The sequence below is a fragment of the Aptenodytes patagonicus genome, chromosome 10, assembly GCF_965638725.1.
Source record: "Aptenodytes patagonicus chromosome 10, bAptPat1.pri.cur, whole genome shotgun sequence".
Classification (NCBI taxonomy): domain Eukaryota; kingdom Metazoa; phylum Chordata; class Aves; order Sphenisciformes; family Spheniscidae; genus Aptenodytes; species Aptenodytes patagonicus.
The window spans coordinates 16,513,669-17,090,384 of record NC_134958.1 but is presented as its reverse complement, the minus strand read 5'-3'; the positions used below and the strand labels follow the sequence as shown (position 1 = coordinate 17,090,384).

The window sequence follows — 576,716 nt, the reverse complement described above, 5'->3', positions numbered from 1 at the left end:
CTGGAGTGAAGTTGAGCCTGGCAAAGGGGGAGGAAAAGTGTTTTCTGTAAGTGTTTATTTAACTGTTTGTCATCTTTGTTTCTGAATACCTGAATCAGTAATTAAAATGTTAACTGCCATTAAGTTAAATTCCCCAAGTTAAGTCTGTTTTGTTTGCAGCAGTAATTGGTGAGTGATTTTTCCTGTCACAGTTTTGACCCTTGAAGTCTCTCCCTTTTGTTCTTCCTATTTTCTCCCCTGTCCTGTTAGCGGAAGAGTGTGAGCGACTGGCTGTGTGGGTGCTTGGCTGCTAGCTGGGGCCAAGCCACCACATTTTTGTATGTTCTTTTTAAAATTCATTAATTAATTGTGTCTTTCTCTTTAAAAAAAAAAACTGCAGGATTATAATACATCAGACTGTGTTCCATTATTCGTATCTCCTCTTTTCTAATGACAGACTTACTCATTCATGCTAATAAGCATATTGCTTTAAAGTAGAAGTTCTAGTTAGCTTTCTTAGAGCTCTTAGTCACAAACAGCAGTATAGTGGTAATCCCAATGACAGACTTCTGCAATTCTTAAGCCTTGTTACCCTGCACTTCCTCAGGAATTTGGAACAGGTGACTGGTGACAGAAGATGCACTGAATAGCAGACTCCAATTGCAGCGGGCTAAACAGACTTGTAAAATAAATCTCTCCCTTTTGTTGGGGGTAGCTTTTAACTAGTCAGGATATTATGTATTTAAAATTATTACATTCCTTAAATCTGAGGTTATATCAATATGTAGTGAAATAATCTGTAATCAATTTGCTAAGCAGGTGCATGTGCCTGTTTTCTGAGAATAAAATACGAAGTGATCCCTACATAACAAAAAGACTTTAAAAACAAGAAGTCAGAATGCCCTTTTCAGAGGACTGGATGTGTGAGTGGATAATGGAAATTTCTTTCAAATGACTGTTCTAGAAATTAAAACTGGATGAAGAATGAAGTCATAGCAAAAGGCAGTTAATGCCGATGAACACTTGAGATGAAGATTGGCTCACATCTTTGCCTCTGGCAAATTTGCAAGGAGAAAAAGAATTTCATTATTTTAAGTGGCATGATAATGCCTATATAAGTAATTTATGAACCTGAGGTATGCTCCCCTGGAACTGGTTATCTGAACTGAAAGTACTGGGGTGTCTAGTCCCGAGCAGTGGAAGGCAGGTATTTTTAACAATGGACTAAGTTCTGATCTTCTGTTTACCTCTTGTACCAGTATAGCATCAGTTGATTTTGGCAGATATATAATTAGGTACTAGCTTGAGTGAAGACAATCCTTTGTTCCTTTTCTTTAACTGCCACGATCCAAGTCTGGACATGTGATGATAACATGTCTCAATGCTTTTTCAGCTTTATTCCTTCTATGTATTAGAACCTAAGTGTCCTCGGCTCTTGTAGGAAAACAAACCTACGTTTGGACATTAAGGGATTCTAAAAGTTTTAAAGACTAAAGTTTCCACTTTTATGAGTGTAAATGTATTCTGATTACTGTCAGTTTTATCAGTGTGATCACAGCGTTAACTGTCATTACTGAAGGAACAACATCATGTCTTAGCATCTGCCAAAGAGACCAGATTATAACTTTTTCTAGGGTAAAGAAAACCTTTTTCAGAAAGAATTCTCTTATCACGTGCATTACATTGTACCCTTTTTATTTTGTCAGCAGGGTGATTATGTTTTAACAGAACCCAGATGTTTTAAATACGACTTGTTTGCCCTTCTACACTTGGACAAGATTTAGGAGTCTGTTGTGACTTTCGGTTTAAAAGACTGGGTATTTGGCTATGGAGAAGCTCCAGCTTCAGTTCTGTTGGTGATGGAGCAATGCTGTGCAGCAGGTCTATTGCATGCTTTGAGGTCAGTGTTAGGAGAGCTATTAACTGACCTGTTTTTTCATTGAAAGTTTGTTTTCTTTCATTAGCTTAAAAAAAAAAAAGTATATCTTTTTGTAAAAATTGATCTATTTCTTTGGAAAATTCTTTTCTTTTTTCATAGGTTCCTGTATCTTTTATTCTTTTTTCAGATGAGTCATTTTTATTCTTTTTTAGATGACTCAGTGGCCTTGCCTAACAAGTAGCTCCCTGCTGAGAAGATACTTCTTTCCAAGTGCCATTCCTGGGTAGATAACAAACAAAAAAGTCTTAAATTTGAGACTTTTTTCAGTTTCTTCCCTTTTTTTTTTTTTAATGTGAACTTAATAGAAATTGTGTGCATTTTTTTGGATGAGATCAAGTTGTATGTAAGTTTCTGTCTAGAAATAATTGAAATTAATTTAATTTTTTTCACCTTTTTAGCAAAATTATAGTTCACTTCTGGGACCATTAAATATATCATTCACAGGAGTGTAGGTAAGAATGTGGCCTTTATTTTTTGATCCTTAATCTGAATGATAATAAAATAGGTCATCTGTCAAAGACAAATGCCAATATCTCTTCAACAGTTGGACTCTTAGTTTTGAGTGAGTCTAAATTTGATTAACACCACCATTGGTTCTACTGTTACACTCCTATTCACTGTTAACATGAAGCAAACAAACTTTTCTCAAAGAGGAAATAATTGTGATCCAAGTCCAGTTGTACTGAGGATTTGTATTGCGGGAGGGAGGGCAAAGACACAGTCCTTTGCAGAGAGAAGTGCTTAATTTTTAGCTCATGTATAGTGTTGCAGATTTCAAAGTAAATTTTGCACTGTTAACATATCAAAATACTACCACTGAGGTACCTAGAGAGGATAAGCTTTTACTCTTCATGGGATGATTATAAGTAATTGCAGTACATACCACTTTCTTGATAAAACTTTTTTTTCATATATTTACTAACTTTAGTTTTATCTTTTGATGTTTTATGGATCAGTAAATCAAGAAGAAGCACTGCTGGCAGCAGAAGGGCTTGCAAGCATGTTGAATACCTTGCTTAGGAAATAATGATTGGAAGACTGTACTTGTAATGCAGCGCCTGCCTAATATATATCAAGTTAAAGGTATCTGGTGATTCCTGTTAGTGCCTGAATCCTTTGTTGTGAACATTTCTGATCTTCCTTGCAACTGTGGTGACTTTTTACTGTTGAAACATCCTTAAACAAAGGAGGCCGAGAAGTCTTCTGAAAATACCATGACTACACTAGTTAATGTTAGTACCTCTTTCTTTGCTTACACAGGGGGAAGAAAGAGCAGAGCTATAAATTTTTTTTGCACACAGACACTTCATTTAAAAATAAATACTTAGACCTAGCCATTTACTTGCTGATTTTGCAAGGTGCAAAATCTTGGTGTCCTTGACTGCATATGAAAGACTGATTTCCTGTTGCTCTGTGCTCCCCTCTCCTCCCCCTGCATGCAATGCTAACTGCATCCCGAGAAACGTACGGGTGTCTTAAAACACCTTAAAGTTTTGTTCCCCTGCTCAGGTCCAATTATTGTGATAACGGAGGGCTTTTTTATGTTTGAATTATGATCTAATATGCAAGTAAGAAAGGCCCAGATGATCTTTTGATCTTTTGCCCCTGACACACGTGGGATGGGATATCTGCTGGATCATGTAAAAATATTCCTCAGATTATATTAGCAATATGTTTTGCTTTATCTCTACCTGAATGAGAAGAGCTTATGCAGCTGTCTTCAGACACAGACCACCATAAGACACCAATTTTTTTCTGTTATAGACAAGTTTTGAATAATAGAGGCATATTGTTAATTCTGCTATTGCTCAACAAGGCATGGTAAGGCTAGTGTTCATTGCTGAAGGTGTTTTAGTATGGGAGCCACTGCAAGAGGTCTTCAGAGATCATGGTGGTGGAAAGCTTTGGAAAGAGTCTGCAGAGCAGGCAATCTTTTTTTCAGATCTGGAGTTGCAATTAATAATGCGCTTTTGGGCCTTGTCTGTTACTTTTGACTGGTTTTAAATGTAGAAGTTAAAACACCCTGTTCAGAATGCATTGAGCAGAATCAGAAAAAAAAAAACCCAAACACTTTGAGGCTTCCTACTGATAGTAATTTGAGAGTTACTTACGTACGTAAACATAGGTTAGTTTTACTTTCTGTTGTAGTAGTATTGAAAGTGCTGAACAATTGGTAGATCCTCTAGCATAGAAGAATCCATCTCTCTCAACTGATTATTATGTTTTAGTGCAATTTAAATTGAATCTTATCCATCTTCAGGGACTTAGGAATTTAACTGTTTTCCTCTTACAGGATATTTCCCCTTACAGTAACCGTTCATGTTCCCATCTTTAATTGAAAGAACTCAGTTTTTAGAGGCAGTGGTGCTGAGTTGAATAGTTTGGTACAACTATTCTGGTTGATACAACTATTTGGTACAACTATCTGATAGTGTATCAGATATATATATATATAAAATAAAATTCTTGATATTTGCAGTCTTTGTGTGTGTCTCCTCTTAGTAACTTGAGGACTAAATTGTTACTGCAGTCTGGGGAAGTGATTTCCACTCTGTGTTAGTTCTGCTGATGCTAAGCCTAAGTATACATGGAAGCTGTGGGCTGTTTTGTGATTTACCTTCTTACTGCGCTTCTCCATGTCGCCTGGAATAATTAAACATGAAGGTGTGATTATACAAGATGCTTGCACTGTCCACAGCCTTTGCACAGCTGGCTGCACATACAGTAGAAAGATTTTTAAAGAGAGAAACATACTATTTCCTTCTGTGGCTGAAAAATACTCTGGTGTGAAAGATACTACTTTTACTTTGATTGGGTTAGAAGACAGCTACATTAGAAATATTAAAAGAAATTTAAGTTTGATACAGACTGCTTTGGCAGCAGATTCCAACAGTGCATACACACTCAACTCCAATTCAGAGGGTGTTGGAGGTGGGTCCATGTGAGACTGGTATGTCTGTCCACGGCTGTTTTTCTTCTGTGCACTGTCTGGCCCAACCCAAGGAATTTTACATTGGATTTGGAAATTGCGAACACTGCTAGGGAAATTTCACAATTTGAAAACATTTAGATATCTAAGGAAGCCATCAACAGTTGATGAAAGCTTCTGTACTCACATTCAGGCACATAAGAATGTAATCTGAGATGCAGAACACATTTCTGCGTTTAGATCTATTGAGCACAGGTAGTTTTTGAAACTGACTCATGGCTGTAAGCTATGTGTGGCAGGGGAAAGGAGAGGCAGGGATTTACAAAAGATGGTGTGCTAATGGTATTTTAAATCACTTTTTTAAGATGCAAAGACAGGTATAGTTTGCTAATGGTACCACATGCCGCCTAGTCCTACCATACATTTCAGTTGGGTTTCATTTCTCTGGAGGATGACGTGCATTCATACAATAATCTGAGCTTCCGTGAATAAAATAAAAGGTTAGGTGCCATATAGATCTTAGGGAAGGTGTTAGACCATATTTCCAGATTCTAAAGAAGCTGGGATTCTGTATGTTCCCATGGATAATTTTCCCTTTTTTCTGTTCAGTCAGGCTGTCTGCAATGTGCAAAGATTAAATATATTTTTCTTGGTATGTAGTTGTATTTTTAATGCATGATAGATGACAAGAATTGTGTTTGTACAGTTCTAACTTATTTGCTATACTTGATTTCCTCATATTTTGCTGTCAAATCCTGTTTGAAGAAAATCTGTTATGATTTAAGAAAATAAACAAAAGCTTGAAACTTTGAGAAATGCATTTATAGTGACAAACTCATTTATCTAGAAGTCCCTGTGACATGCAAAACAAATGGTATCAAAATAAATGTTGTTATAGTTTCTTCATCAGAAATTATGGGAAACCAGCAAATGTCCTATGTGAAAGTAAAATTTCCAAGAATGGCTATCCTGAAGGGGGGAAAAAAAAGTAATCTAATGGCTAAAAGCAGTATAAGCTTTTAATTGCTTATTTAATCTATATGCAATTAGTCATTTAAGTTTATATACTTCTATACTGCTTAAAATTCTCAATTTTGAAAAATCCTGGCCCAAACTTGCATAGTATTTGTAACGGAGCGTGAGTGGGTATTCTGTGCAGGCTTTAGTGATAAGGCAAGGCCATAATGAGTCTTGGGAGGATGACCCAGCAGACCAAGGTGGGTTGTTTTTTTAGTGTGGTTTACAAGGGTTCTTTACCTTATTCCAGACAACTGTTACAGCATGGCCTTTATGCTAGTATTAGTTACACATCTCTATCTGCAGTCTGCATAACAATAGTTTGGCTGAATCTGAGCATGTTGTTTCATGTCTTTTACAAATTAATCTTTTTTGGCAAATTTAGTGGCTTTTTTTCTTTCTTCTTATGGCCTAGAAGTCTGTTGCTGGAATCCTACCAATTCAGGCCTATTGACTCAGACGAATAAACAATGAAAACTGAGTCCTAAGCGTGAAGAGCTTGAGTGTGAAAGGATAACCTGTTTTTTTCATCTCATCAATATGAGTAAGTGTTCAAAGAACAATAATGTGTTAATCTACATACTACAGGGGCTTAACCTACCTGAAGGGAATCGATCCGAGAACCGCTTAGCATGACATGTTTTTCTTTTAAATAATAAAATATAAGCAGGGCTCAAAATTTGAAACGGCATCTCTGAAGGTATATATGGAGGCAGTGGTCAGCTTTGCAAGCAAACTGAAGCTGGAATAAACAGGATTTTATCTATGAAAGAAAATTTCTTGCTTTAGCAATTGCAGAAATGCACAGTTGAAAAAAACGTGGGTTTTTTTGTCTGATGTGTGTAAATAGGAAACATAATTAGCAATCTCATTTTTGTTAACTTGGATATTTTTGTCTCCTGACTCCTAAGATTTGCATACTGAAGTGAGTAACAGTCTTGCATTTGGGAAGTATAAGACTAGAATACTAAGCACTGAGTCTCCAGGGATGGAAGAGTAAATTAGGTGACTGCAGCATCTTCTGAAGTAGGTGGTGATTGGAAAACATTACACTGAATATTCTATCCTAAATTAAATTAACATTTACATAAATCTTAAATCACATGTTGCCTTTAAGCCATGTTTGTGCAGAAAGAGCACAAAGTTTCTCAAAGCTCCTGAGGAGAGCATTTCTGGAGGTGCTGTAGGTGATTTTCTTTGGCAGGAGTTTACCCCATTGGCTGAAAAATCCCATCCTTTCATTTGTAGAGATTAATGGTGCAAATTGAGGTAAGTCCTTTATATTAGTCCAAAAGAAAAATACGCTTGTTTTTTTAATTCTGTCCAGACTTTTGAGCAGGCCTAAACCGATAATTACCTTCAAAGCTTAACCCCTGAACAGAAAGTAACACCAGAATTTTGTCAACAAGAGCAGTAGCCCAGAGTTCTCAACTAGAATAAATCAACCCAGTTCTAATGAAATTAGCTGCTTTAAACTGATTTGTTCAATATAGGAATCATGCTATGTAGAGAGTCAAATGCACCTGTTTGGAGTAATGAGTTCTTAAAACAGAAGAACAAGCAAATGGCTGAACAGTCCTTTTTCTGGTCTAGCCTCCGGGCTTCCAGAAGGCAGTGGCTTAGGACCTGTGTGGGCCAGTATTTCTATGTGGACTAAAGATGGTGAAAGAACTCTTTCTGAATGAGGTACTACAGTGAAACTAGGGAGATTTCTGTTCACTCTTTCATTACTTAATTTCTTTGTACTATTTCTATTCTTGTTCTAGAAATTGCAGCCGTGGAGATGGTGGTGGGGGAAATACCACATCTTCCCTCTCCTTTTCCTAGTCTTTAACTGTCAGATGGCAGAGACTGACTTGCTACTTGTAGAGTGCCTTTTGTAAGCGTAGGTGGAGTCCCAAACAGTGATAGAAATATTTTGAGATAAAACAGGTTCTAGCAGGAAATGGCATAAGTCCTAAGCAGTGGGTAAGCCGTGATTCTGTTTTCAAAAATGGCATTCAAGATAGCTGAAGAAGATCAACCTTCTAGGCCTTCAATTAAAAGGATGCTTTCAGAATTGAAAATTAAGTAGTTTTAGTTACTCTTTAAAATGATGCAGTGTTAATTAAGAGCAAGATGGTATGGGAGAATGTAATAATGGGACACTGTTCTTTTATATCCACATTGTTCCTGACCTGCTACAGAGATTTTTACTAGCTGTAAGTTGATATTATAGCAAGCACTGAACCTACTCACCCATTGGGGGATTTTATTGAAAGGCGAGCATTAAAGAATTTAATTTCTTTTTAGGATTTTTAAAGTGAAGAAAGATGGATGTATAGGGGATAACAATGGGAGATTTTTATATTTTCTAAGGCAGAAAAGGTTGAATTCATGCTTAAAATAAGATTTATTTGGGAGTCTCATCTAAGACAGTGGAGCTCTGAAAATGATAAAAGGCAGTTTTGTGAAGATGCTTTGAAATCTGTGATTGTTTACAGTTGATGAAACAGTCATAAGTGAACCAACTGGAAAGTTGTCAGTGAACCAACTGGGATAGGGGAAAGATTTGAGTACAGGTGAATCTTCCAAAAGGAGAAGAAAAAAAACCCCATAAAAACCCAAAAGAAAACCCTGTCTAAATAGCTAATTAGATACGCTCACTGTAATGTGAATACTAGAGAGCTATATTTCACCCTTTCATAGAAATGAATCAAAAGCCTAACATTGCAACATTCTACTTTAAGTTCTTTTCAGGAGGAATATGTGGGTTAATCTTTGTGTTTGCAGCCTTCATTTGGAGTTCCAATTTGTTTGCAAACCATTTAAATTAAACTGATGATGTAGTGGTAAGTTTTAAAGCAGCCTGATATTCAATTAGATTTCTTGTGCCAAGATGCCTGCTTCTGAATTGTAGTAACATCCTCCTTATTAAATAAACCTTGATATCATTAACGGTTCTGCAGATGTTTTTGCTATTATATGATATACTTACACTATCTATTATGTGTCTGTTACCTTATATTCATGTTACTAGATTGTACTTTCAGAACTTGGGAACTGCCAAGAAAATTGGTTCTGTGCATGTGGAGTTCGTGAGCATTGGACAGGGACTTTCAGTTGTAGGGGCTTACCTTTTTTTTTTCCCCCCTGTTCTAGGCCTTTGTATACTAAATATTAATGTTGTCATTGGTTTCTTGAATTTTTTTAAACCCAATGTCTATGGAAGGAACTAATGACTACAGACCAACAGATTATTGGTTTCTGTACCACATAATTGTGCCAAAAGTGTTGCTTCATTTGGCGAGTTCAAACACCTTGATGGGGCATATAGTAAATGGAAAATACAGGGAGTAAATCTCATGCATCTCAAAAGCTGCAGTCTTGCTTTAGTTCATTTGAGTTGCTGTGTTCCATAAAAAATATTCCCTGGAACCTAAATTTTAGAAACTAAAGATGTTTTCTGGTAGTAGTTACAATACATGGTAGTTACAAATATACGGTATTACTTCCCAGTGTTGTGTAAAAATTTGATTAAAGCAACTGTATTTACACTGAGTGTATAAAACCATCCATTTGTTTTATTAATTAAGCCTTAGATTTCTTTGTTTGTTTGAATTCTGAGCTTACTGTCATCAACAGACATGTTGCTTTGCTTTGCGAAAACTTCTTTAGTGCAATGTCCTTGTTTTTTCTAGTTTGCCTTCAGTCTCATTTGCCACTTGTATTGCTTGTAGTTCATAGAATCAGTTGTACAGAGATGTTTTCTGCTCCGTGTTTTTTCTGATTCCTTGCACATCAGGATCCTGATTTATGGCTGAAATTCCTTGCAAGGCGCATGTTATGCTAATAGTAAATGCAAACCCAAATAATTTATAAAGTGCTAAAACATTTTAAAATAACTTCCCAAACTTCTGTATCTTCATATTGTCATCTTGATGATTATTCATAGATGTGTATTGACATGAAAACTGTGCGTAAGATTATGTACAGCACATGTTCGTGTCTCAGGACAAAAAAGTACTTGAATTTTGAAAAGCTCTTCCGTTCAGGTGAATGGTAATAGGTCAGCCCCAAAGATTTCTTTACTTTTAGTGAAAATTCCTAAGGCAAGTGACTGCTAATGTAACAGAAGTGATAAAAGTTCTTTTATAGTTACGACATGGTTTGGAATTGTGCAGTTTCTTCTCAAACAGCAAGATAAATGTTACATTTATGGTAAAAATGTGTGCAGAGGTTAAGAGGAGACTTTTCCCTTAACTTACTTCAGCTTTCCAGTGTGACTTAAAAATTGCTGTCTTGAAGCCAGTTATCTGAATCAATAATGTGCAAGATTGCTTTAGCCGGGATAGCTTCCTTTTTTTTGTTTTTACAGGCAGAAGGTCTATTGGAAGTTAAAAGACTCAAAAGCCATGAAGGGTCTTTCTAAGTTTGGTTTAAATCATTTTAAATGTTCCTCTCTCCTGTGTATAATGCCTCAGTGAGCAAGTAATGATGGATGCTACTTAATGGCTCTGCAGAATGTGACAAAAATGGAAAGAACTTTCACATTCAGAAAGTCAAAATTATACAAGATGGGTATTTCACGTGTTTCAGAAATAATGTGTGCCCTTCTTGCTAGCAAGTATAAATTGCAATGGAAAAATATGCATGTCTTGTTTTCAGGGTGAGCTTCCTTCAGTGAACATTATTTTTCTGTCTGTGATGCGTCTTTTCAAACTGGTTTGTACCTTATTCAGCACCTTCAGTGCCATGTAGGAAAGACGTCCTTTTTTATTCTGAAGGCAGATACTCAGTGTCAGAATGTATCGACTCAGCATCAGGGTGAATCATCAACTCTCCTTTGGCAGTCTGTTTTCTATTTGAGTATTTATCTAGATATATTGGAAACTAAAAAAATTAGCTTCAGCATAAAAATCTTTTGCCCATGTTGAATCAGCCATGAACATAAAAAGGAAAATATTTCATACTGGCTGTAATGTAGGATTATTTTCTCATTAAGAACCTGAGTAGCAGTGATATGGCTTGAAATTGAAATTAATTAGTTTCTGTTGAAGGCAATTATTAATTCTTACTATTATTATAAATACTTGGGGAACATGATCCAATGAAACAGAAAATCAGATGATCAATGAAATTATACAATAATGACTTCATGTTATTATTATGAAGTCAAGTCGTGCACTTCACTGTTCTTTAGAACAGTGATTAATTAGATGATTTTGACTTCCATCAAAGCATTTACAAATATTAGCAAGTATGGTTCTCATTTTTCATATCTAGACCTCAGAAGTATTTTATCTGTGGCTTTCCTAATTTTACACAGTGCTGTAGGGTTTTGGATTTATTTTTGATACTACCAAAGCCTGTGTCTTTGCTTAAGTTGCTTCTCGCACTCTGTTATGATAGCCCTGGGATTCAGGAGGAATGCAACACTGCAAGTCAGCTTCGGTGGTGGCAGACAATATACAGCCTTGGAGAAATATCTTAACCTGGCTCCATTTATTTCCTTTATAATGTAAAACAGAGATGAGGCCCTCTCACGAGGTTGTGAAAGACACTTCAGTAGCATTTGCAGTTGTCTTTAAAAAGGAAAAACTGTGAATGAATTGTGGAGTTGTCATTGTCAGGTTGCAGCAAGGGATTGTCAGGTTGCTCCTTAAGGGGTGGGAGGCATGGGGGCTTTGCCAGCCAAGGCAGGTGGGACAGGACTGGGGATAGCGGTCATGTTCAACCAAAAGTCCAGATCACCAGAGAGGTTTGTGGTGATGAGGCGGATCCAAGGTCAAGCTAGAAAGTTGATTGGCATGTCAGGATCAGGCCCGGTGATCGTAGGCAGAGTCAGACACAGCCCAGTGATTACTGGACAGTTCCATGGTGATGAGGCTGAGTCAAGGCCCAGCTAGGAAATCGGCCCACAGGTCTGGATCCAGATCAGTGGAGTTCATGGCCAGGCACAGGCATGGCAGTGGCAGAGCTGGAGACAGGCATAACTGTGAGAGCTCAGGCAGGGGCTCATGGCTTAAGCTGAAATGGAGCCCCTATGCCCATCTGCAAGGGGTGTGGAGGAAGGCCCCAGGTGAGGCTGGTCAGGGCTTTTAAGGCCTGTTAGTACACTCACTGCCTGATAACCATTCCTCATATCCATGCATAGTTTTGAAGATAAGATGCCTTTCCAAAAAGAAAATGGGAAAATAATACCCTGAGGAGCAGAGAACTATTGGCAACCTTATATGAGACCTTTATGTAACTGTAATATGTCAAAGGCAATAACTGAAAGTACTTAGTGGTCTAGGGAAAGAGTTCTGCAATACAAGCAGCAGCTGCCAGAGAGGGAATGCACTAGATGGCAGCAGTCAATTACTGTGGCAGTGGTGACCACAAGTTTCCCAAAACAAGACTGGAGAGCCTCAGTAGATAACAGACACTATTGGAGAAGATTTTTCTTGTCCCCTGACTGTTGGCCATAAATATGATCAGTGTAAAAATCTAAGTCTCTTTTTCATCATGACGTGGAAAAAGGATTCTAGCTGCAGGGCCTGCTTGCTTTTTCTAATGGATCTTTTGTTCCTGACAGTAAAGGAAAACTTTTACAAACATACCTGATAAGTGTGTTTGATGTTAATGTGAATAGGATTTCATGCAACAGATGACTACTGAGGCCTTGTGAGAGTTCATTCCTGAAATGGGAGAAGAGCACAATTACTACTGTGTGCTCTGGACAAAAGTTTGATATGATGGTGACTACAGTAAAAGCTGTTTTCACAGGTAATTGATAATTATAGATGCAGTGGAAGAGAACTGGGATGTTTGTGGTAGACCGCTGCTGAAGAAAAGGAGTTGCATACAAATCAGCCTTTGGTGTTCTGTTGTCAGTTGTCTTGGTCCTCATATTGAGGAAAGCCTCGTATAAAGTAGTGTAAAGGGGTGCTGCAGAACTGTGCCCTTGTGCCACGTTATGGCATTTTAAAGGATGTCAGAGAAAATGTCCTTCAAAGGAAGGGAATGCGTAATCAGCTCCCAAGCACCTGACTACTTAGGCACTACAGAATGTCAGAAAATTAGAAGTTACTCGTCGAACATTAACACAAGCAATCGCACAGCTACAGACTTTCCAGGACTGAGGAAACAGGCTGATAGCCAAGTTCCTGAAGTATCTGAGAACTATGAACAAGACCAGAGATTAAACCTTCAGGGGAAGATTGTTTAGCCCAGTCTCCTGTTCCCTCGCTGTGGTAATGATAATGCTGCAATGAACCATTTGTGCTCAATTAACTTCTACATTTTTATGATTTTGGCAGAAGAAAGGAAATGTAACTTTAAAAGAACTTGAATACTATGTTTGTCTCTTTTAGTGGTGGAATTTTTATTATTATTATGTTGTTGTTGTTTCCTCTTCTTACAATTGATGGTGTTTACACAAATCCCAGTCAAAACATGGGGGGTTTTTTTAGCATGGTTTAGAGGGCTATCTGAAGGTTTCAATGCTGAGATAACAGTATAGGGAAAAGGATACTACACATTCTATTTTTCTGATTGAAAGCTGCCCAGGCACAGCCTATGTCAGTATGAGGTCCAGACCATTTACAGAAACAAGATAGGCCCATTTTCTCATGAAACATTAGAATTGTTTCTATTTTAGCATGTTATTAATATTTTAGAGAATTATTCATTTTACTTCTTTTTCCAATGAAAAACAAGGTGATTAAAATACACAAAACAGCAGTGCATGCAAACAGTGCAAATTTCTGATGCAAACTGCGTGTTTTCCAATGGCAAATCCCTTTTCAGTGATGCTTGACTGGATCGCGTCTGTCAATACAGGCGAACTTAGCAGAATATGCTTTTCTTTCTCACTAAGAGTGATTATGACATTGGTTTGCATATGCTGTTTCCTTTCCCAGCTTAAGGTATTTTGTAATTAATTAGTTACACAGAGTAGTTTAATAAAGTAATATAAAAAGATGAGGGCATAATTTTACAGTTACTCAATAAATTCCACTGATATATATATTTAATAATGCACTTGGTTTTTAGAGGTTTATCTCTTTCATAGGGCATTTGTGGCAAGTCCAAAAGAGTTTTTTAGGGTGTTCTGGGTGACCTGAGGGTGAGGGAAAGGGCAGGAGTGATTTACAGTATTGTTATGCTTGAGAAGTGTTGATTAGGCAGTCTTTAAACACTTACAGCAAGAAGATGTAAGTTTGGATTGCAAATCTGAGTTACAATGAACTTGTCTGCTTGTATCTAGAAATGCTTCTAAGATTACTTTATTTATTGTTGTCAATATTTCTATGAGAGATTCATTGCAAGGGCTTGCATTGCTTTGACAGGTGGTCTGCGTGCTGGTACTTAGCAAGCTGCAGCCTAGGGAGTCATTGGGAGGGGCACTCATTCAGAAATTTCTTTACTTGGCAATATGTGACAGGCAAAAATGTAAGGAGTAAATAGTCAGGTACAGTCCAAGGAAATCTGTGATGTATTGGAGGTCAAAGCTGTTGTACTGGGCATAAATGGCAAGGGTTTGGTAGCAGGGGGTGCTGCAGGGGTAACCTCTGGGGGAGGAGCTCAACAGCTACCCTGTGCCAGTCACAGCTGCTTCAAATATTTGAATTTGTGTGTGTGTGTGTATATGTACACACACATATATTATTAAGATGCACTTGTCAAAAATACTGGGGGGGAAATAAAGAATCTCAGATGAGCACTGGTAGAAAAGTTTGGTCTGAGTAAGTAATTCTGGGTTGGGCCTCTGGTGATAACTTGCGAGTACTCTTTATTTTCAGAGAACTTCCTTCTTGCAGTCTTCCTGGTTTAAAACAATAATGAACCTGCATAGTTATCTTTTAGGCACTGATGAATCAAGGTTTATGCTACGTGATTTGGAATACTTACTGTTTAGTTACTGAGTTACTTAACTGAGCTTGTTACCCTGTAGGTTTTCCCATTACTTTTCCTGCATTAGCTCCTATTACAGTTAACTCTGATTACATCAGTTAACTCCTTTTTTTTTTTGTTTGTTTTTGTCAATAAAAGCATGTTGGTTTTTTCCTCTAGCAAAGTGAGATTAAGTTACATCAGAAGAGAATAGGGTATTATTATGTTTACCTACCCAATGTTGTGTTTGAATGTCTATTCCCTTCTGGGAGAAAAACAGCTTGCAGTCATATGATTCAATCAATAAGCTCCTGTTAATTTAATGAGCAACATGGTGTGTTAGCAATATTTATTGAGTTTATCAAAAGAGTTCAGCAATTCAGTAAATTCATGTACTAGAATTATAATGTTTTTACCATTTTGAGAAAGTATAATGATATGAGTGTGCTTGTATGTCTTCAATCCATCATTTGCTGGTTTTCATCTGTGTTAATAGTCACCAATAGGAGATTTTAATGTTTCAGGAAAAAAGCTGATTGGCATTTATTATACAGTAACACTAGAGAAGGAAGTTCCTTTCTCATGTAAGTATACACATTATTATATGGGGGTTGATTTCTTATCTACTCTTTAGAAGCAAAGCTCATTTTAGTGATTTTTCAAGTATTATAAAAGAGTATAAATGCTGTGTAAGTTTGTTATTACAGAGGTGCTTTCATTAGTACAGATAGAATTATTTTGCTACCATAAAAATGTTGTGGCACTTGCAAAATTATTTATTTCAATGACAGCAATAGTAAGAACTGATGCCTTTGAGGTCTGAACACCAACTTTGAAATAAAAAGTCTTTCTGTACAGTAAACTGAGAATTGAGGATTTAAATGTCCTCCATCCACTAAACCTCCATCCACTAATCCACTGGTTTTATGCATACTGATTAATGGTAGCAGCGCAGATTAATGGCTCATTTTCTTTGTAGTAGAGTTTACTACAGGTCTGTTATGAGTCCAAGGAAAGCTAAAATAGATGAAGACTGCAGGAGATGTTAAAAGCAAGAAAAATCCTTGGGAATAAAACAATTGTCTCACTTACTAAAAGTATAAATGAGCGGGGTTTTTTTTTTTATTTTATTTTTAAATTACAAATAGCTGTTAGTAATCTTCTAAAAAAATAGTACAGCTAAGACTAGTCACTGCAGTAATAATGGATTCCCTCCGTTAGTAAAAGGGAATGCTCCTAGGGAATTAAATAATTAAAAAATGCTTAACATATGTATAACTTGGAGCAATCTTATCTATCCATGTTTCCTGCTCATGCAGACTAAGTCTAACAGCCTGTTAGACTTATAGTCACAATTCATAGTATGGGGACTCTGACTTGTGATGGTAGCAAGTACACCAATAGTTTCTGGTTATTTCTGCACTTGTTGCTGGTACACTCTCTTTCCGGAGTTACACAGCTCTGATATGGTGTTTCAAAAGGTAACAGACTTATGTGTGTATTTGCAGAAGCTTTGGATTGCCAGTATTTTGGATTTCCGGTGCAAGTTCTACACCATTTAAGATGTTGCTCTCTTTCTGGAACAACAATTAAAAATTGTTGAATAGAATTAGAATAGAATAGAACTTAAAAAAGCAAGATGTTGCTTATAGATCAAAACACTGTCATTTAATGATACTTAACAACAGTTAAATGACAAAGTCTTTTTTTAATAGTCTTTCATTGTGTATTGCCCCTCTACTTCAAACATACCATTAGAAAAGGTCACATACCATCAGCCAGATAAGAAATCATTGTGCAAATGTGCCTGTAAATGTCAAAGACTATGTTAAAAAAACCTGCAAGGGACTTTACTTTAGTCTTATGTCCATACACTGAGTCCTGATGTGTCAGACTCGCTGCACACTGACAGCTGGCTGTAAAGGACCCTTCAAACCATGGCCTGAGGCTTCAGCTTTGTGGGCCCATGTTCAAAAATAACACTGGTTACTGTTTTTATCAAAATTGACTTTGGGTTTGTCTTCATTGGGGCCTTTAATCACGGATCGGCTAATTTGCTTTCAGGTGCGCAACTTCTTGCAGTTCAGAACAAGGGTGACTTGATGCTATGTATGAACATGGTGGACTGTATTATAAACTTACTGATCTTATTCCTGCAGAGCTGTAGAAAAAGGTATCAGTTGCACTTGGGGCAGAGGCAGAGTGGAACTCATTAAACACTGTGTGCAAGACACAGTAAATTGAGAATTGAGAATTTAAATGTCCTCCATCCACTAAACCTCCATCCACTAATCCACTGGTTTTATGCATACCGAGTAATGGTTGCAGGGCAGATTAATGGCTCATTTTCTTTGTAGTAGAGTTTACTACAGGTCTGTTACAAGTTTTGGCGTCATTGCTGCAGCTAGAACCTGCAATGTAAAAATAAATTGCTGAAGGCATACAATCATGGAGAGCTGTGGCTTTCCCATATTCAGAAAGATGATAATAATTAAGACAGATAAATATATGTTGCTACAGAAATTTGTAGCATAGTAAAATACGTTCTAGGCTGCTTCTTGAGGTTTGGAATATGAAAATGGAAGAATTTCTCAGTGGGGGCATTATTATGTATGAACTATATTTTATAATAAAAGAAATTAGCTGCTGCATTTTACATTAATACTACTGCATTTTTATAAAATGCAAACAGTAAATTCACTACTGCATTTTACATGAATACTACATCTTCACTGTATTTGAAAATGATGGTTATCATGTTCATGTGTGCAGAAAATGTGTTTGTTAGAAGAGCCTCCAAGAAAATTCCAGGAGAGCTTTGAATGTAAAAGCAATATATCAGACTTAGACTAGTATTACTTTTAGATAGATGGCAGCAGGTATTCTGTTCAGTTTTGTGATCTTAGGCAAAGTATGCTAGAGCATTCCCTTGTGTGTCTCAGCATTTACATTCCTAATGAGGTTTTCCAGTTGCTTGTAACTTTCCTAAACTTTCGGGGGTGGGGGGTGAGCCATGGAAAAGAGAAACAGGGCAGAATCTTCATGCATGAGCACGTAATTATGGTGAGAGCAGTGTATTATATAAATAGGTCTAGTTAGATTGTTGATATGATTTCTGCTGACACTAGAGAGAGATATAATACATATTTGTTGTGCATTATTACTGAACATTTATTTTGGTTGAGTACAGGTATTTGAGCTGATTTTCATAAATGATCCCAAGTTAAGGCTAATAAATCTATTTTGCTAGTGCTGATATGTGAGAATATAGTCACGTTATCAAATGTACTATTGAAAATGAAGGATTTGCATGCATGGATTCCCCTGTGCAAAGTAGTTCTACATACAGTTTATATATGGAAGTGTGTTTCTAATATAACACAGTCATGGTGGTCATCAGCAAATGTCTAGTAAATGTGACTTCTAGATAGAAAATTTATTTACAGTATCCATCTATTTAATTTTAGATTTCAGAATGAGTCTTGCAGTGCTGAAAAGTTGAGAGTAATTCTAAGGGCTGATGTGTCCCCCATATTGCTTGGCTCACTTACTGCTAAAATTTATGTAAAATAATATTCACAGTACAGAGAGACACAACACACTGCTAAAATTTATGTAAAGTAATATTCACAGTACAGAGAGAGACAACAACTGAATAGACTCCTCATGGCAGTCATTAAAGATATTGGAACCAAGCTTTAATGTCACAAGTGGTAAGCTTGACCTGTGGTCTGCCAAATCTGGGGTGAATCCACTAATTACAAGATTTCTGTCCCTAGTGGTAAGTTTCATAGGAGTGTAAGCCTGTGTGGTTTTTTTTTGTTTTGTTTTTTTTAATTATAAAGTTGCAGATTGAGAAAGCAAGTGCTGTTGTGTCCTTTTCTCCCCCTTTGCTTTTTGTTACTTATCATTTTCTATTTCACTGCAGTTCTACAAAGAACTTTAAAGCCTTGAGATGCACTGTGCCCTTTTTCCCAATCAACCTGAAACTGATAGAGGTTTTAAACTTGCAAGATAAGGGATAAACTAACCAAACTGCTGTCTTTCATGCTTCTTTTCTTATCACCATGCTGATTATCAGGCAGGTTTTGGAAACTTACAAAAATGTGTTAAGTACGGTTTGCTGGTTAGCCTGAGCTGTGTGTGGACTGTGGCCAAAAGGGGCTGTCAGCACTATCTGTTTGCAGATTCCTTCTCGAAGTCGGGAGGAGGGCTCATGTAGCTGCATGGTGAACAGGAGCTGATTAGCTGAAAATTAAACAGAATGACCTTTTTCAGTGACAACCCTCACTTGGATTTAGTGTACGTCAGTGCTCAAATTTTGAGAGACCTGTGGGGAAATGCACTACAGGTTGTGTGATAACTGCCAAGGATTTATTTCCCAAAGCAGTTTTTCTAAATGCATTGTCATTCCAGGTAAAGAGATGGAGTTTGATTGTCTTGCTCTGCACTCTCTTTTCATTTCTCTGTGCAAGTTGTCTGACTTGCTTCTTACTGCAGGTGTGTACTTTGCCTGGTATTTCTAAGCTTGAAAATGTTAAGAAGCAGACTAAGTTAGTTCTCTGCATTGAAACAGTGCCTTTGCTATGGAATATTACGTTGCCATAAGCGAAGGGAAGAGGTGCAATAATTTCACTAGAAACCCATCAAATGCATGGTCTAGTTCTCTTTATTGCACCATTTAAATTTTAGAAATAACTAACTTTAAAACTATTAGCATGATTATTTATGGGTGCAATAACAAGTGTCAAGTATAGTTATGATTGCTCAGTTGTCATTCTAAATTCCTTCTGTCACTTTGATTTGTTGATCGATTATCTTGTGGGGTTTATATTACCACAGAGAAATGAAAACTTAAACAAACAAACCCCCAACCCTTCAACACTCTGAACAGTATAGCAAGACAAGCTTTGAGAAGGAAATCAAAGTTCCTCAGACTGCTTCATGATAATGTAATGAAGATAAAGCTTTTAAAAATAGCTCTATACAAATGATTTATGGTCAAATGTCACTTCAGAAATGGATGCCCCTAGATGCTGTTACTACTCAGATCTTGGTTTGCTAGGAAGGCATTTTCCTGATCAATTTTTCTTTGCTCAGATGATGCATGAGGCATACAATGAAGTTAGTGTAAGCTGCATTGATTTAAATGAGAGCAGAATTAAGCATAGAAAATTTTATGTAACATCACTGATCGTGAGGTCCCTTTAACACTATGAAAGGAGTGAACTGTACATTTATGAGGGTTTTGGGTTTTTTGTAAATATGCAATTCGTGCCTTACCAGGGAAGAGGGCCATAACGATCTGTCAGTCACATCTGTATATACACAGCATGGTGACTTTGCACCTTTATTGTACCTTGGATTAATAACTAAGGATTGTTTGCATTTATTTAGTATACAGGTAAAGTTGATTTTTGATAAACAAACTGAATTTTGCAAAAAGAATGTGTAGTATTTTAACAATGCCATCATTTTAATTTTAGGAATGTGTGAACATTGCAACATCAGTTCTTCCCAAGGGAAGCAGTGAAACCAAGCCATAAGCCTTATAGTCTCATTGAAGTCTGAAATTTGATGAGATGTGGTCCTGTTACATTTCCTTCATGGTAATTGATATTTTACTAGTTAATACACTTTCTGCTTATTTTGCATCAATTATATAGGAATAATTATGATCAAATTCTTTTTCCCAAGTGTTGTGGTTTAACCTGGCAGGCAGCTAAACACCACACAGCCATTCGCTCACTCCCCACCCCGACCAGTGGGATGGGGGAGAGAATAATAAAAAAAAAAAAGTAAAATTCGTGGGCTGAGATAAAGGCAGTTTAATAGGACAGAAAAGGAAGGGAAAATAATAATAATGATGATGATAAAGGAATATACAAAGCAAGTGATACACAATGCAATTGCTCGCTACCCACTGACTGATGCCCAGCACGTCCCCGAGCAGCGGTCACTGCCCCCCCGCCAACTCCCCCCAGTTTATGTATTGGGCATGACGTCCCATGGCATGGAATATCCCTGTGGGCAGTTTGGGTCAGCTGTCCTGGCTGTACCCCCTCCCAGCTTCTCACTGGCAGAGCATGAGAAGCTGAAAAAGTCCTTGACTAGTGTAAGCACTGCTTAGCAACAACTAACACATCAGTGTGTTATCAACATTATTCTCATCCTAAATCCAAAACACAGCACTGTACCCGCTACTAGGAAGAAATTAACTGTACCCCAGCCGAAACCAGGACACCAGGCAGTGCTCGGAACACATTTTCTGTAATAATATATTTCTGATGCGAAAGATTTGCTTTTCATTTTTCATTGCTTGAACAAGCAAAAGCAAAATGTGATACCAAGAGAAGTGCAGTGACATAAGTAGAATCAGAGAGACATTCTGACTAGATATCACCAAAATAATCTCCCTCAGCTATTTTCAGCTATTTTTTAAATTGGAGTTTTTCTACAGGTAGAAACCCTTGATGTCTCTCTTGGGACCTTTGTAAATGATCTTTTCCACACAAGTCAATTGCTGCCATTTAACATTGCTAAGCAGTTGAAAAGATTGAATAGCATCTGTAAAGAAAACCCATTAAATACCTCTATATGTAATGCTGGGATCAATAAGTTGGCTTCAGCAGTTGCATCTTAATCAGTCCCAGTTCCTAACATCTATGGAATTTTTTATTATAAATAGAATTTAGTTTCTAAACATAGAAGCTGTGAGCTTAACTGTGTGTAAATAAAAGATAATTAAGAATAAATGAGCTAAACAGCCTTTAATTTAAGGTAACCATTCCAAGTGGTCCTCAAAAACTCCCAAATCAACTCTACCAATTTCCAAGTATAGTTAAGGTGGAATGTCATCAGCTTCGTAAAGTTTTTTTAGAATCATATTAAGATATGGTTCCTGGGGGGGAGGGGAGGGGAGAGGGGGGGATATTTGGAAATCTAAAGATAGACCTATCATATGCAAAGATGACTATTAATAGCTCCTCCTAATGCATCCAAAGGTGCGAGTGAACACCATGCAAGGAGTCGCCATAAAATCTGCATCCTAACTGAAGTTGCAGTGGCAGTTATGGCTGGAGGGAGGACTGGAGCAAGGGGGGGTGATACACCACCTCGCAGAAGTAACAACTGTCTCCTGTTGTGACTTTGCCCGTTTTCCTGTTCTGAGTCTTTGCTATGCTGCCCTTAGCCTGAACTGTCTCTCCACTGACTCCTTTGTATCTGGTTCTTACCTCTGTGGCCTGTTCTGTGTCATCCCTCCATGACCTTTTTGTCATGTTGAGAGTGCAAGGACTATCCCTTGGGCACTTAAAAGATTTATTTTTTTTTTTTTTTTTTTCCCCTAATATATCTTCATACTCTTTTTGATCAAACACTGGAGAACTGGTACAGCTGAGTGTGAGTGAAATGCAGGTGTTTTCCTGTGGCTTTATCAGTGAGATAGTTTTTATACTCCTGCTCTGTTACACTGGTGCAAGTTTGTTATCAACAATGGGCTGCTGAGATGTTAGATGAGGTCATAATTTGACCTGTAAATCTTTATTACTTTTGAGTGCATGAGAAGGGAGCAATGTGGCTTGGCTTTAGGAGTTTTTAGAACAGCTGAAAGAAAAAAAGTCTTACTGTAGACTGAACAAGTGGAACTACAAGTATTGAGAAGTGGTCATTATGGAACCTCACAATTGCATGTTCAGAGAAATTATCTGAGTGATAAACACAGCTCTTTAAACTATTCCCATATTTTAAAAGGATCATTAGTTCCTACCTCTCTGGAAATGAAGGCTAAAACGCAAAAAGGGGGAAAAGTAATTTAAAAATCAACCAGTCCAGAAGGGTCACTAAACCCATGATATGCATATTAATTATCTACTTGCACAAACTCATCTTCAGCAAAATGCTTGAGCCTTTTGGCTGCATGTCAAGTTATGTCAGAGGTTCTGATCAATAAAGAAGCTGTTAGCCTCAAAGCTGCTTCCAGCAGGATGCCTATCCAGGAATATCTATTAATTTTGTGTCAGTGGGGTTTTGTGTGTGTGTGTGTGTGTACATGCACATAAATTCTTTGTTAGACTTTTACTGATTCCTTAAATCTAGAGGCTTAGCAATTTAAAGCAATTAGCTGAAATATTCTTTCAGGGGTTTTTTTTGGTTTTTTTTGTTTTTTTTTTTTGCTTGAGCAGTTATAAAACTGGCACTTAATAGCCTGCCATTTTAAAGTACTGCTCCATAAGCTTTGCAAGCTGAGCATGCCAGGCACACTGCACTAAGCTGTAGGCAAGTTTATATAGCACAATGCTGTGCCCATAGAGAATACTTTCTGTGAACGTTGTCTTCCTTTAATAACAAAACCCTATGACTTTACTGCTGCTTAGTCCTGTCTGTCCAAGTATAGCTAATAGAACTGTTGCTGAGAAGTGATTTTTCTTTCTTTGTAAATTAAATTCTGAGGGCAATTATGTTTTAGTGTTTATTATGGTAGTGGGAATAGGGAGGCAAATAAGGACAAATATGTTTTACAGAGGAGGATGTTGATGATAATGATTTGCCATCATGAATGCCAGGTAGTTCTGTCTTCACCAAAATGTAATCAGTTTGACAAACTATAGAAAACCTGTAACAAGAGTGAGTTTAGAGCTACTGCTGCCATTAGTTTCAGTATAATAGAATTAAACTGAAAATAGAGTGTATTTGTGTGCCTGATTGCTTAAAACCAGTCACTATCATTTGGTATACTGATGCGAGTGGGCTGGGGTAAACTGGTATTAGTTGATGTAAATCCAAAGTAATGTAATAAACTTCCCATTCTGGATGAGTCAACAGAATTAACTAATGGTGTAACCTCATTTATTCCTCCATGGTTCATACAAATAGTTCATAAATAGCAAAAGCAAATGGTATGTCAGGACTGCCTCTGATACAAGAAGGAAGGCATATGCATGCTTTATTCTCGTCTACAAATCTTCCTGTTTCAAGTATGTCTTATAATTTGAGAAAAGACCTTACAGTCTTACAAGGCTATTTGAGACCCTGTTACGGATCACTTACCCTTTGAAGAGAATATTTAAGAGGGTGTTTAGCTTGCTTTAGCCCACAAATAGCAGAACAAATATAAGGGAGAGACTTTTGAAAGCCAAGGGGTCTCTTGGCTCTTAATTTCCATTAGGAGTAAGTGAGAAGCTGGAGCCTGCTCCCTGAAGAGACCTGTGTACACAGCTACTACTTAGCCACCTAACTCAATGATTTTGTGTCTGCTTTAAGATCTGGGCTTTATCAGAGTGAATTACATGTTGAGGTGACATTTCTGTCTTTTAAAATTTGCTTCCCAGAAGGTATTTGCAAGTATCGTCACAAGAAGCTAGTTGTTTCTTAATGTCTTTAGTAGGGAACCACGTCCTGGTTTTATTTTCTATGACTTGCATTCTTTGCTCAGGTTTCTGTGCTGTCTAGAAATTACATTCCAGAGTGTCTTGGTTCTGGGCCAAGGTAATATATGGGAGACATTTGTATTGAGATGGCCTATCTTTCTACCGCATTCCAGTGAGAAAGGATATCAACTGCTTTAAGCAGTGGTCCTGCTCAGCTATTTCAGAGAAATGCTGTAATCACAATGTGAAGGAGAAATATATTTTCCTGGCTGAAATTCTGGTGGAAACTAGATTGCACTGCAGAGCGTCTGAGCTGAGCTTCCTGGTGTGATGGAGAGCTTTGCTTCAGAAACAGCTGTTGAAGGTGGCAGTGTGATTCTTCACCTGACTTTCACCTGTTTAGAAGAAGGAGCACAAAAGAAGTTGCAGGTACCAGAGGTGTCCTTTTCTACAAATTACTCCATGAGTTGCCTCTGTCTACATTTTTGTTAAAAAGTAGCTGCTGAATTAAGTTAGCAAGTGTCAGGCAAGAATTATGAGTAACTAAGGGATGCAGCCAAAAATTCCATATTTTTTTCCTTCAGACTATTTCCAAGTTTATCTCCAATTTAAAAATAAGAATTTTTGTGTTTCAATTTTGCAGTTTAATTAGATGCAGCTTTCCTCTACAGATTATTCACAAGATGAAAGCTTCATTTTTTTTGTCCAACTCTTTCTGACCTTTTCTTTTTCCTCCTTTTTTTGTTCTTGTAGATATTGTGCAGATTTTAAACCTTTAGCTGGCATTGTAATGGAACAGTTCCCCTCATATCTGATATTTTTAAAACTCAGTTCACATGCTGATGAATATTTTTATCCAGAAAATAATTTTAACAGCACTGATTATGACGTAAAAATCAATAAACTTTGTTAAAACTCTCGGTAAAGTTGCTTATCTTTTAGATTATTCCCCCCCATTTGCCTGCCAACCATTACAGTTAGTAACAAGAAAGGGAAGATTTCTGTCTTCACCAGCAGAATTTGCAAGACGTGTCAAACTCAGACCTAATGGATGCATTTGGTAGCAATGGGTAGTTAGCTGTCTTTGAGATTGATATTACTGAACCCTCACTGAAAGGCAGGTTACGACAATGATACATTCTCATTGGGGAAGTGCAAAAGGCAAAGAGGGAATAATGGTAACTTTCCAATGCTTTGGAAATAAGCCCTTGGCTTTTAGAGTGCAGGAAGTTACAAGGCAGCCTGACTTATGCTCCCGTATGGAGCTGGACTTGTGGACAGTGGTGATGAGACATGAAGCAGACACTTCCTGCATACAGAACTGAATCTTCATTCTTCATTGCTTGTAATGCCTCTAATTACTGTTGGTACAGGTTCACTTCCTATCCATACATCTCTGCTTCCCTGGAACGATTAGTAACATCTCATCTGAAAGCTGTTGTTAAAGCTGTATGCTGTACAGTTCGTGCTATTATTTTAATTTTTATGGAAATGCATCTTGCATTTTATATATTCAAATCTCATGACTAAAACTGTAGATTAAAGGTTGTATACTTTATCTGCAACAAGAAAGGATGTAGGGGGCTTAAACAGTGAAAATTATGTAAGCTCGAAAGAATAGAAATAGCCAAATGATCAAATCCTTCTTACAGTGCTATAACAGGTCTACAGTTGGTAGACCTACATTACAACTGTCTTCTGCGTTCTGGAATTGCTACGAAGACCAGCTTAGTAAAGGAAAAACAACAGGAGCTTGAACTGTTTTGCTCCTCAACTCTAAGAGATTTGGAAAGTATGTTTAATTTTGGCCTTTTCATAGATGAGTTGCTGTAGTATATAGCTATAAATAAAGTAGCTGTAAATTAAATTCTTATACTATAGTCTTGTACAAACAGGAAAAAACTTTAAAGTCTCTTGAAAATACTGTGCTTATTCTAGAGAACAAGATAAGAGGGATGTCCAAAGTATGATCTTACAGAAAATGACAAAGATTTTTCCAAAGATGATTTTAATGCCTGAATATCAGCTGACTTCAAAGGTTGCAGTAGTGGTTTTAATATTGCTAAAGGAGGGAGAACTGGAAAGCAAACCAAGGGAGCTGTGAAGCATAAACCAACCCACATCAGACAAAGGATATCTGTGATGTAGAAGTAGCCTAAACAGGCTCTTGTGAAGCCGTTCGTATTGATTCCACTGTCTCTGGATAAAATCACTAGAAACACTGTAGAATAGGAAGGCTGGACAATTTAAATAGGTTTAAGGCTGATAGAGACAAAGAAGCTAGGGAAACTAAGGATGTATTACAGGAAGAACCTTTCTTTGGCCTAGTAGGTTTCTGATAGAGTAGTTTTCCTGTGACTACAAACATCTACAGAGTGGTGTTTTCATTGTCGAGTGAACATCTGGCATCTCACTGCTCTATGTCCTTGATGGAATTTTGTTGGAAGGTGCAGGTTATTGTTTTGGTTTATTTATCTGGGGGTACTGTTAGACTAAAGCAACCTACCTCTTTTCATTATTTACTTTTCTTTAACATCCCTTCTGGTGGTGAATTTCATTTTAGTTTACCCTTTTATCATTTTAGTTGCCTTCTGTAACTTGTTCTGTTCTTCAGTAATCAATTGAAGTTAATTATCTGAATTCAAGTCCTGGAACAAGTCAGAAGAGAATAATAATCTTATGGTCTTTACTGCAATTCTGTTTTCTTTCGATTTTTCATTCTGTCAGTGCAGTGTTACGGTTGGCTTCATGGCCACTGCTATCTGTTTTTAACAGAGCTTTTAAAAATGTATGAATTTGTTGTTTATAGTATAGTTGGCTTTATGCTAGGAAATTCATATCCATTATCAAGGAGGTGAAATATCAGCATCCTACCCTAAGCAATTACGTGAAAGGAAAAGGGAAAATAATTTGCTCAAAATGTCTCTTCACTTCTTTGAATTATTTGCCAGTTACACGCAATAGATTTTTTTTTTTGTTTTATTTCTTGAAAATAAGTCCTGAAGTAACAGAGAAAAAGCTTGTTATGCAGAGTAATAAATTGGAAGAAAAATAATCTTGATTAATGAAGAGTATGTATAACTTGCCCAAATGAGAGTTAAACTCTTCAGATTCTACTCTTCATTTATAGTAAGAATTGTTTTATTACTATTATTTTACTGAAACAGAAACTCACTTCTAGGAAATCAGAACTTCTTTTCTATTTTGACTGTCACATATTGTATTACATTTAAATTGGCTAGTGTCATAATGCTGTTGTCATCTCGTTTCTAACTCGTACACTTGTACTTGAACATGAAATGAGGAATTACTTTTCTTCTATCTGTTGTTTGGCTGTAATGGAAAAGCAACTTGGAGTTCTGCAAAGTGCAGCCAGATCATCAGGTATTGTGTCCCTTATGATATAGGATAACCTATGGAAATTTTGAGAAATTTTGAAAGGTAATATTTCTTTCTCTTCTTTCTGGAAAGAAAGAAAGAATTCTACAGAATTCTTAGTCCTGAATGTACTGTGTTAAATGCCATCGCATTATTGCTGAGTAACTCTGTTCTTCAAAGAGTCATACTAAAAGAAACCTAAAAGGTTAATTCCAGAAATGGACAGTGATCGCTCCTTACCTTCTTACAATTCCCCGTCTTCATGCAGAGACCTTTTTTTCTTGGCTGTGACTGGAAAAAATATTTGGAACTAAAAACAAGCATTGGAGGAATGCACGTGCCAATACCTAAATAGAGAGTTTTGTTCTGAGCTTAGATTCTGTGCTTGCATTCGACAGGAATTCCTTCTTCACTCTTCTGCACATCTTTTTAGACTAACGTCTGAGTTTTTCCCGGGTCTGGAAATTTCTTCTCTAGATTTGGCTGTTCTAGCCCAAAAATAGACTTATAGATAGACAGGAGTTATCTGGTAGCTGTATGACTATAGTCAGTGGCCTAAATGTTTTTTCAAGGAGGAAGACAGAGGCCAATGCTGTAGGTCCAAAACTTTTTTTTTTTTCATTTGACATCCCATCTGTATGTGCTTAATCTGTTACAGTGGTCAGATTTTTGTTTGCCAGACTATCACTAACCATGTCTTTTGACAGGCACTGAGCATAATTCAGAAAGGAAGTCTCATATTGAAAAATATTTATTTTGGAGAGACAGGTTGTATTGTTTTTAATTTTAAAATAAAAACCAGTTCCCAGTGAATGATGACTACCCTTTTCATCAGTGAGTCGTATCTGCTAGATTCACATGAATGCATTTTACTTCAAGGAACAGATGGTAGATGATTTGGCTATTGACTGTGAGCTGTACTGTACTTTTAGTTGCCACACAGTTTGTATAGCATTTCATAGAATCATAGAATAGTTTGGGTCGGAAAGGACGTCTAAAGGTCATCTAGTCCAACCCCCCTGCCGTGGGCAGGGACATCTTCAACTAGATCAGGTTGCTCAGAGCCCCGTCCAACCTGACCTGGAATGTTTCCAGGGATGGGGCATCCACCACCTCTCTGGGCAACCTGGGCCAGTGCTTCACAACCCTCAGCGTCAAAAATGTCTTCCTTATATCTAGTCTGAATCTACCCCCCTTCAGTTTAAAGCCATTCCCCCTTGTCCTGTCGCAACAGGCCCTGCTAAAAAGTTTGCCGCCATGTTTTTTATAAGCCCCCTTTAAGTACTGCTAGGCTCCAGTAAGGTCTCCCCAAAGCCTTCTCTTCTCTAGGCTGAACAACCCCAACTCTCTCAGCCTTTCTTCACAGGAGAGGTGTTCCATCCCCCTGATCATTTTCGTGGCCCTCCTCTGGACCCGCTCCAACAGGTCTGCGTCTTTCTTATGCTGAGGGCTCCAGAGCTGGATGCAGGACTCCAGGTGGGGTCTCACCAGGGCAGAGCAGAGGGGCAGAATCACCTCCCTCGACCTGCTGGCCACGCTGCTTTTGATGCAGCCCAGGATACGATTGGCCGCCTGGGCTGCGAGCGCACATTGCTGGCTCATGTCCAGCTTTTCCTCCACCAGTACCCCCAAGTCCTTCTGGGCAGGGCTGCTCTCCACCCCTTCATCCCCCAGCCTGTATTGATACTGGGGGTTGCCCTGACCCAGGTGCAGGACCTTGCACTTGGCCTTGTTAAACCTCATGAGGTTCACCTGGGCCCACTTCTCCAGCTTGTCCAGGTCCCTCTGGATGGCATCCTGTCCCTCTGGTGTGTTGACCACACCACTCAGCTTGGTGTCATCTGCCAACTTGCTGAGGGTGCACTCGATCCCACTGTTTATGTCACTGATGAAGATATTAAACAGTACCGGTCCCAATATGGACCCCTGCGGGACACCAGTCGTCACCAGTCTCCATCTGGACATTGAGCCGTTGACCACTACCCTCTGGATGCGACCATCCAACCAATTCCTCATTCACTGGACAGTCCACCTATCAAATCCATAGCTCTCCAGTTTAGAGAGAAGGATGTTGTGGGGGACCGTGTCAAAGGCCTTACAGAGGTCCAGATAGACGACATCTGTAGCCCTTCCTGTGTCCACTGATGTAGTCACTCCATCATAGAAGGCCACTAGGTTGGTCAGGCAGGACTTGCCCTTAGTGAAGCCATGCTGGCTGTCTCGAATCACCTCCCTGTCCTCCATTTAGTGTTGTTTGGTGCATTTTAAAAAAAACATGATAAATCTTAGGACAAAAGACAGGATTTTCTATTTTAAAAGTATACATGTATTCCATATGGCTGGCTGTACACAAAATGAGAGGGCTATCGCTACCGCTGTTTCTGTACAATCAAAGAGAATATAAAAATTGAAAGAAAACTTCATAAGTTACTGAAATGTTTTCATAGTTTTTTCATCAAAAAACAATTTTCTCTTAAGGAGACTATAATTTAATAGAAGAGTATTGACAAATAGTTTAAGAAAAATAATAATTTTGAGGCCATAGCTTCTGATTTAAACATTTTACACAATTTCTACAATAACTTGTCATAATGACATTGAAGCAAAGTACTGGGGGTGCCAATACTCGAATATAAACCTGAACAAAATACAGTTTATGTATAAAAACCATACGATATTGCTCAACAGCTGCTTTTAAAGCTCTAAATATGATATGAAACATTTTAATACAACTTCAGTAGCTCTTCAGACATGTTTATCGCTATTGTAGAACCCCTGCAAATTGTGTTGCTGTACTTCAGGTGTGTTCACGCACATGGCACAAAAGTTTTCTTTACTTAACCAAAAAAAAAAAAAAAGGGCTACTTACTTTTGCCAGATATTCTACTAGAAAAATAGATGAAAAGGTTAATTGCATATATTTTGCCAGTCTTTAGTTACTAAATAACAAAACAGAATGAAAGATGACCCCTTTTGTCTATGGTTTCTTGAACATGTAATCACCTTCTTGATATAAAGTATTGATAGGGAATATTGTTTATTTTAGAAAATAAATGACAGCATCTGGATTAAATCCAATTATAGATATAAAAGATAGCAATATTTGGATTCAGCATTGTAAATTTCCTAAGGCAGAACCCAAAAGATGTGAAATTAGATGATAGAATTCATCTATATGTGGAAAATGTTTATAATATTTCTGTGAGTTGATCTAGAAAGTCTGGATTTTGTTCAATATCTTTATCGATGATCTGGATGAGGGGATCGAGTGCACCCTCAGTCAGTTTGCAGACGACACCAAGTTGGGCGGGAGTGTTGATCTGCTCGAGGGTAGGAAGGCTCTGCAGAGGGACCTGGACAGGCTGGATGGATGGGCCCAGGCCAATTGTATGAGGTTCAACAAGGCCAAGTGCCGGGTCCTGCACTTCGGCCACAACAACCCCATGCAGCGCTACAGGCTTGGGGAGGAGTGGCTGGAAAGCTGCCTGTCGGAAAAGGACCTGGGGGTGTTGGTCGACAGCCGGCTGAACATGAGCCGGCAGTGTGCCCAGGCGGCCAAGAAGGCCAATGGCATCCTGGCCTGTATCAGAAATAGTGTGGCCAGCAGGAGGAGGGAAGTGATCGTGCCCCTGTACTCAGCCCTGGTGAGGCCGCACCTCGACTACTGTGTTCAGTTTTGGGCCCCCCACTACAAGAAGGACGTCGAGGTGCTGGAGCGTGTCCAGAGAAGGGCAACGAGGCTGGTGAGGGGTCTGGAGCACAAGTCTTATGAGGAGCGGCTGAGGGAACTGGGGTTGTTTAGCCTGGAGAAAAGGAGGCTCAGGGGAGACCTCATCGCTCTCTACAACTACAACTACCAGCCAGGTGGGTGTTGGTCTCTTCTCCCAAGTAACTAGCGATAGGACGAGAGGAAATGGCCTCAAGTTGTGCCAGGGGAGGTTTAGATTGGACGTGAGGAAAAATTTCTTCGCTGAAAGAGTGGTTAAACATTGGAACAGGCTGCCCAGGGAAGTGGTGGAGTCCCCATCCCTGGAGGTATTTAAAAGACGTGTAGATGAGGCGCTTAGGGACATGGTTTAGTGGGCATGGTGGTGTTGGGTTGACGGTTGGACTCGATGATCTTAGAGGTCTTTTCCAATCTTAATGATTCTATGATTCTATAATGATTCTATGGATGGAAACACTTGAGGGAATGGTTGCACTAGCATTTTAGTAAAAAAACTTCTTGTGCTGTCAGAATTTTTTTCATCTTTTCTACTGTAAGTGCAAGAAGGTTGTTTAACCCAAGAAGCTTGGTACTGGTCTAATATGTTAGTCTTGTATAGGTGTTGCAGAATATGATGCAGTCTAGGGAGCTACACGTTCTTCAGTTGAAATTGCAAATGTGAGCAGGGCAGTGGTGTGATAGTTAATGGTGTTTGCAGTGATTTGCAGTTGTTGTGTTTCCCCCCCATTTCCTAAAAGTGCATATTCTAAAGTACTCCTATCATTGCTGTTAGCTGGGAGAAATAGCAGGAGGAGTAGCAAAAACAGGACACTCAAATATATATATCTAGAGATGTCAGTAGCATGTATGGAAACACAAAAATACTTGGCTTTCACAAACCCATCTCTATGATGGCAAAGGCTGTCTGCATATCCTTTCCAAACCATTGCTCAGCAAATTCAATGTACGTTTGAAGTTTGCTAGCAAGTCTCTGGGAGGAGTGAACTTCTTCATCCTTGTGAAGTTCCTGACATAAAATGCAATTATCTTGGCTTCATGAGAGGTGGATGAATTTTACCATCATTTTGTGTCAGAAGTCTTCAGATGTCAAAAAGTAATTTTTGTGTGACTTTCAAAGTTTCCTTTACAGCTGCCACATTTTCAACCCATCACAAAGATTTACTGTCTCAACTCTCAAGGCTTCAGGTTTCAGCAAAAAACCTTCTTTCAATTGTTTCAGGACTATATGAATTTTTGCTGCAATTTACATGTCTCCTCAGTTTCAGGCCTTATATGGTACATTAGTATTTATTCACTGATTAAACCATTGATCTTTCCTTACATTGTATAAAAAGAGCTGTATTTAAAAAAAAAAATTAGCAGCTTCTTTCAAATGGACTTGAATTTGAAGTTTACACGTGAAACCACTCTAGAGTGCAACATACAGACGTGCCTGGTTTCAGGTTTTCTTTACTTAGCTACAGACAGCATTACAGGGAATCTGCCTTAATTTTTCTTTAAGAAATTGATGGATATACGTGAAGCATTTTTAACTGCTGCTTCTGCATTAAAATTGGACCATGCAAGCAGTCTTGCAAACCTTGTAATTACACTAGATTTGCCTGCCCTAGGATTGCTCCTCAGGGCTTGCTGCTATTGCTTGTGCTTGCTCTAGACTGTGAGGAATTAACAAAAAGATGTCAAACCCTGTTATATGCACTTTTTGATATCAACCAACACTGCAATCAAAAATTATTGTCAAATTTCTGTATACTGAGTTTCTCTGTTTCCTGAAGCCACTGATCAATGTATTGAATTATTTGGAACGAAACAAAGAGCTTCATGCATGCTGCTGGGTTCAAAGTATATATTGGGGCACATTTATAAATAGAGATACTTTTAGAAAGATGAAAGTAAGAAAATTTCTCTGTTTCAAATTAGATAATATTTTTTAAAAAGCAGTTTTGTTTTGCTTGACCTTTGGAAAGAATAGTCTAATCAGCAGTTCTTAGTATTGTAAAATTGCTAATTTGAAGGAGTTCCTTTTACTGCCTATGTGAGGAGGAGAGAGCAGACAGGTCCCACGCATGACCCAAAAAAAATCCTTTCTGGGACCGGAGGGGGTCGTACATAGATATACTCAGAAAGTCATTGAGCTGGTTGAAATCAAGTAAAGGACCAGCCTCCTGAAACACAGTGTGCAGGAGAAGAGTTGTTTAAACCCCTTTTTTTATTTCTCTTCTGCCTGTCTACTTGCTTTACATTTTTTTTTGCTTGTTGCTTCTGTTTTTATCTAGGAGGTTAAGTGTTTCAATCTGAAATAAAATCTGACTTTTGGTCTTGTTTGAGGATCCTGCTGCTTAGAGAAGGTCCAAGTAATTGTGTTGCTCTTGCTAACTTGAATCCTGTTAAGTTCGAATGAAACACATCAGCTGGGAGCAAGGTACCTTTCACAGGTTTCACATGTTTATTTTTTGACAACTGCAATTCCAGAGCTTGTTAGCAGCCAATGATGTTATTAATAGAAATTAACTAAATGATTTATAATAACGAATAGCCATCTAGCACATTTTAAACAACAGTTAGCTTTTAACAGTCTGATTGATGTCAAGAATGAGGAAGGATCACATATGGAGAATATGTACATGTCTGCTTCCCATGTCAGTAAATGAAATACATATAAATATGTGGCATCGGTGGCTATAGAATAGGTCAAAAGTTCTGTAGTTTTGTCCATGAAATAATTTGTTTTCTGTAAAAACCTTATGAATAAATGATACTCTGAAACAATTAGAAAAGGCAGTATCAAATTGATATACAGTCATTTTTAATGTTCTTACCTTATTTTCAGAAATAGTATCATCAGCCATCCAAATCCCATCTTATTAGCAGTGGATTTATGAGTAATTGTTGCAGTTTGCTCAGGATCCAAAGATTTAGAAGAATGTCCTCCAAATGCTAGCTCCTCAGAACACATTTCCTGCTTGTGAATTTGGGAGGGCAAGTGTGGTTAGTCTGCACTAGACTTCTCTTAACATCATGGGAGGATGTGATCAGCAGTTAGGTTTAGTAACTGATTTTTGCATTGATTTTACATAAAGTGGGAGTCCCAAGTTAGTACCTAGCTTCTCTTGTCAGCAGAGGCTTTAAAAAGTGTTGCTTTTTTCTTTTTAGAACTATGTAGCTAAAGGCAAAGGTCTGTAATTAATCTTAGCACCTGCTAAAATTTTTGGTGGAAGTAATTTAGTAAGGATTTTTTTTTTCCCCCCTGTCTTGATAGTAGTTGTTGATGGAAATGTCAATTAACAATTGGATGGTGATTATCAAACTGCATTTTGTCATTATGTCCTATGCATTGTCTGGAAAGGCCTAAAGCCAACATTTAGTAAATCAATGGATAAAACAATAAAAAGAAGTTAAATCTCTAGCTTTCTACTGAAATATTGCAAGTACAAGGGTGGGAGGGGGAATCCCATAAAAGAACCTTTCAGATGGCAAGTTTAAAGGGTAGAAACATGTCTTTAGTCAGTCAAAGAACTGATTTTTCCCAGAGTCCAGTCAAGGCTCAAAGAAGGACTGTTTCTTGTCTTTTGAAATACCGTATTTTGCTTTTGTTCTAAGGACACAAAACAGATCTGTTCATCAAAGACTTTGCTGATCATGTTTCTGTTACTGATGCTATGCTAAAATAAAAAAGAATCCAATTATCAAATAAAAAAAGCATTGTACAACAAATAATGATACTTGCACTATGCATTCATAGTTTTATTAACATTGTGGTCACAGTGATGTTCCCTTTTCCTGTTTCATACTTTCTATGGTTGCTGCTATTTTACAGATGAATTATGGAACGAAAAAAAAAATCTATTAGCTTGTCCTATCTGTCTTCCTGTCTTTTTTTTATCTGATAAAATAAAAAAGCTGCAGCTTGTGACTATTGCCTTTCAACCTTTCGTGGTGCACATCCAGAAATAATCTTTTCTGTAACCTGAAGACAGCAAGCAGGTTACGTGGCATTCCCTGCCACTGCAATCCAGCCCAGCATTCTTTTCTCAAGGTGAGGCATTGTCCTCCCCTTCCATGTCATGTATTCATTGTGGTAGAATGACTGAACCTGGGAGTAGAACCTCAAGAAACAAGGAGTTTGTCTGCAGATGCCTGTTGCTACTTCTTTTGATAAAGTATTATAAATCACATTGCTCGGGATTCTTCAAAAACATGCTTGTATTGAGAGAGAGTAGATGCTAAAAACTGATAGCTCAAAACACAGGTCATTTGAATGGAATCAGGTATATATATATTTTAGTACTGTGTTTATGACCAGATCCAATGTGTACATTTGGCATAGCTCCTAACTTCTCTTCACAGGCAAGCAGGGCTGTGCCTTAACTTAATAGGTAAAGCTGTGCCTTTGCCTTGATGGTTAAGGGCAGTTATTGCCAGTAATATCCCGCTTTGTACTAGAGCCCAGTTTCCTGCCAGGCATGCCTGTAGTGTCTTACATCTGTGTTTATCTTTGTCAGTCTGCTTAGAGGTAGCAGCTGTATCAAAACATTAAGCAATTCTCATTTTCTCTCTTGGCCAGTGTGAGAGCTTCAAGTGACGTGATGCTGCAACCACCATGTCTCGGGGTAATTGGGTTTTTCATCCAAACATCAGCATACGTTACGTGTTTTCTTGGTACCACTGTTCTTTGTAGCTTTGTTGGGCTGCACTAATGTTTCTGCTGTGGATGGGAAAATGCAGCAACCAAGAATCTTGTTAAATTACAATGAAATTGTTCTGTGTGAGGATGCCTGTCACATCCTTTGCTTAAGAGTATGGAAAGGCATTTACTGACATGGAAATTCTTAAACTGGCGTTCATTTATCCCATTGCACTTGAAAAATTTCTGAGAACATAGCCTGTGACCTTGTTGCTTGTATTTGTCACCATTTAATTGTTTTTGTCATGCTTTCAGTTTGCTATACTGACAGCAAATGAAGGCATATTAATAGCTTGATGTGAAGGAATTTTAGTCAAATACACATTTCTGTATAAAGTTTTTTTCAACATAAAGCTTGTCTCATCATCAAGAAAAGATGTCTTTGCTATCTTTTCTTTTTACTGAAGAACCCATGCTGTATTGTTTCTTACGTTACAAAGCATCTGTGCCTGATGGTTTAGAGCTTTGGCAGTAGGAGTCAATCTAATACCATCTCTCAAGGCCAATTTCCAGTTGCTCTCGATTTGTTTTTCAAAGATTTTATTTATTTATTTTTCCATACTCAACTGTTGATTTACAAAATCATTTTTTATCTTTCAGTTGACAGTTTTAGCCAGTAGATTTCTATGCAGTCTTACGATTGCCAAAGCCTGTCATCCTATTTCTCTGCATTTCTCCCAAATACAATCAGGTCACTGAAATAAGCTCTTGTAGCAATATAACATATGCTATAAGCTGTCATGTGAGAGGAAAGGTTGGCTCAATCTTCTTCCTACTTTCATGTCTTACGTGGTTGCAATCGGAAGGGTCATTTGTTCCCAAGCAAACAAACAGAAGATAACTCATGCAGGTGACAGTCAGGCAACCACAGCATGTCTATTTAAATGATAACACTGTACATTCTTACATTCCCGTTTTCTTCCCTGCTGGTGGTGTGATAAGCTCCGTAATTCACTAAGAATGTCACTGCTTTCACAGATTCTGGAAATGACTTTCTAGTTGTTCTAGACTACTTTATCAGTCATAATTCCTCAGTCTTGGCTCACAGTATGGTTAGAAGATTACTTTCCATGTTGATGGGGTTTTAAAGCTTTTGATTTCTTTTGTCTGTAATGCTCCACGTGATCTTGCAAGTGGAAGAGGGGGATATTGCCGAGTTCTTTGTCTCATTCCTGAAAGACTCAGGAGGGGAGGATCTAACACAGTCAACCCCTTGTGCTCTACTGTTATAGCAAGAGTCTGCAGACAACTGGTAATATATACAGTAAACAGAGGCTACAATGTTCCTTTTTTTTTTCCCCAATTTTATTGAAATTGTAAAGATCAATGGGATATCAAAAAGAATTGCCACAGAAAGGAACTATCTGAATTTTAATCAGGGTCAAATCATTGAACACAGCTGTGACAGATGAATGCAAAATTTAGTAAAGTATTGTGAGACTGTAAATTAGATGTCTCAAATAATTGACCATATTACTTGCCAATGTAATCAATCTGGGTTAAACAGTTGCACATAAATTATTTTTGCAAATGGTTCCCTGAGATACAGCTGATGAATTTAAATTATTGAAGAGATAAATGCTCTCTCCCTGCTCTTCATTGGTTTGGAAGAGGTTAAAAAGCACTTGTTTGTGGCACTAACTACTAAGAGTTTGGCTTGCCTTGAAGGAGTTATTACTAGATTAGAAGGTGCACAGTTATGTAGACTTTTGAGGCAACTCTCCTACTTTTGTTTCTGTAGAAATTCAGTGGTTCTTGGTAGCAATTTCAAAAGAAATTATAATCTGTGACCTGGGAGAACAGTTTAAAAAAGGAGGGAGAGAAGAAAAAGATTCAAAGATGTATTTTTTCAGAACTTTTTTTATTAGGGGTAGTATCTACTCAGACCTCACCATGCAGGCAGACATGCCAAACTTCTGTAACTTGGCACCTGTGTGCCAGTAGCAATTTCCTAGAATGTGTTTATAAATAAAAAATATATTGCTCAGAATATGCAACAAATAGCATGGTGCAGTGCTGGCCACAAGAGTCCATATTGGCAGGTCTCAAAAAAGAACTCAATGCTAGGGAACATCCAACATAGCATATGGAACAACTACAGAATACAGAAGCTATAGCTACAGCTATACAAGTTGCATGGAGTGTCATTGTATGGTTGTGGGCTGGTATGGTAAATGTGCTCTGTCCAACTCCCGGCACTAAGTGACTTGGCAGAGAGTGGGACTCACTGACAACATCTATAGTCAGCTACATGACTCACGGAAGCATTTACAATTAGATGAGAATATTTGATAAAAGCTGGGTATAAAACCTGCTACAGAAGCATCATAAAGATGCCAAGTTGAATATAAGTCATATGTTAAACACGAATGATAAGGAAGCATGAAATTATCCTCTATTTTATACTAGTGTTATGTGCAGAGAAAAACACGGGTAGCTGCTGCTGCTGTTTAACAGAAGCATGGCAGCAAATCTTGGAGAGTTTGGAACAAGAGAATTTGGGGGCCTCTGCAAATCAGCAGAGAACAGGGTATTGTGTGTGTTTCTAAATACAGTACGAGATTAGAATACTTCCGGAGAACAAAATTGTTAGACATAGGAGATGTTAGACTAGGATAGGCAATCAGTCCTAATACCGTAAATCTTAATATTTTGGGAAGTGTAGTATGTGCCTTCATTTCCAGCAAGAGAGGAAACTGATGGGCAGAATTTAAGTTATTGGCATTAAATGATAGATCATATGATGACTCATCTGGAAACAGACCTCAAAATGTCAGTCCTGTGTCCTGAACAATTTTACTTCCTAAGTATATCCAATAGCTACTAAATACAAAAAGGAGGCTTTTCCCTTACGAATAAGCACAGAAAAAAAACCAAAGTAGCGGTCAGAGAAAATTCTTGAAAACCAGTTTATCATGCTACTTTTCATGTAACATAGCAGAAGAATAAAACAGTACCAGATGCAGAGCTGGCTAGGCAGAAGAACAGTATTCCGACTGTTTTTACCTTTTCTTACTTCCTGCCCCCCCCCCTTCCTGAATAGTCATTTGGGTTTGTAAGTAAAGTAGTTTTGAAAACTTTTTTTTTTCCCCCCATCATTATACATAAGAGATTGTTTTCAGGTCATTTTTAGAGAGTAGTGATTTTAAAAAAAACCAAACCAAAACAACAAAAAAACAACCCCCCAAAAAAACAACCCAAACCAAAACTTTTTCCTCGTGGGAAAGTGGAAAAAAATATTGTTTGGAAATTGTTTCTCCTCTCATTTGGTGAAATTAAAATATTTGTACTGAATCAACATTTCATTAAATTTGTGGGGGGAAACTTACAGGGATGGGGGGTTCTCCTTGTTAAAGAAGGGCCTACCTAAAGGGATTATAGAAAAGTAAATCTAAACAAAACTTGTTGTTAATATCAACAGTAAGGGTTTTTTCCTCCCACTGTGAAGGCCAACTTTTGGTTATGAGAATTCATTACCAGATAATTCTCTAACTGTCTAATAGTTATGAGAAAAATTTATCAACTATCTGCCTTTACAGAAGTCCAGGAAAATCAAACCAAGAGGGAGGAAACAGTGTCTACAGGCACATACTTTGATACTAAATGTAGCACTAGCTGAACCACAGAATGTGTCATTCAGATTTCACCTTTGTGTCATTTAGCAGATGTTTTGCAATATATACGCTTAAAGCATTAGTGTACTTTCCACAAGGTAACTGAAACTAGTGACCTGGTTTAGGAAACATCTTGGGGATGCTTGGAGAGCAGCCTAATCATAATGCCTACATGCAGAACTAGCAGAGGGGGGGCAGGAGGTAACTGGGAGCAAATATGCTGAATCCCAGTTAAGTAGGGTCACTGCTGCATCTGATTTTGCTGACCAGGCAGAAGATTTGGAATTTCACAGTGGTAGAATAGGAGGCTTTCTGATGGCAGAGCTAGGAGGAGGTGTGGCAGTGATTAAGAAGTGCCTGGATAAAAAAAGAGGCATGTGGCTAGGCTCTTGCGGTGCTGCATTACCTCTTTGCAATTTGTGCTTCTGTGTGTGTATCCACATATGTGATAGTTTACAATTCAGATGGAAGGTAGGTCTCTAGGTACGTCTAGATGACCACAATAGGAGTAGTTCTAGTTTTGCTCATTGCTACTTAATCACCTAGTTAGTATTGTACACAGATGTAAACCATGATGCTCTTGCTTCAGCATTGCACCACACAATAAAAATATACCTGAGTGTTCTCCCCTTGCCTGTATCATTGCATCCATAGTCCTAATGTGCAGCGCTGCTCAACTCTTCTGCTGAACTTGCTGTAAACGAGACATCAGTGTCATTTATGTCTTCTGACATTAAGGCCTTCCATTCCTGTTGTGAGGAGATAAACTCTGGTGTTTGGTTTTGTGGAAGGCATTCCTCATAAAATTAAAATGCAAATGAGCAATAATAGCAGATGGGGTTCTACAATATCATGAAAGGAAGGCAATTTTCCCAGGAAATGAAAACTGCCAAAGGGCTGTTACAGTACAATTATCTTGAATTAGGTACTCTTCTTCTATAAGATAATGACTTTCTGTCTTTTGATGTGTTCTAGTAAGATCCCTCAGTCTTTTAAATTAACACTGAAATTGCAGGCAAACAAACAAAAATTTAATAATGTTAGTTATTAGTGGTATAACTTGCTATCTGTGTCCCAACCTGGACCTCTTGTCTGTTAGCTTCAATAAGAAGTAACCAGGTGTTTTCCAGTGTTAATCTAGCTGTTGGTGAGTCTTCCTTTTGTAATACGATTAGTTAAACTGTGGTTGTATTTTGGAAACCATCTGTCAGAAACACATAGTGGGACTTATAAAAAATTTCCAAACTTGCGTTGTTAGTCTTCAGTGTCCACAAAATCTTACAGATTATAAATAAGGTTGAATTGTCTTTATTTTTTGTATTCCTTCAGCCTTCTTGCTAATTTGGGGGGGAGTATGCTTAAACTGTTAGAAATAAAAGATTGAAATTCAGGAAATAATTTAAAAATGATTGTTACTGCTCACAGAATAAAGTTGATTTACAGGTCTCAAGGAAAATGTATATGGAAAGTTATTGATTAAATATTTTGATATCTCAGAGTAGATACACATTAGTAGCCTGATACCTCACTCCATCACATCTGTAATGTTTGTGTCATACTGTAGCTATTAATTTTACAGCCTTTCTGCTGATAGACGGGCTTGGGTCTCCCATGTAAGGGCATTGTCTTGTGGCAATGCACTGGGCAGAGGTTGTACCAGCCCTGGGTTCTTTCTGTAGCTCTGCAGGTGAGTTGCTGTGCGACACTGATGTCTTGATATTTATAAGAGATATTACACTGAAGCTGCTGAAAATGCGTGTCTGCAGAAACAAAACTGAGATTTTAATTTGCTTTCTTTGCCTTTATAACTGTTCTACCTCTGTGGTTTTTATTTAGCTTTAGGGAAATGGATGTCTGCCGTGGCTGTCTATGCAGAGGTTAGCACTATGAATCTTGATCTCCTTTACATAGATTTCCAGAAATGCAAATGGAAACAAATATTGCAGTGCAGTAAGGGCAGTAGTGACATGCCAGCTTAAACTTGGCAGAATTGATGGCATGTCTCTCTGGTAGCAGATCAAACTGGTAGTCCATTTGTAGCATCTGTAGTCAGCTTCACTTTTAACTTTAACATACAGAAACAGTTCTTTGATGTTTGGAAAGCTTCAACAAGATGTAAAGCTTAAAAGCTTTTCTGGTTTTAAACTTAATAAACCAAGAAGAGTTAAAATAATTTTTCCTGCAGTCATTTGGAAACTATCGTTCTTGTGCCATTGCACCAAACGTTTCCTTTATGTATTTCTTATGCTTGAATACTTTGCTTCATGCTGTTTCTGACCAAAACATTGCCTGTGATTATCTCCTAAGCTTTATCTCCTGCACAGTGCCCTGAGTATATCTGGTCTTCCTTCAGTATCAGTCCTTCTTCCCTAAACTCTGCCCTGCTCCTGGTCAACAAGTCTTCATTCCCGTCTAATAACGTATTTCTTGACCCAGGTGGTTTCCTCTCTTTGTCACTTATACTATTTTTTTTTTTCTTTCTCTTGCTCTCCCTCCTCCTTCCTGTGCAGATATTTGAGGGAGTAAAAGTTGCTGGAGACCTTACCTTCAATTTCAAGTGATGCTAATTTGCTTTGTGAAGGGGATTATGATCCTTCTGTTCAATATCTTGATAACCTTTTTGGAAGCTGAAGTGGAAGATTTCTTAAGTTGTACATCTGTCTCCCTTATCAACTGTCTTCTTGTTTTATTACATCTGCCCATTATTATGTTGTTTCACTCAGAGATTGTTTAAGTGCTACCCATATCAACTTGTCTTCTGTCATCCATCCTTGCTTAACATTCTTGTCTTAAGTCAAGTTAACCCTACAGCAAGACTCAGAATTCACATTTGATGTCTGCGTACGTTCAAGTTTGAGTATGCTGTTTGTGCATCTGACTCATCAGTTATGTCCTTCCATCATTTCTTTCTCAGTCTTCTAAATTATATCTTCTATTCTCAAACTGACAGTGTTGGGAAAATTGAAACATTTACATGCTATTATATGAGGATTTCCTCTATACCAGAAGAGTTGTCTGTATTGAGACCTGACATTTTTACTGCTGGTAATTTGCTAAAGCTCATAAGAATGGGAATTCTCTTTAAATTTTATGGACTGAAAGTTGGAAGATGAAAAAATTTGGAAGTTTTTTACATAGGCGGGTAAAATAAAAGGTACACCTTGAATCGTTTTCATAGTTATGGCTTAAAACTCTATCTGGAGCTTTAAGATGGGAAAACGTAATAAAACAGAAACATTGAAGTTCATCAGTTGGTTTCCAGTCAGATGATATTAAAGGCAAATGGTTTTTTGCTAGTTTTCTTTAATCCCTCATTTTAATTAATGAGTCAGATATAGCTGGAAATTTTAGGAATAAAAGAGGTCTCTGGAGAGTTATTGACAGATGGCATGTATGGAAGTTATGTAAAAAAAAATTCCTGGCAGTCTGTCTTCAGCAACGACAGGTTGCAGTGTTGCTGTGCCAAGAATATACAAGCAAACTTTTTTTTATTGTAGCTCGTTGCATTTCAGAGTAAGAGCTGTTACGAGAGATTTGTATAAATGCTTTCTATATAGTTCTGTAAAACATGCCTCACTAAGCAGAGTATAGTCTGACTAATCAGTCATTCCCAATTTAGCAGTGTAATTTTGCTAAGACAGTATGTTCTGGTGTTACTGATTTTGTTTGCCATTTTCACAGCTGAAGTACAGCTAGAGCAACTGATGACTTGTGTCCACATTACAAGCTCCTGCAGCAGCTAATGCCGAACGTCATTGGGGTAGCCTGGGGTAGACTTACATTTCTGCCCAACTCATAGTTGTGTAATCTTGTAGCACTGATGCACTCCAGAAAACTGCCCTTATTGAGGTGCCTCCTGCAGAAAGCCTAGCAAAGAGAAATTTAGATAGTTCTTCCATAGAGCTTAACTTACTTTATCAACCAAAATCTGGAATGTCTTTGACCTGATGCTCACTTGGGGCAAGGAGGTGAGAATTGACAGAAGGAGGGACAAAAACTTCATTGAACATTTATATGGCTACCTTAGCTACATTTTGAGGCTTTCCACTATTTGTGTAATCACATGTGCTTCTTTCAAGTGTATGTGTCTATGAAGATAAAGAAAGAGAAATAAATGAAACAATTTTAGATACAATTAAATAAAATCCTAGTGCAGTTAGAGCCTACTTTTGGATTCAGCGCTTCATCAGTGTTAAGTATATAATACTATAATACTCAAATGCAAAAAAAATGTGTCTGAATACATCTGATATTCAGACTTCAAAAAACTGGGTATTTTGGGTTGCCTGTGTTAAAATGGATTCAAGTTTTCTGCATATCCTAGATCTTTAAAGTACCTTAATAGAGAAAATGTATATTACATTAAACTTTTTAGACTGAGGACCAAATCTCCACTGCAGACTTCTTGTGTACCCCAGCTTTCCATTTGTAAAAGGGGAGGAATAGAATATAGCATGAGAGTAAGTATATTCCAGGTTATGCCATGTTCAGTGACTTTTTAATAGATGCATGAATTTTTAATCATCAGAATAGTAGAAGCTCCTTAGAATATTACATAATATCCTTGGCAAACCTTTAAAAGAATAGCCCAAATTCAGACCATGTGTCCTTATATGATCTGTACATGTGCATATGTCTACCAGGTTCTCATTGATTTCTCCCTTGTGTGAGGCAGAATTGTATGTCTTGTTCGTCAGAAATACAGGCACCCTGTGCACCTAATGAGCTTAATGTGCTCATTTGTGTGTTATTTTCTCTAAGAAGGCTAACTTGAAGAACATGGAATATTGCCTTTAGTGTCACAGTTTAAAACTGAGAACTCTACCGACCAAGACACATTTTGCTTACCTCTGACATGAAATTGCATATCCATGCTGTAAGGAACTGACAGAGAAAAAATCCCACAGTACTTCAGACAAGACATCTCAGTTCAGGGGCTGCTGAGCAGCATCAGCTCATCTGGTTGTTTGAGGTGATTTATTTCCATGTCCTTTTCATTATTCGATTCTGATGCTGCTTGATATGTTATCTATCAATAAAGTTGCATCTTCTGATTTTAATCTCAAGATGTCAACTCACCTTTGCAAATCTGTAGTAACAGCACTATATAGAATCATATTTGTCAGCTTGAGAAACCTCTAATGACAGCTGAAGAATGTAGAGTTAGTGATCTGGCTCTGTGTAGTTCACAAATAATCTGACTGGACAGAATTTCTGCTGGTTGGATTCATCTGTTTTGTAGCCTGAATAGTAAGTAGAATAAAATCGTAATAGTGATGCCTCTAAACAGACATTCTTGAGGATTTAAAACATACCAATTTTCATTATTTGGAAGAAATTCATGTCATGGAATATTGTGGCCTGATATGTTTGTTTTTCTGATGTGCAGTAGTCCTCTTATTCCTAAATTAATATAGACCTGGCTACATACAGGCAAATCATGAACCTTCAACTTACTCATCAGAGGCTGCTCCTTTTGATATGTTCTTTCCCAGTACACTTTCTTCCTGCTCTCATGGGAATCTTCACTTCATTGCTGAGTGAACAGAAGAAATACTCACAAGCCAGAAATGCATCAGTAGATTGATCTGTAGCACTCAGTACACTGTCCAAAGCAGATTATCACTCAGCAGGTGGGTTACAATAGTATTTACCACAGCTTCAAGTAAGCAAAGAAAAGAAGCTTCCCTTATTCAATGTTTTAGGTAAAAAATAATGCACCTTTCCATGGGAATTTAGTTTAGCTGTGTTCCCATCACTAGGTGAAAATTTCCTGCCTAAAGGATCATACTAAGGTAGGTAGAGGAAGGGGAAGAAATTTATGGACGGCAAGTCTGTTACATAGTGATACCTGTTATGTTGTTACCTTGTTTTTGTTGCAAAGTTGTTTTCAAACTAAATACTCTGCAGAAGAAACAGGCTGTTGTCCCTAAAGCAAGTGCACCACAATTCCATAACTGCCATTTCTAAAGCATTTGGGTACTAAATGATTTTGAATGCAAATGTGTAATTTCAGTATGTGTTGAAAACATTAACAAATTACTTCACAGGTTTCTAGCAAAATACACTTCTGTAGTCAAGCAGAGATTTCTGATAATATCCAGCTATAAATTGCTGTTTTACAGTCCTTACGTCCTACAAAATTGCAGTATCAAAATGTAATAGGATTCTTATGCTGTGAAAATACAGAAGCCTTCAGATTCAATCTAAGACATGACTCCTGTATATTAAAAGCTAATGGAAAGAAAAAAGTCTTTCCTTTTAGCTGGCTCTACATTCAGTGCTTTGAAATTTAAGTATGAAACAATCATCTGAAATGTTGTAAAACATCAGCAATTGCAGTAGCGTGTTACATTTATCAAGTCTTTTGTTGACATATTTAATCTCTTGTTATATAATATAATAATTGTCAGATAAAACAGAAGTAGAAAGACTTAGTGTATTCTGTGCTGATACACCCTGTTGTTTTCCAACTGCTATGTGCACTTCTTTGTGAGTAAATGAACTTTAACAGGGTGGTGTGCAGTGTTGCATGACACTGTACATCCACTGTGGTAAAAATGGCACAATTACTGCAGTGTTGAGACTTGTGTTCCATGGAAGGTCTCACGAGGGCTCCATCACGGTGTCTTCTACCAGTGATCAGTTTTATTTTTCACATGTATACAAACTCCATGCAATGTTGAACATTAGTAAGCTTTATATTGTTTAAGTTCATCATTCAAAGTGCGATTTTGCACTTTCACCCCTTAAATCAAAAATTTGGCTGAATGAATGGGAACATTTCTGGCTAATCAATGAATTTTCTGTGTCATCTCATTGAAGAAAGGATATAAAAAATGGATTACATGTTGCCTGTCTTCCTCCATCATTACCAGATGCATTTGTGCCAGTGTTTGTCAAGTTAGCACTCATGCGTAAGTGAGGAATGAATGGGATCCCCGCACTTCATCCTGATCTGCAGACTTGCCACTGGGAATAAAGAAATACGAGACTAGCAAAGTTTCTGCTGTACTGGGTTGTGGAGCTGTGCAAAGGAGCCAGTACCAGCCACTCAAAGATAGAGGTGGAGGTTTTCAAAAGACTAGAAATGCAGGCACAGAGTGTTTGCTAAAAACAGAAGATGATGCCTGCGTAGTCTGGAAGGCATGAACAGGCTTCAGGGTACTTCTGTGTAACAGAATGAGCAGTGACTCATTCAGGATAGTTTGAAGGATCTGGTGGGGTTCAGAATGAGGAAGAAATTCTCACAGAATTGGTGCATGCGTTTGGATTGAAGAGTGAGCAATTTTTTCATATGCCGAGTATTTTTTCTCAACTTTCCACAAGCAGAATTCAGATTGTTTAGGAATCATTAGGAATGATTCATTAGGACGAGTGCGTTGGAAGTATTGCATCCGTAACAAATGCAGGAGCCAACCTTAATAAATGGAAGTTGTTCTCTTAACAATGAGTAGAGTGACTTTGCCTTTTCCAGGGGCTTTCTTTTTTTACTTTTTGTTTGGTTTTGCTGCCTCTTGAGGCATGCATCAGCACTGAGTTGATACAACTGCCTATTCAGAGACATCTTTTTTAGTAACACACCTGGTTAACTATAATGCAAAAACCAGGATTTTATTTAAAAAAGAAGAACAAAATCTGTCACAGCTGTGAGTACCTATTGATTGAGGATAACAGTACCATATTACTATGGGTGAGTTACCACGGGAGATTTCCCTGATTTAGTCCACCAGTCTCTTCTGAAATGATCTCTCACAGTAGGGCATGTGTTCCCTGATGTGGAAGGAGTGGAAGTCTTGACCCCAAATGCATCTCTCTTCTGGATCCAAAACAGACAGTAGGGCATTTGTTCAGATAACTTGAGTCTTTACATGGGTGATTGGGTTTCTAACTGCACTTTCTCTTATTAAGTACTGAACTCTTCATGTCCAACGTTGACCCCCATCCCTTATCTCTGGAGCATAGGGCACTATGCATCAAGAACACACTCTTTTCTTAAGAGAATGAAGGTGAACACTGTGGCTGTGCTGAGTAGCTGTTCCGTGCTAGTGACTGAAACTGTCAGATGAAAAAAATGGGACAGAAGTTAGAGGTGTGACTAAGAATACCCGCTCATGTATCTTCATTTCCTTGCAAATATGAATCTGCAAATATTTAAATAGTCCGTGCAACAAGGAATGTAGGGACTACCTAGATGTTATAGTGTGAATGAAACACTACCAATGAGTAAGTGCAGTCATTATTTCTGCACTCTCTTATTGATCCAATAGTAATGATTTTCATGGCAGTGGCCATGTGGATTATTAAAAACAAAACAATTATCTGCAAATTTTAGCTAGGTATTTCTTATATAATCAACATTTCTGCAGTTAGCAATCCTATTTCCCTTGAGTTACAGAACCCTTGTGAATGAAATGTTCTCAATCATAACTATGTGATACAAATGTGGTATCAGATCTCTTCTTTATTAACTGTCCTTGTGCTGTAGACAAATCAGTTAAAAATATTATAATCTTTCCTTTTGATATGCAGGCAAATATATACACTTCCCTTGCACTAAATAAGCTGTTTTCCCCAGAGTATTCTGTTTCTGAATCCTTAGCCTACTCAACTTCTTTTACTGTTAAGGAGATAATAAATTAATATATTAATAAGTAAAATGTAGGTTATTATGTTATAATGTGGCAGCAGTGGAGGAAAGACCGTCATTTTTCTGAAAATCTCTGTTGACTAGCACTGATGAACGATAAGAGGAAGTATGTCAAATTAAGTGTTTTTGATGTATTATTTAATTTAAATCAGTTTATCCCAATGGGTAGGTAGTTGTCTTTTTCTGACAAGAACAGCTAGTCTGTACAGTCACTCTTTCATTGATTTTTACTTTGACACATCAATATGGCTTTGCTGAAACAAGCAAAACCTGCTCATTATTTTCTCTTGTTCTTTCCAGTTCATCACCCAGGGACAGCCTTGTCCTTTTATCATTTAATAAATCTTACCACACTATCTTTAAGGCTCTGAGCACTCTAGGATGCACTGTATCTACTAGCCTTGGATCTATTTATTGGCACAAGCATAAGCACACTGTACTCAAGGATTGCAAACTGTCTTTTAGACATAGCTCCTCATCTGTCTATAAAAATACAGAACTACTTCTCTAATTTTGAAAATCACTTTTTCCCTTGTATACCTTATTGGGGCTTTCAATTGTAATTTTCCAGTAATTTCTTGTACCTGATAATACAAAGACTTTAGCATGCAATGCAAGATTATTCTATCTGCTGTATTTTGAATTCAGAAAGCAAAAGGATGAATCTTGCTGCAACTGCACTCAATAGAAGTTGCTCTGTTAACTTCTGAACATAGACGGCTCTAAAGTTGCTATGTTCATTAATATGCTAATAGAAACTACTGGGAAGAAGATATATTTTCAGATATGCACAGTGGGTTTGGAACCCTGAAAAGCTCAGAGCTGTTCAAATTATGTTGGCTGAACTGCTTCATTAGTTTTGTGTACAAGTTTGTGTAGTCCTTTTACAGGGGTAGACCCTTAAAATTGAAGTGTTAAAAGTCAATTCAGCATGTACTGCAGTGGCATGGAAGTGTGCTTTCATTAGAATCATTGGGTATTTTATCAGGTTCTGGGTTCTCTTACCTTAGGCACCAAATGATTTATTTTTATCACAATATAGTGGTTGCTCAGAAGTATATTTCAAAATATTCACCACCTATCTTAGTATATTTTATTATTTTTCTATACATAAATATTTGAGCTATTGAATCTGAATTAAAAATATGCATAGTAGTCATAATTTAATGAGCCTGTGCTCATTCTTATTCTTTGATCTCCTTCCTCCTCAGAACCCTTCAGTACTTAACTGCCAAGTTTAGAGCTTAAAGCAGCAATGAGGTGTTGAGATTGCTTCATGGAGGTGACAGATGTGTTCTCCCTTTGTAATAGTAATTCACTGCTGAACTGCTGACATTACAGGTTCAATCTGTGATGCTCAAGATGAGAGTGGATGTTGAGTATTCTTGCCTCCTGGAGTCTTTGACTGAAAGTCGATTTGGTAGTAGGAAGGCATAGGGAAAAAAAGAAAAACAGAACAACCAAACAACCCTGTAAGCTAGATCAGAGGAAGAAACAGAATGAGTTAATAAAGTAAATGTAATGTATTTTAATAAATAATAAATATGTTGAAAAGAAGAAATAAATTATGACTGATGGAGATGAGGGACTAAATGTAATTTTAAAACTCTTTCCAAATATATCATAGAGAAAAATAATGTTTTCACTAAATGAAGACAATGAAATTATTATCTCAAAAGATCTTAAAAGATAGAGTCCCATCTCACAGGGGCATATAAATAGATGCTTGATATTAATGTTAAAATGCTGAAATGAACTTAACATCAAATTTGACATTTGTGTATTAACTAAGGACAATCACAAGAAGCATAGAACAATCTTTTGCATTGCAGAGCTGCAGTTTAGATTTTACATTATCTGGAATATATAGATTCCATATATATTCCAGATATATATTCCATATATATTCCATATATTCCAGATGTATATCCATAATAAACTTAAATATCTCAGCCTCATTTTAAAATTTGGGAAGTAAAGTACCACCAGTAGACTGGGAGGAACATAACTAAGGTCCCAATTCAATATCACAAACGAGCAATCACCTCCACATTTCTTTTAAACTACATGGATTTGCTGTTTTTCTTATGTCTAGCAAAATAATGAACTACATTAAAATGAGAAACACTAACATTTTAGATTGTAACGTTAAGAAAAGTGAGGCTTCATATGGATATATGTCCTGGTTTCTACAACAATGTAGAAAGAATTAGTTATTTTAATAAATGCAGTCATCCTTTCTTACTTTCAAATAAACCCCCTTAAGTGTAGATCACTGCTCCTTTTTAAATTTGTATATTTAAATTTCTGTAAGCACAAAGGAGCTTATATTCAGTTGTGATAAGGCATGGTACAATGTCTAGATTTGGCTTGAAGGTTTGGGCTAAAATTAGGGTGCTTATTAGACATCACGAGATGTTCCCTTCTGATGCTATGCAACGTGAAAGGAATCAGTTCTGTGCTGAACTGGATTTACAACGTTGTATCACTGTGTATACACAGTTCTTCATAATTTCTTTCCCTATGTCTTTGACTCAACTGGAATTTTAGTTGCAGTTGTTGTCCAAAAGCTTTTTATTGAACCAGACGAATTTTTTTCAACAGTTAATCAGGAAATTAATATAATGAAGCCAATATAATTAAGTATGGGGTAACATTATGATGAAAGAGAGATACTTTATATTAAGAAAATATCCTTTCAAAGGATCTATAGTGGTCTATAGCAAGCACATATGTTTTATCTATTGGTGAAATACAGTCTGGATTAAGGTAGAATGAATGCGAACTGTGAGATTGTCAACAGAATGTAGCAGTTATTGAAGTGGTACCATAAGACAGTCAGTAAAGCGTTTCTTGTGTACCAGTTCAGTATAAAGTATGGATGAGATGGATTCACTGAGGAAACAAAATGAGTCTGAGCAACAAGAAAAGCCATGAGAAGGTGAAGAAAGTATAAACTGCAAACTAATTCATGTACTCTTTGAAAACGCTCAGAACTCTCTTAATAAATCTCCACAAGCTCTGTACACATCGATCAGTATGCTATGTGCTTATACTAGGAGACCTAATAAATACGATAATTCATAATATACTTTCGTGGTTAGTGCGACAAATGAATTATATTTTCTATTAGCGTTTTACTCTTTTAAGTCTTGTAACCAGCTTACACTTCACATGCAATTTATGTTGCAATTCACAGATTGCTCTGGAAAGTGATACAAACTTATATCTGCACTGGAAAATGGCAGAATGTTTTGCATTTTTCGGAGAAATGTTTGAGATTACAAGATGTCTTTTCATCTCTGTGTCACATTAAGTCACTGTTTCACCATTATTATTTTATTACTGCACAAATTTATGTTGGCTTTGCTATTCAGATCCTTTCATGTTCTCTGCCTTCCCCTCTCTGTCAGCAAGCTGTTTGGGTAATGCATTCCTTTAAAGAATTTTTTAAAGTAAGTAATATTTATTAACACACTTGCCTATGGTATTTGACAAATAGCACATGGCCTTATAGGTCTTATTCTAGCAAAATTCCTATTGGATATTAGTTTCTGATACAATTTCTAAAATTGAAATCAGATTAATTTGACATAACAAGAGAACTTAAATTTCAGCTCCATGATTCATGATATAGTACTTACCAGTTGAAACTGAGCCTTTTCAATGTGGTAAGGTCTGTCATTTAAGTTATGTTGTCTTTGCAATAGAAAAATCTTTACTACAGTTCACAGAGTTCCTAATAGTAAGAGTAGCAGTACATGGACTGTGATGCTACTGAAAGAGGGTTGACATAACCTTCAAGTTACTCTTTGAAAAGGAAAAGACACCTCAATGGCAATTGACTGTATGTCTCAGCTTCAGAGTCAATTATAAGCTCCTACAGAAAAACGAACCTCAAGCTATTCCTGATTTCATAGGACCTTATTACTATATTGTTAAAGTTTCTAATATTTTTTTCACCTTCACTTCTTTCTCATATTTATTGAGTTGTATTCTGTGCAATCAATCTGTCTTTCAGTATGAATCATGTCAGTTATCTGTTCTTGTAGAATTATCATGGTATCATTTATCAGTCTTTCTGCAGGGCTTCCCAGGCGCTTGCTGCAGTGTTATGTAAGCTGTTTATATGATCAAAATCAGCTTCTGATAACAGATCACCTATCTCCCCTATATTCTTCCCACCACGCCCCCTGCCCCACTTAAGAACAGATGCAAATTACAACTACTACTTTGTAGGACGAACCAGCCGAGTAAAAGCATGAGTAAGCTACTTGTCTCTATGCAGCACATCTCTGCTAATGTGCAGAATGGTTTCACTGCAGAGGTAACCCAGAGTTTCAGCCCCCGGATTCCTTTCCTTCCATGCACATACAGTCTTTTATACCAATTTGTTTATACTTAGAATGTAGTTTTGCAGCAAGGGCTGGCTCAATGCTGTTCTGGTGAATGTTAATGTTCTTCAAGGTCACTCACACTGTTAAGCTTCCTCATGTACTAGCAATAGACTGTGCAGGTACAGTATTTAACAATGCAGTCTCCTTTGTAGTCTCATTAACATAGATATGGGGCTTTTAAAACTACCTAATGTTTGCACAAAGTCTAAGTGCCATTCACCTTGAAATATAGGTATAAACTTGAAGTTACTTTTTTCAATTCATGACATTGTTAATATTGCTGAGAGGGTGAAGTAAGGCATTAACATAATTGTTTTAAAAAATTTTGCAAAACAGATTTGGAATCTTGTCCATGCCTTTACTTTACATAGATTTCCTCTTGAAAGATGTGATCTATCTGTTGTTGAAATCACTTGATCTCACTTCAACAGGAATTATGTCAATTATGCTAATGCTTTCATTAATTTTTCAGTATAAAGCAGCTTCTTTGTGTCTCAGTTGTAGTGGAAAAAAATTAATTGGATTTCAACAACAGTGGCATTCTAGTTCATGCAAGTTGGACAGTCTTGCTAAGCTATGCTAAGAGCGTCTGCTTGTTTGTTTGCAGATTGTCTGGTTTGCTGTGAATGTTCAGTGGTTTGCACTACTCAGCCCATGGTTATGGCCTCAGCACTCTGTTACATTTATTTATTTTAAAAAGGAAATAGCATTCTGAGGACTTGGGATATCCTTTCTGTAATAAAATAAACTGAGCTGTGTTGCCTAGAATGTGATATTATAGGTTTCATTGGGTTGGGGGGAAGTTGAATCTGTTGCTTCTCATATATGTCAGCCCAATTAATTGTAATAGTTTTTGCATTTAAAAATTTGCTTCAACACTTAAAACAAAAAACAGAAAATGGAGAAGGAAAGTTTCTGAATTATTACTGGATGCAAAAAGGTAGAGTCAGTGATTAAGTATCTTTACAACTACACTCTGCACAGTGAATATTGTGTAACTTGTAGAGAAAACCCATTGTATTTCCACTGTCATAAATTTCATTGATGTAATAATGCTTACACATGAATGCCCCCTTTCTGATTTCAGTTGTGTGCTGTTGTCCAATTGAACACTGTAATGTGCTATAAAAGTCAGCATTTAAAAATAGTCATCAGCCTTGAGCATGTAAAGCAAATAAGCTTGAACCCCTGGTGTAAAGTAACATCAGTGTTGACAGGGATTATTTCATTAAGTCTAACTCACAGGAGAAACCTTGAAATGCCTTCCTTGATCATCTGTTGTCATTTTCTTGATTTAGAATGAGCTCTACAAACCCCGTGATCTTTGTACTATATTTATGTTCTCAATACTAAGGTCTTTCAGAGCATATATTTATTATACGTAGCATGATAATTTTAATAGTCTGTTATTACTAACTTGTTTTAAAGTTTGTAACATCAATGCTTAAATTATATTTCATAGCTGAGAGTGAAGGGTTTTTGAGATGTGGTACACTGGCTGCTGTTTCAATAAAACAAAAAATAAAAAATTAAGATGCAAATTCAAACGTCCATATTCCTCTTAGCTGTGACAGTGAGGAACCAGCTCATTCCATTGTGCCAAATATGTCTGTTTGAAATGCATTATTCATTCTTGTGGTGCTTAAGTGGATCCCCGGTCTTGAAATGTCTTTCCTGGGAACACATACTGTCTATAAATAACCAAAGTCACACTGAAAGTATAATATTTGTTAGCCTATAGCTGTGTAAATGATATACGAATATACTAGTCATTTCCATTCAAGTAGAGAATTGATTACTTTTAATACTGAAAAACATCCAGCCTGTACTATTAAGGTTTTCTTTGAAAATATTAGTGTAACTAGACTGCAGAAAAAGCTGTTTAAATACTCCAGAAGCCAACAGTTATTTCAGAAAAATACAGTTATTCTAATATTACGCAGATTTAAAAAACAGCAACAACAAACATTTTTAATGTAAGTTTTCTGTGGGATTATTGACAAAACCAGTTGGTTTTACTTTAAAAATACGTAAATTTAAAGAGCCTCTGATTGAAATACCTTTAACTCCAAAGCTGGATGCTACATACAGAGAATACTTCAGCAGTTTGAAATTTGGCACATATAAATCAAACCTTGAACTGTTTTATTAATGTTGTTCCAGGTCGCCTGAGCTCATGAGAACACGACCTCTTCTCAGGGTGTATCATTGCATAGTAACGTGGACCAATTCTTGGGGAACATAAGAATCTACGTCCCAGCAAAAATAGAGGTAGGTGTAAGGTTTTTCCTTTTTTTTTTTTTTTTTTTTTTTTTTTTTTTTAATAATTTTCCCCACCCTCCCCCAGTAATTTGGGAAGGTGTATTTAATATCCTGTAGCTGCAGGTATATGATTGTTCTTATGCATGTTCTCCTGGTGTCTAACTATTGCTGTTTTCATTTACTGTCACAACAGTCTTGTCAGTTCCACTTCCTAATTAAGTTGAAATGAGTATGACCAATTTATTCTGATTGATAGTCTGATACTTGATTATCAAGTTGTGAGCTGCGTATTGTATGGACTGGCTGCTAGTCAGTCTGATCAAGAGCATCGGTATTTACCCACTAGTGGTAATGGATTACCAATGAATATGAAAAAGTAATATTTACTTGCACTTTAATTTGTATGATTTTGATTTTCAAAACAAGGATCTGAACTTTCAGTAGAAGAACATAACACAGAACGTGTGTTATGAAGACTTAGAAATGTGAGTACGAGGGCAAGCATTGTTTTTGGATAAATCAATAAATGCCTGATTAATTTGAACAGTAGGAACATGACAGTATTGACTCTGCATAGAGTGTAAGAAAAAGTTTGGTCATTGCAGCTTTTCCATAGAATCATAGAATCATAGAATCATTGAGGTTGGAAAAGACCTCTAAGATCATCGAGTCCAACCGTCAACCCAACACCACCATGCCCACTAAACCATGTCCCTAAGCGCCTCATCTGCACGTCTTTTAAATACCTCCAGGGATGGGGACTCCACCACTTCCCTGGGCAGCCTGTTCCAATGTTTCACCACTCTTTCAGTAAAGAAATTTTTCCTTACATCCAATCTAAACCTCCCCTGGCGCAACTTGAGGCCATTTCCTCTCGTCCTATCACTTGTTACTTCAGAGAAAAGACCAACACCCACCTCGCTACAACCTCCTTTCAGGTGGTTGTAGAGAGCGATGAGGTCTCCCCTCAGCCTCCTTTTCTGCAGGCTAAACAACCCCAGTTCCCTCAGCCGCTCCTCATCAGACTTGTTCTCCAGACCCCTCACCAGCCTCGTTGCCCTTCTCTGGACACGCTCCAGCACCTCAATGTCCTTCTTGTAGTGGGGGGCCCAAAACTGAACACAGTAGTCGAGGTGCGGCCTCACCAGGGCCGAGTACAGGGGCACGATCACTTCCCTCCTCCTGCTGGCCACGCTATTTCTGATACAGGCCAGGATGCCATTGGCCTTCTTGGCCGCCTGGGCACGCTGCCGGCTCATGTTCAGCCGGCTGTCGACCAACACCCCCAGGTCCTTTTCCGACAGGCAGCTTTCCAGCCCCTCCTCCCCAAGCCTGTAGCGCTGCATGGGGTTGTTGTGGCCGAAGTGCAGGACCCGGCACTTGGCCTTGTTGAACCTCATACAATTGGTCTGGGCCCATCGATCCAGCCTGTCCAGGTCCCTCTGCAGAGCCTTCCTACCCTCGAGCAGATCAACACTCCCGCCCAGCTTGGTGTCGTCTGCAAACTGACTGAGGGTGCACTCGATCCCCTCATCCAGATCATTGATAAAGATATTAAACAAGACCGGCCCCAGTACTGAGCCCTGGGGAACACCACTCGTGACCGGCCGCCAACTGGACGTAACTCCATTCACCACAACTCTCTGGGCCCGGCTGTCCAGCCAGTTTTTGACCCAGCACAGAGTACACCTGTCTAAGCCGTGAGCCGCCAGCTTCTCTAGGAGAATGCTGTGGGAGATGGTGTCAAAGGCCTTGCTGAAGTCCAGGTAGACCACATCCACAGCCTTTCGCTCATCCACTAGGCGGGTCACCTGGTCATAGAAGGAGATCAGGTTGGTCAAGTAGGACCTGCCTTTCATGAATCCGTGCTGGCTAGGCCGGATAATAATGTTGTACTGTGTTGCTCACAATGCTGTGAGATGAGTAATATTTCAGAAACAGTTTTCTTTGGAATCCTAGATGGGCCAAGTACCCTGAGCATTATTTTGAGTTAGGGTGAGTACTGTATTTTAATATCCAACTTGCATCTTGATTACAGGTAGATTCCGTACATCTTCATGCTATTCATGTTTTAAATAACCAGCACAGACAAAACCTTTAACCACTTGCTCTCTCAAGTACAATTTAATTAAGACTAGGTGTTAGGATTTAACTTGCTAAAAATCTGTTAATCAAGCTTTGTTTTAAAGTAACCTTGACTTTGTATTTCTTTTTGATAACCTCAAATGCTTTACAACTTTAGTAAAAACAGTAGCAACAGGAACAAACAGCTTTGACTACAGACTCGCCAATGAGTTACACCCATAGAATTTGAGTTTCACTTTCCACCCTTTCATGTAGTAGTATCCAGAGAGCCTTTAAAGTTAATGATAGGTGGCAGCTATGGCCCTAGGGCAATTTTGGCCCTCACTGCAATTTTGCGTCCTAAAGCATGTAGAAAGTTTTAGGACTGTATGAGAATCTTAATTATTTCTGTTTCGCTCTTTAATGATGATTTGTTATAAATTGTAAAAGGAGCATAAATTACTTCTTTCCTTGACAAGACATCCTGTATGTGTACAATGGAGTATAATATTTGTTGCGTCATGCCTTTTCTCACACCATCAAGTTAATCCTTTCTCATTGGAATTTTCCATATATCCACAGTACATTACATTTCCCTGCTAAATAATTATACATTTCTTGTGTAAACTATGGCCATAATATTTAATGGATTATTAGCAAAGATGTGTTATATCTAAATACCAGCTTTCTCTGTGACTTATCTATTTAGCTGGGGATCATAGCTGGGGAAGGCTTGTCCAACTTTTAGGAGAGTATTTGAAAGATTGAGAAGAGGGCTAGGCATTGGTGCTCTTCCTGATATTGAATGCCATCTTGGGTTGAGAGAATCCATCCAGAGTTTGAGTGATATGTTACTTTTCTTCAGTAAAGTATATCAGTATATAGGTTCCCATTAATCTGTGGACAGGGCTTTTTGGAAATCAGCTATTTTTCCTCTGCAACTGAAGTGCAGACCACTTTTAAAATGGCCAAATATTAGTTTGTCTAATAATGAGATTAATGCTGCTTTTACTGGAACCAGTGGCAAAACTTCAGTGCGCAAGGCGGGAGCTACATCTTATTGGCTTCAGTGGACCCAAAGTTAACATGCTCTGCCTTAAATATACTGCTGCAAATCTTAAAAAATCCACCACTTTTGGTGATATGAAAGCATACGGATAATGTGGAAAGCGTGAACATAGTGCACATGCTCTGCATAAATCCCTGATTTCATTTTCTCATAGACTTAATATGCATAGAGAGACTTTGAAAATCTTCTGATTATTTCATCACCTGTCCATGCACCAGTACGTTCTAGTTGAATAGATGTTTTAGAGATATTGCAATCCTGAGGTGAAGGCCTCAAGTGACAGAAAAAAATACCATTTTTCTTGACGCATTTTCCCAATGGTTAGTTAAATATATTTAAATTACTCCATTCTAGCTTATTTTTCTTCTCATGCAGTCTTTTTAGTCTTCCCCAGATCAAGTAAGATCCAGCCACAGTCTGGCTTTAATTTTTTCAGTCAAAATACAATCTCTTAATTCTTAATTAAATCCAAAACACTTACAGATTTGCACCATTTGATCACAGGGGTGTTCTTTAATTTTTTTTTTTTCTAGTGGCTAACTGAAGAATATGACTTATTCAGGTGTACTTTCAGATTATAATCTATGTTAGATTCTGCTCTCTCCTGACACTTAATTCACAGAAAGTGCCAGAAGCATGGGATGTGGGTTTAAAACAAAAGAAGCCCATCAAACAAAAATATGTTGTCATGCTTGCTTGTGTGCCACTGTCTTAAAGTGATAGGTAATGAGAATGAGTGTTATATCGTATGATTCAAACTAGCACCATATGGTTAATGTAGCTCAGTGTCTCATGATGCAATGAAATCGTTGCAATTTGATGCAATTAAAAAGGACAAGTAGAAAATAAAGTCCTTTTTTTACGTTACAGTGCCCATTTCCAAAATAAAATGCTAATCTAATATTCTGCTCTGTGTAAGATGTTTTTATTTTACTTGTGTAGTCAGAAAGTTCTGCTTTCAGATGCATCTGGTTTTCAGCAAGGTCTTGCTTTTGGTTGTTTTCTGGATGACCTGATTAGAGTATAGCAAGACAGCTGATTTGCTCCAAAGTCAAAGTAGTGTAGTTAAAATACAGTTAACTATAAAATGTGCTGGAGTCCAGAAGTGACCCAAAGACTTCCTCCCAACATTTAATTTGGCAACAATATATCCATCCCCTACACGTCAGTAGAACTGTGTTCTCTTGCTGTGACTTTCAGGAGGTCAAGGCAACATAACACATACTATATGCCTTTCCAGTTTTGTCTTTTTTCTAAGTCTAGCAGTTCCTGTGTTGGGAACTGCCTAATGCAATTCTGATAGTTCTAATTATGTGTGTGCTGAGTAGTTATAGCTATGGAAGCCTACGCAACTGTATGGGCTGTGCAAAGCCTGTGTAAAAGCCTAAGCGAAATGGTAAGATCTTTTCTGTGCTAGTAAGTGTAGCAGAAAATCAGTTGAAAGGGGAAGATGGAGGATTATGTAAGGAGCTGGAGGACTAGAATATGCTGATTTGCAGTGTGATGATTAATCACGTTCCAAATATTAGTCTATTCCTTTTTTTCTTGTGATAAAATTCTTACTTATTAGGGATTATTGTCTGTGTAAGTACTGTGGCATACGCTTCTTAATATCCTGATTAATCTTCTATACAATTCACAAAAAGACTTATGTTCAGGTTATCCCTGAAATAGTGTTTTGAATATGAAATTAGAAAGTAATGTACTTATGAGTAACGTTTCAAAGAGTCAGCAGCTGACCTGTTGTCATTGGACGAGTTCTCTCTAGTTGATTCAATTGCCTGGCAGCATGCCATTAGACTTACTCACTTTTTCACTCAAGGTTTTCTGTGCCCTATACATTGGAAGACATCTATACATACTTTATTTCAAAAAGAATTTTGGGAAGTGGGTTTGATACAGAATGATCATTTTGATTATAAAAAGATTTCGTGCTCAATCAACTGTAGGCTTAGTAGACTGCTAATTCTTCAGCCATGAAGCCTCTTCTGTTTTAGATACATTATTTGTATCTAAAATAATGTTGAATACAGTGATCTATTCCTGGCAGATCATACTTAATGTCTCTACAGCTATGAATTAACTGAATTAGTGCCAACAAAAAAGCATTTGCAAGCGAAGGTTTGAATTTTGATTTTAGCATTAAAGCACTTTCTAGCCAGACCTGCCTTAGCAGAGGAAGCAGAATTTATGAGACACATGGAAGCAGGCAGAGGAGGAACAGGTTTTGTAATAGATGCCATTCTGACAGCATTTCAGATATTTTAATTCGTATTAAGACTAATGGTGAAGAATCAGGGAAATCATGCTATGTGGATCTGCCAGCCATTTTCTTCTACTTACAGAACTAAGTAGAAGAACTAACTAAGAACTACAGCAGAGAGCCCTTTCTTTGTGGCACCATGGTTGGGAAGGAAGACAGCTTTGGACAGTTCTGTGCTAAATCTGCTTGTCCAGGCTTTGTTTCAAAGTATGGGGTTTCTTGTTCCAGAAAAGTGTAGCCGTCAAACCAAAAGCCTTAGGAAAGGCATTTCAGCCTTTTTGTTTTCACAGTGGAAGAGAACCCTATTTATAGCAACAGTTCAAAACATTTAATACACTTGCCAATTAATAGAACTACTTAGTCATCTCTCAGTTATCCAAGGTAATAGGAGATAAGAATGGAAGAGAAATTCAATGTAGTATAAATTGTATGTAAATTAGGCTTATAAAAATGTATTCAGTAAGATCATTTTTGAAAAGCCTGTAAGCAGTTTTCCATAGAGAGTAGGTGTGGGCTGCTTTAAACAGCAGAAAGCAGAACAGAGCCTGATGCAAGTGGCTTCCCTAGTGTGACTGGGAGCAGGGAGAGAAGCAGTGCAAAGGAAGGACCAGCTTCATGCCCTTTACGAATACTGAACAGTGCCTTGCTGAGAATGGTCTGTAGATCCAACTACAGCATCAGACAGGCAAAGGTAGTGACACATTATAAGTATCACGCATATAAGTATCAAGCATAGAAGAGGATTAATGCAAATGAAAAAGTGAAGAGAGCTTCCTAATCATAAAGCTGTTGCTGTAACTACGACAACAGAATTAGAATCTGTGTCAGTCATGTGCCATTATGTCTGCTCCACTGCTGTTCTGACTGTAACATGCGCCAAAGGCATGCTTCTCTCCTTTAAGTGGATTATAGGAGAGGTTAGAAAGCTCAAAACTGCACACTGATTTTTCTCTCTCTCCGGCCCCTCCCCCCTTTCTGTCACTTAGGAACAAACGCTACACACTCCCCATGTGAGACTTTTATATGTAGGATCACATATTTTCTTCCTCAAGTATGCAAAAAATCCATTAAATGTTCACTAAAATATATTGAGACAGTCCAGAGGTGCAAGAGAGCGCCATCTATTTCATAATCAGGGGATTTAGTTGCTGTTAGGATGTGTGTTAAAGGCTACATTTTGTCTTCACACACAATGTCTCCTCACTGGAATCAAGGGACAATATAAATGAGATGAGGCAGTGGTTTCACTTAAAATGTCCAGTACTGAGCATACAATTAAAAAAGATTTGACTAAACAAGTGATTTAGCTGTGCTGGGAATCACTGACTTTGATAATTATCCCCTTCAGGTATATCCTTTGTAATAACTAGTCTTACATGTTTGTTGACAGATTACACGGTATCTTCCTATTTAACTTAGTGTGCTACGTTATCTTGAAAATACTCAAACATAAACATCATGTGCTTTCTCACTCAGAAAGGTATCTACAGAGTAATTTCAGGCTACACACTTGTTCCTTGCACTTACGAAGAGTCATTTTCTGTTTTCTTTTTTCCAAGAAATATCCCTTTCAATATATATCTGAGGTTAATTCCACTTTTTCATAGTGATTTAATCTTTTTGATTATGAGAGGGACTAAAGCATTATGTTTTGTCATGCCAGTTTCTTCTATTAAGCATCCTTCAAGCTGAAGCAGCATGTCACAATAGATCATGGTGTCACCACAAGCTGCTGCAAATTTTATAAGCAAAATACTTTGGGTGCCCCATAAGCATGCAACCTAATGCACAGGCATATACCATTTTCTGAATAACAAATAAGAAAGGGAAATAATTATACCCCAGTGTTCCAAATAAGTAAAAGTGTGTTTTTAATGTACTTACTTGCTCTAAGGATAATACTACTCACAGTTAGGTCTTATAACAGTGTATTTTGCGTCACTGTGTTGGTGAGTTACAGACCACAGCAGCAATCTCTCAGTATGTATCAGTACCATTTACAGATGAACCTGTATTAGATAGCTGTGTATCATTGTCTACTTACCAGAAGTTTTTCTAGTGGTAAAGGTCTAGTATTACAATTTTAGTGATGCATATCTGTCAGTGACTGGGAGAGTAACGTGCATGACCTTAGGCAACAAAACGGTTTTGACGTGCTCATATTTAAGCAGTTGAGTAGCCTGACTGGCCTAGGTCCCCAAACACAGAGCATAACTATGCTCTTAATGAGAACAAAGAGCAAGAAATAATAAGCTGAAAGGCTTACATTTTAGGTCACTGCAGTAACAATGAATGTCCACCATTCATGGTCACTGAGCGATGAGAAGTAAGTATTTAAAGTGAATTAAAACGGTACTTGTGTCATCATGTCATGTGACAATGTGTGTTTTGGAAAAGTTGTTTGATTTGCAACCGGCATTTAATTGGAGTTATAAGTTAATTAACAATTTTAGGATTTTTAGTAATTGTGTGACAGCTGAAAATGATAGTGCTCTTGGACAGGGCGGGGGGGGGGAGGAGCCAACAAACCACCACCACCACCAAAACCCCCCAACACCCCCCAGCGTAACTCTAGCACATTGGTGCCTCTGTTTATTGTCTCAAATTTAAAAACAACTGTGTTGTATAAACCTATAGCAACCAGTGAAGGTGATGTTGCATTGGTTTTTTCCACTTAGGTTTTTATGAAAATAAGAACACTTTAAAATTTAACCAGAAAGGTTTCTGGGTGTTTATGAATCATGTCGGACAATGTATAAGGGGGAAAAAACACTCTAAGTTTTCTTCCATTAATTGAAAGAATTCATACTTAGACCCATTTTCAGGTGATTGAAAGCTTTTCGTTTTAGAAATACTTGTTATTTTCAGAAGTGGAGAAAGCATTAAAATAAAGGAGATGATAAGAATTCTGGATATACTAATGTCATAGATTTAAAATATTTCTGACATCATGGAGTTTTGACTGACTTAATTGCCACTGATACAGATCTGAGTTAATTCAGTTTAAGTGTCTTTAAGTTTTCATTGGTGATTCCAGTCTGAATCTGCTCCATATTTAATCTCTCTACGGTAGCTTATGAAAGGGATTCCTTTGTCTTTAATTAAAATAAATATACAATTATTTACAGCTTAACAAAAAAAACCCCAATACTGATTTCAATATTTTTTCTGTCCCTCCCTTGTACAGGTTGTTTGGAGTTGGGGGGGGGGGGGGGGAAGAGTGGATCTTTTAGGGGAGAGAATAAGTAGTTGCTTGTTGCCACTTTGAAAGTCCCGTACAAGAAAAAGCTCTTTTATTGCTGAATGTCTACCTTGTTAGCGACATATAAGCTGCTCAGTAGTGCTTTGTCAAGGGTGTCCCAGGTGTCATTTATGTTAAAAGCTGCAGAGAACTGAACACATTAGAGTTTGGCTTGTGGCCCCTGCTCACTGACAACTATCGTCTGTTCATGATGCCATGGAAATATTTCCATGATGATCTTGCAGTCTGTGGAGATCCTTCATTTAAGATGAATGTGTTGCAAAGGAACTGGGGATCTGAATAATAAATTGGTAGTAAACCCTTTTAATTAGAAAAATACATTGTTTATTAAGCTATAAAAACAGTGTTTGAATTTCTTGGAGAGAGTTAAGGAATGAGAACTCTGAATTAGTTAAAAATGCGATTGTGGTACTTCTACCCTGCAAGGCTCCATAGCTTTTCATTTTTAATACTTCTCAGGTAACAAGTGAAATAGAATAGTAAATGTTCCTGATGATTAATAGTAATTATTCTATAATTATTCATTTCATTTATAATTTCATTTCAATTATAATTTTATTTATAATAAAGATATTTGTATATCTTTAATTAAAATGCAGTATACTGCAATTAGGCTATATTCAGCTGGTAATATCATCTAATACACACAAGGAAATGCAAATTTAAGGCTTAGTCTGTATCTAAATGTTATCAGGACTCCTTGAGGATAATGTCCTTTGCATCCAGCTACTCTGGATGTACTTTGCAGTCTGTAAGCTCAGGAACTTGTAGGGACCGGATTTTTTCTTCTATATATTAAAATAAATTATACTAATTCTGTTAGTGTCAAGGGATTTATAGTTCTGATAGGTAAAGGAGATCAATATCAGGCCCTTCATTTGCAGTCAGCAGTGTTTTGCCTTCTAACAATGCCTGAGAGCCTGAAGAAAGGGCAGTTTTATTTTCAGTGTTTTGAAGCAATATATTTGAGTATGGTTGCAAATATTTCTATTAAATGTCATGTGTGTTAGTCTGCAACCCTCCAGAAAAAGCAGGTGGGTAGGTAAACAGCTTAAGTTTTGCTGGTCAGGAATTGAAATATATCCAGACTATATGTCTGTTTTATTAGAGAGCAAAAAAAGCAGTTTTGTGACATGGTTTTATCATCAGTGGTCCATTGAGTTTGGGTGGCTTTTTGAAGAGCATAACTATGCCGTTAAACTCAAAGAAGAAACCATTTCTTTTATTTCTCCCAATCAAAAAAAAGTATTGGAAAGAACAAGATTGTGCTCTCTGGATATAACGTATGGACTCTTCATCTTCTCAGAACCTATAACTTTTTTTCTTGAGAGCATTGCTTTTCCTCTATTATTCTACTTGGGAGGGAGACTTTCTTTTGTGAAAGATCACCCACGTTCATCACCACTGAGGTTAACCTCTCTCTGTTAAGCTTTAGGATTAATATGCAGACTTGATCTGAGCACAAACAAAATAATCTCCTTTGCATTAGTCACTTGTATTTATTCTGTGGCTGATGGAACACTGATTATTTCTCTAAAACTGTTTATTTTGGTATCTAGTAAAGAATCAAGGTCATTCACAATATAGCACGCCTTAAAGGAAGCATATGCGTCTTACCATGTTATCATGTAGCTTAAAAGGTTGGTTACTTCTCACAGTAGTTGTTTTTTGAATGAGAGTGTACCGAATGATCTCTCTGTGAGGCTTTCAGACAATTAGAGATCACCAGAGCTCTGACTGAAATCAGTAGGAACTGGAGATAGTAAGTGTGGCAAGAGCTGTGGGATTTGAGTTGTAAGTAAGAAAATTAAGTTTGTTCTATAGTTATCAGAGTGTTGTAACTGGATATCAGGACTGTGCCTGTATGCATACTCAGTGCATGTAAGTCATTAATTGGCTATCCAGGGGATGCAGGAACTCCCTGGTTCATCGTCTGCATAGAGGAGATAATGGAGTAGTTTGCATCTGGGTGATTGACAGGACTGCCAGCCACCTTCACAGTGAGGTATTTGACTGATGGCTCTGGGATCTCTCCAGGTGGGAGTTTTGGTCGGTTCTCAAGATTTCCCCTGCCAGCTCCTGCTGTGTCTAGTCCAATATATATGCTTAATTATTGCCCTGGGTGGAGTGTCCCAGAGAGTTCCTGCTGCAAAAGAGGTCAAATTGAATATAGGTAAGACATTTGTATATAGTCTGTAGAAACTGTTCCTGTGGGCGTGAAAATGGTCATATATAGTTAAGATAAAAGCAATGGATTGTGCATGTGCTGGAGTGGTTATGTAGGACCATGGGCCAGCTGGATTGTGAGATTTGAGCAGAAGAAATTTGGGGTAGTCTCTCTCAATCCAGATAAAGATGACACTGCAAGGATCCTGGCAACAGAGACTCCCGTTGCCTTCCAGACAGAAACTGGCCATTCTGGTAGAGAGATTTGATTCCCCATATGAGTGCTACCTGATACCTAGATCCTAAAGAATTAAGTTTTTCTTCTTAACGAACACTCTGTCCATGGGTGTCAATGCAACAGTAAGCACCATTGAAAATCAGTGTCCTTTTTTGTCATGGCTAAATAAAATGGTAAGAATGCTCTATTTTCTCTGTTTCATTTCATTCGCAACTTGTTCATAAATTCGCTTCTGACTGCAGTGTTTGTCCACACTTCTCTCTCTCCCAGATACTTGCCACCCATCAGATCTGTCAGCTCAGCTGCTTAAATGAACCCTGTCTGACCTACTTCAGTTAAAACAGGTGACTGAAATAGAAGATCAGAGGGAGCTTTAGCAATACATCAGCTTTTTCATAGTAGTGATCAGTTAGTGTTTATTGGATTAATAATTAACATGACCATACTCTTGCAAATAGCATTTTTATTGCTAATTCCATTTTGGTAGTAATTGAAGGAGATGTATATTTCGTCCTGGTAAACAAACAAGACTCTTCATTTGCCAGTCTCACTTTGCCAATGTCTGCGATTTCCTTTGTTGACTATTCATTCCAAAAAAGAAATAGCTTGAAACAGTTACTAAAATAGCTTGAAAAATTTTTTGAAGTTTGCTTTAATTTATAGCTTCTGTCATTTTTATGATGTAATATCTCATTGCTCATTGCTTTCTTTGACTTACTTTGTTCCTAGCTCCCAATAAATGAGGCTTTGAGCAATGATGATGATGGAATCATCACCACTTTTGCAGTGAAAGACTTCTGCTAGCCTTTTTTTTTTTTTTTTTTTTTTTTTTTACCAGCTTGGGCATGGCAGCATTTTTAGATGCATCAGAATATGGCAATTACTTAAATGTTATTACCAGTGTAGTGTTTCCTTAAACTTTTTTTTTTGCACTACAAGACTTTGTACAAGACACGTGACCCTCTTTTGTTTGCCTAAAATGGTATTCTGTTTCCCACTGAGCTGTAACAGGAAACACCTGTTTCCAGCTTTCACTTAACAAGTTTTTCTTGTTATTCATGGCTTAAATGGTAGTAATTATTCAAGTGTAAAACAAGTATGCATCCCCTGTGATAATTTAATGTTTTTCCACTGTGCAGTACTGTCTGTTGATATATAATGGATAATTATAACCTATTTATAGAACCATATTTAACCGTATATAACCATGTTTATATAACCCTTATAACCATGTTCTGCAGAGGATGAAATGGAACATACACTGTATGTATGTGCTTTATGATTATGCATCCAGAGTAATAACAGAGAATAGGAATGAATCTGGGTGACTGGGAGTTTTTTGCAGCAAATATCTACAGAGTGTTTGGAAGCTTATTTTACTCAGTGAAACTCCCTAGAAAAAGTGAATGATACCGTAAGTGAAAGTGTTGCTAAATCATGTAGGGTGCTTATATCTTACAAGTGAAGGGAATTGTCTCCAGAGCTTTTCTTCCTGCTTTTGCACAGGCTGAGAAGGAAATAGACCAGTGACAGACCTCTATAAGGATCAAGATGGAGTAGGCACAGATGATATGAGTAGGGGGACCAGATATCCCAATTTAATGAGGGATAATTAAAGTCCTGGAGTGAGAGCCACTATTGTATGCCAAACTTTATTTGTGATGTAGCAATTTCATTTATTTTTCCCCTTTTCAAACCTTAGTGCCGCGTAGCCCCACCCACCAAAGGTCACTTCTGGGATCTGTTTGTGCTCTGTAATCCTGAGCCATCAGCACAGTTCCCAACATCTCACCAAGACAGATTAAGATCCTGTGGCATAGCTCATGTAGTCTGCTGATGGTGAGACTGTTGGTGCTAAAAATCCTTGTTTCCGTAAGTTCCACACTCAAAGACTGGATAATTTTAAACCACAGTGGAATTCCTGCGACTGAACTAGTGGAGTGGAACAAAGCTATACTACCTGCAGCATCATTTCTAGATAGTGGCTGTTGTGCCAACAAAAATATGTGGAGACGTGGATCTTGTCATATGCTTCAGCAGCAGCAGGCATTTTTTACAGCCACTAAATGCTGTGTCTGTTGTTGTTGTGAATCTTGTCTCTGTGGTAACCATCCAGAGCAAAACCCAGTAGATGCTTCTAGCTTGCATTGGTTTCCAAGCCAGGTAGGCTTGAGTTGAGTTTGTTTCCAAATCAAATATAAGAGATGCACAAAACAACACTGAACAGCTGTAACTCCAAAAGGGAAATCTGCCTCATTTTGTATGCAGATAGCATATGGCTATTAGGAAGAATAGGGCAAAAATATGTGAGTTTTTGCCTGTGTGTATATGAGGAGAGAATCAACTGTAGGGCCACTGTAACATTAACAAGAAAAATGCCGTTTTTCACCCAGGCACTTCATCTGGTCAGTTTTATGATATGCCTTACCTAGGCACAGAGTTTAGAAAGTGGTTGTCTTGTGTTCAAATGGAAAGATTTGAATATAAACAAAAAGATTGAATTAGAATAAATACATCATAATTATTTTTTCTCTAGACATGATTAATACTAATGCTGCTAGTAACGTCGCTGATGTGTTCAGAGTTGCAAATGATTAACTAGGGCGCATCCTGGTTTTAGTATAAACTTAGAGAGTATTGGGAGACACTGATAATTTGTGTAGTAGGAAAAGAAAATGCTGCTTTCCACTTTCCTTGTGTTCCCCTAATGCACATCTGTAGCATAATGATGAGATGTTCTGTGTGTGCCTGTTTGTGCTGGTTGCTTACAAAGGACAGCAGCTTGAGGGGCTTATCAATATGAATATATCTCTGCAAGTCTGTAGTTTCTTCAATGAAATCAATGCTTACAATAAGAGGCTTGGATACAAGCTTCAAAAGGAATGTATTTAAATGCAGACAAAAAAGGACAGTTAAAGGTAATGTCCAGTATATGTATGTGATTGTGTTATTTTATACGTGTGTATATATATAGAATATATATACATACATGCCTGCATAAATATATATACTCACATATACATGTGGACACACAAATTTGTTCTTTGCTGTCAAGTTTGCTGTGTAAAGTTTAAAGCTCCAGAGTATGTTTCTTAAACAACTAATGGAATTCTCCTAGGTTTTCAGGGGAAATTTATAAATAATGCTTATGTGTGCATCAATATCAGCCAAAGATTTAGCTCGTAGTCTTCGACAGGAATAATTGTAAAACACTTCAATGATATTGTAAAACTGCCATTCAGCAGTACTGACCATATCATGGGGTTTCTTGGTGCTTAATTTTGTTTTAATCTTCATCTCTGTCTTCACAGGTAGGTGCTCTCTGGAAAAAGTAGTGTGGGGTTTTCTGTTTGTTTGTTTTAACTCTGTTGCTTGCTGTACTTTGGGAAAAGACTTCATGAACTTTGTCTTGGGCTCTGAGATAGCCCATCGTAGCTGCTAAGTTTTTTGAAAGCATTAATCAAGAATTCTTTCCGCCACTTGCTTGGACATGGTGCAGAGGCAGGATAGCCACTTGTGGAACTAACTGTCTTTGTGTTATGTATACTTATTGCAGTCAAACAGTATAATTTAGTAACCAAGTGCGTTATTTTGACAGGTCTCTGTCAACTATTTGCAAGCAGTTTAACATAAAGAAGCTACAGAACTGTTCAAAGTTATAGCAATGATTGTTTTAACTTGACCAAGGGGAAAAAAAAATTTAACCTTTATTCCTTATTTGCCTTTTCAGATAGCTGTGAATGAAGCAGACTTTTTTCATGAAATGTCCCTGCAAAGATATCACTAGATCAATTGTTTGATTCAAAAAGTAGAGAGAATATTTATAAGCAGGAAGAAAAGAAGCAAAATCCTTTTTATTAAGTTTTACAGCAGTGGGGAGCAAAACCATTAATGTTTCAACTGTGAATTAAGGACCAATTAAGAGGTACTGCAGTTGTGTTAAAATGATGTGATGCTGCTCATGTTTCTGGCATATTGCTAGTTCATTGTTTTAATGCTTTCTTGTTCCCTAAAGAAAGGAGTTAATGTTATGGGATGAATTATGCTGCACTGTATGTGCCTTTGTCATTCTTCTCTAAAATTGTGGCCTGTTACTTTGGCTCTCAAAAAAGACGGGAAAAATTTGGTATAAATAGCTTAAAGACAATTGCTAGGAAAAGGACTGCATCCATGTCATCGGTGTCTATATGAATATTTGTATCCATTTCCGGTCAGATTTAATATCCTTACGGTCTAAATCCATAGCTATATTCACTTGATGGATAGTTCCATCAGTGCACAGAGTCCTTGTCCCCAGGTGTAGGCAGTCTACAGGTGATGGGGGAATGTGTAGAAGTGGTAATAGATTGAGGATATTTTACTGGTCTGTGTTGTGAAGCTGGTCTTCGCAGCATCCAATAGAAACAGGAGAGAGAGACTCCTCCAAGGGACGTTTCCAAGTAGCTTGATGAGTCAGTCCCCTGTATTGAGCTTTCCCTGGAGAAGCTCAGCCTTCCATTGCAGCTTCTGAGTAACTGCACTAGCTGGTGAACAATATGCATCTCCCTGAGTATGGGTCTATGGACTCATCCATTCCATACAAAACAAGATACCCTGGATAGATACTTCTGCAGAGAAGGATGTTAGAAAAATTTCCTCATTGAGAGGAGGTACAGACTTCATTTATAACGAAGTTAAATCCAGATGAGAGAGAGATTGTAATTGAAATTAAAAATAATAAAATATTTCAGTGTTGGGAGTGTGAGTTCACACAAATACGACCTTTATACCTGCTTTAAGTACAGCTTACAAGCAGAACACGTTTGAGAGGCTGCAAACAGTAGGAGTCAGCTGATTTGGTTTAAATGCGCATCCCTCCTGCTGTGGTAATTAGCAAAAAGATGACAGAGAATTAACCATGAAAGGTTTGTTTCTTAAACATTACCTTTTGGATGAAGCATAAATAATGAAGCAAAATATGTCCATAATTAATATTTTGTCATTCCTACAGTTCATTGAGGATTAGATCAAACTGCAGGAGCACCAGAATATTAAGTAGCTTGAAGGAGCTGGTATCGGATTTCTGATCACACTTCTTGTTTTTGAGGCTGTAATGAGACCTATTTAGAAACGCCTAAGTAGTGAAGAATTCAGCTTCATGTAGTGTTGGGAGTTAATTAAAAATTATCTGCTGTTCACAAACAGCCAACTTTAGAACTATCTGGCAGAAATTCAGATTAGATACTTGCTTTCCAGAGTAGTAGTGAGGAATATGTCTTCTCTGTTGGCATTTTGAAATACCATTGTGGGAGTCAAATTGTATATTAAATAGTAGATGGGTGGACTCATTCTGTAATGGTGAAAATAGATCTGAACTGTAATTTTTTCAGAAAAAAGAATCTGAACTAGCTTTATGAATTTGGAGAATGGTAAAGAAATGCTCTTTGAAGTACTATCACTCATTGCATGGGAATAATGTAGATACAGACTAAATATATATAACAAGTATATAAAGACCTAAAAGGCTCTTTATGTAGTAGTAATTGCTAAATTTTAACTCATTTAGGAGCAAATTTTGGAAAGTGCCAAGGGTTTGTGAACTTTCCAGTGTATAAAATTCTTAGTAAATAATTAAAAAAATGTGAACACACCCACATATTTTCATGGATAGATTTTCGATTTCTGAGTGGGTCCTTCTGCATGAATTCTATCACTGAACTCTAGAGGTTCGGGTGCTATCTGCAGCTTTGTTTGGTCACACGCATTACTTGGTGAAACCTGCATGTTGGCTCCTGGTTCATATTAGCATTGTCCTATTCTCCTTTGGATTCAAAGACCCATTGATTTGATTCTCCAAAGCCATACCTGTTCACCAAAAAACTGGGTAGAATATGGAAAAAAAATCTGTTCCAAATCAGTACAATTTGTAAACAAACTCAGCGGCAGCTTTTGAAAGAAGCATTTGTCAGGACTGTGCTTGAACTTTAGATAGGCCATGGTTTTGTCATTCTGCCTACTTATCATAATGGGACAGGGAATTTAAATAAAATGCGTGTTCATTTGTGAATGGCAGCCCTCAAAAAAGTGGTTGTGAGAGTTTTATGCCTGCCTTTAGAAGTCACGTGAAGGGAAGGATGTGGGGATACCTGATCTCCTGAAAGTAACAAGTTAGGAGGACAGCGTGCTGGAGGGCCGAGGGGATTGGTTAGTTGTTTTTTCTAATCTAAAAGTAGAATTCTTCCCTTAGTATTTAGTTTCTGAATCTGGAATCAAGCAAAGAGCCTTGCTAGAACAGGAAACCTGTATGTTCTTATACAAGGGCTTCTGCTGCCTCAGCAGCCTCTATAGTGTGCAACTGCCATTTGCAGGCAAGAATTAGCAAACATGGATTTCATAATACAGCATTAACACAAAAGTTTGAACTATTTTTCTGGATTTAGTAGTGCGCAAACTAGGCAAAATTCTGATTAGGACAAATGATAACCTTCCACTTCATTCAAGGCCACAAAATAATTTAACTGTAAGAGCATCGAGTTGATTCTTGCAAGCTCTGTTCCCAAACTCATCAACCAAAATCCAGTCTTACTAAACTTGTGTACTTAATTTCGAGGATTTTCACTTCCTAGTGACTTATTTTTGTTGATGATTAATCTGAGGCCATCAAGAGTGTTACTCCAAAATTGATGGTACATAGATACTCGTTACAGAGGAGGAACTTCAATTTACATGGCTTAAATCAAATCAGGATCAAAGTGGTTTATTGTCTTATTAATGACACATAGTTAGTCAACAATCAGGGAACTGTAAATTCAGAATCAAAATGGTTTCTATCAAATTCCTAAATACAAGTGTGCTTTGAAAAGTTGCTTATTAAAATGAGATATCCAAATTCCATTGCATCTCATTAAATGCCAGAACAAATTTCCAGTGTTTGAAGTAAAATTATTTTGAATAAGAGAAGCTGTTAGAGCTAAATACAAAGTCCTCTCTGCCTTCCACACCCTCACAGGCAGCGGTGACCCTGCAATCAGAAGTCAGCCAACACTGCTATTGCTAATATGTTCATTCTGTCCTTATGACCATGTGGTATTGCTAGTCAAGAAAGCATTGGTCCTTTCTGTAGCCTAGTTACCTAAGGGGAGAGGATCCTGTTTGATCTCCAGCACGGAGAAAAGATGATACAGAGACTTAAGAGGCTATGTAAGCAGCAGCTTTAATTATCCTTTCTAGCTTCAAAATACAGCATTTGGGAATTGATAAATTAATTCTGGGGAAAAAAAATGTGGCACTACAGTGTTTCAGGTACAACGTAGCTAAGAAGTTGTGTTTTATATTAAGGTAATCTGGTAAACAGGTTTAAGCTCCTTCATAATTATATGGGACCCCATGCTGATCGAAGTGGAATAGTCTGGTCATCAACACAGCAGTGGCCTGTGTTGCTTTGTATAATGTTTAATACTTGGTGAGTTCAGGTCATTAAAAGAACATGATGACCTTGGATCCATATCTCCAGATTAACTTGTAGTAAGCAGGATGCTGTCTTGGAGAGCTTAGCTGCTTGAAATCTGTTCTAAGTGAAGAACCTAAGTGAATTTCTCTTCATTTGCAGCTTTGTAGATTGTGGTTTGCAGTTCTGATACCAAATTGTATCTAACTGAATTGAATCCTTTCTAACGTGATGTCAAATACTGTTTCATTTGTATCTTGCGTAGGGTGAGGTAGTTGCTTTTTCAATAGCAGACCAAATGAAAGATCAGAGAGAGCTCTGTGACTCAAATGTTCCAAGTATTGATACTGTGCATTAACCCATCCATTTCTGGATACTTTGCCTAGGTAAATGCAAGAAGTGTGCGTTCTAGAGAAGAAGCGGAGATTTTTCATTTCCCAGTATTCCTTAAAATAATCTTTGCATCTGTTAGAGTTACTGAACCAGAGACAGAATGGATTAAATGTCAGCTCACTCTGCTGGCTTAATTGGCATATTAGAAAGAAACATGCCTTCCTAGCCCTGTTAAAGGCATGCAACTTCTGGTGTTGTATTCTTACTGATTTTAGTTACTTGCATGATGGTAGCACCTAGTGACGCTGGCTGTTTCCCATTAAACATGGTGTCTGGGTAAACTAATATTAGAACACAACACTTGCACTGCAGTATATATGGTATAATCAGGGAAGGCAGAGTCTGGAAACACCTAGAGTTGCAGTGATGCATCCAAAACCACTTAGCAAGCCACTGGCAGCACTGGAGAACAAGTTTAAGAGGTCTGTTTCCTGCTTGGGTGCCATAGGTTTTTTTTTTTATGATGGCTAGTGCGTATTTTGAGCTTCTTTTGTGGTGGGGAGGGGTGAGACTGTTTAAAAACTTGCTACAGTCTCTTATTGATAGAGGAAGGTGGAAAGTTTGCACTAGTTCGGCACTACTAACTGCCATATACCCCACAGCAAGTCTGTCGTACTCTTCAAGTAGTGTGGGCTGCACCTGCTGCATCTAAGCTAGTGCTACTAGGCTAACTGTCTAGGCAGCTGGTAGCCAGGACATCTTACAGGTGTAGGCTCAGACATCTGAAACCAGAGTTAACTCTCTTGGATATTATAATCCCTTTTTGTTTTATTAATTGTCAATGTTGTTACACTGACCACTGTCTCAGAACTATGTTTCTGATTAAGGGCAGAAATAGTAATTACAGGTTACATAATTGTCATTTCTACTTGACCTTCAGCTGCTTATTCTGGTGAAGCTGTATTATAAATGTAGGATTGCGTTAATTGTCATCCTGTTCTTTAGATAGTGCTAGATTAAAGGTAAGACAGGAAAATATGAAAATTATGGAGAGCTGAATCTTCAGCTGGATGTGAGGAGCAGGGATTTGGAGTGAAAGGACTGGTGTTACGGTTACATGATAGTTACAAGACTTCTAACGTAATTCAGAATGATTTGGAGGTCTCCATAATAACACTGACTTCTGGCATCCTCTAAAGACGGTAACGGCCACTTGGTATTTGAAAACAAAGGAACTCTCTTATATAAGTGCTCTCTCTTCTGTTACAGAATTCCACCCTAGGAGTAGTACTCTTCTCTTTGGATATACTGGTTTTATATTTTGTGAAATGTAGCCATACTGAGCAGATGACTGCGACAGCAGACATGAAGACTCTTAATGTGCTTGCAGCAGCTATGTCTAAAGTAGCAGTATGCTAATATTGCTACTAATGAAGCCAGCACTGATCTGGATTTGTTCACTATGCTGCATAATTTATGTTTGAAGTTTATACCCTCCACTGTCATTTAAAAATACAGCGTATATTTTCTGATGTTTTGTGTTATTTATTCTTTATCAGCTTTTTAAATTTAGTAGGGTAAGTAGGAGGCCACTCCACATACAGGAGGAATGCCAAAGAGTTGGAGTTTTTGGAGGAGACTGAAAATAGAACAAAGCTGGGTTGAAGTGCTGAGCAGCTTACTGCAACAAAGGTAATTTTTCTCCTCATGAGAACAATACCTTTTACTGTCCCTTTGGCCTTCTCGCTAGTTTTCTGTAAACCTGCTTCCAGCTGCAATGGAATTTTATTTTCTCTCTGAAGTTCTGTGATACACTATTTACAGTTGCCATCTGGCTTGTCAGTCCTGTTAGATTGGGATGAAGAGCTGCTGTCTGCGCCCTGCTGTTTCCTGCCTTCTTCACTGGATCCTGAATATCCTTAGGCTTTTCTTTCCTCCCTATATTCACTTACTGCAAAGCTGTTCCTTGGGTTCCTGTGTCCTAACCACATTCTTTCTAGCCAAAAAGACTGAAGAGAACCTCATGGAATGTTTGCTGCCTTTCCCACCATTTCAAAGAGAGTTGTTAATCATCTTGATTAAGGCCAGCTTCACCTTCATAAATGCTGGCAAAAAAGAGTGATCATCTACCTTGCTTCTGACCCCTTAGTGGCAATGACTGATGGCAGGTGTTTTGAGTAAGGAATAATTCACAGGATGGCTGCCTTTAATCATGTTTTGATGATATGGTGAAATTCCCAGAAGTGTAGTGATGAGATTATGAGGTATGAGAGCATTTTAGGGATGTTGCGAGTATGAATGCATTCATGTTTGTGAGGCATTACCATCCTGTGGTGCTGGAAACCATATTGAGTCAAATTAAACATTGGTATTTATAGTTTCATTATTTAGTCTTTTTATTCCGATGTGTTTACAGAGAACTGGGGATATGTTGGAATACCTGTGGTTATAAATCAGTCAAGGAAATATTAGGATTCTCTTGTGTTTAGCATGTGCTCAAGTTATTCTTGAACTTCTGCATTTGCTGAACCTCTTACATTTGCATTTTGTGTTTTTTAAAGGCAACAAATCAATTTGAAGTGGAAGTGTACTGTATTTTATTTTTCCTATTTCTTTCTATATTGTTTTTTAAAGGTCCTTTTCTTTCTTGCATTGATTAGTGTACCAAATGGCACATTTTGCAGTAGCCTGCAGTCAGATCAAGTTGTTTCACTCTGTAAACAGAAAAGTCCTTGTACTCACATTGTCTGTTTAGTCTCAGTGAGAATTATGTAAGATTTAAGTACCCTTGCAAGATGAAATGCCAGACCTTGCTCACAAATCAGGTCTTTAACATAATTAAAGGAAGAAACTGTATCATACTGTTTTATGAAAAGATTTGAATGCTAAGTGAAGAAAGCTTCAATCTTTTTGCTTTTTAATTGCATTGTAGCATGGAGGTTAAATTAGACAAATTTTTAAATTCCTATGCTTACGCTTAACATTTCAGTTACATATATTCCAGTTTATATGACTATTTAATGATGACAATTTTTTATATATTCATACATTCTTTTATATATATATACAAACATACACTTGCACAGATATATCAATAACGTAAGACAGTTAAAACATTCAGCTTTATGATTTGTGAGAAATCTGTTGCTTTGCTGCTGGCAGCTTTGTAATAAATGAGTAAATTGTTTATAGTTGATACTGCTGTGTGCTGTAAAGCATACAAAGATATGCATTATATTACAGCAACTGATTTAGCAATTTTTCTTTCTGAGCTTTAGTCTTAGAAGGAGTCTAGGATCTTAGGGATTGTATATGTGAATATACTCCTGCAACCTTTCACCAGGAAATGGGGAACACCTCACTTTTCTTTTCCATAGTTTCTTTTCAACTAGGGCAAAAAACTTGTTGAACATCTGTAGTACTAGTGAGTGAGAACACTCTACAGTCTCATTGTGTAACTTCTGCAAAGTAAACTGGTGCTTTGGCCACCTGTTTCAGATTGAGGGGAGTGAGAAGGGGAAGATATTTAGCTAATTTGAAGTAAGATTGTGTTATTGCTAGTTTTACCTAAATATAAGTATTTAGCAAGTCAAGTCGTACATTACTTACTAAGAATGAGATCGGTTAGGTTTTGTGTGCAATTTTTAACTTTAATACAATTAATCATCACACACAATATAGAGATCATTAAGAATAAAGTAAGTGTGAATTCTTCAGTATTAGTATGAGAGGCTAACAGTAGTTGCTTTAGCACTCAACAAGAGAAAGAGTAAGATTTTTGGAGATACTTGATGATTTATTTAGAAAATGGGGGAGAAATCTTAACTGGTTTCAGACATACCAAGAGAAGCATACTTTTTCCTGTTTTTCTTCACCAGAGGGGAGTCTAAAAGGTCCTTATAATGACCACTTAGAAAGTTTTCTGTCACTTTTACATTTGTAACAACTCTGTTCTATCCTTGCATCCCAAGTTGTCCTTTATGGTGACTATAAAAAGACATTTCATTCCAGTGCAGACACTTCTGTGGTGGAACCATAATGTAGGAGACAAAATGAAGAAAAACATCATTTTCAATTAAGGCTGCAGAGAGAATTTAGGTAGACAGAATGTAATTACACAGATTGGAATTTGTCCAGTGTTCCAGGTCTAACAGCTCTATAATGAAATAAAAATCTTTTGTTTACAGATATCTTACTCTGGTGAGCGCATGCTACACTCAGTTCCAATCAATTTCAGCATTACCCAGAAGAAACAAATGACAGCTTGATGCTGTGAGTAGGAGTTGCATTGTAGGGGCATTCTTTTATTGATTTGTTCTGGGATTTTTACCTCCTGAACCATGAGATCTAATTTGTCAAATTTCATTTTTCTGTTTTTTCATATTCATCCCTACAGTAGATGAAATCTTACTCTGCTGATCAAAAACAGTTGGTTCATTACAAGGCAGACAGGTCTGATTCCCACCCCCCCCACACCCCCTCCTTTCATAAGGGATATTAGGGAGGCAGAAATACCAACAGATTGGGCTTTGCCTTCTGTTGCAATAAACTAGTCTTGATTTAAATCCATTTCTCATTGCTTGCTGAGTTTCCCACAAACTAATCCTGAAGGTCGCTGTAACTGTTTTAGCTGTTGAAATATTCCTGATTAGTATATGGGGACCTTTATCTGGAAAAGTAACTGCAGTGTGGGGATTTGGGGCAGAAATAAGAAATTAATTAGAGTCATCATTATGTTTTAATGATCTCAATGTGTTCTTGAAGGAGATTCTTTCTTGTATATTCTTGGGCACACAGCAGTAGGGGGTGGAGGGAGGAGTGTTTACTATAGTGATAGGGTGGTAAGAGTTCTGTGACTGTTGATACCTGTTGAGTAAATAGCTTGATTATCCAGACAGCGTTTGTGATGGATGTGAACTCACTCTCAGTGCTTGAGATTAACCTAGTCTGAAGTGCTGTGTCCAGATAGACCTTACTTCAAGGAAACTTGCACTCAGACTTCAAGATGATTAGTGAAACCCACCCTTGAAATGATCCAAACAATAACACTGTGTCTTATTATTTTGCACTGTGAATAGTGTGTTTAGGCAGCATTTTTGAAAAAATGCTTAAGTAAGCCAGAAACCAAAAATTCAGTGACCTTCAGTAGCAGAGAAGCACCTAATTCTTTGAAGCAGGTATAAAAATTAGTTTACAACAGCTATTGCAGGAATGAAATGCATTTCTAACTTGAGCAGCTAAAACCAAAGCTTCAGCCTTGGAATATTAGTGAGGAAATTTTATTTGGGGCGGGGGGGGGGGAGAGGGGGGAAGCAAGCTGTGGATCTGATACTTACAACTCATGCCCTCCCGTATTTTCCTTCCTGCAGATAAGCTAAATGGCATCTTGTCCATAACCAAAGGCAAATATAATGATTTTTACAGTTGGTAAAAATTCACAACAACAGAAGTGTACAGAGTAATAAATTTTCTTTGCACTTCATTTACCCATGTGGGAAGCTCTCCATTTTCTAGGTAAATCTTACCCAAACAGAAGTTACTGTCTTCAATGCAAAGGTTCCTGGACAAAATATTAATAGACTGTGACATACAGAAGGTAAGGTGTCGTGGTTTAATTTCAGTCGGCAACTAAGCACCACGCAGCCACTCGCTCACTCCCCCCCACCCGGTGGGATGGGGGAGAGAATTGGAAGAGCACAAGTTAGAAAAACTCGTGGGTTGAGATAAAAACAGTTTAATAATTGAAATAAAATGATAATAATAATATGATAATAATAATAATACACAAAACAAGTGATGCACAGTACAATTGCTCACCACCCGCTGACCGATGCCCAGCCAGTCCCCGAGCAGCGGCCCCCCCCGGCCAGCTTTCCCCAGTTTATGTACTGAGCATGACGTCACATGGCATGGAATGTCCCTTTGGGCAGTTTGGCTGTGCCCCCTCCCCGCTTCTTGTGCACCTCCAGCCTTCTCAGTCGGTAGAGCATGGGAAGCTGAAAAGTCCTTGGCTAGTGTAAGCACTACCTAGCAACAACTAAAACATCGGTGCGTTATCAACTAGTTCTCATCCTAAATCCAAAACACTGTACCAGCTACTAGAAAGGAAATTAACTCTATCCCTGCCGAAACCAGGACAATATCCACCCCTTATTCTATACCATCCGCGTCATGCTCAAGTCTCATATTTTCCAGTACATTTTCATTAATCACCACCCCCTTTTATATATACACAGACACACACACACACACACACACACACACACACACACACACACACACACATCATTCCCTTCGTCTGTGGGCCATCCCTCTAAAATGTTCGGTGAGTTCATTTAGTCCATGACTTCGGGCTCCATCTGTCATAATAATCTTTCAGGGCAGGAAAAATGGAGATGGTATGTGGTGTTGGATTGTTTCATGTTGAAGTCAGTTCTGGTACCATCATCACTGTGCTTTGCTTGGTTTCACTGAAGTTATTCTTCATTAGTCTGGGTGATTCTTATTGTAATAACATTAGTATGGCATATAATATTAGTAGTATTATTAGTATATCTGTGTATTATTAGTATAACTATTATAACTATAATTAGTACTTAACATCACATAATTCAGATCATTGGCTATTCTCACCCAAAATCAAATCCCCTTGAGGCACACATCGGACTTCCCCATCCTTCCGCATTATCCACCAAGTGCACCCAGGTCCTTGAGCAAAAGCAATCCTGTGGATGGGTCTGCCTCTGCCTGAGGCAGGAATAACCCAGGCTGTCTTCCCCAGCATATTTTTTATGTGCACTACAGGAACTTTATTCCCATCTACAGTACGTAAAAGTTCTGACTGGGCAGGGCCTGCTCGATTGGCAGATCCCCGAGTGTTGACTAACCAGGTGGCCTTTGCTAAATGCGTATCCCAATGTTTGAACATCCCACCACCCATTGCTCTCAGTGTAGTCTTTAACAGTCCATTGTATCGTTCAATTTTCCCAGAGGCTGGTGCATGATAGGGGATGTGATACACCCACTCAATGCCGTGCTCTTTGGCCCAGGTGTCTATGAGGTTGTTTCGGAAATGAGTCCCATTGTCTGACTCAATTCTTTCTGGGGTGCCATGTCGCCATAGGACTTGCTTTTCAAGGCCCAGGATAGTGTTCCGGGCGGTGGCATGGAGCACGGGATATGTTTCCAGCCATCCGGTGGTTGCCTCCACCATTGTAAGCACGTGGCGCTTGCCTTGGCGGGTTTGTGGGAGTGTGATATAATCGATCTGCCAGGCCTCCCCATATTTATATTTCAACCATCGTCCTCCATACCAAAAAGGCTTTAACCGCTTGGCTTGTTTGATTGCAGCGCATGTTTCGCATTCATGGATAACCTGGGCTATAGTGTCCACGGTCAAGTCCACCCCTCGATCACGAGCCCATCTGTATGTTGCATCTCTTCCTTGGTGACCTGAGGTGTCATGGGCCCACTGAGCTAGAAATAATTCACCCTTATGTTGCCAGTCCAGATCCACCTGAGCCACTTCAATCTTAGCAGCCTGATCCACCTGCTGATTATTTTGATGTTCTTCAGTGGCCTGACTCTTGGGTACGTGAGCATCTACGTGACGGACTTTTACAACCAGGTTCTCCACCCGGGCAGCAATATCTTGCCACAGTGCAGCAGCCCAGATGGGTTTGCCTCTGCGCTGCCAGTTGCTCTGCTTCCATTGCTGCAACCACCCCCACAGGGCATTTGCCACCATCCATGAGTCAGTATAGAGATAGAGCACTGGCCACTTTCCTCGGTCAGCAATGTCTAAAGCCAGCTGGATGGCCGTTACTTCTGCAAATTGGCTCAATTCACCTTCTCCTTCAGCAGTTTCTACAACTTGTCACATAGGACTCCATACAGCAGCTTTCCACCTCTGATGCTTTCCCACAAGACGACAGGACCCATCAGTGAACAGGGCATATTGCTTCTCATTTTCTGGTAGTTCATTATACATTGGGGCCTCTTCAGCACGCGTTACCTCCTCCTCTGGCAATATTCCAAAATCTTTGCCCTCTGGCCAATCCATGATCACTTCCAGGATTCCTGGGCGACTGGGGTTTCCTATTCGAGCCCGTTGTGTGATCAGTGCAACCCACTTACTCCATGTAGCATCAGTTGCATGATGTGTACAGGGGACCCTCCCTCTGAACATCCAGCCTAGCACCGGCAGTCGGGGTGCCAGGAGGAGCTGTGCTTCAGTGCCGATCACTTCTGAAGCAGCTCGAACCCCTTCATATGCTGCCAATATCTCTTTTTCAGTTGGAGTATAGCGGGCCTCGGATCCTCGGTATCCCCGACTCCAAAACCCTAGGGGTCGACCTCGAGTCTCCCCTGGTGCTTTCTGCCAGAGGCTCCAGGTAGGGCCGTTCTCCCCGGCTGTGGTATAGAGCACATTTTTTACATCTTGCCCTGCCCGGACTGGCCCCAGGGCTACTGCATGAACTATCTCCCGTTTAATTTGTTCAAAAGCTTGTCGTTGCTCAGGGCCCCATTTGAAATCATTCTTCTTCCGGGTCACTTGATAGAGAGGGCTTACAATCAGACTGTAATTTGGAATGTGCATTCTTCAAAAACCCACGACGCCTAAGAAAGCTTGTGTTTCCTTTTTGCTAGTTGGTGGAGACATGGCTGTTATTTTGTTGATCACATCCATTGGGATCTGACGACGTCCATCTTGCCATTTTATTCCTAAAAATTGGATCTCCTGTGCAGGTCCCTTGACCTTACTTTGTTTTATGGCAAAACCGGCCTTCAGCAGGATTTGGACTATTTCCTTCCCTTTTTCAAAAACTTCTCCTGCTGTGTTGCCCCACACGATGATATCATCAATGTATTGCAGGTGTTCTGGAGCTCCACCCTGTTCTAGTGCAGTCTGGATCAGTCCATGGCAAATGGTGGGGCTGTGTTTCCACCCCTGGGGCAGTCAGTTCCAGGTGTACTGAACGCCCCTCCAAGTGAAAGCAAATTGTGGCCTGCACTCTGCTGCCAAAGGGATTGAGAAAAACGCATTAGCAATATCAACTGTGGCATACCACTTGGCTGCCTTTGATTCCAATTTGTATTGAAGTTCTAGCATGTCTGGCACAGCAGCACTCAGCGGTGGCGTGACTTCGTTTAGGCCACGATAGTCTACTGTTAGTCTCCACTCTCCATTAGACTTCTGCACTGGCCATATGGGACTGTTAAAGGGTGAGCGAGTCTTGCTGATCACTCCTTGGCTCTCCAGTCGACGAATCAGCTCATGAATGGGAATCAGGGAGTCTCGGTTGGTGCGATATTGCCGCCGGTGCACCGTGGTGGTAGCGATTGGCACTTGTTGGTCTTCGACCTTCAGCAACCCCACAACAGAGGCGTCCTCCGAGAGACCAGGCAAGGTGGACAGCTGTTTAATTTCCTCCGTCTCCAAGGCAGCTATACCAAAAGCCCACCGGTACCCTTTTGGGTCTTTGAAATACCCTCTCCTGAGGTAGTCTATGCCAAGGATGCACGGAGCCTCTGGGCCAGTCACAATGGGGTGCTTCTGCCACCCATTCCCAGTTAGACTCACTTCAGCTTCCAATACAGATAGCTGTTGGGATCCCCCCGTCACCCCAGAAATACAGATGGGTTCTGCCCCTATATATCTTGATGGCATTAGGGTACACTGTGCACTGGTGTCTACCAGAGCCTTATACTTCTGTGGGTCTGATGTGCCAGGCCACCGAATCCACACAGTCCAGTAAACCCGGTTGTCCCTTTCCTCCCCCTGGCTGGAGGCAGGGCCCCTCTAATCCTCATCACAGTACTCATTTCTCATTTCTTGTACGTACAAGTCAGAAGTTTCTTCATTAAGATCAAGAGTAAGATCAGCCCTTCTACTCTCTCTGGGGAACTGCCCGCTGGAAACTGGAGCAGCAATTTTCCTGGAAGAACCTCTTTCTATGATGTTTCCTCCTTCATTACAGTAACTTTTCAGTATTTGAACATCCTTGGGCAGTTAAGATACTTCTATTAATACTTCTTGGGAATATTGTTTCAGTTTTGTCTAAAGTTGGTAAGCAATTTAAGAATATCATCCAGAGATCTGCCCCAAGGCTGAATAATTATGAGTGGCAGGGTGTGTGGGACAAGATGGGCCATAAGGCTATGTGGTTGGGTGACCTTTATGGCCCTAAACACTGTGACTTGGAGCCTGTCACTCTGATACTGCCGTTATAATCCTGAGTTGTGTTTTTAGCACACTTGATATGAATCGTGTGTGTTTAAAAAAACCAAAACAAAACACAAACAAATCTTCCTAAATACAGTTCCCTTATCTATCTCTAAAAGGAAAATGCAAGCAAACTTGTTTGTAATGCTGAAAATTCATGAATTTCAGCCATACCTTTATCTTCCCAATTACAAGAAAATTGCAGCTTACTGAATAACTGCTGCAGAGAGGAATTAGTCTATTAAATATTTAAGTACCTGAAAAAAATCTTTTGCTGAAAAATATCCCATGGCTATAAAATGCATAATTTTTAATTTTCCATAGTAAGAAGTAGTCATGCAACAGATTCCTCTCATTTTTTACTGCAGACACTTGAGATTTTAAAAAAGGTAGCATAGTAGATTAAAACATATCAGTAACCCAGCTCTATAGCAATGGTCTATGGAAAAGAAAGTCCACACGTTGTGCCCCGAGCACAGAATGTGCTGTTTTGCTGAGGTGCTGAGATGCAGAGTTCAATACCCAGTTAACTCTTGAAACACTTCCAATGATTGGTTGCTTCTCTGATGCTGATACATCAGTCCTTTTAGGAAAGAAACACTTGCAGTGGAAAAAAGATTAAGAGAATGTGTGTGTAGTTTTTGTTTTCTTTTTTGAAAATAACTGCAGCATAACATATCTGCACTTAGGAGATTGCCGTATCAGTGGATCTACATTAATACAGCCTGCCTTCACCTTGCCCTCTGTGTCCTCAAAACAGACTTCATAGTAGGACTCCATCGTGCATGTACGAATAGGAACTTGAAAGCATTGACTCCTTTTGCTTCTGCCTAGGACAGATACAGACCAGCTGGATCTGGAACTTGGGACCTGTAAGATGTTTTCCATGGTTGACAGGCATACAAAGAGGGGAGCAGAGCCTGTTGCTGTGGTGTCTTTTTGGTTATCCCTGATTTTGCTTCGTTGATTAAGACAAAAGGATGTTGTGATTTAAAGCATATCATTATTCTTAGTATGTCTTTCTCAGTCTTTTGAATATATTTAATAAATGTACTTAATCATGAGTCTCCATAACGTACTCTTCTATGTTTAGTATCCAAAAAAGTAAGGTCTTTTCTTCATTTGTGTGGAGTCTGGGTCTTCACGAACTGTTCACATTGCTGGTATAAGAAGGAGAAAACAAATGTGACCCAATAGCATACACCATGATGCCAAGTCTCCAGTGGTAACTGTTGGCTGGTTTCCCATGCTCCATTTATGAATTTAGACTAGCAATCCGGGAAATACAGGAATAGTAAAGCAGCAGGCACCGATAGGCTTCTCATCCATTTCTGCCTGAGGAAATATCTTCATGTGAAGCCATCTGACACAAAAAAAAAAAAAAAAGGTAGTCCCATACATGGGTATACACCTTCATATAATTCTTCTGTAAATAATTAATCTCCCCAAGCTTCCAGGAGTCATGGAATAACTATAAAATGAAGGTGTTGTTACATCATCGTTAATTTATATTTCCCTAGTCACGAAAATCTGTATCTGCAGATGGTGACTTGGTTGAATATATCTGATAATTATTGTATGAGCTTTATATTAGTTGAGAATAGTGTAATAACCATGTAGACTAGTAGACTGATGGTCTTGTAATTTTTCTCACAATTAATTATAGCTGTGGTGGTCGTTTTGTCTTTTTTTAATATACTATTAAATGTCATCTTGAACATATATTCAAAGGTTATTTTCCTGAAGGCATGATAGGTGCAGATGTCTCAGTGAAGTTAATACATGGATTATTAACTTTTATTTCATTCAGTAGTATATATCCAGCCTGATTTAGATTTCTGTAGATCTGCAGAATTCAGATCCTGGGGTTTCAGTAGGATGTCATTCCCTTGCGTGTTCTTTCTTATTCTCTCTTTTGCTTGTGTTTCCTTCTTCCAGTCCCTCAGTGTAGAAATCAAGTCTAAATGCAGTACTCCTTGATAAGACCTCTTCTCAGGAATGTTATCAGGATCATCAACCCTGCCTGGAAGACTGACAGAAAGAGTAGTGAGGAAAGGGAAGACATCACCCAAGCTCTGACGCATGTGCATAATAGGAAGACGGAAACGGAAAGCATTAAGCCTATGTTTAGTCATTCGTAGGATCTCCACAGTAGATGTGCAATTGAATTAAATTTTTTTCTGCCTACCAAATATAAAAATCTGATCAAACCGCATACTTTCTTTTTCAAGTTCTCCACGGCAACTGCTGCATGACCAGACATTATGAGCCAACTTTTGCCTTCTTTCAAATGGCTCCAGTGGCTTGAACCATTGCATGTACTCAGAATGAAGTCGTTGTGTAAGAAGTTGCCTTTTCTTACAGAGAGGTGGATCCAAACTCCATTAGGCTTAGTGGAGTCTTCAGCATTAATGGCTTTAGCAAATCTAATCTCAAGCCCATAGTCAATTTTATAACCCTACTGCAGTTTAAGTTCTGTCTTGTGCCCTCTAATCCTTTTACCAGTCTTATTCCTCATCTTTGAACTAACTTCCTTCTTCAAAGTGGGTCTGTCAGCTGAGAGTCACTATACATTTTGTTTAAGCTGCTTGCAAAATTTTTAATTAGAATAGTGTAAGAACTGAATCCCTCCAAAGATTTTTACTTGGCTTGCTTTTTTCAACTGTTATTTAAGATTATGCAATTTTCCAGGGAAATACCCTTTTGGAAGACAGAATGAGGTTAGCAGTACAAGCTTCATAGTGGGTTTAGAGAATATTTGCTAAAAAATAAATTACCAAAAAAGTCTCAAGATAATACTACTTTTCTACTCTTTGCAGTACCCATCATGGGTTTGAAAGAATGTAATTATTTTGTCTAGAAAGTTCCTGTGGTGATACTGTGATACTGAAAATATGATAAAATGTTGCCTTTTTAATGGAAAAATGCACATTTATATAGCTATAGTCAGTCAATAATTAAGCTATAAAGTGAATTGAATGCATTTTTAGAACTGTGTTTACAAATTTACAGAGCAGTGTGTAATATTGGTTCTTCAAAGAAATGACCACATAAGTCTGTTTGTAATTTATTTCCTCATGCCCAAAATAATAATGGTTTTAAAGAAATTAACCTGAATCATTACCTTACTTCTTGCTGTTCTTAAGTGCAGACCACTTCCCGGCTTAAGACTTTTCCTGTCAAGGCAGTTTTAAACTAACATATTTGATATAACTATATATCCCTTTTTTTCCAATTGCCTGGAAAGCTTCAGAAGCAGAACTTTTCAGAAAACTTAAAGAAGTTAAAGTCCATAGACAAATAAGTGTTTTCACTGAGTTTTGGAATAAATTCTGAATTCTCTAATGAACCCTGAGGATGGGAATTTGTGATAAACTGCAAGCATTGGGTGCTTACAGGCTGATAAATTTGAACTTGAAAAGACACAAATTTTGGAAGGGGAAGAGTTTTACGTCCAAGGAACTTCACTAGTTATAAAATCCAGATATTACTGTGCAGTAAATACTACAGGCAAGGATGCAAAAGGAGTATGATAGAAGTTTGCAAAACATACAAAGCTTGTTCAGGATCGTGTGAGCAGCTTCCGTAAACTATAGAATTATGTGAATAGATTTGTACCTCAGAAATGTTCACTTTATTTTTCTTACATGAGGAAAATAATGACGATGGTAGGTTTTAAGTTGCCAGGTCACATAGGTACTATTTAACCAGCTGTTAAATTGCCAGAACAGAAAACTGTCATTAAGACAGCAATGAAACAAACAGGACTGTAGACAGAGAAATAGCAGCTTTTTTGAAGACCTGTCAACTTCACAAGCCAAATTATTTATCACTGTCTTGCTGATTTGAGATAATTATTGGAGTGGGAGGGAGGGTTGGTTGAGGGCAAGGGGTTTCATAGTAAGCTTGACAACCTACCCAAGAAGGTTGTCTCCCTTACCTGCTGGTATCTCTCAGTCTTAATGTTTGAGATCCTGTGGTTACGTTTTTATCAAAGATCTATGCTGACATCTTAATCCTGCTCCACAGTTGTTTTGTACAGTTGAAGTTTTGCCATTAATTTTAGTAAAGGACCCTGATGTTTTGTTGGAAGGCACAAGGCTAGGTATAATAATAGGACTCAGCTAAGTCATAAGAAAATTCCCGTAATGATAAAATAAGGAAAAGGAGAATTATGGGAGCAGATTGGGTCATACTGTAGTGTTTAGTCTGTCGTTTAATTTGAAATTCATGTACTTTCCCAGCCTTTCATTTAACTTCCTTCATAACTTCAGCACACTAGCTCCAGGCATGTCTTGTTATATGCTGCCTATTTGGTTGTGCAATTCTCTTCTTAGAGCTGAAAGCTGAATCTGCCATTTCAGTTGCTTCGGTACTAGGAGTGGTTCACAGATGTATTACTCCGACAAGGACTGCTGGCAGCTGTGAATAATAAAAATGGATAATCTAGCTGTAGGTGCAGGCAGAATTTTAAGCAGAGTAGGAAAGTAATAGTTAATGTCCAAATAAAATTCGTATGCGCATAATAACAACTTTTTCTATGCTATAAATAATTCATATGTTGACAAAAAGCTTATCTGTTTTAAGTATCTTCTTGATGCTAGTATTTCACATACATAGTTCACAGACATTTTCAGGTTAATAACACTGTACTTGTGCCATACTGTTCCACCGTCGTGATGTTTCTTTTGCGTGCAGCGTGCGGTATTCCACACGAAAATGGTACGATTGCATCCTTTTTTAATGCACAGTCTGTATTTTTACTCTGAGATATTTCAGAATACCCCCAACCTGCATCCTTTCTTGGTGACATCAGCTGGTTTCCCCAACATTTTTTTAACTGAGTAAATTTCTGTTCAGGCATGTGTCAATTCAGCTTACAGTACTAAATTACTATCATAAAGATAACTATTTGTAATGCAGTAGCACCTGGAAGCCAATCGGTAATCGGTCTCTGCTGAATGTATTATACTGTATCTCTTCTCTGGAAGCAGGACCACTCCTACTCACTCACTCTTCCTGTAAACAATGTGCTGAGAGTTACAAGACCCTTACATGAAGTCAAGCTCAATCCCTTTCTTCTGTATGATTGTGTAGACTCTCTGTTTTTATCAGTACACATAGTATATTTTATAAGGCTGTTCTCATCAGAGATTAAAAGTGTTTTCCCAGAGAGAAAGTAGGAGGTTTGATAGCCCAGCAGCTGCTGTTTTAAATATAGATGCCAGTAACTCGCACAAGAAATATGAGGAGCTAATAAAAACCACCAGGAACCATTTGTGGGTTTCTTACAAATCTGTGTGTAAGTACAAATTGTGTTAGGCCATGTAAGGCTATGAATTGCTGTGAAGCCACAGGAGGAGGCGGAGGTACACCAGGTTAGAGGATGAATCGCTATCACCTATGAAAAAGAGCTTGTCTGTGCTCACTGCAGGACTATAAGGAGGGACAGGATGTATTTCTAACCCAAAAACCCACCAACGCGAGCACTGACAATGATTCTTTACAAACTGATTGCAAGTTTTGCTCAGGCTTGTAGTGCTTTTGCTCCCTAAGCATATCCTCCAGGAGGACATCTTTCTTGATACTGATTTGTTGCCTCTGCAGAATCAGCGGTCTGTCAGTTTGCCTTGCAAGTTAGACAAGGTTTTCAGTAAAATAAGAAAGAATAACTCATTAAATGAGTTTTAGGCACAGTCATATGGGCAATAATTGAAACAAATGTTGTGAATAAAAACCAAAAAGACCTTCTGATAGTTTCAGGGATTTTTTCCCAAAAACATTGTGCTTGTTTTCATGGGGCAATCCTGTCATCCTATTCACAAGCTCAATTATAACTCTTTAGCAGGTTGTCATCATTGAGGTTCTTGGCTGAACATTTTTGCAGATACAGTTTTTCAGGAGGTTTCATATCTGTTTCTAAAACCCCTCATTTTCAGATCTTTACTATATTCTGTTATCTTTCTCCCCTTCTACTTCCTACTAAGGCGAACTCATGGAAACCTGTTGAGATCTAGAAATCCATCATGTGCTCTTGAAAGTTTGACCTGTAATTGGACATCCGTTTTGTAAAACTTGTGGTCTTCACAGTATTCTGAACTTTTGATAGAAACCGTGTATAACTTCCGTGGATATAGTACTTAAAAGATTCCAGACGTCATACAGGAACACTGGTCCTGCTGTCTCTCTAAGGGCAGGCTGTCCGCACTGTAGTCCGTTCTTCTCATAATTCCAATTTCTGAGGACTTCTAAGTCACTCTTCATGTTTCCTGTGAAGTCACTTGTCTTTCCCAATGAGCACCACCCCATTTCCCTCTTCCCCCATTCTACAGAGCAAAATACACCCATTCTCATCTTGATCAGCTAGTTTTTAGGCTTTCTTCATTTCAGAGCAGCTCACAAGAATAAGCAACCTCATGGTGAGAAACTTTTTAAAGCAAAGCTATTTTTTTTCATCTGCAGCAGTCTGGAGTCTTTTTAGGGTAATTTGAGCAACGTGTGTACATTGTGTAAATAGTAGCTAGTCTTCCTCTCTACTCTACTTCATATTCATTCTACTTCATATTTAAAGACAGTATCATGACCCTGGGGATTAATCTTTATTCAGTCCTGGGACATCATGTGACAAGATCAAGTGACAAGCAAGGCGGAAATGTAGCAGGACAAAGCTGAGGCAGAAAGTTCTGTATTTCAAATAGGTGCCAAACACCACAGGTTCTGCGTGTATTTTGAACGCAGGAAAGATGGCCCTCTCTTAGCATGCATGTCATCTTCTGGAACCGAAAAGGTACACATAGAAACATAGAGTCATTTAGGTTGGAAAAGACCCTTAAGATCATCAAGTCCAACCATAAACCTAACACTGCATGAATGACGATTATGTAACAGGGCTGTTGGGAGAGTTTGGCTTATTTACGTTTTTGTTGCTTGGTTTGGGTATTCTGGTGAAATTGGGATGAAATAGCTGCAGTCATTCTGCAAGTTTCAGTATTGGGCACATAATATTACTTGTCCTTCTTGGTGTTTGCAGATTTAGTATATGTTACCTCAAATAATAAGTAATGAGGCTTCCTTTCCATTTCAGTTCCCTGACCTTTTCAAATTAATTTCCTTATAATGGATAAAAAATACTAATAAAGAGAAAATAGTGAAACTCTTTATGTCTTGTGAACCTTACCTGCAATCATAATAAATGCAGTTTCTCTCTTCAGAGACATGGGTCATCCAAATTGAAGTTCTTGAGCTATCCTGAAACACGAGCTTCATTTACAGGGAAAATTGTTACCCATATGTCTGGTATAACTCCGCCAGCATTTGCAGTGGGGGAATTTATGTCAGAAGGTAAATGATCAGTGTATAATCAGTACCACCCTGCTACCCAGCTCTGTTCATCACGCAACACAGTTGTACATGTGCACTAATACCACCACCAGTGATTGTGTGAGCTTTGCTTCTTTCCACATAAGCTCTTCAGTATGCTTCATGGAGTGACATTCCTAGTGGAAATGAATGTTCATCAGACTTCTGTTTTCAAAAATGTTTTTGATCCAAATTCTTAAAAGCACTCAGCTGTCTCTGAGAATATGAGCCCTTTAGGTCTAAATGTGCAGATCTGTTTTGAAAATAGGGCTGAGGTTCTTCAGGCATTTAAACTGCTTTGAAAGTATTACCTAAAACTTAATTGTTTGAAAAGCTTAAAGCTTTTACAGTTTAGACAAAAAATTAACAAATAAAAAAAGGAGAAAGATTTTGTTCAATATTTAGGTAGTATATAGTAACAGACACTAAATGGTTAAATTTGCCTCAGCTCTGGTTCTTGCCCTAGACTCTACAGCCAGTCAGCCAGTGAATTACAGGTAAACAAAATTTGCTCACACCTTATCTAGAAAATATCCTTTTTCTGGCATGGTTGTATGTGTGTATTTCCCTTTATTAAAAAAAAAAAAAGATTTTGTACATAAAGCTTTCCAAATACATTATGATAGAGTATTCTTCATCTGTGTGGTCAGTCTTGCTAGCTGGATAGGCAAAGAGGAACAACTCTTGGAGAAAGGGTTGAACTTCTGCCCTGTAGAGTTTTCCCTTTGCTAAAGTTCTGCCTAGTCTTTTCCTCTTCCTTGCAGGTTATTGGCGTGTATCAAATGGCAATATGACTCAGTTTGCCTGCGTGCAGACCAATGTTTCCACACTCGCACATCTTCAGCAGCTTTCTGACTCAGCAAGAGCTCGTGCTCTGCTCTGTCACAGAATAGCAGACTGAGTCCTCTGCAGTGTGGGAACTGAAAATTTACTGCCTTACAGTTTCCTTTGAACTGCTCTTGTGATAAAAAATACATCTCGCTTCACCAGCTGCTTTAAGTGCATCTGTTTTTCTAGCTTTGGTCTGCTATCACATATGTTGGGTTCTAGCTACTCTGTGATTTCATCATTTAGGCTAGAGGAGAGTTTAAAAATAAAAAAAAAAACCTGTAATAATAGTTACACTTTGGGCTATAATCTGCTGCATTCACTCATGCTACCAAAGTTAAGCAAAGAAAATATGCTTGGGGCATAGGCGTGTGTGTCAGATAACATGAAAGAAGAGTTTCTTTCTTAGTGTGTTTTATTTTTTGTCAAGTGAATGGGAAAATCAATGCTGCTACTGCCTGGAGAAAAGTAGTACGGAGTACCTGTAACCTCATGATGCTCCCTAACACAGATCATTTTTCCAAATCAATTATAGAATCATAGACTAGTTTGGGTTGGAAGGGACCTCTAAAGGTCATCTAGTCCAACCCCCCTGCCGTGGGCAGGGACATCTTCAACTACATCAGGTTGCTCAGAGCCCCGTCCAACCTGACCTTGAACGTTTCCAGGAATGGGGCATCCACCACCTCTCTGGGCAACCTGGGCCAGTGCTTCACCACCCTCAGCGTCAAAAATGTCTTCCTTATATCTAGTCTGAATCTACCCCCCTTCAGTTTAAAGCCATTCCCCCTTGTCCTGTCGCAACAGGCCCCGCTAAAAAGTTTGCCGCCATCTTTTTTATAAGCCCCCTTTAAGTACTGCTAGGCTGCAATAAGGTCTCCCCGAAGCCTCCTCTTCTCCAGGCTGAACAACCCCAACTCTCTCAGCCTTTCTTCACAGGAGAGGTGTTCCATCCCCCTGATCATTTTCGTGGCCCTCTTCCGGACCCGCTCCAACAGGTCTGCGTCTTTCTTATGCTGAGGGCTCCAGAGCTGGACGCAGGACTCCAGGTGGGGTCTCACCAGGGCAGAGCAGAGGGGCAGAATCACCTCCCTCGACCTGCTGGCCACGCTGCTTTTGATGCAGCCCAGGATACGATTGGCCGCCTGGGCTGCGAGCGCACATTGCTGGCTCATGTCCAGCTTTTCCTCCACCAGTACCCCCAAGTCCTTCTGGGCAGGGCTGCTCTCCACCCCTTCATCCCCCAGCCTGTATTGATACTGGGGGTTGCCCCGACCCAGGTGCAGGACCTTGCACTTGGCCTTGTTAAACCTCATGAGGTTCACCTGGGCCCACTTCTCCAGCTTGTCCAGGTCCCTCTGGATGGCATCCTGTCCCTCTGGTGTGTTGACTGCCAGAATTATGCAGTTCATGGCATTATGAAAAGACTATTGAAGTTTCCATACTAACTCTGTTCAAGAGAAAACATTCACCACCCTCACCGGAGGTGAAGGCCCCTTACGAAAATTGTCAGTAATGAAAGCTCTTTGACCAAACACACTGCATACTAATGAGAAAATTGAGACATGAAAAATGCCATCTCTGATATCTCAGAGAACTGGAGAATAAATTAAGGTTTTTTTGAGCCCAAATGGTCTAAATTAGGTGTTTGTATCAAAGGTGACAAATACTGCAATTCAGAAAGTGCTCTGGTTTTATGCAAAAAGTTCTAACATTGTTTAACTCTGAGAAAATATCTTTCTGTTGCTGTTATTACTCTGCCTGCTGTGCAAAGACATGATACCAGTCTTCTTGGGGCCTTTGGAGCAAGGGGCAGAAGAATTTGAACTTGCAGAAGTTGCAAAATGAAGGTGTGTTTTGTTTATAATATTGGGTTACTGTTAAAATATGGTAAAGCCAATGTTTGGAGATGCAAATCTCAGAATTTGCACTGTGCAGGTTTTATATTGCTGCAAGTAGGTAGGACATTTTCCAGTGCACTAGGCAAAGTGCATGAGAAAATAAATGGGCTTTTATTACTGTATTTAGTGGGCATGAATCCAGTCTTTCAGAACTGAGGTTGGATGCTTTAGATCTTTGCAGTACCATTCATTACGGGTTGGCTTCCGTTGGGTGCACAGAACAATCCATTAAATGATTGCAGATGAACAGTGAGCTGTTTTAAAAGACAGGCTATAGCGCGCTAGGGCTAAAAGCTGTGCTGGCCGTAGGATTTTCACTTATACCCCATTCAACCCACACAGATTGCTTCAAAATTTCAGCAAGAAGGTTGTTACCCCTATCCCATTTATCCGCTGGCATACTAAAAGCGCTGGCGTATTACTGCAACTGAAAAACTACTGGAAAGCTGTGAATTCCAGTATATTTTTAGCAACAGAAACCATACTGGTTTTGAGCTAACATATACATTTTCTCTGCGTACATTTTTCAGAATATTTTGTAAGTGTTTACTTACATCTTTGAGTATGTTTTGTTTTAACTCTCTCTCCCTGAAGAAGCAGACTTTATATGTACATGTAGAAATAGGGGGAGGGCAGTGAGATGTTCTCTGAGTTAGGGGCAAGAAGGCTTCAAGCTATGACCAGCTCTAGACCTTTGCATATGTATGTCATTAAATGAAGGTTCAGATCAGATGTCACAAATGAGGCTCTGCACATGCATGTTAAGGACCCAAACTGAAGTGTGGCCATCTGTGACTGGTCTGTCCCCAGTCAGTGTGGACCTGCCCTCCCTCAGCCCCCATCTGGCACAAACAGCACAGGCTGTTGTTCAGCTGCTGGTGGTCAAAGAAACTCTCCTATGGCTGTCTGGGCTTTGGTGTACAGGTCTGGTACTGATGACATATGTCACAGCTCTCTGTTGATGATGATATCAAACGTACCTTCCCCCATTCTCTGCCAGTCCTTCATATGCCCTTTTTACCTTTTACAGCGTGTTTTAAAAGATACAATACTTTGGCAGCTTGTCCTTGTTTCTAGTCTCTTCACTGCAAGATACTTTCAATTATAAACAACATGGATGGTGTGTAAATTACCATTAAGCAATGTTACAACAGGTCTTTGCTAACTGCAGACAGGATAATGAATGAGTGTTAACCTCAACTGCAGAAAAAGATGCAGCAGTTTAACTTCAATAGGTTTTAAAACTGGTTTAGTGAAGAAAGAACTACAACCACTGTGCATATTGGTAACCTGGTTTCAGCTTAGTCCAGTTTAAGCCAGTTTCTGATAGACTTAAGAAAAGACCAACTGGGCTACGTATTGCAACCCATCACTTCCAAGTCTCTTACATTATTACCTCGTCAAAAGAAAGAAACATCTTATAAGCTGAGCTAAGCACTAACCGGTGAAGACAGCATATTCTCGTTGTACCCATGTATGTAGCATAGTTGGAAGAACCAGGAAAACTTACTCATTTTTCGTGCCGCACAGTGGAACTGGCGAGCCTGCTTTGCCCTGCAAGTACGCTGCTGCCATCTGTGAAGGCTTCTTCCACTGTGACAGGCATATGTGCACTGCAGTGTTGGCATGAATATTCGATTGGAGCGTATACCTTCTAGTGTGCAACTTGGCATGATAATGTCAAATTTTGTGACTACAGTCTCTCTTGAGTCAAGAGTTAAACTTACATACTCTTCCTGAATGTTGGTCCTGTAACATTTCTTCTGATTGTAATAGTCTGCTAATTAGGTTTCACTTGGCCAGAAATTGGAAGGACAGGGAGCAACAAATGTGCTGTGTCAGCAAAAGCAGTCTCAAACAGGAATTCTTGTATAGCAACAAAGTTATTATGGAAATGTTTCACAGCTGTATGTAATCCATGTGTACAGAGAGGTAAGATAATACTGTCTGAGGGATGTTGTGCATATATCTTGCGCTGGGATGCAGAATTTTGGTTTCCAAGCCTAAAGCCAATTTAATATAAATATTTAATACTTGGCTTATTCTTAATTCATTTGCATGCCTACCATGGACCAGAGAAATAAATAAATGATAACTGTGAGGTTTGTTGGACTGAATATGGTCCTTATCCCAGACTTCTGGACTCAGTAGAAAGATTTCTCTGCCTTTTACAGGCACTGAGGCACTGGATTATATCCTGAACTGTTTAGTTAAGAGGAAAACCTCTATGGATGTTATTCTCATGTATGCGTATTCCAAAGTAACATTATATCATGTCATGGCTGTTAAGTATTTGTTGGGTTTTGGTTTTGGGGGTTTTTTAAGGTAAAAATGTACAGATAGTTCAAATTATTTTGGAGTTTAAACTGCTATTCCTGTATAGCTTTATTACAGGGACAAGTCACTGCAGCTCTGAAAACCCAGTGATTACTAGTGATACCTTTATAGTGAGGTTATAGATAAGACACTGATGCTAAGTTTCGGACTTGAGTATTCTCATGTTCTGTTAATAAATTGCAGTTTTGAATGTGGTCACTGGAGCGTGATTGTTGTTTATTCTCTCTATATGCCATCATCTGCAAATTGCTTAATAGCACAAATAAATGTTACATAAACTTTTAAGGTTTTCTTTTAAGCAGCAGAAGCAATGTAAAAAAAAAAAAGATAATAGTGAAAGGCTTTCATTGGTGGTTGTAGTCCTGTTCAGATCCTGTTTGATTACCAGGTTAGATTTGCTGTAATGTGCAGATTCTGTTCACAGCCTTTTATGATTTACTGATATTTTAGTATCATGAGATTAGGCTAAGAAATCAGTTTTGTTGAAGAGAAAATATATTCTGATTGTTCTTACAGGATTAAAACTGGATGGCTGATACTGTTACTCTCTATAGCCACAAGACCCAGTGCTCTGATGGACATTGCCACCCACAGGGCAATGACATTGGATCTGCTTATGTATAAACTCCTAAATCATAGCAGCTTTCAGTCTGCATATTAACCAGCCAGGTGCCTGAGAGTGGTAGCAGACAGCAGTCCGATTTTTATCCCCATTCACAAATGCTTCAGAGATGGAGTACATGTGATGGTAGGTTTATACACAGTGCCAGGAACTGCCTGGTGTGTGTTGAGTTAACCTGTCTGACCATGTTGAAGCGTAACAGTAAGTTTGAGGTAATATGTCCCACTTCTCAGCACTCTAGAAGAGAGGGGTAGGCATGTTGGCTTGGAAGAATGAGCAGCCATCAGCATGAGCCTCACCTAAATATCTGACATTGTGACCTGTGGCAGCTGTTATCCAAAGACAGGTTGGATTCAGTAACAACTACATGCTTGTATGACACGGTGTGTTGACCTTGACCAAACTGGTCTTTATCAGCTGTTCCTTACAAGCTTGTGGAAGCAATAATAGAATAAAGTCTTGGGTTCAGCAACCCTTGATTTTTACTACCAGCACATGCTCAGCAGGATGTTATAAAGTTAGAAAGCTTTTCAGGAAGCTGTTTCAGCATGTGGGCAGTACAACTCATCTGGCTGCAAAAAACTACACTGACTTTTTCTTTCCGCCATCTGGGGGATATTCTGCTGATTAGATATTTTTTTCACCAGTAGCCAACAAACAAAATTTGCAGCTGGCAAAAACAACAGTTTATTCAGCTAGTATGAATTTGTTTTCTCTCTCTTGTTTCTCCCTTCTGTGTTAAACTTCATGAAGTAAATTAATACTGGCATTGAGGCCAGTCCAAAACTTTTATGGTATTTCAGTCCTACTTGATTTGATCACTTATGTAAGACTGAAGTAATATATGTTTGATGTGGGACTGGTTTGGTAGGAGGATATGAATGTGTTTTTATTTATCAAAGACCTTTGTCATCCCAGATTGATATATCCAAAGACATTTTTCTTTCTTTTATGGCTATTCATGTTTTCTACCGCTTGAGTTTATTTCCGTGTTAGCAAAATGAGAAACAATCGAAAGTCTCTTGATCTAAATCTTTTATTTGTACTGGACTGAAAAGGTATTGAATTGCTTATATGACAATCAGTACCTGACAGATGTAACATCTCTTTCTAATGCCCTTTATGCAATGTTTCTTAATGTAAAAAATAGTATAACAAAAGGAAAGAAAATCTGGGACTTTGGTTTACCTTCTTTTCTTGTTAAAGAAGGTGAAAAGTTGAATTGTCACAGGTGAACTGAGATTACATCCTGCAGCTAGAGAGAATGTAAAGAGAATTTAAACTTTTAAAAAAAGTGTTACATAGTATTATCAATTCCTATATAAAATAATTTAATATTTTAAATACTGTTTAAATAATTTATCTGTATTTAAAACTAACCTTTTAAAATTTTATGTTTGGAACTTTTTTGGCATTAACACTTAAATAAAATTTTTTAAATATTAAAAAGTCTTTTAAATATTCAATACAATTCAATATAAAAACAGAAAAAGTAATATACATTGTTCACACATAGTATTGTACATGACAGCTGAGCTCTAGAGTGAGCTTTTGAATTTGTCAGACAAGTCATAGCTTAGTTGTAGTGAACCACTTGTTTATCCTCTCTCTGGACTCTTAAGATTATAACAGATCCTTATCATCAATATATAGTCTTTAATATTATATACACATACTGTATACAGTATTTAATTTCTATCTCTATGCTCAGAATTGTAAATAAATATTTTTCCCAGCATTTAGATCAAAATATTGTTTAGCACATACACAAATATATTTAAGATGCACACAATTTGACAAGAAACATAACAATTTTGCTCAGGTCAGTTATAGGAAAATTTAACTCATAGATGCAAAATAACGTAACTGAGAAGTTGCCACTGTTGTATTTAAAATTTATCATAATCTTATTACCAAATGTTTACAGGTTATGTTAACAGTAGGAAAATTAGGATTCACTTGTCCCCTTGGTGCATTTTAATTAATCCTGCCAACGATAAAGGCAGTAGTGTAGGCATGATGTTGGTGTCTTACAGCTACTTTGTCCAACACCTGGTATTCGCTGATGGTATTACAAACTTTGACAGTATTACAAACTCAGTGTTAGAGACTTTGGCAGACTAAAGGCCAAATACCAGTCTCCAGTTTTTAAGCGTAGGCATGTCTGTCGTTGATAATGAAGTTTACTGTCAAATTCTAAATTGCTTTCTCCATCCTTCTGTAAAGAGCTTCTGTATTTAGCAAGATGATTTCTACAGATACTGTAAATGGATTCTACTGGAAAGAGGGGTACTCTCATGCTTCCTGTATTACATGCGTCATGTATTATGATTGCAATAGTTGTGTGCCATTGTACAAGGTAGTACCCAAAAGTCTTCATTTCCTTCTTGAAAAATTCTTACCAAGAGGAGCCCCAAACTTTACAAAGACTAAATGGAACATTCTATGTAGCTACTTAGGGATACTTGCGGAAGGAAAAAATACCAATGCAAATCAACATTTGCATCAGGAAGCCTAGTCTAGAAACATTACTCAGAAGAGCAGCACATGCCACATGATATGTGTAGTTATTCACAAATGAACAAAACTCACATTTCAGATTTTGGACTCATAGTTTCCTATTCATATGCAATCTACAAACTAGAAACTATTTGCAGGAATTATTTGCATGGCTAATTCTTAATAATTGTTCCTGAAAATAGAACTTCTTCATAGTTAACTCTGAGACATGGTTTCAAGATGAGCTTTCAAGAAGGATTTGAATGCTTTGCTCATGTCTTTGCAGTGTGAGATTCTGAATGAACCTTCAAGAAGACAGAATTCACAAACTGTGAGAAATATCCTGCCTTCCTTTCACTCCTCCTGCCCTTTTCTCTGGCATGAAGGTCCTTGAGCAGGGTGTTCACTCAGGTGATGGACTGTACCTGTGGTGACTCTGGGCTTGGTTTACATGAAATTTGATTCTGCTGCTTTCAGGGGAGCAGACTCTGAAAAAGGAAATTGTTACCTAGGGAGAATAAGCATTTCAGTTACTTTATTTTAATCCAGCTTAAGGGATAAACTGAGGCCCTGAGTTTATTTCACAGTAAAAACATGGTACAACAACAGGCCTCCATTTGTGTCTCTGAAGATCTCAGCCAAAAAGTCAGGATTCTGTAGGATAAAGCAAGCAGTCAGTGCTAAAGTAATCCTGCCCCACATCTTTTACCACTTAAATCGCTAGTCAGGAATACTGGTGTGCCAGCAAGAGACTAATTCTCAGCTGTTTTGTACACACGAAGTTTCAGGTCCTGATATTCTCAGCTCAGCCCTTTTCATTAAGACATCGAAGTCATGTGAAAACTAAGCATATTTTGACGGGAGAATTTCAGAATCAGGAATGACATGAAGTGATGAACTATTAGTTTTGCCTTTGCAAATGTCTCTCTAGACTTAAGAGAATTTGTATTTAAGTCTTAACCTTTCCTTGGATGTATATGCAGTGTGTATATATAAATATATATTTATACAGTTCATAGTTCATATCAGACCCAAGAAAGCTTTATTATTCATTAGTGCTCTTCAGATGATAAACTGAGCAGAAAAGGTGCGGTTTTCTTGTAAAGACATGTTATGGTGACTCAACAGAAGGAGGTCTATAAAAGGCTAAGCATAAAACAGATCAAACGTTTAATTTTTAAACTAAAACCTTCATCTCGGGATTTAATGGCTTCTTTTTGCTTTATATTCTTCATTTATGCTTAAGCCTGTACAAGGCACTGAGCACTTTCTCCACATTGGAATCCGGTTAACAGTAAAGGGACAAGTATGTGTATTTTTTTTTAAACGAGTGAGGATAAAGTCATCATAAATCCTTCATTTTCTTTTTTGGTAGTTAAAAAGGTCATCAGTTGAAAGAATGTCTTTCTGGGGAGAAGGAAGAAGTAGTAAACACTACAAAAATTACTGTGAAGCCTGTTTAAGAATTCAGGCCAAACTTCTAGGTCAAATCCAGAAAGATACAGAAGGACAAGTTATGTGGTGTATCATCTTGACTTTCGGGTTTCTGGTGTCTCAGACAAATTCAGAATTCTGTAAAGTCACATATGCTCTATGTAAAATGCATGGAGGGAGTTACGGGTCTGGTTATGAGTGAGCTGTAGAGCTACATACTACAACTGAGTAAGAAGCAGTAGCTGAAAAGCAATTTATTCCTCCCTTTTCTCTCTGTTGTTTGAGCTTCCGTCTATTTGGATTTAATCCTCTCCTAAATGTAAGCGTTTACGATCACTCGTTCAAATAGTTAAGGTGGACTACCTTCTATCTTTTATAACAAAGTCTGGAAGAAGTGACATTTCTGGCATTGCCTAACTGTTATTTTGTAATAGCCAGTTCAAAAACATGTAAGAGATGGTGGTGCAATATCCTGTCATTCTGAAGGGACTCGCAGCCACTTTGTATCTCCCACCGAAGAGTGCTCAGAGGAGCTGCGCACAGGCAGCCCACGGAGAAATCCTTGGCTTCCCTTCTGAATGGTGTCACTCTTCCAAAAGGAACTCGGGATCAGAGAGGGGGGCAAAATAAAGCGGACAATGAGAAGCACTATACTCATTAAAAACAAGCAATCAAACAAAAAACACACTCTTGTTTGCTACATCTCATACTTCAGAGAACCAGATTGTAGTTAGGAGTTAAGCAAAATCCTTAGAAACAGCCTCTACAAAGTTTGGTGCTGACATTAAAATACCAATTGTACAAATGATTGTGAAGACTGAAAAAGCCATCAAGCAGAGCCGATCCACTACAGAGGCTGCAAACTTCCATTCATTGCAAATGGCTGCTTCTTCATCCTGGTCTCTGAATCGGTTTGCAATGTACCTGACCTCTTCCAAGATCTTAGCCAAATCTGGGTCACCTTCAGAGGGGTGGCCGCTGTGCAGCAGGTTTTCTTCATCTGTTGGTGAGCAGGTCATCCTCCCACAGATCACCCCTGAATCAGTGGTAGGTGTGCAGTGAACCCCTTCCAGCCCCCTAAACCCAATGTATAGCATATTCCCATTACTGGATTGCTGTCCACTCACAGTGTTCATCTCCACACTTGATAGGCTACATCGACGCTGTTTATGTTGACAGGCAGGACGCACTTTATCTTCCCCTGGTCTTTTCATCCTCAGAAACCAAGCACACCAGTTGAGAAGGATGATTCTTGTCTGAAAGAAAATTTTTCAGAGTAAACATCTCTTCACACAGCCACTGTCTTTGGGCGCTATTGGTATTTTTGCAGCCTGGGTGACTGTCTGGTCCATGGTCTCTGCTTAGTCTGCACAGGAGTTCTAGAAAATGGTGCCAGAGTTTTCCAACTGGTTAATTTGCCAGTCACTGAGGCTGCTTTCTTATTCTAGCAGTGCTGTTGATTGCCTCAGGCTGACTATCACTATTGGGAGTCCCCCCTTGTCTGATGGGAGTCTCCATAGTGTCGATTTTTTGTTACACTTGAACAGCGATACGCAGCCTTTTCCACCTTTACTAGAAACCATGAATTAAAAAAAACCCCACTTACTGAAGAAGAGTTACTTTTTAATAGTCTTAACAGTGCTGCTTTAGATTGTAGTCAATAAATTACAATTCTTTCACTCGTATTTGTGCTCTAATATTAAATTCACATGACATTACTGTTTGGAGAGGGCTGCTAAAACAGATGCTATACTGGACTGGACCACCAAGCTTTATAATGTTTTGGCTCTATTCTCATGTTGCTTTCGTGATAGTTGATTGCAGATTTTAGAAAACAGATCTGGATATAGCATGGAAAAAAGATGGAAAAATTACTTTGATTTAAAAAAAAAACTTTGCAAATTTAATCAGTGTGTATCATTTTATTGTTTTCTGCATTGCCTTAATCCAGCCTTACAGAAAGCGCAGGCAAGCCAGAGATTGTTCCAGTTCAGATGCAAGCTTCTGTAATTTAATTCAATCAGATGTTAAGAGCTCATTCCAGTGTTTCTTTTCCAGAGCACTAATGAAATATTATTGTCTCATATAATATGCAAATCTTACACTGTAATTAATGTTAGATTTGGTCCATTTATTCTGACTGTGGATTGCCACTCAGAGTAGATATTATATCCAGGCAAACATCCCAACCAGAGATAGATCTCGTCCTATTTACACTATCAAGCTTCACCAAGAAGGATGATGTTCCATTAACTGAGGGCCTGATCCAAAATCCACCAATATCCAAACAATGTTTAATGGACTTCAGCTTCTCAACACTAAAGCTCACTCCTCAACCTCAAGTACTCTGTTTTCTGAGGATATTTGGCTCAGTACTGAACATTTGTCCCCTTCAGGTCATCAAACATACGTCTAAAGATATATACCTTTTATTCTCTTCATTGAAATTTATTTTAAAGTCACCACCCCAGAATAGGTCGGGGAATATCTCATTATCTCTTGTCCACAGGGCACTGCTGTATGCACATTCTTTTTGGCTAGTAAGGATAATAATAACTCATTGTTCTAGAGAGAAAAAAAGAAAAAGGTCTTTCCATCTTCAGTAATGCCTGATGCTGCCATGAGCTGGGTGAAGTCAGGAAGAGTGGACAGTTAGCTGATGATACTCATCAATACCTGGTAATCCAGTATCAGTGTAATGTTCCCTGTAAAAACAACCACTCATAGAAGTACGTTATAAAGAAAGTCTTACGTGCTTAGAAAAAGACTTTAATTTTCCTTTGCACTTTACAGGTGTTATTGACCAGAGATGTAAAGGTGAGGATTTTCAGAGCAAGTTTCACTTCCACTTTAACAGCCATCTTTAACAAGTGCTTTTTAGGCTATTGATGTTTTGTATGCAGAGCAGCTAAATATGTAGCAGCTGCACAGTTGCACCTTGAGGCTAGTGTATTTCATGCGTTTATAATCTCCATCAGCACCTCACTCTTTCCTTCTACCTGTTTCACTTCTGACATCTGCAGCTTATTTGAAAATCACCTTCATTTATATATTTAGGTTTTAGCAAAATCCTGAGGTCCTTCTAGCTGTTGTGAAGGAGATTCTGAATATAGAAGCTAGTTGAGGTATAGTCAGTCTGTCTCGCGCACACACACTCCCTAAGAAGCCAACCACACGAAAGGTATCTAGACATGTCATTTCTGGTGAAACTACTTTTCCAAACAAAATATTTAGGAAGGATTTATATGTTTTCAATAGTAAGAAGTAAACATGGGTCACTAGCTACTCTATCACATCTCTGATCTGGACATTTATACAATGGATAATGAATGAAAATCAAACCTTACCCATTTAGGCATTTTTCCCCCATCTGGATCATGATGATGGTATTGTAGAACAATAACAGTGACAACAACAGAAAGACCAACAATAATCATAGTGCTGGCAAAATACTGAGCTGCAAAATAAACAGATAATTACAGCAATATACTTTGGCTGATATTGCTTTGTAGCTATTATAAAGGGTGTTTATATACATGCATACATAGTGTTAAGTTCTTTTTCCAGTGTGGTGATACACGTGCTACTTTAGGTACTTGTGAAAGATTTCTCAAAAGCAGAAAGAGCAGCTGTTATTTTGAGAGCCAGCCTTTAATAATTGTCTTTGTGGAACTGAGCACCTGCCTTTTCTAAGCAACTGTGAAAAAGATTGTCCTCTAATTTTCTTTCACCAGTATTGTAGAGACTGACTGGTACTTCTTTTGTAAAGTTTCTCTTTCTGTTTGAGCAATTACAATGGGAAGATTTAATCATGTTTAGCTCTGTATTCCTAATGTCTGGCCAATTGTGTCAAAACTGCAACAACTTCTTCCATAGAAAACTGACTCCCTTACTCTTTCCCAAAATACACATAGGTTCTCTATTTTCTTCAGAGCAGAGAGCATGGAAGTTGTATAGGGGATCGCACCCATCAGAGCCTCTCATCAATTGGCAGCATTTTTCTAATTCAATTGCAGTAGGCCATTGTTCAGGTGGTAATTTGCCTCAGTGCTGGCCTTCATGCAAAGTCACTGCACCTCATTTGACAAAAAATAAAAGTGAATAAAAGCTGTAGTTAGCTTACCGATTAAGGGCACAGAATCAGATGTTGCTGGCATTATTTCAGCCACAAGTAACATGAAGACAGTGAGAGACAATAAAACTGTTATACCTGAAAGATAAACATGAAGTATGAAATTAGATCAGTAGCTTGTAATTACAAGGCAGCAAGCAGCAGAAAATGAATCTGAAGGAGTGCTCTTTGCAAGATGCGTTCCCACTGTTACCCTCGCACCAGCACATTAGTGGTACTCCTATTGTTTCTTGTACTACCTCAAGTTCAGGGTATTGGTGCTGCCAAACTAGTGCCAATGCTTGCACAGATGTATATATTTTTAGATCCTTGTAGCTGTTCAGTTTTTATCACCAGTTGCTAATTAGCGGAGGTAAATCAAAGTAATTCTTGCTGCTTGTTTGCTTTAGAAACATGGTGTGATTTTGAGTATTTGAGCATATGACACTTGATTAATTGGCATGGAAGCTACAGGTGGTGTAATGCATAATATTCCTGAAAAACAGATTTGCTGTCTTGGACAGACTTTGATACTGTTTGATATTAGCTGTTGGGTTCTGCACGTGGCTGTGCCCAAGCAGCCTTGACTGTTGATTTTTGGAGTTTGACTTCTGTTGCCCAGTGATGAATTCCCATCTTTCTGGAACAAGGCTTAGCTTTTCTCAGGGCTAGTTTTAAACAATAATGAGTCATTGTCAGGTGGAAAAGGATTTAGGAACAAAGAAGTCATCTTAAAATATGGGGAGGGACTTCTTGATTAGGAAGGCTACTACTCAATTAAACCATGTTTTGGAGAAATGTCAATTTTGTTGCTACCTTTTTCACAGCTATGTTCACTTAGTAGAAGCCAGTGCATTTGCAGTTTTGTATGGGGCAAAAAGTTTCATTATATATTTAACCTCCATCTTAAGGATCAAGTACTTAAAGTCATCAGATTTGTTTCACAAACCGATACTTTAGTTAAAATTCACTATAAAAATTAGAATAGTAGTAGCTAGAATCAGTCTTTCTGAGAAGGCACCTTAGGCTCATAATACAGCTCACTATTAAAAGGAAATATTAAGAAGAATTCCATGTTAAAATGTTCAAATGCATATTTGTAAACTTAAGCTTTACTCAGTGAATGTGGGATTTTTCTTCAGCAAATAAACATCAAAAAATGAAACCTTGCTTCTTAAGGAAGGTAGTCAGGAATTGTCATGCTTCTGCTTGGTTGGCTGGAATTTCTCCATGTCACAACTTCAGTGTACCCTAAGCTGAGAGCAAGGGTTAAACATCACACAGCTTCAGCATCAAACAGTAAAAATAGCTCATGAGCCAGAATAGGGCACACAAGCTATTCCTCCTTGCCTACTAAGATTGTTTAAAAAAACCTAAAAAAGGACAACTTCTTTTGGTTTGGTCATATTTACAATATGCTATTAAGGATTTACCTAGTGAGATCTTTTCTCCCGAGTCTGCTGGAAGCAGAAAAACTAACAAAGCAAGTGCCGATATCAGTACACAAGGAATAAGAAGATTGAGTCCATAATAGAGAGTCCGACGTCTCATAGTTACTGTGAATGTTACATCTGGGTAGGGTTCTTTACAACATTCATAAAAACTCTCAGTTCTCTTCCCAGGAACTCCTGTGTAGGAGGGAAAAGGAAGAAAACCAGAAATTAATGTGAATAAACTGTATATTATGTAGTGATTATTTTAAAAAAAGAATAAATGTAGCTTTCTAAGTTTTACTACAGGTAAAACTACTTCTTTAAGCTTAATTCCCAATTAAGTCATTTTTGTCAGATAATAAAGGAAAATCAGATAAAAGATACTCACTGAATTCAAGCAGCAATTTTGTCACTTACTTTTTTATGCTTATATTCATCTTACATCTGTTCTCAGAGTTTCAAATGCCACTAGCTAGGTCATTTATTAATTTAATTTCTGTCTTCATTTCCCAATCATTATTCCATCCATTTCAGCAGTGGAGACAAGGCTGCAAGTTCACAGTGTAAATAAGAAATCAAGGGCTTACCTACTAAATCCCACTCTCCATTTGAAATATAGCCAGATATATCTGCTTCTTGCATTTGTAAGTCCAAGGACCAGCCTCCGTAAGTCCAGGATCCAAACTTCAGGTTACACTTCTGAACGTCAAATGGAAACCAGCGCACATCTATGTAGCATGAGCTTTTAAATATGCCTAGATTGGATTTTAAACAAGAACACTTAATTTAAATGCTTGTTCCACATAATTTCATGTACATTTTGTAACCAGACCTTGTTCTACCTTGCGCCCTCTGTTTTTAACTTGTAAAGCATATTTAATCTCAGTTGTGTCTTGACATGTAAATAGCAAAAGTCAGTCATAGAAAAGGGAAAGAACTGCACCATTAATATATTGATGTTAGAAACTATTTTCTGAACTACATTTCCATTTTGGCACATAGTGGGAGAATGTTTAGAGAAGACCTCAGATTTCTAGATACTGTATTTCAGAAAGAAATGAAGCAGAGTATGCAATCAGTTTCTGCTATTTCTTTTACTGAATAAAATAAGAAAACCTGAAAGATTATTTGCTGTCTTATTAGATTTACATGATCGTGATTTATTCAGGAAAGCTAGCTTCTTATTTTTTACTTGTTGCGTCAGGCCCTGTCATTTAGCAGCTTTCACAATTGAATTTAAAAACCCCCACCAAATGGAACATCTTAAATCAAAAGAACAACAGGCAAACCCCTGAAATCCTCTGGGGTGGGTGGAAAAACTAATTTGTCTGGAGAGCACTTGGCTCTATTGCTGTAGTTTCTAAAATTCAGATTCTAGGAAGAGTTAATTCTAAGAATTATGCTAATTGAGTTTGTGAACAGAAACAGTACTCCACTGCTATACATCCAGAGAGTCAGTGATATATTTCTGATATCAAATAAATATCAAACATAGAACACTTTCCTTTCAGACTAAAAATTGTTTTGATGAAGCATCCAGTGAATCATTTCAAATAGAAGACACATCCAAGATGTTACTAAGCATCTTATTGTACAGTTAACGTATTAATAGAAGAAACAACTAAATCAATGAAATGAATTTTTATTAAAAGGCATTACCATGGCTTTAATAAACAATATCTTTTTATATTAAGGGCTTTTATTTTTTATCTTCTTTTATACTTCCACACTTCTGAAATAGTGCATTATGACAGAGGAATTTACATAATTGCAATAAAAAATGTATCTTGTATGGTGGTTTTCATACAAAAATGTTAACCATGTAAATCATGATGCATCTAGGCTTAAATCTATCAGATGATGCTAGCTAGATAAATAAAATATCAGAGAATTGATGTCAAATGTGAAACCCCACCATACATAAGTAGTGTGAGTTATCAAAATTTATGACATGAAAACAACCTACCTGGTGGCAGATATTGGCAATGTCCTGAAGAATTGACTAAAACATTAGTATGAAATGTAGCATCAAATCTCTCATCAGCACTAGAATAAGAAAGAAACAAAATGGTTTATATGCTTTTTGACTGGCTGAAGAATATCTGAGACGAATCCGTTCTTCATAAAAGGATTATTTCTCCCGAAAAACTTGACAGCTTTTTTCCTGTCACCAGTTTTCTGTGGCCTCAGAGTAACTGGCCTGATACTATTGGATTTGTTCCTGATTAACAACTGTAAGTGAAGGTGAGTCGCCTCATTCTCGCTGCTCACCTATCCCACTACATTCATTACAGTGCCTTGCCTCTATTGATTTCCATTTGGAAAGTAAGCACTTTCAAAAAACTTCTCAAGCAACTGTACAGGGAAATCTGTTCTCTTGCTGTCTACATTAACAGCAGCTAATGAATGCTGAGGAGATGGATACTCCAGTGTGTCGTCCTACCCCTTTGCATGGGTGAACGTTATTACTACATAAGACTGTTTCATGCAGCTCCAGCCTTCATTATCTACTTCAGAACCCACAAACCTGGTTTCAGGTTCTGATCCTTTAAAGTTTGGGACCTAGGTATTCAAGAAATTGTCATAGTTATTGAAATTGGTGCCTAGATTAAATTGCACGGAATGTACTGGGAAGGTACTAGCAGCGAATGATCTTTGCATCTCAAAATTATTTCAGGAGTTGCTGTGCTGAGTCCATGTCTGAATGGCTGTTGGCCCTGATTATAGACATAGGCTCCTTTCTCAGGCTTTCATCTGTGCGGGGGATAAGCAACATGAGACATAGGCTACTGTACTTTGTTGTATTGTTTGTAGTTTCCAAGCAGTCACCTTGTAGGGATGGGTTGGCGCACAAGGCAAATACAGTGCCAGCCACTCTGGGGCAGGGCTGAGGAGGTCGCACGAGCCTCAGGGTCTGGCTTCTTGCTGCAGTCTATGCTTTCGTTGATCTAAAAACCTGTGTTGTCTCTAGGATGATTTGAACATGACAAGTCTCTGATGTCTCTTTGCCTGTTAGTGGTTTAGTATCTCATCATTTTCTAATGACCTTCTAAAACATCATCAGAAAAATACAGTAAGAATCTGAGATGGGGAGAAAGTGAAATATTCATAATTCTAGCAGAAAATAAAGTATAATAAATGGTATATTTTCCAGCAGGAAAACCCGTATTGAAATATTCTTTTTAAAAAAGAGGACTTTAATATTTGATCTATTCTGATGCAAATTTTGTATCTCAGAAGCTAAAATAAAGCAATCATTATTTTAGTCATTGTCACTTTGCATTTTATTTTCCCCTTATGTATTTGAAGAAATTACATTTTAAAAATATCTGGACTGGTCTGTGAAATAAGCAGACAAGAAAAAACTAAACCCAAATAATTACTTGCCCATCTGGAGTTGCACTTTTTCCTGTGGTGAGCAGAAGGCTCACAGTGTTGAAAATCTTTGCAGCTATTTAATTTGAACTCTGAAGACAAGCAGAAAAGTCTAAATATTGTGTATGTAGCATGAATGGATTCTAGCACTTTGAGGGGAAAAGGCAATTCAATTCTAAGGCAGTCGAACTAATGTAGGCCGCTCTCCTTCAGCTTCATAGCTCATGGCTGGATTCTCTGAGTTCATGTTGCAGCTTCTCTTCCAGTTGGAGCACTAATTGTTCTCCCTCCTCATCTTGGCTGCCTGTTTTCATGACATTTGTAAGAAACTGGTACTGCTAAGATCTCTGCTGATTGCACTGCTAAATTTGGCAGAACTGGATTCAGAGGATATTGGGGAAAGGGGCAGCAAGAAAGATCATACACAAACACATATATTGACACAGGTGTGCACGCACACACATGCATAAGTCTCATTTCCTTAGAAAACCAGACTTCAAGTCCTGCAACAGGTTTCTGTATTAGACATAGACAAGTAATTGCTTTGACTTGAAATTAATAGGGGTTACATGATGAAACTCAAACAAGTAGTCAAATTTAGGATGTAAAAATATCCATGCCACACAAATTATTTGTAAAGTGGAAATTAATGACTAGAAATAAAATTCTTAGCCTCCTAGGCTAGATTCTGTTCTCTTCCCCTCGAGCAGAGGGCAGTTAAGCACCAGAGGGTTGCTTCTAAGACCTTGCTGCTGTTTCTGGTAATTGGCAAAAATAAAATTTTCAGAAGGACACAAGTGATCAAGGAACCTAGGTTTCATTGCCATGTGACTTTGCCTTTCATAAGACACATTCTGAAAAGAATATCAAGAGGTACTCACACTTAAATATGAAATTCTTTTTTCTGAAAAAGTAGCATGTGTGTTTTTCTGCACTGTGCTTCTGATTGTTTTTTGAAATGCAGTGCTTCAATTGTGAATGCACCAAGTAACTAAGCCTTTGCTTGATGAGACTTTGCTCTCAAATGTAGTGATAGAAAACCATTTCTGCTACATTTCTTCTTCAGGGTATAACCACTTAAAAGCAGATCTTGACCGCAGTACACTGAGATGACAAAGCTGTACCTAGCAGATATAATCCCACTGGGACCTATCTGGAGAATCTCAGGTTTATAAAAATGGAAAGCTGAAACTGTTAAAATGAGACATAACTACCAGAATTCTTGTTATTCCATGAAGTACTGAACACTATGTGGCCTTTGGAAAATAATACCACCAGAAATGAGCACTTTTAATAAGTCTAGTAAAACTAACAAAGTGGAAGAGAGCCATACATGACACTAACACAGTCAATCCTGGAATTTGTACATAGGCCCAGATTTTCTTCCCTCAGAAAAACTACAGATGAACTGGCCCTGCGTTCTTCACAACAGACTGGTTGTAAAATTTAATACAGCTGCCACAAGTTTCTCTGTACCAGGCTGCAGCAAGATGCGTAAGGACTCACGACATAGTGAAACATGCATTCATTAAAATGAAAAATGAATTTATTGTTCATGAATTTCTTTGTAACTGCAGATGCATGTCCCTAGTGAAGTGTATAGAAATTGAAAGCATCTAGCTCAAAATACCATGTCACCATAAGAGAACATCATAACATTCCCAAAGCAATTTCATACAGGAATAAGTATTTGTTTTAAATAGCTTTACTTTCTGACTAAACTCTGAATAAGATTTTGGATCAAATATGTGTTCGAAATAGAAACACTGTAGAATAATTACTTCATGACCATGCCATAGTTAATAATCCCAAGATTCAAAAATCTGTATTAAACAGAAAACTAGTGTTTTCAGTTTTTCAGGTTATTAAGTCACCCTTCTTATTCTATAATGTGCTTCAGCTACAGTTAGCATGTATGTGTTAATATTACTAATTTCTAAAAAAATTACCCTTTCATTTTGGATATACTTACTTAAATATTGAAGCATAAATCCTCAGACACACTGAAAGTCTCTCTCAGGTATGTGATATATGTGAGGAAGAATATTATCATAACTCATTGTTTTAGAAACCTCTAAACTGCTGTTGTAGAGTACCAATTTTATGGCATACACAGTGTGTTATTCCACAGAAGAACAGAAATGAATGCATGATTTGTTGGATTCTCCCAAGAATGCTGTCATTTACGGAATCAAGGTAGCTAGGAATAAATGCTGAAGAGAACAAATTTGCATTGAAAAATACATTTAGCAAGATTAATGTTGCAAAAATAGCTGTCCAGGTTGCATGCTGCTCCATTTTGTGCACAGAGCATTTGAAAGGTTTTTTAGGCTGGTGTATGGACAACTGAAGCGCTAATTGCCATGCTTAAACCAGAAACAAGAAGTAATCCTGACAGGCAGTTACCATAAGAATGGTGAACTCTAATGGAGATCACCTCAAATCATTTAGTATTAATTGTACCTTTGAGAGAAGCACTGCAGCATGCTGTAAGCAAAACAGTAATGTAGGCCTTAGAGAGAAGTACTAAGTGGCTGACAAATGCTGTCACTGTGTGCTGTTGTCACATTATTACAATTCAACAGCACCTGTGACAGTGACATTGATCATAAAGGTGATCATCAAATGGCAAAAGGGAGCATAACTGCAGCTGACATATTGGGTACAGCTATTCTCTAGGTCTTGTAACAAAAAGCAGCTCCTGAAGTGGGGAGGGGGAATCAGATTGATAAACACAGCAGGGTTGTCTTCTTAGTAGACACATGGCAGAGAAACAGAGGAAAAAAGCTATCAGGAAGACAAAAGGTTCATGTCATCTGCATGAGCAAAAAACCCACCAATATACCCTGGCTACCACAAAAGAGCCAGTGCAACATGTACAAAGCAGATGTAAGGTCTTTCCAGTACCTGGGGAACAGCACACAGGACCACAACAACTGCAGAAAAAGGCAAGTTGTTAAAGAGCAGACAGCTCTCAGTGCTTTATCTTTTTAAACTAAATAAATTCCACAATGGGAACTGCCATATAATGGTGCAGCCAAAGAACCTCTCAATGTCAGCCAAAGGTTCTGCAGTGGATTGATGGCAATCTGTCTGTCCCTGAAATAAGCCCAACTCACAACAGAGAGTTTGATGAGGAGAGCAGCAAATATTCTAGCTATTTTTGTAGCAGGAAGAAAGAGTGACACCAAAACTGGACATGAGAAAATGCAAACATACTTACTTACTGGCATTTACCTATCCTGCCTCTAGTGAAACCCAAACTAAAACTAGACAAGCAGTTAAAAGTCAGATTTGAACTTACCGGTAAACATTTAGACCAAACAAATAATGTAAGAGGAAATTATCACTACTTGTGCCATTAAACACATCCAGAAAAGTTTAGTTTTCTAATCATCTCACAAAATTTAACTAGAATTGGTGGTAGGGAGGATGTCGTTGTTTACAAAGTATTTGCAAATATGACCTTCTGTTGTGTAAACAGGAGACTGGTAATTTTCCAGTATTGCAAAAACCTAGAAAGTTTTGGAAAAGTATTTCAAAACATAGGCATTTTGATGAGATTATTATGTCATTTGCCTTGCCTTATCTTTGTGATTGGACAGGGTGCTAGATAATCTCATCTAGGTCCCCTTTCCCACAAAAGGTTGGACCAGTTGATCTTTCGAGGTCCCTTCCAACCTGGGCTATTCTGTGATTCTGTAATTCTATGATCTTCTCTCCCTCCCCACATGAAAAAAGTATGACTACCTGTTATAGAGAAGAATATCTGGCTTCCAAATCAGTCCATCAGGGAAACGGACATTCTTCACTCCCGGGTATTCAGACACGTTCCACTGTAGATAATGATCTGTCCAGTACTAAGACATACACGCAAAAAGTAAGTTAGGTTTACTGTAGTTCTCTAGGGACTGGATAGGGTCATCCACTGGTTTACTGTAGTTCTCTAGGGACCGGATAGACTGAAACAATAGGTGTTCTCTTATTAAAGAGATACGATTTAGCTTCAGGCAGTGAAATGTTTGGAAAGGGTGAGTTAGGCCACCTGGAGCTCAATGGAAAGCATAAAAATCTCATTTTCAATTCACACTGCAGTGCACATAACAGCCTATAAAAGAAGCTTTGGGGTGCATGTATTTTATTGTTCATGCTGTCTCAAGTGTCAATTTGGGACAGGACAGATTTTCTTTTACAATTCATATATTAACTTCAATTATGTTTATCTTCATAGAGAACTTTGTTTTCTGTCGTTGAAAATTCTCAGGTTGTAATAACTTGATTATAGACATGAGGTAGAGCAGCCAACAGTCACTGCTGACAGGGAAAACAACTGAAATGGCAGAATGGTTAATACTAGCATAGAAAGTCTTAGCAGCTCCTGTGGTCTGGAGTTAGGCAACCTCGGGAACAGATGCTCGGCAGCACTGCACTGTCCCACAGGCTTCCTTCCTGGCTGGCACTTACTGCACTGGAGGCATCTGCCCCGGGGGCTATCCATGCTCCTTTCAACCCGTTCTTGACTGCCAGTATAGGCAGGGAGTCTGTCGCAGTCAAACCAACTGGGGTTTGATCTGTGTTTAGCATTGCTAAATCCCAGGTACTGTCATTGAAACATATGGTCGTGCACAGTCATAAACAAAAGCACTGCCCCAAACTGCAGGCAGCTGAGTACCGTGGCAGCTCTAGCAAGCTGGTTACCCCCCAGTCTCCTGAGAAACACTAGCATGAGCTACCGTGTTTTCCTGAAACTGAGGTTGCACTTCACCCCTTACTAAGCAGATGACTTGCCGGGATACAAGGGTGGTTACTGTTGTGTGCAAAAGGTATAAATAAGAAATAAAGTTCATCTTGTTCCACAAAATTTTTTTCTTATAATTTCTATGCTTCATTATATTGTGCCTCTCTCTATCCCCATATTATGTTATTTACATTAATTTCACTTAGCTGTAGGCAACACATAACTTTCAGTGAAAACTTCTCCAGATTTACAGTGCTTTTGCAGTGCCAAATGTTAATCTTTCAAATGTAAACTTTGAAATGGGTGAGTAAATGTACAATACTTATCCCTTCAACAATCTAGTGGCCCTTGTCAAAATCTTTGACAGACATTAAGGTCAGAAAAAATTTCCAATGCGTATTGTGGAGGTAATGTTACTGATCATTCTCATGGGGTATTCACATCAAATTGTTCTATATAATTCCTTTCATTACTGTCACAGGCAAGTTTCAGTTTGATACACCAAACAAGTCCCCAGTTAGCCTCATGCTGCAGGTATTGAAATTCATTCTTGCACCTCTAGAACAGTGTTTGTAAGTGGCCGTTTTGCTGCATGCAACACATCTAATAGTATTCATCACACATCTTTTGTAAAGCTTTTACTATACAATTTCTTGGCCTGTGCTTCCGTATTTATCTCATTCATTTTTTACTATGAATTTGTAGTGCCTTGTCACCTGGACAAATGATCTGAGTTGTGCATTGCTTTTTCCTTTTGCTTTACAGGTAATAGTTTTTTATAGAAATCTTAAATCAGAATATCTGATTGGCTCTGTTCATAGTTTTTTATTTTCACTGCCTGCTCCATTTACAGTTATCTAAACTGTGTATTTCTTACACTCATCTATACACAGCTTCCATAAGCTGATCAACTGCTTCTCATCTTTTTTTTCGGAAATTTTACATCCATTTTTACAGTAAATTGTATTACATGAACTTCCTGATAGACAAATGTCACTGTATTTTTTACCGCTTCATCTTTTTGGAATGTAGAAATACTGAGATCCTCATGATACCTCTATTTTTTACAAAGTCCAGCAATGTAAACAAATACAATGAGCACTTTTGAGGCATTTAAACCTGTGGGCTTCTGTTGGCTTTAGGCAACTCATTTTCAGGAGCTGACACAACAGGTCACTTTCTGAGTAGCAGCTGGAGGGCTGGGGCTGGCAGGCTGCAGGCAGCTGCTGCACAGCTCGCTGCCCCCTGGCTTGGTTGTGTGCAGCAGGCTCTCCTGTTCATTTCCATCTGAATAGTATTACAATAATTTATATCAGTATATCCAATAATTTCTTATTCTAACTTCTTTTAGGAGTTATCATGGCCAATACGATGTAGCATAGGGTGACACTGAATGATGTAAGGACAGTCAAAAGGGTGATAGAAAACTTAATATTAAAGTCTGTATTAGAGATAATGTTAAGCAGATTGTACAGTTGCTCTGTTTAGCCATGTGTACAAAGTGCTTACCCATCTAGCTGCTTCATTTTGTTTTAACTTTAGAGCTACAATCTCTGCTGTTGCTGAAGTACATTTGATGTGGATTAAAATAGCAAACAGCTCAGGGTACTTGGGTTAGTATTAATCTGTGTGACTAGGCAAGGCTCCTGCTGTAACTTAGATCAAGTTTAAGATTTTGATACTGAACAGTATTGCCATGGAGATAGTGGTCAGGATCAAAGAGTCTGCACGTATAAATACTAGATTTATATTCCCCTTTCTCCCAAGTTAGTTTTTATATTTAAGTATTTCAGTGATGATTAGATAAAATATATTTAAGATACAGCTCTGATTATACACACATATATACCAAGAAAGGAGTGGAGAGGGAAATTCAGGGAAAAACTTACTTCAGACCACTTAGCATAATAAAATGACATATGTTTGCCTTAAGCATGCTTTCAATCTGTCTAGTATACCATTAATAGTTAATAAGCAAACACTTTTTTTTTTTTAATGTGTACACAGTCCATGAAGAGTGGCTACATTTTTTGTAGTAATCAAGTGATCTGCTCATTGCAGTCTTAACATGCTTTACATACAGTATGTGCTAAGGTGAATAAATCAAAAGAAATACAGAATATATAAAAGAATCAGGAATTTCCTTGGGGGGGGGGAAACAATCTCAAAAAGGATAAGGATGCTGTGGGATAAAAGAGAAGGAAAATAAGTCATAGCTTCTTGAGTATGAATTGTCATCTGTTTTTCTGATAAGAAATCATAGCAACTGTTGTCATTGTAGCTCAAAGCCAAAAACATATTATATTTGACAGTTTTAATCTTACTGTACAACAAGCCCGTAAAATAATATGAGCTGAATGCTTCTTCCTTCTCAACTTTCCTTTGTGAATAAATGGAATAGCCATGCTATCCTTTGTAGGTCATCAAAATAGTCTTTCATTTGCTTCTTAAAAGGCCTACCACAGCGCAAGAGAGGCGCTCTATAAAAAATGTTACAATAAAAGAAAAAATACATTTACACTGAATGAGCTGGTTAAAGAAACTGAAAGGTGTAAAGTTTCTGTGGAAGCAACATGCTTATCTTGAATAATAAAACTCTTCAGTAAACCCAAAGAGTTCAGTTTCTGTAATACAGATGGGAATTAAACTAATGGCAAATTCTCATCCCAGCTGCCATAGTATGGAGAAAGCTCCACATATCACCCCATCTTTGTAAAGCACAAACTTATGGTAGAAATGTTTTGTGGAAGCATTAGGAGCCCACAGTAGTCAGCATGGTGAGAAGCATCTTGTTAATTCTTAGTATTAAACTAATGCAAAAAAATAACCAATCAAGTCAGAATAAATCTGCGTAGGCTCCTTTGCTAAGGAGCAGCTCTCTCGCTAGTTAACCTTACAGAGAAAAGAAATTCAGAATACTCTCACAAAGATCTTGAATATTCTATTGTCTCTTTCGTTTATTAAAAAGTGAGTGAAACTTACTCCTGCCCAGCAATGCCTGCCATGAGCTAATGGGGGGGCAAAGTTCTCTGCTGTGGTATCTAGTGGTGGCAATAGTTATGGTTAAGTAATAAGAGAGGACGTGAAATTCTGTGACAACTATAGCAACAAAACATTGCAACAAAAGGTAAAATAAAGCTTTTTGTTTGAAAAATGAACACCCTATGTGGGCAAAATGAACTGGGAAACCAGGAAAAAGTATACTGTTCCCAGCTGAAAACTAGGAAACTGAACTGATGTTCCAATACCCATTTTAGTCATGTAACTGAGATACAGAATTTGGAGAAGTAACATAAAAAACCTCTCACGTTCACAGTTAACTTCTGATGATGACCCATGTTTAAACAACAACATTTTGAACAACATGGGACCAGCATGGCCATTTTAATTAAAATCCTCTTGCAGTTTCTTAAGGAGATAGACAGCAAAGCAAATAGGATGGCAGAGACATTCAGTTAGGACAGTGGCAGCAGCTCTCAGGACATAATGAACCTCTTTGGAACAATTTTTTCCCTGTATCAGAAGAACCATCTGGCAATTTTCAGAGTGCTGATCAGAACAGCTATTACAGATGAAATGCATTTCTTGCATGTATAGTTCTCTGTCACAATCAAATGATTTACCACAACATAACGGATTTGTTGAAATGGGTGATAAGGCACTTGCACCTACAGTTACTCTACCTGGGACTCTTAGGGCACCGGTGTCTTATGGTGATCAAGAGTTTAGCGTGACTAAATCAACTACAGGCAGTTAGTAACTTACTTAGATGTAGTGACTCAAATTCTTAAAAGTTTTCAGAAATACCTGAAACAACATCAAGACCTGAATCTCAGCCTTACAGTTTTCTATTCAGCTTAGCTTTGTCCACTATGTAGCAAGATACAGAACAAAAGCTTGAAAGTTTCCTAAAATTCAAACCCCTCACCAGATTGAACTCAAAGACCAAAGGGGAAAAAAAAATACTTTGTTTCAAAACTCACCATTTGTAGCCAGATATTTGTTGTTAATACTTGATTCTTTTCATCCTGAGAGGAAGGAGAAGGAAAGGAAGAAGAAAAAAACAAACCACAGCTTAGTACCATACAGTTAAAATACCAGTAGTAAATATATTTGACTATTATGAAATAGCCAGTTGTGCTAAGGTATGTTTTAATGCAAAGGGAATCATTGCCTTGAACTTCCTGCAACAGAAGTTTTCACAGGTACTTTTAAATGTATTTCGTATTGCCACAGTATATCAAACTGCTTTCTGAAGGTATCCTTCTGCCAGGCTCTTCCCTGGGGATCCTTCTTTAATAAAGAATCTCAAAAGGCAAAGCAGATTACAGTAGGGGGTGCCTGTTTCACCTTTGTTAGGAGCAGCCCTCTCACTAACTAACTTTACACACCAGACATACGCAGGTAATAGAAAAAATATTGAACGAAGAAAGTGTGACTAAGCTGAGACGATGTGTGTTGAGGCCATTTTGAATGGCTTCTTAACAGACAAGTAGCACCACTGATATCAGTGGAACTATACAAAAAGTGTTGTATCAGCTTTACCAGAAAACTGTTGTCAGGGCAGAACGTTATTATTCTGCCTGGAACAGTTCCAGTTTGAAGACCTTCCCCCTTGCTTCCTGTGACTATTTGATGTAAGCTCAGGTGACACAATAGGCATCTTAATGCTGCAGTTAATTAGAGAGTTTAATTCTTCACTCCTCAGACACAGGAAAACGTTGGTGACCTTATTTCCGTGGAGGTACTGTATCAGTATCCACCTGGGTTTTGTGAAGCTAATGGAATATACTATATATACTGTCAGTGTTACACATTCTTCAAACTGAATGCACAATCCCTGTCCCAACACCAGTCAAAGCTTCATTTACAGTCTAAGGAAGTGTCATAGCAGGTTTCAGTCACTTGTACAGCAGCAACTGTCAGAGTTGCTCGTACGTCTAGACCTCTGAACTTAAATCTGTCACTCTTGAACTTAAATGTTGTTCCTAAATGCCGAAAAATGGCCACAAAAAAGGTTTAATCACATTTCATTAAAAAAACTTTCTTTTTTTTATAATACTCTTTACTAAAGGTCAATACTCTTTTGCTGTTGTTTGGTGGACTTCTAACTGAACAAAAGTCCTGAGACACCTTTAATTGAAGCCATTTTAGAGCAGCAGAACAGTAAAAAGTTACACAGCATGTAAAATCAAATACAGTGCAAGGGACAATGGCGTTCTTAAAGCAAGCGAAGCCTTTTGAGGAGCAGCATCAGTAAATGTATGCCAGTGTTACTAGATCGTGTATAATCACAACTAAACATACAACATACAGACAAATAAAAAGATTTTAGGTAAAGATCGGTATTGTGCATGAATAAAGTCTGCCCTTGAATGCACATTTCTACCTTCCTTTAAAATGAAAAGTAAAATAAAAAATATAAAGAAGCACAAACCACAGCTAGTGATTCAGCACTTTTCCTCTCTATTTTCTGCTTCATTACTTCCATGAACCTTACTTTTTCAAAAGTATCTCAAATGAACAACTCATTTAAATGGCATCCTGGGGAAACAGGTCTCTTTAACCCTTTGATTTCAGGAATACATTATTAAGCTGCATTGGATTAGCATGCTGAAGGCATTGCTGAAGATGTCAGCCAGTCAAAGCAGTAATTAATTTGCAATAGTAGCTGTTATTCTCTAGCCATACAAACATTAATTTGGTACCTCTCTCAACAACCTGCTTATAGTGTTAGAGCACAACGAAAGTAGTTTGCATGGGATCTTTAATTCATGAATGAAGAAACAATCCTTAAGAGAACATTCATACCACCATGAACTAAAGTCTATAGACAAGTGTTGCAAATTAAGGACATGTAAAACCTATGTATGTTTCTATTTGTCATAGCCATTTTTAGATCAGATGTAAATACCACCAATGGTAACTTACCATTAAAAGTTCAATAGCATTTTCTCAAAGCTCTGTGTGCTGTCCCAGATGAACATGACAAGTTTCTGTTGCACCTGAGCAAAGCCAAGAGCACCACTGCTGTGTGGCTTCTCTGCAGGGCAGACGGTAGTTGCAAAGCAACACAACAACTGGCTAGTCAAAGGTGCAGAGCAATTCAGAATCCATTATGTTGTGGAAAGCTTGTTTCAGGACTATTAGCTGAATGGCGTGTACTCCTGCATGGTTGTTCTGAATTAAAATCACATTTTATTCCCAGTGTGATCTCTTTCTACACATGAATGGCCCCAGCCTTAGATTAGTGATGTTTCAAAAATTCCCTTTTCAGTAGCAGGAAAAGATTGTACTAAAGCTGGAGTGCTGCTGATGCTTAAGCTAATGATATGCCGTGGGGATTTATTTTGAAGCCCTGAGCCCACAGCATAGTCAGATGAACTATTTTAGGAGTACCAGAAAGGAGCTCTACTATCAACCATCACACATCACAGGACCAGGCTAGGGAGTCATCACTGAGCAGTCAAACTAGCAGAGCTGAGGGGGACAGTAGACTTTTAACCCAGCTGTGCTGCTGGCGGAATGATTCAGCTGCCTGCCACACTGCCAGGCATCTGAGCACATGGCAGAGCCATCGCAGGTTTGCCTGCAGGAGACTCTGCAGACATATTCTGAAAGCCAAGAGTTATTCTGAAGTGTAATCTTTCACTCAAACCTAGCTCAAAGAGGGTATCCTGAGAGTATTAGCTTAAAAGTAACTTGTACAGTGAAGACAAGCCGTAAATGAAGATGGCCCATGCTGTTTTCCTGGTGTTTCTTTCTGTTATTTTAAGCATTTAGAGCCTGAAAGAGTATATTTGAACAAAATAACTCCCACTTGGATCACTATATTTAAGGTTCCATCAGTGTTTGAATCATAACTCCCATCATTGCTCCTCAGCTATAAAAACTTTGCTGCATGCTGAGACTTGGTTTATAGTGGTTTTTTTTTATAGTGTTTGTTGGAGCAAATGCCTTCCAACATTTTAGTCATTATTGGATTGACTCATCCATCACTAGAGGAAAGATTCTGATTTTAGAGGGTTTCTCCCTCTGTACAGTCCCAAGTGAAGCTGGTGAAAGGTGGGGCGGGAGACATCCTGCAGGTTTTCTCCCAGCTAGGAGAGTTTTTTTAACACTGTTTTAAAAGCTTTACAGCAAACTGCATTAACAATGTTTTTCATCTGAGTTGTGTAGTACTTCCCCATAAAATGATGGGTGGGCTTGAAATGCTTCGTAGAACTTCACCAGTTTTTGTCACTTTGCAATATTTTGTAAACACTTACTTACAGAAAAAGTGTTGAACACAAAAGCAAGGCAGCTTCTATTACAAACCCCTTCTACTACAAAGGAGCGAAGAAAAAGGACTTCACAATATATTCTGAGATGCTGGGAGAATTATTCAGAAAATGAGACTAGAAACTATATCATGTTGTTTGGATTGGTGTGTTTTTTTCTCATACCAGCTACTTTAGGTTACTTGCTGTTCAGATAGTACTGGCCAAGTAGCGCAGCTCATGAAGAGTTAGGTTTCATTCGTGCGGTGGGAGGTGGGTGGGAGGCTACTTCGGTCTACTTGATTCATAACTGTAGTCATGATCTGTGAGGGCAGATGGCAAATTGCTACTGAACTGCTTATCACGTTATTTTATGGCAGTGTAGTTAATGAAGTGAAAGTAGCTGATATCAGGAAGACTTGAATGGTCCTTCATTCATTTTTGAAGGTAGAGGTAACAATTTCTGGAATTGCACTGTCTCCATTCTTCCAGTTCCCCTCTCTGGTTTTGTCTGCCTTTTCAATTTAAACAGTCTAACAGACTGTATCAGATTCTCACATTATCCTTCCCTTACCCTGCGTTCAACAGGATATATGAAAGAAGAGATGGAAATTTGACAATGCTTTGTGAAGGGCATTAGCCTGGACATTACAAACTTTGTAAGGAACATTATCTGCTGACTTTCAAAGGAATATCAGCACATCTAGTATCCACACTAGAAAAGCTATGCAGCAAAAAGCAAGGGGAAAAAGAAGTAAAATAAGCCTGCGTGCCTATAGACTGGCATGCAGACAGTGACGTGCAGCACCTAGCAAGAAACACATACTTCCCAGAAGACTCAGATAAAGTGATGTCCTGAATAAAATCTATTAGCTGTAATTCTTGCACTTCAAATCCAGATTCTTTATTTTTACATGGTCGAATCTCACCTAAGTTACAGAAAAAGTAATGCTGCTTTGAACTGGGCTTCAATTACTATGAATAGTAAATAAAAGAGTTTGTAGAAACATTTTAAGACATCCCTTGTTATAGCAATAATGCTAGGCTCCTGATTGGTACCTCATAGCAAGACGGAAGTTAATAATTGTAGTCTGAAGTTAAAAATGGACTGGCAGCCAGTGAGAGACACATAAGGCACTCCCTATATAGATTTTCACTTTTGTTCTCTTGAATGTCATCCTACTGAAACCAGCAGGTTAATCAGTTCATTAGCTCTTATCTCATTGTCTCAGGACTTGCTCATTAAACATTCTCAACATCTTTTGATCCACAATGTTAAATTACTAGCACCTAATGATGTTTTTTCCCCCCATCATTTAAAACTTTGCTTCACACAGCTTGGGGTTTTCTTCCTCCTTTTTAGGGTCATGCACTGAGCTCACTAAACTGTGTAAAGTGAAAAAGCCTGAATTCTTATAGGATCAGTACTGAGAGAACAGGCTGGAGGGTGAGTTAATCACTCATAAAATGGCCAGTTGACAGAAGCTTGGTTCTATGGCCGTACTTTAGGCAGCCATAGTGACAAGATGAATCTGAGCTCCTCAAAATTTATGGAGAGTAGTGAAGGGGCTGGACTTCTCCATTCCTTCCCATCGTGCTGATGCACACCAGCACCCTGTGTGTCCAACCTCCAGGAGAGACCAAAGCAGCATGTGGTCCAGCTTCACCCACCAGGAGCCCATCTGAAAACACCACAGTGACCTCGCATGCTTTATAACACTGTCAAAATGGAGGACTATTGCAATTATCCTCTCCTTGTGTGCCAAGGTTAATGCTAAACTTCTGTATTACAGGTGGCTCAAGGCTTCTTAGTGGCACAGGCAAAATTGAATTTTGCTATCTCGGGGATGAGGATAAAAATCAGTTACTTAAAAAATCCAGCCTGATGCTTCTGCAAAGACACTGAAATGAAAACTGCAGCTGCTTGCCAAGGACTACTTCTACTTATCCATAGGTGGGGGCTGTAGCTGCAGCAAGTCTTGATCTTGAAGAATGTAGGAGAGGGTGCAGAGTCAGGCTGCCCTGTAATGGGTGCACATTCATTACCCCTGAAGCCTAAAGTATCACCTACGTTGCACCTGCCAAAAGGCAAGATTAATTAAAATGCAAATTTGGATGGAATTAAGGAATGTTTGAGTCTTTTGCATAGGAATAAAAAGCTACACGGAGAGTTGGCAATGTGAAACTTTTTTTAGGCAACATAAAGATGAAGAAAAAGGCAGTGTACAGGATTTGTGAGATTAAAGAGATTCGAACTCCTGATGCCTCTTCCTCACCTGACTTCCCTTTCACCACAAAAGGAATAGGTTAGTGCAATTACCCTTCACTTCTCCAGTAGTCAGCAATATACCTTTTTATCATAGTAAAATGTTTTTGACTCAGCTTACATCACATATTCCCAATTATGCAGAAAATGCTGTATAAACAGGTATTACCTACGCATAAATAATATTAATAATATTCCATGATCCAACATGTGAGGCTCAACACCAGGAACAGGCCACAGAATGTTTCTGATTTCTTGAAAATATATGCAAAAGGTGCAAAATGATTCAATAAAAAGTCAGAAGTAGAAAATATAAATTTTCACTGTTTCACTGCATTTTTCTCGAGACCACTTCAAACTTAAACACACATTTATATTTGGTGTTCTGACTTTTGCCGTATCAGTGAGATTTTTATATAAAAACAGAGCTCTGACATCTATGACTTAATCTTGTAGTGGTACAGCCTACTGCTGGCTGTTGCAACTGTTGCAAACTGTTTAAACAGAGTTTAAGATGATGTAGTTTTACTACACAGCCCAGTCAGTATGGTGTGCCAATTCTGCATGACTTGGCCATGGCCTTGTGCTTGTGCTTGTGCTTGCCTTAGGCCAGCTCCCTTTATGTCAGCTGCTAATTTGCCCTGATTCTGTTGGTGCTAAAAACCTCCTGAAGGTTGGTCTTCGTTATTTTATACTCAGCCACTCCATGCTGCTACTGACCTTAGTGAAGATTGAAGGCATTTAGGACATCACCCTTTTTTCTCTTCCATGTTCCACTTCAAAGCCAAATTCAGCCCTGAGGCACCTTCACTGCTAAGATGATATCTGACTCTGTGACTTTCTCACCTTCCAACTCAGATTCTCTCTGGCTCTTTCAGACCTTTAGGGATAAGGTATTGCAGCTGTGCTCGGGATTTAGCTAAATATCTTCTGTAGCATTAAGGTGAGTTTTGCAGTTAAATCTCTGAAATCCAGCCTGAAAACGTCTTCCTTACCTTGTGTGCTCCTTGATCTTTGATTTAATTTCTCCTAGCTTTTTTTTAATCAAAGAATTAAAATCTTAAGGCAAACCAAAATGTGACTAGTTAATGAAAGTGAAATTTGAAAAGAAAACTTCTTTTCTATTGAGCTCTTAGGTTTATTAGGTTTGTGATGGATGGCATATGAATGGCTTTTCATACTCTCTACACGCTGAAGGTCTTTGTGAGATAGAGAACTGCTCTGTGTAATTGCTTCTGACTAGGGAAAGCAGAGTTGTGTTGCTGGAGATAACATAGACTAGCACAGGTTGCTGCCACTATCCATTTGTATTTTTGAAGAAGGCCGACTTTAGACTGTAAATTCAAAGAGGAGCAAGGCAACAAATGGTTATTCTGGGACTAACTGAAATACTTAGAGTTACATGGGAAACAGATGGAGTTTCCCTGTAGGGAGACACCCTCCTCACTCCACCCCCGGCCCCCGCTTTCATTTGTGATACAATGAGTAACGTTTATTGAAGTCTCCTAAATCTGTAGCCAGGAACAATGCAGGGCAAATCTTTGGCATATTCCCAACACAACCTGCTGTCCCAAGCACTTTCCGTAATCTTGAAGGACAGAGTGGCAGTACCAATACCAGATGCAGTGACAGTTCCTCTGTTTCCTATTTGACTTAAAAAATCAGCTTCTTCGTGTGAACGGTGCAGCAGAACTGAACAAGAACCTACGCTAGAATGTACAGAGAATGCAGCTGAAGAGTATTTGTGAAAGAGTTGAATCATCCATGCAAAGTGTTCAGGCTCATGACTTGTATATATTGGCTCAATTTTATAAACAAATTTATAAATATTTGTAGGAGAGGGCCACTGTTAATTCAGTGATGTTTCCTGCATGAGAGAGGTGGGATTAAGGTCTGACTCTGCATTCTCATTCTATTTATTTATTGTTCTGGTTTTGTTTTAGAACTATGACCTACATTCAGTGATTCCTCTGTCTGGCTATATTACTAGAACTATTTCTTTACAAATTAAGGAGTGGGCCACACTTAGTAGAAATAATGCTGGATAAACCAAACATTCCAGCTCAAGCTACCTCTCTTTAGCAGATGGTGCTCTGTGACAGCCAAGACCTCATCTTGCTATTAGTTCAATTCTGTGTAGCTTCTCACCTTCAAAATATGACCGATCTTCATAAATGTTTACTTAATCAGAGTGTAATATTTAAAGTTCAAGATACGGAAGATTTATTTCAAAGCACTATCTACTTCTGTCATCTGCCTTTGAAATGCACACATCCAGGCTGGCCTACGTATATATGTTTAATGCCATTTTCTTTATTACCTGGGCTGTGGCATAAGACAGTGCCAGCAGTACTTAAAGCTAGCCAGCTATGCTGTACTGGGTCTAACTTTCGGGTATTACTCTTGTGGCATATGATACTTAGTATTTGTAGGGCATTCTCCTGTCTTGACAGTTTGTAAGCGTGTCCTTTCCATCAGGAACATGTGAAATTTTTCAGAATTGTTTTGGGGTTTTTTAATTTAATTATTATAAATGTGATTAAATGAGTAGAAAATCAACAAATGCTTTTTAAAAAATGACTTTGTAAATCTTCCTTCTAACCTACAAGCACATTATTTTCAGCAAATTAAACACAAGGAAAATGGTGCCTAGCTACAAATAACAATGCAACAGTGCCAAATGAATACTTTACAGTACTGCTACGAAACTATTACATAGCATTACAGATTTCAGCACTGCTATAAATATTCTTAGCAGTGCAGTCTTTGCACACAGATAAACAGCTCAACGTGTAGCAGCTTAGACTGCCACATCTACTGACATTAGTTCCAGATGTTTGCATGTAGTAACAAGGACAAGCAGAAGAGACAGGCTGAGGAACAGAGCAGAAAAAACGCAGAGTGTTACCACAAATAGAAACAAGCATCCGCTGTTGGGTGCAGAGGGGTCCTGGGATAGGGTATGCAGAGGTGCAAGCTTTAGCCATGGTGAAGCCCGTTATGGTGAGCTCCTGGTTTCATGTAGTGGAAACTGCAATAGGATGGTCTCCAAGTCCCTGGGCAACACTGGTGAGAAACGGCATCCAGCAGCTGGAGGAGAGGAATGGGAGAGGAGGAAAGGAAATCTCCTCGTGTGAGTGGTAGAAAGATGCCCTCAGCACTAGACTAGCTACAGTTCTGGTCTGTGTTTAACACTTGAGCCAGCACATATTTAATACAAGGTTTGCTATGAGCTTACCCACAGTTACAATAGTGACTGTAGTGCTTGACCTATGTCTAAGTCTAAAAAAAGGGGGGTTTTCAGGTATGTGTTCTTCATGGGTATTGAAGCCTGGAGTTCACCTGTCCCATACACTGTTCAGGTGCACAAGAAGGAGAGAAACAAAAGAGTGAGGAATTAAACTTGAATACAACAGACAAGTATGCTTCCGCTTATAGCTAAAGTTCTGTGAAAGTTTTAAAGGTTTCTAGAGTAAAAATGCTAAAATGTCACTAAAGTATTCTGTGCTGCTGGGGTAGGAGTAGATACTTATTTTTGGCCATTTGAATATCTTAATTTTTTCTTTAAAATAAAAATTAGAAAAATGTCATTTGAATTTTACCTGGGTTAAGGTTGAGTTTGGAGTGTGAGATGGAAGAGTCTGGTTGCGTTGCTTAACTTAATTCAGGTGAAATTCTGAGGGGGGTTGTTTGGTTTCGGGGGTTTTTTAAATTGTGCCGTGTGTGCTCTATTTTGCAAGTCTGAAAAACTCCAGTGGTTTCTCCACACCAATTAATATTACATGCTTTTGCAAGAAGCATTTGCTGTCTCCCCAACTACCTTATCTTACTTCAAAAGAAAGGCGGAGTTTGCTCAAAATGTACACAGGTCTTCCCAGATGGATGCCAGTCTTACACAGCAGAAAAGCTGCTTAGTAAGAAAGAGCATAGAAGAGCCATTTTAACTCCGGGCAGAGCATCTCTGCAAGGAGCGTCCTTAAAATGTGGGAATGTGTTTCTGTTCCGCATATACTCTGACAAGGTCTGACAGTTGTGCTTACTATTGATTGTAAGGCTCTACTATTGATTGTAGGGCTTTGTCCTGGCAATGGGCTTGAGATGTATTTTCACTGAGTTTCACAGAAAAGAAGCGGAGATTATAAATATGTGTAAAAGCCTCATGATGTACCATTTGTGTTACCATGGGGACATAATTGTAATAGCAGTCTTTTTACTTTTTTTTTTTCAGTACATCATTGTTGACAAGAGATTGTACTTAGGTTTGAACACATTCATCTTTGCAAAGACAAGCAGGGATCAGGCATATGAAATAAGCAGAGTACAGCATAGCTAATAACATGCTTCAGCACATCCTGTGTGAAAAAAATACTCTTCTGAAGAGCAAGAGGAGGAGGCTGCATTTTTTCAAGTTGTCTTATGAATTCCCATGATTCACTGTAGGTTTCACTCAGTTCAATTATTAAATATAGCATAGAACTTAAAGTGCAGTTACATTTATTGCAAGCATGCAAAGTAGTAACTGTGTTCTGTTGCTTTATTTACAAATCATAGAATCATAGAATCATAGAATCATTAAGGTTGGAAGAGACCTCTAAGATCATCGAGTCCAACCGTCAACCCAACACCCCCATGCCCACTAAACCATGTTCCTAAGCGCCTCATCTGCACGTCTTTTAAATACCTCCAGGGATGGGGACTCAACCACTTCCCTGGGCAGCCTGTTCTAATGTTTAACCACTCTTTCAGCAAAGAAATTTTTCCTCACGTCCAATCTAAACCTCCCCTGGCGCAACTTGAGGCCATTTCCTCTCGTCCTATCACTTGTTACTTCGGAGAAGAGACCGACACCCACCTCGCTACAACCTCCTTTCAGGTAGTTGTAGAGAGCGATGAGGTCTCCCCTCAGCCTCCTTTTCTGCAGGCTAAACAACCCCAGTTCCCTCAGCCGCTCCTCATCAGACTTGTGCTCCAGACCCCTCACCAGCCTCGTTGCCCTTCTCTGGACACGCTCCAGCACCTCGACGTCCTTCTTGTAGTGGGGGGCCCAAAACTGCACACAGTATTCGAGGTGCGGCCTCACCAGTGCCGAGTACAGGGGCACGATCACTTCCCTCCTCCTGCTGGCCACACTATTTCTGATCCAGGCCAGGATGCCATTGGCCTTCTTGGCCGCCTGGGCACACTGCCGGCTCATGTTCAGCCGGCTGTCGACCAACACCCCCAGGTCCTTTAATGCCGGGCAGCTTTCCAGCCACTCTTCCCCAAGCCTGTAGCGCTGCATGGGGTTGTTGTGGCCGAAGTGCAGGACCCGGCACTTGGCCTTGTTGAACCTCATACAATTGGTCTGGGCCCATCGATCCAGCCTGTCCAGGTCCCTCTGCAGAGCCTTCCTACCCTCGAGCAGATCAACACTCCCGCCCAGCTTGGTGTCGTCTGCAAACTGACTGAGGGTGCACTCAATCCCTCATCCAGATCATTGATAAAGATATTGAACAAGACCGGTCCCAGTACTGAGCCCTGGGGAACACATTCATAATAATAATTCTTGATTCCATTGTATTCCACAGCAGAGTCCCATTGAGAGGATTGAAGCCTGAATTAGTGTTAAATACTGGCTCCGGGTGCTGATTTTCATTGCCAGTCTGATGCAGATGGGCATCCCAGCTCCGAATGCATGCTGGGATCTGGAAACTACCAACCAGTCCACAGGCTAAGAAGGAATAATAGAGCCCCCATAGCCCCACTCTTTAGACAGCATGAGAACAAGAGGGAATCAAAGCTTTTGAACTTGATTTATTTGTCTAGAGGTTAGCTGCAAAACATAGAAGTTGAAAGGTCAGGTTGTTACACCCAGATGTACCAGTAATGCCAGAACAGCATTATATCAAAGGATTTGACTCTATTTTTATTCTTGCTAATCAACTTCAAGTCATATTTGACTTTTTATTAAGCATTTCTCCTCAAAATGTTCGTAAGTCATATGGAAATGCTGTTATAGCATGTATATTTAGCAAACTAAAGTGGAAGGAAAAGGTGATTTCTTCAAGGAGAGAAGAGAAAGTTATGGAAGAACAAGGAGCTGAACACAAAGCTGTCTCTTCCTCTCTCTTCATGTGATCAGAGCACACAGCTCCAGCACCAGCCTGCTGCTGGCATTCTTCTATCCTGTTTATGTGAATAACAGCAACAGAAATTTCCACACCTGACCAGAGCATGTTGTCCATGTTTTAGCATCAGTTCACATGGTGAAACTGCTGAACGTTTGAGGAACACCAGAGCCACAGAGATAGAGGCATCTGACTAGGAAACAACCATGAGGAATAGCTCTGTCCACTACAAATGGACATAGTTAAAGCCAACTTCAGGGGACCAGTTAGCAAAGTGCCATTACTCATCCCAGACAGTCTCTCTATATTATCTTATCTCCGTCTTTCCAAGTGTAGGCAAATTAAGCAAGAAGGAGTAGCTCCAAAATTCCTGTGATACGTAACATAATCCATTATCCTCAGTGTCTTGGGGTCTGTGTTCAATCTAGGATACAGCACAGACATCACCATGGCAATTAGAAAATTCCCTGGAGAAGGGTATAGTACAAAATACATTGCTTATCCTGCTGAACGTCTCTGCAGCCCTTGACACAGAAGTATTACAAAGACACCTTAATAACTCAGGAAGAGAGGATGAATCAGCATTACAGAAATTCTAGTTGTTCCTTACCCTACATCCTCTGAGGGACAGGTTTGAGAGTCCTCTTTTACGGGGTCTTCATTTTCAACTTTCCCTAAAAATCCATATGTTCCCCACTTCTCTTTAATGTCTGTAAAGAATCGCTGACAAAGGTACTGAGAAACTGTGCGCTTGGCTGAGAGGAATATATTGATGAAAATCAACTGTGTGTCTCTTTCTTCACAAATGCAACAAACATCATGACTGAAATGTCAGAACACCTACACAATCCTTCAGGCTGCTGTTTTCTGCAACACAAAAGAGCAAACTCTCTCCTATGAAAAGAACATTTCTGTCTGGTGGGCTCAGATTTTGGAGCGAGCACTCCAAAATCCATAAAAATGCTTATTTGAATTTCTTGAGCTCAGTGAGAGGTTCAGTCAAACTTACCAGTGCTCATTATTTTTTCTGTCTTCATTCTTGCATTTAGTAGCATTGGTGGTAGTGGGTAAAAAGCCTGCTTCTTTCCTTTCAAATACTTAACCGACACAACTGTGTAGTTGTTGAGAGTAATTATGGGGATGTCAACCGCAGAAATATGTTAATACTCACGGCTGAACACAGAAAACAAGCCAATAAAAGTCCAAAGTAGTAGTGCTGTATAATTAAACACGTGCATGAGTCCACCAACTCTGCACATGGTTATCGATCGTCTTCCCTTCAGGCTACTCCGCTATGAGGATCATATAAGCAATATGGAGATGTGATTATAGGCCATGCAAATATGGCTTCACATCACTACCAGAGGATTTTGGAGAGATGAACTGGGTAAATGTCATATTCTTATGTTGCTGTCAATGAGCAGCAACGTGGCTTCATGCCATGCTCTTAGCACTTTGCAGTTAGCTGTTGTTGAAGACAGTGTTAACAGCCTTTCCTTTTGACAAATCAAATGCTAGTTTCAGGTAACAGGCATGAACATGCAAGCATAAGTGAAGGTTAAATCCGAATATAAGTTTACTTCAGGCTTCTTCTGGTTATTCTTAGAAAATAATTCTTTTAATTTTGAAGAAATTAAAAATTCAAAATAAATTAGTTAAGACATTAAATTATTTAAATAATTAAAATTCTAAGTGAATTTTAAAATATTTCTTTTTCTATATAAGCACTTGTACGTATATGCTCCCTGCTGCCACCCCATTGTGAGATCTTCTTCCTTTTTTTTTTTTTTGCCTTTTTTGTAACTCAGAGATATATTTAGATTGGGAACAGTTGGATTGTTTAGTAGTCTATTCAGGCGAACATGGTGAGGAGTTCAGGAGAAACTGAAGAATTCACATCTGTTTCATCTAAATTTGAAGTAATTAACATTTGAATGTTTCTATGTTAATACGCTGTTCATAGATAGAAAAGTGTTTGCTTGCAGTCCATTGACAATGCTTTGTTCAACCGCTGTCAGCCCTATTAGATTTCTAAATTACTGAAAACTTTTTATAGTGTGTGCTTTTTTGAGAGAAAAGCAGGCACTGTATCTGCACAGGTCTGAGAATACACCCCTAAAATGAAGCAGAGAACAGAAACAGAATACCACCTACTCGATTATTCAGGAGCCGTAGCCCATCAGGACTACCATTAAGAAATGCTAAACCACGACTGGTAATCTAATCTAGTCCCCAGGCTCCCCTGGAAACACAGGGGATAGTGTTAGAGGTTAAGGGCATTGCTTTAGCAGCACTTCCTGCCTTCCCTTGCCATCATCCCTGAAATTGCTGCAGCACCTTTCCTGCCAACTTGTGGACCCACACAAATCATGTTACAGGAGCAGGGCAGAGGGCGTGATGGTTAGCTGTGGGTTGCTTTTCCCCAGTTAATTCATCCAGCCCACAGCATCTTCCCACAGCACTTCCAGAAGCCTTCCCAGAAAAGAAATGGGACCAGCAGGGGCAACCACCTGCATTTGAACTCCTTCCTCAGTGTGCGTTGACACTGCAGTCAGAGGCAAATCAAATGCAGGAAGAACCAAGTCAACTCCCATCCTTACATGCACAGTAAAACAGGCCTTCCCAAGAAGCACCAGATTTATAGAGCATGTAATTTGTGTGTGCACAAAAACCGCAGCAGATGAGCAGAGAGACTAGACTACACACAGAGTGCATCGGCTCATGCCACAGGCTAGGACTGAACCTGTAGGTCTCCCAGGAGCCGAGGAGCAGGGAAGTAATTTAACAGGCAAAGAAGGTTTAACAATGCTGATCTAATACTTTGCTTGTACTATATGGAGCCAGATCCTCAGCCAATGCAGATCAGTGTAGCTGCGCTATCCAAGGACAAGAACATTGCTAAAGAAAAATACGGGGCTTTCAAAGATTTCATACAAATTTCCACAGACTGTAACAAGCTGATCCATATTGGTCAAAACAAAGGATATGAACTTGGGTATTAAGTAGTGATGTGATGTATTGTCTAGTACTTGAATATGACAGAAATATTGTCATTTTAACTGTATATAGTCTTTAAAAAAAAGAGGAACAATTCTGAATATTACAGGGACTATATTCATTTTGGTCCCCAAACTTCTGTGAATTAAAAACTTTGTATAAGAACAAGTATTAGTTAGCCAGACCTGACTCCCAGAAATTATGTCTTGTGCTGTAATTTTGTTTTGTTAGCTGATTACTGAGGACTAGTAATAATTACTAGATGATGTGACTTTGCAAATTCTGTTGTCCTAGTAAGAGGTCCTGTGTAAAATGTGAAAGCTTTATGTTCTGGTCCCTGTACTCTACAGCAATCCGTCACAACAGAATCTATTTTCTAGGACCTTAATCATACTTTTCACAGTAAGGATGCAAACCTTCTTCATCACAAGTGGCATACCTGTAGGTGTCTACTCACTTTTTAAGTTAGTGGGGCATCCATACCAATGTAGTTAGAAAACAAAGAAATTAAGTACTGAGCTTTTATGATTCGTGCTGATTATGTATATCACAAAGGATGAGAAAAATATTAGAGAAACTGCTTTGCTTTACTCATACTAAAAAACAAACAAACAGAAAAACCGTAACTGATTTGTATTACAATTCCAAAGACCTCTCCTGTGGAACCAGACAGCAGAACAGTAATTCTGATGTTCACATACAATGAACATCTCTAATGTCCTCCAGTTAACTATTATCAGGAGGTTTTTTTATATCCTTTAGTCAGTCCTTTTGTCCTTCCTGCAAACTGCCTTAAATTAGTTTAAATTCATTGCTTCCCATTCCATCCTACAGAATATAGACTGTGTTTAAAATATCTTTCCAGATCTAACACTGTTTGAGAAGACTAGGTAAAAGAAAGATGCTGTAGGAAAAAATAGTCAAAAAAGCCAGAAGATATTTAGAAGCACAGGAAAAATGGACAAATACCACAGAAATAAGGTTGCAGTTTCTCTTAGTATATCAGTATCTCACCACAGTAGGGTAGGGAGAGGCATTATCTGTTTGTTTAAATAGATCAATTATCAGAATATTTTAGACTGTTATTTGAAAAGATCTGTTCTTCATATTTCATGGGGAAGCAGAATACTCTGTTTTCTGTTATAATCCAGTAACTTTCATAGGTATTAAACTAACTAAAAATATCAGAAAGCATATCCCAGTACTGTTCCAGTTTTCTAAACTCTCAGGAATAAATCATGGTAGAATGGAAATGGCTGCAAGATTTAAGTGAAAATAGTTTCTCCTTTTAGTATGGAGGGAATAAAGCTCAAGAAGTGAGAGGAAAATAAAGCTTGGAGACACTTTTTCTAATGTACACAAATGAATGCTAAAAATTAAAAGAATAATGCAGATTTGATGAGCTTCTGCCACAACCATTGTTTGCAAAGAGGCTGCTGAGGTTTGATAAACAGCTTAGGAACTTCTTTAGCACCATTTCTCAACAAGCCTCTTGATTTGGTTGTTTTATTTGTCTTTCCAGATTTAAATTTATTTCCTTTTTTTTTTTTTTGTGGGGAAGATGTTTGTTTTGTAGTCTGTTTCTTTACAGCAGCCATTCTGCTTCTTTGAATGACAGCATAATTTTCTTTTTAAAATTTCAAGATATTCCACATTACTATCTTGCCCAGTGGGTCCAGGGTATTTGATTGCAAATACTGAGTTGCAGATTCTTATGTGGAGGCTTTGCTAAGCACTGTATGTAAGTCGTTGAAGTCAACTGTATCACTTACACTGTGTAAAATGAAACAAGGATGAAAGCCCTTGAATATATAAATCTAAGTCATCCAGGTAACCAAGGGCAATGTAGGATGAGCAAACTTTGACTGAGTTCAGATAAACATAAAAAAGTTTGCATGCTTTCATTTTTCCTTTGGTCTGCACAAGTGAATTGAACAGCCTAAAGGAATGGGATTTCTCTTGAGATTCTGCTGCTGCTTACTACATACAAACAACTATTCAGCATTTTTCTTTCCCCTAACTAGAAATTAAGAAAAGAAACAGGAGAAACTGGAAAATAAGCAAAAAATGTGTGTAGTAAATTATTTAATTAGCTAGTAAATGTCTAGAGGAACCCTGACTAAATGGGTGTTATGCAACATAAGTAAGAACTTGAATATTCATGTAGATAAATAACTAAATTCAACTTCTTAAATAAATTATTAAATGTTGATTCTTCTGCTAGTAAAAAAAAAAAAAAATAATAATTTATGATCAAAGTTGACCAAAATGGACACTTTCATACCCACCAAAATGTTTGTCATCATACGTCTGACTACAGAAGTCACAAGCTAAGATAGTATTGATCCAGCATTTTCCCAAGTTTAGCAACTTGGCTTAGATAGAGATGGAACTAGCTTGGTTTTTTGCTAAATATATGACAGATTTTAAGTGAAGAAGAACCACGGGTAGAGGTTTGTGAGCAGTTTAAGCTAATTAAATCCAAACTAAGTACAGGTCATCTAGAAAAATGACTACTCAAAAAATTGATGCAGTTAACTGCTCAGCCCTAGAGGCACTGGGACAAGCCAAAGGGGTAGGAACATCAAGCCAGAAGTTAGTGAGATCATCTCTTTCAGCAGCAGAGTGCTGAGATCAGCTTAGGACACTCACAAAATGGTGCCCTGAGTTCCACATAGAAAGTTGGTATAAATTCTAGATTCAAACCAGAAAGCCCCAGAACACAGCAGTGTTTTCAACAGTTGCAGAGTAAAATTGCTGAAATTCCTTAGAAAAATCTAAGAAGATATATTAATGAAAATTAATATCAGAAAGTTATTGGTCTGATCCCAGTGCAATAATTCATCTAGTCTTAACTTTAGCATTTTTATGCTAAAGTTTTATTTAACACTGTCTCGTATGCTTCAAGAGTTATGATACGAACAATTCTGATGTTAAAAGAATCTAGTCTATCAAAATATAATTAGTTTGTAAATGTTTTGAAACAAAGATGATCTTTTCAGCTGTGTTTACATATCATCTAGCACAGGGAGAGTCTGGACTGTGACTACAATTATAGTTGATGGAATGATAAAAATAATACAAATATCTGCCCACATACAGAGGCAGTACTGACCTGTCTGGTTCCAGTTAAGAAAGCACTTGAGCATCACATTAAACTCATTCAATCCACAAAGCCTCCAGCGGATAGATTATTTCCAGTGCATCCAAATATATCTTAAAATACAGTACTCAAAATTTCACATAATTTAGGCTTTGGAAAAAACATGCATCAAATTGGGTCAAACCTGTCTTTTTACTCTCCTTTTACAACAAGACAATGTTAAATTCTAGTTTTGCCCTCTAAGCCCCTCCCAAATGTATGTCATCTGCAAATTTAATAAAAATATTACTTATTCTATCTTCCAGGTGAAATGAAATGAAAACACTGACTCAGTATAGGTTCCTGGGGAATCTCACCATGTAACTAAATCTCACCATTTTGACAGTGACCAATTGACAACTACTCTAAGCTTTTCTAACCAGTTCTGCCGTGGGTTTACAAAGGCCTTACTCTCTAATTTTCTGCTAAGAGTGTTATTCAGAAAGGCTTTATTGAAGTCAAAATATGTACTTTGCTGCAAATAGTCAAGGAATCTGGTATACTTCACCAAAAGTATCTTTATGTCATGTACCCAATTTTGTTGAAGAAGGAAAGGTACCTCAGGTTTCTAGAAGTGTTTTTTAGTGTTGTTCCCAAGTTGGAACATGGGAAGTTCTGCTTAGATGTTAGGAAAACAAGTCTACCGTGATGATAGTTGAATACTGAAACAGGTTGCCCAGGGAGATTGTGGAATCTCTCTCTGTGGCAGTGTTCAGTACTTGACTGGACCCAGTCCTGAATAATGAAATCTATTTAGACATATTTGGAGCAGGAGGATGGACTAGATGACCTCTGGAAGTCCCTTCCGAACTAAAATAGTACTGTAGGATTCTTCTACTCGTTTAGATAGCAGTAAAAATTGAGTTTGAACTATCACTGTGTATCTCAAGGTATTCCAGTTCTTCATGTCTGTGCCTCTAAGCAGTAATTTGCAGTGTAAATATATGATCATTTTGCATTTATTTCTAAGGTTTCATCTTCTGACTTTTGGGGATGGAATTCCCTCAGATACATTTCTCTTAATTGTGTTAACTTACGGTAGATACAAATATGTCTATTGTAAAAATGTCAGGCTAGGCACAAAATTAATACCTTCGTGATCACTGTATTTGTTTTTCTATGCCATTCACTATTCTGCGTGAGATGTAGCAGAGTAGGAACAGCACTGCTGCTGTGTCTACTCCTAGTGTTTACTCTAAACCAATAGGTAGCGGCTGAATATTCTCCTCCGATGGTTATTATTGGGATGGATGTTACAGGGGAAAATAAGAATGTTAGAAGGTGTTTGCCTCTACATAGTGTTTAAAAAAGTGGTGGCTGTCATTTTATCCAGTGTGGAAATTATATAATATCAGCGTATTTCAAGAATCTGTTTCTCAAAAATGTATATGCTGGAAGTTTTTCCTAAGCATAAGTTAGGTTCATACTCCATGCCAACACTGAAATACTAGATAGGCAGAAGCCAAAGACTAGCTTTTTGTGCAGGCAGTGGGGTTTCCATGAGGTGAGATGTAGAGAAAAATAAGTAGTTTCTCTACATCATGTTTCTTATTTTTTGACATTGTACTGAAGCTATGACCTTGACCAACTATGACCATCCATTAACTCCTCTTCCTCTCCTCCCACTAAGGTATGCAGATACCCTTAGCATTTGTCTGTTAAGATTTTCCTTCTGTGCTTATTCTTAAATTTTGTTTAGTTTTCTTAAGTCAGATATTTCCAAATATTTTCCGATTCAGATCCAGAGATCTGAATTTTATTATCAGTCTACTTGTTCAATATACATTGGTTTCCTGCAAGGAGTTTTGAAACAAGATTTCAGCAAATCAGAGAGGAAGTAGGTTATTTTTCATTTCTTTCATCAAATTGCTTGACATTTCTCATTTCAAGAAAATGGAAACAAATAATTATAAAAAGCAAAAGAAACCTCTTATTCCATCTTCTGATACTATAATAACTCAAATGTCCTTGAAGAGCACTTCTGGCCAGTTGGCTGTCTCCACTTTGCTTTCACTTCAGGATGATTTAATTGCAAGATTGTTTGCAAAGGTTTAAGAGCAGTGATTTTTCTATTAAGGAATATAGGAATAAAGCGAACTGAAAGATACCTAGGATCTCTCTCTTGAAACTTATTAACTTGACACAGAAGCTTTTTTTAAATCCACTCCTTTCAAACCTCTTTCTTTCCATTTCGTCCCCCATCCTCTTCCACCTAAATTCCACCTTTCTTCCAAGCTCCTTTGCGGTCTCTGAGGTCTACCATGCATTCTCACTTCTCCTCTAAGCACTCCCTCAGTTTCCTAGCTCCCCTCTTCATTCATGTGTCCCCAAACTGCATTTTTCTCATGCTGCCACTGTTTTCCTTCCCCATTTAGCAACACTTTGTATAATCTACTATGCCAGCTTGCATTCTCATTAGACACTTCATTAACTCTATTTTCTAGTGGACTAAACTAAGCTGGGGCAATTGGCACTTACAGGTCCCTCATTATGTAGTCCTGATACTAGCATGTATATTAATATGCAATACCCATAAAAAGAAAAATATAGCTGCAAGCATAGGATAGAAATAATTGCTAATTTTAGAAGGAAAGGGTTAAACCAAAAATGTAAGGTAGGAAACACCCACTGTATTTGGAAAAGGTTTCATATACTGTCTCCCCTTTCCTATCAGGAAAGTCAGAGTGGAATGGAAGAGACTTCAAGTAAGGAATAGCAGCAGCCAGGATCCAGCCTCACTCAATCTGTTCTGGCAGGGATTTGACAGATCTGCTCTGGATAGGTCCAACTCCCAGTACAGCTTGTATCAGCTGAGAAGCCATTAAAGTGAATATATAAACTACAGGAAAGTATGATGGTGACATGTTTTGTTTCTAGCTTGTTAAACCAGTAATTGTTATTGCAAGTAGCTGTCATTCCCGCCAGCATTTGCTTCTTGTTGACAATGAAGAAAACTCTTTTTATAGTGTGAAGCTTAATTTACTTCATGGTTGGTTTCTTTCTTTTCCTGTCAATCCCAGATCTCTGAGAAAGAAGTGCAGTCAGTTTTACAGCAAGCAGAATAAGCTGTAACTAAACTGCCAGTGCAAAAACTATGGCTTCTTACTGATTGTGAAGGGATTTTTTTGAAAGGCACATAGGATCAAAAACTCCCTTTTGAATCATATTAGCCAAGACTGCCAGTTATTGACTATACCCAGACTGGCTAGTGATCTGTGGATACTTGCCTTTCAGTTTGTATGGTTTTTAATTAAACTTGACAACTCCAGAAGAAATTAACTCTGTGAAGTTGACTGCCTGCTGGCCTTTAGCCATTTGTGTCTCCAACAGCCAACTGTTCATACAGTAGTCAAGGACATGGTTCTAGCCATGTCAGGAGGGTGGGGAAGAGAGTGCCCCACTATTAACTCATAGAAGTGCAAAGGAAACCTTTATAGTATAGATGCGATGTAAGTAGGAAAGAAGTCTCGTGGGCATTCAGCTTATTCTATTCAGGAAACATTTTTGATGATGTAAAGAAGGCTTCTGTAAGCTGTGTCATCACTGGGAGGGTTTGGCCATACAACAAACCTTTCCCAGGGTGGTTAATACTTAAGAACACATTAGCTTAACATATTCAGGCCAAATGTGTCTATATAGAATGACACCAGAAGTGTGATTTCTGAAAGCCGGGGAAAAAACTGGTCTGTTCACAGCTCTGTTTTATTTTGGATCACAGTGCTTTTTCGAGCTCTCCTGTTCTGAAATAATTCTGAAATGAATTGTATGTAGTGTAGTGCTAACAATAACAAAACCAACCAAACAACAAAAACCCCACAGCATCAGGGTTTTTATCCTGGTTATCAAAATAAACCAAGCACTAGAGAAATGCTTCCTGAACACACAGTTGTACAAAAATCCTTTGAAGGGAACTGTCCTGTCCTGTACCAAAGCAGAAGTTCCTCCAGTAGCTGTGAGATGGCATATACTGCAGCAGGGGGTCATTTCCCAAAAGAGAGGTACAGAAGAAGGCCTTGTAAACTTAAGTCCATGGTTGGGAAGGGGTTTTATTGAAGCCTGGTTTAACACTCAGTTGAAGCACCATGTACTGTGCTGAGTTCTGCAGAGACACATTAAAATGTGGAATTTTGTTCAGGTGCTCCATTTGAACAGGCCTTGAACAGACTGGCTAAGCTTTCCTGAACATATTGACCTATTGCTACCAAAGATAAAAATCTAACTAAAACCAGAGATACACACAATGTATAGCTACAACTGAAGACTCTAGCCGGTAGGAGCTGCTGCAGAAGCCACTAAGGGGCCTGATGCACTGGAAAGAGGAGCTAGACCAAAGCTCCATCACACAGACAATATGGGGCCAAGAGAACCGAATGGTTATTTCTGCCCTGTCCTCCATATTCCCTGCTGTATATGGCAAGAGACCCATGAAGGTTTGAGCCAGCGAGAATAGATGCAGCAGTAGCCCACATGGGGACCTTCAGGCATTCAGACATTTGAAGCACTGTCTGTCCCATGCTGCCCTTTGTTCTCTTCACTTCAGCTTCCTTCTCTTACGTTCCTCTGACCTGCCCTGTCCTCATGACTCCCACTGCCCTTTGAGTGCCTCTTCCTTTGTGTTACCTTGACACATTCTAAAGGAATCCAATTAGAAGATGAATACTGAAATTAATATATGCCTTATTAACACAGTATAATTTATTCTTTTTGTGTTGTTCCTTGCTTTTACGCTTTTTCTGTTGTCTCTGATTGTCCAAAGGCATTCTTGCTTACTTGCCTATTTAGACTGACTCTTTGTGCCAGGAGTCACCTACTACTTGTGTCTGCAGAGTGTTCAGTGCGAGGAGATCCCCTTCTTTCAAAATCTCTAAGCCCACCCATAACAAACATCATTAATAACAAAAGCATGCCCACACACAGTTGGTGGGATGTTAGTGTCATCAGTTATATCAGCTCACTGGTACAGGCTTTTGTCTCACGTCAAAGTTTTGGTCTAATGCCTGGCTGTCCTCTCCTAGCTCTCAGGTGCCCGTGCAGTACAGCCACAGTCTGCATTGAGTTCAGTCTGCCAGCACCTTTTGAAATTGTTGCACTCTACATAACACATATTCTTCCCTTGCCATCATTCAAAGAATATATAACTCCATATAGCTTCTCTTCTGCTTGTTGGTATCACATACATTAAAACTCAACTGCCATAGGCAGTATTCAGGGATTTCTGTCCTCTTTACACCTTAAGTTCTATCCATAGGCAAGGACAGAACTGACATATTTTGCCTGTTGGCTTTAGTGGCACTGACACTGAAACAGCTCACTGACTATGACTGCCTACTCTCACTTTAGCAAATAGTAAATATCACACTGGAAATACACATCCTAGTTTTCACCTTAGGTCTAATAAATCTAAAACTTGCAAAAATGTGCATAGAAATGATGAGCATTTAAACTTGCAGAGTTCTGTGTGTGCGTGCTGACCTTTAGATACTAAATGAAGAGTGTCTGGATTTTGGCAATCGGCAGCTTGTAAGGGAACAGAAAGCAAGCCACTTGTCATGAATAATCCCATCTTTCTTTCTTTTTTTTAATTTTGTTGTGCCTCGAACTTCAAGCATCTGATGGAAAGATAATGGCATTTTGAGGTTAACTACTAGTTTTAAGTAATTAACTTCTTTATTAGTGGCTGTAGGTAGTTGAATTCAGTAAAAATGAATACTGTAAACCCACTTACATGTAAAGTTTGATCTCTGTGCCGCTGTGACAGAGTAAAGCTTAAATTACTCATATTTGAACCCCAAAGATCCTACAGTGCATTTTACAAGCCTGCCAAGCACTGCACAGGGGTATCTATCGATATACCACACAACTGTGGTTGCAAATAGAGCAGCTAAAATTTAAGCATGTAGAATGTAGCAATCTTGTGTAAATAAGATAAGAAATAATATAACTTGGATTTTGGCTGCAACACCCCCTTCCTCCCCCCCCCCCAAATCTCCAAAAATAAGAAGCTCTTTAGTGACCACCAGAAATCAAGAACTTTGGTTTTGCATATCCCCCCCCCCAGACTACACTTCTTGTTGGTTCTAAGAACTGTTAAGGATTCAAAAGGCAAAGTATGCAGTTTGAGCTTCACTTCCAAGTATTTCATACTGCTAAGAAGGTTGGGAAATATTGACAAGAGATCTAAGAAAGAGGCAAACTTTACTTTTAAGTTTACTTCTTTAAAAAGGCAGTCAAAATTTGGCATTGTGTCTTGAATTATTTGTGCTTTCCAATATCTTGCAGTCTTCCTTCGCTATCACAAATCTTCACTCTAGGAAGGAAACATCCACCCTTTTAAAGAAAGTTTCCTAGAAGGTTACAGACTCACCACATCCATGATCTGCATGAGGCTGAGAGTGAAATAGACAGTGAGCGGCTGGGAATCATTTGCAACTGGTCGCTCCAGAGGGTTGTAATTTTTCAGCAGCTCCTTGTAAAGCTTCCTTTGGAACTCTCCTTGCAGGGACTCTTCGGACACAGGAGTAAATAGATAAATAATTAGGATTCTACATCAGAAAGTAAAGCTAGGACATAAGCTCTTTTCCTGCTATCAGATACTATGTATCTATTATTTTACCTGCTGCATTCGCAGAAAAATGCTGCTGTAATTCATATAGTTCATTAGCTACTACAACAAAATCTTATCACAAATGTATCGCTCTTTCTTTTCATCCCAGCCTGTAAGGGGGATTCCCTCTTTGATCATTTCTTGGCTGGCCAGGAGTGATAAATTCTAAATGCTAATGATTCTTTGTCAACATATGCACCCTTGGGTCCAGCAGCAAGAAGTGATGAAGAGGAAATACACTACCTGTATTTTGACACCTGTCCTGGCATAGCTATAACCAGAAAAGCAGAACACAGATACGGCAGAGGGCATCAGCAAGCCAATGGGAGAAAAATGGCCACAGGTTAGACTGAATCCTGCTCTCAGACTGCTTCAGACTGAGAACTCTTTGGGGCAAGTATTTCCGACTTTGTTCTCTGTTCATGCAGCTATGAATAAAGTGGGGGTGCAGGCTCCCTGGCAGAGATGATAGGCACTACATTAATATACATAGTAGTATTCAGGGATTTCTGTCCTCTTTACACCTTAAATCCAGGGAGGGTCTTTATTCTGCCGTTTTTCTATGGAGGGAGAGGGAGCAGGCCCACATGGATGGAGCAGAGTAGCAGACCAGGGACAGAGGCAGTTTCAGAATGAAAGGAAATGTGGGTCACGGTAGGAACAGGTCCTCTGGATGCGAGCCCTCCTGTCCCTACTCCAGACGGACTTTCTTCTTCCCTGTTTTCTAGTCCTGAGCTCCCCCCACAAAAAGCCACCGTCTCTGCCCTGAAGCAGCTACCATTCAAGTGCCTTGACGGAGTTTGCTCCCCCATCCCCATTGCTCCGTCCATCTCCCATGTCCCTTTCCGGCAGCTCCCAGCGCTGGCAAGCCCACAGAGCGGCCCGGGACAGAGGACAGCCCCCAGCCGCAGCGGCAAGACGTGGGGAGAGGGCTGAAAGGGACGGCGAAGGGCCGGGGACCCGCCGTGCCGCGGAGGATCCGGGGCAGCTGTCCCTGCCCTCCCGCCCGCCCCTGCCGCATCCCGCCCCGGCTCCCGGCGGCTGCCCGCGGAGCTCGCGCTGCCCGGAGCCGGCAGCCCGCGGGAGCACGGCGTTCACTCACCGCGCACGAGCCCCGCCGCCGCGAGCAGCCACACCGCCAGCTCCTGGAGGCCCATTCCGGGAGACCCAGCGCGGCGAGGGAGGGTGACAGCAGCAGCGGCTTCTCCCGCCGCCAAGCCCCGCCAGCCCCGAGCGGCGCGGGCAGGGGCCGAGCAGGGCTGCGGCGCGGGCCGAGCCGCGGATCCGGGCCGCTGGGAGCCGCCGGCGCCCCGGGGACCTCCGGCAGCTCGGCCCCTTCCTGCGCCGGCACCGGAGCTCGCCCTACGGCGCTGCCGGCTCAGGCGGAGCGGAGGAACGCTGACGGCCCGCCTCCGTGTCCTGCCTCTCCGCCTGATGGATTTCCCTCCCTTCCCTAATCCTTGAGCGTCCCCGTGCCGGAGGGGAGGGAGTGGAGCCGCTCGCAGGCTGTTACCGCAGCCGGAGCGCTGCGCTACGCTGGGCAAAGCGGTCCGGGCATTATAGAGACGAGAGCGGGGGCAGCCCCCTCCCTTGTGGGCAGCCGCACCCCGCCCGCACCCCGCAGCCCTCCCCGCTCCCGCGGGGCCTGTCCCCGGGCCCCGCCAGCTGACGCCCTCCCGCAGCGGCCTGGTCTGCGGCGGGGCGCGGGGTGCCGGCCCTCCCCGCCCGCGGGACGGAGTCTCGAAGAGCTAAGGCTGCTCCGGGCGGGGCGGGGAGCCAAGCCCTGCCCGCCCGCCCAGCTCCCGGCAGGGCAGCCTGCGTGCGCGGGTGCCGCGGGGCAGACATCCTGCCCGCGCTAGCCGAAAAGCCAAAGGGCATCAGGTCCCTGAGCGCCACGGAGCTGCCCTCCCAGCTCCCCTCCCCTCCTCAGCCCAAACGCTCGGTCATTCTCCTTTGCCACCAGCAGCGGCTGCTGCTGTGAAAGGCATGAATAAGCCCAAAGGGCAGTTGAGTGCCCCGGACAGGATAGCCGCTGCCTGGGGCGAGCCGGGCAGCTGGAGGGGAAGGCAACCCGGGTGGGTTGCCCAGCCAGGGCAGGGCCAGTCCCTGCTGGCCTTAGCCAGGAATTTGGCTTCGGTCACATTTTGGTGAGGAAGGAGATGGGCAAAATGATGTTGCACACATGGCTGTTAAGTCCCCAGCAGAGATGCAGGGCTGGGGGCTCAGGTGCTAGATACGGGAAAAACAACCACGGCTGAGGGGTGTTGTGTTTAGTGCTTGACAAACACGTGACTGAGTAAAATGATGCCTGAGCTCCTGCCTGGTGAAGGTATAATGCACCACAGTTGGAAAGCAGGCCTAGAAAATTCAATGCATTTTGTTGATTGGTTCCCATTTGCAACTTTAAGCACATTTTTGAGACCATGCATGGGTTATTTCTTTCAGTGCAAATCCCTGCCCTTCAAATCCAGTTGCTGCGTTAAATGAATGTCCTAAGCAGCTGCATTTAAGGGAAAATGGTATTGAAGAGTGTCCTCATTTGCAAGGGGTAACTAAATGCTTGTTTTTCAAATAACCCAGCAAACAGCAGTTTCTTAGTCCATGTTACTTCTCAGCTTTAAAAATCCAGGTAATCTGTTTTGGCTGGAGCACTGACCTAATTTATGTAGCCACTGTTTAAATATTTTTTTAAATGTTGAGCACAGGACCAGACGAAACTGGGGGCAACCCAAGTAGCCCAGCACATTGGTGCATCATGTGTTCCAGCTGTAACATACAGGAAGACCGAAATATTCCCCTTTTCAAATGAGCCAACATGCCAAACAACTTTAGCAAGGGGTAGTGGAAACCAGCAAGTGGCAATGGTAACTCTCCAAAAGCCAAGCCATAGCTGATGTACGGGCATACACTGTCAAAGTTCTCAGGTATTTTTTTTAACAGTCCATCTAGGTTGAGTTTATTATTTATCGTTTTTGTTTTGTGGTGGGTTTTTTTTCTGTGAGATCTTGACCTTTTTGGACCAGCTAGCAGAGTGAGTTGCCAGGGGAGCTCTGTGTTATTATCCATTTGTACTTCAACCCTCCCATGGCAGTGCTCTTAGTACCCGGATTTTTGCCTTTTCTCATTTTGGGAAGGAAACTCATTTTCCTTCCTCCTGCTCCTGTTATCCACTGCTCTTTTGGCACAGGTGCCCTAGATCTTTCTGGGTGTACAGTGAACAGCATAAATTGTTCAGGCAAGAAATCTGGAGAGGAAATCTACGGTTCACGGCTGACCTCTACTGTTGGCTCATTCTTTTGCTCTGCACATTGCTTTGTTGACAACTGCCTCACCCTGGGTGGTGAAGGCAGGGTCAGCAGTGAAAGCACTGTAGAAGCATGCACAGCCTGAGGTCCTCAGGGCTCTGTTTACGGGACTCAAAAGGTAAACCCTTCAGGGGATAGTGCTGAAACCCCAAATTCCAGGAGTATAAGCACCGAAAGAATAATTCGTAACTATTTCTTTGATAAATCTTGACTTATTTTTTGTTTCTGGAGGTCTAATTTGTTTTTGATGTTAGCAAATTAAATTTTATAGGCACTTCAGAAATTCTCCTCTTTAGATATTCTTTAATAGCAATCAGCAGCCCAACTCCTTGATTAAACTGTGTTCAGGTGCATTCCTTCTAAAAGGTTTACCTTTCTAGTCAGAGATTCTGGTGTGAATGCACACAAATGGCAGGAACGGGTTACCTTTGCTTTCTGTAGACAACCTGGCTAATAAAAGTTCATTTCACAAATATTTATATGGGTTGATTGTCTAGATACTAACAAAGCAAGATTAACAAACACTATACTGGAGTCCTCTAAAAGCCTTCATTTATGGCACAAGTTATCTTTGTAAAAGTCTATTGTTTACAACTTAAAAGCAAGCTGTACAGTCTGTGGCCAGCAGAGGCTCTTTTCTTTGCCTCCAGTGCCCACCAGAGACAAGACCCACTCTCTCTGAGCTTTAATTCTTCTTTCTGTTATATGCTATCCAGCCAGGTGATTTGGAGGGAGCTGTTTCCCCTCCCCAGATAGTAACTTTTTTAGGCACAATGACGAATGCAAATTCATTTTACAATTACAGGCTGTAGAAACTATTGTGGGTCTCCCAGCCCACCTCCCACAGTTGGGTGTTTGCCAGAATATAAACAAGCCCTTAATATCAGCTTGTTTCTCATATACATTGGACATAATTGGACACGGCCAACTGTGTGTCTGTCTATTTGTGAATACCCAATATATTCACGGGCATAACAGTATGCACAGATCATATATCTTCACATGAAGGTCAGGCATAAGAAAATGTTTGTGGTAGTAGTATGTATCTAATACCAGCATGCTGTCTATTGTTCCTTTATCTGGTAAGCAAAGAAGTAAATATAGCCTTGTAGAAAAAGCAAAAGTCCTCACTCAAGTACTATTTCAGATCTATTTTGAGAGCCTGAGTGAGGCACAGAGCTATTAGAGAAACAGCTACAGGATTCTGAATTAATGTGTCTATAGAAAAGACCCTCATCATAATTGTGAGATGTTTGTTTATACCCAAAGAGTATACCCAAAGAGGATTTTAAATGGTAACTTACAGCATATGTTAGATGAGACATGCCCACATTTATTTGAATGTTATTCAAATTAAATTACCTCTTCAATTCTTACCTTTTTTTTTTTTAGGTAGCCTTAGTAATTGCATCTCATGTTACTAGTTATTCTCTGTTGTTTATTTTGCACAACTAGTAGTCTCAGTGATGGAGAATGTATATGTGATGACCTTGATTTTTTCCTGTAAAATGTCCTGAAACAATATATTGCTTCTTCCTTGCCAAGAGGTAGCAGGTAGTTTTGATGTTGAGTTTTCTATTGAAGGACAAATTAGAAATCTGAAATCTGGTTAATTTTGTAATTAAACTTTATATTATATACATCCAATCTTGAACAGAGGTTCACAAAGATAATGTCTTCCCAAATTCTTAGCTCCTACACCAGCATGTGATTTCCAGAAAATGATCCATTCCCCAAATGATCTTTTATTGGGAAGGATAAAGAGCACAAACTATTCTGTTGTTTAAAAATAACATAGCTGCTGCCCTCCCACTTCGTAAAAAGTAACTACAGAGAGAGCATTTCCGAACAGTGCTCAGATGTGAAGAATAAAGATTTGTAAAATCTGACTAATGAATTTGCGTAACTAACAAATAGGGCCCATGGTAATTTCTATAATGCCAACATCTTTCAAAATTTTTTCTTGTCTTTTATTACTGTTAGCATACACTCACATTAAAGTGCGAGCATAGTTATTAAACAACAGTGGCAACACCATGGTGGTATTGTGAATGAAATATCTCAAATGAAATAATTGCAGAGATTTCTCGGCATATCTACCCTACAGGTGCTTTTCTCTGTCAAAAAATATCACAGGCTTTCATTGACGTCATGCTTAGCACATTTCCACTTTGATTTCTTTATAAGGAATTACTTGTTCCTCTCATTTCAGCCTCTGTCAGGTCCTTCTAGTCATTTTGTAATTCCAGGGCTTGGCATTCATTTCTTACTGACACAGAATTCACAGCATTACTGTGCTGGTTTTGGCTGGGATAGAGTTAATTTTCTTCACAGTAGCTAGTATGGGGCTGTGCTTTGGATTTGTGCTGAACACAGTGTTGATAACACAGGGATGTTTTCATTATTGCTGAGCAGTGCTGACACAGAGTCAAGGCCTTTTCTGCTTCTCACCCCACCCCACCAGTGAGCAGGCTGGAGGGGCACAAGAAGCTGGGAGGGGACACGGCTGGGACAGCTGACCCCAACTGCCCAAAGGGAGATTCCACACCATGTGACATCATGCTCAGCATATAAAGCTGGGGGAAGAAGAAGGAAGGGGGGGATGTTGGGAGTGATGGCGTTTGTCTTCCCCAGTAACCGTTACACGTGATGGAGCCCTGCTTTCCTGGAGATGGCTGAACACCTGCCTGCCGAGGGGAAGTGGTGAATGAATTCCTTGGTTTGCTTTGCTTGTGCGCGCGGCTTTTGCTTTACCTATTAAACTGTCTTTACCTCAACCCACGAGTTTTCTGACTTTTACCCTTCCGATTCTCTTCCCATCCCACATGGGGGGAGTGAGCGAGCGGCTGGGTGGTGCTTAGTTGCCGGCTGGGGTTAAACCATGACAATTACAGAGTCACTTTGCCATCTTTTTGCATGAGCGTGAACAACAGAAAGTTGGCAAAACTACTTTTCTTCACCCTGGTTGATTTTAAATAACTACATAATTTAGGGTTCACAGAAGCTAATTAAACTTGACAAGAAATCTGCATTTTAGGCCTGCAGCTTTAACACATCCTAATCTATAAGCATCTGAAGATCAACCTTATTTATCTTGTCCTAAAGCAACACGCTAGAAATTTGTCTTTGCTGAAAAAATTACCATCTGCTACAATTTAAATAACTGACATGAATTCTACAAAAATGGTCATTTGATCTGTAAAGACCATGCTAATAAGGCCTTTGACCATAAAGCTAAGCTCTAATCCTTTCAAAGACAGAAATGTTTGAAACGTGACTTTTTTTCCTGGCAATGCTAAATAATGTTGTCTCAAAACTGAGAGTGAATTCATTTAAGCTTTGGAGTTATAGTTGAGGCAGGGGATATGAAACAGGTCAGTCTGACAAAGCCAAATTTCTACAGATAAGATTTCTAAAAGGAAAATTAGTCAGGGTGCGCTCTTCTGCTAGAGAATACTGAATTTTGTCCTTTAGAATTCTAATGGTTACGTTTCGGTTCATCAAATACATACATTTTTAATATGGCTAAGGGGAGAAAGAATTTTTTATTTTTTCAGGTCTCTGCATTTTGTCTTGGAATGCATGGATTGCAAATTTACAACTGTATTTTTTACATTGCATAAAACCAGCATTCCCTAATGTTGTGGTTTAACCCGGCAGGCAGCTCAACACCACACAGCCGTTCGCTCACTCCCGCCCCCGCCAGTGGGATGGGGGAGAGAATCGGGGGAAAAAAAAAAGTAAAAGTTGTGGGTTGAGATAAAGACAGTTTAATAGGACAGAAAAGGAAGGGGAAATAATAGTAATAATAATAATTAATAATAATGATAAAAGAATATACAAAGCAAGTGATGCACAATGCAATTGCTCACCACCCACTGACCGATGCCCAGCCAGTTCCCGAGCAGTGGTCACCTCCCCGGCCATCTCCCCCCAGTTTATGTACTGAGCATGACGTCCCATGGTATGGAATATCCCTGTGGGCAGTTGGGGTCAGCTGTCCTGGCTGTGCCCCCTCCCAGCTTCTCGCTGGCAGGGCATGAGAAGCTGAAAAGTCCTTGACTAGTGTAAGCACTGCTTAGCAACAACTAACACATCGGTGTGTTATCAACATTATTCTCATCCTAAATCCAAAACACAGCACTGTACCAGCTACTAGGAAGAAATTAACTCTACCCCAGCCGAAACCAGGACACCTAATATTCCCTCCCAGCTTCTCCTGCAAAGTCTCAGTATCACTCCCAAAGTAAATCAGTCCAGTCTATGTATGATTTATTTTAACTAGTCACTGGTGAAGGTAAAGTTGATGTTTTTCAAGCATGTGGAACAATAAACATCATGTATCATCTTCTATTTTAAATGAGATCTTTCTCTATGATCTCTATAATCGCTTTATACTAGCACGGCACACTGATACCAACAACAGGCTACAAATGCCATGGTGAGTCGCTAGAGACGGGAGAGGAACTCATCGCTCTCGGCTCCGTAGAATGGCAGCCAGTCATGGCTCAGTGAAAAATGCTGTTTGTCTCCAAATGGCTGGTGACAGCTCCTTCAAGGGAAGTGTTGCAAATGGTAGCATTCAGAGAATGGAAACAAAAAAGAATAATTTTTATCGTCAGAATACCGCATATTTGGAGGCCATGGATCCTTCAGGGACAAGGAGATTTTCAAAATGAGATTCCTCACTGGACTTAAAGGAACTCCCAAAGCAGCTACCAGATTGTTTCACTGATGAAGAGCTGTGGACCTCCCGAGGGAGGAGCTGAAACTACTTTAAATACGTGTTTTGGTGGAAAATTCACTACAAGTAATTCAAACCACTAGATGTGATCTATTTTATCTGGATCTCTCAGACAGAGAAATACAGACTTAGGTACTGTGTGTCCAAAGTGCTGAAGAAGAATGGTTGTGGTTTTGCCGTATTCAGGAATGCAGGCCAGGTTTTTCCGCATGGGCAGCACAGCACAGAGCAGACCATGCTCTGACTTTCCAAACATGGCAAATGTAAGCAGCAGAAAGTGCCAGCTGGCTCCTAGGCTTGCCGAAACAGCCAAGTGTGTGGGAGTAGCGGATCCCTCACCCAGCTGGATTTTTGATGTTATTGTTTGTGACAAAGTGAGTGGGACTTTTCCCTACTCATTCCTGGTTTAAAAGACGACCAGCCAGTCTACTCATTACATCGACTGCAAAGCCAGTGACTGTAAGTGGGTGTACTAAGTGTCAGTAGCATAAATCATGAAGCAGAGGAGTGCACTCTGGCTGTTGTAAACGAAAGTGAAAAAGCAAGTCTAAAGACCTCTGTATCAGCCCCCAGTACCCGGCACTTCACTAAAATGAGGCCTTGCTGAACAGCTAGTGCCAGAGAGCTGCGTTGATCACCAGAGCGGGGATGGCGTATTCATATGAGTGGATGTCTTATAATCAGTTATTTAAGTAACACAGAAAATATAGCCCTCAGTCATATGTGATTCATCTCCTCAGCACTGGAGAACCTGACAGAATAAATGACTGGCTAATGGCCCCGGCATAGATATCTGAAGTAACCATTTTATGAGCAAGCTGTGTGGTAGCAATGAAAATAGACACATGCACAGAGGAAAGACTTTTCCAGTAATAAACCTGCCTCTGATTTTAGTGATAGTTAGTTCTCGAAATAAAACGTCACTGTTTTCCAGTAACATCAAAAGGGTTTTGTTAGTCATAAGTGAATGCAAATTGCTTTCAGTGTGTTTTTCTTGAACTAGATTTAAAAGACCACAGTTAGTTCATACAGTTATTAGGGAGAATTTTTTCTAAAACTTCCTTTTAATATGACAGAGGGGATGAAAAAAAGGAGAATGGTGCCATAAAGTAGAGAGAGGAAGGAACTGCCTGTTTTTTTCAGTGATTTTAATTAGGTTGGAAGATTTTTCAAGCTTGGATAAGCTTTCAGGTATTTCCTTTAGCATTTGTTTTGCAGGAGGAATTTTAGACCACTGGTTGTTTCAATTACTAATTATAAGATAAAAGATATGATAAAAATAAAGTAAAAACCTGACCTAAAATTTGTCTACCAATTAGACGAACATACTTGGAATGTCTTCTTACATTCAGAGATAATCTTGCTTCACACAGCTCTAGGACTTCCTTCTTCTGCATGTCTTGCTAGAACAGATACAAGAAGCCAAATTCCTCCTTTTGTAACTCTCTTGGTATTGAATTTGATCCATTTGGTATGTTATTAGAGCATGAAAAAAATTATCACGGTTACCTGAGCCAGGCAAATAAAGCAAGAAATTTACGGGAGCTTATTGAAGGCTTTCTATTTTCGTATTTCAAGTTGATTTTTTAACCAGAGATGTTTGGATACCCAGACTTCTTTTAATGAAACTAAACTTTCAGAGATTTGTCTATTTTTGCTCTATACATAGGATGTCTACCTAACTAAAACAGTGTTCCCACTTTTGCTGATTTACATAAGTGAATCTTAATTTTTAATTGAAGCTATTGCTCCTAATAAATCCTCTGGGATGCCTAAGTAAAAATGCCGTGGGTCTCTTTAATGGCTGTAATTCAAGGCTATCTTATTATCACGGTCAAAATTGTTATTCTGGATTCCTCCTTAATTATGAAGATAATGCAATGTGGCAGGTCAGAAGCAACAATGACATTGCTAATGCCAGGCTGCAAGGATAGCTTGTAAGTAGCTGAGATGGCTTGAATATTTGAAGTAATAATTTAATTTATCAGTTTGCTGATGCATCATCTGTGGTACTGATTTTTATAACCCAAACATTTCAATGTTTTCACGTGATGATGATCAGAAGATAGAATATGCTTTCATAAGTTCTCATAAGTTTTCAAAAGTACTGCCATGATTTAGAGCCTATGTCATACTTTTTAAAGAGATTCTGATCACCTGGGAGCTTAAGTCTTATGGGAACCTAATGAGTTTATATGCCTAAGAGCTGGTTTTCTAAGCAGGCAGCTGCATTTTATTCTTAGGAATAAAATAAATAATAAATCACCAGAATGCTTTTGAAAATTTTACCCTATCATTTTTTTTATTTTAATATATAGTGTTTAAATATTGTGTAACAAACTCATTTAAACTGTTGATTTTGAAAGTTGTGAATGTCAAAGCCCAGAAATCCCCAATTAAATGTGTTACAAGAACACAATTTCCCCAAATTTCTCTTGCAGAATGGAGATCAGCTGAAGGTGTCTTATGTAAGCCAAGCACAGGTGTTAACTTGTGGCTGATCACTTTAGGGTATTTTGTGACAGAGGACTGGTAACTACCTCGTCAGCGTGATCCTGATAGTCAACTGAACAGCAGTTTGGCAGTCACACATTTCTCCTCACTGTTGACCTGGTTTGAAGTTGAGTCACTCCGGTAAATCATTCTGTTTCTCTAATGGGTTCTGAGCTGTTCTAGGTTTTCTGCTGCTTTTTTATCCCCGTGTAGCAGTTTGTTTGATTCGTGTATTACATTGCCAGATTCAGCCCCAAATTCCAGTTTCATTGTATCATTGTTCTAGTTTTTAGGAGGAAGTGGTAGGATTCCTTCGAGGAGGAGGAAATAGAGTTGTTCTGTGAACGTGGAAGTGCCCAGGGGATAAAGAGCAGGATGCTGATAGGGTTCCCACCTGAGGAAGACTGACTGGGTTTTAGGATTAAGGACAGGAACAAGAGAGACAGAGGTGCTCTCTTGAGAGCACTGGCTTTATTAGAGTGGTAGCTCGCTATATGTATATGTATTTTTATATATATATGTACCTAACTTTTTTCCCCCTTTTTGAATTGAACTGGTATCTGCTTAGCCAATATGGCTTACCTTTAGTGGAAGGATTAACTGAATTTTGCATGAAATTTTAATGACCTTTGTCTGAAGGCCTGCAAGGCTTAACTGCGTCCTTCCAGTGTTACCTTGAGCTATGTAATTTAACTGAAAATCCATTGCTTTAATGACTAGGAGCTAATGAAAGGGAGTTTCATTCAGGTGCCTAGTAGGTACATGTGGAAAACTTGCAGTGGGCTCTGTGAAGAGCAGTATGTGGGTAGAGCGCCACCCAAGGCAAAGCAATGAAGAAGTACTGGGAATACATGCAGGGCTTAAATGTGTTTCTTTCCATGTGTGCTAAAGGCATCCGTGTCCTATCTGTCTGGAGTACCTCATAGAAAAGAATTCAAAATTCGTTAGGAAAAATGAGTATGATTGTTTAAATTGATCCTTGTATTACTGGTGGAACTGAGTCTTCATTACAAGGCATGTTTATGCATATGATATGAACCATCACTAGTTAAAGTAAATGATGCCATTGCTAAGGCAGTAATATCTTTTGTATTATTTCAAACTGCAGATTATTCTATGTAGAATCATTTTCCTGACATTTCTGAGGGACTTCTGTAAGGTTTAGGCAACCGGAACAGAAGCATTTCCGTTCCCAAATACTTTTTTTGTAAGACAGACCAAAGAATCTGTTCTTATGATAGGTAAAAAACCCAATTACTGTCTTTAAAAAAAAAAAAAAAATTCTTTCCCCTGGGAGCCAGAAGATTTCCTTGTCATAGGTTTTTCTTTTTTTCCTTTTTTTTTTAACGTAGTGCTATTTATAAAAATTCTTGAAGTGAATCACTGCATTCTGAGCTTTGAAATTCTTTGCAAATAGCAGCAATGAAACTTGCCTAAAGTGTAAACGAGCAGCAATTTAAATATTAACTATCAGTTGATATTTCACAATGCTTCCTACACACTCCATTTATAAAACGCATAAGCTGCAAGCTTTGTATAAATAGCATTTATTTACTGCCATGGCATAACTGAAAGTTTGATATTTGAGGAAGGTTAGCACTGGTAAGCGGGAACTCGTAACGAGTGTTGCCTGCTTTGTCGCTGCCTCGTGTGGCAGGTGCACCCGCCTTGGCAGAGACTGGGGGCATTAAGACCGCTGCGTCCTTACTTTTCGCACCCTTGCTTTCACGCCTTTAAGGTGGTGAGTGCTGACTGTCATGCACACGCTTTGGGCCAGTAATTATGGTCACATGTACACCTCGGGCGAGGAGTAAGAAAGTTAAGGCCCTCAGCCAATTAGAACTGACCATAGATCAGATTTGACTAGGGTATAAATGGAGCCCCACCGGAGGGCAAGTGGAGTTGGTCCTCCTCCTCGGAGCAGCAGGTCTGCGGTCGGGGACTCTCCCCTTTGGTTGGGACGCCGCCTAAGGAAACTCCTCAAGGTTGAGAGCCCTCATCTTACAGGGGTGTGAGTGCGCACATTTTGTTTGGATCCTTGTTTCTAAAGCTGGCTGTGCAGTATTAATCCCTCATACACCATCCTGAACCTGTGGTTTACTGATGTTGTCGGAGTGTTGACGCCTCATTTCTAGTTAGTTTTCTGCTAAACAATTTTGGTTAAAATAAAGTTTATTTTTGAACCTATCACCTGCCTAACTTGATTTCATGAGCCTCCGCAACACCTTGGAGCCTCGTAGCCTTGGAGCTTTGCAGCCTCACAGTGTTGTCCATCAAATAGGATTCGTTACTTGGTGTGCAGTAAGCCAATTTCACAGAGTCGAGGTATTTCTTTGTTACAGGTTTGTGCAAAGCTGAGAGCTAGGCAATATCCCACAAAGCTAGCTCTGCTCCATACAAAACTATAGCATATTTATCCTGTTACATGATTAGCAAAAACCCACCCAAGTTTACATTCATTGGTTAGTAATTGGCATTCTGCCTGCCATTGGTTTGTCATATGTGCGTATGTTCCTTGAAGGTGTGTGGGGCAAATCCTTTCGGTCTTTAATTGGGTCGGTGGTTGCAATCTCCCCCTGCTGCCTTTACCTTTCCCCTAGTTACCACAGTTTTTGCTGACTTCATGTTTCTTTGGCAATCATCTAGCCTCCAGTGCCTTCTAGGGCAGGATGTTCCTCTCTTATCAGTCTTTTAGTTCCTCTTCAAGGGCATAGTGGTTGTAAGGCATGCGTTGTTTATACAAAGTAATCAGGCTAGTACGATGAAGCTATTGGTTACTAGTCCTCCTTGGAAGGTCAATACAGCATATTTAATCCTAACTTAAACAATGTTACTACAGTCTAGGTATTAACCTAAACATATGGCTACAGGAGCCATGCTGCCTTGGAGCTTCTCTTCCTTGTAGGCTCATAGCTTCGCTGTCTCCAAGCTTCACTGCCTCGTAGCTTCGCAGCTTCACAGCTTCGCTGTCTCCGAGCTTTGCTGCCTTGTAGCTTCCGAGCTTCGCTGCCTCGTAGCTTCACAAATTTGCTGCCTCACAGCTTCATAGTGTCACAACTTAGCTGTCCCAGAGCTTCGCTGTCCCAGAGCTTTGCTGTCTCATCTTGAGAGATGACTTAAATTAATGTGTGCCATTTCCTCTAACTTGAATTGTTATAATTGTTACCTAACAAAGATACTGTAAAATTGATAATTATTTTATTATACAACAAAATGGTATTGGTGTGCTTAGACGCATCTCTTTACAAAGGGTCCTTCAGCTTCTGAGAACTTGAAACCATCAGGTTCAGTAGTGGGTGAATTAAAGATGATAGATAACCAGACTGCATTAATATATTAATTTAATTGCCTTGAGTGAAGGAAAAAAGTCACCACAGAAAGAAAGGCCATTACTTGTCTGGAACACTATCTTGCAATGGTTTTGTTTTTTATCGGTACCAACTAGGAGCTCAAATCGGTCACAGTTTGCAAGAACTAGACCGTTGCATTACTTGTGATTGTTTACACTTTCTCTTTATTTCTCTTTCACTAACGCTATTAATGCCTCTGTGTAGTTTTTTGGTTTGTTGTTTTTTTTATTTTTTTTTTCATCCCTCGCACAAAGGTAGTGATTTGGCTGATAGTTGATTGTCACAAGAAGCTTTAGCATGAGTACAAACTGTTCTGGGACTATGGGGTATTGGTTAATAGTATAATTGAAACCACAGTCACAGAAAGGTGTCTGAGGCATTCCACATGAGCCAAGCATTTAAAATATGGGTTATACTCATATGAAAACCAGATTCATCATGTGTGAAGCTGCAAATGTTTTTAGATGCAAAATATAAGATGTATTTTAGATGCCACATATAAATATGTGTAGACATTTCCATATTAACCACTACATGCTTCTGTGAGCAAGAATGTAAATACCAATTGAACTTCTTTATCACGTACAATTAATCGTGCCGCATGGCCTTGGGCTGAGAAGACACTGAGAGTCAGACCCTCTGCTGCTGTTCCAACAGGCCTTTCCTTGTTTCTCTGACTGTTCATGAAGCGAAAGGCTCTCAAATGAGCATAGCTGTGCATTTTATTTATTTCTCCTTCTTAAACTTCTGAATGATGATTAAAATATCTTCTTAGTGAAAATCTTGCTGTTCTGGCTTTAATACTATAATATCCCATTGCCCTTGCCAGATGTGAACACAGATGATTACCTTGCTGTAGTATAGATGACTCTATTCCTGTCCCTGTTGTTTAAATCTTGCCTTGAATCCTCAGTTGTTTAGGGTATCAGCTTGACGAGGACTCTTTTCAGGGCCAATGAAAGCATGAAGAGCTTCACAGGCATCATGAAATGTATGAGGTTCTTTGGTCTCTGCTTGGGCTTAGATCTTGTGCGTCAGACAACTATCTTCTTATTTATGGAGTTTCTCCTACTTTATTATGCTTTATTGGGAACCAAGCTGTAGTAGTACAGGTGGAGGAGGGATTTTTTTTCCCTGATAATGGTGTTTGCCACATGGAGTCCCTGCCCATTTGTGTGTGCACAGGGGTCAGGCAGTCCCAGCCGATCCCCAGCAGACCACAAGGAGACTCACACTTAACTGAATCTCTGGTTTTGTCTTGGTTAATGGATTTGTCTTAACAACTGCCGTCCATAAGGCACGATCTTTTGACTTATTGAAATAATTTGTATGACTTCCCTAAGTGCTTCCTACCTGCTGAAATCCTTTCCAGAGCTGTCAGTTCTTGCAGACATGCAGCCTGCCTGCCTTTACCTGGCAAGAATAGGGACATCAGGTGGCAGTAGGGCCTCAGGGACAGAATAATACTCGATTCCTTCCTCACTTTTTCCTCATTATTTTTTGAATTTAACATGGTGTGGGAGTTACTACAGCCAGGGCAACCTAATGAATGTAAATAATCAATTTACCACTAGGTAGTTTACTGAAATGAAGGGCACAAAGCTATAGATAATGGGCCCAAACTAGCCCAAAATCAATCAGGAGATCCAGTATCCCACCACTGTGCTCTGTCTCATGGTGTCAGTATTATTTGGATTTTCCTAGTCTCCCCTCACTCTGGATAATGGAGATACATTACTACAAATAAAAGGTGATAATATTACACTATTCATTTTTTGTCTCATTAGTCCATGATAACTGGAAACCCACAATGTTAAGTAATGGTTGAGATTTTGCTATTAATGTGGCAAGATAGTAGGAGACCGTACCAGAGACCAGCAATTCCTTTTGTTTTGCAACATGAAACATTATACATGCAAAGAGGTAAGCAAGCAGTTTACTATATGCTGTGAGCTGCCGCATTCATTTTAGGGAGATTAATCTCACAAAGGAAAGCATATGTGGAATTGGGTCACAGCGCTTCACATATTCAAACTTGTGTAAGATATAAAGTGATCAATCCCCATAAGATCTTTGTAAAGTAAATAAGGTTTATTTATAGTAGTAAACAGGTTAGCATTTATCTCTTCAAAGCATGGCAGTAGCAGAAAATATGTTTTAACTTCTGTTGTTTTCAGTTATTTGCATTTTAAAAGCTCTACTTTGAGTTGTTATACCTTCCTAGGATTTCATGGTTTATATAATATAAGATACTTGCAATATACTAAAATTACGATTCTCAAAGCTAGTGAACAAGAAAATAGCATGGCACAACCTGGAAGTTCAGTGTTATACATGCAGACATACATATATTCTAATATGCAGTTATTGAACCCTTTAAGTTATTCTTAATGGAGATAGCAAGGTCACAAAGGCCACCTAGCAAAGTGGATGTGTACCTCGCAGTCCTGATATCATCGGGAAATGGTATCACAAGAATGAGACAGCCAAGTCAGTAAAATCTGTCTTCATTTATAATCTGCTTCAACTTCAGTTGCATATAATGGAAGCCTGTTTACTGCAATGGCATTTGAAAATGACCCTTAGCAGAAACTGAAGTCAGGTTTAATGGGAGTAACTGTTTGGAGTATGTGCAGCAGTGCATGATGCATGTTATTTTCATTCCTGTCACTCTACAAGCAGCAAATCTCCTTTCTCCTCTCTCACCAGCAATTCCTACTCAACCTCTCATGCAGTTCAGGCTTTTTGTATTATGACAATTACTACTTCAGTTTTCTTCTTAAACTAGATCCTGGTTTGGTATACATCACTGATGCTCTGCTGAGCTCAAAACATGTTTTCACTGATCTATACCAGCAAAGTTATAGCTCTCCCACATATTTTGCAATGTTTGAGGCTATTCCACTGTATTATTTATCGAGATAATCCATGCATAGATTGAGAGCAGCTTTTTGTGCTAGGCCCAGAGGTTCATGTGGTAGTAACTGTTCAGATTATTCTGTGTCTTTCAGCCAAAGTCAGTCTTGGAGGGGGAGGCAGTGCTGAGAGAGGAACCTCTTCTGCATGTCTGCAGCAGCTCCTGGGACGATCAAAGTGAAATGCATGTTGCTCTTTGAGCTTTGCTTGATTTAAGATCTTATGGTTTAGAAGAACAGCCCCTGATTTTTTTCTGGGTTTGGGAGGGGTTTTTTTTTATGCTTTGTGTTGACCAAAGTTCTGCTGACAGAAAAGATAGCAGAGCGCTTTGGTCCCCACTCAGCATTCCTCGCACATTGTCTAGAGGACCATCACAATTACCCTCAGAGAATTTTGCTTAACTAAACATCTGCCTTTACTGAGATTTTACAGAGTGATGTCTTTAGAATGTTCGGTTTTTTGGGGGTTTTTTTTGTCAAAATGCATAATATTGTTAAATACTTCCAGACCCATCTCAGTGGTACTGCAGCATTTATGGGTCACACAGATATAGAGCATCTTCCTTTACTTGCCAAGAGTAACAGTGACACCCTGTGGCCAATTCAATAGAGGGCTCGTACAGCATTTCCATTACTGTTTTCTTTCAAATTCGCTTCTGAATTTCTTGCACCATGGGGAATATCACAGGAGGAATCCCTCCTCTACACGTAGGAGGGCTTCATCGATTTGTCATGTGTCTCTCATTAGACGTTTCCATTATTGGAATACATGTCTAATGAGCACTTTAATTCTGAGATAGAGAGAACACTCTCTGACTGTGATGGCTAAATACTTGAGAATGTAGAGCAGGAAATGCAGAAATTGAGAAAAGAAGAAAATACTACATTTCAGTTTAAATTGATATTATGGGAGTACACTGCTGTTCATTATCTTTCATACAGTTTTTCTCTAACGTGGAAACTGTCCAATGAACTATTTCGGTATGTAGTAACAAAATATCCACAATATAAAACTGTACGACATAAACAACTAGATGTTGAAGTTAGCATCATCCTTTTAATTTCTTACTTGCATCATTACTTTGGTTTACTTAATGAGTTTAAATAACATAATTGCTCTGTAACTACTGACGTAATTCTGTTTCCAGTTAAGTCCTTCACTGCACAGTACTACAGTTCTACTGTGTTATCACATGCTAATGTACACGGCATGTACCCCAGTTAAAAAATTTTTAATGAGTTTATCCTTTGACATTTGCCATGTCGTTCAGGCAACATAGCTGACTGAATACAATGGTCTGCACGCTGCAAGTGGTTTAAGCCTCATGCATGCTAAATAGCTGACAAAAGAAAGATTTTAAAACTTCATGAGAGGAAGTGGTCTGCTTTTGGCTGGTTTTGTTTTTTGTTGTTGGTTTTTTGGGTTTTTTTTTTTAGGGATGTAGGAAGGAGAAAAAAGTTTAAGAAATATTGGGTAAAGATCCCTGTGAAACTTCATCTGAATCTTCTGTAAAACACAGATTGCTTTAAAAAATTAATTGACATGCAGGGAAGAATGTAATAAATTAGGTTTTGTGTCCTCTGTGCTTGAAATTTAAGCCCATTATGTCTTCTCCTATCAAGAGTCCATTTAGGTTAGGTGTTTGGGTGGCAGGGCGGTGTTCTTTAAGCATTGGAATAGACTGCATTAGTCAACGGTTTATTCTTGAAAGATTTTTGTAAGCAGGTTAGACAAGTGTCTATACCTAAAATATTTGTCAGAGTTGGCCCTATCTTGAAGCAGAGAGATGGAGCAGATGGCTTCTCAAGGCTCCTCCCAGTCCTTCCTTCAGTGAGTTTATGGTTATGTCAGTGTACTTCATGTTTTAAACAGTATTTTGTGCATATTCAGTATTATACTTTCCCAAATACACTAAGTCTCATTCTGTTTGCTTGAGTGTCATCCAGAAAAACACTGCCTCTTCTCACTACCTTTTTCCATTTGTGGGCTCTGACAGACCTGTGTTTGGTGCCATACAGGTAGTGACTCATAGCATGAGTACTTACGCTGAACAAAGAAAGCGCGTTACTTCCACCGTCAAAAGCTCTCTGTATCCCTGAAGGACTGGCACACAGGAATGCCACTGGAGACCAGCATGGAAAGGAAAAATAAAGAGGCAGCTCCACTTTCAAGCACAGCTATTTCCTTCTATTTGGTTTTACAGGATATCTGCAGGTCAGTTTTCAGAATCAGTTTCCGCTTTGCAAAATCAAGCTTTCATAGACCATAGCGTCTGTAATACTGTCCTTCTGGCTTCATAGTTATTCCCCTGGGGGCATGCTGTTTCTGAGGAGACGATCTTGCCATACAACTTTTAAGATGATTGAAAGATACAGGGACTCCGATTCTCCCTTGAAGAACTCAGCTGTTACTTACCAGATATGAGCACTCCCTGACAAACTATGCAGACAAGACATTGTTTGCCTATTTTGTGCGGAAAACTTAAAAAAAAACAAAAAGGAAAGTAACTGGAGGGAAAACAAAATGAAAGAATTTATTCTTCCAATTGTTCGAGCAGAGTAGAATGCAGCAGGCAAGTAGGGAGCATGAATTGTGACAAATCAATTAATGTGCCCATCCTTGTGCGTTCTGTGTTTTGTATCAAATACATTATTGTTTGTAACTTTCAGCTCTTTCTAAAATCTTCAAACCTGTTCTCTGCTTCATCAGCAGGTAGCTATTCTTTCTTGCCTTTGCCCATGGAGCTACCGTTCCATCGCTCCACTCTTCTGACTTACTCCTTTTCTCTGTTACTTCTCCAGATTTTTCAGTCTTTCTTCATATTACTTTTTTCCACTCTGGCTTTTCCTCAGTTTTTCTGCAGAACCCTCTTGGTCTGGAATATGTGACTTCATTTCACAAGTGACTAGTTAGAGCACTCTGTGAAAAGGATGTATGATGGGCAGGCTACACTTGTGTGTGTCTGTGTGTACATCTAGGCCTAGCTCACTGTTTCTATCTGTCTTTTCCCAGCATACGAGTCCCTGTAACCTGTGCCTCCCTCCACATAGCACGTTACATAGTTTGAAGGCGCTGCTTGTCAGTAGCTCGCATTTCAATATTGTTTTATTTGGGCTTTTAGTTATTTGCTTTAGCTGAGATTTAGGAAAAAAATATTTTTCAAAACAGCAGAAGTAAAATTGGATAGGATTTTGTGTTGGTTTATATCTGGATGAATCACACAAGATTTTTACAAGAGAAACATTTTATTGAAGTCCTATATAAGTTGTTTCTCTGATTCCTTGTATGCTCTTCATATCATACCAGATTCTCTCAGGTACAGATTTCCAATTACAGAAGAAAAAAATTATTGGATTTTTGTTCCGTCTCTTTTTGCTTCTTTCTTTGTTCTTTTCTTTTTTTATAAAACACCAGTGATAGCTTTTCCACTGCACATGGCTAAATATTTAAGAATAGATAAGAATACAGATGTCAAGAAAGAATGAAGTTTTAACACAATTCTTAAGAAATATCTGCAAGCGTTTCATTGGCTCCCTTTAGTGAACTGGGCTTTCCCCTTAGCTGCCATTGTAAATATATTTCACAGCACATGGATGATACAAAACAGGAATAACAGAGGCAGTTTTGTTATCAGAGAGTATTGGAAGCCAGAGTTGCAAAGACTTCATGTATCTTTGATACATTAAATTACTTTCAACTATATAGGAAGTGAATATAAACTTAGGTGCTAATCCTGTAAAGATGTATGCATTTTCTTGATTTTTACACACTACACTGTCCTACTGAAATTAATGAGTTTAAGTTTTTGGAGCAATTTTTTTTCTTTTTAGTATGGTGACTCTGTGGGCCAAACCTTCTTTCATGGAAGTGTTGAGAAATTGGCCACTGATTTTTTCCAAATAGGAATATGGTTTTGCAATACTGACCATAGAAAAGGTCCACTAAAGACAGTGCAGAGACATCCTATTAATTTATTTACGTTAACAGTAATGCTTGTGTAAATTAATAGTATTTTTGTATATGAATTACTGTTAATAGTATAAATTAATAGGATACTGGATGAAGTCTTTTATTCTTCATGAGTGCTTAATCCTGCATGACTTACAAACAAGAGGAGCAATATCAAGCTATGAATGAAGATACAAAATGAACATATATATATATATTTTCCTGTCTAGATTAATATGCCGTATAGGTGCTGATTTTCATTATGTAATCTGTTCTGGGAGTGGAAATAAGCACTATTATTATTCGGAAATCTGTGAATGCAATTAGCAATTTGAATCTACTAAGTTATTAAAGTCTACTTAAATTTGAAGAATCAGTTGTTTTACTTCAATAAAAATTTCTAAGCAGATCATAAATTGCATTTTATTTTACATTACATTCTCCAGACTATGTTAGATTATCACCTTATCTTTTGTTTTCAAACCTTTCAAAGTTTTTACCAATACAATGAAACAAGTCACAGGAACACATGCCCAGTTATAAAATACTCTATATACATCTTTTACCTTGTCTCAACTCCACTTGGTTATTAATTTAAAAAGGTCACAATACTTAAGACCACGTGAGTTAAGTTTCTTATGTTGTTCATGAATCATCTTAGTCTACAACTACATTATATAACACTACTTAGTTTACACACACACACACAGAGAGGATATTTGCAAAACTAAATGAAGATTTTCTGATGGTATCTAGGTTTTGAAAATTGGTCTGTTTAGTGCCAATTCTGTCTCCCCAGAAGTCAATAGTAGAGAAAGTCACTTAAAACTGTCCACTGACTTCAATTAAGTAATTTGTATCAAGGTGGAGAACCTTACCAAAATTATATTAAACGAATTATATCAACTTTAAAAAAAAAAAAAGGGTGGTTGCGGGTGCTTTTATATATATATAAAAAAGCATATACCTGCCTGATCAAGCCTACGAAACTGGGGAGCACTGAAATGCCTTTAGCAAATTAGGTGCCAGCTTCATCAATATATTACTCCAGTCTTACACGGTGGTTAATCTCCTGAGAGCAACTAGAGTAGTGCAGTGGCAAATCAGCGCCTCAGCCCATAAAAGCTTGTTGTCAGTTAATCTAAGAAGAGCTTGCATTTACCGCTTCAAGTAAACATACGGACCTGTGCAACAGCAGCATGTCATTTGGTACATGCATTTAATTTGGATTACAGACTGGAACAAAATTATAGTCTGCCTATTTAGCCAGGTAAACGTTAATCTCTCAGACAAAATCTTGCAGTCAAGGTCCAGCCTCTCCCCATGTTGGAACCTCCTGCTTCATTTGGTGGATCTGCTTCTGTAGTTCATCTCTGTCCAGCTTCATTTTTGCTTCTAGAACTTGCCGTAGAGACCCAATGCTCTCATAGATAGCTGCAAATCCTAATTGCAGGTGAGAATTAAGTTAGTTCATAATCAAAAGCAAGAGTATCGCATAATTACTATCAGAATGCACTTCCTACCATAACACTCTGCTTTACACTAGGAAGATAGCAAAAGTTCTGAAGAAAAATAGGACTGTAATTGTGTGCTGATGGCAAAAATGCCCCCGATCGCAGCCAGGCTTATGCCTATGTGTGCTCTGGGGAGAGCACTTCTAAGCTAGTAAGATGTTGCCTCTCGTTGCTGTGAATTTCACACTTAGTGAAAATCCTTTTTAACGCCACAGGTGCAGCCATTATATCTGGCCCAAAAGACTTTAAACTACTTTGATACAAGCAAAGGCATTTTGCATATTATTATAGGTTGATCATTGTTACCACAATTCAGAATAAAGAACTTGATAACTATGGTCCTACCAGCATTAACTTCAGCTTTCATTTCTTTTATATCTTCATTAATCTCATTTTGAAGTTTGCCAATGCGAACATTTATCTTTTCTTCAGTCTGTTTTGCTTCATGTGCTTCCATGGTTATCTTCTGTATTTCTTCCATTTTGTCAATTTTCTCTGCCATTTGGTTGAATTTCATCTCTATAGCTCTTTCACTCATTTCCTGGAGCCAGGAAAAAGAATTTTAATGAGTTACTCTGCATATGAAATTACAGTGGTCTTTCCCAAATATGCAATAGATATTGATTAATCATCTTTTATGTGGAATTCAAAGGTATAAGGAATAATAATTTTTTTTATAAAATGATTTAAACTGACGATTACTGTAGGCTAAAATACTGATCTTTTTAGAAGTGATCAGATTTATTTGAAGACTGAGGCTGTGGGGATGTTATACTTGACATCAATGAAAAGAGTTATACAAATATTGAGGAGGTCTGAAAATCTCACTCAAAGAATATCTTAATTACATCATCTTAGTTATTAATAATGCTTTTGAATACTTCCTGAGAAGTATTATTAGGACATTTTAATGAAACTTACAGTGTTTTCCTTAAAAGTCAATGAGAGTTGGTCAATTTTTTGCACAAGCTCTTTTTCAATCCTTTCATGTTCCTGTTCCAACCAGCTACGTGCAGACAAAATCTGGCTGCTGAGTTCCTCAATAGCATTTTTTAATCTAAGAGCATAATAGAAATTAGGAGATACAAAAGAGCAGAACTTTTGGTCATTCAGCAATGACTTTTTTATGATCAAGTTCATTAAAAAAAAAATTAATGACAATTTAATACATTCTTGATGCCATATCAAAGTAAATCTTTGAACTTTAAGGCTACTAAACTGGATAAGGTAACATTGTTTTAGAAAATAAAGATGGAAGAGCACAACAAAATAGCAGTTATTTATACGAAACACATCACAACGTTTTGAGGCATAGTAGATGCAAATTCTTTGCAGCACTGAAAACAGAATATGGTCATCCATTCAGATTATAATCTTCATGTCCACAGGTCTTAAATCTGAACAAAGATTTGGTAACCATTTATTTTAGTGGCAAGGCTGGTTCATATAGCCCCACTTACGTTGCCTATACCCACCTCAAGTTTACACCAACCAATTGTGCCAGTGAAACTCTTTCTTTAGACAGTCTTTTTTCCAGTGAATATTGGAAATCTGGATCTATTCTTTCATCTGGTTTGCAAATAGTTTTACTGATGTAACTGATGGGATTGCATGAGGATGGCAATAAGCAGTAGGGATGTGGCTGGCTTAAGCCAGGACTGCCACTGAGTGAAATGCCTGGAGAGGAGTTAATATCTGAATTGAATAGATCCCTATATAATGTCTAGTAGTAGCACAGTAGCTTATTAATAATTTTGGTATTAGAGTTATATATCCCTATTTGAAGCCAATTTAAAGCAATAACACTTTGTGAATGCTGTGCCTTTGAAGCCAATTTAAAGCAATAACACTTTGTGAATGCTGTGCCTGGCTTCCTGGTTGCTTGAGTTGAACTTTTTGCCCTGCTCTCAACAGCCACCTCCAGCATTCGTTGCTTCCTGCAGTTCTTGCAAAAAGGTGCCAGACCACTCTTACAGAAATCCTTAGTTGTGTTCTTCACTACAAGTTCTGCCTGAATACTTAACTAGGGACTTAATGGGCTTTTCAAAATTGCCTAACCACATTAGGGGCAGAATAATTGTTGAAAAGCGAGTCCCACTTGACAGACCATTGTGCTTTTGTAGTATCTGTTGAGCATGCATACATATCTGAACAGGTTCATGCTTTTGTAGACCTGAAGATTACAACAGTCAAACTTGGAAAATTGAGGCCCTGCCTTCCAAGGCACATGGGAGCAGAAAGGTTTCCCGGGCACTCACTTCATATCCAGAAGGTGGAGCTGTTGGTTGCTCTCTTTGTAGGCAATCTTCAGCTTTGCTTCTTGTTGCATTATTGATTGCTCTACTCTGCTCAGAAGATGAGAAATCTGAAACAAAATTCAGAATTTACTATTTTTCAACAGCATTTCATCACAGTCTTGTTTGGGATGTTTTCATACAGTGGAGGAGATCTTAAAGAAGGGCCAGTTTTGCTGACATTTCAAAAACTATGGAATTTGTACATTTTACTTTATCATGAAAAATACACTCTCTCGCAAGATGAAAGTATCAACATTGTGAAAACTGTAATTTTTCAGCCATAAATAATTTGAACAGTCTTGCCTTGAAAGTGTCTGCCTGCTCCCCCCCCTTAAGACAGCTGAATTTACACGAGCCATACGTCTCCGTGTTGTCACATAAGCAGAGTAAATGAATAGCAAAGCACTCCACCAATACTGAGTGATACTCTTCAGCACTTCATGTGTAATGGCTACTGCAGTGATAAAAGTTCTGGATTTAGCTGGGGATAGGTCATTACTAACAGAAAATATTTCTCACCAAAACAATCACGCCAGTTTTGCAAAACATACTGTTCCGTTTTACAAGATTCATGACAATATGCTCTTAGCATGCTAATATACTATATTGAGTCTTCTGAGAAAGGTAAAGTAAAGTGGATTTTAACCATTTACCTACCACAAAATGAAGATGTAAAATACTTTTGTTGCCCAAGAAAATGGGAAGGCCTTGAGATGGAGATATGAAGAATCCTTTTCCTTAATGTCATAAGTCTCTGCTTGTATCTAGTGCTCACTTCCATTCCCACACCCAATGGAAGAGAAACCTGACAGACAGATTAATGGATTCACAAAACCCCAAACCAGTTTTTTTTGCAGACCTTCAAAAATTGTGTTCAAATACATATAAAATCAGCCTGGGAAGGCCAAAACATACAGGGAGAGACACTGATGCTTGCACTGTTGTGGTAGTTTTGTAGAGCATCCATGTAATGTTCACATTCCAAGCTCAAGAAGCCATTCAGGCCAGTAATCACTGACTTTTGTTCATTCCTGGAGTCCTTTCAGGTGCCTCTAAATACTAGCCCCTTCTACACAGCATGCTAAAGGCAGCAAATTAAGGACCTTTCTTCAATTAGACCAGTACAGTAATGCAGCTAGGTACCAATATTCAATCTAATAAGGACTGTGAGCAGATACACCTCTCCATTTGTAAATCTGTGACCTCCTAGGATAATAATTAACAGTAATGGAGTCTGTATGAATTAGACTGTAACTCTTACCCATACATGGATCACTTTGGTCCAAATACCATACCTGTATTTCTGCCTCTTTGATTTTAGATTCTAAGATCAGCTTGGAGGTGTGTTGGTCTTTACTTAGGCTCTGAAGTCTTTCATACGTAATTTTATGCTCTGCAGAGAGTCTGGCTAACCCAGCATCACACCTGTTTGAATAAATAAATACCAACGCAACAGCTGAATAAATATAAGGTCCAGGCTTTTTAAATTATGCATTTTAGACTGGGCATTTCTGTGAAATTGCTGGCTGTCTAGCAAAACAATGCCTTATAAGACTGTAAGAATGGTGATATATCTCATAGTATTCAGCAAACTGCTCCCAAATGGGACTAGAAGTCAAATAGTCTGATACATACATCCCTGTTTTCTTGGCACTGACATAATATGTGTAGACTGTGTTGTTAGCAGTCAGGGAAATCACATTAGAAATGCAAAGATGCAGAATTTCAATACCTCGTATTTTTGTCATACTCCAAATGACATCTGTTAAGGTGTGTATGATTTCGCCTACATGATTAGAAGCCCAAATAATTCAGGACCATTTTCTCATTATTGTAGCTGTGTTCCTCTGAGTTTTACATTCTTCTTTTTTTTTTAATTTGTGAAATAGTAGTATACAATTAATATGTGTAGTAAACACATGTGGGGCAAATTTTACAGTTACTAGTTTTTATTTAGGTAAAACTGTCATTGAAAGCAATGGCAGTTTTGTCTCACGAGAGACTATGAAATGCAGTCTTGGAACATAATAATTATTGTTTCCTTTCTTCACATTGGAACATTTCTTGATGCTGTAATACTTTCAGGATAAATGTGCTATAGTATATGTGCATTTTCTACCACATTTCAAAAATACTTTGGTCAGGTGGATTTCATCTACAGTAATACAATAAGGACATTAACTGAGCTGTAAAAATATAAGTATTGTAATTTCAGGAGTAAGACCTCTGTGAAGTATGTCATGTATGTTTTTTTGCTAAGGGAAATATGTAATCAGCACTGTTACCAAATTTGATCTATGAAACTGCTGGAGAACAGACAGCAGTTACAATTTGAGGGAGAAAAAGGCAGTAAAAAGGACAAGCTAAGGCACGTTCAGTCATTAAACCAATGACACGTTTTAACCTCTTTTTAGTCACATTTCAGTTCGAAGGCTTTCATTTCGACATGCATTTTCATCACCTCGGTTACAGTAACTACCATTATCATTAAACATGAAGGGAATGTAAGTACTAAAATGGCAAACAGCATCTGCTTAGTATTACGATACAATTTCAATATGAAAATAATCAGTAATGCAAAATAACACATAGGAATTATAAAACTTGTGGAAATTAATTTATAGTTTAGCAGTTCAGCATTGTGAGACCAATTAGTAGTATCTGTAGGAAGACCAGCTAAGGTTTACATAGCAGTGAACCATACTTGTAGGTCTTACAATCGGGCAGTTTCCTTAGAAAGATGAGAGAAGCCAAATCTCTCCATGTTGTTACGATCAATCGGAGAGAATCAGAAGAATGAAATCATCTTGCATCTAGTCACCAAAAGCCTATGGGCTCAAAAAAATGGTTAGTTTTGTTTCTCTGAGGCACAACAGAAAATAAAAAAGGAACCGCTTTGAAACTACTGTAGCAAATGTAAACAGCCAGCATCTGTAATTGTTTTTAAGGCAAATTAGTGTTTTGGGTTTAATCACAGTGCATCTCTCTTCTTTGTGGAACTTGGTTACGTGATCAAAGAGGTCATACAGTTGCACGGTAACTGAAACATTAAAATTCTGACTATGTTAATTTAGTGTCAGCCTGGTATGTATTAATCACATTATTTTGTTTTTCTACAGGGATACTGTAATTGGCACCCTTTTAAACAAAGTTGCAATAAAGTTTAAATTCCATTGTCTGTAGTTATGGAATGTTTATCCTGCTATGCTTTTTTAAAACAATATTCCATATATTGAAGTGGTCAAAGAGAAGTCTTTTTGCTATATATATTGTACGCACTCACAAACACCTGATTAGTTTTGACCTGAAAGAAAACATTAGTGTGCTGCAGGCAAAGAATGAGATTCTGATATTAGTTACGTGAGTATACATTTTGAGTTAAAAACTTAAAACACTTAAATAACTTTAGTCCATGCTTCCACTAGCTTTTAAATGGGGGGGAGGCAATAATAAGATGAACATATGGAAAACCATGGGCTTTCTAACAGTTTTGATTCAGGTTTCTACTGCATGATGGGTCAGAAAAAAATCAGTAATCTAAACAAAAGGGCACGTTATAGTTTGGAATTTTTTCCAGTTTAAAAAAAAAAAAAAGGAGGGGGAAAAAAAGGCACACTACACTCCCCACTGAATTTCCCATACCTCTGAAAGTTCTTCTTTGTTACTTCTTTATAGGTTCATGTTAAAACGACAATAGAATTCTTCTTAAAAATAGAACTAATTGTTTCTGAACACTGGATTTAAGTTCCTGGGTAATTTAATCAGACTGACTATATAAATGGAGCCAGTGGACTATGGATGTAAGGACAAAAGTTGAAAACAACTTTTGAGGTTTGGTCATCTTAAAAGCACGGGAAAGAAATAAGAAATAGATTAAGATTTTTAGAAAGAATACTAGTTTATAAGAGCTGTATATAGAACCATTTTGTACGAAGAAATGCACAATAAATAATTCTCTGTCTTCACATCTGAAATGCTGAAGCTGGCCATACAAACAGCCCAGTGCAGTTTTTCATGTGCAACTGCACACATGCACTGTTGAAATTTGGGCCAAAGATGCGCTAGAATGTGTTCGGTTTACTACTGTTTGATTTTGGGGGACATTTTCTGAAATTTCTGATTGCCAAGCTGTGTACTTATGTGAAATTAGTAAATGAAGAATAAATGGAGAGATTTCATAGTGCCAAGTATTATTCTCAATTTCAGAAAACAGTATAATTCTAGAAACCAGTAACGTTTAATATAAACAGTGAAATTATCAAACAACTGCCTTTCAAGTCATAGTAAGCAAAAGCAGTAGTTATTTTTCTGGCACACTGAAGAGTATTTTTGTCTTCAATCTCTAAGAAATCAAAACACAATGGTTGCTCTATTCAGTATCACCAGGGACTAGATAAAGCTGAGGACTACGCCAATACTCCAAAACAGGATGCTAATAAATATACTATAATGGTACATACAGATTTGTAATGTTCCTGTTTCATTATAACAGGAGATGTTTCAATTAAAATACCAGTGTTTCAGTGAAAAACAAGTAGCTGAAGAACAAGCAGTGAAAAACAAGTTGATATGTCCAGAGAATCCACTGGTCAAGAACAGTAGAGCTGGTAGATTCTGAATAGCCTAGATCAGGGAGCCCAGATCAGTCCTCACTGTGTGCATCTCATACACAGCAAGCAGCCAGAGTGCAGCAGATTTATTGTACTTATGAAGTTCATAAATGCAGTGCATCCCAGATGCATCATACTCATTTTCTGTGTCGTGTAGGAAAATCTGCCTACATGTAATGAGTCCAGGGTGTCTGAAATGAATCAGATCTATAATGTATATAAAAAAATCATCTATATATGCAAAGTAGGCACAAGTTGAACATGCATAGTTGCCATTTCTCTGGATGTTTCAGCTATCAGGAAGCTTCTAGAGACAGCTACTGCTATGGTTCTGACCAGGCTGCTGTATTTAAACTTTCCAGATAAATGATCATAGTCCACACGTTATTCTGTAAATAAATGATAAGGCACTACTCATGAGTTTTATGATCTAATAGAACTAGAAATAGAATTGGTAAATCTCTGTTGTATAAAATTGCCAACATCAGGGACAGGAGGCTGGAGTAATGGATCTGTCGGCATCTATCTAATTTTCTGCTGAACATGTCACTGAATTTAACAGAGGTAATATTTCTGTTAAAGTTAATAATAATGTTGATTCTTAGGAAAATGTACAACATCACTCATGGTGAACACTGTAATGATGATTTACAAATTCATCAATAAATTATGCTTAGTGAGAAATGGCCCAGAGACATGAGCTGTAATATGTATTCAGTCTTCTCCTGCTAGGGATATTAGTTGATTCTGTGATGCAGGTGAGCTCAACTGTGAGGTCTGCCTGACTCTCACTCCTCCAGAGCTGTGGATAGCATGGTGTTGGAGCTGTGCTTCAGAACTGCATGTGCATGTAGGATCCCTGTTCTCAACATTAAAAGCAGCAACCCTCAAGAAATAATGAGACAGTTGTTCGATGATATATTGACATGTTACAGAACAGTTGGTGTTAGGAAATAAACACCACTCTCTCCAACATTGAAGTTGAATAGGATGTTTAGTATGCATGTAAATAGTGGAACTGAAATTTGGCCAGAATCCTGAGATTGACACTAAAATTATTACAGGACCAAAAGGCTAAGACTTGGGTGATTTGCTATCATGCGGCATACATAAACTGATTCACACTGATTGTCCATTTGCACACTTCTAGCCTAGAGCAAACATGATGTACTTGGAGTTAAATTAGCCTACTGTCACTACAGCCTGACCCATACATAGTACCTTGACTGTGGCTGAGAGCTGATGCACAGTAAGTCGGTAACCCACAGTAACTTGATCATGTTTCTAAGGTTTTACTCTTTGAACTCATCTGAAAGCTAGCAGGACTAGATGTAAAAGTAAAATTATATTAGGTGAGTTCAGCTTATTTATGTAAGGAACATTGGCTAGAGTAATCAGAAAGTGTTTATCCCAGGGAGAGTTTCTGGTAAGTATCTGTATAGTGCCAACAGCATAACGAACTGCCATCTTGACCATGATCTCCAGATATTACTATAATCATTATTCACAGGAACACTAATTTTCAAAGTAGAATATGTCTGTAAATAAAGGCAAATAGCTTTCTCCCATGGAACACAGCTTTAACTTGATTTCTGATAAAGGGAAACTTATTTTCTTCCTTATTCAGGGAAAAATTTTATGTAGAAAGCATAACGCTGAATAGAAGGTAACACTTAAAAGACAATAAACTGGTTCTCTTATGGTAATGAATACAAATATCCAACATTCATTGCACAGTCTGACATAAGGCAGATTGGTATAATCTCATACAATTATCAGATAAATTGCAACCCAGGCACAGTACAAGGGCGTTGCCCTAAGTAAATAAAGGAAGAAATCCTGGTACAGACTCTGCTAGTCCACCACCGATCCCCATACCAAATACTTGGGACAGGCAAGGGGCCCCATTGTGAAGCTCATGCTGGCACGTGTTTATTCACTTGAGTTCTGTTCTTGAAAGCAAAGGCACTATTTTTTGTTTCACAAGGTGTCAGTAACTGTGTTGCTCCAAATATGGACCTCTCTCAGGATGTAGTATGATCTCAAAGTGGACTTTCTGTATAAAGAAGCAGGAAGATCTAAGCATGTAAATTTGTCAGGGATTTCTCAGTGAGAGAGAGAGAGAGAGAGAGATGTGTATATATATCTCTCTATATATTTATTTCAATCAATTTTCTGATGTGACAAAATACGCTTGTCTAGTTCATTCCTGTTTACCAAATAATAGTGAATAACAAAAAAAAGAGTATGTAAAACCTCTCTAAAGTATTCTTTACAAAATGGGCTATGAAAGTTACAGTGGAAACTTCAAACAATCAAATAATTTATGAGAAAACTTTAATTCAAGGAAAATCCCTCCCTGATTATTTTCATAGGCTGTTGAAAGTTACCACTAAATCAGTTGAAGTACAAAAAAGAAAAAGAAAAATTATCTGTACAATATAGACAATAGGTCAAATTCAGGACAAGTATAATTCCACTGAAGTTATTAGCCAAGCTACTTGAGGCCAGATTAGGTCCTTTTTCTATAGCTGAACGTATCCTCTGTCTTTTGTGTTCAACTTTACAGACACTTAAGCAAATGTTGTTGTACTGGGGTTTGTAAATGTGTCGTTGATGGCACAACCTGAAGTCTGAGTAGTTGCACAGTTGTAACCTGGAGTTTCAAGGAGCCTGTAAAACCTCTACTATTTTACAGTTTTCTGTTCCTTACGTGTGAGGTAGCCTATGTAGTTTTTAATATGGCTAACCAATAACTGAATGCACAGATTTTTACTTCTAAAATATATGCAAAAATGTGCAACTATTCTGTTCTTTACAAGTGCAGATTGTTCCGTGCTGCCTTTATAATTGTGTTAATTAATTTGTTTCAAAGATAGACCAGTCTAACCATATTTTTTTTTAAAGCTGAACCAAATCCAAATTCCTAAGGAATTTGAGGTAATTTATTAAAAACTAATTTCAGGAATTTCAGGAATTAAGGGTGATATTGTTAAGTTTAATATGTAACACTGGAATGCAAAGTATTATTATTCATTATTTGCTCACACCGAGCAAAATTATCCTGGGAATTTTGCCAGAGTTGAATTCAGCCCATTATCATTAACATTCATACTTCAAGATTAAAACAACATTAGCTAGTCCCCAAAGTATACTGTGTTGACTTTTACCTCGCAACTCTTCCCCGAAGATCTCCTAAACCAGAAAGCTGCCGCATTTCCAGACTCTTGAGGGTAGAATTTGTTCCATAGCTGAGATTGTCTCTGACACGTATCTGTTCCTGCAGCATCTACAAAGCATTCATATGCAAATATAAACTCAGTATGTCACATTTAATGTACACTTAAGATGTCACTCATTATTTTTCAGTATTTCAGTAACATCAGATACCATTTTATTATTACTTTATTAAAAGCTTTGTCTTGTATCGTACTAAACCAGATACCTTTAGGTCATTTATTATTTCTTATTTTTAGTGTCCAATCTGCGCATAAATACCATAATATGTATAAAGTATAACTTGACAGTGGAATGGAGACTTAAATATTAATTTTTATCCTTTTGTTTTTGCCACCACAACCCTGTTGCTCATTGCAGCAGAGGTCAGACGTGAAGTCACATATCTGCATATGATTATGTCATAAAAATGAACAGTTGGGTTTGGCTATTTGGTGTCGTCAGTAAGTCGGAAGTGAAAGAAAGTTTATTATAGAGCTAAGGCATTTCCTAGTTTTTATACAGCACAGCCTTTGGATGAAGTTGAGCTAGGTATTAGTGTCGCATTAATACATTTTTTCAAGGTTTTCCAGTGCAGCTTTTGAAAGCAAGCTTATTAGTACCACAAAGGTTTCTGTGTTTATATGCTAATATCCTGTGCTATTTTCATAGCCACTGAAAGAATTATGTAATTTGCAAACAGTTTTTCAAGTTATAAAAACAATTTATAAGCTTAAGGATCTTCGGACCTTGTCTGACCTTTACTTATCCTGTGGTAAACTTACTTATTAAATTAGAAGGAGTAAGTAGCTGAGACGGCATTTGTCCTGTGAAAAATTCTTAACGTACCTCAATGTCCCGATTGAGCTGCCTCACTATTGCCGTTATGTTTCGGATATGTTCTTCCAAGAGTTGCCTAGCCAACCGGTCGCCCCCCCCTTTGTTCTGCATTCTGTGCAGAGTGGAAACAATGTCCTCCTTAATGCGAAAAGCGTGTTCCACAAGAGCCGCCGTTGTTTTCTCATGGCTTAGGATTCTGTCTTCCAGCTGATCCACCAGGCTTGCAGATGCCAACGGGACCGCTGTCAACGCCTGGCTATGCAGCGGTATATTTCGAACCCGTCTAGTAAAGAAGAATATCCAGATATTGTTAAGTTCTCACACAAAACTCTGCAATGTCTTTCCACTGGAGACAGTGCGATACTATCTTAGTAGCAATACTGGGGAGAAGCACCAAAATACTCAGAGGGAGAGGGCCCACTGCTACAAATATGTGGGTGCTGTGTTTGCTACTGCATGTATCTTGTACAAAGGCAGGTCAGGCTCTTTTTCCTACTCTTTAAGGAAGCTAACAAAAGCATAAGATCTTAAGAAAAGGACATTAGCATTATAAAAGTAGTTACAATTCAGAACTATAATTTGATTAAGAATCCAAATTCAAAACCCTTTTATTGAGTTTCAAAAGTAATGCTATTTGTCTCTACAGTTTTCAGGCTTACGCAAACCAGTAACTGTAGAAGGTAGATATTGCAAATTAAATGGAAACAGACCGAGATTAAAAAGGAGTAGCTTGTGTCCATTCCTTTTTTCAGTCTCTATAGCTATCCTGTAATACCATACAGAAGTTTGTTCCCCCATGAACTGGACAGGAGCATATGTAGGTGTAGGAACTGAGGAGAACCAAAATTATGACAAGCTTCTCACAGTCTTAGAAGTCAAATTTTCCCCCAGAATAGCTTACATTTGGGTACCTCGAATAATTGTCTAGATTTTTCAAGAGAGCTCTGCACTGCATAGCTTCCATGGAAAGCAATGGAGCTCATAGAATTGTAGGATAGTGTGGGTTGGAAGGGACCTTTAAAGGTCATCTAGTCCAAGACCCCTGCAATGAGCAGGGACATTGTCAGCTAGATCAGGTTGCTCAGAGCCCCGTCCAACCTGACTCTGAATGTTTCCAGGGATGGGGCAAAGCACATGGGTGCTCCAAGTAAAAAGAAATTAGGCTGCTAATGCATGCAATCTTTTCCTGCTGCTATATTCTGTAAAGAATAAAGAAAATTTTCAGAAGCTTAAGTGGAAGATACAAGTTCAACCCCACTTGGAAAGAGGAGCTCTTTTTTTTGGAACTCTGTGATTTACTGTGTGTTCTCCATGTTGTTTCCTGTTAATGAGTCAAATTAAGAGTTTATTTTCACTGTAATAATATTGATAGAGATGTTTGAGGACTCCAACAAAGGTCACTTCTGGCTCTGATTTTTCACACTTATTCCATGCTATTAGAAGACTGGCTAAAGTATAGTATTCTTGGACTTCTACTCAGTTACAGTTTAAGCTATTTAATTTCTTTGGGAAAGGGTTAAGTAAAAGCTGAGTAAGGAATTGTGATTTGGGCCATGATTTGAATGAGTCTACAGTATTTCACTTTGCTTTGCATACTAATGCCAAAGTCCCAAGTCACAGCATTACTATATATAGGGAATTGAGAGACACATAATACTCTGCAATATGAAGATTTTATTTTTTACATTCCAAACTGTACCTTTCAGAAGGGGCAAGAGTTGGGAAGATTGGGCTTCGCTGGGCCATTTTCTGGTCAATAATTTATGTCTGTTGAAAAAGTACACATTGAATTATTTAATAGTTTATATCTGGCACTGAAATTACTTAATCCTTCTGCTTTAAGTGAACCTTTAAGTAAAGTTTAAGATTACACTGACAGCTCTGATCTTCGAGTTCAAATATTGCTTATGGAATAAATGCAAGTAAAAATCGATACAAAAGAATGAAACGTAAAAACTGCTAAAAAGCTTTTTACTCTTGAAAAAGGCAAGGTTGACAGCCTTGAAACTGAAATCTGCTGTTGACCCATAGAACTGGTTTGGCAGGACAGAGACAAACTTCTTGTCCCCAATCTGTCTACTGGTCTCAGACATCATCAGTCAATGAATAAAAAAGTAAGATCTACAGGATTATCATAAAGCTTAAGCAAGTATTGGCTAGAGAATGAAACAAAAATATTTCATGACAGCAGATTATTAGGGGTAAGGTGGTTTTCAGTTAAAAGCATTGACAGTCAGAAACCTAAATAAAATGTGTTAGACGTCAGCATAGTTTAGCAAAACTGAGACTTTTATTAATTTGTCTTCAAATCTAAGTGACCACACTTTATGTTGTAAGTAAATTCTTCTGTGGTAAGAATATAGATTCTGTTTTTAATTTTTAGACATAGCCAGCCAGACTGTGACAGACGTTGCAGCAGGGTAGCTCTGTTAAATAGCTTCAGAAAGACATTTTAGATATCTTACTGTAAGTGAGACCAGTACCTGGCTCAGTAGCTTTGTCCGCTGACAGAAATTAAATTAATGAAAAAAATGGTAGCCTCAATCAAATCCAACTATTCCACCCTATACAAAACAAATAAATATTTTTAACTATAAAGATGGCATGAATGAGCGTGGCCTGAGCCTGAATTCCTTGGGAACCTAAAATCCTCACTGAAAACTAAAGGCTGATGTATGAAAAGAATTCTGCAATTGCTGATGAAATCCGGTGCAATATGCTGTACAAACAGAAAGAGAAAAATAGGGTTATTGAAGCAAAATAGTCAAATATCAATTGTAAAGAAGCGATAGGACTATCCTCCGAGACCTCAAAATGCAAAGCATGTTTGTGCTTTAGAAACTTATGAAAGCACTGCCTAAAAGCAGAGAGCAAACATTGTCACAGTATGTGTGTTCTATTTATAGCACGGTGCTTCAGAAACTACAAATTAGAAAAAAAATAGTTTTAAGAGAAGCTGGGTTGCTGAGCAGCAATGCCACTAGACTGGAATTCAGAAGGTCTGATTTTAATTCCTTGCTCAATCTTTGATCCTGATGACTTTGGAGAAGTTATTTCCATGTCTAATGACTCAATTTCCCTATAGGGAAGACAGAGATAATGATATCTACCTCCTTGTTTAAGTTCTTACGTGCCTGTAAAAACTGTAAAAAGCACGATATTAGAGCTGGGTATCATTATGATGACTTCTGTAGTCAAAATTCTGTGCAGACACTGAATGCCCCGTCCTGCAATCTGTTCCTCAAACTCGTAGTTTCCCCATTGGTTTTTTTAAACAATGCCACCGCTCTGCGGGGTGTCCCTCCTAGCTGTACCGCGAGGTTATACAGTAACCAGGCACCCAGTTCTCAGTAGCTCTGAGCTCATTTACTCTTAGTCCTCTGGGCCATAAAGCATTTTAATGATCTTGATGCCGTGAAGCATTTAAACACAATTTAACTATAAACACAGGCATATCCCACTGATTTAAGAAAAGCTATGCGTATCACAGCAGCAAAGCACTGGATGCTACCTAGAAAAACGAACAAATATTGAAGTCTGTACATCTAGCAGTATCTTAGTGAAATACATCTTATAAAAACCAGCCAAACAAAAAAATCCTTGATTCAAGTGTTTTAATCTTATGGCCTTCAATATCCATTTATTATCGATTAAAAAAAATGTTTGGAGCAGAGTAAGCATAGGGTTGCTTGAAGTTTTTACTTTTTCTGCCAGACTACCATTAGACATGCAGCTAAATGCAAATGTTGGAGAAATTGTGCACATGAAACAAAAGTTACACAGATGGACTTCTCGTTCATTTGTTATTGCTACCTTAAGCACATCACTCGGTACACACTGAAATATCTCATCATCAATTTTCAGATTTCTTGATCTGATCCAACATCCAGAAAGGATGTGTTAAGATCTTGTTCAGCAGTTGTACAAAACTTTTCTACAGTTCAGAGGTATTTGCAGTAATCAGTAACAGACAGGTGTCAGAACTAATGACAAATTCCCTCTCTCTGAGTGTGTGTAATACCGATTTAGACTAAAATATAAAATAAAATAAAAAATAAGATGTTCTAATGCCTAGATTCAGGGGAGTGTAATTTCACATAGCTCCAATTTTAATGGCAGTAAACTGGGATCAACTTAGATACCAGTTGAAATACTGGCTTCAGGTGCTTAATTTTTTTTTTTTAAATGATGTTGTGTCCTGCTTGATACTGCTATAGCAATTTAAATCATGATATATGAACCCAGTAAATTTCGGTTGATTGATTTAATTTACTGAATCATCCAAATATACTTGTCACAGTGAATAAAGAGTTTTCCCAGTTGTAAATGGTATGCCTGATTGCCAAAAATAACAGTTCACTTGATACATAAGGCAGCTTTTCCATACAAACATAGGGTACTTCTTTATTGTTTCTTTAAGTCACTGACATCAGACATGTAAAAGTTTGAAAAAAAAATCGTACATGGGATGTGCTGAAGAAACACCTTTAGCAATGCAAACTTCACTCCTTGCTATTTCTACTGTGACATCCCTTCCCCACTTCAGCAGACTGCCTCGCATGTTTATTTTCTGCGGGTTCTCCATTTCTCCTGTTTTGAAGGATAATCACATCTGTAGTGTTCAGTTCTCCATCTTCCATTATAACCTATGTCTAACACTTGCTGTAATGTCCGTTCACCTCGGAGCGTTTTTCACATTCATTCTCACAATATGCCTGTGGGGTAGGAAAGCATTATTATCCCTGAAAATATTATTTTCCTTATGTTGCTGGTAGGGAAGTGAAGCGCGGGGGGGGGGCTATGTGACTTGCCGCAAGTCACATGGGAATCAAAGCAGACTGAAATACCTGCCTAGGCAAACACTTTAATCACTCTTTTCTTCTTAAAATAGAAACCGCTTTGGTTGCTATACAGGGAGCATATGACAGCACCACCCCAGGAGCCACAAGATCCTAGCGTTACTCTGAGGCACTTTGGGGCAACATTTTGGAGTGAAAAAGTCCCTGTGTCGCAACTCAGCAAAAAGACAGGTCAGAACCCGACTGTATGAGTGCGTCACGTGAAACAAACCCTTGCAAAACCCCTCTGCACTACTATGACATTTTGTGAACATGTATGCGGTGTGTGGTGGAGTGCAGGGAGCAGACTCCCCACTGGGAGAGAGGTAACCATGCCAGCGTGGTTCTGAGCCCAGGCTAAGGATCCTCTTGAGAAACAGGTCTGATCAGCTCAGGTGCTTGATTGTGCTAATGCAGCTATGCAGCATTTGGGATCCGAGCTGGAATCCGTGCCTGTGCCATGCCGTGTGGATGCACCGACTCAGCCTGCGCTCTGCCTTGCCCGCGGCTCTGCCACGCAGGCAGGCCCAGGACCCCGAAGGGACCGCAGCACTCCTTGGTGTAAGGGTCATCGGTACACGCGGTGATGGCTGTGGAAACACGGGTATACAACAGCTGACAGGACATCACAGTGCAGACACCACTCTATGGCCATGCAACACGGAGGGACAGAGTTGGGACAGACTCTCCGGCGGGCGCAGGGCGCTGCGCTCACTCACCAGTGCTGGATCAGGGCAGGACAGGGCTGCCCGTCTTTCCCCTGCATCCCAGCGGCCGGCTGAGCCCCGCTCTTTAACGCGCCGCCACCGCTAGAGCAGCTGTGTGCGAAGCGTCGCGACTGCCTCTGCGCAGCCGGGGCGTCCGTCCGTCCATCCGTGGCGTGGCGGCCGTCCGCCCGCCCGTCCGCCCGCCGGGCTGCGCGGAGCGGGGCCGCCGCCGCAGGCCGGGCTGCGGGAGCGGGAGCGGTTGCCAGGACGCCGTCACCATGGGAACGCGCTCGGCGGGGGGCAGCGCCGCGCCGGCAGCCCCGGGCGGGGGCGGGGGGGGGGGCGAATGTTCCAGCCGCCGGGACAAACCCCTTTTAGTCGTCGCTTCCTCGCGGGTATTTCGTAGCAGCGTCCGCTCCGTGGGAAGGAGGGAGGGGAAAGACCCCGCAATAACAGCTGCGTGCCCTGCGGCACGGGGGATGAGCGATGGCGGCTCGGAGCGGGGCGCCATGCCTGCGGCTCCCGCACCAACAAGCGCCGGCCTCCAGAAAGAAAGTTTGGTGGTGGCAAAACAGCAGTTACTCTGAATTTCCAATGGTGCAAAAGAGCTGAGAGCGTGACTGAAAGTATGGATTTTTCCAGAGCATGTAACAAATCCTGGCAGAATACAAGATTGTTAAAATCAATGGCGAATAATAGTTTTGTTTGTAAGATTTCCAGGTTATATTTTCAGACAAGATCTAACACGTAGCTTCAGTAAAACTCAGTTTATCACAGGAAAGACGATCTGTCCGTCTGCACAGCAGAGGCGTATGAGCTAAGAGAAAGTATTACTGGAAAAACAAAGTCCATAGAGGGTGTGTCTGCCTTCACTTTTGTTTCCTGCTTGTGTCATTCTTTGGACTTCAGTACAACCACCTTGGGTAAACAAAGGGTAAGTGAAACCGGAGACAAGCTTACTGCACCAGTTCACTCTGAAATAGCAGATTGTCTCTGATTTTGGTTAAAATATACACAACATCCCATACTGTCGTATAGGCAAACCATTGCAGGACCGGGTATCTGGCAGATGCGAAGGATAAAAGCGCTATAGCGTGCACATGCCATTATAAAAAGCAAGGCGGGGTCTGAATCCACGCTCTGATTGACCTATTTCTTTTAAAGAATTCCCACATCAAAGGACTGGGCCAGAAACAAAACATGCCATAGGTGCTTTCAAAATGGGATAGTAACCAACTGAGAGTCATAGGATTGTGGCATAATTCAGGTTAGAATGGACCTCAGGAGGACACTTGGCCAACCTCCTCCTTCAAGCGAGGTCATTGATGAGGCCGAATGCAGTTGTTGAGGGTTTTACCCAGCCTGCTCGTGAAAACCTCCAAGGATGGAGACTGCCCAGCCTCTCTGGGCAGCCTGCTTCCATGCTCGATTGGCTGCTGGGAGAGGAACGTTTTCCTTATACCTAGTCTGAACCTCTCTTGTTTGCATTTATGGTGTTGTCTTCCCACCATGCACCACTGTGGAGAGTCTGGCTTTGCCATCTTGATGACTTCCTCATAGGTACTGGGGGCTCCTCTTAGGTCCCCCAAAGTCTGCTTTCGTCAGGCTGAGCAAGCCCTGCTCTCCCAGCCTCTCCTCAGGGGCCTGAGCTCCAGCCCCTGACCATCTCACTGGCTTCTGCTGAACTTGCTCTAGTTTATTGATGTACACAGCTATATTCTCTGACCTGGCAAGTATCGAGACTTAACTTCATGCACCTGTGTAGTTTTCGTGTGCCTGTCTGGTGATTTTTCTTGCTAACGGACTGTTCAGATACTCAGTGTTTTCTTGAGTATGTATGTCTACAGGAGTGGGGCTTGAAAGCAAATTGATTAAAGTTATTTTAATTTAAAAACATGTCAACATTTGTACCTCCTACTGCAGTCTTGAAATTAACATTAAAAGGTACCTCCCTACTAGCTCTCAGTCTGCTTTCTCCCTCTAGCCCTTGTCTGACAACAGCGTTCAGCATGGCGGGGGCCGAGAGATGGGGAGATGACATGTAAATGCTTGTCTGCTCTTATGCTTTTCCCTAGGCATCCGTATTGGCCACTGTCCGACACGGGATATTGAGGTGAATGATTTTTGATTTGACTCACACAGATGTTCTTTTCATCTTGTGTTATCAGAGATCATTATTTTTGTACTTGTATCGCTTCCTTGATGTTTCTAACTAAAGCAGTACTAAACTGTTGTATTTTGTATAATTACATCTTCAGCGTAACTGATAACGAACACGTAGATTTCTTCTCTTAAAAGCAAATTCAGATCACTTTCCTTATCAAAGCACAAGATCAACAATAATGTTAATTTATTCTGGAGTGTTCAACTGTCTCACTCATGAATGGAGCCCCATTTTAAATAATTGTAGAATTACAGAATGGAGCAATTTAGGCTGGAAGGGACCTCAGAAGGGAATCTGGTCCAACTCCCTGCTCAAAGCAGGCTAATGTTGATGTTAGATCAGGTTGCTCATCATAACATAAAGTTTTGATCTTAAAAGCTTGTGTAATGTTTCAAAAAGTCTCCCTCTGAGGAAAAAAAAATACAATCCTTGTACTTCTGTTGATGTGAACCTACATAGCTTAACTGAAGTCAGTCACAGGAACACAGGAGGCAAAACTCCTCGGTTACCACGTCCTTGTGGACTTCTTCCAGATTTATACCAGCCTTGCAAATAACAACATTATTCATACATTTTGGTTTGCAGTTGGAGAAAAATTCAGCTCCATGAATTCTGAGTATCTCTTACGTCTGAGGCTTCTCTTAATCAGATCCAGAGTGAAAGAGCCACATGCTATTTTTCCTCAAAAAAACCCAACCAGTGGGTGAAAAAGGGCTGTTGACTTTGTTACCGTACTTTTTACTCAAGTGGTATTTTAGATGAACATATTGAACATGTTAATAAGCATGTTTTCTGAACAGTGCACTTCTCTAATTTGAGGCCAACAAAAGAGAGGAAAGAAGGAAGATACTGTGTTAGGTACAGAGAAAGGCAGTGAAAGAAAGTTCAGATGATTATACTGTTTTCCAACATGGAAGCCTGGCCTAATCATTGAAGTGATTTCATCACATTCTAAGTCATAAACTTCTGCCTTTGTTTTATACATGCCATTTTGTTTCTCCCTACATTTCACAAGAAGAAATTGCTGAATCTTTTTTTTGTTTTCTGTAAGTAGAATTCTACATTTACTGAGTGTAACTGAAGGCAGAATGTAACCATCTGCATTTTAGCAGAAAACGTTAAGATTATAAAGTGTCTGTTTATTCTTTGGAAAGCAGATACAGCAAAAATTGCATTGCATTTTTAAAGTTTCCTTAATTTTATACCATTTGGTTTTCTATGACACAAATCCTTCATCTTTCTAAGAAATACCAGATTGTGTGGTTTTCTGACTAAAAGTATAATGTCTTGTTAAGGGTATTAAGCCTTATTTTAGTGGCTTTCAGGCATTAATTAAATTATTAATTAAATGATTCTGATCAACAGAAGACAAATACATGGCTTATAAAACTTATTCTACTTTGTAAGTAAGAGAAAAGCAGTAATGCCTTTGTTTTCTTTGCTGTCAGTTTTAACCAATTAGAAAGCAGTCAGGGCAGTGTCTATTTCATTAAAATGTCTGATCTTTGCCAGATTCACTGTCTTCTCGTAAGAGTTACTTCTTTCTGAAGCCACAATAATGTTTCTAGAATGGAAGGCAAGGGAAAGTTGTATTCTGTGGCATTTCCAGAGGTGAGGACCATGTTCTCTTTTCAGACAGTGTGGTCTTTATACATTTCAGCATCAGCCTGATTCCTGTTCGGGGCTGGCACACAGTGTCACTCAGGCAGTGGGTAGGTGGAAACACACGTGTGAGTTACCAGCCGCACTATGGAGGCAACAGCTTCTCTCTTGTGGCGCTGCCCGGTGTGGTATGGGCTCCAAATCAGGTGATGGCAAAGAGGCTGTAGTCACTTTCGTCAGCCCTGAGCCTGTACCCACCTCTGAAACGAGTCCCGAATGCTAAGTCAATAAACCTCCTCAGGCACTGAAGTGAAGCTTGTCCTTAAATGTTTTCCTGAAGCTTAGCACTAGTGATCAACGTCAGGAGGATCAAGTGCTGCAACTGCTTGCAGCCAGAAAATATCCTCAAAATAATTCTTGATGTTAGCGCTTCTGTGCATGAGCTGGTAGGTATTACTAACCAAACACAACACCGTCAGACAATACACGCACTGAAAAAACTGATGAAAATTCTTGATGCAGGGAATTTTTCTTAAATCTTTTCAAGTTAGGTCTTTTAAAGGTAACTTGTCCATATGCATGTTTTGACAGAAATGTCACCACTTCTAAGTTTTGTGCATCATTTAAAAGTACAGAGATTCCTTTTTACTCTGCTGGAGCTCCTCAAGATGAAAATGTGGGTTCTGCCTTTCTCAGAGGTGACTATTACACATTACTGGCTGGAGGAGCCCAGGCATGCAGACCATTCAGGCACGCCACCGCTGACATTCGAAGGGAAATGCTTTCTGCTGCTTCTGAGCATGCATGTTGAATAAGCATCATTCACTTAATATAGTCAGCTTGGGAATTAGATGTTTATCATTAAAATAAGCAGAATTAAACGACTATGCTTAAAAGCATGAAAAGAGTTCATTGTGAATTAGACTGTGCTTGGTACGTACATGCACTGCTTAGCAAAGGTTCGTGCAGACGCAGAGCACTGATGCTTTCGGCCCTAAAATTTTTGTTGAAAGTCATCTTCTAGTCCATCTAGAGTAGATGGACCCCAGTAGCACACGTAAAATGCAGCGAACTCGGGCCTAGTTTCTCAGTTAGCTATCCAGTGTGAATGCACTTTTTTACTCTTCTTCCACAACCTAGTTTCGCTACTTTTTTCATAACTTGTTATGAAGATGTTTGTATGTATGTAAACACACATACGTACAAATATATATGTCTTAAGAAAATGAACCTAGACATTGAAAAAGACCCACATCCAAAGCAAATAGAAAAACCTACAAAAGCTATATAGAGTCTCTTTCTTTTGTCGGCCCTATATACTCTCTCTGGATTCTTACAGGTTTTTTTCACTGCTTTTTATCGCATTCTCATAAAATTATGTAACATTTCCATGTCCAAATTAAATACTAGGCAAACTATTTTCGTCCTATTTCCATAGAACTGCTGTTACTCACCTTCTGTTGGGAATCAAAACGTGAAACTCATCTCCTGTGAAGTTCTGCTCACTTTTAGCACTATCAGGTATATTTTTGCTTTAATAGCTATTGCAGCTCGTATTTACCACCCAGCTACTTTCTCAATGAAAATATTTCCTACCCCTCGTATTGATGTCAGTTAACATCCAAGCGATCCACTACGGAAGTGGTGGTTAGAAATCCGTTAAAGTCAACAACAGGGCTTCAAGCCTGAGTAGAAGCATTTGTTAGCAGGACTACAGTCCTCAACTGTGGATGGGTTTACTTACTTGATCCCTTAGAAAACACAGTCCCGAGAAGTTGTATTGGTTGTATTCTGGTCAAAGCGATGTGAGCGACATAGAGCAGGTGCCAACTGCCAGACAAACACCTGATTTTTTTTGCATTTGTGGGGTACACCTAGGACTTGTTTCAGTATACATTTGGTATCAAGATGCTTTGTACTTTCACGTATTTCCAGGGATTGGAAGCATCTTAGTTCTGCGGGTGCTTTTACACGGGAGGAGGAAAGAGCCAGGACCGTGTGAAGCACCAGCACGCTTGCCGGGGGTATTGCTGTTCTGCTTAAAACGCAGCACGCCCAACCGCAGCAGCGCAAACCCCCGTGGCCCCAGGGTCCGGCTGTGCTTGGTGGTGGGGTGCTGGAGCGCAGACTAGAGATGCTGGGGGGGGGAGAGATGGGGGTGCATCAGTAAATGCCGCGAGCAACAGTAGCAGCCCCAAAGCGCTTGGCCGCGGCACGCGGGCGAGAGCGCGAGGGGGCGCAGGCCGCGCGCGCCGCCGCGCCGGGATTCCCTCAGGGAATGACGTCCCGGCGGCGCGCGTCGATTGGCTGCGCCGCGGCGAGTTCTCCATTTATGGACACATCGCCCGCGCGGCCGGCACGGGGCAGCCGTTGCTGCCGCCGCCTTCCTTTATACTTCCCCCGCCGGCGCTCGCCCCTGCGCTCGCGGGGCCGCCCCGCCCGCTCGGGGCCGCTGCGCCGGGGCTGCCTCCCGCCGCCCCGCCCCGGCGGCGAGCTGCGCGCGCGGGGAGGGCGGGCTCGCTCCCTCCCCTCCCTCCTTCCCTCTCTCCGTCCGTCCCGGGGCGCCGGCGTGTCTGGGCAGAGCCGCGGGCAGCGGAGCGCGGAGGAGCCGCGATGGTAGGCGCGGGGCTCGGCGGGGCTGCGGGCGGCTCTCGCGGGCTGAGCTGGGGGCAGCGCGGGGGGTGGGGGGGCGCCCGGCGGCGGCGGCGGCGGCGGCTCTCGGTGAGGAGAGCGTGGCTGCCTCGGCGCCCGTCTGTTGTGTTTCCTCACGCTTTGCCGGGAAGGGGCTGCGGGCAGCGCTCCCTGCCCCGCGCTGTGGAGGGGCCGCGGCGAGGGGGCGGTTGTGTAACTGGCGCCGGAGTGTGGGAAGCGGGGCCGTGCCAGGCGCTTGCCGGGGCGCAGCCGGCGAGGAGCCAGGGGCTGCTGGCCCCGTGGACCCTGGGTAGGTGCCGCCGCCGGGGCACGGCGGCTTCGCTCTTCAGTCGCGTCCCGAGGCCGTCCGTCCCACCGCGCGGGGCTCGGGCAGGGCCGGCGTCCCCCCGCGCCGTCTGCGGTCTCCCGCCGTCTCTCGCCGTTTGGGGTCTAAAGAGGTTTTGCATGTTGGTGTCCTCCAGTAGGAAAAATCTTGCGGGCAGGTAACGCGACGGCGTTGTTGAACAACAGGTGACGCGTCTCTGCTTCAGACGGTGCTTCTCGAGGGGTTTCTGCCTGGAGACCGCTCCCCCCGAGCTGCTGTTTTCTGGCGCCCGCGTATCAGTGTCTGTTCCGGTCCACTTGCGGGCGGGTGGCCTGGTGACAGGTAGCGAGAAAACTTAGGTGCGTGCAGCAGATGCAACTCCTGAAGCCAGGGTATTTGGGCACTGCAACTGCTGGGTCTGCTAAACCTCTGGTATGATGAGGGGATGCGATACCAGTAAAACACATCAATGCTAGGTTGAGGAAAAGCAGAAGTTCAGCAGCTGAACCTGGTTTATCTTTAGTAATTGACTCCTGATGATTGATAATAGCTTTCATCCTGAAGTAATTCAAGTGGTGATTATGACTACCTGTTACACAAGAACTTAGAATAAAATCCTGTGTGGTAATAAACTAGGCTAAAATCCATAACCTTTAAACAAGTTATTTATTAAAAACTGTTCTAAAGTGGAATACAAAAGATCTGAGAGTTAAGATACTTGGAAAACTCTTGCATTATTCCTACTAAAGCTTAACTAAGGTTCAGTTTTACAGACTGACCAACCAAGTCCTTGTGTATTCAAAGCTTTACTGACTTATGTGGAGCGTTAGCTTGGGCCCTTCACTCCCAATATCTTTTAAAGGATGCCCCTCTTATTACCAGTGCCTGTGCTTTGACTTCCTGAGGCAAGTACAGTTGTGCCTGCTTACACCTATGTTGAGCACAATTCTTTGCTTTAAATAAAGCATTGCAGAGGTTAGGAAGCTAAAATTTCTGTCACAGTCAGCGATAGCGATACCACCAGCTCTTACAGTCCTGTTATTGATAAGGGGCTTTGACTAAGATAGGTACATGTGTTCCCTGTGAGTTGATTGTTTAGCCAGGTGGTTCAAATCAACTCTAACCATAACCTTTGCTCCTCAGTACTTGCTAGGTCACAGACACCTGTGGCACTTAAAGACTTCCTGGTAGAGACTGTGTATCACTGCCTAGGCTGCTGACATGTTAAATGGGGTTGCAGGTCCTTCAGAGATGTCTACCTGTTAACAATAATACTTTGAGATTAGCGAGTCTGTTAGTTGATCTGTTGTGGACTCCATTAATTCCCTTTTAATGCAAGGTTGTAATCAAAATATAGTTCCTGTAAGTACACGTAACTAATTGGTAACATACTCAATGCGTGTTACTTTATCAAAGAAAGAGAACTAGTTTCTTCCACAAGATACCCTTTTCAGGGAACTATTTGGGCAATTGTTCTCCAGCTTTCAATGTGATACTGAAGTAGTCTTGAATTAATCTTTTCACTGTGAGATGTCAAGCTAATGTGAGCTGCATTTTTAAAGATTGTCCATAAGTAATGATTACGAAAAACAATCTTTTCTGGTTTTGAGAAGTACTGCCTTTTCTAAGTATTATGCCCAAACAATTGTTTGATAAACATTAGAAGGTAGTATTTTGTAACTTAGAAAGCTGACAGAAGGATTGCCTGGCAGGACTTACAATGACTGCTTACGAACATGAATCACGCTCCTAATATCCTGAAACTTTATACTCATTCTCTGCGCTGTATAAAAAATTCACATTATTTCCCGTATTTTTGTCTTGACAATTTTGATTTCTGTGGAGGGGGGAAAAAGCAGAATGTCATAGGAGTGCTTTGTGTTCTCTAAATTAGGTCTTTTCTGCCATATGGTCTCTGTAGACCTTAGAGTGAACTTTTCCTGTTCTGACAGGGTCTGCAGTGCAGGGTGCCGAGTTACCACTGACATCAGTTGTAGTTGTTTTCATGCTTCTCAGGCAGTCTGATACAGTGGAGCATATAAAGGTGACGCTGGCGTAAATGTGCCTTCTTCTCTAGCCTCTGTGTCATGGTGCATTGAGCCGTTTAGGTCTGCTGGCAGGATTGTGCAGCTCTGTGCAACTTAGCAATATGTGTGCACTATGTATGCTGGTTTATTTTTAATCCAAATCAATAGCTATATCCGGTTAACAGTGTGGTTTCAGGAGGAGATCTGCAGACATGGAATGGGTGATCTGTTTCATGGCTGTACGCTGCACTACAAGGTGGGAATGGGTAACAGTGGGGCAAAACTACATTAAAGCTGACAGTTTTAAGGAACATGTGGCAACTTGAAATTTTTCTCTTGAAATGCATCCATCTTGTTAACTTTGCATTTCAATTTCTTAAATTCAAAATAAACTAGAGCCTCTAACAGCTTAGCTGCAACTTGTAAGTCTTCAAAAATGTGTATTATTATGTAAGTGTAAAGTAGTCCCACTCCAGTGAAGGACTGGATCCTTAAAGTTCGGGAAACCTCTCAGCAAAACTAAGCTGAAACTTGCTTGAAGTGAAACGTAAGGTCAGGTGAACTTTATGCAACTTTTGCTTTTATACTGTGAGTTTGGACCTTCATAGTGTCATTAGGTAGTTCATGGAGGTGCATTGGAGGATCTTATCTGAAGTTGGGTAGAGAATCATGTTACAAAAACAATCTTGTTATGTTAATGTGACAATGTGGTCTTGAACCTTTCATTTAAAGTAGCTCTGTAGTCTTCAGGGAAAGATTGTTCCCCTCAGTACTGTCAGCTGGCTTTGACTCTCAAGGATAAAACATTGAACATTAATCAGCAAACATAATACTGTTTCTGAAGCATAAACTGCTACCATATTTATTAAAAAAAAAACACACAAAAGCCAAAACACAAAACCAAATAAACACCCCGACAACAACCTATCAGCGATCAATTTTGCCTGCTTTTGCATAATCTCCATTCTAGATTACTTCTACTGAAGTTTTGTACCACTTTGTTGGGGAGAGTGAGAAGGGAATGCTCCAAGAGAAAGCAGGCTCAGTAGTATCTGGTGTAACTCAAATTGTCAAGTAAGCCAGGGTTGTCTAATTCACTTATGTTAAGAAAAAAAAAAAGCGTTCCTATGTTGCCTTTAACCAGCATTTCAATGCTAAGCCTTTTTCTGTAGCACTGCTGTCAGTATGTGCATTATATCTGCGCATATTTGGTGTCTTCCTGTTTCCACCTCTTCAACAAAGATGGAAGGTTAATTCTTAAACAGGAACCTTTTTACAGCAGTTCAACATAGCTTGACATCAGTAGAGGTCAGATATTTATAGCCCAATCCAGCAAGATGCTGGGGATGTCTTGATTACATGTAGTGCATATGAAAGTCTGCAGAAATGAAAATAACTCAATAAGCCTGAAAGGACTTGCTAGCCTTTAGGATTTGGTCCTAAAATAGCTAATGTGTGATGTGAGCTGGGACCTTATACTATCTTAAGTCTTTTTCCTGCAAGAAAGTCTCAAGCAAGGCACCGATGCTTCTGTATTTGAAGGGTGCTTCCCTGTCTGGTGCTGCAGACAGTAGCATAAGCTCAAACCTTGCTCTCTGCCAAATGTGGAATAGTGGAGAGGGTAACAGCATGTGCTTTGCATTATGTCTAGAGGTGCATTAATGGAAAATCTTCCAGCTATACAGTATTTCTGTCTGGCTGATATATAAAATATAATAAAACACAGTAGCATGTTCAGTAGCAAAGCTAGTGATTCTTACTTGATGGGTTTTGTTTAGGTTTACATTGTGTGTGTGCTTGTCTCTGTTTCTTTCTAGTTTAGATCTCTAGAATGGCTTATGGATATATTGTGTATGTTAGAGCACTTTTTCAGAAAACACTAATGTATGCAGAATGTTACCCAAATGCAGCTTTTGCAGCTGAAAACTGAACACATGATTGTATATGTATGTACATCTTAGGCATTTTTCTCAATTTCTTTTGCCTTCCAGAATTGCTTCCCCTGCCCCTCCATGTATAACTAGTTTGTTGTGAAGGAAGTGAGGTGATAACGGTATTAGAAGTTAAACTAAACTATTTGCAGCCACTTTTTCTTAACTTGAAGGGATAACTTGCCCCAGTCTTACTGCCTCGCCTTAAAGCATTGCTGCATATGTGGAATGGGGAAGTTAAAACAAGCTTTTTAGAGCCTTTATGATAGCTAGCCAGTGAAATGTTGTCAAGCTTTTATTGAGTTCTCAGTAAAATCTTAGTAATATTCTCATCTTAACATGGAAAGTATGTTTCCTTGCTTGAAACACTAAGAAGTTGCACATCTCTTTAGAGAAGTCTTCTCAGCTCCTTTTGTAATAATTTCAAGTATTTTTCCATCATAAATGCCAGTTTAATCTCTTCCCAGTTTTAGGAGTTAGTGTAAAAGTGACATCAATCTAAGTGGTTGTGCACTGCTCTATCCAAGTTATATCAAAGAATAAAGGTTTTTGTACTTTTCTATTCCCAATTTCAGTGTAAGGAAACAGAAATGCCTGCATGTTTAGATTTGCTTTCTAATATAATGTGTGTATTACTAATGTACAGATAACATGTAAATAAACATCTTCAGAGCTACAGAAGAGTCCCTTATATCAATAAAACCTGATTAGTTTTAGTTGCTGCATCTGATGAGGAAGGGAGCAAAAAAGTAAGAGAGAATCTTTCTTCTTAAGCTCCTAGCTCTTACACTTACTTTGCCAAGGTTGCTGGGTGACTCTAGGAGTGAGCTTACTGTAGTTACATGAAGAGTTCTGACACAGATAGCTGTAGTTCTGCTGATAGAGACTAGCCTGAAATCTGGCTTACTGTGGCTGTAAGTTGTCAGGTTTTTGCTTACCCTTTGGTTCTGGTTGTTGCCATAATACATGGCTTACAAATGACAAACTGGTCTGCTTTTCTTTTCAGTTTCCTAAAATGCTACTGTAATGCAATACTTCAGTCTGGTTTTTTTAGGAAGCTGGATTCTAGATGTAGATAGTGTGTGGCTACTGGAAAGCATTAAGAGCTATGTTAGAAAGGGATTTTGCACCTAATTAAAACAGGTTTTGTTCTGGGAGTTAACAGCGCAACATTAGAAGGAGTGAAATCAAAGAAGCAGTTCTCAGAACTGGGAAGAATGTGTGTGGGTTTTTTACAAAAATAAGGATTTGGAAAATAGTTCAGTCCCTCTGCAAACACAGAAATCACTAGGCATAGGCTTTGGCAAGGAAGGGTTGGTTGCAGTATTGTTAACTCTTTGAATGAAGCCACTTTGTGCTATCCAAAGTCTCACCTTGAATATGAGCAGCAAAGGTTTACATCAGTGTAAAAGGCTAAACCTTATGGGGAAAATCATATAAAGGTTCTCTTACACATTTTCTCATCTGTTGGAGGTCATTCATTTCCTCACTATCTTATTGTCTGCCAAGGAGCTTTTCTGGTCGATGCTGGTCACTAGCAAATGACCAGCATTTCTGTTACTCCTGTGAAAGTGTCTTTTTACTGCTTGCGTATGGAGAGGTATTACAGGTGTATGGGCTGCTTGCGAATTTTTGAAACTGCTGTAGCCAAAGGACTCTGTTAGCTGTTGTATGTTGTTTGGCTTTTATTATTTCTACTACATGGGTGTAAAAGTATTAACAAATATCAGAGAAACATGGCAGAAAGTAAACAAAAATTTTCTCCCTATCTTAAGATCAGAACCGAGAGCTGTCTCTTACTCCGAGTTTAGACATTCACCTCACCTAATCGTTAGGACTCTTGCGCAATCTTAGCCTCCTGTTGCACTCCTGGGGGAGCTTGGGCGTGAGGGAGCTGTATTTTAGTCAGACCTTCCTGGGCTCAGTTCAGTCTTTCCCATCTCCTGCTCCCTTCCCCCACGTTCCTGAGATGCCAATCACTGTCCTGCCCAGGAAGTACAGCTATCGCTCATCTCCTGACTCACCCTCATCTTCTAGCTTTCCTATCCTCCACCTACTGATTTCCTCCCCTTCTCCTACCCTCACCTCTCTAAAAATGCAAATATCCCTTGGGGAGACAAGGTGTGCAGTCATGTCCTGGCAGTGCATGGGATCTGTTCTCTCTGCTTGACTGTCATTACTGTGGTAGGAAAAGGTTTCTTAGTCTAAGGCATTTCCACACACTGAACATTACAGGTGTGTTCTGCTTATTTTACTAAATATGCTTCAAACAAGTGTGTAAATGGCTTTGGAGTTTGCTTCATGTACAACAGCAAGTACATCTAAGCTCAAGACTATCTAATGTAAATAGCCTAGGAAGGCAGGCGTGGTCAAGGATCTTTTTCCAAAGACATAGTAGCATTTAACTGGCATTAAAAGTGTTGGTGTTTGGGTTCATACACTTTACAGTTTATTTCTAAAAGAAAATTTCTGAATTGATATTTTTTAATTGAAACTGAAAATGCTTTTTTAAACAAAGCCAATGGGAGAGCTGACAAGGAAAGCAGTATTGGTAATTGGAGCATGAGTCAGAGTTATCATCAGAAGTGATGCTTATTAGGAAGCATGCTTAAGAGGTACTTTTAAGTTCGAAGAATTGCCTACTAACATAACTAACTAAATTCAACAACTAAATGTGAACTTTAAAGTTAAAGCCAGACATTAGCAGATCTTGAGCATGCTTCGTGATCAATGCCATTCTGGAAGTGTAAAAAGAACTATAAAACAGGTCTGGTGCTCTGCTCTCCTGTCATCTGGGTGATCCTTCAGCTGCCAGAAGTGTCTCTGGTGAAAGCCACTTCTGGCTGTTAGGGGAACAATGTGAAAGGCGACAGCTTTATACTCTTGGGGTGGGATGATGATAGATCTTTCTTTAGCCTACTTCAGCAAAAAAAGGAACATAAATGGTTTATGCAAAAGCATGTGCTTCTAGAAGCTATTTTGATGCTTTGTTCAGCAATCTGAAGTCTAAATGAGAGGTTTTTGTTGGCATCCTTCAAACAGGACTAGCAGTCTTGTAGTGACTAGCTGCACTTGTCCCTGTACGGGAAGTGTGAGGGTTTTTTTCCTTGCCAGCTCAGAACTGAATCACCTTCGTCAGCTGAGCCTGAGTCTGTAACCAGTTCCCGGTTAGCCTTCTCTAATTTAAGTGTTGAAGTCATATTCAAGTCTGAACAATGCAGACTGATATCCTTTATAAAACATGTCAAATGTTCTTAACACTCAGGATTTTAAATCTTTCATGCTTGTGTCTTATGAAATAATATGCTGCCAGATGTTTGATCCTGCACCTAGGACAGTCTTCTGTTTTCAATCTGACATTCCACAACATTTGTGAGGCTTTAAATTCTAGGCAGTTTACTGGTGCACGCTGTTATCTTTTGCAGTGATTTATGTCTCTTCCTGTGCTTTGAGTTGTATATTGGTAATAGCAGAAATACAGAAAGATGGAAGTTGGGACTTCTTGTCAGTGATATATTTACAGTGCCAAGCAGTAGTCAAGAATTTGTCTCATCTTGTTTTGGTTTTTTTCCTGCCTTGAAGGATACAAGTCTGCACAAATACCTAAGTGCTTCCAAATTTGCTTTTGCAGTAACTCTTAACTCTGCTATTCCCAACTTTGTGAAGAAGTTTGCTGATACAAAGTATATTTGAGTTTCTTTTAACAAATGCTGCCAACACATCTAAAGTCCTTTGGGTTGCGACCCCTGTACACTCCAATAGCTCATTTGGTAAGAAAGTACTACTCATCTGGGGGGTTAGTAGGGAGGTTCCAAGGTCAAAAGTTTACCTAAGTATTGTAAACATGTATATGTACAGCATTAGCATTCTGTTAGCTGTTGGGCTTTGAGCTGTTGTGGTTCTTCTGGCATGGACTGAATGCCTTTTGATCACTCGGGTTTTGGACTGTCTTATTGCAGATGTTTTGGTATATGAACCAGAAAATACTTCATTTGCTAAGTGAAAGCAGTCTTCTTGAGGCATATTGAAGAAGTACTTTCATTAAACCTAATCTTAAAGGCCATTTCACAGTACTCAAAAGCATGTGCATACTTTTACATTTGAGTATTTGTTTTTTCTTTCAATATTTGAGAAGAATTTGATTTGTCTGTTTATCAGTCATGAAAGAATTTGTTTTCCTGTACTGTATCCCCAATTGTATTCAGTACATACCTAAAGAAAGGGAAATATGCAAAAGTATTTATAACAGTAGCTGAAGACAGTCATACTTATAGTACAGATATAATTAAAGTAAATGGGGGATTTCAAATTTGGTGAGATTCATTCCAGAAAGGATATAAAGCTACAAAACCACCCATCCTTGCTTTCTGAGCACAGAGGTACTAGCTGTCTATATAGTCTGAATTAGTAAATAATTCTACAGTATCTTCTGGTAAGGCCAATGAAACATGGATTTTGCATAATTATTTCTGCTGTCTTGGTATCAATGCTTACAAATTGCTATCTAAATATAGATCATGTTTTTGAAGGAACTAATGATAGGATGCGATCATCTAGGGAAAAAACTAGTCACGGGAATCCATCATTGTGTTGGACTCTTGTATCATATTTAGTTCTATAATTTTTGTTGCTTCTTGATAGTACAGTTTTTATGGAAGCAAGTTAGATTGACACAGTAGTCCTGTCAGGAAAATTCTGATATTTTTCCTACCATAATTTGAATTAAAAATTTGGATGCTGTGGAAACTGATGTATTACAAAGCATGATTTTATTACATATAGCTTCTATACCATATAATATCCTGCTGACACTGTACTCATGTAAACTTGATTAGTTCCTGAATTCTGAATTGCTTTAATCCATGAAAACAAATATTTGACTTTACCAATTAAAATACAGTAGACCCACTAAGAACAGAGTTACTTCAGCTAGATTTTTTTTTTCGCCACTTAAACTGTGCCTTATGCATAGTCACGTTTCCAGAACTTGATGCTGTATTGTTGGTAGTCTCCAAAGCCTTTTTCAGTGCTTCCCCTCAACTTTAAATACACGCTGGGAACTACTATATTGGTCAATAATTGCTAGATTCAGCAAACCAAAGATTCCTACAAAAACATTCTGGTCTTTGCAGTGGAAAAGTCAAAATAACTCCTCAGGGTAGGGCAATTCGGATGTTTTCAGTTTTTGAGGGTATCCTGGCTGTTCTTTGTGTAACCTGCAAGAATTGAATAGACTGGAGTAAGGTAACTTTTTGGAATTCATGCGCCCTGGTGGGTGGGAAGGTACAGGCCTACTGCTACAGAGTAGCAGCTTAAACCTGCTGAGATGTCTATGGCAAAGGAGCTAAAAATGCATAAATCTATCCTGAACTGTATCCAGACTGTTAGCTGTTTACTTGCTGTGCAGTGGCTGTTGGCTTTGCAAAGCATCTCTTCCCACTTCTTCCTTGGGTAGCCAAGAGTTCCTAATTACAGATGCTTAAAGCCCACATCTGCTAGTTGAGCTAGTAAGGGGTGGCATTAGCACACAGTGCTTATGTGAGGAGCAACATTTTTCTTCCAGCTGAGTGATGGGACTCAGCGGGCCCCTCAGGGTTCATATTTGATGGCCAGTGTCACATTCTACTTACCAATGGTTGAAGGCAAAGTCCCTGCAGGAACAATGTTTCAGAAACCTGTAAGGACCCAAGTCCCATTCTGTTGGTGATCCTAGGTTATAGGAATAGACTATCAGCAAATAGACTTTGCTCTTGAAATTGGAGTTGCAGTAACTTCTACAGACTATGCTATTTGTTACGGGTTTTTAAGACAAAGTAGGCTTGACACAGGGGAAAAGTTAACTTGAATGTTGTTTATAACAAATGGTGGTCCTGTTATGACACTGCTTATGTCTGTGGAGGTCTGATTTGAGATTTGGCCTTTAATGAGCAAAGCCTTGAGTTCCATTTAAAGCAGAGTTGCGTGGGGGGAAGGGGGAATGACTTCATTGTAGGAGAGGCCACTGCTTTTGCTATTTTGCTGTGTTTCACTTGTTTTTGTGGTTGCAACCCAATGCTGAGACAAAGAGTTCAAGGCATGATCATTTTCAGATGAGAGGCTAGGGATAGGCCTTTAGCAGAGCAAGTCAGATTAGAAGTGCACCTAACCAAGTGAAAGAGGACTCAACAGTGCCTGAGTATCCAATATGTGGAACTCAAGATATGTTGAGTATGTTTCTAGCAACTAAGTCTGGTTTCTTAAGCAGCTTAGATATTAGTCTATAACTGTCACTCTTGTCTTAGAGCACTATGTAATAATGTATATCTGCATGGCAATAAAGAACTAGGTCCAATATACTAGAGAAAAGAATTGGCTCAGTTTGATGCTTGCTTTAAATAACAATTAAATTGGCATATATGATGCTATGTGGCTAACAAAACTTACATTTGATACAACTGAAAAGGTTTCTGTTGTGGTTTAAAAAAGTACATACAATAATGGAGGTTAGTTAATCTGTTCTAGCTTAAAGCTGCCTTCAAACACACAGAATATGTATTCTCTACAGAATTTACTGTAGTCTCCACTGACCTTGGCCTCAATCTCAGGAATATGTTTAACAAAGTGCGTGAGCCTCTTGTGAGGCTACAAAGTGGTTAAACTTAAGTAGCACACAGTAGAGAATGGATTAATTATTTTATGTAGATAGTACTATTGTTAACTGACAGCTTTAACATTGAAAGGAATACTTGGTTTACCAATTCCTAGTGTCAGTTACCCAGCTGACTTCTCCAGAAGTCTCAAAGCTGTTCCCATGAGTACTACTTTTTAAAGCTTTTGTAGTGGTAAATAGGAATTCTGGTTCCAGGGCTCTTAATGCCTGAAATACCAGCACACCCAGTCCACAGAGACCTGATCTCAATATGCAGAATAAGTTCATGACCAGCAGTGGTTTCTTCCTGTCGTTTACTTTGTGTATTTATTCTTGGTTCATTCTAGGAACACTTGAGAGGAAACAGAAGAACAGTGGCTACTTATTCCCATATTTGGTATTGTTCTAGACAAAATGAACATCCTTCACTAAAAGAGAGGGGTGATACAGTGTTTCTGGACAATCTAATCTTCCTCAAACCATGGGTTAATCTTGGCAGAGTCACGTCGGGTCTATTTTCTTTGTAGCTGTGTACAGTGCAGTTTTCTACATGGAGTTACAGTGATGTTAAGCCGTTAGGTGGTACTAATGGGATGGATTAAGATAAGTGGGCTTATACTAAAAGCTTGTCTTTACAAGTCCTTGTTCTACAGCAGAGCTTCCATTAGTCTATACATTAGTAGTGGTGTATTTTAAATTATGAAGAATTGGAATTAGTGGAGGTTACAAAGTACTTCTAGTGAAATGAACACTCAGCCTTTAATTGCTGATAGTGGAAGAGGAAAGAATAATTAAAACATCAATGTCAGTTGCACCTCCTAATTTGCTCCTTGTTTTTTTTTTTTTTCCTTGATACCTGTACTTGGGTGGTCTCATGTTGTATTCTGTATTCCCAGTACAGACTGTGGTGGGGGGGAACCCCAAGCCCTACACCTGGTTTCTTAAACAGTCACTAATAAAGCCATACTGAGGAAGAAGCAAATACAGTGTACTTCAGAAAAGCATTGTAATCACTAGAAATGTACTCCCTACTTCCTGCTGAAATAGCTAGCTGCCTTACCTGCTCCCATGCAATTCACCAGTAAAAATACAAATTAATTCGCTGATAGCAGATTTTGATCTTTAGTTTAGGAGTCCTGAGCTTGACCTCTTCTTGTTCTTAAGTATTGCAATCTGTACTTAAACTCAGACTAAATAAAGTTCAGCTGCATGTGTCAGACTGCCCGAAATTAAGCCATTATGGATACAGTCTTGACAGCACTAAAAACTTCCAATTCTGGATAAGAAAGGAATGTCTGAAACCCACCCAGAAGAGCAGAACACAACATAATTCTAAATCCCTGTTTCAATGACGTGGGATAAGTTTATAGACTTAAACAACTTTTTTGCAGTCCTGAAAGTTTCTTTTGTGGAAAGGAATTTAAGAGCTGTTTATTCTGAAAACAGTCTTAACTGTGTGAAAGATGACAAGTGCTGAAGCAAGTACATTTGGGCTATATTGACGGTACAGCCTGTACCCTTAGTGTATAGGCAGATGCTTCATAAACCTTTTGCCATCATTAAGGATATTTTGATGAATCTGTTCTGAAGGTAGTAGTTTGAATGTAATAGAGAAGCATGTTGTTACTGCAATTAATGAATTAGTCATGAATAGCTATTTAGTCTGACACACCTTGAGAGTGTTCACCTAATTAAATCAGTTTTTCTTTTGTTCAGATAATTTCTTAATGATACAGACTGAGGCATTTTTGCACCTGAGGCCATTAGGTAACTTTTTCACTTGACTTGTCCAGTACATGGGTTTGTTCTCAGACCAGAATACGTTTAAAATTGAACAAGCAGTTAGCAGGCTTATCCTGCTACTATATGGAAGGATTTTTCTTTGTGCTGAGTGTGGCTGGAGTCCAGCCTGGGACTGCAAGGGACAAAGCAAGCTGAACTGCTCCCATCAGTTTGATTGTAACTTGCCTATTGTGGTTAGTACTGGATCTCTGATACTCAAGAATAGTTAAATATAACTTAGTGTGGGGGAAAAGAGACTTCAATCAAAAATACCAGTGGTAACTTTCTACTGTTCTAGAATGCACTTAAGACTTTGGGGAGTTCTTCTTAGTCTGCACTTCAAAATATGTAGCTGGAGAGTCAGTAATTGGGGTGTTAACTACCTGTTGTGACGTAGCTACTACGGTTGTGAATTTTACATCTGAAGCAGACAGTATTTTGGAAGAATATCTACTTTTATTTCAAAATTATTTTATCTGGGGACTACAATTAGATCTTGAAGTTAGAAGTCAAGATTATTGGTTGTTTTTTTTCCTAGGGCTTTGAAAGTATTTTGTCATTCTGCTCTTTACAGATGTAGAGTAGTAGGCTATCTATAAAATACTAATCCTGTTGCTGTTTGCTCGTTGAGATTGCAGGTGTACAAACAGGAAAAGAAAAAACAAAGGGGAAGTTAATATCATCTGATTGCCAAAACAAAAAAGCACCAATTCAGTAGCTAAAATTATGTTCAAAGCTGGTAACAGGATACAGTGAACAATGAAGAATGTTTTTTACGTTCTATAGCTAAATGTGTCCTTTTAGGGCTTGTTTTGCAATTATTCTTGACCAATTGAAACTCTTGAGGTGGGCAGAAGTTTACCTCATTTAAATGAACCCACTTACTTTTTTTGGCATGGTATCTCAATGAGATGCCTAGTCACTTATTTTTCATCCTTGATATTTTTGAAGACTTGGGAATACACTCAAGGACTATAAACTACTCATTTTTTTAAGTCGGAGCAAGTCAGTGCCTGTAAGTATTAGAACTGGCAGGTGGGGGAGTACTTTCTGTTGTTCTATCCATTTGCTACTGTAGCTGTAATAAAACATATTATTTTCCCCTTTATTCTTCTTCCTGTCTTCCAGTCTCTAGTGTGACAGTGTGTGAGAACCTCACTGAAGTACCAGAGCTGTGCAGAGCCTCCATGATCACTCTCTCTGTGGATGTTGTTTTGTTCTGGTGCTATTTTAATAAGGAAGTACTGGGGAATATATCTAAGGGGCATATTCCTAACAGCTGCCATGGTCTCTGTGTTGTGGAGCTCTCCTAGGAGCCTAAATAATCTATAGTGTGTGAGAGGGCTGGAATCCTCTGCTGGTTTTGACAGACAACGTATTCAAACTACATTATGCCCTCTGTGATGGCAGTATAACTTGGTCTGTAATAGGCTGTATGACAGATCCTACTTTCTCAAATAGGAAAGAGAATAAGGGGAATAAATCTAAGAGGGAATGGTGGGATGGTCTGGGTTGGTGAGATGGTGGGAGTCTTGTCACATCCAGCCATCTGCTTCCAATTTTGATGTGAAGTTCTGCTCCTTCAGTTCTACCTTAATACTCTTTCTATCTGTTATAAGCATTCAATATTGCTGATGAAACTGGTTCAGTCTAACATCTTCTCTGATTCTAAACTTTTATAGGAAACCTGTGCTTATCCTCATTCCCGTTGATCAGCCACGTGACTGAAATACTTGGCCTGACTCTGGTCTTACCTCTTGGCTTCTGCAGTTGTCTTCCACAAGCTTTCACTTCTACATCTTTAACTTTCAGCAAGCCTTTACAGAGGTCTTCTGTCTTCAGCTGCAAATCCCAAAGGGCATGCTCCACTTTGTTACAGACTTCCAGGGTGATTTTGGGGTTTGTCCCTTAAATGTTTTCTGTAATAGTATGTAATGTGATGTATAAGCTATGCCTTTACTAGTAGTTCTAAACAGGTTTAACCTTGCCCAGACGACGGTTCTAAAATGGTGTATGTAAACATTGGAACATTTTTCTGGTCCCATTTAAAGCACAGATTTCTATGGTAGCGCATACTAATGGGAAGCTTGCAGTGAAACACACTGTATAAAGGCAAAGAAGTTTATTTTGTACTTTGCAATAAGGTGATGGAGATGAAAATGGATGTACAAACGTTATCTCCATTCATGAACTCGGTTCTATGAGTAAGTCATGTTATTACTTAAATGCCTGTATATGAAACATATGACTTTAACAGTAGATGAAAAACTAGTTTTTATCTTTGTAGTACTCCTTACAGTTACTGCTACGGGGTGTTGGAGAATTTTTAAGAGTGCAATAAAATATATACACTACTCAATTTGTGCATTAGCACTAAATTGGCAAAACACCACTGAGGATAAATCTCTTAATAGGAATCTATGGAATAGTTGGTGTTAGATATTGCCTGTATATCACAGACCACAAGTGTGTGTTAAAAGATACAGGAAAGCCCTTTTGTCATGCTAGCTATTACTGTACAATTTAAAATGCAGAGTATTTGTTTGAAGCTGCTGTCAATACTACCTAAGAGTAAAAAAAAAAACAAACCCTATTCTTGCAAAATGGTCCATGGCACCTTTAATCACTACAAATAACAGAAACCTCTTTGACACTTTATTTGAAAGGTTTTGTCCCTTTTGATAGCTATTCTGCTGAACCAATGGGCAATTAGTGACTCATCAATGACTAAATTACTAGTCTTGCTCTCTTTAGAAACTTGGGCTTTACCTGATGCTCTCCCATGCAAACACTATGTAAATCAACCCTTACTAAACATTGAGATTTGACAGGAACAAACTCAAAGCAAGATAGCTGCAGGCTGCCTCCTGTTCTTTTCTTACTGTGTTTCAGTGGAAACAAAATGATTCTGACAGTCAGACGTTGCACAAGGAGTATACAGAGGCACATCTGCATATCTAATGGTCTAATTCTTTAATCTACAGATGTGAAGAGGTGCTTTCACTAACTGGATGAGGTGTGCTTAGCTGCACAACCTAGTATTTCATATGGTTGTTCAGATTAACGTTTTGTAGAGGAAAGAAAAAGGCACAGGCAGAGGGCTGGGATGGTTAAAGATCACATGCCTGATGTGTGATGTATTTTTCCACTATTGCTTCACTAGATGATACATAGAACCGTGCATGTTAAAAGAACCTTGTAGAAAACAAGCTTTTTCTCAGTTACTATGCTTCAAATAAACCAAAGCATGTAATGGCATCAGCAGGGGTTTTGAGAGTGGGAGTGTGAATCCCAAACCTACATCACTAAATGACCAATCTTATAGCTTCAAATCCCACCTCGTTTGCTGAAATGATTGAAGGATTCCATGCCTTGTGCCTTTATGCCCTTTTCCATCATATGCTTTAAGTCATATAACAGGATAGAATACTGCCTCAAGTGATCTTGATGGGGCTGAATGGCCCACCCCTTATGAACACCAGTACTATACCCAGTAGCATTAGATGTAGTAGGAGATGACAGGGCTGTGAACTGTGTACTCTGGCCTAACTTCACTTCTGGTCTACAGCTACTTCTAAATGCTACAGTAATGTGAGGAAATATTACATGTTAAAACCTAGCAGTTTTTTACTAAATTAAATTGAAGTGAAATCAATAGACAGCTGAAATGATAGAATGAAATTTTATGATACTGCATATAAAACTTAAAAGATTTAATAGGAGACTATAAAGTGGGTTATTCATCTACATATTTAAAAACTTAACTAGATGAGGCATTCTAGTGCGCGCAAGCTTTTAGATGCATGTTTCTGCATTTAAATGCAATACAACCTACAGGAAGAGGCATTTTGTATTGCTTATATTATAAACGATTTACAAATTTTACTAAAGAACAGTTTCTACTAGTGTGTTCTTTTTTTATTTTGAAAAACCTAAAGAAAAAACCCTGAGGCTTTCCTTAATTAACATAGGTGATTCTAAGAGCTTTTGTTAACTGGATGTATTAACAATGGAGTGAGTCTGAAATACTAAAAATTGTATTTTCAATAGCAAAATAGCAAAGACTTGCAGATTTGTTCAGTTGCTGGCAGCCTTTATACCTTTTTTGTTAAAAAGAAATAAAAATCTGGTTTTTGTAATGAGTTACTCTGGTCTTGTTGGATTTGGTCTTACTGGACTTAGTTTTGGTGATATTCTTTTGTATGTGTTTGTGAAAGGTTACCTTGGAGGACATTTGAAGCTCCAATTCCATAAGCTATGAAACAAATGTCATTCATTTCAGTGTGGCAGATTAGATGGAATTTGTAACAAGGTTTCAGCTAGTCTTCCGAAATCTGAAATGTGCAGACAACAAGGAAAACTTAAGATGTGTGGATTATGTCCTTTTTTTTAATTTAAAAAAAGGATGCTATCTATAAAAAAAATGGATAGGCTACCTCAGAATTGTCTTTCCTTACAGTCCTGCAGGGACAAACATTCATAATTGGCCTAGATACTTTTTGCAGAAGCAAGGGGAGAATGGTTTTCTTTTCAACAAAACCTAACTAGGCATAAATAAAACTGGCAGAATAGGTTGGCCAGTTATTACAAATACCTGGATATTTCATGGTTCTTTATTCTTCTTTAATTATGTGTTCATAATTAGAAGAATTTTGTTTTGAAAGCCTCAATGAGTTTCAGTATTTTACGTGTTGAATAATTCATGCTAAACTTTGTTTACACATTGTTTATGGCACCAAAGAACCTCAAGCAACTGATTAAAAAAAGACTTACCACATTCCTTTATTCACAATTATCCTCTGGTTAATAACAACATTTAGATGCAACTATCTTGGCAAAATCTTAGCTATGTTTATGTAAAGACTGGTACTATGCTGAGCCTCAGCATTGCGTTATGAGGGCTGCCCAAATCTTTCCTATTCCTGGATTATTTTAATTCCATGGAAAAATGTTCCAACACACTTTTTGTTTCCGGTTTGGCTTTTTCTTTATTGTCAGGTTTGTGCGGATGCTATGGCCAAGCACAAGCAGCTTGACTACAAAATGAGCTGTGCTGGAGTGTTTTATTAGATATATTCATAGAGGGTCCTTAAACTTTCTGAGCACTGACTTCTTCAGACTGTGCTAGAGTGATGGTTTGTGGTAGTATCAAGGAATAGCTTAGTTTTCTGTAAATAATTATCGAATCCAGTAACTGACACTGGTCACAAGGAATTGTCTGGGATTACATAGAGAAAAAATCTCACCTGAAATCATTTGGAAGAACTTGTCTGTAAGTTCATATCTAAATCTTTTTTCAAAGGAATAAAATAGATTTTTATGAAAATAGTCTCACAAATGTAGAAACAAGTACTGCATAAGTGCCTTGGCATCTTTTCATGTGTATTCAAACATCATAGGTCAATGCTCCAGAAGTTTTATGGCATTGATTTAAATTCTTGGTCGTCTAAGAATCTCACGTAATCATGTTGTCACGAAATTTAGGGAAAACACCAAATATGCAGTAGTAAAGAAAGGGCAGTAGTTGTGGTCTGCAGACAATAGCAGTGTCTTTGTTGCTGCACATATCTATATTTCTGGAGTAGCAGAAGGTTGAAAGTCTGGCCTGCTTCTTAGACAGGACTTGGAGCTGCCTGTTCTGAACAATTCTCAAGAACCAGATGAGCTATGGACGTCTGCTTCAGAAACCAAAGGTCAGCTGAGACAGGAATGAGTATTGCTCACAGGGAAAAAGGGACAAAACCAGGCAACTGTGTAGTAGCAGAATTAGAGATTGATCTCGGACAGTATGAAAATGGAATAAAGCTCTTTGTCCCTTCCAGCAATTGCAGTGAAAGCCCTGAAAAATAGACCTGTGGGTTTAGGATTGTCCATACAGCATGTTGAACCCTTAGTCGGCACCAGGAAAGTCTGTAGAAAGTGTCAATGTTTCTTTCTTAAGAAGTTGGTTTTCGGTATTGCTCCTGGAATGCTCCCAACACTTTATTTTTTTTCCCTTCTGGTTCTCAGCCTAACTTACAGGTGTCTCTGTTTCTAGGTCAGGTGTGAGGAAGGCAAAGAAACTAGTGTGGAAGGAGAAATACATTGGAAGGGTTTGTCAAAGTTCATGACAGCCCTGTGCGGAGTAATTGGAAATAATGCTAAGTTGAACTCTAATGGGTACTTATTCACCGAATATCTCTGTCCGTCTGCATGCCTCACTCATGATGACGGTGCACAGCTGAGGGGTGTGTGGCACAATACACTCTTACTGACCTGGTACAGGCTAAAGGTATAGCTACTGGTATTGCATTTGGGTCACATTTTTAGCATGACACTTTAAATTGTATTTGTTTTCAGCAAGGTAGAGTTAAAGGCAGCATTTATAGCATGGTTGAAAGACCTTGAGCCACTTCTGTGGTCATGATGGGGTCATAAGGAATACGTTGCTTAGCAAGCTGACATGTAAGTTTAGAGGAAAGCTACTCGAGTGCAAGCTAGTTTTTGAGCCAGAACTTTATTTTTAAAGGACCACAAATCTTGGCTTTAATACGGAGTGTAGAAAAAGGTAAAGCTGCCTCTAAGGGCTTCAACAGTGTAATGAGTTGCAGCAGCTAAAAAGTTACAGGATATTGATAATCTGAGCATCTGGTTTGTGTCCAGGTTGTTCAGGGAGAGAAAGAAACAGTACTCACCTAACAGTTGTCTTTTCTGAATCAGAATGCTATGCTTAGATGAAAAGTCATTCAGCTGGTTTTAGTTTACATTTAAAATTATTTTTTTAGTTTATGTGGGTTTGACTTGGAGCTCAGAGTTTGAATGAGCCCAGAAGTTGAAAGCAAGGTACATCACAAGCATTTAAGTTTATGTGGTTTTGTGTTGAGGCCCTGCAAGCCAAAGGCTTCAGCCACAGTTTAATATCTGAGACTTTTTATATCGACCCCCCCCCCCCCAGTTTTGAAACCTTGTGATTTAGCTTGAATTTCACCTGTTCTGAGTTTTCATTATGAAGTTTAGCATTTTGCTTAAGATGATAAAAGCTAGCTAGCCTTCTGTTTTGAAGGTAAGATGCTAAACTTTTACTGTTAAGGAATATAAACAAGTAGCTGGATTAATCATGTTCAAAGTTATCTAACAGAGTAGTTCTCTGGAGACTTAAATGAGATCTACAAGTTGACAGGGATACAGATGATGGAGATGAAGGGAACCTAATGTAGACTGTAAAATTATGCTGAATACAGATTTGCATTAATATAATTTGGGGAGGAGAGAAACTTACTTGGATTGGGCTTCAATTTTTGGATGCTTTGCATCTTTTCACTATACTTGAGTGTTCAAATGAAAAAGACCTTTAGTTAAATGAGGTGTCTTCAACAGAGAAAATGTTAATAATTTTCTGACAGGAAGCCAGGGTCAGACATAGAAATGGAAAATTAAAGGGGAAAGAAAATGCAGCATCACACTGTACCGCTACACAGATTCTTTTAAATAAAATTAGGGTAACTTATCTGCAGTGGTATGCAGCAGTTTTTCTTCAAAGCTGATACTTAGCTTTTCACTTGGTTTCCCTTTAACAGAAATAGTTTGAAACCTATATATATTTATGATGCTGATACTGAATTATAAGGTGTAACAGACATTTAAATTTGGTCTTTTGCATAATTCTGCAAAATCAGTGATAAAGTTACAGGTTTTGTGAAACAGTAGCAATTTGAGCCTACTGGAGTGCATTCAGAGCTGCTTTGGCTGGCATCTCTGCTCAAAGCATAATTACGCCAATACAACATCTGTGAGACTGAATCTAATACGTATCCTGATAGTATCAGTTTCTTATAGCAAATGTATGAAGAATGTTAGCAGATGAACTCGCTTGTTCACACATCTCGTAAAAACCTATAGTTATGAAGTTAGCTAGATGTCTAAATTAGTTTTTAGTTAGCTTTCTTGCTCCAGTGATAATTTGAATGCTAGATATTAACATTAAACATTCTAACATATTAAAAAAATGGGGGGAAATAGCTGTTTCTGTGCTAAAACCTGTCTTTTGTAGACTAATAGGAACTATCACTTTACCTACTAAGTGAACTTCTGCCCATAGTTAATAAAACAAAGATACTGCAGATGCAGGGATCATACACAGGCATTGGTGCAGCCTACATAATAACCATAAAGACCTAGTCTCCTAGCTGTTGAAGTTTATATTAAAAAAAGGTTGGGCCAGACACTTCCCTTGCATAATTCAACTAATAACCATGGTGTTCCCCTAGAGTAGAATGAACTCTTCATATTCCCAACGCATTTCTATGCTTCTACTTTTTTGGGGCATCAGCTTCATTGGCAGAATGCGGTGAGCCACTTAGCCAGTGGAGATCATGTATATTAATTTTTAGTTTTATTTTGTTGGGTGTCTTATGAATTATTATGGAAATATGAAAGTCTACAGAGCCAGGATACAAGCTTAATACAAATTAGAGTAAATAATTTGAAGTATGGGATCTGACAGGAAGAAGATATGACAGCCTTATGAAATCTTAAGCAGGCTGGGTTATTCAGATAAATGTTCAAAGAATATCATTCTCATCATGTTGACTAGGAAGATACTGTAATAAAAGCAAGTGAAGTAAAACTAACATTCATTAAATGAAAATAAGCCCGTTATTCTGTACAATCAAAGTATTACATGCTGTATTTTTAATGTCGTTACTTCTCAAAGCTGTCCTGGACTGAATAATCAAAACTGTTTTAGAAAATTAGTGCAATGGCAAATACTAACTTTATTCATAATGTGCATGTGGAGGATAATCTGGTTATGAGAATATCTCTCTGTTATGGACTCTCAATGGGACCTGCTTGCTCTGGCATAGTGTAATTATTGGTTAAAGTAAAAATCAAACCCTGACAAAAGGATCAATGAACCTGTGCATTAAATTGTCCCCTGATTGTTAAGTGCTTTCATTATTCATTCACTAAGTTCCCACTTCTGTATCTTTACTTTGAGTAGCTTAGACTTTTCCTGCTGTCACCATGTACTTTGCAGAAGAAAGAGCTCTTTGCCTCTGGATGTTTAGGTTTGGTCCTTACATGCATAGCTGAAAACCTGGAGTGGTCTGGAAAGTTTTGTGTATTGGGTCTTAACATCCTTGCTGTAGGATGAGGGAAGGAATTGGACTGTCAGACTGGCAGCGAATGTGCTTTCTGATGGGACTCCTGTGAGCTTCAGAAAGCATGTGCTCGTGAGCTACAGTGTAGTTGTGTAGCCATCCTCAACCCTTATGCTAGAAGCAGATAGTAAGCACTTTGCAGATCAGGCCAGAGATGAATGTACAGCTGAGAAAGTGAAGTAGTATCTGTTTGAGTCTCCTACACAGTGCATGAGATTTGTTGGGTCTGATGTATACTGCTTTTCCCAAGATTTTACTTCCTGTTGGTTTTTGATTGATAGCAACTTTCTGGGAGTTGATGTGAACTTGCAGATCTGGTCCGTTGGAAAGATGTGTAACTAATTCCTGAGGTGGAATGCTCAAAGGAATTCTTGTTTGTATTTATGTAATAATTAAATAAGGAAGCATTTGCATCTGTATGCACTGAAATAAATATTAAGGTTGGATTCTTTTAAAGAGTTAAATTAAAGGCTTAATCAAAGTATCAAATAGTCTATCTACCACAGTGTCTGAAGTCAAATCTGATTTCTTGCATGAATAGCAAAACACGAAAGCTAATAAAAAGGAATTTGTGGGTTGAGCCACATGCATCTTACCACCCAGGTGTCAGCTCCACTGTAGGTGAGTGAACGCCACTCCCTGAGCCTTTCCCCTATTGCTCTGAGTCAGTACTGCCAGGGTAAGCAGGAAGCTGCTGTAGTCCTGGAGCTTTTACTCTGTTTGCTCAGCACTCTGTGAAATTAAAATAAACACAGAAAGCAATTTTTACATTAGAACCTCCCCCGCTGTGGAGCTCCTCCTGTGACCCCCCACACAAGCTCCTCCAGCCACTGTCACCAGCAAGAGGAGTTGACAGCTCATATGTGAAATGGGGATGTTGGTGTCCTGCTTCTCCCTGAGTGAGCAATAAAAGCTTTTCAGCTCATTGCTGCATATCCCACCTCCCAATGCCACAGCTGTCCAGCGCTGCAGGACTCCAGCTCCTAGGGCCCTCGTTGTTCAGGCAGTCCTCCCAATACAGTGACCTGTATAGAAGTCAAGTCACCCAAGCTCTACATCTGAACACAGTCCAATGACACATTATGCAACTCTAATCCAAAATGAAAATAGATATTCTTGAAGCCACCCAACTGGGAAAATCCTAGATAAACCTAACAGTATACCTTGAAATTCTGCAAGCAGGACTTCAGCAAATGAAGTCTTTATCACGGGGCACCACCCTGGTACAACACAGCAGTGATTATCTTGTACTGCCCTGCTCATCCCAATTGACACAACACTATGCATACAGGAGGGCGGGTCCCAGTTATAACAGTTGGGAAGATCAAAGCCAATATCTCAAAAATAGGTTAATTTGAAACTAATGACCATTCCAGTGCCCAAGTTAAGAAACAAGCAGTTGACTGCATGTCTTATTTTTGGCATCTGAGCAGTTAAGTGTTATAACTCTGAGCAGTGCATTACACTAAAAGTTTTGTGGTGTCAGCACAAAGGTGCTTTTTGGTACATACTGTTGAAAAACTAATCTTGGCCACAGTTATCTGCTGTGTTGCAGTTTTGCTGTTTTATCATGCCTATTACAATAAAGAGTGTTTTTCTTTAGCCTGAACTGCCACAGGCATGTGACTACATGATGATCTCCACTTAAAAAAAAGAAAGTTTATATTCCCTCTGGTTTGTAAATAAGTTCAGAAAATGGCTGTATTTATACCTAAAAGGAAAAAAAAAAAAAGAAACCAAAAGAGACTCAACTGTAGTTTCTCAAAATTATTTTGAATTCAGGGGGATGATTTAGCTAATGTGCCTATTTTATAAATCAATCTTTCATTTTTTGCGGAATTGCTACCTACTTTTATTCAACTAGATGAAGCTGTTGGCATGAAAACATCTAGTTTGATATTCTTGGTTAAAACCAACAGTAATAAAACAAGTTCCATGCCAATTTCTATAATGTGCCCAACCCGTTGTATTCTTACAATCCATTAGCAATTGATGAGATGAGGACAAATACACCCAACAAGGCTGTAGTTGCTCAATAATTTATTGAGAAGAAAATAATAGTTTCATGTATAGAACAAAATATTCCTTATTATTGCTGGAGTGTGTTAGTGCATCACATTGGAATTAAGTTGGTTTGTATTCAGAGGTCTTATGAATATGTGCTAAGCATATGAAAAAAAAGGTTTGGGTGATAGGCAAGTAAGGGTATCTCCATAGGTAGTGTATTATTAAGTTAATGAAATGGGCATGTTGGGGCATAGATGTTTTTATTTTTTAATTAAGTTTCTAAGCCAACAAAACATAATCCATTTATTGAGATTGTTTCAGTTTCTTTACATATTTGGGAAGGATAGTTTTGCTTTTTCTAAAATAATATTTTTAAAAATTCATTGTCATTTGTGTATGAGAGCTGATACACTGTTATTAAAACTGTATTTTTAAAGAGCTTTTTTTACTGGACTGTTCAGGCAGTAAAAAATGGTGTTTGTAGATCAGAGTTCATTACCTAAGAACCTTAAATAAAGGCACATTGAGGTAAAATTTTAGAATGAATGAAAAGGATAAAAAAAAAAACCACTGAAGTTGTTAGACTGCAGCTACAGTTCATCCTTCTCTAGGACATACGCGGGCCACGGTCGTGAAAACAGGGTTAAATAAGAGCAATCTCGGGCTAAGCAGTAACGGTCGTTGCAGGGTTAGAAAGGCTGTCATGAATAGTTATTTGGTGACATTGGGGATTGTTACTCATGCGGCCCTCCTCCCCTCGATCAGATACTTCAGCAAAGTTTAGGCAACCTGCGCATTGCAGCGGCTGAGGAGCCGGTGCGGCTTGTGCAGCGGGGCGGAGCGGGCTGCCCGGCTGGGGGCCGCGCCCCGCCGTCCCCGGGGTGGGCAGGCTGCCGGCGACCGCCCGGCCCCGGGGCGGGGGGCTGCTGGTCCTCCCCCGCTTTCTGGTTACGGGCCACTTAGGAGTTTTTGCATGAACTGCTTTGCTATTAATTAACCAGGTAGCAGAAAGTTACTTTTTCTTCATCTTCTAAAAGGAGCAGACTGCAGATTGAAAACAAACTACTAGATTTTGATTATTCTGATTTCATTAAGCTTTTTCAACGGTTTAGTATTTTTAACGGAAAAAATAGAGCTATCTTCTGTGTGTACTGATGCAGAATAGAAAAAAAAAAAAAGAAAAAAGAACCTGAAAGCCTTAGCAATCTGGGAAAATGGGTTATGACCTGAGTTTAATGTATCTACTATGTTAAAATGTGTAGAAATATATTACGATCTTAATGAAAAATCAAAGCAAAAGTCTTACTGGTAGACACGTAGTTCTTAATCCAAATAATATTTCTGTGCAGTACAATGCACTATTTAAGACATTTACTATCATTTTACTATGTAAAAGTTTCTTTTGGCAATGTTATTTCAATAAAATTAGTTGCTGAAAAGTAAATATTTTATGAAAAGAGAATAACGTTGCAGTTAACAAAGTTTTATACTAAATTCAAGGAAACAGTCAAAACTCTAACAGTTTGGCATCTCCTCTCTTTTTGTCGTGCTTCGTGATTACTGGCGGTATTGCTATTGAGCATGTTTTTCAAAGATAAGTCATGGTTTATTGGGGTGTAACTAAAAATACGAGCTATAAGTATTTTCTTTTAGAGTATAGTATCTTCCTGCTTATAATTAAAACATTGAACTGATTATGTAAACAGTTGTTGTTGGGAATGAGATATTTTCAGTCGTTCAAAGGTGCTAGTGACGTAATTGGAAATTGATTCAGTAGATGCAGACAGAGTGGATTTGTTGAAACTGATACTCTTTGGTTACAATGGAGTGGTAACTAAATGGTGTTTTAACAGAAGCAGTTTTATTCCCTGGAAATTCTACAAATACTATAATGATTTCTACATCTTTAATACTTGCAAAAACGTATTGATTTATCCTTTCATCCTTCAGTGTTGTCTTGTTGACTTGTTAATTTAAATGCTAAGTAATTAACTCAGAAATATTGCCATCCTCTTTATTTTCTCTTCTGCATAGACAAAAAGAAGCAAAACCTGCAGCTAAAAATAAGTTTAAAATAATTATTTTTCTTCTCTTGATATTTGCTGGTACACCTGAATCCAGTAATCTTTTGTGGGAAGACTGCTTGTCTACAGAAAGGGAAACCATGACAGAAGGAACAGGTAGCATTAAAATCCAGTCAGAGACCAGGTCTTCCAGAAGGCATAGTAGCAAGTATTTGGTCCTCTTCTATAGATAAGGGCAAGGCCTTCACCTTGCCCTTCACCAAGGGCAAGTCCTGCCTGACCAACCTAGTGGCCTTCTATGATGGAGTGACTACATCAGTGGACACGGGAAGGGCTACAGATGTCGTCTATCTGGACCTCTGTAAGGCCTTTGACACGGTCCCCCACAACATCCTTCTCTCTAAACTGGAGAGCTATGGATTTGATGGGTGGACTGTCCGGTGGGTGAGGAATTGGTTAGATGGTCGCATCCAGAGGGTAGTGGTCAATGGCTCAATGTCCAGATGGAGATTGGTGACAAGTGGCGTCCCGCAGGGGTCCATATTGGGACCGGTACTGTTTAATATCTTCATCAATGACATAGTGGGATCGAGTGCACCCTCAGCAAGTTGGCAGATGACACCAAGCTGAGTGGTGCGGTTGATGCACCAGAGGGACAGGATGCCATCCAGAGGGACCTGGACAAGCTGGAGAAGTGGGCCCGTGCGAACCTCATGAGGTTTAACAAGGCCAAGTGCAAGGTCCTGCACCTGGGTCGGGGCAACCCCCAGTATCAATACAGGCTGGGGGATGAAGGGGTGGAGAGCAGCCCTGCCCAGAAGGACTTGGGGGTACTGGTGGATGAAAAGCTGGACATGAGCCAGCAATGTGCGCTCGCAGCCCAGAAGGCCAGCTGTATCCTGGGCTGCATCAAAAGCAGCGTGGCCAGCAGGTCGAGGGAGGTGATTCTGCCCCTCTACTCTGCCCTGGTGAGACCCCACCTGGAGTCCTGCGTCCAGCTCTGGAGCCCTCAGCATAAGAAAGACGCGGACCTATTGGAGCGGGTCCGGAAGAGGGCCACGAAAATGATCAGGGGGATGGAACACCTCTCCTGTGAAGAAAGGCTGAGAGAGTTGGGGTTGTTCAGCCTAGAGAGGAGAAGGCTTTGGGGGAGACCTTATTGCAGCCTATCAGTACTTAAAGGGGGCTTATAAAAAAGGTGGCGGCAAACTTTTTAGCAGGGCCTGTTGCGACAGGACAAGGGGGAATGGCTTTAAACTGAAGGGGGGTAGATTCAGACTAGATATAAGGAAGACATTTTTGACGCTGAGGGTGGTGAAACACTGGCCCAAGTTGCCCAGAGAGGTGGTGGATGCCCCATCCCTGGAGACATTCCAGGTCAGGTTGGACGGGGCTCTGAGCAACCTGCTCTAGTTGATGATGTCCCTGCCCACGGCAGGGGGGTTGGACTAGATGACCTTTAGAGGTCCCTTCCAACCAAACTATTCTATGATTCTATAACAAAGAAAAATTGTATAATTCAGTTTAAGACTACTGAGCATTCTCTTCCCCCCGCCCCGTGCAGCAATTTTGTATGCATTAGTGAAATAGCAAAGGCAGATCCTGAGGTGCCCAAAGGAGTGAGCAACAGCAGTTATCTACTGGTTGTGCTACTAAATGCACACTTGTGTGCCAGGTGATTAGATCTGAGGAGATGCTGTAGCTGTCCTCTATTAAGACCTCTGTATCTTTGTGGAAAATAGAGTGGTGTGATACAGGAAGGCGATACGTGGAGAGTCTGGGCTAACCAGCCATTAAACTGCTTTCACCAGCTAACTTGGTGAACTGCAGAATCGATGTGCCCTTAGTCTGCTGATGGGAACAGCCATCCCTGAATTGTCTTTGTAAAAGAGTAATTGGGTGCTTCCAAGAGTGGTCAGAAACCCTCCGTCACAAAGTCATCAACCAGGGGTACTGCTGGGGACAGACTTTGCTCTTAAACTCTCAGGTTAATGTCTTAGCAGTATCAGTCTAATGAGGAAAGAAATACCTTCATTTTACCATGAAACAAAGGGTCAGTAGAAGGGGGGAAAGGCAGAGAGACTTCCAACTGCTATTCATGTGCAGCCGTACAAAGAGGGTGGTGACTGAGCAGAAAGGAATTCACTGGGGTGATTGTGGCCTGTGAGCATGGTTTGGTGCTAAAGCCTGAGATTCCAAAAGCTGGGAGACGGGGCAGGGAAGTGAGCACTGACATCAGCTAGAACAGGACATGGCTGGGATGGCATTATTGTAATATGCCACTGGTTTTACTTTCTCCAAAAACTTCAGCTGGCACCAAAATAGCATGTACCACACAGCATGAAAATGCTGTCTTCTAACAGTGCATATGTGAGACACTGGTCCATGCATAGAGCTTCTGAGTCATGCTGTTCTGAGATTCCTCTCTCTGGAAACCAGATGGTAAGCTCCCAGTTGACTTCAGTTTGTTACTGAGTTTCAGGATGATCAAGGAAAAATATTTTCAGTCTGATGCTATAGGAGAGGCAGTGGCATTTTGTCTGAATTTACTGATTGAGTTTTCAAACTACATATTTCAGTTAAAGACCATAATATTTTTTGTAAATGTGACACACAGAGGAAGACTCAGAATAAATTCATCATAGACAAATTGTTTTCTGTTGTTTTAAAAAACAAAGAAAACAAAACACAAAAAAAGAAAAGAAAAGAAAAAAAGTTCTTGTTCCTGAAGGGGTGGAGGAGACTTTGGGGGCATTGCAGCTGTGGAAAATCTTGTGATCTTTGGCCTCTGAGATCCCAGTTGCTATGTAGCATTTTGGGGGAGGTGGTATGCAAATAATCTCAGAGCATCTCTTCTCCAGGGATATATCAGGAGGAGGAACCAGCACCCATCCTTTTTTTTGTAATGATGGTGAAGGGGGGAAGAAAAAGTTCACATACATATATATGCCCCTATATTGTACAGGTGCCAAAATGAATTTTAATACTCTATGGAACTGTGATAGCAAGTTTGGGTTAAAATGTACAGTATTTTGTAGTATTACATGTAAGATGTATGATTGCACAAACCCCTTTGAAACCTGTTTTTTATGGACAAGAGTGACAGATATAAAAGCTTTATTATATATTAAGGGCTGATAAAGCCAAGGTGAAACTTGTTTGTTCTAATTGTTCTCTTGCATTTCCTTAACTTGCACAATAAGTATATACAGATGCAAACTGCATATACAATTTACAGATCAAGAGTTAGTGTGCATGGATGCTGCTCAGTGAAACGATTGGAATGGGGGGTGTGCGCGCATATGCACTCATTGACTAAATGTTGCTATTGCAAGGCCTATCCTTAATCCATCACAGTCACAGGAAATTTTGCTACTCATGCCATGAGGAACAAGTCAAACTTAGAACAGCTCTGGAGACTGCTCAATAAGTCAAATAAGGCAGTTAATATCTAAGAGCAAGTCAACTATATTAAGTAGTTAACAGTATTGCATTTCCTTGAGAAGATTATTTCTTGGAACATTAGGCCACAGCCACCCAAAAAGCTGTAGGGTCAGCAAACATGAATTTACAGTTCATTAACTACTTTCTAGTATCTGCCCACTGTCTCTGTACGTTGTGTCAAAAACTTACAATGTTAGCATGATCTGCTCTTAAGCTCCTTCCCATCCTTACTTTGTTCTGTCAAGTAGCTGTGCCTTTTGAAAATATTAGTGAAAATGAATACTCATGCAATACCTGATCCTCACAGTCAAACACTGAAGTAACTTTTATTTTGGTAATGTTCTGTTATTTATCTTACAAGAATGCTGATGTCTTTCCTGACTCCTGAAAATGAGCGTAATGTGTATGCCCTGTAGACGTCTCACGTTCCCGTAACTTGTGTTGTGTTACAAGAATGTATTTGCTATTCAGGTAAGCAGGCTCTAGATCCTGTCTCTTCCCCTCCTCCCGGCCCCAGCCGCGCCGGCATTGGCTGTAGGGAGGTAGAGACACGGCTGCTCCCTGGCTCCAGAGCCCAGAGCAGGGAGGTGATGGTGGGGAGCTGCCCCGGCGCCAGGCCCTTCCGGGGCCGGCACCACCGCACAGGAGCTGATGGGAGCAAGCTTTTGGGCAACTGGGATCTCCCGCAGCCTGTAACCAGCTCTGGAGTCAGTCCTTCTAGTCATATTGGGCTGAATCCACCCCTGTCTGAGAGCAAACAGTGAGAACTGATGACTTTTCCCCCTAGAAATCTTTTTCTCAGTATTTTATTTCCACAGCTGTGGTTTTGGGGATATTAACCTGCTAGTAGTTTCCGTTCCTTAATACATTTTTGGTATTTTTAGCTCTCTGTATAAAATGTCTGTCCTGCTGCTAGATGCTCAATACTTTTGCTTTGCTATTTCCTCAAATCTTAAAGCACTGCTTTTTGTCTCCCTTAATATTTCCTTCATGTTAAATTTAAATAATTTGCCTTTATCTTTGTCCATCTAGCTGCTTCTGCTGTCTTCCTTTAATTTCCTTTCTGAAATATGGTCACATCATTGCAGCCAATATCTCTATTTTTTCTAACATTAGATATACAAGAGCTATTTCAGAGCATTTTTGCCTACTATGGCTTCTCAGTTTTGATTATCCCAGTTGAGGACCAAAATTCACATTAAGTATTTCTGCAATATTCTCTACTGAGAACAGCAGACTCTTCTACTTTATAGAAATACGTGAAAGTGGATTATAAAAGTTTGCTATTTTGATGGATGATATCATTGCAAAAAGTTTTCTTTTTTTTTCTTGTTAGATGGAAAAACTGTTACAAATTATGCATGTATGAGACCAGTGATATGCCTCCATTGGTAGAAGCATTGATGTCAGGTGTAGAGTAAATGGTGTGCAGCTTTGTCAGTTTTGTGACATCTTTGGTTAAGATGATGGCTGTGTATCATTTAGTATTGTATTCATAATACTAATCTGAGTAGATAGACACATGCCTCCACAACTATAAGGATTTTATGCAATAGTACTCTGTCATAGCTGAAAAGGGAAAGAAAAGGTCGTGCTTGTGATCATTTGACAGTCTTACTCCCTCCTGGAGGCTGAGAATCCCTTCTGCACTGTGATGGAAGATTGATGTTTGCTACTGAAAAAAGCTCTCAGAGATTCAGGATGGCAGTTTTTCTCTTTGTGGGAACCAAGAATAATTATTTACGGCATATAGGTTGTTGTAGTTTAGACAGAGTTCTGATGGAGAGAGAGAAACAAAGCTCTCTCTCAGGGGCAGAATATATAGTCTCTTCTGATCCCTTGTTTTTGGTGCTTTATTTTTAGACGTGCTATTTTTAAACAGCTTGAAATACAAAAATATTTACTTTTTTTTCCACTTAAAAGAAAACCCTGTTGTGACACAGCATCACTTAATCTTTTTATAGCCACATCAAATAGGTGTTGCTTAGGATAATGTAAAAATATACAAACAATAATAAAGGCAAATATAAGAAACCAGCAGTTGTTATTGTAACACAAGGTGGAGGGCAGCAAAAAAAATGTTCTGTAAATAAATGTCTCATCAATATTTATTATTCATTCCAAACAAAACAATAATATGCTTTAACCATATAATACCAAAAGTAGTACAGAAAGTATAGACAGTATTTAGCACATAGAAAGTATTTTACATCCCCTCTCTTGGTATTAATGTAGCAATTGTCTTAATCTGTTAACGAGTGGGTGTTAAGGGAGCTGTACAAAGAGTAGAATTAATTTTTTACGTTCTTTAGAGTCTTGATTGTTTTGATGCTGAAGATAAAGTTGTTGAGGTGGAGAGGACAGTGCTGCCTAGTCTCTAGCCAGGTGGTAACTGTATATGCGCTCCTGAAGCAGCACGGCTCGGAAACAGGAGGCTCCTAGCTCACAGGGTCATCTTTGGTCATCAACCAAATGAATAATAACAGCTGAGAGCAATGCAGTACATGCCTTTAATTCCAGCGTTGCCAGCCCAGCCTCCATTCCCTTGTGCAGAGTCAGGTGCTGGGTTTGAAGCTCAGGGAGAGCCTGAAGGAGGCCTGGCAGCCAGGTTGTTCAACACTGGTGTTTCCACTTCTGTGGCTTTTAGCAGGCTGTTGATGTGTTTTTGTTTTTTTGTACTTTTCCTAATCTGCCAAGCTCATCTTTTTTCAGCTGCTTAGGCATTGTTAGTGCTGACACAAAGACTTCCATTTGCTTATTTATTGTACAGTTAGATCACATCTTTCACTGAGAAAACCTAAGAGAAGCCAAGTTGCTACTTGCTGACATCCAAACTGCATGGCTAGGCCCAGGGATGGACCGCAAGCTCTGAGCCTCTCTGTTCGCCCAGGTCTTGCCACGCCACTGTGGAGCTCTGTTTGAGTTACTGAGCCCACGCTGTGGCTAGTGCTGACATGGGGGTGTGGGGCATCTCTACTGGCCCTTGTTCTGCTGTCTTTGAAGTTCCTGGTCAGCCCCAGAAGACCTGACCTGTCCCTGAGCAGGTGGAGAGCGGTGGAGGGGAAAGCATGTTGTGTGAAGGGCAACAGAGGACAATTAGCAGCTGAGTGAAGTAGCCTGAGTTGGCCCTGCAAAGCAGGTTCAAGTGAAGGTGGACACTAGGTAACTAGCTCAGGTGTAAATTATCTCCAGATTAGAGTACTGCATTTTTATGTGGATGGCAGAAAGCTTTAGCTAAAATAAAGGTTATGTTTTCAAGAAATGTGCAATAAGAACAAATCACGAGTGTTTGCAATCTGGGCAGTTGGAAAGCATTGTAATTTTTATGTATATATCCTTGACCTTTAGGAAATACGCAACCTGGAGAAATATGACAAGTTGCTTTTACAACTGCTATGATGTGGAGTTTTTTCAGATGATCTATGACAGGAAGATTTTTTTTTTTTAATTATTTCAAAACTATATAAAAAACAGTTAACTGTTAGCTGGACATGGTTATAGTACCAGTTGGAAGTGGCTGAAGTTGATAAATTCAGGTTAGATTGTAGTTATCATTCATGCTTGGAAGAGCAAGAACTTGGGGGTAGGTAGTGTCCTATAGAAACAGCACTCCTTGTTTTGTTGCCCAGACCAAGGAGGTACTAGCCACTGCACGTGGCCATCCTACTGGTGTTAGGTTCCTGGAGAAGGGACAGTGAGAGCAAAACTTAACCACAGATGCAGTTAGGCACTATCAAAGCTTGGGCTTATTTCTAGATCCTAGGGAGAAGTCTGACAATACTCTGGTGATGATTCGCTGCTTCTCTATATTTGCATGTAAGGCCATGCTTTAAGTGAAAAAAGTAATCCCAAACTACTGATAGAAACTGCCATTTTAAATGTGATACAATATTAATGTGAACTACTTAGTGCTACCACTCTCAGCTGTCTTCCATGCTATTGCTTTCTTGGATATTTAGGCTGCTGCCTTTTTATTAAATCTCTCTGCATGCTTTTCCATTTGGCTGTACGTGCTACTCAGATTTGATTACAGCTGCACATTAAAGCAGTGTGTAAGCGCTGGGGAGAGCTGCTCTCAGGGCAAGCTGAGCCTTCCTGACGCTGCCCCTCTTGCTTGCGTGCTGGTTCACATTGCTCTTGGGAAAGAACCCTTTGGCCTGGTAGTGTGTGTGGCTTAATTACAGTCTTACAACAGTCACTGACTTTTATAAAGCCTGCTGTTTTGCAAACTGCGTGCACATTTTCCATATATCCCATGGCTTTGTGAGCTTTGTCCTCTTCTCATTGAATTTACTAGGTCTGAAGCCATAGCTTCTAACGGAAAGCTTGTTTTTTTTCCCCACTCTCATTTCTTAGACATTTTCTGTAGCTTACTCTATTATCTGATACTAAACCACATTCTGTATAGCTTTGTGAAGAATGTAATTCTCTGTATTTATTTTGATACTCTTACCTTTTTGTCCATCCTGCCAGTTCCTTTTTCCAAGTGTAATATCATAAATAGCTGATGAGTACACTGAAGGAAATTATGCTTCTCTGTTGGACTTCTGTTTTCTTCAATAACCTGACTTTAACTGATTTTTTTCAGTCACGTTTTATAAGAATTTCCAAAAATTAATTGGTTCCTTCATTTTCTCAGTGCTTCCAGATCACTGCTTCTATTATGCAAATATAAAATTGACAAGGTTCACGCGAACTAAGCTAGTTTAAGATTATTGGTTTTTTGAAGCTCATGTAAGGTTGTGGATGTTCAAGAAAATTGCTGAAATTATGTGTTTTCAGACATATTTACCTCTGCTATACTATAATTAAAGGCATTCTTTTAATTCAAGTTTGCAACTGTTCTTCAGCGTTGTTAGCAGTGATGAAGCTGCATCAGTGGTAGCAATGACTGGAGACTTAATAGAAAACACACATAAAGCCTACAAGTTCTGTGCTGTCTGGAGTAGTAAAATGGGTCTGATTTTAGTGCAAGTTAATTTAACTTGAGATAAAAATCCAGTTGGTCCTTGGTTTTTATGTCAGTCAAGTTGAGGTGAGGCTAACCTATAGGCCTGACTCCATTTGCTAATATACATTATGCATTAGACCTGTGTCTTCATTAGTTTTTGTTGGGTTTTCCCCCTAGTAGATGAAGTTTGTGGAAAAACGTGGTCTGAGACTAGTTTAATGAACATTTTTAGCCAGCCCAGCTTAAAATAAGAACTTTGTGCTCCCCTAACTCCATTTGTAGTTCCCACTCCTATGCTTGGTGTTGGTGCAAGTGCTTGACTGTTTACATGAGGAAACAATTCGGCAGATGCACTTTTGTGTTAGTACAGTTGCATAGGTCATTTGCTAGTGCGGAAGTGTGTACACACAAAAGTTGCACCTCTGTAAATTGCTAATGTCCCATTTCAAAATACTTGAGTGCAGCCAAAGTGTTCAGAGTACCTGAATTTTCTTATTTAATCTGTAAAGTTACGCATTATTTTATTCTGCAGAATACTTTATAATAATAAATTGCTTGTATTCTGATGAATATGACTTGATCCCATAACATACATGAGAGCAGTATAGCTAAATCACATTGTTTGAAATTGTGGTATTAAAAAATGAGGGAAATACACAGAATTGCCATTTTGTTGGTCACATCTTCCTTGACAGCATACTCGATAACTTCTCAGTGTAAAATGTGTGAATTCCAGCATCACTAATTTCGGTATTGCATAAACAAAAATTAAAGTATGAAAAGGCAAGAGGGCAGAACTCCATTAACATTATCTGCCAGCCTACAGAAAATAGGTTTGGGTTTGGATAGCAGATTTATAGCTGAATTAATAGCACTGATCTAGACTGGATTTAAATTTGTTTGTGGGTGTATCCATAGAACCTAACTACTGTTCAAATCAGCTGGAAAAAAACAGATTTTGATTTCAAGTGGTACAGCTTGAAATGTCACAAGTTTTCAGTAGCATCCTGAAATAGTAGTCTCTAAGTGTGGGGAGAGAATATCTACATAGATGTCAGTTAAGCATGGTGACTAACAGATCAAAAGGGAGTGTTAAGACATGCAGCCGACAAGCGCGTAACATAATCTGCAGAACATCACTGAATACTTACTGCATCAGGCTCACAGCTTCGATTTGAGTAACAGCATATGTGCAGGTTTGACTTAAAAGACTGTAAAGGATGGAGAATCCACTGTACCTGATTTAATAGTTCAGGTGGTAATTATCCTCACTACTAATAGTTGCACTGTAGGAGTGTAATTTTTGCATCCTTAGCTTCCAATAACTGCATCTCAGTTGGAATAATAGTTTTTTTCTGCTAGATTTAGAAATGTCTGCCATCTGAAATCCCTTCTCTGTGTAGACATTTACAAAACCCCATGGAATTACCTTCTAATTTTTGAGGGCAGTGCAATTCTTTAATAGTTCAGAGGCAAGTCAGTTGATGTCTTTTATGTATGCTTTTATATAATGCCTGGATCAAGGAATGGAATTCAAGGAAAGAAAAATATTTTGGAAGTTGTAATTTGAATAGATTGTTGTCAGTTATTTAATACTAACAAGAAATGTAGTAACCTTTTTGATGCTTATTGTGCTTTTCTGCAGGGCAGCAAAGGACACTACAGATACCACTGGCAGAGCCACAATGTCAAGCACAGTGGAGTGGATGATATGGTCCTTCTTTCCAAAATCACAGAGGATTCCATAGTGGAGAACCTAAAGAAACGATACATGGATGATTATATTTTTGTATCCTTTATAGTGTTGTTTTTAGCGGGGCCCTGTGGACTTGCTGAGCCAATGTGAAACTAATTATGTGTATGTATTCTATTTAAGCAGATTACTCAAAGATGCTGAGTATTTTATGTGACAGTTCACCTGAGATTACACAAAATGCTTTGTAAACTGAGCTAATTATGAGGGTTGAAATTAAGATCTGAAAAATTATTTTAAGGTACTCTTTTTGATATTTGGAATTGTTCTTGTCATTGTTGAAGATAGGCCTGTAGCTCCATATATTTATATATCCATGTGACCCCTGAAGCTACTGCAGTAATGCTACTTCCAAGAGCAAGAATTAATAGGTTTAAGGCATATATACGTGTCTTGATACCATGTTGTCCTCTATACCTCCCAAATTCTAATGCTTTTCAAAATAGCATTTGTGACATAACCCCATTTACAACTTATTCTGGAATTGTTAATACTGTGTATCATTGGCTGATGGAACAGGTGAACATGTGAACTTCTGTAAATCTACAGTGTTCACACTTTAAAATTTTCTTTCATTAATCATAGAAAACATGAAAGATTTAAATACCTGAACATATAACCTAACAAGAAAAACAGATTTCAGCACGAAAGGATTGCTTTTTTTTAAAAACATTTCCTATGAAAGGAATTCCTTGAGATAAGAATAGTCATTATTTCATTTTTAGCTTTCACAATGTAACATGAGCGGCAATAATGAATTTGGTGAACACTAGTCAATATGATTATGTACTAGAAAGTGATACTGTTTCTTCTTCTGCTGTAGCCAGGTTTTCATACTTCCTAGTTGTATCTGGAGAATAGTTTCCTTGAAGAGTTTAACTTCTTTTAGCAGAAAGGGAAGGAAATATAACATCTCCTGGCTATTCCCATATATTCAGATGGTTAAGAGCTAAGTAGCAGCTCAATTTAGCAAGGACTGATAGAGGAAAATTAATGTTGCAGTTGTGCTGACATTTCCATCCCAAACTGCAGGATGCATTTTTAATATGTGTGTGCACATGGGTTTGGATCCTCTGTTCAATAAAGTACCACACCATTATTAAATTTGCCATATAGAAACATGATAAAGTTGCACAATATTTGTCAAACTATAGCGTTGGGGCAAACTATAGTGCTCTTCCTGTTAGTAACACGAGCGCTTTTGTCCCTGTGGAACGCTGCATCTTCCATGCAGTACATTCACAAAGTCTTCAGTGCGCTGTGCTGAAGAAACGCTTTTATGCTTTTTTTCTTATAAAAAATAAGTGAGATTAACATGGAGACAGTCTTTCCACTGAAGCACAAATAAGTATGTTTTCCAAGGGGACTTGTGGTCACATGGGGGATCAGAGTCTTCTTTTAAAGCATTATAATTCCTTTGTGTGGGGAGAAAAGACTCCTTTTGCAGTTCTGCGAAGGCCTTTCATTCTAAAATGGAGATCATCTCTTGAATCTTTCAATTGTTTGTATGTCCACCCATGAATGAACATTTCTCTGTGCTACGTTGCATAGAGATTACCGAATCATCCCAGAAAATGCTGGTATTGTTTACCAACAGAAAACTGTTGCTTTGGATGTTTATACTGATACAATGAATGCTTGATTTATTATATTCGAGACCCAGATGTTGTCACTCTCCTTTGAATTAAATTTAAAAATGTATGAAGAAAGCATTTCAAATTAACAATACAGAAATTATGTTCACTGAGTTATACTTCTTCTCTAACATGTTACCATTTTGTGCTATGGCACCACAATAATAGATTCTTATGCAGGATAATCCAGCAGGATAAATTTGTTAATTTTCCTACTTTTGTACGGAAAGCTTAGATAGTAAGTTTGCCTATGAACAGTTCCAGATTGTTAAATGAAACCTGCAGAACAACATTTTGGACTCATTGACAAGGGTACACTGCTAACCCCCAGCTCAATGAACCAGTCCTGCCTGTAAAGTAGTATGAGTTTCTTCATAGATGTACACTGCAATTCTAATTCCAAAGGTTTCTGAAGTATTTTGTAAATGCAAGTACATGTGCAGCTGAATGCAGAACGGTGAAATACTAACATTCAAAATGTTGCAAAAAAGCTTTCTGGGACTAATAATAGCTTGAAACTGAGTGTCTTCTTGTAGGGCAGCCTGCAGGATAAGACTCCTAGGGACTGTTAATAGTTACACTCATAACACCACATACTGAATTACCTAATTCCCTTAGCTCCCCCACTAGTACGTATAGCTGAGTAATTGTCCAATTTAGCTCAGTAGCGGCTGTTTCCATCCGACTGTGCGTGCTCAGCACTATCTCTGTGAGATCAGAATGTGTCACTATACTATATTCTGCAAAGGTCAAAACAATCTTTTCTAATACTGACAATATGACGTCCTCAGTTACAAAGGAGTAAAACAGTTTAAATATGCCATTTCCTTTCTGTATTTTTATTCAAGGTGTGTCATGTTTGGGCCTCTAATACATGTTTCTATACTTAGCTTGTCCTAAAATAAATATTTTGATAATATGGAAGTATCCCATTGAATTATATGTTTATATTCGTGTGAGCCTGCTAATTTAATTTTTATTAACAATTGTTGTAAGCTGTGGGGTTTTTTACTATTATTTGAAGCTGTGCTGTACTATGTAATAGATGGAAAAGTTATTTGGCAGTCACTAGTGGTAAGATAATACTTTATGAAACTGTAGTTACCTTAACTTCTTTTGAATACAGACATATATTGGCTCTGTATTAATCTCTGTGAATCCTTTCAAGCAAATGCCATATTTTGGGGAAAAGGAAATTGAAATGTACCAAGGAGCAGTAAGTAAAGCAGTGTAAAATGTACTGCAGTATTCAGGGGCATGTAAATATTATTCTACATGGTTAAACTCTTGGAAGCATTTGTTTCTGGGTTTTGGTGGCATTTTACTAGCCTGGGAGAACTTGGCTGATATCCATTACCATATATTGAGTCTTCGAATTGAATTCCCTGGAACATAGGATTAGTATTTCAAGAAAATACTTGTATTGATTAACTCTAATCCATATCAGGTTTCTCTCCTTGACATGTCCCTCCTCCTGCAAAGGCAGTTTTTGAGCTATTGTATGCTTAAAGTGTAGTGCACAATACAAAATGGCCATTAGTGGATTTGGAGGCTATGACTTGAGAACTCTCAAACTGGACAAGAACAATAAAAAAATTGAGATGCCAAAATTAGATGCCACTTTTGAAAATATAGCTTGAAGAGTGAGTCAGCACAAGGACGTTAGGGACTTAAAATTCAGTTTCCCACTCTGTTCGAGTTGGGCATGTCCATAGATTTGGGAAACCATTCGGTTTGAATGGACTCAGTGGATGAAAATGAGACATACGGCACCAGGCTCTGGATAGTGGTTTAGGTAGTTTATTGTTAGCATATGACCACTGGTGGAATAGACTTAAATTATGTGAGTTTCTCTTGGACAAGTAATATATTTCAAACACAGACCATTTTTAGAACAGGGTGTTTACGATAGTTTAGGAGAAAATTATGGATGAGAGAAAGATCAGTAACAAAACCCAGAGACTTTGGTTTGTTTTTATTAAACGAACAAAAAAATTCCTGGGGAAAATTCAATATAAAGTGGAATTCAGAATTGTTTTTCCAGGAAAATAATTCTTCCAATTTAAATAAAAATTTATATTGCTCTTTCTGCGTTGTTTAATGCTCTGTTGAAAAATTATTCTCTATTTCCTCTCCTAGGCACAATATGAAAACCCACCGCATATTTATGCTCTTGCAGACAGCATGTACAGAAACATGATTATTGACAGAGAAAATCAGTGTGTCATTATTAGGTAAGAAAAAGATCTGTAAAAAAGTGTTTCATAATCTTCTTTTGGTGTTTGAACTTCAAGAAACAGAGAAGTTTATTTTTTATTATATCAATAAAAATCTTCTGTGTCCACGACCACTGAACATTTTGGGGTTTTCTAAGATAGCTAAGTATTTTCTGACCCTCACTTTTGTTTTCCAGTGAAATCCCGATCCTAGCTTAACCACAAGAAATGTCTTTCTCGCATAGCCAGCTTCATGCCCAATACCAAAACTGCAATAGCTTGAATGACTACACGAGAGAGATGGATTAATAACTATAGCAGCCACAGATACTGTTAAATCCAACATTCTCACATTGACTGCATTTACCATACTCTGTTTTTAGTACTATTTCTTTTTTTTTTTTCCCCTGTTAAAAATAAATGTACTTTTGTTCCTTTTGGATCTTTGCTTGCATTCAGTCAGAGACAAAAGGAGGAGAGAGATACTGGAAAATTAATTTTGTCTTCACTATTAATCTATTTTAATTATTAGGCTGAGAGAATTCACTGTAGAATTATTACTGAACTTTTTTTAATGACAAGCATTACTTAAGTCACAATCAAAGTGAATTTTGTGTCCGGAGGTATGCTTTGTTCTCATCTGTGGGTTTATAGATGGTGTATAATAAAAGAAAGTGTGCAGAGAGCAAGAACTTCCAACCTTAATGATACTGTGATTCTATTCTATGATTCTAACTGCAGGATATTTGAGCTGGTATGCTATACTCTTCAGACTTTCCTTCTTACATAGAAAACTTCAGAGGTTCACTGTAGTGCACCTGGAACTGCACTTTACCTGTGGCAGTGGTCTCCAAAGTGGGGTGCGTGCGTCACAGGGGCTGTGCAGTGAAATCCACTGGGATGTGGGAAGAAAATACTAGACCTTCAGTAGTAGATGCATGTAATTTATAAATAGATAAATTATATACATACTTTGGGAGTGTGTGCTCAGACATTTTTTAATGATGGTGTGTGTGATCAAAGGTGTTTGGAGACCACTGGCCTATGAGACTGTCCCAAGAGCTAGGGAAAAGAAAGAGGAGAGAAAGAAAAAATAATTTGAAGGGAAACTCTCATTATTTTATTAATAACAGCTTTTCTTAAGCTTTCTATCATTTCTCTGTGGAACATCCTGAGAGGCAGCGCTATGAATTTAACTGCTGTTGAATTTAACAAAAGAGAGATTTCAAGACTGAATGTTTTCTTTGTCCAGGGGGCCCACTCTGGTCTTCTCCCTGGGGTGGCTGTGTGCCCTGCAACGTCACAGCCCCAGGGGGGCAGGATGTCAGTGGTGATCAGATCAGATGCGTGTAACTTAGTGCGCTCAATCCCTTGGGCTAGAACCTGCCAGGAAATGGTGGATGGGCACTGATGTTTAAGCTTAAATGCCCTTGCACCAGCCACTTACTAATTTAATGTTGTTGCAGGAGTATTTTAAAGAACTGGGCTTAGTATGTGGGTCTTAATGTGGAGGTGCTCCATGTGGACTGTACCCTACTGAATGATCCAGTGTAAAAATAGATTTCATATTAATATATCTCACTGATGAGCTGCTGTGAAAGCTTGTGAGGAGTAATTGTTGGAAAGTTATATTCACTGTTTTATTTCTTTGAATCTATGCCTGGGGGTTGTCCAGGCAGAGCTTTCCTGGGTGACGTGTTACAGTGGAAAAGTACACAGGTGTGTCCCTCGTAGTATCAGCAAAATGTATGTAGGTATGTGGAAACTGTTGATTTTACGTGTAGGAAGGTCAACCAGGTGTTAACAGTTTGCTACACTGAGCTGTACTGCTATAAGGGCCTCCTTATTCCTGGGCCCCTGGCTACAGCCTGGTGCCATATGAAACAAAATGCCCAGAGCTCATAATCCTGTCTTTCATATATCTGAATTGTTACCCGAGCTCAGTCTTCCTTTTTGGAAAATTGATGTCTGTTGCCATGCTGAAGTTACTAGTCCCATTTAGTCAAATTCAGACCTGTTAGGAATGGGTGAAATTGGGATTTATTTTGCTTTTTGAACAAAGTAACATCCCAGAGCCTGGGATGTTTCACATGAAGCTAAATTTATAGTGAAAAACTTTAAACTCTAGTGAACTGTGATTAAAAAACATATTTTTTGATCCATTGCTAATGCCCCAAAGTGCAACGAATGCAGAGGGTTATGTTTTCAGAGGGCTGAGATGCAGATCTGAGATGCAGACTGACAGGTTTAAATTCACGTGAGAATTCTTGTGCTTGAATGATGGATGATGCGCTCTTTGGAGTGTCTGCATTTTGTATGTGCAGAGTGAATTTTCTCTCAGTGTGTGCACAGCCTATTCAAAATCTGCTGGAGTTAATTGAAATCTACTGCAAAACTGAAACAAGAAAAATCATGTTTGCCAGGGACGTTTCAGAGAGTTCCTCTTCCTTTCTACGCATTTATTTTTCCTATGATTATTCTTACTACAAACACTGTAAAAACTGTGGACTAGACTTACAGGTAGTTATCATGATGGTGTTTGATTTTTTGGGGGGACACTCAGAAATTATTTTTATGAAATTGAGTAAATCAGCCATTCACAAAATTAATTTTGTTTGGTTGATATTTTAATCCTTTCGATCACATTTCATTTAAACTGTTTCGATACATCCTGTATTTTCTGATTTTAACATCATCACTATTTCTAACGACTAGAGCTGGCATAAGAATGAAGTTTCTTGAAGTCTGGAATTTGTTTGCTTACGTTTTATTTCATAGACCAGAAGGCACTGAAATTGCTGGCAGACTAGAAGCTTCCAAGATGCTGCAGCACTTGAGTGAAATGAATGTTCTAGCTATCTTCATGTCAACTACCACACCATCAGTTTCACTTAATAGCTGCCAAGGACTTTACCATTTCTGCCCCTAAACTGGTGATTCTCAAAAAAATTGATATATAGTTCTGTCTGTCTTCAGTTCCACAGAAGTCTGCTGAACATGAGCAGTTTCAAATGAACCTTTACGTTTCAGTGAACCATAGTTTTTGCCATAAAAATTTATCCTTTGGAAAATGAGTGATGATAACAATATGGTTATTATGAGGTGCCTATTTGCTTCTCCACTTCACAACTAGTCTGAATTTGGAGTGACTTCACTGAAAATCCCTGGTGGAACAGAAGGAACAGAGCAAGCTAGTACAGAAACAAACCCAGGCTTTTCTTTCTTTTCCCCCCTCAAGATGGCAGATTCCACCCCCCCCCTTGAGAAAGCTTTGCAAAGAGAGAAGGTAAGAAATAAGGTGTGGACTGGACTGATTCACAGTCAGATCAAAAAGGCTGTCTGGCTTGTGGTGCACATGGAGTTTTGGGAATGGAGACACAAGGATGATGGGGAAGGGGTTGGTGCACACCTGTGTCTTCCTACAGCATGTGGTTTGGGCACCTGTGGCATCTACCTCCTGACCTGGGAGGGGACATGCATTCCTAGAGACTAGCCATAGATTTCCATGCAGGTGAAGGAAGGTCCCTGCAGTGTCCTGCTGTAGTCAGGACGCTGTGTGTGTGTGAGGATCGCACACCCTTTTGCCAGGACATTTAATTCCAGAATTCCAAATAACACATTTGGACACTGATAGAAAAAGCTCATCTTCTTCAAAAAGTCAGTGAATGAACTAGGAAAGCAGATCCAAAAGAAAATACAGTTCTCTGAAAGGCTGAATAGATAGCAACCAAAAATAATCTTTTTGTGTGATAATACTAATTTAAAAAGAAGAACTGTTACCAAACAACCTTTCCAGGGCCAGGGAAGTGCCTGTTTCATTAGTGGAGTAATTGCAGCATATATGCATATGCGTTAAGAAAATTACATGTACGCATGTCTAATTATAGCTGAGGAGGTATGAGCTATTTTGAATGGCTGTTAACAGTGTAAACAATGAGGTTATTCATGGCTTGGATTCTGGCTAGGCTGAACGCAGGTGCAGAGCGTGTGCTTAGGTGGGAGGAGGGAGCAGTACCCGCAGTCTTCTTCACTCGTTTTGTATGCACTGGGCAGAGTTACAAAGGAAGTTTACTCTATGAGTAACACAGTTACGCTGGAGTTTGATTTCTCATGAAGTTTGTTTTACTGAGGCATGATATTTTATTTAAGCCTCTGTTGAACCAAGCTCATAAATGTCTGCTACGGCAGACTGTTAACATTTCTTCCTCACTTGAAATGGTGGCCCTTCCAAACTATCAACAAGGAGTTGTCCTATCAAGATTTTAATTACGAAGGATTGTCTGTTGTGGCTTTTAATTCCTTCTGTACTATCATTGTCCTTTAATTAAGAGAGTGGAGGTTATGATTAGTATTTTTCTATTATGTAGCAATAAATGTGTTTCTTCAGAGTGTTCTTAAGGTTTTACCTTTCTGTAAAGTTGAGGACTTTATTTTCACTTTCTTTCTGTGATCTCTGCCAGGAGATGTTGTAGTGGCTTTAAAGCAGTTTTTCAGTCCTTCTTGTTTGTAATTTTAGGTTACATTTTACATCCATGTGGTAATGTTTGAGTACAGTAAAGCTATGTATGATGACTGCATACCTGAAAAGACAATACATCTTAAATACTACAAATATATGTTAATGGAAAGATCATTTACCACCCCAACTGTTTTTAGTGAACAACTCGCATCTATCTTAAGTCTGTTAAGTTCAAAATTTAATATGAGATTTCTAGTCAGCTTCTGTATCTCAACTTTGGAGAAGGCTCAAATGACTGATCGTTCTAAAACATCTGTACAGAATCTAACTGGAAATATGGTTGAATTTTAATGAGGAAGTGGTAGAAACATAAGTCTTAACACCATAAGAAAAGTTAGGTAAAAGCTCTAATTCAGAATGGAAAAATATTTCACTGAAGTTATGCTACTGAGGTTTCTCTGAACATAATTAGAGAAAGTAAATTTTCTATGTAAACAAACTAAAAAGCTTATCCAAACACATCAGAGTATTTTACATATGCATTGTTCTTTACTGGCAGATCCAAGAGTTCTTTATAAATATTTGTTACTAAAATTTCTACATTGTCCTGGCGATGTAGATAAGTATTACTTGTATTGTTCTACAGCCAGGGATACTATATTAAATGTCACTCAGAAAATTAATTTTAGAGAGAAGGATGAGGCTATGTATCGGATCTTGCTTCTCTAATCGGTGATTATGTTTCCTCTGGGAAGGAAGGAAGGAGCAAGAAATTTTCCCTCTGCGTTTGTAGTCTTATTCTGATTTCAACTAAGTGTTAATTGACTTTGCTGAACAAAGTGTCACTTTCCTGAAGTAGCAAATAGTGCTAGAAGAAACAATATGTCTTTCAAAGCATTATCTTTTTTGTTAGTGATTGAGACTATGTAATTTTTTTATTTTTAGTAAGAAAAGTCTGAGAAAATTGTCAGTACCACAATCCACTTATTCTAAGCCATTATAATAATTTTTTCAGCCTTTAAAAACCTCTGTACTTCCAACGTACTTAAAGCTACCAAGCTAGAAAATGATTCTTACATCTTCTTAAAATAGTTTTAATAGCAGCAGAGCAGTAAGATATATGTGAAAAAGCTTCTCTATGAGAATTATTTGGCAGGAATGCCACAATTTCCCTGTTACAGTTGACTACCTGAGCTTTACTGGGGGCAAGATACCATCCCATCAGATAAAGTTACTTCAGTTCATAAATAATGCATCATCCTGTTTTATTGTACTTTAATTGGAGCAATTTACTGGTTTCTGATCAATAAAAGCATAAAACTTGAAAAAAGTGTATGCATGCATAAATCTAAAGCAAACTCTGAAAGGCACTCTTTCGGCCAAATTAATTTAATATAAAGGACCACTTATAGCAAAACAGAGACTAACAATAAAATGGAACTATATTCCTCCAGGTCAATTTCTGTGGCAGACACTATGGAATGAGAAATATAAGCCACACTTAATTTGAACAAAGAGGAGAAGGATAATTTAGGCATCAAAGAAAATCTTTCAGAAATGTGTTACATTTTTACTGCGTGATAAATAATACCTGATCAAATTCATTCAATGTTTGGCCCCAGATCCTCCTCTGTATTCAGTTGAAAACTGCGTATATAAACTCAAGAGTATGATTCGGTTCAGATTGATTTGTCTGTCTTGTTTTACAACGCGATGAGCAAATTTACTGCGAGCAGATTTTGAAGAAGCGTTATTTTAATTATTGAACTATTGCTGATTTGAACTTCTAAATACAGTTTGCCATCCAGCAAACGCTGTCTGTCCCTGTGAATGTAGTAGATACCAATAATACAGGCTTTCTTCTTGATGCTTAGGAAAAGATGACTCAGAATAATAAAAATCATGGTCTGCACTTCACGGATGAGATGATCAAGAAGTATTTTTTCACCTTTTCAAGTTTCCTGTTTGATCTGTAAAACTGCAGTCAGGAGAAGACAAAAGCATGAAAACATTTCGGGTTGTGGGGGGGAAGCCTTTCAGTATTTCTGTACTGTTTGGAAGCTTTAAAGATGTAAAATGATATTTGCAGCTTGTCAGTTTGGGGAGCTTTTTCAGAATTAAACCTTTGGAAATGTCTCCATTACTCATGCTGATAAGGAGCTATGAGTTGACATTCTGAGCTAGTCCTTTTCCTGTGCAGGACATGCTGATGTTTCTCTGGCAAACGTAGCTAAAATTTGTGCAGGAAAAGATGTGCATTTGATCCATATCCAGGAACAAGTAGGCGCAGGATAGAAGAGTCAACACCATTCACTGAAATTATTCAGGAGCTTAAAGATAGCACAGATTTTCACATGAAAAAAAAATATTTCAGATATCTTTGACATCTGTGTGTTGTTTTTTTGTATTAGTATAGTTGTCCAGGTCAGGGTAAATTCATTAAGGTCAAAGCTGACTTGCACCAAGATTTATGTAAGTCTGGAGGAATTCTGTTGAAATGAAGTTAGCTTTAAGGTATGAAATACAGCGTAAGGTTGGATTGTCTGGCATGCCAATCTTTCCCTCTTGAGAAGCTTACTAATTGCGAGAAGGCAAATCTACTGATATTGTAAACGTTATTCACCATTGAAGTGAAATATTACAACGGAAGGAAGGAATTGTGAAAGCTAGTATGGAATATTAAGACTTCTTGTACCCTGTGTCAAGAGGCATAGGAACAGGAAGGTAGTTCTTCCGTCATTCAGGATATGATTAATAATGTCTCATTATTTCATTCAGGAACACCTAAAACAAAAGACTCCTGAAATGAAGTAGGTATCTGGCATGGCATTCAGAGCCTGGGTTTTCAAGTGAATTTTTTTGTTAAGATCTGAAATTCCACTAAATTTAGATGGGAATTGAGTTCTTAACACACTTGTTCTCTTTTGAGCATCTTGGTTTAAGTATATTTATTTCTCAATTTATGTAGTTTTCTAACTTTGAAGTTCCATAGAGATTCTGATGTCCATGCAAGATGATGTATTCAAAATTATTTATTCACAAACATATCCAAGTACCATGCTACAATACTATATCACAGTCTATATATTACCAGCTTACCCAATGTAAATATGGTGTATATTTATTATTATTATTAATTGTTAAAGTACCTAGTCTTGGTTGAACAAGGTAAACCTCAAATCACTCCGTTCTAGAGTTATTTAAAAACTAACAAGTACATTTTTGTGTTCCTTTTTTCATAGTGGGGAAAGTGGTGCTGGAAAGACTGTAGCTGCTAAATATATCATGAGTTATATCTCCAAAATTTCAGGAGGTGGCCCTAAAGTACAGGTGAGTTGATATAGAGTAATACTAAAGCATAAGCATAGTCTAAAGATTTACTTCAGAGGTAGAACGACAAAGATCTGTCTTGGCAGACGCTGGCAGCCAAGAGGCACTCTACCGAAGAAGCTTGTGGGTGAGCAAGTAGAAATACATACAAGCCCTCAACAGCAGAGACACAACTGAAGTGGATAGTGAACTGCTTGCTTGCAGATTGCTGGCCTGCTGTTGTGGTTTAACCCGGCAGGCAGCTAAACACCACACAGCCTTTTGCTCACTCCCCACCCCCGCCAGTGGGATGGGGGAGAGAATCGGGGGGGGGGGGGGGGGGGAAGTAAAATCCGTTGGTTGAGATAAAGACAGTTTAATAGGACAGAAAAGGAAGGGGAAATAATAATAATAATAATAATGATAAAAGAATATACAAACCAAGTGATGCACAATGCAATTGCTCACCACCCACCGACCGATGCCCAGCCAGTTCCCGAGCAGTGGTCACCTCCCCAGCCAACTCCCCCCAGTTTATGTACTGAGCATGACGTCCCATGGTATGGAACGTCCCTGTGGCCAGTTTGGGTCAGCTGTCCTGGCTGTGCCCCCTCCCAGCTTCTCGCTGGCAGGGCATGAGAAGCTGAAAAGTCCTTGACTAGTGTAAGCACTGCTTAGCAACAACTAACACATCCCTGTGTTATCAACATTATTCTCATCCTAAATCCAAAACACAGCACTGTACCAGCTACTAGAAAGAAAATTAACTCTATCCCAGCCAAAACCAGGACAGCTGCCTGTGTGATGGGAGCCATATGAGGGAAATCCACTGACCCAGAATCATCTCTGCTAAAAGTTTTGTAGCTCTCATGCTGAATTATGTCTACAAGCTTTTTTTTTTTTTTATAGTTAAGGGCTAAAAGGTACTTTAATTATTGTTCTTAACCAGATTAAGAACAACAATCAATCTCCTTTTAGTAGATGTGTGGGTTTTTTCCTCCTGTGTTGGCATTCTATTGAAAACTGAACTGGCTTTTTGGGTTTTTATTACTTCCAGTAAATCTCTGATTTGTATGCGTACATCAGAGAGCCAACAGCAGGAACATCATCTTGTTGTATGAGGTTATCTAGTCAAAATTAGAGTATCTGAAAGCTAACTGAAACAACAAATAGTTGCTTTTGTTAATAACTATACTATCAATGTCAGCTCTAGCTATCAAAACCTATTAACTAAAGTTAATTGAGTGAATTAGCCATAAAAATTCCCTTAATGACGTTACAATGTCATTCATTGACTGACAGGCAGCGGTAGGTAGGTAGTAGCTGCTTTTACTAGTCCACTCTTTTTGAGTGCTTCCTGTTATTTTTTGCTTTATTGCAGTCTCTGATGATGAGTATGTTCTTTCTGCTTAGTTTTGTGCAACAGGGATACTGGGAACATTGCAGAGAATAATTCAGTAACCAAGAGAATGATCCAGAGAAAGTATGCATTGTGTTATTTTTGGAATAAATATAATAATATTTTATAAGTAAATATTTTGTTTTATTTAAAAGATTCCAGCTTTTTGTACAAAATTAAAAAATATTCTTAGTGATTACAGAGTAACAGTTGATGAAATTGTTAAGTTGCCTTGAGCATTTCTTTTGAAATAAAATTCAATCTTCTCTTCACAACCCAGCATGCATTGGGCTTGTTCCAAAGCTAATATCTTGTCCATACTTCCAACTTCCAGGATCAGATAAAGAGACAATGGTAATATACTTTATTGCTTTCGAAGACAGCTAGATAGCAGCACCATTGATCCCGAAACAGGTTGCTGAAGCACTCACAGATTCCTAAATTTTATGCTGCTCTGACTTCGTTGGTTGTGGTTCCAGACCTCAAAAAAGTTTTAAATGCTCATGTGTAAGAAGGAAATCGTTTAAAATCAAGATGATGGAAAAACCAGATCAATTTATTGGCTGTGTTGCTTGGCAGAACAGTGAACAGAAGGACCAGTGTTTAGCCTCAGGCATTTTGTTCTATTTTGTAGGATTTTCTTCAAAAAATAGGAACTAGAAGCTCTGAAAAAAAAGATTGTTAGATTCTATTCCTTATCTGATCAAGAGGATTTCTTACAGATGCAGGCTTTCTTGGTTTTTTAATATATAATTTAGATGTCATGGTTTTCTAGAAAATCTGTAAGAACTTTAAAAATGTCTATTTCTGAATCTCTGTTTCTCTTGTTTCCTAAAATTTTAGCATGTTAAAGATATTATTCTACAGTCCAACCCTTTACTGGAGGCCTTTGGGAATGCAAAAACTGTACGGAACAACAACTCCAGCAGATTTGTAAGTCCCTCTACCTTAGAGATTACTCTATTCTTCCAAATTCTGTGCTATTACAGAGACAGTATTCAGGAGTATAATATAAATTGGCTACAAATGAGGTAAATCTAAATAAAATATAAACTGTATTTTAAAACATGAAGTATATGTTGAGAGGCCTCTATTCCATTCTGCATAGGTTGCACATTTGTTTCTCTTACAATATGTACTGGTCACGGTTTATTTATAAAATGTTCAGTCTGCAAGCAAATAACTTATTAGCAACAAACTGGCCAGTTTTCCAGATCAGTAAAATATACGCAGTAATATATGTTAAAAAAAAAAAAAAAAAAAAAGAAAACTTTTTTAAAAATAGATGAAACCATCCTTAGAGTTGTTTGATGGGAAATGCCTTTAATAATATGTATAGAAAGTAGGCAGGAATTATTTTCAGTCTGTCACTATAAAATACTGAAGATAATACTGTGAAATGACTGTTCACTAGATAACATACTGTAGGTTCTGTTTTTAAAAGTTACACATAGGCTTTACAGATTTGAGATTTGTTCCTCACCCAGCATGAGTGTTAATGCAATTAATGTCTCCCTGAAAGAAAAAGATAATTGCTTTACCTTGCTTCCAGGCAGAACACTGTTTGTCGTTGGTCATATGTCTGTTAATTTTATTTCCTGTATAGGTGAGCCTTATGGTTTTCTTTATACTAAGCAAGAGTCTCAGCAGCAAGAAGAAGCCACTGACTTTCTCTCTACGTTTGCATTAATACATGATGTATTATCCCAAGTCCAGCACTGTGTAAATGCAGAAAGAAAGAAAGATATGTGATAGTTCAAGAATCTAAGCTTGGGTTATACCTTGAGGCAGCTGTGTCACTGCATCCATAAAGATTAAATATCCTAGTAACCTTCCTTGAGATATGGTACAAGCGCATGATTTCAGATTTGTATTTACTAATCATTCAACAGCTTTAATTATTTATTGCAGGGGAAATACTTTGAAATCCAGTTTAGCCCAGGTGGAGAACCAGATGGAGGGAAAATCTCTAACTTCCTACTGGAAAAATCTCGAGTTGTAATGAGGAATCCTGGAGAGAGGAGTTTTCACATTTTTTACCAGGTCAGAAGTGTATAGGTCCTTTCCGAGTTACTTAAAATAACTAGGAACAGTTTTTCTTTTTGATTGAAAAGTTGTTCTCAACACAGTGAGATTACTGAATGCATACTCAAGAAGGTAATCTGGGTATCATTGATAGCTTAACAAGCTTGATAGCATGTTAAGACACCATCTAACATAGACCTACCTAACTGCATTTCAGCTCCAGAACAAAAAGTACTTCAATATTTCAAAGGCCTTGCTTGGAAATTCACTGTGAACTCCCATATGGAAAAGTCCAGTAGAATATAATAGAAAATGAGAACTTTCCAACAGATTTCTTTTTAAACTGGCCTACATAATTATACCTTCTGCTCTGGAATTCCATAGCACAGTTAAGTTTTCTAGGACGTTTAGGATAATATCTATTTGTTGAACCCTCCAAGCATCCCCACTTTTTTGTTTCAAAAGGCTTTCCTGGCCTTCACTGGTCCTTGACATGCGAGTTCCTTATCTGCTGAAGTGCTGTTGATCAAGCTTTACAAAACTAGAGTAAAGACAGTGCATTGTAAGTGACTGTAAGCAGCTTCACATAAAGTTGAAGTGTCATTGCCAGGATGGAAAGCTGAATCGGAGCTGGAGTTGCTCCAGGAGCTGTGCGTTCTCCTCTTCCGAGGTGTATGACCAATTTGCACTGTCCTGCTGATTTTGCTCTGTGGCTTGGAGAGGCTTTTTGACACAGGAGTTAAAAGACTATTCTTCTTGGTTTTGACTATTCTCTTGAGGTTAGTTTGTTCATTCCTTCCCTTTGCAACCATGTCTGTGCACAACTGTGTAGACTTTACATAGGTCTGAGGAGCCTCTCCTCTGGCATCACAGAGAGTACAGGAACCTTTTTTAACTACTTGGTTATTTATTCTTGGCCCTGTTGGCCTAAATGATGCAAAGAGGTGTGACTTGAGCCATACTTCAAATGAACATAGTATTGGAGCAGTTCAAAACTTGCTTAACATATGCCATAATGCGCATAAAGGATACTTGGCCTCACAATTAGAGTCACAAATAATGCTTTCTTAGTATGTTCTTTCAACTCAGCCTACCTTTCAGTAGGCATGGAAAACATGTTGCTCCTGCGGATTTAGATAATACATTGCAGATTGGAAAACCCGCTTTGCCTTATCTTTATGAGGTAAAGATAATGGAAGGCATTCAAATCAGTCACAGTTAGAACTAAACCATTCATGGGAATGGGAATGAGAATCTGGTCTTTTGAGTTAAACAATTAACAAAACATAGGAAGGATACATACCTGGCACAGCACTAGCCGTGTCTCTCCCAGTAATTTCAGGCTCAGTCACCTGTTTCTGACCTGCCTCATCTCTGGTGAGGATAGTTGTATGATATCTTATTTGGGGATTTTTATTCTGCAGCTAATTGAAGGGGCCTCCTCAGAACAAAAAAGCAGTCTTGGCATTACCAGTATGGACTACTATTACTATCTGAGTCTCTCTGGGTCCTACAAAGTCGATGACATCAATGACAAATCGGATTTCCAAGAAACACTGGTGAGTTTGTTACTCTGTGATTTGCATAGTGGTAGATGTATATTCATTTCACTGTCCATTTGTAGCAAAGACATTGATGTATTAACCTGGGAATGAGAATTAATGTAGATGTTGCTTATTTTAATTCTATTTTACCCTGAGTAGGAGGTATGTTACCCTGAAGAGGTACTATGTTGCAACCTAACAAACCTGAGAAGATAGATACTTTTTATAGAAAGGTGTGTTGTTTTCTGTTTGTTCTTTTTCAGAAGGGTGCAAATTTAATGAAATTTAATTGAGTGCAGATAATCTGCAGTATGAAAAATGTGAAAATGCAAACACAATGAGGAACTTCCATTAGAAGAAAATATAAAAGAGTGCCCTGTTTTAGCCGAATTCTTAGTGGTGACTGATCTTCCATGCCCATTTAAAACAGTGTAACTGAAAGGCTGGAGAAAAGGGACTTAAAAGCACAGATTAGGGATCTTTATCCAGTGCTGTTGCCAATTCATTATGTGACCTTTATGCAAGTCATGTCAACTTGCTAGTCACCTGTTATTGGAAATTTACTGTTTAAAATAAGCATATTAACACATCTTCTTATTTATATATGTAGCACATTTAAAGGCCTAAAAAAAATTGTTACTGTTGTATTCTAGCTAATTTGGTATTTTAGCAAAACAGTCAGTTGTGAAGACATTCTATAAGTTACCATGTACTCTAGACTCCAAAACCCAATGTTGTTATGGATTATTTTCTAGTAAGTGGCTGAAATTCACAGCCTGAGCCAGACAGACTGCGCTGCTTTTTAGAGTCATTCAATACAGCTTCACAGTTCTTAGTCTTAATGGATAAACTGTCTGTGTAGAAGGAATAAAATCATTGTCTCTTAAGTTCATTGTTTCCCATTTTGCAATGAAACTATTTATTTTTAGTGTGACACTTAAAAGCCGGTGCTTGTTTTTTAGTAACTGTAATTTTTCCAGAATTTATTTTGCTAACACATCTTCTAAATGCTGTAGATGCTTCTGTATTTCAAAAAAATACAAAAATGCTGAGGTAGGACATCTGGTACCTTTTAAAACTTCAGGGCAGGCTGTAATGAAATTTGGTTACCTTAGGTATTTGAACTGTTTTGAAAAACTCAAATTTTTAACATCAAAATTTTAAAAGGACTTCTATGACAAGAGTCATTGAACAGATTCTTCAACTGATTCAATTTTTTTTTTTTCTTCCCAGCATGCAATGAGTGTGATTGGGATCTTTGCAGAGGAACAGGCATTGGTGCTGCAGATAGTGGCAGGAATACTGCATTTGGGAAACATCAGCTTCAAAGAAGTTGGCAACTATGCAGGGGTGGAGAGTGAGGAGTGTAAGTACCTCTGGAAACTGTTATAGAATTAGCAGTGGGCTGAAACCCAGATGGCATAAGGTGAACTGCAGTCTTGAGCTGCTTATCCAAACACAGTGCATCATTTCTTACAGTGCAAGGCTGCTAATTTAGATTCACTTCCAAAAACAATGGTACTGAGGCCCCTGTTTTGTCTTGTACAATGCCACCAACTTAATAGGAGTGCAATTTTGCATTTTGAATTTAAGAAATCCTTTTCCAGCCTTTGAGTATGAAATAATAGAAATTGTGAGAAATGCTTTCAAGCAAACTTGAACTCTGCTGCCTTCAATGCATCAGCATGCATTCATAAACACACCTGTTTCTTATGTGGTTTGTCTGACCTCGTTGCCATGTGAAAGCAGCTACCAACTTGTGGAGTATCCCAGTCTCAGGTACGCAGTCAGCGCTCAGGTGTGTATATATATGTACACGCATCCAGAAGAGGTGCCTTGAAAACAGAAATTCAGAATTGAATTGAAATGTGGAATTTGCATACTACAGTTATGTTCCCTGTCTCAAATTTCTCAACCCATACCTCGTTATTAGGTACATCTACTGTGTAACTATTTCCTTATTATTACCTTATGCACAATGCACTGTCCTTGCATCCTTCACCTCCTGCTGCTGTTTTGTATCAGCTAGGCCCACATCAGCAAGATGTTGAAAGATTAATGGATCTTGAGTTTTAAACACTGGTGTCATGATTTATACCTTGCACCTAGTGTTGATTTTATACTACCTTGATAGTTTAAGGACAGAGTGGATAAGCACAACATATGTAGTAGCTTATACATATCTATCTGTTCTCTTATTTCCAAATGGTCCTTATGTTTAGGAAAACTGTATTTGTTTAGTTTTAGGTAAGTTAAATATGAAGAAAGTTATCTTATGCAGTCAACTTCCCACTCAACTGTATTAGTACGCTCCTGCTATTTGTTTTAAGAAATTGGGAAATAAAAATTACTAATTTTTAACCTTAATTTCTTAATTTGAGAAAATAGTAAGTGAACCCAAAGAAAAACATTTTGTGGCACTTTATACATCCAAAGAAAAGTATAGGATTTTTTATATGCCTTATGATTCCACGTGAGCTGCTGTGCTTCCATTTAAATCACAGTATTAAATCTTTCAATAAAATCAAGACATTTAATAGCCAGATGAGATAGATACAGAGTATGTTGCATCAAAAAGTAACAAATTGAAAAGACATGAGTTGAAAATAAGTTGATAAATGTGAATGTATTTCTGTGATGAGCCATGTACACCATATTTCTCTTGCTCACTGGGATATAAATACAGAAGTTGTGTATGAATAATACATCAAAAAAATTAGCAGATAGAATGCATATACAACTTATTCATAGACATACTGCATTTTAAAGAAGCCAGAGAAGAAATAGCAATGTCTAGTACAATTTCTGCATTATGAAGTTGAAAGTTGGGTTCATTTCTCTTTCCATTAATCCTCCCCCCAGTTTACTGGTTGTCCTAGCCAACTAAATAGTGAAGCGATTATAGCCTGAATAGCCACGAAAGATAAAACACAATGAAAGACCACTGATAAGTCATGCTTTGCGTAAGTCTGAAATGATAAACAGTTTAAGAATTTGGTCAATAGTGTTCTTGTTATTATACAGCTAACTGCAGAAAAACATGCAAAGGCCGTTCTTCAAGACACCAAAAACGCTAGTCTCTTACTCCTGAGTCAGAATCAAATCTGTACAGACCATTCTTGACAGACATTTAGACAAATACTTCTTTAAAACTGCCAGCGATTACTGTCTGTTACAGTGCTTGATTATATTAATAGTTGAAAAAAATGTTCTCATTATTTATTCTAAATCTTCTATGTTGCAAATCATGTCAAATACTACCTGTTCTCTCCTGGATGCAGAAAACAATTTAAACCATCCCTCTTTACGCTTGCGTTATATTGAAAGATTTGGTTTACACTTTCTGAAAACTGATGAAGTGAACCTAGTCTTTTTCAGCTTTTCTTCACAGATTGTATTTAAAACTATTAGACAGAATGCTATTGATTACTATTTGAGGATCATTTTTTCAATTACATGCATATCCTGCTTTATAGTAATTTCTAGATGGTAACTCTACGGTCTCTAACTAGGGAAAATAATCAGGCATCTTAAGAATGTGAAGTTATATCAAGTCATGTCCAGCTATTCTTCCTTTACTGTAAATGGTTAGCACTGTGAAGGAAGAGTTTCTGAGGTATGCATGGTGGTTCTTACCATTATACCATCTTCATAAATTCTTACAGTAGTGTTGGCTAAATACTTATTCTGGCATCTTTACAGTATATGTGAGCATATTTGGTCTATAATTACCTACATTCTTTTCTATTTTAAAGCATATAATGTTTGACCTTTTCATGTGCTCTTCAACCTGAGTTCTCAGTGAGTTACCAGAGATGTTGCCAGTGACTCAACTTTGGTTAGTTGTGTGGTTCCTAGTACCCTAGGGTAAATTTAATCAGCTAGCTGATGGTAATAAATCAGATTTCAGAAAGCTGCCGGTTATTTGCAATTTTAAAATTAATTTTGGATTAATGTACTGAAGGGTTTAGTGAAATCATGCTGTGATGTTACAGATGTGTAAAGCACAAGTGGCTGCTGCCTTAGTGATTATGTTACATCCTCTTCACACCAGTAATGTGGATCTGAAAGCAATGGAACATGGAGGAAACACTGTTAGAGGATTATGTGGTTTAGCGGAGGTGCAATACCAACTCCAAGGTCTGCCCTTGGGAGCTATTTCCATACACTTTCAAGCCGTTTCTCTTTTCTTGATTCCTTAAGGCATGTGACACCTGCAGCTAACATCTGCACCATGTGCTAAGAATGCAAAGAATACTAGACTTGTGGCTGCTTATTGCACAGATGTATTTTTCTGCTTTACTTTTGAACAAGGAAAACAAGGAAAACAGAAACATGGTGAGGTGACTCTCATGACTGGAGTGCTGCAATGGATGGCTATAAACTCTTCAGAAGGGACAGGCGAGGAAGGAGAGGCGGTGGGGTGGCCCTGTATGTTAGGGAGTGTTTGGATTGTATAGAGCTCAACGATTGTGATGATGGTACGGTTGAGTGTCTATGGGTAAGGATGAGGGGGAAGGCCAACGAGGCAGATATCCTGCTGGGAGTCTGTTATAGACCACCCAACCAGGATGAAGGGGCGGATGAAGCGTTCTACAAGCGGCTGGCAGAAGTCTCTCAATCGCTAGCCCTTGTTCTCGTGGGGGACTTCAACTTCCCGGACATCTGCTGGAAATACAACACGGCAGAGAGGAAGCAGTCTAGGAGGTTCCTGGAGTGTGTGGAAGACAACTTCCTGACACAGCTGGTAAGGGAGCCTACCAGGGGAGGTGCCTCGCTCGACCTGCTGTTTACAAACAGAGAAGGACTGGTGGGAGATGTGGTGGTCGGAGGCCGTCTTGGGCTTAGCGACCATGAAATGACAGAATTCTCGCTTCTTGGTGAAGTAAGGAGGGGGGGCAGCAAAACCGCAACCATGGACTTCCGGAGGGCAGACTTTGGCCTGTTCAGGACGTTGGTTGAGAGAGTCCCGTGGGAGACGGTCCTGAAGGGCAAAGGGGTCCAGGAAGGCTGGACGATCTTCAAGAAGGAAGTCTTAAAGGCGCAGGAGCAGGCTGTCCCTGTACGCCGTAAGAAGAACGGGTGGGGAAGACGACCGGCCTGGCTGAACGGGGAGCTCTTGCTGGGACTCAGGAAAAAAAGGAGAGTTTACCGCTTGTGGAAGAAGGGGCAGGCGACTCAAGAAGAGTACAGGGATCTCGTTAGGTCGTGCAGAGAGGAAATGAGAAAGGCAAAAGCCCAGCTAGAACGCAATCTGGCCGCTGTCGTTAGAGACAACAAAAAAAGTTTTTACAAATATATTAATGACAAGAAGAGAGCCAAGGAGAATCTCCATCCTTTATTGGATGCGGGGGGGAATACTGTCACTGAGGATGAGGAAAAGGCTGAGGTACTCAGTGCCTTCTTTGCCTCAGTCTTTAACAGGCAGACCAGTTATCCTCAGGGTACTCGGCCCCCTGAGCTGGAAGACGGGGACGGCGAGCAGGATGAACCCCCCATAATCCAAGAGGAAGCAGTCAATGACCTGCTACGCCACCTGGATGCTCACAAGTCTATGGGGCCGGATGGGATCCACCCGAGAGTGCTGAGGGAGCTGGCGGAGGTGTTCGCCAAGCCGCTCTCCATCATTTATCAGCAGTCCTGGTTAACAGGGGAGGTCCCGGATGACTGGAGGCTTGCCAATGTGACGCCTATCCACAAGAAGGGCCGGAAGGAGGATCCGGGGAACTACAGGCCTGTCAGCCTGACCTCGGTGCTGGGGAAGATTATGGAGCGGTTCGTCTTGAGGGCGCTCACAAGGCATGAGCGGGACAACCAGGGGATCCGGCCTAGCCAGCACGGGTTCATGAGAGGCAGGTCCTGCTTGACCAACCTGATCTCCTTCTATGACCAGGTGACCCGCCTAGTGGATGAGAGAAAGGCTGTGGATGTGGTCGACCTGGACTTCAGCAAGGCCTTTGACACCGTCTCCCACAGCATTCTCCTAGAGAAGCTGGCGGCTCATGGCTTAGACAGGTGTACTCTGCACTGGGTCAAAAACTGGCTGGACGGCCGGGCCCAGAGAGTTGTGGTGAATGGAGTTACATCCAGTTGGCGGCCGGTCACGAGCGGTGTTCCCCAGGGCTCAGTACTGGGGCCGGTCTTGTTCAATATCTTTATCAATGATCTGGATGAGGGGATCGAGTGCACCCTCAGTCAGTTTGCAGACGACACCAAGTTGGGCGGGAGTGTTGATCTGCTCGAGGGTAGGAAGGCTCTGCAGAGGGACCTGGACAGGCTGGATCGATGGGCCCAGGCCAATTGTATGAGGTTCAACAAGGCCAAGTGCCGGGTCCTGCACTTCGGCCACAACAACCCCATGCAGCGCTACAGGCTTGGGGAAGAGTGGCTGGAAAGCTGCCCAGCAGAAAAGGACCTGGGGGTGTTGGTCGACAGCCGGCTGAACATGAGCCGGCAGTGTGCCCAGGCGGCCAAGAAGGCCAATGGCATCCTGGCCTGGATCAGAAATAGTGTGGCCAGCAGGAGTAGGGAAGTGATCGTGCCCCTGTACTCGGCCCTGGTGAGGCCGCACCTCGAATACTGTGTTCAGTTTTGGGCCCCGCACTATAAGAAGGACATTGAGGTGCTGGAGCGTGTCCAGAGAAGGGCAACGAGGCTGGTGAGGGGTCTGGAGCACAAGTCTTATGAGGAGCGGCTGAGGGAACTGGGGTTGTTTAGCCTGCAGAAAAGGAGGCTGAGGGGAGACCTCATCGCTCTCTACAACTACCTGAAAGGAGGTTGTAGCGAGGTGGGTGTCGGTCTTTTCTCCGAAGTAACAAGCGATAGGATGAGAGGAAATGGCCTCAAGTTGCGCCAGGGGAGGTTTAGATTGGATGTAAGGAAAAATTTCTTTACTGAAAGAGTGGTGAAACATTGGACCAGGCTGCCCAGGGAAGTGGTGGAGTCCCCATCCCTGGAGGTATTTAAAAGACGAGTAGATGAGGCGCTTAGGGACATGGTTTAGTGGGCATGGTGGTGTTGGGTTGACGGTTGGACTCGATGATCTTAGAGGTCTTTTCCAACCTCAATGATTCTATGATTCTATGATTCTAAGGGAAACGAGAATTTGCAAAGTACTTCAGAATAAGGGATTAAAAAACCAAAACCAAATAAATGGCAAGGCAATTGAAACCTTTTTGCAGAATCCTAACTTAGAAGAAGAAAGGGAAAGAATATTGGGAAGCAGATAGCATATTCTTTATTATATTTTTACAAAGAATTTTCAATAGTGTCAATTTTATTTAATGTGTGAGTTCTATGTTTATTTCCATCTCCTCCACAAGTGATTTGTTTGAACCACATAGTTCAAAACTATGACTTAAGCCAGATTACATGTTTGAAGGACTGAAGGTACAGAAATAGCTGACTATTTTACTTCACGGTTGTTTATCTTAATTGAAATCCATGTAAGTAAAGAGTTCAAAATGTCGTTGGGGAGCTTAGGGAAATTTTAAAGACATAAATCCCTCCTCTCTTTCTTTTTAAGCTGCATGCCCCATGAGGTTTATTACTGCTGATTGTTATTAGAGATACAGCTAATTTTTTTTTCCTTTGTTCTGTTCTGGTTTAGTCTGCAAGTCATAATCCAGCAACCCTCATCTTTCTTGCAGTTTTGGCTTTCCCTGCTTTTCTCCTGGGAATTAATCAGGACCGCCTAAAGGAAAAACTGACCAGCAGACAGATGGACAGCAAGTGGGGAGGCAAATCTGAGTCCATTAATGTAACGCTAAATGTGGAACAAGCCTGCTACACCAGGGACGCGCTGGCCAAGGCCCTTCATTCCCGTGTTTTTGATTACTTGGTGGATGTAAGTTTTATTTGCTTGATTCTACTGAAGTACCAAAACAAGTAGACTAGGAATGTTCCTTGCAGTGCTTTTCTTGTCCATCATTTCTTTCACGTTTCTTTGCCTAAACCTTAGCAGCAGCACTGAGGAGTGCAGTGGGAGCATGACCACAGATATCAAATACAAGGCACTGATTATATGACAAACGCTACACTTTCTTTGAAGCAAATGAGCTGTGCTTTCAGCACTGTATTTGCTCAGTCTCCTGCCACAACTGTCCCATATGATATTCTGACATCTCCTTCCTATCAGCATCCATACTTCTCTGAGTCTTTCTCCTACATAGTTGAGCATTTTCAGATGAGCAGAATTAGTGGGTTATGGCCCCCTGCTCTCTTACCCCACTCTCCTGCGAAGAACCCCTTCAGCATCCCGATGTGGCATTTGAGCAAATGGTCAAATTCCATTCTCCATGCAAAAGTACTCTCTTGTTCAGAATGAGACCCTGGACTGGATTGGTGGGGCAGAAGCCTTATGTTTGGCCATAGATGCTGCCTAGATGAAGCGGAAGTCTCCTCCGTGGTGGCACTGCTACTGTCTCAGAAGTCTCCTTCATCATGTCAGCTCTGTAATTCTCACTATGCGCCTGTACCAGCACTGACACTGCAAAGTAGGAGAATACAGAAATAGGTGAAAAGATTCATGGTACCATCTGCAAAATGCATCAAATATCAGACTTAAAGCTGTTCTTTTTTTGTTGGCTCCTCTTCTTTAACTGAGCCAGTTACACCAAAGGGGAAAGATTTTTACGAACAGTAGATCCAAAGGCTCGCTAACCTGGAAAAGAGGATAGTATACTATCCTCTGTTCATTTCCTAGCTGTTAATAACACTTTATTAAAAAGTGAAAGTAAAATACTGTATTACATATATTTGTATTCTATTCAAATATGTTCTTTTTGAAGAAACCAAATATTTTTATATAAAGATTTAAGGATATGAATATATTTTTTAAATATATAAACTACACTTTGTTTTACATTTTCTTTCTGTTTTATTAGTCTATTAATAAGGCTATGGAGAAGGACCATGAAGAATATAACATTGGTGTCCTTGATATTTATGGCTTTGAAATATTCCAGGTAAGACAATGCAATACTCAGGGTTTGAGCTGATCTGACCTGGGAGAGTTTTTTGTATTTAGAGGGGAAAAAATCCAAAACAGAAAAAAAAAAAATCCTGTGGCCAGAATAAAAGAAAAAAAAAAAAAACCAACCCAGCTTCCTGTACATTGAGTTCTCACTGGTAATGTCTCACTTAATAAACATGAAGTATTGAAAAAACTTCAAAGAAACTAGGTCGTTGATCTTAAAAGAAAGATCTGAGATTACACAGAACGTCTATAAAGTCAGCAACCAATCCATCATTGACAGTGTTTCTTTGAAGCTTATTGCCAGCATAAGAACTAAGAGTTATTGTATATAAAGCATGAGACTAATTTTTAAATTGTTTCCTTTTCTATAGAAAAATGGTTTTGAACAGTTCTGCATCAACTTCGTTAATGAAAAACTACAGCAGATTTTTATTGAACTGACACTGAAGGCAGAACAGGTAACCAGACATTTATTATTTTTGAATTCATAAATGAGCTATTGCTTTTTCAATTGGTGGAAAAATTGAGGTTCCATCATCTGTTAACAATAAAATTTGTCTTGTTAAGCAAGACAAAGGAAAAAAAAAAAACCCTTTGTGGTTGGCTAACCCTAAAACTGTAAACCACATCAGCTACAGACATTTATTCTCTAATACAGTGGTACAGAAGTGAGTCCATCATACGGTGCACTGATGCAGTCATATGATTCTGCCCAGACTTGCTGCATATTCTGACTCATTGACAGAAATGGAAAACTGCAGCTTGGTTCCATCCCTGTGCTTTCGTTGGACATGACACACAGTTAAATGGGAATACTTTTCTCAATTTCCTCCACACCCTTCCCCCCCCATATATATATGAATGAAATAGATTACTGAGACATGCAAAAATACTTCTGAAAGTATTTGCAGTTCTCTGCTCACAGTCTTACTGCAAAATCTCACTTTACATGAATGTGAGTTTCTGCATGGGAGGGCAGACAGAATGCAGCTGAGACAGAAGCATTGTGTACAGTATGAGCTCAGGCCTGGCACCAACTTTAGGACAATGTTTTCAAGAATGCACATACACAATTGCCTTTGTACAAAAGTAATTGATCATTGCAGTTGAGCACACAAATGACCTGCTAAGTGTCTAGCTGAACTCATATATATGCAACTGAGTGAGTCAATTTAATCAAATTTTAGTATGAATTTTTTTCCCCAGTCAGTCTGTAGATGTCTTTATGGTTACAGTAATTGCGTACAGAAATAAAAAGTAGAGCTGTGTCTCCATTTCATGTGCATTTCTACATGTGTTGTTTTGGGGGTCTGATCCTTGATAAGCCTGTGACAATCTTAATTTTTAAAATAGATTAGGATATGGATGCTTAGGTGCACTGTCAAGATACTGTAAAAGTCACTTTGTTACTATTTGCGAAGTGCTGTGACAATAAATGCACTGATGAAATATTCCTGCTCTTCTCAGTAACTACTCAAGGGCTATGAATGACAAAAGAATGTGTGGGGAGAACAGACAGGGATTCCGATTCATCTCTTAGGCAGTAGAGAGCTGGATTTAACTATCATTAGGGTCATCCCACCTCCCCCCAATCATACATTTGACAAGTCTTTCTGAACGTGAGTGGTGCAGAGCTTGTGTATATGTAGTGCATTGTAAATCTAGTGCTGCATCCATGGTGCAAAGGAATATTTACATCTATCCTTTTACTTAACAGGAAGAATACGTGCAAGAAGGAATTAGATGGACACCAATAGATTACTTTAACAACAAAATAGTGTGTGACCTTATAGAAAACAAAGTGGTAAGTATTCAGAACAAACAGATGGAAAAAACAACAAGATTTTTCTCTAAAATATTTGGGCAACTGCTTTGCTGTCAAGAACATTCATAGGAAAAATGCAAATACTGTTGTTCAGTTACTGAGTCATACTAAGCCTATATATAAATCTTATATAAGACGTCTTATAAGAGCGCTAAGATATGTCATCTAGGATATATGTTACCTAAGATATCGACCAAAAAGAGAACCATAAGATAGCATGATTGATGTCTGACTAAAAAATATAATGATGGAAATTAGAATTTTATCCACCTAAATTTATCATGAACTTCATGACCTATTCTACTGTACATCTGATAAGGCTTTCTGTGTCCCTGGGAGATGTATTTCAGTTTGGGGAAGCTACAATACCAGCTTCCTTTGGGGTACTGTCGCAAATTAAGCAGGAACAAGTGAAGAGGTAGTATTAGGAAGTGTTGTAGATAAAAGAAATTTTGTGTCTTTGTTCCACAGAATGTTCTGCAGTTTAAAGTCTTTATGTTCTGATTTGAGGTGACAACAAATGTTGAGTTGTCCTTTAGGACAGAAGTAGGTTGTTTTTCAGCTAGTTCTTTGTCCTCGTGTAAGCCAGATAATTTTAACAGTACTTCAAGTAATGTAGTGACTTGCGCTTAAATGCACATCAGATTTTGCCCATCTTCTATCTGTATCAGGATAACTAGAAAGAGGATAGGATTTCTGTAACAATCTTAGATATTTAGCTCTAAGTTTGTCAAACTACAGCATGTGAGTTTAAATACTTACCTCAGACATGGGTTTATTTTTTGGGGGAATGAGAAAGAAGATTGCTTTGTGAAGGAATTAAAAACTAAAACAAATGTCGGGCGTTTTGGGGTTTTTGTTTTGGTTTTTTTAACAGCAATCATTGTTTTCCCCATCATTTCCCACTGTCACTATCATTACACGAAGTGGCATCTCTCCTTAAACTATTTGCATGCTTGTGGACAAATTAATCTCTCCTGTGAACTCTACTGATTGGGGGGGAATTCTTCCTTTTGTGACTTTGCTCTAGTGTTTTTGTAGCAAAGATAATTTTCTGTTTGGGGGGAAAATTGGCATAATAATTTTTTTTTCCTCACTTCTTTTGCTGTTTTTGTTGTTCTTCTCCAATGCATTAGAATCCCCCAGGGATTATGAGTATTTTAGATGATGTGTGTGCCACAATGCATGCAGTGGGAGAAGGAGCTGACCAAACACTGCTTCAAAAACTCCAGATGCAGATTGGGACTCATGAACATTTCAACAGCTGGAACCAGGGATTTATCATTCATCATTATGCTGGAAAGGTAATGTGGAAAATCATCACTGAATTCTGCGTAATGTATTTATAAAGAAAAAGAACAGTAATGAAAGGAAGGGGGAAGCCCTGTAGAGGCTGTTTTGATTTTAAATAGCCAGATTATCTCAGGAAACGGTGTCCTCTTTTCACAATGTAGGGAGTTTAGAACAAATATGCCCTAACATATGTCCCTTACTTAGCAGCAAGGCCCAGACTCATCTCTCCTATCAAACATGCTAACCAGAACTTAATATTAAATGTAATAAGTAAATGCCCCTAGTCTTTTATTAATTATAATCTTAATTGTTGGTTATAGTAGCAGTAAATTTAAAGAATTCAGATATAAAAATGATCCTTAGGTGATGATATACCAATAAAACTGGGAATATAATGTACAGTTCTATCTTTGGGTATATTTCTCAGACTATTCATGATTTCCTGCAGTTATAGTTAATAACAGTAAATCCTTATCATGCAAAAATTTTTCTTCAATAAAATTCAGTATTAAATTCACTTGTGCTATTCCATTCACTGGCTTCGTAACAGTCTTTTTCACTGAATTTAAATATATGGATGAAATTCCTTTATGTTTGTTGTGAAAGAGTTAACTAATATGTACAAGGATTTAGTGATCATTGTAGTATCTTTAAGTTATACCAGACTAACCAGAAAGTTCAGAACAGCTATTGATGAGGACAGAATTTAAATTTTCTTTAATTATTGGGTTCTCAACTTACCACAAACAATCAATTTCCACCTTGGCCCAGGTATCTTATGATATGGATGGATTCTGCGAGAGAAATCGGGATGTTCTTTTCATGGACTTGATTGAACTCATGCAGAGCAGTGATTTGTACGTAAGCAAAACTTGCTTAAAGCTAGGAATAACGTGTTAGTTCAGATGGATGCAGAGGGCCTGACTTCTCTACTTCACAACTTGTGAACTCACTTGTATAAAAGTGGAAATAAAACATCACTGCAGCAGAACAGTATCACTTGCATTATATTGACCTTCATTTTCTGCAAATCTGAATAAGTAAGGTACTGCAGTGTCAGAATCAAATGGTATAATGACAGCCATTTGTTTTGGCCTCAAACAAGGCCATCAGTGATTTGGCATTCTCTCAGAACAGGCACTGTTTTAACATATAAAGTAACTTTTTTTTTTGTTATGTATTTTAATTAATTGATGCTTACTTTTTAAGAGGTGCGCGTTTCTTCGAGTCTAGAAGTCTGGTATCATGTCTTCCAAGGCTCACTAAAATAGCAAGGGATCTCTATGAGGAATGAAGCTCATGGAAAATACTGATCTTAATCTGGAGTTATACCAAATCTATTTTAATAGAAATAGCTATTTATACTTTGCTCAATTATCAACTTTTACAGCATATTCCTTGACAATCCTGCATTGAATTGTCTTTCTATGCCAACGCTATTTTATTAATTCTTTCCTAGGCCTTTTATAAAGGCTCTGTTTCCTGAAAATCTTCAAGTGGACAAGAAGGGCCGTCCTACCACTGCAGGCAGTAAAATCAAAGTATGTCTAGTTTTGCTATGTTAGTATGTGCATATACGGGTGTATGTTTGTGTATGGATACCTAAATTAAAAAAAAAAGGTAGTCTTTGCTGTTTTTTACTGTCCAGACATTTTTAAAGATAGACATCAGGAGTATCTTGATTGCAAAGTGATGCATTGTTTCAGCTGTTAGAATCATGTTTTGCCCGGCATCACTATTCATTAAATGTTTTGTTCAGCTGCATTCTACAGCAGTGAATTTTCCAAATGAGCAATTAATGGTAGTGATAATAGTACTTGCATGTGCATAATGAATGAGCCCCTTCACTCAGCCACTTATGTCCTACAATTAACTACAGATAACTGGTCTCTTTATAGTGCAGAAATGCAGTGGGGCCTGATCCAACGCCCGCTGAAGTCAACAGAAGTCTTTCTACTGACCGTAATGTGCGTTGAATAAGGCAGCAAGTGTTAGAAGGCGAGCATCTTTTTGGAGACTGGTTGTAAAATATACACTTAGATTACACACCTGCAGACTTTGGAAATCGATATTTTATTAACCTCTTTCCTCATATTTCACCCTGACAGTCAAGTTCACCTAATGCATTCCTTGTCACTCCATACTCTTATATAATAGTTTAAATATATCACATAGCTGGAATTAATGGTGCCTTCTATTTACTGATAAATTTTTCATGAGGTGCCTATTATCCCAAGACACTTTGGTTGTTCTGGAGAAAGACCAAAGTCAACTGGATCCAGTCAACTGAATCATCAGCAGATGGTTGATAATTTTTAGAATTCTCTCACAGAATTCACCCTGTTCAGCTCAGATCCTATTGTTTTCCCTCAATTTTACAGAAACAAGCAAATGACCTTGTTGGCACCCTCATGAAGTGTACGCCCCATTACATCCGCTGCATCAAACCAAATGAAACAAAGAAGTCTCGAGACTGGGAGGAGAGCAGGTATGGATAAACAGAGTATGTGATGAGAAACAGTGCTAATAGTAAAAAAAAGCCACAAAAATTCGTAATTTGTAATCATACAGCCTTACAGACAAACAGAACTAGATACTCTAAAACCTTCAGAAATTAAATCTGGCATGACCTCCCCTAAACCTTGAAGATAAGCTGTGGTCACTTGGTCTAAATCAGCAGTTAGTATATGCAGTTCTTAGCTTTTCTCATATCGGTTATGAATAATCAACATTTGCATGACAGTAACACAATCGGTACATTAAAGACTCAGTTTTCCATGGAGAATTTGCGCACCAAATGCATTATACATCAATTCTAACTTTTGGTTTATGCTTTGAAAACAGCTTCTATTAGGTAGCTAAAAAGCCAGCAGGATGTCTGTCTGCTTTTATGTATCAAACTTACCAAAAAGTCTCTATAGCCAAGAATGTAGAAGGTTCCTTTTTTACTTCTTGACTTTATAGAGCTGGCTGATGAAAGTTAAAAGAGAAGTCACTAGAATATCATATCAGGTGGTTCTGTAGACATTAAACAGATGTCTAAATCATCAGTTTGGTTTATCGCATCTGTTTTAAGGCATCTTTAACTATATGATGCTTTATAGCATCTTCCTATTATCTGAAAAAAGATACTCTTCTTTTTTGCACTGAGGTAGGTGATCAGTACGGTATGTATACTATGTGAGGTCCTAATATAGATAACATTTATTACTATATACCAAGTACTTTTGGTATTGGTAAAAGTGCTGATAAAGCAAGTGGTTATTTTTATCACAGTGAAACAACTTGCAAAGTCTGATAAAAAGCATTCTTGACCATATCAGCAACACACCAGAATTCACTTCCTGCCATTTGGCATGCAGACTAGCACAATTGCATGCAGATGTCGAGCACTTACAGAAGCCACAATTGGGACTGCATTTGAAAGTGTCATTTAGGTCTTGGCAGTAAATGTAGACCCTTTTTCCCTAGCTTTTCCACCCCTGAAAATCCTGCTATCCAGCACTTAATTTTCCACTGACACTGGGGACCAAAGGAGGAAAGTAAGTGGTCCTGGAAAAAGTATGTCTAAAACTTTTAACTATAAGTTGAGGGGCTTTTAAAATCAATCATTTACATACTGGAAAACAGGCCTATTATTGTGGAAGGTGTTGCTAGGAAACCAATGAAACAAACAAACAAAAACCTAGTCCTGAGAAAAGGCCAGCTTTCAGGAAACCCCTTTTGGAGCAAAAATGGGCAAGATTTCTTCTTGTTTTCCCATAATGAGGATGATATTTGGCAAATGCAGCAGCTGCTGATAACAAGTGAAATACAAAGGATTGTATACTATCAAACTCAGACACAAATGGAAGTAGTTCTTATAATGGAAGTAATTCTTATTAAAAAAAAATATAAAAAAATATGTATTTTTACCATCCCTGTTTAAAAATCCTAACATTCTCTCCCATTTCAAACTCTGATTTCCCATATATTATACTAGGACCTCACATGATACATATGCTGTAGCAGTTAGGGACATGTCTGGGGAAGAGAAATTTATATGCATATGACAACTCAAACTTAAGTTTAATTTTGTTGCTTCCTGATTTTACTGTGAGAAAGTTCTGTGTTGAGGGAAATGCAGAACATAACTGAGTTTAGTTTATGATACTTTGCTGAATGTTGGTTTAGGGGTTTTTTGTTTTCTTCTGTGATCACATAATGCTGTATCATACACATGCTGCCGTAGTCAATGTGATGGGAGTAGTATATCTAATCTGCTTAATAATAGCAAGTTGCTAGATGGTGAAAATGTTACTGAAAAAGGAAAAAAAACCTCCACAAAACCTGTCTTCATGCTTGCAGAGGCCATGTCACTCCAGCTTTGTACTGCTGTTGAATAATTCCAGAATATTTAGCACCAAAACATAGACCTTGTGTAATATCTAAACCTTTTATAATACCTTAGTTATTCCAAAAATTGGGGTGTTCTTGAAATGTGTTTTTGTTCAGGTCCTGGCACAGCCACTTGGACTTGTATTCAAAATTGCTGCATTAGCTGAATTCCCAGACCCTGACCTGCTTGAGGTTGATGCCTGGAGGGAGATTTTCAGTGTGCCTTTCCTCAGAAAGAAAAGAAAAAACAGAAAAATGTCTCAAATTCTCTGTTGCTGGACACTAATACTGGCAGGACAGTAAGAAAATGGGAGTAATACTGTTGCTCCAGTGCATTATTCCAGATGTGAACAGGAGGGAAAGCTATAAACAGGAAAATGTATTTTTGTCCACCAACTTTCTACTCTACCAGAATTCTTGGAGTTGGTACAAAATATACTTTATTCCTTGAACACAGCAAGATTAAAATGTGCAGTATTCTTTATTATAAGCTCAAAGAGCAGTATTACCATTTAGTAAAATACCTCTTATAAGTGTTCTTTAAAAATAAGAAATAACTGAAGGGCTTTTGTCATTTGTAGCATGGGATTTCAAAAGTTTTTTCTCTTTATACTATGAGTCATGTGAAAAGAATGTCGCAACCAAAAAAGGGAAAAAAAACATCAATGGGTAATACACTTTATATTGAAATTTAACATTTGAAAATAACGTTGAATTAACCAAGGGTTTTTCAGGATTTGAAAAATCTTTTGTAAAATCAGAGAAATAGTAAGCAAAACAAAATTAAATGGCTCCTTACAGGCTCACTTTTTTTGATTATATGTAAATAAATGCTCTTTTATATACTGTTTGTTAAACTTGCAGGACTAAAATCTTAACAACACTTACATTTCTGACTGAAAGCTAAAGCTTCTATAATTTGCCCTATAAAAGAACAGCAACAGAAGCCCCTGAACACCACATTTCAGAGTTAAAAACTGACATTGCCTCTTCCAGCCACATGACTTAGACGAGGAAATTAAGGAAATGCAAAGGAAAACCGCAAGTGTCATACATTGTTGTTAAGGAAGCTAACTGAAATTCTTCAAATCAAATCTCCAAGCATTAAATAGTAGACTAGCAGGAAGTGTAAGAAGGAACATAAAGTAATGTACCAGAGCTTCAGAAAGAAGAAAAGGTGCCAAAAGGAAGCTTTTTTCCTTTTGCTGTTTTTCTTCTTTGAGATTCACGGGGGCATATTTGTTCCCTGCTTAGAACCTAAATGAACGTGTTTTGCATAAGGGAACTGTAATGGTGTTGGGATAATGATGTTTCAGTTCACATGTGCAGCAGAGTCCCTCCGCAGCCATTAACACTTTCTGTGGGACTGGTACCAGCTCAGTTTTTGTTTGTAATTAAAGTATGCCATGAACAAGCTTACCAGGCATGCTGCTTCAGCCAGTCTTGTGCCTATCCTCAAATCCTTCCTTTGCAGCATGGTAAAATTAGGAGGAATGCTAGCTTTTCGTTAATATACTGGCCTGGCTTTCTTCTTTCTGATTCTTTGTGTAATGAAAGTGTGGCATCTGGGGCTTTCTCCAGCCATCAGATTTGGTCCTGTCTCCAGAACAACCAAAGAAGAGCTACTGTGTGCTACTGTTGATGTTTGAGCTATGTAAAACATAAGTGAAACCTACAATAAAAGAACACAATTTCCCACTCCCTTGGATACCAGCTATGTAGTTGTATAGGTAATAGTTACTTGGCCTTTTATGGGTAATAATATTAGTTAAGAAATTTATACATAAGTTAGCTAGGAGATGGGAAGTTAAACTCGGAAAAAATGCTAAGGTAAACGTGCTACATGTATTTCAGTAATGTAGTCTACCTGCCTTGAATATTCTTCCTGCCATGCAGTGCGCATGGTGTGTGCAAGAGTATGTGCAAGAATAGATTCATATACCTGTGCATGAATTTCAGAAGTCAATAGTCTTTAAACATGATATGGACTTTTAAGAATACCTCAATCCACAAATATGCTGAAATAAAATGGATTATAAATCTTGCATTGTTTTTGTCCACAGGGTAAAACATCAAGTGGAATACTTAGGTCTGAAAGAAAATATTCGAGTAAGAAGAGCTGGCTATGCCTACAGGCGGGTTTTCAAGAAGTTTTTGCAGAGGTAGGGTAATACTCATTTTGAAGTATTACAGCACAGTTGTTTACATGATGAGAACAGGAAGTTGCAAGTTTTGAAAGCTTCTCATTTCCCACTTACGCTTTCCTTTTTCCCCATTTACCTTGCTCCCGATGTAGGTTACACAGAGATTTGAAAGTGTCTTAAAGACTGGCTTTGTGTCTTTGAAAGTCTTTTCATTTTTCTGTAAACTTGCCTAAGACCTCAGTTCTTTTTGTAGTGCTATGAGAGTGTTCCTCAAAGTTAAAAAGAGTTAAGGGAACTTAGAGTTATGAGCTGCAGAGCCTGGAATCTGAGTGTCTAGCTGCTAGCCTTTGTTTAAAATGTTACTGCTCTAGCTCTCCAACTCTTCTTTCCCAATGACAGAAGATAGGTAAAGAAATACATGCCTGCCATTCAAGTGTAAAGAGTAACCTTAGCTTAAATTGCTCATTATATCCTTCCATTGGTGTTCAAACAGCTGGGAATGGTTACAACTCAAACTACTGCAGCTGCTCACTGAATGAAACCGAGTCAGAGCTCTGCAAGACCAATCCTTTTTTCAGTGTCTTAGGACCAGCTGTTAAGATGATTAACTACCTCCACTACTAATGAAATCCTCTTAAATAAGAGCAATTTCAAGATTTATACAACATTCAGCTTCTGTTTTTTAGAAAATTGAGACATACAGCTAATAAATGCCCAAACTGGGGCGTTACATGACAAATGAGCTTTTGTTGGAAGTCTTTGTGTTACATTTGAGAATATAAAACAAAAAACCCAATCAGTTGTTGCAAGGAATGGAGTATAATTAATCAGACATCACAGAATAAAGCCAATTATTATACTTCATGATAATACGGAGAATGTTCTAATAATCTAGTAATAGACAGACCTAAAATATCTTAAAGTATGGACTCAATTTTCATTATGGAACAATTTTAAATCCCTTTTTCTTCACGATCTTCAAGCCCAGACATATAAACATGAATATGCTTCGGGTTGCATTACTTAACACAGACTGTTGCTGAGACAGAATAACAGATTAATAATGTGTATTAAATCTAGCCTCCACGGTTGTTAAACACTGACTGTGAGGGCTGTGCAGGTCTAGAAATCTGCCCGAGAGGCCTGCACAAAGGAAAGCTACATGGCACTTCTGGAAGGTGAATAGATTTCTATACTTCATTTTATATGTAGAGATCCACAGGCAAGTGAAACCATTTTTTATGGAATTCATCCGTTTGTTTCAAATTAGTCTTGTTAAATTTAACATTTTGTTATGAGTAAAACTCTTCCTGCAACCTTTCCATTCACAGTTCCCTAGCATCCAGAACAAGCTCTGTTCTGACACCCTGAGTCAGTGTGAGTAAAAGTGGGCTGAGGCATGGGATGGACAGGAAATGCATGCTTGTACATTTGTTTTCATTGGGCGTTCCTTGGCAGCTCCATATAAGTGGAGATTTCTGGACTGAATAGACTTTTATGTACAAAATTTACATTTGCATGCAAAAAGCCACAGTCACTGAAAAGGCCTATGTGTTTCAACGCATAACCAATCTGAAAGCTGAACTCCATACCCCCATATTTATACATAGGACCTAACCGTTTACTGTGAATTTATAATAGATAATTTGGGGGGGGGCAGTCATGATTTGAAATCGTTTCAGAAGCATTTTAAGAAGACGCTTAGTACTTGTGCCGAAATCCTCTGTAAGATCAAATTACACAAGCTTGAAAAATCTAGATACGTGGATATTGACATGACCAGTTTAATGGGAAGCATGCACAAGTACATTAGAAGAAAGTGCTATTTCTAAAAAGCAGTTTGGAACTGTTATAAAACGGTGAAATGCTTAATTGGTGCATGTTACAGAATAATCTGTTTCTTCTGCCCTGTAGACTTGTCACATCAGTAAAATATATGAAGTTAATTTGAGTTTATGAAAAGGGAGAATTTCAAATGTATTCTTATTTTGTACCCGAGAGCTTTACTTATATTAAAAGGTCTTAAGTCATGTTTTTCCCTGTGCCCTCCTTTACAGCTCAGAAGATGTAGGAAAGAATTTGTAACATGCTGAAATGTAGTGTCAAATGCTGTTGTGTGGAAGGTAGCAGTTTCAAATGCCTTTATTAACATCAGCTCCTTTAAATTCAGACTTGCTTAGACCCACCTATACAACTATACTGTTGGCGGTACGTGATGAACCTGCAAAAGAGGCTGTTAATTAAATAAGCTGGGATTTACTTTAACTTACAACTTCTTACTAGGTTGCATCTATTTATCCCATAATACTGATAAATTACATAAATATATAAGTGTACACATTGTCTGTAAACATAGATTATGTATAATATACTTCTATATTTAAGATAGTATAAGAGCTACTTTGTTACACCATCATGCATAGTACCTGAGCATTTGTTAACTAATAATAGATTTGAACATGATAACATCAAGTTATGATGTTAGACCTTTTTGAATCCTACTGAATTATTCATGTTAGCTTTCTCTTTTCATATACTTGCTATTCAGAGGTGTTTGGTTTTTGTGATACCTTCCTTTTTAACTCTTTGCTATTTTTCTTTGCATTGTGTTGTTATTTAAGTTGCATGACACTGTTTCTGCTTCCTGGCTGGATAACATTTTAGATATGACAAGAATGAGTAATGAACATTCCCTTAATGAATTTTCTAACAATTCCTTGTGTGATTTTTGAGAACATTTTATTAGGAGCTGCCTAAATCTTCTTAAGAAACAAGAACTTGGGAATTACAACAAACTGAACTCCATACTTTATCACTTTTTTTCTTTAGTTGAATAGTTTTACTAATAAGCATGATTTAGTTTATATAACTCAAGTATGCTTAAGTCATTAAAAAAAATTGTCAAGAGTAAAGAACATAAAAGATTTGGGGGAGAAATTTGTCACAACATATTTAGCTGTTCTCCAGGCGTATTGTCAAAGGAGTCTAAGTAGCTGCTGCTAGAGAAGTTATTTATCCATAGACATGCTGAGGCAGCTAAAGCTCATCATTGCTCCTTGGTGGGCAGTGGAACAAGGCAGCTTTGCAACTGCAGCCTGGCAGTTCCAAAAGCCCAAGTTAAGCCTGAAAAAGTGGACAGATGCAACCTGACATCCACTTCATTTTCAAGTCTTAAAGAGAATACCATGAGACAGAAAGACTACTCACCTCTTCCTATCAAAGGCATGGTATTATAGCACTTCCCTGCCTCATTCCCTAGCCCTTTGTGTGGTCAGTTACCAGTGTTCCCTCCAGGTAGCACCAACATCACTGTATCTTCCCTCTTGTACCGGGGGCCAAGCCAAAGGCTTTCTGGGATAAAGCCAAGAATGGCTCCTTGCTAAATGCAGACCAGCTGTTGAACAGGTGGGTTAGGAGCATGAGCTGGCCACTTGCTTAGAAACACAAAAGGCCTTTGTAAGAATAAGACAGACAGAGAAGGCTTCAGTGGGAAATTGGCCAAGTGCTTGGGAATGAATCTAGAATACCAAAGGGTGTAGGTACTTAAATCTGGACCGTAAGTCATTGCGAGTAAATAACCTTGCCCTGGACTTAAGGAGATCACAGCAGAACCTTCTGTAATTAACTACTGCAGTTACCAAATAGTAACTTAGCATCTGGAAATGGGAGACTCCTGGACACTGTTGCCCTTCTCATTGCAGTTGTTTGGTCTTGCTAAGCAAGTAACATCTTAATACTGTGCATCTTCCCACACTCCAAGCTTCTGTAAGTCCTGCCGAAATTGTCAACCCTCCCCCCAGGGTAATACTGACTAAGAGTCAGTGGTATTCTGTTGCTGCCGTTTGATGTCAGGTTTTAATCTCTTCTCCTTGGTGGTTAAGGTATGCCATTCTGACCAAAGCAACCTGGCCTTCCTGGAAAGGAGAAGAGAAACAAGGAGTTCTCCACCTGCTTCAGTCAGTCAACATGGATCCTGACCAATACCAGCTTGGGAAATCCAAAGTCTTCATCAAAGCTCCAGAGTCTGTAAGTGTGACAGAACATGAGTCTTTAAATATGAAACTCTTTTGCTGAAATAAAAGGCCTGCCCACTCAGAAGTTGAGCATGATATCTGCTAAGGTGGGAGAGACATAAGAACATAAGTCAAGCTGGGCAGGTCTGTCACAGGTGCCTTGAGACTGTACAGGGATTCTAGGCACTTTTATAACAGGCACAGTACCTAAGGACCCTGCGTGATTTTGACACTAATACAAGGAGCATTAAATGCATCAAGAAGAGGAGGTGGGATATGAAGATGCTTTGATGTCAGGTTGCACATGGTGACGTTCCATCAGAGAATCTGTCATATGAAGGAATATCATGGCATGAAAACATATCTATGATTGTTAGCCCAAGAAAATAAGTCCTCTTCTCAGTACAAAAACTACTGATCAAAGTAGAATAGCCCCCAGTTATAGTAAGGATATGTTATGCATCATTGAGTAAATCAATGTTCCAGAATGACTGCAACTGGAAATCCCATTCAAAGAGAACGTTAGGGAGGCATCATAAGGCTGTTTTTATCCTGTGGCTGCTAAACTGCACAAAATCTGTTGGAAAACAGTTTTCTTACATCACTATTCAGGAAAGTTGTCAAGGAAAAAAGCTATGCTCTACTCACCATCACGTATTCCTTATTTATCAGAAGCAATTGGGCTTAGTTTTTATAGCATACCTTGCAGTTGAGCATTAGGTGGTTTCTTGGCGCTTTACCTGAAGTTACATGTCAAAATTAAAGCAGAACACTTCTGTTGCTATCATTTCTTTTCCAGAAACATATTTTTTGCTCTGTAAAGCAACAGTAATTCAGGCAATGACACTGCTGTGCCCAATCACATGGGAAGATCTCTGTTAACGGGGGAAAAGATAATACTTCTCCAAGTCGTAATAGAAATTGTGTTGTTTCTAGCATAAATAGGGTAAGATAGTATCATCTCTGTTCAGGAATAATGGGACTTTACGTTCCTGCCATCTGAAAGACGTGTTTATATAATAAAGCATATAGCATTCAAGATGTAGTTTATTATGCACTTAGGTGCACGTTGGCAGAGCAGGAAATTCTAGTATAGGAATAATCCTACTTAGTCATTGCAAGCAACACCTTAGCTAGCCAATTATGAAGTGTGAGCTTTATCTGCCTTCCTCTGTAGCACAGGCCATGAACTTATTTCCTAAGATTATTGGGGAGTTCTGTACTACAGAGTCGGTGTGATAGCCTTGAACAGTAGTGGATGTCTTTGATGTCTCTTTTTGTGACATTACAGTTGTGACTTTTAGCCCTTTACTGATGACCACAAGTTTATTATAGGGTGGTGGCGAGTACACATTCTGGTCAAGTATTTATTTGAATTAACACAGACAACTTAGTTGCTTGTAATTACAAGGGACCAAAATTAGTAATTTAAGCAACATCTTCCAGTCCTGTGTTCATTATTTTATGCTGTAGGAAACCTGATTTTCTTGTTTTCACTGTGAAATTATTTTGCATCCATGCCATCCACTGCAGTTAGTTACAAACCAAGTACAGTCTCAGTTTGGGAGATAAACAATTAAGGGAAGAAACCACAATGATTTTTGTGTGATGGCTGTTTTCTCGACGTTATGCTACTTTATGGATAAATCAATCCAAAATTTTAAAGTATTTTTGTTTTCAGTTTTATGTAATAAATCATATAAGGAACGATCTTCCTTTCCTGGCTGTTGAAATACCTTAAGCTTGGTATGTTTGCCCCTTATAAGAGCACAGATTTTCAGCAGCCATATCTTCACAAGTGGGGTGGGTCTTATTCCTGGTTTTTTTTTCAAAGAAAGAAATGAAACCATTTGCTGGTGTCTGTCTTCTGTTTAATAGCCAAGTGGCAAATGCTCACATAGGATTGATGGATCTAGTTCCCCTTCACTCTGAAGTGTCCAAAACGTTAATATTCTGTACCCCAACATCATATGCTACCAGGTTGTTTCCAAGAGGAAGAAATTGTTTTCCAATGGATGCATCTTCCCATTCTAATGCATTTTTGTAATACCAAGTCCTGGTTGCATGTATATGCCATTTAATGGCGTATCTGTGAGTTTTACTGAAGGGCAGTTCTGCAGGTTAAGACAACATGAGGTTGACTGGAAATAGTAAAACTTTTTTGGGTTGCGTTTTGATTTTAATTTAAATTAATGCTTTCAATCACTGTATACAACATTTTCTTCAAAAATTTATTTTTTGAAAAGCCATGAAATCAGTTTTTAAACAATTACTAAAAATAGTCTTGGCCTTTTTAATTCCAAGTTGAAAAATTTTTTATGAGCTGAATATTCTAAAGCTTGATTTATATCTTTTAGTATCAAAAGCAATCATCTCTCATCTTATATTACTAAAGTATTGGCTAGGGTTATATTACTTTTGAGAAAAAAAATCTTTTAGATGGTAAATGAAAATTTTTCTTTCTGCCACCAAAGAGAGCACCTGTTGTGGTTAATCAGATGAAAAATACTTGATTTGCTCAGGAGTGTGAGGGGAGGCTTTATAATATATATTTTAGGAAAGAATTTATGCAGTATATTTATTTTATAACCTACGAACCATATTTTAACTCAATGTTTTCATTGAACTTCTTTAATTGTGACCTTCAGCTGCAGGTGATAGACTATTTTGCATTGAGATTTTGCAATTAGCACTGTTGTTAGAGAAATAAATGGTGAGTGTTCACAAGAGATGACATCAATATTTTTACTATAACCTGAATTGCACAAGGGCTTGATCATGCCCCTGCTGAAGCTGAGGAAGTTTTTGCATGAGGAGCACTCATGCCTGTGTGTTGAAACCCTATCTAGCACTTGTGTGTTTGTGAAGAGATTTATTTATTTTTTAATAAGTTTGCTGTAGATGGAGAGTTGCCAACTGTGGAATAAGGTTTTATGGGTGGCAGAAAGGAGGCTTCATTATTTACATTTCCATCAAACACCTGAATAAATAACTGTACAAGAGCAAGTGAGGTTCTGCGGAAATGGTCTGCACTAGATCAGGTTTCCTTTTTAAGATCAATATGAACAACAGTATTTTTCTAGATTTGCATGGTTTAGGGCAGCAAATTAAAAAAAGGATCCTGAAGCCCAGGTTTGCTTCTTGATAATACCTGTTCTTACTAATTTTCTCTCTTTTGAAAGCTAGAAGAAAAGTCCTTATGAATATTTAACACACAGTAGAGGGAAATAGTAAGCAACAGTCATGTCAGTGGACGGATTTAGTACTGTAATTGTTAGCCAAATGCTTGTGCTTCTGATGAGGCAAGAAAACATTTAACTAAACTTAAAGTATGTAAAAGGCTATAGTGAAATATGCTGTATCCTACAATAATTATGAAGTTGTTCTAATGCATTAAATGTACATATATTTTAGTGGGACCTGGGAAATTCTCAAAAAATGGGATGCACCTTCCATTTCTGTTTTGATAAATCAGCATTTCCTCTTGAATTCTGACAATATTTTAGACTCAAAAATCTTACTATATCATACTGAAATACAAGATCATAGTTGTAAATCCTACAGCCAGCTGACAAAATTCACTGCTGGGAAAGAATGGAGCCAATGGACACAAGAGTATGAAATTCAGACAGGGAAGGAAGTTGTATGTGAATACGGTGCGTTACGTTACACATTGCACAGATCCCCATAGACATGGTAACATTCTGACAAGAGAAACATGAATTTTGGAGAATGTGAAGATGGAGGCCCAGTGGAGAACCTTGAGTTGCACCAGTAGAATATTTCAGGGAGAATCCATATTCCTCTTCGTTCATCATTGGGTATCAAGATTAATGGGTAGACTGGTAAGAGCCAGAACCACTCAAGTGTCAGAGATTTCTTCCAGAAAAGGTTACTTTAACATTCTGATCTCAGATCCCATAGTTGTGGTAGAGGCACCAGCTTGGATCTAGAGTGAAATGCACTGGGAAGTTGTTGAAAGTAAAATACGGCTTTTTCTTGAACTTTTCATGTAAAATGTTTGACCCGCCCTACTGTCTCTTTGTACAGCTATTTTTGTTAGAAGAGATGAGAGAGAGGAAGTATGATGGGTATGCCAGGGCCATCCAGAAGGCATGGAGGAAGTATGTGGCCAGGAAAAAATATGTACAGATGAGAGAAGAAGGTAGGTCATAACTTTTGATGACAGGTATTTCACACGTGGTTCCAGGAACAGAAAGAATGCCACAAGAGATGAAGGAAATATCTCCCTCTCTATAGAGCAAACCATTGCATTGCAGATGACTGTCTAGGAATGACTGCAAATTGTTGGACCCCTAAGGTACCACTGATGAGGTTGGCTGCTCTGCATGCATGGATTTCTTGGACTACCCAGTGTTTCGCTCTCAAACAAAGCCAGACTGAGTAGGACAGAGATCAGGGATGTTCCAGGGGAACTGAAAAAGGAAAAGCTTCCCACAGTTACACAGGACCTAGATGGTCTGTAGATGATACAAATCAATCCAAGGACTGTAATGCTTAGTTGCATGTGTGACCTGGGTTATGTGAATGAACAACATTCATTGTTTGGGTTTGGAAGAGTTACTCTTTAATTTCCAGCAATGAGTGAGAAATTCCTTAGTTCAAGAAGTGCTCCTGATTCATCAGAACTGCTGAGCTTGCCACCAGTGTATTTCGTTAGGAATGGATTTAATAATCTTGTGGATCCTTATCTAAAGGATTAGTAGCAGTGCTTCACTATTTTTTCCATGTTATAAACAATTTGGTTATCACTTCTTCCCAAAAAGTTCTGCTTGAAACAGCTCTTTCAGATCATGAGTTTAGAAAATTTACTAAATACTATTAATCAATGTTTATTTTTGGTATTTAAGCATCAGATCTATTGCTGAACAAGAAAGAGAGAAGACGGAACAGCATTAACAGGAATTTTGTGGGAGATTACATAGGCATGGAGGACCATCCAGAGCTACGCCAGTTTGTGGGCAAACGGGAGAAGATTGATTTTGCAGACACCGTAACTAAATACGATAGACGGTTTAAGGTAGGTTTAAGAGCAATATCCACTAATGATTAGTTCTGCTAGGGAATTACAGATGCCTTTACCATCCTTTAACAGAAACTCCACCATGTTAGTGTCGTACCAGCTAGGATACCAGCCTGAAAAAAGTGTCTTTGACCTAAAAGACACATAGGGAAGCAGTTACACCCTTGTGATCGGAACATTGCCATTGTCAAACCCCAGGATGAAGGCTTTATGGGACTTGCTAGGCAGAAAGCTACAATAGTTAGGAAACGAGGAACAAAGCTACTTTCCTGTCCTGTGCAATCTGACTCTGAGGTTGTGTGATTAATCACATCAGTATTTTTTTTCACTTGAACCAAAGACAGTATTGCCCCAAATCATAGTACATTATATATCTTTGGAATAGCATCACAACATTAGTGTATTGATCTCCACATAGCTATGTATTTTCAAACAATTTTGTGTTTCAGAGTGTGAAGCGAGATCTTGTCCTCACTCCAAAGTGCATATACCTGATTGGGCGTGAAAAGATAAAGCAGGGTCCAGAGAAAGGCCAGGTGAAGGAAGTCTTAAAGCGAAGGATGGAAGTGGAGAGAATTCTTTCTGTTTCTCTAAGGTCAGTACCTTGAAAATACCTTTCCATTGACAGAGAAATTTGTGTAGGACAGGGGAGAAATAAGTTGATTGATGAAGGGTGAATTTCTTAAGCTGTATTAATTGAATCTTGTAAGCAAAGCAAGCTCTGAAGCCTTATTTTCACTCCCAGCCCTAGTAAGTGTGTTACAGCAATAGGTGTTTATAGCCAACACACAAACATTTTCTGACTAGTTGTTAAAATGTTTCACTTACACTGGGTCTCACCTATCTGGTGTGTGTCCCAAAATGTATTCTGTGAAGCATATATTCACCATGCATAAGCAGGTTCTTGTAAGTTTTGGCTCAAGCTTGTATCCCAGAAATAATTCTTAATTACAGAAGTACACCTTGTACATGTCCACTGCTTCCTAAAGGGATGTTCTCTCTCTGGTGAGCTACTAAAACCTTTATTTCTAGTTTTTGAAATCTAGAAGGATTTCACATCATTTCTGCTGACTGAATGTCAAGCCAATCCCAGATTGCAGGAAATATCTGAGGTGTACACAGAACCTGAGAAACCCAGTTAGGTGAGCAAAAACAGGAAGAAACTGCCCACGAGACCAGTGGATTCTTGCCTATAGCATTTCATCCCTTTGAAGATGAGTGAACAAAGTCTCTGGATACCTCTGCATTTCTTACTGCAGTTTATCAGAGCTGGCAGCTGAGTGTAATTTAATACAAAAGAATACTGATCCAGAGCGACGAGTGTACTTTAAATATTGAAATAAATTACTATTTTAATGAAATAAAAGTCTACACTTGAGTACTGTGTATTGATAGCTACTGCAAAGTTTTTTTTAAGTATATGCTTACAAAACGTTCCCATTAGCATAGCCAGAAATCTTCTAACAGACATTACCCAGTACTTAAAATCAGCAGATTTTACATTTTTGCAGAATTCTTCACAGCCATTTCAAGATTAGGGAAAGGTCTGCAAGATGTGTCTGCTCACAGTACCATTTTGAAAACCTGTGGTTTATTTATCATACATCTTTATAATGAAAGTTGCAACAAAATAACTGTAGTAGATTTAGGTTAAAGATGAGAGTGGAACCTGTCTTTTTAGTGCTCCAAGTTTGGACTTGAGCAGATTGCAGCCAGACGCTGGAACTGGGCCTGTAGCATTCCAAAGGCATAGTCACACTGAGTCAGCTAAAAGGATGGCTGCCTGCCAAGTTAATGAAAGCTGTTACACTCCTCTCGCATGTAAATAACAGTTCCACAGAACCTTCTGATGCAAAACCAAATGTACTTGCTTCAGAGGAAGTATGTATGTTACATTATGTCTAATAATGTTTTGAACTTAGCTTATTGATTTTATTTTGTGGTAAAAAACACTGGTTTTGTATACGCTAAAAGTAGATTCAGAATTACAAGCTATCAAACTGTCCAGGTATTCCTCCAAAACCAAACCCTAAAAAACCTATGGGGGCAAGAGGGCTTTTCCCTGTTACGTTAGTATGGCCTGAGTCCAAAATGGGTCTTAATCAAGGGATCTCTTAACTCTGTATTGAAGTGGCTCAGTAGTAATACAACACTCTGGGTGCAGAGGCTGTAAAAGTTACTGCTTCTCTCGGATCTGAGATAATCTTGTCTCAGTGGCAAGAGTTAGTACTCGTAATATTTAACAGTCTTCAATTAGTAAAACTAGAGTGAAACCTTTATTTAGTACATGTATTACCTACTATGTATTTTTTTTTGGGGGAAAAAAAACCAACAAAAACCCCCAAAACAGTTTTTCAGATGTCAGACTCAAAGCAAAAATTGTGTTAGCTCTAACTTGCATTCTTTCATGTGTTTTCAAAACTCCAGTTTGTTGTCCCTGTAGTTTAAATTTTCTACACCTCTAAGATAATTGATTTCTGACTGATTTTGAAGTGAATCTCAAACCTCTGCACTGCAAGAAAATAACTGCAATAACATTCTTCATGAGCTTTCCAGAATGGATTTAGCTCTATTCTGTATTGCAGCCTCAAAGTTTTATAAGTTTCAATTCTTATTTTTTCTATTTTTCACGCAATATTAAATTTTAACTAAATCAATACAAAATCAAATATGTTTTAAATGGAAGGGGGAGAGAGGATAACTGGATTCTTGCATTGCTATCTAAACAATATCTCTCAAGAAACCTATGTGCAATATATTGATGTAAATTTATATCAATACACTTATACGCAATAAAGGCAGAATAATCAGTCCTATTGACATGTATTAACAGCAATTAACACTACATAACAATTTAAATTACTAAAGGAGTTGCAATTTAAAGTGCAAATGCCCAACTTGGTGTTTGTTCAGGGCACTGAGAATGACAGCCCATACTCTCATGGAAATGTTCTTGTGTTTTTAGTAACAATAAATAACTAAGCTTTATAATTCATCTGAAAAGGAGTGACACAGGACATCTTAACAGTATTGTGAAGTCAGACTCTTTGCCAAATCAGCAAAAATAGGACCGCTGACTGGATAATTTTTACTGTAGGTCTTGGGCTTTTCTTACACATCTCATTCAGAACCTTGCTGAGGCTCTAGATTTGCTTGATGATAGGAAAGGAGATCATGCTCTTACTCTATTTTTATAGATTTCTTATTGCTATTTTGAATACTAATTAGGTAAGTTTGTAGTTTCATACACCCTTTTCCAAACTATGGGAAAGATTTCAGAATTTGAAAGGAGATTATGGAGTGCATAGGTGGTAGGTAGATTTTCAGAAAAACAGGCAGTGATACAACTCATCCTTTACCTAATGTCTCAAGTGGGCTAGAGTTGTATTTTCATACCTGACAGTCAAGAGCACCTCTAGCAGCACTATGAAGCTATTTTTAATTCTGCATAAAAAGGTACTCGCAGTCTGTAGAGGGAGTCATAGTCTTCAGTAACATTGCAAATTACTGATGTGGATATCATTTTCTGTGAAATGGTTTGCAGCATCTTCAGCAGGTGTAAATAGGAGTTGATCCAAAGGTGGCAATGGAACCCTACATGTGTGGGTTTTATACTGTGCTAAACCAGTCCGAGCTAAAGCCAGTGGAAAGTTGAAAGCTTTCATTCTGAATTTGCTTGCTTTGGGTTTGAGTCTTACTTTGGTAACCTTCAAGTTTCCAATTCACCTCTAATCACAAGTTTTGCCATTATTAGAGAGATGGACTTTAATTGTAACGTTAATAGCACGTTCTTTTGATAACAGTAATTACTGTAAAACTACTAAGTAGCATTCCTGTCTCTCAAAAAGGATTGTATTCCATTATCAACTCCTGAAAAAAACCCAAACCTGTTCTCAGGAAGCAAGACTGTATTAATGCTACTTGGACTTTCTTATGTTTTTAAAAATTAACCATGAGTACTCTGCAAATGTCATTGTAATGCTGGCTGTATTTGCTGATGAAATTTTAATCTGAATGGTATATGCTCTGATTTCTTTTCAGCACAATGCAGGATGACATTTTCATTCTACATGAACAGGAATATGACAGTTTGCTCGAATCGGTCTTCAAAACTGAGTTTTTAAGCCTCTTATCAAAACGATACGAAGAGAAAACACAAAGAAAACTACCTCTGAAATTTAGCAATACGTGAGTTATGTTTTTTTCAATGGGCTTTTAAGAATAAATAATCTTTGTTCTTGCTGCCAAGGCAAATGAATGAGTGCTAGTTATTCAGCTCCTGACACTATGCTTTGTTTTAAAGTAATAAGAGGCGGCACAGTGTAAAAATCTATATGTGCAAGAAGACCAGACTGTCTGATTAGTTCATCAGAGTCATAGGTTAGGAGTGTACCTGGGCCATCTGCCACTTTCCACTGTCTGTGTGCATAGAAGAGTTGCCTTCATTCTGCTGAACATGGCATCAGGCTCAAGGGTCTGCAGCTTTGTGCTACAGAGCAGCTCGGTGCCAGCAGAGCTGTGGCCCCACAGCAAGGGCCAGGCCAGTCACTGCACAATTAACGTGCAACCATAGTGCAAGCTCTCCATCTCTGTGCTGGCTGCTGTTCCCTACCATGAGAAGGGAGCATCCTCTTTCAACTCCTTAACCTTGACCTAGGAGCAGAAACATCATGATGAAGAGTTTGAAAGACAATTCCGGAGACATAATGTAACAATCTGAAATTCTGAAGTTGTTTGTGGGGACAGAGGACTGCAGGGTGAGAAGATAATTCTCAAGGAGCCTCATTAAGTAAATTATATTGGGAACATTTTTTTAGAAACAAACCTGAAAAGCTACAGAATGTTTGATGTGCATTTTAGCTGTAAGGACATGCTGGAAACTATCCCAACAAACATGTGCTTCTGTTAATACTCCTACCCATTAAGCAGATTAGCAACAGCAGGCCTTGGATTTGTATGTTTATTTTATTTCCTTCCTTTCGAAAAAGTGGAATAATTATAAAAGGTAACAGGAGATTATTATTTTCGTTTGGAAAGGGTATAGGAGGACAATTGAAGTATGGAACGTTCCTGTAGTGTATACTCCTATACACTGGGAATCCAAAGCCAGTATCAGGACTAAACTTTTTGTTCATGTAAGATGTAATGTATTGTACTTCTAGGGTCTCGCCCAAAACCAAACCATAACTTCCTTAGCTCGTATCTGATTACAGTTCAGAGCAGATGGATAGTGTGGAAATGCTGGGAAAGAATATATACGTGGGTGCGCGCACGTGTGGGAAAAAAAATTTAAATTGGAAAGATTGAAGTATATGTATGCAAAAATGTTTACTCCCAGAGTATGCACAAGGCCCACTCCTAAAGGATATACTGGCATATACATGCCAATGTATATACATATATATACATCTAATATATATACACATCTAATGGTATATACAGAAGAATGTTTAGGAATGGAGCACTCTAGCTTGCCTCCAGTAGAGTCTGCTGCAGAGGCAGTGATGTTTGATGGCAGACACATCTCTTACTCAGATCGTTGCACATTTTTCCTCAAAGCTCACTGTACTCTCGATCCTCTCCAGGGCATCTTAAACTTCCTTTGAGCTCTACCAGGAAAGTTAAAACATCAATTAAGAACAACATTTTAAAAAGCATGAAAAAGAGATTTAATTAGGTGGTTTATGTCAGCTAAGTCACTCAGGGAATACAGATTCTCAGTGTAAGCTTTTTATTTTTATATTTCTAAGTTATCTGCTGCCAAGTGATATTGTCCTGATTTGACATAGAAATGCTTTCTGGGTTTTTTTTATTCATGTGTTCATGTGCTTATATTAGACTTGAAGTGAAGCTGAAAAAGGAGAGTTGGGGGCCCTGGAGCAGTGGTGGTTCTCGACAAGTGCAATTTATGCAAGGCCAAGGAGATATAGCCATTCTCAAGCCAAGTAATAAAGTGCTGCAGATCAGCATCGGACCAGGGCTACCAAAGAATTCCCGTAAGTATGAATTTCCTTTAGAAATTAGTGAATGGTTTAGAAATTTAGAGAATGGTTGACTCTTTCTCTCCTTGCTTGCCTCTAGCCTCAGCATGTTCTTTATTATTTCTCTGTTACACTTAAAAGAAGATCCAAGTTAGAGATCCTAGCGATACAGCAGAATTCCCTGCTGCTCTCTACAGTCATGCTGGAATTTTGTTACTTTCACTATATACCGTTTCTGAAATGTCTGAAATTCTTTGCCCTGCAGCAAAAGAAATGAGGGCATTTAATCATGTGACATAGTACAAATGGCACAATTAGCCAAGCGTTTTGGGGAAGTGTCTTTCATTCTGCTCTGAGCTCCTGCAGTTCCTACAGTCTTGCTGATGAAGAAGGGTCTGCATCAGGACAGGACAGGTTGTGATAGGAAGAAAGGTAACCACTGTACATCACCAGAGATTCAGCTGCAAATATACCAGCCTCTCAGGTTTCGTGTCCTACCTTTTTCTCATGCTAATTGCTGATCAGAAACAGTATAGTCAAAAGTACCGCTGTGTCAGCTATCTATGGTTTATAAATAAGTTCATAAAGCTAATGGTCTTTTGGGCGTTATTTACGCTGTCTTGAGACAGCTTTACTTTACATCCTGTGGCTGAACCGGATCACAAAAGGGAGAATATGCCTAAGTCATCTTGTTGCACCTAAAGCTTTAGCACAATCTGGCCAACATGGTAGGAGTCAGATTCATTATTCCTGAAGATCAGCTGTTTCTGATCACAGAGTAGTGGTCTGGCAGCCAGAGGGGCTCACCTAATTAATGTAATTATGAAAGGGTAACAAAATGTTGCTGGTTTCTTTTAGGTCCTACTAGACGGAACCTTACCCAAAGTAGAGGGTATTCCAACAGGTCTCAAAGTCAGACTTATCCTATGAGAGCTGCACCACCTCCTCCTGGTAAGTCCTCTTAGCCTCAGGCAAAAACAAAATTCCAAATTCAGGCTTTTGCTTTACTCTTGTCATCTGGTAATTTTTACCCATTAAAAAAATCATAGTAAAGGTTTAAAATCCTCTTTAAAAGATCCTGTCTGGAAAACATACATTGTAGGCATTTTATGAAGTGTATTGTCAGAGTCTGCAGACAATCAAACTGGTATTCCACCAGAGATGTCCTGGTTGTCATGGACGCTGGCATGTTCAGCCACTTAGTATAAGACACTGAATCTAAAACTAACCCCATAGCCTTCTCTTTCCTTTCGAGGGTAAAAGCTATACACTTACCAAGCCATAGGCAATGCTTTGCAACGAAACTGCTTTCAGTGCCAATAAACAATAAAATGCAATTTATGTCTCATTGTCCTACCCTGTTACGTAACAACTTTTGTGTATGCTGAACGCTGAGATGTGTCAGCTGTGCCAGTAAGCAGCATGTCCTTTTCTGCATGGGATTGATGTCATTAGGGTGTTTCACTTCTGACCTTGAGAGATACAATTAATTTAGCCTGTGAACTCAGAGGGGAGAACAATATTCCATTGACCCAGCATTTCCCAAATGTTTTTTTTACTTACACTCCCAGAGTACTTTTTTTTAACAAAGGGTTCTTTTTCAGTCAGCTGCTGTTTATTGAGAAGCACAATGCTAATGGTGTAAGTTGGGTGTGCAACCAGTCTTGGTCACCAAATTAACTAGACAATTCCCAGTCCTAGGAAAACCTCATAGCTGTATGAGTCAAACTAAGACTGCATGATCTGCAAGAACTGCTTGTAGAAAAGTGGGAAATTACTGTAGTTAAAAGGAGTTAACCTGTCTGCAAACACAGATAGTAAATATTCATACAGGATGAGTTAAAGCAAGGAAAGTCTGTTTTAATATTTTCAAAAACTTGTTCAGCAGATGATAGCTACCTGAAAAAGACAAAAACATTGTTTGAAGAAGCCTTGTGCCTGCAGACCAAGCCCAGACTTGCCCCATGTAGGTAAGGTAGTTTGGATGTAGATTTGCACGCAAGTCCAAGGCACCGGTGGATGCCCATACCCTGCAGTATGGCCTTTTGTAATCGTATATCCCCCAGTGCTTATGACAGCTCCTGAACAGACATGTCAACAGAGAGTCCTAATTAGAAGAGCCTGCCTCTGTGTGCAGCAAGACACTGGGCTAACTTTCTGCATAGGATTGATGTCATCAGGGTGTTTCACCTCTTCCCTAGAGAGAAAAAATTAATTTAACCTGTGAACTCCAAGGAGAGAACAATATTCTATTGACCGGCCATTTCCCACGAGTTCAACTGCGGAGTTAACTTTCATAGTTTCTATGAAAATAGAAGTCTTTCATACCGACCTCAAATCAATTGCTGTAACATGGTGGGGTTTGTTTGTTTTTATTTTAATTCAAACTCTTTTGTAAAGTAGCCAATTATAGCTGGAAAAATATGATTGAAGACAGCTGTTACAAAAGAGTTCCAATTAGATTGTCCAGACTTTCAAGGAGTCTGAGGCAATTGCATGATTTGGGCATGTTCCTCCTTCAAAGTCACAATCAATTCTCTCCATCCTGCTCTCACAATGTGGGGAAGTAACACTGTGGGCCATCGTCCTTGATAATTTGAAATGTATTCCACTATTCTCACATCTGTTTTGAAATTAATGGTCCAGTAGCTGAACAGACTGTTAGGTATATGTTCAGAATAAAACAAACCTTTATTTATATAACCATAATGTATGTGCCATACTAGCTTTGGGTCCCAAAGTGATTTTATGTATGAGTTTATGACTACTTAAGGTCTGCCACAGTATCAAGAGAATATCAGAAGCAAAGACCAGCTGTTGAATGCAATAAGGTTTTTCCAAGTGTCATGATTATGAATTCTCCTCTCTGCACAGCTATTCATTCTGCTGATTTTCAACAGGTATAATCACAAGGGAAAAAGGAGAGGATCACCCACAGCATTAACCAAGCTGATTTTTAATGAGCATAGCTCCCATTTTATTCAGTGGGGGTTTTAGGAATGTAAAGCATGCAGAATTGAGCTCCTTAGGCCCTGATCCTGCAAGTAGCTCAGATATGGGTGGGTTTGTTTTAAACTTAAGTTAGAGGCATAATTATTTAAAGGCATTTACCCTTGTCATCACCTAGACAATTCAAACTCCTTTTTGAGCTATCAAAGTAGCAGCAAGGCTTTTTAAAAACCAACGGAACAAACAAACCAAAACAAAAAAAACCCACAAAAAACCCCTTGCTTGTTAAAATAGACAAATATTTATAGCAACTTAAACAAAAGTCTACCCAGTATTCAGGGAGTTGGATGGAGTTTGAACTTAAAAAGAGACCCCCAGCAATTCTAGCTAGCTTTAGATCAACCCTTATCTGGATAAAATTTTATGCAATGTTTTAAATAGAGGCGTGGTGGTTATGTGCTAGCTAACATTAATAAGGTTGAATTCAGCTGAGAGCTAATCCTCTTGCTTGCTTGTAACATTCAAGGCACATGTCTCAAACTTGAGCACAAGTCCATGAAGACGTGAACCCAAAATAGATCGCCAGCAGACCTGAAAACTGTGTATAAATCAAACTTTAAGATGTCAACATTATTTTGTTATCAAGTTCCTTGATAGCTGAGTCTTGCTGATACCTGAATCTAACCGACAGCCGAGCCATCAACACAAAGAAAAGGTTACCTTTATTGAGCTGTAGTTTGGACTGGATATGTTCACACTTTATTTACTTCTAGGTCAGCAGCAAAATGGAGTAATAAATCCCCCCCAGTTTGTACCACTTCCCCATGTCCCAGGAAATCAACGGGCCAATCAGAAAAACCTGTATACAAATATGACACGACCAACTTTACCACGGCAACTGTCAGGAGGATCAGGCAAGATTTCACAGCAACCAGAAAGCTTGGATTTCCTGAAAGTACCTGACCAAGGAGCAGCCGGGTAAGATTTTTACATTAAATCTGAGAAAAAAAGTGTCAATTTTTGTAAATAGTTTTACACACTCAAACTGTTAATGACTGATAAACTTATATTGCGTACATAGATGACCAGATTGTGCTATTGAGCTGTACTCAAAGGTATCATCATCTTCCATAGGATTTCAAAACACGTATTCCATCGTAGGCCTTTAGGAATGAAGGTGAACCAGTTCCAGTTTAGTATCTTAAATTTGCTTGGTACCTTCTACTTAAGGATATTAAGACATTTGGCAGAGTTTAACTAGGCCGCCTTTCCCTTCTGGTTTACAGATCATAAACAGTAGATGCGGTATTTTATGGCAACTGTCATGCCCAGAAATGCTGGCTAATAGTCCTTTTGTTTCAGCTTTGACTCCCGTCTCATATACCAGACTTGTACTTCTTTTTAGGAGGAAGGCTTAGCAGCGTGACGTTCAAGATTATTTCAGCATCATTTGGACTTCTAAGCTGCAGCCTTCCAGAATATGTTACTATGACAATCCTACAAGATTTGGGGGTGGGCAGGTCTAGGTTGTACCTAGGTATTCCCCAATAGCCAAGAGTCAAAAGCATCAAAACAATTGCCAGAAGTAGCAGAAAGACAGAACCAAGAAATCAGGGGCTTAGTAGAGGGAAGCGGAACAAGTTGTTCTCAAACTCTGAAACCAGCTGCTCCAGATCTTGACTGAAAATCCAGAAGCAGGCAAAACCTCTGATTTGTGGAAATCATAGAGACAGAAGTCTTCTGTCAAATACTTATGGGACCTTAGTGCTCCAGAATGTTAAAGGCCTTACAAAATTAAGTTTTTCAATGACTGAACAGTTTCAACTTTAACTCAGCCCTTATATTCCACTCTCTTGTAGAACATTAGTGGAGCTTCACTATAGTGGGAATTTGAGTGCCACTTAATTGTCAAGAGACTGCTGCCTATTCAGCAATTCTAGCAAAAAAAAAGAATCTGGTTTTGAATAAGCAATTTGTGTTTCTCCTTGCTGATGACTTCCTATTTGTGATTTAATTCTGATGTAACCAAGTCTCAGAGAAATTACTATTAGTAACAGCTGGTTGTCCCAGAGCATATTAAATCAACAAGGAAAGTTACATTAGCAGATAGAATAAAAATCCACTGTGGTAAGGTGTAATAACTTTGCATAGTAATGGTTAGTGCAGACACAATTCTATAGTCCACAGCTCTTCAAGTAAACATACATGATAAATACCTCCTTGTTAAGTAGGAAAGCCCTGTGTATGTTGAACAAGCCATCATTCTTCCATCTCTGTCCAAATAATATTGAGGGGAAAAACAAGAGGAAATTCAGACTTTCCCTGCTGAGAACTCTGTTTTTGCAGGTTCCTCGTAAATTACAGTTCAATGTCCTCCTCAGCTTCCCTTCCTCCAAATGGCCTCTCTCTTTCCCTCCCTTCCAACAGATTGTTACCTCCCTCTGTAGTGAGATAGCCTCTATGGCCCAGCCTCTGACAGACAGCTGGCTGGCAGCAGTTAGCTTTATGTTGCACCAGTGCCCTGACTGACTCATTGCAGAGTCTGAGCCTTCGCTTACCACAACAGCTAGAGCACCATATATCCCCTGAAGGTGATGTAAAAGTTTGAAGTAAAACCAGAGACACTGCTGTAATAAGACTTTTGCCTAAGGAAGTGCCCAAGTATTTAAAAATCTCCCACGATCCCATTCTACTATTGCATTCTTTCACCCTTATCATACACTGCCCACTGTAGTAACGCAGCAGTGACATGCCATGTTCAAAGATTTTTTGTTGTTGCTCACTAACACTTAAACAGCCATGATATTTTTACTCTGAGCTGTCAGTTGTGACCCAAGCTCCCAGACCTGACAGCAAATCATTTTGCCAAATATGGAAGAGCTTGCACTTGGGGTGATCTGGGAGAAGTCAAGATTAAGTCAGACTTTCACCAAGTTTCCACCTTCTGCAGCCCCTTAACATATTTGACCTCAGCCTGGAATATCCTGAGGGATTAGATGGGACAGCTCAGTCCCCTTCTCCAGTGATCCACGTGAATGGGCGTTCTTAGAGGTAGCAAAAGATTATTTATTTTTAACCATATCAAGAGCAACTTTTCGTACCAACAGACCCTTCTCAGCTGTCAGTCAGTAGACAAGCTCCTTAGCCAGATGTTCTGCACTAAATTCTCCTGCTGGCCTAAGCATTCTTTTTTGTGTGTGATCCAACTGGCTACAGTACTTATTTAGCATATTACTTACAATGTTGCTTCTAGTGAGCATTAGACACCTCATAGAAAACAAATAAATAGTAAGTAAGTGTACACAGAATTGATAGATTTTCAGTATCAAAAGAAGTGCGCAGGATTCCTAAGTAGGGGCTTTCCAGTTCCTAAACACAAAGAGTAGAGGTGGTCAGCCCTCCAGCAAAATTAGGCATGTACAGTCTTTTCAGTTGTACTAATGGCAGTCATTTTTCCCCACTGCGCACCAAGTGTTAGCCACAAGATATTGTAAGCATATTTAGAGCATTTTTCTGTTTAAGATTGGTCTTCAAATAAGAAATCGGAAACAAGTGGCCACTACTACTTATTTTAACAATTTCAAAACTGTCAGTGTATGCTAACACTTTTAGACACATTTCCATCTTTGTAAACTAATAACTTCCAAGTCTTTAAGTGGCGAATTTTCTCATCGCGTGTCAACTTATTCTGTTAAAGCTGTTTTGCTAATACTAGACTTCTACTTTGTCTTGAGGCTACGGTTCATGTAACAACAACAAAAACCCATAAGCCATAGGATAAAGCCCTTGTGATTTCTATCAGACAACTGGGACTGACACATGCATTACGATAAAATGTAGCAGCCACCAAGTACCTAAGGAGACAGGAACTATCATACTGGATTAAAAAGATCAGTTGCATCATACCACAGTTCCTAATGCTATGGGTACACACCAACAACCCCATCTGTTTCAGTCTTACAAGTTTCAGGGATGAGTAGCACATATTAAAGCTTCTATTATTTATAGTTACCATTTTAAATTGCAATTATGACTGATGTAGTCCAAGAAAAAAAAAAAAAAACAACAACAAAACACACTGTATTAGAATGGCATCTTCATGATAACTGTATGCTCAAGAGTGGTAGGAAGAAACCCACAAACAGCCACAGCAGCAATTGCAACCAGAACAAGTAGGGAACAGGCATCCATCGCTCCCCTCTAGATGGATTTTGTGGAAGTCGAGCTTCTCCACCGGAAGCCACAAGTAAGACAAGAGAGCGCTTAGTAACATAGCTTATGATGCTGAGGAAAGAGGTAGGGAGGGACCAGGATGTTGGGGAGTGAGGGTTGTTTGGTTTGGTTTGTTCCCTTGGTTTTGTTGTGGTTTTTTTCTTTCAAAGCAAGCCACAGCTGTTGGCAACATGCAGTAGCAATATGGATGCTACTGTGTAAGGTAAGGGAACATCTAAAACGGGCCTGGCAAAGTAATTTCTTAGACCTTAATATTCCAATATATGAGTTGCTGCCCGTCTAGTACACCCCACAAGTGCATTGAATTGCGTTTCCTAAAGTGTAAAATAGTATTTTGGTCAGAAATGGTGGAAAGTGCCCACTCTGAGAGGAGTAGAGTGCAGTCCAATGAGGGCAATTTCAGGTGGGCATAGAAACATGTAGGTGATAATTTGATTTTACATCTGTGTGACTTCAGAAAGTGTGTGGCTAGTCTAGGAATTGGAGTATTTTGACACGGTGTATTCAATGCTTTGCTAATGTTGATAACACCGTGTTCTGACCACACAGTCAAAAGACCAATTTGTAATCGCTGTAATATTAATACAACCCAGTTATTGTCCCTACCAGTACTAACCGCTACAGAGGCATATTCCAGTCACCGTTTCCAGGGCCATTTTATAATCTGGTTTCTGAGCAGAAGAGTGTATTGCAACGCTATCAACAGTATCGCTTTGTAAGCAGAATGTCCGAGAACAGCTGTTGCGAAGACAGATGCAGGGCAGTTTCCTCGGGCTAGGCGGGGGGACACCAACCGCTGCGGTTCTGGAAGGGCTGCTAGAGCGCCGGCCCTCGGGCCGGCCCTCGGGCCCCAGTCCCGCGCTGGCAGCGGGTCTCCGCCCTCCCTGCAGCAGCCCCGCGGAGCGCGCGCGGGGCCCGCCCGTGGGCGTGAGGCGCGCGCCCTCTGCTGGCGGCCCCGGGCGGGAGCCGCCGGCCCCCGGAGCGGTTGCCGCTGGCGGCGGGAAGGCGGCCCGCTGCTCCCCGCAGGTCTGCTCGGCGCTGCCCGGCTTCGCCTGCGCCTGCTGCGGGCGGCAGCACAAGAGACCGGACAAACCCAAGTGTGCTGCAGCGGTGGGGCGGAAAGGCCGAGGCCAGGCATGTATTATCATCGGCCCTGTCAGGCGCAGCTCTCCCCTCCGGCAGATACCTGTAGAGAGGTAGTTAAAAGAGTTCACCTGGCAGCTCTCTTAGTCACTCACTTCCTAATCCTGTACAGAGTCATGGGGCCTGGCAGTGACCTCAAAGCCATGCCCATCGCATGGGAACTACACAGATTCGTGCGCATAGGTTTCTGCGTGGAAACCTGTGCACAAGTGAGTCAGCTAAGAAGCATCACAAGGCACCACTGTAGGTCAGGCTTTAATTTGCTTAATGCTAATACCTCACCATCCAGTACCGCCAGCAAAACAAGTCGCATTCCTTTTCATCACCTCACTTCTCACTACCTGCAAACCGTTGTCACCCTTGGCCAGCCCAAGTATGAGGGACTCGACTGGACCCAACACTGGTCTAGCCAAGTTAGCAGATCATTTTTCAAATAGATCAGTTCCCAAAGCCAGTCCAGAACGGAGTAAGGCTCACAAAGGAGTGGAGGAGGCAGCTGTTCAGAAAGGACACCTGAGGGGTTGTGCCTGTTCTTCCTTCCAGTTCTTCCTGTTCAGTACCATTCCCAGCATTACTATTGTCAAGTCTCTCCAGTACAGTCACCACTATGAAAAACAAACACCCTACAGGAGTTTTACAGCAGTAACAGACCAAAGAACGTACTCATACAAACGTGACATTTGCAAGGCTGTCTTCCTCAGCGTTATGAGAGCCTTTATTAACGTACTAAAAAGAAACAATATTACTATATGCAGCAATGGGTTTCAGGTAGGTATTTCTCTGCGACTGTTCTTTTTCAAAAGAGAAAGTTCTAGCATTCCCTGTACACAAGGAATGCGCTAGAAGTGTTTGTTGTGAATTTACACAGCCATTATAGATTTAAGGGTTAGAATTAGGTTTATTTTTAAGCAAAGCTGCTGAGAAGGATGCACTGGTATTATCACAGCTTTAATTTCTAGCCATCACTAACAATCTAATACAAGCCTGAGTTAGTTTAAAAACACCATGCTCTCACCAGCAAAACATCTCGTTTAAGATGTTCTTGGTCTACTGTGGTTGCAGAAAAGCTGAGGTACTTTTCTAAGACTTGCTCTGAACTTATTTCCATACCTAGGTCTAGGTTTCACAACGTAGTCTATCCCAAGCAAAGTCAATACATGCTGAACAACAGGAGAAAATCCTCTCTCCCAGCAGATAAATTTAGAACTGAAATGCTGTTAACCCATACCTCAAAGCTCATTTTCTGGTGCAGTTCACTACACAAACTTAGAACTAGACAGAGAGCCGTATTGACAAAAATTAAGTCTAGGACTGCGTGTAATTAACTATGAACCTTTTCTGCAAGAGCTGTGTAATGGTATCATGGCATTGTCACAGTTCAGTCTCCACCTCACTGCAACATTTTTAACTATTCATCGCATTTATTTATTATTTATTTTAAACTGACATTGCATCTAATACCTGTTCTCTCTTCCAGCCTTTATTAGCTGATGAGCTGGCAAAATGCATTTCTTCCCTCTTTCCCCTTCCTACTCTTTGTGGAGTGGTCACAGCTGTAACAAAGAGTTTGTGCAGCATCTCCCCTGCTGCTTCAGAGTTGACTAGAACAGAACAAGTCCATAGACGGCCCTGGAATCTGAGGCAACTTAAAAGAGATGCACTCTCTTTTACAGCTTAGTCACAAGAATGGTAAAGTAGCAAGCCTGTGAGCTAGAATTTTGTTTTTAATACTGGAAACTAAATTCCTGGTGAAGTTGGGGCACGGGGAGAGACAGACTAAGCTGTGTAGATGCCAAGATATGCATGACCTGCATGTGCACATTTGTTTACATTCCAACCTGAGCACTAAAATGTCTTCTCCTATGCGTTTGAACTGCTGTTTGGAAGTACCCATTCATCCATTTCAGTAGGAAAGAAATGGCAACTCTGTCCCTTTCATAAAAATAGCAATGTAAGATTTCCCTAATTGTTGTGACATTTAAGAGAATCCTTTTTCCCTTGTTCCGTGCTATTCTTTAGAATCAATTCATTAGGACAGAGGGGTTGATAAAGCTTTGGTTCAAGTCATAAGCTTTGAAGCATGTTAACATTTCTTTTTCTTCTCCCATTAGTGTTCGCAGGCAGACAACAAACCGACCCCCACCAGCTGGAGGAAGGCCTAAACCACAGCCAAAACCTAAGCCTCAGGTACCACAGTGCAGGGCACTGTATGCATATGATGCTCAAGACACAGATGAACTTAGCTTTAATGCCAACGACGTGATTGATATAATTAAAGAAGGTATGTAGAGATCAAAGGTTTTGTTACTTAAGTACTAATCTTGAAGGTCATAAGTAGTTAAGCCATGACTTTTTGAGCCACCCCACAGTTACCTTCCCTCATTAGGCTTGCAAATTTCTACGATAGCTCAGGGAGCAGTCTCCACACACACACCCCAATCAAACCTGTTCATTTTAAAAAGCATGTCAGCAGGAGATCAAGGACATATACATTACTTGGTACTGCAGATCTATACATTTAGTTAGAGAGTAATTCTATCGCAGGCTCTGGCTGAAAATTAGCCTAAACCACAGCTATCACACAAGAACCAAAAAGTAATAAAGCAACCTCATAAGGCATAGTGATGTGGCCGGATTAGCAAGCTCAGGTTCTCCAAATAATTTCTTCTCAGTCCTTCACAAGAAGGCTCTCACTGTGTGGAATAGCTTTGCAAGGCTGCCTCAAAAAGTATACAAAGGTTTACAGAACCTCACTACTTACTTTGCTTTCTTTGTCATAGATCCTTCTGGCTGGTGGACAGGAAGACTACGAGGGAAACAAGGTCTGTTTCCCAACAATTATGTCACCAAGATATAAAAGACTATCAGACAAAAATTGGTATGAACTTACCAGTGGTTGAAGATGTTTTCCCTTGCCTTCAGGACACTGTTCTTCTGAGATCTGCCATTCACAGCAGTATTTTCACCAGTAAAGTTGTTTATGAGCAGGAAGAAAATTACCCACAGCACAGACTTTGATCTTTTGTCTCAGAAGCATACAGCAATGGATGTACTGACCAATTATTTATTATATTTAAAACCTGGTTTTAACACCTAGTAAGTGAAGAATGCTCAAACCTACCACCTTCCTGAAACAGGTGTTTTGCAGTCTGTGACCAGGGACTGTGAAAGGGGTGTATTTCATAAGTGCCTTCAGCTGAGTATCAGTAACCTTTTTAATCATCTGCTGAAGATAATGTTGAATGCACACTTCCTCTGATGCAGATCATTCTGGAGAACATGTTAAGTATGCTGCTACATGTCAAAAAGACTTAGGCTCATTTGGGATATTACCATCTAAAAACCTACTGTGATGGTATATTTAAGTAATTCTGTACAGAGTTGTAACGGAACTAGTTTGTGTTTGCTGATGTGTTTAGGGACTCCAACAGGCACTATAAGAAGTTAAAACAGAAAACCACGTAGTACTGTGTGCTAAACAACGTTGCCTTCTTCAAGATTTATATTATAATATGGCTGGCCCATGTTGGATTTATGTTTAATGCTCTACCTGTTATAAGAAGTGTCTTTATGCAGAGCTGTACATTTATAGAAACAGATCATATACTGTATATAAAAACTGAATATGATAGAAACATGTATGAATGTATAATGTAGTATTCCACTGTTCTTATCCATGAAGTAGTTCTACTAGAATTTTTATGCCAGGTACTTACAGATATGCACTATTCCTTTTAAATGGCAAAAGCAATTTTGCTTAAGTCTGTCTCCCACAGCAGAGTGGCTGTTGCTTGCCATACAGTTATCAGCATTCATGCTTTGCCTTCTGAACCTCCTCATAAAATAAAACACAAGAAGCAGTTAGCTGAACAGGTCTGTTCTCTGTGCAGTTTGTTTTCATTTATGTCTACAAACAGATCCCTTCACAACAGCGTCGGCTGGATTTTACTGCGCTCCTTTCTAAAGAAAAAAACAACCCTTCCTTTGCTCCAAACCAAACTGTTTTCACTATGCCCAGCTGCAGTGCAGCGCATTACATTTTTTCTTACTGAGAGCAGTTAAAAAAACCTGCATATGTTGATATTAAGAAGTTGCATAAGCTTTAAGATACAGCTATAAGTCTCTTAAGCCATTGCTTAAGCCTAATTTAGGCACACACAAACTCCATCGCCGTTAAGAGATGACTGACTGTAGAAGCTGTTTCTGGAAGCTAGAGACTAGGGCCTCAGTCCAGGGAGGAATTGTACACACCGGACTCAAGCATGTTTTTCAAAAGACCATTTGCAGTTAAGTGCTAGGCTTACCTAGCCCGCGGGAGAGAAGAGTCTCCTGCTTAAGATAAAAAGCAGTAGCTTCAACATCCTTCCCACAGGAAGACCCATTGAGATCTAGGCCATTTTTGTAGCATTGGGTTCTTGCCTTCTACCTGAGGGCCAGCACACTCAGGAGACACTGGGAGAAGGGAGGTAAATGAGACTTAGGGAATACCTAAGGGTCTGTAACTTAACATTACTTATATAGGACGAAGTTAACAAATAGGCTTAAATGAGGCATCAAGGTAGAAAAGTTGCATTACTTACATGCTTGTATTCCTTGAGCATAGGTACCAATGTTTATTAGAAACAAAGGAAAGCAAAATATGAAGTGATAAGGACAAACCTACTTATGGTGGGTTTGACTGTATTCTCCCACATATAGAGGTTTATTGGAGGAGGGGAAAAAAAAAAAGTGGGTGTGGGTGAGTGAACAGGCAATGAAAAGCTAGGGGGTTTTTTGGTCCAAGAAGTGGAACAGGTTTGAAGAGCTGAGCTGCTCCAAAAGGTCTCATCCGTATAGTTCCACAGCTACAACCACTGATGCTACAGTGGTTAGCATCACAGGAGACTTCAAATTTTCCTACCTTAGCTCCCTTTGTTTAAGTACGCAAAGACAGAGAACACATGGTCTTACATTCACCCAAACACAAAGACTTACAAGGCTAATATCTGTTACAGCCAGCCAGCCCACTACTTTCCCCAAACTTGAAGGCAAGCTACAAAAAAAAGAAATTCCTGTATACTTCTCTGGGACAAGGCACTGAGATAAAGCACATATTTAGTATCCTTTAAGGTACAGCAAGAAAAAAAATGAACTGTCTGCCTCTTTCTTACCTTAGGAGTGAAAACAACAAGTTACTAAAAGTATAACCCACTATAAAGCCCAGAGATTCTCATTGGAAACAACCACTGAGAACAATCATCCCCATCTAACTGCAAGTTGTATCAATATTTAGTCAAATGCCCTGCCTGGACATTAGATTGCAGACATGTCTAGGCAGTGCCTTAAAGAGTCACAGTACTTTTTTTTTTTTTTTTTTTTTTAAAAAAAGAGCTTTATTTCTAGGTAGAGCATTCTATTACAAAGCAAGTTTAAAATTTCACCTTCTGCGTGAGTCTGAAGTGTCTGCGGTAAGGCTGGAATGCTACGTACAAAAACCAGCAGTTTTGCCTCAATAGGCAAATGAGGACAAAGTGCATATACCATCAGGACTTGGCTGCCTAGGGTTGTCATAAGAGTGATAAAGCCAGGTCCTTGATTATCTTGCCACTCAGTTGAGGGATTGTGCTGATCCTCAGTAGTTTGCTACTTGCGTACTTATTCGTTATAGCCTGCAGAGGTAGAGGAACAGTGTTACAAAAGATATACACATACAGTCTTTAAGTTCAGGCAGATAATTTTGGGTCAATTAGCCTGACTGCTTGGAAAACAAGCAAAACAAACAAACAAGGTTAGAAGTGAACCAGCTTGCAAAGTAGCAAGAGCACAGTTTGTCCAAAGTGTTTTGAAGTTGGTACTAATGCAACATCCTCTCACAGGCTTGTCAGAATAGCATATGCTTTAAGATAACATACAGAACCTTTACCTACAGAACCACAATATGCAGCAAAGGTATTTCTAAAACATCAAAAAGTAGCTATACTTACAGTGTATTTTGTTAACTTCTCATTTACTTTGACCACATTCTTGGCCATATGTTTCATAGTCATCACAAGACTGTCTTCTGTATACCCAGTGTAGTACTGCTGCTTTGTGCCCTGCAGCATAACGGTAAGAAATTTGAGATTTATGAAGTGGAGATTGCTGCTCAAGGCACAATCACTCCAGGTAGCAAATGCCCTAAGATTCATGCGCTAGCCTTGAGTGCTAGGAACTGTATTACTGTCAGTTTAGGCGACAGATCCAGAATAACTTCTGGTGTCCAGCAGAAGTCTGGACACATCAATGCCAAGAACCGCATTTCTACACTGTGCGGAGAATAAAAGAAGCAACCCTTGCAAGAGTAACCACTAGTTGAATTACAATTCACTATTCATGGTCCATGATTTCGTTACTCTGCATGTACCGTGAGAATTATGAAAAAAAAAAAAAAAACAAAAAAAAAAACCCTACTTTTATTTACAGCATGGCCTTTTGTAACTCAATACTTTCAAGAGAATAATCCTTTCATAACACAGTGTTCACATCCAAAAAAATACTAAGTTTTTAGTGGTATATTCCTTTTTCTACCTGCAGCTATGCATCAGGGCTGTCCAACTGTCATTTGATCACCAGCTTTATTACTGACCTAAATGCAATTTTCTGAAGTAGTTGTTTTAATTGTTCAATTCAATTGACTGAAGGAAAAAACTCCTAACGAGTTTGATTGATTGATTAAAATACTTACCCATTCGTTATGTCCCAGAATCTTCTGGGACAAGCATAATGCAGCAGCTGCAATCTCTGAAGGTCGATGGTGAACCATGTCATAGTCTATCAGTGTCAGCTCCATTAGGTATTTTGCTAGCGTATGTTGCTTAGCATCAGCCTACCAGATTGAAAGTTTGTTAATCCACAAAGTTTCACTTCACTTTATCATAATAATTCAGGATTCTTTATTGTATTAATTAACTGACGAAACAGAAATAGTCAACAAAATCTTTATTAAGGTCTAGGGACCATACTTTCTAACAGGCACTCATCTCGAAATCAAGACCAGAGTCCAAACTAGGCTAGTCTAGCAGCCACTTCGAATTCAGACACAAAGTCAAGTGAGGGATTTTAACAGAAGGCTGCAGTATCGGGCACTGCTGTGCCCAGCCAGGGATAAAAGTGCTCCCTCTGTAATACACTAAGGGGGTGTGTGTGTGTGTAAAATGTCTTAAGGAGATCCTTATTAAAGCAGTCAGCTAACTCCAAGAGTTACCTAGTGGTCTGTTGAGGTAATTGAGGCCCACTTCAAGTGTGGGCAGTTCACTTGAGTGTAACTACTGAGGTAGGAGAAAAGGGTCAGGTCAAAAAGAAAGCTTATGTTTTGATTCGTAAATAATACCATATTTGCATCCAAAAATCATGAACTGCAACACTCCTCCCCTTTTACTAGGGAATACCCTGATCACCAGACAAAAGATTATTCTGAAAACAAGGGTTCTGCTCTAGGTATGTTTAGTTTACTCCAACAGTAAAATTACTGCCACTAAGACTGAACACAGGCCCCAGTAAATACAAATGTGAACTGCTACTGGCTGCCACAGTGATGTTACGTTACTCCACATGGTGGAGTTTCATAGCTGAATATTTCTTGATCCAGCACGTAAGCAGAAAGCAAGTAAGATCACATGATAAAAATGCCAGAAGCAATCCTGGTAAGACCTTACACATATAGAAAAGTTCTAGATAATGAGGACAAGTACCCACCTCCCCAGCTTTTGATGCTCTTCTTAAGAAGTGAATTGGAAGAGGTCGTCCCAAATCAAAGTTTAACTCTTTAAGAATCATAATCTCCATTTCTCTAACTTCACTGCCGGTGTAGGCATTGTCAGTAATGTAAACAAAGTCTGCTACATCAGGAGATAACATCTCTTCGTATTTTGAAGCTAGAAGCAGTGCTGTTACACCCACCAGCTGAAGCCTCTTACGAGGTACTGGATGACGCTGCAATATAGGAATTTAAAAAGCAGAGCCCAAAATGTCAAACTCTAGATAAACATTCTAATTTATCAGTTTAAAATACCAGTATGACAGTGCTCATTCTTATAATGTAAATGAGATTTTCCACTTTGAGTCAGAAGCGTCCCTATAATGACAGGATCAAAGAGGACCGCAGCCTCAGAGTTAAGATGCTACATTATACAGAGCTCTTACACAAAGAGCAGATTACCTAAGTTCTTAGATTTATAAAGAAAGGATAAATCCTAAACTCCTTTAAAAGCACAATCATTGAACAAGTCTCCTAATCCAAACACAAGTTGAAAGATATCTTTCTTACTTGTAAGAAGCGATCCATAACTGCAACACACATATACAGTGTTTCCTGCAAAAGCTGGAATCTTGAGTGGACCTGGACAAGCCAGTCAACTAAGATTGCACGCATACGCCCATTGATCATCTTTCCGTCAAGGTAATGCGGACGGACCGATTGCTGCAGCTGTTGGAGAAAGAGCTGTGTGAGCAACAAGATTAACACTATACTGCAGAAGCGCAGACTCAGTATGTCATACCTCAAGCTCTCTCAGATACAGATAGATATCTTTTACGTAGTCACTACACAGCTGGGGATTCCCCCAGTCCTCAGCATCAATGTCTTCGACATTGTTGAGCAACACATCAGAGAAGGCTTGGCACAAATCCTCCTCTTGCATAGATACATCCATAGGGACAGGAGACAGAACCTAAGGAACAGATCATAGTGCTTACGCATCTACTGTTTAAGCTGCAATGTTCCTTCATTTCCACATTTTTCCAGTTACTAATACAATTTCTTAAGATAGAAAAAGTTGAAACCGAGTTTACATTCTAGCGCGGCAAGCTTTCACCAAGATGGCATACAGACAGAATCAGAAGACCTCCTAGTAATTGCCAGCTAAAGCAGAAACTTCATCCAGTACTTCAACAGCTAGTTCTGCCACTTTAATGTTAGCCTTTAAGCACAACATACATTAAACAAACACCTCACTACCGAAGCTTTGATTTTTCAGCAGGGAAATGAGATACATCTACAGATAAACTATTCTGAAGTTAGAGCTCTAAGCTGCAAATCAAATTAAGAATCAGAACAGTGTCATTACTTCCTACCTTCGGAACGCCAGTTTCTTTGCATGCTCGATTCACAGCAGCCGGAGGTTTAGGCAGTACAGTTACATTTGTCATCTTACTAGGTCCTTTTGTAGGCTTTATGGATGCTTTGGAGCATTCTGTTTTCTGTAGTGAAAACAATTACTATTAGTACGGAGCTAGTAATCCATCTTTTCCTTATAGATAGATTTCAAATGTTCCTTTACCTTAGCTATGTGTGTTCCTCTTGTTGCAACTTTATTTCCTATTTCTTCCAAAGCACCCCTTTTGCCAGTAAGGTGAGTTTTGCCTTTACTTTTAAGTTCAGTCACAGCATTCTCCACCCCTCTAGTGACCTATTACAAAAAAATTGCAGCTTCAGAGACCAACTTTATTTAATTTTCAGATCCGTTATACACTTACCACCACCGTACCGCTGTACCTCTGTGCATGCTATCCAGTACTCAGCCAGTTTTTATTTCCTACCCGTTCATACATGCTCAGAGGAAGAAGTCTCCTCTGTATACGTTTCAGACAGCGCTGCACTCTCTGAAACTGCGTTGCAAGGTTAGAGCAACGCACCCTATCTCATTCTTCCTCACTGACAACCTTTTAACGTTAGAATGCTTACCTGCTACTTAGCTATTTATTTTATTTACACACTTTATAATTATAGCAGTATTCCCACGAAGATGAACAGAGCAATTTGTTACGTACACACCACGTAAATAAAAAAGTTGTGTTATGCATACAAAAATAAACGTCCTTTGTTGCACACAGCAAAGAAACCACCAGGTTTCAAGATGTTCTCGTGGAGTTTAGTTTAAACCATCAGACAGACACCGTAGAAAAGAGGTTCTTGTATTCCATTCCTCCACCTTCCCGTTAAGTAGCTTTAATTTTCTCCCTTCCTCCCGCACACCCTCCCCACACTTTGAGGGGGAGGAGCAGGCGGCCAAGGCCGGGTGAAGCGCCCGTGTCCTCCAACCGTGGGGTCCCTCACCGCCGCTCCCTCAGAGCTCAGCCCGGCTTCAGCCCACCCACCCCCCCGCAACCCAGCCGCAGCCCCCGCTCCACTCCGGCCGCTGCCCGTACCCGCAAAAGCGCAGGGGGACTCCCGGCCAGATGCAGCGCCGAAAGCCGCCACCCCCCCACCTTACCGCAGGGCAGAGCCCTCTCCGGCCCGCTCGCGCCGCGGCCCCAGCGTTTAGCTGCCTGAGGGGAATAAGCGGCAAGGCCTGCGGGTATCTCGCCCCCTCGCTCGCCCCTTCCGCCGGACCGACTCCCGTCCCCCTCCCGCGGTGCAAACAGTGCTCACAGCGGCGCGGCGCGGCGCCGGCAGCGCCATCGGCAGGGAGGTGAGGGGAGGCCGCAGCCGCCCAGCGCCTCTCCCCGCAGAACCTCTCCCGCCTCCAGCGAAGCCAGCGACTGCCGCCTCGTGCCGCCGCGGCTCCCCTTAAACCCCCTCCCGCGCTCCTATTGGGCAGCTTCGTACGATGCACGTGCTCGATTGGTCCACCCTCTCAGGCCCCTCCCAAACAGGAAACGGTTTGAACGGCGTCCGGCACGCCAGGCCCCGTGCGGGGGGCGGTGCACGCGCTCGAGGGCAGAGGTGGAGGGGGCGGGGCGGCGGGGCGGGGCGGGGCGGCGGCCCCGGGTCACAAAGCGGGAGGTTTTACCCGGAAGCGCACGTACAGCCGCGCCGCCTGCCGCGAGGAGCACTTGATGGCGGGACCCGGGCAGTTAAAAGCCGGGCTGCGGCTGCCGCGGCACTCGCAGCTGCGGAGAGGCAGGCGAGGCCCCTGGCCCGGGCGGGGGAAGCCGAGCAGAGCCCGGGCACCGCTGGCGCCTGCGCTTCTCATGGCGGTTACTGATGGCAGCTGGCTGGAGGCGCAGCCGCCTTCAGGAGCGTCCGTACTTGGGGAACCAAACCTCAGCAACGCTGACGTAAATACTACAGCGTACCTGCGGAGGTGGCTTACCTCATCCAAAAGAGCAGCTCGGTACCCTGCGCTGTGGGAAACTAGTCCGAACAGCTGCATGTTACAGCTTTTATTTTAAACTTCACATACGACTTCAGGAAGGCATGTCAGGCAGCTATTAACAAGCTAGTATCAGCCAGTTTAGTAACTCGTCCCGAGATTCAGGAACTTCAACTCTACAGCAGTTGCCCAAACTGACATTACCACTGTTCTGCAACCTGCCAAAACTGGCATTGTATGTTTACTCACATACGCACAAGTTAGTATTTTGATATCCTTCAAAAGGGCATTTTCCTGAATTCCTAAGTTCCAGATGGTTCTGTTTATCAACATATTTAACTGTGGCTAAATGTTGATCCTTCACCGAGAGAATTTTTTCTTAGGCAGTACCTATAAGAACACATGTATGCGGAAGAATTTTTACAGCTCAAGACTTAACAAAGGCAAAACAAGGCAAAAGGAAAAAAAAAAAAAAAACTTGCATAAGAAACAGATTTTGAATGATACCAGTCTAACATTTTATTTATTGCATACAAAAGGATTTCTTTTGACAATGGAATTTTATATGAAAAGTAATTTGATGCATACTGTTGAGAATCTTATCTTCAAAGTCAAAGATGCCGCAGAAAACTTAAGGCAATGCATCTAAGCATATAAAGCACAGTAAGTGGTGGAAATTTTCAAAATCAAAAGCCTATTCTTTTTCTTTCCCTTACATTATGGTTAAGTCACAACTTTCTGGAACAGAAGTAGGCTGCAGCTTTATTAGCCCCTGCAATAGCATGTAAGATCAGAACACTGTGATTCCTGGCAAATACCTAAGTGTTCAACATCACATTACAATGTTATGCATACATTTAAAAGCAAGACAGTATCAGTAGCAGTTATAAAACAAGTCAATTCATGGACCACTAAAATACCTCTAAGTACCAGGCACCGAAATCAGGCGCATAAAAGATTTCCTTTAAAAAAAAAAAAAAAAATCCCCCAAACCTGTGCTTCTTTGTCCTGTAAGGAAGCCAAAATAGATTCTATCACATACCCAGGGTCTCAATTATTTCAGAGGCCCTGTTTTTTTTGTCCCATGTCTCTCAAGTACCTTGGAAACTTGTAAAAGTGAGTATCATCAGACTTCAAGCATCAGTGGTCAACTAACTTCCTTCCTTGTCAACAATCACTGAAGAACAGAAAGCGTCTGGTTCAGTCCTTCCAGTTACTTCTATTGATTTTTACCAATGCAGCTTCAACTTCATACTCACTTTCAGTTTCCTACAGCCGTAATGTTCAAGAAGCTTTAGCATAAAACCATGTCAGGTTTTGAAGCAGTCAAATCATGTGTTGCCTCTCTCCCATATCCCCCATCGTACAAGCACAAAGTGGTTTTAAAGTTCAGTTTTAGCAATGCAGTTAAGCTTGAAAATGTCCATTTATCACACATGCTGGAATAACATTTCTCTCCACTTACAGCCTCAGTGCCAGAGGTGTTAACATTTGTTGCCAGCAATAGACACTGCACTGGCAAATGCTACTCCTAACAGATTAAAAAAAAAAATATAAAAGGGAAGCAGCTTTAACCAGACAAAAACAGGCATCAAATTAGATAAGGTAATATTTATAAATGGATCACTTTTTTTAGTGTAAACATAACAGTTCATCTTCTAGGTTTACTGTAAACCATTTTACACTTAATCTGATTATGAAAGACAAAGACAAGAGAAACTGAAGGTATTTATTATTTAATCCACTTACAAAGCAGGTGGCTTAATGCAAGCTTATTGACATGTTCATATATGATCCCCGAGGAACACCTTTTCCAAAATGACAGTAATACTGTCGCAATGTTTTTGCACATTTGCATTTTGCAATGTTGAGCACATTTAAATAAACTATAATCTATTATATGTGAAAGAATGTTGATGAGCAACTTGAATCCTGATGTGGATTAAAACCTCCTCCAAAGGCGAAATGTTAGTACATTATAACTTAATTCTATATACTATATTATGCAGCAAATCTTAACTATAGAAAATATTTCAATCAGTGATGGACTGTTGGTAATTTATAAAGAGGGAATCTATGATCAAGGCAAAAACTAGGTAACCACATAATTTGTGTCTCAATTTCTACAGAAATTTACAGGCTTTCAATTTACTAATGAAAAATAAAACAAGAGACAAGTGGATTTAGCTAACTTTATTAACTTTAAAACTAATAAAAATCCCAAGACAAGCCTGGAATCTTTAGAAGTTCTATGAATGCGTGTATATCTGCCAAAAAAAACCCAAACAACCACCCACCAAAAAAAACCAAAACCCCTACAGCTCTAAGTCCTTATTGAATGGTTTCATATTTAAAAAAAAAACTAAACCAAAAAACCCCCCAACAAACCAAAAAACCCCCTCAATGTGCGCAGATACTTCAACTTAAGTTAGCAGAAGACCAAACAAATTCTAAGCTCTTTTTCCATTTCCCTAATAATTCTTTCAATCTGCAAGTATCTACAATCCAGCTAACTGAAATCAACATTTAGTGTTCACTACAGCTGTTTCACAGCAGCAAATATTTAAGTTAGGGATTCAAATTTCTAGACATAGGAAGAAAATGATAAATACAATCTGAACAGCAGTCTAAATGTTTAATATTGACATTCAAATATATCTGCATTGTGCTGAAATTTTAAAAACGAACACAAAAATCTGATCAGACAAAAACTCTGGTGATGAGTATGCTATATGTATCAGTCAGACTGAATACAGTTCATATTCTGTTCCCAGTATTAAGGATGTTATTTGACTCAGAATTTATATTGTAAATATACAGCAGCCATTTTTTCCTAATTAAGGAATGTCTCAATACATAATATTATCCTTTTCTAGATGATCTTTATACATTTAAACTAAAATATATGATTGATTAAATTAAGGAATCCGAGGTTAGTAATAAGTGAAATCATACTTTCAAAGCTCGATACTATGTAAAACAAACAAACAAAAAAAAAAAAAGAGACCACACAACTCTACTTACTAAAGCAGCTAATCTTGCCTGCAAGTTTGGGGTCACAAAGCCCATAATATGTGCAAACAAATGCAATACAAGGAACCATGCAAAAATACAGTAATGAATTAAAAGAAAAAAATGTAAAACCTAAAAAAAAGTTTTATAAATACACTGAAACTCAACTGTCTTCTACATAAACTGTAGGTCTAGCATTAGTTGTACCATATAGCAGAGCCAGCACTCCAGGTTCAATGCTTCCAAATCTGCGCAGGTAAGTCATGCCATCTTTGGTTGACTGCAGTACCAGGAAGGATGAGAGGGAGCGAGAGGGAGGACAAGAGTTCTGGAAAGCGGTGTCAACTTTCACTAGGCAGTTGAGCCTCAATGTCCACTCTGCAAATGGGGCACTTCTTGTTAGTAATCAACCACTGATCTACACATACTTGGTGGAAAAGGTGCATACATGGAAGGCGCCTGTCATCAGAACAGAAAAATCTTAGTGTTAATAAAGCATTTCCATATCAACATACCCACTGGAAAAACGGTAATGTGGGTTTTGCTATTGAGGTGTCTATTCTTTTTGCACATGCATGTTTTTCCGCAAGTTTCACTAGCCTTTCCAGTTGAACCTGCATTTTGCCTAGTTCCAAGAATAAATGGCTATGGGCAATGAAGTCAAGCATCAGCTAGCTTCTGCTGTATTACACTGATTTAAACCTGTTATAGCTAAGTAGCATTACTCCAGAAAAACTAAAATCGACAGTCCCGATTAATTCAGGGTATCAGCTTGGGCTCATGTTGTAAGACAGACAGTCAACTTACAGAAGACCATAAGAAAATAACCTACATTCTACCCAGAGACAATACAGACTGAACAATGTGCGTTTTGAATTTCAGCTTGTTTTATTTATTGGTTCAATGACAGATAGTTTTTAAGTGTAACTGTTAATCTAGGGAGTATTGCAAAGAGTAGAGGGCCATATTCAATTATGGTCTCAGAGCCAGAACATTAACATATTCTCATATTCAGTGGTACTATTTACCTGACATCTTCACCTTCCTCCAATATAGACAAACAGATGGTACACTTTTCCTCTGTGTCTTCTTCGGTTCCTTCCTCCCCATCTTGTTTGCAGTGCAGTTTCCTCTGTGAGAACCAATCAGTTGTTACCTTATTAGTAGAGATGACATTATTGACAAACTGAGTAAAATCTGTTTTTAATACATATTCAACACATACTTCTTTGAAAACATTTCGTAATATTTATTCAGATGTATCTGAACCAAAATGAATCAAGAACTAGCACTTGGAGCAAAAATCACAGGACATTTCAGATTTATTTAACTATTGTTAATTACAAAAGTCTACTGGACTGTGTATATATTAATTTCCTATTGTTGCAACCAGTCCTTTTACTTGCTGTCTATGTATAAATATCTTCATTTCATTAATGAAGATGAAAAAAAAAAATCCTTTCAAACCTAGTATGTTAAGTCACTATTTATCAAGCGTGAACACTATGTAAGTGTGGATGGGATTCCATATTACAGTATAATAAACTCCACTGAGAGACAACTTAAGTTGCCAAAATTCTGTACCAGATTCAAAACTTCCTAGTGTCCCAGTCTTCCTAATGTGATCAGAGTAAAGGTTAAAATTATACATACCAAGCAGGTAAGCATCATGAAGAATTTATTGCAAAAATAAAGCCTTACTTCGATGAGTTACCACTGAAGTCTGTCGACAATTTAGCTATTACCAATAGTTATTTCATTGCTCACAAGGCTATTCATAACTGCTGGACAAGTTATTAAATCATATCAAACCACTTTTGTTTATCACATTACAGTGGCTCTTTATCCAGGGACCAAATTTTTTATTTTCTTTGTGAAAGAATTGGCATTGCAAGCTTTGCTTACAGTCCTTGAAATTGCAAGATACAGAAAACATGCACTATTTGAAGCTGACATTTCTGCAGATTTAAGCTAAACCAAAACGTTACTACATTTTCAAAGAAATAATACAGACAGACCACAATTTGAGAAATCCTTACCTTTTTGTATTTATGTGGATATGTGCATCTTTCTATAGTTCCCTGTGTTGCTCCACGATTAACATTGCCTAATCGTTCCTCCAAGTGAATCAGCTCCTAAAAAATTATCAAGGAATAAACAGTGTAAGAACTGTTATTTCAACTACTTTGAGTAAATATTAATTTTATTCTAACCCATTTGCAGAATGACAAACTCTCAATTCCCAACTTATTCAAATACAAACAAAGCAAAAAAGAATATGTTGTTTGGGAAAAGTGATGGGTTTCTGTAGAAGAACCCACACAATACTGCCTGGTATTTTAAGTTATAGGGAAACACTAATTTTACTACTAAAACAATTAGAAATTGTTTGTCAGCTAGGAATGGCTATCAGTATGTTCACACATACTTGTGTGTCTAATGAGGAAAATGCAATTAAAATGCACTATGTATTTGCTTTCTAACAGTCATTAAGGCTTAGAAGAAAAAAAAAAAAAAAAAGTTGCTTAAGTTGAAATACAATGACTGATTTATTCTTCTCCAGCAATGAGTTTATTAGAACCATGAGATGTCACTGAAGATGTTTTCAGTGGACTAGGTCATTAACTCTCTGCATCTGATACCTTTTATTTTCTCCTTTTTTTTTTTTTTTCCCTTCCCTCAGTTTCAACTCCTGCACTACATAACAAACAGGACAGCACTGTTAAAGTTGCCAAGTTTCACCCTCACTAGGAGGATCCTGGCACAGTTATTCAGAGACACCACTACCTTTTACCAACATATCATGTGAATACTACATCCTACTGACTGGGGTGGTAGGCAGAGCAAGATGTACTGTCAGTTAATAACCACCTAAGCCTACACTGTCCAGGGCACCTTTTATTGACTGACTTTTCAATATGCGTTTATCCCAGTTCACGATAGTGAGGTCATTCTATAAATAAAGGGTATTTTCTTTATGATTCTTTTACATCTATATATAGAACTAACTCTACCATATACCCTCCCCATATTCCCTCATGACACATTTTGACATATATCTAGTTTTATTCTATTACAAACCTCAAAATTGCCCCTGAAAGGGCCTCTGAATGATGTTCCATCCAATCCCGATGAAATGTAACGGATGTGAGGGTAGCCCGCCATGTCTGGTACCTATTCAAACAGTAGACGTTAAGTTAAACCTATTCAGAACAGTTTCAGTATTTTACTGTTCACTTTGTAAAATTTAAGATCCTTTTGCTTTTATTGAATCACTTATTATTTATACTCCTCAGCTTGAGCATACAATTCCAACTGACGGCATAACACAACACCACTCTGAGCTCTCTAAACATAACCAGAAGCAAAACAGAAGTGAGACTAGATCCTCTATTATAATCTCTCCACATCTGCATTACGTATTGCTTGGTCTCACTTCCCAAGTCTCAAAATCTCAACCTACTTTGTATAAACCGCCATAAATATCTACCTATTTTTGTAAACAAAACACCTAAAAGCTATGCATGAAGTTACAAAAAGGACTTGCTATAGATTCTTAAATGTAAGTTTTTGGTACCACAGAAGAAACAAGGCTAATACTCAGTCTGGAAAAAAAAGCCAATATCCTTATCTTACCCAAAACAACTGAACATCTTCAGACACACTTCAAATTTAGAGGCAGATAAAAAAAGTAACACCCAAAACTCACATCTAAAGTCACAGGCAACTCTACATACACTCTATATTCAAGCATCTGCTGACTTCCTTGCATATTAAGAGATACAAGCAGTGAACAAAATACCAGTGTCCAGTGACATACCCTACAGGCAATTCAAGTACCAGTGCTTTTCATACAGGAAAGCAGAGAGGTAGTTAATATACTAAGGACCAGCTTCACAGCAGGGCTTCTGCGTTCCATTTTTACCCCCACAAGATGAGTGAATAATGGTATTGACTTTTTGTCAGAAACACACCAGCAGCAATTTTTAATGAACAGGTGAAAAAAAACCAACAAATGATCAGCAGATTCAGTTTACTTAATCATGTAGAGTGCACTGACATGACAACTGTAAGCAGCAGTTCATTTGGAAATAATGTTAAGTACTTGAGGACTATCTTCCTTTCTGTGCTATCAGCTGGTAACGTCTCTGCTGCTGTATATGACAGCTCAAAATTCATCTCATGAGGCTGTCAACAAGTCAGACATCCAAGATATTATTCATGAACTCAGGTATTCATGTGTGGCTTTTCTTATTTCCAGCAGACACTTCTAAGCTTAACATATATAAAGGTGTAAAACTGAATTAATGCATTGTGAGAAAGCATAGGCCTAGAAAAAGTTACTCACGTAACAGACCAATAAGCTACCTTTCTGTATTTTTCAAATCCAGCCTGGTAACTAAAAGCTGACAGGGATAGAAAAGATTTCTCTGCCCTAAATAATTTTTTTCAGAAAGAAAAACAGAATCTGATTATTTTAAAGCAGTTTACATGCTGCTTGTTAAATGATGACCATGTAGTGCCAATATAAGGCACAAATACAGCCACAGTATTAGTATTAGATTTTTTACAAGCCACAGTAAGTAGAAACTAAAGATTTAACTTTCAGAATGTTTCCAGAATCCTAATACAGGGGGTGCCTCTCTCGCAAGCAGCCTAAATATCTGTTGGTCTGGTCCTAATCAGAGCTGGAGATGGGAAACAAGCAAGACAGGATGACTGCTGCAAACTCCAACAGTGTACCAATTTAAAGATCTAAGTTGTTATGCAATATGCAGAATGTATTTACAGAGATTATACACTAATACATGAATTCAATATGATTGCAAACATAGAATTTTATATCACAAAATATGTATATTCATCTGCATACCTAAACATTTCATGTAAGTAACATCTGTTGGTGTCACAGGTCTTACTGTTTGACAATTATAAACTGTGGCTGTAACAGGAATTTGGGAGAGTGCATTAAAAATATGGTAATTTGTAAAAACTACATTGTAAGAAATCTATCTCAGATAATTGGTGATTTATGATCCATTCTGCATTTAAGCATGTAATTCTACTTCGTCTTCCAATTACAGAAAACGCATTTAAAGAACTAGGTCACTCATCTACGCTACAACCCTATTTGTTGTCCCAGGTTTTTACTAGGCATAGATCTGTTTGGCATCATTTGGAAGTTTCCATTGCCTGTTACTACATTGTGAATCGATCGCCTCCACTCAGAGGAAAGGAGACTCCTGACAAAACCTAACCCAAGTCTCAGGAGTGACTTTCACTGCTTGTTTTTTTGATTCACCAGGATTTGAAAACACTCTGTTGGAAAGCAATGCATCTGATAGTGCAGATACTGTGTCGTCATAGGAGCTGTAAAGTCACAGTGTGTTGCTGTAATGCAAGAGTTACAGTTCCAATTGCCTCAAAGGTCAGAGTTTACCAACTGCAGTGACATGCACTCAGACAGGTCTCCCATTTGGAACAAATTCTGCTACTGGAGACTATCTATTTAAGAAACCTATAAATTTAACACTACAAAACCAACCAAGAATTTCTCAGAGTACATACCACAACAAACTACTGAACTTAAGACAACAGAAATATTGGGTGGGACAATACATTTTCATGCTAATAAATGGGCCTTCATATTATCCTGATGGGGAATGGCATAGCATCTCTGCAAAATTATCTGAACATACATTATGTACAGGCTCTTTTATAAAATATTGCGAGCGCACAGCTTAGATTTCTGGCCAAGTAAAACGCTATATTTTGAAAAGCCACCTCTGTAAGAAAAAACAGTTCTTTTATGCCTGCAGAATAAGCAGTCTGCTAACATAGCAAGATTTTAACTAATTATATTTGTGACTACAAGCTGGAGGAAAGATGGGCAAGAGAGAACTATCAATAATGCCCAACTAAGAACAGTCTAACTAAAATCCCTTTGACAGTTACCATCATGCTTCAAATGCAAGGAGAAGATTTCAGCTCTCTTGAAACAGCTTCACACACAAATGGAAGTGTGTTTTCAGTAAGTTTTCATATTGAACGTAAAAAAAAGGAAAAACTTAAAGCTAATGAAGTAACTAAAGAGTTAAAGGTAATGCTAGTCTGCAGTAAGTGCTTGTATATATTATTTTGGATACAGTCAAATTATAATATATACTTTAAAGCAATAGACTCTGGACCTGCAAATTCCAGTAACAGTTTGCCAAGAACTGTTTGTTTTCTGTAGAACAAGTATCATCTGCTTCTGGTTTTGCATTTTCTATTGACACTTCCCACTACCACAAAAATTTGCAGCAACTAAAAAATTCAAGGCCAAGTCTGACCCATTTACAACACAAACATTCTGAACCAGTTCGAAACAGCTAACCTGCAGGGAAGATTTTCTTCCTTGCTACCTTCCTTTAAACACCTTCCATCTTTCCAGGATCTTTTTACCTTTCAGTTGCCATAGTCAGTGAAGATATTCTTCCATTGTATGGTACTACTTATCTTGTCCATCCCAACCTTTTATTCAATGGTTCACATTAAGTATGATCTTCATACATATTAAAACAAATCCCAACAATAACCTTATCCAGTTAACTGCTTAAGACCACAACAATACTCAAAAAGTAGTAAAGCTGATCAATTAATATCTTAATAAGCCAAATTCAAACAAGGAAAAGTTGCAGTTTTTATAGAGAGACACTGTGCAAAGGAACAAGTTATGCGTGCTGCGTAACTAAAACCTAAATGTATCTGTGTCTGAGGGGAAGATAAAAGGAGTGCTATTCAATAGCCTATGTTCTACAAAAAGCTGTAGAACAGTAATTCATGTTTATATTAAGAAAAAAGTAGCAGCTGCATTACAAAAGTCCATTTTCTTATTTGAAAAATGCAGTTAAATTTGATGCAGCTAATCAAGGCTATTGCAAACCTAAAGTTCACCTTGAACTACTATAGCTACATTAAGTTACAGCCTTAAGCTAAGTGTTCAGATATGTTACAGGCAGTTTGTTAGCTTTTTTTTGTATGGAACAGTTGCATCTCTTAGAGCTGTGATACTTGTATGACTACACTCTGAGTGATATTATTCTGACCTGCACACATCTACCATAATGTACTGGGACCTACTGGCCTATACCTCCAAATCCCTCCCAATTTTTACAACTAGGTGTAAAGATGACCTCAACCACTCCGAGTCATTCAACAGTTAAAGCAAAAAAACAGTAAGGCTCTGAAATAGAAGAAAAAGGGGGACAGCATATGAAAGCTGGATGTGTAACACCTGAGAGAGGTTAAGTTACCCCTAAGTAACGTTTTTGTTGCTGTTGTTTAAATTATGATCCAGAAATCTCCCTCTGACTGGCAAGCTGCAGTCTAGGTTCACAAATAAATTCAGGAGTTTTCTCAAGGCTTGCATCAACCCTATAGAGATTTATCACACCATAGCTAGCAAACTGTAAAGTCCAGATAATTCCCCCCCCCCCCAATTCACAATCAACAAGACACTATTCAAAAAGGCAGAAGAAGCTGGAGTCAAAAGACTGGAACAGCATATCCCAGGAACTTCTTTGATTAACAGGTAGCTGAAACAATTTGAGTCATGTAGATAGCCTCCGTTATTTAAGATATATTTTATAAAACAGAAACTAAAACCAACAAAAACACAACAGCAAAAAACCACCCACCACCAAATCCCACTACTATGCATAATATGATCTGAAAATTGTATCTATGACAGCTTTGCGTGTTTTAAAAACAACAAGCTGAATAGAATACTCTATCAGTGGCAGGTTTGTTGCTTAAGTTTTAAATAGCCAAAATCCCAGACCAGTTGTAGTTAGTTATTCACCCAAACAAGAGTAAAAGTATACCAAGTTAAAAGGCACAAAGGGAACACTGCTCACTTCACGTCTATATTCCATTTAAAATTTAGTTATCAGTTTAGAGCTGAAGAGATTTTGTTTTTCTTCTTTAATTATGAAAAGGAGAAGGTGGAAGGAGGGAGAAAAAAGACCTTATAGTTTTAACCTTCCATCCCACCCCCCATTAAATGACAAAAAGGAACAAATCCAATTCATAAAAATAACCCTTTCTTTAACAGAGCAGATTTAAAACATAAAGCACTGATTTTAAGTGTCCTAGTAACACACTCATATTCAGAGCAAGTTCCTGTTTCAAAGCTGAACTCAATTACAATTTCTAAGTGAACGTCTGCAGACTTTTGAAACTTTATAGCAAATAACACATTATTCTCCTTTTTAGTCCTTTCTTATTTTTTGAAGCCTGAAAAATTGTTAGAAATATTCTCATCTTTGCAATTACAAGAAGTAACCGATTTTACAGCTAAGCATAGCATTCTGGTCATTCACGTAAACGGATAACATCTGGAAAACATGAGACACAGGAGAGCCGGCAGTATAGAGAAGGGGACCATTTCAAATTTAGAAACATCTTCTGGAGATTTCTTTTTGGACTTTTCCCTTCCAGATTTCACTACAAACTAGGATGCCTTTTTTTTCCTGAAGCAACAGAAGAAAAGGAATTCTGCTTGGATACGCGTTACAGCCGTAAGTATGGTTTGGCTAGTCAGAATTATGGCTGGTATATAGTTCATTATTAAAAAGTCACGTTCCTTTTAACATCCATCTCAGCTTATTAAATTACGGAAATTCCCATCCTGTCCACCCAGATATGATAACTGGTGCTGGGCACTCTGACTCAAAAAGCCTTTCATCAACAGTGCCAAAAGAGCAGCCAAAGTCACTCAGAGTAAGCAGAAATTGAAGTGGCATCTAACAACAAGCACTGGCATCAGAGAAGAACAAAGAAAGCCTCTGTCTCCTGTGTCTGACTTGTCTGATGTTTCATTAGTTATGCCACGCATTGATCTTCAGTTGATTCTTCCTAAAAATGTTGTTCAAGTTCGCAGAATGGATATTTGTCCAGAATGGAATCTATAGTAAAAATCACTTTGACAGAAGATCTTTCCTCAAGCACATACAAGGCATTAAAGCAGTAGTGATGGGAACAGAAACTACTCTATGCCAGGATCATGCCTAACAAAGTAATTGTATTAAATCAAGGAGGGAAGCAGCCTAATCCTTGGCTACATAGATATGAAGGAAGCTCTTTTTAACTGCTTTTAATCTAGGATTACTCCTGAAGCAACATTTAAACAGGTGAAAGTTTCTTCAATCAAGCTAATAGAAAAGGAGATTCCCCCCCCACACACACACACACACATTCGGACTGTCAGAGCTCCTGAACACTAATTATCTCCCCCAACATATCTTTATCATTTTGTCTCCCTGAGGATTAAAACTGCAGTCTACATTCCAGCACTGACTAGATAACCTAATCTTTATCTGCATCCAATTAAAATCTGAAATTCATGTATCAGAGTACTAGTGTCATTAAAGCCCAAATAATCCATTATGCCCTTTATGGTCTGGCAGTAGTTTGAAGGGATTTTAGTACTCCAGAACAGACAGGAAAAAATGCACACTGCCTATTGAGCAGCATGCTATTTCAGAAAGTGGATTCAACACAATTTTTTTAGTTGAGCTACTGCATGAGTTGCTTTAAAAGACTCCCCCTCCCCCCCCCAATAAAGAATGGAGAACATCAACATTTGGCAACATCTGCATCAAGAATACAACTAATGAGCCTTGTAAATTGCTATTTAGTATCCTCTGCACTTACTGAAAGTAGAAAGCACTCCTCATAACATTAACCACTTAGCAGAGGGACTCTAATCACAGTTCAGCCTCTCCTCCCCTGCCCCTATTCCTAAAGTTACAATGAAAAAACCTAGGTGACAGCTGCAATTAAGCTGTTGCTCTTTAATAAAAACTAAAATGGCACTTTTGTTTAATATTCGGTTAAGTTTGTTAGATGAAAAACTTCGCTGACTACTTGCTCTATATTCAAAGTCAATTTTGCTGCATGCTGTACTCTCACATACATGCAAATGAAGAAAACTTTGGCTTTCATTATTGCCATAGAAGGGGGAGAATCATCAAAAGGCATTTGTAATGCTTTGAACTCATTGTATATATAACTTCTAGCAGTGCTCTAACCTGCCTTTATGGTTCTTCTAGTGCATGTAATCTGACTACACTTCAAATTCGTCAGAGACTCAGAACACAACTTCAAAGTTGTAACACTCAATCTGATCACAGCAAGGTTCAAAACAGATCCCAAACATTTGGGGAAGTACTGTTTACAGCAGTCTATACACTGTAAAACATGCTGTCAGTACAGTGTGTACAAAAACTCAAAATACAAACAACTTCAATTCCATTTCATCCAGAGATTCGTGAATTACTGTTATGAGGATTAGATATCCCTACACAAACACATGCACAAGTTTCTGTACAGTTAAAGAACCCTATTTCATCTGACACTTTTATCAATTAGTAACAGCAGTTACTGAGCAGAAGGGCAAGACTTTCCTAAAGTATTTTATCACACATTCAGGAAATACTTCTAAAGATTCTCTATCACAGCTTTCTTCCATTCTATTGCTAAAAAGAAGATAAGCAGCGGGGTCCCCACTACTTGCTTGAGCAACATTTTAGTTGTAGGAATACCGCTATGAAAGTGAAAATACAGTTAAAAGTTTCTCATCACACTGTAATATAAGGATCAGCTGAACTCTGAAGTTTCTAGAAACTTCACAGCAATAGTAGAAATAAATCCCATAATTGACTTATTAGCCCTTATAGAAAATGAGATAAAATAGGCATATGTTTAACTTGCTGCATCCTAATGCAATTGCAGTTCCCTGAACTATTAGGAGGGCCCTTCCTCTTTGAGGATCTAAAGCAACAGGTGTTATTCGTTACAGTATAACACATGAAATAAATGTGAGAGAGGCAAGCCATTTTTCATCCACTTGAAAAAACAGACACCTAACTGAAGAATAATGCAGAAAATCTTAATCTGAATAGATGATGTACAGGAGATAAGGTTATGCAGTAAGAATCTTTCTGGCTACACTAAAATACCAAATTTTACAGACTGCTCTAGAAAGTCTGTGGTAAGCATGCAAGCTGTGCATCAATGAATTACCAACCCTGATATCTCAGGGAAGTACTTGAGGATTATTATCACATTTGTTGGTTAAATAGCAAGGAACAAGCAACGTTAAGACCAGACTATGAAGAGACAGCTATTACAGTATTGGTTGTAAATTTACAGTTCAATGCCTAGATGTCAATTTTGGCAACTAACAGAGGAATTTCGGATGGACAAGTACTTGCAGGCTGATTTTTAATTACAATTTTAGCATTCGCTTACAGATCAGCCCACAATTTTGATTAGATTACCTAGCTTTAAGAGGGTTAAATAATACGGGTTAGCCACACAGAATACCACATAGAAACACTAAACATACTCCGTTAAACTAAATTTGTGTCTCTGTGAATTTTCATTAAATAAAATTAAGACTATTTTAAATAAACCTACAAACATTCTTTCAAAAATAATACTCTGTAAAAGTCAGAAAGTTATGCTGATTTTCCTTGGTTTTCTACTGTAGATTTAAAAAAGTTATGTGTAACAAGGGACTAGTTTACCCTCACACTTCTGCTGCTTATAACACTTCATGCTACAAAATTATATACTTTACCACACAGAATTAGGCTGATGAACACCAAATATTATTTGAAAACAACCAAATCTCTAGATGGAATTCTAGCTGCGCTGTATACACACCTTAAAAATAAAGCACCAGTGCTAATCCTTATGCACTGGGTGGAAAGTTGGTACCTTTAACAACCCAAAGCTCATTAAAGAAGAATCTGAACTTTAAAAATCAGATGCAGAGGGTCAATGCATTGCAATGCAAGTGACAATTTAATTCAAGTATGTTTCATTTTACAAGAGCTGAAGTTAGAAATGTTAGTGTCCTAAACTGTTTTCTCTTAGACATGAGTCTGTTCTAGCTCCCTATCTGGGAGCAACACACAGAAACACTGAAGTATTTTCTTCTTCAGTTGAACCACTAACTTTTGCAGCAATGTTACATGTCCAATTAAATGCAGTAAATCTTAAAATAATTTTCCTGACAAACAAAGTAATTACAATCACCAATGATCATCATTTTTCATAAGCTATCTCCTTACCATTAGAGGAAGAGCCCCTATTTGCAAATGATGAAGTCGAGGAGGTGCATGGTAGTGGGCCAAGTGAGGATGCAAAGGCCCTGGAGGGTAAGTAGCTGCAGTCACACCAGCTTCAATTCCCAGTTCCCTGTCACATGAATGAAAGTGGCATTACAGTAAAGGTACATCTTGACTCCTAGATACAATTCCACTGCTTTGGAAAGCATACAACACAGCACAGCTACCATAACAGTTTTACATAAGAATTTTTTTAAACTTATTTAAACTTTGCTAAAGAATCATCTTAATCCTACCATAACTAAAAGTTATTTTTAAATCAGCTGTGAAGATTTAGTATGATAAATCAGTAAAGACAACTCCACATTTATTGTGCCCAGGACTATTATCAGTGTGGAGTCTTCTCCGTAGCTCATGCTGTGGGAAAAGCAGCTGTCACGCATGCACCTCTTCCCTAATGGTCAAAAGTATCTCTTTTTTATAATAAAAATATTGTGGAACTTAAGTGTAACCTTCATGAGTGGGCTTGATGCAATTTTAAGTAAGTTCAGACAAAGAGGAGAGAAAATAAATTAGCTTGTAACTCAAATCCAAACCTCTATTTTACAAAGAGCACAAATAGAACAGTCTTCAGCAATGTTTTACTTGCCTATTTTAAAATCAATTCTTGAAATAACTACCTAGAGTCAGTAACACTCAATTCCACTTTAAAAGCAATGGATAACCCCCCCTAGAAATATATTTAAGATACTGAGTACTCAAAGCAGTATTTCAAAGCCATATCAATGTCTACAAATTTTAAACTACAGGTGCATGCAGCACTTTTTAAAATCACAGACAGCATTATCAACACTGTGATCAGCACATTATGGTCCTTTGTCCTGAGTCCCAAAAAACTAAAATACTATCTGATTACTAACCAGGCAGATCTCTCTGGAGCTTGTCGAGGATGGGAAGACATTGTCTGAGGCACATGGATGTGATGCCCATGACCATAATTGGGATGCATTCTGTGAGGATGCGGAGGAGGCCGTTCATGAGCACGTCTAAACAACATAAAACAGCAACAGTTAATTTCACATACTTGTTAGTATCAAGAAAGCAACATCCATAATCGTTACAGACTGAATTACTGGAATGCATTTAAACTAAAAAAATAAAACTCCCAATACAGTATTTTCATTTCAACTTCAGATATAAGTTAGAAACTAATTATAATACAGATTTAATATTCAAAGACAAAGCCAGCTTCAGCTACTGTGATCTGCCCTTCACTTGGCAGAAGTGACTACAGAAGGACTGACAAAGGGTTTAATCCTAACCTCAAACTGCAGGTAGGAAGGCAAAGGCCACATGACGGTCATGTTGAGATTCAGAGTCGCTCACAGCTATGCTGCAGTTTATTTCTAGTAAAACTATACCAGCAAAAGTAATTAGGGGACACTTAATACACTAATCAGAGGTAATTTTCCTTGAAACATGTTTGTGTCATAGCTCAAGTAATAAGAGCACACAGTTTTTTCCACACCAGCTGGTATCCAACAACTACAGTGTTGGAAAAAAACTTCAAAAAAAACCTGCTAGCTGACTTCTGCTACCTCACCACTTCCCAGTTACAGAAAGAAATGGATTGGTATTTTTCTCTCCATTGCTTTCAACGCAGACAGTATTTTTTTTTTATTCAACCTAGAAACTTGGATTTTGCCAAAATCAGTACACTGACTTCAGATTCAACTACCTTAAACTACCTGACAAAGTAGACTAGACATTTTGTAAATTCACATGTCTAGAGAAGTAAAAAGCTACTTAACAGCACACTATTCCAATCACTGTAAATTGACACTTTTCCAGAGAAATCTGTCAAGCTTGTATAAGTGTTAGAAGTAGTAGTTTTCTGCAATGGTACAGACCAACATGGGAACAGACCTATCAGCAGAGCCTACTCCTAGTCTCACCTCCCTTCAGTTTGTCAAGTAACTATGGGGAAATATCTGCATGAACATATTTTAATTAAAAAACACAGCAAAACAACTTCCATAGTTCAATAAAAATTGAATGTCATGTAGGCCCATTTTTCCTAAAATTAGTCTTAATTTAAAAGAAACACATTTGAAATTATTTCTATGAATGTAAAACTCCTAAGCTGCTATCTCACAATCTTAGTATAAAGTGGGTGATCAGATTTAAATAAACAGAAAATCCGTATGTTATACAAATGCAGTGCACCCTCACACACTGCCTTTTGCTCATTTTGTGGCCAATTCCAAGACCTTAAGGAAGTTATAGCTGTTGTACCCACACTTGAGACATAACAGTGAGAAGAGGCCTCTAACCATTCTCTTCTTCCAATCCTGAAAAAGTCCTATATTGTCAGACAGAAGGTATACAAGCTAGACTATCCCATATGCTCTATCTAGAAATGAAGGATGAAACAACATCTTAAGAACATTCTGAGATGCTGGGACACGGAATCGAAGGAACTGCAAAGTCTGCTGGCAGTCTCAGTCTGTGTATTAAATAACAGAGCGAATACACACAAGTTTCTGGTTGTCAGAGCATAATCTCATTTATATAAGGTTGGGCCAAGACACCTACGGTATTGATTTTGCATGTAATTTTTATGAGGATTAGAGGAGAAACAAAAGACCAAGGGTGGAACAATTTCATAAGATTACAAAACAGAACTATAGAGGAGAAACCTCACTGAGCAAGCTGACACTGTCTGACCTGAGATTGGTGAATTCAGAGAGAATGTCAAGGAAGAACCTATTATCAACATTTGACTACAGTTGCTATACACACAAAGAAAATTCACTAGGCTAAGAAATGCCAATATTCACATTTCCAGTCCTCGAACTACCAGAAAGTTTCCAGAACTGATAAGATAGCTACCACTATTATTGTTCCTTAAAATGCTATCTTGCTGTCTCACATTCACTGGCTTGAATGTTCCAAAATTAATTTTTGGGTATCATTGCATAATCATGGGCATACACAAGCAGCATGCCTGTATGTTTAGGTTAGGGTGTTTAGAGGTTATGCCATTTGCATAGCAAAGATAACAAAAGAACAGGTATAGGTTTGGACAGATCAAAATTTTAATGACTGAGAAAGCAGGGTTATATTTGACTTTCCTGGGGGATGAGGGAGGGGAAGTCTGTCATGTGCCACTTTGTGAGCAATTACTGACTATAGATATTTTTATGAATTACCTGGAAACTGCCTCAAAAGTTGCAGTTAAAGCAAAATTTTGTTTAAGCATTGTCTTCTAAATCAGTTTTAAGTTAGTTACCAGTAGAATTTTATAATAAAGTTAGGAGCAACAACTAGAGAGCTCATTCTTGAAATTCTCTTGGATATTTAAAAGCATTATCTCCAGAATTAAAATAACTTCAGTTACTTTGTGACTGAATACCAAGCCAGTACTGACCCAATTTCTGTTGATACTAGTGTCATGAATCTAGTTTAGGAACAACAGTAGCGTCTCTTAAACAGTATCACCAAAGCTACATCTCAACATTGGTCACATTCTCATACAGGTATTATTCAGTCTCTTCCCTCTCTTCTAAAGACATAAAGGCACAGTAAAGCTAGGTAAGTATCTAAGGTTAAATCTGAATTAAACCTGGCAAATGGTCTCTTATGATAAATTGTTCATTTTATTTTAAAGCATTAGTTAGATAAAAAGAATCTTAACAGCATCAACAAGGCAAAACACACTGTCAAGGAACACATTTGAAAGGAGCTTATGATGTACTTTCTAGGCTGTCCAGCTTGAAAAGGAATTCCTGCCTGTTATCTGGAGGATGAATAATGGGCAAGAGAAACATGAGCTTCCCTTCTTTTCCATGCCCTATTTGTACCTTACCTGGAGACACTGTTGAGAGATGTAATGGAACAAGTTCAGTCTTAATGCTCACGTGACTGTGACAGTATGTAAAGACACTTCTTACCATGGTTTAATACTAACAGTTCCTAACCATGCAATTAACAGTTTGAGATTCACATGCAACATTTTACAAACCTGAGGGAAATGAATTATATGTTTAGATATTGTTCTGAGTACATTTGTGACATACGTTGGGTGTTGCATCATTCTTCTCCTCTGGACCTCCATCCTCTGGATCACTTCATGAGGATGTAGCCTCTGTGCTGGAGGTGCTGTTGCAGGGATGTGATGGGATATAGGCTGGTGTGTTGCGGGAAGATGCTGTGGTATTGGAGCAGCTGCATTGGCTAAAGGATGAGTTGGTGGTGGAGGTGGAGGTGGAACAGGATGAGAAGATGCATGAGAGGAGATTGAAGGATGGAAGGGATGCATTGGATGAGGGATAACATAATCTACTTGAGGTGGAGGTTGTGGCTGTGGAGGAGGATTTCCATGGGAGTGAGGACATGCAGAAGCTTGATGGTGAAGAGGTCTGGTCAAAGAGGCATCTGCAATGAAAACATCAGGTGCTTTTAATTTGGTCATTAGCACGTTTTGACTTAAATGTATTTTTAAAAGTATCTTCACACAGGTTATTCAGTATTATTACATCAGTGTAAACAGTGGCAACATGGGAATATGTGTTTATGCAATTTTTAAGTAAAGTGATCCCAGCAATACACCCTACAAGAAACTCATACTTTCTGCAGCCAGAAGTATTCCATTTGCCAATGTTGGTAAAAAGAATTAAAAAAAAAAAAAAAAAAAATTGTGTGATGCACGCTGAAAAAGGTATATATGGTGAGAAATTTTACTTCAAGTTTGTTGTTTAATTTTTTAAAAATTTAATACCCCCCCCAACAAGTCCACTATTCTGTAGAGACAATAAAATCCAAAAAAAGAAATCACAATCAAACAAATGAGTTGACTCTCTGAGCTTGCTCACGCAGAACTCACTGGGGGGATGGGACAGGGGACAAACCAAGGAAAAAGAAAGAAAAAGGTATTGCTAAAATACAAAGGAGATGAAAAATATTTTCATAGTAAATACAGTTTTTGAAGTCTGAATATTATTAAGGTCACTCAAAAGAAAATATTTTAACTTCACCTCGATCCTGTTCAAATCCTCTACACAATCTAAACTGTTTAAATACATTTCTTAGTATGTGTTTTGCTAGGCCAGTTCTAAGATCAAAGCAAGCAGACAGTAAGAGTTTTCATATGTTGTCAGAGAAGCTGTTTTCTTGTTTGCTTGATTTCCCCCCCGCCCCAGGTACCCAGTACTTATCAGTACTTACAAGGAGAATGCATATAATGCCGACAAGAAGAGAGCGATGCCTGAGGAGGAGGTTGGGGCTGTGGCTGCGCAACCATACTTGATCCATATCCGTCTATTGTTATTGATTGGCTTGGGCCAGCACCAGCCTGATGTCCATAAATTGCAGTTCGAGATGAAGAACCAGGACAGCAGGGGTCAAAAGCAGATGTTCCATGAAAAGCACCACTTCCATGACTTCTTATACCACTGCTGCTTAAGTCTACTGGCAATGCCTGCTGCGTAAACAAACCATCTTTTTTCAAGCAATTCTTCAGACATTGAAAACAAAGTCACCCTCAAACATAATGTGATAAAAAATAAAAATAAATACTACCACAAGCAACTGGGATCCAAATTTTTAAGTTTTAAGCCTTAAGTTTTAAGGCTCAACTCTGGAACATTCTTTAGATATGGTTAACATTTCTTATTCCTAAGTTCTTGAATCTGGTGAGAGAGACTAGATTCATTACACCAGATTGTGTAAAAAAAACAAAAACCCTATGATGGATAAATCAGTGAATATATGGGAGCTACATGCATTGAAATATTCGGAGGCAAAAAACAATCTTTACCATTTTCAGTTGTGCCTAACGTATTACACTTAAAACAGAAAACAGACTGATAGTTCTCCATGTTGTAAATTAAGTTTGCACAGTATTGTTCTTACTTATAACCTTATTGTTTTAGAGCTGTGATTTTAGTTACTTAAAATATCTTAAAACCCAATGCTTTTAGAAAAGCAACTCTTTTATATCTTTTATAAACAGAACATTAGACTTGATTTTTTTCTTCCCTTAAAGCAGCTCAATTATTTGCACTGCAAAACTGCTATTATCAGCAGAGTATATTTCAAGGTATTTACGTTTGGTTTGCTTAAACAGCCACTATCATCTTACAGTCCTCAAGAGGATGTCAGCTATCAATGATTACTTATTGGATTATGACTTTCTGTAAAATTTCAATTTTTGGTGTCCATATATTATAGCTCAAATTTTCTTTTTAGTTCCCTTCTATAATGCCTGCTACAGAACAAGAGAATAATCCACAATTCGGCATCCTATTCTATTCTCTCGTATCTATAACAACCTGAAATCGCAAAGGGAGAGTCACAAGAGTTAAACATGCCTGGTCATGGTAACTGGTGCCAGAACTGCTGCTTGCTCCACAAGGTGCAGGCACTGGAGGAGGCCTTTCAACAGGGCAGCTGGAGTCACTGAATGAAGGAGATAGTGGAACAGCTGGGTGAGGGTTGTGGTGGTGGTGGTGGTGGTGTTGAAAGTGGTGGCCATGCTGCTGAAAGCAGCTTGTATGTGGGTGCCCCAATGCATGATGAGTCTGTGAAGGTCCTCCACAAGGAGAATGCTGAGGGCAGCACGATGGTAACCTTGGCATGGCCGGAGGGCCAGTTTCCAGTGTCGTATTAGAAGCAGTTCTTCTTAGATCATCTTGAAGATAAAGAAAGTTAATATTGAAGTGAAAGAAATTAGTAAAGCTGATCACCGTAAAGCAGTGTCTTAAACAGAAAAAAAAGAATTGTACTTCAAGATTAAATAATTAACTGATTGAAAAACAGATCTAGACTAAAACAAAACAAACTGGATACAAAACCAGAAGACTTAGCTATGCCTGCCAAATGAACCAAAACTGAATAGTTCAGGTGGATGTACTTAGAGGAACCACTAGAGGACGTGAACGGACACTTGCCTTTTTCCACTAATTTAAGACATGTTATCAGTAGGGAAAGGAGGAAAGATTGTCCCTGTGGTTAGTGTGCAGAGACCTCAAATTCTTGTGCAACTGTAGTCAGCTCAGGTTTTTTGTACCTCACCTGACTGGCAGACAGGGGTAGAGCACCCATGTTTCAGAGATGTTATGAGTGCCACCTGTATATACAGCTCTATTACAGGTCAGTATCTATACAGATCTGTATAAATGTACTTCCAGTGAAGCAATCTATAGGGGGAGGTTCAAGGAATCTCTATACATCCTTCACTTCCTTACGATACACATTAAAAAAACTACCCCTGTAACACACTGCAATGGAAGACTTAATTCCCTGTGAACTACATTCTACCTCCTCAAAAAGCAAGGATGTGGTTCATTAGGTATAACCAAATCATTCCAATAGGCAAAAGCAGATGGCTCCAGCACAACTTCCTTCATCTTTGGGGAGAAATCAATGATCTTTTTCAGATTCCTGTCTGTCCTCTCAACTTACTAGCATTATGTTCAGTACTAAAAGTTCACATGCCGTTTAATCTAGAGAATGCCGATTAACTTCCTCTACCTCCTTTGAACTAGGAGGCAACACAACAGTTTAGAAAGCTCTCTTATTCTGTACCTCCAGCTGAAGTACCAGCAGTGCCGCCACTGGGAAGACTAGAAGTCGTCTCTGGTGCTGCAGAAGGCTGGCTGTTGGAGATGTTTGGAGCTGCATCAGAGGCCTGCTCTGAGGTAGACGTACTAGAACTGTTACTGGAAGCAGAACTCACAACCTGCGGCTCCACTCTAGCTGAAGTGGTTGGCACAACTGTCGGCTCTAGTGAAACAAAAAAGCTTTCATGTTCTTTAAGCTTTAAAAGCTGTTGGGGTTTTTTTATTGTTGTTGCTGGTTTTTAATTATTTTAGAAGAAATTCTCCATTCTGGTCTTGCCAGATGCTAAGAAAGTCGGAACACAAAAGCCTGACAGGTACAAAATACAAAAGTTAATACTGTTTCACTCGTGTGTGTGTGGGGGAAAAAAAAAAAAAAAAATTATCTTATTTCCTTTTTTTTTTAATCAACTCAAATTTTAAGAATTAATATAAAATAAATTCCCAACCAAATCCGACATACCAAGTTTTATTTACTGAATAAAATACTACTAGAAAGGAAATTAAATTACTTTGGTACTTTATGATGAAAACACTTGCTGAAATCTTTCATAAAACCACAGGCAAACTACGCTATGATTAAGTATTACCCTTACCGTTTTTTTAATGCCTACAACGCGCAGAAAAACTTTTAGATAACTAACCAAGAACAGCATAGTAATGTCTAAACTAGCAGTACTACTTTACAAACTTCAGTCATTCTAGATGCATAGTACTAAAGGCTATAGCAAGATAAACTTGGTTTCTAGTCTCAATACACATTAAAAGCAGATTCATTATATCAGTATTTGAGGCTTCTGTTAAAAGGACAATATGCAAAATGAACATGTATATGAAGGTAATAGTTGGCAATATATTTAATTGGATCCAGGGAAATACACTAAACACTTGATAAATCTTGTTCTCTACTACACAATTGTAAACAGGTTAAAATTTAAAAAGATACTTGGTGGCATAATTCAAATTTAGTTTTGAAACAGTCTGCTTTTGACTGTAAGTTTGAAATTTCTCTCTAATTACCGACAAGGCAATGACATGACTAGGAATATGAGATACCATAAAAGGGAGTATCATCAGAAACAGCTCAGTTTTTTTTCGTGAAAATGTCTGCATGGATATCAGGGGGGAGAAAAAAAAAAAAAGGCATCAAGACACTTCAAATACTTCTCTTACACAAAGTCTTAAAATAAAATATGACTAGTTTTCAAGATTTCTCTCTATATCTAGTAGGTATATCAGCAACTCAGTGAGCAAGGGAATAAACGTATCTCCCTTCTGGCAAGACTTCCAACTCATCACATTAAAAAAACATGATCTGGTACCTACATTTAAATTCCTTTGGATTTTAATGTGGCATTCCAATACACTAATTTTATTTAAAGGAAAGCATTTTGGGAGAAATGTATTAAAGTTTAAATTCAGGAAAAAACAGCAAGTACATAGGAAATGTATAGCCTAACACTGATATGTGATCACACAGTACTCAAGATGGGATGCTAATACATTCTGAAAGCAATCCTGCAGTCAGACAATTCTCAGTTCTATCAGCCTCAATCACCCCACTACCCTGTTACTGTTTTGACTTACCATCAGCAATACAGACAGTTCTGGTTCTCCCCCCCAAAACCAGTAAAAGCCAGTGGGCATGGTCAATCTCAAACTACTAACTAAGAGAAACTTAATTTCAACACGCTTCACAGACATTAATCCACAGATAGATGGAGATATGATCCTTATGCTCATGGAAGCAGCTAGCAAAGTTTTAAGACTACTATCTTTGAAGACATCAGTAAAATTATGATAAAGTGCGTAGCTGCCTTGTAACAGTGTTAATTCAGAATTTTTATCATTTTACACTAGTTCTTGTGTGAAATTTGATGCCTAAACCCAAAAATAATATCTCTGAAATCCTGGAAGACTCATCTTAGAAAGGTTATTTCCCCGGGGGGGGTGGGGGGGTGGGCAGAAACAGCTAGTGTTAAATATACACATTACAGAAGTAAAAGTTCATTCAGCAATAATCTTTTTTACAAGAATTTGGTTCCTGAATTTAAGACTACATGCTATAATTTGAGTTTAAAGAGTAAATTAAAGCAATAGATGCCTATTCCCCTTCAATGATAGAGCTGTTGGGATATTTCACAGTAAATCCATAAAGAAAAGAATCTGTAAATCAACCCATCCTCTTCCTTAAAAACCAAACAACCAAAACCAATTCCAAACCCTTCCAACTCTCCAACCCACCCCAAAAATCAAGACAACTTGAACAATAAGATATTGCAAGATACTAGCTTGCGATGCACTCAGGGACAGAACCACAACAGGACAAAACTTCTGTTAAACATTAAAAGTAGCATGTGCCCAAGAAATCCCCCAAACCACCACCAACAACAACAAAATAAACCTGCAAAAATGTACATGAGCTTTAGTTTTTCCTTCTCTCAACTTTTGACAATACCTGGAAGTTGCTCTTATGATTTTCAGCAGGAATAGACTTATGAAGTGCCAGTAGGTTTTAATGTTAGGAAACAATGAAAGGTTACAGCTTCGGAAACCTAACATACTTTACTAGTTTGGGGTTGGGGATTTTTTTCTTTTTTAAAATTATTTTTACTCCAAGGCCTGAAAGAACAGTAACTATTCCAAAGCATAGGCAGCGATAGATTTTCCTTTTATAGTGTTGTATTGAAGTAAGTGCATATTTTTAAAGTAGTTCCAACCTGTTCTGTAATTTCTGCCTGGTGAGTCAGCCCTCAGACATACACCCAAGTCTGTTTTGGAAGAAAAATCAGATCTAGTAGACCCACTGGGAATGGCTAAACTTTTAATTTTAAAAGGAAGGCCGCAAGAGGATTTTCTGACAGGCTTGGAAATTAGTTTGTTTAGAATTGAGCCTTTTTCATAGAATGGTATGTTATAACTGATGCAATTGATTCCACTCCCCTTACACTGATCATCCTGCTTCTGAAAAAGGAAGAGATTTCTCAGACCAGTGCAACTTACCATCTTCATCCACTGTAAGGTCCACTACTTCCGCTGCATTCTGTCTCAATGGCTGTATGACTGTGGAAATCCTACTGCGGTTCCGCTGTTCTTGAGGTCGTGCAGCATGAGAACTAGAACTTTGTCCCCAGTGTGATCTTGTGTGTCCAAGTGTTGAACGAGACCTTAAAAAAGGTGACACCTTAAGTATTGACCTAAATTTTGCCATTATTATTAAGTTCTTCTCCTCACTGTTTTAGAAGCTATTTGAAGTATTTTTTTTAATTATTATTAGAAAAGCATTTTGTTACGTTGAAATACCCCACTACTCCACATTCACTAGATGTGTACTTACAAACATTACTGCAGGCTTTACCAGATAACATAATGGCAAATACCCAGCAGGTACAGTTTAAAGGTCTTTAAACCATGTTCCTATGAAATACATACAGGTAACTCAAAAAAATTCACTGTGAAACCCTACAACTGCAGTCAGGCAGCAATTATATCTGATGTTATGTTTTAACTTTGTTAATAGTAAATGAAGAGTCTCCAAATCCTATACTATTCCTATGCAGTCTGAAAGAGCAGATCTATGAATGACAGAAGCATAAAGACAATAAAAAACTGTAAACATTAAGTTCTTTTGCATGTTAACTTGTGACAGAATATTTTCAGAGAATAATTTCTATAATTTAAATTTCCAAAGTGTCCTAAAAGTGCAAAATCTCTGGACTTTTCTCTCTTGAATATTATTTCCTCTCCTCTAAGAACGAACACAGCTTTGTGTAACAATTAAATGAAATGTGGCTTGAGGAGAGGAAATCATAAGCCTGTAACCATACCTAAGGAAAGGGATGGTTTTATCTCTGTAGTATAACACTTAGCATCCAGTCTATTCAATTTAGCCATACAAACCCAAACACTCAAATCACCGATGCTTTAGAGTTTAAGTTAAGAAGATGCTGTCTTTAATTAAGGGAAGAATTTTTTTTACAGTATTGTATTTATCAATTCACTCTCAAAAACCTCTGACTCTCCGGTATTTACATAAATCAAGTGGCTCTTATTTTCCAATTTGGGAAAACAATGTACTCAGACTTCAAAAATTCAGAAGAGGAAAATGTGAAGAAAAGGGAATGACTTCATTAAAAACAAACAAAACCCACTGCACAAATCACCATGGAGCTCAGTCCACATTTCAGTTCTGCCTGTACTCCCTTCACCTCTATCTGTGTAACTCACTAACAAAGATCAGTATATTTTCCTGTAGTGCAAAAAGCATCCTTGCTACAGCCTTCTCAACTGGCTTACACTTCAATTCCACTTCAGTAGCCACTGTAATTTAAAGATCAGGTTGGTTCAAAAAGGCACATTTTCTTTAAAGTTTGGATTTACATAATGTCCAAATTGATTTGTGTGTGCTTTGTGTGTGTCCTACTAACACTCCAGAATGAAATTTACCTCCCAAACCCCTTTAAAAACTTTACTCTTACTCTCTGGTGACCCAAGGTGCACTTTGCTAATACAAGGAGAGGTTAAGGTCTCACCTCCTACTTCATCTTCCCCTCCCCTTCAGTTAACTAAGAGTTAAGGTTCATGGGAGCACCTCGGGTTTGGTAGTAAGGGACAGGAGAAATTAGCCATGGAAGGGTACGCAGGATTGTCAGTGTTTAATTCTCTTACAGGAACTCCAGCTTCATATCAAAACCAGTGCAGTACCTACTACATCCATATTTTTTGTTTTTCAATGCAAGCTGTAAATTCAACAATAAGAAATTTCTTTGGATTTCTTCTTGCACAAAAGAACAAGCAGACAACATGACAAAGCATCAAACTGGAGATGAAGAGAAAGAAGACCTAGCATACAACTGTACAGTGAGCTTATAATCTTCAAGAGTTTTTGAATCAGGTATGATTTCAAGCAAAGATGGAGGTGGAAACAAAGGACTACTGAGTTGAAACAGTCTTAAAGTTAGAGGTCTGGGTTATTTTCTTGTTATGATTAAATAGGACAATATTCTGAATGACTAATGAATATGTTAGCTATATGATGCTGTGTATATTCAGTCTGTGGCTGAGTCCATGTAATTTCAAAATGACTAGGCTAGTCCACCTCTGAAGTATGTTGTCCTGGTTTCAGCTAGGATAGAGTTAATTTTCTTTCTAGTAGCTGGTGTAGTGCTGTGTTTTGGATTTAGTATGAAAATAATGTTGATAACACACTGATGTGTTAGTTACTGCTAAGCAATGCTTACACTAGTCAAGGACTTTTCAGCTTCTCATGCTCTACCAACAGAGAAGGCTGGAGGTACACAAGAAGCTGGGAGGGGGCACAGCCAGGACAGCTGACCCCAACTGGCCAAAGGGACATTCCATACCATGGGACGTCATGCTCAGTACATAAACTGGGGGAAAGCTGGCCGGGGGGGCCACTGCTCGGGAACTGGCTGGGCATCGGTCAGCGGGTGGCAAGCAATTGCATTGTGTATCACTTGCTTTGTATAGTCGTCTTATTATTACTAGTAGTAGTATTTTATTTTATTTCAATTATTAAACTGTTTTTACCTCAACCCACGTGTTTTCTCACTTTCACTCTTCCGATTGTCTCCCCCATCCCACTTGGGGGGGGGGGGGGGGGGGGGTGAGCAAGCGGCTGTGTGGTGCTCAGTTCGTGACTGAGGTTAAACCACGACATTTATGACGAAATTGTTTAGTCCATTTAATGCTAAGACGACTCTCAACCAGATCTTAAATAGCTTTTTCTTAATCAGAAAAGGACCATCAGTGAAGACTTCATAGCATTTTGGTAGATACTGTCTATCTCATCCTCCTAGCTACGATTCCAGCTGCTACACTGCTGCTTGAGACTGCAGTTTATTTTACATCAAAGTTTACTTTCTCTATGCCTTGAAAGTAGCCCTATCTTGATGGAGAAGGGAGAAGGAGGGAATAATCATCAGTACATAACAATTTCTTGATGGAATATAGCGCACTGGGCAAAATGAAGGATGTGGAGGAAGAAACTAACACGTGGGTTTCTGTATGTAATTTTCTCAAACCCGAGACTGTGTGCAACGTAAGAAAAAGTGACAAATTTCTACATGTATGTGACTAAGTGAGGATTCAACATGCTACCAACTGCATCTCACCAGCAACCACTCAGAAAACAGGCAGAAGAGCATTAGCATCTTGATTTCACAAGGCAAATAAAAATCAGACAAATAATTAACCAGCTCTGGTAACAAAAGAACCAACAAAGGGATGTAGTCATTAATTTTTTGGGTAATTTCTTGGTTTAAATTATGAGTAAGATCTTTGGGTCTGCAATTCTTAGTTGTGGGATAAATTCAAAGAAACTGTGGCTTAGCAATTCCCACTGAAAGTGGTTTTCTACAGACAAATGATTTTCACTGGGTTTAGTAAGTTTCAGAATAGTTTCTTCAGGAGTGAATGAAAGTAAGGAAGTGTTTTTCATGAGCACTCTCCTCCTTACTTCTAGAAGAGCAAAGTGAGTGTCTATCCACTGGACAATTTTACATTGATGCTACTGATAAAGTATGTGTGGTTTAGGATCAAGCACTATGTATTCATTGCTAAGCAATGGTGTCCACTACTGCCTTTTGCAGAGTCCACTGCCAGTTTTATCAGATCTCCTTACTTTTAGGAAAATAGCAATCATCAGAGTAGGATTTCACTAAAAGAGCGGAGGAAGATGACAAGAAATAAATGCTGTAAGGGAGGAGAGAAGGGGGGTGGGGTGGATTCTTAAAGCCCATACCATATTACACTTAAGACAAGAGACAGCAAAGCTTAAAAGTGAGCACAAAATTGTACTATTTGCTGTCATGACAAGCAAGGTGGCACCTGTATAGCTACCCAAAAGGTCTGGTTGAAGGCACTGCAGAAATAAACCCTTTCTCTCGCACAGCTCTAGCTCTCTAAGGCTTTTTCTTTATCTTCTCCCTATTCAGCATTACTACCTTTTTCTTTGAGATGACTTTCCTTCTTGGAACGTTCCATTTCTACGTTCTTTATCCATTCCCTATCTTCTGCTGCCCACAACACATCAATAATAGTGAAAGATGATCTCATGTCCACTGACATGCTCCTGGTTCTACATCACAACAGATGCTTTGCCTCAAAATTTTCAATGCAAAACTATTTTTTTTTTGTCTCTAGCTTTTCCAAATCTAAACACAAATTCTGAGTTTCTAACGGATCCAGGTGTGTTGTCTGGAGAATGCTGGCTTCCTTCTTTCTTTCAGTAGTTTTCTTCTCTCCCACAAAAAAATTTGTATGACTGAAAGGAGGATTCAGGAAGAGACAGATTAAACACTTCATCAATTTTCTTTCCTTCTTTTCTGATCTTTAGTACTAAAATGCCCAGTAAACTTGTATGCACACTCAACCATCAGCTGACCTTCAGGTATTAGCAAGTTCATCCATACAAACACCCCCCCTGTATTCAAGTGCATCAATTCCTTTCAAAGTACATTTCACCTGTAAATTGTAAATAAATTAAAATATTCCTATTATCTATACATGGCCACTTGTTTAAAAGTATTTTTTAAAAAAATAATGCTTTTTATCTTCCATTTAGGAAGGCAGAGAAACCAGCTTTAACATACTTAAATATGCCAACCACAGATTCTTACCACAGCTTAAATTTAGAGCCTACTATTAGATTCATCTTTTATTTACTAAGGTCAAGATTAACACTGCAGAATTTTAAGTTTTTTGAAATTGTCAGGTGTAAAGTTGCAACTTCCCTGCAGAATGCTTTGTATAAAGACAAATGTCAAAGTGACAGCCTCCAGAATTTAAGTAAACCTTTTCAAATCTACAATCTTTTTCACTACTATTAATTTGCATTCTGTAAGTCCATATGTTACTATGGGGATATACACTGCTACTCAACTAATTGAGTTTTGGAAAAAAATAAGTGTTAGTTCTGGAGTAGTCAATGTATGTAACAAGCATTAAAAAGCTTAGCCTCAGATTTCACAGAAAAAAGCTAGCAATACTATGAAGTGTCAAAAGAAGAACCTTCATTTTTGCATTTCTGACTTTTTCTTTTACTTCCATCCAAAAATACACTTTCGCCTTTTAAAAAAATACAGTAACGTCTCTCATCTATACACAAGTTATAAAGAATAAACGTAACCATTTATTTAGCTCTGAACAGTATTCTGAGTTCAGTAAATAACCTTCCTAATGTTCAGTTTGCTTACAGCATTTATATTTATAATTTTATACTGAACTATCATTTAGATGTCCAAGAGTTGCCTTTGTTCCTTACACTGTGGTTGGCAAAACTAATATGCTTAAAACACAGAAAAACCTGCATAGGAAGTACTCTATGTTCAAAGTATAAAAGACTAGTTTAGAAGTTCCTGACTTTTCAGACTGAAGATTTGTATTTAAGACTCTTCCTCCTCATGCCAAACTTCCTGGAATTGTTTTCTTACTGTATTTTTTTTTTTTTTTTAAATACAGAATCATGACTTTTTCCAATACAAAATAAAACTCAACTATTTCTTTAATCTTCTCAAAAAGTTTTCAGCTGAACATTTTCAGACTGATGTCTTTTCTTAAGAGTTGAGAGCAAGTACAATAAATAGTTAAAGCGCAAAACTTAATTTGACCATTCTGTTATAATCTTAAAAAAGATAAAGAATCAAATGTCTTCGAGAACTCTGCATGTTAGAAGGTCTAACAAACCGAACAGGCCAAAAATTTAAATTCACCAGAAAACGCCCTTCGTTCAATCTCCTTCTCACTTAAGTCACCAGTAAAGACACCACTGACATCAATAACAATGAGGCGGGGGGGATGCTGCTGCTGTTTTGGTTGTAGGATTGCTGAAGGTAAGGGAAGAAAGAAGTAATTTTTTCAAGTCTTTTATGGCTACTACACAAAACATTTCTTATTGATGCTAGGAAAAGAGAAAGCTGTTTATTCTTTAAAAGCATCTTATCTGTCTTTAATCAGGTTTGAATTAATGTTCTAGAAGCACAATCACTTTCATCTAGCCTAATTTTTTACCCTTTAAAGCTTTACATGCAAGTTATGAGGCTAAAGCATTAACTTGATCTAGCTCAAGCCTTTTCAAGCATACATGTTGTTTCATAAGTTTTAATGACTGTTCTCAACAAATACATTCATGTGGATAAATCAACTATTTCTAGAAACATGTTTCTAATCACTTCAAGAAAGAGCATCTGTTGATTCTGCAGCTTTTGTTTTCTTTTAAACAGAAGGAAATATAAAGAAACATATTGTTGAAGAAATGAATTTTTAAAATGTTGATTTCTCTCATCTCTCCCCAATTCCTCTCTGCTATAGATTCAGGCTGCATATTTTTGTGAGTATGACATCCTTTGTGTGTCAGAGTTTAACAAAAAATTTAGTCAGTTCCAAGTATTCATGAAATCTACATTATGCACACATTTGTCTTAAACATAAAATTGGTTTGTTCAAGGTGGTATTTATTCCAATAAAAGTGATTTTTGCAGGAAAACTTGTCTGTTATTTTAAATTTAAAATTGCATTAGTGAAAGCACTATCTGATGACAAACAGATGGAATGTTTTCATAATTTACTGCCTATTGTTCCTTTGTCATTATTTTATAAAAAATTGATAGTCATTCTTCATATTCTACAATTTTGTCTTCATGTTCACAAATATGAAGACATACATAACAGGCAGCCATCTCCAACAGTCCCATGCACATGACAATTTCAAGTTTTCTTCTTCAAGGAGCTCCACTTTAATAGATTCTGCAAAATCTGATTAATATGGAACAATACTTCCAGAAAGGCATGGAAGAACAGGAAAGCATACACAGCAGCAGCTTCAAAAAAGTAGGATGCTTTCCTAAGAAATGCTCAGCCCTAGATAGTCAGCTCAGCCTAAACTTGCTCTCTCTAGGATCTCACCGTACAGCTTTGCTTTCCCAAAATTCTGCCCATCAGTCACACTAACTACGACCACCTCAACAACTCCAGATTAGTTGAATTGTCAAGCTTTGTCAAAGCTGTGGTTTGGGGTTTTTTGTTTGTTTCTTTGTTTGGGTTTTTTTTGTTGTTTGGGTTTTTGGTTGTTTGGTTTTGTTTTTGTTTTGTTTTGAATCCAAAACACATACTATGCATCCTGGTTAGAATTTATGTGACATAACCTCATGGGCTTTTAATGATACAGAACCTTGTGACAAACTTGGAGTCAAGCAAAATTGTATTAATACAAAGAGATGCAAGTCTCACCTGTAGCTTTCACCAACCGTGACAATCTCCACTTCACTATCTGTTGAGGTAACATTTATTTCTTCATTAGCAGTGACCTGGGGAGTGGAGGATGCTTCAATCACCACAACATCTTCATCAATACTTCCTGATGAGGAAAAAGGAAGAAGAAAGGTTGTATACTTCATCTATCTCAGGAGCTGCCATTATAAGACTATTTTTTTCCTAGACTTAAAATACATGTAGGTAGGTAATTTCATGGTGCATGTCAAAACTTTAGGTGCAACTGTCAAATACATGACCTAATTATTAAAGGTAGCAATTTTGCTGTAAAATATTGAAATAAAAAAAGGAAGGAAAAAGAAGATGGGGGGGAAGATATGCAAGCTTACATTCTACTGTGTATTGGAAGCAATTACAGTGAATTTTATTAGTTGTAACACTAACGAAATTAGGTCATTTAATATAAAAACAAATTAAACTTTCAAACTAGCTAAGCAGTGGTGGTTTGTTATCATTAATTTTTTTTACGTTTTTGTAGGTATTAAAGTCTCAAGCCTAAACAGTAGCAACAGGAGAAAAATGATGCACCAACTAATATATGTTATTTATTACCACAACAAAATGAAGATCACAAATCCATTGGTGTTTATAAACATCTTTACATCTACGCTTTCAGTAGCATTCACAATCGTATACTAGACAGAGGAAGCTAAAATGAAACTACCAATGGTAAAAAACAACAACCAAAACCCCACAAAATCAATTTAGAGACAAGTTTTGATAGGAAACAATTTCCACTTCAGGAAAAATGATTAAAGTTCCAGCCTAATACCCAGACACATAGGAACACTTCTCTACAGCTGTAGTACTGACAGTGACAAGTTTGAGCTATCTAGAATACTTAAATTGAGCTATGGATTATTCACTATAGTAATACCACTGAGCACAAAAGAACTTACTAAATAAATGAGCTATATAGCTTAGAAATAGTAAACTACCTTTTTGAGATTTGCAAATTTCTTCAAGAAAGGTGCCTGAAGAACTTGGTCTCATTCAAGTCAATACTTACATCCTGTATGGACTGACTGTTCTTAGCTGCTCTACCCAATGACAAGGTGGGGCAGATTATTTCCCCCCCCTCCAAGTATCAACATTTTTATATTTTGACAAAACAATTTGCATTACTTATTTTCCAATGGCCTTTGTTTGTTTCTGGTCATACTTATCCCAGAGAGACTGGTGTCTGAAGATGGAAAGAGCGAAGCTTCTAAATATTGGTATTCACCAAATTCTCACGATTGGAAGTAGTATGTGACAAAATTAATTCTCAGAACTTGCATGAAAGTTTTGGGAAAAACTGAAAATGTTACAGTGTCTAAAAAACAAAGTCACATGCTAAAATTGAAAATACAGAAAGGCCAATTACTCAAAGTGAAAGAAAGGCAGCTAAAGTCATCATCACATTCAGAAGAATGTAAATGTCATGATTTTGATGTCTTGCAAATCACGGGCAAATAAGCAAAAGCTTCCTTACACAAAACTGTCTTAGCTGCTTCTCAGACAAAATCAGCTAGCCAAGCAGCTGGTGAAAGGTCAGTTAGAAGAAAACCCAACTATGTTTCCCCTATCTCTGTGCTTCTAAGTCAAGTCTCTGAAATAATCTGTCAGAATGAGGTCTCAGAGTACAGCCTCCTTGAGAGGCCGACAGGAATACAGGGTGCCTGCAGCACATGAACAACAACACAGCTATCAAGGAGAGACCCCTTAAACTTCAGCAAGCCCATGTATAAGGGATTTATCCTAGCATTAGAGCACTTCATTTACAAGGCAATTAAGAATTAAAACTGTACCGATACTGAAGAACTAGTGAAATTTAAGATGTCTTTTTGAATGTTCTGTAGTATCAAAGCTGGGGAAAAAAAGAGTAAGTTCTCTGCCAAATGCACTTAAAATTCAAGTCTGCTGGTTTGAACTACTCCAAGCCTAATCCTAGCAAATCCATGATGTTGTGCAGTTCCATGTAATGTAACTTTGCAGGTTAAGTTAGTATCTGAAGGTGAACTTTACTGATATGTCAGTCAGAGTAATTCAAGATGGTTGCCTTGAATTTTAAGAGTGCACAAACCTGTAAAGCAGAAGGAAACCTTCTTTAGTGAGATGACTGACATGCAGAAGTAAATGGATTTTCAGAGGTTTTGCTGTATTGTTTCTAAAAATATTTGCTCAAGATAATTTTGAGGCACTTGCATGCCTCAAATATTTACCACATACGTAACTCTTAAGAGCCATCTGGTGAATCCAAGGCTACACGTTAGCAGTAAACAGCTGAACATATCTTTAAGGTGTCTCCATCCTTAGATCTACATGGGAATATACTTGGTATATATACACACCTGTAAAGTAAATTTCTTAGGAAGGGCATAAAACCAACCCAATTTGGTATTTCAGTTCTAATGTACTGCACAATTTACAAAACATACCAACAACCAAGGAAAAAAAAACCCACAACAAGACAAACAAAAAATCCAAATCCAGAAATATACCAGATGACAAAATACTTGCACATCTTTCTCGGTATTACTTTTCACCCTGCGGTTCACTAGACAAGATGTTTTTATATAGTCCACCATGACAAGGTATACTTCATTTATTTGCTTTTATGCATGTACCAGTCACTGACCAGTCATCTTCTGTCTGGAATGAACTTCAAGCAAATTTGATCTTACTTAAAGTATAAATATGAATACCTTACTCAACAATGTATCACCTAAATGATTGACCCTGTAGGAGAACAGCTAAATCTGTATAATGAGAGTGTTACTGTATTAATCCTATACTCCTTGAAGGTAATCTCCCTTCAAGGAGAAGAGTCACTGGACTGTTGGCAACAAAATAGTTATGCAGATCTGTAAGAGGTATTTTGTACTACTTTCAGCATAATACCTATGGCTATAAATCAAACAGAAAATTATCCTCCTGCAGGTATACACTACTTCTCTCTGTCATCTCCTGAGTAACAAAACGCAGCAAGCAAATTATACTCTAGTTGTTTGTGACTAAATTAGCCTTTGGGCCACCACTGCAAGACTCATTCTACATTTTAAATGAGCTGGTTAAAAACAAAACTTCTACTGAAAATTACAGCAAGAATTTTATTAGCTTCCACTGAATTTTGTTTTTTTTTCCCTACTCACATCCATGAATAATATTTTATAGTGCATGCAAAACACCAAATTTTAGTTTGCAAGTTTTGCATATCCCAACAATTCAGACCCATCAACAGCAGTTAGTAATTAGGTTTTGTATATGACTAATGATCAGTAATAATTAGTAACTTCTTTACAGAAGCTTCTCCCCTCTCTTTTAAAAGCCTGTTTTATGATAGAAATCTAGTGGTCAGCCAACCTACAGGAAGGAATAAACTACACTGGCTTGAATCCAAATTTGAACATGCTCAAAATGATAATCATCCCTTAAAAACCAAAACACTCCCTCCTCCATGCCCTACATCACCAAGACAGTAAATCTGTCAGATTAAAGTACTTTATTAAGCAGAATATAACTTTTAAAATAATATAATACCATGTAGTCCAATATTTAGATCAGTAAATAAGGATATCTTTTCCCCAGAAAATGGCAAGATTATTTCAGAACTGTAACTGCTAGGTGCTGTTGACAGACCACATGCAGTTCTGGGAAGCAAGTTTTAGAATCAAATACTTTAATAATCCAGAAGTTAGAAGCAAGAGACTAAGCTTTGCACAGTGTAACGTGTATAATATATACAGGTTATACTCTCTGTATAATACATATACTATTACTTAACTCTGAAAGATCACAGCATAACTCAAAGATTAATCAATCATCACCAACACAAGTACCCCACCAAGGACATAAAGAACACCGGTATAACATCCAAATTTATATTTGGCTGATTGTTGTCCTTCCTGGAGGGTATTTTACATCTATTTTGCAATTAACATGGGGTTTAACTAGTTTAAATATTACATGTAAGATAGTGAAGGAGTTTTACAATACACAATTTCAAATGAGACAGTCTGACCAAGCCATAAGTGAAAACAGAAGAGATTTAAAACACGCAGTCAAGTTCCAGTGACAAGAGATGACTTATTTTAAAATGAGTTCCAAGCTTTCACTGGATCAGACCAAGGGCCTGCTGAGGCCCACATTCTCTCTGCCAGCTGCAGCAGGTAAAACTATGCGGTCAGAGTAGAAAATCCAGGCTACAATCTTTAACTGAAACCTCTCACACTACCCAGCATCCACGACAATGTTACAGATGTCAGAGACCACTTTCTTGTCTATTCATTGCTCATGGACAGCTGTCAGTAAGTGCATCTAATCCCTTTTTGAACTTGCTGGTACTATGTGCCTCTACAGCACCTTGTGCTGGTGAGGTTAAGATAATTACCTGGATAGTAATTCAGCTTGAAATGGATAAAATAATATCCTACGAGTACTCCCTTCTTCAGCTTTCAAACTTCTTGAACTAGGTGTGACCAGTACCCCCTGCTCCCATCCCCTGGTAATACGGTTAGCATAACTAACGCCATTTTATGAGGCAAGCAGCCATTCTCTGCGACCGAGCGGGTCACACATTTGTTCCCTTTCCCCTCATTCTCAGGCTCTGAAGGTCCTGTGAACCAAGCAGACAAACCAAACAGATTTCTTCTTCCCCTCCCTATCAGCCTCAAGATTCCTGGGCACCAGGATGATTACTCCCTTCCTTGCTGGCCTTGAAGGTCCCAGGCACCCGGCCAACCAGGTGTTGTTGATGACCCCATCACAGAACAGGGAAGTGTAACAGCATACAGAACACTGTCTATAAAATCAAGTAGTTACAAGTCCTAAGTGGGAACCTGGACCAGAACTGCTGCTGGACAGTGAGAATCATGACCATCATCATCTGCTTCCTCTGAGGATTGAGTGAGTGACTCCTATTCTTTTATATGATTTTCAAGTCTAGATTATTATTGTTATATTGATACAGCAAACCACATATTAAGATTTGACCTGATCTGCAGAGGGTCCAGGTGATTAGAAATTATAAATTTTGTATTATTAATTCTGTATTACGCTACTTATAGATTGTACTATATTGATTCTGCTTGTAGAAATCCTGTGTCATTCTAATAAATTCTGTGCTATACTAATCATAATACCCTGCTAAGAAAATAAAGCTTTAATTGTAACTATGATTTAGTGCCGTCATCATTCTGCCGAGGATCCCTAAAAGAACCCGTCTGTCCCCTTAGTGTTGGGTGACACTAGGTTAGAAGATAACAGTTTTTCTGTACCTGAGACTTATTTGGAATATACTTTCCAATAGCTGTGCATGATGGGAGAAATTTTCAAAACATACAAATTGCTTACGAGTCTGCACCCTGGTGGAAAAGACAGTCAACAACCAGAATTTAGGGGATCTTGTGCAACTGTGAGCCATGCTAATATGGGCTAATCCAAAACTCTACTGACTGTTCTTAAGCAAGCACATAAATCTTAGTCCTATCAGCAACGCTACAGCAAGCCAATTCTAGAAGTATCTTTTCAGCACAGAAAGCTACAGCAGCTACAGGGAAGTGCTGAAGTGAATCCCATACTAGTTTTTATTACTGTAGCTATTTAAAGCTCCAATTCACAGCAGACAGATATAGCAACAATAGTTAATGTTGACTGCTCACAAAACCAGGTGCTTCTTTCCTCACCACTTCCCAGTTCTTCCTCAACCCCTCACTAGTAAGAGGCACAGTAGAAAGGATATGTATTCACTTCCTTGTCTACTAATGCTATTGAGAGAAAAGCTCTGGATTATGAGCTGCATCAGTTACTGTGAGAAGAGGAGTGCATGATGTAGTTTTAGGAGTTTTAGGAGGGATTAAGTAACTGAAAAATAATCAACTCTAACAACAGGCAGCTCATTTCCACTTAATACATGTTCATCTTGAACCTGTTAAAATAGTGGTACAACAATGAAGTGGTACATGTTTAACATTTTCACCAGCCTCTGGCTTGTAAAATATCGGATGTCTATATTCAACATTTTTGCAAGACAGACAACATATATGTTAGAGGAATCAAGAGGATGACAGTGAATAAACTCAGTCTTATCATTTTAAGCAGCTTTGACCAAAAACTGGAGCAGCTTCTCATCAGCATTACATTCTAAGGAAATAGGCAAGGACTGTCTAGCACTAGCTGCTCAAAAATTCAAAGTAACACGTCAGACCCTGACGGAATTTTAAGTGCTATTAGGTGAACAATTTATGACAATGCAAAATTCTACCCAGCTTTTTTTATAACAACACTTTCCCATTTCCCGGGGTTCAGCTTTACTGCCAAATCAGACTATGTGAGGCTAAAAACTTGTTCCAGTTTTAGCTTTTGCTAGATTTCCCTCCACAGATTGGCCATCTCCAAATGGCACCCCCAGCCCTTTAAATCCAAGCTGAAAAATCAAATACCTGTTTAAGCATATCAGAAAATTTGCATTACAACGTTACAGAGATCCAAGTACAGTAAAAGTTGAAATTTTGCTACCCTTGACAAGGAAAGTCAAAAGAGGATTATCTCTATAGATGCATATACAGGTCCTCCGAGGGTTAGAGAAAAGTTTCTGAGCTACCTAAACAAAACACAGAATCAAGATTTGCGTTTCATAGCAAAAATGTTGCTGCTTGCAGTCATTTTAACTGTAAGCCCAGTATTTCCATTAAAACCAACTGACCAACATTCAGATTAGAATATATACCCCTGAAAGCACTTGTACCTTCAACTGTAACTGTATCATTAAACTACATGTAGTGGTTTTTACGTTGTCCTTATGCTCCCAACTCTCCTCTGTCTCCTGAATGAACTTCATCTGGTCATCCCACATTTAGTGAGGACAACTGCCTTTCATGGCAAACAGTTGGTAAAATAATATAATCTATTCCCAGGTGTCACGATTTCGTACTTGTTCAATACTCTCCCACTCCCAAAGCACAAAGTTCCACCAGAAGAATAGCTGAAGCCCTGATAGAAAAGGAAAAGGAGGAAAAACCTTATATAGTGTTGTTTGGGGTTTTTGGTGAAGGTTTTGTAAAAGGTTTTGTTAAAAAAACAAATAAACAAACAAACAAAAAAACCCAAAACCCCACACACATCTCCATTCATATAATTTTCCAAAAACAGCCAAGTTAGTTTTATTAACTACAAGAACTAACCTACTAAACACTACTTTGGTTAAAAAGATCTGTTACTTTAATTTCTCGCAATAATCAGAAAGAAACATTTTCCAGAACAGTATACGCTAATTAAATTTACTGGTTCTTTAAATGCACCATATCTTTAGATAAACATCAGCATTTAAAGCAAAGAAATATTTTGTGACATATCCTTAATACAAATTGCTGTTAAGTAGGCTACAAGACTAGTCACATCACTTTGATGCTTGCTTATTAAAAATTCAGTTATTACCGTATCTTTTTAAATTGTATTTTCTTTTCTGATTATTATTATTCTCCTTTCTTAAGCCTATCCTCTAGTACTTTCACATATGCTGCAGGCCTCATATTCTTAGCAGAAGTTCTTTGTCCTTCAGTATATTCTGCAATTTCAGCAGATGCATACATAACCTTCACATGCCAATCTAGAGCAAAACAATTCTTCCCTAACATTAACAGGCTAGTGTAGCACTACTAGCAATACAACCCTTTCCTCACATAGAAACACCATCATGCTTGCTCACTATACAGAGAAGTTGCATAGCTATTTTCCCAGCTGGCCCCATTTCTGTCCCAATTAACTCAGTAACTAGAAATGCTTTATATAACAGCAGAAAGCTACAGAAAGCGTTAATCACACTTTTATCTTGCTAAAAATAGGACACTTACAAAGGAATTCTGCTCAACTTCCCATTTTATCTGCAATGTAAATAAAATGCTCAAAACTTTCCCATCAATACATACTTCCACTGGAAAAGAAACCCACAGTATTCGCATACTCTAAGCCAGAATTACTTCTCAACTCACTGCAATTGTTAGTCCTGAAGTACAGCCACCATAACACACATTCTTTAAAGCACGCCTTATTTCGGTTACAACTGATGTCAGTATTTTAATCTAAAATTAACTGGTGCAAAGCTAATAGGTTTTTCATTCATGACATGACAATAAACAATTTCAAATGAATTAAGTGTGCTTTTCAAGTAGTATAAAAATTAAGCCATTGGACAATACACTTACTTTCCCACATAACTAGATGAAACAAATTGCACGTTCCAGTCTTCCTATCATCAAAATAACATCACACTGAATCACTGAATTATCAGAAGTTACCTGAACAGCTTGAATATTCACTGATCATTACATCAATTTTTAAAGAGATGTCTCTCCAAAAAGATTCTTTTGAAATGCCTATGGAAAGCCTCACTTATGGAAATATTTGTTCTACACTTCAAGGGAAATAAAAGCACAGAAGCGGTACTAATTGAATTTGTGTTAAAAAAGGGCAGTAGGTTTTAACAGTTCAAGTAGACTAAAAAAAATTAATTGAAAATTCTCTCTAAATACATTTATCATGGTTAGAAATAGATGGTTGCCTAAGAAGCCATAACCTACATTTTCTCATCCATATACCAGCTTCACTGTTGCATGGTGCTCTGTGTGGAAAGAGAGTTGTTAATGGTCCTACATCATTTTACAGTTACATGAAACTCCATCCTCTCTGAAAACGAGAAGAAACTATTAAGTTGGAAACAGAAGTGTTAACACAGTAGTTTCCCAAATTGGTTTTTAATATGAATGTATGCATATCCCCATACATTAATTATTTACAAATCATACCCTTCAATATGCTTGAACTTGCGTGTCAAATGTAACTTTTTTAGGCTTAAAAAATTACATTTCTGTCCCCACAAATATGCATGAAGATAATTAAGGCTGTGCAATAATTCTTCTGTTTCAGAGTTATTTATGCAGCCCTAGCACTGCATAAGTAAGATTTTTTGCATTACAAATTTTAATTCTCATATTTAAACAGTACATTAAAAAACAACACACATTATTTCCTGCTACAATAGAAAACAAGCAATAATCTAGTCTTTAGTACTCTGGTTCTGTTCAAGCATAAATCCTGCCCTAACATGAACATACAGACTTTTTTTTTTTTTTTTTAAACCTGTCCTTGTATTTTCAGGGTTTTTTTTCGTAGAGGAATGATCGGCACAGTCTGAGATACAGTTTCACTTTCTACAACACATTTGTCACTAGGCAAAAACCATGGTTGTACAGATTAACACTATGCTGTGTTCTATGTATGTACTTCTCCATGCTCTCTAAAAAGCTGAAATGATAAACAGAAGGCACAACTACAACATTGTGAATGTTACTGGTCCCAGTCTTGGGACTGCCTTTCACTTGGCAAATTTAAGATGAAAGGAAGTCCAAGAAAATTGGTAGATGGCAAAAAACCCCCCACAACTACACAAGACAAAAAAAAAAACACCACATACTAACCAAAAAACCCCAAAAACACCCCCCAAAAAAACCCCACTCCAAACATTCAAGCATGCCCTCAAATACCGTGTCAAGACATAATAGAGAAACATCTATGTAAACCAACTGCAAGATTATTGCATGGAGTCTATCTAGGTAAAACATTTCCTTATACATATACAATACTTTGCTTTCCGCAACTTCAGGCCTTTGAATTTTCTCTTATTATTTACTGCACTACTAAAGCTACCTTCAACTGAATCCTATTTCAGGCTCTTATCACAGTGATAAATTTTTTTTTTTTCTTCTCATCTTTTTTTAAGTTGTTAAGTGCAGTTAATTATGTATTAGCAGATATTTCTACATTCTGAAACCAGACAGAATTGTTATTCCCACAATCAGCTGACAAAGCTATAATAGCTAAAATTTTTAATACAATTCAACAGCTAAAAAAAAAAAAATGGAGCAACTCCACAGCATGTGACTAATCAGATTCAGCAACCTTCCAGTACATTGTTTAGAAACCATTAACTTTACCTTTTACATTAAAGAATTCTAGATTTGTTGTAATTTTACTGGAAGCTCTGAATATACTTTTCCCATCAAGAATTTATCGTGTAACGTTCACATTACCTGCACTAAGTCTATTTGCAGTATAACTTCCATAAAAACACAAACAACTGCCCCAAATCACTTATGAAAAAAGCATATTGTACATGATGAAAGCTCAATAATAAAAAGCACCTCAGGAATTTAGTTTTACCTGAAGGAACAGCTGTACTGTTCTGGTGGTTTTCACCAGGTGACACAAATAAGTCTTCCTCCCCTTCAGTAGATGAACTGGAAGAAGATTCACTACTGAGATCATTCTCACTGGAACTGCTAGAGCTGGGTAGTAAAGCATACTTTCTTCGAGCTAACACTTCCCGCTTTTTCCTCTGCATTAAAATACGTTCTTTTTGGTTCTGTGTCCGCTGCGACGAACTTGTTTTCACAAATCTCTTCCTATATGGAAGTCTTCTTAAAGAACTACTGTGAAAACAGGGCCTTTTCATTAATAAGCCAGGTACAGAGTCTGCCTCAGTCCGAGGCCACTTTTGTGACCTTGCGCTATGAGTTCTACTTGTTGTATTCAACACTGCCTGAGGGTGTCTTACAGGAGCATCTTTTTCTTCATCAGATGTTACTGTGTCAGAATCTCCAAAATGTAAGCTAGATGAAGGCGAAGAGATACAGTCGCTAAACGAAGAATCATTGTCTTCACTCTGTGTTTCTAGATGCTGTCTTAATCCTAAAATTCCTTGGTTTTCTTTATCAGGACAATTCTGAGTATATGAAGGACCAGCCTGCTGGCTCTTGCGTTTTTTTCGCACAATACTTTTGTCTTGGTCTGTACGGTTGCCATTCATGTCCTTCTGCTTTTGAGAATCACCACATAAGTGAGAGAACTCATTCCCTACTTTACTGGCAATCATCTCAACTTCTGCAGTGAAGCTTTTGGCTGCCCCAATAGGCTCAGGGTTCAAGAGGATCCCCTTCAGACTCTCCTGTCTCTTTGGTGCATCAGAAGAAACTTCACTCTTCATATCCGCTTTTAGAGTATAAACTATATTACATTCAGGAGTCCATTTAGACATGGAAGGTTTTAAGAAAGGCCTAGAAATAAAAATAGATATGCATCAAGAAAAAGAAGCATCAGATTTTTGGAGAGCAAAACTGAAATAAGAGAAAAGCCATTTACTGCTAAGACTAACATCCCAGTGGGAAAAGCAAAACAGTGGTAACTGAAATACAACTGTTTCATAATATTAAGAATACTGCTTGACAATGTAATTTTGAATTAAGACAGAACTCTTGCAACTTGCATTGAAAGGTAGTTCTTACAGTCAGTGAAAACATTATTACTTTCACAGAGCAAATATTGATGTATGTCGCCTGCAAAATGTATGGATGATGTCTGTTTTACCGATACTTAAACATGAGAGTTTTACAGGCTACTGCTTATAGAAGTTATGTAAGTTTAAGCTAAATAGCTCTAATATTTAGCCATCAACGAAACTGCATGCTTAATTAAGGCTTACATCTTCCCCTATACCTGTATATATGGACAGTAAATACCTTGAACACAATACATGGTACAGCATGGTGACCACTGAGCTATAAAAATCAGTTACTGATTTTCATGGTTCTTTTCTGACATTAAAAAGAATAAAACAGGAGACATGTTGAACCTTATTATTTTGGGGTAAAGTAATAGAAATCCATTTATTACCTAGAGTTTCTTTAAAAACACACCACAAATTAATAATATAGAGTAGCGTACAAAGCTATTTTCAGTCCGTGTACTTTTGACTCTATCCTGTGACAGAAACTGTGCATATCATACCACATGTTCCCTTAATAGTTGGTACCAGGCAGGTTCCCCTCCCTGTCAAAATATTAGGCTGTCAACATACAACAATGCAACATTAGCCTCAAGGACTATTTCAAAGAAAAACTCTTGTACTGAAGACTACTGAGAGACACAGGCAACGATAACCTCAGTAATATATTCACCTTCTACCTGCTTCATCTGGCATCTCTGCCTTCTGTTTAAATTCCCAAAAAGGAGTGACAAAAGAATTTGGTTCCCACTGTGATAACCACTGAAGCACTCTCTACTGTAACCAATATCACTTTCTTGTGCCTCAGATGAATAAGGCTATAGTAGACATTTGACACTTGTACTACTTAAGCAGTTAAGCGCTCCCTCTTTTCTTCCTCCCTCACCACTTGTTTGAAGGAACATCTCCTATGCTCTTCTAGAAGAAATGTTTATGCACTGAACCAGAACGTAGAGCTGACCCATCTGAAAAATAAATTTCCCAACCAGATCAGACACCAATCCAATTCGTCACATAAGCACACAAAGAGCTATACCTGGCTTACAGCAGGTTGTGCTGAACTACCATAAGGCTGCTTAAGAAAAATACGTGCAACTATACCTTATGTGGAAATGAGGCTCCTTAAGCAGCACAGCTGGAATATGCATGAAGCCACAAAAAAAGTCTAAGGTAACAACAGCAAGATCTATGGCAGGTTAAGTAGCATTGCCTACTCAAGTCCGTAATCTTCTGCCTGAACCTCCAAATTCTTCAAAATGCTAACACATTCTTACATCTGGTGCTAATATTTAAAGCTCTTGTTTATTTTGTCATAGAACAAATCAATACAAGATTGAGACTACAGAACAGAGTCAAATCAACATTTCTTAGATTGTTTCACAAACTGATGCTTTCAGGAGCAGCTGTGAGCTAGTTCCTAACAGAACCTGAAGAATGACTTATTTCAGTTTGCAACGGGTATAAACTGATGCATTATCCCAGGAAGCCTGTGTTCTCTTCATAGCCATAAGCAACTAATCTAAATCTTCAAGTGATGTAATCCGGAATAAAAATTTTGCACAATGCATATATGCTGCAGTACTAACATCTAAAGAAGCCGTAAGTTCACTGAATGTTTCTGGAAATGAAGAATCTTGTGGGTCCTAGAACCTCAGCTGAAAAGATCCATTTGAATGTTCTCACTGGAAATCCCACAAAATTTATAACAACTACTGTTAAATGTGAGGCCTATATCCTGTGGTAACTATGTAAGTGTTGCTGTTTTCTGCTGGAATTACGGCAGATAGGTATGTTTTACATCAGTAAGTCAAAAAGTAACTGCATGCAAGCTGGACTAAACCTCTTGTCAGTATATACAACAGGACAAGTTCTTACTTTCACTTCATCAAAGCACAATTCACAGCAGGAGATACTTCTTAAATGTGTTAAAGGGAAGACTGTTGTATCCTGGACAATATATATATTTTTTTCAATTGCAATAAGATTTAGTGGAATGCACTATATAAGGCTACCCCCTTCTCTAGGACTGAAAAAAAGAAGCTGCAAAATTGGAAAAAAACTTGGAATAAACATTAAGAGTGTAAGAAGTCTATACAGTAAACAAAGAGGCCTCTATTAAAGCTGTCGAATTCTGATATCTACCATTCTCTGCTCTTGACAGCTCCTGAGGAAAACACCAGCTCTCACATGCTCCTCCCCATGCATGTACTTACCCTAACATACATGCACCATCTTTCTTTGGAAAAATTAAGACTGAGACTTCCATTTCATAAAATTTCTAACAAGGCCAGGAAATCATAGTTCAAACATGTTATAAGCACACAGAGAACAAGCAGTACATAGTCTTTTTCTCATCCTCACAAGGTCACCTTTAAGGCAGTATTTTTGTCTGTTATTTATGCACCACTGTTTTACAGAAATGCAACACTTAATTTTTTCCACAGTCCAAAAGCAAGCCAGCCCCTCCCAGAATGACACCGTATTTCATCACAAGTTTTTTAGAAAATCCACAAAATACTTCAATTCAGGAAAAAAAAAAAAGTTAATTTATTCAGAGAGTCATAACTTACCATCATACACTACATGTCCAGCCTATACACAACAGTTTCCTGTCCTTTTAACAGGATAAATTAAGGGGACAATTTTATTTAATTCTGAAGTTTTCTTAAGAAACAAAAATCTGAACATTTTCTCATCATGTGAACACAATCAGGGGCTGGTTTACAAAGGACTCAGTTCTACTCATTGGAGTGCTTCCCCCCCCATTTTATTGCTAAACTCTAGTGTGGAAATCTCCATCAATAAGAAAGTTCTGCATTCTGAATGTGATTATCTTTGTATAAGCTCTGTTTATTTTAGCACAGAGGCCACTGTGCTGAAATACAGATAGAGCTATTTAAGTTACAGCAAAAAAATTAAAGCAAGAAAATGTACACTTTGAGAAACCTCAAACTACTGTAAGATGACAAAAAACTTGAACCACCATGCAGTGAAAACTAGTGCACTTGAAACACTATTTACTAGCTTAGTTTTATTCCAACAAGCAGCCTAGATATAATAGCCAGTTAACTCAGATTCAAACATTTTGTATATTTGCACTCTTACAACTATGGAAAAGTCTGCAGTAACTCAACTAAGTACTCACAGAATCATAGAATAGTTTGGGTTGGAAGGGACCTCTAAAGGTCATCTGGTCCAACCCCCCTGCAATGAGCAGGGACATCTTCAACTACATCAGGTTGCTCAGAGCCCCGTCCAACCTGACCTGGAATGTCTCCAGGGATGGGGCATCCAGCACCTCTCTGGGCAACCTGGGCCAGTGTTTCACCACCCTCAGTGTCAAAAATGTCTTCCTTATAGCTAGTCTAAATCTACCCCCCTTTAGTTTAAAGTCATTCCCCCTTGTCCTGTCACAACAGGCCCTGCTAAAAAGTTTGTCCCCATCTTTCTTATAAGCCCCCTTTAAGTATTGAAAGGCTGCAATAAGGTCTCCCTGAAACCTTCTCCTCTCCAGGCTGAACAACCCCAACTCTCTCAGCCTTTCCTCAAAGGAGAGGTGTTCCATCCCTCTGGTCACTTTTGTGACCCTCCTCTGGACCCGCTCCAACAGGTCCGTGTTTTTCTTATGCTGAGGGCTCCAGGTGGGGTCTCAGCAGAGCAGAGTAGAGGGGCAGAATCACCTCCCTCGACCTGCTGGCCACGCTGCTTTTGATGCAGCCCAGGATATGATTGGCCGCCTGGGCTGCGAGCGCACATTGCTGGCTCATGTCCAGCTTTTCATCCACCAGTACCCCCAAGTCCTTCTGGGCAGGGCTGCTCTCCACCCTTTCATCCCCCAGCCTGTATTGATACCAGGGGTTGCCCCGACCCAGGTGCAGGACCTTGCACTTGGCGTTGTTGAACCTCACGAGGTTAACACAGGCCCACTTCTCAAGCTTGTCCAGGTCCCTCTGGATGGCATCACATCCCCCAGGCATGTCAACTGCACCACTCAGCTGCCAACTTGCTGAGGGTGCACTTGATCCCATTATGTCATTGATGAAGGTATTAAACAGTACCGGTCCCAATACAGACCCCTGCGGGACGCCACTCATCACCAGTCTCCATCTGGACATTGAGCCGTTGACCACTACCCTCTGGATGCGACCATGAATTCCTCATTCACTGGACAGTCCACCCATCAAATCCATAGCTCTCCAGTTTAGAGAGAAGGATGTTGTGGGGGACCGTGTCAAAGGCCTTACAGAGGTCCAGATAGACAACATCTGTAGCCCTTCCCGCGTCCACTGATGTAGTCACTCCATCATAGAAGGCCACTAGGTTGGTCAGGCAGGACTTGCCCTTAGTGAAGCCATGCTGGCTGTCTTGAATCACCTCCCTGTCCTCCATGTGCCTTAGCATAGCTTCCAGGAGGATCTGTTCCATGATGTTCCCAGGCACAGACGTGAGACTGACTGGCCTGTAGTTCCCCGGGTCTTCCTTTTTCCCCTTTTTAATCAAGAACTCTTCATTTTTGCTAACCAATACAGAGCCTGAAGGACTGCTTACTCATGGGAGAGCTGCTGGCTTCCAATCAAAAATTACACAACAGCTGAAACATGAGTATATTTAAGTGAATGGCAGCAATCAACAATGACAAATAATCCATTCCTTCACTATTTAGAAATGCTGTTACAAACCTTTGAACAAAAGATTTGACCAAAAAAGACAGAAGCTGGAAGAAGAGCTTACCACTTAACTAGATTCCAATCCATTGTAAGTATTTTCAGTGGTTAGGCGTAAGAAATACCCATGCTACATCTAAGTCCAACGCTTTTACACAAAAGACAAAGTTTAAGAGGGACTGCAAAAATATTGGGCAAATAATTAAGACTCATTAAAATGAGATCATCTGCTGTTAAACATTTAGAAGATCCTACAAAATCTCTCTCTAATTAAAAGTAGTCCTCAGAAGCTTTTTTTAAAAAGCAGCAAGATGCAGTAAGCTCAATCAGCATTAGTGCTCCTCCTTCCTAATCAAAACATTTGCCTATTAACTTACAGAATCAAAACTTGGAGAGGAAAAATGGGGTAGTATCTTCTTTTAAGTCATTTTAAGTAAAGACTGAATGAAGAGCTGTTAAGACAGCTACCTGAAAACTACAGTTATTCTAAGTTCCCCTCTAAAGTGTATGACTCGATTCAGAATCATGAAGTGTACATGACTTTTATCCATTCATGTCACAAATTAAAGATCTTTGATATTAATCACACCAAGACATACAGCAGTGCAAGAAAATTCATGCAAAGTGGGGAAGTCCCTCAAAATTGCTAAGCCTAAAAACAAGCTCAAAGTTTGAGATCTTTACAGCAAAGTTTATGATCACATATAAAAGCAGAACACATTTGAGCTTTAAGATCGAGCAAAGTATTTTGTCATTAAGAATTAATTCCATTACTAGCAATCAAAAAGTATGATAGCATTAAAGCACTATAAAACAGTGAAATGGTTCATTACACAACATTAACTGAAATTTTTGGTGTAAACTTGGTTGATGAATACATGTAATCTAATATATCATTACTTTGAAAATGTATTTTCAGTTACATCTTAAAATATAGTCAACTCCCTTCACCATCAAGAAACAATCTCCTTTTTAGGTGTCAAAAAGCACCTTGATCAATTCTCTCAAGCTTGGCTACAGTAAGTACACAGTGCTTTGACACATGACCAGCCAACCACTTTGGAGAAAATGCCTATCTTAAGTACATGCTTCTTACATAACCCCAAATTACTGGTCTCTGTCCTGTTGGTGTAATACACACACCTAGACCCAGCTAGCCAAATAATTTATTCAGCAAATATCTAGACTTCTAGCCAACTTGATGAAAAGCAGCAAATAAAAAAGCTTCATTTACAAAGCAGTTAGTAGTCTATTTCCTCATTTTCCCCATCTTCCATTTCCTGCCCCTCTCTCATTACAAACACAGTAATTTCCCTCTTGTCTGATGCACTCTCCAGCACCCAGACCCTAAGCACACTTACAGGCAACTTGGGTGTCTAGTTGGGTTGAGCCTAGAGGCCAGTGCAGACAAAAATTGTTCCCAATGAGACAGCTCTCAAGACTACCAAGAGCTTGTGGAACATATTGTTGTCATAATCTCAGAAAGAACACAGCAATTCCACTTCCATAAAAATGCTGTGCTATCTTAGACCATTTATGTACCCACCCCAAGTGCCCATATATAGAATGGTATCAGTCAACAGAATATTTAAGATCGTCTCAGAAAGGAAGTTTCTATCACTTGCATTTGTAGTTCCTTTATTCAGTCCTAACTCTTATTTTCTTTGCATATGTTCACTGAACTCACGATTAACTTTTAAAATTAATTCCCTTCCCTAATATCTGGCTTTTATCAGATTTTACTTTTAACATTATTTTTACTCTTACAAGCTAATACTGGTACCGTTATCTTCATGAGAAAACCTCAGTTGAAGTCTGGTATGCACAAAGAAATCTTACTTTGTGTATACTATTCCTACCACAGTACTTTTTTTGAACTGGCAAACATGACTATCAAGAGCTCAAAGAATAGACCAGTGAATGAAAGTATCGCACAAGCTGTATTTTGGAACACCAACAGTCATTTCTTTCCTCTCACTAAAAAGATATATTTTTATTCTTTTGGCAAGGCTCTTCCATCAGATGAATCAAGACACCAATAGGATAATGAAAAAGCTTATAAAATTCGTACAAGACCTTCAGCAAAAGTGAGATAACCTAAGCACTACTACTTCCCTTTCTCAAGGGCAGAGAGACAAACAAGACTGATTCATGCATGACCGTGACGCAATGGAGATTGACAGAGGACCTGGAGCCATTTGAGAAGCTGCACCCCCAACACAATCCCAGGAAGATCGAATCTCAGTGCTATCATGCCCTGCTCCAACAAAAATAAAGAACTCGCTGAGCAGTTCACAAAAAAAAACCCCACTTGTTAGCCCAAAAGGGGCAGTCATGTTCTATTAATTTCATTCCTATCAAGCAGGGACAACCTGTACAATGCAAAGTAAGTAGCAAGAACACAAATACCCAATATTCAGTTCCACTATCAGCAAAACAAGTGCAATCAGATTTTGAAACTTTATTGCACTGTTCTTCACTTTTGGTTGTTCTTCATTTTCACCACTTCATGAGACAAACAGTGCTCTTTTAAAGCTTGTTTTAACTACTAAATTTTAGCATACTATATATTGGTCTTCTAATCTTTGCCAGAAAATAAAGCAATTGATAGTTAAAGATCTATGCTTCTTTATAATATAAACAGCAACAATCAGAAGGTAATCTGAAACTCTATTATGTTTTCTTTGATATTATGTAGTATCAAACACATCTTTATTCACAGGAGAATATGAAATACCATTACAAACCACTCTCAATTTCCTTTGTTTGCTTTAATGCAGCCACAGTGATGACAGATACTCCGATTTTTGAATGACAAAATTATCTGAGAATTCTCTGAGCAGAATACTTATCTTTTGCCCTACAGAAAGGTACAGTATTTCAGAATAACGTGCATAGTATTAGCTACTAACTGCATGATAATGTTCTGGAGACAGGTTCTTGCCTACAGTCTCCCAAAGACACTCCATTACATCCAGCCCAGACAGAAGAGTTTGCCTGTGCTTTGCAGAGGGGTGCTACAGTTCCATGAGCCACAGCAATGCAGGAAGGCTTACTCACTCCTTGCAGCCAATTCTAGGAACCACCACTGGCTTGGAAAGTCTACTCTTAAAAGTGAAACAATGTTATTTCAAGGACAGTACTACTCTTACTAACCTTTGCAAAGCCATCTCGAAGATAAGTCAGACCACAGTAACTGTACTGTAAAGTACCGTAACCAACAGTATCCATCCTCTGGACCAACAAAGTCTCCTTAATTTTATATCTGAAAAAATTTCCACTGAGACATTCAAGGTTTGTTTCCTCATGCGTAAGTCAATTCAGAGCAGTAAAGCAATTATCTTGCAACAGAAATGTCAGGCCACCTATAGAATAGCTACAGAATGCCTCTATTATGCCATGTTATCATTCACCTCTGAGACTTACCACCACTGTATTCTTATGGAGAGACTATTGAAAGTGTCTTGTCTGTCTCTCACATCTTCTAGCAGGATCCAGCACAGGACAGCTACAAACAGAAGAGCTCTTCCCTAGGACTGGATCTATGGCCTGGCTCCAGCTAGAATAGACAGAACACACGGAGCATGCGCAGCTGGAAGTGCCTCAGCTAGATGAGTTGGCAGGATAAGAGCAATTCTGCAGAGAGTCCTACGAACAACATGTTAGTCCTCCCGCAATACACTACGAATCAGTCCAAGACCATAAGGCACCCATAGAAATCCTAGCACCAATCAAGCATCAGTGAAGCATTAGCATGCACATACCCACCTGGGTGAGGAATCTGTTTGGCTTTGCACAATGGATGCAAGCAGGTGGATTTGACAAACATGGTGTTCACAAGCACATTCTTCAGTCTAGACATGTCTTTGCTCTGTCCTAGGCTTAAACTCAGTTAGCTACATTAACACTATGTAAATCATGGTTTTAAGACATAAGCATTATGATTTGGCAATCAGGAATGTTTTGGCTTCAGTGAACTCCAAGACAAACATAACAGCAATGAACTTGGGGATAAGGAGTTGTAGCTTTATAAAAGAATGACAAAATACACTTTTTTATTGGAGCTTAAGATCTTAACTAGGAATTCTGCTTCAACCAAGTTTAAGAGTATTGTTTCCAGAGACAGCTAGGGAAGTTCTGAGTTACATAGCCATAAAAAATAATTTTAAAAAATTATTTCTTAGTCCCCATGGCAGTTTTGACCTTTGAGGTATGTGCAACTGTTCTTATGCAGTGTCATTTTGCAAACACTTCCTGACAAAGCTTTGAGGAGCAAAGAAAGACATGATCTTTGCCACAACTGCTAACAAGAACCTTGCAAGTGAGAACTATGAAATTAACCATTAGGACAGTTTTATGCTGTTCTTCAGGAAACCTGTGAGAAGTAGGGGATTTTTCAGATACTAAACTGAGTAGATCTACCAGTTTAAGAGGGAAGGACAGTGCAGCAGACTTCTCCACTCTTCACCCAGTAGAGCCAAGTGGCAGTGGGTAAAATCAAACATTTTACTTGACAGTAGCCAAGTATTAGGACTGTACTTTACTGGCAAAAAAAATACAGAAGGAACTCTTTTGCTAGTAAAGTCTTGAACTAGCCTTCTCAGATTTCACTTGGTAAACACTTAATAAGGAAGACATCACTTTAATTCACAGTAGTTACTTTTCTAAATAGCATAAACTATATAAAACATATAAAACAGGAAAAAAAAAAATCTGGTTAGCAAAATTTTGGGTTAGTGAAAGAAATGTTTTCCTTTCTTCCTTCCCCTCTGCTCCATTAGGGGTCTCTGTTAGGCTTGACATCAGCCCACCAAGAAAAACACTAATCTAAACTTAAGCCTGAAGGAAGTTCACTAGCATAACACTTTGGCCGCGGATACATTTTATGTTTCTTTTAAGAGCACTGTAGACTTTGGAAGCAGCTGATCACTGTAACTTACACTGACAAAACTTAAGAGACTACGACTGGGAGCAATTATCCTGTCCTTATGTTGTACATGTGTCCCATACAACATTACTCAATATACATGTTTCTGAATCTCTTCTCAACCTCACTGACATGCAAACAGCTAAAGCACTACAGATCTGGTGATAAAACTGACCTAAAGGAGGTTGCACATTAGTAAACCTGTGGGGAAATCTTTAGACAACATCTGCCTATGGCAAATCCATCTCTCTATACTATCCCCATTGTTTACATGTGAATTAAATCATCCTGTTCCCTGTCCCATCCCCCCCAAGCAATTTTTTCCCCATTTATTCAACTGCCTGACATCTAAGCCTCCATAGTTCATCAGCTAGGGAGGGGGACGCTATTACCTGTATCTTCTCAAAAGAATGTCCTCACCATTAGAGGAAGTATAAACAACTGAAATGAAAGATTCTTCATCTGGGGAAAAAAGGCAGTAACTGCTGTCAGCTAAATGTTATTGCAACATGGCCACCTCCACTGAAAGACAAGGAGTTATCACTGATCTGGTTATGTAGGTCTACAAAGTTATTAATTTGAAGATAAAGTGCAAGTCACAGATATATTAAGATACACTCTTAATAATACACTTTTACAAAAGCCATTGCTTCATAAAAGACACAGTTCTGAAAGGTCAGAATGTTCCCATCCAGATTTTGAAAGGACACGTGAAATACGCATGAATACTAAGAGCTGTTGTTCACCCCCAGGCTCCCAATACTAGACACAACCACCGCTGTAGCTGCCAGGGCTTCAACCATCAATAAAAATAAACAGATGTTTAAATATGCAAGACTTCAAGAGTTTTAAAACAGGAAGCTTGGTGTCTTACACACTTTTATTTAAGTAAAGTGAAATGCAAAATGTGCACGCAGCCTCTCCTGTCTTATGAATTCAGTAGGTCATTTTATACCGTGGATGACAGTATGAGACAGGTGACCAGATGTTCACTTTATCAAATGAACCAAGATCACATCTTTCCCTATCAACCCTTGCACATCAGCAAGAGTACAAATCTGAATTGGTGATAATGTTGGCTAACAGGTTTTTAGTTGTTTGGGGTTTTTTTGCCTCAGGTAGTCCCTCTATCAAAAAAAAAAAAAAAAGAGTAAAAACATTTGAACTGGTGGAAAACTACTTTGATAGCAAGGACTACAGGTATGTGAACTATTAGAAGCTTTAATTTCTGTTTTTAAGACTGGCAAAATATTCCAATTCTTTAAATACTAATTTTCCTCAAAAATATTTCTACTAAGCATCCAGAATTAATCTAACTTTGGAATTTTTTACTGGTTACAACAAAGACAATGTAAGGCCTTATTTCACCACCTGAAAACCTAGTTTTTCTTTATTAGTTTATAATACAGATATTCCACCATGACAAATGCTACCTAAGTCTCCATGCTGAGCAGTTAATTCTTATCTTTTTTGTCAAATATTTGTTTCTGAAGTAATTGCGTTAAAATCAAATAAAGTTGGGCTGTTACAGCAAGATCTTACCTCCTGCATTATGCCTTCTTTTGGAGGAGTACCCGAGTATCAGGAATTAAGGGTATCATTTAATCAGCTAAAGCACGCAGGCCTTGCTAAAGATTTCACAAAACCATTTCAAGCCATGGAAAAGCTTACTCAAACAAAACAAAAATTCCACGAATGTATGCTCAGCCCTAATCACCAAAACACAAGACACTTAAAAAAGTACATAGATCCTTAACACCTGTCCATTTCAATAAGAGTTACAAACCCATGCACCGCTGTAGATCCCGGCCTACATTTCCAAATGAACGTTGCTTCCTTGTTTATCGGACAAAAAACATCTGACAATGATTTTTTTTAATATGGGTTAAGAAACAGAATACCAGCTTTGCCAACAAAACAAATGACGTTGTAACAAACCCTATTACGCACACAAATAAAACTCATTTCCGTAAGGGAAAATTTGTGACAAATTTTCAAGGAAACAAAACCCAAAAGAGTGCTGCGGCTTCCCGCAGTGAAGATACTGCTTTGTGCGTCAATGAGGCACTGGGGGGGGGGGGGGGGGGGGCGGAATCAGCCTGAAGTTCCCATCCGCCTAACTGCCCCCGCGCCCCTCCGGCCAGGTCCGCCGGCAGAGGCGGCCCGCCCCGCCGGCCGGCCGGCCGGCCGCCGTTGCCGCCGTCGGTGCGGGGCAGGGCGGGGCGGGGCCGGGGAGAAGCGGGGAGCCCACCGCCCCCCTCCCGGCCCCGGCGGGCCCCACCCGCCGGGAGATAATGCCCCACAGGGTGCGGGGCAACGCCACAGCCCCCGCCGCGCCCCCCGTACCTGAGACAGTAAGGCCGAGGGGGAAGAGGTGGGTGCTGCCAGCGCCCTGCTCAGGGCCGGAGGGGAGGAAGCGGCCCCAGCGGGCACCGCAGGGACCCCGCGTCGCTGCCTGGCGCGGCCCGGGAGGCCGCTGCCTCCTCCTCGGCGGCGCCCTGCCCTGCCGCCCGCCCCTCGCGGCACCGCTGCCCCCCCGGCCTGGCCGCAGCCGCCCGGGCCCCGGTGACACACCGCGAGGCGGGCGACGTTTTGTTGTTGCGCAGCCCGCGCAGCCCCCGCCGCCGCCGCTCCCTCCCCAGACGCAGCGCGACACTCGGCGCTGCTTTACAGCAGTCCGCAAAGCGCAGTCGCGCCGGCTCGCGCCCCTCCTCCCGTCAGGTGCCGCTGGCGGGGCCCCGCCCCCTGCTGGGCGGAAGCGGTAGCGCACCGCGGGGCTGCCCTCGCCCTCAGGTGCCCGGGCCGGGAGCCCCTCGGCACGGAAACGCCGCCGCCGCCTTCAGCGCCCGCTTGCCCTGAAGAGGACAACGAAGATCTGAGCAGACGTCGGGGAAGGCGGCTCAGGCGGGGCGGCGGCAGGCAGCCGCTACTGCCCCGGCCAGCCTCACTCGCGGGCAGCGGCACTGGCTGCCGTCGCTGCATTTCTCCTAGATCTTGTACAGAAGCATTAGTTTTCTACCCAGTGACGTCTCTTCCTTTAGCATCGCTCAGGTGTAGCTAAGCCGTCGGAGTTGAACCGTGAGCTACCAGGCCTCTCTGTGGTGCTGCCTGGGCTGCCATGGCCGCCTGCGTTAGATCACTGCGCCGGTCCTTCACCATCGGCCAGCCTGGTGCTCCAAGAACTGCATTAGTAGTGTACCGTACTGCCTTTCTCAGAGCCAAACAATAGGTGCAGCTGCTAGGAAATGCAGACAAATCGCATTTGCTCTCTTTAGAAATAGGAATTTAATTTGCATTTGCTGCAGCAGTGCACTTACTGACTTACGCACAGGTGAAACTTCCTATTTACCTCTACGCTACTGATGTCAATATACCTTGTAAGGGACTTCTCCAGCTGAGGTACGTGCCTTCTGTACAGCAGCCAGGTCTCACACCTACCGAACAGCACAGTAAGCATCACAACTTTGTCAACTCTCTCATTTAGCAGAAAGCCTGAGTGTTTGTTAACTTTGTAACTGCCCAAGTCTGCCAAAGGCCACCGTATCTTTCTGCCAGAGATGACCCGTCATCAATGTTAGCATACACATTCAAAACACTTCCGGCTTAAAACACTGGATAGAAAAGGATTGTATACTGTCAGTGACCAACAGATACATAAACCCAAGATTTTGGAGCAGATAGGTGCGGTCTGATAAAGATCTTGCTCAGAATGCACTGCCACCAGAGCCATCAGTATACAAGAGTTCTCAGGTGTTTTGGAGCAGCTAAACAACCTTCATGCAAAGAAATGGTCATTGGGAAAAAATGCATTTTGAGACTATTAATTGAATGAGTTTCTGAATGGAATTTCCTTAAATCAAAAGTGGATAAAACAATATGGAAACTATTTCTCAAACAAGGAAAAAAGGCTTTAAGGAAAGACTCTACCTCAATAAATGCCTACCTCAAAGGAAGATATATTTCTAGGGGCAGGAGAAAAGATTACTAAGCAAAGGAGTATCCGAATCTGTCAAAGTGTAGAAACAAAGTGCAAAAGGTGCTAGACCATGTAAATGACATGAAAATAAACAAGTTTTTCAGCTTTACACGTTATGTGAGAGCACAGGAAAAAGTGAGACCCACATACAGTGAAGGTGGAAAAAAGGATCACAGGTGATTTCGTGTGGTTCCAGAACCAAAATAATAATTCATTTCTACTTTCAATAAAGACAAAAATACAGGTCATCCAGCATTAACTCGCTACCTTTTTCTACAGGTTTTTTTTGGTGTTTGGTTGTTTTTTATTTTTTAAATCAAGGAAATACAGTATGTCACATCCAGCCAGACTTCAGTAAACAATGACATTGGGTCACATATGAAATAACCACTGAAACTGGGGAGAACAGGGAGCAGTATAAAAATCAGAAACATGACTAAAATGCTCAACAGGAGATAGCAACAGACAGTGAAAAGAAGGTTGTATCATATACGATGGAGGTCACTAATGGCTGGATTCTGTAAGCAATTTTAATATTTTTCATTAATGACTGGAACCGAAGTTGAAATACATAAATAAAAATCTGCCAGGGAAAAAAAAAAATTTAAAAAATCAAGACAATACATGGGAAGAACTGAATGACCTTGAAGACCAGACTAATAGGAGCAAGGTGAAAAAAAGTAGAGTAAAATATAAAGAATGTGCACTTGAATATTAATGACTAAAAGTTTTGGTATATATCGGGTATTTGTCAGGTAGAAAGCAGTAGGATAACTTCAATAAACTATGTAATTAAGAAAATGACCAACAGCCAACAACATGTAGACATGAAAAAAGCAAACATGTCTGTACATTATTTTAATCTAAATATTTTTCGGGGTGGTGGGGGTGTTCAATGCTAGTGTAAAAATTATTCCTGATGTAGTCTTACAACTACTTCATCCATCTTTTTTTATATGTATTCAGAAAAGATGAACTCTAAATCTTAACAGGACACCCAAGGGAACATAGCATATATGAGAGGTAGCTAATGAAATTTGGCTGGATTACCTTAAGAAATGAGACAGAGGAACGTTCTCTATAAGCTGATCAGAGGCTAATACCAATAAAATAATACGCCAACTAGTCATGTATTTACCTATTTACTTAATAATTGTTTTGAATACTCATGCCAAAGATGACAGAAAGATAGTTCTTGGCAGAGAAAATGCGCAGTCACTCTATGCTCACCAACTGAAAGACATACAAAGACCATATCAAAAACAAAAAACAAGGGGCTATAGAGTGGCTAAAAATTTCCGTTCACAAATTAAAAAACAATGCAGGGTAAGTATAGTCAGTCTTGATTTTCTCCCAGTGCAAAGTCAGAGTGGCCAGATGATCTGTAAATGCTTTAACTGTACATGATTTGGTAGACCTTTCCTCCTTGGGTAGGAGGAAAGGATTATTAAAGATTAATTTAATTCTTAAATTAAAAGAAACTGAAGGCAGAATTCCTAGGATCTTTATTAGCTATGATTTCCTAATTCCTGTTTCACTATGGACCACCAGCTGACAAGAATCTAGTAAGTTGTGGGCCAGCTCACCCTTAAATTAACACTTGATAGAAATTAGTTTGTCAATTATTGACTGGTTATTAACACAATTTTTAAAGAGAAGTGATGAAGAAAATGCACTTCAATGTCCAGAATTATTCACAATTATTTTTAAATAGGGTTGGGGTTTTTTTTAACTTCTATCTATGCCCTTTGATACATTTATTAAAGTTACTTCTGCCATTATTTTAGGATCTCGGGGAGATAAACAGTTGTCTTGAAAATATTTTATTGATTCCTTGGACAGAAACAAAAGATTCTCCTTTTCACACTTCTTAGCTACAGAAAACCAAAAGATTTAATCGATTCATTCTAAATCATTAATGCCAATTTCAGAATAGCTTTCAGGCTATGGTGTCATCAATTCATACTGAACTCTTCAACTTCTTCCAACTAGAGCTAAACAAAACCATTTATATGTGCACCCCAGGGCCTGGCAGAACTAAAGACATGGAGAAGAAACTATCTTACCTAAGATCAAAATACGCCAACCAGCAGGAGATTGCACTTTACGTTTCTAGCAGAGAGACAAAAATCAAAGCAAGCCCCTATCCTGAGGTACCTTCAGCACCTTGGCTTCATAGTTGGACACAGTTCTATGCAGGAGTGCTGTTTCAGTTTGCTCGCTCATGAATGAAAGCTAGGCACAGCTTTTTCCAGATGCAAACACCAGCTTCTGGAACACAGTCCCACTGGGCACGTGGCCAAGATGCAAGCTGCACACTTTCAGAAAGAAATGTCTTTGCTCAGAGCTCTGTCAGCTGCAAGCCTGGTAGTGTCCAGGACAGTATGAATAGCATACACTTATAAATCTCCTGCCTATATACAGGAGTATGTATCTCCTGTCACAAATACTGCTTCTGGAGGAGCTCAAAATCACCTGCAGCCAAGGTATTAATCCAGATGTAACAGCCCATCCTTGACATTTACATCATATGTAGTTGTGTAGACTTAAAATGGACGATACTTAAGCATATATTTAAATGTTTAAGTGTTAAGTCAATTTACAATTACTAGTATATTAATACACTGCAAAGCCTCTCGTGGCAGTATGTTGCGAGGATAACACAGAAAAACATATCACAGCAATTGCAGGATTAATATTCAGATGATACAAATTATCACAGCTCCCATCAGTCCAGATGAAGATCTTACCAGTGAAAACTGGAGAAACAGGGAAGAGGTAAAAAATGCTGCAAGATTTGTGTTATGAAAAATTGCTAGTAGGAAACAAGAAAAGACTGATGCATTTGCAAAGTCAAAAATAAAACAACAGCTGTCTGTGCTATATATTTTATGATGATAAATACAGGAAATTTTCTAATGTGACTGATCTAAGAGCTTTCAAAAGCTCTGGAAAATAACACGCACCACTCAGGTAACTGTATATTTTTAAGATATATGGAAGAACAAAATACCCTACATTACAGTAAAACATAGATACAGAAATGACCCACTAGTCACTCATTTAATTTCATATTGGACAGCCTGATAAGGCTGTTAGAATCAGCATTTTTGCAACACATTACTTCAGAAATTATGCAAGTTCCTACTATAGTCTCAAGCAGTTAGATATTCTAAGTAAGATATTTTAAGTATTTAAATGGTCATATAATTAAGAAGGCGTGGTATATATAAATTACTTAGAAATAGCTACTTTGTTGATGGTATTTTTAATGGGTCTTTTTCTTATCAAAACCCAAATACGCCACCAACCTGTTAATAGAACGATCACAAGAGATATTCCTTTATATTCTTTCAGTGCTTGTACAATAATGAGGCCAAATATATTTTTGCATTTTAATGATGAATCAGCAGCTATTTTTAGGGCAATTAGGTTTAAAACAAACAAAAGCATCCTGCATTTAATGATCTGATTTTACACTAAGAAATTCAATAGCCATTTCCTAGCACGTACATATACTTTCAGTAGTAAAATAAAGGAAAATATTTGTTTGATTTACAAGTAGATTATGCTCTCCTTGCTGTTCTATAGAAGAATTGTAACGAGAGCTACTCAGAGATCAGAAACTCATTTCTACAGCCACCTTCTGACTGCTCATCATACAGTATATCAATAATACATCAAAAAGAAAACTGTACATTTGGAGTGGAAAAAGCTATTTTTTATAGCAGTGATGCATATTAAATTACCAGTGATTCCTAATCTGAAAATGTATCTATAGTCAGGCATTCACTGAAAATGTCTTACATGGTATTATTTGTTCTTGCTTTGTCTGCAGAGGAGAGAAATAATGCAGCAAACATACCAGCTAATAATTTTTAAATGTAAGCTTGGTCAGAGGTTTGAATACAGTCAGATTGATACCAGGAATTACTAAAAGCAAAGTCTGAAACTGTAGTAACCAGGCAATGTAACACGAGAACTGGGACAAGACTCGGTGTCTTTCAAAGTGAAAGGGACTCTTCCTGTTGATTTCAGTTAATCTAGCATCAGCCCTATGTCTCACTCTTTTTAAAAAAAGGGTTAGATCCAAAAAGGAACTGAGTCATTGCATCATTTATTGCTGTAATAACTAGCTTTGATGTAGTCAGCACCCAAAATAGAATCCAAAACACTGTATTAGAAACTTGGATTTCTGAAGGAAACAAACAAGAGTGAAATACACACATTGCAAAAATCCGTTTTTAAACAACCAGTATGTTAAGCAGAGAACTGCATACAGCTTTGCTGATAAAAAGACATGGAAGAGCAATGTGTCTCAAATGAGACAGGATCCTGGTTAATTGTAGGTACTTTATTTGGAAGTGACCTTCCAGCACCCCCAACCCCTCCCCTTTCCTTAAATCAACATCTCTTCTTTTTAGAAGGCTTTTTAGAAGGGGATACAGACAAATGGGTGGCTGTGTGAAGAGGAGAAAACTGGGACAGCCTGTTCAACTCTAGGTGAATGCTCTAGCCAGGAGGCTTCCTTACAAAAAAAAAAAGGCAAAGAACTACTTCTCTATGTTTTAAAAACATTGAATATCACTGCATTTTTACAGAGCCCAATCATGTTAAAACTGCACAGAGTATACCAACTGCATTAAGCTGTAAAAGAGGATGAAATAGCTAGTGTTTGGTCCTCCATTATGCTTCAGTGTGAGGTTGGCAATAGACTGGTCAGCACTGTTGAAACTGGGATAATCTTCGATGCAGAAAAAAGCAAAATTACAGAGCCCAGGGAAAAACATTAAAAAAACCTAATGACGTTCACAACTTTCAGGTGTCTCATACAAGACAGACAAAAAAAGAATGTACAGGAGCACAGTTTTGGACTTCTGTCTTTGTTGTTGTTTAAATATGAATACCTGGGCCAAACATTTCTCCCTCTTTGAAAGTCTATTACCATTTCCTAATCAAACTTTACCACAAATTTCAGAACCTAATGGTATAAAACAATCTTCTCTTCGAAAACTAGGAGACGTTTCAAGAGACTACAAAAGGACAAATAGAGTATTTTTCTTTAAAAACACAAACAATCAAACAAACAGGAAATTAGAAACCAGCCAAGTTAATTAAAATTCCTGGACAAATTCAAAATATTCGTAGATACCTGGAAAATAACAAAGTGATAAATAACAATGAACATGATTTGTCCATGACAATCTATCAAACCAACCTAATTTCCATTTATGGTTCCACAGACATGAATAAACTGAAGATCTTCACTTCAGCAAGGCTTTTGACATTCTGTTCCATTGACATTTTCATAAGGAAGATAAAGAAATTTGATCTGGACAGAAACTACATAAATCTGGTGCAAAACTGGTTGTACTCAGAGGATCACTATTAGTAGTTTACTATCAAACTGTACGTTTATATCAAATAAAATTCCTCATACACTTCAATATTGTAATATCTTTGGGTAAAGGCTTAGAGATTATGCTTACAAATCTGTAGCTGACACCAGGTTGAGAGGTACTACAAAGAGCAGAAGTCAAGACTAGAGTTTAAAATCTTTGGGGGGGGGGAGAATTCTATAAACATAAGTGCAAAGTTCTACACTTAGCAAGAAATAATCAACTGCACAGAAAAGAGAAATTGTAATAAACTTGCAGAAAAGAAACCAATAGGTAGAGTGGATCACAAGCAAAACACGTCAACAAGTTCATGAGGGTGAAAAAGGCATACATCCTACTGAGATGCATCATCAGAAGTGTTTTCACCAACATAACTTTGAGAAGTTGTGGAAAGATTGGACAGGAGCTAGAGAGGTGCAACAACAAACCATCATGTGTTTCAGAACTCTGATTAATAAAATTAAATAATCCATGCTATTTATCAAAAAATAAAAGACTGAACAAAAATATTGTAACAGTCTTAGTTTATGTAAAAGGATGCTGCAAAAAGAAAGGGAACACTGTCCTTTACATTCACTTTGAATAAGGCAGCTAAATTGCAGGAAAAGGGATTTAATCTAGACATTCAAAAAAGGATAGTTAAGGACTAGACTGCCTGAGGAATGAGTGGAATCTGTGTTTAAGGCTTTAAGAACAGGTTAGGTAAACATCCATCAAGGTTGTTTTCATAATAGCTTATTGTGCCTTGAGGCAGGAGGATGACTGAGAATAAGTCTTAAGGCCACTTTTGGTTCTGTTGGTTGTTTTTTATCTGGGGGTGGGTTAGGTGTACAGCTTTGACATCTACATGACATCATCCAACAAGCAGCGAGGTTTAAGTAAGTCAAGCAACCCCTATAAAACAGTGCAAGTGCTGTATTTGTTAGCCCTCTCATCTTCTTTCCTGAAATTGTACACAGTAAACTTGTCTTCACCAGTACTAGAACCTAACCAGTGGGTTTTGTGTGTATTTGTACAACAGTTTACCACAGTAAAACTGACAGCCCTGATTGAGACTTCATTGCACTGCTGAATACAAATGTAATACATTTAGGACTTCTTCATGCACTGTTTAAATGTTATACAAACACTCACGAAAATCTGTTTCTGTAGTCTAAAGTTAAGCTAAAGAGTTCATTTGTTAACCTCAGTCAATCTTAATGTATTTGATGTTAATACAAATGTTATCGCAGAAGATAGTATAAGCAAGAATATATATTCATTTCTTATTTAAGATTGTTCTTTTTATAAAATCTTGGTGCGAAGTGCAACAGCAGCATTATATATCTAAAACATACATGCAATTATCAGTCCAAACTGTGTTTTCTTTTAGATTTCTGTGCATGCTTAACTTTTAAATACATGGATATTAGTCTTTGTTAACTGATAACTAGTTAAGCAAAGTATTATTTAAATACTTCAAGTGCATTTTGAAAAGAAAGAAGAGGATGGTGTTACAAATCTTCGTAGGATTCAGGATTTAATTTGCATAAAAGGTTGTTTAACCAAGATTAAATAAAATGAACCCTCATTCATTTTTTCATCAATATGCAGTTTCTGAATGAAAAGACAAAACAAGAGGATTGCTGTGACTTAAACTGGTTTAGATGTACTTAAATTCACAGATTCTGCCTCATCTGAAGATTTAATAGCAGCTGTAACATCTAATATTGACAAAATAACTTCAAGCGTTCCCTACAGAAAGTGAATGAAATGGTAACTAAGAGGTAACACCTTCCATTACCTGGTACAAATACAGCCTAATAAATCATAATTAAAGGTACTTTATTTGTTAACGATTTAAAACATTAGTATTGTACTTCTAGAATACTTCCAATAAAAAACTATTATGCAAATAGGTCTACTTCTCCCTAGATTGTTCTTCCTTTAATCTTTAAAATAATGTGCGCTGATTAAAGGAACTACTATTTCACCTGAGTAAAATTGGTAAAAATCAGCATCAATTACTTACGCATACTTCCTAAACTATGAGAATTCACTGGCCAGACCAAGCAAGAATGTACAAGCCAACTTGTTAACGCGAACAGAGAAGCACCAATAACATATAAATAAATATTTTGCTTTTATTTAGGAAAATGAAATTTAAAAAAATAATCAAAGGTTTATTCTGACACGAATGCAATGAACGCTTCATTACAAGACCTAACAAACCGAAACAGCAGATAAGTAGATATGCCTCAGCAAAGCTTTCAAAAGCCCACGAGAAAGAGAAAGCCTGCAGCAGATTCCCGCCCGCGGAGACCACCACCCGCCCTTCAGCGCGGCCGGGGGGGCCGAGCGGCTGCGCCGAGCTCCACCAAAGCTCCGCTGGAACCTTACACTGCTCGCACTCGATCAAACTCACTACACGTTTGCGCTCTCACACACATGCAATCGCCGCACACTTATCAAACGTTATTTTTGCCTAAACAGGCCCGCAGCTGCATAAAGAGAAAGTCTTCAAACATAAGCTCTCAAGAGAAACCAGCGAAACACAAGCCCACGCAATCACGGCTAGCGTGGTGCTTCCTCGGGCCGGTCCCAGCCCAGGAGCCGGCGACACCTCCCCGCGCCAGCGCGGGCCCGCAGCCCCACGCCTCCCGGGCCGGGCCCGGCCCGCCCCGCCCCGGGGCACCTCATGGCTCTCGGCACCGCTCCCTGCGGAAGCAAGAGCCCAGCCCCGAGCCGTGCCGAGCCCCGGCCCATCCTTCCTGGGCGGGCTCCGTGGGGCCGAAGCGCAGCCCAGCACCCCCCTCCCAGCCCGGCCCGCCCGCCGCCAACCTCTCGCGGGGAGGTCCCGACGCCAGGTGAGCCGCAGTGCGCCTGCGCCGTGCCTGCAGGTCGGCCGCGGCCTCCATCCGGGTACTCGGCGGCCCGGCCGGGCGGGGGGGTTTCATTGTGCGTGCAGCTGCCGCGCTCAGTCGCCCTAAAATGGCCGCCGCCGCCTCGTCTCCCGCCGCCGCGGGGGCTCCCACGGCACCCGCCGCCCCGGCAGCGGTGGCGCTGCCCCCTACTGAGAGCAAGAAGATCACCGACCTGCGGGTCATCGATCTCAAGTCGGAACTGAAGCGGCGCAACCTGGACATCACTGGGGTGAAGACCGTGCTCATCTCCCGGCTCAAGCAGGTGAGAGGCCGGCACAGGCCGCGGGGGCCGGGCCGGCCCTGCCCTGCCCGACCCGACCCGCCGAGGGGCCCGGCTCGCCGCCGCCGGCCTCCCGGCTCTGGGGGCGGGGCCCTCGCGGCCCCGCCGGCTGCCCCCGGTGTGGGGGGCGGGACCTCTCCCTGCGCCGCCGCCGGTGTCGGTGGAGGGGCGAGGGTCTGCCGTGACCGGGAAGCCCCGGCGGCGGCGCGCGGCCTCGGCAGCGCCGGCAGGGCGGCACTCCTGTCTCGGCCACCGCGGTGGGGGGCGGCGGCCCGGCCGGGCCGGGCCGGGCCGGGCTCGGTGTCCCGGCTGGCAGAGCCCTGGCCGGTCGGCGGAGCTCGTCCCGCGGCCTTGCGGCCCGCCCGCCGCCCCGGGCGCTGGAGCTCGTTCCGCGGCCGCCGGGGCGAGCCCCGGGGCTGGCTGTTGCTGTAGGGTTTCTGTGCTTCCCTCCCTCCTGTTTTTGTGCTGCCCTTAATGTCATCGTGGATGTCGTAGTGGCCTTCTAGTGTTATGTTTCCAAAGAGAAATGTGCTGACCCTTGATAAGCTGTGCTTTGAAAATGTAATTTTAACAGCTTAAACTCTTGGTGTTATCGTTAGTGTTCCCTCCCTCTCCTCCAGCTTCAAGTGAAAGGTTTAACCCAAAGTATTTTATAAAATATTTTTGAGATGGGGAAAAAAAAAATTGTTTGGCTCACTGACTTCTGAAGTCAAATCATCTAGCTTCCCACTGAAATCCGTTAAAAATTGTATTTTTTGTCTCATTTAGGCTATTGAAGAGGAAGGAGGGGATCCAGATAATATTGAAATAACTGTCTCGGCTGACACACCCACCAAGAAACCAACTAAAGGCAAAGGTTAAGATCTATTGATATACATTACATTCTTAAACAGTTTTTGTTGCATATATCACCTTAAAGAGGGTGCGTGGAACTGTGGCCTGTAGTTTGGATACAGTTGTGACTTTACTGTTTATGACTTCTGTCATGTAAGACATCTTTGGGCTTACTCATCTGTTTTCAGTCACTGTATATAGGCAATATCTAGGGATGCTGGATATATATGGAAAATGAGTGGGTTAAGAGATGTGTTACAAGGTAGTGGCTGTACTGTCCGCAGATCCTGGAGACTTGTTCTGCGTGTGCTGAGGCAGTGTAGATGATCTGTGAGTTTTTTTGGAACATGCTGTGTTAACAGAGATCCTGAACATGGAGTGTTACAGGCGCAAAGCGGGTATAGGAACTGCTGTGCAGCTCTGGTGCTGGGGACACTCTGTAATGTCTGAGAGTATGTGTGCAACAGCAGAGGGAGAACTAAGAGGTTGTTTAGCCATGAGAAGGTGCTGGACCTAGGCTAGTGATGTGGTAGGGGGTCACTGCCTGAAGAGGACTGTGTTGTGTGGGTTCAGCATACTTTTTACTGAAGACAGGATTTATAAATACAGATTTCCTGAATGGGCTCTGAAGGCTCACTGTGAAATGTCTAATTAAGAGATTTTAGTTTTTCTGTTGTGAAAAATAATTACTTAGATTCTGTACTGATCTGTTTGGCGGTGATTGTGTCGGTTCTGTTTTCTTTTGCATAAGTATTTAAATACTGTTTTGTGAGTTTGGGGGATTTTCGTTTGGGTTTCTGTGTTCTGTTGTTCTGGGAGCGTCCATAATCAAGTAATACTGGGAAAGGAAATGTCTGTTTTATGCATAGCATTCTTCATTGAACATACATGCTAAGAATGTTCATACATGTGCTATAGATACCTGTTTTGGAAATGATCAATCTTATACCACTGTTACTTGTCTTAGGCTGAGTTTTGTGGTGGAAGTGATTATTCATGCTTTTGTATGGTGCTGTGAATGGGGAATTTAAAATCTGTCTGCTTAGAAAGTTTGAATAACTTATCTGTACTTTTGACACACTAGAAAAGTGAAAGGAAATAAACTGTTTCACAATGTGGTTTCATTTTCTTCTATGACATTACTTTAATCCCTACTCTGGAAAGGTAACTGATGCTTAAGAAAACTACATGGAAACTAAATAAGGAAATGCATCCACAATTTTTCATGTAGAGATCTGAATGGCTACTTGTTCTGCTGTGGTGAATGCTTCTCTTATCTGCTGCTTTTCATCCTCCTATTCTCCAAACTAATATCATGATGTGCATAATGTTCTTGAACCAGCTTCTTGTTTAGTTACACTATTTTGCTTCTGCAAAGGTAGTTTGCCTGTTAGTGATGCTGCTGCCTGAAGCAGGGCTTCAGTAGCTGTTCCCTGCCACCTCTGCTGTGGAATTGAATCATAAGGCATACGTGTGGCATGTATGTTCTTGGTAGACCTCAAAGTAAAATACGACCTTCATGAAGTTCTCATCTGCTCACTTTGCAAGCTCAAGAGTTTTTCCTCGTTACTTTTTGGATTACAAAAGTCTTATGAGCAAATTTTGTACCAAAAGTACGAGAGGTTCAGGCTGTATTAATCTTCAAGTGTGGAACAAGAAAAACTCACTAATTCATCTAGGGAAAATCTTTTTTGATCTTATTGGCTTACTTGTAACTGTAAGAAAGAATATATTCTTTCTTTTTAACTATTCCTTGTATGTGATAACTGCTGATTCTAATGTTATCTCCCTCTCTGGTGCTTTCTGCTGAAGTATGTTACTAGTAACCAGAAAGTATCCCTCAAAACTTGGAAATCTAACACTTCAAAAATCCATTCCCTAATGTGTCACTAGGAAACTTTCAACGGCACGTGGGAGATGCACGCCCATCAACTGAATTCAGTAGGACTGAATTTTCATTTAAAATTAACTATCTTGATCCTCCTTGTGCTTGTACACTATGAGTAGTGTTGCCTCCTTTACTGATTTTGCAGACAGATCACTCTAGGCCTTTTGCTAATGCTTGCTTCCCTTCCACCCCACAGCTTCAGACTAATGCTAATGGGTCTTTAATTATTTTTCTGCTGTCCAGCGGTAAAATTAACAGCACTACTAGTCCTATAGTATTTTTTTCCCCATGCTGTTATTGCTGTGCAAAGGAGGGTAGGAATATTAGATATTTGTTTACAAAGAAAATACAGCCTCAGAAAAGGCCAGGGAGTTGGAGTAACAGATAAACCTTCTCACAGCAGCCAGAGAGAGGTGAATGGGAGGGAGGAAGGAGGTTTCTCTTCCGAAAAATCACAAACTATGTCAGATGGCTATTGGTTTTAGATCTGAATGTAGCCAGTTCTACTGCAACTCTTAAGGTCTGTGGAAGAAGTGAGATGTCTAATTCCCTAGCACTGTCTGTTAGAAAAACTTGATCTGGAATATTGATGCAGGCTGAATTAGAGGGGGAATAGTGTGTGTGTGGGAGTGATATATTTGTTTTCCCTCTCATTGCTTTTTTTGTGTGTATGTTGACAAAAATGGAGAAGAAAAGGAATGAGGCTAAGAGTGGGACTTACTTTCATAGAACAGGATTTTGTAATGGCCTGATAAATTGATTTATCAACTGAGTATATACTGCAGTTTTTTACTGGACTGTGACAAGCTTTTGACAATGATGATACAAAGCCAACTTGCTATGAGATAGGAAAGAAACATCTGTAAAACACTGAGTAGAAGAATAAGGCCTTGACTAAACTGGTTTGAATGTAGACCTTCTTTCTCTCTTAAAACAAACAGCAGCTCGCCAGTGTCCCATACCAAGTTCTGCAGCATAAGATATTGTATGAAAAAGGAGTCATATTTAAAATAAGGCATTTACTGACTTGCCCAAAGTTGAGCGAACATAGAGGGAGCCATGTGGATCTTCATCGGGAAAGCGTATAATTGGAGGATTTTGCATCACAACTTAAAGAATGCTTGCAGAAGGATTCTGTAATCCAGCAAGAATCCTTGATCAATCCTGTATGCAAAGTTAGTCAAAATCTAACACTTCTTCCAGAAGCTAATTTAATTAAATATTTGGGGTAAAGAAGAGCTCTACAGGTGAGGTCAGCTGGTTTTGCCAATTAACGTTTGAAAGCTTAAAGATGGAACAGTTACCAAGTGCTCCATCTTTAATTGCCTCAGCTGTGCTGCTCCACCTGGGAATTCAGTAGCTATGGACAAATTTCTCTTTTTGTAAAAAGATGACAGTTTTTGGAAAAAGCTTTTCTTTTCAAGCCTGAACATTCTGCTGCTTATTCTGGTATCTAGAGGAAGTTACTTTACTGCTAGTATGAAACATTTTTCAAATGTTTCCGATGTGAGCATTCCTTTGAAGTATCTGCAGTCAAAAATATTGTAGCATATTGATACATCATAACTTGGTGATTGAAAGTTACTTTTCTGCCAAGTTTTGGAATTAGTGTGGATGAAGAACAGATTTTAGGCTAATTTATATTAACCTCAGAGTATTAATGTGAGCAAAGATGTTTATTTGCTGCTCTTCAAGTTTCTAAGGCCAGTTAGACACCTATTACTTTGTGTCTTAAGTACCCCTCTAGTTTTCGACTGAATTTTCAATTTGACAATACTGTTTCTTAGATCAAATGCTGACAATTGACAGTGGCTGGCTTATACTATTGCCCAAATAATTTTGACTTCTTTATTAAAACTGTTTAGTTACTTAAAAAACCCAACAAAACTAACTTGTACACTGTTGGCCTTCAAAAGGAGAGTAGAGGAAATAATCTGTCATGATGTCATCTGTCCTTCAGGAATATTAAAATAACTATTTAACAAACTGCCAGTTCATTATTTCTTCTTCTGTCTGAGTTGTTAACATCCATTACTATAGTTCTGTGATTTGATTTCTGAAACACTGTGCTGTGCAGCAAGCTTGTCCAGAGTTAGATCAGAGTTTTCCTGCCCAGTGAATCGTCGCTGGAGAAAGATAGGGATTCTCAACTGCACTGAAAATAGGTGTCTTATGGCCATGTTACATATGTGACATGATCTGCAGGGTACTAGTACAAATGCCTTGATTTTAATCTTAATAACCTGAGTTTTCAATTATTTCTAAATAAATTTTTTTCAGAATAAATTTTCTAAATGAATCTTTTTCCTGAGCTTTGTTGACCTGCTTTTTAAAATTCTTTTATTTTTTTTAAGGCAAGCAGGTAGCTTCTTTGTTGCTGCTTCTCAGTGGCTTGCAGTTGCTGAATAAAATAGTAAAGATTGAAAAGTGACTTCTCCAAATGTTCTTGGTGGGGCGGTTCCCTTGCACACAGTGCTGTTGCACAACTAATTAGGCCTCTTAATGTTTCAAGGCGTGTCTGTCTTAATTGACTCACAAAGTAGGTATGTTAATTTATTATTATTTCTAGGTATCTGACCAGTGGTGTTCAATCAAACCAACTGTTGAGACCCTACTCTTTCTCAAGTGTTTTACTCAAGATAGAGTACATTATAAGGAAGTGAATATGTTCTCCTCTTTTGAGGAAAGATGTATGTAAATTGTAGAATCATAGACTAGTTTGGGTTGGAAGGGACCTCTAAAGGTCATCTAGTCCAACCCCCCTGCCGTGGGCAGGGACATCTTCAACTAGATCAGGTTGCTCAGAGCCCCGTCCAACCTGACCTTGAATGTTTCCAGGGATGGGGCATCCACCACCTCTCTGGGCAACCTGGGCCAGTGTTTCACCACCCTCAGTGTCAAAAAAGTCTTCCTTATATCTAGTCTAAATCTACCCCTCTTTAGTTTAAAGCCATTTCCCCTTGTCCTGTCACAACAGGCCCTGCTAAAAAGTTTGCCGCCATCTTTTTTATAGCTTATAAATAATTTAAATTATTTTAAATTTAATTTAAATTATTTGTAAAGAGAACATTCCCTTTAAACTAGACTTTCTTGCATGTTAATGAGTAGGTGTTGTATAGAAAAGAATCTTTCTTGGGAGGGAGGGAATTGTTAAGCTAAAATACCTGATCTCAGTATTGATGATAGAAATTTAAGATATTGTAAGATGTAATCAACACTGGAAAAATAACATGCAGACTGAACCTTAGAAACACTTTGCATAGGTGGTTCCAGTATTGGAAAGTTGTTTTCATCGTTTAAGTTATGAGATACCATGCGGTATTGAAGCGAGATATAAACGGTGTACAACAAACTGTAGGTAAGGCTTCCATGTGGCCTCAGATAGGAAGAAGTAATCTTGCCAAACACTTCCTCAATAATTTCATTAAGGTGGGGGTGAGCGATATCTCTAATGAGATGCAATAGAAAGTGTTATGAATGTTTAATCATACGATGGCAAATCTTACGAACAAGTCGGTGATTCTCTACAGAGTATCTGACTTTGTGAAGTACATCCTTTCTAAAAACCATGAATGACTAAGAGCAGCATCCTGAAGACACTGTAGAAGAGTTAAATATTCTTGTTACCCTATGATACCATTTAAGGATACAGAAATGTAACAGGATAATTTACTTTTGTTAATATTGTGGCAAATGATACTATTCAAATTGCAGCAGACCTCTTAACTAAATGATGCTATGAAGAGTTTATTCCATTGTAAAGATTTTCTTTCCCCTTTATCCTTTTTGCCTCCTGTCCCATGTTTTTGATGAATCTTTAGCGTCAGGTACAACAGAACCCTGTTGGGGGTTTCAGCAGGAATACCAGAAGAAATGCAAACACTAATTCTTCCAAAATTTTATGAGTATGTCACTTGATATCTGCATCCAATGCAGATATCTAGTTTGTTTAAGGCTTGTCTAAAATACAGTCTTCTATAATTCTGTATGCACTCAGGTAGCCTGAATTTCTCATGTAGAGGATCATGAATAGGTAGAACAAGCTTATGCTACTGTAAGGCTTGTAAATGAGATGAAAGCTAAACACGCATAATGGTAAACCAACGTTTTAAAGATGTTCTAAATTTTCTACTTCTAAGGAGAATATTCATTCTCTATGTAAATAGTCTGTTGCATTTTATGGTGTGTAGCAATTGCCGTTGCCAGAAAAAGGATTGAGCGTGGCTTATAAAGGAGTGCCATCATTCCAAGGTAAATTAGTATTTGTGTTGTTAGGCACCCAGATTTCTGGTGAGTGCTGCTTACACTACTGACATTTTCAATGGCCACTGCATGGATAAACCTGTACATAAATTTTATCATGTATTCACAACTTGTATGACTTGAGACCTACTAAGCCTGTTGCCTGCAGAAGGTCCAGCTGTTCTGACTGTAATTGTTAACATACCTTTTATTCCCAGTTATTTTCCTCGAAGTGGTACCAGTCTTGAATAAGTTCACAGAAACAGTCAGTTTCTGAAAGGTGTTTGTCGCAATCTGACTTTAGTTACATGAAATTATGAGCCAAGTGTGCCTTTCAGTAGCCCGTTGTGGATGAGTATCGGTGTGGAAAAGTTTTTTTTTTTAATTTTTGTGGATGCTGCCTTTTTGGCAACTTACTGCACCAACATCTGAAAACTATCTATATCAGAACCTTGAAGTGCCACTTTTGAGCAGTGTGACTCTAAGCAGATCAAAGTAACCTGAGACGGAACTGAGAGGGAAAGCAAACTTCCTACCACTTACTGGCTTGAAGCTGAAAAGTGAAGGTTATTGTTCAGATCTCCTTATGCCTTGGAATACCTCTGGTACTCAGAGTAAATGGGACTTATTGCAAAGAAAAACAGACAGACTAAAGAAAAGCTCATGAAAACATGCATTCCTGTCTGGCTTAATCTAGCAGCAAACAAAAGATATGGACAGCTTCATTACTGAGAGGTATAACTTCCTCTTGATGAGGACATGTCAATAAAATATAGTTCTCTAGCTGCCATTGCAGAATGATGGGACTAACTTCAGGTAGCTTTGTCAATTTTTTTTTTTCTAGTCCTTATAAAGTCTAGGTTCCAGTTCACCTGCCAGATTTCCTCAGGCAAAATGAGTGAATTTAAATAGCTTTCATGATAGTACATGCTAGATAGTAGCTAAATATGTCTAGCATCTGCTGTGCACGTTTGCCTGTCTCTGTGTATGCTTAGCTGGATATGGGATGCAGGGAGAATTTGGACTTTCAGGTTTAACAAACTAAAGAACTAAAATGTGAGAGGGGTAAAACAGAACACAGTTGAATGTGTGTAGAAATCCTTGCTGTGTCTCACTGATTTTATTTATATTTAAGATATCTGTGGCTGTAGATTCTATCACAGAGTGCTAAAATAGTAATACAAAATTTGGGTTAGTCTTGCTTTCAGGCATCAGCTGTGATGCACATCAAAAACTGTCCTTTCCAGTGTAAGTGCACTGCTCTTTCTGAGGAAAGCCAGCTTCCCTAAGTATACCTGTGCTGCTGGCTTTTTGCACCAAAATCTCACAAATCTATTGCATTACAAATATCAGGAATGTTTTGTTTGTTTTAAATGAACTAAAATAAGGGGCAAGATCTCTTTATGCATTTAGATCTGAATGTTGAGATCCCATGTTTTGCAGTCGTAGAAATAACTTCTGCCATGTGTCTTTTCCTGGAGACTAGTGTGCATCTGAACTCAGAACAACAATATGCTGTATATAGGAGTGCTGTCAGAGTGCTGCCTTTCAGTGAAATGAGTAAAACCAACTGGAATCTGAGTAAAACCAAAACAGTAGTCTCTCTTCTTGCCCTGTAGTTGAACAGTTTCCAGCTTTTAAATGCAATTTAAGAACCATATATGAAAGACTATGGAAATTAATTGCTGACAGAAATTGACTGTTCCAGGTAGCAGAAATGTCCATACTGTATCAAACTAAGGCTTATGTTTTTCCTCTCTATTCCTTTTGAATATCTACAGAATTGATTTAGCCATTCATTAGAGAATTAAGGGATGAGGGAAGATGTGATGTCAAAAAATAAAGCATTAAGTGCTGATCATGACTGCCATCTCATTTGCATCTTGAATTGACACTGAGTTTCAGTAGAAGATAGTAAAGCCACTTCCTAACAGAACTGCTTTTGTACCTTGAGCCACTGAAAACCATCGCATAGGCTAATCTTTGATAGAATGAATCAGAGAGACGGAATGCTCTACAAAGGGTGTTTGTGTGGAGATATTTATATCTAGCGTTCTTTGGTCTTGTTTTTGCAGAAGATTAAGGAAGTGCAATGGCTTCCAAAGAGAACTGTGTCTAGTTGTCGTCTCCACAGAGCCATCTTTGTTAGAAAAAAGTGTGCGTGAGCTGGAAGAACAGAATTCTTTAATGGAGCATGCCCTTAGTACAGTAAAGAATATGTAAAAAACCCAAGTGCTTCACCTGACTCAATTCTTCTGCTGATTGTTCCCTCTAGTGATGAAAAGCGCTGAAAAAGGTGGCTTGGAGAGGCTGTGCAATTGCCATACTTGTGGATACTCAAAAACACAGCTAGATAAAACCCCGAGCAATCTGATCATATTTGGAACTTAGCTCTACTTTTGAGCAGGAGATTGGGTGAATTAGATGACCTTTAGAGGTCCCTTCTAACCTAAATTGCTCAGTGATGCTAATCATCCTATAAAGTAAGGCCTTTCCAAAGTCTTCAGTCATAAAGTCTAGTTAACTCCAGTAATTCTAGAAATGTACACTTTAATGTTCTCCTGAATTCCATTATCACTCAAAGTAGAAGGATTGGTATTAAAATCACTAACTTAGACGTAACTGCTTGTTTATGCAACAACATTGATTGTTCATGCTCACTCAGCTGACATTTTTTTTCTCCTTGCCTTAAAAATACTCAGTTTTGGGAGGGTTATATTAGAGTGAACAGTTCAGATAACTAGAGCATATAAAGAATAATAAACTAAGGCCCAACACATAATCAGTATTGAAAGAAAGTCTGCTCTACATCGCAGCTCTAGTCATTAGCATATCCTATTGTTTCAGGTAAAAAGCAGGAAGCTGATGAATTAACTGGTGATGCTTCGGTTGAAGATGATTCCTTTGTCAAGGTAATAAAAGTATGTAATATTTTTTTTCCCAGTTTATATTTAAGTTCAATGTTTGACTTTATTTACCAAAAAAAGTTTCCATTTTCTTTGCGCTAATTTATGTGCAAATTTGGAGCATTGTTTTTACTGTACTCACAGCTGTGATGCCTAAGGGTGTGAAGGTGTGGGGTTTTTAAACATGCTATGAATTTTTATTATGGATGTGATACAGTATTTTGAAGAAACAGTGATTCTAGCAGTGAATTTTTCAGAATATAGCTAATACCCTTAGTTATGCCAAATATTTGTTGTTCACACCAAAAGGAAAGCGAATTGGAGACTCAAGATACAAGTGATCAAGACGGAAATGATGAATTAAAGGACTTCAAAGAATCTGTTGAAGATGAGAACTTGAATTCTAAAGAATTACCACCTGCAGAAAAGAAAAGATACCACAACCTGGAGCCAGCAGAGACAACAGAAGATGCAGAAAAGGATTCTGAAAGTCAGGTACTTTGTTGTATTTTACATGCATTTTTATCAGCAAAATGTACATTTTTCTTAGTGTGTCTGTATTACTAGGAAGTCAGAACTAGTTTTTAATTTTGTCTCGCTTGCTTATCTCTAAAAGATAACTTGGTACTTTTTTCTTTCTGTGCTCCTTGACTTGTGTTTGAGTAGTCCTGAAATAAATGTGGCATTGATTGATAAAATTCTACCACAGTCCATACAGAGTTCCCAAGCGGTCCTTTTCCCTGGTACTAGTAGTGACATACATAATCTGAACACTGAACTGAAAGATGCAAGTCATGAGAACTGAGCATTGATGTTCACCTTATTGAGTGTGTATCCACTTAACTAAAATGTTTTCTGAGTTAACTGAATCTCTTGACTCTTTGAATGTTTGTCTTACAAATAGTTTGCTGAGCAAGTCCCTGTTATGTTCTCATAGGAAAATGAAGGTCAAGACATAGAAGATTACACTTTTCCAACTGTCCATGTAAGTTCCAAATCAGTTGTGTTAAGCTGATTTTCATGCCTGTTTACTTGGAAAGATCACTTTAGACTGGCTTTTTGTTCCAGCATGCATCTTAGAGAGTCAGATGATGTAATACAGTAAAGGTAAACAGTATGGGAAGCTTTCATTCTTCCCCCCCCCCCCCCCCCCCCCCATAATGCAGATAATTGTGATTTCCAAATCAGGTGTCCTATTTAAATGCAAATTCGTGTCTACAATTTGGGAGTATTCAGCGCATAGACTTAGCAAGGCATATTTTTCAAACTCTCTTAAAAACACTTCAGAGGGCTATGCCAAATGCTAACATAGTGTATACAGCCTATACAGGAGTTTAGAACTCCTGTTTTAATGTAGAAATTTGCCTTTGGAGAATGTTTGGGGGGGTGTTGGTTGTTTGGGGTTGGTTTTGGGGGTTTTTTTTGGTTAATACTAACATCTGTAACATCTTTAAGCTCAGAAATTCATTCTGAGTTACATGGAATTGGTATCTGAAAAGGGACATCTCATACAGCATGTCTTGCTTAGTGAGGTTAATGATAAATAAGTAAATACCTATTAAAATCATAGTTTAATTTTTAAGTACTTAGTGGAGGAAGTCTACCTAGTTTCTGACTTCTGTCCTAAGCTTTTAAAGCTTATGATGGATTGCTTGTATTTCACTGAAAGTAGTAATCAGCAGTGTGATACCCATTCTGAAGGCTTTAGCAAGACATGGGACAGTTTAGAAATGTCCTGTTAAGTGAAGGGGGGGAAGAAAATAGCTGCATGTTCCAACCAATTGCAAACTGCAAGTGATGCAGATAGATACCAGTGAAGTTTTGTACAAATTTCTAGTGATTTGACAAGGGAGTGCACAGGTTTGGTTTCTAGATCATCTTTTCTTTGGAAACAGTTTTCAGTTCATTAATTTGCCTTCATACGATAGAAATTCTGTGGAAAATATGAACTGTTCTGCTTAAAGTTTTAAAGTAGGAGACGTTTAGTCTTGACTTCCTTTTCTTGCAGGATGGTGAAGATGAAGAAAATGAGAAAGGTATGTTTAAAGTTTAATAGAGTTCAGAGCTCTTTAGTCTGGTAGAGCAGGCAACTTTCTCTTGTAATATTCAATCTCTCTACTAATACTAGGCTTGTCTCCAGTACTAAGTATCAGTTGTCTCCTTATTAAGCTTAGCACCTGGAATCATTGCGGTCAGTGGGTTTATTTCACTCCTAAGAGTTATTTTACTCTTAAGAGTTGATTACAGTACTTATCAGTTACTGTGGTGGATGTCTATAATACAGTTGTAATACTATGATTCTTAATGAAAAAACCATAGTATTCAAGGACTCTGATTTTAATATACGGTAAGTCTTGATGCAAAAGCTTCCAACTTGCACTGCAGTAACTGATGTTTAATTGAGTGAAATGATACACCCTTACACTGAACTTGAGCACCCAACAAATGTATGGACCATCATATGCTTGGCTTACTGTCACTTAGAAATACCAGTTGTATATAGGATGGTAAATCAAGTGTTTGGAAACCTGTGGAGTGGCTACCTTTTTTTTTTTAAGCTGTGCTCATTAGTGAAACTATAGAAGGAATGTAATGCATTTGGGCAAACAGACTTCCTGGACAGAAGTCTTAAGGATTCTACGTATTGTGGACTAGAAAGGACATGGAACACCATCTCTTTACACAAGATGGAATAAACACATTACTGAAGTTACAGGATAAAACTACAGACTCCATGTTTACGAGGGACCCTGTGGCTGAAGCGTCTTATCTGCACAAATCCAAGAATACGTTTGGAGATGCCTATGTGGGACTGAGATGGAAAATCTGTCCAGTGGATGAAGACTGAGAACCGTTTGTCTACGAACTCTGGATTAAAGCTCACTCCTCCGTTTTCTGCAGCAGCCTTGTACAGCTAACTTGACTGCCAAACAACTGCTTAGAAAGGAAAAGCGAAAGAGAATACCAGTGTGGAAGACTGACTGAAATTCTCCAAGACTGTAATTCTTTCGGATTTGGGAAGGTTAGAAGTCCTAGAACCAGGAAGATTCAAAGACAGATTAAATCAAACTGTGAGCGTCCAAAGCAACTATTTTCTTCTGGAATGCCAAATCCTAAACTGGAAAATGGATACTTCTTATGAAGAACGGGTATCTCCAGGATGGAACCATATTCTCTCTCCTAATGTTTTGGTATTTGTCTCTAGAAAATGTGTTTTGCCATGAAGAATAAGTGATCCTGGGTAAAGGATTTATATTTGTGTTAATACACCTTGTGTTTTTTTTTCTAACCTTCCATCAGTGCTAATAACTGGCTTTGTATTTTCTAGGTCCTATTCTAGCTTATGCATATGAAATTGTTTAAACTTCTTGTTTTGCCATATTTATTCCTGTTAAATCCTCTTAGATAAAGCAGGTTCTGGTGATGGTACACAAGAAGTATCTAAACCTCTTCCTTCAGAAGAAAGCCTAGCTGAGGCTGATCACACGGCTCACGAAGAGATGGAAGCTAACACCTCTGTGAAAGAAGCTGAGGATGATAACATATCGGTTACAATCCAGGCTGAAGATGCCATCACTCTGGATTTTGATGGTGATGACCTCCTAGAAACAGGTAAAAATGTGAAAATTACAGATTCTGAAGCAAGTAAGCCAAAGGATGGGCAGGATACCATTTCACAGAGCCTGGAGAAGGAAAGCAAGGACTATGAGATGACTGAGAACCATAAAGATGGTAAGAAGGAAGACTGCGTGAAGGGTGATCCTGTCAAGAAGGAAGCCAGAGAAAGTTCAAAGAAAGCAGAATCTGGAGACAAAGAAAAGGATACTTTGAAGAAAGGTCCCTCGTCTACTGGGGCCTCTGGTCAAGCAAAGAGGTTTGTTTTTCTATGTCAGTTCTTTACGATACTGAGTACCAGCATTCAATAAGATCACTCTACATTAAGGGGGTAGCAGCAAGAATCTTATAATTAGTATCCTATGCTCCTGCCTATAGATTTTTTTGACCGCCATAAGTTACTTTTTAAAATTCAAGATCTTCGTATAGACACTATGTCCTACTGATTGCATTGTCGAATTGTCAGCATTTATTTATTTTTTTCAAATTGACGATTTTTTTAAATGTCCTTGTGATGATGGTAATGAACAGCTATCAGTTCTAAGAACACAAAATGAAGTCAAGTCCCCGTCCTGAAATCTGGAGAAGATTGCCATATATCCACTGAATAGAGTTGTCAGAAAATCTAGATCTTCAGGCATCTTGGGGAAAATCAGTGCAAGAATCCATAAGGGAATCATTTGTTCAAATATACAGTCTAGCCCATTTTTATTTTTTGAAATGTTAACTTGTCTATTAGTATTAGTAGTATAAAATGCAACACTTGCCAAATGCTGTATTTTCAATTTTCTTCTGATTTTTAATTTGCTTCTCTAGCTCTACTAAGGAATCTAAAGAAAGCAAGACAACATCAAAGGATGATAAAGGTAACTATTACAAATTAGGGTAGTTATTGTCTTGAACTAAATGCTTTCCTGTTTAAGAAGTTGCTTGCCACGTACTAAAATGGTTTATATAATTGAACTCATCCATCTGTAGTAAATTATGCTAGAGGTACAGTCATCATTAGCTGTACATATGTGTCTATATATATATTTTTTTTTCTCCTTATGCCAGATTCCTCGTAAGATCAAAAATACTTACTCTAAAGACTCAATGAAAATACGTTCTCCTATTTCAAAACACTTTTAGGAGCAAATTCCACTTAATGTTTCCCAAGTCTTTGTTTTGATGAGAAGGTGTAATTTTCAGATATGCCTACTGTAACTTACTTAGAACAGTTTGGGTTGATGTTATACGCAGAACAAGCAAAAAATAATTGCAAGTACTTAAACATAACGCCAATGAAATTTTTTGACCTCTCAACCAAGTATAACAGCTGAGATGCCAGCTAGCAAAATTGCACTTGTGGCTGTTTAGTGCATTAAAGTTGGACCTATTTGTCTACCTTGGAGTTTCCGTCTGTTACCATAAAAACCTGTATTATGATTACAAATTCACATAGTGGAGCTCAAGAGCACACTAATGTCACCAGTTACACTCATCCTTCGTAGTTGAACAAATGCATTTGTATAAGCTCATGTGTCTCCTTATTTTGCCTAGTAGCTCTCTGCCAAAAACCTTTGTCACAAAATCTCTTGCGTATCGCTAATGGATGAATGGAACTTTACCTGATAAATGAATTTCTGAGGAGAAATTTGGTGACAGACATAATTCAGTCTTCTGTAGATACATGTCTTTTCATGACAGTTATATGCTTACAATGAAATTAAATGAAGGTACAGCAAATCTGCTTTCACGTAGCAGATATGACAACTGTAATAGTAACTATCATAAGGCTGTCTTAAAATACATAGCCAAAGCCAGTATAGTGGCTCTTTAATGATATTTAATGATACTCTAAGTGTATCATGGTTTATCAAGATATCTGGGCTTATCAAGATAATCCTAGTTTGACGATAACTGAGATTTGTTGCCTTTTGCTCTTAGTTCATCTTGATGCATTGAAGAAGGAAAACTACCCTTTTTCCTCAAGGTGGTTAAATTACCTTTTAAAACTCTGCGTACCACCAGGTTTTCAGCTGGCAATCCAGTTCTGGTCTTGCTTGTATGACTGGCTACATTTTAACATACTCAAAAGCAGTTCATACGTTTAGCAGCAAGCAACAGCAAGCTGGACTAAATAATATAAGACTAAAAAATGTTGTGAATAAGATTACACGAATCTCTTTAGTTCTTAGTTCTATGTTGCAAAAATGGCTAATATATGGGGCGGGGGGGTGGGGTGGGGTTGGTGTTTAAGGCACATAATGTTTTTCCGGCTTTTCTTTAGTATTTTCCTTAGTATGCGAGAAATCATTTTGGTGGGTTGCATCCAGTTCTACATGCAGCAGTATTTTTAAAAAGCTGCTCTGGATGGAGGGCAGATACTTCAAGAAGTTTTGGAAATTGACCACATTATTCTGGAGGCTAGGATTAACTAAGTCTCCTCTACTTACTTTTCTGCCATCTCTTTGGTAATATGAGTAGTGTAAAGACTTACTGATGAAGAACAAATGTTGGGTGCTAAAAAAAATTTTCTTGGATGGAAGTTATTGATAAGAACCAGAAGTTGAAGCTAAATGTACATACCCAAATGAGGGGTAAAGCATGCCTTTAACAAAGAATTGTATGATTTTTCTAGCTCTGTCATTTGGGTATGAGTTAGCCAAGCTGTTGGTCTCAATACATGGGTAAATGAATGAAATCTTATGGCATATATTTTTTTTATATAGAAGTCTTTTCAAGAAAGGTAACCGGATAAACAGTTACTTAAAGGTAACAGGCTAAGTTTCTCTTTTCAGCAACAGTTTAGTTCAATATTCATGGTGCCTTTGTCTCCTTAATTTTTTGGCTGTTTTGTAAAACTTGTTTCAGGAAGCGCAAGCAGCGTTAGTGGTAGCAGTGGAAGTTCAACTAGAAACCTGTGGGTTAGCGGACTGTCTTCCAACACAAAAGCTGCTGACTTGAAAAATCTCTTTGGCAAATATGGAAAGGTATTTCATGGGGTGTGATACCATGTGTGTTGTGTGTGTCTCTTTCCCCTCCTCTATTCACTTACAGAAATTGAGTAATACTTGATTTAAATAAAAGTCTGAGATGAAATGTCTAATGAATGTAATCTAAAAAACCCCGATATTTTCCGCATCTAAAGTAAGAGTGCATGCTTACAGGAACAACCATATGTTAATTTTGTAAGAAATTTTTCTTCCTGTTGAGGTAAGATAGATGCAAAAGAAATGTCACAAATATGACTCGTCAGGACTGGCTTTAAAAAAAAATTTTTTTAAATTAAATAACGATGGCTGTGTTCTTTTGCAGCAACTGTATTTAACCATGAGTGTAAGATAATGTGCTAACCGGTAAAATTGTAATATGAACAGTCTTTATAGACCCTGCTGCTTTGGAAGGCTGTTTTTAAAATGTGTTCTGAGGGCTTATGAAGAGGAAAAATAGGTAAAAAACCGTGACAGTTAATGTCTGTTCTTTTAGGGACTCTTTTAATGACTTAATGAATTTTTTTACAGGCTGCTTAAACTAAGTCAGTTTTCCTGGATTTTGGTTTAATTTAACATACAAATTCCACAGAATAATACAGAATCTATATAAGCTAAGCAGTCTTCTAAAGACAGTTTTTGTTGCAGTTGTCATTTTCTCAAAGGAGTTGCTGATAACTATGTGAATTCATACTATTTGTATAAGCCTGTGCAGTTATGACGTTACTGCATCTTGGGAACTAGTTAGAACCGTAGCACTGTGAATATCAAGTGTGTGTACTGATTATTGGATATCTGATTTTTCTAATGAATTTAGCAGGTGATTTTATTTAATGCCTTCACAAGTGTTGAAACCTGAGAGTATATTTTGTTAAAACTTCCAATTGTTTGGCTGTTTTTGCTGTAAAGATGCTTGGTGCCTGTGTTTGCTTAGCTTCCCAGTTTTAAATTAATTGGGAAACATGTCATTTCTAAACGACTGCACCATTACAGGCTGCTAGAAAGATGAAATTGTTGCATTAGAGCAGGACTACATCAAGAAGACTGGCTCCAGTAGTTACAGAAATTCTAGCAAGGAGCAGGAACACAAAGCTTAATGCTTTCTCAAGAAGCAGGTATCAAAGAGCTGGTTGCTAAAATTGCTTAATTGACACATTGCTAGATGTCTTTGAAGACTTGGCCCACTTATTAAGTTACTACATAATACTGCTTATACCTTCCTGCCATTAACTGGCAGCTGTTGACTTTTTTGTGAGGGTTCATCTGTCAGAGATGAACCATCAAATTCAGATCAGTGGTGTTTCTGTGAATGAATTTTGACGGTAACTGTCAAAAGAAGCATTTAGACAACGTGCGTGAGGTTGCGACTGGTCAAAACAGACATAAGCATTAATATGCCTTGATGTGAAAGTTGGGATAAAGTTCTCAAAGCTGCAGCTTCCTGTGGAATTACATGCTTTTGAAAACTTGGAGTGTCAGTCTTTCTAGTGGGGTGGGTTTGTTTCGGTTTTTCTATACTAGGGTAAAAATACTATTGGAATACTATTGCTTCCTAACTAGAAATGTCTTTCTCAAAACCTAAATTTTACCTGTTTATGTAGGTGCTTGGTGCAAAGGTGGTCACAAATGCACGAAGCCCAGGGGCAAAATGTTACGGCATAGTAACAATGTCTTCTAGTACAGAAGTGGCTAGATGTATTGCACACCTTCATCGAACAGAGCTGCATGGACAACAAATTTCTGTTGAGAAAGTAGGTTTAATAAGGTTTAAACTTTTCTATAGACCATCTTATGCAAGAATCTGTATTAACCTATTTGCTTTTGGAAAAAATATAGGTGAAAGGCGATCCCTCCAAAAAGGAGTTGAAGAAGGAAAGTGATGAGAAATCTGGTTCGGGTAGAAGCATGGGAGATAAGAAGACTGCATCGAGTGATAAAGCCAGCAAGTAAGAAATTTCACGTGTCTTCTGAAGCTGTGAAAATCCTTTAAGCTGAATTTTCCTCATTGCATTTGTGTGTTTCTTTCCTAACAAGAACTCCATCAACCAAAAAAGAAGAAAAGAAATCTGAGAAATCTGAAAAAAAAGAAAGTAAAGAAGCCAAGAAAACAGAAGGTAAAGATGAGAAGAGTGATAATGGAGCAAGTGGCCCTAATCAAGAATCCACTAAAAAAACTGAAGAAAAGAAAAGAATAAGTATGCAATATAGCCACGTTTCCTCCTGTTGAATCTGTGTGTCTGACTTGTTTTGGGGGCATGTTCTTGCTCTTACCGGAAACCAGATGATTAAACGCCTGTTCTTTTTTTAGACTCCAGTAACATGTATTACTTTAGAGCTGATGTTAAAGCTTCCATATTTTATATTACTACTTAATTACAGACATGTGCTGGTATGTTTCTCCTGCCAGTAACAGTTCAATTTAGAGATTTAGAAATTTCACCAAGGAAAATCTGTAATGGACAAATAGGGATATGTGTGTGTGTGTGTTAAACCTTTTTTCTTTTTTTTTCTTTTTTTTTTTTTTCTCCCCCCTTCACTAGGTGGTAAAAGCCCAGGTCAAGTTGTAGTTTTAGACCAAACAAAAGGAGACCAAGGCCACACTAGGACAGTTAGAAGGGGAAGGTTTGATAAAGTAAGTATCTATAGATTTGATGCAATCCTTATCTGATTTGATACTACCTTACAGTTGATATTTTCACTGAAGAGTCAATAAACTATTACAAACTGTTAAGCTTAGATAGAAGCTTCATATGCTTTTGGATAGCTACGTAGCTAATGATACTTGAACATAGCATCCAGAAATCTCCCTAAATGAATGAGACTTCTGAAATAACCATTGTAATCTCTATCTATAGCCACAGATATTGAGGAACAAAGAGCGTATTATTCAAGATAAAGTGAAATTCAGGGAATACAGGGGTAGAAAGGATATCTTGCCTTTTGAAAAGATGAAGGAGCAGAGATTGCGAGAACACATGGTTCGATTGGAAAGAATACGACGAGCTGTTGAACTCCGAAGGTAGTAATTCAACTTTTTGCTAAAGGCTATTTTATACATTAATTGATCAGATGCTATATTTAGAAATCTAATTAGAATGCATTCTGTCAAGCCTTTTACCCAGATGTTAAAGTCTGGGACTCTACCTAACAGTATCTTTATATGAATTAACAGACTCCAAAATTTTTGTTTAATCTTTTAATAGCCGTATATGTACACACATAGCTTAGTGTTTGTTATGGGGGGTGTATCTCATAAGTGTTACTGCATGCCAGTTTTCTTTTTGAAAAGATGAGAAGTTGACTAGGAGATGGGGCCAAAAATAGCATTTGGGGTTGGTTGGTTTGTTTGTTTTTAAACAGAGAACTGTTGTATCTAAATGACAAATCAAGCATAATACAAACTTGTCCCTTTAAATAAAAGGACTAAATGGCTAACTGTTCTATTCTGCTCTTTTCCTACGCCCAAAAGTTTGCAAAGGATAGTTAAATGACTTGTGTTGTTAGCTGGATTTCCCTAAACAAAGGAATTCCCAGCAAGCGTAAAGCTTAAAGGAGAAAATGCCTTTCCTGCTTCTTGTAAGCTGTACTATAGGAGGTGGGAAAAAGAAAGCAAAATGAAACTGTTGACAAGTATACCTAACCTGTGCAAGTCAGAGTGGTCATGTTATTCTGTCTTATTTTTGGACAGAAAACAATAAGTAAATTTTTTGTTAGCTTGAAGAAGGCAAGAGCTAAAATAGCAAGTATTTTTAAGATGTAAATCATATTCTTTGCTAAGTTGTTGTTATTGTCTGCAAGATGACAACATAGAAATATGAATCCAGCATAAAATACATCAAGAAAGATGATTCTTGATACAACTTTTCCTAGTATCTGTTGTTTGCTTAAATGGTTCTGTAGAATACGCTAAAACTAGTTTGGCTACTTGGGGCTAAAAGGAGTAGGCTTCCGATACCAGGACTTCTGTCAAGACCTTACTCTCAAATAGTGGTTTTTTTAATGTCTATGCCTAAGGTAATGTTGGTTCTGGATGAGAAAATTTTTCAGGTGAGTTTCTACTACTGCTTTTTTTTTTTTTTTTTTTCTTTTTTCCTTTAGGCGAAGAGAAATTGCTGAGCGGGAGCGTCGTGAGAGAGAACGCATACGAATAATGCATGAACGAGAAGAATGCTTGCAGAGAGAAAGGGAACGATTAGAAATTGAAAGGCAAAAACTAGAGAGGGAAAGAATGGAACGGGAGCGTTTGGAAAGAGAGCGTGTTCGTATTGAACAGGTGTGCATATTTATATTTTGGACTAGTGCAATATCGTTTTGGAGTATAACCTAGTTTGCAGTTGCGGTGAATTTTTCTCTTCACCCTTCCACCCAGGCCATAAAAAAACCCCCAGCCAAATATTACATAATCCACAGTGTACAACAACAGTAATCTTTATCTTGTTTGCTTGACTTGGTGGCAAATTTTTGCTACTGGTTTATTCAGTGGCTATACACATCTGTCTCTAAAACTGAAGTACAGCAGATCATATTGCCCATACTAGTCTTCCATAATTTTACTAGATTTTTCCTAGAGAATGTCACTGCAAAACTAATGAGATGTGTTTCTGGGCAACGAATACATTAGCAATTGAAGAAATTACCTGGAGATATTTCTACCTAACAGCCAATAGCTTCTCCAGATCTGTTGTCTACTTTTTTTAGAGAAGTATTCCTTATGCTCTTTAATCTTAGATGCTATCCAAGGATGAATTGTATCAGATAGCCTTTAATAGAAAACTATCAATTCCATATACTTGCTAACTGTTCTATAGGTATCTCTAATAAAGAGCTATTTTGTTTGTTGGGTTTGTTCACCCTTCCCTTTCATGGTAGGAACGTCGAAAAGAAGCAGAGCGTATTGCTCGTGAAAGGGAGGAACTTCGTCGACAACAGCAGCAACTTCGTTATGAACAGGAAAAGAGGAATTCTTTGAAACGTCCACGTGATGTAGATCACAGGTAAACTGATTCTCAAACCATTGTTTTACAGCGCTTAGTAAAGAGAAACCGCTACCAGCCTTGTGTCAGGCTTGAAAATGCATTTGTACCTGAAACAAGTCTTCACAGAAGAACTGGATTTCTGGTATTTGTTTGGTTTTGATATCAGTTTATTCCAAGCATGAAACATACCTTATCTGTAGGAGAGAGTTTTGAAAGAAGCATCCCGTGAATTAATTCTTACGGTATGAAGAGAGCATAATGCAATTCAGTGCATTTGCTGAGAAAAGCTGTTCTGCCTTAGTGGTTGAAATTTCTAGCTTCTGCTTTGTTAAGAATTCACATTTCTGGTAAATGGATGGTTCAGGAAGTCAATGTGGTGGCTTTTAATTTTTACTGAAGCTGATGACATCTACCATTTGCTGTTTGAGCCACATGAATTGAACTGGCTTTGATCTTTGATTATAAGAATAGGACTGAGACCTTAGCCATAACATTGACATATCAGTGGTACAATGGAAGGTAAGTGTAAGTCGTCACGGTAGATACAGTAGCAGAACACTAATATTTCTTCACCAGAGGAATAAAGACAGCTTCATTTTTCAAGGCTACTGATTATACACTTTAGTATCTCACACTCTTATCATAGAGACTCTGTACCTGAATGTTTCTAGTGAGCAAGGCTGTGACATTTTCTACACTATTCTCTCCCGAGAAAGCTGTTCTGATTTGTGGGTGGCTTGTTTTGGTGTGGGTTTTTTTTTCCCCAGAAGGCATTTTTTTTTCCTAGGAGGCTATTTTCAAGGCAAAATTTTGCTACAGTGATGTTTTTGTTGGGGTTTTGGGTCTTTTGGGTATTTTTGGTGGTGGTAGCAGTGTTTTCACCTGCCCAACACTGTATACTATTGCTTAGATTTTATTACATATTTTATTGCTATTTTGTCTCTTTAATTTGCACCAACAGAGGGGTGTTTTGGGTGGTTTTTTCTTAAATGATTTTGTTCACTACTATTGAAAGAGTCTACCTTTTGTTAGTGGCTTTCCAAAGGTCAAATGAGTGTCTTGAAAACAGACAACTGACTCTTAACAATTTTCTGCATATTAGGCCTTGATTTGGATACATGTAACTGATGAGGGTTCATTTGTTTTTGTTTTGCTTGAAGGAGAGATGATCCTTACTGGAATGAGAATAAGAAGATGGCTCTTGATACAGACGCACGTTTTAGTCATGGTTCAGATTACAGTCGCCAGCAGAACAGGTTTAATGATTTTGATCACAGAGAACGGGGACGATATCCAGAAGGTTCTTCTGTTCCATCATCTTCTTTTGATAGGTAAGTTTAGATAATAGGGTAGATATTTGCCTGCCAACACCTCTGGATGAAACCTGTGGATTTCACTCTTAGCTGTTCAAAATTTAAAATGGTGCTAAAGGCTTTATACAGTTCTGATGCAATAGAATTGCACTAGTGTCCCGAAATTTCTTGTGTCTTCAGGACTGGCTGTTTATACCGTGGAATCTAGTCCGCTTTTCTCTGAGAACTTTAAATTGGCTGCCTGGTGGTCTTTTCTGGGTGACATTTTGAAAGAATTTTTGCGATTATTCCTCTTGCATGCCTAGTCATAAATGGGTTCTAATGGATTAGATTTGTCCTATTTGGTAACTTACCTCCTTAGTAAGCAAGGCTAAAAGGAGCTGATTTAATGAGAGGTTAAGAGCATTACTTGCATGAGTCACATTCATCAGGATCCATGCAACTGTGCAGTAAATGCTGGTTCCAGATCCATCTTCATGTTTCCATTAAACATCTCCAATAACCAGTTATAAAGTTAAGACCACATAATCGTAGCTTCTGGACTTCTACTTTTATGCTGCAATGAACTAGAATTATATTTTCTAGCTGACTCGAGAAATCTAGCATTCCCTCTGCTTCATACTAGGCAAAAAGGAGGCCCTACAATTGCTTAAATTATACTGACCAAAATGTGAACAGATAAATGCATAAAGAAATGTTAAACTGGCCGTAAGAACTTGAGCTCAAAATGGCAATTGTAGAAATAAATATAATTTGGGGTGGGAAGGATCTTTAAGGTATATACCACATACATAGTAATAAACATGTAATATAAAGATGAGTAATATTTTTGTGTACTCATGCATGTGCTTACATGTGCAGAGAAATGGGAAAACGGGAGACAAGCAAATGACTTTTTTACTTTAACAACTCAGGCGAGAACGTTTTGTAAATCAAGGTGAAGCAAAAAAGACTCGCCCAACAGCGCGAAGAGAAGAGCCAGGGTTTGAGAGATATCCCAAGAACTTCAGTGAGTCCAGAAGAAATGAACCGCCACAACCAAGAAGTGAACTTCGAGATACAGACAGAAGAGAAGTGCGAGGAGACAGAGATGAAAGAAGAACAGTGATAATTCATGACAGACCTGAAATACCACATGGTCGACATCCAAGAGAGACTGGTTCAAATCCACCTAGGCAAACAAATTGGAAGAGCGAGGGAAGCATAAGCACAGACAAACGGGATGGCAGGTAAATTTGCTGGCTAACCAGTAACAAACTAGTGAAGGTACTGATGCTTGTAGAATTTATCCATAGTAGCAATTCCTCAAGAATTGATGTGTAAACAGACCCCACCCCACCCCCCCCAAAAGAATGGCAAAGTCACTTTCCAAAAGCATTAGAAAAAAATTGTGTGTAGGTTGTCACGTATGCTAAACCTCATCTGTAAACTTGATGTGACTTCCAGCAGTCTATTCTTAATCATGTGTCACAACATAGAGTAAGGAGGCTTTTGTGCAAGAATGCAGATATAAACAAATAACATGTAAGTTTTAATTATTTAGAGCGCCACATAGATCTAAAAGAATGTTTCTAAGAAGCTAACTGCAAGTTGCTAGGAACCTGAAAAACAAAAAGGAATCTTTGAAGTCTACGTGTGCTATGATTTGGTGCCAGTTCTATTATACTGAAACCAAAATTTTGATAAAAGCAATTTTTACAGAGGTGAGAGGCCAGATCGGTCAGGAAGAGAAGTGTCTGGACACGTGAGAGGTGCACCTCCTGGTAGCCGTAGCAGTGCTTCTGGGTATGGAAGCAGGGAAGGAGAACGAGGCGTGATGGGAGAAAGAGGTGGAGGACAAGTGAGTCATCTTCTTGCATTTGTGTGCATGAGTGAGAGACTGGAAAATGCAAAATCACGCTGGAAAAATAGCGTTGTATAAATCATTATCAAGAATTCTGGCTATTTTTAAGTTACTTTTCTCTATTTTAAAAGTTCTTTTTTGTTGGGTTTTTTAATAAGCCAAGGAGTTGCAGACAACGTACCCAATTCTTTTTATGCCTAGCATCTTTCAGGTAGATCAGAACAATACCTGAATGAGTTGCTGATAAGGCTGTTAAGAATTTGTTGTCATCCTGTGTTTTCAGGGTCTTAACCTTACATTGCCTGCTACTGCCAGTGCAGTTTGTCATTGTACTCTGTAACGCACTACTGAGAGAAAAACCTCTGTAAGACTTGGCTTTAAAGTCTACAGACTAAATTGCTCCATGCTACTGGATCCTGAAGCATTTAAAAAAAAAAAAATAGCATTTCTCTTTCTGTAGCTATATGGAACATGCTTGTCAGTGCTTACATAAGATCAGGGCAGAACTGGGAGTAAAAGTACGAGTTCATGGAACTTCACTCCCTGCATATCCACACAATTGCAAATTAGTTTGTTATCTAGAGTTATTTTTAACAGGGCTCTTGAAAGCATGGGTTAGCTGCCTATGGACTGAAATCTTAAGAGATGCTTGCCTTTTGTATATTTTATATATATATATATATATGCTGTAAGCTTAACTTTCTTGGAAAAACTCATTTCCTGTTGATAACGAAATATGCCTTTCATTCTGAAAATGACTATCACTTTCTTACACTAGCACTATAATGAGGACAGACATGTTGTTGAACGCCATAGTCGTGAAACTGGACCAAGAAAAGAATGGCATGGACCTAGTTCTCAAGGCAGTGGGTATCATGACACAAGGAGAATGGGAGACGGCCGTGGAGGAGGTGGCATGATGTCTCCACATACAAGGTACAAAAACTACTTCCTCTCAATTCCCTGCTGAGCTCTCAAAGCTTTGGTTACGCTTAGGAAGTAGAATAGTCTCGGTGCAAGCAGCATTGCTTTCTGTGGATGGGTTGCTGCTGTGCAACATACAAACCCGTCTTTCCATGCTAGCACATGGCTCCACAGTTGTCGTATTGCTAGTGGCGGTATTGTTCAGCTGCACAGAAGCGAGTGACTTCTTGCATGGTTTCAAGTCTCTCTTGAGAATTACAGTTTAACAGTTAAGTGATATGAGTGTTAAGTGATATGACAGTGTTCTTACATATACACCGAGAGTTTAGATACTTATCATAACTTAACACTTTTTTAAAACCTTTGTTTCCAGTAACTCTTCACCAATTAATAGAGTTGTACAGATCACAGGCAATTCCATGCAGAGGGGAAGTGGCTCAGGATTTAAGCCATTTAAAGGTGGACCTCCACGAAGATTCTAAGATCTACAGCTGCTTGGTTTCAAGATAACTTATTGAAATCTCTTGTAAACTTTCTCTGATTAAAAACAGGAAATCTTGTCTGGAAGTCCTGGTTAAATTTTTTTTAATTTAACATGATTACTTTCCTCTCAATTTTGGAGGCATTTTAATAGTTATGTTGTAATTTTGGATAGTTTTTGTGTATCTTTGATAAGCATTTTCCCTGAGGCACTAGAGCTGTGTAAAAACAAATTGGAACCAAAATATTTGTTAATCCTGTATAAAAGAATAGTTTGCAGCTGTGTGCTAGTAGTTTGATTTACCAACATTAGCTCTGTGGTGTCATGCTTTAAAGTTAGCTACTTATCACAACATACACAACTATAACCTCCATTTTGAAGGTTGTCCAGGCTACTATCTCTGCTTTCTAATTTGTAGAAAAATAAGATTGTTCTTTCATTACTGGGTATTATGTAACCTATTTTTGCAGAAGGTACTGTTACATTGAGTGCATTTATGTGTATTCTTGCAAATGTATTCTTTTGAAATAAACCTTCATATTCTGTATAGCTTCTAGTAAGTCTTTGAAACCTAGTCTTTGGGGAAGGAAGACAGAATTAAACAGACACGTTGGTATAGCAAATCAAAACAGCGGTGCCATTAGCTTCCAACTAAAACTTCTTTAATTGTCTCCTTCATTATTACTGAGTTGAAAATCTAGAAGCACCTTTGATAGCACAAGAAAGATTAGTACCAAAAAATACAGGAACACTCATGGGAGGCCTAAAGAAATAATTTTACGCAGTTTGCTCTTTATGTAGAGCAAAGCTCTGGCAGAACTTTGATACAGCTCATTTTAAACCAGACTACCACAAATGAACTTTGCTTATAGTGGTTGGGGAATCCTATATAGGCAGTCTTGTTCCGGTACACCTACAGCTGTTCATTGGTGTAGTCTCCAGCAAAAGGGATGCATCTCTTTAAACCTTTTGGTTTTGTTTAACGTTGAATGGCCTATGTTAAATCTTTCTTGACTGGGCCCAATCAGAAATGTTAGGTAGTCAGTCCAAGACTCATCTATCACCCAGTCAGCATCAGTATATAGTTACAATGCTGTTGTTCAGCAAGGGGAAAAAAAAAAAAAAGCAAATCTAATCCACTACACAACTTTACCAAATGGGATAGTTACAGAAATGAACAGAGGACCTTGCTAACAGAACATAAGTAGTATTTGAATAAGAGCTAGAAGTTTTTACTGGTCAAGGTTGTCTTTTAAAGAAAGACACAAGTTACAAATTTTAAGGCAAGAGCCAGTAAGAACATGCTGATGTTGCACATGGATCTTTGCCACCCTCAGTTACAGTCCACTTGCTGTGTGGAAGAACTGCTAAGTATCTGCAGTGTACTGGAGGAATTAAGTAGCAGAAAACGAGTTAAACTAAATTGTTTTTGAGTAAGTAGCCTTTCAGGAAAGATGGGAGGAGAGAGAAACCTGCTATAACAGCATTTCCTATAGTTAGTCCTTTGAATATTCACAACTGAGAAATATTTAGGTTTAAACAAAAGAAATATGCTGCATCAGTAAATGCATCAGGACACATTTATCCAATAAGTAACATCTTGATGCCTTTAATGCATGTTCTCTGTTGTTCAATTCTTAGAAGAAAAATCTAAGAAGTTCAATTTACTGAGGTTTTTTTTTCAGGAGTTTCCAAGAGAAAGTACAAGTTAACACAGTGCATTTTAAAAAGTACATATCCATTTGGCTGCAGTCTGTGCTTCACTAGGTGTGACAACACATACAAAAGAAGTATTTGCTAGAAGATGAATTTGTAGTGGCTAATGGATCAAATGGGAAATATGGAAGTTTATAACCTTAAAAGACAAAGCTATAGAGAGGTACAAAAAGAAAACTTGAGATGTGGCTTTATCTTGCCTACAGTAAACAGGTCTAGATGCATGTTCCAACTATTAAAGGTATAAATAATATTTCCTGACTTTTGCTTAATTAAATGAAAATGTGATTGTGCATATGTAGATATTTCACTTAAAATATTGAAACTAGGATGATGAGGAAAAAAATCTGTTTGAAAACACATTGCCAAAAACTTTGAATTTATGAAAATATTTAGATCAACAGAAGTTTATCCTTCTCTTTTCCAGAGAGGATTTTTTTTTTTTTTAGGATTTCATCCAATCTTTACCATTAAGAAAGAACTTTAAATACCTAAATGAAATGTTTATTTGTTTGCTCACTTAAATTTGTTTACATACAATGAAATTCAGAAGACTGTTAACCAAAATAAATCTCAGTAGGGTAAAGATCTTAAACTATAAAGAGGCTGATAAATTCTGTTATCTTTTAAAAAGTGTCCCCAGTTAACAGGGTTTTTCTTGTGGTACACAAACAAAAAGGGGCATTAAGATACAGAACTGGACTTCTCTGAAAATTATTTAAGTAAGCGTTCAAAATTTTAACAACTTACAAGGAAAATGTTGTTTCCTTATAGTCTTTAAAAACACATTAATACAATATAAACAGTTAAGGCTTTTAAAATGCAAAACATTCAGTAGTTGAACTTGTAGATGCCATTACAATGCTGGATAGTGGCGTAACATGATGATGAAAAGGACTTCCATCACATACATTGGTACAAACGATACTGCATGACTAGATTTAATCATGTCATGCACTTTTAAAATACAGTTTTTAAAAATTTAACTTCTCCCCTCTCTTGGTAAATCTACAGTAGCTTGCGTTAGCTTTTATTTTCGCATTTCCTTTTAAAACTAGATTTAGAGACCAAGGTAAACATTAGGTGACACTTTTTTTTTTTTAATAATTTCATTGTAAAAAGACTTAGTCAAGACAGTGTAGTAATAAATATTTGACTTAACACTGGAGAGAACTAGGGGCAACTTACATAGGATTCATGTTTGTATGTTTCATCAGTTTCCTCTCTAGCTTCTTTAGTAAGCTTACATGTATATGTAAAAGGTGATTATCAAAAGTTGTACAAATAATAGCTATGCATCTATTCACCAGATAAAAGGATAATCAAAAATTGTTTATGAAAACTTTGGTAAGAATGTCTTTCACTGAAAGCTGCAATATGAAAGATAAACCAAAACACTGTCATTTAACAGTAAAGCTCTATCAGGTTATTGTGGGGGAACTGACAACAGCATTTTTCACTCCCTTACAAAGAAAGTAGCTGTAAGGTATTAACATTCTGTGACTGACTTTTTATGTAGGAACTAGTACTGAGGAAGCAGCAACAGATTTAGAATTTATTTCTGTGGGACAGGACAAGATACTTGATGCTTTCTATAGTTTTAAGTACCACTATCAAATTTTTTGAGGCTTGACCTGTAAACGATGATCATACACTGCAAAAATACAGGGGAAAAAAACATTCATGAGTGACATAATTTGTCCAATACAATCTGATAGCAACCTGGGGGCAAGTATTAACTGATTTCTTTTGGCAAGTACAAACTGTGTCAAAACCAGAGTCCTGCTTATTCGGTGAATGTCTGTACTGTAATTGCGTGACCAGTCGCACTTGTTAACATAATGTAACAGCACTAGCGATTTCAAGAGTTACCAAAATATAGGTGAAGAAACACTCACTGCAACAGATACGTCTCTTGAAATCGCTGTACCTATGGTCACCTTTTTAATGGGTTCTCAAAAGTTACTTTTGCTTGCTGGCCTCAGAGAAAGCATGTAAGAAATCCAGAAATGCAGGCATACTGCTGTGAACTGAGGATATGAAATGCAAACAGGTAATTATTGCAACTATTCATGATAAAAAATGCAAATGCTGAATTATAAGTAGTTTAAAAATTCACAAGCAGGTTCATTGATTCACTGTATCTATCTGCAGTGGTCTTGAAGACAACCAGCTACTATACTTTTCCAGGCAAAGGAAGGATTTTATTCCCACAGCAATAATTTTTTCCTACAGTAAATGCAACTCAATTGTAAAGTCTACCAGAGCTGCAATTGGCCAAAACCCCCATACTGTTATTTACTCACCTCACGTAGAACCCGTTTTCAAATTGTCAATCTGAAAGATTTCACTAGAACTCAATTGTAAACAAAACCAGTAATTAATATAAAACAGCTTCTCTTGGCTCTGGTTAATCTGCAATAACAAAAGCCCTAAAATTAAGAGACTAGTTGATGCCCTGACACCAAAATACTTGAAGAGAAAATAAAGTTCCATTGGAGACAGGCATAAAATGTTGAACAGGTAACATGCTAAAAAGCTAGCAAACCTGAAGACACAGTTAAATTCAAAACTGAGCTTGTTTTTTCTCTAAAAATACACAAGATAATCTAACACTAGCTTTCCTCTTAGAAGAAAAAAAGGTAGAAACAGCATAGATGATTAAACTTTCTTACTTAGCCTGAGATTTTTCAAAAGAACAGTGCTGGTCATCAGCTTCCTCTACACCCTTTGGAAGTTCCAGCTAAAGTTGGAAGTACAGGCTTTTATTTCAGTTGTTTCTCCCAGCTCTCCGCTTGCAGAGCCAATACATGTTGGTAATTAACTATGAAAAATTTTAATAAATTATGAAACCACCTTGCGTAAGTCTACACTGAAATGTCATGTTCCTCCTTGTGGCTGTATCTGGTAGTATGAAGTTGAATTGGATAGACAGTTACTAAAAAAAGATTTAGGACCAGTGTTAAGTATTGCAATACTGCTCCGTAAGTTTAAAAGGATCCTAAGACGCATTTAGCCACCACTAATTACTGTGACTATAAGATAGCCCTGAACCATTAGCTATTGCAATTCACAAGAGACCACAGCAAAAAACCAAAATGTTGCATTATTTTGTTTCAAAATAATTCTTTTCCTAATGTTTATTAAATCCTTCCACTGAAATTTCTACAGCATAGGTTTGCTACTGATGAAGCAGTTTGTTAGTTCTAAAAGGTGACTGCAGCATATATAGCTAAATACAACATTCTCATACAAAATCAAACGTTAAGGTGGTGGGTTGGTTTTTTTTTTATAGTATGTTCCATACAGACGTACTACAAGACAAGAAAAAACATTGTGTCAACTCATTACAATTCTTCAGGAACTTTTATGCATTCTTTAATTTCCCAAGACTGAAAAAGACAGTATTACAAAGAACATTTCAAGGTAGTTTTGAAGTCTATTAGGAAAGCAGTCATCTAATTTTCTGTATTTCTTTCACAGAAAGTAAGTGCATTTATAGCATGGGCAGAAATGATCACGCTAGCTTTATTATAGCTGGCACATATCATAAATTATAGTAAGCACTTAATGACAAGACGTACTTGGAATTCATGTTACATGGAGAAGTCCGTATCATCATGTCCTCAGTATTAAAATTGTTAGCATTAGCTAGATAAAGATGGCATGGTTATGTCTTGTTAAACTACATCATTGTGTCTTCATGAGCTGCATGACTTTACAGTAGAGGAACTGGGGCACCAAATCAGACTGCCTTTCAACAGTAGCTGGCTAACACAGCTAAAACTCCTGCCTATTCTGTGTTCATTGAGATGCAACGTATAACAGCACTCATTTTATGATTTCCGTTAAATTTTATCATTTGCCATTGCCAAAAAGAATGTTTTGGCAATGGTAAAAAGCTTTCTTTAGAGTTTTCCTTTAACTGTTCTACAGCTCTTGTATTTAAAAGCACCAGAGTTGGTAAGTGTAAATACTGATTCTGTCAGGGTTATTTCTGTGTCAGAAGGCAGAAGTGTTAGTATCTGAATGCTTGGCAGTGCTTACTAGATCACAAGCATAAACATTAACTCATCAACTTCACAGAGTGGACCACATCAGCAAGCCTTAAGAGAAAATATTCAATGCAAATATTAATGACTAGATATGACCAGTTCATATGAAGGGGAAAAAATTGTCTGTTTTCCTGTTGTTATTTTGGAGTTCCCCAAAACAGGAGATGACGAAACCCAAGGATGTACCCATTACTCAGCTGATTTAAGTTTACTGACACACTGATGTTTCTTCTAATTGCAATTTTGACCCTTTCCTTGGCATGTGCCAGTGAACCAGAACAGAAGTCAACAGAAGGTTTCAGACAAAAATACCAGTTATCCCACCTTGTTCTGAAACACATTTAGAAGAAATGTAAAAATGCTAAACTATGTCAGGTGAAATTTTCAAGACTGCTTAGCATAATCTTAACTTTCAAAAATTACAGCTGAAGTCTTAACTCAAAAAGCCTGTGCAAGTTTTACTAATGGCTTCAACAAGAGAAGAGAACATGAACTTCAAGTTGAGACACACTAAGTATCACATTACTTCATCCAGCTCTGTGATGGAGAATCTAAGTTTGTATGAGCTAAAGGCATCATCTCACAAGACACTGATAAATACAGGAAGTGATCTACGAGTTGCACAATAGGTATCGCTTAAGCTGGATGGGACCTAAACTGAAATTGGGTCAGCACTAAAGGACAGTTCTCAAGAGATTAAAGAAATAAAACTTACATGAGTGTGTGTCCCTGCCCACCCCCAAGTTCTATATACATTTTGCTTAGTGTTTGACTATCAAACAATCATTCTTCACTCACTTTTGGCCCCAGCAAGACTGTTGGCCACACCACCACCACCTGCTTCCTTAAATGCGTGACTCAGCTGGTCATGAAAGCACTTGCAGTGCCTTATTTTATGTTTCATCAACAGATTACATTTAGAGAAACAGATGCCTTTATTTTCATCATATGGTTACAATAAATCATTTTGTAAGCATACTGTTTATACTAAGCTAGCAACCTTTTCAGTTAATTTGAGTACTGGAACTTATCTGAATTGTTCCCTATGGATTTCCCAAACATAACATTTTGTTGAAAATTTTTCTATGCTGTCAAGTAGAGGTAAACATGGGATCTTGACTTCTAAAGATAATTAACTATCTAGTTAAAGTTCTTAACCTCAAACAACAAGGAATTGCTGATTTCAACACATGAAGCTTCTCCATGAGCGCAAGTAATCCTACAAACCAGAAAAGGAACTGTAAAGGCAGTAAAGAACTTCCAGGTTTCAGCAAGTTCTCTAGAGCTAGCTCTCCAGGTAAAGAGAGCTCAGTGATGGAGCTGACATAATGACCAAAATTGAACAGTAGACAACTGACATTTAATAAAAATATTTTGAGTTATTAGAGGGTCAGAACAGGTAGTCTTGACCTAGAAGCATTATGAGAGTGAAGAACAGTGCGTACAGGGACAGACACTGCCAACCCACTATGAAATAAGCATGCTGGTCGTTACCTGGGTGAGAAGATTTGGCCACTGTGTGCTGTGCTACAGCTATTTATGTCTAAAATAACAGCAAAATTAAGGACAAATTCCTAAATGATCTCCAGAAGTGGTGTAGGGACTTCTGTGTTCCAGCCTGTCTTTCCTCCTCAGCGTTTCCCTATGGCACTTCTTCCCTATCAGAGCAGACGACAGTTGAGCTTAAATACTATAAGAACAAGAAGGAGCTATCCGGAAACACTGTGGAAATTAACATCAAATAGACTTCTGTGTAAATGATTTTGTACAAGAAAGTGTCATTCATCTCACCAAATTTTCCCACTCACAACAACACTGCTAACAGTCTATTGCTAGTTACGCTTAAAAAAAAAAAGTAACTGCGCTGAAACACAAGATAAAATGCCTATGTTTAAGTTCTTGCATGTGACATTTGCTATCACTGGACTATATGAACATTTTTCAGCATCAGATTTTTCTTGTTACCAAGGTCTTGTTATCATAGCATAGATAGAAAAAATGTGAGCATTATATTGCAACCAAACTAAGGCTTGTTATTTTTGCTTTTCTCTAATATGCTTTCTAATGAGGATACTGCATCAATTAACTTGCATTTCTTGAATCACCTGCTGTTTAAGGTTACAACCTTAAAAAGTCTACTTTTATATAAAATAAACACAGCTCAATGCAGTATGTTGTATTTAAGGATGTACTTTGTATAAACTTCAGCAATTGACTGCAATAAGGATCCGAACGGTAAGAAAGCTGATCTAAGCAATGAGCTAGCTTTGGGTTATAGATCTATTGTAGCAGGAAAGAAGAAAGGTTCAGTTAAAAGTACATCAGCTTCACCTTTTACTCGAGTATTTCCTGCTGAATACACCAAAAGATTCCATTTCAAGGACTCAAATTGCCTTTTATTACATACTGGAAAATTTTTTCAAGAACTTGCGTATACAAGTTTGAAGAAACATTTGACAATAATGTGAAGTATCAAATGAGTGTAGAGATTGGCAATCCAATGCAAGTGTACACAGAAGAGTGTATGCTTCACTTTTAGCTTGTGTGCCTGTGATCCACAAGAAGAGCTCTGTAAAGGCAATGTGAACACATACTTTATTATATTAACTAGATGGCTAGCTACAAAATATATTTTTTGCATTGTGTTTAAGTGAATTTTCAGGAATGCTATTTCATCCTCTGGTGTTACAATCTTCCTTTGGATCTGCTTTGTTGGGTCTCAGATTCCATATGAGTGTCACAAGAAAAGTGGTATATTTGAGCATTTACAAAGTGCCTTTTAGAAAAACATTTATCACTATGGCAGTGCTCCGTTTTTTGCTAATTTTAAGAATACTTTTATTTAGCTTTTTTTATTTCACAACTACAATGCAACAACAAAAATTCTATGATTGTTTTCTGTGCTAGCTTTTATCTAGTGGAAAACAAGTTCTACTCTACTTTTCTGGACACTTTCATATATATATATATATAAAACGTAGGTATTTGGAGCACATGCATGCTAAATGTATAAGCAGATTTAAAGTATAAATCTGTACCCTTTCACCAGAACATGAGCTTCAAAAAAAGAGGCAAATGAAGTAGTCAGAAGTAGACATCGTCCTTCTGGTAGTCCATGAATATTTTGTAATATTGTTTTCCAAGCTCACTGGTACAGACAGAAGCAATTCTGTTCAGTTTTTTTGATCATTGGATACTGTCATAGATACCAACTGAGATAGTTGCTTTTGGAATGGTTAGTCACAGTAGGATATAAGTTAAGCTTCCAGATGTATTTAATTTTAGAAATTAACAAGCTCATCTGCATATAACTTTTGCCACTAACAAGCTCAACTCGTGCAGAACAATGCCCTAGATTTCAGGAATTCTTTACCTTTTTTCCAAAGCTTCAAGACCTGTAATGAAAAAAACATATTAACAGAAAACTTTGAATAGCATGCCTGCCATCTCAAATAACTTGAAACCCTTTACTCCTTTATTGAAAGAGAAACTGAATCATCTGGGAGTTCAGACTTCGTGATGAGCACTGACATTTAACTCTTCTTCCTTTATGACCAAATGACAACATTACCGTAACTACAGTATATTAGGTTTCAGGCACATCTGTCTGAAACTGGAAATGTTACATGAAGTCTTCTAATATGAGCAAGTGTCTTAGCAAAAAGATAGACTCAATAGCCACAATGCCTGCTCCAGCTAAATTTGTTCAAAAAGGAATTTAGAGTGGCAATACTGTCACTGAAAATAATAAGATAACAAACACTTAGCTCGACATATTTATTTTTCAAGCTCAATAAATAAATGTAAATACACAAATTTGGAAAAATCTTAGTAACAGAATGTTTTTAAACAACATTCTGGCTTAAAGTCTTTGTTATTGACACTATTGGAATATTTTCTGATCTGCTTAAAGTAGGTAAGTCATTATGTTGGTGATCCTCCATCACATTAATTTGTCTGAAGAAGTTAGGCTGCTGCAAAGGAAAAAAAGACGTCAACCTTTGCTTTGACATAGAAAATTATCTGAACTGCATACATTAAGTATTAAAATCACTTTTCTGGGCATGACTTTTCTAGAGAATCGAGAAATTTTTAAATTTACAGTTTGTGTATTAAAGACTTCCTACCATTAATTTCTTCATTATTATAAAAGGGAAATTGTAACAAAAGTGGAAAAAACAAAAGAGAAAAAGGCATGGAAGAAAAAAGTGATACAAACTGGCCCTTTAGTTAGTAAGACATTCTTCCTTTATCCATCTAATTTTCACTCTAGGTTCATAACAGATTTATGTGATGACTGGTTCCCATCACTGCAGCAAGTCTGCTTGAAAAAATTCTAAAGCAGCTTTTTACCAGTGGATGTATGTTTAGACACCCTCTCTCTCACAGACATTCTCCAAACACCTGAAACCAGGAGTGCCATATTCCACCTGGCTGCCTTAGCTTTCTCAGGTTATTGTATACTAATGCACTTACCCAGGCTTCAAGCATGAATACATAACTTGTCTAGGAGAAGCAGCCTTTTTCAAAAGTATCTACAAATTGCTAAATAGAAATTTTTATCAAAAAGGTTCAGCAAGAAGGTAATTGTTATTGACGTAATGGAAATGGAGGAAGATTTGTGGTTCCCTCAAAATTCAGAAAGTATTCTGTTTCTGTATTCTATAAATACTACAAGACGCAACATGTTTATTTGGTTCCCATAAATTAGAAAAATCTGGTTTCCAAAAATTCTAAATTAGTGATTTTAAAAAACAAAATATTACACCTGACCACCTTTCCAAACAATCTCAGAGAGCAGCCTAGCTTCTCTCTCACCCTTCAGAAGTGTGCTTTTTAAGGATACATGATTTATAAAACAAAAAAGTGTGTTTTTAACTACAGTACACTTGCTTAAATACACAAGTGGACATGTTACCGTCATGTTAAAGTTCAAGGTACTTCTGGAAAAAAGGCAGATAGTTAGTTATTTTAACTCTGCATTCTTACATAGAATAATGATTATTATAGACCTTAGTTTCCTCTCATCGTTCACCTATCATATGGAGAGGTCAATAAATAAGAACTTATCTGGTCCAGTTTACCTACAAGAGAAAAAATACTAAAAGAAAAAGAAGTTATCTATAAAATTACTTGTTTAACCCTGATAACATCTGAGTTGCCATACCCAGTTTGTAATTGCAAGAAAAGCAAACAATATTCATCTTGCTTATTAATAAATTCCCCATTTTCTATGACAATTTTTTGTATGATGCCTATCAAGTCACATATTCTTGGGGCAAGAAAGCTGGCCAGGAGGTGCAGTGATAGCAGTAACACAGTATAAATCTGGGTTCAAAAAACCGAACATACCAGATCCAGAAGCAAAGAAATCTGGACACATTGAGGAGGCAGTGCCCAGCTGTTATTTGGGCTCTTGTATCGTAAAGACTATACCCAGCCTAAGATACAGTTTCATACCATGTAAGTAACACAGAATTCTGTTGTGCTAGTGTACAGACTTCAGGAAAAAGTCTTGCACAAAACGAATTACCTCCTTTGTTTAGAGTAGAAGATAAAATAGCTTACTAACTGATGTAATGACTAATGGATGTCACTGACACAAAACTTGCCATGATTTGTGTGTTCAGCTACAAGGTGCAGTATTTCTTATGACTAACTCAAAGCACAGCCGCATCCAACTGTGATTTGGAATTCCATCTTGAGCAGCACGCACTATGAAGAAAGTCTGTATGATTGTAACAAAGTCACCCATCCTCTCTTGAAACATGAACAAAATCCATGGGGTAATCAGGCACAGGCGGCATGTAACGGGTTTGTCTTCCTTTTTACTCCTTGTTTTTGCTTCTGAGGACATGCACTTGGCTCCAGACTAAAGCCATTTTCTATTACAAGAGAACACAGCTATTCTTCTCTTTTTCTCTCTCTTTCTCTCGAGGCTCTTTACGTTTGCGTTCATTACTCCCAGATTGTCTTCCACTTGCTGGAGAAGCAGGACCTTGCACCTGCTATGTAGAAAAAATAAAATCTTGAATAAAACAAAGATTATTGTAGATGCAGTCTGAAGTATTACTCTTATGTTCAAGTTCACAAACAGAAGTTTAACTATTATGCAAACAGCAGAATTCAGGTAGGGTCTCGCTGTATAAATACTCCAGAATTGCCACAAAACTTCTTATTTCTAAAAAACTAAGTCAGCTGAAAATATGTCAAGTCCTGTGTGTCCCTTCTATTGTGTCCACATATTCAGATCAGTCATTTCAATAATAAAATTTGGCTTCAAGCATTTTCTGGCACTTCTGTATTACTGTACTGTAATTTTTGCCTAGTTTCTTTCATAAGAATATAATCCACATTTCAGAAGTTGCAGAGTGAAAGTGTTGGTTTTGACAGCTAGATATGGCAAAGCAGCAGCTTTTTGTGACTAGAAACTAGTTAAGAACTTGTCAAGGGGGTTGGTATACAAAGGCAACATAAGTTTTGTTAATTCATCATCTATTCCAGCTGTTATCCATTCATAGCTGCAAATGAGCATGCTGTTAAGTCCTGTTCAGCACGTTCTTCAGTTCTTTCTACTTTTCTGCAGCCAGCAATAGTGAATCTTTGTCTTAGAAGTAGCTACTGATGATTCTATTAAAGCAATAAGCAGTGGAAATAGCACAACTTTTAATTGTCAAAATTCTTGTTTCATGCTTAACAAGCACATCAGTTAATGGTTCTGAATTGCTTCAGGCCATCAAAGATTCAGCCTTGATACAGATTATTTTTTACATATTTGTAAATAAAGGCAGTTTTAAAAGTCTTCAGTAGTTAAGAACTCCCTGAATCCAGAACACCAATGTAAATATTGCCTCTTGCACACAAGATTCAGTTACATTGCAATTTTGTATATACATGTGCATGAATCACATTTTCCAAGCATTTTGAATGCAACTGCTTATGGGGATGGGGAGGGGACAGAAAGGTGTACTGGGAGAAACTGTTGATTTCCTAATTTGAAACAGGACTGAATAGATTCACATTATATCATAGACTGAAACACCTAAAAATGTAAAGCAACAAACTTCTGCAAGACAAAATAAAGACAAAATTTCGACTACTATCAAAAAAGCTCTTAACTGAACGCTAGTTTGCAAGTAACGTAAAATATTAGCTAATACAATCTTTGTAACATTACTTGTTAACTCATCCCATCATTCCAACTTAAATAATACAAATGAAACCCTAATTTAGAAGGTTAGGCCTGCTTCAAAGTATTTAAGTGGCAGCAACTGCCATATCTGCATGCATACTCCAACAATTACAGTGTATTTCTTAAGATTCCTATATTCATCTTGTCACTTGCTGTCTAGAATGTAAATGGCAGTCTTATCAGTCTGAAACATTTACAAATGTAGATGTGTCTATGTAACTATTAAGTTAATACTCTCTAAAACTCATGATCATATTCCGTAATAATGCTTTCTTACCTGGACCTGAGCAGCTGCTTGTTCTTGTTCCTGATAGTACTGAGAAGCTCTCCTGTCCTCCTCCTCCTGGAGCTTCTTTGCTAGCTCTAGATCACTGATTCCTTCTGGGATCTGTTCCCAGTTAATCTCTTGATTTTGCTGCTCTTGTTGTAGAGACAATGCCATCAGATAATCCTAAACAGTAAACTTGTTTATTAATGCTCTTTCACATAGAAAAGAGCCAAGTCATATCAAGTGAATTTTTCAGCATGTGCAGCTACACAGTACCATCCCTCTTCCCCCAGCCTCATATTCAAATACATTTCCCTCATGGAAAACAGGAATTTGTTTCAGAACCTGTTCATAACCTGAACTGCAGAAAGGCTGAAAACAGCTACTTCACATTTCTCCTGTCACAGTGCCTATGTCACAACATACAAAACACAAAAGCTAATTTACAAAAAAAAAAAAAAGCTTTCAGGTTTAAATTCCATTACCTGGACAGCAACAAAAGAAAGCCGGTGTCAGCTCATACCAGTTCTAGGTAGAAGTAAAGGTTTTGAAGCTGTCTCTTTGTAATTTGCTATTTCTAATTAAAATTCTGATTTATGCTTGATAGAGTATCTGTCCCCACTCTACTGAACAGTGTTGAGAGTACATCAATAAGGAACACTAACTCCTAAACAGATGAGAAAATAATCAAAAGGTAGTTTTGGATATATCCAAACAGACAGTAACTCAAGATATAACTAGCCCTGTTATCTCTGCCACATTCTTTATTCTACAAGAGAGAGATACAGTGCTTGAATTTATTAAAAAGCATCTGCTTATTCATTTTTTTCCCCAGTATTTAAAAAACATTAATGGTGATTATTATAAAGATAAATTTATTTTGCTTGTCCAGAATGTAAGATTTCCAAGGAGCCTGGTCTTGCTACGTGCTTATGCATTAACTGGTACAAGTCCTGTCTCAGACATGACTCCTGGAAACTATTATATATAGTTAAGAATGACAAATCACCACCACCACGCACAATCTGCTATGGCTTTTGTCCTACATTCAGCAAAGTGGGCATCAGAAAACAAAATTCAGTTATGACAATATTAATGAGCTGAAATGAATTTGTTACAGGGGGAGAAGTTTCACAGTGCTGTTTCTGTTTCCATATGCAAGGCAGATGTGACATTATACCTGAATAAGTTCTCTGCAGAAGTGGATTCTGAGAGACTAAAATTGGATTTTCCAATCTATTCACGGCTGGTCTTACTCTTCCTCCCTTGAAGTCATGCTAATACTTCAAAGTAGCACTTTTGAGATCCCCAACCTAAGTATCTAAAGAATTGTTTTTTATAGTCCTATATATGCAGGAGTACACATACATACACATCCATGTAAGTATACATATATATGACTAAAAATAAGTAGTAATTGATATATATTGACAAGCAAACAGAAAAATACAATAGAAAGGCAGAAAGCCAGTACTTGATCTATTTGATCCTGCTGCCCTCTGTAGACAGTTTCAGGGTCTGATGGAGGCCGTAGGTGGAATTCAGAATCACAGAAATTTCCATCACCATCCACATTGTGTAAGCTTTCCCAAACAACTTTCTCTTCTGTAAGAAAGCCCTGGTCTGTCACCAGCAGGTAAAGCTGACCCTATGCAGAAGAATAAAGAAAACCTGTAAAACTAAAAAAATTATTTTTTACAATCTGATATAATTAGCAGAAATCATCAGCTAATACAACTGTTGCATTCCAGTAAAACATTCATTTAGATTTTTTAGCAAGTTTAAAATTTAAATGAATCAGTATACAGCATTAAAACACCAGATACTAGTATAAAACACCAGATACTAGTATTCATTAGTATTCATTACAAATTAACAGCCACACTTAATTTCTGTATCCCATCTTGTAATTTTTCATTATTAATGAAAGTTTGTATTGACTAAAAATTAATATAAAACATGAATATATACCTTGATAACTCCTTGGAAACACACCCAAGAAGTGTACCTCCAGACTGGCAATGTAAATTTTAAATCCCAGGACAAATCACATTAAATTCCAAAGGCAAGATCTGGAGACAAAGGTGACCTTTCCAAATAATCCAAGAGGCATTACCTCAAAATGACCGCATCTCAGACTTCATGTTTTATAATGGGTTTTGATAGAATTTGAGATTTATTTCAATTGAAAAAACTAAATTTAAGATTCTTGCTATCACTTGTCACCAGTAACTGCTTTTGTTGAATTTTAGCCTTTTTACAGTTCCAGAAGGCCAAATTTCTCGATTTCAAACTCTGAAATTATAAAATGGGCTGGTCTAGGAGTGAAAGAGACAATACCAACAAGTCCAGAAGCCAAGGTACAGGAAAGATGAAATGCAAGCTTAGGTTGAAGGAATGGGAGAAGAGCTGAAGTCAAAGGGAAATTATGAAAGCGGGTCTCAAGTAAAAGGAGATGGTGCTGCATGTTTGAGGGACAGCAAAGCAGCACAAAAATCCTGTTTAAATTTCAATTTAAATTAGATTTTAATCTTATCCTACCCTTTTTATAATGTTTTTAGAACTATACTCCAAAGCAAGACTGTTATTACTGACCATACAGCGCATTAAGACTGAAGCTTCCATTAATATTACTGAATGTACCCGCTCAAGATATTCAGTGTAAGACTTGTTGCAGTGTTTTAGCTGTAAAAATCAAAGCAGTTTATTGTGACATCCACAAAACTTTGCTATTTGTATTACAGCAGCACACAAAGGGTTCTCAAAGATCACCGTGCTAAAGATTTACCAAAACACAAGAGGCAGTTCCTGTTCTAGTGATTTCATAGGCTGAACAGGCAAAAAATGAAAACATCGCCCCTATTCAACAAGTACAGAACTAGCTCACTGATCTCTCTCAAGTCATTAAAAGACTGCCTGTAAGAGATGCTGAAATTAAAACCAGATCTCTTCAATCCTATTAAGTTTACAGCCATCCCTTCTGCAGCTGGTAGGTCATACAGCGTTAACAAAAACATTATTTGAAGATTCACACGGAGCAATTGTTCTAGTATTACCTAATACCACAAGATGCACTTAGACAAAAGGCCAAACAGAACAGATAAAAACCCCACAAAGGACACTACTACGTGTTCAAGCTTTGGAATAGCAGTTACCCCAGCACAGGTGGGCTTACAAACATAAATACAATTGTCAGCAACAAGTCTGATCACATTAACATGATCTAAGGAATCATCTTTCCCTCGGAAACCTGCCTAAAAACTGAATGCTACTTCTGATGCTTAAAAATCACCCAAAGAAAATAAAAGGAAATAATTTCACAACATTTCCAATTTGCACAGAATATGTATTTCACAGCATCTTCTTATACAAAGAATTCTTTCAAAAAATGTAAAAAAAATATATTAAAAAAAATCACAGAATCTTTAAGGTAAGTGTATTTCAACCTTTTAAATTTTATTCTGATCAGTACATTGATTCAAACATACCTAAAAATAAAAAAGGGGGGGTGTCAAGTTTTCCTCTATTATGCTATACATTTTGAATTACTTTTTAAACAGCTCAAACGGTGTAGCTTAATAATACTGAAATAGGAAAACGTTAATGCTTTCATAATCTCCCAACTATTATAAGCTGAACTTTTCACACACAAATATTAAAGTATATCATTACCTTTATGGAATTAGATTCTAGTATTTGTCATTCAAAAATATTTTAAAGCTAACACTTGTTTGAAATAGAGAATTGTTTCAATCTTAAATAAAATTCATGTTCTTACTTTCTGTTTTTAAGACTTCCTCAGTTGAACTATACCTAACACTGATTTTAAAAATGTCATCTTAGAGTAAATAAGAAAAAAAAAAAAATAATTTTAGTACAGCTCCCTGATGAAAGGCAATAAACTGCCTTACATATCACCACATTACCTAAACAATACTATTCCAATTCCAATACCAATTGCATGGTTTAGAAACATGCTGCTTCACTTTAACAAAACCTAGCAAACCAACACACACAGGCTCCCTAGTACTTGTGAAGAGACAGAGTTCCTTTTCACTTTATTGGTATGAAAGAACAATGGGAAAGCACAGATCAGAGATCCAAAGTCATCTTTCCCCTTTTTGTTTTTAATCAAGTTATCTGATCTCTACTTTGTATTAGTCTAATTTAATGGAACTTCTAAAAAAACCAAACAGATTCCCAAGGACCCTCATAACATTGCTAATATTCATGTAACTTTTGGTAATAATTGGATAACTTTCAGTTTCATATACAAAATAAGAGGAGTCAGCTCTTTTTGTATTAGATGTAATGTAGCTACTAATCTCTACAGAGTATCAGTCTTCCTAGAACTTCAGTGATTTTGTTCCTTCTACTTGCAACAAGCAAATAGAAGCCGTATCTACAGACTGGTTTTATAGGCACTGTTTTAATGCCATGCATGTTCTCTTCCCAGTCTTAGGCCAACTTCACTTGCACAGCCAAATTCCACTGAGGGGATTTTATGATATGAGATAATCTTTTTATCATATGACCTTCACGCTGCCTCTAAATTTGAGCTGCACTAAATAACGACATGCCTGGTGTCAGAAACCAGCCACCAGTCTCCAGCACTTACCAGATCATGAGATCAGTCTAGCTGCTAAGTGATAGTGATATGGCAACCAATGTAACACTGGGATTTCTGACTCCTGACAGTAGTTTTACACCACATTTGTAGCCTACCAAATAAAGTTTCTGCACTTCAGCTCCACTCAGTGCCACACACAAGGACGAAAAGGGAAAGAGGGAGGTCAGTGACAGAATCAGTAATAATGACTAAGTGTAGAAATATTTATTTACACTGAACTAAAAAATAAGGAAGGAGCCTTTTTTTAAAAAAAAAAAAAAAAAAAAAAGGTAAAAACCAGAATGTGTTTTCTACTTAATAGATCATGGTCCTGATTCTGCATTTGCTTTCTAGTCGGGGTTAAAGCTAAAACAGGATGATCAGCACACTAAGGCCATGCAATTCAGCTAACAAATGTACATAGATACATTTATGTACAATGCTTTTCAAGTACACATTGCCAAGAACAATATCATACTTTACAAAATAAACAAGTTTCTACCGTCATAAAATCTGAACTGGCCATTTCTAAAGTATTACCAGCTTATCTTTAAGGTTTATTTTTAAATGTGAGGTTTTACATTTACTACACAGTCTCATGGGTTAACACTGCCCCCAAAAATACTAGCACATAATATACAGCAGTAACGTCTACTAATAACTGTTGTCAACAGGGAATAAAACAATAAAAGAAAGTCTCAAGTACATAAGTGTAAAGGTAAACTGTGCCTACAATAAAGTTATTAACAATTATTTATCCTAAAAATTAATATCTAGATATTGTAGACCAATGCCCACATTTTATAGCTTCACACATACAAAGCTTGAAATAAAGCTAAGGATAAAAGCAAGATTGTTCTCCTGAAGAATGAGCTCAGTCTTCCAGTTTGCACAAAAAAAACCTCTCTGAAATGCAAACAGATGTAGGCTGCAGGTGATGTTACTGGTTACAAGACCTCCTTTCCTGGGTTAATTTAATGACCAGATTAAGTAATTAGAATTAATGCTTTTAAACTATTTGTTCTGATGCCAGTTACCAAGTTTCCAGCAGTTTAGAAAACTGAAATGGAAAACCAAACACCCGTCCAATATCTTCATACAGTAAAGACAAACATTTTAAGCCTTATCCTTTAAAGTCTATGTAAATGTTCTCTTGGACTTCTGGATCAGACCCCTTGGTTTTCATGAAGGTGTTTTATGTTGAAGTGAATGAGTGCTATTACTTTGAGATTAGTCTAATCTATCTGAATGTTTTAACTGTTAGAGAAAATTAACTTTTTTTTTAAAGTGTAGACAATTTGATTCAACAGAGTAACCCTCAGAATAAAAACTGTACGTTTACTAAGAAATGGAAAAAAATTAAACATGTTTTTAAGAAGTTATATACATTGCCTCTACTATGCCAAACTTGGACATCATCTTAAACGCCCAAGGAAAAAGTGCAATTATTGCTATGAAATATATTTTGTGTTTGAGTAAAACTGTGTTGAGTTCTGAAACCAAAACCCAACATTTATAAACTAGAAAAACATAATTGCAACACACATACTTAAAAATCCAAACAGGTGTCTTGTTACTTTTCAGTAAAGAAAATAGGTTGTATTACAGTCACGTCAGTGGGAAAAACATTCCAACTGAACTAAGATATTCTTACCAAACTGATCCCCTCTTTACAGTCGTGTTTTCCTTGATCTAGGGAATTATCATTTGATGTATTTATTATCTGTGTAATGAAAAGCAAAGGCAAAAAAAAAAATCACATCTTTAACTGCTGAAAATGATTACTGTATAGTCACATGAGCCAAGACTATTAATATGCAATTAAAGGGACAGGAAGTAGAATAAATGAGTACTCGGGCAAATGGACAAGTAACAGTGAAAGAGATTAAGAATCTGATAACTGAACTGCCATTATTGACTGACACTCACCATACTTCGACAGATGTCTAATATATTACAGAATTGCCATATTTGCTTTTGTTTCATATGCAATAATGAAATTTAAAATGTTACATAATTTTTCTATAAACATAAACATGATCCTAATACTGAATTTTTTTTCAAATCAGAAATGACAACATATTGTATTATGCAAATTTCATACAATTTTCAGAAGAGGAATAGTAAAATATTAATTATTCAAGACTATACTAAATAATATAAACTAAGTAAAATTATAATTGAACTGATGGTCTATTCTGAAATGCAATCTGTGAATCTTCACAATTACATTGTGATATCAACTCAACAGCTTTTAAAAAAAAACACTAAAGTCTTTAGAGGAAGAGTACTTCAAAACTTTTCATAGTAATTTCTGAAAAAACTCACTGCCACCACTTTTCTACTATTGTTACTTTACTCCTCAACTTCCACGATTTTAAAGTGAATGCTGTATCTAAAACAGAAAAATTATTATTGAATGAGCCCTTTCCATTTAACTCTTATTCCCAGAGTCAGGAATTTGGAAGATATGTAAAAATGGCACAATATTCACCTGCCTGAAGATTAACCTTTTAAAAGGTTAATATATTCAGTCCATATATTAAACTGAACTGCAATATTTCAAAACAGTAGCTAATATTTTCAAATACAGTGACAGTAACTAAAAACAGTTTTCCCCCTTTCGCTTTTTCTCTTCATAAGTCAAATACTCTTTTTTGAATAATAAATATTTTTAAGTGTTCTGATACAACTTCTCACCTATTATTGTCCAGCCCAAAGCATTATCTTCATCCCCATAACTAGTGTAGAAATGCCTTTTAAGTATCTGCTAGCAGAGACTGTTAATAAGCTTCAGCTTACAGTATATAATAGCACTGATACCTCCCTAATCTACACAAGGTATTCATAATGTTGCTGTATGTTCATAACAATTCTATTTCTGATCTTGCAAGAAGCACTTAAGAGTAAAAAAACCCCGTTTTATTATTGTTAAATTTAGTAACAATTAAAAAATAATATTAAAAAGAAAGCCAGGTTTCTGAGGAGTCACTCCAGTCCCCTTCCTTACAAATTCCTTTACTATCTATGCAAAAAAAGATAAAAAAATATCTTGGAGTCAATAGAGACGCTGGACACAAAGGAAGCGTAAGTAGATTTAACCAGCCTAACAATCATACTAGTTGGGTACTAGTATGCTCAATGTTTCCAAGGAGTTCTTGCCACTATGCAACATCTTGTAACAGCAGCCTATGAAAAAATTTTCAAAGCAAAGATATAGGAATTCAGAATACTGCGCTGTTTATTCACTTTCACATAACTCTCAATTTCAGTAAAACAGCCCTCTAAAATAAGCAATCCAAAACCAAGGTAAAGATCCTTTGATCTGGCAGCGGAAAGCCACTCTAAACTCAGTATAATTGAGTAAAGTGTTGTCAGTGTTAGTAAATCTGTTTTTAAATTGAGATTGTGTGTCAAATAATAAATACTGCAAACTCTTTGTAATAAAGACTTAAAACCCAGGAAGTTCAAATTATATGCACCAAGAATGTTACCAGTCTCCACCTCTCCCATTTCTGCTCTAATATATCCACAAGATTATCCCTTATTAAGGAATGACAGGTAAATGCATATATAATGTATTTCAAAACAGAAAATATCAATTATCTCTAAAACAAGCTCACCAGATGGGATGTGGAAAGAACTCTAATACAACTTAAAAAAATAAATCTGTTCAACCAAGCACCACAAACATTAAAAATGGCTCAATCACAATCATATGATTGTTATGTGGCACCAATATAGAGCAGAATTAAGGCTATTTAGGTTAATCTGTTTTATTAGAAAAACTCGTATGTTGAACTTTAAAATGTCTCAAATTTAGGAATTCTGCTCTTTGATTTATTTCAGTATCACCAAGTATTTCTTTTTCTTTAATTACTCACACCTGCTCCTCAATTCTAAAGCCGATTCTAGAAAAGATAAGCATAAGAGAACTTGGAAAAAATTTCTGCATTTCCTTTAAAAAAGCTTAGCGATCTGTTTTTTTTTTTTCTTTCCTCCAGTAAGTGCAGTTAAGATCAACCTAACTTCTACTTTCTTTGAAATACAACATATTGAAATCCCAGTCCTTTTGCTAAAATATCGGCCTCAAAAAACCCCACTGAACTTAAGAAATATCCCCAGTGTACAAGTCATTGTATCAGCTGTACGTGAAAGCTTCCAAATAAAAGTTTAAGTATTAGCTTCATTAGAATAATACTTAAACAGCCTAATGTACCTAAGGGATTTTCATGATAAATTCTTGCAAATTATTCAAAGTGTAAATGTTTCTAAAAATACACAAGTTTTATTATACATATATAACTTATTATAGGTATATTCCCTTTTTTTCATAAAGGGAATGTTTAGCTTCATAACTTTTTTTTCCCCAAACAAACTTTTGTTTGTGTGTTTCGATATATTGGTTTGGAGGGGGAAGAAGGAAGGGCAATATTAAAGAAAGAGAAGCAAATTGCATAGTTCTTCCCCTAAAAGTTCTACACCTTCATTTTCTCTAACATATGTTGTGCTTTCAGTTCTCCTAATTGATGGACTTTTCTCCATAATCCAGCTACTGCGGACTACTGCTCAAACCGTGAAGTAAAAGAAACTCCATTAAAAGTCTGCAGAGTTAGCATTAAACCTAGTAAAAAGAAAGAGTAAAGCAGTTGAAAAATCTCAACTCTGTGACAACAATGCATTTGGCACTCATATGAGTATCCTGGAAGGTCCAAAGAATTTTGCATAGCTGATCTTGGCTAAAAGGCCCAAGTCCAGTCTATTTCTGACTTCCTTGATATGAAAGAATACCTAGTCATATAGCTATTGCAAATAGCTAGGTAGCTTAGAAACAGACAGAAAGGTTACTGCTGACTTTTAAAAATAAATTAATAAAGAATTTCTGTCTTTATTAAAAGAGTTTCTTGATATCTCAAATTCTGTAATGTACTACTCACCAGAAAGCCAAGGCAAAATGAACAACACTGTTAAAAGTGACAACCCCAGGAACTAAAAGCCTGTAGATAACATGGAAATTGAATACTAGCTGCAAGTGAGGTCACCATAATGACTATGAAACACAAGAGTAATGGACCATATTCCAAAACTTAACATTTCAGAAGTCTAAGACTTCTCAAAAAACACAAGATTAAAACCGTAGTTACTTAGAAGGAGTAAAGCTTAAATACACAACGAACAAATAATACTACTGTTCAAATATTTTAATTCAATATTTCTTAGGACTTGGGTTTTGTTCTCACAGTTACAATTCAGACACAGATTTTTACTCACTGCCTTAACCTGTTCTGTATTATTAATATTGGTTAAGGATATTTAACTCATTGAAGTGCTGCGTTTTATTTCTTTAAGGAAAAAGGATCTCAACTGAGAAGTGTATGTTTACAAGTATGGAGCTGATAAAGCACTGACAAACACACACCAGGTTTTGGTCTTTGATCTAAATACTGAGCTGCAGAAAATGACAAACAGTCTACATTCTATGAACAAAATTCTGTATTTATAATTCACAAGGTCAAAGTGATACTCATTGACTGTATTTAATACAAATAATATTTTATATTTTTAAAGTTTTAATTATAGCACAAAAATGAATTATTTCCAGGAGGATTTAATTATTTTATCTGGAATATCCTTTAAACGAAGTAAAAAAGGCTTCCTTGTATCTCTAGGTACCATTTGTACACAGAAAGTACATCTGTACTTCTACTTAGTATTTTCTTTTTAAAACCAAATTGTTTTGAGGTTGGATTTTTTTCCCCGTAATGAAAGCAACCATAAACCAATGTACGGGCTTGCATGACACTCTACTACCAACTATTGCAAGAGCTAAATTTAGAAAAATGGAGAGAAGCAAAACTATACCTCTTAAAATTGTGACATAAATGAGCTTCATCAGGAAATACAACAATTATAGTTTTGGCCATAAACAGACATATTCCATAGCTTTTTTTTTTTTAACAGAGGAAGGGAAGAGAAAGATACTTTTAACTGTCCTACTGCTTTAAGAGAATATAATTGTACATAGATTTAAAACAAATCTTAGATGTGCTCTAAGAAGCTATTAGAAAACCAAATGTGTTACCTGTTTATAGAGTTAATCATTATTTATCAGGACTATTCAGAGCTTTAGCTCAGCTTATGAGTAGTTATTCAAAATGCCAAAGATAAGCATTCACAGTCAAGATTAACAGACAGGGAAGAAAAAGGACTAATACTGCCAAATGGAAAAGTTAGTATCATTTACATGAGGTATATGACATTACCAAATAATAGATGGTGAAAACAGTGTCTTCCTTAATGTTTTTGTATGCTACACACCCTCTTTTTTTGCATTTATTACCATTATTCATAAATGCAAGTGTACATGAAATTAAAGTCTTATTTAATAACAGATAACCAAAATATAATTTCAAGAGTTCTATACAAAGGTAAAAACTCATACATATGTTTGAGAGAAATGTCTAACTCTAAGTACGATTTGGCATTGCAAGCCAATGAAATGTTTACTTCAAAATATTCACTTTTATCACTGAAGAGAAGGGAACAATTAAATCTTAGGAGACAGTTTGACCGTGCCCCTTTCTACCCAAGTCAGATACGTAAAAATACACTATTGTTTTAGTAAAGGCAAAGTTGTGTTAGAACAAAGATGCTCCAAAAGAGATTGTAAATGTGCCAAGCCAGATTCTCCATTCCACGCAGTAAGGAGTCCCAGAAGCATTAACCAGTTGTCACTTGCTTTTCGTATCCTGGAATACTCCTTTCACAGTTCTCACCATTTTGCTTCCCCAGTTTCAGATTCAAAAAAATAATCTCCTCCCTAACAAAGGGAACCAATATTGTAGCTCATCTCAACTTCTCCAGATGTTTGGTACTTTGAACACCATGATGGAGCTACTCATCTACTGGCCCAAATGTAAAGCAAAGTTTTATATCCTCAGAAACAAGAAATTAAATAAATTCATTAACCTTATCATTGCCAATCACAAACTGCAAGTAAATTTAAGCCATGTAAGAAATGTATGTCATTATACATAACCACACAGGGAGCAAACTGAACATAAAGGGAAGAGCTACAAGATTTAAAGTGATAATGGATCTTGGTATCTAAAACACTGTAATCAATAATTCACAAGTAACATTTGCCACAGACCTTACATTCACCATAAGCCATACTTACATATAACAACAAACTGGAATTTATTTCTCTTTCAAGACAGTTGAAAACCAAGATTTGCTTTGAAATGAGAACGCAAACCACAACAGTAAAGACAAAAATGTTGAATATACCTTGTATTTGGTCATGGTGCTAAAATGGTTGTTCCTGAAGAACACACAAAGCTCTCCCTCCTGGACAGCTGAAGTCAACTCACAGAGTCCATGGTATGTCAACTGTGTAGCTGTGTTATTTAGAAATTGCTCAGCTACAAATCCTACAAAAGCAATACGTACTGTTACGTGTGTATATTACATACTTCCTAATATATAAAACCTGGTTATAATGGTAATATTTCTCCTATCTCCTCCCTACTAAGAGGCCCCCTTATTACCACAAATCTAAGGGAAAACATTCAGAGAGGGGAAAATGAGCTGAAAGTTCTAAAATCTCAACATTGTAGATAATACTCTCATGTTCAGAATTGCTATATCCGCTTCTAATATTACTGATTTTTTCTTTGTCATCATGTAGTATATAATTCATGTTCTAATACATATATAGTGTATATATCTATATCTAGAACATATACACATATATATATGTTCTAGATATAAGGAAGACATTTTTGACACTGAGGGTGGTGAAACACTGGCACAGGTTGCCCAGAGAGGTGGTGGATGCCCCACCCCTGGAAACGTTCAAGGTCAGGTTGGACGGGGCTCTGAGCAACCTGATTTAATTGAAGATGTCCCTGCCCATGGCAGCAGGGTTGGACTAGATGACTTTTAGAGGTCCCTTCCAACCCAAACTAGTCTATGATTTTATTCTATGATTCTATGATAATTATAGGAGACAATATATATCCAAGTTGAAATCTGAAATCTGCCCATAATACCTTTTCAGAAAAGGAAGTTTTCTCCAGCTTTTTAAAAAGTATATTTAATAGATCAAGAGAATGAGGCTGATCCTTGGTTTGGAAATTGCATCAGAGAAGTGACAAGCACAGTGCTGTCTGCCTGCCCAGGGAAAGAAGTTCAGCAGACAGAATGCAAGCTCTTCACACTTGTATCTCTATATACCAAGACCCACATACAAAATATGTAACTAAGATTTGATAGGGTAGATACTTTGATAAAGCTTAGAAAAAAGTTACCCACCTTCACTAACCAGTTCACTATTGTCCGACTGTTTACAAGAAATTATCTTCTCCACTAGCTGATTGTAACTGCAGTTACCAACTGCTTTTACTATGTCAGCAACCTGGAGCAGGAACAGCATACAAAACAAAGAAGTTAACCTTTGTGAAGAACAGAACACAACTGTAAGCCTATGGCAATTATTCATAATAAAATAAGAAGAGTTTCAACAAAGAGAGTACATTATTCACCTAAAAATACTAGGCCAAAAAGTTTTAGCCCAGACTGTTACACATTTTGTGGTCTCAGATCCCATTTTAAATCCTTAAGTTAACACTTAACATCAAAAGCTGTTGCTAAAATGGAGGGAGGAGAGAATGGGGCATCAGTTGGCTCAGTTGGGCGGGGGGGGAAGTCCAAGACAGTAAGAAAACAGCAACTTTCATGAACAAGGCACGAAAAAGAAAAATCTGAGGCAGATTATTCCAGCCAAACTCAGCAGTTTCCCCCTAAGTAAACAGTACCAGTTTACTGTTTATCTAAATAATATCATTAAAAATAAATCACGTTTGTTAAAGATGCAGTTCTCTCCAGTTGGTTCTAACATCCTCAGTTCTCAAAAGCAGTGACTAGTAAATCAGAATTAAAGAAAGGAGGAAGGTAACCTTGCATTCCTTCCAAGTGTTGTCTAACAAGCTTTCAAAAACAGTTAACTGAGACACCATATCTGGCAACTTCCTATCTCCCTCAGAACAACAATTCTCATTTACACGGTCATGAATTCAGCATAGAAGGTTTTCAAAGTTAGCTTGACTATAGACCTAGTGTCTACAAAGTTACCACACTAAAAAACATGTACAGTCTGTATTCACTCCTCTCTGAAGAGAATGCAATTTTTCTGACTAGATTTTAAAAAATCCATTACCATAATCATTATTATTGACTCCAGTTAAAATTCTGAAACAGCTCCCCTCCCCCCAATAAAATTCAGAATAACTTATATTCTGTTTGAATTATTGAAAAAATAAGTTACCTGAGGGTCCACTAACCATCCATGGTACAAGGGGATATCAAGAAGATCAAACACTATGCATTCAGGTGTGTATTCAAATACTCGTACACCTGTAAACTTCACATTGACATCCAGACCCGTCTGTAACTTATGTAGAATCGCCATTGCATCACTCATATTCTGACAGCAGACAGAAAAAAAAACAGATGACCAAACAGAGCTTTGTACACTTGGTGGTTACTCTTGTAACCCTTCATTATTTAGTACTCATCAATTCAACATTTAAAAAAAAATTTACAAAAGGGGAAATTAGCTAAACAACTGTTTCAATGCATATTCACATTATTCATTCTCATTGTGCCAGAAGAGATCTGCAAAGTAAGAACTCTCCCTCCGATCAGCTGTAATTGTCTGTTTCTTCTTCTACACTCATAAGCTGCTTTTAGGCAGCTCCTCTTTCTTTTAGCTCTATTTCTCAGACGCTTGCAAGAAGAATTGGATTACAAGGGAATCTCTAAGGGACTCTCTTGAGGTTTCTTCTCCTCTTTTAATTCCTGCCTTACGAGTCAGGCTGAAGTACTTGCCACCACATAACGAATGAACAAAACAAACAGATCTACACAGTTCTACTTGCCAATTCTAATTTGGGGGTTCAGTACTTAAAGTGAACAACAATGAAGTATCTTTTTTTTTTGTTTCATAAAGAAAGTTTTGCTCTCTTATTTTGGGCATACCTTTAAATGGCCTGTAGATTCTACTGTGGAAACAGGTCATGAAAGTAGCACTTATTATAGTAGTGATCCCAATGGAATCCTAAGGGGAATTATCAAGTTATGAAGATCCAATCACACAAAGCAAAGATGAGCCAAAGAAGAAGTGCTTTGTGAGACAGGTCTCTTGAACCAACAAATAAGTTTCCTGACATGCAGGAAAAAGAATTTTCCACCAAGTGAGAAGAGTCCACAAAGAGTATAATCAGAAAGTATTTGCAAAAGATTCAGGGAAACTGAGGCGCTTTTTTGTTTGGTTGGGGTTTTGTTGGTTTTGGGTTTGTTTTGTTTTGTTTTTTGCTTAGTTTTGCAATATTCTCTTGCTTAAGAGGAATTCACGATTGCAACAATGGGGAAAAAAGCATGACAAAAAAACAGAAATACAGATTGGAAAGGAGGTGGGAGACAAAAAAGATTCACAGACTAAAACCACTGACTGTTAGAGACAGTTGCCTCTGTGTTGTCTTCTTTTAATTGTAAGACAGTTAATGGCAAGAACAACAATTAATGGAATCAATAAGGGAAGACAAAAAACTGAGAATAAGGATGACTGACTAAAGGATGAATAATGAGAAAGCTATTAAAGAGCTAGGTAGGCCAACAAGGCATAAGTGGGGTACATAGTGATGAGTTATTTCATCAAATTAAAAGCAACTTGCTGAAATGCAGGAAAATTACAAATAACTGGATCCATTAAACAATAACATAACCAATATACTAACTTGAGCATTCACTTCTGCAGCACATTAGTGCACACATTAATAGAGCAGAATGCCAACACAAGCCTGTGTATTAGAACGCAAGGTAGACCTTACTATTTTTAAGAAGTCAGTTTAAGAAATTAGTCTATGCATCTTGTAACTTGATATTGTGAAGAATGTATCAGTTAAAACATACAACACTCACTAAGTAAACATGCTAAGTGAAGTAGCTACATCATTCAATACTTCATGATTCAATTCTAAGCACAGTTTTGCATCTGTTGGGAAGATGAACGTTACCTAGATCTTGGAAGAAGTTTTAGACATCTCTCAGCATGCAACAGAATTCTAAAACAAAACTTGCATGTAAAAATTGTTTTACATATATATGCCTGCTTACACAGTCTCACCTACAGATCTTTGCACAACACTTTACACATGCAACAGCATGGTTTCATTAAGGCACATAACAAAAATTTCATGTTCACCAACCTCAGCATTTTAGCCGAAGGAAATAAGCTACTCCTCTTACTGGTATGCAAGTTTAAATGTACTTTTTTTTCTTAATAAAATGACAGTAGAACAATAAGCTTGTTCCTACTTTGAGTAATTTCAATTTAGATGCAACTTCTGAAAATTCCTAAATTAAATTTATAAACAGATATACTTCCTTGTTACTAAGCAGATTTAAACCTGGAAAGCTCTCAGAAGAGTTGAAGCTTACACAGAAAAGCTTATAAACTATTTAATAAAGCATAGCTGTAAAACAGTCATGATCATTATCCAGTATCTGCACTTGAGAGTGGTTGCTATAAATGAGAGTTTTAAGGCTTGTAACCCTTCAACTGCACTGCTGTGTAAAGTTTCTATTACCAGGAAGGTAACAGCTCCTACTACGTTACTACATGTTGCTTCATCCTTTTTGACAATTTTGCTATGTCACAAGATTTAGAATTTAGGAAAATTTGCAATTAATTCCCAAGATCTGGCTCAGACTTTTTAATTTTTTTAAAGTTTTTATCATTATAATAGCAAACCAAACCACCTTACTTAAGAAGTGCATTTCATTAGTAGGGACCAGATATCAAGTATAAAAACCTATCAGAGATGTTTTGGAAGAAATACTGCTGTACTCTTAGTCTGCTAAATGAACAGGAAGAAAGTCTATAGCAATTCAGCACTAGCCATCCACAAATTCAGATCATGCATCTACAGACATTAGTTGCATTTATTTTGTAATGTTTGCTTTGTAAACAAAGCAGGAATACATCAAACAGTCTATAAAACAAGTTTCTCACTACAGTTCGAACAGTATCATTTCTATTTTAGCTATTTCCACAACCTTCAAAGCGACAAGTTTCTAAAAAAATGAATGCAAATAAGCGAGGATATAAACATACAGAACGGTTGAGCTTGGAAGGAACCTCTGGAAGCCATCTGGTCCACCCCCGCCTTCTCAAGCAGGGCCACCTAGAGCCAGTTGCCCAGGACCATGTCCAGACAGCTTTTGAGTATCTCCAAGGATGGAGGCTCCACAACCTACCTGGGCAACCTGTTCTTAAGTTTGTGCATTAGAACTTGTGCTTTTTTTTTTTAATCCAACTTTCATTCAAATATTTAATTAAATCCCTCAGTATGGTAAAAAAGAAAGTCACAGCTGAAATTAGTATCTTGTCACTATGTTGAAATTATACTAAAATCAAGCATTACAAATCCAGCTGTCCAAAAAATTTACTTGAATTTCTCATATAAGAAGAAAACACATTGTTTTAGACAAAGAATATTAACTACGTGACAAGATAAACACAAAATTATGATTAACACCAAGACTTAGTTCCAATGCTTCTGAAATGTAATAATTTTTAAGACTTAGTTGCCTAATTAGTTTCTTTTTCCCTCTCATGCAATATCACTCATGCATCTACAAGTACATTTAAAACATTCCTAGAACAGAAGGTTTCTTTAAAATTGTACAGTTAAATATTTAAGGAACAGGTTTGTGACATTTACATAGTAAACCCATATATTTGAGCACAAGAAAGCCACAGAGGTTGTACTTTAACCAGGTATATAGCTTTCATCACCCTCCTGTAAGTTGATTATAGCTATAATCTTCTACAGCACAGAATTGTGTGGAAAAAATATAGCTGATTTTGTTATTACAAAAATAATTCATATAATTTGATACAAGTCATATTTTGGATTATTATTAAAAGAATCCACATTCAGTCTTATTTCAACTATCCCAAGATACTCAATTTGGTTTTCAACACTGAATGAAAGCAAGAAAAGACGACCTAATAAATAGAACTAGCTTGAAACCTAACACGTATAATAAATTCAAATCATTTTTCCATGAGTAATCAAAAAACCAGCTGTGACCACAGAGCTTGAAAAATTTGCTCCAAGATAATATATACTACATCAATATTGTTTTAAACTAACAGCATTATCTTTAACATAGAAAGACTTCTGTGATGACAAAAATAGTGGTCAGTACAAATAATATTGCCTTTCATAATACGGAATCAACCTCTTTCTGTCCATCACCACTTAAGAACAGAGATCTCGTTCTTGCTCAGTTCTTATCCTCAGAGAAAGTCTAGCAGGGATCACAGAACAGAGTACACTGAAGGACGCATAATAGAAGACTGCAAAGAGCAACCACCCTGTTATATACTTCCATCTGCACTTCCGTGTTATAATTCAATAAAACCAAAATTCTTTCATTTCACTCATTGTAGGCAAAAATAATAATTTCTTGTGTGAATAGATACTGAGTTTTTCTACGCTAATAGGAATTATTTACAAATAATACTCTACATGAAGCCTAGGAAAAAAGGAAAAACTAACTACAAACAATGGCTTGTATGCTTCTGTTTTTTAACAAGATGATAAACCTTAGGTAAGAAAAAAAGTTTTAGTTCCTTCAGACGTAAGCAGTTGTATTTTAGGAGCAGCTCCTTACCTGCTCATAATTTAGACGCTGAATTTCAGATATCTCTTTAGGTTTTGCATCAAGAATATAGTCTCCTAAAAAAAGCGAAAATAAAGTTAAGTTTATTCCACGCTCAAAGCTTCAACATTTCTATGAACACTTCTGACTGAAGCTGACTGATCATAAATACCACCATTGAAGTTTTCTATCAAATTAGTGAGACTGCATTGTTTTATAACCTGAATTATAATTACGGAGTAAAATCATAGAATCATTAAGGTTGGAAAAGACCTCTAAGATCATCGAGTCCAACCATCAACCCAACACCACCATGCCCACTAAACCATGTCCCTAAGCGCCTCATTTACACGTCTTTTAAATACTTCCAGGGATGGTGACTCAACCACTTCCCTGGGCAGCCTGTTCCAATGTTTCACCACTCTTTCAGCGAAGAAATTTTTCCTTACATCCAATCTAAACCTCCCCTGGCGCAACTTGAGGCCATTTCCTCTCGTCCTATCGCTAGTTACTTGGGAAAAGAGACTGACACCCACCTCGCTACAACCTCCTTTCAGGTAGTTGTAGAGAGTGATAAGGTCTCCCCTCAGCCTCCTTTTCTGCAGGCTAAACAACCCCAGTTCCCTCAGCTGCTCCTCATAAGACTTGTTCTCCAGACCCTTCACCAGCTTCGTTGCCCTTCTCTGGACACGCTCCAGCACCTCAACGTCCTTCTTGTAGTGAGGGGCCCAAAACTGAACACAGTAGTCGAGGTGCGGCCTCACCAGGGCCGAGTACAGGGGCACGATCACTTCCCTACTGCTGCTGGCCACACTATTTCTGATACAGGCCAGGATGCCATTGACCTTCTTGGCCGCCTGGGCACACTGCCGGCTCATGTTCAGCCGGCTGTCGACCAGCACCCCCAGGTCCTTTTCCGACGGGCAGCTTTCCAGCCACTCTTCCCCAAGCCTGTAGCGCTGCATGGGGTTGTTGTGGCCGAAGTGCAGGACCCGGCACGTGGCCTTGTTGAATCTCATACAGTTGGCCTCGGCCCATCGATCCAGCCTGTCCAGGTCCCTCTGCAGAGCCTTCCTAGCCTCGAGCAGATCAACACTCCCGCCCAACTTGGTGTTGTCTGCAAACTTACTGAGGGTGCACTCGATCCCCTCATCCAGATCATTGGTAAAGATATTGAACAAGACCAGCCCCAAAACTGAGCCCTGGGGAACACCGCTCGTGACCGGCCACCAACTGGATGTAACTCCATTCACCACAACTCTCTGGGCCTGGCCTTCCAGTCAGTTTTTTACCCAGCGAAGAGTACACCTGTCTAAGGTTTATATACTGTATATTTTATTATAGAAGTTATATAGTATATATTATATTATAAAGTATATATTACTGTATGTACTAAGCTGTATATTTTATACTCATATAAAATATGAGTATAAAAACCACAGTAAGATCGTATTAAGAAATAAAATTCAAATGGCCAATGTTGTTACTAAAGCAGCATTTAATAATCTCCCGGGGTATCATACCAATCTCTTAACTATCCAGAAATTTACCTCCCTCTGTGCCTCAACTTAAAAATATAAAAAGGTCAAACCATTCACAGTAAGATATATAATTGCATAACACAATTTAAAAAGGCAACCACTTATCCTGACTGATACTATGAGTATTTTGGCATATGTTTTCATACACCAATAATTCTGAAAGGCTTGTATTCCATCTGTGTCTGCAACACAAAGGTAATTAATCAGTTAATCAACACACTGGGGTTCAAGATTTCTAACATTTTTAGTGACTAGCATCCATAAACTGCCTCTCCCAAATTTTTCAGATTTTATTTCAATGCTTTTTGTATTTATTCCCTTACTCCATTCCTAAAAAATATGTTTCTACTCAAAGAAAAATATCACTACAGGTTTCCTAATTTATAATCTTTTAAGTTAAGATTACTCAAAGTGGTTGAAGGGCTTTTCTTTTTTTTTTTATTTTAAGCTGCAGAAGAACCATTTGGCAACTGCTAAATCCTCTTGGCTGAATAGGAACCTAAATAATTTGAGAAGGTAATTTTGTTATTTAATTTAATAAGATAATTCCAGAAGCTAACATATGCCTTCAAGAAAGAATACACACATTTAGCCAACTGTGATTATGCAGTGACTTCAGACAGTATTATTCTATCAATACAATTAGAAGACATTTTAGACACAGGCAGCAAGATTTCTTAAGACTTCTTTTTTTTTAAAGTTATCTAATTAACTTTTTTCTTCCACTGAAAGATTCAGTGATATGCTTTTGAAAAGAACAAGCTACGTTCTTTACAAGCAAAAAGAAAGAAAGAAAATAGTTTTTTTTTCTCCTGCTTAAGAAAAATCAAACCTAGTCTATTAAGCTCAAACTTTTTATATTTGTTAGGTTACAAAGGGAAAGAACTGCGGCACATATAGCTTAAGTACTATAGCAAGTGCACTTTTAACACCTGGATCATTGTGGGCTACTGAAGTTACCGACTTGTCAGACAGAAACAGCTGCATGCAGTTTTGCTGAAAACTGAATCTGATAATGGAATAGTGCCTGCAAATGAGACCCCAATCACTGTGATGACTAAATTAATTTTTCCTGTTATTTTAATTGGGTCATACTACCAAGGGTTAGTTACTGCAGACAATTAAAGGCACAGCTGACTTACTACATTCTGTCAACCGTAACAAAACACCATTGTAAGAGACATGAGTAAGTTTAAATCTACCAATGTGTTGGGGTACTAAGCCATACCAACTGCATCACTAGACTAACCACTTAGGAAAGCAGTACAGAAAACTTCTAAAAACAGTTAAGGAAAAGCATGAGTAACTAAATACCGTAAGTAGTTTTCCTGAAGCATGCGTTCAAGTAAAGCTGAATAAAAGAACAAATAAATAAAGCAGTCCTCCTATATTACTACTCACTAATAAGTACAATACATAATTGAAAACCATTTATTCTAATTACTAACCTAAGTATTCCATCAGCTGTTCAGCCGTTATGATTTCCATCATTGGTGGCAGCTTAATCTGTGAAAGTAAAAGTATATTCTCTTTAAAACGTCAAAACAATACAATTTAGAAAGTATCAATAAGGTATTTCTAGACAGAAGTCTTCTGATCACAACTGTCTCACCAATTTATAAGAGCATTAGCGTGCCGAGACCAAGAACTTTCCCAGGACCACTACTAAATAACAAGGAAAGATTAAACAAAGGCACTCTGGCTTTTAGAGAAACCACATGCACGCAGTACTTTCTCTCACTTGCAGCTCTCTGCATAGTGCTCCCTACTCCCACGAAAACATTTCAGCAGCATCCCCCTCGACTTCACAGGAGTTCACATCGCTCGCTGCACTAGCTCAGCTGCAAGCGTCCAGGATGAACAACACACTGGGAACTGTAGCCACACTTAGTTAAGAAAACGTCACCTTATCCAGAAAAGTCTTTGACTCCTTGCCTTCATTATAACTCTTAACTCAAGAAGTTCCTGCATACAGACAAGAGGCTGTAGAGAATTTGGTGGCAGCAGCTGCTGGGACAGGGAAGTCAAGACTCATGCAGGTACGAGGAAATGACCTCCCAGCCTCTCATCCTGTGCTCACATTTCAAGGGTTTGGTTTAACTCCATACAGAGGAGACCGGACACACAAAACTCGGCAGTGAAGCTTCCGTTCCCCTCTCCCCTGACTTATTCCTGTCATCGTCACCTGCTAAAACCAACCACCCTGGCAGCAGCCAGAGCCAAAAGCTTCTTCGATATTCATCTCCTCCATCCAACATCCTGGGTAAACGTTTTGATTGCGCACTTTCATTTAGGTATCTCCCTGCAATAACAGCCAAACCAAACACATACAAAGGCATGCTTCTGGCAATCTGAAGGAATACCATAGGAGTATATTATCTTTAATCATAGTATGCTCAATTTTTCTCTGCATAAATATGAATTTTATTTATCTAGGGTTTGGGTGGGGGTTTTTTTGTTGGTTGGTTTTTAAGCTTTCTCTTCAGTTTTAAATCTTCTCATCCTATCTCTCTTCAACATCTTACCACTGAAAGTCTAGAAAGTCTGGTATTTATTTTATTAGGAATTTTTAAATCAAGTTCCTCAACACTGATCACTGTTCTCCTTGACACAGATAGAAAGGCATGATGTGAGACTGTTAACTCATGCTTAAGATTTTATAGACTCCAACTACTTTGCTGGTTGTGGAGAGGAAGGAGGAAGTAGAAAGCCATGAGATGGAAGAACAATACATATAAAGCCTTTGATGCAGCATCCCAAACTCAAAAATACAGTATAGCAATACACTATACTGTTCACATTGTGATGGAGAGTGTTTCCTTCCCAATCTGAACACTAAGCTATTTTAATAACTTTCCAGAGAAAGTGAGGTGTGATTGGACTAATTCTATCTCATGGCCAATTTTAATCATATTTGACAAAAGGCAAATGTGTTAAATATATGGAATTACAAGAAGTTTCATTAAATTTGGAAGAGGAAAGACCCAAGTTAATATGGCCTTGTTATTCATGCACTGGCTAAGAAATGTGCCCATACTTAGGTCAGAACTGGCCACACAGCATATGCCACACAGCATATGCCACACATTGATCAACCCATAGATGGTGGACACAGAAAGAAGGTGACAGTACTGGGATCAGGGGAAGGAAGGGACTGAAAGTATAAATTGTTAGTAAAGCAGGAAATTAGTGAAGCATAAATTCATAAGAAAGAAGGCTTAATTAGTTCTGCTTATAAAAAAAACCTTAAAATCATATGAATTAAACAAGAAGAAAAATCAGTCATGCATGCATAGACACATGAATTTTTGAAAACATCTAAATGAGTGACAACTGATTGTAACTTAGAAAATTTCTTAACCTCTTCTCAAAACTTCTCTAAGTTTCACTAGTACTCGGTAGGCTAAAGGTTTTCATAATCTTTGATCCTGTTCATAATATTCATACTGAGTATTCACATAAATATAATATTATTGTGCCATGTAAATAACAGGACTACAGGTTCAAAAAGCCAATTCTTAAACTTCCAGTTCTGAATTGGCAGCATTCAAGCCTTAGCAAACATTAGCTGTGCACACCCTTGAGTTGGGTCTGGTTCATTACGGCTCCTAAGGCACATCGATATAACAGCACAGAACAGAATTACTCACACTAGCTATGCCTGAAGTAGTTCTGGGACTACAAACAGTACAGATGTGCCAGTATAATATGAAGGAGCTCAGCCTTTGGCGTTTCTGCTCTGCACCACATTTGGGAATCTAGAAGTATGCCTGCACTACAAACGGCAGCTGTAAAGCATAATCTACGTACTCATGGCATAAACGTATTAATGTTTCAGACTTTATGGATTGAAGGAGGTGTTATTTGTATCATTGGTTAATAATCTGAATTCTCCCTCACAACTGTAATGCTAAGCAATTTTTTTTTTTTTACTGCAGAACCAAAGCAAAGTAGTTTTACTCATATCTGCAGAATCTCTCAGTTGGATATTTTAACAAGCTAAATCTCAAAATTAACTACTTAATTAAATGCTAAACAAAGTTAATGGATTACTTCACGGCATAATTTTAGGGCTGGCATGTTTTGTGGGACCTTGAACACATCTTTAAAGCGTGCTAATGGGGTTCCAACACAGACATAAGTACTTATGAACAGAGCTGACTTAAGGATATAGAGAACATGACATTTCCTAACTGTTCAGAGCTTCACTGCGAGCGCTTAAACTACAGGAAACATACAACAAAGAGGAAACGGGAAAGAAAAACACCTTAACACTTTAGGGAGAGAGAAAAATCATACAGAACCACAGTCATTCTCCACATAAATCAACAGAAGAAAACAGTGTAAGCAATAGTGGTGAAAGCTGTTGCTGTCCATAACAATCTATTCTTTTGAGGGACAAATTTTCTCAATAGGTTTCAATGCTTAGTTGCTAGATTTTACATTAATTTTACATTTTAGGAAAACCACACTTCCTCAACTCCCACCCATTTCCTGTACCCCTCTATTGCAGTGCCCCGGTCTTTCACCCTGATCTCTCTTCCTAACTCTAGCTACTTTTCATTCTGTTTTTCCTCCCATTCTCCGGAGTGGGAAACTAAATCTTTCTCACCCAACTACAATGTGTAGTCGTCTCACCCAACCTCAGTACAGCTGAGCCACCTTTGTAATTAAAAGACAAGATTGGTAAACAAATTTTCATATTGAACAGTTTGTCTAGCACAACTTATACAGTTTCTAAGCATTAGACTACATACCAGAAAACTACATAATACCAATTTTAAATATTTTCCACTGTATTCTCCCACTCTTCAGAAGGGCTTAAAAAAAAAAATTAAGTGATACGGTCCTGCACAGAAGCTAACACTTCCGAAAATACTACGCATATAGAAAGGGACCATGCAAATTTCTAATGGCTTATTATTTATAGTCTCAGAACATGTTTATCTAAAATATGCAAGTCACCTGAATTCAGTGTTCCAGAAGAGGTAAGGGTAGCTTCAACCTGCCTTGACAAAAAACAATTAATACTCCTTGCAAATATGTACCTCTTGCCTTGGGGGAACAGCTTCATAAGCTTATCACACCATAGCCTGATAGTACGTTCTGTCACCCGACAACCTTAACATCTCCTGCCTCAACCAGGTTTCCTTTAGTCCCTCAGAGCCAGCTTCCTGTTCTGGAAAATGCACAGCTACAGGCCTACTGATTTGTAAGCTCAACTCATTGCACAGATGCAGGGAGGAAGGCTGCCAAGGCCTCTGCTGAGCATTCATCAGAAGCTCACCGGCAACTCACCTTCGGAGGCTGAGCAAGTTCATCTGAGCAATCTGTGCAAATTCTGGCCATAAGGAGGCTTAGCTCAGTAACAAGAAAAAGCAGATCACGTGTAAAGGGCCAATGCCAGACCTCAGACCAGGCACTACTGCTGCAGACTCCGACAAATCAAATGGGTATCAGCGGGAGCATACTGTACTCAGCTCCTCTGAAAAACAGGTCATTTTTATGAGAACCTAAAACTAAAAATTTCTAACTAGTAATTTTTTATTCTACTTCTTCTCTGCACCTCAGTTTGATACATCTAAGCATAAACGGTTATATAACATTTACTTACATAACGGTTACAATCCCCTAAATAGATAATTCATACCGTTCTAAAAGTTACCGAAATTTTAGTAGAGCTAGGCATGCAGGGAACACAGCTCCCAAAACCTTCCGTTCATTCAGAGGACTGTGATAGAAAAAACTTGTAAAGATACTGTCAAATATGCTACTGGAATTACTCTCCTGCATGAAAAGCTGTAAGGACAAGATACTCCATATGCACTCATTTTTCAAGACAATATTAGTATTATTTACATTTGTATTACGTTACATTTCCCTTAGGTTTATTTTATGTTCGAAAACAATTTGTTTCTCTGTTCCCTGGACATTTCACATATGTAACTTCTGTGCAATGTGTTAAGGTTCACAGAGTTCTTCGGCTACATGACATCACATCTTACCTAAGAAACAGAGCAGAACTACATGGCACCCTCATTAAGCTTTTAGCATCTGATGATTGCCATGTAGTACATCCTGAGAAGGGCTACCCCCACATAAAATTACTATTTAATGCAATGCCAGAAGTTAGCAGAAAGAGGTGCATGGACTACACCTAACAAAGATCACAAAAAGTACTTAGAAAAGCAAGCTTTGTATTGCTAAGCTTAACTATATAGTGAGCCACATGTCTGAGGAAAAACTGAGCGGTCTTCAGATTTAAACAAGTGGAAAGACAGCATCCTATGCTACTCTACATCAGAAAAGACAACCCATGCTTGTACACACTTTTTTAAATGTTTGTTTAAATACTCTACTTCTGCTTTCATTTTCATCACAGAAGCCTAAAGAGTTACCACACTGTTTTACACAACAGTTACTTTTTCAAGTCAGTATCATACTGCTTTTGTTTTCTTTTTACTTAGAACATTGCTGTACCACTTCTGTAAGCAGAACTCCTCGGCTCAATCTCCTGAAGGCTAAACCGCAAGTTAAGCTTATACCGGCAGTCTGCAAAAACATTTCAAAAGAAAAGCGATGATTTCATAATTGTAACATTTAAAAGTGCGGCTTCTACAATCTGCCACCTCAAAGTTGTATGTCCAGACTCCTTTGAAAGCAGTAGATAAAAGAGAGGTATCAGTTTTATTGCAAGTTTAGTTCCAAAACCTGATACTATCAAAAAGGAATTTGAGCAGTCCCAATGGGTGCTACTGTTTCAGAATTTCAAAAACCTCAAGCGTTGCCAAACCAGTATCTCACAGATAAAAACATACAGATGCAGTACTCCCAAAGAATCAATTACTTTTAAGTAGTCTTTATACCTGTATCCCTAAATAAAGATCTTAACTCTACTAAAAATACCTCCAAAAGGCATAATAAAAACTGAATAATGACTAGGAACAGAGGAGAATTTTGCTCCATTAATAAACAAGATCTTCATAACCACTAGGAAGAAATTTTTTGAGTATATGGCACACTTACCTAAGGTACTTTTACATTTTAAGTCTTCCTGTTATTGCAATCCTGTAAGCAAATTAACAGAGTACCTGTAGTCTCTCTTTACTCAGTGAGGGCTGTCTCAGAAAAACTGTTTTGAATGAGGGCAACTGGGACACACAAACAGAAGGTCACAAAACTGCTAGTATATTTAAAACAATACTCTAGTGTGGGGGTAAGAAGCTTGCATTTGAGGAGCTGAAATACCCGAAAACGTGAGTTCTCCTTAATATATCCAAATGTTAATCTGAGTTTTTAGGCATAAATGTTTCCGCGATTATGGCCTACATACCCTCAGAAGGCTTCCCACTTATTCCTAAGTAGTAAGCAAAGATTTTAGTTCTAAGCAAATTGATTACGTGCCACTTGTCACAAACAATTATGTGAATTCAACTTTCACTGCTGCACAAGCACAGCTGATACATAGTATTGGATCTCAAGGTTGTCACTCCCATTCTGGAATAATGGAAGCATGTAACTGGCCATGCAAAGGGAAGTGTCCATGAAAATTTGAAAACTAGTATTGTAACTATTGTTTCTCAACTTTGAGCACTTGCATGTATTATCTGAAGTTATCTGAGACCATATCTACCTACAGGATGACCAAAACTCTCAACCTTGTCAGGACTGAGTTCTGAGAAGGAAAGTTGGTGGCTGATACAGGGAAGAGAGCCCAAAGCTTAACTGTTTACCTTCTTATTCTCTGTTGTAATTTTATTTCCCCTCCTCATCTCCTTCTTACTCCGTTTTTTTTCCCCACCACATAGCTTCGTTTCAACTAACTCATACTATGGTATTCTCGCTCTGCTTTCACCTGTTTTCATCTCTTGGTCTGCTTCCTTGTTCCCAAATTATAATTACCTGACCCAATCTAGTGTTCATCTTTGTTCAGGAGAAGTGAGAAGAATATGAATGTCCATCCTCAGCCTTGGTATGTAGCTAGCTACTGTCAGTGATGTACAGATGAGCTGCCAATAAGCTTGCCACTCCAAACAATGCCAACATAGTTCTTGACTATAAACTGGGGAACAGAAAGGCTAATTTGCAGAGGCACTAATTAGAAAAATCTATTATAAGCAGGGGCAATATACAACCAACTAACAGGAAAACCCTCAAGCATATAAATAATAAGTCATGTGATGGCAGTTTCACCAATTTAGCTGCCTGTCTACAACTCATGTAAATTCTGCTGAGGTTTTATATAAACAGAGTTATAGAAAACCCTTCCTGTAATCCTAGCAATAAGAAATGGTAGGTTACTCCCAAGAGGCATTTTAATTTTCACCTATTTATAAGATTGGCTATCACCTTAATTCTCACTGCGTAATATTTGATCAAAGCAGAATGTCAGTTAAAATTCTGGATGGAGGACAGCAGGAGAAAGCAATCATATATTTAAGGAGGCAAAGGAAGAATGCTAAGGAAAAAACCTCCAAAAACTTAAATGCAGACAAGAACAGTGCTGTCCAATTTATAAGCTTTCACTAAATGAAAGGTTAAAAAGGAAAATCCTGTAACTTGCCATTTCTTTTAAAACACCACCATACAGAATGATAATGAATGATAAGATCTCCAAGGCCTTCCACTCACCCCATACTAAAGAGGGAACATAGAAAGCGAGTTTTAAATACTGAAGTCTCAGACAACCTTCACACCCTCTTGAGAATGGTAGAACCTACATAAGGCAATACCTTAAAGTCACACACAACTTACCTGTACTGCTTTCACTGATGGCTAAATATCTACACTGCTGTACCCACAGCTTTCCTCCTGATGTATGAGCTATTCTGCTCAGAAAAACGTACAGAAGATATAACTAAAAAAAAAAAAATCATTAATCTTCTGGAAAGTTACCTTACTCTAAACAAATTTCTTCTTATAATATATTTCCATTTTGACCTTTCCCTATGTCACCTGTTACACCTGTGAACAACCTTCTACTCCTCCAATACCAAATTTCTTTCCCTTGATACTACAACATAAAAACTATTCCCATAAAGCTTTCCTATTCTACAACTCCATTCTATCAGCTCACCGATCTTTTGGGGTTGAATTGCCAGCATTTCTTGAGAAGTACCCCCTCCTCGTTTTGCAACGCGCACAACCTCATAGCTCTTATCCAACAGATACTCCTTTCACATATAAATGTTAATAATTACATTATGCCTTACATTTTAATTGCTTAAAAGTTAAAAAGACTTATTTTAAGGCTACAGGAAGTCCGTATCCACAATGGCTATCAGAACACGAGAACTTCCAGGTCTCAAAGCTGTACTTGATCACTACCTGATTTACTCATTAATTTAAATACAATCTATGCTGCATAACTGTACGAATGTATCCCCATTATTCAGGCAGTTACTTGTACAAATCCGTATTTTGTACAATTCCGCATACACTTCATTATACAAAACTAACCTGTTTTCCCAAAATACCACCTATGTTTTCAGTGCCATAAATAGTAATGTTTACTTACTAGAAACCTGCACACATCTGCAAACCATGTATTGCTCACATTAGTAAAGCATCATCTAGATTTTGATTTCTATTTTAAGAAAACAAAGTAAGTCTATATATCACAGCAGCATCTAAGTAGTATATTAGCAATAGACTGCAAGCCATTATTTATTTTCCAAGTTCTCTATGCGAGATGAGCGCTTAACAGCAGAAGTAAGTCCGCGTCTTAATCAGCACAGACTTCCAGCGGTGCATTAACGTGATTTTAGCACAGGTGCCCCCTGAACGCTTTCAGCACTACATGAAATGCCTCGTTAGCCCTGACGACGCCGGCGTTTCCAGGTCACAGCGCTGCCCAAGCGGCACCGCCCGCCCGGGCCGCCCAGCGCTGCGCGCACCCGCCATGGCGGCGGACGGCGCCCCGGCGCGCCCGCACGCACGGTACCTTCCAAGCCAGGAGCAGCACGTTCATGATGGCCAGCAACGGGCAGGGTCCGTTCTCGTTCTGGGTGATGACGGGCGTGTTCTCCTCCTTCCAGCGGACCCACTTGATGTGATAGACCGACTGGCCCGGGAAGCGCTCCTTGGAGGCGGAGAGGAGCTGGGAGCCCGCCGCGGGCCTATCCCCTTCAGGCTCCGGGGCCGGGCCCCCCGAGGCGGCCCCCGCCACCACCGCCTCCTCGGCGTCGCTGTTGAGCTCGGAGCTGCTCGGGCAGCAGGAGTGCAGGTTGGAGAACGACTCCAGCGAGTCCAGGCTCCGGGACTCCTCCCCCGGGGGGCTGGGAGCCCCGCTGCTCCCGGAGCCGGCCCCCGCGGGACCGCTCTCCGAGGTAGGCGCCGCTTCGGGGCCCTCCGGCGCCGCCAGCCCCCCGCCGTCCGCCGCCAGCGGACTGCCCTCCGCGGCCCGTGAGGGAGACGCCGTCCGAGGGGCCGTGGCGGGAGCCGGCTGAGGGGAAGGGCTGCGCCGCCCGCCGCCCTCCTCAGCCGCCGCGGGCCCGTCCCTGCAGCCGCCCTCGCCTTCCGCTACCTCTTCCAGGAGGACCTGGCTGGCAGCGCCCCCGCCGCCCCTCTTCAGCGAGCCCGGAGGCGGCGGGGGCTGCGCCAGGCTCTCCATGCCCGGCCCGCCGGCCGCCCGGCTCCTTCGCTCTCTATTGGCACTGCGGCGGCTGATCCTTCGCCAACAGCGCCCAAGACGCCATAACAGCAGCGACGGCTCCGCCTCGCCAGGGACGTGTGGGCGGGAGGGGGAAGCAGCCGCGGGTCACAGCAGGGCCCGGGGCGGGGGGGCACCCCGAGGGCGGGGCCGGCGGGGCGGGGGAACCCGCCTGCGGGGCGGGAGCCCGGCGCCGGCAGCGGGGGCGCCGGCGGCGGGGGAAGGGGGAGGGGAGGCGAACAGGTGGGGAGCGCGCGCGCCCGCGGGCTGCGTGAGGAGCTTGGGGAGCGCGCGAACCCCGACGCGAGCCCGGAAGGGGCGGCACGAGGCGCAGTAGCCGCGGGGCAGGGCCGTGCCGTGCCTGCGTCCTGGGGCCCGCCGGCCGCGCGGAGCGGCTGCCGGCCGCCTCAGGGCGTCCCTCTGAAGCGGCGCGGGGACCGGGGGTGCCCGCTCCCCTCTCCTAGGTAGGACAGTCCGCCCCGGTGCCCGAGGCTACCGCGAACGGGAGGCAGAGCGGAGGCCCTGGCGCTGCCCCGCCCCGCCCCGCCCCGCCCGTCTTGCAGGAAGCCGGCGGGAGTGGGGCCGCGCCTGCGCGGGAAGGGCGGCGGGCAGCGCCCCGCCCCCGCAGCCTCAGTTAGCCGCTGGCCCGCCAGCGCTGAGGTGAAGTGCGGCAGGAGAAGCGACACCCGGTCTTACGAGGAGTTCCCCTTCTCACGAGCGAGTTCAGCTTTCCTAAAGGTTTTCAGTGCTTTTTATTGCGGTTTGTTAAATATCTGTATTATAAAAATATGATTGTGGTGAGTGTAATGAGTAGTTTAAGAACTAAGGCAGTTACATTACTCAGACTTCACCCTTATGAACCTATTTCCTCCTCTCCCTAATGAAACCGTCGGCTTTTAATCATAAATTTTAAATACAGTTTTGGGAAGATAAGAATTTATCTTCTCTTTTCTGTTCTCAGCAGTTCTCTTACCTGAGCTCTTCGTAAACAGCTCCATCAACTTTAGCAGCCTTACCTGAAGTACATTCATTGTAATTGTACTTTCTACATACGTGTTTGTGTAACAACTTTTCTCAGCTGTAACAGCGTTGGCGGGGAAAGATTTTTTTTATTCTGAAAGGGCAATAGGAATGGAAAAGCACAAATAGAAGGGGGATGGCAGTAGACTGAGAAACTTGTTACAAACTCTAATATAAAAAATAAATCTTTGAGTTAGCATAGTTGAATGTAAGAATTAGCATATTGACAAACAAGAAATGAAATGTTTTGTCAGAATGGCTCACATTTTTATCTTCATTGGAGGATTTTCCTTTACACTTGAACTGTGAAGGTTGTTCAAGACAGTCTCAAAATGAAGAAATCCCTGTTCAGTGGAGACAACTGCAATGCTTCACAACACGTAGAGATTCAAGAGAAATAGGTGACCTAAAATAAAACTCGAAACATGAGTAAGTAAATTAGTTTCTGCAAGGAAAAATGTGTATCTGATGAAGGGATAAAGGAAACCAGCTGATGTAATGCATTTACGCTTTCGTAAGACCTCATTATGGTAAACGGCCCCCAGGCTCTGTACACAACGGCTCAAAGGAGCTGGAGGGACGCCTGCTCAACAAGTACGAGTCAAGTTTATGCACCAGCTCGTTCTTTCCTTCTGAGGACGTAGATCCTTCTCACCCACGCAAATATCGGCGCCCCTCGCCCTGGCGGAGCCCTTCGAGGGTCCGAGGCCGCAGCTGCTCCGCGCCCCGCGGACAGCCCTGGGGCGGTGGCAGGCGCGGCCCCGGCCTGCCTCAGATGGGAAGCCGCCAGCCCCGGGAAACGCCCTGCTGCCCCGTGCCTCGGGCGGGACCGCAGCCGGGGCCTGTCCTGATTTGCCGCCGAGAAAACACACTCTTACCCCGGCCCGGCCGGGCGGTGGCAACCGGCAAGACTCCGCCCCGCCGGGCCCTGGGGTGGCAGCCTGCGGGCGTCGTCCCTGACGTCCCGCCCCCTCCCCGCCCGGCGGGCGGTGAACTCTCTTCCGTCGGGCCCCGCCCCTTGCGCGCGGCGTGGGGGGGCGGGGCGGCTCGCGCGTTCTGGGCGTGCCCTGCGGCCCCGCCCCGCCGGTGGCGTCGCGCGGGCGGGGGCGGGCGGCCGGCCGGAGGAAGTCGTGGCGCGGGGACCGGAGCGGAGCGCTGCCGGGCAGGGGGAGCCGGGGCGAGTCGCCGATCCCAGCCGATCCGTGGGCGGTAAACGGTCCTCCGGAGCGGCGGGGGACAAAGCGGAGGGAGGCGCGGAGCTCGCCCCTCCCCATCCCGGCGCCGACTGGGGCGGATGTGCTGTGGGTAGGCGGCGGTGGGGCCTGGGCCCGGTGAAGATGGATCTGGCGGGGACGATAATCCTGCTGTGCTCCTGTGCGGCGGGCGCCGGAGGTGAGGAGTGGCCGGGCCCGCCCGGCCCCGCGGGACCCTGGCCTGCGGCCCTGGCTCGGAGCTGCTGGCCTCCCTCCCCCCCTCTCCGCCGCGGCGCGGCTCGGAGCTGGGGGCGGCGGGCCCCGCTCCCCGGGGCGCCGCGCCTCAGCGCCCCGGCGGCAGGCCGCAGCTGGGCCGTCGGCCGGGGCTCTCCTTTCCGTCGCCTGCTCCCGGGCGCGGTCCGCACCGTCCTGCCCGGGCCCTCTCCCCCCACCGCCTGGGGCCGGCCCGGCGCCCCCACCCCTTTCCTGGGACTTTCCCCCGCCGAGGACCGACTCAGCTGTTCTCCCCTCCTTTCTTCCTGCCCCACCGCGCTTCCCCTGCCCGGCTCTCTGCTCCGCTTCAGTCCCTCGGGACTTTCTTCACGGTCCTAGTAGCCGCTTCCCGGTTACCTTCCTCCGTCCCGTCCCTTGCGTGCGGACGGGGCCAGGCGGCGGCGGGGCGCGGGCAGCGCGGCGGCTCCGGGGAGCTGGTGTCTGGGGAGAGGCGGCGGCGGGCCCCGCCGGCCGCTCCCGGGTGGGCCGGGAAGCTGCGCGCCGAGTGCGCGGGGGCGGCGCGGCTGCCCGCGCAGGTGTCCCGCCGCCCGCGGAGCGCCCCCAAACCTCGCCTTCCCTGCGGCCACGTCTGTGTCCCCGAAACGGGGAAGCACAGGTAGACAGAAAGTTTAGCTTAAGGAAATAAAAGAGGAGCCCGGGTTTTTCCTGAAGTGTGACCGTAGCTTCAGGGAGGGTCTCCGCGCTCTCCCAGGCCAAAGAAAAACATGCCTGTGTTTATGGGGGACGTGTAACTTTCTTAACGGCTCCCGTTATGAGTTGTTTTTCAGCATTAGGAAACTATTAGGTAGTTTCTTGACTGTGTCTGGTAATGTTTGATTGGTCAAGTCATGGTAGGGAAATAGTTTCAAATTTTTACAAGAATAGACACTGGAAAAGGTGGACTCCTGCGGGTGTTTCTAGAGAAGGACGGGTGGAGCAGCTGATAAGGACTTACTTCCTCTGTTTCATTTGGCATCTCTCCTATTTATCTGGGCTCTGCATCTGTGTACATCAGTATGTAGGTTTATTAACAAAGAATCTAGCCCTAAATCCTGGTCTTTTACATGTTCCCAAAAAGTAACATCAAAATATATGAAAACTTCAGTAGGTTGGACTTGTGGCTAAGCTGTGAGATAAAAAGCAAGCTGATTTGCATGGTCAGAAGTTGTCCCGTTACTTATGTGGCTAGGACTGGCATACACAAAAGACTTTGCTGGTGACTTTTCCCTCAAAAATTCTTGTAAACTATCAAGGTATTTCAGACTTAATTATTGGCATACTTTTCAAGGCCTCTTTGTTTTCTGAGTTAAACTGTGCTGGCATAGAATTACTTCAAAGTGATTCATTAACCAGTTGTGAGGGTTGTTTCAGCTGTTTAATTCTAGGCAGGCAAATAGGCCTTAAAGTTAAAATCACAGTAAGCATGTAAAGTACAGTTCTCTGGATATATAGAAGCAAGTACAAGAAGTGTATTTTATTTTAGAAATTTGTGTTATTTTTTTTCTTTGAGAGAAGAATGGGCACCTTCAACGTTTCTGGCACTTAGGAAGCACACCTCACTAGCAGGTAACAGAAGCACGTATCTTTTGGTGTTTAGCAGTACAGGTAAAGCTTTAAAGAAAGCTTAATAATGCTGGATAGAAATCTAGAAATGATGGCCGATACACATCTCCAAAATATCCTATGAAACCTTTTGGTAAAAGTCTTAACATAATTATGAAAGATTTATCATAACTGTTGAATTAAAATTATTTTTAAATATTATAATTTTCTATTTTAACTGTGTTCACATTTCTAGAGTTTCTTAAGTACCGTAAATGTTTTTGTCTACTGAAAAATAGAGTTCTTCATTTGCATGCTTTTCTTCTAGGCAGCTTTTAATATCTGTGAAAAAGGGCTGTGATGCTGCTGTGAGAGCAGTGCAAACTGGAAGTGACGGAAAAAACCCCAACAATTTACCTGTGTTTCATTTGTGTACAGTGCATCTTGTACTCATTAATTTTACACAAATCTTGAAACGAAGTTATACCTATCTGTAAGGTTGTCTAGTTTTAAGCCATATAGGTATTAAATAGTAATAATTTTGAAAATTCCATTAGTCTGCACTCTTTAAAAGTTCTTCTGTATGTTGAGTCTAAGATTGGAGTATTTTTACAGGATACCTGAGTTTGAACTCTTCTTTCAGAATTACACAAGGCTTTGTGCCTGTATACTGTATTTATACTCTATTGTAATAGTCTTTAGATACTTTAGGCATAAAGGTATATTGTAGATTAACAGAACCAATTGTAACTTTAGTTCACAGTTAAGTATGAATCACAAAATCAATGTTTTAAAATATTAAGGTACAACGTAACTGAGATGGTTTATTTGAGGAGAAAGATTAGAGTGATTTAATGCCTGAATGAAATCTTTGTTTCGTTTGAAAAATTTATTTTCTTTTGTAGTTTATATTGTTCTTAAAAGTATGTAAAAGGAATGCAATGAAAAGCAATCACTAGCGTTGCTGCGCTAATGAAGTGTACTGCAATGTCTGGTATTACACTGCTTTATAACGATATGGTTTATGGTTAAAACAGACAAGTTATCAGCAATTTGGTCTAATAGGCCCTGAAATACGTGCTTGATCAGGTTTTGGTATTAGATCACCTTTAGGGCTCTCTTAGAAGTTTTTCCTTCTTTGCTACCACTGAAGAACTATGACCTTCATAAAACAAGATCCAGTAGGTCAGTTTGATTACAGTTTGAATAGTGTGAGAAGGAAAAGCCATGCCAATTTTTTTTTTATAGTAATTAGGGAAAGGTAGAATTATCTCAAGTAGATACTATATACTAGAAGGTAAGATACGTGTGCCTTGAATTTTAAGAATTCTTTCTTTTCTTTTTTAAAGTGAATCTTGGCATTTTCCCCAATACCCTTGGAATTGCTTGGCTTAAGGGATCTATTCACTAGCTGGTGCTGTTAATAATTTTGACATGTATAATAAAGTGGTACTTAGTTTGGGCAATATTATTTGCAGCTTTTAGTAGCATGCTTTGTTGCATATGATGAAGATGCATGCAGGTATATTAAACAGAACTTAATTATCCATACATAATGATGTTCTTTGAAGAATGGAAATAACTGATAGAACCTTTCCTTCTACCTGAGGGTCATTTAAAAAAAAAAAAGGGGGGGGGAATAGAAAATATGGAAAAGAGAACTAATGAGACCCAAAAAAAAGCTTGGATTTAACAAGAGTGATCATGCTTTGGCTAGGCTGATCAGATGCTGAATGTCATTGCAAAGCTATGATAAATGTTTGTTTTCACTGGTACAACACACTCTTTTATGTTGCTAGAAATTCCAAGTTGTATCTTAGTGTCTTGTGCGGCTGGATATTGAACTACCTATTTCCCAGTGAGCATGGGAGAAATTCTGTTTTTTTCTGGACGCATGGGGGAGTTGTGGGAAGACATTTATGAGCTATCAGCATCTGAGTGATTTAGTTTGCATCTTTGCTATAAATTGAGAAGAATACTAGCCTTCGTTAACATGGCACTGAGCCTCCAGCATTTATCTGGGGTTTAAAATAAAAACATCACGAATCTTATATGGCTGGATGAGACAGTGTCTGGTAAAGGCAGCAGTCAGATGATTGTTTCAGAAATGCCCATGGTAATTAAAAGTAAATAAAATCAGGTGGTTAGATACTAACTTTGAAATACCATTGCCCAAAAGCCTAAGATTGCTTTTAAAAGGATATAAAGGTTCAGTTATGCAGTATGGCAGAGCCACTGTAATGAGTTACTGCTGTCTGGTGGTCCTGCCCTGGCCATGCATTCCCACCTCTCCTCCTTCACTGCCTCTTGTGTTTGATGGCATGAGGAGCCAATTCAACCTGCTAATTTAAACAAAAGAAATTAATCATTTCCTGCCAGACATACAACTTACATGGGTTTGTTGTGCAGACCCAAGCCCAGTGGGGAGGAAGAGCTGAGACTTGCACGGGGTGGGGAGGAAGAGGGTAAAAAAAAAAAAAGCGGACATCTGTGTACTGCTTACACTGGTGGTGCTGTACTGTGTAACTGTGCCTTAAATGCAAGTTTTCAGTGAAGGAAATGATCCTGACTTGACTTTTTAGTTACACATTTTTCTTTTGCCAAAAACTAACTTGACCAGAAGAGAAAGTATATTTTTCAGCTGAATCAGTTTTACTGCCAGCACAAGGTAAGAATAGAAATGGAGTGGATGAAAAAGGGCAGCGGGACCTGCCCTTCTGCTGGCAGTTATGAAACTACAGCCTGAATAAATTCTTCAGTGAAATTCAAGTCGGGAGGTATGTGGTAGGATTACTGGCTTTCTTAAACACCGAAGTACAAAATCTGAATGCTATGTACACTCTTTAATGTCCTATGTAAAGGGGATATTTTTTAAGAGAAATAAACTCTACATTGAAGACAGCTCAAAGAAGTACAACTTGTTTTGATTATCTTAATTAAAATTATAATAATAATTCTCTTAAAGATATTTATCATATGCTGGCATTTCAGATCTGCAAATCAATGATGAGACTTGCAGTAAAAAGAGTTAAAAAAAAAAAAAAGAGTCCAGTAAGTTAGCCTGGCTGCTGAACAATTACTGATAGTCTATCAAGTCGTATTCTGTGCTTTTTTTCCCCACTAACAAACTTGAGTTGTATTTGAACTATTTGCCTTTGTCATGCAAGTCTTAATCTGAGTGGTTTTAATATAAAATTCACCTTTTAGAACGGTGCATGCTTGATTTATCCTCTTATGGGAAGTTAAACATTGTCATCTTTTACCACTATATATATATAAACTCAATAGATGTTTATGTTTACATTGGTAAACTTTCAGTACTGTTTATTACCAGTCGTCTTTATGTACATGAAGCTAGCTTCTATAAGGATTTCCTCCATAATCTTCCCAGGTACTGAGGTTACTCTGACCAGCCTGTAGATCTCCAGGCCCTCCTCCTTGAAAATAGGGATGACATTTGTCTTCCAATTGCCAGGGCTCCCCCTCTATCACCATAACCTTTCAAAAAGGTGATGGAAAGCCTCGAAATGGCATCAGCCAGCTCCTTCAGCACTCTTGGATGCATCCCATCTGATCCCGTGGACTTCTGTATATCCAATTGGCTTAAGTGTTCCCTAGCTCATTTCTTCTGCTGTGGGTACTGCTTCACTCCCACAGACTGGGAAGGTTTTGTCTGGGGGGGTGGGGGGGAAGTCTTCGTAGTCTTCTCTGGGAAAATAACCATGATGAATGAACTGAACAGCAAATCATTTAGCATAGACCACCAAACAATTGTTATATATAGCTGTTTAAGGTGTGCCAGGAGGCTTGTAGCTAAAATCCCATGGGTGAACCCATTTTACCCCTTTGCATAAGTTTAGTTAGGAGGTGAGAATGTACGCCCCAGACTCCCTGTCTGTCCAGTGGGATCTGTGTTCAGAACGGCAACTGTAGATACTTTCTTTAAAACTCTCTAGGGATGCTGAAGAGCTGTAGACCCTCATACACAAAAATCTTTCACGGGGACTGTCACCTTGAAGCGTTTGCCTAAATGTTCTGCCCAATTCTGTTTAAAGTCCTTCCTTGTATTTAGTTCTAAGCCCTTGAGAATGAACCTTCATTCCTGGAGGGTTTTTGTCATAGGAAATGCCACATCTAGTTTAGCAAGTCTTTAGGAGACTATCCTGTCAGGTTCAAAAGCCATGCCATTGTCTCATCCCATCTTGGATACCTGTATCCTAAAGGGTTCCTGTCCGCTAGCTTAGCATTTAGATGAAGTATAACATTGGCTTATTCCACTAGGTTGCCTGGAAAGGCATCATGCCATCTTTGATGTTTGGTTGATGGCAACGTGATACGTGTAGTTTGTAGAGCAGCTCCCTTAAACTGTATCTTGATGCTCGTGGTTCAGTGTTCCTTACTGCAGGTTTCCTGATCGCATCCTTATTTTAAAAGATCTTTGTCCTGCAGTCTCTACTAGTTTTTCAGTGACAACATTTAACCACAGTAGTTTGTCACAGAGGTTGAGATCTGTGTGCATGCTATTGTAACGATTTCTTGTGGAGCACTACTCTCAGATTCTGTGGGGAAAAGAAATAGCATTGTTTCCCTGTGTGATCACAGAAGGTGTATATGTTTTAGTTAAGCAAAAGGGGTTTTGCTTAAAACACTCTCTGCTTTTGCTTAGCAGAGAGAACGGATATAAGGCTTTTTAATGTCAATAGTCTTTTGCTGTCTTGCCACAGTAGTTAACACTTAAAAACTATTCTTTGTGACTCAGTTGAGCGCAGTCTCTCAGCTTTCCACGTGGTCATGAGACCTGGATCAGGTGCAAAGCATTATTGGGTCTTCAGTAAGTTGTCATGCTTTAAAGCTTTTTTTCCTAGGTGCCTGAAGCTGTTCAAAGAGTACCTTGCAATGCTGAGGAAAAAAAATGGCCTATAACAACTTGAGGAATGCGTTATTAAAAGCCTCCTACCACAGAAACATTGAAGATAATTTAACTTGTTAAATCGTCTTGGGATTATGGAGCACAGAAGTTTACACATTCTGCAGCATACTAACTCCTTAGTTTTGATAAAGTTTTTAAAGTGAATTATCAGTATCATATTCTAGATTTAGGTTCATTTCAGAATTAAAACTTTAGCTAAGTTTTAGCTTGTATCAGTTAATTTTGAAGCATGTTTTCTTTAATCTTGACACTTTGGGGTCATATACCTGGAATTGGAAAGCATGTACCTGTAGTCAGGCTAATGTATATTGTGCATCAGTTTGATATAACAAGTGGACTCAGGCTAATCTTCTTTGGCTTATAGAAGTTCTTGGACCATAGGAGGTGTTTCTGCTTCATTCTGTGGGATTATGTTGGAAGTGGTTAGAGAAAGATCAGACGGGGGCAACATCCTTCATCCTCAAAACTCCTCTTGCTGGTTGCTGAAACTTTGGATTCATCCTGTGTCTTCCTTGGATTAGAATTCGCGTAGACTTGCTTAAATCACAAATTTTATAAATGTTTAAGACACCTAAGAGGATTCTGGAAAGCTGGATGAGGATGGACTTGTATTTTGAGACTAAGTGAGAGGAAGTTAGAATGAAGTTTTGTTACTGGACTGTATTTGCAGTCAACAATGAAGAGTCAACATTTGCAGAAGCCTACAGTACTGTGAGGAAATTTGAATGCGGTTTATCTGCAGTATATCATTACTTGAATTTTAAAAAGATATGGCAGTACCATCTTGCGCACATTGCTGCTAAATGCAAGTGATGCATTTGGAAGTATTAATTTACTTAGTCATCATTTGTGCTCATTGAGCTTATTTCATAGAATCATAGACTAGTTTGGGTTGGAAGGGACCTCTAAAGGTCATCTAGTCCAACCCCCCTGCCGTGGGCAGGGACATCTTCAACTAGAGCAGGTTGCTCAGAGCCCCGTCCAACCTGACCTGGAATGTTTCCAGGGATGGGGCATCCACCACCTCTCTGGGCAACCTGGGCCAGTGCTTCACCACCCTCAGCATCAAAAATGTCTTCCTTATAGCTAGTCTAAATCTACCCCCCTTTAGTTTAAAGCCATTCCCCCTTGTCCTGTCGCAACAGGCCCTGCTAAAAAGTTTGCCGCCACCTTTTTTATAAGTCCCCTTTAAGTACTGATAGGCGGCAATAAGGTCTTCCCGAAGTCTTCTCTTCTCGAGGCTGAACAACCCCAACTCTCTCAGCCTTTCTTCACAGGAGAGGTGTTCCATCCCCCTGATCATTTTCGTGGCCCTCCTCTGGACCTGCTCCAACAGGTCCATGTGTTTCTTATGCTGAGGGCTCCAGAGCTGGACGCAGGACTCCAGGTGGGGTCTCATCAGAGCAGAGTAGAGGGGCAGAATCACCTCCCTCGACGCTTCTTTTGATGCAGCCCAGGATACAATTGGCCGCCTGGGCTGCGAGCGCACATTGCTGGCTCATGTCCAGCTTTTCATCCACCAGTACCCCCAAGTCCTTCTGGGCAGGGCTGCTCTCCATCCCTTCATCCCCCAGCCTGTATTGATACTGGGGGTTGCCCCGACCCAGGTGCAGGACCTTGCACTTGGCCTTGTTGAACCTCATGAGGTTCACCTGGGCCCACTTCTCAAGCTTGTCCAGGTCCCTCTGGATGGCATCCCATCCTTCTGGTGTGTTGACCACACCACTCAGCTTGGTGTCATCTGCCAACTTGCTGAGGGTGCACTCGATCCCACTGTCTATGTCACTGATGAAGATATTAAACAGTACCGGTCCCAATACAGACCCCTGCGGGACGCCACTCGTCACCAGTCTCCATCTGGACATTGAGCCGTTGACCACTACCCTCTGGATGTGACCATCCAACCAATTCCTCACCCACCGGACAGTCCACCCATCAAATCCATAGCTCTCCAGTTTAGAGAGAAGGATGTTGTGGGGGACTGTGTCAAAGGCCTTACAGAGGTCCAGATAGATGACATCTGTAGCCCTTCCCGCGTCCACTGATGTAGTCACTCCATCATAGAAGGCCACTAGGTTGGTCAGGCAGGACTTGCCCTTGGTGAAGCCATGCTGGCTGTCTTGAATCACCTCCCTGTCCTCCATGTGCCTTAGCATAGCTTCCAGGAGGATCTGTTCCATGATGTTCCCAGGCACAGACGTGAGACTGACTGGCCTGTAGTTCCCTGGGTCTTCCTTTTTTCCCTTTCTAAAAATGGGGGTTATGTTTCCCCTTTTCCAGTCAGTGGGAACTTCTCCAGACTGCCACGACTTCTCAAATACGATGGATAGTGGCTTAGCAACTTCATCCGCCAGTTCCTTCAGGACCCGCAATCAGACATTCTAATCCCTTGAAAAGAAAGAGAGGCACTGAGAAATTTGTGGTATTAATTTAAAGACGACCTCATGACAATAAATACAGGGAAAGGTAAATTTGTATTTTTGCTTACGAAATTATATTCTTAGTAATATAACAGATTTTTTTTTTGTGAAAATGTAACACTACTGAGGCAAAGCTTTGGGATACATTTGTCTTTCATTGGGCCTCCCTGGACCTTGTCAGTATAGATATCTGAAGAAAAATATTGCGTGAAATCTCTGAGAATTCTCACACTTAGGTTGGTCTGAGGTTAAACTGATTATGAGATATCTTGCTTTTTCTTACAGAATTAAGAATTCTGGAGAGAACTGGAGATTTGACTTTCTAATTGATCTGTCATATGCTGCACTTTGATATTTCTTCAGGGGAAAAAAAAAAAGGATGATAGCCCATGTCCGGTTCTTGAAAAATCAAGCACAAACTGAATAATTTGTTCCCTTCCTTAAGGAGGAGGTTGAGGAAGGAGGGCTTGAAGCTAGGTGAGGAGCCACGAACAATAGGGCAAACGCTTGTATACACACAATTAAGTAAGAACAACATATGGTAAAAAAAGTAACAGAACAGAAAATGAAGGGGAAAAAAAAAAAAGAAAAAGGTTTGTACATCTTTGAAACAGAAACTGGTGCATGATGTTATACCATTGATTGTGGTTGCCCAACCTTCAGAATGTAGTAGTAAGTACTATGAAATGCAGTTCCTGTGATATGGAAACAAATCTTACACTCTTATGAGGATATGTTTGAAGATTACCGATTCAACCTGGAACTGGAAAACCAGCAACTTGCATGTTCTGTATTCTAATTTCATATTCTAAGTGTAGATGAGATTGTGTTTGCATACCACAGCTTTCAATAGACAATTCAGGTTTTACATCAGGTCTCTCTCTTCATAAATGAAGTGGTTGACAGTTGAATTTCATTGTCCTTTTTGTGAAGGATGATGTGTTACAGCTAGTAAAAATGGTGATGATACATTTATTGTACTCAGTTTATCTTTGTATCACCACATTGCATCTTGTTCAACTAAAAAGATAGGGCCGACTTGTTTCAATAAAAACCAAATAGTTTACTGAAACACCTTCTAAAGTTTTGGAATATGCTTTATCAAAGGGGTCATGTAGGGAAGAACCTGTATGGAAATTTTTACTAAACATTGACAGTGCCGAAACATTCCTTCTACAAATACATTTGGCAATATATTGCTGTCACAGGCTGCTTGAAAGAAAATTTGACTTTTTGCATAATAAAACTGTAGGAGATAGTGCTTACCTTTGAATGATTTGATACACAAAGTAGTTTCTGTAATGAATAGTTGATTTGTTCTTCAGAAACAGTTGCTTCTATAGAGTTAATAGAGAAAAGAATTGATTGTAAGTTTGTTGGGTAAAGTGTACAGAAGAATACTGCAAGGCTTTGTTTCAAACAGGGTCAATGTTGCATGCTAGCTACTGATAATGTTATGTATTAAAACATGCAATTACTCCTTGGAGTTTTGAAACATTATACATCACTTAATATCTTTCATTCTTTGCTGGCTTTAATGTTTAGTACATCAAGAAACATGACATAATTTGGGTCATATATAATCTGGCTTTGAAACTAGAACCACTGAAATGATCGCACTCTTGACGGTAGATTCTAGATATAGATATCTAAATTAATTCCTTATGATTGTATATTTTAAATAGAAACTGTTTAAAAACTGTTTTTCACTGTGTATGTAAAACATACTGTGTGCACTACCTCTGTTGCAAATACACAGTGGTTTGCTCCACAAGTTGTGTTTTGTGGTGGTTTTTTTTCTCCACATTTTCTACTGTTGGAACTTCTACTTTTTTAGTCTCTGACAACAGTTACTGAATCACTTCCTCTTAATAATTTCGTCCACAACATCTGTGTTTACTTTTGGCAGGTAGATGAAATATTTCTTATTCATAATGTTCTAGTGCTGGTGTTTGATATCAAAGTGTGGTAAGACTTGCAAAGAGTGTCAGTGTTGAATGTGCAGAGGCAGGGGATGGAGACCTTGGTGGTGGTCAGGATATGAAAATATACTTCTCATTAAATATGTGCTGTACTGTCAATTTATTGTGCATACATTTCTGTGATTGCTTGGGATATATTAACTAACAAGAAGGTGAATCCTGGCTGGAACCTGTGTACTTATTCGTAAGAAGTGATCAAAATCGGAATTAACCAAATATGTGTAATGCATATAGTGGCTCCTTGTCTGGAGGAAAATAATGCTACGTTACCTTCTTTACAGTTTCGGTTCTTATGATTACTGGCCTGTTGGCTGTTTGGTAGTTAAAAGTATGTATCAGCAGTATATCTGACAGGTCTCTGGGCAGCACAAGTTTTCTATCCTGTTATTGACCTACTAATGCTAACCTTGGAGTGAAAAATGCTGTGTTCTAGTGAAATGTCTAATGTCTAGTGTAAATACAGGGCTGCTATGGTGGTCCTCTGTATGCATATTGGATCTATGAAGAGCTCTCAAATGCTAGTGCCTCTGGTCAGTTCTGCATGTCCCTTTCTCCATCAGGATGGGAGGACCAAGATCTTTCCCTGTTTTCTGTCATGCACTCTTAACATGAGTCAGAAATATTACCTTATAAGGAAGTATCCAAAATAGACAGAACTGAATCTATGTCTTTGGAGATACATCTTTAATGAAACTTTTCCATGTGATAGAACATTCCATGTGATACTGTTGTTGTTTAACCTCAGCTGGCAACTGAGCACTATGCAGCTGCTCGCTCATTTCCCCCCACCCCTGTGGGATGCAGGAGAGAATCGGAAGAGTAAAAGTGAGAGAACTCGTGGGTTGAGATAAGAACAGTTTAATAATTGAAATAAAATAAAGTAAAATAGTAGTAGTAATAATAGAAGAATATACAAAGCAAGTGATGCACAATGCAGTTGCTCACCACCCGCCAACTGATGCCCAGCTGGTCCCTGGGCAGCAGTTGCTGCCCCCTGGCCAACTCCCCCCAGCTTATATATTAAGCATGATGTCACATGATATGGAATATCCCTTTGGCCAGTTTGGGTCAGCTGTCCTGGCTATACTCCCTCCCAGCTTCTTGTGCCACCTTTGCTGGCAGAGTATGGGAAGCTTAAAAATCCTTGACTTAGTATAAACACTGCTGAGCAACAACTAAAACATCAGTGCGTTACCATATTATTCTCATGCTAAATCCAAAACACAGCACTGCCAGCTACTAGGAAGAAAATTAACTCTATCCCAGCCGAAACCAGGACAGATACAAAATGTTGTGTTGCTAGGTGGCATGATTTGCTCTTAATTTTTCTGGATATTTGGCATGTGGAATATAAACATTTTGAGCAGATACTTCGGTGTCATGAGTGAAGCTGGAGGTACAGTTCTTCTAGGGAACCAGAAGAAAGATGTTCAGCTGGTGCGCTTTTCATGTTTGGATCAGGAGTGCGTTTCTGAAACATCTCTCAAGCATTCCTGCCTACAATGATGTAGTTTGCATTGTGGAGTAGTTTTGGAGTAAACAAACTTTTTTTAGTGAAAATATTTCTTCTTATCTTAAAGTTTCTATTAGAAAATTCTTCTGTACCACAAGCCATTCGAAAAGGCCAGTAACTCATACTTAAATTTATGTATTTTGATTTTAAATTACATCATTGTCATTTTAGTATTGATGCTGCAGTCCATCTTAATATATATTTCAGAAAACATTGAAGATGGAATTTCAGGAGTTCTCAGCTTCCACTGAAATTCATGGGCAGTTTATTTCTCAGCTGAAGCTGAAGTACATTAAACTCTATATTTGGACATAAAGGTGTAGACTGTGTTGCATTGCATTAGCATATGCTTTAGTCTGTCTAGTCACGGTTAAACTCGATGATCTTAAAGGTGTTTTCCAACCTAAATGATTCTATACTTGTTTTGATTGAAATTAAAGTGGGAGATGCCTTCCAAGGTCTACCTAACACACTCTAACTGCAAGTGTGCATTCAGTCTGTGGGACCACAGTAGAATGAATCTGAAGTGTACAAGGGAGAAAAAAGAAAATTGGGTCGTTTTGCACCACAGATCTGCCATACCTGGTAGTGTGGTTGTAACCTTAGTAATTTCTCAGACATGCTAAACCTTACTTTTTTCTCTTTTCAGGCCAATATGGAAATCCTCTAAATAAGTACATTAGACATTATGAAGGATTGTCTTACGATGTGGATTTGTTACACCAAAAACACCAGCGTGCCAAAAGAGCAGTATCACATGAAGATCAGTTCTTGCACCTAGATTTTCATGCTCATGGAAGGTTAGTGATATTTTAAAAGGTATTTGTTTTAAACATTCATATACGTGTTTTAATTATAGTGAAATGTAAATGGTGAAATACAGTCATCAAACTATAATGTTAGCTAGAATACACTAAAATGCAGTGCTTACAGTTTCTATGAAGTATTTGCTCTGATGTTTAGTATAAGTGTGAAATTGTTGCTTGTAATCACTCATTCAAACTTCTGGTGGTAACTATTAATGCACTTTGAAGCTTAACTAATGGAATCGTACTGGGAACAGAACGGTAGTTGATCCTGAGTTTATAATGCAGCTTTGGCATATTTTTTACAATAATTATGCCAAACTACCTGAGGGGATTTAATTGAGAAAAAGTAAAATTTCAAATTGCATTTGAAACTACAAAATAGGCCAAAAAAGTGTTCCTTTTCACGTGTAATAGTGTTACCTGTTTTCTGTGCTACTGTGGAATTTAGCAATTATTTGACATGGGGAAAACATAATTGCTGTTACAAGATGTGCTTTACCTTGCATTTACCATATGATTGTAAGATCCAGTACAAAAGTTAAATATTCAGTGAGAACAACTGAAGTATAATTCGTAGGTTTCACTTAGGAGGATCTCTGTACTTTAGAATTGCCTACTTTTTGTATAACTGAGGAGAAACAGGAAGAAAGTTAAAATATTTGTGTCTGTATCTTTGTTTCTTTGACTCCCTCCTTTGCAGCACCACTGTCTTAGTATATATTAGGAATATGTAATGCCCTTGCTTTTCTAATTATTTCAGTTACAATTTAAGTAATTAGAACTTGATAAATAATTGCTAGGCATATGTAGAAACGTAGGAAGTTTGACACAGCAAAGGTAAAACCAGGTCTTCTGAATCTGTCTGGAATACTGTTTTATGAGTAAGTGTTCTGCTTCTGTGCCAGCTTGTAATTTCTTCAGGGAATGAAGTGTTGCTACTGGAGGTGTATGGTGCAATGACTGAATTTCAGTGCATGCTCCTAAAAGGTTAGCGTTAGGGTTGTATTTGTAACAGCTGTAGAACTGCAACCCAAACCCTGAATTTGAAGTCCTGTCCTTAAAACCATGTTTTTGGGTGTGATTTTTAGTCCAGGGAATTTTATTATTTAAAGAAGAGTCATATTGCTGCTGTCTCTGCTGTAGCTTCACAGGCAAACTCTAGTCTTTGTTATTAAATTGTTCTAATAAACAAGACTGCAGAGTAGAATGTTTCAGGGGCTCTTCATACTGTAAATCTCTCCACTTTTAAATTAAATCATATGTCCAGCAAGGTTGCAAGACAGTGAAGTTTAATTTCAGTCTAATGCTGCCACTCTTAAGCTGCAGGCTGATGGTTAATTTAGGCTTACCAAAGTGTGTGCTACTACAGAGAGGAACAGGCCTGACCACATTCTCAGCGTCGTCTTTGTGCTACCACTAATAGTCTTAAAACCATGCAAGGAATAGGATCTGGGAACTGATCCAGCTGAAAACTTTTTGGCAAAAAAAATAATCAATATGACTTGAAGGGGTGATGGAGGGAGGATGAGACCGTTCTTTCTGGGAGCAGTCCACACTTCAGTCCACTTGAGCAGGTTCATCTTGTCATTGGTAAAGATCCCATAATGCTCTTCTGTAAAATAGGATGCACAGGCTAAGCTAAGAGCTCTATCTGTGTTAATAAGGTGGGCTGAAAATCCCTGTTGTATAAAAATGTTAACTGTACATACAATAATGAGGCCTAAAAAAGATTTCCTCTCTTACTTCATGGATCTTAGTCACACCAGACCTTAGACAAACAGGTTTATAAAGATTTTGATAACAACTACTATTACTCATGAAGGAAAGTGTTGGTGTTTATATGTAGAATTGATTCTAAATGCCTATGCTCTGAGGCACAAATCCATCATTTACTGAGGAGGCTGAATGGAAACTTACTGTAAGGTCAAACCAGTCCATAATTTAGGATTTTGGTAGTTTCCTGTGACACATCTAACACTTCCTGCCAAAGAGAGGGTAGTTGACAGGCTGTAAATTTAGTCCACAAATTCCTGTTAATTGGTCTGAGTGTGTTCTTACAAAATATTTTCATTTGTCTTCAGATATGAATTAGGAAGGATCAAGTGAATTGTGTTTTACTTCATACAGTCTATCTAGTTGCTTTGAAGGTGTGTAGGAGTTTGAAAAACTGTATAAATAGGATTGCCTTTTTGTGGTTGCAGCTAGTTTACTGTGAATAACTGTTTATAAGTGATGTATGTCATAACTGAGTATGACAACATTAATCATCAAATATTCTAATTTGTGCTAAGGTAGGAAATAAAGCTTTTGCAAAATATTTAAATCATTTAGATTTAGCCCATGGACTCTTAAAGTGCTATTTTATTTAAATACAGGTGATGAAAATTAAAGGCATTCAGTCAACACGAGGTTTGAGATTCTGAAAATTTAAACCTGATTTTTTGAAGGGCCTTATACCAAATGGTTAGTTAAGACTTTGTCCAGGTGTAGTGGTTTATTGGCATACAGCTGTCCAACTTGCATCTCCTTAACTTAATAAAGATACTAAATGGCTGCTACTTATGAGTATTGAAATGATAATTTTCTGTTTTGAGTTGGCTTCTGATTAAATGGCTGTCTTCTGTAGCCAGGAAACAATGGAAAAGCTGTCCTAATATTTACTGCCGTTCACTGCTGGAAACAGCAAATGAGGCTAGCTGGATGACAACAGTTCTTATGCTGTATCTCTGGTACCAGTTTGAACTTCATAAACTTAATCTTTCCATTTGTGCCAGAGGAAGCACCTGTTGGTCACGTGGCCAGTCAAGATGGGAAGGTGACTTGACTGGTTATTTTTCAGCCAGATTAATTCGTCATTCAATTTGGTATATAAACAAACTTGCTGTAAGAAGAAAGGGTGCAGAAATAAGCAGAAGTGGTGAGAGGGAAGATGCAATACTACCCTTTTCAGTGGCAGTGCTGACATATGCCAGATTAGCATTCATCAAACTTAGTTTCATTGTACAGAAAATGACTGGCAGCTACAAGTATTTTATGATTGTGTAAGTAGCGTCTGTTCTTTTCAGTACACTGTTTGGATTTAAGAACTGTATTTCATACACCCTTTTGTTGAAAAAGGAAAAAATAACACCGAAATTTAAATATTATATATTTACACCAAGTTAGAGTGACCATTTAACCATGGGCTAATAACAGTTTAATAATGAAATGGATACTGTAACGATGGAATTAAACCCAAAGCTATCTTTTTCCACACCAGACTCAGTAATTTTACAAATGGGTGTATAACATGTATAACATGCCATCATTGAGAAAAACCCTGCCTTATTTAACTTTCATCTGAAAGTTAAATGCTACACAGTACACTGTTAAGAACAGAAATTTTTCAAAACTTTTGTTCTTGGGTAATCTAAATATAACTTGTTATGGCAGATGTAATGAATTAAACCAAACCAGCCACTATTCAGTGCTGAAACACTAGCCTAATAGGGCAATTAAAATTGCTGAAACTAAGCTATGGATACCTATTAATTCTTTTGAATCATAAACGGTGTAGTTTAGATGAGTTGACTTTATTGCTTCACCAGCGGTGCAAAATGTGTTTGTTTCTAAAATGCTTCAAACTGGAAGGAATGTGAAGTTTTAAAACGATCCTGGTTGTGTATCATAGCTCTTCCGCCTGCCAGTTTATATTGAGTGTTTTAGTGTGAGTTAATTTAAGGTGCCCTTTGAGTCCAGGGAAGGTTCATGTAAAGATAATGAATGCGTATTAAGTGCATTAATATGCACATAAGTGCATATTAACCAACTGAGTTCCTGGTATAAAGTAGCTTTTGAACCCACTCCACACACCACATCCTTACCCCCCCCCCCCCCCCAAAAAAAAAAAACCACACCCCAAACCCAACCCAAAAATACATGGAATGATTCATAGAAGAGCGGTGCCTTTGGCACCAGCTTGAGATACAGTGAAGGAATTTAATATGGCATAACTTTCTTTCGCACGTCAAGGTAATGTCAGTAGTTTTGAAAATGAAGTTGGGACATCACTAAAACTGACATTGTATTTTATACCCAGTTTTGACTTAGTCACAAAACGTGTACTTGCACTTGTTCACTTACTAAACACAACCCTTCCCATGCAGAGAAGTTGGAAAGTTGTTTTCTTCACTTTTTCAGTATAAACATTTGCAATATATTCATCATAGAATGTCTTAAACCGAATTCCTATCAACTGTAGAATGTCAGAAATATACTGGATACTTCATTCATAGTGATTTCATTTTGAGGACAGAGCTTGAAAAACTTGCCTGACATCTGATGTTCTCTGAACTATACCTTTTTACCTAATGACAAAACTGAATTCCTGAGACCCTGATGCATTCAGAAGAATGAAGGATCTACATCTATGTAGTGTTTAACTGTACTGTCAGTCAACTTTTTACTTAATGCATTCCTAATAACTTATGCTTTCTGTTTTTCTTAATTTGTCCTGTTGATCACCTATCCACACCCACTTCTACTCTTTCTTCTGGATTAGTTGATGACTCTCGCTTGAGGAGGTTGCCTATGCGACTCGAGTGAACAGTTGAGTTTTCCAGTGGTACTTGAACACATGATAACACCTGCTTATTACTAAATTAAAGATACATTGAGAACTTTTCAGATGTTTTGTAATTTTGCTACAGTTTTCGTTAGATTTTTACCTAAAATTTTATTTAAAAAAAAATACTCTAAGTTGTTAAGTTCAGACATGTTTATTGGAATATACAGTCTATATATGATCCTTGTAATAGGAAAACCGTTACTGGAAATGCTTGCAATGTCACTTCTTTGTAAGCCATACAAAAAAAAGACCTTTCATATGGTTATGCTTGTGAATATTAAAGCATTCACATGTTGAATATTGTTAGGTTGTTCTATAAAACCTGAGATAGTTTAAAAATATGGGCTTCACTAATAAAAATGCTTCTCCATGTTTTAATTTGGGCTTACAAGTCACAGCTGCCAAGTCCAGATTCTTTTAGCCCAGCATATTCAAATCTTAAAAACTAGCTCAATATAGGGTTAAAATCATGTAAATATTAGATGATTATGTCAGTGCAACTGGAATAACCTATTCTTCAGCCTCCACCACCTTATACATCAGTTCATCTGGACTCAAAAGTACTTAACTTCCTTCTACTGTGCTCCAAAATGTAATGGACTATTATAACAAATTTTCAGATCAGTCTGCATAAATGCTTGTGGAGGTTTGCAGTATGATAATCAGAAACTTGAATATCTTCTAACTAATGATGAAACACAAGCTTTGCTTCCACTCCATTAAAAATTAGTGATACTGGTCGTTTGTAGTGATCCTTGGTGATCATTAGATGTTTTCCTTCTCTTGTTTTCTCATTCACCAGAATGTTCTTGCCTAACTGTTCTGCGCCACTACAAGGACATACCCCTATGTATCCAAGAGAGCATGCACCCAGCTCTGCTCTGTAACTTCAGAACTACAACAATAGGTGGTTTTTGGAGGGGAGGGAGTTTAGAAGAATCTTATTATCCTATCCTTCTTGGGTTTGTATGGGGAGGGAAGGAAGGAGAAGAATTTTTGTCTTTACGGTTCTATATAAAAAGGCTAATAGTATGCATGTGCCTAATATGGCAAGTCCAGTGGGCACCAAGATTTGGTCATTGTTTTTTCAAATAACTTGACAGCTAAAGTGCCTATCAGTGCTTTCAAAAGAGACGCTGGGTGCCAGGAGTCAGGAAGATGCTGTAAGGCAAGCTTCCATTTGCGGTTGTTTTGCCTGATTATGTCAAAGTGCTGAGAGTAGTGTTTGATCAATAAGCAGCTGGAAAAAAAAAACGCATCAGTCTCACTATTGCTACTAGTAGGGTACTGCATGTAACCTTTTTTCCTGTAGTTAATGAGCAAATTTTCTACAATGTCTTTATTATTAAGAAAACACTGTGTAAAGCTATAATATGTTGCAGGGTGACCATGCAATTCAGCTGCTAGGTGAAAATGCTTTAACTGTCACCCAGGTTGGAATAAAGTTCAATAAGTGATTGGTTCTTAAATATTCTGCTACCTTTTACAATGTTTTGCATTGAGTAGAGGAACTTTTATAACAATGAGAGCTTGCGTATTGTGAAATTGTGTGGCTTTGGGTCTTAATCTGTGTTCACTGTACCATTTGGCAAGGGATATTTGTGAAGCAGTGTTTGCTGATTGGCTTTAATATTGATTTTCTGTGCAGGTATCTTTTTCATAAATATTTTGAACAGCTATCAGTCATACATTAGTTGAGCTTTCTAGTACAGTTGTGAATGGTAGGAGTGGACCACAAAATTTCAGAGCTCTTAATTAAGTATGAGGGGGTTTTATTCTTGGTTCTATAGTAATCTGTAATCCTTTGTATTGCCTTCATTATTCAGAGCTGTTAAATCTTTGTGTTTAAATAAGATAGTTGTTGACTGTATTTGAGTAAGTTATGAAAATGAAGGAGGCTACCTGCACAGAAATTATTTGATGTGTTGAATTTCAAAGGTGACATTCTGAGCATGCTGCCATGCTGTCTGAGATGGACTGAAGTAACTGAGCTAGTTACTCTTGGATTAAAGAGGACTTTGTTGTCACCTTCTGTTTTTTATTAAACACTAGATGTTCTTTTTATGGCATTTAATTTATTTTTAATTATTTTTGTAATTGTGCATACAACATAGTACTCAATTCATGAAATGGCTTTGTCTTCTACATTCTGTGAGTCTGTCAGAACATAAAGCAGATTCACTGTTACTGGACTAATCTGAAAATTTATGTTGTGTCTGTTTTTCAGTTCTGCGTGCACTTAAACACCCTCTAAACAGACTAACTTCTTAAATAGGTTGTTTTAGTGGTCATCAAATAGGACTGACTGGTTGGCTTCTGTGAGACTTATGTGAATTATTTCCATAATTTTACTAAGTGAATTTTTTGCAAGGTTCGCTTACTACCACTCATTTTAGGCTGTCCTGAGTTTAAAAAGAAAATAAAAATCTCTTTAGTTCTTACTGTAGTCTTTTCATCTTTGTTCAGTGCTCTGTGACCATTCTTCAATCATCCCCTGCCTATTGTACCTCTTAAGTTATATCTCTTGACAAATAACTTGCCAGGCAAGAGACCCATGAATTAGATCTCACTTTCTACACGTTTTGTCAAAACAAAACAAAACAAAACAAAAAACAAACAAAAAACAAACAAAACCACCAACTGCCAAACCACCCTATGTTGGTGCTTGTAGGTAAAGCAATTTTATCTTGCAGGGAATTGGGAAGCAGGGACCTGAGTTCTTACTCTTTTTTTTTTTTAAATGAAATTAATCTAAAAAATATTTTAGAGTCTGGGTCTGTGGGTTAAATGTCTTGCATTTTATGGGTTTAAATACAGTGAGTTGGAATATGCGTAGCCCTCAGGAAAAAAGGCATTTAGTATTTCACTCAGGTTTGTCTAGGAAATGCCTGGTACAGTGGCATCGGACTGGTGAGACTGCCCAGCTGAGGCACAGGGTTTCCCAGCTGTGCTGCTAAAATTGGTATTAATGCTTTAGAACTTTGCATCTTGGCCAACAAACTTTAGTAGTTGTAGCCATGTTCTCAAAAAGCCATGTTCTTAAAATGAAAAGCAGTAGACTTAAATGAAAGTACTTAAGCTGTGTGCTTCATATGTGCTCATATTATCAGCTAGCAGATTTCTCTTCTCTTCTTTCTATGTCTTTATTTGTTTCACTAAGAAAGCTTCTTTCTAATCTAGTTTCTTAGTTTGAATTCATGTAGTAACTTTGATGCCTTGTGATTTTATTCTAGTACATCTTTACCTGTTTTCTTTTTTTGATCTTATATTTTTGAATTATGTTAGAACATGGCACTGCATATAAATATTCAAATTTATGTAAATATAAATGGGAAGGTTATTTTGGATAAACAGGAAACCAAGTGACAGAATCTGCACTTCCCAAAGAAGTTTTACTGGAAGGGGGGGGGGGGGGAAATCAACCCTGGGTAAAGACTGTTCTGCTTTTAAAATCCTTACACCATACTCTTCAGGACAGAGAGATACTTGACTGACTTTCTTAGAGTGTAAATTAGCCAACATGTAGCTACTTGTAATCCTACTTGGATGGTTTCTGTTATCTGAGCTAGCTTATGTGTTTGCAGCTATGTATATCAAGAATAATCAGTGGCAAATTATTTGGGATGAAGGCTGCATCCTCAGTTGTGTTCTTCTAGAATAACAAGCTTAGCAAGTCTGACTTCTGGAGGTCAGGCAAGAAATCTCTGAACAATCAAAGTGCCACCCTAGAGCTGTTGATGGAAAACAAACATAAGCCGCAAGCATTCTAGCTGGAATTGCAGTATTGCAATTCTGTAGAGATTGTTTTTTAGTTGAAGACTTACTAGAGGATGATACCCTCTATCTGCATCTAGGTGGGTAATAGAATGATAAGCCTGGAGACCCTATCATGTGCTGTTTCAAAGATACGTTTTTTTTAGTGTCAGTAGCAGGACCATGTGAATTGTCAGTTAAATGATGATGTGGGTTTAATAGTAAGTGAAAACAGTGTAAAAAATAATAATGTCCATAAGTGTGATGATTCTGTAGACTTAGCTTGTGAGTAGTTTAAACCCACCATTAAGTTGTTAAGCTGACTTCTATTTAACATAGTTCAGGGTTGGAATGAGTCTGATAGTCTGTGGGAACTGGGTTTAAGTTTTGGGATGCCTCATGTGGAAGCAGTTAGAAAGAAGGGCTCAAATTATTCTCCCCTTCCATTTATCAACCCCCTTCCATTTTTCAGAGAAGAGAGTCTTTTATCCTTACTTTTCCCATTTAAGAAGTCAAATACTTGCACCTCAAGCAGAGTAGCATCTTCTAGATCCTGACTTGTGAGGAGGCTCATGGAGGCGCAGCTCCAAAGATTTTTCTGGTTCCTACTGAGAATAAAAGAGTATGAACCTAAATGGACTCTCATTATACTGGAGTCACATTCCATACTGCTGCCAACCCATTGCCTTCTGTTTCCTTTTCTCAGCCACTTCTTCCAGCTGTGGAGTAACTCCTCCATCTCCTTTTTCCTTCGTTTTAAAAAAAAAAAAAAATCATCTCCTCTGGTCACCGAGTAATTCTGCCTGCTCAGCCTGCCACTGGTTACAGCAATTTGACTGAGGAAAGGCAGGAAAGGGAAAGCACCAAGTGCCCTTTTGTGTACCACTGATAATAGCTCTTTCTGCCAGTTTTGGAAGAGTCTGCAGACTTGCTATCAGTGTCCCAATATATTGGACATTCCATCATGGCAAAATCACTGATCTTAGAAGGTAACTCATACTAAAAAGAAATGGATTAATAGATTGATCATTAACTCTTACACATATACCTTTATGTTCATTTTACCAAGTGCTGTCAGTATATACACACAGCTTTTTTTTTTAAAGTACTTGCTCTGTGATTAGAGCATAGGATTGACATGTAACTCGAGCCCATGGGAAACTACTGGGTTTTAGCTAAGTGTGGTGCTCTCAACTGTGTTTTTTCTTTAATTATCACAGAGTTGCTATGTTACGTACTTGCAAATCTGACATAGTCTCCCTGAGGTAAGTTAAAGTGAAATAAAAATCTACCTTTTGATAGTCTTTAGGGTACTACCATTAATGGATAAGATGTAGTTTATTGTCAAAGCAGATTATATAACAATATAAACGGTTTTACCAAAAATTCTTTCTTCAACCAAACAAGTAACCGTACAATAACCAAGTAATGGCCTGCTGCCATATCAGTTTTCAGATACGTGTAAGACAGAAGCCGTAACAAATAAGCAAGGTCAAAACTTGGTCTTAATTGATTTAATTCTATTCTAGAGACCACTACTGCTGGGAAATGTCTTATGCAAGGTAGTAAGTGTGTAAATAAAAGAAGCATTATTTTTCTGGAAATGGTTATTTTCTGCCTGGTGTGTAGCTCAGCTAGGGAATGGGACGTTTACATTGATATAGGTGCTGGCACAGAGAGCTTGTTGCATGCTGTAGAAATCGTAATTACCAAAAGGCTTATTTGAAGCTTCTTATTTCTTCCATTGTGGCAAGTTTTAGAAACCATATTCAGGAATGATATAGACAAATTTGTTGAACTTCTCTGGAGTCTACTGTCCTCAGAAGAATTCATGAAGTTACTGGATTTAAGCCAGGAAAGAAAACTGAGATGCATTCTCTTCCACATCATTTTGAGAAGAACAGCGACTAGCTTATATTCCTTTCAAGAAAGGGGAAGTAATACTAGCTTTGAAGAAATTTAGAGGAAATGTTAGGAAAACTTCTATATTGGGCAAGATACTGAAATGGATTTTGTAGGGTCTCTGGAAGTTTCTTACTGAGAAATTAGGGTGTTGAACTGGATTTTTCTGGGGGTCCCTGCCAACTATCCATTTGCTTGAATCAGTCATTACAATTTGGAGTCTCCCCACCTATAAACTGGCATCTTTTCAGTGCAGTTAATTTCACTGACACTTGTAAGTAGTACATTAAGATGTCTCTGCATAGCCATAAAAATGGAATTTACTTTCTCTACTGTAGGTTTCATGTAATACGTGGGGTTTTATGATTACCATTCTTTAAAGTTTGGTGATTTTGTTAAAGTTGTTAATTCTTGGAAGTAGAGACAAATAGATGCTTGTTTCCCGCCACCCCCATTTCCCCCAAGTTGCCTCTCTTTCCCCCTCCCTTTTTTGGTGGGGGAGAACCAAAGGAAGATTTGTCACTTCATTTTTCATTATTAAAAGGGTGAACAGTCCAGACAGATAATCCTGTTCCCATCAAGCATGTTTGAATGACCAAGAAAAGACCTGTTGAAAAATAGCTGTGAGACGATCAGGTTATCTAATAGTTTAACTAAATCAAGAAATCAAATGGTCAGAGAATTGTTATTGTGAAACACAGCTGCGTTATTTTGTATTTGAAATAGCTCTATTTGCCGGATTAGAGAACTAATTTTATTAATAAATTAGATAATCAACAGCATGGGTTAGAATTTGTAGTGTTAGTTATGTACCAATGCGGAAAGTAAGAAGAGGGGGAAGATGAAAGGAGGATAAATAGAGGCTTCTTAATTTTAAAACTAGTGAAACTTTTTATTTGGTACATGAAACTTCTAATAGTCCATTTTGAAGTGACAGATGGGGTAATATTGATGGAAGGGTATCCCGCCCAGAAGGAAGAATCATGTTCTAACATAATTCAAAAATATAAGATCAAAAAAAGCCCAGAAGACTCTGGGCTTCCCCTTGCCCCTCCAAAAGCACAGTCCTGTAGTGCAGGCCATCGAGGCAAAACTCAAAACCGACCCTAAAGCGTGATTAGATGATAGTCAACAAAGCTAGTCCAGAAGCGCAGTGCTGAACATCATGCTAATTTGTAAGGATGAGAACGTAGATGACTTGGCAACTGAGGAAAGGATACCCTGGATGGCTTCACAATTGAAGCCTAGGGCTCGTTCATCTATCTACTTGGTGTTATTTTAGGCTAAACTTGGTAAATTACTCGCTTTCATTCTGAGATAAAGTCCATTTTTTTCCCACTCCGCTGACATATATGGGAGTTAGTATATGAGAAGTCCTGCATTGCCTTACACAGTGTACTTCAAAACAATAAAGAAATTGCTCATGCAGTTGAGTGTTAGAGATAATAATTGCTCCTCAATTTTATTTGAAACTTACATGAATACAATCAGAAAAATCTAATTTTAAAGTAACTTTTTTGCACTTCTGAGAGAAAAATGCTATATAGATTGAGTTGTTTTTTTCAGAAAACCTACTTTTTTTCACCAGGAAAAAGTAATTTTAGCCATAATAGGTGCTTTTGCTGGGATTAGTAGATTAGATTAGATTAGTAGATTAGTAGATACTTCAGTTCATCACAGAGACAGAATTATGGTAAGAAGTCTTCTATCAAATATTAGAGAAGGGAGGAGATTGATTCTAAAGTATCCAGGATCTATTGTCATTTAACTTCAGTTCAGATGCACTTGAAGAGAGTCTGATCCATCCTCAGTAACTCTGTAGAACTCAGTCACAGAGAAAACTCAAACTAAAATGGAGTTCAAATCTGTGTAACACTTTGAGCAGTGTATTACAACCGAAGTGAGTAGAACTTCTTGAAGTACTTGAATGAAGTTCTTCAAATTTTTATCAGTGCTGGTCTTAATTTTTTTTCTGCCTGTTCATTTCTAACTTCTGCCCAGAAAAGCCATACAAGGTGGCTAAAAATCCTCCCCCCCCCCCCCCCCCCCCGAAAAATGTATTGCATAATCTTGTAGCATTCAGTTCTGCGATGTTTTTCTGGGTTGCTTGTTCATGTTATCTCCTCATCCTCATGAACCTCTATGTTACCAAAAGACAGTTTGGTAAAAGAACTGAGAGCTAGTAAAAAGACTAACTTGAAGAAGAATAATTCTTGTTTTTTGTCTCTGCGTGATATAAATACTAGCTGTCTATCATAAAACATGCCTTTCCATCTGGGTGTGGATAGCTACTAACTGCTAGCTGGTGTGTGTTCTTCGGTGACTTCAATACTCAAGGGCATCTGTAGTGAACTGTTTCTTCCTTTTTAACAGGAGAATCTGCCCTCATAAAATACATCTGTGTTTAAACTATAATATGAACACTGGTTGGCTTGGCACAAAGCCCAAGAGTCACAGGGAATTGCTGAAGTTTAACCTTCCCCATCTACCAGCCACATCTCAGAATTTCATAACCTTGTTGTAGATAGCTCTAACGCATCACCAGAGAATACTCACTTTGAAGCTTTAACAACACTGTGGCAACAATAATAAATAATGATAGTTTGATTGTGAAATACTGTTTGCATTACAGAATAGTCAATGTGAGTCACTAGAGCTCTTACCAGGTTTTAAGTGTAGGCATGGCTTTTTTCTTTGATCTTGAATTTTGCATCTTAATGTACAGTTGTTTCAAAATACTTGTAACTGTAGTGTCATTTAATGTGCAAGTGAAGACTGAACATCTATTTTGTATATGCTTCAGCTGTACTAAAAAGTAATTAGATTTAATCGACTTTACACTGTGGCACTTACTTGTTTTGGTTATTTTGCTGTTAGCACAAATGGATACTAGCTTTCACTATGGAAAGTCAGCTCTATCATTAGTATACCAAGAGACTGGTCACGTTTTTTTAGATGAAGACTGACACAGATGTGGTCAACTTATCAGAGTTACTTTTTATGTAACAAATTGGTGACATAACTGTAACATTTCTTCAATTTCGTGACTGCAGAAAGAGGAAAAATATAGGAAGAAAATCAAGAGTAAAATTGGAATGACTGAAGTTCCAGCAACTTCACTGATCTGTATTTGCACAATGTGTTTATACAAAATTTAAGAGAATACCAAATTAAATTCTGAAGCAAGCTAACGGTTGTCACAGGTATGAATTCATATAATGTCAGGCATATTAAAACACTTCAGCTATGTTGCTTGACTTCACTGAACCAAACTTTTATTTTTGTACAAAGAAAATATAGTATGTTTCATAATAAAGATTAGTAGTAGGATTTGCATCAAAGAATGTGGTGGTGTAATTTGAACAAGATCATTCAGTGAGTAGAGATGTTTACATAGTTATGCATGTAACTCTACCAGTTTAAGTATTTTTTTATTAAATTTTGTTGTCCATCTTATTGAGTTTCAGTTGAATCAGTAATTAGCTCACCTACATTTCATTTACATTACTTAAATGTTGGCAGTGAAAGTAAAATAAGCTGATAGTTGTTCTTATCTCTTCTGCTTCACAGTGCTGTGAAATAAAATAGTTGCTTTTTCCCTTAAGCTACATCTGTATCTTCTGGAGGAATGGGAACAAGTGTATAGTCAAAGTCAGCATTTTAGATTTATGCATTTGTCTAACCCTGTTTTCTGGCTTAAATCTTGTAAATTTAGCTACTTGTATCAAAAACATCTAAACAGTCTTGCTTAAGAAAATCCTTCTAGGCTATGGTCTAATTCTTGTACAGCATAAACATTTTCTACAGATAAATTTTACAGGGTCTGCAAATTGTTTGCACGAAAATGTTGGTTAGAAGTACTTTGCTTAGTGCTCTTGTAATTGAAGCTCAAAGCCAATTTACCATCTTGTTTTATTCACTTCAGACACTTCAACCTTCGAATGAAGAGAGATACATCTCTTTTTAGTGATGACTTTAAAGTAGAAATATCAAACCAAGTAATTGATTTTGATACCTCCCATATTTACACTGGACACATTTATGGTAAGTACAACACTTTAAAATAGATTAAAGTGCAGTCATTTTAAACAGGAGGTTTTTTTAATAGTACATGCAGAAAATGAATATCTGTATGATTAGGTTATCTTCATTACTAAACTTTAATAATGCATCTAAATACATTTAAACTCCATCTGCTTTTAATCTCATATGAGTCATACTTAACAATTGAGTATTTTACCTAGTAATTTTCATATCCATAGAACTTGAGGTTCAACTCTTGTTTATAAACTTACTCTTCATAGAAGTCTGATGCATTTTAAAAAAAAAAAAAAAGGAAAAAGCTGTCTGCGTTAAAAAAAATCAGGTACTGTTCTTAGTTTAAAGGAATTTAAGGAATATAGACCTACCATCATTAAGGGTAATATACCTGATTTCAGTAAATACAAAAGATAAAATTGATTAAAAAGGAAGGAGAATTAAGGAATTAAAAGCAGGTGAAAAGAAGAGAAGAATTAAGACTTACTCTGTCCCTCTTTATACAGTCTGTTGATCCTGACAGGAATCTTAACTGCTTCCTGAAGATCTCTGTTAGTAACGTCCTACAGACTGAAGTGACTGTTTTAAACTGCGAAAAGAAGTATACACGCTTAGCACTTTATGTGCGTCTAGGTAGACCAATGTACCAGTTGACTTACGTAGGTCAGAGGGCTTTTAAGGTGTGTGGAGTCTTTTGTTGCGTTTTTTTCTTATTTTGTGAAATTATTTCAGAAAAGCTTTTGGTTCTTTCCTTATTGCTGAGGGATGAGATTAAAGGATCCACATGAACCTACTCATGGGCTTACTCTACATTTTCTTGTAATCCTCTTTATTAACTTTCTCATTCAACCCAACTTTGTACTTGTTCATGAAGATCATGAACAAAGTTAGTTGAGTAAATAAAGTGTTTTGCTGTTGGTTCTTGATTTCCATTCAGATCAAGAGTCTTCCTTCCAAGTACTCTGAAATTTCCAAAGATACATGGCTTATAAATTCAGGGTATTAATGCATATTCTAATAGAATGTAGACTGAAGTAACTCTGGGATCAGTTACGAATGTCTTAAAATTAGTGTTCTACAAAGCCTATTTCTACTTTTTGGTGTTCTCCCTTAAGAGTTGTATGGCATATCTTAAAGATACTTCTTCCAAATTTCAGTACTGTGTATGAGCTTTGTAAAATTCTTGATAATTGTTAATTAGAAATTAGTGCTGGTTTATGATAAGAATGAGTACAGTTCTGATAATTTGATAGTGTGATTCTGAACCCTCCTCAACGGAGGAGTATATAAACATTCTTTTAGTAATCTTTCATCCTTTTTATGGAGAAGGCTTGTTGGGGATGCTGCATGTTGTAGCTCTCAATGATTAAACTTTGACAGTTGTACTTTTCCAGATTGTGACTGTTTATTTAACTTAGTAACTATGATTTCGGGATAACTGTAAGTCTTACTGTTGAATAATCTTAGTCTTAAAAATTCAGACACAAACTTTTTGCAGGAATATCTTACTGCTGTTATCCAGAATCTTATTACTGTATAATTCATATAGGTTTTTAGCAGTTGGGAACTGGTGCATGATCAGGATAATTATGCAAGTGTCATGCTTTAGCGTTGTCTGCTTATCACCTTGGGTAGTGTGTATGCTTGAAGTTTGCACAAGGACACAAAGGACTTTCACAAGGACTGAAAGCTTTTAGAAAGGTGTGGGGGGAAGAAAAAACCCAAAACCTAAATGCACTTTTTCCTTTAACAGGTGAGCAGGGAAGTCTTAGCCATGGGTCTGTTATTGATGGAAAATTTGAAGGATTCATCCAAACTCACAGTGGGACCTTTTATATTGAGCCAGCAGAGAGATATATTAAGGACAAAACTTTACCGTTCCACTCTGTCATTTATCATGAAGATGATATCAGTGAGTACTTCCATTTTGTGCTAGAGATGAAATAAATTTTTTTTATTAAATGTCAAAAACTGTAAGCCATTTGTAAGCATCAAATGAGACTTCAGCTTGTGTATGACACTGTGAATCATGCTGTCCTGAAGTGATTCATACAGTTATGGTGTGAGAGATTTATGGCAAACCAAAGTGAGTCTTCCTTATTGTGCCATTTTAAGAAATCCTTAGCAGTCAGGCTTAAGTGTATAAGCAGTGTATTTTCTACTCAATGGATACATTTCTTTTGAAAAATGCATTCTTAAAACGCTCTATACTGATTGTTCTTCCCTGTGATCTGCAAAATAAAGGATAATTAAAGTTCAAGTCACTAAGCATTTACCTACATCTAGAGAAGGTGGTACTTGTGGGAAATAAAAGCTTCCCCTGCACACGTAGGTCACAGATGCCTTCAGAGAGCTCTTTAGAAGATGTGGTGGCACCTAGTATGTCCCATTTTACACAGTAGCTGATGGAGGTGTACAGAGAATACTACTCGAATTTGAAAAGTATTGCCCCAGAAGTCTAGCTTTAGTTGTAAATGCCCAGAAAGATGAGAACATACCATGGAATACTTCTACATCTTCAGAACTGATCCATCAGAGTTCTCCTGCACTCTACCTACCTTTTTGTGTATGATCAGTCTTCAGCTGTAATAAAAATCAGTTTTATTTGATGTTCAAGTAACTTTATTGCAGTATTTTTGGGGTTCATCATGAAGTTGAGATTCCAAGTTTCAGTCCTTCCAAGTAGATTGTTGGCAGGGAGTCACTTTAAGATTACCTTTTGCTTATTGAAGCTAACAAGTTGTGTGTTGCAAGCTAACTTTATGTAAGACTTCAGTCTTGCTTAAAAATCAATTTAAACAATAACTTCATTTAAAAACTTGTCCCATCAGGCTATTGTGCAAATCCTAGGAGACTTGAGTTTGAAATCTCATTTGGAATTGGATGAAGTGTCTTGGGCTAAATTACTAGAAATGACTTGAACTACTCTCATGATGATACATGTATAGATCATTTTCGAAGTACATCATAATGAGACTGTATTGTGAAAAGAAATGTCAAAAATAGGAAGATAGATGAGGAAAATCTCTGGTTGTGATTTGGCTTTATATATTATTTTCTCTGTGCTGTAAGCCAATGAAAAACACAGGGTTATTGCATAATACTCTCTCTGGTTACTTCTCTTGCATGAATGCAGTGGAGAGAAATGATCTTTCTCTGCTAAAAACTCAGCAAATTTTGTTTCTTTTTTCTAATTGAATAAAGCTTCTGTAATACAGTTGTATTTCACATTCAGTGGCAGTATGTGTGCTGTCTTTGAGTATGTTAAAATTGCTGTGAGCTAGTAGATATGTTTGTCCTTCCTGTTACCCCATTCTGTAAATATGATTACTAACCCAAAATCAAATAGAAGTTGCATAATTTTAAAGAGCTTCTGAATGGATGCAGTTACTGAATTTTATGTACATTGTGAGCTACGCTTGTTTTCTGACTGACTAAATGTGTATCTTCCTGGTGCTTACAAGACCCATATTTGAGAATAAAGTAACTTTTAGGATAGCATTCCATATACTGCTTTTGATTCTCAAAGAGAAGTTGCAGCATGCGTTTAATTTTCAACTCTGCAGAACATTGCAGGTGAAGGTCTGAGAAGGCAGTTTACCTTGCTAGCTGCTGTTGGAGTATTACAGGGTTTGCTGCTGTAACAGAAGAGTAGTGGGGAAAAGTAATAAAAAAATTACAAAAGCCTGATGTGAAACCATAAGATATGTCTTTTATAACAACATTTCTGTGAATAATTTGCACAAACTTCTAAATTCTTTGGTATGTTTTATAGGTCTCACTAAACAGTTCAATTCACTGCTTGATAGTGGGAATACTGGATACCACCTACATAGCGCTTTCTGTAAAGCAGGCAGTGACTTATTTACAAAGGGTTTTATGAACCCTGTTGTAGGAAGGAGGGGGGGGAGGGAAGTAAAGGGATGTAAGGCAGTAAAGTGATTTGCCCAGTTTGCAAGAGGCGGGACAAGCAAGAAGATTGTCTCATGTCCCAGTTCCTTATGCTGTAAATAGTGGGTGACTAAAAATACTCTCATCACTGTTATCAACTAATGACAGAAATAGAACTGTACCTTAAAGAAGCAGATAGTTTGATTTTTATGAAAGTTAGTATTGCTGTTTTATAGAAGTGATCTCTGTTGGAGGAGTAAATGGATCACTTGAGAGCTGGAAAAAGCTAATGATGAAATTGGTTCATATTCATGTCTTATTAAAGTGAATGGGAGCAGGTTATGTATTTTTTTTTAATTATTCAGATGATGGTATGTTGGCTTACACTGTTTTTCCTCTTGAATCTAGTGCATCAAAACCATCAGTTAGAAACAAAATCAGATTATCAGAGGGGATTGTCTAAATCTATTCCAGAGAGCCACATTAAAGCAACAGTACAATATGGCTTCCAAATCACCAAGTGAGTGAACATTGCTGCTTGCTCAGCATGGTTGAAAATAGCCCATGCTGGAGCTAAGTCTAAGCAGCACTATTTGAAAATGTGCCACTCCTGTTGGTTGCTGTCAATGCAGAGTTTGATGTGCGTGCATTCTGATTGTATAGTTTAACTTTTTTCATTGGTATCCTAGATGCCTCTAGGATTTCTGTGATCTGAAATATCTGAAGTATACAACTGCTTCTGTCACTTTCTGAATAGTGCTTTTGAGGCTAAAATATTTTTGCCTTTCATGAGAGCTATTTTTGCACAGAACTGCAGCTCCAAAAAAACCCAGCAACAACTAAAAAAAGCTAAGCTTTACAGTAGCTTTAAAAATAAAACAAGCATGCAAATCTGTTTTTATTGCAGTAAAGCTAACTCTTGTGAAAATAGAGTCAAACCACTAGTATCTTACACAGGACAAAAGCAACAAAAATGCTCACATTTCTAACTCAAGAGAGACTGGGGGAAGAAGTCATCTTTGCTCTAATTTGGGATATTTTTTGGTCACCAATGTTTCAGCCTTTTGAAACAATATGCATTTTAGTGCTTTTCAGAAATCACAATGCAACATATGATTAGCATCTCAATGAGTTCTTATTCAGTAGTTAAACAAAAGGTTTTTTTGTAAATGGGGATTATATTGTCAACTTTATAAGGCAGCTTTTGTTACAGTGGATGTGGTGACCAGTGGAAGGCAGCCTTATTCATGTCTCAAAACACAAGTTGAATGATTTTAGTTTCTAAACCACTCTTGATCAAACTGTTTCATAATTTAGTGCTAGAAAGATGCAAATTGCTATTTTCATTAAAATATTTTGGAAACTTTAAGGATTAGTATTTCATTGGAACTATATTTACTTTATTTAAATCATATATGCTTCAAATGTATCCCTGAGTTCATACTGTAAAATAGGGAATCAGTATTTCCTCAGATCAACAGTAGACAAGAAAATCCTGTTCAGGCCTTCAGGAAAATGAACGTGGTCATTCAATTGTCTTTATGGTCTTGGAAGAACTATACAGCTGAGAACAGAAAGTAAAGTATTTTTTAATTTTGCAAAGCCCTATCTGCTGAATGAACTGACCATTGCAAGCTATGTATTATTAGTGAGAACTTGGTTTCTTTTTTTTCATATTGTGGTTGTTGATTTAATAATGAAGGTCTACTTGGCAGTTGTCATGGGAGCACAGTGTGACAGACTGCTTAGAATGAAGTCTGTAATAAGGGGTTTTTTGTATCTGCTTAAATTTGAATTTGTTCTGACACTATTGCTCTTGCTAGTATTGGGCAAATCTCTGTGGCTGTTGAAGAACTGAATTTTCATCATTTTTAATGGCAGTTTGTCATATCCTTGCCCCAGATGCCTAAATCCAGTATCCGTTAAGTAGTTAACCTAAATGCTTAACAGATCATACTGTTTACTGACAAGTAGAAGAAAAAAAAAAATCACGTGATCAAGAATCTTTTATCCTTTTTTTTAAAGGATAAAAATTCTGTTTTTTGAGCGTCTATAGTTGTATATATCATTAATAATGATCTGCTGCCTAGTTAGAATAAGATACCATTGTCAGAAAGTATGAAATGACCAGAGTTTTTTGTTGTTTTTTAGGATTATTATTATTACATTATGATTGTCGTTTACTGTTTTTTAACATTCTGTCAGGATGTACAAAAATTGAAAGTGGAAAATGGGAAACTGGACAATATGGGAAAAGAAAAATAAAGTATTCGTTTTGCCTGAGGGTTTTCTCTAGTTAAAGAATTGATCCTGTAATTAAACTCTTCTTTTATAGATCTGATGGAAAGTAGGCTTCTAGTTTTTCAACTCCGCATTCACTGTAAGCAATCATTTCATGGTAAAGGCATGTGTTTTCTCTTGATCAATTCACAGTGTTGTGGTAGGGATAGGCTAAGAAGCTCTTGATTGCAAAGAGCTGGCAGAAGGCTGTACCTCTCAAAGCATTTAAAAGCATCACAAGAGCATGGACCAGACTTCTGTGATGTGGGTCAAAACTGTCCAAGTCATCTGACACCATGTAGTTCCTGCTTAGCTCCAGAAATGGAACTGCTGCAGGGGATGGTGGAAATAGGAAGTCTCAAAAGATGAAGAGGGAACAGTGCCTTCGTGGTTTGGGGGTAATGCAGCAATTATCAAAAGAAAACTTTGTATGCAACTTTCTCTGTAAGCTAGACGTGGTTTGAAAGTGAACTATCCTATATTACCTGCCTCCTGTGTTTAGCAGGGTGGATTCAAATCTGCCCATGGGGGATTTGTCTTTTCCAGCACATGCAAAACCTTGGCAATTGCTGTTGCAGACTGTTTCATGTTCAATTCTTTATAATTTTAACTGTCACGCTTTTAAAGTGTTTCTTACTAGATTAGTACTTTTGAAGTGGGAAATATTTGTTTGAATTGCAGGCAGTCAGTATTAAAAATGTATTAAGGGATTTCCTAACCTCTCTGGGGAAACAAGATACAGAGGAAAGACTGCTTATTTTGTGTAATGCACTGAGAGCATTTATTTCTCATACTGTTCTGTCAGTTGTCATAATGCCACAGAATATGAATAGAAGTGTGGTGATAGCAGAAAATGGCATTTTGTGCTGGTGCAAAATATGCTGTGCAGTCATGTTTCCAGTTAATTTCTAACCACCTGCAGGAGTTGCTTTAAAGTCATGAGGGTTTTATGTAGATGAAGTATGCTGATGGTGAGGCAGTGTTGTCTATTACTCCGCCCTTGTGTAACGTGCTTTTGTCAGAGATAAGTGGTCAACGGTGTGAAATCGGGTAGTGGGTAATGAGAAACTTGATTAAATACAGTAGAATTTTTTTTTAATACTATGGTGGGAGGAAAAAAAGGTGGTGGAGATGGAGAAGGGAGTATCATATCCATAATCCTTTGCTCTTAACTCCAATCTAGTGATAGTAAACAGGATCCCAAAAAGTACAGATGACCTCAACAGTGAGTGAGCGGTGCTTTTTGTTTAATATTGGTTATAGCAAAGCCAATATTCCACTACGTTGCTAATCAAATTGCATGAGGTGGCAATGAGGTTACAGTAAGAGCATTCCCCCCCCTTTTTCTCTCTCCATTCTTCTGGCACTGTGCTAGGGCTAACCATACTGGGAGGACTGTGATGAGACAGCAGTTCAAAAATGGTTATTTGTAAGGTGTTAGAAATTGAAATGTGGGAAACTAATATGCAGAAAATCATTAAATAAACTTAAAAGTTTCCAGTAACAGTAATTCATGAATATTTCTGTAAATAGTGAAAGGAAAATACCAGTTCCTTCAGAAGTCTAGGATTTTTTCAAAAACGTAAGTACTGCACATTCATTGTAGTTACCTCTCAAAAGGTTTTTTCCTTTTTAATTTAAAGAAATAACCTTATTAGAATCCAAACAAATTACCTCCCACACAATATCAAGATTTTGCTAATAATCTTGTTGGCAAGCAAGTCAAAACAGAGTAGGCATAAAGTTGACCAAAGAAAAAGTAATTTGGTTGTATGTTGGAGCAGCTTCTCTAAAATTCAGACTGGAAATAAGTTTTGAAATACAATACTGTATGTGGATAGCTTTGCAGTAGATAAAATTAATTTGCTAGTGAGATAATGAATAACTGTTTACACCCAACTATAATCTTTCAGTTACTCTTAGGCTGCAACTTTCTTTGCCAAGAAGCGTGTTTATTAAATCTGGTTCTTTCCTACTAAGCAAAGTTTACAATTGCAGTAAAATACTTTGTACCCGGAAAAGGACCCAATTTGAAAAAAATTAACTGTGTTTAAATCAGCCTCATTTGTCATTAACTAGTTTTAAAAAACCAGTGTTAAACATGACCTCTTTAAACACTTGTAAATATGTGTGATTGAGAGGAATGAAGGTTGGAAGACTGCTTTTATTTCTTGATCAGTTCTTTTAAGCTTATCTGTCTTTGGGTATTTTAGAGCATAAACTCATATTAAACGGTTTGTTTTTTTCAGAACTCAACATCAGCTGTATGTTAAGGATATGATTTTTTTTTTATTTCTATTTGCTATTTAATTTTCCCCCAGCTTTTAATGATTGAAATACAAATTTTAGAGCTTAATGATATAGGGAGAAAATCTGAAACAAGTTGGGCTTGTATATTGAAATAGTTTAGCAGTATCATACAGTATGACTGCAGGAAACAGGTATGAGAATCAAAGGTAATTAAAGGCAACTGTCAGATGAAACGGTACCAAAGTGCATACTCCAAGAGTACATCTACTGTGCTCCAACTGCTAACAGGCTTTGACTCCACAGAACCAGACTAGAGCTAATCCAGGGTAAAATCCCCTGTAATGCATATAATGTGGACATTGGGTCCTCGGTGCCAGGTCTTAGGCTTTATAAATCTACTCCTATGTGTCTGTTCCATTTACTCTGTGATTCTGGATCTTCACACCCCAGCTCCCAAAAAACAACAAACCTTGGTAAAGTTAAACTTGGTAAAGTTTACACGTTTCTGACAAAATCTGTGCCATCATCATTGAGATGATGGTAAAACTGATGTTGAGATGATGGTAAAACTGTGGTTACCAGTTACAGTTACCAAGGAACCGAGAAACCGGTTCCTTAAGTATTTACATATGTGGCTCCCATAATCTGTACTCCATTATCTCTTACTGGGGCACCAATTTATAATGGGATCCAATCTGCAGAGAAACTGAAGGGGTAAGACCTCTTCCCTTCAGTACTTCTCATCGCCGGAGGAAGCTTCCGCAAGTACAGGTTGCTCACAAATCTCCAATAGGTACTAACAGTCAAAACCTAACCATATGTGTCTGAAGCACATTCACACATGCAATGAGATCTGCATTGACAAGTATTGAAAGAATTACCCTTGGTAAGCAGCCATTTGTATGATATTCTCACTGAGCTAGTTTGGATCTCCAGCGTGTTTAACTGATGTGTACCTGGATAGTACTACAGTTTCGTTTTTAAAATTTAAACAGTCAGCTATAGTAAGGAGGTTATGAAAATGTTTCTTTTCAGTCTTGTTTTACTTTGCCTGTAAGTTTTAAATATATGTGTACATTTTGTAATCTGCAATTCTATAAATTTTAAATCTACACACATGCATATATGCATACACCCACTGATGTCTTATCCTTAATTGTATTGTTTACTTTCCAGAATGGAAATCGTGCATTTCACTTTGTCAATAAAATTGCTAGCAAACTCATAATTCTAGAATTGTAGAATTGAGTTTCAAAACCAAGGTTCATTAAAGTTTCAGTTCTTATGGTATCGGTAGTTAAGTTGCATAATATAAAAATTTTCAAAAATTCCATGGAAGATGAATAAAGTAATAGAATCCTCTAAGAATGTGAGCAAGGTTTCTTAGTTTTAGTTTATGAAGTAGAATAAAAAAACATTTCTCTTATCCAAGCAGTCTTTATTATACTTGACCTCTAATAATTTTCCATTGTGAGTTCACTTTAAGGCTGCTGTTAGTTCAAGCTAATTGGTACAGATGTGCAAATAATAGCTCTTGTTCTTATGTTAAATGTTGCTCATAATACTTTCTTTTGCTGTCTATAAGAAAACAATGTTAAGAAGCAATTGTCAGTTTTGTTCTGTTCGTAAAACTAAATGTATCTTAGTAGATACGTTTAATGAAAAAAAGACAGCTGCATAAACTTGAATCTTAGAATGCTTCCCTCAAACTACATGAGCAATATTGGACACAAACTGAGTAAGCTGCAGTGATACAGCCATATTTTGCACTTGTACTTGGAATTTGAAAACTCAACCTGGCCTTCCTCTTTTTAGAATATCCACATAAATATGGACCACAAGGAGGATGTGCAGATCATTCAGTATTTGAAAGAATGCAGAAGTACCAGATGACTGGTATAGAAGAACCAACAACAGAGGTACAACACAGGCTAATGATTATGTTGATTAGAAATTAGTGTAATAACTTCCCATTTCTTGTATGTTGTCTCTGTTTTACTTTTGGTCAGTCATCATCCCTCAATATTGTGAGGTACTTAAATTATTGCTAGAGGTTTCTTGTTAACATAATTTTTTCTGAAATCTTTCTCTCGTTGCTTCTACAGCATAGGTGGTGCTAGCTCATAGTCTTAATGAATCCTACATGATAAATTTATCAACAATTGGAATTTTAGATATGGCAATCAAGCTTGATTTGAGGAATATACTTTATTGCAGTTGAGAAGGAAGAGTTTCAAGATCCCTTGATCTCTAAGCAATATATTGGTCCTTAAAGAGTAATAACTTTTAGACTTTCAAGTTATGTTAATGTAACACACCTGTAATACCTGAGTGCTTTCAGTGGTAAATGAAGTGATATGAGTGGGAGGGCCTTACTGGCAATATTGGAAGATTGAAGGGGTTACAGCATGCTACAGATTGCCTGTAATAGGAGGTAAGTGCTCTATGGAAAGGAGTTGCGTATCTGTTTAGATTCCTGCAGGTTTTTTGCCTTCAGGTTTTGCACCACTTGTCATGAAACTGGATTCCCCCCCCAAACACTTTCCAACAGTAAATTATTGCGTTTCTCTTAGTGTTAGCTATGTTCTGAGTTGTTTCAAGTTTTGGCATCATTTTGTGGTGTCAGTTAAGTATCTGCCAACAAAACTATGCAGGATGGCTTGTTAAATTACATCAGCAACTTAAAGTTTATTTATATTGTGACTCTAGAAATTATCAACAGTATTACACAATTCAGCATTGGTAACAATAACATGCTTTCCCAAAAATTTACTTGTAAAACTTCATGGAGAGAGTGGGCCATCAACCAGTGAATACCATAAGGCAAATGTGTTAGCAGATACTGCTCTGACTAATGAGCATTATTTTAACTTCATGTTTAGTGTACCATTTGTTCCATGCTGAAGTGCTTAAGTATTTCTGTTTGCCGAGGTAGTTGACTAAGATGAATGAATGTGAATAATATGTGAATGTGAAATAACCGGTGTTAGGGAGGGTGCGTTTAAGTCCTACAGCACTGTTTTCTTCTAATCTACAAACTGTTTGTTCGTTTTAGAAAAGGATTATGAAAAAGAAAAATTCCAAAGATCACATGAATGAAAAAAATTTATTGCACATTGTCTGTCTTTTGTAATATAAAATGAAATGCATAGAAAGGTTTGAGATACCATTAAAAATAGATGGCATACTTGAAAACTGGCTGTAACATAGTTCAATTCAAGATTCATGAAACTTTGTGTGTTAAAGAAAAAGAATGAAAATCTGTTTGTATTAGTGGAGTATGTTTAGAAAAATCCATTACTATTTTTAGGTAATCTAGTGCAGTGCATAGATCTACAAAATTAATATATTTATTTCCTGTGTATATGTAGAAGCCTTTTGAAGAGCGTAAGAACAATGGTCCACAGCTTTTAAGAAAAAAGCGTGCCACTCAGGCTGAAAAAAATACCTGTCAGCTGTATATTCAGACTGATCATCTGTTCTACAAGCATTATGGAACAAGGGAAGCTGTAATTGCACAGGTATTTCCAATCCCTTTGTTTTAAATGATCTGCTTTTACTTTGTGTATTTCTGATAAATTTCATGTAATTTAGTTGTGTATATCATTGCTTATTTACTTTAGAATGTCTTGTTTCATTTGTTACAGTGATCTTGACATTGTTGAAACAGCTCTTTCATTTCACTAAAAAGATGCTATGTATTTGTGACAAAAGTCCTGGGCACTTGTGCTTCCTTTAGTTAATAATGGCAGCTGTGGTTTGTTTAGCACCTCTGAGCAAGACTTGCAGTCTCACTCTTCTCAGTTCTTACTCAGAAAAATAATACTTCCTGAAGAGTTCTGTTCTGTTTGACAGCCTGCCAAGCCTCTGTGTTAACACTTGCATAGCCTTCCATTTGAAATTTTAGTTCAACACTGTGAGCTAATGACATTGAGATCTGTTCCTGTAGTGTCTGATGTAGTGGAAGGTTAACAAAGCAGTGGCAACTAAAGGCAGATGCTTTTCATTTGTCAATATACTATTAACTGGAAAAAGTTGGTTTGTTTGGTTGTTTTTTTCCTGATCATTTGCTAAAAATATAACTAGCTTGTTAACATACTTCTCTTGAAGTCTGAAGTTTCACTGCCACTTGCAAATCTGACTTTTACTATTTATTCATCACACTGTACATACACAATTCGAGTAACATTTTCCAAAGCTCTGAAGTCACCTTCAACATCAGGTTTTCAATGAGTTAGCATTTCTATGTGCTTTTGGGAAAGGTAAATGATCTTTTTTTTTTACATTTGTGTTCTACCAGAAATGAAAGAATAATGCTGTAACAAGTAAAGTTTTTCTCAAAAAAAGAAATACAGTGCTTTGAATACAACTGAATACAGTGCTATCTTGTTGTAGCAATGAATCAAATGAGTATCACAAACAGGTATCTGAATGGTTGATAGGATTATGTGTTTAAAAAAAAATAAGGCAAACAGCAAAATACTTTGCTGTTATCTGGCACGGTGGCAATGCAGATACTAGGTTATGTAGTGATTTATTTTTGTTATTTGCCATCAGCGTTTGATTAAAAAGGCCTGTTAGAGTTCATATGGCACAATATCTTATATGTAAAAGTATAGGCCTTGCAGTTCTTGCTATTTAAGATTAGCTATAGTGTAGTGCATAGATCTTTGAACTGTAAATACTTTTGGTTTTGACAGATATCCAGCCATGTTAAAGCGATTGACACAATTTACCAGTCAACAGATTTCTCAGGAATCCGTAACATCAGCTTCATGGTGAAACGAATAAGAGTAAGTTGTATTGAAAATACTTTTAGCTTCACTGATACTGCTTCGAGGCTGTATTTTTCAAAAGTCCTGTTGCCATTCTCTTGTAACCATTTATTGTTAGTAATTTCGTAACACAAATGTCTCTGTAGTAAATGGTTCCCTAACCCATTTATTTGATTTGGTTTTAGTGTTTATTGTCAGAAGCCCACTACTTTTGTTATTAAGCTGTAGTCAATTTTTATAAGAATTGATGACTTATGTACCAGCAGTGTTGACTGTGTGGCGAATAGACTGTATTGCTCTCCAAGAACTTTAATACTAAAATAGATAATGGCTATCCAGGTTGAAAGTTCCTTCTGAAAGTGATGATTTAAGAGGATAAATATAAACTTTTGGGTACTGATGGAAATGCAATTCTTTATTTATTGTAGAACTTGGTTTTCCAAATACTGGGGTGGTAATTTGTCAAGGCCTATAAATCTTTAGCAACATCTTTAACTACTTAACGTAACAAGGTACTGACAACAGTAAGCCTCTTAGCTCATATTTACAAGTCAAGTGAAAATGAATCATGTCTTACAGTTTGTTTTAATTTACTTTTAGATTAACACAACTGTAGATGAGAAGGACTCTTCCAATCCCTTCAGATTTCCTAACATTGGTGTGGAAAAGTTTCTGGAACTGAACTCAGAACAGAATCATGATGATTATTGCTTGGCCTATGTGTTTACAGACCGTGATTTTGATGATGGAGTCCTTGGTCTGGCTTGGGTTGGAGCCCCTTCAGGTAATTATATCCAAACCTTCAGCGCTATGAGATAAAGTATTGTAGGTAGGTACAAAGAAGAAAGGTAGGAACTATGTCATTTAAAATTGATGGCAAATAGACAAAAATCTCATAACCAAGTTTTCACAATTTTGGTTAGATAAGGTTTGATTTTTTTTAAACATAAACAGGATATCGTGTCACTTCAATTAGTCTTGCTGTCTTTCTGATGAGCAAGATGTGAACAATAAAGAAAAAACTATTTCTTTTGTTAGACAAAGGTGGTATTACTTGGATGGCTTTTTATTTATGACAGGTATGAGTGACCAGTGAAGTGGCAGAAGAAACAAATATTTCTGCTATATATAAACAGAGCTTACAACTATGCAGGTTGAATTTTGTAGTAGAACTACAGAATCCTTAGGTTTTCTAGGTAGTGTTGGAAGCTTTTTTTTTTAAATAAAGTAAAATCGGTGAGATCTTGTTCTGGGAGATACCAGAATAATTATTGTGTAACTCTTCTTGAACTGCTTCTCATTGGTTTCAATCTAGTTGTGTATTTTGGGTCTGAAGCATGTCTTTTGATGTAAAAAAAAAAAAAAAAAAAAAATCAAACAATGGTCTTCATGTGTGCAGCATCTCGAGATGTTTGTCCTGGATGTATTCATTTTATAGGATGTATTAGTTTTATACAATGATATAATTGGAAGTTGTTAGTCTTTAAATCTGAGTAAACACAAATTCTTTAATTATAGCTCAGCACAAATTCCAAATTGTGGAAACTTTCACAGAAATCAAAATCAGAAATTCAGAAGGAACAGTCTTCCCTTGTTTCTTCCCTCGAGTGATTTCTGTATAATAAGGAATTAGGCTGAAGAACAACAGGTTCCATGAGACTTTGCAAGAGACTGGATACTTTTATGAGAACATTATCAAGAGCTTTAACAGAATTCGAGTAATTGTGGAAGAAACACTAAACCGTTCATGAGATGTAGCTATACATTATAACGTCACTTTGTTTACTGCTGTACTTTCCTCTAAAGCACATGTTGGTTGTAGAGTACTGGAGCTATGTGGAAAACTGTTGTGGTATGACAGTCTGTCATACTTTGATTTTAGGAGATTAAAATGCTCAAGTAAGTATGAGTAGAGTATTCAGAGGGGTAACAGATCAGTGGACCCATGAGTGTAGTAAGTATGTTAGAGGGACCTGTGTGGGCTAACCTTAGTGACTGTGGAAGAACCATAGGAAAAATAATACAGAGGTGGCCTATGTAAATAAGAAACTGGGTCTGTGACTAGTCTAGTGTATAGACTGAGAAAGCACAGGATGAATTGGAATACGCATTCTGTAAACACTGCTTCCAAAACTAAATTTAATTGAGAAAAATTAAGTTGCTTTGAGAGATTTTCATCCTTAACACACATACTGACATAGGTTAAATAGGATATTTCACTAAAATGAAATTTTAGTGAAAGAAAGCAAGGAAATGTCTTTAGAGTGTTTTTGAGACACCATTTATGTTAGCAATAGAATAGCTGAATTTTAGAACATTGATAATGCCTCAGTACAAACTCAAGTTACAGAAAAGTTTGGTGAAATTAAAGTCACAATTTCAAGACTTTTCCAAACAGTAAGTGTGATGCACTTGATTGTTGACCTTCTAAATATGGGTCTGATTAACCCCCACATCAAAAGCTTTTCAGCTTTAGTTTGTACAGTGGAAAAATGAGTCACCTTTTGCTGACAAGGATATATAGCTAATCTTAGGCATTTTATATAAATGCTCTTGCTATGAGAGAGGATCTCCTGTGGTTTTACTGTGGTGTTTTTTTACGTAGTGAAATCCAAATGGGACGTAGGTTGAGGCTACCTGTATTGGACATTGCACCCTGCTAGTCTTGTACTACAGGTATGATGAAATCAGGGCTTGTCCATGCAGTGAAAGCCCAAAATAGCTCTTACTTAATAGCTATTCTAAAACAGCTAACTTCTTGTGTGAATGTATCCATCCAGTGCTGAGAGCATTAGTGTGGATAAATCTAATCCACTTTCAAAGTTGGGTTTATATTAATTGCACAGAAGAACTCTTAGTCCATAAGCGTCCACTGAGGAGGCAAGCTGTTTCTTGTTCTAAATGTCACTAGAAAAGTAACACAGTCTTTTCTTAAATGACTAACTGTTGTATTTTTGTCTAAATGCAGGGAGCTCTGGTGGAATATGTGAAAAGAGCAAACTGTATTCTGATGGTAAGAAGAAGTCTTTGAACACTGGAATCATCACTGTTCAGAACTATGGCTCTCATGTTCCTCCCAAGGTTTCTCACATTACTTTTGCTCATGAGGTTGGGCATAACTTTGGTTCACCTGTGAGTATTACTATTGATCTGTTAACTCACTTTCAACCATTTTGAAGTGCATGATTTGCGAATGGAGTTTTTACTTCTTATAAACAAGGAAAATTATCATGACTGCATATGCATATGTGCATGCACATTTTATACAAACAAAAAACAGATTGCAGAACTAAGCCCCTTTTATGAGTACTTGACAACACTGGTGCAACAGTGGATTTTGTGAATTGTTTATTTCTACTAGTTCCATCTCTTATAAAGGGACTATATTATTATTCCCTGAAACTTTCCTGGTTTTTATTGAAGACTAGGGTCACGCACATCTTTTAAATGTATTTTAGTTTATGGTAGAGAGGAGGAAGAATCAATGCAAAATTGATTAAGATGACACTTTGTTCAATAAGTGAAGATAGAACTGACTCTTTTTTATGTTCAATTATTTATACTTACAAGTTTACCTAAGAAAATCGTGGAGAGGATTAAGATATCAAGGACAATATTTTAGACCAAAATTGTCTCCCAGTCGTTTAGGGGCATGATTTGCTTGTGGCAAGCGGAAAGCATGAGGCTTTTGGTTTTGCTGGAGATGAGAACAAAGTTTTCTGGTTTGGGTTTTTTATTTTTAAACAAGTATATAGGCTTTCTACTCTTGGAAGTAAAATGAACTCAAGATATGACAGGAATGACAAGTTCTTCGAAAACAGATGTTCACATGTGAATCCTTTCTTTATGTGCCTTGAGAAAATCCCTAATACCACTGAGTCTCTGAGTGGGAACAAGCCTTCCAAGGATAACTTAAAATACGAGCATATGAAACTGAAAAACCAGTCCCACTGAATTGAAACATCTTTTGGATCAGCCTGGAAGATGGTTCTTTTAATTGTAGTCTAAGTTGCATTTTGATCCAGGGATATATGTGAAACTATGTGTTTGGTTCTACCAAACTACAATAAATTATATAGTTCTCACAACTATGTTGAAAACTTTAAAATTTACCTACTTCTTTTGGAGACATAGATTGTGTTTCTGGAAAGTTGGATGCACCAGAACAGCATTAGAGTTCCTCTTACGCTTAACAGCTTGGTATGTTGTCAGTCTGCTAATTGCTAGTACGCCAACCTGTAATGCATTTCACTCATCATGCTGGATATTGTATAGATGAAGTCAATGGCTGACAGAAACAGACTTCTGCTCTATTCTGAAGATCTCTTTGCACCACCCTCAAAACAAGCAAAAAGAATGGACTGCTGTTTCAGTTAACTCCTCCTGCTTTTATTCCACAGAATACTTGTTACCCTTTTGTGACCATAAAGCCACTCTTCCTAGGAGATGGCAACTTTTTCGAGTTAGTATTTGTTCCAGGACATGCACTTGGGGTATGCATTACCAAAAATACAAATAAGCTAAAACTTAAGAAATTAAATACTTGCTACTGTTGTCTGGGGAAAAAACCCCAAACAAATAGAAAACCCAAACCAAACCTTTGTTTTCTGTACACCTTTTGTATTCCAAGAAACCTTAGAGTATAAGATGGTGTTTTGTTTTTATGAACCTTTTATTCTCACTGTGTTAAGGTTTCCAAATGAGGTTACTTTGGCACATGTATAAAAAGACAGCTAGACATTTCTATCACGACAGCTTCTCTAATAGCTTTAAAATATTTGTTTTGCAGCATGATTCTGGAATGGAGTGCACTCCAGGAGAGTCCAAGAACTTGGGACAGAAAGAAAATGGCAATTATATCATGTATGCAAGAGCTACATCTGGGGACAAACTTAACAACAACAAGTTCTCTATCTGTAGCATTCGAAATATCAGCCAAGTTCTTGAGAAAAAGAGAAATAATTGTTTTGTTGGTATGTATTAGCCATTCTGCTTTCAGGATGACTAAAGCTATTACTATGCTTAACTAGGAATTTATTTTATTAATTTTTATTTTACTTTTTTATTTATCTTACTCTTTTTTTTTTTTAAGTTTACTGAAAGATTCTGTAAGTGAAGAATTGAATTTGAGATCTGGTGTACTGTGTCAAGTTCTGGGCTCCCCAGTACAGGAAAGAAATGGACGTACTGGAGTGAGTCCAGTAAAGGGCCACAAAGATAATTAAGGGATTGGAGCATCTGACATGAGGAGAGGCTGCAAGAGCCGAGTCTGTTTAGTTTGGAGAAGAGAAGGCTGGGGAGGGGGGGCTCTTCTCTGTCTTTATAGATGTCTGGTGGGAGGGAGTAAAGAAAACAGGGTGAGACTGGTTTCAGTCATGCCCAGTGAAAGGACAAGAGGTAAGGAGCACAAATTAAAATACAGGAAATTCTATTTAAACATTTAAAAAAAATAAGGATTTTGCATGAATTTTCCTTCTGGAGTCTGTGATATGTGACTCTCTCAAGTTTTGTGAGATTGTGCAGTGAGCAGGTTTGGGTTTTGAAGTAGTAGTAGTTCACCCCAGTACCATCAGCTTTTGCCTTGAGGTCCTCACGCTCTGTTAAAGGAGAAGGAGGGCAAGAAAGGATGCTGCTCCATTGGAGGCTTAGTAGAAAACTTTCTTTTATCACTGTTGATTCCCTATCCACACAAGAAACTCCCACTGCTATCAGCAGAAACCTTTTACTCAGAGGCTTAAAATTCTATGAATTGTAGGAATGACTAAGCTGGGTGGCAAGCAAATAATGCAAGTTGACTTGAGCCCTAGTCTGAAGTCCATCTTGACCAGGCATTTGCAGTCACTGTTAACCGGATGCTGTTGCAAGTCAATGTTAACATTTATAAGTCTATTTGCATATTCTTTGTATTGCTTTGTACATAAATATACTGGCATTTTTCAGAGTCTGGTCAACCCATCTGTGGTAATGGACTGGTTGAACAAGGAGAACAGTGTGATTGTGGATACAGTGACCAGTGTAAAGATGAATGCTGTTATGATGCAAACCAATCAGAAGATAAAAAGTGCAAGTTAAAACCAGGCAAATACTGCAGGTATTATGCATGTCTGTTACAGTACACTTTAATTTTGGGGATTTATTGGTATTTTAGAATCTGAATCTGTTTACCTGCATTATTCTTAAAGTATTTATTTTGTTTAAAATGCCTTATACAGTGAGTGAGAAGTTCATAAGCACAATTATGCGATGCAATTCTTGGTGCTAATTGTAGCTTGCTTTCCCTTAGATGACTGTTCTCTAGCTTTTGAAAAAACATAATACGGCACTGGATTATATCAATGCTAGCATGTCATAATACTCAGTGCAGACAAATACGTGTTGAAATTCTGTTAACTTTATTGGAAATGTGTTGTGCAGAAGTCTTGCAAAAACTGTTTGATTCAGAAAAGCATGACCAAGATGCTGTTTTTACAATAGGTACAGGAAAGTATTAATTGCCCAAAGGATATTGGAGGATATTATGAAATTGGATCCTATCCTAGTGCCATTTCTACAGCATTGCCTAACTGGAAGATGACTGAAGGATATAGTTGATTTTTTTTTATGCTTGTTTTATAAATTAAAATAAACTGTTTTTAAGGCACCTTGTATCTTAGCAGTGTTGTGTACACAGTGATTTATAAGAGGAACTTTTAAAGATTATAAGACTTACGGTGAAGCTTCTATCTTGTAATTCTGTGACTTAAGATACGTGTTAAATTTTTACCTCATCTGAAAATGTAAGTGGATTTTTTTCACATAAAAGGTGTGAGCTTTTGTTCCTCTCTAGAGACAGACATAAATCTAATGTCTGGTTAGACTCTAAGCCAAAGATGAAGAGAAAATTACTATTGTTTTTAAGTCTAAACTAGCTCAACTTTTTAATACAACATACACAATTTTATTCTAATTAAACTTTCCTGCCCTAAAAATGATCTTTGTCATCCTGGGAGTGGAAGTAAAAGTAGCATCTACTGTTAAAATGTATTTGACAGTGTAGACATGGTAGAAGGACCACCTCCTGTGAATTCGTAGTTGCAATGATTTTGCACGTGTCCCTGTGCTGCCCCACCCCCTTGCAAATTATTATTACTGCCAAAATAAAGGCCTTACATTGTCTTGTTTTATAACTGGTTTCTGAGATTTTATGTTGCACCTATGGTGAGGAGCTGTTTCCTTCTGAGTACACCAGGTGCCACCGCCACCTCCTTTCTTTGCTCTCTTGTGTTCAGCTGACTGTAGATGAGCTTTATGCCTTTCTGGAACAGTCTTAAATATGAATTGCTGCATCATTTTTGTTTTAGGATTCCCTTTTTTCCAGTTCTATTAAGGTTGAAAACTTTGCTGTACAAAGAGGTTTCCAAAGACATGTAAAGCAAATCCAAGTGTAAGAATGAATCACATAAATAACATGTTAAAATACATTTTAGGAAAACTATGGTATCTATCCAGCTGCTTTACATGTCTCTTAGTTGTTTTCATGTGTGATTCAAGAGTGATTTTTTTCTTAGCATGCAGTAGTTTTAAAATAGAGAGATCCTGACCTGCATTAGGTCTATGCTATCTTCTGATGTCCACTGAATGCCAGCAAGCACACTGTGAATAGTGTATTCTGTATATAGAGATACAGAATAATTTGAGATGAGAACTCAGGAGGCTTAGCTTTAATCAAGTAGTTACGTATGTTTTATAACCTTCGCTCTTCTGCTGCTTGTAATGGCGTATGTACTCAAAGACAGCTTCAGAGAGAAATGATTGTTTCCTGCTGTTTCACCAGATATACTGGTGTGCTATAAGGGGCTCAGATGCTTTGATGTCTGTGACAGAAAGGAGCCCAAGTGTTTTGGTGGAACCAGTGAAGCTATATGGCTTCTTTGACAAATCTTTCCTTCCCCCAAAATTTGTTTGTATGCTGACTGTGATTTCTGATGTAAGATCTGACCTATCTCCTTCCCTTTTCTTGTTTATTTAAACAACGTAAGTGGTATGGCTGCAGAAAGTAGAAAGAAAAATTTTTTACAGATATTAATTGGTGACAGATGAACTTGACTTATTTATTACGTCGAAACTATCAAACTAATCAGTTGTTCCTGAATTAATTTTGCCAACTTGCTAATTGAATGTTTTATGTATACAAACTTTGAAATGCTGTTATTTTCTATATATTTTAATTTAAAATGTGCTTGTACTATTTTTCTATTATAACACAAATAGTTAATTGGTTACTACAATGACTAAGAAATCTGTACTCATTGCAGTAACCTTTTGTTACCTTAATGGACAGAAAAAATTATTTTCAATTCACATCTTAGTACAAATCAAAAATATATTGAGTGTTTGAGTAGGTTTCAAGATGAATAGTTTTTCCGGAATTATTCATGCTTTTTCTTTATATCCATGTTTTCTGTTTATTTCTAGCCCTAGTCAAGGTCCCTGCTGTACTGCACAGTGTAATTTCAAGCTGAAGACTGATAAGTGTCGAAATGATTCTGACTGTGCAAGAGAAGGAATGTGTAATGGTGTCAGTGCTCTCTGTCCAGCATCTGAACCTAAACCAAACTTCACAGATTGCAATAGGCACACACAAGTTTGCATAAATGGGGTATGGTTTTTTTACAGTCATATGCAGCTGCAGTTTTTTATTGCAAGGCACTGTATTACGAAGTGATATGGTTTCAATACTTAATGGAGAAGAGTGTAAGATTAATCTCTTTTTCAAGAAAAATGTTTTTGTTTCAGTCAAAATAACTGTGAGGGTACACCAAATACTAAGAAGCAGGTAACATATACCAAGCTAGCTTTACTACTTGAGAAAGCTCCATTTGAAGTTGTTTGTAAAAATCAGGAATATGTAAGTGTTTTATTTCCTAGTTCCATCTCTTCATTTTTCTTCAGTCTTGATCAAGTAATTTTGTTGCCTTAGAAAATTAGATATGCTATCAATACATGTGTATTTTCATTAAACCAAATTCAACAGTTCCTCCACCCATGTGCACGTAACACAGATGGGCAAGCATATAGAATTACTCTGAACTGCCATTAGTTTCCTGGGTTAAAGAGTCCATGGCAGTTGCTATGAAATATTGATGGGAACTCTCTTATAAATTGATCTATGTTTACTTGGAAGCAGAAACAAGCAAAAGTAATCCTCTTAAAGAGCTGTAACTTGTGTTGCTATAAGTCTGTTTTCCGCAGTCCAGGTTTTTAATCAAATGATACTGCTTGTAATAATTTTTCAGCTAATTTAAGAATCATATTAAAGATAGAGGAGTTGTCTTTATACAGTTACTTGATTTTGAAACAAGATTATAAATACACTGAGGTTTTTTTATTTTAATTTGAAGGGTCCTCCCACAGTAGAATTAAATACAGAATCTTTCTTACCATTAATTTTTATTATTATTTTCTGAGAGAAAATATGAAGACATGCTTTTGATTTATTTTCCTAACCATGGTTTTGAGTAATCATGTTTCAGTGTGAATTGCAGTGCTGTGAGTGTTTTGCAGGGTACTCTGAGGCCCTAAAAGAAGATACAATGTTTAAAAAAAAAAAAAAATGGGGTAAATCACCTTTAAAAAAATTATCAAATAAGCCTAAACACTGCAATTGAATAACTGTAATAAATTTGTTGTTCTATAAAATTTAGAAGAAATGCAAGCTGTTTTTATTGATAAGCATATTTAGACCTACGATTATGCTTTCAGCTATTAAAAATTAATATCTTTCCTAATGTCAGTGTGCTTAAAAGTGAAATTGATTTTTGTGTTCTCTTGCTTTTGTCTCAAACAGCAATGTGCTGGCTCTATCTGTGAGAAGTATGGCTTGGAGGAATGTACGTGTGCTAGTTCAGATGGCAAGGACGATAGAGAATTGTGTCATGTCTGCTGCATGAGAAAAAGTAAGATTTGTCTGAATTGTAAGCATAAATACAGCAGTAGGTATCTCAGGAATCTTCTCACGGTGTTTATATTTTAGTTTTTGTTAACCTGAGAGCGTACCGCGATTTTGTTCATACTTAGTTTCAGATAGACATTGCACTGTATTTTGTAGGAAATAATATATTTTGGTTTTTTACAGATTAATAGAAACTTGAAATTTTTCAAAAGCGTTTTGAACAATTGAACACCAAGGTATTCATGCACATATGTTTTAATACAATAACGGTTTGATTAATCTAATTCGTATTCACTTTTCAGTGGACCCAGCTACTTGTGCAAGTACAGGCTCTAACCAGTGGGAGAAACACTTTGGTCGTAAAACTATTACTTTGCAACCTGGATCTCCTTGTAATGATTTCAGAGGCTACTGTGATGTGTTTATGAGGTGTCGGCTAGTAGATGCTGATGGCCCTCTAGCTAGATTAAAGAAAGCAATTTTTAATCCAGAGCTGTATGAAAATATTGCAGAATGGATTGTGGTAAGTATTTTTTTATCTTACCAGTCTAATAGAAAATTTTCTTGTTAATCAATATTCACAGTTGGTAGGTGTTGCTGTATATATACAGTACTTCAGCATTCTTCAAAGTATAATCAGTCCTTGTTTTACTAGTTTTTCTATAAGCACCTTGAGTGCAGCAAATAAGTTTGACAGATTGAAGGGAATGGAAACAAATAAATAACAAATAAACGAGTAAATATTTTGTGTTAATACCTCTGTTCACTCCACTGTCTGTTTTGGTGTTAATGTTCACGTTTTTAATTTGCTGGGTTTTCCCGTTTTAACTCTTCGTATTTGAATGCTCTGATTTCTTTTAAGGAACTAAATATATTGATCTCTAGCATTTCTTATTTTTATTGCACTAGATGACGCTTTCCTAATAATAGACTGGGAGGAGAGTTACAATTAAACACAATTATAGAGCTGCATAGTCAATTTTGTGTAAGCTGTTGATTGTTTCAGGCTTATACACTACAACAGAGCTATATCTTCTGTGAAATACTCTTCTGATAATAGAATGAATCTGGAGTATTTGGGGGTTTTTGTGTACGAACTTTGGGGACACTTCTTTAAAATGTTATGGTCTTTTAAGTGGTGTTTCAGAACAGCTGTTTGATGACTTTGAATATGGCTTTCCTTTGCCTTTTAAATGACCCGTCTCTTGTGCATGTGTGCCAGCCCCCCAAAAATAATTCTTTCTATGTTTTTAGGCTTATTGGTGGGCAGTGTTGCTTATGGGAATTGCCTTGATCATGTTAATGGCTGGTTTCATTAAGATATGCAGTGTTCATACTCCAAGCAGTAATCCAAAGTTGCCTCCTCATAAACCACTTCCAGGTGAGTACACCAGGTAATTAATTTCATAGAGAAATGTTTTATCCTCAACTATTTTGTTCTAAAGGGAAATTTCAGGTGTCGCAACCTTCAGTTCTTAGTCTGGCACTGTGATACTACAAATGGAATTCATGCCAGTGAAATAATTCATAAAAATGTAACTCTTGCCTTATTTTCCTATAACATAATATGCATATCAAAAGAAAGCTTTGAAGACTTTTTCTAAGTCAGAGTTCCTTTTATTTCCTATTCCATGCTACATTTTTTAAGAATCAGCCTGTTTAAGGAACTACTGTTGAGATAATAAAATGTATTCTGCAAATACTCCATGCAGTTAATCATCTACTTAAAACCTTGCAGGTCTAAATCTGAAGCCTTTCAGAAGAATAGTTATATTTAATTTGCATGGCCAGGGCAACTTTTCTGGAAATAATTTCTTTTTTTAAATTAATTTTAATAATGTGTACCTTTCTTTGAAACAGGCACTTTAAAAAGGAGGAGACCACCACAAACCACTCAGCCACCACAGCGGCAAAGGCCCCGAGAGAGTTATCAGATGGGACACATGAGACGTTGACTGCAGCTTTTTGCCTTGGTTCTTCCTAGTGCCTACAATGGGAAAACTCACTCCAAAGAAAACCTAATAAGTCATTGTCCCCAGTCTAACTCTCACAAATTGAAGAGAAAAAAAAAAAGCATGGTATGCCCTCAAAACAAGTGGGAATGGTTAATTTTTAATGAGCGAATCTTCCAGCTCAAAAAGAAGAAAAGTGTTTTTTCTTGCGTATTTTTAATTTAGTGGCACAAAGTCCTGGAGTATCATGATTCTTTCCCCCTTCTGTGCTCTTCATTGCTGCATTTTCTTCACTTGCAGGCAAATATGGCTGTAGTAAAACTTTTACTCAAGAATTGAAAAAAAAAAAAAAAATATATATTTTTCAACTGCCAGACAAGGCTAGGAAGCTAGACCACCTCAGCATTGGAGACATTACTTGTCCATGTATATACATTGTTATATGCAGACATGTATTTCTAACGTACACCCGTACTTGTGTGCAATTGTAAACAAGAGAATTGCAATATGGATGTTTCTTTGTATTATAAAACTTTTCCGCTATTAATGAAGAAATTACTGTTTAATTGACATACTCAGGATAACAGAGGATGATGGTGTGTAATGGTCAAGGATCCTGTCATGCTTTACACAGCAATTTTGAATCAAATCAAACTTTTTTATCATGATCGAAGTTGTTTCAAGCACTCATTTCATCTTTATCAAACAGCTGCTAAGACATAGCATACAAGATTGAATGGTCTTTGAGATATAACAGGTGTTCTGCAAACTTTGCAAATGCCAGAATGTTTCAAAAATGTTTTCTATAAGTGTCTAATTTCTTGTAGCTCAGCATAAATATTTTTAATTTGTCTGATTATTCAGTTAAATAATGAATAGTTAGATGAAATATTTCCATGCTTTATTAGAAAATTCTGCCTGTTAATCAACTTGGTTTAAAAATTGCAACCAGTTTATTTGGGCTGTTCAGATATTATTACAGTATGATAATGAAGTTCGTGTTCTGAGGGACGTGGAAAGAAAGAAAAGGTGTAGTTCTTTTTATTGTCTTTTTTAATTTATCAGATATTTGGATAACTTTTCAGCATGATACTGTTGATTGATAACCACTAAAGTAGAGCGATTTGCCCAGCTACTGTGGCAGAGTTAAAATTGTAGTTAGGACTACTAGTTTTCCCGTACTTTATACCAGTAGTAAAGTTCAACAGCACAATGTCCCATTCCAAAGTTTTTATTATGAATGTAAATAATTGGCTTTTTTGAAAGAGGAAACAGAAGATGTCTTAAGGTGCTTACTGCTATGCAGGAGATGAAAGGGGGCATTACAAAATGTTTAAGCTTGTGAGATATTTATTGCTTGTTTTCCAAAAGCACCGAGCTAATTAGAGAAGCAAAAGGCTATAATTTTCCTGGCTTTGCTTAGGAGAAAATTTACTAAGGGTTGGACAGGCTTCCTTTGTTTGTCTTTTGTTTTTGTTTTGTTTTTTAAGAGTATAAGGTTTACACAATCATTCTCATAATGTGACGCAAGCCAGCAAGGCCAAAAATGTTACAGAATATAATGGGATCTCTTCCTTGTAAACTTGTACAGTATGTGGTAACTTTTTCAAAATACAGCTTTTTGTACATGGTTTAGAGACAAATTTTGTACATGAAACCCCAAGTCCAATAGACTATATAAATAATTCTAAATGATCTTAACTTGTTAGAAGTGTACGTAGTTGCTTTTAAGTCATTTTAAATACATTTGTTTTAAGACTGTGCAAAGATTGGAAGTGGGTTTGCATTTCTAAAATGGTGACTTTTATTCAGCAAGAGTTCTTAGTAACTTCTTGAGTGTGGTAGACTTTGGAACATGTAAATTTTTTGCCTGTAATGTTACCCTGTGGTAGGATTTTGGCAGACAAATGCTGCCCTATTTTATTTTGAGTCTAAGTTAAATGTTTTCTGAAAACAGAAATGTGCACTGAACTCTCCACTGCAAGTCAAGATGTGGTAAAACCGAAAGTTCAAGACAATGAAATGGAATACTACTGTCGATTTCATGTCCACTGTGTTTTATACAGTATCTTTTTTGTTCACTTTGGAAATTTTTACTAAAAATGCAAAAAATAAAGTATTGTGCAAAGATATGTAAGGTTTTTTGAAACTTGAAATGCATTAATAAATAGACTTGATGAAATAGTCTTCTGAAGATCCATTTACTTTTTGAACCCTGAAAGCAAAAAGGAATACACAGATTCTACTTCTACTTAATTTTTGGCTTTTGCTGGAAAGGGGCTGTCATGCCAAAAAGTAATTGTACTATCTTTACGCTGTCAAAGTACGCCTCCCAATTTTAACATCATACAGTTAGATGTAAGAGTAAATGTTTTTGTGTAACCTTTTTAAGGAAAAGCCCTAAAATTACCTTTAAATTACTTCTGTGATCACAGGAATAAAGCTTTCTCTGTTTGCATCTTCAAAATAGAAACTAGTTACTGGTGGGGTATTCAAGCCTGGCACCATAGCAAGTGAATGATACCTTCTGAAATAAATATATTTTTGAAGAGGAATACTGGAATTAACATGCAATGCTCTGAACACACAACTGATGGATAAGACTTTTAGAAGGAGCAAATTTGCTTTTTGCAACGTGTTTTAAAACTGCTAAGCTGGGTCTCTGTGTCTTTGTGTGTGTTGTATAGTTGATTTAAGTGATAAGGCTGCTTTTAAAAGCCAAGTCCTGCCAGCTAGTCTTTCATTCTTAGGGCTGTTTGAGAATGGCCTGCTTAGACATCTGTTTCCCTAACTAAGCAGCATACGCTTTGATGTAATCAAAGCACATTCAGAGTTCCTTCCTCGCAGTACTTCCCCCCCCCCCGCCTTTTTTTTTAACCGAAGTGCTTCCCCTTGTAGCTAAATAGCACTGTCAGGGCAAAAGGTATTAAAGGAAAATCAGTTGGAGCAGAGCCCTTCTGGAAATCAGCATCATAGGTGCCTAATAGATTTGGTGGTGGTTGCATTTAAATTTCTGCCTAGGAACGCAAACCAGAGGAGTAGAAATAATGCCTAAGCATCTAAAATACAAATTTTGTGTGTATTTTAAGATGTGTTTGGGGGAAACAAATGAGTACATAAATAGCTGTAATTTTTCTAACTAATATTTGACCTAATAATCCCTAGTTGTAGCTATTCATTTATTCATCTTGTATTTCTTAATGTTTAAGCCATTGAATGTATACGTTCACCTCTGGTGTAGGAGCATGCATAGTCAGAATGGTGTGAATGTGAGAAGGGCATCAAACTCCTCTTGTTTATACCATACAGACTAGCAGTCATTGATATAGTTTGCCTTTTAATTAATGTTCCAATATTTCTTTCAGGAAAAACACACAAAAAGGAAGGACGAGATTTTTACTTCTGAATATTGGAGGTTCATTATTACAGAGAGGTGATTAAAAGGACAGCAGTCATTACATCGTTCTAAGCTGTGCTTGCTCTGACAGTAGGCTCCTGATGGCTTTCAGGGTCTTGATTCAGTTGTTTGGAGTGAGACACAATAATTCGAGTGAGCACAAAGGTACCACTATAGGTACTTGCAATTGTGGCTTTGACTTCAGTATTATATTCAGGCATTGTTAAGACTTTAAGTATGCTGCAACTTGGGCTTTATTTCATTTTTATATCAGAAATTAGTATAATGGCTATCAAAACACAGGGACAGGTTTTATTTAGACATGATTTGTGAAAAATGACATCAGAATAAGTATCTTCATATCTGCAGGAGTTCAAATACTGAATGTTCTTTTAATTTTCCTACTTGACTTTTTGAAACTTTTCAGATTATCTTATCTGAGGATATACTAGTTTGTTTCAGTTGAACTGGAGAATGTTTTTCCCCCAGAAACTTTAGAAGTCCTCAAACTGCAATATCCCTGTTACTTGAGTTTCAGCACTCTGACCTTTTTTCTACCTGTTTTTCCTGAACTGTTTCTCTTGAAGTTTAGATCCCTTTATTGGCCTTCTTACCAAGTAAAGTGATAGTAATGTGAAAGAAATGCCAATTTTAATGTCTAAAATGTTTCTAAGTGTGTTAGAATGTGTAACTACAGAAAAATCATGACTTGAAAGGCTCTGTTAATATGTATGTTTTACATTATACAAATCTCATTAAAAGCTGTCTTGCCAACTTTCTAGTGCTTTTTTCCGCAGGTATAGCGAAACACTAACATCATAGTTTGCACACTGGAGAAGCAGCACAGTCCAGTTCTTTCTAGCCTTTGTCTCTCGCTCCGTCATCCTTTGATATCTTCTGAACAAAGCCTTTTTTGAGGACTGGGGGTAGGATTTGGTTCAAGAAGCTTACAAAGTTCATAGCTTAGAAAGTTGGTGATAACCAGTGTTGTAGATGCAATTCCAACAACAGCATTTCAGTTCTTCTATAAATAGACAAGTATTTTATAAACAAAACAACCCTAAATATAAGAAGTAAAAGTGGCAGATCTTTAGCTTTTTCCAAAAGCAAAAATTGAATTCTAGAAACAGTCTAGGGAGATATATAATTTGAGTTAGCCACACACACGTACTTCTCTCCCTCTGTCTCATTTTTCATTGTGCTTTGGAAAACTAAAATGGCCACATTGTCATTTGTTCCTTGTCTGTCATTCTTCAGGATACAGTCCATTTTAACTTCATGCCCCTAAAAATGCTGTCACTGGGTCTAGCAATTGAGTCTCTCCAGTTAGCTACTACAAATGTAAAAAACAAACAAACAAACAAACCCAAACAACTCAGCCATCATCTAAAAAAGGGTCTGGTGCTTACCTAACTCTTTCAGGGATACTTACTGCTGAAACTTCCCTGTTCTGTGTGTGCTCCTGATTTGACTTTTGGCTACTGTTATTTAAGTGATCGATTTTTATATAAACACAGAACATATTACAGAGCTTTAATAAAATAATTATGTTAGGAAATTTAAGTATTGGGGATAGCATCCTGAAGCATGGAATTAATCACTTAAATTGTAATTTTTTACATAGAAGGTTGAAATACTTTTCATGTTTAAAAAAACAACTTGCTTCATTGGGCAAAATCTTTTAAAGCACAAACCTTTGTTTACAGTGAAGAGCTAAAGATTCTTTTACATGGAATTTGTATCTAAATCTATAAATATTTCTCCTAATCAAGATGCTACTCCAAGTGGCAATTTCAAATATCAGATCAGCTTCTGAAGTTTACATCTCAGGAATGACAACCATTCTCATTTCAAAAGTAAGTATTCTTCAGTTCCTATCATATTTAGTCAGCCTTTCTGTTTCTGTATTGAATACTCCTGTTTGTTGAAAGGAATGGTAGTTACTGAAAACATCTTTTAAAAGTTAGAAGTTAATATTCTGAATGGTCGGCAAAGATGCCTGCATTCAACATTTGATCACTGTTCATTGCTTGCAGGATTGCCAGCTCTGCTCAACTTGTTCATTTGTCATGCTTTTAAAATAAATCTCACTTTAATCCTGATAACATCTGTATATTTTTGATTCAAAATTCCCTGCAATATCTTGGTATGGAAAATATGCTTTGCTGCAGGTCTTAGGACTCTGTTTCACATTTTTTACCATTTAGAGAACATTTAAAACATTACATTCAGAATACGGAGTTGTAGAAACATAATTTTTAATGAATCTTGTGTTTGGCATTACAAAGTGACAAACGAAATACTCTGACATACGTATTGATTTCTATTTCAATATGCACTAACCATAAAATAAAATCTTTATATAAAGAAACATTATTGTTTCAGATTATGTAGTTTATATTCTGACATAGGAAACAAGGGAATTGTATATGTTTGAATTTATAAAGTTTGTTTATATGCACTGAAGATGTTTGAGGGTTTTACCATTTTCATTTATTCATGCAGTTTCAAATCATGCTAAAACCTGCTATACAGTGATTTAAAATCTAAAAATCTCAAGCCTTACCTGAACAGGTAAATATGATTTTTAATGCAAAAGTTAGCTGAACTTAGTTGTGCTAGAATTGCGTGTAGTATACTAAGCATCATTAAAATAATTAAATTACTAGTAATTTAAATCAGTACTTTAATTAAAATAATTAAACATCAAAGCATTTTCCAACAGGACAAAGTTTAGTATATCATTTTTAGGTGATACAGTTATTTGGCTTGTCATATGGCTATGACAGATAGCTCAAGCATTCTGTATGTTGAGATGTGTTTTAGTTTTTGAATGTTACAAAGTAAAGTTCAAACTCTGTTAACAATGTTATCTATTTGGGAATATTTTCTTGTATGAATTATTTAACTCCCCCTTCATTAGGAAATAATTTAGGAAAGTTTTAACTGATAGTAGACACTATTAATGTTTCAAAGTATTTAATGGGAAATGAGGCTCCTTTTTTCCCTTAAATCCAACAAAATGACATTTTTCAAAGGCTTATGGCAATTCAAATATTTCAAATTCTTTAAAATAGTAATCTTTTTATTTCTAGTGAGCAGGTGTTTTGTAAAACTTTAAACAATTTAAAATTGACAATTGCTGTTGATGAAATTGCTTATTGATCACTTTGAGAGTAGGCTCATTGATGAACAAAGCACATATTTTGGCTTACCGTTGCATCACAAAAACTAAATTTTTTAAATGTATTTTCTTCACCACCTCTGAAACTATCACGATATTTAAATTTAATGTAGCCGTGTATTTTTAAAACACTTTACTAGATGTATAGTATTTTGAATATATTTTGGTGAGTCATTGTCTTTTGTGTTCTTGCTCATTTTCTGTTTTGTCTCCGAAAGCGATCTTCACACCTCATAAATGTTTTCTCTTGGGATGGATGAAGGTGAACGTTGTCAATGCTTTGAGAACAAAATGTCATTCTAGAAAGAAAACATAGCATGTAAGCATAACATTGCTTTTTAGGGCTACCATCTGTATAAAAGTGTGCTCTCTAGATTCACTGAACCTGACTTTCTTTATCGTGTCTTTTACAGGAAGGTATCTGATTGTTTTTATAGGCTTGTGAGGAAAGAGATGTATCTGGCTGCCAGATAGTAGGTACAGAGTAAAAGGAGTAGGCAACTCCTGTGTACTGAGCACACTATGCCTCCATCTCTTTCTGGTATCATACACATCACATGCAGTGATTTAGTCTTTGTATTCTCAGTGGCCATTGTCATAGTTTCAATTCTTACTACCAGGATTGCACTATTTGGCCTGCTAGTACTTAGTTGGACTACTAGTATTTAGTTGTGAGGTTGCTAAAAATCAGTTATGTAGGATGCTAACATCATCAGCAACTACATATGCTACAGAAATGTTTTCCATATTTGGAACTCAAGTATGTTGGAATCTGGTATTTTATTGTTCATAATAGTCTGTTTATTAACTACTACTTAAGTTTATGCTGTTATGTTGTGTGCGTTTGTCATTAGATAATCTAACAAAGGAAAATTTATCATGTATATAAATATCATGAACATTGTGAGGTAAAGGTACATGGAAATAAAATATTGTCAACAGTTTGTTCAAATGCTCGAGAAAGCACAAGACAACTCAAAACACGTCTTGTGTTTACTACCTTTTTTTAATACTGAATTTCCAAAATTGCTAATTCTTCTATCCATGATGTTTGGTCTTTCCAAGAAAACCGAAATTTACACACTCTTTGAAGAAAATACTTTTCCTTGAGTGTCCTTTGTTCCTCCTTTTAGAATCACCTAATAATCTTTCATTCCCCCCTCAAGCATTAATCCAGTATTTCAACAGTAACATGTCATTTCCATTCCCATGACAAGCCCAGATTGCACAGAACAAAACCCAGCACATAATCAGTATCCATTAAAATCTTGACACAAACATTTTTGCTTGCAGCAAAAAAACTTCTAAGGAGCATCAGGTGCCTGAAGATACTAGCATCATTTTTTGTTAGTATAATAACTACCCACCTCAGTTACCCATTTCCTAGGATTTCTTTAGTACATCAGTAGTAATTGGCTTGTGCCAGGTTATTGACACAGCTGTATTGGACAGGAGCTTTCTGGTTAGAAAAATGCATATACCTGACATAATCCTTTCACAGTCTTCATACTTTTTTCTCAAGGTACAAAAATCTGTATTTAAACAGAGCTCTCTAATTTGCAGTGTATTCTCTGCTTTAATTTGCTTTGGCAGCTAGGTCAGTACTGATTTGGGATCATCTCTTTTAAAACAGCAGGAGATGTTACAGAAATTTTTTTTTTTTTTAATGGCAGGAGCATGTGCCAAGTCCTGGGTTAGGAGAGGAAAATACCTACAAAATACATTTTCAGGGGGACAAAACCCAAGAAAATATGATCCCTCCTCTGCCCCCCAGCACACACAGATTGTCTTGTGAAAATGTCTCTTTAAATTGTGTAATTTGTCTTTTGTGTCAGTATCAAGGAGATGCAGCTCTGTCAATAAGTATTGTTCCACAGAAAGTCTGCAGTAGTTATAAGTGGTGCTAGTAAGAAAGAGACTGTAGCATGGAAAAATCATCTTCTAAGACTGAGCCACAGTTACAAGGTAAGACATGCTTTTCTCATTAATGTTAATTAAACTGCTTAGTTAAAATTTCTCAAAGGATTAAACCAGTGGGAATCATTACAAGCTTTGTTATTCTGTCTTGTGGCTGAAATTTCTCTGTGTGAATAAGCAGTTTCAAGTGTTATTAGCATTGCTGTATGTAGAGAACAAGGCTACTCAGACTTGGTGATCCAGTTTCAAAGCAATCGGCAAGGGAAGAAGAAAAAAAAGAACACCCATCCTCCAAAAAAAATCCAAAACAAATGAACAAACAAACAAAAAAATCCAAAACACAGACTTCAGTTTGCATTCATATTTTTTTTTGCTCCAGAAAGCTGCTCTCTGATGCTACTTCAGAGTTCAGCTGACAAAATTCACATCACTGAATTCATACTATAGAAAAAAGCACAACCAGAGCGCAAAAATTGCTGTCGAATACCAGTGAAAGTGTGGTATGTAGAAGTATAGATAGTCTTTTTGTTTTCCAGGACTGCTTACATTCTGTTTGCCCACTAGAAATTTCAAAATGTCTGTAGTTGATCTTTGCTTCTACAGTTTATCACTCCAGGAACTTCTTATACAGCCTGCACAGTGTAGTAATTCATTATCGACTCTCAAACGCTGGACTGGCTCTTAAATGAATGAGACAAAAATAAGGGAATTTTATGATGAAACCCTTAGCTTCAATGAATAATCAGATGACTGTGTAGTTCTGCATGTGATCCTTCCAATGAGTACTTTCAAGAATGGCGATGCTGAGTTTATGAAGTAGGTATTGAAAGTCAAATAATTAAGATTTGACATATCTTTTGTAAGCAGGAATTTGAATTTTTCATGGCCTTAATGTTGGAGTCAATATTTATCCTACAAAGTATCTTGTTTCTTTGAAATTTCATATGGTCCTTTTGGAGTGAGATAATCACATTCTAAAAATAAGTCAGAAATTGTCATCAGTTACTGTCATTAATTGTGTAGAAAAATTGCATTGCAGAACTTACTAAAATTCTTCCTTGGATCTGTGTGCTAACTCCTTCTCTATGCTCTATTCCCAAGTATCAACAAAATCATCACCCAAGGTTATTGTGCCTTAAACTCAGATTAGTGGTAGTGGTGAGCCAGAATATTTCCCACTACTCATTTCTGACCTGAGAACAAAGAAATTCTTTAAGTCACTTAAAAATCATGCAGTCCGATCTGAGGGGGAGGGGGGAAAGCCAGAAGTTGTACATGGATAAATTCACCATTGGTGTGAGTGCTGGGACTCAGATGCTTTTATTTGAACTAGGATAACCTGTGTGCCAAGCATCTGTGGTGTTATTACAGAAAAATAGTGTTTTCATTACACTTACTTTTGCTGTGTTTCCCCTGCTTTCACTCTTATTGTCTTCACTATAAGTCCTGGTCGACGGGTGCCTTTTGTCCATGGTATTATGGTTTGAACTGTGTCCCAGATATTTTCCCAAACTGCAGTTCCTTCCCATTTGAACTTGATCATTATTAGCTCACCGATATCAGTGTCCAAGGTGATGAGAAAAGAGTAGGTTTTATTCCCATTAATACCTTCAACTCTGCAGAAAACAAAACCAGAATAATGCTATCTTAATTATTATGGGTTAAAGGGAAAAAAAATTAGTTTATCTTCTCTTTAAAACCAAAGAAAGAACTATGTTTCTTCCTTCTCCTCCAGGAGGGAACATTACTGTCTCTAGCATACTCTTCCTCCAGGTGCATAAAGTGGTGAAATACGACAACATGCTAGAAAAGAAGCAGAAGTGGGAGAAGCTTGAACAGTGGCTGAAGCAGTAGTGGTTTCTGACAGCAAAAGAAAAGGTGTCCCATAATAGCATCTACATTGTGACTTTTGTCTGCTAGAGCAAATGCTGACCCACACTGTTGCCTTTGCTTTTGTTAATACAGATAGAGTCCATCATGAGAAATATCCAAAATTCTTAACCTTAATTACAGCTGCTTATTTATTTGTGTTTTAATTGATTAGACCTCCCTGTGTTAGCCATGGGATGGATTGAACATAAGTAGACAGGATACTTAATATTCAGGGAAAGTTCCAAGATTACTAAGTTTGTTTTATAGAGATTTTTCATGCAAAAACTGTATGAACATTGTAAAAGTTTGTGATTTTTAGGGAGTATGGGTGAAGAGAGAACAATTTCCAGTTCATCTTCACTTAGCTGTACTAAACCATTTCACTCGTAGGATGATTATGTACATTATGTGGTATTATAAATTAGCACCTTGTTTCTCACTTGTACAATGACATGTAATATCAATACTCACAGTGTGATGGGCAGGTTTTTAGCATCCTCCTTAGTGCCTGTCAGAGAAATGGTAAAAGTTGGGTCTATCTGCTTGCCTTGGATTTCATTGATGAAGTGGATCTTGAACTGATAATGATAGACTATAGAAAGGAAGAATTTGTAAAGTGACAAAATTAATGGTCAAAGAAGCAATAGATTTCTCAGGCAAAAGAATTTTGCCTTTCAGAGCAGAAACTTGATTAATAATTCCATTTTATTTTTTGATCAAATTTGTTGCAATTTAAACATCCTTTTTTCTGATCATTGCTGTTCTGTGTAATCCCTTAGGGTTTTGGGCCCTGTTACTCTATTTAAAAGGATGGAGAAAAAAGGTAACCTGGGCTGAGTTCCCTTTGTAGGATAAAACATTCTTCCATGGAAAATATTTCAGCTTTTCTGAAGTTTAATTGTTAGATAGAGGGCTTGCCAGAAATTCAAATCACCAGACAAATCCTTATGACTGGACATGGCTAGAGATGTATGATAAAGATTGAAGACCTTATGCAATGTAGTCAGGCTTTTTCTCTGATCGGCTAGAAAATTGCCCTGCAAAACAGATGACTCACAAACTTTCCTTGACTGCATAATGATACATTGTGCTTGACATGCATCCGTTAACAATATGACTCTGTTCAAGCACATTACTATAAGAAAGATGTCATTAATACTTCGAGACTTGGTGGCTTTCTAGAAGAACAGTGTTTAGGAAAGTCTTTGAACTGAATATTGTCAGAATGAAGAATGCCTAAGAAATCATCAGTGTACTGATTACAAGGAGTTTGACATTTAGTAAGTTATGAAAAAAAACCAAAACAACCCCAACATACAGTTAAAGGCCATGTGCACACAGATACTGTCAGCTAGATTTGAATGTCCAAAACTCCTCTGTCTGGTGATTCTAGCAGCCACCTTCTTGACAAAACTGATAGATTTAGGTGTTAATTAAGAAAACCCTAAGTAATTTCTACTAACAAAGACCACAGAGTATTTGGAAGAATTAGGGGTGTTGTATTTATCCTTGCAATCTGGTCAAGTTACACATGGGAAACTGTTATGGTAAACATTATTGCATACTAGTTTTTGAGTAGAAAGATGTTCTTTCCTCGTTTCTTCTCACCCACTTCAGGCTTCACTACATCTGAGAATGGCTTTACCATACTGCTAAGGGAGTCATCTTTTTATGTACATGCACAGATAGATTTTTTTTTTTTGTGCAGTTCTGAGTGTTCACAAGGGAAGGTCTTTGCTAGAAAAACTGTATCTTTTTGTTGTTATTTCATAGTTATTGTATGTTAGTGGACAATGTGTTTTCTTTTGAAAAGGTGTCACTCAGTAGAAAACAAAATGGCTGATTCTTTGCTGCAAACCTGAAGAGGACAAAGTAGGCAGAGAGGCTTGTTTACAGATCGCATTTATTACTATTCTGTCTTTCTCTGAGTGTTCTCTCCATATAAAAATTGATTGTTCTAGTGTATGTTCTGATAAAGCCTGGGCTTTTGCTGTGCTTATGATGCTCACCTTGAAGGAAAAAGGTGAGCGTATTCATAGGAAAACTCGGACTCAGGGTCCCATCACAGCTTTATTATAAATGTTAACTTCTTTGTAACAACTATTTTTTGTTTGAACTGGATTAATGTAGGCTCCAGAATATAATGCCATTAACTTGAAAAACGAAACGTCAGATATTGTGAAGGCACAGAGGTTTGTGAAGTGTAATGCTGAGTTTCTCAAATTTCTTCTGTTTGGGCTTCTCACATGATCTTCAAACATTTTTTTAAGAGCGTTACAAAGATGACTTTGTACGCACCCTCCCACAGTTGCTGCCTTGTTTGGGAACTTCTGTGAAAGGAAACCATTGTCTGGGGCACTGATATCTGCATATGCGTCAAGGACATTTTTTTGAAGCACAACCAGTTCCAAGCATAAAAATGCAACATGTTTCAAATGGAAATCAAAGCCAATAAGACGCAGATATTTTACCACAAGCTGAAACTATCTCCATGTCCAGCGAAGAATGCAACACAGGGATCGTGTTTCTGTGCCCAGGTGTGGTGGTAGCGGACGCCGCATCCTCAGAGCAATTCGCTTTCCTGATTCTGATGGTGACCTGACTGTACTGCAGCAAAATTACATCGGGAACTAGACACGGCCTCTAGGATTTTTAAATCTACTTCAAGTAGCTTCCTGAGGCATTTTAAAAAGTGTAAGAAGAGATCCAGCAGGTTCAGCTGCTCTGAGTATCAGTCAGGGCTGAGCAGACCCCTCTGGAGTCATCACCGTGTACTTCACAGCTGCGCTAGTGGAAGACTTCCAAAATTATTTTTAAAAAGTACCTGAATTTTTGTATTTTTTTAAATCTGTGATGTTGTAGTTGAGTACTGGGCACTGTGTAATGCAAGCAGCATTTTTAAGCATTTCTCCTCAGGACTGGAAAGCCCTTGAGTGTCCATGCCAGGGGCGCACTGTCAACATTCAAAGTGCTTCCCCAACCCCAATGTCTTAGGTGGGTGACAAGCGGGCTGACCCCCTCCAGCAGGAAGGAGGCACCCCCTTCCTGGCTGTGCTGGGCAGAACGGGCCAGCCCTGGCAGCAGGTGAGGTGATGAGGGACCCCCATGGTTGGGGGGCTGTTCTAGGGGAGCCTGGGGGCAGGCAGGGCCCTGCACTGCCCCAGTGCTGAGGAGAGCTGCGGGGCGGGGCTGTGGTGTAGCAGGTGCCCAGGTGCTGAGGGGGCTGTGGGAAGGGCACCGGCTGCTTGGTGAGGAGGTGGGCACACATTATGAGTCTCCTCCATGCGTGGTGGCCTGTGGCTCCGAGCAGGAGCCCTGCCTGGGCTGTGCCATGCTGTTGCTCACCGCATGCCCCATTGATAGCTGGGGAAGGAGGTAGTGGGGAGGAATGCCATTTGCCAAAAGTCCCTGCACTGGAAGTCCCTTGGAAGAAGCGTGTCCCTGCCATTCATCCCACACAGTCCTGCTTGTTCTTGCTTTAAAACATACGTAAACCTTCCCACTGGCACGTGAATGTCTGCTCAACAGCAGCAGTCGCCTCGTGGGCTCTCTTGACAGGTGAGTCGTAACCAGCCCACAGCCAGGCCCAGGCCATTTTGCAAGGGAGACTGGCAGATAGGCCCCGTTTCCCTGTCAGACTGCTTCCCCTCTGGTAATACGTGCAAGAAACCACACTGATTGTCTCTCTGAGCTTAGAAAGTTGTTACTTTGTGCTCTTGATAAAGTAGAATCGTAGAATAGTTTGGGTTGGAAGGGACCTTTAAAGGTCATCTAGTCCAACGCCCCTGCCGTGGGCAGGGACATCTTCAACTAGAGCAGGTTGCTCAGAGCCCCGTCCAACCTGACCTTGAATGTCTCCAGGGATGGGGCATCCACCACCTCTCTGGGCAACCTGGGCCAGTGCTTCACCACCCTCAGTGTCAAAAATGTCTTCCTTATAGCTAGTCTAAATCTACCCCCCTTTAGTTTAAAGCCATTCCCCCTTGTCCTGTCACAACAGGCCCTGCTAAAAAGTTTGCTGCCATCTTTTTTATAAGCCCCCTTTAAGTACTGATAGGCTGCAATAAGGTCTCCCCGAAGTCTTCTCTTCTCGAGGCTGAACAACCCCAACTCTCTCAGCCTTTCTTCACAGGAGAGGTGTTCCATCCCCCTGATCATTTCTGTGACCCTCCTCTGGACCCACTCCAACATGTGTTTCTTATGCTGAGGGCTCCAGAGCTGGACGCAGGACTCCAGGTGGGGTCTCACCAGAGCAGAGCAGAGGGGCAGAATCACCTCCCTCGACCTGCTGGCCACGCTTCTTTTGATGCAGCCCAGGATATGATTGGCCTTCTGGGCTGTGAGCGCACATTGCTGGCTCATGTCCAGCTTTTCATCCACCGAAGTAATTTAATGGAGATAAAGCTAGAGTAGCAGTCACTTTATTTTGGTGCTACAGTTCTGCCCTGTAAAATTCCATGCTGTTCTGTTGTCTATCCATTGTTTGAAAAGTACTAATTTATATGTCATCTTGTAGACTAATTGCACATAAAATTTGGGCAAACTTGGAACAGGAGGTTTTACAGGCCTCCCAGAGCAATTATGCTGCTTTTTTGGCTTGGCTGTATGCCTGCATATGTTACAACAAACTTGCACAGGCCAGCTGTAGGAAAATCCAGTAGATCAGGACCCTAAGCATCTCTGAGGCCTCAGATCCACAGTTAGCCTGTGGCAAGTATGCAGCATGCTTTTTCCCACAGAAACATAAAGAGTCAGGATCTTGATGAAAGGGCATCAAGACGGCCTACTGGGATTCTCAGTTGTCTCAGCAAATTGATTATTCCCATAGATTTTATAAGCTTTAATAAATGACTAAACAGGATCACAAAGCTTAGGCTCATTCTCACACTTTGTGATCAATCTGGAGATTGTAACAAGTATTCCCACAAACCTTTGAAAGGCATATGTGCTCTTGTTTTCAAAAAGAGTTGTCTACTTTTTGGGAGCCTTTCCTCCCTGATGTTGTAGCCCAGCGTGTTGCACCGATTCTTTCTACAGCTGAGGCACATTCCTTTGTTGAAAGTGTTGATGTCGTTGCACCAGTATGCTGTGCTTTGCTTATCGTTGTGAAGCAGAGAGTCGATGAACAAATGAACTGACCTCTCATGGGCACACTTCACAGTTTGAGTGATGCCTGAAAAAATGCAAACAACAAAATTTTGCATGCCCTTGTTCCTCTTTACCATTTCAACTGCAGAGGAGTACAGTAACCAACTACAAACATATGTTATTGTTTTCCCACCACCACCTTTACTACTAAAACATCATGATTTTGCCTCAGAAATCATACATTGTAGCAACTTTACTTTTAGGATAATCCAAAAATACTTTGGTTGAACCTACATGATAATAAAATTGAATAATTTGCTGCTTAAACTTCTCTAGCCTGACTGCTTAAGACTGTAAATATGAACCTTGATTTCATTGTCCTGGCTGTTTTGGTCAATATGAAATACAATATGAGGCTATATGCAGTCTTTCAGGTCATGCCACAATAAAGACAGCAGTCTCATTCTGAATGGTTGAACACTGTTATCTTTTGGATGCTTACATGGTAATATCATATTTTGTCCCTATCAGAGTGACAAACTCTCATGCTGAATTGAATTCTGCTTGCACCTACTACTGGGGGAAAAGGAGCAAAAAATGTATTAAATACATTAAAAAAATATTAAATACATAGATCTGCTTTTACAGGAAGTATCTTTTTCTTCCTTAAGTGTCATCAAATTATGAAAGTTGTTTTCTTCTGTGTAATCAGGATACATCACGATGGACTGTTTTTATATGTCTTCACTGATAAGCTTTCTGGCTGATGCTTAGTTTCACATTTGTCATGAATTATCTGCTAACAAGTAAGGCTTACTTTTAGATAGTGTGATGATAGTTGAGAAATATTTTTACAATGCAGTATGCTGGGTGAACAGTACTCTGGTTTTTTTCAGTGAACAGTTCTGGTTGTCACTGTGCATCATCAGTACCTTATCTTTTCACAGTATGTTGCATCAGTTTCTCTATATGTTTAGGTACATTGGAAATAAGCTTCTATATATAAAACCTAGCCTGGAACACTGGCAGTCAGGTCCTAGAGAGAGCATCATCTGCGCAGCTGAAGGATGGGGAGTTGGGAAAAGGTGAACTAAGGAGGTCAGTAGTACAGGCCTGTGTTTTATTTGATTTGAAATAATTGCACACTAGATGAATCTGGCTTAATTAGAATAAGTTTTCTCATTTCCTCTACCACTAAAACAAATACCTGTGAAATTATTCAGAAGTGCTTGACAGCAGGATGCTCATGGCCTCATTTTCAGAAGTGCTAGGCAGCCACATTCTTTAGTGGAGTCAGTAACAGCAACAGCAGTTTGAACTCAATACATGTAAAAATCAGATAACTGATTTCTAGAAAAGAAATTTCCTTGCATATAATGGGAGATAATACTCCCATTAGATACTGTTTAAGACCATAGAGATATGTAAAGTTTCCCAGAGATACTGTCAGTGCAGCTGCAATGCTGCTTCCCGTTTTGTGCCATTGGTTCTTACCAGTGATTCCATATTGTGCAATGTGGTTATACACATGCATGATGTGACAGCCAGGCTGAAAGGTGCCTCCATTGGGATAAAAGTCGAAATGAGCCACAGGCTGCTTGATGCCAACACTGAGACCCATGTGCTGTTTAGTGAATGTATGAATTGCGTCTACAAAGTTTGCATCATCTGGAGATAAACGGTCTGTTGGTGACATTCCTTCAAACAAGGGACCGGCAGGGTCAAGGCCTGCAATAAATGCAAATAATCCGGTTGTGATATAGTGCAGATTGGCTGTTCTTTTACTGTTATGAGAAAAGTCTGTGATAAATATTTAAAAACAGACAGCACTGGTACTTTACAAGGCCTTTCGCTGATAGAAACAATGCTAGGAAAACTTGTCCTGCAGAGGGTACGTGGTTACACCAAAAGGTAAAGTAAACACAGGTGCTGTAATAAACAGTAACTGCTACATGCACAAGGACACAGGCCCAGAGATAGATGTGTTTGTTGTAGACAAACCATGCTTGCTACTGCTTTGTCACTTGAGGGATATTTACTTAATTTTGTTCTTTCATACTCTAGAGGTCATGGATTTCAGAGGCCCTTTTGAAGACACCAGTCCCACAACAAGGTTGACTTTTAGCCCACATTTGGGACCTGAAACTTTACAAAGTTTCGCTTATTGCTTGAAAGAGCTGTATGTCTGCTAGATGTTTATAATAATTTTTTAACTTTAAAAGTCTTCAAGGCAAATTATTACGGTATTCAGAAAAATAATATTCCACGTAGGGAGTCTTGCTGATTTTTAGTTTGCTAGATATTTTTGTATGGTGCTCTTTTTGGTTGGGAATTGATTTATTGAAAAGGACTGCCTGCATAGTTTAAAGCTGCCTTCAGTTTTGAGGACAAGCTTCTAAACTTGAGATTCTTCAGTTGGTACTATGGACTAATGTAGTTGCATAGAGGTAACTGGACAAGACTAATAACAAGCTACAAGTAAGGATGTCACCCTGAAGGCATACATTTCCTTTTATTTTTAATAGCTTTTATCACTGTGAATTTTTAGAGCTTATTGTTACAAGTCTAAATAATTTCCTTAATGTAATTTTCTTTTTAAAATGAGTTGCTAACAATGAACAGTGTATTTGAATGGCTTTGGGTCAAGATAGCGACCAAAGATCGAAGGTTAGAGGCTAACATATAGTTTAAGGTGTTACTGGGAATGGACACAAGATAAATTCAAGCAACATGCAACTTCAATCTTTGGTTTATGATTTGTAGTCCCCACGCCTGTATATTCTGTATGTCATAATTTGGACTGAGGTAGAAAAGATCAAAGCTAGAAATACTGTGATACTTCATTTTGAAAAGTGTTTTCATTAAATTTTCTAAATCTAATTTCTAAACCAATGGGATGAAACTTCTAAACTGTGGCAAATACTGCTATTCAACAGCTAAATATTGATATGACATTGATATGTCAAATATCTGTGTAACTTAAATCAGTTGACTGTTACATTTCTTAGTCTTTTACCTGTAATTCTTCCAATCTTGTTTGTACCACTGATATAACTTCCAGCAAATCCTGAAACATGAGCTCCTAGGCTGTACCCAATTAGATGAGCATTGCTTCTGGAAAATTGAATGGATTCCTGGAAGATAGTGGCAGCTTGATTTAGACACAGAAAATGTGAAAAGTAAACAGTGACATACTTACTACAAGCTAGGAATGCCATGAATTGCAACACAAGACATTTGTATGTTGATGAGGGAGGTCAAATGAGGTGCATGGATCATGCACTAAATTTCTTCACTGGCTGAATGTTGTTCCTTGCCTCCTTTTCATGCAGCAGGAAAATGCCACATTTGGGCACTGCTACTTATGTGCTATGCTCAGGAACACCAACAACACAGATAGTAGAATTTTTGTTGCTGTTTGTGGCAAGTGATGCAAATGTGCATTGCCTTTTGTCTGCAGCATTTGACTTTCCTATGACTATAAAATGGATGTCTGTCCTTTAACTTCAGTGTAAAGTCCTTTACAGAAAATGCCTTGCTTTTTTTGCCTGAGATACTAGCACAAGCCAAATTAGAAGCCAAAGTATCAAAACATTGATCAGATATGCTAAGTGATATGGCAATGATGTTTCTTGGACTGATTTGTACAAAACTGGGTATCTGATCTGAAACAAACTTATTGAAGCAGAATTGGCCTCAGGCCCTTCTTTCTACCTAATCAATGCTATCTAGATCTTAAGCATTTCACCTGAGCTGTAAGGTTCAAAGTTTTTCTGACTTGTAAAGAAAAATGTGGCATATTTTTCTTGCAGGAAAGGCAAACCTCTGTTTTGATTCCATTGTGGATATTGCCTGTGCCAGTGGAGTGCCTTTGCAGTCTCGATACCTGTCTCTTGTGAAGATGAGGTGAAACTTGGCAACCTTCTTTTGAGACAGGCAGCTCTTAGAAATCACAAGATCTGACCAATTTTCTTGGCAGGTGTTATTGAGATGGATGCTATTGAGATTGTTACTGATCATGCCCTATTAACTCTTGGACTAAGAGTGCTAAGATTTATTTTTATTATTTATTAAAATGTTACACAGCACTGCAGTTTTTGTTACATCCATTGAGGATATTTCAAATACTTGGCTGCCTGTAAGCAGACAGAAGCATAACAGAAAGATAGTTACGGGAGTTGGAATGAAGTTTTTTTAACTGTTAAACTCATGAGGGGTGCTTCTCACCGGAAGGAGGGTTTACTGCTTGAACATGCTCAATTGAATGTTGTGAAAATTTATGGTATATTTAAATCCTGGAGCATATCATGGTACAAGAGAAGCTACCTACAATGCTGGAGCAAGGAGTCATTTATTCAAGCCTCGATTTGTTTGCTGACACTGGAGAAATCACAGACTGTTTTTATTGTTGACAATGTGGTGTGTCCTCCTGGGAACTGAACAAAGTCCACCGTTTGATTTATTCAATAATTAAACAGCTTCTAAATATGACTTTAGGCTGCAGCAACTTAAACTACGTTTGACCAAGAGCTAAGGTTTCTTGTAATGTCACAACAAAAAATAGTGACTCTGGCTTTTCTGCCTTTTCTTTTGTGCCTGTTGTCCCTAACGGGATGTGGTATCTGACAACTTCTAGCCCTGCCATTCCTGTTGAAAGCAGCTTAGCCCTTCAACAGTATTTGCTACAAATCTTTCAGCTTTGCAGTGTATTTCCCTTCCACTTTAGGCCTCACCGTATTTAAATTAGTGTATTCAAAAGTTCATTGTGAAGTACAGAAGTATAATTTCATTTCAAATTAGGTAGCTTAAATTAGTACTACAGATGGATGAAATAAGAGTTGCTTAGGGTGCATGGTTTGTATGAGTGATTCTCATTCTAGTGTTTGCTTTCTGCCTTTTCTTAAATAGTGCTGGAGCCAGAGATCCCTTGCAGACTTGTCTGCAGCCTTTTCAATCCAGCCATGGCCACTGCTCCCTATGTAGCAGGAGTTTTGATAAGTAGTCACTACATTAGCGTGGCTCTGTACTCACTACTGCCTCCATGTCATCTGCTTTGTAAGCCATGTCTGTCCTCTTAAAAGGTCTCCCTTTACATTCTGGATCTCTAAGCCATTATTTTAGAATAAACTTTTGGGAACTGAGGCAAAACTAATGCAAAAATTTCTGCATTAAAAGCAGAAATTAAGCACAGATAACATACACTTATTTTACTGAACTAACCACTTGCAAATCATAGAATCATTTAGGTTGGAAAAGACCTTTAAGATCATTGAGTCCAACTGTTAACCTAGCACTGCCAAGTCCACCACTAAACCATGTCCCTAAGCGCCACATCTACATGTCTTTTAAATACCTCCAGGGATGGTGACGCCACCACTTCCCTGGGCAGCCTGTTCCAATGCTTGACAACCCTTTTGGTGAAGAAATTTTTCCTAATATCCAATCTAAACCTCCCGTGGCGCAACTTGACGCCATTTCCTCTCGTATGATAATGTATGCCTGTTTTCAAAGTGTGGGACTCTCAGCTGTCTGCACACATGCTAATTGAAAAGCTAAAGTAGCATGAAATTATCTCACATCTAAAGATACATCAAAATATTTTAATAAACAAGACCACTTGCTTTTTTCTCTTGCATGATGAAAGTTTTATGAAGTCATATGGAAGTTTATGGAAGAAAAATTTGCAATATATTAAAGAAACGTAAGTGATTGAAATGAACAGCATTAACGAGCATAGTGTTTCAGAAAGGTGGTAGAAGCATAAGGACAGGTAAATAGGTCTTTTCCAGAGAAACATGTTGATCTGGAGGCTCTTACCTCCAGCCATTCCAGGAAGTCTGCTATCTCCTGTCCTATGTAGCGTGTATTCTGTACAGCAATGGGATAGTGCTGGTGAGCAAATGTAAGCCAGTCTGCAATGATCACATTAATTTGTTTATGCTGAGACTTCAGAGCTGCTGCCATTTTCCAAATCCAACCTTCTAATATCCCATCCACCTGTTTTATTCAAAAAAAGAAAAAAAAGAAAAAAAAAACATTCTTAAGGGAAAGCAGTGTCTGCCAAATATTTCTTGTGAAAAGCTCAAGGAAACAAAAAACATAATATAAACAAGGAGGGCTTAATGCTGATAACTAGATTTTAGGGGCTTCAGCATGCTTCAGTGCTGAGAATCTTTAGGTTTTGGTGGACAAAAAAATTAAGAATGAATATAAGAACTGTATAATAATTTATGTCTTGTAATAGGAACTCTTATAAGAGAAATGATGTCCCTAAATATTTTCACTCATCCTGAGATAATTGGTATTACTGATTAAAAAAAGACAGAAATGCCTAGAAAATTTCTGATTTCATTCAAAAGCAGCTGTCCTTGTAAATTTAGGCTGAAAGGGTTGGAGAGGGAGGGAAGCTGGAGGATTGCAGACCAGCGGGCATTTACATTCTACAGCTGTTCTATTTTGAGATTGCCTTTTTTTTTTTGAGTCATTCTTTTTTTAAGGACCTGATCACAATTTCCTTACTAGCATCAAAGACTGCTTCTGATTTGATGGACCAGAATTAAATCTGATAAAGTAAATATTAATTGTTGCTCTAGTTGCATGTATTTCCTCAATTGATAGAACATCCTTCTCTTCTGTTTTAACAGAATTTGGGAGTCTCAGTTCTGGGTTTCCATACATATTCCTCTAAGAGCCCAACACAAATTAAGTTAATATGAATGATAAACTTCAATGGCAGCAGCTTCAGGTCCATGGTTTCTCTTTGAGGAGGGTATAGGTTTTGAACAAATTCTTATTTGGGAGGCTTGGCTAAAGTAATCCAGGGCAATATTTCATCCAAAGTAAGCTCTGCTGTTGTTTAAGAGTTATACGCATCAAGGGTGGTGTTTAAAGTTTCTCTGCATATTTGCAGATGTGCAGGAAAGATCCGTTTTGTCACCTTATGCTGATGACATTGGTTCTATGAGAATCAAGGATCTGTTAAAATGATATTATTTCTTATCCTGCCTTTTCTTTTGTTTCTTTTTCAACTGAAAAGCTGATCAAAAGTCACTCTTAGTACTGCTATGCTTTTGAGAGAGGTTTTCATGGTGGATTTTTTTTTTCACAGTTTAACTGGAAGGAGTTCAGTGATAATTTTTTGACGTTGAAGGCTTCATTTTCAGCTGAAGGGGCTTATAGAGAAGTTCTCTTTAAAGGTGTATCTGTGAGAAAGGTGTGGGGAGATTGTGTGCACTTCTTTTTCAATAAGTCTGCAAATATCTGGCAGTGAACATATCAGAGAAATGAAACTGGTATTCAGTCCTTCAGAGGCATAGCACATTAATTCAGCTACTTGTTCGAACTCTGCTGGCTTTAAACCAGGGCTGAATCTAATCCTTGGCATGGAACTCATACGAAAAATTGCTTGTAGACTGTTCCTTCAGAATCTCAGTGGGGAATATCCACTTTGTATTATTTCTAGCCATGATTGCTACCAGGGAAATCCACCATCTTTCCAATCACAACCTTTCTTCTGAAGTTACTTTTGGCACTAGCATAATGAGAAGGAAAGTATATCAAATCAGGTGTAGTTTGAATCAAAAATAAAATGTGAGTTCATACCGACCAGCCATGGACTATCATCACCAGAGGAAGAGAGGCATTGAAACTGCATTTGTCAAGAGTCTCCAACTGATTAAAAAAAATCTGACAGCCTTCTTCAGTTGTATCTGTATAGAGTCGAAATTTGGTTTCTAAGTTTTGCTGATCTTTCTTTGTTCTAGTGTGCTGACTCTGTGATCCCAGTGCCTCTGAAATGAAATTCATAACAACAGTCATAATAGGATGGAATCTAAAACCTGAAGAAGTTACTAGTGAAACACAGTTTATTAGACAAAGTAAACGAGTAAGATTGAAACTCTAGCTATGTATAATTGCTGCCTACTCCAGGTGGGCCAAAGCTGTACATTTTGGGTCAAAAAAGCGATCTCTCTCAAACTTTGAGATGGTCTAGATGTCCCTCTGAGTCCATTTTTGAACAATAACAATTAAACAGGAAATATTGATCTTACTGCTACGGGCCCTTATAGAATGTGTATTTATTTTAAAAACACAGTACAGGTGCTGTGACTTTGCCTGTGCATGCACTAACACTGTAAGCACATTCATAGGCTCTTAACTCTGCAGGGCATATTTTACTAATGTGCATTTGCTAGTAATTGCTGAGCAAGCATCATTACACTAAAATAACCATTTTATTCAGGGTTATAACTCTGCTTAGAGAGTTAGGTGACTGTTTAAAAGTATTAGACCACACCATAAATGATTCTTTTTCTCTAAAAAGGCAAGATGAATTGTTCTTGTTCTAGTTGTAATATTTTTGGTGGTTTCATTTTTAGATAAAATAGCTTGGTACATATAGGACAGCATTTTCAGAAATGTCTATTAAGTACCTGGGATGGTATCTGTATTTAAGAAAGTGGGGGCAGGGTGAACTGTGATCTTATCAACATTATGAGCTTAGAAGGAAAAATGTGGATATAGAGAAATTGCTAAAAAATTGAGTAAAATAAAGCAGACGCTTACAAAAAGCACATTGTGACATGCAAGCCTGGTGTTTCTTTCTAATAAGACTTCAGACTGTTTATTTTATTTATCTGAAAATAATCCATATAATAAATTATTACTTAAGCTAGAAAAACTGAGGATTAGTAGAAGAAAAGTTAGGGTGTGATGAACTAGACAAATGAGAGGTTACAGTTCTTTGTGTTGGAAAGGAAACTTTTAGAGTGGAGAGAGTTTACTAATGGAGTTCCTTGGGGACTGGTTTTTTGGCTAATCTTGTTTTAATATTTTTATTAAAGAAGCAAGCAGGAAAGGTACAAGACTCTCAAAATTTGGGAGGCATTTGCTAATATTGAGGAGACCAAAATGTTAACTGCTAAGAGCTAGATGACCTTGAAAATACACCAACAGAAACAGGTAGAAATCTCATACTATGAAGTGCAAGGTCATACAGCTGATAGGAATTTCTCTATAAATGGGGCTCATAAATTGGAAGTGACACAAAGGTAAAAAGACTTGACTGTAGTAATCAATAACAAAACTGACTGAGTCACCGCTGTGATTTGGCTGTGAGAAAGGAAAATATAATTCCAAGATGCATCAAGGAAGATGTTTTCGGTAGGAAGAGAGAATGTTAGTGCCAATAAGTTAAGGCACTTATGAACCACATACAGAACAGTGTGCATAGCTCTTGTTACCAAGTTCAGGTGATACCAATTCGAGCTGCAACAGCTGCTCAGCAGCACCACTAAAATGGCCAGGGAGGAGGCTTTTGTTTTAATTAGGCCTAACAAATCATGAAATATTCTCAGAGGTGAAAATGAAGTGTTTTATTCACTGAGAACGAAGTTAAAATGATCTGCATTGGAACAGAACTCGCAGTAGTTAAATTTTAGTTTTTATATTTTTCTTGCATAAAAGTTCCTTAATATAACATTAGTATTAGAAATATTGTATTGTATTTTACCTTCTAAGTCAGCACATTTAATTTCTTTTGTACATCACAACCCTTATGTCTGTAGATGTATTCAGAAAACATCTAAAATCATAGCATATTCATTTCTGTATTATATCTGCAAATGTATCCTGAGGTTCTATGACATTGTTGTCTTGACAAGATTTTGATAATTTACAAGGTACTTCTGATACATTTACAGATGAGCCTTTATTCTGCAAGTGTGCGTATTCAGTGATGGGAATCTCCCATATTTATATATTTGCATAATAGTAACATCTTATAATGCACAGTACAAAGAGCCCTAATGTGGAAGCATGCTGGTTTTAGATCAGACTGTATTTTTGCCACATATCAGTCTTGTTACAAACTTTATTCAAGGTTTTATTTTAGTATAATGATAAGACACAATACAAACAGCATATTTAATTTGGTTAAGTGTATGGAAATTCTGGCAAGAAAACTCCCAAACTGAACTGCACTGGATGTGCACTGTTTTCTGTTTGTCGCTAATTATTGTACATTCCAAATAACTCCAGGCAATGGTATGTTTCATAGCTAGGAAACATTATTGTAGAAAGTTGTTCAGCCTTTTACAAGAGCTGGAATTTAAAAAGCTTCAAAGTTAGTGAAGGTTTGGTTGCCAAAATTCTTAGCTTCAGCATCTCACATTTTTCTTTAATGGCAGTTTTAATTATGATAGCTAGCTAGGACTAAGTCTGATCATTTCTCTGTTACCATGTCTACTTAAGAGCGTTTCTGTTGGATTTTTTTTCTGGAAGAAGACTCACTTTCTGAAGAAAGTAATATTAGGAGAAAGTGCATCTAGATAAAGAACTGAAAATTGGAAAGAGTTTTAATGATGTTGATATTCTTAACCTCCGGTTTATTCAGGCTTTGGTGAGTAGTCTCTACACAAAGGTAAGCATTGTGTTTTATTTTTAGCACAAAAAGAAAAGCAAAACCCAAAAAAGTAACTTGTGACTGTTCCATGGTACACATCCTTTCTTTGTTTTATGCCTTGTTTTCATTTTCTTTTCGCTCTCTCGGTGTTTGTGCAATGCAAAGGCCCTTTGTTACTCTCCATATTGTTTGTACATACTACAGAAAACAAGTCTAATAAATAGCTGTTTTCTTTATACATCAACTGTGACAGTGCTTGTGGTGCTTTAATGGGTGAGCTTTTGGCTTGCCAGTAAGTCTGAGAGAGGGAATTAAAAATACAGTTTGAACTTCTTCATGGCTGTCAAAAGTTAAAAGTTCCAATAGAATATGTTGTGTTATTAGGCAAAGAACTGCTTCAATCCGTTAATCCATGTAATGACTTGGAGAAGGAAATAGAGTCTGAAGAGCTTGGCGTCTACAACAGACTCTTGCTAAAAATGTCATACCAGTGACTCAGTGACATAATCGAAGGGAACTGCAAAGTTTCATAGGTCAGTTTACAAAAACAACAGAATAAAACTGCTAAAAATTTTCCCATGCTAGTTGCAGCTAAGAATGCCAAGATCTTTCTGAAACTCCAAAGAGTTTCTCTTTGGAAAATTAGCCTTACCTGGGTGAGTGACTTGCTGACTTAATTTCCTTTTTCTCTGAAGATCCTACTCTAACATGAATTCTTTCAGGAAAGGCAATGCAACATGGCCACACTGATCCATATGCTATCGTAAATTACCTTCACGCAGAGCAGCATGGTAATCACAAGCAAGAAATGTTGTTGTGACTTCTTGATACCCTGGAGGAGATTCAGCCCTTTACCTTTCCTTACTGTGTGTTAATGATGTTTCTATGAGGTGCAGTAAAGACTGTAACTGAAGGCTGAGTTTGTAAACATCACTTAACTGTAATATAGCAAAGTTTCTTGTAAAATGTTTTGGGGTTAGTTTTGACAGACAAGCCAAAACACTTTTAGATTTGACCTGAGTTAATTGTGTTTTCTTACTAAAAAGTAAAACCAAAAGAGTGATTCCCAGTTGAACAAAATGAAACTTTTTTTTTTTAAATCCCAATTAAAAAAAAAAAAGGGAGACACACCTACATACCTGGTAGTAGGTCTAGTAGCCATCTGAATGCAATGCACGTTGGGATGTGCAAGATAAGAGTTCAGTTATTTTTTCTCACAAAAGTGAGCATTTAATTATTATTCACATTATTAGTGTTTATTGCTTTAGGTGATGCCTGTCCTGCTTCTAATAATGCGAGCTCCAAACTAAGATGAAAGCATACGAAGAATAATGAGAAAGCTAGTAAATATGAAGAAATAATTTTTTCCGTATAAAGAGGTCTTGCAAATAGTAATAATGATAATTCCATATGGACCAAACTTAGATTATTTGAACTAAATCTTCTATTTACCTGTAGAAGCAGGTTAATCCAGGAGACTGACTTGGATTGAATCACCCCAAAAGATGAGAAGGCATATGGTTTTCTTAACTATGGCATTTTTGGGGTCTCTTCTGAAATTTACAGATGTGATAGTAATGCTTTAAGACTTGTAAATGAAAACTTGACTGGAAACTAGACAAAGGTCTGGACACTGGCCAGGGTTTGAAACCATGAAATATCACATGCTTTTTTTTGGCAAGGTCCGGAATCTAAATATATTTCTTTCTATATCATGTCTGATTGGGCATAAAAATACAACTACAAAATATCTGCTTCACACCACAAAATTTGCTTAAAGGTGTGTCAGGAATGAGGACAAAGGTATGATAAGACTATATAATGTTAAGAGCAAAATTTTAACATTTGCTAAGTCATACATTTCAAATTCATCTTATGATACAGCATAAAAACTTTGATTAAAATTGGCATTCCCAATTAATGAAAGTAGCTTTTCTGGCTAAGAAAAATAGTTTAGCATCCTTCTTCCTGTCATGGAACTCTACAGGAAGAGTTTCTCAATAAGGTCTCACTGAAGAGGGTTGAAGAGGATGTTTCAATGGCAGTCACCTAATCCATAGGCAATTGAAAAATTAATTAAGTAAACCTGAACAGAAGCTGAACTTTGGGCTGCTGGTATGTTAAGTATACTTAAAAATCATACATGTAAGCATGCATACACACCCCACTACCTAGAGACAACATTTTTTTTTTCTGATTGCCTTCTGACTGTTACTGCAGCCTCCCTTCGTGTTCTTGAGTGGATTTGTCTGAGCCTTAATAAATCTCCTGTATCTTTTGGATGACTTTTACTGCTTTTCACACATGGAAATGTTTCCAAAAGAGTGCTTATGTATTGTGATGTTAATGTAGTGTGACCAGTATCCAACGCATTTAAGAAACAAGCGACACAGCTATCGTGGTCCCCAGAATTAGAGAATTCTGTTGTGAAATTGAGCGAAGGCAGTGACATATTAATGATTTTTGTTTGGGCCATGGAAAGTTGAATATATAAGAGATCCCCTCATTTCCAATAGCCAGATGTTTTTTTATCACTTAAGAGCTAATGACATGGAAGCGTTCAGGTCTCTCAATTTGACAAATGCTTCCCTTAGAGCTATTCTTGCTAGAAGTGTAGTTGTCGGTGTTCCTGTTGGGTATAGAAAATCCTCTTCACTAATCCCTTTTACTTTGTTTAGCAGTGCCTGTCATAACCTCCAGACTGCATGCTTTCTAGGGAAAGCCATTTGTTGCAACTGACACAAAATGACACGAAGAAGTAGTAGTCTATTAGAACACACGTGGTAAAGGACTCCTAAATTTGAAAATCCTGCAAAATTTAAGCAATAGTGTGTAAAATGTAAATAAATGGCATGTTTCAGTTGCTCTATGTTTACCTAAGCATTTTATATCTCTTTAGGCAAAGTTTCTTGTACAATAGCTGACACAAAATCAGGACTGGACTTCTGCTATTTAAAAATGTATCCAATCCAATAGATTGGAAACATTAGGCTAGCATTTGTTTGCTTTTATATTACTGATTTACAGCAGTATCTTGAAGCAGGGTGTGGTCCATCCTCTATTTTGTTGAGATTAGTAGTTAAGGCTTTTGTATATAAGCTGATTTTTATTGTTTCTGTCAGCTCAAGGCTTTTGGATGCCATTGACTAACCATTGAAAGTTCCACATCGTGTAGTTCCTAGGTGAGAACTCTATAACATGGAGTGTTTTTTGGGAGATCTAGGTCCTTTTGATTGCTCCAGAGTCCCAGGCAAGATAAGGCAGTCAAAAGTAAGGTTGGTTGGTTTCTTTGTATATTGTCATTGTGCTTAAATTTTTTTATATCCTCATGCAGTTCCTTTGTATTTTCACTCTCCTTAGCTTGCTCACCTTGCCAAATGAAAAGCAGGTATCATTCACAAAAGAATGAATGAAAAAATAGCAAGTAAGCAAGAAAAATCTATAGCAATTGGATTAAAAATGATGAGGTCTGTTTAGAAGGAGACTTTTTGGAAAAAGCTTCCCTTTTTGTTCAAGTTTAAATGAATGATGAGTAGGTGATATTTTTCTCAGCATCAGATGCTCTGTCTGAAAAGTATCATAGTTTTCTGAGCTGTCATTTCTTGTTTCTCCTGTCTTATGTGCATGCACGCATACCAAAGATAAGTCAACAAACTCACCATGAGTGTAGTTTGTACCCAAACAGCCCTAAAGGGAGAGGAGAGGCTGTTAACTAACCATTGTTAACCCTCTGTTAACATACTTTTAACCATCTGTTGAAAAATCCATGAAGAGGAGAGCACATAAACCCACGCCATTCATATTGACTCTCTTTCCTGTGTTTCATGGCTTTCAAATCATCCAGATAATGCTACTAGCAGGTGGCATTAGTGACTCTTGGAACTGGAAGAAAGATGTGTTTAGAAAGAGGCTAATAGAAGAATTCATTGGAACTGGTACCCTGTTTTCATTAGTGAGACAATGATACTGTCAGTGTAAGGTGTGCATATGAGTGCCTGTTCAAAAACTAGCTCCTTAGTTATCAGGGATGATTGTCTGTGATTCTTTACCATTAAAGTGCAGAGGATACTTTTTTCCTTTGAAAATCAGACCCATCCAATGTCTAGCAAAAGTCAAATTTCTAATTCTTTACTAAAACATGATTAACATCGGGAAATCTTTTTTTTTTTTTTTTTTTTTTTTGTGTCTAAATACAGCTGATCTTTCCTAGGCTCATTATTATCAGACACTGCTATCATGCTTTGAAGCACTGTGGAAGACACAGTGGTCTGAGATAATCCATAAAAACTCATCCCACAGTTTAACAATGGGAAGGTTGTTCTGTTTGACTCTCCCTGGACCTCCCAGGTTCTGTGTTCTCTATTTACCTGGGCTATTTGCGGAAGGGGTGAGGAACCTGGAAATTTGTTTACAGATGTGATTAGCAACTACAATGTTAGAACTGTCAGCAGAGATCTATATCCCTATCATTTTCTGGTTACTTCTATTCAGAATTAATTTCTGGGTGCAGGGAATTGGAGAAGGCAGAGAATGTAATGTCTTGTTCGGTAATAGCAGAACTATGATTTTTAAAAAGTTATTGACATGTTAGTAAGGAGTTTAGACCTAGATGATATTTCTCCCTCTCTTTTTTAAAATTAGAATGCTTTCCAAAGGAAAAGTAGTTTGAAAAAATACTCAGCATTGAATTCATGGCATATACAAGAACTGTAAAATATATTCAGAGTATTCTGTACAGATCATTGTTTAGTACAATTTGTTTGCTTGGTGGTCTAAGACATAAAGGAGGGCAACCTACTCTCAGAAGTTGCTTATATCAAAATAATTGATAAGAGACCGTTGTCAGTTCATTTTAAATTTTCTACTTATGTACCTCCTGCTGCTGTTTGCTTGAAATTGCCTCTCTTGAAAGCATTTGGGCAGGTGGTAGAGACAGATACAGTTTCAGTTCCTCAGAGTGCCTTAAATGGGAGTATTTGGGGATCTGGAGAATAAAATGAGAATATCAAAACAAGTGTCTTGCTAAAAAACCTTGGAAAAGGTGATGAAACAGATTAAATAAGATCATGTTTTGGTTTCTGCTTGCTGTTGTGTGTCTCAACTATTCAGAGATGTATCTCTTAAGTCACCCATGAATCAAATAATGCATTTATATTTAATAGTTTCAATAGAGGGAGAAGTAAATGTAGTGTAACCTGTCCTTTAAGAGACAAAAACTAGTAGGTTATCCTCTTGCTTTCCTCTAAATTATCTGTTTATTATTTACATGTATTAGAATATGTATTTTTATTCCTCTTCTTGCTAAATTTGTTTGTCATTGGTTTTGAACACTGGGTTGCCTCAAAATTCTCCAGAGAATCACCTCTTTTTGATTCTTGTGCCTTACTCTTTTAATCTTTCTCTTCCCTTCTTTACTATGTGAAACTTCAAAACTTGTTTTTCACATGTCCTTTATTTAGAGTCAAGTATTGAAGTGATGGTTGGAACAGAAGGCAAAGAAATAACACCCACCCTCCAAATTGTTAACTTCCTTTTGTCTTTTTATATCAGGTGAAAACTTCATGGAAGAATGCTGATTCTGAAAAGCTTGATATATCTCTTATTGTCTGATTAAGTTAGGTGAATAACCTTTTCCTCTTTTCTATCCTTCATTATGACATAATTTAAAAATATTAGTTAGTTCTCCATTAAAAATGTGAGTTTAAGTACAATAGTCAATAAGCTTGTGAGACTGTTGTTGCAAAGAACAGGGAAACCAGTGCACAAAGAAACCAGCAGTGCCTCTTTGTTCAGAACTCAGCTGCTGGGTTCTGGGCTGATGCCCTGTGCAGAACAATACCTCCAAATCTCTCTCTTCTCTCTTGAAAAGGGTGCAGAAGGAGGCATCAACGACACAACTATTGAAGAGCTTGCATTATTTATGGGGTAACAAATATGCTGTCCTCTTAGTTTCCTTATCTAGAGTAAAATACTTCTAAATATGAACGTTTAAGTGCTACTTGTGCAATGCATAATTGCTAAATTGAAATTAGTACCCCAATGGTTTAATCTGACCTAATCTGAATTTTATGAACAAAAATACTGGAAAATCATTATAGTATGTCTTTCCAGGAACGCTTTGGACTATCACATAATCTAGATCTCAAATTGTTACTATAAATTAATGTTAACAAATAATCATCTCTCCTCCATCTGTTACCTAACCAAAACTTTAATAGTTTCAAATAAGATTTAAGAGCAGGTAAATGTTGGAAAAAATACTTTTGCCCTTCATGAAAATGCTTCCTTTCAAACATATGCATGAATAAATTTTTTTGGCCAGGGTTTCTACCAAGGTATTCAGATGCCTGATTTGGAGCTTACATTTCCTTTTTCTTGATATTAAAAGCAAAAAGAAGAAATAGTCACAAACTGCCTGGATGAAATATATTTGTTCGTACGATGTTATCAGATAGAGGAAGGGGCAAATGAGTAATGAGAAATGTGAAGCCAAGTAGGTTAGGACTCTTCAGCCAGGAGACAAGACAACTAAGAGTGATATGGATAGAGGTCTATAAAATCATGAATGGCATGGAGAAAATAGAACAGGGATCACTTCTATGTCTCTCCCCGTACAAGATGTAAGGATTATTTTGATGATAAAATATTTTGATAGCAAAAGATGATGAAATGGTTCTCCCTGAGATGTGTAGTTAATGTGTGGAATTCCTCGCTGGGTATGATGTGGGTATTAAGCATTGATATAAGGTTAGTTGGAAACTGGAAGTGCCTATGTAAGAGAGATCCAATGAGGATTACTAAACACATAGACACCACCCCTTACTCAGGAGATCCGTGAACTGAAAACGGTTGATGACTGGGAGAGTACATGGGGGAAGTGCTATATGTATATGTAAACTTCCCCTGCTGAGTATGCATCTGCTTTTGGTCACTACTGCAGGTGGTTGAACTAGATGGACCTTGGGCTTCATCCACTACAGCGACTCTTATGTTTGATGTAGAGCTACCTGGCATGACTTTTGACTTAGATTTATGTTGAAATGTTTGGAGCTTTGATTTGCAGTTTTGTTGCTGTTGAAGTTTTGGCTTTTTATCTAGTTTGGGCTGGAAAATGTTCTTGGGATATGAAAATATTTTCCTGTTCAGCTCTAGTAAAAAGTCAAGTCAGCTCTTACCCTGGAAGAGGCGGACAAGAGTTAAACAGGAAATACAGATCAAAGGATTCAAAACTACACGTGCTTGCTTATAACATTGTGATTCAGAGCATTGTTTTCTTCAGTTTTGTTTCTAAGGGACCAGGAGAAAACCTCTATTACTTATGTGCATATCTCTTGGAACCATTTCACATATACTCACACTATCATGACAGGTGTAAATTTTGATTAAAAAAAAAAGACAGTCTTGCAAAAGATAAGACATTTTTGGAGTTGTATTTTAGGATAGCTGTGCTGGAAGTGCAAGTTCATTTTCTTCCTATGGCCTTACTTTTTTTGCTGTGTGATGCTGCAGTGAAATCACTTGTCTGGTGCCAAGTTGCTATGTCAGAAATTCAGCATAACTTCTGGATCACAGCATGCTGTAGGACGAGGAGAAATGAAATATACGCAGCAAGAACGTGTTCGAAGCTCAGAAAAAAAATAACAGGGAACTTACAAGAATGAGAAGATAGAAACATTAGAATCTTTAGAATATTAGCACAGGAAGGCGTTACTGAGTGAAACTCACTCGCTGGGCCACGGGACAATCCTCCCGGCCAGACTGCTGCATAACAGCTATGTTCCCTGGAAGGCAGAGCCGAGCTGGTAGGTGGTGGGTGGAGGCACAGTATTCATATGCACAGCCAGCCTTGTCTGCACAGGGAATTTAGTGAATTGTAGGTTTACTTATGAATTTTTGGTACGGGCTATTCTCACAAACTGCCCTTGTGAATATTTATGCTTGGCACCATTCTGATACTCGGAAAAAGACAAAACGCCTGTCTCAGTTTGCAGAAAGGCAGTGGGAAATGAAGAGGTCAGTGGTGCATGGAAGATGATTGAGTGTTGCAGTGAAAAGGAGAAAAAAAAAAAAGGGGAATTTGGATGAGTTTTAGCCTTAGGGCTGTAGTAACAATTACGAAGAGATGAAACAGCTCTCCAGCACCAGGCAGCCCATTGGTTAAGTGAGGGAATATGCCTAGCTTGAGTATAACTAAATCCCAGTCTACCAAAGTGGCCTTTGTTCAATTCAAGGAATAGGACTAAGCATCCAAAGGTCTCAGTGTAAGAGTGGTGACTTGGCATCTGATCCCTTAAAATTTTCATATTTCTAAGAAATCTGTATTTTAGAGGAAATACTGGGAAAATTTTTAAGGATATGTTCTTGGGAGCTATATTTTGCTTTAATCACCCTCTCCTCCCTTTCTTCTTGTTTCCTTTTCTCTTGCCTCTCAGATATGGTCCTGTTTTTTTCCATTGTGTCCTTTGATTTTTTTTTTTTTTTATAAAGTTGTTTTATTTTTACTGGTTTTGTCTGAAAGCCTTAGTTAAGCCAAAATAGCTGAGGGGAAATCCTGTTTTTGCAGCACATAGGAACTGTTTGCTTTGACAATCACTAGGTGTGTTCATCTAAGCAAGAGTTTGATGGTTTCACTGATATGGTACCAAAAGGCTTCGATCATTTTAAGTGTATCCTGAGTTTCTCCAAACTCATCTTTTACAGTGGATGCCTGTCGTTATTTCTTCTAAAACCTCTGCAGCGCACACTGTTTACAAAAGTTACCTCCATGCAATTATGTCCAGAAATGAGACTTCTTATCAAACACTGAATTAAATTCTTTTTCAAATTAGACTCTTTAAGAGGAAGAAAAATTTACTGTGGACATATTTTAAAGTATATTTTGCATACTGAACCAGTGTTAGAGTTTTTACTATTGCTGTCATACAATTTTTGTTACGATTTTCCTTGTATAGGTGAACTGAGTCTAGATTATAACACTTGCTATTGCTGGAGCTGTAGTTTGCAAAAATTCCTGGAGTACTTTTGTCTAGTACTCTAGTACAACTCTATCTTTTAGTAAAAGTGGTCACGTAATGGTGTCCTACAAAGATTTGTTACCATAAGTTTGGGGTGAGCCATTATCAAAATTGGTAAAGCTGTTGCTGAGCTTTGCAGGCCTTTCCAGGAGTCCTGTGAAAATTATTGTACAAGATATTATTTTGTGGAATACTTAATACTATATGCATTGTACAATGCGAAAAGTCATTAAAAAGATTAACAGCGTATAAAACTTTTATTAGGAGTTTTATCCCTTTACCCGTAAGGCCAGACACCCTGGCACACTGTGATTCCAATCATAGAGACAAAATGTATAAAATGATCAAAAATGTATTTTAAAAGTCATGATGCTAAGGTCCAGTAAGTTAGATGGCTAGGCAGCTGATTTGTGTCCCATTCAAAGCCTTAAATCTCAATTTCAAGCGAGAGAAAGCTGCCTCTTGGCAGCACTGCAAGGGCACTCAGTGCTGGAATTTGAACATGTTACGACAGTGACAGTGAGAATTCTGTTTCTGGGCTTCTGGCAGTATTTAGATTTTGGGTGTAAAATTCCAAATTTGGGATGGGGAGAGAAAGAAATACTTGTTTTGTTTCCTGGTGACTTAAAAAATTGTAGGTTTTGAAGCGGTTCTGAGTCCAAAAATCTGGAAACCAGTAGCAGTAAATATGTATTACAGGGCAGTAAAATGGTACCCAATGATATGTTATAGTATCATTTAGTTCATAATTATCTATTATAGCTATGTAATTTGTATAATTATCTTACCTAGTGTTGTGTAAAGTGCATACACGCACAGAAACATACATATATATATTTATAAAAATCTATACACAATTGTTAAATGCTATGTATAAATACTACAATGCTTATATGTACTTGATAAAGTATATGACATTCCCCTCATTATTACAGCATTTAATATGAATGAAATATTACTTTGGGCATTTGTATTAGAAGGTTCAAGTGTTTGATATTCAGAGACCATATACATAAAATGTCCATGAATGTTTCTAAATCTTCGCTGTGCATCCATGCATTGCTGAACACTTTTTACAGGCCCAGAGCATGGTTCTTAGTGCAGGTGAAGGGCATGCTAACAGAGCAGCTGCAGTAGTTTGGATAACCTTGAAAATGCTTGTATCTACAGGGTGACTAAGCTAGTTTCTTTCTGAATCTTTCTCACAGTACAAGCAATGATGACTGCTGATTTGAGCTGCAAAAGGATGTCTATTCAGCATATGTAGCAAAGGAATCAGTAATTATTTGGAGTAATGTAATCTTCCCATGAGTCAGGATCTCTCATTTAAGAAGCTCCCTCTTGCTCTTTCCTGAGTATCTATAGCTTGCTTTTTGCCATGACCTAGTGTCTGTATCTGTATAAAGTGCTTTACTGTTGAAGAGCCATTGCCTGCTTGAAAAGTGTGTTTGTTAATGTAAACATTGTTCTGGAGACACAAGCGAATGCATGCCCCACTTAAAGCCTAATAGTTAACACCCTTCAACCCAGTGCTGAAACACAGGGAGGAAAAAAGATGTCTTTTAACACTGGTATCTTGAGCATCCGGTAAAAAAAAGAGTGGCAAAAGCCATGCTTTGAATAGCCCTTGCTAGCTTATGCCCCTTAGCACCGTAATGGTTTGGATCTCTGGAGGAAAGGGACATGCTGGCTTCACAGGGACAGAGGAGGAGGAAGGCATAGGAGATGCTAGGACTGGAAGAATCCTCTCGGTCTGCTGGAATCTTCCCTAGTTCATCTCAGTGAGACTAATCTGAATAAAGCTGGAGGATGTGGTTGGTTCATAGACATAACTTGTTCATCATCTTTCTTTAGTCATTTTGTATGCATTAGTGTATGAAAAGTTAATAAAAATTCAGGTACCCATAGAATAGCAAGCACAAAAAGCAAGAGAGAAGCATGTGGGCTTTTTGTTGTTTTGTTTGCTTTGGGTTTTTTGGTTTTCTTTTTAAAAAGGATGTTTAGACAGAAAATTTTGTTGACCAAGCAGTGACTAAAATGATGGACCTTTTCCTGTGTGTACCATCACAGAAAGGCAGAGACTGTTCCTTTGGACATGATTTCAGGAAATTATTTATGTTTGTCAGCTACCTTTCATTTTAATGGGTGTTGCAAGTACTCAGCACCTAATAGGATTGGACTATTTGTTTTCTTTGGATTTCTGTGTTTCTTGCTAGCCTATTCTTTAACCCTTTCATCTAGCTCTTCTGAAATCTGTTCTCCTTTCCTCCTTCCTTTGGAGCCAGAAGATTTTAAGTGCTGTCTGCTCGCTTGAAACCTTGGTTAAGATAAAGCAAGAACTGGTAAGATGACTCTTCCTGAAAATTCTGTGATCAGGCTTTATACTGCATATATTTTTTTTCCCAGTTTTACAGGTCGTCCAAAGCCTGCTCACTGAAGGCAGCTAGTAGGAAGGAGAAAATCCAGATTTAAACTAGGGGATAAAAGTATATGAGGAATACAAAGTCTCATTCTTCAGGGCATAAGTCAACCACTAATTTCCTGGATAAATTTTTTTTTTTTCTTCTGGATTATTCAGTATTGATTTCTCTCTGACCAAATTTTTAGAGTGTCTCTGGTTTGATCTGTTCTGTCTGTTCCTGCAGTCCTAGGTGTTTGGGCTTTGACAACAGTATGTCAGATTGAAGGAAATTTTAACATTCATTTTCAGTTGGATTATTTTTTTATTTACATGTTCGTTGTTTATCAGTTGCAGAATGACATGAACCAAACTGTGAAGAGTGAAGTTGCTTTCCATATTTTGAATACATAGACATTGATGAACAAAATCACTATGTTCCAAAATGAATTATAGTACAATTGTTATGTATTTGTTTTCTAGGACACCTGAAAGCACACACAATTTAATATGTCTTAATTATAGATTGCTAAAGCCTATTGCAAAACAATTGGGAAAATGAATAAATGTATTAACTGCAAGTATTATTTGAAAGTTTGGAATTCCAGATCCACAAAGTGTCTCCCAATAATTTGCACTAAGTAGGAGTTGTCAGCAGAACAAACTGAAAGCCAGGGACAGACAGACAAAGGGTTCTGCAGAGGTAGAACAACCCAGGGATGCTTATGCTGGCCATGATGGTTTTGGTCTGTGAACAGAGTGTTTCAGTTTCCCAGTCAGTCAGTGCCTTTTTTGTGAACAACATGTTCCTGATGATAAAAAATATACTTTGAGCAAAAATACTTTTTTCCCCATGACATTGTTTTCCTACTCACGATGGAATTTTATTTTATAATTATTTTCCATGTTGGAAGCGCAAACTGTCTTAATTCATCAGCTGCTCTTGCTCATTCTCTCTAGACTCCTTTGAGCTTCACAAATGTATGAATACGAGAAGAGAAATTGTTCTCTGGAGTTTCTTTCATCTCTGCTTGTGATATCTCGATGGGGAGAAATTTATCATAAATTAACTGAACCATGAATGAGCTGTTGAAATTCTTCACGTTATTAGATTTGCTGGTGGATGGTTAATGAAACAGCCTTGTGTTCTGTCACCAGGAGCTGTTCAACAGAATCCAACAGGGCAGCACAGTGAAAGTGTGCTGAAGTGTACAAAGCAAACTGGATCTGCTTTAGTGGAGAAAACTCAACAAACATGGACAATATTGAATTTCACTAAATTTGTGGGGTTTATAAGTTGGAAGTACAAAATCTTTCCAAAAGGAGCATCTGTTTTGCTAAATGAGGTCTCATTTTCCAGGAGTAGAAATGTAGGTATTTTGATTGTGATATTTGCTATGATTAGAACAGAAAAATCCGCCATAAACTTAAAGGTGAGAATGGGATCATTAAACAATGGATATATTAAATCTGACAGCCTGGAAAGCACAAACAAAGAATCGAGTTCAGTTGCCAGATGGTGAAAAGGAAGTTGTTCAGAGTTGATCACGCAACAGCAAGGGTAACAAAAGGCCTGCAAATTTCCTTTTGAAATCAGTGGGAGCTGGGAGTACTTAGTACCCTTCATGGGTGCTGACCAGTTTGTGGACTTTCACCTCGAGTGTTCTATGCTGTTGTAGTGCTTAGTGCACTAGAAACATTAGTCCATTTAACAGCTTTGCTTGCTGATTAGTGATGTAGCTTCTGACTACTATACTGTTGTTAGATTTTAAATTTCCTGGTTTCTTTCATGCCCAAGAAGTGAGTGTGAACAGCACAATGTATGTATATATGGTATTACTGAATTACAACTGCTTTGGTGAAAAGGAGATGACAATCAGCTGGCTAATTAGTGGACCTCAGTGCATGGATGCTTTCCTGCAAGATTCACATGAGACGTTCATAGCAGGCTTGTCCCTTCTATGATAAAGGTCGGATTTGATCATGTTGAATTTGGCTCCCTAATAAGTAGGCTGATTTGCCAAGTTTCCAAGTAGTCCGGTTGTAGCTTAGAAGAAAAAGGACAGGTAGACAAGTGATACCTTCAAATCTCAGTAAATCAGCATCTGAGTCGAGTTAGCACACAGAGCCTTGAGAAAGGACATCTCATGAGATGCCATCACTAAAAGCACTGTATGCTGACCATCTGTGAACCTGGATGCTTTGCACATAAGTAATTAATAATACTGCTTGGGAAGTAAGCAGTGGGTAACGTATTAGCTGATCAGTGAAATTATTCGTTTCATTTCCCTATCTGTCACAGACATGCACAGTAGCCTCTCCGAAGTCAAGGTTAACCTCTCTGTAGCCTCTGCATTGCCTTCTGCCACTTCAGTGTTACAAACTAGCCACCTTTGGGAACAGCTCAGATAACATGAAGGTAAAATTAATTCTAATGTATATTAGAAAAATTCTGATAGTGGTGATAGCTACTTACTCAGTTTAATTGATACAGTGGCAAGGTATAAATCTGCTGGCAAATGACGTAGGCTTATAGAAGATTTTTGGCTTTGAAAAAACACACTATTTTTGAGACTTTATTACATGAGAAAGAAAGCTTGTGTCTAATGTCCAAATTCTGTAGTCTTCAGTGCTTCTGAGTGATTCCATCAATTTGTTTTTATTATGCAGAAATAGTCACCTATCCACCAACGGGTAGAACATGTTAGCTAACTGGTAAAAAGCCAGGAGCAGTATCACTGATGAAATCACTGAGAGCCTTGTACAACTCTTTCACAATGGTTTAGGAAGAAAGGAATATGGAAAGGAAAGAGATTATTTTAATTTAAAATATTGCGATCAATGTAAAAGAGAAACTGATGAGTTTATGCTGTGTTGTTCTTTCTAAGTGTAAATGATTAGATTGAGCCTGTCTACATTCTACTTGTTTTAAGATGTTCATTTAACAAGTCTTTTTGGACTCTTATATAAATAATATGTAATGTACACATTAGTACAGCAGAGTAATTTCCCTGAATGTAATAACTCTGAGAATTATTATTTGCATTCTAGTTGTACTCAGAGGCCTATTCAGGATAGGATCCCCATTGTGGCAAATGCTACCAACCATCCAAGAAGATTAGGGGAGCAGGTTTTTGTTCCCCTGAGAAACACTGATTTAGCAGAATTTTTTCATGAGCTTGGCTCATGTCTTTTTCATGTCCTTAAGCCTCACTTCTGGGGTCTTTAGGTATGTGTCCCTCTAAATAAATTTTATATGGCCTTAAGATAATCTTATGTGTTCAGCTGGCACATTGGAGCTAATTTTAAAAAAGATGCAAGACTGGATGTACAAAAAACAATGGAAGAAGGCATACATCACTGAGAGTGGAGACATTCAGAATCAGAAATTATTGCTCCTAGAGGTACTAGGTTGTGCTGGCACTAATGCTTTTCAGCTGGTGAGGATCCCTGCCTGAGGTTTCCTGGGCAGGGATGGTATGCTGCCTGTTGTAGTGTGTTGTGATGCCAAGCTTGGTGCCAGGATGTGCACTGTCATACTTTGCTCTGTAGGGAAATAAGACTCATGAAGATTTTACTGAGATGTATACAGCATTGATGAGGGTGGAACCCCCTGCTCCCAAGGCAGGGCCCAGGTCTGGTCCTAGGACTTGTACATCCATGGAGGTGATAACAGAGAACTCGGAGGTCCCACTCCCCGATTCCTGAGCAGTGCAGCCATGACTCTTGCACTCATCTGATTCAGTTCACTCAGCCAACATGTGAAAATTCACTTTTCTTTCTACTGGGTTAGTTTGCTGTTGGGTTAGCAAGCTAAAAAGGCTCTTGCAGAAATCAGGTAAGTCAGCATAAGGAGTAAGAAAGAAATGAGATCACAGAACTGATCAGGCAAGTGCTCCCAAAAACTCCAAATGTGAAAATCAAAATGGAAGCAGGACACAGCTAAAGACTTTAAGCAAAAAGTTTGTCACCCAAAAGCAGTGATTGTAGAAAAATTTACATTTTAATTTGCTGAAGATTATTCTGTGAAAAGTATCAACGTAGCCCGCTCAAATCTTCCCTTACTTTTCTTATGCTAATAAAAAAATATCTTTGAAAGTGCCTGGAAAGCTGATTTTATAATCTCTGTGTTCATTTGACTAGCACAAAGAATGTAGGCTCAGAAGTTAAAAATTCTCCAAATAGTTACAGACCAATTGTATTTGAGCAGCAATGTGAAACTTCATAGAAGTGCCTGGGAAAACCTAATGAGACTCTCAGAGGACAGCTGGAAGCACATTCCTCTTTAATGCTTGAGAGGGGACACAGCAGAGCCAAAAGGTCTCATGAATGCAATGTGGGGGAAAGAAACAGTTTGTTATCAATCCAGAAATTGCCATCTCTTACATTCACAAGCCCAGAAGAGAGATCAGTGGCTCAACTGAACAGCCAGATAGCCATTTTTGCTTCTTGGTGAACAGCTGCCCTTGCTGAACATGGCAAGCCTACAAAAAGCACTAGAACAATGTCAGAATGACAGATTTTTCCAGCCCTTCTGTGCAAAGTATAGATGTGACAAAGGCATCAGAAGATGCGTAATCAGAATTATCATGCAATCATTTATGACAACAGCTGTGTGAGTAAAATCCTAATGGTCATCCTTTTGACACTCTTGCCCAAGTAGCTGCATTAGGGCATGCAATAGAAAGGGAGGAGGCTGAACCATGGGCCTGAGCCTGTAATAGTCTGGGCAGGGGCACTCCACAGTGTACTGCAACAGCTGGGTGCTGCTGCAGATCAGAATCTTGTAAATATGGTTCTCTGTGAATGTGAGGAGACAACAGTATCTGGAGAGAAGGAAACCTGAGTGCACAAATATGGAGATTACCTTTCTGTGCAGAATTGAATTTCTGCCTAGGAATTCAATTCTGCACTGTCCTCTTAACTACTCTAGTTAGTCAAAAGCTCTTTCCCATATTGTGCATAGGTGGAGCATATAACACTATAACTCATGCTTCTGACTTTGGTTGGCATGTTTTATCTAGAATCTGTCATATTTCGTAGGGCAAAGAAAGTGGGACTGCTATTCCTATGTAAAGCATTAAAGACCCAAAATGGGAGGAAATATTGTATGAAACACTAGTTAAATGTCCTTCCAGAAGGCTTCTTTCTTTTCACGATATATAAATTCACTTTGCAGTTTAAAAACATCTTTTTTTTTCTTTTTTTTAACCTTTGTAACAATAGAAACAAAGCTATTTGGATGCAGTTTCCTTTGTACATAAGAACCTGAACGTGCTTCAGAGTGTATAACTGTGCTGCAGAAAACTGGTACTTTAACACTCATTACAAAGGAGCATATTACAGCAGTGGACAGGCATCCTTGTCTGCATGCATCTGTACCAGTGAAGAGGTTACCACCTCCAGCTTTTTATTACCTCCCACCAGCCAGAGTTTACCCCCCTTACTGTTTTGTTGCCAATGCTCCAGTATTGGAGCATTGTCTATTTGCTGCAAGGAAAATCAGCTAGGCTACCTCAGATCACCTATTTTAACTGTTTAAACTAGCCTAATATATATTGCTTGAAACAAATTAGGGTATGCTTATGTGAATTGATCTACTGCATGAGTTGGATAAAAGTGGTAGCTTTCAGGAAACAATGAAAGCTGGGGGAGTGCTACAGGCAATCACCCTTGACTAGAAAAAGGATGTTTGTTCATGGCCTGAGACACACGCATGCAATGATTCAACAACTTCCTGAAGACTACCTTACTGATTTTTTTTCTTGATTCCTTAGGATTTTGAAATGGAGGTATATTGGCTTGTGTGTAATGCTCACTTAGTCCTGCTGTGGACTTTATAATCTTTTCACTGTAGTATAAAGATACAGAAATTAGCTATAAATAGACAGAACCTATGCATTTTATTGTCTTCTCCGCAAGCAGTAATATCAATTTATCAAATTTCTGTAGCCAAAAATAATATAAAATTGTTCCCTTTTATTAAACTACAGAAAGCTCTATAATGGTCCCAACGCTCTCTTTTGTCTCTGTAAACCATCATTTGGTTCAGCTCTAGTGACCAACCTGGTAGCATAGTCAAACGGTTACACAGATAAACAGAATTATTTGCCTCCGAGTATCATGCCTGGAACACCAAGTAGGTGAATTTATCCACTTTGTTATTTAGCACTACATTTGTGTTCAGCCTAGAATCCTCAGAGCTACAGTTTTACATAAAAAGAAAGTTATAATCTATTATAGTTTCTGTGGCTAAGTCACAGAAGGTGATGATATAATATACACGGCCAGAACATTTTGTTTTCAGTGTTTCCTCTCTCCAATTCAGTGCATAATTTCCTTTTCCCTCTGGTCCATCTCTTCAGGGCTATGATAATATTCAGTAAACATTCATATAAGTTTCCTCATTTTTAAAAAACACATTGCATTTAATATTTGCTTTAGGAAATGTTGTAGCCTTCTATTGTATTGTGCTGTTTTATATGGAGCAAGCAAATCCACATGTCCAAATACGCAATTCAAATCTTCCCTGTCATATACCAAAGCAACCAAACATAGCACAGTGACATGTTTTATCAAAAAAGATGCTGTGCATACCGCTGCACATAGGAAATTCATCCTGTCATTGAAGCAAGTTCTAGAGCTGGGGACTCTCCAGTCTCCCTGAATGTCTCCATGTATTGACACTCAAAAAGAAAAGGAAAAAAAAAAGTCATTATCACCTCTGCTAGCTTGGTCATTATAATTGTGTATGATAAGAGAATTGATCTCAGAGTGGAGACTGTTTTTTAGGCTCAAATAATGTGAATGTTTCAATGCCAGCTGCCAGCACTGCCTTTGTCCACTGCAGAGTCAGCTTCAGCCAAGTTTGTTCTCATTCATGTCTAAATCTTGGCTGAAGAATGGCATTTCTGATCTGGTAAAAAATAGAAAATAAGCTGAGCATCACCAGCATACTAATGGAACCCAAATTTCCTCACAGCTGGTGGTCGACCAGTGAATGCTGCTGAATGAACCCCACAAGAACTGTGACAAGGGGGCACCTACTGAGACCTATTCACCATCCAGTTCTCAGGTTCTCCTTGGAGACCTCCACCAAAAACACAGAAAAAAATCTATAGGAAAAATCCAGACTATTCCAATAGTGTGACAGTTGTCTTGGGTTTATCAAAGGCTCATAAATTTAATGAAATCAGCATGGACACTTGGACACATAATTTTTAGCTAAGGAAATCTGCAAAACCTCTATTCTGCCCTTTACTGACAGGGAATAATGATAGAAACATACTGTAACAGCCATTCACTGTTCTAGTGATCTTTTGCCACGCGGAGAGGAATAGAAATAAAGTGCATTCATACTGATATCTGGGACAGCGTGGAAATAAATGGTGTAGTAACAGAGAAGCAAAGGTCTAAGCATCTACATTCCCTAACTCAGCATGTCAGACTCTTCTCTGTGCTGCTGGATTTTTTTTTGTTCACTCTACAGTACACATCATGCATCTCAGCTATACTAACCATTTTCTTTTTATTCTCTAATGAGAGAAGAAATTAATACAGGATGGTTTTTAGCCAGGGAGTTATGGGTGCTGTTTTGTTTTCTTTAAAAACTAACATAACAGGTTTGATTTAAGAAGTTCTAGAATTAATAGAAAAACTGTTGTTCAAGATTGGGAAAATGCTATTTTTAAAAAAAAAAAAGGAAAAAATATTGCTAGCAATAATTTTTGTACTGCGTGACCAGACACTTAAAAAACTTATTTTTCTCTATACAGAGTCTAGGGGGAAAAAAGGATTTATTTGAACCTAATTCATCACAGAAATAGTTCTTACTAGACTGAAACTATTGGGCAATATATTTGGAGGATTCTAGGGGGAAATCTTGGTTAGTGAGTCATTTTGTATTAAACGAGCAGGTGAGCTTGGCCATGGTTCACAACAGACATGAGATCTAGCTTTTGAAGGTTACTGCTGTGTTCTCTTTTTTCGAAGTACTAACTTGCCTGTTCAGTTTTAACTAAGCACGTTCTTATGAAAGTTCTCAGTGATGGTGTTTACAAGGAAGAGTTCTTTAGTGGCATGTCATGCCTCTGGTTTTGGAAATTAAAAAAAAAAAACCACCAAAAAAACACCAACTTTGTGGTAATAGAGTATTCTGAGAGCTACAGCTATAGTAAACTTTAGCAGAAGCTGAATGTTGTGTGTACTCATAACCGTATTGATTTTGATAGAATACGTACGTGAAGAAAACAAGGAAGGTAAGCCTGACTTAAACAGTAGGAACATATAATTATCTAGGTAGACACCTAGATAGTAACTCTCACTGTTGATGATACTTGGTAATGAGAGCTGTTACTTCTCAGCAAGAAGTTCAGGTTAATAAAAAGCTATGAATTGATTTGACTCGACATATTTAAGAAATGTAAATGTTACAAGAAAATATGAAAATTAGTGAAGTCATTGTACAGTAGGGTCTATTATTTTCTTGTGGTTTTAGAATTACGAATTTTTTTAGGAATGTTATATAAGTATTTCTCAATAGGATTTGAGAAGTTACATTTATTTTCCTGTGTATGAAAATGCTGACTGTATTTCTGCTCTAAAATGTTGGGGAGGTACTAAACCAGCTATTTCTATAATTATTTATTCTGTAACGTCTTAGTAATTCGGTTAAGTTTACCTTAACCGAAAGAAAGAAAGAAAGAAAGAAAAAAATCACTTCCATCAACATTATGAGTGTGACAAGCCAGTAAAAAGTGACAGAAGATTGTTTACGATGATTTAATTATAGGAAAAAACCCCCACAACCTTATACTGAGCTAACTGAAGAAAAGAAAGCCAAAGAAAACTTGAAAGAACCCCCCCGCCCCTCAATTTTAGTTCAGTGCTATGATTGTTGTCTTGCATATTTTGAATGTTCCTAGTGCAATGTGGACAACACAGACGGTATGAGAATTTATAATCATATTGAATGTGGAGAACACATTGGCTGCTGTTATCGGCAGCAATGGGCAACTACCTCTGTTCTATACTTCACAGGTATTTTCTATTGATCCATTTTTTGCACTGCATCTGCTATTGCAGATGGTACATTGTTGCGATTGCATTTAATGATTAAATTGACATTTCAGGCTTGGCTGTTTGGCAGATTTTTTTTTTGGTTTTGTGGTGTTCTTTTTTGTGGAAAAGTGTATATCTGGTAATAGATAGTCCACATGCAACTGTGTTGAGTTCTGGTGGATATTGCTTGCTTCTCGGGCTCCTGTAGCTATCAGCTGGAGATATCACATGTTTTCCATGAGGGCTGGGTCAGTTGTTAGAAATGAAAGTGAAGCTATTTGTCCTCTTTCTTTTTCATTGCGTTTTGCAGCAGCGTCATGGATTTTGTTCAGATTTATGGGAGACTGCCTAGACTAAACAACTGGCATTGCAAGCAGCAAAAGTCACTCTCTACTCGGTTCACTTTGAATTAGAGCCATCTATTACCCCTCTACAGTGAGTTTAATAACTCCCGTAATTTTCTGCTATGGATTCACATAAAGGGCATGTTATTTTTTAAAAGAGAAATACATTTTCTTCTACCTGGACCTGACAAATATATTAGCAAAACCTTCCATTAACTGAAGGAAGAGTTTCCTTTATTTTGCACAAGTTCTTTCCTAACCTTTCAGGTAATTAACTGTAATTATGCTGCTATGTAATTATAGTGTTTATATTCTAAGTATAGTGAATTCTAACTTTATGCAGTAGTTATTCTAGCTTTTCAGTAGATGACTCTTCTGTGGTGCTGTGCAGTCCTGAGGTAGTGCTCTGTGTTGTAGCCACTTTTTGGGGCACATTTGTTGAAATGTAGGGAGAATTATTCCTTAAAATGAATGTTCATTTTGTCCTAAGCATACTTCCTTCACAATCTTTCACCTTTATTGCTTCTTTTATTAGCAGCTTTGCAATTTACTTAGTCCTGGACAAGGGCTTTTTGGGAGTGGAGGTAGGGATTATTTTGGTTTTTATTAACAAACCTAATACTATTACTCTTACACAGGTATAGACTTATTTATGGGGACAGGCTCTGCCCCATGTGCATTTTGTAGCTGCCACCCTAGCTGGACAGACCTTTTCGGGACAATTAAAATAATTGGTTATCATAAGATCTTTGCAATTGGTTATACAACCTCTGTCATAATGGTTCATTTTCTAAAACCATCCTGGGAGATGTTCACCCACCCTTACCAGCTCAACTTTCCTAGTCTGCCATGCTGAACTGACCTGGAATGTTCACATCAACCTATTTTTGTGTGTATTTCCTGGTATATCAGACCCTGAACTTCAGAACACACTGGAAGCTTCCCAGAAATCACAAGAGATACCACAAGGGCAGGGCAGCATTTCTTGTGGTGCTTCAGTATGTTTGCAGTTCCAACTAGAATCAGGTGGAAACGAAATAACAAATTTGTCCAAAATTCTTAACCTTCCAATTTAATTTTAGTTGCTTTTTATCTGTTAGATTCTTTTCTGTCATCTGCAGGATGGTCCCTGGTGGAACTGATGCATCTGTTTCCTTCAGGTATGCAGAATAATTCCTATGTCCCTAATATAGTTCTCCCAGCTCAGCTTTTACTGGTACATTTCAGATAATGAAATGTTATTTATCTGAAATATATGCCTGAAATATTTGTGGAAGAGAAAAAATATAATGTAAATATTTTCCTCCAAATTCTAGATAGAATTAAAATATTCTTTCTTATTACATGAGAAGTGGAGAATAGAAGGACTATAAACATGCCATTAGAAAATGTTCACATTCACCTATCCCTTTTGTCCCTGGCACAAAGGTGAAAGAAGCTAGCCTTGTATGAGGCCAGAAGTTCTCAGCTGAGGTCTGACAACCTATTTGTGTTTCTGCTATCCTGAAGTGCAGGTGGAAACAGAGTAGTCCATAGTTGGTTCATAATCCTTTAAAGGGATGTTACAATCTGCTGTAACAAAGAAGAGTTCCCAGGCCAGTCTGTGTTGTGTCTGGAATGAACATAAAATGGGGAAAACAATGAAAAAATCTCCACAGATTCCCCGTTCTCTTTCTCCAATGGGTTATTAATAAAACATAAAAATTGTGTAAGTCATAATCTTGCTTTAGTCAGTTCTGTTTGGACCATATATTCCTTTGGACAGGAACCATGTCACATAGTGTAGCTGCAGCGCAAAATCATCCCAAAGGGCAGAGGCTACCTAGGGCTAGGTGTGGGACAGGCATATGCAGTGAGCAGCTGCCACAGCCCAAAAGAGCTTCTACTAATTGAATTCCTTTATTCCTTCAGTCAAATAGCTGCTATATTCTGTTGAATGTAGTTTGGCAGTAAAACATATAAATAAGTTTACTGTAGCATTTTAGCCTAGGGTAGAGCGCCGTTCGCTGGCACTGAAGTGTCCCAAACCTCCCAGGCAACAGATTACAGTTGAGTCAGTTTTCCTGATCTCATCCTTAGTTCTGCAAGGTGTGAATGTGTCAGCAAGTAAAGAGTTTGGCTAGCATGCAGGGAACATGCCCAGACAGTCCGGCACAGTTACATAGGTGATATGTGTGGTGTAGGTGTGAAAACACAGTATTCGCATCCATTACAGCAGCAGTCCGGGGCAGCCTCCTTTCTTCCCACGCCTATGAGGCTTTTGACTTAACTAATGTTGTGCTTTGCTCTGTGCCACTTTGAAAGATAACTCTATTTGGAGGCATAAATGAAAAGTCAGTGTAGCCTTGAGATATGCGTAAGATTTTTTATGAGTTTAACTCTTGTTGCTGCTGTATTAGTTTTGGACTAGACATGCCTAGGGCACGTTCACTGAACATCGTTCGTTTGAACAAAATGCTGTAGTGGTTATGCATGTGATACTGGAGGTGAGTATTTAAGGAAGATGTTGCTGACTTATAGACCTGTCAGATAAAAGCAGTATTCAGAGAGGACACAATAGCTGACCTGTTTGCCAACTTGAATACAAAGTTAACTTTCTGTAGGACTGTGCAGACTGAATGTATTTACTGAAAAGGAAGGCAGAGTATCTTGTGGACAAAGGAATATGGAGCTTTGAAGTCTGGAGACACAGACAAGCTTCAAGTTACTTATGGGATCTCTGATAAAACTATTGCTCAGCAAAATAAGGAGGTTGTTTGGATGACTCTCTAGTTGTATTTTTCTGTTTGTCATTTGATCTAATTGTAAATTCTACAAATTGCGAGTAAAACATATCAGTACATGGGACAATTTGGCATGCATCACAGGAACTGTTAGCTGAGGCCAACCATCTCTGCCGTGTGTTGGAGAAAACAGCACCTTGGCCAAAGAAACAAGAGAACTGGAATCTGAGCCAGTGGTAGAGCTGAAATGAGAGAATAAAATCTCTTCAAACACCAAACCTTATGGAGGATGCCTAAAATTTGCCTAGGTGGTTGGGCCGCCTTCTAAAATCTGTCTTGCAACAGATTAATTAATGCAGACAAGCTTCTAGGTATCTTTCTTCTTTTTGCTATGGAGACAAATCAGTTTCTTTATAACAGCTTCTGATGTTTCAGACAGCCAATGATTATGACAGGATGAAATACTTCTCTGTATTTAATTATCATGTTTTTAATTTGAATTTATCAGGAGACTGGTTGAGTAGAGTCTGCAAAATTGTCAGGCAAAGGAATCTTCTAAAAATAAAATGTTGTTAGCAAGATATTCAGCGTGCATAAGGTGAAGGAATTTATAAATAGGTTTAGGAAGAATTGAGCTCATTATAAAATAAATCAAAGATGGATTTTTAGGGATATGGCTGTGTTTCAAAGTTATTTTAAATGAGCCTAAATCCTGACTGCGGAGACTTTATCTCATTCTTTCTATGGTACCAGGTATTCTCTAGAGCCCCTCAATGAAAGGGAATGATATGAGAAAGCATGTGTGGTAGAAAGCAGGCATAGAGCTGTCTGCCAGCAGGAATCAAGTGCTCTCATTCACCCGGCATTAATGTGCAGTTATTATCTTCCTTTTTTGTTTTTAATCAGAAGTGTCAAACGTAGCCTCCCTAGAAAGAAAAGTGCATGTGTCAGTGGGGGTGGGTCACAGGAATCAGTTGGCTGGGTGTGTGGTTCAGCGCAGGAAGGTTTTGCAGTGCAAGCTGCAATGGGGGCCATGCCTGGTGAAGGGACATTGTGGGAACGAGGAGTAGCTGGCAGAGAGATGGATTCAGTGTAAAACCATTCAGTTTTGAGGCAGCTGTGTTTCTAAGGTAATGGGAAATTTCCTCAAACAAAAATTTACCTTCGAGGAGGTGGAAATAATTCTGTATAAACATTTTTCTAGGCATACCATCAAGGGAAAGAAAAAAGGAGAGAGAAAATGTACACGTTGTTACTAGAAAAAAACGCTTTTCTGATAACGATAATTTCTCAACAAAATCTCACAGTGCTAAAAAATTGTAAAGTGTTGTATCTAATTTCTTGCCACTTGTTTTAAGTTTCAGCCACCAGAGTGTAAAATTTGTTTAGACATTGTAAACAACATTTAAAAAAGAAAAAAAATTATATAGATTTGACATAGCATAGTTTAAAAAATGGAAGTCTGGCTCAGCCTGGCTGTTAACTATTCGTCTTAGTAACGAGACCTTTTAAAGTTGCTTTTGAATGACAATATAGCTGGAAATGCAATTATTATCTGAGTTTTAATTGTACCGTTTCAATTTCCACTCCAAGACCCATTATTTACTATCTCCTCATAATTAGAAAAGTAAGCCTTATTCTCTAACAATCTATAAAATAATAGTCTTTTTGTTAAACAGAATCCAGCTTAAACATAAAATTTTATATGCTGTGTGACAGTACCTGTTTGCTATGCCTTTTTATTTCATTTAAAAACTCTTGCAAAATTTTGGTAACCAAAAAGGAATCTCCTGATCCTTCAAAGAAATGTTAATGAAGTGGTTTACTGTGACCTGCTGAAATTGGCTACTGCTTGGCATCAGCTATTTGTAAGAGTCAGTTCCAATTCATATATATATATATAAAAAAATAAAAACAGTCATTTTGTGTAAAGGCCAAAGGTTGGAATCCTCTGCCCCAGAATGTTCCCAAATGCTGAAAGTGTGAACATAGTGGAAATTGCACTGAAAGCAAGCCTAGAATTTGACCATTCCTTTCAGAAATCCAAACCTAGGTGAAGTTCCCACAAGTTATAGCCATTGAGTTTTAATGAGGAATTAATTTACTTTTCTAAAATGAAAGTTTAGAGCCATATTATCAAATTAATTAGGCTCCATTCCTAGCACTAATCTTGGTGCAGGCTATATACAGGAAAAAGATAAAGACCAATTTTGACCCATACAATATTTTTTCCCTTCTGACACTCTACTATTTCCTCCTTTTACTATTTCCACTCTATACATTGTAGTGGAAATATGCTGTTGTGCTGAATTCACAAAAATAAACCTTTCAAGTAAAATAGCTTTTTTGTTGAAGGTAGAAGTGTTGCCCTGATGATTATTTGCTTGGTATAGTTAACCTGTTTAATGCCATAAGGTCAACTTTTTTGAAAATCACTTCATGGGAATGATAACTGGGAATTCTATTTAGAAATAGATTGATGACTTTTTAGAAATAAATTAATGGTAGTTTTGCAGTGAATGAAGCCACAAAAGAAGCTGGCCTGTTTCCAACTTCTGAGACTGTTTTTCACAAAATAGAATATATTTTAGCTTGAGAGTCTTCTTAATATAATTGCCTAAGTTGACTGTTAGGATGCTGTTTAAACAATTCAATAGTGATGGCACTGTAGTTAACTAAGGAAAAATGTAGGATTGCTTTAGGACATATCTGCGTTCTTGTAGAATGGAGGGTCCATATTCAAGGAAAAGATCTAGCAAATAAGGATCCCTCTAAAATGTGTTGTTCTCAAGCTAATTAGATTGTAAGAGTGAATGCCTGGGCAAACAGTTTGTGTCGTGAAAGGAGAACTGATATGTTTTGCTTAAATGGAAGTACAAGTAAGATGCAGCTACATAAATATTTTTGTTCAGCATCAGGATGAATGAACTCACCAGGAGTGCACTTTTAAAGCAAATCTCCTGATCTTACCATGCTTTGGTTTGTATTGTGGAGTGATCTGGGAGTGCACAAAGCAGATGCCGAACAGATTAATCCACACCAAAAACTGTGCTCCAGGGGGGTACCTAATGTGCTCCACTCATCCACAGAACTAGACTAGAACCAGTCCAAAGTAATTCCCACCACTGCCCTCCCACACAGGCCTGTAGTGGGGTCACTTTGGTGGTTAACACCAAATGTCTCACTGTGCAGATCTGCTCTTATTCCAGTGTAGTACTTCTTACAGTAGACATAATCTACATCTGATGAATGATGTAGTTATGAAACTCTATAACAAGATGAATAGCTGCTAGTGGAGAAGAAATAGTAGTTAGAGCAAATAAAAAATATTTTAAAAAGAAGAAATAATAGATTAAATAAAATGAGCTTCTGCTGTCTTTCTCACCCACCATATCCTTTTAGTATGTAAATTCATACTCTCATGGAAGCTGAGTGAGACCATGGATTAAATATGAAATTCCTTGTTCTGTTTCCATTATCTGTCACAATACTGCATAGGAGTGTGTACCTAAAACTAAAACCAAAGCAGAAAGAAAATATGTCTTTTTATTAATTGAATGTTGGGGCCTTTTTCATGCTTATCATATGTGGGGTACTTATTTTCAGTCTCAAGTCATATGTTTAATAAAAATTATTTTTAAACCCAGCAAAGAATAAAACAAAGTAAAAAACCAAAAAGGTTATACATCTCTCATTGCTTTCAAATTCCTTTGTTGGCATGCCACTTTCTATTACTTTCATTCACATTTTGCTACCATATTGCAAGCAGCATTGACAGCCAGACTTTACTGTAATAAAGGAGAAGTATTTTTATTAGAAGTTCTATTTAAGAACATGCATATTTTATCTCACTACTTCACAATGCAAGAAACTTTTCAGAGAATTGCATCATTTCTATTATTTAAGAACTTGTTTGGGATGTGAAGAGCATAGCCTGATTCCAAGAGCTTAATCTTCACGTACTAGTATGTTCAGGAATTGCCTTTCTGTTTTCTGACTTACTGATCAGGATTGGAGACTGTGGGAAATGCCTGTATTTTTACAAAAACTAAATTTAAACCTGTTGGACAAATCTCTCTTTGTCTCCTTCCTCTGATTGGATTATTACGCTGACCCTCCAGGTTCACCAAGAGACATACTGGCTGACTGGAAATGTCAGACAAATATCGGAATATGCCAAAGTAGTTTCTTATAGGGTCAGATTCCTCCTCTGAGCTAACAGCTGTTGTTCTAAAATATATTTAATGCCTTAAACATTTGAATTGATATATGCTAAAAAGTATGGAAAAAGTTCAAAGATGTAACAGCAACATATGGTGCTCTTAATTTAGTGAAAGTGATTTAGAGATAATGTGAAAAATCCTTAATAAGTGAAATAATGAGTGAAACACTTATCAACGCTCATACTCAACTTAGCTGAGTTTTGTTTGCTTATAAATATGCATTATACATTTGGTAATTTTCATTTTAAAATTGTTCCATGAACAGGGTAGTATGCATGCCTTCTAGTCTCAGGATACCAGAATCATGATATGTCATGTCGCATTAGAAAAAAGATATTTTGTATGTATTTTTGTTTTCAATTCTCTAATTTTGCACAATTTTTTTTGTTGAAACACAAGCTGGAAACCATATATAGCGTCTCCTAAAATAAACACCATCCTCATTCTTTGAATCTGTCCAGCTCCTATTTATTTGGTAAATGGAACCTCTAAACGGACATCCAAGGCATCCCCGGGTCCTATTATACTATCAGTGCTTGGCAACCTTTACTTAACTTTGTAACCTCATAAACGACTTGTCAATGAGCTGACTGTGTTAGAATCATCACAATCAGTTAGAACATTTTGTTCTTTTCCTTTCTGAGAGTTTATCATGAGTCAGCAATGCTTGTTTTATTGCCTCCATGAAAAAAAGTGTTCCTGATACATTTGACATTAATTTCTATCATAGTATTTAAAAGGCTTGATTTTTAGTTAGTTGTCTAGGGAATTAGTTCCAGAATTCCCATTATCCTAATTAGTTCAGCAGAATGACACAACTCAATGCACTTCCAGGCCATTATTTCAACCCTTCAGCTGGTGGCATGATACTAAAGGAAATCGATCATGTGATTTTTGCGTTCCCAGAAATATACCTTGTAGCTGTGCCCTGGTGTCAGAAAATCAAGTGTCTCAATAACGAAAACACTACAGATGTGCATTGTTGCAAATTATGGGAAATGACAGAGACTTCAGCGGCAGCTAGTGCCACATCTAGGTTTGTGGCACTTCCTTTTCAAAAAGTGGATATCACAAATAAAAAAGCAGTGACCCTGGTTCATATTCCTAATCGTACTATTACTGAGGGAGTGAAGGCCAGAATTTTGATGCTATTTGTGTATTAGTTTTAGAGAAAATACATTGCTGTCTGCAGTGTAACAGAGAAAATGGCTTCAAGAACGGGACCAGGAGGCTAAAGATACGGATTCCAGTCCTGGCACTGAATACTGTCTATTAGTACCTAGAAGCTTGGGGGGTTTTGGTGTCTAATTTAAAGCAGAGGTAATAATACTGATCATGTTAAAATTGTGACCATGAATATTACTGGTGCTTCGGAGCTGTGGAGTTGTTCTTTAAAATTTTGAGTGGTACTTTAAGGATGGCATAAAGTCAAAAGTCAAAAGGGGCTGGCTGACCACTGCAGCCACAAAGCGTGATGTGTTGCATCACATGGAAGGGACTGATGTAGGGTCCTTATTCCCAGCTCTGTGATTTGACATTTGGCTGTGTGAAAATGCATACAATACAAGAGCGCATTGCCAAGTGGAGCTTGTGGTGAAGTTGCAGCCTCTCAGTGACAGACACAAACTTGAATGTAGCTCAGAGTGACACAGGCAACCCCCAATCTGGATGCTAGCCATTGTTAGCTTTCAGCTGGTGGGTTGTGTGTCCAGCTAATGAAGAGCTGCGCTTGCCTAGCTGCACTGAGCTGGGCCTTGAATTTTTGCAAACATAGCAGTGTTTATTCTGTGTTTCTCGCTCTCTGCTTTTCACTTCTGCAAGGAATGGTAGTTGGAGAAACGTCTTGCCTGTACCTTTAAGACTTTCCATTGTTTCCATCTTCTTGCCATAGAGGATAGTGGCTTGTTTTTGGAGGTGAATCCTTTAGGTGCCAGGTTCCTACATATTAGGTTCTACAATAAATATTTTACTAGTTTTACTTTTTATAATATATTACTTTTTGACTCCTATTACAATTTTGCTTACTTTTTGTAGACAATTTATCTCTAGACTAAAGGTTATACTGTGGATTATCTTGTAGACCCGAAATAGCTGATTTTAACACATTTTCTTTCTTCCTTCTTTCAAATAAATCTTTTTACTGCACTGTAGCTGTGCTTTTTACTTAATAAGAGCTATTGCCAGGCTTCCTTGTTATGGCACTTTGTCAGAAATGTGCCTAACATACAAAAGTGATGGCTTACTGGGCTTTCATCAGTTCTTAGCCAATTTCACAGTTAGGATCGGTATTTTATTTGGAGCTCTGTGATTCAGTTCAAATCTCTCTAATTCTCAAGGGGGGGCTGCTCACAAGGGCAAAAATTCAGTTTTCATACAGATTTGTCTTCAAATTCCTACATAAAACACTAACTTAAAAGAACAGTGTTGTGACTGAGATGGGTTATGAATTATTTGTCTGTAACCTGCTAGAAAGTTTAAAATATAGCACCACCATAATAAGTAAGGCCAGATGTCTTCCTTTTCTCATTAAGATTCTGTTTAGACATTTGTAGAATTCCTTTGTTTTGGAACAGTTTCATCATATCTCTGCTTCTATAGATCATTTGGTACATGGATCAGACATAATTTTACCAAAAGCCTATTCACATGCAATAGACCTGTGTTTCTAAAGTGGAGCTATTTCTCTGATTCTTTCAAAGATGTTAGCAAATTCTGCACCATATTGAGTGCCCTTTAGCTGCAGGTAAAGAATTCAACAGCTTGTGGGAGTGCTAATTAGAGCTAATAATAACTTCAATGACCTACCTTGGCTTTAAAATGCCTGACAGAAATTACCCTGTCCTTGAAGGATAGATTTTTTTTTTTTTTTCTGTGCACGTGTCTGATTAGGGACACTCATGCCTTCATGTTTCTGTGTTTAGTGATCACACACAATTAACTAAGTGGGTGCTTGTGTGTGAATGAAAGGTAAGTGGGTGGTGTTGGGGAATCAAGAAGAAAAAAGGCAAAGAGATCTCTCAAAAGTACTACACCAGAATTGAATTATTAGAGGGATTTCTCTTGTAGGCTAAATAGCCTTGTTAAAACCAGAAATAATAATAGGAAAGCAACTAGAATAGGAATTGAATTATTCATAATTAAACCTTTTCTCTCTAATTTTGGTACTTCTTCCATGGTTAGTTTGCTGAAATATGTACAGAGGGTCTGAGGGAAATGAAAGCTTTAATTTGAGCAAGCACCCAAAAAGCTCTGAGGTACGAGATTTTCATTTTATCTGGCTAATAGGTTGCTGATGGTGCGGAAAACAATTGTATTTTCAAGGAGATTGCCCTAGACCTTTCCAATGTAAATATTATTAACACTAGCCAGAAAAAAAAGAATTATAATCTTTTATGAGCTGTTATTGGAATGGTAAATTAAGGGCTTTTCTGACTTCTCTTTCTTTTGCTAAAGTGATTTTTGGAAATCAATCAATTAAATTAGAGAGGGAAAAGTGTCTTAAAAATTCTAATAGAGCCAGGAATTGTAAATAAAATCACTGTAGTCATACACAGAAAAGCAAAGGTTAAATTCTCTTTTCTCCTACACAAGAATCAGTGGAGAATGCTTCACAGAAACTGCTGGGATTATCCCAAAGTTTTAATGACGTTAAATGACATCAGAATCTGGTCACTGTAGTCTTTAGGATTTGAGAGGAATTTTTAGAAAAATCAATAAATTAATATGCCTGGGCTGAATGTGAGAAGTGTCTTCTACCGTTTTGTCAGCTCCAATAATGCTATTACTACTGCTTACTCCTTTGTAAAATGTATAATGTTTTAGTTTTTTTCAAATGCTGATGGGAAGCCCCATAAGGTAGACGACTATTTTTTTTTTTTTAAATTGAGGATAAAAACTTAAAATTACCAAAAAACAAACAAACAAAAAAAAACAAAGAAAAAAAAAGAGGGACTCAAGGGTTAGGGGATTTAGTTCCTAACTAGACATTTGGCTTCAGTGCTGCCTGAGCAACTGTAGCGCAGACTTTTTCCCCATCTTGCTGCCTCCCACTCATTCCCGACCTCCTGTAGTCCCCATCATTGTTCCAGCACAGCTGGTCATTTAGTTGCACAGTGAACAAGATCAGAGAGCTGATCCAGCTAAAAAGTAGGATCACCAGGAAAAAACAGGATTATTTTTCAACTGGATCATTTTCCTAGCTGTTTTGCTACAAGCAGCTATACTGGCACAACTGACAGGCTTATGAAGTACCTGCAACGGTGGCCTGAGGCAAGGGCTGCTTAAGTCGTTAATGTCACCAAGTGTGTAATGAACTACAACCTTTCCCTTTGACTTTAAAACATCTGCCATCACTGAACACTGGTTAAGTACAAAACACAAAAATCAAGTATTTGAGGCTTTGATTTTCCCCAGAGCTGGACAGATGTGGAATGTCACCCCTTCTCTTCTATTAATACAAATATTTGACTTTCTGTTAGATTCTTAATTTGACATAACTCATGTCCTTAGTCTCATTTTGGTTATACTATTAAAGGGCATTCTAAAAATCAAAGAGCAAAGAATATTTACATTTGATTGCCTTATTCTGGTCAATTAAGCTTGCTCAGGAACACAGTTATGGACTGAGGGACTAACTTGCTGCACAGCAAGAGGGAAAATGTTGGTTTACTGCATTTTCCAACTACCCACACCATCCAAGAGCGTACAATATACAATCAAGATAGAAATTTCCAGGCAGTGTCAGCTCACAGAAAATGCAAGGGGAAATCTACTACCAGCTTTAATAAAAATTGATTTTACTTAGAATAATTTAAATCATAATTAATTTTACTTAAGCTAAAATCAAAGAATATTTTAATTAAATAAATGAATATCTGAAACACACAATCTTCCATTTGGAAATTTTAGGGATCCAGAGAGTTCTGTAGTACAACAGTTGTGTAGCTGTGTTTACTTTGAAAAACAAAAATACAGGTAGTCAGTAGCTGAATTGTTACTTAAAGTAGATCACTGAGTAACCATAAGAGAAATCTTCAATCACTTGTTAAAGACCCAAGACTCATTTGTTCAGATTACTCTAGACTTGGTCCAGAATGTCTAAAGAAGAGATAAGAAGCAATGATGTGCTGGGGTTGCAGAGTGCTAAATGCTGATCTGATGCATATGTTGTGAGAAGTCCTTTTGAGCTCAGAGTACCTAGTCCCTGAACGAATGCAGTGTAACTCTCAGGTGTCTGAGAATTTGGTTCCCTTCTGCACATCAGGATTATCATATTCAAAGTATCCAAAGCCAGAAGCAATTTTTCTTTTTTTTTTTTTTTTTTTTGGCAGCTTAAGAACTAACATTGATACTTCATGGATGGGAAGTAACTAATAAGTATTTCTGGTAGGCCCATAAATATCAGCTATTTGATAGTATGCAGGGGAGTAACATTCAGTTTAAATGAATGGCTAGATACATCTTAAGGCCATGCAGGTATCCTCAATGGAATTCATTGACTAGCACTTAATGTTTTGTAAAGGTAAAGATTTTTTATGGATATACACAATCTTCATAAACTGGACTAAAAAGATAGAAAAGGGCACAGAATCATAAGAGAAAAAACAAACAAATCCAAAGTGCAAATCCTATAAATTTACTAAAATTCCAGACATGGGTTTGGGAGAAGGGAGGTGCAAAGATTCCTCTTGGATGGAATAATATGTCACACTCCTGCTTTTATTTTTATTCCCTAAGAACCTCTGCAGTAATTGTGTTCATTTCTGCTACTTAAAATTCCAGATGTCAAGGTCTCTACACTCAGCAAATTATGGCGTGTCCTGTCCCTACTGAAGAATACACTGTAGTCAGCAGACCTTCCCATTGCCACTTTATCTGAGCTATGATTTAGGGAGATTAAAATAGTAAGCAGCACAACTGTCTATTTTGGGAGCTGGATCAAAGACTGTAAGTTTTGTCCATTTGCTTCAGTTAAGAATCTCCATTGCATTCCTTAGAAACTACCAAGCCAGAGGGTGCTGAGAGACACATTCCTTGGCTGAAGTTTCTTAGGAAAGTTACAGTTCCTTTAAATTAATATATGAAAGTAAAAGATCACGTTATGGTCACATAGTATGTGAGAAGAGACCAAGGCTATTAAATGGCATGCAGGAGGATCCTGCAGAACTCCCCTCTCCAGGAAAGAGTGCAGGGATTGCTATTGGGATGGAAGCAGAGTTCTGGCAGAGAGGAAAAGCACATCAAGTTTTTGGAAAGGGTGAGTCCTAAAGCTACCTGCACCCTAGGAAAAATGTGGAAATCTCCCAATGCTTTCCGTGGGACAAACTATTCTACTGGTGTAGAATGGAGGCTGAAGGTCACCAATTCAGGTGTAGTAAGCAAAATCTCATGTTTAGTATGCATTCTGTGTATATTTGATGGTATTTGAAAGTTGTTGTTTATTGGCCAGGAGAATGCTTTCAGTGTTTCTTTTTTCTATACTGACCTTGGTGTGCCCTAGAGAGCAATATGTACAGGTCAACTGGAACCAGTTGGAATGCTGTCTTTTTGGTGAAGGCAATGCCCAGATACTCTCACTGTTATATTGCAGAGTACTATAGTATGCCAGCAAGCTTAGGGATAATGAAGTACTTACTACCCAGTATGAGTAAAGATGGCAGAATTGCAATCGCAGTAGTCAGTGAAACACAGAAGAGCAATTTCAGCACCGCACACTGATATATTTTGTTTAGGAGCCTTTTTCAGAGCCTTATTGGGCAAGCTATAGACAAAGATTTCTGATACAAACACCTAATTTTAGTATCTCAGCTTTCATGACTCTTTGATATCATCTACTAAGAAAGCAATGATTTATTATGTCCCTTACAAAAAAATGTTCCCAATTAAAAGAACAAGCTTTAATTTATATTCCCAGGTAAGCAGAAGGTAGGCATGATGGCTGCACAGCACAGCAGATTTTTAGATGATGTGCCAGCTGGCTTTCCACAGTGTAGTTTCTAGCACTGCAGAGGTTCAGTCACTAATGCTGTGTTTTATATTAATATTCTAAGTTCTCTTCTTTCTTTTAGATCTAGATTGTAATTTTACAACCTGCTCTGCTCATTTCTGCACTAATAGAAGAGCGGGCCAGAGAATTAACTGTAATCTAGGCACAGTTCCCTCCATTTGCTCTGTACTCTGGAGGGAGGAATGCATCCTGTCCATTAAACTCTCTGCTGCTTCTTGAAAAATATACAAAAACTGCCTTGGGGTTACTTTCAAGTGTCAGAGAAGACATTTTTCTCCTGGTTGCAGTTGGTCCTTAACTTGAACAGCAGATCTGGGGAATCCTGCACAGATGTAGTCTGTGAAAGTCTTGTTCTTGATGGTGAACCTCTGCTCTAGGTCATGCTGCATCCAGCTTACTCTCATTTGCATAAACACACGAAATGCAATTAGGGCTGTCAAGTTTCCTTGTAGTTTAGCTAGGCACTGTTGTGTAGATGGCAATCTATATGTTGTCATAAACGTAAGATATTTTAGTCAAGATCAGTTATGAAATTGTACAGATGTTTGAAAGGTCTGAAAACTGCTGACTCTAGTGAATTGCAGAAGAAGAGTGATATTGCAGCATTAATAGGGACTGGAGTCTAGGATTATATATTAAAAAAGAATTTAAGTAGCTACTAAGGGCTTGATTCAATACCTGTAGAAGTCTTTTGGGATTCTTACATAATGTAATTCAGCAAGAAAGATATATGATTTGCAAACTATGCATCTGGCAAAATAAACTGGAGGTTAAACCTTTTCCATGTGTCCTAAAAACATTGCTAATTCATATTGTTATTTTTTTCCTCACAGTTTAGGCACTGAAAGCAATATACTGCTTCAGTAATAATAATAAATTTCAGAAATGGAGTAGCTTTCATATCTTTCTGAAAATAATGATAACAATTTTAAATAGTATCCATCATTCTTACAAGTGATTAACATTTTTAAAAAATTTCCTTGGAAGGTTGTAAGCTCTGGGGTGAAAGCATTGCCTGAATAATACCATTCAAAATATTTTGTTCGTAGTGAATAAAAATTGCCCAAACAATTCCCCCTTAAAAATAAGATCAAAGGTTCTCCCATGCCCCTTCCCTTCCTATTGCCAGCCCCTAAAAAGGAAACCTTGAAGGCATTGTCACTGTCATCTTAAGTTAAAAGTACAAGAGACATAAATATAAAAACTAGCAATTCTACTTCACCAAAACACAGAAAATAATCAACTGGAAATATAACTAATCAAAATACTACCCTTTTAAATCATAAATATAATTTCTTAACGTGTTTTTTTGTTTGAAAGCCCATAAAATTATTAGTATTTTTATAATAACTCATAGAATTCCAATCAAAGGTCAGTTCTGGACAGGTTTTAGGCTGAAGTCATGACAATTAATTGCTTGGACAATAAATTAATTAAACAATGAATTTGTCTGGTAAATAAATTAGAATGTATTTTGATAGTTTTTCAGTATAGTTTTTTTATTAATATAACGAAGGAACACTCCCACGCTGATTTGACAGAATCCCTAATTTGAGTGGCTTTTGATAATGCAGATTGGCAAACATGGAGTTAAATCTTAATTGATGTCCTCCAACATCCCTTATGACCCATTGTTGCTGAAAGGGAGAAGAGTGGTGCTTGAAAGACTGAATAAAATCCTTCAGTCAGATACTACAGACTATTTTCAGACTGAGATGCATATAGTAGAGCCACAAGTGATTTAATATACACAAGATTTTAAAATGAAAAATTTCATCTCAGCAGCATTTCTATATATTTGTTTACAAAGTTAACATTAAGATATGGGAGAACATCCAGTGTAGCAGAATTTTATGGGAGTTTGTCAACTCCAGAGGCAAAGCAAGATCAAACATATGTGTATGTTTTTCTTTTTGTCTTTGGACCTGCTCTGTCACCATCTCCCCCATGGTTCAGTACCTTCCTCTGTAAGTAGTCTCCATCAGTTTCACTTGCTGAGTGAAGCAATATGCAGAATTAGAAAATGGTATTTGGATCAAATACTTCAAAATAGCAGAAATTTTGAGGGTTTCTCTAATAAAAATTGATCTTTCAGACAGGACATGCTGGATTTATTCCAGAGAGCAATATGTGTTTAAACACTGTCTCCACTCATATTCAGTATTTCTAGATTTCTTTTTTATCATTTCCTTTCTGTTATTTACCTGATAGCTATTTGTTGCACTTGGAGCAACACCGTGAAGTCCGGAGGCCAAGTAGGAGCCCAAATACAAACAGTATTGTTGGTAGAAGATTCAAATGGATTTTACTGGACTGGGCAAGCAAATCAGAGAGGGCAGGAGAATGTCTGTAAGTATTTTTAGGCAACAACTCCTGTTTCCACAACCATGAAGCAACCATGTTACATTAGAAGCATTTCAGCACCAGCAAAAGCTTTTGTTGGCTGATCGTAAAGGTGTAAGGGGGTGCAATCCTGTGCAGTTAATGCTTCCTGGGAATATTAGCAATTGTAACAATTTTTTAAAAATTAAAAGGAACAAGCAAGAAAGATGTCATAGTAATATAACTTAAAAAACAGTACATTTTTCTAGAAGAAAGGCTACAAAGTGTGAAAGCGGTAATTTTTTTACTTGGAACATAAACATTAAAATTTTTTTTGCAAGAATTGTAATTTATATTTGGTCTATTGCCAAAGCAGTGAACTTTATCACCCAGTCTTGGCACGTGCAGTTAGATGGCCCCTTCTGTCTCTTTTGCCAGTTATTGCTTATGTTGCCAGGAAATCTTAATCATGCTGCTTGGAAGTGGCTGCTGGCCCATCTACCCACTGCCAAGCTATTCCACTGTATAAGGAGTCCGACTTAGCTTCAGCAAACAGTCTTTTAGCTCTAGCTAAGATATAGAAAAAAAGGTCATCGTGCTAAGGCCACCCTAGGGGACGATATGGTGTTATGAGCTACATTATCAATATTGCACTGCTATTGATGCAACCCTATTACTAACCCTGAAGCTCCACATGGATTGGGCATAACTATGTTTTCCAAAATGAAATGTGCAACCTAGAGTGAACCACAAAACAAGCAGAAAACAAAAATGTTCTCTTTAATAATGAATGTGTTTATTGATAGTTATTTTCCATTAAAACTATATATATATATTAGAAAAACAACTATAGCCTTCTCTAGTTTGAGAGAAGAAGGAAGAAAATTAGTTAAGCAATTAGATTGCAGTGCCACATTATCAAGAAATGTTCTGTATGTTCAAGTTTCTCAAGTGTCATATGAGTTCAACCACTATTCATACAGTAGTAGTCAGAAGAATGTAATGCCTAAGTCAAGTGAATTACAATCCTCTGGTGAATTTAACCTCCTCATTAAGATGTTCAGTCACTTGCATTAGTAGAAATATTGAAACTTCTTTCATGCATGGATAGTTCCTTTGTCAATCGAGTTCCCATTATTGTCTCTCTTCGTGGGAAAAAGCAAAGGGTCTTCAATTAGAATCATAGAATAGTTTGGGTTGGAAGTGACCTCTAAAGGTCATCTAGGGCAGGGACATCTTCAACTACATCAGGTTGCTCAGAGCCCCATCCAACCTGACCTGGAATGTCTCCAGGGATGGGGCATCCACCACCTCTCTGGGCAACCTGGGCCAGTGTTTCACCACCCTCAGCGTCAAAAATGTCTTCCTTATATCTAGTCTAAATCTACCCCCCTTTAGTTTAAAGCCATTCCCCCTTGTCCTGTCGCAACAGGCCCTGCTAAAAAGTTTGCCGCCACCTTTTTTATAAGCCCCCTTTAAGTACTGATAGGCTCCAGTAAGGTCTTCCCAAAGTCTTCTCCTCTCCAGGCTGAACAACCCCAACTCTTTCAGCCTTTCTTCACAGGAGAGGTGTTCCATCCCCCTGATCATTTCTGTGACCCTCCTCTGGACCCGCTCCAACAGGTCCGTGTCTTTCTTATGCTGAGGGCTCCAGAGCTGGACGCAGGACTCCAGGTGGGGTCTCACCAGGGCAGAGCAGAGGGGCAGAATCACCTCCCTCGACCTGCTGGCCACGCTGCTTTTGATGCAGCCCAGGATACGATTGGCCGCCTGGGCTGCGAGCGCACATTGCTGGCTCATGTCCAGCTTTTCATCCACCAGTACCCCCAAGTCCTTCTGGGCAGGGCTGCTCTCCACCCCTTCATCCCCCAGCCTGTATTGATACTGGGGGTTGCCCCGACCCAGGTGCAGGACCTCGCACTTGGCCTTGTTAAACCTCATGAGGTTCGCACGGGCCCACTTCTCCAGCTTGTCCAGGTCCCTCTGGATGGCATCCTGTCCCTCTGGTGTGTTGACCACACCACTCAGCTTGGTGTCATCTGCCAATTTGCTGAGGGTGCACTCAATCCCACTATGTCATTGATGAAGATATTAAACAGTACCGGTCCCAATACAGACCCCTGCGGGACGCCACTCATCACCAGTCTCCATCTGGACATTGAGCCGTTGACCACTACCCTCTGGATGCGACCATCCAACCAATTCCTCACCCACCGGACAATCCACCCATCAAATCCATAGCTCTCCAGTTTAGAGAGAAGGATGTTGTGGGGGACCGTGTCAAAGGCCTTACAGAGGTCCAGATAGACGACATCTGTAGCCCTTCCCGTGTCCACTGATGTAGTCACTCCATCATAGAAGGCCACTAGGTTAGTCAGGCAGGACTTAGTTAGACTACAGTTATATTTTAGACTCTGTGGTGAAAATGTATATCTGAAATTATATTTGTAGATTTTTCCAGGTACCAAAAAGAAGAATAACAGTTTTAGATGATAGAAATTTTGGTAGAATTCTAAGACTCCCGAGAGCATTGCAAAAGCTGCATATGCATACAGTATTTCTAAAACAGAGCCACTCAGAAAATGGCAGCAAATACATTTGTAGAACTTTTACTAATAATAGCATAACATAGATCATTAGTGTAACTGGTTAGTACCCTAACATTTGAACTTTCAACTTCCAGGACTTCTTGGACCAATATTTCGGTATGTCATAAAATTTAGCTCCCGAATCCCTTTTTAAATGATCTAACTAGACGTGACCTGAATTTCAGGGTCAGTGGTGGTGCACAAACTCAATTGAAATGCACAAACTGCATTTTATTGAGGAATTTTATCTAGGCTTTGGAGGATTTGATATACCCAACACATCTTTTATGTCTCCATAATACGATTGGGGAATGAAGAAAACATAACAGCTATTCAAATTTCTATATAATCCATTCCCATGGTCTATGTTATAATCTTAAGGTGTTAGCACTGTCATACTTAAAACATAGCAGAATTGGATGACAACTAAGATGTTACCTTGTCTTTTGGGCAAAAAAATTCCAGCTACAAGACTGTCAGGTAAAAAGTGCTAGATCAACAACATGCATTTTCATGTCAACTACTGAATAATTCTGCTCTACACAATGAAGTGGAATAATGCAATATATTCCCACCTACTTTTATGTTTCCAGGAGAAGAATCAAAATAAATAAGAGCTTATGTTGAAATATTATTTGCATGCTTTTAGAAAGAATCATCTTGGCTCAACTTCAGGGATGTTATTTTTAGGTGCTTATTTTTGGTCTTTTTCTGGGATGCTGCTTTTAGATAATGAACTTTTGCCAAAAAATGCCAAACTTATTTCCTACTATATAAATATACAAGAAAACCATGGCATTTCAGAAACACTCTGTGGCTTTTGAAGAATAACCTCTGTGTGTGTTTTAAATGTGATGTTGTGTTTGCTTGGTAATGCAGTCCATCTCATTCTACATAATTAAGTATAAAATAAGAACCTATAATATGTATTTATGTGCATAACGAACAAAAGGATTTACATACGCCTATCTACAGTGATTTACCTGCTGCAGTCTAATTCCTATACAGTCTTTTTTTGTAATGTAATTTCTTTTACTGTGTAGGTGGACAGAATGATACAGAGAAAATTGAAGCAGAGAGTTGTTTATTTGCTGGGTACAAATAAATGAGAAGGACTTTTACACAGTGGTTGCTCTTTTAGAGGATGGTTCCCTTATAGGCAATTGCTTGTGCTAAAATTACATGCCAGACACTCAGCTTTGAGAAGGCTTGTAGCTGCTTATAGTTATAGTGTTCATTGCTGCAGTTCCTGCTAAAGCAAGAACAAGCAAGCTCCAAGCTAGAAGGATATTCACCTGAAATATATACTATGCTCACTGAATGCTGTCTCCACGGCGTTAAAAGGCCTCTTATGTAGGGCTCAAAACTTCACTGCCCTTCCTTAGTGAGGATTAATGCTTTATTGCCATTTGCATACACGATTATATAACGGATTTGCCTCGTTGAGAAGTGAAATGAGGAAAAAGACTCCTTGAGGTTACTAGGTGTGGCCAACACACCGGAGCTGATTTGGTGAAAGACAGAACTGGCTGAGCTATACTGATTAATCAAATGGTAACAGAAATAAGGCAAAGTTTTGAGAACAGGGAATTGCATTATCTTCTGGACAAAGCTGGTGTGGCTGAGGTTAGACTGGGGAAGGAGAACAAGGGAGTGAAAGGTGCAGAAATATACATAATGTAAATGGATAGCTGGAATTAGAGTTGCACTGATTTAAAACCGACAGGAGATGAGGGTCTGAGTTCAACGTAATGGAATATCAGGGCCCTTAACCTTGTAACTACTCTCTGTAGTAGATCTAGTTAGGCTGTGGATAGCCTCTAGAAGAAAACACAGTAGATTTTTTTGCTTTTTTAGAAATGTACCTACTCTGCTTATTAAATCAGTCTCTTGCTTCAACATACTATGAACTAGGCATATCTGCTAGTGCTAATATGACATGTCTTTTGTGGCCCACAAGCAAGGTTTTAAGCTGCAGAAGCAATGAGCAAACAAGTGAAGTCCGTTGACATAGGAGTACTAGGTCATGAGGGAGAAGGGGGATGGAGAGAATGAAGTGACTGACCTTGCTATAAATGGTGCCACAGATAGTGGGGGTAGGAGAATGTGAGCTGGCAAAAGGCAAGACCTGTGACTGTAAAAGAATGGGGGTGCAGTGACTTCCTCTCTCTGCCTTGTGTTTACATCTAAGGTGAACTAAACTTTAAGCACACAGTGGATTCTGAATAGCTCTGGGCAAAGATGATGTGAGAAGCCTCAAACTAAAATTAGTGCTCTGATTTTTGGTTCTCTCAAAAATACAGAATTTGATCAAGATTTCTAAATAGCTTGCTAAGGTTCAGTGACTGTTAAGGATGTGGAGGCCTTGCTGCCTGGTAAGCCAGGACAAGATATGGCATTAACTGAAATTTACAGTTCTCATTGTGTTTTAATTCAAGGATTTTATGTTGTTCAAAATGAAACCCAAGGGGAAGTTTAATGCGCAGAATCAAAGAAAGGTGGTCCTGCCTCCTGTAGACTGAAATCACTGTGCCTATTACATATAAAGCATTTTTATAGCAAATGCTTTCTAAAACTGTTAATATAAATTAACATAAATGCAAAATGTAGCTACTGAAAGAGGCCATACTTCTGTGAATGTGCATATCTTGCTTTATTTCCAGCTAAGGAGAAAGCTACGTTTATCCCCTCCAGACTTAGAGTATTAGAAATGCAGTTAGATAAGAAGGAAAACTAATGCTTGCTATGTATGGCTCAACGATGAAGGCAAACATGGAATTGTCTTTGTGAATCACATTAGAGGGGTTTTAAGAAATGCAGTTGCGAGATGCACTATCATACTCAACAGTCACACAGATACTGACCTAACTTGCAGTGTCACAAATGCATAGAAAATGGTTGTACAACCATGTAAATGATAAAGATCCTCCACAGTACTTTTCTACAAAACATACTGCAGATGTATCTCTTTCACTCAAAGCTATTCATCACACTTGAGGTGAAAGGCAGCCTACATTAGGCAACTCAGAAAATGAAGGCTTAAACACTGTCAGATAGCTAGAAATTTTTATTCATAGTAGGAGGCTGAATCTCTTTTATAGAATACTTCTAGCCCAAGAAGATTATAACTGATGTCAGTTCAGTGTACATTTTCAAACTACTATATTTTTAAATTAGCTTCAGCAGAAGTTTTGTTAAAGGTCAGATTACCTTAAGTCTACAGTTTCAGAATGCATAGATTTCCACTGAGAAATGTTTGTTGTAATTACAAACAACTACATTTTCCAATAAACACAGACAGTTATAAATGCCATATTTTAAGGGAACATAACACTCAAAAAACCCCCGAAACCCCAACATGCTGATGACCAGACAGTCAATACTACTTAATTTTTATAGCATAAACATTTAAAAAAAAGTTCATATTCACTATTTATGTTTGATAGGATATTACCTTTTTTCTTTCCTCCATATGTATTTGCTGGGGTGATGATACAAGAAAGCAACAAAAATGAGAGAAGTTGCAAACTTTTCATTTCTTCTTTCTCTGAATGAGAGTTGGGGAATGTACCCTTCTGCCAAGAGATGGGAAAAGGAGAGAATTATCAATGCTTTGCAAGAAATTCTTTGCCCATTAATCATTAACCTTGAATTCTCCTGTCCAGTGCTCCAGTCTTTCCTTTTATGGAAGTGAAAACGGAATTTGCCTGTTTCCAGCCTCTTCTTTTTTATTTTGTGCCACTTGTGGCAGAAATAATTTGGAACTGGATCCTCCTACCTTGCTCAACAGTGCTCGGCTCTGAACACAGTGGACTTGAGAGCGTTTGTTCTCTGAAATACTGCTAAAGGCCATGGGTAGCCACCTCAAATTTGGTTGGTCAACAGCTCAATCTGAACACATTGCAAAATAACCGTAAGAGCTGAAGGTTAATCTAAATATTTCATTAACATAGACAAATCCCACTAAGGGAAACATCAAAATTGTATATATAATAAACACTTCTCTTATTTCGGTGATAAAATTGATACCAGATTTTGGATAATCACAAAATGTTTCCTTTCAAATTAAGTGAACAATTTTTATCACATAAGAAATTTACTAATGAAACACAATTAACCAAAATCTCTCTCCACTTCCAGTAAAACAATCATAAGGAAGTGTATGTAGTAAACGTAGGAATCATTTCAGAGAAGAAGTTACTACTAATATGGTATGTTTTATATTGGAAATCAAAGCAGAATCTTAATTACAGCAGTATGTGTAAATGCCACAAGGAATAGGTGCGTACTGCAAAGTGTGGCAGGGCAAAAAATACTCTTGGATAAGCAGCAAGTATTACCACTAAGTGGGATCTCTCACATGAGCGGGACCAAATGCTGTCCTCTGGGCCTTGTTAGCATCAGTCTGGAGCATCATTGTTTTCCCACATCAGTCAACGTTCTTGAGGCATACTCTAGCTCATTTCAAAGGAACTGAGTGCCAGTTATGATGTAGCCATGGCGGCGCAGGCCTTAGCATGGGCTGCAAATCGACCTGCATTTCCACTAATCATTGGATTGCCAGCTTATGTGGGTTAATATTGCCAACCTCCATTGCTACCTGCATACCTAGGCGAGTATATAATTAGCCAGATAGGTCTATACTGCACCTCATCTGTATGCTTTGACAGCATTGCAGAATTTTCCTTAGAAATAGATCTCTGGCACAGTCAACTTTCTCCCAGGTTCTGAATTATTAAGAAGCGCTAATGTCTCAAGAGGGGGTGAGAGTGTAAATTCTTTGCTAAACTTAGTTTGTTAAGGATTTGCTGTTAGTAATAGCAAATAGAGACAATATTTTAAGAACTGTAGAACTATCTGTGTCGGACTAAATGACTGAAATGGAGCTTGTAAACTTGAAAAAGTATATTTTGTGTATTCAGTGACCCCCAGATTTTTTATGAAGCCTCTTATCATAGTTACTAAATCTAGAATGTGTGAAATGATAGCCATACCATCCCAGCCTGAGGAATTTTTCATTGTACTATTGTTTTTATAATTAAGAACTATTATAAAGTGTCCCAGCTAAAAGATTTTTCTCTCTTTTAGAAGACAGTAAGTCTCATAGGACCCATATGCCATAGCAGAACTGGTATGTTAGACTACAAAAAAAGGTATTCTCAGCAGGGAAAATCTGCTGTCATGTTTGATGCATTGTTTTGGCATAAAAGAGCATGCTTCATGGAGAGTGGCCCATGGTGCTGGATGTTCCATGAATAAAGGAGAAAAATACAGATCACTTCCTTTCCCTGCTCACTCCAAAGAGCTTCGAGTCTAGGATACAGCAGACAGCTAGAAAACTCCACGAGCAATCTCTAAGGTCGTACCAGTCACCACAGTTGGCAGTGACCTTGGGACACCAACATCTAAGGAGTTGTCAAGACTGATTGATCAGTGTGTGGGTGTGTGTGAAAGTATATTAATAAAGAGGGAATACAGAAACTGAGGTGATATGATCAAAATGACTGGCTGGTAACTACTCTTCGCAGCAGTATTGTCAATGGATGTGAGCAAGAAAAGGATTTGCAGTAACTGAGACAGGAGATAGAACTTGGACAAGAATTTAGGCTGTGATGGTGGACAGGAAGTGCTGTATTTTAGCAAAGTTAACACTAGTGCAAATTACTGGTGTGATTTAGCACAGCCTTGCAATGAACTTAGAAAAATGTAAGCTGAAGATGATGTGAAGATTACAGAACTGACTGACAGGTTGAATGGTGATACTAGCCACAGTAATCAAGAAAGTAGAGAGCATTTAGGGGAGAAAGATTATAAGCTGTATTTTGTGCAGGCAGGAATTGTTCTGGAATAGGGTGGTAGATCTGTCAGGTACAGAACAGGCTGCTGGATCTTTGTGAGGAGATTGCCTGGAAACTAAGACCATAGGGATCAGTCTCTGGATTTACTTCTCACTAGAGAACCCAGTAGGGAAACCAGAATGGCATTATGAGCATCTTATGACGGATTGCTTAAAGTGGTAAGAAGAAAACTAGGAAAAAAAGGAGTTGCAAAAGGAGGAGGAACATGCCTTCCTCCCTGCTATCTGCATCACTTCATTTGGCAATCCTGCATCAGTCATTGCTAGAATTAATTTATCTTTTCAGTGTTGACAGAAATATCAGCAATAATGGTGAGAGAGCTAAGCAGTGTTGTGGGAATAATTGTACAGCATTTGAATGAGAGATTGCACAGTGCATATTCAAGATGAGTTTATGTAGCACAAAATTGCATGCTATGGCACGTTAGTCCACAGAGAGCAGATGCGATTGTGTTCTGGAGGAAGGAGCTGCTCCCAATGGCCTCTATAGCATTGTCACAAAATATGTTTTTGGAGTGCGGATTTGTTTTTTTTTTTCCTTAGGTCACTTCTCCATTTGATTTACATGAGTAATTCCAATTACCTTTATTATCTACTCAAAAAGAATGGCTCTCCTGCAATGTAATGAACATTAGAGGTAGAAGACTCCTGATAAATAATTTTCCTGTGAATCCAAATATTGAAATCGTAACCTTTGCCATCTTCAACGTGTTGGACATGAGGAAAAATTTCTTTACTAAAAGAGTGGTTAAACATTGGAACAGGCTGCCCAGGGAAGTGGTTGAGTCCCCATCCCTGGGGGTATTTAAAAGAAGTGTAGATGCGGCACTTAGGGACATGGTTTAGTGGGCATGGTGGTGTTGGGCTGACGGTTGGACTCGATGATCTTAGAGGTCTCTTCCAACCTAAATGATTCTATGATTCTATGTTTATCTGGTCACTTGGTGAAGTTACCTACTTTGCTTGAGCTGCTCTCTCTCAGCTTGGTTAATTGTTATATTTGTATAGCATATACAATATTCTATGAATATATAACATAAATTGTTTTAGGAATTAGTTCCTTATATAAAAAGTATCACAAGAAAGAGTCTTTGGCACATAATGAGAATAGAAAAAATGGAGACAGGTATTTGTCAGAAGGGACTGTGCAATAGCTACTCAGAGTTACTTGCTGCATGTTGCATCACATACTGAAATGGCTTTTTTCAGCCACATTTGAATCTGTATGAGGTGCAGTGAGTGAGAGCTGCAATATCCTGCGTGAAAATCATTGCAGAAAAAAGAGGATCCTCTGGAAAAACGAGGATGCTCTGGGTCTTCATATTAATCCACTGATCAATCATAGAGAATGCTGTCTGAATTAAACTGGATACTTCTGACACACTAATAGTTGTCTGCTGGTCTGCCAGGGCAATATGAACTGTAAGACTGCTCTGCTACAGTTCTGTACCACTGGCAATGACAAAATTTCCGACAGCTGAATACAACACAGGTACTAGAAAATCAGGAAACAGAAATCTCGGGGACTATAAAGCAAGTTGGGAGATTGATGTAGGAAAATGACACCTGGAATATGCAAGCTACACTGTGTCCTGATGTGACTTTCAAGAGTGAGTGGAAGGTTTATTCTTTAGAGTTGTGTATGTTTGTTACTCATGCTCTGGGTAAGGCAAGTGATAGTTTGGTATTTGCAAAAACCTTGATTCTTAAAAAAACGCCTGAAATTAAGTTCTTAAATTTAAGGTTTAAATATATTAACCATAAAATTTAAAGGATCCATTAAAAAAAAAAAAGTAGTTATTCTTCTACCAAGTGAGTAGATCTGATCTCTCTTTTCCATAACAACCAGCATTTGCACATTACTTCATTTTCCACATTGAAATCACTCATACCTACTGTAGTCATCTGGACTTTTTTTAAATTCTAAGTTTAAAAATAGATAATTCAAACTGCTCTTCCGTGGAACAGATAGAACACATATTTTGTATTGCATGGAGTGCATTGTAGTGCTTTGCCTACTTTACATGAAATAGAACCTTTTTTTAAACACACAGTGTCCAAAACCAAGTTTCTAGCTTATGTTGCTGTGTTTATATCTAGTTTGCATATACTGTAAGAGGGCTTGATAACCTTCTTTCTTCTGCTAGAGATGCTGCTTGTACAACATATACCCAGGAGGTATACTCTTAATCAGAATCCCCATCTGCTTCTTGGCTAATGCTCCAATTATAGTTAGACCTCTTGCACATATTCACATCTATAATAAAATTGATGGTTTCACTATTGAGAAGCAGCATGTGACTAATGGTGCATTGTACCATGCATGCTTTTGCTTAAATATATCATTCTAATCAAGTTAAATAAAGGAACACAGCAGAAATTTTTCAGGCATACAGTCCTGTTTTTCTCCTGAGACCACACTGTTCATCAAGATGGTTTTCAATCACCTGAAGACCAATAACACTGTAGTACAAGATGTTCTTTCAGGATTAGAAGAAATTTTATGGGCCAGAACTTCAGCTGGCATAAATTGGCTTCTGTGCAGCTATAACGATTTTCACCAGCTGAGGATCCACCCTGTGTTCCTATAATTACCCACTGGTATCTGAAAAAATATTCATGTGGTAGTTATGCTAATACATCTGAGGTTATAGAGCAAGAAAATTTTTATGTGGCTGAATTTATAATGCAATTTTTTAATCCAGAATTTATTCTGCCTGTTTCATCTTTCCTAGGATTTTTTAATATCAAATAACTCTGAATAGACATTTTTAGATGGAGTTTTGTGTGTGGATTCATGGCCTATGTCAAACATACAGCAGCTGCACATGAGTCTGAAACTTCCTTTACAGCAATAGCTATTGAGCTATCAGACTTTTCAGTATTAAATTCACAATTAAATAATTGATCAGCAAACTTTGTTTTCTGATATGAGAGAAAACCACTCATTTGCATAAGCATAGTCTTGTGGAATATGAGTTTCTTCTGCAAGATGCATTTCATACTCTGTAGCCCCTGATAAGGTAGTCTTCTTCCAGGACCCATCACCCAGAATATTGTCTGACTTTCCTTCTCAAAGGAAAGTCCCAGCACAGCTGGGACTAGGAATTGCATTCTTGCAATTTTAAGTTTTCTTGCAAGTTTAATGCATTCTGTATATGTGTGCCTTTTAATAATTTTAAAAATACGACCTACTGAATAGATTGTGTTATAAACAGCTGTAAATAAAGAAGATAATCCAAATACAACTGCAAAGCATAAATATAATTGTACAATAAGTGGGTCATCTGCTCCTACTTCCAACTTAAAAAAAAAAGTCATTTTTAGCTTATTTCCTTTGATGTTAGCCTAGTGCTTTTTGTAACAATGCATTACTTGTTTAGCTGCCTTAGAGGAATGCTATTTCTTGGCTTATGTGTCTGTCTGTCTTCCTCATGGGTACACTGTGTTCACTTGGGGTATGTCTCTGAAAGCTTAACAAATCAGAAAAGCACAGATTAGATGAACCAAATAAAAGAGGAGAACAAATCCCAATAAATCTGGGCCGCCCATGCTCTTGCATTATGTGTTGAATGTCGTGTGCTTGCATATTACTCCTGCCTTAAAATAGGTAAGGAGCTGGCCTACTCCCTGACTTTCATTACAATTAGTTCTATTCTTCAGTAGGCTGGGCTAAATTTCTGCATGGTTATACACTACTGGAAAGGATAGTACGGCTGCAGACTTTTTTCCACCTGCATTCTGTCTTATTTTGGAATTTCACTGTTGTCAGTGACCTATTTCAGGGGTGATTGTATGGCCTGTAAAATTTTGCATTGAATTTATCATCGTTAAAGCAGATTTTTCATAGAGCTGTGATCTGTAACATGTAGGAAAGCTTCCATGAATCAGCACTGCAGTGTCAATACTGTAAAGAATAGATGTGCTTTTGGAAACCCCAGCATGCCTGCTGAGGACATTTCCCTTCATTGGGCTGCGTAAGAAACGGCTAAACATGTGCAACAAACATCATTGGAAGACTGAGACCCAACCCAACCTCCTTCCCTCCACCCCGGGGATTGAGCTTTATGGTTTTAAGAAAAAACAACACAAGTGTACTGCCTTTTGAAGCTGCCTTGCTTGTTCACCTCCCTCACATCAAACAGAAGCACATCTGAAAGAGATGAATACATAGTAAAACCAACAATGCTCTCTCCCTTCCCTTTCTAGCTACTGTACTTAGGAGGGAGACTTTTTAACAACAGAAAGCAGATTTGTTTCAGATATTGATTGATGGTTCTTATGAATAAAGAAGACATCAAGAACAAGACAACATATCTGAAGAGGATACACTTGAAAGTACTTAAAACAAAAGGCAGAGAACCATGCCAAAGTAAAGGAACTTGAAAGACATTAAACATTCAGGTGCTGATTGATGATGACTCTTACAAGTTAACATGCTCATGAGAGCAAAACCTGCATCTCTGTGGAGCTGCTGTCACTGAAATTGAGTCTTTAGGAAAAGGGAAGAACAAACAGACAAGAAAGCTAAAAGAAGAATAGGATTAAAATACACAGAGTACATACAAACAGAGAGATATGAACAATGAAACAAAAATCTCTTTGATAGTAAGGAAAAACAATGAGAAGCACAAACTTGTTATGTGACTAGATAAAAGTCTTCACAGCATAGCCAGACTAATCAGTAGTAAAAAATATTTCCAGGCAATCATTTCTTCTGTACCTGCTGACTGCATTATTTTCAACACCTGGGTCTGAAACAAGTGGTTCTGGCCACCAGAGCCAGGAGGCACTTTCAGGGGCAATACTGAAGGTAGGGGAAAGAGGGGACCTTTCCTTGCAACATCCTTTGTTCTTTTCTCACCTACCCTCACCCTAGTGTCTCCTTGCTCTGACTCGGGAGCTAGCACGTTTTGGCTTTCTGCATTGCAATACTGTAGTCATTATTAGCAAGTGTAAAGAATGGGAGGATGAGGGAGTACAGTGGGGGAAGCAGACTTTTTGAGGTGGTTAATTATCGACCACAAATGTTTTGTTTGTTCCGGGGCCTGAAACAGCTCTTGCTAGTCTTAGCAGATCTGAGATTCTGGATTGGGTAGACACTTAGATCTGATGTATTGTGGCAGTTCCTATATTTCTACAAGATTAGAGAAGATTATAGGATAGAAAATTGGCTTACTTGAGGGATGAAGAAGCCTTAAATACTTTGAGCATCAGTTAGGATAAACATACTTTCTGAAAACCTGGTTTGAAAAACTGCCTGAAAATATTTTCAGGAGCTTTGCCTTCCACAAATGTCTGGAGCTAGGCAGAAGAAAGGAGCAGTAAAACAATATTGCAAGTATTTAACCTTTTTGAACCTTAACATTTCAACTTAGGTTCATGTTCTGTTTGGCATATAGATTTGAATCAGTTTGAGCAATCTTAATTGATTTGGGACAAGCAATGTGATCTTTTTAATGGGATTTATATAAGCAGATTTTGTAATCAGCCACCTGCTTTTATTCCTTGGCAATTCTGCAGGTGTAACAAGGGCATTTGAAAGTTCAGTGTGGCTTCTCAGTCTGCTGCAGTGATGGGAGATGTGGTCCTTGGGATTGGATTTTATCAGGGTTATGCTGTTGCAAGCTTTTCTGGAAAATGCACAAGCTTATGCTTATTTTCTATGCTAAGATGGGCATACCTAAACTTTGCTGTTGTAATTCTGAAGGTAGGGCTATAAGACTAGCATGGAATTACTTTTTATTCCAGGTGAGCAGAATTGTTCTTCAAATCGACACCACTAAAGAATATGACTGTCAGATTGTAGCTTGTAATAAGCAGTGTATTATCTGCAGATTATGTTTTAGGCCCCTGAGGGAATGTGTAGGAAAAGCTTTTGCCAGGTGTAAGCTATGGATCATTTGTCATTCTCTGACACTGAAGAATCTCAGACTCCTTCATGAGCACCAAACTTATTTGAAATTGAAAACTATATACACCCCAGCCACGTAAAATACAAGTTGATATCTTGAAATGAAAAGACCAAATGTGCCTCTAGGTAGGAATGGTTAACTACATTTTTGCATGGCTGGCTGAGTAATACATATGCTCAATATACTATAGTGAATAAAATGTCACAAATTAAGCTGGAGGAGGATGGCCTGGCAGTATCTCCCCACACATGCCCTGTCAGGATAATCCCAGTTCAATTCACAAGAAAACAGCTAAAAAGGCAGAGAAGTCCTTAGACAAAGACTTTGGCAGAACCCTTCAGGCAATGCAAGATGCTTCTAGCTGGTCTGTCCAGTCAGATTGCCTTCTGCATTCCCATTCCCTCCCTCCTGGCTGCTGGGTGGAGGGGATGCTGTTGTTCCCTTCAGTCCCACAACAGTTTTCTTTATTATTGGAACCAGATTTCATCTAACAAGAGAAAGGACTACATACTGAAAATGCGTGCCTCGTTCTTCTTGGCAGGGCAGAAGAAGGTAGGAAGGGGTTATTTGGAGAGGTATGGTAGATATTTTACTGAGTTCATTTGAGAAACAAGTTTCCTAGAGACAGCTATTCCTCTTTGAAGATTTCCTCCTGTATGTTGTACTATATAAAATTCAGTGCTGAATGATCCATTGTTTATTTCAGTGACAATTGTATGTTGGAAATTAGCTTGCTCGGGAGATAATTCAAGCAATAGGGAAGTTCAGCTGTGGTGATGCAGAATGGTAAAAGAATCGTTGACTTTGTTAAAGTAAATAGAAATTAATGTAGCCTACTAGAAAGAATTGAAATACTTATTTCTCTGTTAGTTCTGGAACTGCAATTCTTTGACTTCTGGATTAACCATAGGATAATTGACTAAGTACATTGGCATTCCAAAGTCCATAGTTGTTGAAATGATTCACAGCAACAAATCAGTATTATTCTAGAAGTGACTGTGACCATGAATTCAAACAATTTCTTGGTAGCATCCTGTAAATACTGATGTTCCACAACTGAAATGAGAAATGGGAAGAACTATTAAACACTGAATTTAGCACAGATGTTTCCTGTTATAACAGATCAGTAAAATTTCAATATTCAATGGGCCTTTAACACTCACTCTCCATCTGTGGTATTCATTTTTAGCATTGTGGAATAGGCCAAAAGAGCAGGCATATAATTAAAAAGAAACCCCACCAGGGTGTTTTCTCTAGTTCCGCTTTCTTTTTTTCTAACTGTGTTCCTTCATTTGTATGTGGAAACATTTTATGGGGGGCAACATGGATAAGACAAAGCTAGTTCTCCATCTGGGAGTCACACTTATTGCAGCCAAGTGCACTGCAAACAAGCCCTTAAGCATATGCTACATACATAAGTGCTAATTGAGAAAGTCTGATGATGTCAGTTGCGTAACAATAATATTCTTTGCCAAATGACCAGTTTGTGCTTGTGGCTTTTAAGTAGCTCTGGTTCAACAAAGTCCTAGAGAAGTGCCTTTGCTTTGAAGAGGAAGCTGAGCAAAGGGCTGAAGGCAAGCTGTGCTGAGTGACTGAATGAGCACTGTGGGAGTAACAAGGTCAATAACCAAGAGAGTTGCCATAAACCCTCAAATAAAATGGTGGTAAAGCTCATCTTTCAGTAACTTGGTTGGGAGATAAAAGAGAAGAAGGAAGCAAGCATAACAGTGGCTCTACCCATAACATTGCAAACACATACACAATTTACTGTGTAAACCAACTTCTCAAGTTTCTTTCATGCATATTTATTCCGGGTTGAATGTCAGCCTTCATTTCTCACTCACATACATACAGGTGTTGGATATATGACATTAAAGACCTGGGATTTGGGCATTACTTAAATTTTTATTTTCATTCTGTTTTTTTCTATACTTCAGTGTGAGTTTGCACCAGAAAAGGAAACTCTGCAGAAGTCCATAATGCCTTCTGAGACAGAACAACGATATCCAGTACAATATTAAAAGACAGGGGTACCGTATCCTGTAAAAGTGACTTGAGAGCTCAGAAACTTTCTTTAAAGTAAGAGAGATACTTAAAAAATTTGGCCGACATAGTTATTGAAAAGAATTTTAAAGCCCTGATCAAGAATTACAAGTACCAAGATAAGAAGTAGATTTCTGATGCTACAATTGCACAGTTTTACAGTGAGGGGCATACCAGGATTCTGTCGTCCGCTGGGGGAACAACCTTGCTACCCCCAAGTACCTCTGCTTTGGCTCAAGTGCTAAGACTCTATACAGGAGTCAGACTAGGCTGTCATAATGGTTCCTCTCATCCTGAGCTACTCAACCATCTTTCAGAGACAGACCAGGATGTAGTCACAAAATGCATCCCTACACAAAATGTATCCCTATCCCTGCAGTCCATTGATCTTCCCATTATTCCAAGTGTTAAAGTGCATAAATACAATTTATTTACTATTCTTGAAGGCTGAGAGTTACTTCAAAGCTCCAGGACGTGATTTAACTGGAAAATTACCATTTCATTTTGATTTTGGAGTTTTTGTTTTTCTACTAGAGTGTCATTTAGAAGTTTCTTTTCTGAACACTAAGAGTGCGTCCCTGGGTCCATATCACTGTCCCATGTCCATATCACATATCCAGTCACATGGCCATATTCCTGTGGCTGACGCTGGAAAAAGGATAAGGTTAGAGACAGTTTTCAGTCCTTTTTTGGTCTTCAGAGATTTGATTCATTCCAATACTTTAATTATAGAGTGATTTCTAAAAAGTTCAATTAAATTTCTTCCTTAAGAGCGGGTACATGCTTAAAAAATGCTGGTTTGGGATTTCTAAGTAAAGTTCCGTTTTTTAGATACAGATTCTGCTGTCAGGTACACTAGTGTAATTCAGAGTTGTTTCACCATGGCAGATGGATTTGTATTCACGATGCTGACAGCAGAGATTGTCCCAGATTTTGATCTAATACTCAGAGGATTCCCTTCATCTCCCTCTGTCTAGTCACTTTGCACAATGTTGTCATAAAGCTGTTGTGGCTAGCGATGGACATACTTTCCTGGTATGGGATGATTCTGTGCTGGTGCAAAGCCGTTGGTGCAAGGTGCACTAAGTTTCTGCTATCATTACCTTTCTTGTAACTGGAAAAGGGAAAGAGGAATCTGACCTGTTCTCCAGAAACATGGTTTAAAAATTTAGCCCAGCTACAGCAGATCTGTAGGACTGATGCTACGCATTTAAAAAAAAAAAAAAAAATTATTAATGACCAAATCTAATAGGATGACAGTAAGTGTAGTTTCCTGCTGTTTCGTCTTTGCTTTTGTTCTGTCTCCAATACTCCATGCTGCTGAGAATTAATTCTGTCTGTCTTTCTGCATCTTTATCTCCTGGGAATTCTCTCCCTTATTCTTTACTTCCTCCCTGACACTGGTTCCAACTCACCTGACTGTGAGGTTTTCGAGCAATCTTTGTATGTCTCCCACTGACTGTAGTATTGTTTACTGTTAAAAGGAGTTCACTTAAAAAAATAATGTACCATGTCCTGTGCAGCATCAGGCAAAACTGGTAAAAAAATACCCCCAAAGCAGGTCTATTTAATGCCCCCATTAATATTGTTTAGAGATTGGAAAGCAAAAAAGCGGGGAAAAGCCTTTTGCCTTCTCAAGCTGTTTTCTCTGAACAGTTTTGTTGTCTGTTAAGAAATGTCTTTAAATAATTCCACGACTTTCAGCTTAAAAACATAAGCAGTAACATTGTATCTAGTGTTTAAAATATGACAGTAGTAACCAGGGGTTTGGATCTGGTTTCTTTCTGTGTCCCTAATTTCCTGTTAGCTCACTGGTAATTCACTGAACTTTCCGCTGGCTCAGGTGTCCCATTCGCTAAAGGGAGTTTAATAGTACTTATTTTTCTGAGGCTGAATGAATCCTTTGTAAATGACATTGTATTTTCTGGAGGAAAGGTGGTGTATAAGTCAAAGTAATAGTTTTGTATCTAATTGAGTACTTCAATCTAACAGATGGGAGCAAAGCTTAAGAAAAATGTTGAACATTTTTTTCCCTTGCATATTTCTGCTATTTTTATATCTCAGAACTCACTTTGAAATGAATGCCTGTTAAACGAACATAAATGTTAACAGAATACATTTTCCCACACACAGTTATATGTTCCCACATCAAAAACTTTAACTTTGAATTTATTGTTTTTAGACCACACACGTTACCAGGGCAGACTGTAAACGCAGGGAGGCAAACAGCCACTCAGTGTGCCATTTGGCTGTAGCTCAGCTTTGCTCTTTTGCAGTGGTGCACTGCTTCCTCCCACCACCTACCCACATCTGTTGGGATTCTGCACATTCAGCAGGGCAGATGTTTTCTTTCTAATGAAAATAATAGCTCCAAAAAGTTGTTGATTGTCTTTCTTCTACAGTCTCGTGGGCTGATCAACTTTCTGTGGGTTTTGAGTAAATATTGGTTGTTGTCAGCAAAGGGTGAGGTGCGCTGTGGCTCCATTCACAGCAAAACAATGACACCCACGGAGGAGGGTTGTGCCCCATCACCTGCTGCAGCAGATAACTTCAGGCTTTTTGCTGTTACAGCCAACAACAAACTCAGATTTCGTTGCACATGGGCTCCCTGCTTCTGCTCTGGTTCCTGCATTTGCTTGAGTTCATGCCTCTGCCCTGGTCTTGATTGCAGTTTCAATCTGTGCTGCTTTTTCTAGGGCTTCTGACTGGGGAGCCTGATAGTTGTCTTTCCCAAAACCTTAAGAGATGACAAGTTATTTGTTGAATAACTTGGAGGGCAAAGCACAGGTGTCGATCTTGTGAATTTTCAGGCTGACTAATATGTTTATGGTGATCAGAGAATAGGTAAGCAGTCTAAAATGCATTTACTATGGAGAAGAAGAGCTGCGTTGCAAAGGTCTCATCCATGTGATGCAAACCTTTCTAAGCCCATACTTGCTGTGGCATAGTAGACCTGTACCTCCATGTCTATGTGTTTCTTCACTCTACGCTGTGGTGTGAAACCTAGGGCAGCCACTGCTGGCCTGCAGTGCCCTCCTGCCACCCTTAGGAAGAGCACAGAACCAGGCAGCTAGCCTTTTCCCTGGAGATTTTATTAGCTTAGTTCAAGCAGGGCTCAGTGCTCTGTTATGTATTCCTTTCTTTTCTGTGTTCTAATTATAACTTCAAAATTAATTTTTCTTTAATTTCTAAATTCCATTTGGCATCTTGTAGCAAAATTTCCTGTGGAGAAAGAATTCAGACTATTGGATAGAAACCTTTCTTGCCACATTCCCTCACAGATGGTCCAATCTGCTCTGCAGTTCATGCCTGACAGCTAGTTAATCTGGCAGTGCAGGAACACACATTTAAAAATGCAATTTCTGGATCAGCCTCAGGTAAGCACCTCAACTACATTCTGTACCGTGGAATTGTAGGTATGCAATAGCACACAAACCACATGTAAAGAGAATGATCCTGCTACTATCATTTACATGCACTTTTGGAGACAGATCCATGTTTGGTACATATTCAAAGACACATGAGAAGTGTCTGCCTTTTCAAACTAACATATTTGGGAAGTTTGGCCATGGTAGTACAAATTAATTAAGATAGACATATATCATTCTTTTCTAACCACAGAAAATATATAAATCAGTGTTTTGGTTTATTTTATTACTTAAAATCAACAGAGAAGATTTAATTTCCCTTCCTCATTGGAGGGGAACACTTCTACACAGTGGAAGTTCTGTGGTCTACACAGAAATGGAGAGGTACATAGATGCACCTCTAATGCATCTAGCATTAAGGTAAATTGCCACAATCAGCTGTCTATCTGCAGTAGCCTGGGCTGTGTAGCCCTGGTCAGGGCTGTGGCTGTGGCATTGGAGGGCCCTACAGAATTAGCTGTGCTGGTTCAGGTTTGCCTTTGCAATCTAACCACACCACCTGGCTCCAGGGAGATGTTCTCCAAACAGGTCAGATGTCTGAAGAGGGACAACCTTGCTACTGAGTGTGTGGGACCCCGGCTACATCTCACCTTCTTCTGTCTCAGGATAAAAGCAATGAGCAGCATAAAAAGGCTGTAGTACCAAGCATTCACAGAGTACTCCTGTACATTCATGGCATACTCCACTGCAAATGCTAGCCTCAGGTAAGAGGCTTTGGGGACTGGAGGGAAATACGCAGAGTTCGGTCACATTTATTTAGTGCTGTGAAATTTTTGGCAATGTTGTTGCTCATTGTTTAATCCAGGAAGCCAGCTTGGACTGAGGCCTGCAGGGTTGGCAGTTTTGTGTCAGAACCTGTATCCAGATCAGCTGAAAAGTATAAAAGTCTTACACATCAACTAGAAGTCTTACACATCCTGAGCGGGTCTTTCATGGTGCCCCTTTAAAGATACAGTTTAGAAGCTTGCCTTATAGCTGACTATTAACTAAAAACATTTTTGGACAAAAGGAGCATTTTCACAACATGTTTCTGTAGTGTCTAGCATGGTGGATCAGACCCTCTAGGAATCACCTACAGATGAGCAATGATTAACTGACAATACCAATTCCCCTGTTGTTTTGCATGAAACAGGTTAGATAAACCATAAGAATTTCATATTTTATCATCAGTGCTGTCAAACTCTTCTTGGTTTCCTCTTTCTCTCTTTTGTAATTGATATTTTTACTTCTTGGACACATTGAAGAATTCAGTCCCTGTCCTCCTTAAAAATGTGAAGAGTAGTGTTTTTCAGCTACAAAGTATATTGTAGAAGATAACTCTCTAAAATCTAGATGTAACTAGAAATGCTTGTTTTGTTGCAGTACACTAACACAATGCTTTCAAACCTACACCAGTGGCTTAGGGCAATTTCCTAAAATGTTATAAAAGCTGACTGAGAAAAGCAAGCCCGTTCATGGTAGGTCTGAATTTGCTATTCATGGACTTTCACCTCCTCTAGAAAACAAGAAAGGGAAGTGGAAGTCAAAAGACTGAAAAACATTGCACTAAGCAAAACTTTTTCAAAACTTCGGCAAAGCATTGGACAAATGCTTTACACTGTATATTTGCTAGGTCAAATTCTGCACTCTATCTAGTTAAACCATCTTACTCCAAGGTACTATTTCTAAAATATCACCGAATTACATTTATATGTTTCTTGTAATGAACTCTGGGAAGTCTCATCATGAAAAGCGGAATAAGAATGCAAAATACGTTGTGGGGTTTTTGTGTTACTGGTGCATTACACAAATGCATGATTCATTATAATTACAGTAATTTCATTTAGATACAGACGGTCTAATAAAGATGCACCTTTGCTCAGTACCACGAATCTTATATCTGAAACATATTTAAAACGCAATTTGTAACTAAAAATTTGGGATTTTTTTCTTTATAGAACTACAGGATCATTTTAATCCTCTTAACTTTTTTTTGAAAAAGAGCTTATTGTGTTTCTGACAACCACATGCCATATTGATCCTTAAAAAATTGTCTTCCAGTCTGTTTGTTCCAGATTAGTGAAGTTACCATGTGAAATTCTACAAAAGTTATTACACTTTAAATACATCAGTTTTTGTTAACGCAAAAGAGATAAAACTGAATTCCATTTGCTCTGAAATGACAGTCTCCAAATGGCAGCAAACAAATTCCTCAAAATGCTACCTCTATTTTTGCCTGTCCATTCCGTATGGTATTTGTCAAGAGATAAGTTAACACGAAAATTCAAATGAGTCATTTACTCAAACTTTAAGGCTGAGTACTGAGCAGAACATTTAATGTCACATTTTCCCACTCCTTTTTGCTGCAGATATAAGAAATTCAAATCAAGAAATCAGGATGCCATTATGTTTTTATAGATGATATATCAATGTAAATTTTGAGATGGGTGCAGAATTTTACCATAATTCTTTTTAGTGAAAAAAAGAAAAGTCTGCATAAAAGCTTTTAGAAGTGTCCCTAGGGATCCCAGTGAGGTGATGATAATTTTTGTTATGAATTAATCTTAGAAAATTTCACAGTAGCAAAAATCCTGAACATTTAAAGAAATACTGCAACTTTAAGAACAGTTCTTAAATATTTGGACTAGCATAACTCCAGGTCTGACTTTCAAAGGAACTGAATATTCCTGATTTTAATTGACTTCCAATTCCTTTCCTCTGAAAATAATCAATTTCAAAATAAGTGGGGGTTTGGCAATAGGGTTATTTCGAGAAGAATCACTCTTTAAGAGGGGGTTTAAGGTCATGTATAAACATGTATCTCTACATATAGTTTTATTTTTCCATTTAGACTTAGGCAGAGTTGGTCGAACTCGAAGAACTGCTGTAGTTTCCAGATTCTTTTTGATTTAGCTATAGGTTCTTGATATCCTTTTTCCCTTTTTCAAGGCTTTATTTCATGCATTGTAATACTTGTTCCCTTTGAGAGGAACAAAATACATATTGAAATTAAGTTCTTACTTGGAATTATGGGATATGTATATCACATTTTAGATTGCATAGCAAAGGATATCTAGGCTGTATCACTGGCAGATGACTACAGCTGTAGTCCTTAGAAAGCCATTAGTACTGATATGGAGCATATCACATATAGCCAGTCTTCATTAGGAATTTTGACAGCCTAAGGAAGACAGGTTTGGACATACAATATTTTGCTTTTATTTGCTTACATTTTGAGCCATGTATCCCTGTATTTTGCTGTTACGTTGTCAGGGGAGATATTAGTCTGGATTACATGGTGATGATTTCCTTTTACAAAACAAAACAAAAAAAGAAAGTAAAAGGAATTGCTTTTGGGAGAAGATGATCCCATTACTTAGAAGAAAAAACTACTTGATGTTAAATTAAGTGCTTATCAAAATGAATAAAACAGAATACGACAACAAAGAATTCAGATAATAACTGGAAAATAATGATTTAGACAATATTTTCTCATTCATTCAGTGCATATGATTTGCTAAGTCAAAGCCATGTAAGCAATTTTGTGTTAAACATTTGGCTCCATAGCAATAGGTACTAGTAATGAATTACATGGCCCAGTTACTACGGATGTGATAATAGGTGACATTGTATAATGTTGGCAGTTTCCTAATGTACCAAATAAGGAAAATTCAAGTGTAAAATGTCCATGTATACCATCATTTCTGAAAGAAATTGCTTCCCTATAAGGCTGCTTAGCTTCACTGGTGCTTATGAATAGGAGTGGTGCTCTTCTGTTCAGGAAATTGTTTTTGGATTTTGCCCAGGCAAATTGGGTGCGCTGAGACTAGTGGGTGCAGAGAAGGAAACCCCCTGAAAATCTGACTTTTAAAGAGTTGACCTTGTATCACAAGGAATGAACCCAATATGCAGCTGGAGAATTGTGCTAGAGTGCTGTACAGCCAGGTGCAGCAATGCTTCGGTGCTTACTGCTTCTGGCTGGTGGTGCATCCGGGGCAGGCCCTGGGGATGCAGCTCACGGCACAGCTGATCTCTGACTTTCCAAGTTAGTCAGGACCGTGGAGCTCCGGTCACCTCCTTTCCAAGCAACAGCAAAATGCCATTATGATCCTTTTCTGGAACAGACTGATTCGTGAGGAGAATAACTTCCAGTCCCAGAAGAAAGTGAATAAAATTCCTTAAAAATTTTAAGGCTGCCAAAGGAGGAACTACTACAATATATATAAGCCATAAATATATTAAAAGTGCATGAGCTGCAGTGGTTAATATGATGCCTTCTGGGAAATAGGTTTCATTTTTCCATTTCTTTCAAGATTTGTTGTACTGTTTTGAGTGACACAAACTCAGATCTATAGAAAATGGAACATTTCAAAAGTGGATATGTTCTTTTCCCTGGGCAGGCACTCTGGTCACCTGAAGGAATACTGATCCTCCTCCCTTGGTGATGACAAATCAGATGGCCTTTTAAAAATACCGCCAAATAATATTTTTATTGCACAAGTATTAGGGAATTTTTATGGTGAGCTTTCTGGATCACTACGGTATAACAATTTTAAGTATAGGCAACATAAGCCAACATCTTTTAACTTCAGCTGCTAACTTGAAACCAAAAAAGCATCCTTTGACTACAGTTCTTGGACTTTGTTCAGTCAACCTTTGAAGAAACAGAATGTGTTTTTTGTATAAATCAGGAGCAGACTTAAACACATGGGGCAATTTGCATGCTGAATTTGAAGTTAAGATTTGCCATAACAAAGGATATTACAAGAAACTGGTGAAGTTTAAAAAAATCCATACAAAGCTAAAGTTTATTGCCAGTACTGTTCTTGCAGATCAAAGCTATGCTAATGTGGTCTAGGGTTACTTTAATATTTTGTAGCCTCTCATTCCCTCAGTGCATGTTTTAAGCATGCATATCACTCACTCACTTTTATAATAAAATAACTTGAAAAAGCCTTCTGCTTTGTATTGGCCTCCTGAGGTAGAAAGTCACAGAGATGTTAAGTCTCGCATTGCTTGCTCCAGCTTCATTATGCTTGATGAAAGAAATATCTTGGTCATGTCTTGTAACATGCAGTACTTCCTCAATAACTGGATTGCTGTAAGGAAGGACATTTTTTACCTGGATAATGAAATTGTATCCTAGTTATTTCCCTGGTCATCTTTGTATGACACATATAGCAGGTTGGCGACATATTAACAATTATTGCACAGCATGATGGAAAGATTTGGAATGATGGGTGAGTGGAACATTTACAGTCTTCCTGAAAGATGTACTGTGCAGCTTTTTAGTCTCTGTGCAGGAAGAGGTGTGTGTATTCTAAATATAATTATGGGTCAGAGTGTAAATGTTAGGCTCTGTGAACTCCATGACTAAAACCAGACCTATCAATTATGTCAGTGGGAGGTTACTGCCAAGATCAAAAGTAGATTACAGGCCTGGCTAAGTCTGCACTTGTGCAGCAATCTTGATGTGCTACCCTAGCAAGGAGCATGTTACTAATGTGGATGCAGCATATTCCAGATTGCTGTGAGTGAAAGATGCTCCCTTGAAAAAAAAGTGTTGTCCATATAACTGCCTCTGCACTACGGCTTTTGCTTATGCAAATAGTCATGTGTCAGCTTTGTCCATGTTCGTGTCAAGAGTATCTACCAGCTCTGATTCATAATCATAGAAGCCTGGCCTTCAGTAAATGAACTAACAGGGCTAAGCTAAGCCCTTGCCCTATGTGCTGGTGAAGGGGTTGAGCATCCATAAGATTCTTTATGCCACATGGGGCAGGGATAGAAACAATTACTCACCCAGGACAACCCCAAATAATCCTAGGGCATCCAAATCCCCAGTTAATCATCAAATTAAAATTGCAAAGGACACTTTTCTTTCTGATCTTTGTTTTGGTAAGGAAGTAGAAAAAGCAGAAAAAACAACTCCTAGCAGAAACCTCATTTGCCCTAAAACCATTGGATGGGTAGAAGACAAAATTATTAGTTCAAAAAAAATTAAGTCTTTCCAGTGTACACACTACAACACTCCAATTCCTTCATTTTTGCCATACTAGACCATGGGGTTTATAACTAAGGGATTGCAAGGCATTGAATGTGGAAGGATTGAGAGATGATGAATGAAGAATCTTTGTTACACAAAGAAGTAGAAAGTATTGATCAAAAAATGCTCTGAGGCAAACGGGACCCATTGACAGCAAAATGACCTGCTCATCCATCTTTCAAATGAAATGTAAAACCACATTAGGTCCACATCATCTGTGGCTGTTTTAAACACTTGAACATTTTTACTAAAGTCTGAATGCTGTTAATTTTGGACTACTGGCCAAACTCCAAACCGAGTAATTATTCTGCTTACTCCTTTCCTAAATTACAGCAACAGCTTCATTGGGAACAAATGCCTTCATAGTTTGCTGACCTAAACTGCTCTTATATTGCTATGCACTATTAACTATTGCTGCATTTCCAACCATGGCTGGCTGCATTTCCACGGTGGATTAAATGACCTCTGGACAAAGCATGTATATCTTTAGCTTGTTTAAAAGGCTTTGGGAGAAAAGGTGCTGTATGTATAAATGCTATCATAGAAATAATTTTAGACCCAGAATGTGCAGGCATTGAAGTGGGTTTTCTGCACAGGGGAAACTGTTGGCATTCAGTGATGTAGCTGGATGATGGACAGAGACTATTTGGGAACAGAGGGTGTATGCTCATGGGTTGGGAAGCTGGTGGCCACTGATTATCATGAAAAAGGTACTTTCACTGAGAAGCATTGCAAAATTACAGAGCAAAATGGGAAGCAAAGAGGGAGTAGAGATTTGCTAGAAACAGGAGGCTCAGTGCTTTATGGATACCTGTTTCTGCATAATGAGGCTAGCTAGCATTTTTTTCAGAAGTAAAAGAGATAAAATTGTTGAGAAGTCTGATAAACTATTCCAGAAATTCTATGCATGGTTTCTTAAGGTTCTATATTTTGTTCTAATTATGTTATAGCTTCTTTTAAAAAGGTCCATACTCTGCCTGAAAGGTGAGGGAAAGCCTGAAACAGGGTAAGGTATGAGCAAGAGGCTTTTACAGGCTTTATCTTGCTACCGTGCTGTTTAGCTACAGCATCATCCTTGTTTTCCAGTGCTCTGGAAGTGTTTTTAAGCTTAGATGCAAAACTGCACAGCTGTTTCTAAAAAACCAGAATAGTCTAAACACAAACAGTGAAATGAAAAAGTTATTTATGTGAACCTTTTCTAATTGTGGGAGAGCCACATGGCAAGAAAGCACTCTTATCTAATCCACAGAATGGTTACAGTGGCAGCAATGAACAGATTTTAACCCAAAGGCCTCGGCTTTCATTAACCTTTGTCTCTGTGTTGTGAGAAGCAGCACTGCCTGATCTTTTCATATAGCCTGAAAGCGGACTATGCTGTAGAGCTGGAGAATTTTCTTTCTGTAGATAACTTGAGTTTAGCAAGTACAAAGCAGAGCTGCGCTCCCATTCTCCTAAGTGTAAGTAGCTTCTTTCTCCTTCACTGGTTAGCAGATTTATAGTCAGGAAAAATCAGAAATTTATTTCTAGCACAAAAGTTATTACTAAAATATATTTTTAAGTGCCTAGAAGTCAGATCAGTACTTAGCAAAACTGAGAAGACACATCCTTCTACAGAGAGCTGGTGCGGTATTGACCCAGTAATGTAATCCAGTGGCACAGGCAGTCCAGGCTCCTGTGCAGCTCCCCGCCATCTCTGAGCGAGTGGCTCTAACACATCTGCGCTGAGGAGTACCACTGACTTGTTCAGGACCCAAGTGGGAGACTGTCTGCGTGCAAATGTTTATCAGCAGTAATACTGCGGAGGTTTGAGCTCCCCAGTTTCTTTCTACCTCAGTGAATGAGGCTTCCATCTCCAAACTGCAGCTAATGGTTTGAGTATTAGCCTTTTGGGAGAACAATAAAAATATATATGGATTTTAAAGTATTATATGCTTTGGAATAAAGGTGCTATATTTGGTGTGCTATATTCAGGTGTTCATGGTGAACTTGGATATGACTACTCAGTATCTGTCAGTTATTGTGTGACTGGTACCAGAACTCTAAATCCCTACAGTTTTTCTTTCCTAACATTGAAGCATTCATACCAGAAGTGTTCAGTTCATTAGTTGTTATCTGAAATTATTATCATGCTTCTATACATTGCTAGGATCCATTCTTAGTGCTGTTGGGATGTATTGGTGCTCTTTCTTTTTTATTTTCTCTCTTATAAAACTGTACTGAAAGTGCAGTGTTCTTTACAAATAGGAAAGTATCAATTCCCTCCAAAATGTCAAAGTTTGTCATCAAGGGAAAGAACAAAAAAAATCGTATTGTGCACATTACCAGTCAAAGGGACTGCTGACCATTGTGGATGGTCTCCTAATCCCTACCAGACCAAAAAAAATGCACTTAGAGAAATTGAAGCATCTTTGAACAGTCTGCTATGAGTAAAATGGGTTCATTTTGCAACAGACTCTATTTGTTATGAATAATTTGATGAGCTTTGTTTAATTGGCAGACACAACAATAACCAGTCATATCACATTTCCCACAGGCTCTGAATCATGTTAGAGCCCTTTTGCACTGTTAAATGGTTACTAGTTTTCCTCTTTCAACATCTGTTTTAGTCAATCTTGCCAAGTGTCCATTCATTGATGTTATAACATGATGTTAAATATTTAAAATTACAAAATAGCTTTAGGATGGTGCCTGAACAGCATTTGGCTTGCTCTCATTTTGGATTTTTTTACTCTGTATATCATGTACAGAACTTTAAAAGAAAACACAGAAATCTATTAGTAAAAGAAAAAGGGGAAACACAGCGAGTACATCAGTAGCAATTTCAGCAGAATTACAGATTCTCATTTGGATTTCAGTAGAATATAGACATCTAAATCACTTAAGAAAATCAGCATTTTTTTATCCAAACAGAAACAAT

The 576,716-nt window shown here is 38.4% G+C and overlaps 9 protein-coding genes across 23 annotated transcripts; 3 read left to right on the top strand and 6 right to left on the bottom strand.

Moving 5' to 3' along the window:
• Nucleotides 1-98,297: 98,297 nt before the first annotated feature.
• On the bottom strand, nucleotides 98,298-144,073 carry CHRFAM7A (CHRNA7 (exons 5-10) and FAM7A (exons A-E) fusion). Of its 4 annotated transcripts, XM_076348300.1 has the most exons (10): nucleotides 143,964-144,073; nucleotides 142,622-142,761; nucleotides 118,470-118,514; nucleotides 113,499-113,608; nucleotides 108,340-108,419; nucleotides 106,961-107,128; nucleotides 106,374-106,568; nucleotides 104,953-105,039; nucleotides 104,177-104,286; nucleotides 98,298-102,085 (listed from the first exon to the last, which is right to left on the bottom strand). In XM_076348300.1, exons 1-10 carry the CDS (start codon nucleotides 144,016-144,018, stop codon nucleotides 101,567-101,569), a joined length of 1,509 nt encoding a protein of 502 aa, XP_076204415.1. In that variant the 5' UTR covers nucleotides 144,019-144,073; the 3' UTR covers nucleotides 98,298-101,566. The 4 variants fall into 4 exon arrangements, with proteins under 4 accessions (XP_076204415.1, XP_076204416.1, XP_076204417.1 ...); XM_076348301.1 differs by lacking the exons at nucleotides 142,622-142,761; nucleotides 143,964-144,073 and adding an exon at nucleotides 126,920-126,981; XM_076348302.1 differs by lacking the exons at nucleotides 113,499-113,608; nucleotides 118,470-118,514; nucleotides 142,622-142,761; nucleotides 143,964-144,073 and adding an exon at nucleotides 111,721-111,755.
• Nucleotides 144,074-162,895: 18,822 nt separating this feature from the next.
• Nucleotides 162,896-181,840, bottom strand: FAM81A (family with sequence similarity 81 member A). Its single transcript, XM_076348299.1, has 9 exons — nucleotides 181,652-181,840; nucleotides 177,794-177,861; nucleotides 176,104-176,377; nucleotides 175,209-175,327; nucleotides 168,724-168,853; nucleotides 167,390-167,496; nucleotides 166,053-166,188; nucleotides 165,477-165,672; nucleotides 162,896-165,060 (listed from the first exon to the last, which is right to left on the bottom strand). The coding sequence occupies exons 2-9, from the start codon at nucleotides 177,838-177,840 to the stop codon at nucleotides 164,921-164,923; spliced, it is 1,149 nt and encodes a 382-aa protein (XP_076204414.1). The 5' UTR covers nucleotides 177,841-177,861; nucleotides 181,652-181,840; the 3' UTR covers nucleotides 162,896-164,920.
• A 6,135-nt stretch (nucleotides 181,841-187,975) lies between these two features.
• MYO1E (myosin IE) lies at nucleotides 187,976-286,483 on the top strand. Of its 2 annotated transcripts, none has more exons than XR_012996194.1 (28): nucleotides 187,976-188,021; nucleotides 223,941-224,084; nucleotides 226,809-226,898; nucleotides 227,822-227,916; nucleotides 235,600-235,687; nucleotides 237,909-237,998; nucleotides 238,977-239,108; nucleotides 240,515-240,649; nucleotides 241,868-242,000; nucleotides 248,284-248,480; nucleotides 249,520-249,600; nucleotides 249,983-250,069; nucleotides 251,329-251,415; nucleotides 252,573-252,740; nucleotides 253,501-253,586; nucleotides 254,189-254,270; nucleotides 255,111-255,217; nucleotides 259,170-259,268; nucleotides 263,132-263,276; nucleotides 267,314-267,428; nucleotides 268,135-268,304; nucleotides 268,757-268,902; nucleotides 272,349-272,495; nucleotides 274,146-274,303; nucleotides 275,147-275,239; nucleotides 278,011-278,215; nucleotides 284,091-284,302; nucleotides 284,725-284,793. XR_012996194.1 is itself a non-coding variant. In XM_076348304.1 (28 exons), exons 1-28 carry the CDS (start codon nucleotides 188,019-188,021, stop codon nucleotides 285,468-285,470), a joined length of 3,330 nt encoding a protein of 1,109 aa, XP_076204419.1. In that variant the 5' UTR covers nucleotides 187,976-188,018; the 3' UTR covers nucleotides 285,471-286,483. The 2 variants fall into 2 exon arrangements, 1 of the variants encoding a protein (XP_076204419.1); XM_076348304.1 differs by lacking the exon at nucleotides 284,091-284,302 and adding an exon at nucleotides 285,394-286,483 and having other exon boundaries at nucleotides 284,725-284,894.
• Nucleotides 286,484-287,972: 1,489 nt separating this feature from the next.
• CCNB2 (cyclin B2) lies at nucleotides 287,973-293,097 on the bottom strand. The gene is made up of 9 exons (XM_076348297.1): nucleotides 293,001-293,097; nucleotides 291,910-292,038; nucleotides 291,704-291,829; nucleotides 291,130-291,300; nucleotides 290,898-291,056; nucleotides 290,327-290,563; nucleotides 289,317-289,457; nucleotides 288,577-288,687; nucleotides 287,973-288,261 (listed from the first exon to the last, which is right to left on the bottom strand). Exons 1-9 carry the CDS (start codon nucleotides 293,028-293,030, stop codon nucleotides 288,160-288,162), a joined length of 1,206 nt encoding a protein of 401 aa, XP_076204412.1. The 5' UTR covers nucleotides 293,031-293,097; the 3' UTR covers nucleotides 287,973-288,159.
• A 2,281-nt stretch (nucleotides 293,098-295,378) lies between these two features.
• RNF111 (ring finger protein 111) lies at nucleotides 295,379-350,220 on the bottom strand. Of its 5 annotated transcripts, none has more exons than XM_076348294.1 (15): nucleotides 349,959-350,071; nucleotides 346,112-346,244; nucleotides 336,902-337,794; nucleotides 326,663-326,789; nucleotides 319,418-319,581; nucleotides 316,383-316,580; nucleotides 315,167-315,486; nucleotides 314,022-314,277; nucleotides 312,875-313,232; nucleotides 309,716-309,841; nucleotides 308,799-308,925; nucleotides 299,758-299,850; nucleotides 298,716-298,811; nucleotides 297,705-297,832; nucleotides 295,379-297,135 (listed from the first exon to the last, which is right to left on the bottom strand). In XM_076348294.1, exons 3-15 carry the CDS (start codon nucleotides 337,773-337,775, stop codon nucleotides 297,018-297,020), a joined length of 2,985 nt encoding a protein of 994 aa, XP_076204409.1. In that variant the 5' UTR covers nucleotides 337,776-337,794; nucleotides 346,112-346,244; nucleotides 349,959-350,071; the 3' UTR covers nucleotides 295,379-297,017. The 5 variants fall into 5 exon arrangements, with proteins under 5 accessions (XP_076204409.1, XP_076204408.1, XP_076204411.1 ...); XM_076348293.1 differs by lacking the exon at nucleotides 349,959-350,071 and adding an exon at nucleotides 346,454-347,298; XM_076348296.1 differs by lacking the exons at nucleotides 346,112-346,244; nucleotides 349,959-350,071 and adding an exon at nucleotides 350,187-350,220.
• Nucleotides 350,221-359,946: 9,726 nt separating this feature from the next.
• On the top strand, nucleotides 359,947-386,716 carry SLTM (SAFB like transcription modulator). 5 transcript variants are annotated; one of them, XM_076348290.1, is made up of 21 exons: nucleotides 359,947-360,152; nucleotides 360,939-361,026; nucleotides 369,982-370,046; nucleotides 370,350-370,535; nucleotides 370,978-371,025; nucleotides 372,049-372,076; nucleotides 373,446-373,914; nucleotides 374,472-374,521; nucleotides 376,512-376,630; nucleotides 378,232-378,381; nucleotides 378,467-378,576; nucleotides 378,665-378,825; nucleotides 379,171-379,262; nucleotides 379,486-379,649; nucleotides 380,729-380,903; nucleotides 381,500-381,624; nucleotides 382,767-382,937; nucleotides 383,834-384,148; nucleotides 384,621-384,759; nucleotides 385,541-385,698; nucleotides 386,060-386,716. In XM_076348290.1, exons 1-21 carry the CDS (start codon nucleotides 359,958-359,960, stop codon nucleotides 386,166-386,168), a joined length of 3,117 nt encoding a protein of 1,038 aa, XP_076204405.1. In that variant the 5' UTR covers nucleotides 359,947-359,957; the 3' UTR covers nucleotides 386,169-386,716. The 5 variants fall into 5 exon arrangements, with proteins under 5 accessions (XP_076204405.1, XP_076204403.1, XP_076204406.1 ...); XM_076348288.1 differs by having other exon boundaries at nucleotides 384,609-384,759; XM_076348291.1 differs by having other exon boundaries at nucleotides 369,982-370,055; nucleotides 373,503-373,914; nucleotides 384,609-384,759.
• Nucleotides 386,717-391,230: 4,514 nt separating this feature from the next.
• Nucleotides 391,231-429,998, bottom strand: MINDY2 (MINDY lysine 48 deubiquitinase 2). Of its 2 annotated transcripts, XM_076348285.1 has the most exons (10): nucleotides 429,226-429,998; nucleotides 420,731-420,788; nucleotides 417,754-417,818; nucleotides 413,336-413,494; nucleotides 412,324-412,426; nucleotides 411,298-411,440; nucleotides 405,662-405,730; nucleotides 400,873-401,046; nucleotides 399,408-399,581; nucleotides 391,231-397,946 (listed from the first exon to the last, which is right to left on the bottom strand). In XM_076348285.1, the coding sequence occupies exons 1-10, from the start codon at nucleotides 429,892-429,894 to the stop codon at nucleotides 397,827-397,829; spliced, it is 1,734 nt and encodes a 577-aa protein (XP_076204400.1). In that variant the 5' UTR covers nucleotides 429,895-429,998; the 3' UTR covers nucleotides 391,231-397,826. The 2 variants fall into 2 exon arrangements, with proteins under 2 accessions (XP_076204400.1, XP_076204401.1); XM_076348286.1 differs by lacking the exon at nucleotides 405,662-405,730.
• A 2,101-nt stretch (nucleotides 429,999-432,099) lies between these two features.
• Nucleotides 432,100-487,177, top strand: ADAM10 (ADAM metallopeptidase domain 10). The gene is made up of 16 exons (XM_076348283.1): nucleotides 432,100-432,345; nucleotides 445,456-445,606; nucleotides 459,802-459,920; nucleotides 461,668-461,826; nucleotides 470,151-470,254; nucleotides 471,707-471,856; nucleotides 473,036-473,128; nucleotides 473,711-473,894; nucleotides 476,079-476,242; nucleotides 477,900-478,083; nucleotides 479,051-479,201; nucleotides 481,565-481,748; nucleotides 482,937-483,045; nucleotides 483,344-483,564; nucleotides 484,296-484,422; nucleotides 484,902-487,177. The coding sequence occupies exons 1-16, from the start codon at nucleotides 432,291-432,293 to the stop codon at nucleotides 484,994-484,996; spliced, it is 2,250 nt and encodes a 749-aa protein (XP_076204398.1). The 5' UTR covers nucleotides 432,100-432,290; the 3' UTR covers nucleotides 484,997-487,177.
• A 3,454-nt stretch (nucleotides 487,178-490,631) lies between these two features.
• Nucleotides 490,632-554,355, bottom strand: LIPC (lipase C, hepatic type). 2 transcript variants are annotated; one of them, XM_076348281.1, is made up of 10 exons: nucleotides 554,310-554,355; nucleotides 553,986-554,106; nucleotides 508,054-508,241; nucleotides 506,269-506,448; nucleotides 503,468-503,585; nucleotides 501,946-502,179; nucleotides 500,294-500,536; nucleotides 495,835-495,955; nucleotides 494,889-495,107; nucleotides 490,632-491,873 (listed from the first exon to the last, which is right to left on the bottom strand). In XM_076348281.1, the coding sequence occupies exons 2-10, from the start codon at nucleotides 554,065-554,067 to the stop codon at nucleotides 491,768-491,770; spliced, it is 1,491 nt and encodes a 496-aa protein (XP_076204396.1). In that variant the 5' UTR covers nucleotides 554,068-554,106; nucleotides 554,310-554,355; the 3' UTR covers nucleotides 490,632-491,767. The 2 variants fall into 2 exon arrangements, with proteins under 2 accessions (XP_076204396.1, XP_076204397.1); XM_076348282.1 differs by lacking the exons at nucleotides 508,054-508,241; nucleotides 554,310-554,355 and having other exon boundaries at nucleotides 553,986-554,067.
• Between the last annotated feature and the right edge of the window lie 22,361 nt (nucleotides 554,356-576,716).

Coding starts and splice junctions, on each gene's coding strand:
- SLTM (XM_076348287.1), top strand. CDS start 359,958: ATGGCCGCCGCCGCCTCGTCTCCCGCCGCCGCGGGGGCTCCCACGGCA. Junction 372,077..373,445: donor AGATGAAGAAAATGAGAAAG/GTATGTTTAAAG, acceptor AAATCCTCTTAG/ATAAAGCAGGTTCTGGTGAT. Junction 380,904..381,499: donor AGCGTGTTCGTATTGAACAG/GTGTGCATATTT, acceptor CTTTCATGGTAG/GAACGTCGAAAAGAAGCAGA.
- RNF111 (XM_076348296.1), bottom strand. CDS start 337,775: ATGTCTAAATGGACTCCTGAATGTAATATAGTTTATACTCTAAAAGCG. Junction 326,790..336,901: donor CAGTACAGCTGTTCCTTCAG/GTAAAACTAAAT, acceptor TTTCCTCATCAG/GAAGTATTGATGAAGATGTT. Junction 315,487..316,382: donor TGCTGGTACTTCAGCTGGAG/GTACAGAATAAG, acceptor TTTATCTTCAAG/ATGATCTAAGAAGAACTGCT.
- LIPC (XM_076348281.1), bottom strand. CDS start 554,067: ATGAAAAGTTTGCAACTTCTCTCATTTTTGTTGCTTTCTTGTATCATC. Junction 495,956..500,293: donor AGCACATATGCCTTTCAAAG/GTTTGTGGGAAT, acceptor TCCTTTCTATAG/TCTATCATTATCAGTTCAAG. Junction 495,108..495,834: donor AAAAACCTGCCCATCACACT/GTGAGTATTGAT, acceptor TGTTTTCTGCAG/AGTTGAAGGTATTAATGGGA.
- CCNB2 (XM_076348297.1), bottom strand. CDS start 293,030: ATGGCGCTGCCGGCGCCGCGCCGCGCCGCT. Junction 291,830..291,909: donor GAGGAACACACATAGCTAAG/GTAAAGGAACAT, acceptor TTTTCACTACAG/AAAACAGAATGCTCCAAAGC. Junction 291,301..291,703: donor AAGAAACTGGCGTTCCGAAG/GTAGGAAGTAAT, acceptor TCTGTTCCTTAG/GTTCTGTCTCCTGTCCCTAT.
- ADAM10 (XM_076348283.1), top strand. CDS start 432,291: ATGGATCTGGCGGGGACGATAATCCTGCTGTGCTCCTGTGCGGCGGGC. Junction 478,084..479,050: donor GAGAAATAATTGTTTTGTTG/GTATGTATTAGC, acceptor GGCATTTTTCAG/AGTCTGGTCAACCCATCTGT. Junction 483,046..483,343: donor TGTCTGCTGCATGAGAAAAA/GTAAGATTTGTC, acceptor TTCACTTTTCAG/TGGACCCAGCTACTTGTGCA.
- CHRFAM7A (XM_076348300.1), bottom strand. CDS start 144,018: ATGGGCCTCCAGGAGCTGGCGGTGTGGCTGCTCGCGGCGGCGGGGCTC. Junction 108,420..113,498: donor GATATTCTTCTCTATAACAG/GTAGTCATACTT, acceptor TTCTTATTCTAG/TGCTGATGAGAGATTTGATG. Junction 102,086..104,176: donor GGGGAAAAATGCCTAAATGG/GTAAGGTTTGAT, acceptor ATTTTCTTTCAG/ACAAGAATCATCCTTCTCAA.
- MYO1E (XM_076348304.1), top strand. Junction 268,305..268,756: donor AATACGATAGACGGTTTAAG/GTAGGTTTAAGA, acceptor TTTGTGTTTCAG/AGTGTGAAGCGAGATCTTGT. Junction 272,496..274,145: donor CCTCTGAAATTTAGCAATAC/GTGAGTTATGTT, acceptor TGCTTATATTAG/ACTTGAAGTGAAGCTGAAAA.
- FAM81A (XM_076348299.1), bottom strand. CDS start 177,840: ATGGCCCAGCGAAGCCCAATCTTCCCAACTCTTGCCCCTTCTGAAAG. Junction 176,378..177,793: donor ACTCTTGCCCCTTCTGAAAG/GTACAGTTTGGA, acceptor CTTCTTTACTAG/ACGGGTTCGAAATATACCGC. Junction 167,497..168,723: donor TCAAAGAGGCAGAAATACAG/GTATGGTATTTG, acceptor ATTTTGTTTCAG/ATTTCTCATCTTCTGAGCAG.
- MINDY2 (XM_076348285.1), bottom strand. CDS start 429,894: ATGGAGAGCCTGGCGCAGCCCCCGCCGCCTCCGGGCTCGCTGAAGAGG. Junction 420,789..429,225: donor TGCTGCTCCTGGCTTGGAAG/GTACCGTGCGTG, acceptor TTACTTTCACAG/ATTAAGCTGCCACCAATGAT. Junction 412,427..413,335: donor GATGGTTAGTGGACCCTCAG/GTAACTTATTTT, acceptor TTCCTGCTCCAG/GTTGCTGACATAGTAAAAGC.